Source organism: Hemicordylus capensis, chromosome 2 (genome assembly GCF_027244095.1).
Source record: "Hemicordylus capensis ecotype Gifberg chromosome 2, rHemCap1.1.pri, whole genome shotgun sequence".
In the NCBI taxonomy this organism is placed as follows: domain Eukaryota; kingdom Metazoa; phylum Chordata; class Lepidosauria; order Squamata; family Cordylidae; genus Hemicordylus; species Hemicordylus capensis.
The window spans coordinates 273,534,063-274,005,833 of NC_069658.1; the positions used below are offsets into that span (position 1 = coordinate 273,534,063).

At 44.8% G+C, this 471,771-nt stretch overlaps 1 protein-coding gene and 1 long non-coding RNA gene across 7 annotated transcripts; one reads left to right on the forward strand and one right to left on the reverse strand.

The window, feature by feature from the left end:
- Positions 1–65,091: 65,091 nt before the first annotated feature.
- PRICKLE2 (prickle planar cell polarity protein 2) lies at positions 65,092–431,041 on the reverse strand. 6 transcript variants are annotated; one of them, XM_053298866.1, is made up of 9 exons: positions 430,685–431,037; positions 429,925–430,010; positions 167,973–168,156; positions 137,549–137,662; positions 122,733–122,870; positions 117,478–117,681; positions 113,955–114,141; positions 102,233–103,096; positions 65,092–67,807 (listed from the first exon to the last, which is right to left on the reverse strand). In XM_053298866.1, the coding sequence occupies exons 1-9, from the start codon at positions 430,724–430,726 to the stop codon at positions 66,939–66,941; spliced, it is 2,688 nt and encodes an 895-aa protein (XP_053154841.1). In that variant the 5' UTR covers positions 430,727–431,037; the 3' UTR covers positions 65,092–66,938. The 6 variants fall into 6 exon arrangements, with proteins under 6 accessions (XP_053154841.1, XP_053154842.1, XP_053154845.1 ...); XM_053298867.1 differs by lacking the exon at positions 137,549–137,662 and having other exon boundaries at positions 430,685–431,041; XM_053298870.1 differs by lacking the exons at positions 429,925–430,010; positions 430,685–431,037 and adding an exon at positions 403,111–403,194.
- Positions 431,042–453,530: 22,489 nt separating this feature from the next.
- Positions 453,531–461,178, forward strand: LOC128345594 (uncharacterized). Its single transcript, XR_008316532.1, has 2 exons — positions 453,531–453,684; positions 460,266–461,178. It is a non-coding gene; the product is annotated as an uncharacterized LOC128345594 (long non-coding RNA).
- Positions 461,179–471,771: the final 10,593 nt, after the last annotated feature.

The window sequence follows — 471,771 nt, forward strand, 5'->3', positions numbered from 1 at the left end:
GCGACCTGGTTGACACATGGTTGATCTATTTTTAGACTTGGCATTTGCTTAAGTGGGTTTTTTTTACCGACTTGTGCTTGATGCTTGCACCATTTCCACAGATGAATATATTTTCTCACATTAATCAGTGACGGGTTTTATTTTAAAATCCAGAACTGCTGTACATCTTTTCTACCAGACCTGCTTTGGAGCTGCACACATCACAGACAGTTTTCCCATTGGACTGTGCATATCTTATCAGTGGAATGTATATTTTTCCTACAAAATGTATATTTTGGATGAAGCTTTAGAACAGGGTTTTTAGCTTTAGATTTCAGAAAGAATATAGCTGCTTGGACAGGGTCAGGGCATATGGAGTCAGGGCAGAGCTCTAACAAGTTAACAGTGATGCCTGGAAGAATCTGGTAGATTGGGACAAAGCCAGGGCAACATTTAATCCATAGGGCAAAATTTGGATTGCTCTGGCTTTTCAGTTACTTGGCAGAACACAAGTCCTGTTCTCACCTTTGGCTTCATTCATTGATTCCTTTCATGTGGAAAGGAAGCAGGATTGTACTCTGGGTCTCGTCTTGACCTCCTGCTCTGTGTGTTTGTTGGCTGAGGTCCTGATCGCCTTGCATCCAATGGAAGATGAGAATGGGGCTTTGTGATATACAACTGTATGTACATAGGGCTTCATGCAATCAGGAACCCATCCACTGAATTCATAAATGTCAGGATGGATCCAGGAGATGCAATTCTCCTGCCCTTCCATGCTTTTAGCCAATTCATGAAATTTAGCCAAAGTGAAATGGGACTAAAGTTTTTTACTGATTGGACCTCTAAATGCTGGTCCAAGAATTAATGCTAGACATAGATTCCTCCCAAGCAGCAGTGGGAGCAACACCGTTGCAAGAAGTTTCAGTAGCAGGGGCGTAACTAGGGTGGGGCAGGCAGGGCACTTGCCCTGGGTGCCAATGCAGGGGGGCGCAAAGAGCCTGCCATGCCCCGCCCCCACCCCAACTGTGGAGAGGAACCCCACCGCCCCCTCCCAGCAAACACTTGTACTAAAATAACTGCACTGGCTACCAATATGTTTCTGGGGAAAATACAAAGTGCTGGTTATCCTCTATAATAAAGAGCCACGGTGTAATCCCGTGTCTCCCTGCCCGTGTCTTTCTTGGCCGTTCATCCGCAGAGACACGGCGGCCATGTTGGGGCCGGGAGGAGGAGAAGCGGTGGGCCGAGGAGAAGCGGCCACCGCCAACACAGGGAGGAGAGTGCGGGCGAGGCGGCGGCGGGGCAACTGGCCCCAATGGTGGCTGCCGCCGCGGCAGGAGTGCGGGCGCGGCGGCGGGGTGACTGGTCGCGATGGCGGCGGCCGCCACGGCGGGAGTGTAGGCGATGCGGCCGCGGCGGGGTGACTGGCCCCGATGGCGGCGGCCGCCACGCCAGGGAGACTGGGCCCGCTGGCGGTGGGGGCCGCAGCGGAAGGACTGGGCCTGGTGGCAGGGGGCAGGGGCGGTCTACTAGCGCCCGTTAATCTAATAGTCACCTATAAAGCCCTAAACAGCATAGGTCCAGGGTATTTAAGAGAACGCCTTTGTCATTATGAACCCTGCCACATATTGAGATCTTCTGGGGAGGTCCAACTGCAGCTGCAACCAGCTCATTTAGTGGCTACCCAGGGATGGGCCTTCTCCATTGCTGCCCTGAGGCTTTGGAATGTGCTTTTTGGAATGAGCTCCCTGAAATAAGAGTCTCCCCTCTCTGATAACTTTTAAAAAGACAGTTAAGGCACACTTGTTCACCCAGCTTTTTAATTAGACTTATAGATTTTAATGTTGTTTTAAATTTGTAAATTGTTTTAATGTTTTAATGTTTTTAATTTTGTTTTACTATTTTATTGCAAACCACCCAGAGACATGTGTTTTCGATTGGTATATACATATGTTAAATAAATAATTGAATTGCTCATGTTAATAGTTTATTCATGTGAGTACCTGAGGACAAAACTCTGATCCCAGATTAGCCTCTGTGAAAAGGGTCTTTTGGTTTTGTAATCCCACCATTCAGTGAAGCTAATTGTATATCTTCTGTAGTTCCCCCCTCTGATGTTACTGTTCAGACAAGTAGACAACTTGCATGACTAATTCATACACAACCAGTGCAGGTAATTTATGAACCCATCCTAAGATCCTATCTAAGTAAGATCCATAATTTCCAAAGATGACAAATGCTTTTATCATAATATCTACATTGGAAAAGATAATTTGTGAAGATACACTGAGTTGTGGAAGAAGTAAAGCACTTTAGGTTTTGTTAGGTATCATGTTTACCCTTTGGTTACTACCACTGGCTGTCACACAGTGTCACTGTTAATTGCTTTAATGTAAACCATGCAAATGTCTGTATTCTTTGCCACATACCCTCCTTCCTAATGGCTTCAATTGGCTCCATATATATTTGAACACTTCCTGTACAGCAGATAGCTTCACTTTAATATCTCTCTCATTATGAATCAAACACTGTCTTGCTTGCCAAGAAAGTGAGATGAGTTCTTTTGGGGGCTCAGTGATTTGAAGGCTAAGAACATTCATCTCTTTTTAGGACACATGGAAAGAATATAACAGGGATGAAAATGGGGTCAGAGAGATGGGACAAAAATTCTGATAAAGAGTCATGAGACCTAATTAGAGGGAGTAGAGATAAGAATAGATGGAGGTGAAAAATCCCACAGGAGCTCACATCCTCCTTGAATCTAATGGAAGAATTTAAAAAATTATACCTAGTTTTGTGTAGCTTAGACCTTTTAACTCCCCCCAACACTGCCAAAATTAAAGAGAAAATACTGTGAGGTAGTTGAAGCAGTGATGTGAAATTCATCAGGAAAAACAATACTTAAAAAAAAAAAAAAGCAAATGCCACTTCAAAAACAAAAAAAATAAGTGAAAGTTGATGCCTGAGTCTCAATATTGTGCTTCATTATGCCAAAAATGAAGCATATACATTCAGACATAATGACAGCTGCATTAATGTGATGTCACAACTCATGACTTTATCATAGATTTAATATTCTAAGCAGCTAGGAATGCCAGCCATTTCCTGGCAAAAGGCTCTGAGACCTTTCAGATAATTTGCACCAGCAAGATGATGATTGAAAGCCCTTGGTAGCTTAGTGAAAGGATGCCCATGGACTTCAGAATGTAGACATCTTAAAGGATTCTTCAGAATAGCTGGCTGTGTGGTCTAGTCCTTACAAAGCTGTTACACGACAAGCTGTGAAATCAGAGAAGCTTAGCCAATGGCAGCTTCACTTACGAACGTAACAAAGACCTATGAATAACAAAATGTCTTGTGACAATTACACCGGTTGCAGTGTTTTTCCTGGTGCAATTCAAGGTGCTGGTTTTGACATTTAAAGCCCTTAACGGCTTAGGACCAAGATCCATGAAGGACCACCTACTCCCACATAACTCTGCCTAGCCGATGAGATCAGGCAGAGAGGCTCTCCTCTGCCACCTTCTGAATCACGACTGTCAGTGACACATGGGTGAGGCTTGCCAGTGGTGGCCTCAGCTCTCTGGAACTCCCTGCTCCTTGATCTTAGGCTTCCCCTCCCTATCTAATTTTAAATGAACATTGAAGACTTTTCTATTTTTTTATTTCTTTGTGATTGCCTTGTTTTAATGATAGTCTTATCCTGCCGTTCTATGATTTTAGAGACTGGTTTTTACTCCGGTTTAAAAAATTAATTTAGTTATACGCCACCATGAATTCATTTATGAAGAATGGTGGTATATAAATAAATACATACATAAACTTAAAGACAGATCTATTGTGGTATAAGCTTTTGTGGACTTTGTCAGATGCATGAAGTGTTATCCTCAGTCTGTGGATGTATGCAGATAGTTAAGGCCGCAGAGAAAAAGACAATTATAGATAGTGAGACCAAAATTGTCATTAAATGTAAGGGATTGTAGTGCATCTGTGTCCTTACTAATGGCAGTGACTCTGGGCTTCTAATATTATAGGCAGAAATTCAACAGGATGCTAGGCAGGCATTTGTTAGGGATGCTATAGCTGTTTCCTGCACTGAACAGAGGATTGAACTGGAAGACCTCCAAGGTTCCTTCCAACTTTAAAATTCTAATACGCTAGAAGGCTGTTCTCATGAGCAGCCTAACCCAGGCTAGGGCAGCTCAGCCTGGGCTAGGCTGTTCATATGCAGTGCCAAGCAGAGGGACACTAACCCCTGAACCCTGGGGACCTGGTCCAATCCTCCAAGGTTTGGGGGAGCCTCCAAATGGCCAGGACCGAGAGCCTCCGGCAGCTGAGTCACCTCACCCTGCCCTGCCAAAGCTCTGTGGGTTTTTTTTCTTTCAAAACTCTTACCGCGGCCAAGAGGTGGCTGTGGAGGGGAGCGGAGCACTCCTTCTCCCTACTCCCCCCCCCACCGGTGGCGGTGGGGTGTGAGGAGGATTGAGGCTGAGCCCATCCGTTCGGACCAGTATCCTGAAGCAACTGCAAGGCTGATGTCACGGGCTTGCAACGATCTCTAAACTGCGCAGGCAAGCCTCGCAGTTGCTTCAAGACGCTGGTCCCAATGGATGGGCTCAGCGTCGTTCCTCCTCACACCCCACCGCCACTGGGGGGGGGGGATGAGAAGGACTGTTCCTCTCCCCTCCTCATCCATCCCTCATCCACGGTAAGAATTTTGGAACAAAAAAACCTGCAGCTTTGGTGGGGTGGTTCCCCCAAAGGAAGTTTCAGGGGGCCTCGCAGCTGGGTGGTCCGGGTGCCAAAGTCACCTTGGTACACCCCTGGTGCCAGGATCTGCATGGATCCCGGCACTGCCTGAACAACTGACCCAGCTTTTTACCAAGGTTAAAGGTGTGAGCATGCCCTTAACCCCTGCACTGAGGTTGTGTGGGTGCTCAGGCTGCTTGCAGCTCAAGCACACACAGAGATGGGTGCCTAGTGCGCCCATCTCATGGGGGTATCCCCAATGCACTGCACCCGGCACGCAGTGCATTGTGGGATACATGGAGGCCAGGATGTATCATCCCGGCCTCCGGAGATCTGCGCTGCATTTATCAGTGTGGATTGTCTGGGAGCGCAGTCTGTGCTCCCAGCAGCTTTACCTGGATCATCTGAGGTGAAGGTAAGTTATGTGCAGTCTTCCACCTGCTCACCCTCCCTTCCTACCAATCATGTGAATGGCTTTTAGGAGTAGCTTTTCTCAGCAGGAGAGATTAGTAGAATATTCAAATGAATAGGCACTGCCACACACCAGCTCTCCCCCCACCCACACACACACCTTTTAAGATTGCTGCAGTGCAAAATACTTTGAAATATTTCCCTGTATTGGAAAGATATTCAGGAATCTGGATCCTTTGCCAATAAGGAAGTCAATTACCCTTGAGGCATTCCCTTAAAAACTGTTCCAGCTTCTCTGCTAGCTAGTGGTCAAACAATGAACGTCTGTACTGGGATAGCAAGATGCTCTGAACGTTCTTCACCATTTTGAGCTTTCTGTTCTTGAATACAAATCTTGCTGGGCAGCATGGCTTGCTTCATAGAAGTTCCTTCATCATATCTGGGAGAGAGTACGGATAACTAGACTTTTTTCACAGTTAACCAACTGAATATGTCACATGTGTAATCTGTGGGGTTTTTTTAAAGATGGACCCAAGTCACTCGTGTGAGAAATGGTTGCTATGGGCAACAGGCTTTGTAATGCAACTTTTAATACCACCCCCACCACGTGCCAATCCTGATTCATATTCTCTCTCTCTCTCACACACAGGAAACTCTTCCTTGGATAAGCTGGTTGCCATTGAGTCCTGTACATTCCAACTCACTGATTGAGAACTTGGGCAAAGCTGGTTCCTACTTAAAATGCCCTCTCGTCCTTGGTCTGTTCTACTTATTTTGTCACTTTTCCCAGAACCTTTCCTGGCCTCCCCTTCTATTAAGTTGTTTTTCCCCCCAGCTTGTTGCTAAACCAGCAAACCACATTAATGTATTATGATTATAATTGTACTGCTTAAGTACTTTGGTTTGGCCAAAACCCTCACAGTTTTAGAAAATTTCCCTCACTATTTTGGAAGTGTCTAAAATGCCCTGCTTACTTCCACATTTGATACTCTGTTCTCTTCCAATGTGAGTGTTTTCTGCAAGCACTGCCAGACATACTGCAGCTCTTGTGCCATCTGAATGCATACTTAACACTTTTCCAAGCAGTGAGAAGTTTCAAGGATAGCACTGTTCAGGTTTGGCTTCCTTTGGATGATATCTGCTTTATTTACGAATTTACAAGTAGAACATAAGTAGCAGCAGCTTGCACTCCTATACAGTCCATGAACCAAGGCCTCAAATGTTCTCTATTGATACTACTAAGGGGGACGAAGACTTATTATGATTTCTGGCAAGGCCTAAGACCCAGAGATGGGAAAACATGAGGTAGCCTTGCAAATCTCTCAGCCTTCTTGAAACTAGCGTTTTCAACTATACTCCTGAATATGCCAATAGCAAGAATTCTACAATTTTGCTAGGGGTCGATATCAGTCTTCTAAAAGATCTTCATTGTCAAAGTCAAGGCATTCAAGCGGAGACATAATAAAGCACGTGTACTTGCACCTTGAACAAACAGCATTCAGTTAGTTATCTCCACTAGTTTGGCTTTGACAGCTTCGGTAGTCCACTTCATCTTAATAATGCTGTTTACAAGCATTCACTTTTAATGAAACATTACTTGAAAGTTGTATTTTTGTGCCCTATTTCCAAATAATCTCAAGCCTCATTATGGTTTTTGGCAAACTCTGGGTCTCTAGAGAGGGAAAAGAGGTGATAGCTTTGCATATCTCTTGGCCTTCTTGAAGCTATCGCCTATTTTCCCTCTCTAGGGACAGAGAGCTTGCCAAAAATCATAATGAGCCTTTCTCCCCCTGAGTGGAAATGAGGCATGAAAAGACAACTTTCAATTAATGTTTCATTAAAAGCGAGTGTTGCAAGATTAAGATGAAGTGGAGTAAAGAAGCCAAGCCAGTGAAGGTAACTGACTGTTGTTTGTTACAATAGCAAGTGCAGGCACTCAGCTCTCTTAGGGCCTAATTTGAATGCCCTTAGCCATTGCTGGGCATGGGGGTGGGGGTGGGGACAACAACATTATAGGGGACTGATATAGAGCCACACAGTACAATTGTAGAATGCTTGCTAGTGGCAAATTCACGCGTATGATTGACAATGTAGTGATATCTCTTGACCTTCTCAAAGTTATGAAAAGCAATCATCACATTTTCAACCATACCTCTGAATTTGCCAGTAGCAAGAATTCTACAAGTGTACCAAGGGGCTCTATATCAGTCTATATCCGTCTATAAGATGTTCTATAACATCTTGTACTGCTTGAGTCAGGACATCGAAATTAAAGCCTGTACTTGCTAATGAAACAAACACCATTCAAACACCTTAACTGGTTTGGAAGTGGCTTCTTTAATCAATTTCATCTTAATTTGCAAGCACTTGCTTACATAAGTTGCAAGTTGTGTGTTTTGAATGCTCCATTTCTACTATAATCTCACATTTGGTTGCTTTTTTGTGAATAGAAATGGGATTAGAAAAAAGCGGTTTCTGGGAATTTAAATCACAGTAGGTAGAAGGGATGAACAACGAGGGACCCAGCCATCTACCTGCTGTGGGTCCAACACCAGGCTTCTGTGTAATCTGTGCGTCAGGAAGGATTTTAATCCGCCCCACTCCCAATATACTTGTAGTTCTGGTCAAGTAAAACTTAAGTGCTAAAAAAAAGCACCTTGACATTTACCAAAAGAACAAGTAATTGCACTTTGCAGAAGTAACTCTATTTCTGAAATACTGTACAAACGAGGAAAAAACAGACACACTTGAATGTGTAGTGATGCTTCTTAGAAACCACCAGCAGCAGTCGATTTTTTAGAAGAACTGTTATTATTTTCTCATCCTTCAGCCTTATTTTCACAGTCAGAAAGTCTGCACACATTGGTGCATTTGAGGCCACGTGTCCAGATAGCACCTTTGAGTAGTTTGCAGCTCTTGGGACAGTCACAGGCCAATAAATTCAGCACAGCCTTGAGGTGTGGGCTGTCCTTCCACCCAATCTATGGCTGCCAGTGCTTCCCCATCCTGTTTCTCCCGCACGTCCAGCCTCTCCCAGTTGGGCCCATGTATATTTTTCCAGGCACCACCAATATATCTCAGCCAGGTAGTTGGCCCACTGGGCATATTTATTTAACCAGTCTCTGTATGGAGGCAGTTGGTGAGAATTGGTCTCACCTTTGTTTGTCCAGAATAAGTAATACCATAGGTTATTGACTGCTGCTCTAGCAAGTCTTGGCTGCATAGACAAAGCATATTAGACATATAGACAAAACTCTAGTTCCTCTTCCAACTGAGATAAATCTTTCTGTGCCTCTCTGGTGGCAATTAGAATGTCAAGGGTATTTCTTTTCCCTTTCGCTACTAATAGTGTATGCATGCATACTCATGAAAGTGCTACAAACACTTGTGCCAACAGCAGCAACTATTTTCTCAGTGTCAAGGACACTTTTGCATGTTTAGTGCCACATCTGGAACAATGGGATCCTGATTCACACATGCAATGCCAAGTGCAAGGCTCCTCGGGAATGGGCCTTCTCTGTTGCAGACCCTGGACTTTGGAATGCGCTCCCTGTTAGAATAAGAGCCTCCCCATCTCTGGCAACTTTTTAAAAAGGCACTGAAGACACATTTATTCACCCAGGCTTTTAATTAGATATACAGTTTTAAATAATTTTAATTCTGGGTTTTAAATGTTTTCATTCTTTTAAACGATTTGAATTGTTAATTGATTTAATGTTTTAAATGATTTGAATTGTACACTGCCCAGAGATGTGAGTTTGGGGCGGTATAGAAATATTTTAAATAAATAAAATGTGTATAAAATAAAATGTGTATAAAATATATATACACATGTGCATTCTAACTGCATGGTTGTCCATCTTGCCTTCCAGTAACTGATCCTTCTGCAATTATTCCTTTATCAATTAAAAAGGTCATGAAGGTCAGCATCCTGAAATCATTGTCTAGGAACTGACAAGGCATTGCAGATGGTGTGAAATGAGCCCAAAGGATGATGCTGGCACACCTTTCTTTGATGTTGGCTTACAGACTGTATTGGCAAGCAGAGTTTGATTTTAATTGCAGCTATGGTCTGCATTTGTAGTATGTCCCTGAATTCAAACTGGTTCAACGTTTTCAGACATTGTCAACTCATGGTTTTGTGGAAAAGTCTTGCATTTATCCTGATCTTTTACCTGATATGCAAGAGCACTTCTTATAACATCAGCAGAGATATTGTGATGACAACAAACTGCTCCAAACTGTGTGAAAAATTGCTATTGGAGCAGAAACCTACCTTGGATAGAGTTATAAAGATAGCCAGGAGGGTGGAAAATGCTCTTCACTGTGCCAAGTCGCTCTCTTTGGTATCCCAAACCCAACCTTCTGAAATTTAGGCAGTTCAGTCTAAATCCTTCCAAACCCAATCTTCTCATACAGCACTGCCCCGGGAAGTGGCAGCACAAGAAAAGAGGGGCTACCAATGCTACCGATGTGAGGGACTCTGTCCACAAAGCCAGTTTTGCTCACTGTCCCGCATGGAAGGTCACTTGCAACAGATACAAAAAAGGGGGAAACTCTGCTAAGGTCTTCAAGTCTGCTGTCTACTCCATTACTGATTTGCCATATGATTTGCCATATGATAAGGATGAGGCAGCTGAACTGATTCCTAACAGCATTTTAAGTATGACAGAGTCAGAGCCTGCTTCTGCTCATTGTCAAGTTAAACTTAATGGCCATGAATTGTTGATGCTGGCTGATTCTGGTTCTGGTTCTCCATACACTATCATTTCCCATCTACTTTACAAAAAACTCCTTACTACATCAGAACTGCACCTGCAGCCTTCAGACATCCACCCATGGAGATAGGGAGGTTCCCCTATTGCCATAAATGGATACTTCACTGCTGTCCTGGAAAACAAAGGACGGACTGCAGTAAAGGGAAGGTGCATGTATCTCAAAAAGGAGTCTCAATATTAGGCTGGAAACATCAAAAAGATCTACAGATAATGTTAGACCCAAATAGCATGGAACACGTATTATCGATGATGGAGCATCCATATGCTGATATGATTGCTGATTTCTTGAATGCTTTCGCTGATACTCCTGGGCCATTTCAAACATAAAATTCAGAAGAAGGCAAATGCAATACCTGTACAACACAAAGTGAGGAACGTACCCATAGCATTGCTCCAATCACTTAGAGAGGAGCTCTTAAGACTATAGTGTGGTGACATCATAGTGCCCGTTGATTCATCATAATGGGTCTCTCCCATTGTTCTTGTGTGGAAATCCAAGAGTACACTTCAAATGTACGTAGATTTAAGAGATGTGAACTCCAGCATGGTAGTGGATTGTCATCTGTTACTCAATATAAATGAAATGCTGCGTACTCTGAAAGAGGTCTCAGTGTTTGCGACTCTGGACTTGTCTTCAGCCTATCAACAAATTCCTTTTCTCAAGAGTTCTTGCAAATACACAGCCTTCATTACCCCAGAGGGTTTTTTTTCAATACAAAACACAGCCGTTTGGATTAGCCTCTGCAGCTTCACTATTTTGATGAATGATGCATGCAATTTTGGGGACTACGGATAGTATTGCTGACTTTCAGATGACATTTTAGTGTATGGCAAAACCACTGGGGAACATGATGCTAATGGAACATGGATCTCCTCCCACAGGACAAGAGAGATCCAGCAAAAGCGTTTTTCTGTGAGGCCATTCAGGTGGCAAAACAGGAACTCTATTTGGCCCGTCATTAGGTTTTAAGAAAGTTTTAAAGTTTTAAAACGTTTTAAAGAAAGCTCTGACAACTTACTATCTCTGCAGAAAAATGTCATTTTTGCACAGACTCAGTGGCGTACTTGGGACACACAATATCTCAGAGTGGCATACATCCCAAAACAGACTTAGTGAAAGGTATTTGGTAAGCACCAGAGCCACACAATAAAGATGCACTTTGATCATTTTTAGGACTCTATTACTCTAAATTTGTCGCAAAAGTTGCTCCATTGCACCTTTTTTTAAAAAAGAAGGTAGCATTTAACTGGGATACATCCTGCAAGGCTAATTTTCAGACTATAAAACGGCCATTGCTGAAAGCCCTGCTCTCACCTATTTTGACACCAAAAGGCACACTATTGTAACCACTGATATTTCTGAATATGGTTTGCGTGGAGTCTCGACCCAGCACCAAGGCGACAGGGAAGTTACAGTTGCCTTTGCTTCAAGAGTGCTTACTGCTTCAGAGCAGTAGTAATTCTGTCATTGAAAAAGAAGCTCTAGCATGTTTCTGGGTAATGAGGCATGGGGCAGAAAATTATCTTTATGGTCAGACCATAAACCCCTATCTCTTTTATTTACTACTCAGGGATCAAATCAACCAACCCCAAAAGACTTATGGATTTTGATTTCCAGGTGGAATATCTTCCAAGTTGCAGATTGTTTATCTTGACTTCCACTTCCAGGCCAAGAGGAGATCCCAGAAGATGAGGATGGAGTAGTGGTAGTTGCGCAGATTGCTTCATCAACTCATGGAATGATCACGTAATTGGAAAGCAGCCTTCAGTCCTGATCAAGAACTTACTGATCTTAAACCATACATAACTAATGGATGGCCACACAAAAACAAGGTAACAGAACAACAATACATGCATGTAGCAAGTGAGCTGTCTCTTCTCAATGAGCTGGTGCTAAGGACTGATCGTTTGGTGGTGCCAACCTCCTTACAAGCAAAAGTGATCAAAATTGCCCACGAAGGTCACCTGGGTATGAACTTGACTAAAAGGCAAATCAGAGACAGTTTTTGGTGGCCAGGTATGGATAAACACATTGAACTTGTAATCCGGCACTGTATGGCTTGTGCTGTTAAAGGTTATGCAGGCTCACTGGAAGAAGCCACTTTCTCAGCCAAACAAATACTTGGAGAATTTCTACCGGGTGCAACTGCAGGAGGATGCAACCCTTTTGAAAAATCATCCCATGCCAAATTCTATTGTCATGGAGGCATCGTTACAAAGGACTAGAGGTCATGGATAGTCAGCACCGAGCAATAAAGAAGGAAGAAAATTGGACTCCTTCGGGAGGAGGCTTTACTCGGCCTCAGCCCGCCACTTAAGAGTAGACAATTATCAGGCTTATAATGCCCGAAATAACCACTCTTTGTGGGAAAAGGTGGGTCCCTTTCTGGACAAGGGACCCACAGGACAAGAAAGATCTGGCAAAAGGAACTCTACTCGGCGCAGCATTCGGTAGAATGTGTGGCTAAGGTAATGGCCACGTCAGTGGCGCACAGATGACACACTTGGTTGCATTCATCGGGAATGCACTATGAGACCCAGGCTAGGGTCAAGGACCTGCCCTTCAAAGACTCTAGCCTCTTCTCTGAATAGACTGATGATACGCTCCAGAAGGTTCAGAAGTTGAGGAGCATAGTGCACTCCATGTCATATGCTTCACTGGCTAGCAAAACACAGAGAACTGCCAAGTGGTCACCTTATCAACCACGGAAGGCCCTTTCCCAGCAACAGTCACCTTCGGAACGGTCCTTTCATGGCAACAAATTCCAAGCAAGATACAAGTTGGGTGGTCAGCCCAGTAAGCTGGCCTTTCAGAAACAGCGCCCGAATATCTCCCAGAAGAAGCAATGACTCGAGTCGCTTCAGGACTCACCTGTTCCCATTCTCAGTGAGCTGGGACAAGGTGACTACAGACCAGTGGGTCCTCACAATTATACGTTTGGGCTATGCCCTGGAGTTTTGCGGGACACAGCCGGTGTCCAGGGTTGTGGTGATTCCTTGCACACCGAAGTTGGATCAAGAGGTCGCTGCTCTCCTGGAAAAGGATGCGATCGAGAAAATCGCCAACTCTTGACAGCCCCGGGTTCTATTCCCAGTACTTTCTTGTACCAAAGCCAGACAGTGGTCAGAGCCCTATACTAGACCTCAGGACCCGGAACAAACATTTGGTCTACAAAAGGTTCTGAATGCTTTTTAGGGATGTGCATGGAACCGTCTGACCCAGTTCGCTTCGAGGCCGGACTGGCCTCAAACGGAACTGGGCCAGTTCGGTCCGGCCCCCCATTGAAACGCACACACACCCCGGTCCAGTCCCGGACCGGATGGTGAATTAAAAAAAAATTGTAAGTAAATGAGAAGTACTTTTAGCTTCTTCGGGGGGCTTGCTGAGGCCACGGGGTGTGTGTGTGTGTCCCGTGCGGGTTCCCTCTCCCCCTGCTGGACTTCCTCATCACCACCGCGGCCGTTATGTAAAGACCTTTTAGGCTTCTGTATGAGTGAGTGGCCTCCATTTTGGCGGCAGCCGCTCGCTCATACGGGGACCCCAAAGGGCCAAAAAGGCTTTACATAACGGGCATGGCAGTGATGAGGAAGGCCGGTGGGGGGAGAGGGAACCCGCATGGAGACACACACACCCTCACGCTCAGCAAGCCCCCCGAAGGGGCTAAAGGTACTTCTCATTTACTTTAAATTTTTTTTAAAAAAATTGTCAGCCTGCCGGACCGGACCCGGCGATCCGGTTCCGGTCCAACAGAACCGGGGGGTGGTTCAGTTCAACCACGGACCACTGGACTGGGACATCCCTAATGTTTTTGATACCGACATCCCTAATGTTTTTGATACCGACGAATATGACCATCCTGGAAAAGAACATATGGATAGTTTCTCTGGACTTAAAGGATGAGTACTATCAAGATTCAATACACCTTCAACATCGATGCTTCCTGCGGTTTCAGATCGAGGGGATCCCCTATCAATTCAAGGCCTTGCCATTTGGCCTCACAACAGCACCGAGGGTCTTTACAAAATGTCTGGCCCTGGTAGTGGCGTTTCTGCAGGAGCAAGGTTTGCAGGTGCTGCCATCTCTGGACGATTGGCTCATCATAGCGAGCACCAGGTGTGTAGTCCTGGATGCCCTTGAGATCGTGATAGATACTCTGCAGGAGCTGGGTTTCCAAATCAACATCAAAAAATCTCAGTTGGAACCCACCGGTTGAATTCAGTTCATTGGACTGAGATTCGACACAACCTTGGAAAAAGTCTTCCTTCCGATGGGCCGACAAGGTCTCTGCGCAGGCACATAGCCCATTTGTGTAGAAGTATAGATGACCAATAGAAGAACCGAAGTTACAGGTGAGTAGCCTGTTGTTACTTGCATAACCATGGGGTAAAACACAAGACCTTTTTCTTGTACCATCGTTGAGGGAATGGCTTAGTGGGAAGAATGAACAGATTAATAAAAGAAAGTTTACAACTGGCTGCTGTACAACAACAACCCTGGAAAGAAGCAATCTGTGAAACTCTATTTGCTTATCTAACTACTCCTCATTCTATCACAGGAAAATCACCTTTTGAGCTGCTGACACAAAGCTGCCACCAAACACACAATGGAAGCAACTGATAGGGCTTTCCATATCATCTCACTCTGAAGATTCAGAGATTCATGATCGGGTAAGGGATAAGCAACAAAAATACAAATTGTATGTGGACCAGAAACAGGATGTGAAACAGCGATCATTTCAGGTGGTGGTGGTGGTGGTGGGGGTTTGTTCCAGTATGGCTGCCTTTTAAATTAAGAAAGGGATGTTTCCGATATTCTGGACCAAAACAAGGAGATTCTGTCATATTGAGAGTTTGAGACGTTTCAGCATGCATAATATGAGAAAAGAGGGAAGGGAGTCTGATCTCCAGAGAGTAACTGGAAAGGAATTTGATCTTGCCCCCAGTTTTGACCTCATAGAAGAGGATAAAAGTAATGGACAATTCTTGCTACCGGGGTGTGTGTGTGTGTGTGTAAAAAATCACTAACAGCTCCTGTACCAGAGAACCCAAGACTTAGGAGGAGTGTGCATGTCAGGAGACCACCTATAAGACTTCAAGACTTTGTCACTGAATTTTAAATTTATTCCATCTTGGTTGTTATAAAGGGGAGGGATATGTTGTATTCTTTCTAGTAACATTTTATGTTTTGTTGTGAAGTTTGTCCCAGTGGGCATCCTGTATTGTAGAGAGTGTGGGGGTGGAGTGAGAAAGGGAGGGAATGGGAGGAGTACAAAATAGGAGGAGTACAAAAATTTCTGAATAAACCTTTAGTTAAATCTACTTAGTTTTCTTTGTATGAGGGAAGCAGCTATAAAACAGTAAGTTAACTGTATTTTTGTTACAATAAGATGGTTGAAAATCTTAGCTTTTAATTTGAACATCCTGACTTTACCTATCAAAATATTTTAAGAAATTGATTGTAGACCCCCACCCCGCACGGACAATTGTGGCAGTCTCAAAATTGGCAGATTCAGGGATGTGGTTGAAAATGTGATGATAATTCTGAGAAAACTGAGAGATCGGTGAAGTGATTTCCTGTTTTCCATTCTAGGATCGCAGAGCTTGCAAAAAAAAAAACCCCAAACACACATACACACCCCCCACAGTGAGCCTTTGTCCCCTCAGCCACCCCTTCCCAGTACTAACTCACCCTTTCCCAGCTCATGGAATTAAAAGGCATCAATCCTCTACCCAATCAATCAATCAATCAATCTTTTTTATGGTCTTTGGCCAGCTTAAAGTAAAATACATTAAAACAGCATTGGAGCAGCATTGAAACAGGCTATCCCAGAAACTGTAAAGGCAGTAGCTGATGAGTAGGAAAGTTGCAATGAAAAAGCTAAAAGCTGTACACTGCTCAAAAGCTACTATTGCGCTGTAATGAACTATATAGCTCTCAAATCTATGAACTTAGGGCTAAAACAGTGAAATATGCTATAAATAAGAAGTATAAAAGCGTTAAGTGGTTAAAATCTACATAGTCTGTGAAGGCTGTCAATAAAATCTATAAAGCTATGAAATATAGTTAAGTTAAAGCTAAAATGGAAAGATATGCTGTAAAAGATAGAATGAGCTAACTGTGATAGCATGAGCTGTGTCAGGCCGGATTAGCTCTTGCTGGTGGTCAGGAGCCAACATATTTTACACACTGCTGCACAGAACATGGCAATGTTATATGTTATGATGGGGTTACAGTCAGAGAGCAGGAGAGAGGTGTAGGATTCGCCTGTGCAGCCTGGCATCTCGGCAGATAGCAGAAGAACAAGGGCAATATGCATGTCTCTGTAGAATTGGCAATGGAGAAGGTAATACTCTGTTCTGTCTTGCCCGGAATCACATGGGCACAACATTCCAAGAAGGGAGTCTTCCTGGATCTTCCTTCTAACCCAGCCGAAGGAAGGGCACCACAATGAGCCAGACTCAGTAAATGCCCTTCTGTGTGTTGGGGCTTCTAGCTGCATGAGGTATACAGTGGGAGTTGCGCTGTATCAGGCTTTCATGGATGATGAAGAAGGTCAGGATCCTGCCTAATTTGGTTTGCTGGCTCATATCCCATGGACAGTAAGAGGGGAGGGGAGAGCCCCAAGGAGGATATTTTTGACAGCAGCATTCATTTCCAGGTGGATTGATACTTGTCCTGTATCATTAAGGGGGCTAGACCCAGTGGGAGGAAGGATAGCCTTAACCAGTAATTCAGTATAGTTGTCCAAACCTTAGCCTCCCCTTAGACCAGGCCTGCTTCTAGATCCTCTACCCCACATCAGATTTCCAAAGAGCAGCCCTGCACTTTCAAGATGCCTCTGTCTTTTCCAAACTACAAACTGCAGTGTGTGTGTGTGTGTGTGTGTGTGTGTATGTACATGTCTGCCTCTTTTTCTGCTGAGCTAAATGAATGACATACCTTTTGGGTGGCTGTGTTGCAGAAGAGGTGATTGTGAGAGTATAGTTGCCACCTTTTCCCCCTTGCAGGCCTCCTTAGAAGCTGCCTGAAAGGCAGATATTCAACAGGTTGGACATCACTGCATCTCCATGCTACTGTAAAATAGAACCTATTAAAATCTAGTTGTTAGACCACTGCCTCCTGGAGACGTATGTTTGGGCAGGATATACATTTAATTAATTAATTAATTAATTAATTAATTTTTAACAATATGTATATACTGTTTTTACACAACATTTGATGAAGAGGTTTACATAGCAAAATGTATGAGAAAATTGTTCCCCACTCTAAAGGTGCACACAGTCTAAAAATGGCACATGTTAAAAGCAGAGGAACCCTGCCAAGAATAAAAGGTGGCAGTCCTAGAAGGAATAAAACAGATAATCAGTGGCTAATTGTAGGCGACTGTTTATTAATGAAGATTTCACAAAGTCCATTATAATCAAATCAGAAGTTGTAGATGAAATTCATGAATTAATTCAGTGCAGCTTCAGATAATTGAAAAATAATTACTTGAAGCTGCACTAGATGAATTCATTAATATCCTCTGCTGTGTTTGATTTTATTATCAGAGATTTTGAGAGATCTTCGGTAATGAATTGTGGGCTTTAATTAAACATTGACCTGACTATTGTTTGTATTACACTGTTGGTTTGGGGATAGAGAAGAGGTTGTGTATTTTACTCCTAGATAGGAACAATTAGTGGGATAATGTGAACAGGATCTTAAGCAGTGTGCCATTCGCTGCCTAGTTAGGGACCAGCCATTTAACTGAGGAGAATGGTTGGATACATTATGTTTGGCTGCAGTGAAGAAGAGATGGGACAAGGCAAATGTCTGAGATTTAAAAAAAAATAAAAATGATGTGGTGAGTTTCAGCAAAAATGCATCCTACAGGTGCCACTAAGTATGGGAACCTGGGCAACGACAGGCAAACAAAGAACATTGAGGTCATTCTCATAACCACAAGCCATGTGCTCCCTAGGGCTGCGTGGGGGGAGGCAAGAGCTCAACTGCCTTCCCCCCAGCAGATGAGTAGTGGTCATCTTGGTCTCTGCTGCGCTGTGCACCCACAGCGCCAGCGCGGCGGATACCAAAGCTGGGATTGGGAGGAGGAAGTTCTCCCACATCCCAGTGCACCCAGCGCCAGCAGCTGCTCTCAGCACGGCCACACCTTCCCCCAGCTCACTGCACAAAATGGCGGTGGGCCGAGGAAAGCCTCCTATCTGGCGGCGATTGCACAGACAACCACCTGCTGAAGTAGAGTGAACCCACAGTTCATTCTGCCCCGCTAAACGCAGGGTGGAAGAGCTGGCCTACCCTTGACTGGAGCAGCCAGAGTGGTGGGCTCCCGGTGCACCAGACACCATGAGCAGTCTGGGATTCCCAGGCGGCTTGTGTTGTGAGAATGCCCCCAGAGTGTTCTACAGCTCGTGGTCTTGTTTTCCACATTCTGGAGATAAGTGGTCCTCATTTCATAGACATGAGATTGAAAGGAGAGGTATGACAAATATATTGCTTTATAAAGTACCGGTCGTCAGCTTGGTGGAATGTAAAATGCAAAGACAATCAGAAGGCTCCCTCACTCATGAGAGGGCAGAGTGGGGGAATGAAGGAAAGGCATGACTATAAGGCTAGCACTTATTCTTATTTTAACATGTTTAATAATTTACAAATAATTGTGTATTTTATGCATTTATTATATTTTTAGGAAGATTAGAGTCTCAGACATTATTTATATCTATTTATAGAGGTTTATAATTAAGTACTAATTTAGAACATAAGAACAGCCTTTCTGGATCAGGCCCAAGGCCCATCTAGTCCAGCATCCTGTTTCACACAGTGGCACACCAGAGGCCACTGGAAGCCACAGGCAGGAGTTGAGGGCATGCCCTCTCTCTTGCTGTTACTCCCCTACAATTGGTATTCAGAGGCATCCTGCCTTTGAGGTTGGAGGGTGCCTAGAGCCCTCCGACTAGTAGCCGATGATAGACCTCTCCTCCATGAAATTATCCAAACCCCTCTTAAAACCACCCAGGTTGTTGGCTGTCACCACATCTTGTGGCAGAGAATCCCACAGGTGGATTATGTGTTAAGAACATAAGAACAGCCCTGCTGGATCAGGCCCAAGACCCTTCTAGTCCAGCATCCTGTTTCGCACAGTGGCCCACCAGTTGCCGTTGGAAGCCACAGACAGGAGTTGAGGGCGTGCCCTCTCACCTGCCATTTCTCCCCTGCAACTGGTACTCAGAGGCATCCTGCCTTTGAGGCTGGAGGTGGCCCACAGCTCTCTGACTAGTAGCCATTGATAGACCTCTCCTCCATGACGTTATCCAAACCCCTCTTCAAGCCATCCAGGTTGCTGGCTGTCACCACATCCTGTGGCAGAGAGTTCCACAAGTGGATCACACGTTGTGTGAAAAAGTACTTCCGTTTGTTGGTCCTAGACCTCCTGGCAATCAATTTCATGGAGTGACCCCTGGTTCTAGTGTTGTGTGAGAGCGACAGGAATTTCTCTCTCTCCACTTTCTCCACACCATGCATGATTTTATAGACCTCTATCATGTCTCCCCACAGTCATCTTTTTTCGAAACTAAAAAGCCCCAGGTGTTGTAGTCTTGCCTCATAAGAAAGGTGCTCTAGGCCCCTGATCATCTTGGTTGCCCTCTTCTGTACCTTCTCCAGTTCAACAATGTCCTCTTTTAAATGTGGTGACCAGAATTGTACGTAGTACTCCAAGTGTGGCCACATCATAGTTTTGTCTAAGGGCATTATAATATTAGCCATTTTATTTTCAGTCCCCTTCCTAATGATCCCTAGCATGGAACTGGCCTTTTTCACAGCTGCCACACATTGAGTCGACGCTTTCAACGAGCTGTCCACCATGACCCCAAGATCCCTCTCCTGGTCAGTCACTGAGAGCTCAGATCCCATCAGCGTATACTTGAAGTTGGGATATTTCATCCCAATGTACATCACTTTACACTTGCCAGCACTGAACCACATTTGCCATTTTGTTGCCCACTCACCCAGTTTGAAGAGATGCTTTTGGAGCTGCTCACAATTGGTTTTGGATTTCACTACCCAAAAGAGTTTGGTATCATCTGCAAATTTGACCAACTTGTTGCTTATCCCTACTTCTAGATCATTTATGAATAAATTAAAAAGCACCGGTCCCAGTAGAGATCACTGGGCTACCCCACTTCTTACTTCCCTCCATTGTGAAAAATCTCCATTTATACCTACCCTCTGTTTCCTGTCCTTCAACCAGTTAGCAATCCACGTATGTACTTGTCCCCTTATCCCATGACTGCTAATTTTCCTCAGGAATCTTTGATGACGAACTTTGTCAAAAGCTTTTTTGAAGTCCAAGTATACTGTTTCAACTGGATCACCTTGAGCCACACGCTTGTTTAAGGCTACTATCCTACAATCTTATATCACTCATATATATCTCTATCTCTATCTATCTATCTATCTATCTATCTATCTATCTATCTATCTATCTATCTATCTAATATAAGCACCTGAGGGGGTTGGGGGTGGGAGGCACTGCTTTGCAGTGGTTCCACTCCTACCTCTCGGGCAGGTTCCAGATGGTGTCCCTTGGAGACTGCTGTTCTTCAAAATCAGAACTTTTGTATGGTGTCCCTCAGGGCTCCGTATTGTCTCCGATGTTGTTAAATATTTACATGAAACTGCTGGGAGAGATCATCAGGAGATTTGGTGCAGGGTGGTATCAGTATGCTGATGACACCCAAATCTATTTCTCCATGTCAGCATCATCGGGAGAGGGCATAACCTCCCTAAATGCCTGCCTGGAGTCGGTAATGGGCTGGATGAGAGATAACAAACTGAGACTGAATCCAGATAAGACAGAGGTACTCATTGTGCCGTGTCGGAACTTGATAGACGAGTTTGATCTGCCTGTTCTGGATGGGGTCACACTTCCCCAGAAGGAACAGGTACGCAGTCTAGGGGCGCTTCTGGATCCTAGTCTCTCCTTGGTGTCTCAGGTTGAGACAGTGGCCAGAAGTGCTTTCTATCAGCTTCGGCTGATATGGCAGCCGCGTCCGTTTCTTGAGTTAGACGACCTCAAAACAGTGGTAAATCTGCTGGTAACCTCCAGACTGGATTACTGCAATGCGCTCTATGTGGGGCTGCCCTTGTACGTAGTCTGGAAACTACAGTTGGTTCAGAATGCGGCAGCCAGGCTGGTCTCTGGGTCATCTAGGAGAGACCATATTACTCTCGTATTGAAGGAGTTACACTGGCTGCCGATATGTTTCCGGACAAAATGCAAGGTGTTGGTCATAACCTATAAAGCCCTAAACAGCTTGGGCCCTGGGTTTTTAAGAGAACGGCTTCTTCGTAATGAACCCCGCCGCCCATTGAGATCATCAGGAGAGGTCCGTCTGCATTTGCCACCAGCTTGTCTGGTGGCTACTCAGGGACGGGCCTTCTCCGTTGCTGCCCCAAGGCTTTGGAATACGCTCCCTAGTGCAATAAGACATCCTTTTAAAAGTCCTTAAAGACGCATTTCTTCACCCAGGCTTTTAATTGATATTGTTTTGATTGTTTTGAATGTTATTTTTAGAATATTGTTTTAAATTTTTTAAATTGTGTTTTACATTTCTTGCTTTTAAATTTTTGTTTTGTTTCTCTAACATTCCACAATTTTTAAAGAAAAAACTTTTGGTGAATAAATTACAATGTACAATGAAGTTCTCACTTGAAACAAAATCTTTGCTCTTCAAAAAAAAAGGCAAATAACAGATGGTAAGTTGGTGTTAAATGTAAACTCAGGGAGACAAAATCATCAAGAAAATTATAGATTTGGAATTAACTAGTACGGGGGGTGGATTATGAAAGCACTAGGGAGGCAGCTGAATTGATTCTGACTGGGTTGAACCAATGTATTGCTCATGGGATTGTATGCTATGTAATCAGGTCATCAGTTCTTCTAGTGAAATGAGGTACAGAATTGGGCTATCCTCTTTTTAGCAACCTGGGTTGGAGAGATTTTTGTGCATTCACACACCCATGCATACCAGGGTATTCGGTCTTCTATCTTGGTGTTGATGGTCATGTGAAGAGGCCTATGAGGAGTGACTAGATGTAGCTGAAGATCACCCAAATGAAGATCACCAAGTGAGCTGAGCAGGAATTTGAACCTGGGTCTCCCGGTCTTTGTATGACACTGTAACCACCAGGCTACATTGGTTCTCCATGTTGCTCTGAGTCAAGAAGTCTGTGGATTTCTGCTCTAATGTACAGTCCTCTATCTGAACAGGAACTTCAGTTCAGTGTTAGAATGGTGCTGCTGATGAACTTGGAGAAGCCCCACAATGTACATTGGAGCTTTTAGTGGTGATTGATACATCTAATGACACTAGATCTGGCAGACCTCAAACCTCTGGATTGTATTTATACAGATTCTTCTCTTGTTTAGAGGACAAGGAAAGGTAAAAGTGTTTAGATCTTTCCAGCTGCTTATTATTTATTTATTTATTTATTTATTAGAAACATTTGATATGACTTCGAAGACTCCAGGCGGTGCACAAAAACATGCATACAAGGCAAAATTAAAAATTACATTCTAAATTAAAAACTAAAGTAACTAACAAAAAACAAATAGGTAAACTACAGGGCAAAAGCCTGGCGAAAAAGAAAAGTCTTCAATAGAGATTTGAATATCAATAAGGAAGGGGCTAATCAAATCTGGAGGGGAAGAGAGTTCCAAAGAAGTGAGGCAGCAACTGAAAACGCCGTTTTGCAGGTCCGAGAGCCTTGAATCTCTCGGAAAACAGGGACTGACAAGAAGGCCATCTGAGATGATCTAACCGGATGGGATGTAACTGGATGGGAGAGACGGGTCTGTAGGTAGATGGGCGCCAAGCCCCGCAAGGCTTTGAAGGTCAGAACCAGGACCTTAAATTGAACTCGGAAGCAAATGGGCAACCAGTGCAGCAACTGCAGGAGAGGTGTTACCCTGTCATATTTTCTGGCACCCATGAGTAGGCGAGCCGCTGCATTCTGGACCCGCTGCAGCTTCCCGATCATTCTCAAAGGTAGCCGTACATAGAGAGGGTTACAATAATCTAAGCGAGAGATAACAAGGGCATGGGTCACTGTCATTAATGCCTGCCGGTCAAGGTAAGGGTGTAATTGACGAACCAGTTGAAGCTGGGCAAAAGCACTTCTGGCCACAGCCTCCACCTGCTGTTCAAACAGGAGGAGTGAGTCCAAACGGACACCCAAATCCCAAACAAGCTCCTTTGGGGGCAGTGCTACCCCATCTAAAACAAGGTTCACATCCAGCTGTTGGCCAGTACAAGGGCTGAATAAAAGTAGTTCAGACTTAGTGGGATTCAGTCTGAGCTTGTTTTGATTCATCCAGACCATAACACCTTCCAGGCATCGAGTAAGCACAGAAACAGTGTCCCCAGAATGGTCTGGGATAGCAATATACAGCTGAGTATCATCAGCATATTGATGAAATTTCACCCCAAACTGGGAAATGACCTGACCCAGCGGCTTCATATAGATGTTAAAGAGCCAGCATGGTGTAGTGGTTAGAGTGCTAGACTAGGACTGGGGAGACCTGCGTTCAAATCCCCATTCAGCCATGATACTAGCTGGGTGACTCTGGGCCAGTCACTTCTCTCTCAGCCCTGCCTACTTCACAGGGTTGTTGTGAGGAGAAACTCAAGTATGTAGTACACCACTCTGGGCTCCTTGGAGGAAGAGTGGGATATAAATGTAAATAAATAGATAGATAGATAGGAGGGGGCAAGAACAGAACCCTGGGGAACTCCATAAAGGAGTGGCCATGGGTCAGAGCACCTGTCCTCAATGCATACTGACTGGACACATCCGCTAAGGTAAGAATGGAACCACTGTAAGACAGTGCCCCCGATACCCAACCCACACAGGCGGTCAAGGAGGATAGCATGATCGATAATGTCAAAAGCCTCTGAGAGATCTAAAAGGAGCAAGATAGGGACACTACCCTCATCAAGGTCCCGAAGAAGGTCATCTACCAGAGCAACCAGTGCTGTCTCTGTGCTATGCTGAGGCCTGAAACCCGACTGATAAGAATTGAGATAGCTAATTTTTTCCAAGACCCTCTCGAGCTGGGCACATACAACCCTCTCTGACACCGTCGCTAAAAAAAGGGAGGTTGGAGATCAGTCTGTAGTTGTCAAGGACCTCAGGGTCCAGGGAGGGTTTCTTCAAGTGAGGGCGAACTATCGCCTCTTTAAGGGCTGCTGGCATGAAACTCTCATGTAATGAGGAGTTAACCAACTCCCGTAACCAGGAATTAACATTCCCACCAGCTGTTCTAACTAGCCAGGAAGGGCAAGGGTCCAAGCAACATGATGCCACACCCATACCCAAAAGAATTGTGTCCATATCCTCAACCAACTCAAAAGGTGTCCCATGTAACATCACAAGGCGGAATCTCCTCTACATGATCGGATCCTATGGAAGTAGAGTCCAGCTCTAGCCGAAGGCGGGTGACTTTATCAGCAAACAATCGAGCAAATTGATCTACTGGATCCACTCTCCTAAGAAGGGAGCTGGTAATAAGACCACTGGACGAGAGTCAGCTGATGCGATAAGAGCGGAGAAATAGTGAGATTTTGCCGCTGTTATTGTCCTAGAATATTCCCGAATATAAGCAAGTATCGCATTCAGTGATCTTCGGCACCAGTTTTCCTCCAACGACGTTCCAAGCGTCTTTTGGTCTGCTTCATCTCCCTAAGCTCCGCAGAGAACCAAGGGAGTCGGGATCCATGAACCTTAAGAGGATGCTTGGGAAAGATTTCATCTAATGCTTTAGTGGCCTCGATGTTCCAAGATTCCATGAGCTGCATCGGAGAAACTCCCACCAGAACAAGAGCCTCCTGGAATCTGATAGAATCCATAAGGCACCTGGGGTGGACCATCCATGTTGTAAAGCTGTCCCGGTAGAGACAGGGAGCCGCTACAATATGCATATTAACCAGAAAGTGATCGGATCATGGCAGGGGAGAGATGACAATGTCTCCCATGACCAGATCCGCCTGCCATTGCCCCAAGAGATAAACCAAGTCCAAGGTATGTCCACCCACATGAGTCAGGCCCGAAATGATCTGAGATAAGCCCATGGTAGCCACAGAGCTCATGAACTCCTGGCCCATTGAACCCCCATCAGGAGTTGGAAGATTGAAGTCCCCTAGAACCATTAGTCAAGGGTTGTAATCACCAGCCCTGAAACCAAGTCAAGGAGCTTGGAAAGGGCAACAGATGGACAACGAGGAGGTCGATAAACCAAGAGAAGTCCAAGTTTGTCATGTCAACCCAGACTTACAGAAAGGCATGACCTCGGGGATGATGAAACATAGAGAAGCCAGGTGGAAACATCTCAGTGAGTGGAACACCCCCATCCGGATCTAACCAAGTCTCAGTGATACAAGCCAAATCTGCCTGTTCATCTAGAACGAGATCAAAAATGGAAGAAGATTTATTACAGACAGATCTGGCATTGAACAGCAGCATCCTGAGACCATGGGTGGCTACAATCCGACCACTAAGATCAGAGGGAGAGGGAGAGGGGACAAAGGAGAGAGCCCGCCTCGAGTGGCAGGAATTTCTCTCCTTAGAAAAACAGACCTTCCTCCTCCCACTATAATTATGTGTTCAATAATCACAAAAGGGTTGGGAAAGCAGCAGCAGCAGCAGCAGCAGCAGTGAGCTACTACAGCCTAGCACTTTAGTAACTCCCTCCTACTGAGCTCCTTGTTTTTATCTCACAGTAGAGGGTGGAGAGCTGTAACCTAATGGCGCAGTGGGGGAAATGCTTGACTAACAAGCAGAAAGTTGCTGGTTCAAATCCCCACTGCTACTATATCGGGCAGCAGCGATATAGGAAGATGCTGAAAGGCATCGTCACATACTGCACGGGAAGATGCAATGGCAAACCCCTCCTGTATTCTACTAGAAGAAAACCACAGGGCTCTGTGGGCACCTGGAGTCGAAATCAGCTTGACGGCACACTTAGGGTGGAGAGCCACCTAATGGCACAGCGGGGAAGTAACTCGCCTAGGGAGCTGATTTCTGGTTTGAATCCCCACTGGTATGTTTCCCAGGCTATGGGAAACACCTAAATCGGGCAGCAGTGATATAGGAAGGAGCTGAAAGGCATCATCTCATACTGCGCAGGAGATGGCAATGGTAAACCCCTCCTGTATTCTACCAAAGATAACCACTTCTTGTAACAGAATTATTGTTCACAAGCCTTGCCTCTGATTTATTGCTCACATACAGTTTTCTGGCCTACCATACTTTTCTTTGCCTGTACAGGTGGCACTGTACAGGTGGCACTTACAGTGTTCACACTTCTAGTCTCCCATTCATGTGCAACCAGGGCAGACCCTGCTTAGCTAAGAGGACAGGTCATGCTTACTACCCCAAGACCAGCTCTCCTCTCTTATGGGGATGGCAGGGTTAGGTTCCTAAGCACACTGAAGTGTGCTGAAAATCACAAGAAAAAGCGGAGGGCAGGGGGAAGAGCAGAAATAAGTAAAAAAATTACTCTCCAGCTCTTCAGCAATGCCCCCCTCCCACCGCCAAATCCTCTGATGTTTGTTTCTTTTTTAGGTTTGGGTGTGGGTGGCTTTTTGCGGGGGGGGGGGTTGTTTTTGTTTTTGCTTTTTTGCAGAAAAGCCCCACAAAATGCATCAACTCTATAAAATGGTGGCAGGAAATAACAAGTCATTTTTGGCCACTCAAGAACCGTGGCTAGATGAAAATAACCCTATTTTTGCCCCATGAATAAAGAAACTGTGTCCCTCTCACCCAACCAAAGATAAACGAAACCACAAGTGCAGGGAGCACAGGTAACAAAGGCCACCTGTATTTGCACTCTTGCACGCTTTCTCTCTGGTTATTCTAGAGATGAATGCACACAAAAGAAACAACAAATACATAAGAATGAATGTAAAAATCCATTTCCCTGTGCCTGGATGATTAATGTGTTCAGCAAAAACCAAAATGAAGACCATCAAGTTAACCTGTGTGAGACTGAAGTCTCTCATCCCACTAGAGCCTGTGGGCATCTTGCCTCCAAATCCACTAGGAGCCAGTCTTCCCTTTGCAAGTGCGTCTGCTAACATTTATCCCATGGTGACAAGAATATTGTCTTCCTATGTAAATCAATAAGACAATAAACATAAGAGACCCAGATAAAACAACCCTTGTCAGTCATTGTATAAATCATTCTGGTACATTTCCAGAACAATACAAATGATAATTATTAATTGGAGCATCCCCAGATGTTAGACCTGTATTTGTCTTCCCAGCTTTCTCCACATCAATATGTGTTTTGAATTACTCAAGATGCTGAAAACATAAATAATGGATTTGCGATGAAGAGAAAGAATGGCTCAGATACAAAAGCAAGCTAATTAAACCTAGCACCAAAATAAAGCAGCTTGAGTCTAATCCTGTATCAGCCTAGAAAGAATATATAGGAGGCACATAATTTAAGATTAAAGGCACTGACTTGTAGAAAAATATCCTTATATACAGCTGAGCGGAGCCTTTTGCCTCTTTAAAATCTACGTTGAGTTAATAAGTTACACAAATAAGGTGAGAAAATGAATGTGTTAAGGGCTATATGCAGCTAGCAGCCACTCTGGTTCAGATCTCAGTGCTTGCAACTAGATTGCAGAATGCATTGCCAGGTAACACCATGTGAATGGAGGTTGCCAATTCTGAGGCTTACACACAGTACACTTTCCACAAGTAAAGAGGATTACAGATAAATACCTTTTCTTTCTCCAACGTACATACATGCTTTTCCAGTTTATCTTTGTTTAACACTCTACACTAGCACCCATAGAGCTTGATATCTCTTTATATTTGCTTTAATTGGGGACAAATGAGACTCGTTGGCATCTATCATTAAATGAAATAAACCCATGCAAATTTCTGGGCAGACAATTAGAAGGACTGAATGTGCTCTGATATATTCTTCCAACATGTATATGTCATGACTCATCCAAATTCTGGCGCAATCTCATTTAGGACATTTTTCCAGGATGTCATGAGCTTTGATTGCAACATGTGTTAGATACTAGTTGCCATGGCAATCTCACACTATACCTGTGACAAACTGGTTGTGCAAGCTGATTCTCAGAAACCTAGAACAGTCTCTCAAGCTGAGGCAAACTAACAAAAAATAGGCTCATGCATGCTGGATATTGAATGAGGTAAGGAAGGAGCCACAGGCCCACAAGCTCCCATCTGCCCTTTCACTCCCACCTAAATGCAAAGCATCCCAACTTGTTAAACCACAGTTTCCCTTAAAGTTCAAATTGAGGAACTGTGGCTTAAGGGATCCCTACAGATCAGGATATCGAATCATATCCTCGTTCATGGGGATCTCATAAATCACAGTTTCCTGGCTTGGATATCATAGGAAACGCTGATTTAATTAACCAGGAATCTCGCCTTTAGCTGGATTTGCAGGGAAATGGAGGGAAGAAGAGAGGAAGCATACAAACTAGTTGCTTGCTCGTTTATGAGTTGATGTGGTTTGCTGGATCATCTGAAGTGGGCCATTGTTATGATACAGCATAGCATTCATAGGAACATAGGAAACATAGGAAACTGCCATATACTGAGTCAGACCATTGGTCCATCTAGCTCAGTATTGTCTTCACAGACTGGCAGTGGCTTCTCCAAGGTTGCAGGCAGGAATCTCTCTCAGCCCTATCTTGGAGAAGCCAGGGAGGGAACTTGAAACCTTCTGCTCTTCCCAGAGCGGCTTCATCCCCTGAGGGGAATATCTTGCAGTGCTCACACATCAAGTCTCCCATTCATATGCAACCAGGGCAGACCCTGCTTAGCTATGGGGACAAGTCATGCTTGCTACTACAAGACCAGCTCTCCTCTCTGTGTCTTCGTGTCACTAGCCACCTTTGGGCTTTGAAGATGGCCAGGTCTAGACTTGTAGCAGAATGAGGTGGTAGCTTGCTCGACCATCACTCCAGGCTATACATGGGGAGTTTCATTTTTTAAAACGTGATCATTAGTCAAACACTTTTTCTAAACAGAAAAGCACTGCAAGCAGGCAACGGGCTAGGCTGTAGACCTTCTCTCTGATGAGCTAGGTTTTCATTTACATGAAGGTATTTTTATACACGGGGAAGCATTCAAATGTGATGTCCCTCACCTGTGGCCTTAAGTGGTACAGTCCATTCTACTACCGTGATGCTCTGCCACCACAAAGCCATTCTCCTCCTGCTGCATGTGTAGACTCAGCCGTTGTGCCTGCTCACCACTTGGCTAACCATTATTAATGATATGTTTATGTCCCCCTTCCTGAAGGCAATCAGGGTGGCATATAAGATCCTCCTCCTTTTTATCCTCACAGCATACCTGTGTGGGTAGCTTAGGGTGAGCACATGTGTGAGTCACCCGTGGTCACTTACCTAAGTGCGGATTTACAGCTAGGTCTCATGCTGACACCACAGTGACTCTCTTAACTACTTATTCACTTTTTAGAAAAGCTGTATCCTGCTTGTCTTGCATATGTAATCCAAAGTAGCTTACAAGTGAATACAAACCCAGGCCACTGTGGGCTCCATCTGTTAACAAACATTAAAGGCATTTTTAAAAATCACAAATAACAGTAGAAAAGACAGAAGCGCCATCCTTATTGAATCCACACAATCTACATCTACAAAAACCAGCTTCATAGCACCAACATTTTAACCAATGCCAAAAGGTCCTGAAAAAGCTTGAGTCTTGCTCGCCTCAAGGAAGACCAAAAAAAAATTAACCTTCACTCTGTATGTTCCTTTCATGGGCATATAAAGGCATATTGGGGAACAAGAAACTACTTGTTTTTTTGATCAGAAGACTTTTCTGCCAATTGCATGTCCTTGAATGACGGCTGCTGTGTTCTGGTCCCTACTCCTTTGGATCTACTACCAGTACTACTACCTGTCTTTGCCCAGTACTGTTACAGCTTTGTAGAGGCTTTAGCTGCTGCCCTTTCTCTCTCTAGGGAGTTTGAAGAGCTCCTTGCTCAGTTTCTGTCCTGTACTCACTTTCTGCCAAAAGCCCAGGTCACTGTGGGCTCCATCTGTAATCCGCTCTAGGATGTAGAATTCATGCTTTCCGGCCCCCTCTGACTAGATAATTGGCTTATTGTGAAATAAGCCAAAGTACTTTAAGCATATCTGGGGCTATTTTAAAACAAAAAAGATTTTGAGATTCAAGACCAGGTTTGTGAATTAATACATATTTGATGTGATTGACTAAATTATGCATATGTGCGGTGAGAAGCACATTCTTCAGCATGTGTCACTTATCTAGATTCAATTAACATGTTGCATTTGACCTTGTTTGCTCATTCTTTTAAGCAAACTCAGGATTGCTGTAGAAGACCAATCATATCCAGACATCCATTTTCTTTTGCAATTTCTTTGCATAGTTGATATCTTCCAGTAGCATAAAAACACTATAAGGAAGCCCCAAGGAAGGAAGAAAGAACTGCTCTGGCAGGGACACCATATATTTAATGGAAAATATATCTTGAATAGAACTCAATTACTGAGTTATTCCCATAAACAGAGATGTCTATAGCTTTGCGGTATATATTAGTAACAAAGGGAAGTTGGGGAGGGTGGGTCTGGCAGCAGGGCCGACGGGGGTGGGGGGCACCAGTACAAATTACTGGGGCCCGACAGTGGGAGGGGGCCAGGCCACCTCCAAACACTCCCCTCCCTCCCTCCTCCATGAATGATCAATGAATGACCGGGCTGAGTGAGACAGATGAGGATGGCGGGCACGCCCTGCGAGGTCCTGGCTGCATGTGCCTGGCTGCTGGCTGCTGGCAGGATAGGGGGCAGTTGCCTGACTGTGCATGTGCCCCAGCCTCTCTCTTGACGCCTTCGTGTGTATTGGGACTTGATGCCATTCGTATATAGAGCGTGCCGCTTCCCCGAAGTGTTCAAAATGCTTCAACATTTTCTCAGCAATCCTAACAACCCTGTAAGGTCAGTATTTAAACCCCATTTAACAGACTGGGGGTGGGGCACATGGCTGACAGAAAGCAGCTTACCAATGAGTTTGGAACTGTGGCTGGGCCGAGAGTTCAGCTGGGGACTTCTGGCTCGTAGCTCAAGTTCTGAACCACTAAGTTAGAGCTCAAACATGAGGCAGTTGTACAAGGTGCAGCAAAGAGGCTACCTTTCAGAGCAAGAATTTCATTTCTTAATACCTGGATCCTCTAGAAACAAAATTTTAGGACTATCACTTTGTATTATTGTTGAGGATTGCTTTATTTCTTCTCCAATTCAGTCCAATAGGCTTTGTAAGGTAAAGTGTCCCGTCAAGTTCATTTCGACTCCTGGCACCCACAGAGCCCTGTGGTTTTCTTTAGTAGAATACAGGAAGGGTTTGCCATTGCCTCCTCCCACGCAGTGTGAGATGATGCCTTTCAGCATCTTCCTATATCGCTGCTGTCCGATATAGTATCAGCAGGGATTCGAACTGGCAACCTTCTTCTTGTTAGTCAAGCATTTCCCCGCTGCGCCACTTAAGGTGACATAATAGGCTCTGTACATCACCCAAATCCTTGTAGATGTTTGGATCCTTAATTTTATTTCCCTTTCTCTGCACTTTGCTATTTTATTTATGAATTGTATGGTAGACTGCTGGTTTACAAGTTAATATGTTTTATTGTTTTATATATTTACTCATTTATTACCTGCTATTTCAACTCAGTTTCCTTGGTTGATGTCCGTTATCCCTTCAGCTTTTCTGGACATCTTTAAAACTGAATAAATATAGTTACAGGCTAGGTAAGAGTTAATAGGAACATAGGAAGCTGCCAAATAGTGAGTCAGGCCATAGGTCCATCTCACTCAGTATCAGGGGCATAGCTAGGGGAGAGGGGGCCCGTGTTCACCCCTCTCTCTGGTGGCCCCTTGGAATTAGGGAGATAATGAAGAAGATAGGGAGGGGTGGAGCTGGGGGCCCTCATGAGCTCAGTGGCCCGGGTTCTTTAAACCCATCTGCTCAATTATAGCCACACCCTTGCTCAGTATTGTCTACACAGACTGGCAGTGGCTTCTCCAAGGTTGCAGGCAGGAGTCTCTCTCAGCCCTACCTTGGAGATGCCAGGGAGGGAACTTGAAACATTCTGATGCTCTTCCCAGAGCAGCTCCATCCCCTAAGGGGAATATCTTACAGTGTTCACACATGTAGTCTCCCATTCATATGCAACCAGGCTGGACCCTGCTTAGCTAAGGGGACACGTCATGCTTGTTACCACAAGACCAGCTCCTTGGCCATCTCTTTATTAGGGTCTTGTTGCTTGCAAGATAACTATATCCACCTCCACCCTGTTTCCCCGAAAGTAAGACCTACCTCGAAAGTAAGACCTAGCAGTAATTTCTGATGTACCGCTAATTGCCCTAGTGCATTTTTTGGGGCTAAAATTAATATAAGACACTGTCTTATTTTCGGGGAAACACGGTACCTGAGGAGGAGTTGATGCATGAGTGTGAAAGAGAACAAAAGAACTGTCTGAGTAGGATTCAGATAATACCTCCCAGGCCAGGCAATATAAAAGGAGGTGGTCCGGAGCGTGTGTCTGTCATGACCACTATGTCCCAATGCCCTGATAACCTGTCCCTTTATGGCATGTGGGCATGCTATAAAGGGACTGCTTTATACACGGTTCAGATACTAGTTTAGACTAATATTTGAGTGTAGAATTGCCATTTACAAACAGCCCCTACATCCCATTGAGGTCACTTGAGGAGGTCCGTCTCCAGTTGCCGCCAACTCATTTGGTGGCTACACAGAGATGGGCTTTCTTGGTTGCTGCCCCGAGATTGTGGAATGCGCTCCCTGCTGGGATACGAGCCTCCCCATCTCTGGCAATTTTTTTAAAACTTCTGAAAACACATCTCTTCAACCAAGCTTTCTCAGCTTTTAAAAACGTGTTATTAAATTGTTCTGGCTTGTTTTGTGATGTTTTATACTGTTTTATAATTTCTGTATTAATTGTTAATTGATATTAATGGTGTTGTTCTAATGTAAACTGCCCTGAGCCTTTTGGAAGGGCGGTATAAAATTTAATAATAAATATATACATAATAAAATAAATAATATAATATAATAAAAACAAACAAAGGGAAGGGATAGAAGGCAGAGAGGTGGTACAGGCAACCCCAACCTACAGTTTGTAAAACCAAATTGTCATCTGACAAACTATGATATTTGGGTGGTTGCCTAATGAGGATCTCATGTCAAAATTATAAAAATGTTCTTTAAGAATAAATGTTTTCTTTTCCTATTCCATGTTTCATTTGTATACCAGGCAGGGCATATTTGTTTTTGTTTTGCACGTCAGTACAATTCCTGTGTGTAAAGCTATTTAGCTGCTTTGCCCTTGCTGGGGGAGCCCCCAATTTTTTTTCACTGGGGCCCAAACTAACTCTTGGTGGCCCTGTCTGGCAGTACCAATTGCATCCTGTGTATTGCTGGAGACCAGTCAGTCAGTTCACCACAGGAACTGTGAATTTTTTTTTACTGATAATCTCCTTCAATTGCATTTGCTGGTGGGAACAGAGAAAACCCCACAATATGATGGCCATAACTCACTCATTGCATTGCGCTAAATCATCCGATCAGGTGGTGGGAAGCTTGCCTTGGGGCAACCATTGCATTCCTACCATAGGATCAACTTGTCTGATGCTTTATTCTCCTAACAAGGACGTGGGGTTCAGTGCAATCCTTGATGAGGCAATAAAGCAACAGGCAGATTGATCCTGAGGTTCAAAATGGCTGCCCAAAGACAAGTTTCCCACCACCTGACTGTATGATTTAGTACAATTCATTGAGTAACGGCTACCCCCATGGACCCCAAGAAGATGAAATGAAGGGAAGCTAATCAGATTTTTAAAAATCTTTTCTAAAGTCTGGGCAGAATGCACCCCCACCTCTGCCCACCTAACTTTCAGTAATGCATCACACAGTGTACGTTCCTTGAGCCAATTGCACAGCAGTGTGGATCTGGCTGTGCAATGGGCACCGATGGCAGTTATGTCAGTTATATTTCTCTACAAGCTCCCCACTGCTCATTAAGATCATCAGGAGGGGTCCGTTTCTGGGTGCCACCAGTTCATCTGGTGGTGTCCTGGGATTGGGCCTTCTCAGTTGTTGCCCCTGGGTTGTGGAACGTGCTCCCCATGGATATAAGAGAGATATCTTCCCTGGAGGCTTTTGGGGGAGCCTTAAAGATCATCAGTTTCAAAATCATTTTAAGCAATAGCTTTTCATACTGTCATATGTTGAGATATTAGATAATTATTTTGTCTTACATTAGGAGGCACTGGGGGATGTTACAGACATCCAGTTATTTATTTTCTCCCTCCCCCAGTTTTAAACCATGATTCACAGCTTATCATGCTCTGCTGTCTAAAATTCTAACTAGCCACAATGGAAATAAGAATCTATATTGTAAAGTGCAGAGGGCTTTTGAGGAGATAGCAATGGTGGTGAAGCCTCTGCTGTCAAAGCAGCTGTCAAAACAATGGGATGCCATGGAATTGTCATGAACATTCTGTTAATGAAACTGTTCTGGGGTGCTGGCTAAACACTCCAACTGGGCTTTGGGGCTAACATGGGGAATTAGCATGACTATATAGAACAGTTCCTTACAGTATCAATTTGTGCAAAGCTTTGGTCAGAAGACAGGAATATAGTACAACCAGATTTATTTAGGGATTATCGGGGTATAGGAAAATAAAAATATTGGTTAGGCAAGGTGAGGCAATAAAATCTTAACTAACAGTATTAACTAGAGTATCACACAGAGGCGTTTTAGCTTAAGGTCAATCAATCAATCATCTTTATTTGGTCCATTGGCCAGCAATAGCTTAAGGTCCGAATAGTCAATTAAATCAGCTTAAGGCTTTGCTCGAGAAAGGACCAAGGTGTAGATGTAGATGTCTTTGAGAGAGGGCAGCAAGGAGATTTAAAAGGGATAGAAAGTTAGTTTTACTGGTCCAAATCCGTTTGCAGGTAGATTTCCTCGCAGGGGCAAAGCAGAAAGGAAGGAAAGGGAAAGGGCAAGTTGTTCAGAGTTGCCATCTGCAAATTAGGGAACCAGGAGAGCATTTGGTTCCAAGATAGGTCCAAGGTCCTCCTCTGAGTACTCTGTGGTGTTTTCCCTCCTTCATCTTAGCTTTTCCTCCTCCTGACCATGTGCTTGGGTCAGGAGTACAAATAGGCAAAATCATGCCCTGGGGCAATGCATAAGTCAGGTGCCCTGACTGCAGGGGCTGAAACCTGTGTGTATGTTCATATGTAAGTTCATGTTTGCATGAACCAATCAAGTGGCTGTGATCTTTAAGAAACAAAAGATGGAATGACTGGTGGAGAGGTATGTAGAGTACTGGATGGGTGAACTCAAAAGTCTTATTTGAGACCAGGACATCTCTTCCTGGGAGAGAAAGAGACATTTTCTTTTCTGTTAACAATCCTCCCTCTGGGTCTTTGTCAGCTTATTAATGTTGTGATCGGAGACTGGGGGTGTGCCATGCTTATCTGGGTGGTTGTAGGAGCAATTAGTGGGCTAATCCCATTGTGAAGGGAGTTAGGTATTTCTCTTGTGAGGGTCTCTTTGACCTAGGTCTGCTTGCTAGCTTCCTCCTTTTTGCAAGAGAGGTCATGGGGTCTCCCTACAATCATTTGTTATTCCAACCTGGGACCATGCTGCTCCATGTTTGCTTGTGCCAAGCAACCAAATTGCATAGTTTGCCAAATATGGGCATGTTCACGATCCCGTGGAACTCAGGTAGCCAAGAAAGAGGTCAAATTTCTAGATACGCTAAATAACTGTACCCTAGAACAGTTGGTCCTGGAACCAGCCAGAGAGAAGGGGACCTTGGACTTTATTCTGAGTGGCACGCACGACCTGGTGCGTGATGTCAGTGTCGACGACCCCTTAGGGAACAGTGACCATAGTGCCATCAAATTCAGCATACATGTGGGGAGAAAAACACCAAGGAAGTCTAAAACACACATTTTGAATTTCATAAGAGGAAACTTCTCCAAAATGAGGAGTATAGCACTTACATTTACATAAAAGCTGAAAGGGAAAATCAGGAGAGTCACTTCACTCCAGAGTGCATAGATTTTACTCAAAACCACAATACTAGAAGCCCAGTTAGACTGTATACCCAAAAGGAGGAAAGGTACCACTAAGTCCAGGAGGATGCCAGCATGGCTAACGGGTACCATCAAGGAAGCCATAAAAGGGAAGAAGACTTCCTTCTGAAATTGGAAGGCCCGTCCAAATGAAGAGAACAGAAAGGAACACAAACTCTGGCAAAAGAAATGCAAGGTGACAATAAGGGAGGCAAAAAGAGAGTTTGAGGAACATTTAGCCAAAAGTATCAAGGGGAATAACAAAAACTTCTTTAAATACATCAGAAGCAGGAAACCTGCCAGGTGTTGGAAGTTAAGGACTTTACGATGTCTCTTGTCTCAGTGACATAGGAGGACAGACTAGTGTGTCAGAGGGCTAGAGGGTCAAGACATTGGTCATCCCTTCTCTACAGCTCTGACACTATCCCTTTGGAATGTAGATTGCTAATCCCAGGGACACTTCCTCTCTCTTCTCTTCCTGTTCCTTCTACCTTGCAACATGCAAGCAAGTAGTGATGTGCGGTTCGGTCCGGATCCGGACCGGTTCGTCCTGAACCGGTCCGGATCCGGCGGTTCGATCCCGGACCGAATCGGGCCCTTCTGGGACCGATCCGGACCGAATCCGAGTCGGTTCGGTCCCGAACCGGCTCGGGTTTCCCGAACCGGTTCGGGAGTTCAATTGAGTCTCTGGAGTGTCCCTTTAAAGTTTGAAGTGTGTCCTCCATTTTGTGGCTCATTCCTGAAACTTTTGCTCCTAGCATCCATTTTGTGATGCTATTTTCAGGCATTGTATTGGCTGCGCTATTGATCCTTTGATTGGCCAGAATGAGTCCTTTGGTCTGGTAGGCTGCTTGGCTGTTGCACTGTTGAGAGCTGGCACCCTGTTGGCCGTGGGGGAGTGCAAAGGTGGGGGCTCCCAAAGGAGGGAATTTCAAACCTATATAAACCCAAGCCTCTTCTCTGGAAACTTCTCTTGGCTGCAGTTGTGGGATCATCTCTGAGACCTTGCTTGCTCTTTTGCTGCTGGTGTCTGCTGTGAGTCCCTGCTGACTGTGTGTCACATTAGTGTGTGTCTGTCTCTCTGCTCTCTCTGTGTGTTGTTGTGTGCCACCTTGTCCATCTGCCCTCTGTCTGTCTCTGTCCAAACCTCTTTAATACTTTCCCCTCAACTTTTTCCAACTTTTCCTGTTGTGTTTTCTGTTCTCTTCACCCTTTCTCTCTCAACCCTTCTTCCAAAGTTTTGGCTTTCCCTCCTCCCCCCCCACCCCCCTCTTCTGCATTGCTTTCCTGTTTTTGTGCCTTGCCTGACTTTTGTTCCACTTTTTGAGTTTCATTCAATTATTGCTTCTGTGTAAATTTATATATTTGCTGATTTTGGTTTTTAATTAATAACTTCTGCTATTGTTATTGCTGGCTGCCTGTCTGAGTTGTGTTTCTGAGGATTTAGTTTATATTATTGCTGCAATTTGATTCCTTGTGTTCTGATTTTGATTGTTAATTTGTTCCCCTCTGGCCCTGCTCCTAGCTTCCCCCCTCCCTCCCTCCCTCCCACCCAGATAAGATTGTTTCCCTCCTGTGCTGCTGCCTGTTGAGCCTTGCATTCTTTGGATTTCTTTGTGGAATTAGGTTCTGGTTTTGGTTTTGCTCCCTGTGTGTGTCCCACCCACTCCCCCAGTCGCTCCCCCTGGTAGTTGTTACCCCCCCCCCCCGCCCTGAGACTTTCTGGCTGCCCTTTGGTTTCCTTTTTTTTACTTTGTGTATAGATTGTTTTGATTCAAATTTGATTGTTCCCCTGTGTGGTCCTGCTCCTAGCTTCCCCCCTCCCTCCCCTCCAGAAACCCACTCCCCCCACTGCCACTTCCTCCTCCTCCACTCCTGCCCTGCCTGCCCCCTCCCACCCAGACTGAGTGTTGTTCCCCATCCTCCCTGGTGCTGCTGCTGCTGCCTGTTGAGTCCTGTCTTAGTTACTTTGGTTTTTTGTGTGAAATCAATTAGCTTCTTTTGGTTCTGGTTTTGCTGTGTGTGTGTCCCATTCCTCCCTGCTGGTTGTTGTTGGTTCCTCTCCCCCCGCCCCAGACTTTCTGCCCATTGTTCCCAGGTGTTTTTTTTTTTTTTTGGACTTTTTTTCATATTGTTTGGTTTGCTTTGATTGATTCATTGATTGTTCCCCTCTCTGTGTGGCCCTCTGCTCCCAGCTTCCCCCCTCCCTCCCCTCCAGAAACCCACTCCCCCCACTGCCACCTCCTCCTCCTCCACTCCTGCCCTGCCTGCCCCCTCCCACCCAGACTGAGTGTTGTTCCCCATCCTCCCTGGTGCTGCTGCTGCTGCCTGTTGAGTCCTGTCTTAGTTACTTTGGTTTTTTGTGTGAAATCAATTAGCTTCTTTTGGTTCTGGTTTTGCTGTGTGTGTGTCCCATTCCTCCCTGCTGGTTGTTGTTGGTTCCTCTCCCCCCCCCCCAGACTTTCTGCCCATTGTTCCCAGGTGTTTTGTTTTTTTGGACTTTTTTTTCATATTGTTTGGTTTGCTTTGATTGATTCATTGATTGTTCCCCTCTCTGTGTGGCCCTCTGCTCCCAGCTTCCCCCCTCCCTCCCCTCCAGAAACCCACTCCCCCCACTGCCACCTCCTCCTCCTCCACTCCTGCCCTGCCTGCCCCCTCCCACCCAGATTCATCCCCCTTGACGCATACTAATCCCCCCAAAACACACCCTGCCCTCTGGTCTCTCCCCCTCTTGCCCCCCGACTCCCTGCTACATACCCCAGACCCCCTGAAACACACTCCACCCCCCAAACACCCTCTGTTGGTCTCTCCCCCTCTTGCCCCCTACTCCCTGCTACATACCCCAGACCCCCTGAAACACACTCCACCCCCCAAACACCCTCTGTTGGTCTCTCCCCCTCTTGCCCCCCTGACTCCCCGCTACATACCCCAGACCCCCTGAAACACACTCCACCTCCCAAACACCCTCTGGTCTCTCCCCCTCTTGCCCCCCTGACTGCCTGCTACATACCCCAGACCCCCTGAAACACACTCCACCCCCCAAACACCCTCTGTTGGTCTCTCCCCCTCTTGCCCCCCTGACTCCCCGCTACATACCCCAGACCCCCTGAAACACACTCCACCTCCCAAACACCCTCTGGTCTCTCCCCCTCTTGCCCCCCGACTCCCCGCTACATACCCCAGACCCCCTGAAACACACTCCACCTCCCAAACACCCTCTGGTCTCTCCCCCTCTTGCCCCCCGACTCCCCGCTACATACCCCAGACCCCCTGAAACACACTCCACCCCCCAAACACCCTCTGTTGGTCTCTCCCCCTCTTGGGACCGTCACCGCTGCTGCTGCCTCCCACACCCGAATCCCCCTCCCTGCTGCTACATTACAGCTCCTCCTCTCTTCTTCCTCTCTCTCTCTCTTTCTCTCTCCTCATCCCTTCACTTCTTCTTCCTCCCACAGCTGCAGCCACACAGTATCCTACCTCCGACCTCACCTGGAGGTCCCCGCCATCGGTTATTTTTCTTTTGAAAGTTGTTTTATTTCATTTGTCTCTGCTTGGGGGTGAGTTGAGCAACAACACATAAATAGTGTGGTCTCCTCACTTCTGCCCCTCCATCGTTGAACTACCCCGGTTGCCTGTGCCTCGTGCGGCCGCCCTGTTGTGTCCCAGCCCAGGGGGTTGGCTGTTGGCGGCGCATCCGTGACCAGCAGTGAGCGGCAGGAGAAGGACCGGAAGAAGAGGGGTTAGTGCGTGTGCAATTGTGCACCTTTTGTTGCCCCCTTTCTCTCCCTAGCTGGCGGTTTTAAATAGGGACACCCCTATCTTGAAATGCATTTGGGTGTGGGGAGGAGGGAGAGGAGATGTACCGTTGTAACTTGTGTCTTCATGCCCAATAAAGAAATTGCTGCTGCTGTGTGTTGCGTTGCATTGCATGCGTCTTGCAGGTGGTTTTTGAACAGGTGCCTTCTTCCAGAGTGTTTCCTTGCCTCTGGGGCAGTCTGAGTGGGGTCAGGGGATCAGATGCTGCCACTACATGCTGGGCCAATACCATGCCAGAGTGCTTCCTTGCCTCTGGGGCAGTCTGAGTGGGGTCCTGGGTTCTGATGCTGCCACTACATGCTGGGCCAATACACACATATGATGATGATGTTCAATCCATGATGCTGCCATCAAGTGTTTGCTGCTGCTTGCTTGCCATGGCATTGGGCGGGCAGAGTCACAGAGTGGGTGGGTTCAACCTCTGTTTAGGTGTGACTGGGTTCTGGTTTTGGTTGTGTGCAATTTAGAGTCACTAAATAGGCTGCATTGAGTTTGATGCTCCCCCCACAGGAGCATTACTTGAGAACCACCCCCCAGAACCCACACTTTGTGTTCCAGTTCACTAAATAAGGCTTTCCTCCTTTGATCTGCAGGTTCCCAAGCGTTGACTGCGTCCCTCCCCCACCCCCGGTAGGTGCTGTGCCCTCCCCCCATCCACTCCCCCCCAAAAAAAACTTAAAAACTTGCCACCCACACCACAACTACTCCACCCAACTGCCCGTGCCACCCACACCAGGGGTCCACCCTTTAACCCCCTATTTTTTTAAAAAACCCTCCCAGACCCATCTCCCCAATTGGCTTGGTTGACTCCCGAGTCCCAAATTCTAAAAGGACACCCTCCCCCTCACTTCAATTGGCTTCCCCCCCCCCATCAAAAAGTCTTCCTTTCCCCCCAATTGGCTTCCTTTTTTAAAAACAAACTCCCCCCCCCCGCCGTCTCCAAATCAGCTGCCTTTTTTTTGGCCCCTAAGCCCCTCCAAATTATTTTTTTGACCCTGTCTCTGGCCTTCCTCCTAAAGTCTCCCTCCTTCTGACCTAGCAGCATGTCTGAGCGCCGTGTGGCAGGCAGGGCTCGCTCAAGGCTGGCAGGCAGAGGTGGGAGAGGCCAGGTGCGGGGTGCGCCTGCGGTACGGGGAGGGAGAGGACGCGGGGAGCCTGAGGACACCCCAGTTCTCCCCATTGGAGAATTCTTTGCTCCGGCCCCATCTTTGGTGCGCAGGATTCAGTTCCCCACGCCTGCTGCCGCCAATCGCGGCAGAGGCAGAGGCACCGTTAGGGCTGTGGCGGGTCCCTCCTCGCCGGCGGCACCAGGTGCTGCTGAGCTACCGCCAGTTGTTGAGGTGGAGGAGACTGTGGAGTTGGAAGAGCAGGTAGAGGGCGGTGAGGACCGTGCGGCTGGCAGCGATGCAGCCAGGTTCTCCCTCCCTCTGGGGCCCCTTCCCCCTATCCTTTCACCGCTCAGTGGGGCCCCCCCTCGTGAAGCCCGACACTCTGGTGGGGAGCGGTCTGGCGAGGTGGTGGAGGAGAGGCCTGCCTCTCCGATGCCAGTTCAGCCGGGCCCTTCCTCCGCTGTGGAGGGCAGAAGGGGCGGGTTGGGTGGCAGCAGTGGGCAGGCAGCGGTGGCCGCCCCCCCCCAGGACTGCAGCCACCCTGCGAGAAACGGCCTAGGACGGCGCCCAGGGCGCAGGAGGCCAAGGGCAGTGGTGCATGGGTGCATTTTGAGGTCCCTCAAGATGACCCATTCCACGCCCGCTGTGTCCACTGCAGGATGCTTGTCAGCCGTGGAAGGGACCCTGCGCACCTGGGTACGACGCCTATGTGGAGACACCTAGAGCGTCACCACCCAGGTCTCAGGGGACAGGCTGGCAGCGCTAGTGCGCCTTGTGCATCTGCCACTAGGGCGGGCAGCGGCAGTGTGCCAGCCAGCAGGCAGGCTACACTGCCCGTCCAGCGGTGGACGCAGTCCTCGGGCAGCCAGTGTATTGTTCGCGTGGACCATCATCACCTCACCCGCCTCATAGGGGAGATGATTTCCACCGATGACCAGCCGTTTCAGGTGGTCGAGAACAACGGCTTCCGCCGGATTCTCCAATACCTGGCTCCCGAATACGTCATCCCCTCAAGGACGACGTTCAGCCGGAACGTGGTCCCCTCCCTGTACCGCCGGTGCAGGGAGCTCGTGTCGGCCGAGCTGCGTGCAGCTCCGGCCGGGACAAGCGTGCATTTCACGACTGACCTCTGGACCAGTGTCAGTGGGATGCACGCTTCTTTCCTGGCCCTCACTGCCCACTGGTGGGGACCGGAGAGTGAGGGGACCTCCGCGGGCGATGCTTCCGGGTCCGGCGCGGCTCCTGCTGCACTACGGCACAGGTGGGCCGTCCTGCACGTGGAGACGATGGACACGAGGCACACCGCGGAGGAGGTGGCGGCCGTACTCGACCGCCAGATAGAGGAGTGGATTGGCGGGTGTCCACACCTCTCCCGCGGCTTCATTGTCACCGACAATGGAGCCAACGTTACCGCCGCTGTCGAGACAGTCATGGACTGTGTGAACATACGGTGTATGGCACACACGCTCCATCTGACCGTCAGGGACGCCCTTGGCCTTAAGGAGCTGAAGGCGTCCCAGGAGAAGGGGGCCCGCCCCATCGCAGCTGCTGTTGCTGCCACGGCCACGCTTGTGGATAAGTCCCGCAAGCTGGCCGCCCACTTCCACCGCAGCGAGAAGTCCAGGAGACTGCTTCGCCAGAAGCAGGATGACCTTGGCCTTCCTCGCCATCTCATCCCTACGGATGTGGAGACGCGGTGGAACTCCACCTTCCTCCTGTTCCAGCGCCTGTTGGAGCAGGAGAGAGCCCTTGTCGCCCTGGCGAGGGACGAGTCCTTGGATGTCTGCGACTTCTCGAACGCAGAGTGGAAGCAGATGTCCGAGGCGGTGTCGGCACTCGAGCCCTTCCAGCTTGCCACGAAGGGCTTGTGTGGCGGCACCACTCCCTTGAGCCAGGCGCTGCCCACAGCTGTTGGTCTCGAGAAGCTGATGGGTGGACTCCATATCTCTCTGACCACGCCAGAGGGTCGTGCTCTGGCTGGGAGGCTGAGGTCTGGGGTTGACAAGCGGCTCGTTGATGTGCTGGGAGACAGGGAGGAGTATGTCCTCGCTTGTCTCTGTCACCCAGCCCTCAAGGGCAATGCCGTGAGTGCCGACGACTTGCCCAGGTGGAAGGGCATCCTGGTCGAGAAGGTTAGGGAGGAGGAGGCCGCTAGGGCCCGCAGAGACCAGGGTGTTGGTAGTGGTGCGGGGGCAGCCCTCGCGGCCCAACCCGCACCCAGCAGCAGCATGGGCGGCCAGCCGGCGTCAGCTTCCCCTTCCCCTCCCTCTTCCCAGTCCAGCAGCGCGGCATCCCAGGCGGCGCCATTGCAGCAGCCATTTGCTACCGACTCGAGATCCGCCCAGTGGTTTCAGCGGTTCTGCTATGGCGCCATGCCTGGTATGCGGGAGGCTCGACCTGCCAGGCCCCCCTCCAGTGCTGAGCAATGCGTTGCGCAGTACTTGGAGGAGCCTGTGGAGGGAGACGGCGTGGACTGCGCACAGTTCTGGGCGAGCCGCCGCCAAGTCTGGCCGGACCTGGCGGTGGTGGCTGTGCGCCTCCTCTCCTGCCCCCCAACCAGTGTCCAGAGCGAGCGGGTGTTTTCACGTGCCGGGGACGTGGTGACACCCTCTCGCTCCCGCTTGGACCCTGGTCTGGTGGAGCAGCTGGTCTTCCTTAAGGTGAACCTCCCCCTGTTGGGCTACCCCAAGCTGCAGTTTGAGACGGGTGAGTGATTACCGTGGGTTGCCCCATGGTTGGTCACCTGCCTGGCTCGACCTCTGTGCTTATCCCTACCCTCCCCCCCTTCCACCTCTAGCTGAGCTGACGTGACAGATGCTGAGCCGTGCCAGCCAGTCGCAGCGTGTAGTGTGCCCACACAGAGATGCAGTTGTAGTAGTAGTTGTAGTGCTGCGACTGGCCAGATGTTTACAATGCCCACGCCCACCTAAAAAGAAACCCAATGCTGACCAGCACAGGCCCTTTATCTATCCACCTGTCAGCATTTGGGGACCTGGCGTGGGCACGGCACACCCCCCCAAAGTAGCACAGCCCACGGAGTACTAGACTTAGTGGCAGCGGCGGGTATACGTTCTAAAATGCAGTGTAGATATGTAAATACTGTATGTAAATAAACATGTAAATAATTTTTTCTTTAAAAACCCCATGTCAAAATCAAGCCTCAAAATTATGCAAAAGAAAGAAAAAAAGGTGACAGAGGGAGAACAAAATGATGAATGCCAAATGAATTGATTTTATTGAAAATGTTGCCAGAAATCATGTGTGGGGGGCTTGGTTTACATGGAGAAAATGACTGGGTGATTTTTTCAAATGAAACGAATGAATTATTATCATCTTATGTTCATCTTGATTGTGGTCACTGTTGATGTTGGCTGATGGCAAAAAACCCAAAACCATCAGAATAGCAATGAACTGGCTGCCAACACAACATATTGATTGATAACTGTGCAGGGGGGGAATTGGGTCTGTGTGTGTGTGTGTGTGGTGCAGGCGCAGTCTGTCTCTTCCTGTTGTGTGTCTGTCTGTCTGTCTGTCTGTGTGAATGGATGCCTAGCACTGTCTCTGTGTGTGGATGCTTTCTGTGTGTAGTGTGGTGTGTGTCTGTCTACATGTTTTTTTTCCTCCCCCCCATGCCTCCCTCCATCCTTCCCCTCTCATCCTCTCCCCTTCCTCTTCACCACCTTCCATCCTCCCTCCCTTCCAGCCCACCACCGCCTCACCTGCCCCCAACCCCGGTCTGGCAGATGATGAGAGTCTGGTCTCTCCCACCGAAGCACACACGTGAGCACGTGTGTGCACAAATATGTGGCTGACCAACTCTGAGCCGGACCCTCCCCCCTTCAATCCCCTCTACATCCCTCTCCCCCTCCCCTTTCCTCCCCCCTGCCTCCCTGCCTCCCTCCCTCCCCCCTCCTAGCTAGCAGCGCACACATACACACACAAAACACCTGTGGTGGCAAACACCACCAGCACACATGCACTCACACTGGTGCCACCACCTCTGCCTTGGGCCTCTGTGTCCTTGAGCAGATATGTGGTGGTGGACCAGAGAAGCATTTCTTTCCAGCAAGGCAAAAGGCATGCACTCACTGCACACACACACACACACACACACACACACACACACACACACGAAGAGGTGAAAAGACGAGAAGAGGCAACTTCTAGAACCAGCAGCAGCAGGTGAGTGTCGTGTAATTGTGTTGCTTCCCAAGGCCACTGCCCATGCTCAATGCTCAGTCTGCTGAAACTAAAGAACTAGCTACAATCATCCTTCCTCACACGCAGCTCAGCTGCACAGCACACTGACTAACTAGACACTACAGCTGGTGGTAGAAAAAACAGAAGTCTACATTCTAGAAGATGTCCTGGTGGATTTTAAACTTTCAAATCTGTGCTAGGATTGCCTTGCCTCCTCCTCCTCCTCCTGCCTGTAATTGTGCCCTCTCCCCTTGCAGTTGCGCCGCCGTGATGGGTTGGTGATGTGCGTGCGCCGTCTACTTAGCTCTCTCCTCCTCATGTTGGCTGGGCTTGCCAGGCACTGGCTGGCAGCAGCTGTTGGCTGTGTGCTAGGCTCAGGCTGTGGCGCGCGTGACTGGACTGGGAATGTTATTGTAGCGGCAACACTGGTTGTGGTGGTAGCAGTAGTAGCTGTTGTTGTTGCTGGGCTGGTGGCTGCTGGCCTGTGCTGACTCTGCGCACTTGGTCTGGTCTGGTCTGGTCATTGGGATGCAGATGTAGGGTGTGTGTGCATCATCCATGGGGAGCATCAGAGCAGAGCAGAGCAGGTTGGCTGGCTTCTGTCTGTCGGGCCTAGTCAGTGGCAGGCACTGAGTGAGGCGGTGGTTTCTTTGGGCATCACGTCACCCATCATGCAGAGCGGCAGGTCTGCTGCTCTGCTGCTCCGCCTCCTGCTTCTTCTCTGTGTGTGCTGCTCTTGTGCTTAGTGTGCTGCTCCGCTGCTGCTGCTGTGCTGGCAGGCAGCACAGCAGTGGCCTTTTTGTTAGATCAGAGAGTGGGTGTTGTCTCTCTGAGTGTCCTCCTCTTACTTGCTTGGATAGGAGTGGTGGTAGTAGGTAGGCATTAAGATGGACTGACTAGGTGTTACGTGTTAGGGCGCCCAGAGAGAGGGGCCAAAAAGATGGGGTGGCAATTGTTGGGTTGCTCCTAGTATTATTGGTGAATTTCTGAAGAAAAATTTTTTTTCCATTGGCTAGAATGGGGGTTCGGGGCTGCCCCAGACCCGCCTCTGTGGGGTGGCAGCACCGCCAAAGTGGGTCCGGGGCCATGGCAAAAATGCCCTCAGTCCCTCCCAGCAATCCCCGTAGAGATAGGAGTGATGGTTCTGTTGTTTTTCTGAGGTGTTCTGAGTGAGTGTGGATTCTGTGATAGCAAATGAGAGTGGATTCATGGTGTCTCATTGGAAATCTCATAAGCTATCATAGAATCTACACTCAGAATACCTCAGAAAAACAACAGAACCATCACTCCTATCTCTACGGGGATTGCTGGGAGGGACTGAGGGCATTTTTGCCATGGCCCCGGACCCACTTTGGCGGTGCTGCCACACCACAGAGGCGGGTCTGGGGCAGCCCCGAACCCCCATTCTAGCCAATGGAAAAAAAATTTTCTTCAGAAATTCACCAATAATACTAGGAGCCACCAATTGCCTTGGGATTTTTGGGGTGGAGGACACCCATGGGTGGCTACCACCCACCCCAGCTTTTTTGCCCCTAAGGGCTCCACATTGTGAGTTATGGGCAAAAATTTATTTTTTGAAAAAAATTTGTAAAAAATCAGAGGAAGGTCCAATCGACTTGAAATTTGGGTGGCAGGTAGAACACAATGTCCCCTTCAAAACCAGCCACTTTTTGTGATCCGAACCGGTTCGGTTCGGATCCGAACCGGTTCGAAACCGAACCGGACCGGGGGGGTGGTCTGGCAAAACCAAAACCGAACCACCCCGGTCCGGTCCGGACCCGGTTCGGACCCAAACCGAACCGGGAGAACCGGTTTTATGCACATCCCTACAAGCAAGCTCCTCTCCCTGGAAGAGAGAAGATGCAGAATCCATCTGCAGCCATATACTGTAGATAGATAGATTAGAGATCCTAAATCCTCACTTTCCTATCTAGAATGGAGTTCTTTCATGAATGCCATATATATTAATTTGAAACTATAAACTGGCTCCAAGTTACTTTATTCTCAGCATGCACGCATGCCTACTAAATTCCACTGTGTTCTGCCTCTGTACACTCTGCTATAATGGAAAAGGTATTCTGTTACCAGAGAGAATTCCCAATACCAGGGAGATGGTTGGACCATTAGACAATGAGGGAGTGAAAGGGATTATTAAGGAAGATATGGAGGTTGCAGAGAATCTAAATGAGTTCTTTGTGTCCGTCTTCATGGCAGAGGATACTGAGCATATACCTGTTCCTGAACCAGGCTGTTTAGGGATGGAGGCTAAAGAACTGAGTCAGATAGAAGTGACAAGAGACGATGTTCTAAACTGTCTGGAAAAATTGAACCCGAACAAATCACCACGGCCGGATGACATCAATCCAAGAGTCCTCAAAGAACTGAAATGTGAAATTGCTGACCTCCTTGCTAAAATATATAACTTATCCCTGCAATCGGGCTCTGTACCAGAGGACTGGAGAGTAGCAAATGTAACACCGATTGTCAAAAAGAGATCCAGGGGTGATCAGGGAAATTACAGGCCGGTTAGCTTAACGTCTGTTCCAGGCCAATTGATGGAAAGCATCCTCAAGGATAAAATCGTAAAGCACATAGAAGAACAGGCCCTGCTGGGAGTGAGCCAGCATGGCTTCTGCAAAGGTAAATCTTGCCTCACCAACCTTTTGGATTTCTTTGAGAGTGTCAACAAGTGTGTGGATCGAGGTGATCCAGTTGACATAGTATACCTGGACTTCCAAAAAACTTTGGACAAAGTTCCTCATCAAAGACTCCTGAGGAAACGTAGCAGTCATGGGATAAGGGGACAAGTACATGTGTGGATTGCTAACTGGTTGAAAGACAGGAAACAGAGGGTAGGGATAAATGGAGAGTTTTCACAATGGAGGGAAGTAAGAAGTGGGGTCCCCCAGGGATCTGTACTGGGACCGGTGCTTTTAAATTTATTCATAAATGTTCTAGAAGTAGGGGTAAGCAGCAAGGTGGCCAAATTTGCAGATGATACCAAACTCTTTCAGGTACTGAAATCCAAGACGGATTGTGAGGAACTCCAAAAGGATCTCTCCAAACTAGGTGAGTGGGCGACAAAGAGGTAAATGCGGTTCAATGTTGGCAAGTGTAAAATGATGTACATTGGGACAAAAAACCCCAGTTTCAAGTATAAGCTGATGGGATCTGAGCTGTCAGTGACTGACCAGGAGAGGGATCTTGGGGTTGTGGTGGACAGCTTGTTGAAAGTGTCGACTCAATGTGTGGCAGCTGTGAAAAAGGCCAATTCCATGCGAGGGATCATTAGGAAGGAGACTGAAAATAAAACTGCTAATATTATAATGTCCTTAGACAAAACTATGGTGCAACCACACTTGGAGTACTGCTTGCAGTTCTGGTCACCACATCTAAAAAAGTACATTGTAGAACTGGAAAAGGTGCAGAAGAGGGCAACCAAGATTATCAAGGGCCTAGAGCAGGGTTTCTCAACGTGTGGGTCACCAGATGTTATTGATCTTCAACTCCCATAATCCCCAGCTCCAGTGGCCTTTGGCTGGGAATTATGAGAGTTGAAGTCCAATTACATCTGGGGACCCACACGTTGAGAATCCCTGGCCTAGAGCACCTTTCTTATGAGGCAAGGCTACAACACCTGGGGCTGTTTAGTTTAGAAAAAAGATGACTGTGGGAAGACATGATAGAGGTCTATAAAATCATGCATAGTGTAGAGAAACTGGATAGAGAGAAATTCTTCCCCCTCTCCCATAACACTAGAACCAGGGGTCATCCCATGAAATTGATTGCTGGGAAATCTAGGACCAACAAACAGAAGTACCTTTTCACACAACACATAATCCACGTGGAATTCTCTGCCACAAGATGTGGTGACAGCCAACAACCTGGATGACTTTAAGAGGGGTTTGGATAACTTCATGGAGGAGAGGTCTAGCATCGGCTATTAGTCGGAGGGCTGTGGGCCACCTCCAGCCTCAGAGGCAGGATGCCTCTGAGTACCAGTTGCAGGGGAGTAAGAGCAGGAGGGAGGGCATGCCCTCAACTCCTGCCTGTGGCTTCCAGCGGCATCTGGTGGGCCACTGTGCGGAACAGTATGCTAGTCTAGATGGGCCTTGGGCCTGATCTCGCAGGTCTGTTCTTATGTTCTTATGAGGTTGTAAGCCTGCAACTCCAAATCACATAGAGGGGTACCGTTTCCAGCCCCAGGACAAGCTGTTTCCGTAATGATTTGATTTGATGGAGGAAAGGTGTTGCTGGTCGTAGAATATTCACAACTGTCTATCTTCTATCAACACAGAGAAAAGTGAGTTTGGATGAGGCCTCAGGACAGAAGTAAAAGAGAGGGAATGCCTCAAAGTACCTTTAAAAAAAACCACACACACACACACACACACACACACACACACACACACACACACCTTTTATATGCTCAGCATGTTTTGGATTGTTCCTTGGACAAAAAAGAAACAAAAGAGAGAGGACTGGGGTTTTATGAGGCATCCCACTCTTTTGTTTCTGTTTTGTTTAGTGCTTTTCTCTGTTTTTCCTTCTGTCTGAAGGAGAAATTCTGTGGCCAAATGTAGGAGACTGAGCCGCTCTTCAGTGCAGAATCAACTGTGAGGAAGCACAGTAGGGAGACCACTGAAGAGGAGAAGCTCAGTGGGCAGGAAACCTAGGCTGTGGATTGAGAAGCAGGATTCGGAAGGAAGGATAAGGTAGGGAGGAGACCAAGGCCTGTGGAAAGGAGGAGCAGAGGAGGCATGGGGCTGAAAAACAGAGGGGCCAATCCAAGGGCAGTAGCTGTGGGAAACCCTTTCACAGCCAAAGGACAGTAGAAGCTTTGTGCCCTTGACTTGGAAGAAGGCTTGGGGTGGGGCAGGAGTGCTGACAAGGTAGGGAGGCTGACAAGGGATAAGGATAGTTATGGAAGTGAAATGGATTAAGTTGAAGTGCAGCAATCTGAGGAAATGGTGAGCCGTGGAGTTACAGAGAGCAAGGAAGGGCCAAGGGGGAACTGAGTCTGAGCCAACATCTCACATACAGTAGCAAGGGAAAATTGGATCTTTCACCTGCTGACAGGAAAAGAAGAAGGCAGCCAAAGAAGTTGGCTACTTGGCCTCTGTGGGGTCTAGGAGATAAAGGGGTGCCAGACCTAGATCGTGAGAGAGTCAGGGCTGAATTATTGGTACCAGGTGCAACTGTTCCATCAATCATAGTACCATTCTGGGGAAAAATACTCCTGGTAAAATTCTCCCTTTGAAATGTGAAGATAAAGGACCCAGCTCTGGATCTGCAAACTCTACTGGGGCAGCAAGGCCCAAAAGACAGTGAGAAGGTATGTGACTGTGTGTGAATTTCATGAACAAAGCCAAATCTGCTGTAGAAGGAGGCAATACACACTCTAGACCAGGTTGCTCTGGGCAGGCTCCTTGAGTGGCGTGCAAGGGAGATTAGCATGGTGAGCAGCAGTCATGGCACACACATTCTTCCTTTGATTTGTCTTCCTTGGTCCATGGACATGACAGCTCTGTTTGTGCTCATGCCCAATGTCAGGGCTCAGGAAATCCACTAGTCTATTTGTCTGTGACAAATGAAAAATGATGCCTGATGAGCACACAGTTTCCTGACGAGCAATGTACCAACATAGCTCGATGAGTAAAAATTTTCCCTGGCTGGTGAATAGAGCCAAAATTCCTTGACCCCTGCCCACTGTCACTGAGAAGACAAATGAGCCAAGGAGCAATCTTGGGTCAGCCCAGTTCATACATAACTCCCTAGTGTCTTGTACAACCTATAGATGGGGTGCAATGGTGGCCCTAAGCCTTCAGTTCTCTCTTTAACCAGGCAGAATCTGTGTCAATGCATGCAGAAGAACTGAGGACTCATGGGAAAAGAGAGGAAACTGATGGCTTCCCCTGTCTTGCTGCTCTGTCTTGTACACACAGCTGCATGTGTGATAACATCACCTCATATGTTGAACAAGCCACCTGCCAGCCACTTGACCTTAGGCCAGCTGGGCAGGAAAGCCATTAGTGAAATGGAAAATTAACTGCTCTGCTTATATCACTTCATGCTGAAGCATCTGTGCTGAATGATGAGCTGCACTGCATTTAGCAAAACCACAATCAGACTTTTTTCTTTTTCACATTCCTCTGGGGGACTCTCTTTTGCAGACTACTTAGTGACAGAGCAGCAATGTTTACAGCAATCGCTGGAATATAGAAGGTTGAACATTCCATGGCCATTTATATTGGTATTAAATAACTGGGTATGGCATCTGTTTCTGCCCTTAATATTTCTGCCTTGCATAGGAACATAGGAAGCTGCCATATACTGAATCAGACCATAGATCCGTCTAGCTCAGTATTGTCTATACAGACTGGCAGCTACTTCTCCTAGGTTGCAGGCAGGAGTCTCTCTCAGCCTGAACTTGGAGATGTTGCCGGGGAGGGAACTTGGAACCTTCTACTCTTCCCAGAGTGGCTCCATCCCCTAAGGGAATATCTTACAGTGCTCACACATCAAGTCTCCTATTCATATGTGTTGGAAAGTTAAAGGACTTTGCGCTGTCTCTTTGCCTCAGACAGTGGAGGACAGACTAGTAAGTCAGAGGGCTAGAGGGTCAAGATATTTGTCATCCCTTCTCCACTGCTCTGATGCTATCCCTTTGAAATGTAGGTTGCTAATCTTAGGGGATTCAACTTCCTTCCTCCTTCTCTCTCTTGCTACCTGCCCACCTACCTTGCAACATGGCAAGTTCCTCTCCCTGCACCAAATGTGCAGAGAGGATGCAGAATCCATCTGCATCTAGTTAGATAGATAGATTAGAGATCCTAAATCCTCACTTTCCTATCTAGAATGGAGTTCCTTAATAAATGCCTTTTATATTGATTTGAAACTATGAATTGGCTCCAAGTTACTTTACTCTCAGCACATATACATGCCTAACTAAATCCACTGTGTGTTGTGCCTCTGTGCACTCTGCTATATTGAGAAAGGGATTCTCTCACCACAGAGAATTTCCAACAATATGCAACTGGGGTGGACCCTGCTTAGCTAAGGGGACAAGTCATGCTTGCTACCACAAGACCAGCTCTCCTCTTCAGAGATCTTCAGGGGACCACAATCTTTGTGGTCTAGCAACTGCAGTGTCCTTTGCAGAGTCTTTGCTTTCTAACATTAGAGGCGCCAGGCTTCAGTCTTGCTGGGAAACCAGCCCATTCACAGATATCCATGGCAGGCCACATGCAACTCAGTGCTAAGGAAAAGGCATGCTCAGAGGTGCTTCTCCCCCTCCCATTAGTTCATATGTTGGAGGCTGAGCCCTAGCTTTACACTATCCCTGTGAAAAGAGCTGGCCAAGTTGCATTCAATGGCCTGCCATTTAAAAGCCAATATAGCTTGAGTATCCAGGAACCGGCTGCCGGGCAACTCATCAGAACAACACACCCTGTTCACCCAAGGTGCAGACAGTTCAGTCAATAAGGAAGCCAGCCAGCATGTAGCCTCATTAAAATCTCCTCAGCTGCAAGAAGTCTAAACCTTGTTTCAATAGTACACTAGCTACCTTGTTCTTCTCTCATGTGTGTGGTGGGGGGAACAGACGTAAGGAAACAAAAGAGAAGGGAGGGAAAACAGCACCCTTTCATTATTCCTGATGAGTCATAGCCTTGATGCTATTATCAGAAGATGATGGTGCAGAAAGACAATACCCTTTTAGGTAAAGGTAAAGTGTGCCATCAAGTTGATTTCGACTCCTGGCTCCCACAGAGCCCTGTGGTTTACTCCAGATTAATTTAGAATTATGATGAAAAGCGCCTGCTCCCAGTTATGAATTCAGAAACATTAATGCAGTTTAGAATCAACACTCCACATATGCCTGTTCATCGAAAAGCGGGGGAGGGGGGAGCCTTTCCTGGTGCCACATATTGTCGCCTAAATGATGTCTATGAAATGGTGGCTAGAGTGAGATAAAAGGATCACACAAACTGAGGCGGGTCTCACGATCTGTGAGACCCGCTTTTGCCGATACTGCAGGGAGAGCGGGCTAAGCCCGCTCTCCCCACAGATGATCTCTGCAGGAGCCCTGGGCAGCCATATTGGTCGCCCACACGATTGCCGGCTCCGTGATGGAGCTGGGGGGAGCGGGGGCCAATCAGCCCCCGCAAGCTCCAGCATGCCCTGCGCGAGCTCCGCAAACCCGGGGTAAGGGGTGGGCTACTTGAGTGGGTTAGCCACTCAAGAACCACCGGGCTTGCAGCCGAGCCTGGTGGTTCTTACGATCGGGAAAAATCGGGCTAGGCTTTCCTTTTCCCGATCGTGAGAATAGCCCCACTGAGTTATGTCACTGTGAGAATGTATATTTAACAGCTTTCCTGAGTAACTGGATGCTATTGAAATAATTATCAAGGGGAATGTCATGTCAAGGTCCGAAAGCATCTGGTAGAGCAAAGAGAGAAAGCAAAAGAGAGATTATGAAGAAATGAACCGAATTTTTAATCTGCCAATCAAAGGCTTAGAGTCCCATTCATTCATCATATGGCTGTAAATCCAAGTTTGCTACTGAATATACACTTGGGGAAACTGCAGCCAGTCTTACCTCCCTGACCTAGAGAAATGACAGACACTCTTGTCACTTTTATACATTCATTTTTTTGCAAATACAAAATGTTGTGTACACCTTAAAAACCCTGCTGCAGTCCAACACATAGTTAAATGTGCTTAAGCTCACTGGTTGACATTCCACAAAGTGGAACACCATCATTAGGAACCTGCTGGGGTTGCTGCACAATATGAAAGGCAGCAATGACCTAAACACTATTCTTTATTTTGTTTTATTTATATACCGGCTGACTCTGAGGCTCTAAGTGGTTAACAACAGCAAATACAATAAAAACACAATAATACAAACTATTAAAACAACAATGAATTAAAACATTCAAAGATTACTAAAAGCTCGGCTAAAACATTTGTCTTAAGGGGTCTTTTAAAAGCTGGTAAAGCTGTTGAACCACGAATGTCTAGGGAGCGCATTCCATGGCCCAAGAGTAACTACAGAGAAGGCCTCTTCCCGAATCACCATCAGACGATTTGGTGGCATCCAGAGATGGACCTCTCTCTATTACCTTAATTTGTGGTGAGATTCATGCAGAAGAATGTACTCTCCCAGGTAACCCGGTTCCAGGTAACCCTGTAGGAAGGCATGGGGGGTGGGTTTATACCATTACCTGATGATGATGTCAAGGAGTAACAGATTTGGGTGTTATCAGCATACTGATAACACCATGCTCAAAATCTGATGATCTCACCCAGTGGTTTCATGTAGATGTTAAAAAGCATCAGAGATTGGATTGAGCCCTGAGGGATACCATACAATAGCTCTCGTTTCAGAGAGCAACTATCTCCTAGCAAAACCACCTGGAATCTACCCAAGAGATAGGAATGGAAGCACTGCAAAAGAGTACCACCTATTCCCAAATCCCTCAAATGATCCAAAAGGATACCATGGTTGATGGTATCAAAAGCCACAGAAAGGTCCAGAAGAACCAACAGAGTTACTCCCTCTGTCCATTCCTTGGTAGAGATCGTCCATCTGGCTGACCAAGGCTATCTCCACCCCATAGCCTGCTCTAAAGCCAATTTGAAATGGACCTAGATAATGCATCTAGATTCTAGATAATGGATATGAATAATGGATCTAGATTAATTTCTATTTAATTAATTTCTATTTCTAATGGAAGTTGTGCAAAGTAGTTGCCTGTGCACTGTTCTGGGTCATTGCACAACTTCCCACCTCTGCAACGCCTTTCACATTGCACAGCAGCCTTGATGCATCCCAGCTACCATCCCACTTCATGGAGTTTCAGCCACTGATTTCATTGACCTTAAGTGTGCTTTACTCCAGCACTTTTCACACATTACATTTAACGTGCCAGGTGGAGAAATCACACATGCAGCCTCCACATCCAACCCACTCTCTCTCCTGCTTTTAGTACTATGTGTGAATGCTGCTTAGATATACAAGATTTATGAGAGTCCTTTAAGATTAAACATATGTTTTAGCATCCTAGCCAATGCAGGTTTTAATGTTTGCATTAGAAAGTGACTTAAGTACAAATAGAATTGGGCCCAGTGTGTGAAAATGCCCTTGAAATCCCCCCCAAGAGAGATGTCACGGGAAATTAACTATGTTTATATTGTGTTCCACTTTTAGCCTAACCATCATTTAAGATAATAAGAATGTTAACTTCAAGATTTCCTGTGACGAGGCATTCACTACAGGCAAATACCTTTCAGAAGCACACATCTGTCCTTATGCAGGTCATCCGGAGCGCAGCTTATGGAGAAAGGGGAATGCAGCAACACAGCCAGATGGCCACAAAGCAGAGTATAGCCAGCTTGTGTAGTTCCATCTATCTATTGTGTCAGATGCAGTTAATCATAGAGGGATAGAAAACTTTAATAGTTTCCTCACGTATGTGACTGTGAATGCTTCATGGAGCTCAAGGAGAAACAAGCATGTATTTTAACCCTTTCCTTCTGTATGTCATACTGACGTCGTCAACACATTTGTAAGTCCTAAGACTTTTTTCAGAGCATCTTGTCTAAGATCTTGGCTAAGAACAAGAATCTTGCCTCAGTGTGACTTTCTTTGACTAGAGATGTAGTTCAGTTGAGATCGGTTGAGATGTTTGGTTGAGATGTTCATCTTAGTCAAGAATCCCGCTGTCAGCTCCAAGTGTGACTTTCTTCATTTCTGCAAATGAAGCCAGAGCTCTGTGCTTGCTTTCTCGGTGTGTTCCTTTTGCCCTTTGCTTCTGCTAGGAAAGGAGGGACTCTTGGACAATTCAGAAAGTGTTTTGATGCAGAGTTGGATGTGTATGTGATTTCCCCCAATTCCTTCCAAACTCATAATCTCAAAAATGTATATTCAGGATCATGGAAATGGATACTTCTGCCTATATGGGATAGCTGTAGTCTGTCATTATGTAAGTATTTGTTTAAAATCAGAACGGAGGAAAGTGTCCTTCAGTGCTAAAGAGGATAATGAAGGGAAATGTGTACTTCTGTGTTTATGGGGGAAGCACACAACCTCCTGAGAATTACAGCAACAAGAACAACACAACGGTGTGGCTAATTGTTTAAACCCTTATTCTATACCACTCTTTTAAAACAAGATCTAGCATATGAAGCTCTATAGACAATAGAATCAGGCATTGTAGTATGATTGCATTTCTTGCAACTTTCTCAGCTTTGGATCCCATGGTAGTTGGAAGCAATAAGGATGGAGCCCTTTGCATATTTCTCATTTTGCTGGATTTCATTTCTTCTTTCTGAGCCCCCCTGTGGTGGAATTTTCAGGATAATTTTTGCAAGAACCACCACCACCTCTGAAAAAGTTATTCCAACCTCAAAAACTAATTCAAGTTTGGCTTACAGTCTGATGTATGGCTCTAAATCTGTCTAGCTTTGTTTCTCTGTCTGCCACTGTACTTTCTCTGGATGTCACTTTGGACCTTTTCATGTTGTTTTGACTTTTTTCTCTTCTTCACAGGGCTTACCTGGAGATGGGTCTCATGATCAGTGAGACCCGCTTTGTAAGGGTGAGTGGGGAGAGCGGGCTTAGCTCGTTCTCCTCGCACACGAGCAGACAGTCTGCTCTGGGCAGCCGAACTGGCCGCCCACATGACTGCCAGCTCCATAATGGAGCTGGCGGGTGCTGGGGGGAGCGGGGGCCGATCGGCCCCCAGAAGCTCCAGCATGCCCTGCGCGAGTGCGCAGGGCATTCTGGAGAGACTCCCGGAGCTGGGAGGCGGCTTTCCACCTCCCCTCCGGGGATCTACTCATGAGTAGTCATGGAGCCGCACCACGGCAACTCACGATCAGGATGCCCAGGTTAGTGGAGCACTCGCTCCGCTAACCCAGGCTTAGAGAAGGGCTACATAAGCGAGTGACCTGCTTTGACTCAACTGGGCTTGGCTGCGAGCCCAGTGAGTCTCATGATCAGTAGAAAGTGGGCTAAGCACCCTTAGCCCGCTTTCCACTGGTCGTCAGAATAGCTCCCTGTCTCCTTTATGGCTATTGGCATTAGTTCCATAGATTTGGTGCATACAACCAAAAGGGGCTGTAGCACAAAGGGTGGGGGGAATGCAAAGGAAGCTTCCATTTGCCAGTTGTACTGGAATCACTCAAACCTCCAGCAATCACTCTCAGTCTTCTATCATACTCGTATGATACATGGGTCCAAAAAATTCTTGACTGCTGTGCACTGCATATTGCAGTTTCACAGGTCCATGCAAAATATTTTGCACCTACTCATTTTTTAAAAGAATCCCATGGGTGTCTCCCCCCTCCCACTACTTTTTCTACATGGGGAAAAAGTGGAGTAGGATGGGGTCCTGATGGTATGGAACAGCCTTGGGGACCTAATCGCATATGCAGATGGGGTATATGGAAGCCATTTCTCCATCCAGCTCAGTATTGCCTACTTTGACTGAGATCATCTCTCATTTGGAGATGGGTCCATAACTAGAGCACCCTCTTTGCATGCAGAAGGTCTCAGGTTAAATCCCTGGCATCTCCAGTTAGGGCTTGGAAAGACCCTGAAGACTGTTGCCAATAAGTGTAGAGAATACTGGGCTAGATGCACCAAGGACTTTGTAGAAGGCAACGTCCTTCCTATGACTTTCTCATCTCTGTTCCCTGGGATGCCTTTTGAACAGAACATGCCCAGAATTGACCCTTCTGTAAGCACAGCATGTGCTTTGCCACTGAGTTGCTGCCTTCCCTTTGTTTCATATGAAGTATGAATGTTTGAACAATGTTGAAGCTGATATGGGGTGATGATACGATCACCTTATACACTGCTCCAGAGATGTATATGGCAGCTCTCGAAGGTCTTGGCCAGAGGACTTTCCCAACGTTGCTACCTGAGATCCTTTTACCTGGAGTTGTCAGGAATTGAACCTGGGACCTTTTGCTTACAAAATATGTGCTCTACCACTGAGCTGTAGTTCCCCTCCTAACTAGAATCAGACGCATCGTATGAAACTGCTTTACACTGAGTCAGAGTACTGATTTGATCTTGCTCAGGGCTGCCTATTCTTGGCTGCCAGTAACTGAAGCTGAAACCTTCAGCATGCAAAACATGGAGGCAAGTCTCACGATCAGTGAGACTCGCCATAAGGGGGTGAGGGCTTAGCCCGCTCTCCCCACAGACGATCCAAAGGCAGCCCTGGGTGGCCATGTGGGCAAAAAGCACTCGCTCCGTTAACCTCAGCTAAGGGGAGGGGGAATTAGTGAGGTTTGCTGCCAGGAGCTGCGTGGCTCCTGTTGCAGCACACGATCGCCAAAAAGCGGGCTCAGCTCCCTTAGTCCACTTTTTGGCGATCGTGAGAATCGCCTCACTCGCTCTACCACAGAGCTTTGGCAGGAGATGGTCTTCATATTAGCCTAGCTTCAAGACAACTTAAAGTGTGCATTAGCAGCTGACTAGAGCTTGGAAGTTGCCATAGCTCTGTGCTGTAGTATCTCCAACTCAGGTTGCATTCTGTCACACACGTTTGGTGCTGCTTATAGAGCGGGATGTGTGCATTGCACAATATGCATGTAAGACTAGCACCCGCACTGAGGCTCACTGTGCTGGCAGAATGACCAGTCAGATTAATTCTGTTACTTCCCATATGTTGGATCCGTTGGCTACCTTTGTGGATGTTGGATTCCTTGTAGTATTCAGAGAGGAATATTTGCACAGAGGCCACTGATATGCAACATAATGAGAAGTGGATTGCAGGCGCGTAACAATGATAGGGCAAGGGGAGACAGTTGTCTGGGGGCCCCACTGCCTGGAGGGGCACCCCAGAGACACCTCATGTGACTCCCCATTGCCCCCTGCCCAGCCCCATGGCCTCTCAGCCACTTGCCCTCTTCGCCGTCTCTCCTGCTTGTTCTGCTGGCCCGCAATCGAAGCAGCAGGCAAGCTGCAAAGAGCTCCTTTTCTCCCGCCTCTCAGCTGATCGGTGGGCGGGCGGGGCTTCCACGGAGGCCTCCGTGTAGGCCGCAGTGAAGCCTGAACTCGAGTAGGGCCCAAGCCAGCCAGGAAGGAGGAGGCAGCCAGAGTGTTCTCTGCAGCAGAAGACCCCTTGCTGCCCTGCTTAACCCAGACCAGCATTTGCCAGGTAGAGTGTGAACTCCTTTTTGTGGTTACCTTTCCCGCCCCCCCCCCCATATATAGGGATCTGCTTGCCATAGGGCTTGGATATGGGGGGGGGGGAGGAGGGACCGAGAAGTCTTTGAATATTTATTTTGAAACAGCTTGGAAAATTTGCTGACTTAAAAAAAACTATCTAAAAAGTCCTATAAGTGGCTTGTTTCATGGCAGAAAATTGCAAAAACTTCTGGAACAGTATTTTATTAATTTTATTTATTCATTCATTCATTCATAAATGCACTTATGTTCAAGTTGTTTTGCAACCCAGAAGGTCTGAGTGAGAACTGTGAAGCATGTGTGGTGCTTTTATTTTATTTTTCTTGTGTGTGAACTGCTCCCCAATAACTTGCAGGGACTTCAGGGTCAATCTGGCCAACATGTGAATGCAGCACCTCCATTCCAGAGGAGATGTGTCTTAAAGGGCTTTAAAAGCCTCCTGTGAAAAACCTCCTGCAATCAAACTTGACTGAATTTGTTCAGAATTCTGAGAAAACAAACATAGGCTCACCCTGCATGGTTGAAAGTCTCCTTTGCTAATCTGCAGCGAGGGGCCCATTTTAATAATTCATCTTTCTAGTGTGTTCTAGGCATTAAAAGTAATACAAATGTATAGTACTCAATGTATATCACTATATATTGTGATGTGTGTGTATTCAGTGAAATGTATTTGCAGGCAGCATACTTATTTTGGAATATCAGACTTAAATCCTTGGGGGCCTGGGGTGTGCGGAGGCCCTGGACTTTGGGGGGGGGGCCCATTTTAAAATCTTGTCTCTGGGCCCGCTCCAACCTTGCTACGCCCCTGGTGGATTGCATTATATTACGCCGTGTCAGTCAGGAGCGGTTGAGAGAATTGATCATATGTTGCTTCACTGTTTATTTTACAGAGATATTCAGGTAGCACATTTGTCACCTATTTTGTCTAGATTCCCTGGTAGGCCACCGGCCTTTTAAGTGTCTCTTCTTTTGTCCGACAGTGATATTAATGTTTCCACCGAGGTGGCTAAATGTTGCTATATGGCAAGCTGTGTGAGGAAACAATTCATAAAATCATGAGTGTCGATTGTACTGTATATTGTTAAATTGTAAATGGTGTTTTGTAAGAAAGTACTGGCAGAATCATGATTGCTGGAGGATACTACTTCTCTATTGTGTTGCATTTTTTATCTGGTCAATGGCTGAAATAAAGGTTCTATTCCATTCCATTCTTATGTCACGTGAACCATTAAGAAGAGAACTGTAGTCCCCTGAGCACTTGCAGAGTGTCTTTCCATCAAGTCCCGCCCACCAAAGGCACTTTCTTTTAACTTCTGCTTCTACGGCTTTAGTCTAGCAGAACTGCATGTTGTGCTGGCAACAGCTGTGCTTTTGCACAGATAGTGTAGAGGGCTCCCTTCTGCTCAATGAGAGGCTTGTTGCCCCAGTCCTTAAGAACCCTAGGAAGAAAGGACTGCCTTTTTAACCTGCTGAAAGGATACAGATGTCGCTCAGACATCCAAAAAGGATTAGGTCCATTTTTACGCAGCAAAGTCTTCAAGTTTAACATTCAGTGAGTCTCTCCCACACCAAATGGCTCAGAGCAAGGCTTGACTTTGGCATGTTGCTGCATGGACTCCGACACTTGATGTGTTACAGATGTTGCTGATGTGCTCAATCTGGAAACAGCTGCCACAGAAGAGAGGGAATGAACCATTGCATTTGGTGCCACACACAGCCTGCACCTAGCAACTTCACAGAAGGTGGGGGGAGGCCCAGTCTCAGCAGTAGCACGCACCCACCCACCCATTGAACAGATACTGATCATCTCTGTTGCAGGCACCAGGTTATACAGGATAGGAACATAGGAAGCTGCCATATACTGAGTCAGACCATTGGTCTATCTAGCTCAGTATTGTCTTCACAGACTGGCAGCGGCTTCTACAAGGTTGCAGACAGGAATCTCTCTCAGCCCTATCTTGGAGAAGCCAGGGCGGGAACTTGAAACCTTCTGCTCTTCCCAGAGCGGTTCCATCCCCAAAGGGGAATATCTTACAGTGCTCACACATGTAGTCTCCCTTTCATATGCAATCAAGGTGGAACCTGCTTAGCTAAGGGGACAAGTCAGGCTTGCTACAAGACCAGCTCTCCTCCACGTGAGGATGTGAGGACAGAATTGGGCTTTCTGAACAATGAGATTGCATTCTGCTTGCTTACTGTCTTTTTGGCCAGCTCTCTCTTCTACAGTAAGTTCAAAATGCCTTAGCTATTACTATGCCTTTTCTTCACGGCATCATCGGCCACCATTCCTCCTTAAGTTTCTGCCATGTCACTTTCTACCCCATTTTCATTCTCCTGGTCCTTCTGCCCCAATATGGAGCTTCAAATGTGCTTGGATCTCCTTGCAGCATTTGCACACATCAGTTTCTCCATCCCCAAAGGACCTTTTCCCTCCAGTGAAGTGATGGTGAGGCATCTTGCTAGGAGAATTCCATTTATGCATCTGGATCCCCACGCTCATCACTGCTGTGCTTGTGTGCAGAACTCCCCTCCTACCACTCTCTGACAGTTCTTCATCACAACCCCCCACCCTCCATTCTTTCTTCTTGAATGTGGCAACCATATTATTATCAGCAATCTTTCAGAGGCACTACTGTCACAGTTTCTGACTGTTCTCTACAGCTCTGAATGCTGGAACTCTGAGAGGCTTTCTCCCACTTTTATCTGAAAACTGAGCCGTTAATGAGACACGAGTCGCCAAATTTTGCATCAAAGAGCTACATCGTGAGTGGTATGTCTGCAGCCATTAAGATGCCATCCCAACGGCAAGGAATGAGTCACGCTGCATAAAACCATATCCAGTGGTGTCAAAGAACTGTCACTTAAAAGGATACCGCTTGTGGGCACCGATACTCCCCTGTCCAATTGTGAGCTTTCCAAGTAGGGTGTGGGGTAGCTGCAGAGACTGGCCATTAGAAACCACTCCCCTTACCCAGTTCCTCAAATCTCTCCCCCCACACAAACAATTTCTCAACATTCTTAGTTAGTTATCCGCAATAATAAGTAAAGAGCTGTATCAGGGACACTGCCAGAATGGATGGCTGATACCTGACTAAATAGGGTATGTTCCCCTTGGCCCTTGTCACAATGTCCCCAACCCTGCTCCATGGCAGCCTTTGGCACCCTTCGCCTCAATTTTCAGCCCTTCCTTCCTTCCAAAAAACACTCTGAGGCTATTCTCACGATTGCCCAAAAGCAGGCTAAGGGAGCCTAGCCCTCTTTGGGGAGATCATGTGCTACAACAGGAGCTGTAGCCGCCATAAATGCCCCTCCCCTTAGATGAGGTTAACGGAGCGAGTGCTCCATTAGCCTCATCTTTTTGCTCGTGTGTTGCCACGGTGCATGGCAACACACGAGTAGAAGCCCAACCGACTCACGGATCTCTCCAGGATGCCCCACGCGCTCACGCAGGGCACTCTGGAAGCACCCCACTAACCCCATTTAGTTGATTGTGAGTCGCCACAGTGTGGCTCCGCGCTGTGGCAATTCACTAGTAGATCCCCAACCGGGAGATAACAGTAAACCTCCCGGCCTCAGGGGTCTCCCCAGATGCCCCACACAAGGCATCCTGGAACTTCTGGGGGACCAGGCGGCCCCAGATCCCTGCCACCCCTACTGGTTCTGTGACAGAGCTGGTAGTCGTGTGGGCGGCCAATCCAGCCACCCAGGGCTAGCCTGATGATTGTCTGCGGGGAGTGCGGGCTTGACCCACTCTCCCTGCATAACCCTATTAGGCTCTACACACCAATCGTGTGTAGAGCCTCTGTAGGTAGACTTTATTCACACGAAATGTTTGATGGTGAATTGCTTGCCACTGCAGTAAGCCTTTGTTTCCAGCTTGGAGTCCTCCTTCCTTGACCTGACTTTACCTTCATTTGCATTTCTGAAGAAAGCTGATTGAATCTGAGATCTCTGTAGATATTTAGAAAAGGGGGAGAGGGGGTTGCAATCAGGGAGGGAAATCCAACACATATGCTCTTTTTTAAAATGCATTGCTACAGGCCTCTAAAAGAGGTAGTTTCTGAATCTCCCTGGAATATGTTGATTAACATCAATTAACGGTCGGTCCCCATGTATGTAATTTCAAGAAGTAATTATACATAATTATTGGCAATTATAGACTACCAATAAGAAATTATGCATATGTAATTCCCTCTAACATACAAACCATTTCTTTGGTTATCTGAAAAACTGACATGAAAGTCATATAAGGAATTTAGATTGCAATCTTCCAATCACTTATGCTTGAGTAGTTCAGTGTGAATAATAGTAGTTACACGTATGGACCTGCAACAGAATGTTGCAGTACATCCCCTGGAGTGCATGTGTTGTCTGTGGCTGAGCATGGTGGAAAAAAAACAGAAGTGAGCAACAAAGACAAAGACAGAAGTCCCTACTCTAAATTAGGTCTTACTTTTATTTTTTCTGTTTTCTGGGTGTGGTGGTGCCCAGTTGCAATTCCTCTTTTTAATGACCTTGCCCCTCAGAAGTGTATAAAGCTTTGAAATGGCTGGTGATAAAACAAGAGTTTTAGACACCTCTCCCCCTCAGTATCAGAATAGGTTGCAACTGTCTTGAGGGAGTATTCTTGAAGCCCACATTTTGTCCCATTGACTTACATGGGGGCATGGGGTGTTTTTTTTGGGGGGTGGCCCCCTTAGTCTTGAGGGAGTATTCTTGAAGCTGAAAAATTCCCCACTGTTTTTGTCCAAGCCCTCTTCCCCCTGCCTCTGCCACAGAGTTCACTTAGCTCTATCCACCTGCTTATCTAACTGCACTCTAAGCCCACAGACATTTTGTCCTGTTGACTTACGTGGGGGCAGGGGTTTTTTTGGGGGGGGGATAGTTTTGGCTCACTTAGTTCCCCCCTCTTCAATTTTTTTGAACAACAAAGTATCTGTGGGTCCCTCTGAGTCTGTCAGTATCCCACCTGCCTGCAGGTGCTCTGGTTCTCCATCCATAAGGATCATAACATCTCCTGCTCTTCTGGAAACCATATATTGATGTCTCCTTTCAGTGGAGCTTAGTCACAACCAGCATTAGCTGCACCAGGCTCTAACATGTAAGTCATCAAAACTAGCTACACGTGTAAGATCTTAAAACAAACTTAAGAACTGCTTCATCTGACCACAGCATAAATGTGCCCAGTTTCCCTTTTTTTTTTTTTGGTCTACCATTTCTAAACGTTTTAATGCAGTTAACTTAGCCATCATGTTGTTAGAAGCCTGTACTTCTTTTATTTGTGTGTTTTTAAAAGGTTATTACCCCAAACTCCCAAAAGTTACATCTTTCAGATCATCAGGTTTTTGTAGGTGCATGGCGCTAAGAAATAATTCTGAAGGTCACACAAGGACTGTGTACTACAGGGATGGTTGTTCCTGTGATCTAGGGCTTCTGAAGTGAACAGGGAAGGGCTTCCTCACTCCTTTGTTTGTGGGGGCCCCTTTGCATGTATGCCTCTTTCAAAGATCACACTGAATTGAAGTTATTATGAAAAAACCAACCATCCCACAAAAACAACCTTCAGTGTTGTTAGCCATTTTCTGAATGGGCCAGTACTTCCATTCATCCCAGCTGGGAAATAATTTCTTTGTATACTTCACCTTGTTTCTTTTCTTTTTTTCTTTCTTTTATTTTTTTTTTAAAAAACCATAATGATCACATTCTCCTTACGCACAACAAAAAATTCCTAGCTGTGCTATGAATACATCCGTATCTGAGATTTTCTCTCGAGTCACTGCTTTTATATAGGCAAGGCTGTTTGTCCCCTCCAGTTGACCCAAGACCTGGTTCTGCAGTGGGGCTGAAGAGGCACCAGAGGCCTGCTCCTGAGGCTCTGTTAAGAGAACCAGGGCCCTCCCATCTGTTTTTAATCCCACTCACACCAAGATATAGCTCTCCCTCTGTTTCTCCAATGGACTCTTATTCTAATAGAGTCCTCAAGCTCTCCAAAGAACCATGCACAAGTGTTGTAAGTGGGCAATATCAGACTTAGCGGGGAACTACTGAAACCCATTTTACAGCCCTATAGCAAGTACAAAAAAGAAAAGAAAAGAATTGCCTTCTTTCCCACTGTCCCATCTGGAAACAATATTGAACACATCTTGATGACAATCTTCCAATTGTTTAAAGCATACAGAGAGGAAAAAAACTCACATCCACCATAGCACACAATACATTTTGAGCCCTATGTATATAACTACCATGTTGAAGCTTTTGTTGGTTTGTTCTAGTTCCAAAGAATGGACTCCATTATAGCCTGAGGATAGGCCCTTCAAGCTGCCTTCATAATGGGTTTGAAGTATATATCTCCCATGGGTAGACTTTAAGTCTGACATGATTAGGATGTATTCATTTCATTATGGATTTCAGAAGAAGGCAGTGTTGAAGATACCGCTTGGTAATGAACAGCAGTTAATATATGCCAGGAAACTAGAGCACCAGAAAACAATTCTATACTCAAAACAAGTTCATGCTGACATCACACAACTGCACCATTTACAACTGTTTTGGTTTATCCCCCCAAAAGTAGTTGACATTTTAACGGCTTCAGCCCTTGCTAAAGAGATGTAAAATTCCTTCTCAGAACTAGGTTCTTAAACTTTTACAAACATTTGGTGGTTATATTTTTTTCAAATTTGAAAAATAAAAAGAGCTGGGTTTTTTAAATTTTTGTTTCAGTGATAACAATGTCTGCATTTGCTTTGGAGAATAACATAAAATGAAAGCATTAGTAGACTTCAAAAGCACCTTGTAGGATCCTCAAAATCTAATGAATGAGTGGGGGAAGGCTCTATTTTTGTTTCCACCAGATGCAGAAAGTAAAGCCTTGGTGATCCAGAACAAATTTGATGGTAAAAGATAAAGGCTTCTGAAGCTCTATTTGTTTAGCTCTGGCCAAAAGCATGATGGATGTGCATGAATTTCCCAGTGACTCCTAAGATACAGAAATTCCTCTGATATTACAAAATACAAAAATATTTTCTCCAAACTCTCATTTACTTTGCATTTACAGAACAATAATGGAAATAACTTATGCTTCCTTGCCATCTGGCAGAAGAATGACCAAAAAAACAGGTGATGGAAATGAAAAGCAAAAAAGAGGAGAGATGATAAACTAGTAGCTAACAGCTGCTATAAAAAACAATGGAAACTAAAACGTGGGTGAACTGGGTATTAAATGGGTGGCAGTTACTTCTGGGAAGGAGGTAAATTTGCAACTATTACATGCTAAAATAAATTTTATCCCTCCTTCCGTCCCCAAAATAAAATGTGCAAAATATATTCACCATGCCAACAATTATGACTATTTATAGACCCTCGTCTATGACCTTCTTACAACTCCCCCACTTGCCAGGATTTTTTGTTACAATAAAAAGCGCTTTAAGAACTACAACAGTGCAAGTTGATGAAGTAATTACATTCTTCAACACTGTGCTTGGGCAATGTGGTTATGCTATGATACAGTTTTTGCTCTTTTGCCTTTTCCGACTGTGTAACTGTCCTCGACCACCTAGTGTGGAAGACTTAGGCATGCTGTATGAACCATATTTGTGAAGGAGCTCTTCACTGGTGACGTAGTGGAGGCGGGCGGGTTGCGGGATTGGTTCCCCGAGGAAGTAGCCTTCATTGTCAGATTCAGAGGAGGAGGAACATGTCGAACACCAATCATATTCAGCAAAGTAGGGTCCCCATCTCTCACTGAAATGATTTTGCAAAGCAAGGTCTGATACAGTCCTTGGACACTGACCATACACATTTCTTCGTGCACCCTGCTCCATGGTCTCCCTACAGCTTCTCTGCTGCAAGAACTGGTCATAGTCCTCCCGGGCTCGTAGAGAGGGCCTCTCTTTTAACTTATAGCTCTGTTCACTGGCGAGGTGAAGGGCATTATCTGAGCGGGAGCGCCTGGACCGCCGGGGTCTATGGGGCCGATAACGTCTGTCATCATCTCTGAGATTAGTTCGTCTGGGTGTTCGCTCGCTCATGGGGGGATGTCTGGTACTTTCTTGCCCAGCCAATTTGTTTCCTGGCATCCCACCTTCATAGTCAAAACTCTGGTGCATTATTCCACGGGATGACTGATCTCTGTAACCAATGGGATTCGCAAGATCATGCAAGTTAGCTTCCATATCTTGGTACTGTTGCACAGAAAGTAGGCTACGGACCGATTCAGCACTTCTGAACTGGATGGAGGAATTCAGTGTTCCCATGTTGCTCATCTTCTCTGAGACATTCATTCCAGAATCTTTGCTTAAGTCAGGCATGGAAAACCGAGAGAGATGTTCTTGTCGCTTGGCACCACCATCTGCAGAGAGTCCTTTTGAGAAGAGGGAAGGGGGGGAATGTGAATTAAATACAGTGATTTCAGCTCATTTCTTAATTGGTACTCAGATATTACATCTCCCCAGTGGTACCGCAATACTATGCACTGTGAATCTGCTCAGGCATGCAATAAACAATATTGGCTGCCAATTTAATTAGTTTATTATGCATCAGGTTCAAAGAGTGGTGGCCAGTGAGGTGGGGTAGGCAGCACTACAAGTGGCCACCAGTTAACTGCATCCAAGGGGGCTATATAATCAGCCTGAATGGTGCTAACTCTACTGTCTTTGCTTCTGCCACTGTTCTGTGATGCCTGCTAGCAAGGGTAGTAAATACCCCACCCTACCCTGCATTTGCTGTTCAGTTTCTTATTACTCTTTCCTGGCTGCCACTGTTCCCTCTAAGGTGTGCGTGTGTGTGCTCACTCACATGGTTTTTTATGCCCGCTCAGTTCATTTTAGATCCCGCTCAGGTTGAATCAGGAAGGCCCCATTCTGAATGCCTGTGCGCACATACTTCTTTGATACTGCCACCCAGAACAAAACTCATTCCGCACCGAGATGAAAAAAATTAGAGAGAACACTACTGGCCACCATTATTTTCAAAGAGCTTGTATCTGAGTATTTATTTCCTATTTCTATCTGTGCCAATACTTTTTTGACATTTTCTCCAGCTTATTATACAGGCTGTACATAGAAGTGCTAAAATCAAAATTAATTTTCATAGAAATCTGCAACATTCAAAGGTTGAATGAGAATTTTCCTCCCCAAATTTTATGATTATTGGAATGGTCAGTAAAATCTCTCTCTCTCCCTCTCCCTCTCCCTCTCCCTCTCTCTCTCACACACTTTTCTCCAGAAAGGAATCAGTAGCTGATGTTTGAGAGCTGAGATATGTTATGTACTGAAAACTACTTGTTTTTCCTGTTTCAACTGAAACTCACATTGTCACTAGAAATGAAGTCCTAATGTCATCCCCATGAAAGAAAAAATAATAATTCAGAATTTCAATTTTAAAAAACCCTTTAGATTTCAAGATGGATTATGATGGATAGAACTGCACATGCAGTTTTAGCAAGTTGGGTAAGAATTTTCTTATGCAAACCTAGAGTTTAGAAATGTGTCAGAATGTTTGCCCAGTTTTGTTTGAGCTCAAATATATGTATAACCTTCTAAGTGATATGACGAAAAATAAGAGTTACAGGAGTAAAGAAAAAGGGAGATCCATTTGATACAAAATATGGCATATAAATATTTGTCATTCTTGTTACATCTGAGTGGTTTATTTTGGGTAGGAAAGATAAAGGATGCTGTAAGAATTTTAACTACCTAATCCTTTGTATATGTACAGTGTACACTTTATAAGTAACCAGAACTATGTAGTGGTGAATGATGGAATGCAGAAATACAAAACTATTAAAGCAATTGTGTGCATTGTACATGCAACATAGGATCCACAAGATGCATGGTTTTCAACATATTTTAATAAGTCAATAGCTTTGGTGTCAGAATTATCCTTTTTAATGGTTTGTAGGTTTCCTGCTTTTGAAGAGAAGCTTGGAAATCTGCTTAGTAATCATAAGGAACAAAGCAAAACATCACCCCACCCCACCCCACCCCAAACTGTGATGCAATTGATCTTTGGACACAGCAGTAAAGTCAAGATCAAAGGCTGTTGGGGGGGGGGGAGCATGTATATGTATGATATACAGTATTTGGGACTTAGGAACATAGGAAGCTGCCATATACTGTGTCAGACCATTAGTCTATTTAGCTCAGTATTGTCTACACAGACTGGCAGTGGCTTCTCCAAGGTTGCAGGCAGGAATCTCTCTCAGTCCTATCTTGGAGATGCCAGGGAGGGAACTCGGAACCTAGATGTTCATCTCAGAGCAGTTCCAACCCCTAAGGGGAATATCTAACAGTGCTTGCATGTAGTCTCCCATTCAAATGCAACCAGGGCAGACCCTGCTTAGCTAAGAGGGCATCATGTTTGCTATCACTAGACCACCTCGCCTCTGGAAGGGTGATATCAACATATCTGAGGTTATCATGTGCCAATGATCAGAAAGGCAACAAAGACAGTGGCTTACATACAAAGCAAGGAAGTGTCAGTGTAGTGAGAGAGCAGCCTTCCCAACTAACCTCTCTTCACAATGCAGTGGAGAGAGGCAGTTTCCCCCAGGAAGTCCTCTGTGCCACCCAAAAATATGTCCCCAAGGGTTGCTCAGCCCATAGGGACGGTTTTCAGGTGGCACAGAGGGCTTCCTGGGAAGGGAGGGGATCAGATTGCTGCTTCCCTGCTGAACCTGCTGCACCAGTTGGGAAGTTCTTTTAGGCTGCTCTCTTGCCACACTGACACTTCCTCGCTCTGTAAATCAGCCATCGACCCAGGTCTAGCATGCACAGTATATGTCCATACTTTCCTGTCAATTTCTCAGGAAAGGCTATAGCAGTGATCTATAGCAGTGAGCAGGCCGGTTTTTCACTATTTTTCAAGTAGGAGCCACTTTGGCAAAAAACCCTCAACGTGAGAGCCATTTCCCACTGTGCTGACTTCCGCACAGTGCTGCACTTTTCTCAGTGCTGGGAGGGCCCCTTAAGAGAGTCAGAAGCCCCTCTTAAGAGCTGTATGGGGAAAAGAACTGGGAAGGGCTACACTTCTCGGCACTCTGTGGACACCTTCCGAGTTGGTGCAGGGGCTCAAGAGGGCTCCATATCCCAGAAAGGAGCCCCATCAGTGCTGGAAATGGTCATCTCTGCATGGTACCAGGAGGGCTGTGCAGAATATTCAGCTCTAGCTGAAGCGTCACACAGGCCCGAGAGCCGCCACTGTCTCCAAGGCCTTACAACAAAGAACACTGGGTTACAGCTGTAGGTCTACCATGTCTTGGTTTTCAATGCGATTTGCAAAGTCACCATCAACCCATATAACTAGAGTGAGCAAGGTAATGGAGGCCTCTGGCTCATGACAGATTGATTACCTGTGTGGTTCATGGCACTGAATGAGCTGCCGACGAATGCTTTAAAAGAAATGTAAGAGCGGGGACTGGCCACACCTATGGACTGTATGCAGCATGCCAGCCGTGACATTTGGCCCACAGCCTTTGATTGGCTCACCACAGCCTCTCTTGTGAGAGACTGGATTGAAACAGACATAGCATAGGAAAATGAGCATCAAGAACAATAGCATTTCTGCTGAAAAGATGAGCCACAAGAACTTCCGAGCAACAGAGTCAAGACTAGAATTGGCAGGCACACCTCCCCCCCCGCCCCAGCTACTTTGCCTTCTCATTTAGACTATACATCATAGGCCGATTTTCCAGGTAACAATTCTTGTTTACAGAAATGGTCCCCCCAGTCAAACCTGATTAAATTCATAATATGGGAGAATTTAGTCCCTTGTATAATTACAAGTCAGTTGTGGCATGACCTTCCATTGCAAAAGGATTGTCATTTCCATGACCAGTAAATTGACACAGGAACAAGTCCTATGAACAAGTGCTGTAACTGGAAAAGCAGTTCTTTGAATAAAGCCAGTGGCTGACATACTGCATAACAGTTGCCTTGCAACATAATGTTTATGCAGTTGTACAAAGTGCTGGTGCACTAAAAGCAAGAATTGTGCAAACATGGTTGTGCAATTGACACCCAATGGAAAGAATGGCCATAAATTGTGCAACTGTGTTCATGCAATTCTTGCATTTAGTGCAACAGCCAGGGGCGTAGCAAGGTTGGAGTGGGCCCAGAGACAAGATTTTAAAATGCCCCCCCCCCTCACTGAAGCTCAGCTCATGAAGTAAAGAAATTCTTAAATGCGGCTGAAGTGGTAACAAAAAGCAGATATAGATAGATAGATATAGATACACACACACACACACACCACACAATAGAGCATCATCCTAAACTTTTTTAAAAAAAGTTTTGTAAACTGTGGACGATGCAAGTCATTTAATGGTACTAGAGAATGACATGCTGTTCTGGTAGCTCCAGGTCTTAATACTCAGATCAATTTCGGAGCATGAATACAACTGAAGGAAGGGTGTGCAGCTGAAGGTGGGTGTGCAGCTGGGGGAGTCAGTCATGTGACTTGCCTCTGGGAGGGCCCCAAGGCAGTGGGCCCCCAGACAACTGTCTCCCCTTGCCCTATTATAGTTACGCCCCTGGCAACAGCGCTCTTGAGCAATTGTGTGAACTTTACATTGTGAAGTGCACATAATATGTTTCCATTGGAAATAATGGCCATCACTTATACAACTGTGTTTGTTCGATTTTTGCATTTAGTGCAACAGAGCTCTTGAGAAACTGCAAGGTGCACATAATGTTGCGCAGTATGTTAGCCAACGTAATCTAAAGAGAAGCAGTTTGTTTCCTGTCCAGTAGAGGGTAGTAGTGCACAGACATACAGTGGACGAGTAATTATCCACTCTAGCAATATTTAACAATGTCTATTTTGAGATAAACTTGAAAATAAAATTCCAGCATACAGTAATTACAGCCTATTTCATTAGATACGGATAGACTGTCATCGGATCGCTATGGGATCAATCCTTTGCTCAGCCACAGGTTCAGTGGATGGCCTTCATCTTCTTCCACAGCTTCTTTCCCGACCTTATCAAACTGATCCTACAGCTTAACTCGCCACCTTGTAAAACGGAATAGAAATTGGCTTGTGGCTGGAGGAGAAGAGGAGCTGTGGCGCCTTTAGCCTAAGCCTTTTTGTCACTCAAGCTATGCAGTTCAACTGGAGCTCCCTTGTAACATCATAGAGCATGCTAGATGGCACATTTAGTGGTTATAGATTTACTCAGCAAAAGTAGTGAAAAGTTGGTACCATGGTGGTAAATCTGTATCATTGGATGGTATACATTCATATAGTGATCTATCTAAAGTGTTGTTTTGAGATGTTTTAAAGACAGGTGAAATTTAGGGCTCCTTCTGACTAATATGTCTGCCGACTAGCTCTGAATGGGCTCACTTCAGTGCCACACATGGAAATGTTATTTGGAGAGTATCTACATAAATGTTCGAAAACTGGATTCATCAACAGGATAAGTTACTTGTGCAGGTTCTCTCCTTTAAAATGCTAATCCATCACTGCAAAATGTTATTCCAGAACCAACCAACAAATTGCAACAAGCCTTTTTGCTTTAAAAGAACTGTATAAATATTAATAATGCATTGCTTTGGTCATAAAAAAGCAGGGCTGTCAAGCAAGATCTTTTAACTGATTAACTGTTTGGCTTTTAACTGATTAAATTACCATATATTATATACTGCAGTATCTCACTGGTAGTCCTTTTCTAGAGATCCTGAATGAATGTGACAGTTTTTCCTTCATGGAATACTATTTAACACAAAGCCAAAAATACTTTACCTATCATTTATTGTTTAGAGCAGTGGTTTCAGACTTTCTGCTGGCAGGAAATATTTTCCATACCAACTTGTTTGTTGAGGAACCACCTGCTGGTTGTGTGTGTTGCAAAGGATTCTGGGATAGGTACTTAGGGTCACTATCAGTTTACACAGGATGGAGGCCAGGCTCATTGCCCTGCTTGAACTGAGCATGCACCCAACTCCCCCACAGTTGCCCACTGCACAGAGATGATCAATAGGGACGGGCAAGCTGCTCCTTAAGGAAGCTTGCCCTCCAGTACTGATCTTTTCATTTACATGCTTCTAAGCAGTTGAGGCTTCTTTGGAACAGAATGTGAAAATCACTGGCCTAGGGAAAATTAAAGCCATCATTATTATATTCATCAAGTGTGTAAAGTACAACATGCTCTACCCCATGCAGGTTTGTGAATTTAGTGGGCAATTTCCAAATTATCCGAAGCAAGCAGTGCTATGGTTCTTCTCTCCCAATCAGATGGTGTTCTTCAAATCTGATTTAAAACACATCAAGCTTGTTAATAATAGCAGGGCCAAGAGCTTTAGCTAGCTTATTCATTATATCAGCAGTGCTGAAACCTTACACAAAGCATCAGTGTAGCTTTTCATTGTCTGAACTCCATAAGCCTTTGCTCATTTTAGAACATAAACAGAACCTGTTATGTGAAGCTAGTGGCTTATCTGACTAACTAGTGTGCTTTTATAATCTGCAATTAAAGCATTAGTTGACTGATTAGTAGAGGCTTGAAGGTTCATATATCTAAAGTTTGGATAAAGTCGTGAAGAAATTCTTGCATGTGTTGAAACTGTTGGTGAACTCTGCTAAATGGTCCCAGCTCTCAGGCTATTCTTTACTAATGCTTGGGAAGATGGATTTGGGGCATGATCCTTCAGCTAGCCATCTGCCCCTCTTCCATAGGTTCTCCTCAGGGAGCAAAATGCCACAGTTGAGTGTATGCAGTAGAGGTCAATTTGATCATAAAGCTGCTGCTGGATTGATGAACCAGGTGTTGGTTTCTAAAAAAAGGTTTTAACACATTCATGACTATTAGCCATGGTAGTTAAATGGAACATCAGTTTAAATGGGTAAAAAAAAAGTATGAATATAAGCAGCTAGGGACAAAAAACCTGGGGATGTACATCACATTCATGCATCTCTCTGACTGTTCTTGGATATAGAATCCTGGATCTTGGTCTCTTAGAACAGAACTAACACTACTCTAGAAAGACTACTCTAGAAAACGGCAGTCTATTTGAAGAGTTATCCTGCAGTGTGTAGTAATGAAAATGTGTGATGTGATGTGACGAATTTCTGTATGGCCTGTCTCCATCACTGGCTGATAGCGCGGGTAGGCAAATGCATGACATGATGACGACACACATGGCCACACGCTGCCATTATTGCAGGTGATGGGGCATAGGAGAGGGGATTCAACATGAGACTTCCATTTCCACTTGCAGCCTGTGTTCTGCATCAAATCTAGTTCCAACCTTTATTACCAACCAGCAGCTCCTTGGGAAGAGATGCAGATAGTCAGTCTGCTTTCTTTTTAGTTCTTCCTCTTCCGCATAGTTCTGGAGTAAAATCAATCATGTGAAATGTTCCTCCAGAGCAGGAAGTCAAAAACATTCAAGCTTCAAAACATTGACTTCTCATGCAATTTACTGCACAGAGCAAAGAGAAGTTCTCAGCCCCAAGCATGTATTGGGAATATACCCAGAACTGGGTCAATGTTCCTCTTTGAAGCCAGAAACCCAGCTCTCTATAGCTTCCTCCCCAATGCTCAAACACACACATGGGATCCTCTGATTCCTGGAGGTTACATTTCTTTCTGGCAGTGATGTGAAACGCCTAGGCTGTCAGGATGACAGAGCTCAAAAACTATTTCAATTAGAACAGGATCCCTCCCCCCACCCCATGTGCCTTCAAAATCAAACACAGAATGTTTATTTTGGCACTTGTTCTTTTTGTCTTTTGTCCTTTTCCAACAAGCTTTCTGAACAAACTCATTTGCAAATTCTTCATCATTGACACTGAACCCAAGACATGCATCCTGTCTGCAATTTTGTCTACAATTCCAGTTTATGTTCTGGAGTGGGGGTGTGCAAGCGAAAAGAGATAATGTTGCTCTGTGTTTCAGTAAATATGATTTTCTAGATATCAGAATCTGGCAGATGGATCTGTCATGGATCCTTTATTCAGATCAAATGCTAGTCATCATCAGATCTCAATCTGACAGGGCCTTCTGACTCCTCATTCCTAGTAAGAAAGGCCATTGAATGGGGGGGGGGGGGGCGGCGCTGACTTTCTTTGATAACATGTGGGCATATACAGGGTGATAGCTTGTTCCCAGGTATCAAACCAAGAATTCGCCACAACAATGCTCTCTCTCTCTCTCTCTCTCTCTCTCTCTCTCTCTCTCTGGACAGGGATCTTGCCATGTTTTTTTCATTCTGTGCAGTGTCTAGCACATATTGTTGACACTACATAAAATTTAAGTTTATTATTAGTAGATTGGGATTCTTCCTCTTGGCTCCCCTCACAGAAGTGTCATGGTCCCTAAGCAGAACATCATTAATTACACAAATTATTAACACAATAATTAACAAATTAACAAAATAATTAACACAAATTCCCCAAATTACATAATTTCTGTCCTAGTTACAAAACAGGATGGAAGGGCATTGTACCACCCATTTCACTAGTGGAAGAACCAAAACGGAGGATGGCAACTTGCCCAAATCCACCCAGTAAAACTTACACTGAACAGAAACTTCCCTCTAGTCTCATCACTGACTGTATCATTCATACAGCACTCAGAGCAGAGTTTGATGTGTTCGGGTTGCAAATAACAATTCAAACCTCAAAATGACTTCTTTAATGCATAAAAAGATATTAAGATAACTGACAGAGTTTTATGCAAAAGTCAGCCAGATGTTCTTTATATCTTTTCATTAGTCTATGAAAATTAGTCTTAGTCTATTATAATATATGTGAAGGGAAGGATTGTTCTATCTGTGAGGAGGATGAGGGTTGGTGTAAGGTGAAGGGGGTAGTGTATAAAATTGAATGTGTGGAATCTGCAGCATTTTATATTGGAGAAACAGGAAGACCACTTATGAAAAGATATGAAGAACATTTGTTTGTTTGTTTGATCTGGCTGATATGTAGCCTGTTGAAAGAAATTTAATAAGATGTAAGATCAAAGCAGTGATGTTCACAGGACAGATGAAACCTAATGTTAATGTTAAGGATGAGATGAAAGAAGCCATGAGATACATCAGTCACTGAAAGAGTTAATATCTTCCTGGCAAAAGGTCTACTCTCTTTCCCCTTATGTATTATCTGTTTGCTGCTCTCAGGTTCTCAGCTTCTGTATTTAAGTGCCTTCAGCTGGCATGCTAAATGGAGCACTGAGGATGGTGTATCACACTAAAACGTTTGCTCAGTTTTGTTTTAGCTTACATGTTTTGTGTAAAAATCTGTAAGTCATGTTAGTATCTTTTTACGTATTAAGAGGTCATTTTGAAGTTTGTCTTCAGAGCAGTGGAATGTGTATTTCATCACTGATATATCGTCTTTATAACATTTCAGCTGACTCCTGAATCCAGGCCCTTAGTATTTTCAATCTAAATGTCAAATGGCAGTCGGTCTCAGCCAAACCAATTGAGTAGGCTGTCTCACCCCTTTCTCTGATGCAGCCATATAGAACAGCTTTGTATGATGTTAATGTCCTCTATAAAGTGTTTCCCGATCTTTTTCATCCTGAGGCACACTTAAATTAAAAGGAAGGCCACATTGCCCCTCCAACACAAACATATCTTTTTTTGTGGCAACAGTGAAACCATCACACAATTTTATTTATTTATTTAGAGTCTGCTCCTAAAGCAGGGAGTTTAAACTCCCCACTTTTGGAGCTAGTTTGCTCCCTTGTGCACAGGGAATGGGACTCATAAGGCCCATCACATGTTATGTTCAACACTTGTACAACAAGTGTACAGTGTACACAGGTACAGATCTGTACACAGGTATAGTCATTCACGTGTTATGTTGAACGCAGGTACAGAAGTATGAGTCCTATCTATACCATGCATTTGAAGGGCCTGTATCCAGGTTCATTTTTAAAATGAACACAGGTACAGTCATTCACACAGACACATGTACAAGTATACAGACATCTGTACAATCATACAGCATGATGTCTGAATTGGACTTGTGTGACTTACTGGCCCGTGTCCCATACCATATTGGTTGGGAAGCAGTATTCTAGAGCCCATCTCTGAACCCACAATGTACTCTGAGGTAATTTTTTTTTACAATTTGCATAGTTAAGGAATTTATTTATTGGGATCTCTCACAGCAATAGAGGTTAGACTGAAAGAGAGTGGCTTGCCCAATAACACCAACTGAGCAAACTGTTCGCTGAGCAAACATTTGAAATCATGTCTCCATGGTCTAAGTCTAACACTTAACTTATTATACAATGCTGCTTTGGATCTTAACAGCTCCTTGACTGACTGACAGTCTGATTGATTGATTTATATACCGCCTTTCATAAAATTTACACAAGGCAGTTTGCAAAATTTAATACAATAAAAATCCATAAAATCACATTAAAATATTAAAAACAATTAAAATTCAAAATCAATTTGAATTTGCATTCAAAGAACAAATTAAAAAGCTTGTCTTGTTATTCTTGATCTTCTGAACACTTTTTATTTTCCTTGATCAAAAATTATTATGATAAACAATTCCAAAAGCTTTCAATGGCAGGGATCTATATTTTTAGGAAGCTGCCATATACTGAGTCAGACGATAGGTCTATCTCACTCAGTATTGTCTACCCAGACTGGCAGTGGCTTCTCCAAGGTTGCAGGCAGGAATCTCTCTCAGCTCTATCTTGGAGATGCCAGGGAGGGAACTTTGAACCTAGATACTCATCTCAGAGCGGTTCCAACCCCTAAGGGGAATATCTAACAGTGCTTGCATTGCAGTATTGTTGCAGTATTGTTACGGCAGCGAGCTTGTCTTTGATTAATTTTAAAATTTTACTGATTATTTATTCGTGTATATTTATCCATATTTACATATCTCTTTCTTCCAATTGTATCTCTCTATGTTATGAGATGTTTTGTTTACTTTATGTTATGCTGACCTTGGGTCGCAAATAAAGAACCTTGTACCTTGTACTCTTCCCAGAACGGCTCCATCCCCTAAGGGGAATCTCTTACAATGCTCACACATCAAGTCTCCCATTCATATGCAACCAGGGCAGACCCTGCTTAGCTAAAGGGACAAGTCATGCTTGCTACCACAAGACCAGCTCTCCTCTTCATATTTTTGTTGTTATTCTGTAAAGCACCATACACGTTAATGGCCTATTGTGGTTGTATAACCACCACCACCACTCGCACTACCACCACCATCACCAACAACAACAACAAGGTGTTAATTGACTAATATTGCTCTGGTGGGGTATTGAACCTTATTATTGGCTCTGATAGCCAATAATTTAAGAAAGTGAACCACTGAAACTTTCTAATAGCTTTCCTCCAGAGTGGATGGAGCTACTTCTGTTTCAAGGCCTTCAAATAGTTCCCAACCACTGGGGTGATGTGGGGAGGGAGGACATTTGCCCATACTTGAGTAAAGAGCTCTGAAACAGAACTAAGCCGGCCATCTCTCACCACAGCCAGAAGTCAGCAGAACATGCAACCATAGCTAATTACTACTAAAACAAGTTCCCACACTGACTGACTTGCCCAACTTTCTATTTTTACCACAGTAAAATTAAGTGTTGCTACGATCTCACAAATATGATCTCATGCCACAGTCTTATTAAGTTGGAAGCATGCTGGGAGAAGTGTTTTTTGAAATACCTGACAACCCAGAGCTCAGTCTTCCATAAAGAAAATGTACTTTTAGTTTTCCTTTTAAAATTCTGGCTTGGCCTAGCAACTTCACATTCATTTGGAAGTCAGACTTGGCAATGAGAGGAGCTTTTGGCTGGTTTACATTTGCTGAATGAGTGGATTATATCATTAGTACCTTCAGAGGGAGGTGAACTTTGGGATAGTGGGAGGACTTCTGAAATGTGTAGACAGCAGGGATGCATGCTTGCAACAATGGAATGCCAACCAACTGAAGATTTTTATTTTAGCCAAATAAATATGTGATTATAGGATCAATACGTGATTATCTGCCTTACACCAAGTCAGACCATAGGTCCATCTAGCTCAGAATTGTCTACACAGACTGGCAGCGGCTTTTCCAAGGTTGAAGGCAGGAATCTCTCTTAGCCCTATCTGGAGATGCCAGGGAAGGAACTTGGAACCTTCTGCATGCAAGCATGCAGGTGCTCTTCGCAGAGCAGCCCCATTCCCTAAGAGGAATATCTTGTGGTACTCACATATGTAGTCTCTCATTCAAATGCAAACCAGGGGTGGACCTTGCTTAGCAAAGGGGACAATTCATGCTTGCTACCTCAAGACCAGCTCTCCTGCATGTTGCCAAACAAGTGCATATGTATCCAAATTTACATATAACAAATTAATAGAGACAAAATGGGCTAGATTGCATGATAAAGTAAAGTAAAGTGTGCCGTCAAGTCAATTTCAACTGCTGGCGCCCACAGAGTACTGTGGTTTTCTTTGGTAGAATACTGGAGGAGTTTACCATTGCCTCCTCCCACACAGTATGAGATGATGCCTTTCAGCATCTTCCTATATCGCTGTTGCCAATATAGTACCAGCGGGGATTCAAACCGGCAACCTTCTGCTTGTTAGTCAAGCATTTCCCCGCTATGCCATTAAGTGGCTAGATTGGATGATGCCTCTCCTCAATCTGGTCCATACATGTAGCGGGGGGGAGTGAGAATCTGCCTGTGCTCTCAGCCCTGCCCACCTCCAGCATCCTGGGATGTCCACATAGTACAGAGCTATAGTGTCCAAATAAACCCTATGTGTGTAGGCTGATTTTGTTAAGTCGATTTCCCAGATAAAATACGGGAAACTGACTACAGGTTCTGGCCTAAGCACATTAGATTTGTGATTTAAACAAAGAAACAAAGAAACAAACAGTTATCATATACTGAAAGCACAGAGACTGACATTGATTGATTGATTGATTGATTGATTGATTAAGTGCCGTCAAGTCGGTTTTGACTCTTAGCAGCCACATAGATAGATTCTCTCCAGGATGATCCGTCTTCCATTTGGCCTTTAAGGTCTCTCAGTGGTGCATTCATTGCTGTCGTAATCAAGTTCATCCACCTTGCTGCTGGCCGTCCTCTTCTTCTCTTTTCTTCAACTTTCCCCAGCATTATAGACTTCTCAAGGGAGCTGGGTCTTCGCATAATGTGTCCAAAGTATGATAGTTTGAGCCTGGTCATTTGTGCCCCGAGTGAAAATTCTGAATTGATTTGTTCTGTGATCCATTTGTTTGTTTTCCTGGCTGTCCATGGTATCCTCAAAAGTCTTCTCCAGCACCAAAGTTCAAAAGCGTCAATGCTTTTTCTATCTTGCTTCTTCAAAGTCCAGCTTTCGCATCCATGGAGTGTCATGGGAAAAACCATTGTCTGGACGATTCTAATCTTTGTAGGTGTAGACACATCATGGCATATAAATATCCTTTCCAAGGCCTTCATTGCAAACCTACCAAGTGCTAGTCCGTGGTGTATTTCTTGACTGCTGGATCCTTTACTGTTGACGGTTGATACTAAAAGGCAGAAGCTTTCCACCACTTCAATGTCTTCATTGTCAATTCTGAGGCTGGTTGCTGTATCCATTGTCATTAGTTTAGTCTTCTTGACATTTAGTCATAGTCCCATTTTTTCACTGTTCCTTGACTTTCATCACTAGAGCTTGCAGATCATCTGCATTCTCAGCTATCAGAGTGATGTCATCAGCATAGCGCAGGTTATTGATGTTTCTTCCTCCAACTTTAAAACCACGCTCATCTTTTTCCAATCCAGCTTCTCTCAGTATATGTTCAGCATATAAATTGAATAAATAAGGAGAAAGTATACAGCCTTGTCTTACTGCTTTGCTGATTTGGAACCAGTCTGTTTCACCATGTTCCGTCTGGACTGTGACTTCCTGTCCTGTGTATAGGTTTCTGATGAGAACAATGAGATTTTATGGGATGCCCATTTTCCTAAGGATATTCCACAACTTGACATTGTCATTCAAAGGCTTTTCTGTAGTCAGTAAAGCATATATAGACTTCTTTCGGGTATTCTTTGGCTTTCTCAATTATCCAGCGTGCATCAGCAATGAAGTCTCTTGTTCCCTGGCCTTTTCTAAAACCAGCTTGAACATTCGGCATTTCCCTTTCCACGTAGGGCTCTAATCTGCGTTGGATGATCCTGAGCATTATTTTGCTAGCATGTAAAAGTAAGGATATTGTGCTATGGTTTGCACAATCTGTTAAGTCTCCTTTCTATGGTATGGGTATGTAGACCGACCTCTTCCAATCTGTTGGCCACTGTTTTGTTCTCCAAATTTGCTGACATAGTTTGGTTAGAGCCTTGACTTCTTCTGTTGGCTGCCATATTTCTGTAGCTATTCTATCAATTTCTGTAGCCTTCCGACTTGGTAATGACCGGAGTGCTGCTCTAACTTCATCTTCCCATACAAGAGGCTCTTGCAAGTAGGGAATATCTTCTAAAGCATCTTGGATGTTGACGTCCCAGCTGTATAGATTTTCAGTATACTCCTTCCATCTCTGTTTGATCTTCTCTGAATCAGTTACTATCTGTCCTTTGGCATTCCTTAACATACCAACTCGATGTTGGAACCTCCCTCTGAGTTCAGATATCTTTTGGAAAACTTGGCTTGTTTTTCTGTGTCTATTTCCATCCTCAAGGTCTTTACAGATGTCACTGCAGTACTGCTCCTCATCTCTTCTAACAGCTTTCTGAAATTCCCTATTAAGTTTCATCCTGAGGTCTTTATCTTTCTTGACTTTGGCTTCTCTCCTCTTGGCAATTTCCACTGTCTGTTCTGACATCCATTTTGCTCTCTTCTGTTTCTTGGTCTTTGGCAATCTCTTTTCACATTTGTCCTTAACAACTTCTTTCATTTCATTCCACAGTTCCTCTGATTCCCTATCAATGAGGTTCAGAACTTGATTGATTGATTGATTTCTATACCACCCTTCCAAAAAAGGCTCAAGGTGGTTTACACAGAGAGAACTTCAAAGCAGTTCCTGATGTTCTCCTTGGAAATGTTGGGTACATTCTCAAGACCATATCGTGGAAGCTGGATAGCTTTGTTTTTCTACTTTAGCTTGACTTGGAACTTGCACATGCGCAGTTCGTGATCTGTTCCACAGTCGACCTCTGGCCATGTCTTTGCTGTTATAACTGAGCTCTTCCACCTCCTTGCACCAATAATGTAATCAATTTGATTTCTATGTACTCCATCTGGTGATTTCCATGTGTATAGGCTGACACAGGCTGACGTGTATAGAGACTGACACACCACACATCAAAACATGAGTGGCTGGAGCACTGCCCACACTGCTACATCTGTGTTAAGACTGACAGCAGTTTTGCTGTTCCACTCCGACTTTCAGTTGCATAAATGCAGTTGTATTTTGCAGTTCCAATGACAGCTGCTGGAAATAAGAGGTATTTTATCACATAATGGCATTTGTGCAACTTTAAAATGGAGCAGAACAGCCCTTTCCCTTAACACCATCGGTGGTGATTACACACAGAGCAGCACAGGCAGCCGCCTACACTTTAATGCGCAGTATGTCAGAGACTATGAGTAAGAGAGAAAACCAGGGAAGTAGTCAAGTTGTCTTTGTTCTGGACTCTGGTTGTCTTATTTGTCTCAGCACTCCAGTGATTTCAGGACATGGAGTCTGTCATCTGTACACACTACACTTTCAAGGAGTGCCTGACTATGTTGTCTGTTATCATAGGCTAAAATAGAAGAAGCCATGTTGTGGCTCATGAGCCATGTGTTGCTTCTGGAAACAGAGAGAGAGAGAGAGAGAGGAGGAGGAGGAGGAGGAGGAGGAGGAGGAGGAGGAGGAGGAGAAGCAGCAGCTGCTGTCCATATACACTGAGATCAAGTTAGTGAATTGCCCTTCCTTCGCTCTCTTTCCCCTTTCTCAGCCATACATTGTTCAGCAGTGCAGTACCCCTGGAGAGGGAGAAGACCGTGGTGATTTCTGAAGTGATAAAAAGATCAATTATCTCCCTGGGAGATAATAACAGAGGCCTGTGGACTCTGTTTCTGTCCAATAAGACTTCTTCAAAGTATCCAAGGGCTGGATTTACACAATACATACTTTGTTCACACTGGCTGTCCTGAACCTGGCTCAGTGTTGCCTACACTAGTTGTCAGTAGCTCTCCAGGGTTCAGAGCGGGGACTTTCTCAGCCCTACCAGGAGATGCTAGGCACTGAAGCTAGGATCATTTGCATGTTGCAATAGCATTTTCCCTATGGCTGGAGTTCTCTGAGAATGTCCTTCTGTGGACAAACAATGTGAAAGCGGGGAAGATTTGACAACAAGAACTGTAGATCATTTCTTGGAATTATTATTTTTTAAGCTGCAGGATATCTTAAATGGTTTCCATAACTGCCTGTAGAATTACACTTGTTTGTCTACATGAGGCAGACAAGATATGTCCCAGGATGTGATCTGAAAGCACAGGATGCAGTAACATTGTGAAAGCTAAACAAGTCTGTGTCTGGGGAGTACTCATTAAGGGCTCCATATCATCCTGGAGGGAGCTATTGCGTGGACTGCCACAGGCTCTGTCCTAGGCCCTGTGCTGCTCAATGTTTTCATGAATGACGAAGTTCAAAAAAGACAAATGCAAAGTCCCACATTTGGGCAGGCAAATTAAAATGTGCAAGTACAGGATGGGGGAGACGTGGCTAGGTAGCAATACATGTAAAAGGAACCTAGTTGTCTTAGTGGACCACAAGTTGATTGTGAGCAAGCAATGCACTGCATCTGCTAAGAAAAGCTGTAATTTTAGGCTTTATTGTGAGTCTCAGGGGTGTAATTATAATATGACAAGGGGAGACAGTTGTCTGGGGGCCCACTGCCTTGTGGGGGGCCCCAGCGGCAAGTCACATGACTGACTCCCCCAGCCGCACACCCGCCCAGGCTTCCTTCAGTTGTATTCATCCTCCGAAATTGATGTGAGTGTTAAGATCTGGAGCTACCAGAACAGCATGTTTTCTTGTCAAAATCTTGTTTCTGGGGCCCCCTCCAACCTTGCTATGCCCCTGGTGAGTCCTCAAGGGAAGAGAGTTCCACATTTGCGGGGCAGCCACTAGCAAAGCCCTTTTTATGGTATTCAGTGCTCTTGTCCTGGCCACAAATGTCAGAGACTTGGGTGGCTTTCCAGTGCCAGAGAACGGCGTGCTCGCCAGATCATTAGAGCTGGCTACTGTGGAGCCACATATATGCCGACAGCGGAAGCTGGTAGGGTCTTCTCCCCAGTTGTACCTGACCTTTTGCCTGGAGTCTAGACTGAGACAGGCATTGTGGCTGACTGAAAAGGAAGAAATGGAGCAGATCTTGCTGAGAACAGGGAGTTTTTTGGGTTGATGACTGCACAGACCTTTTGTCTTTTTAAAAGATGTTTTTCTCCCCCAACATAAAAAGCCTATGCCTTTTAAGTGCCAGCATGAGGCGACTGCTGCCTCAGCAAAGACCACATCTATCAGGCTAGTCACACATTCCTCTCCTTGCTTTAAAAAAAAAAGGAGGGGGAGGAACAAACATTTCTCCAGCTTTAATAATCCTTGTTTGTGGGATGCTCTGGAAGAAGGGAGCTAATTTTGTCTGTGTGTTCTCTAGCCTCGAGCAATGAGTTACTGCCTGGGTTTCTGAAAACCAGAACTACAATTTCTGTTGCTTTCAAAAACTGTATAGCTCAGCTGATTTGGCTTTTTAAAACTTAGGATATATTTACATGGTTATGAAGTGGGGCTTCATTTGTGCCAAGGCTCACTGGGGCTCAACCCTGGCATCTGTTTAGAGCGCACAGGCTTAACCCTGAAAGAGATGGTTGTAACAGATCAGGGCTGCACAACTTTGGCTGTTTTTGGACTACAGATCCCATCATCCCCAGCCACAGTGGCCAATAGTCAAGGATTATGGGTTGTTGTCCAACATCTGCTGGAGCGCCAAAGTCGTGCTGCCCGGCAACAGACAAAAAATCCCTGAGCAGATGCAGAGTGCTTTCCCTCACTGCTAAGAGGGAGTGCAGAAGGGCTTCCAGAGAAAGTTGTGTAAGCATCATCCATCCTGCTCAGCCTGGCAATCAGTCAGGGATTCTGAGCTTTTCTGTCAGTGCTTAACAAAACAAAACAAATAAACAAAAACCCTGTGTGGTTGGGTGTTTTTTTTTTTTTTTTAAGCATTCAAGAAGAATACTTGAAAAGCCCAATTGATTGATTCTCCCCCCTGCCAGACTCATGATCCCTGGCAGGATGTGGTGCTTCATGCATCATTTGCAGCCAAGCAATTCCTTTTTTCTAGAAATTAAGCACTGCAAAGAAGTCTCTGGCAGACATAAAATTAACAGCAGGGCGTTTTCCCTCCTCACATCCTGTCCTGTCCTGTGCATCCACAATGAAGACGAGCTGTATGCCTGAACTCTGCTAAAATCCCCTGGAAGTTCATACCCCATTTTCTCTTATTACTTTTCTAGATAGCGAAGTTACCAATGAGGGGATTTCACTAGGTCAGTTTTATATTTAAATATTTTTGTTCAACAGTACATTTATGAGATGAGAGCCAGCATTTGCACCAAAGACTGTCCTGGCAGGTTGAATAGCAGCTCTAAGCATACAAAACTGTGCTCATACATAATGTTTATCATACTGAGTTGACACTATGAAATTACCGTATTTCACCTGTCAACATGTAATGTTAAAATCACACTGCTGAAGAATAGAAGGGCTGCAAACAGTAAGGACCAGGGAGCAAGTCAGGCCCTGCCACTACCAATGGCAATGGGATTATTGCAGGGTCTTGTTCTGATCAATTAGGGCTGTGTTTTTAATAAAGTTTCCTCACTCTAACCTCGTCAATCAGACCTTAGTTACAAGTTAATGCTAGGGCTGCATTTTTGGTTTTTGGTGGGGTTTTTGGTTTTTTAGCAAATATTGAGGGCAGTGCCCACAAACACAACCCATTTTTGATGGCTGTTCAGTACTTCCTGCAAAAATTCCTGCTCATTTGCGTTGCCCTCACTTGCTCTTACTTTCAATTGTTTTCATTTGCTCTTGGAAATGTTATCACATCATCGAATCTGATGGCTATCTTGTGCTGTGAAATCATCTTGCTAACAAGTGATCTCTCAATAGCTGGGGTCACTCATGCCCAGGAAGGAGAAATAAGAAGCAACCAGGGGGAAATGATACTGTACAATGGCAAACATAATGTACAGCATCAGGACTCTGTAACACAGTGCCCCGAGGCTGCTGTGGACTTCTAGAAGTGCTGCAGACCACTTTCCCTGTTGCAAAAGGACAATCCTGTGGAAAACCTGCTTCCACAACTGCTATTTCAGAACAACATTGGGGCTGTTTTAAAGTTCGCAGCAGCCTCAGAGTGCTGCGTTATGGAGTCATAACGCTGCTGCACATCATGTTGGCCAAAGTCGTTAAAAAGCAAACACAAAGTCTGTTTTCGGAGAAAAAATTCTACCCAACTATAACTGCTATTTGGACCCCCAAATGCAAGCTAGAGAATATTTGGCACTGCCCTAATTAAAACTTTCAAGCCCTATATATGTGGGTGGGACAATAGGACAATGTTTATGAAGGAGAGTTCTGCAGCTGTCATTTCCAAAAGAAAAAGACTTTGACAGAGTGGGAAGGAAAGGCTCCTTTTCCAAAAAATGACAAGCTGTTCTTAAGATCTGAGAAGTGCAAGCTTTGATCCCTGGAAAAGTAGTTCAGACAGATTTCAGAATGGTTGATTTTGCTGGGACTCGCATGTTACCACGCACCATCTCCTCCGGCCTGCCTTGTGGCTTTGTCATTTGTAAGCCCGCCAGCAACGGAAAACAAGGCATTCTGTACTTTCCAAAGCACTCAAGTGCACAAGTCTTTTAAAATTTCAACACCTCATCTGTGTTCAGCAAAAGCAAAGCCCAGCAGGGAGAGCAGAAAGACAGGCACAGCATGAAACAGAAAAATGTTGCAAGCCTTCTCTTTTTGGACACCACATTTTGGAACCGGCAGTTGAGAGACTGGAATTTCTCTACAGCTGCCCACATCTGATCTTAGTGAAAGAACAGCATTTGGTTTTCCCAGTTGAGAAGCGGCTGGCTCCATTCTGCAGTGGAAAATGAATGTATCTCTCCTCCCCAATTCTCCCCTTCCCAGATTCTCAGAGACGAAGGGATCTGTTAGTAAAGTGAATGTCCCATGCGTGGATGTGCAGGGGGCCACAATGGCATGAGAGAGAGGGTAGGAGTAGATTCCTGAAACAACTCTGAACCAGTGCTTCTTCTGAATCCAATTTGACCCTGCTCCCAAACAGAGGGCTGGCCAGTGAAGGCGGCAGAAATGAACCAAACATGTTCCGAATCCTGTCCAGACTTTAGTGGGGTGAGGTCTAGGTTTGACCTGGAAGTGTTTGGCAGTTTGTGAACTAGAAAGTGATAGTTCACTCCCATTTTCAAAATTCTTCCCATTTTCAAAATTAACTACCATAATTAGTTCCAACCTGCAGAAAAGGAGACTTTCCAACCAGAATGCCTAGGGGTATAGGTTGCAGACTCACCAATCACAGATGCAGACTCACCAATCCTTTTAACAATCCATTGCAGCAATACATATCTAGTGGCATATGAGCTGTACATCAACCTACAGGGTCTACATCCCACTGAACTGAGTGGGAGTTACTCAGATCTAGGGATTACAACCTGTATTTTTCTCATGTCCACTGAATCATGGGTACTCATTTGTTCAAATAAAATGGACTCTACCTACAGACTTATTTTCCCCTGCAGCAGAGTACAGAAGGCTTTCTTGCTATGAAGGAGCCAGTCAGATATTAACATGCCACGTGTTTCCATAATGTGACTAAAACAAATTCCAAATACTTTTATGTCATCATAACAATATAATGATATAATTATGTGATAATGAACAATTATCCAAAAATGTATTTCATACTATTTGGTGAATGTGAAGGGCCATCCATTCCAAGGAGGTGTTTTGTTTTGTTTTTAAACTGATTTAGGAAGGAAGGTTGAACACTTTCGCGAATGGCACAGCCAATCTTGGTTTGTGCAAACTGTATGCCTAATGTATTAGGATGAACAAAGCTTGTGTACGAAGATTTTTTTATATCTGAGTGGCAGTTAACTGATGTGTAAAAATCTGTTCTAAAGCAAATAAGCCCCACAGGCTGCTTTTGATTTGTGAAAACATTTGCTTGAAGGCATTTACTTTGCAGGGGGTTTCTGTACTAAATACTTTAAAAAATATATCAAAATCAAGGCCAAGCCATCTTTAAGAGGAAAAAGAAACAAGTTTTATGCTGATACTTGTAGTGTTAGGAACCAACAAAAAGCTACATAAAGGGATGGCTGAAGGCTGGAAATAAATCAAACTAACCTAAAATCCATTAGTAACAGGTCACTGCTGACAAAGGATGTTTGGCTTATTATTATTTATTAAATGCATATCCCACTTTTCAATACAAATTCTCAACACAGCTCACATTACTTTATATAGGACACTATAGAGCATCACCAAGTAGGGCTGGGAAAGACTCTTATCTGAAAGTTCAGGAGAATCCCTGTCAGCCACTGTAGACAACACTGAGCTAGATGGCTCAATGGTCTGACATGGTATAAGGCAGCTTCATGTGATCATATTGAATAAAAACACAAATTCAACTTCAACCCATGAATTAAAATATAAAGAGCAGTACGTAAGAGGAGTCAGAACTTAAAACAGGCGTCAGAGGTCTGGTTCAAAAGAACCATCTTCAAGATCTCGTAAATCAGATCTCTTTTGGGAGGGAATTCCATAAAACAGGACCTACTCCCTTTTCAGTGGTGGCTGGTTGAAACTTCGATGAATTTGAGAGGGAAGAGGAATTCCTCCCTTACCTTTAAACACCAGAAGCAATGGTGAAGGCAAGGAGTACCTCAACTGGTGCCTGGATATTTGCACCAGTTGATGTCAGCGGTGCCAGGGCAGCCAGCCACTCAGCAACCGTGCACTAGCATAGCATTGACTGAAGTGCCCCCACCTCCTCCTGATGTCAAAGGTAAGGGCAAGATTTCCTCCCTTTTGTATTGCCATGCCACTGCCATGGATAGTTTCACCTAGTGAGCCACCTCACTGATCACCCTAGTCCTCAGGACATACAATCTTACCTTGGTCAGTGGTGACACTCTGAGCAAGGCCTTATCTCAAGTTTTCAACTCATGGGGGACCCTTCTGAAAAACTCCACCAAGGCCTGAAGCTCACTGAGTGAATTTGGAACAGTATTTCTCATCCTAACCTACTTTACAAGGAGGCGTTGAAAGGATAAAATTCATTCATTCATTCATTCATTCAATTTCTACATCGCTCTTCCAAAAATGGCTCAGGGCAGTTTACACAAAGAAATATAATAAATAAATAAGATGGATCCCTGTCCCCAAAGGGCTCACAGTCTAAAAAGAAACAAAAGACAGACACCAGCAACAGTCACTGGAGGTCTGTGCTGGGGGCTGATAGGGCCAGTTACTCTCCCCCTGCTAAATAAAGAGAATCACCAAGTTAAAAGGTGCCGCTTTGCCAAGTTAGCAGGGGTAAAAATTGATTGGTTGGTTGGTTGATTGATTGTTAAATTTATATACCATGTCTCATTAAAACAATCCCAACGTGGTAAAGTGTGTTGGGGAGAGAGAAGTATCATGTACCCTGTCCTCGTTGTTGGAAGGGTGAGATAATGTAATTAATAAAAAATCCACACAGGCTTGCTCATGGAGATTGGCAGTGATCTAGTCCTGCCACCAGCATGTCAGCTAGTACCATTTGCGAAGGTGAGGTCAGGTGAGGCTGAGGAAGGTCATCCGGGGATGTGAGGGTTGTGGAAGTGCTGAGTTGGTGCTTGGAAGGAATTGGTAATGGGCTAGATGGGGGGCAATAAACTGTAGCTCATTCCTGACAAGATGGATAGATAGGTGGTTTGTCTGCTGGGGGATGGTATTCAGGCCGTTGTGGATGGAACTGCATTTCCCCACTAGGATTAAGTTTTTCATTTAAAGGGTACTTATAGATCCCACCATTGTCACAGGAGGCCCAAGTGGCTTTTGAGGCACAGAGCATCTTTCACCAGCTGAGGCTGGCATGCCAGGAGTAGTTTCTCCTGGATAGAAACAACCTGCCGCAGTCTTCAAGTATGCCTCCCAAGCCAGGTGTGCTTACCTTAACACTTACCTGGCTTGGGACTGAGAGCTGCAGGAGCAGCTACTCCCACATCAAATTGCTCCCACATCAAACTGTGGTCTGGCCCTCCATCTTTGGAGGCTGTCCATGGGCTAAACCGCCATCTGAGGTGAGGCCAGAGGTGACTGGGGAGTGAATTCTCAGTTGTGACACCCATTGGAGGGAATCTCTTCTCAGGGAGACTTGCCTGATGCCCACATGGATGGGTTTCCAGTAGCATGCAAAGACCTTTTTATTGTCCCAGGCCTTTTAAAACATATCTTTAAATTGTTTTAATAGCTGCTTTTAACTGACGCTTTTATTACTGTTTTATTTGTTACTATCAGAACCAGGCGCAGACCATCTGTGCCTCTGGTCCTCCCCCCCGGCTTTCTCCCCGCCCTAGCCCACCCACCAGTTGCCGCTTTCTCCCGCTGCCGCTGTCTTCCCCTCCCCCCACCAGCCACCACTTTCCACCACCAGCCACCACTTTCTCCTGCCATGGCTTTTTTCTCCCATCAGCCCACCCACCCCCACCGCTTTTCTCCCCCCCCCTCCACTCACCTCTGCCGCTTTTCTCTCCCCCCATCCACCTGCCGCCGCCACTTTCCTCCCCCCCCTCCTTCTCCCTCCTTACTCAGCTGGGCCTTTCACCGGAACTCTCGCAGCGTGTCGCGAGAGTTCCGCTGCCAAATCCGGGGCATGCATGCTGGCTAAGAGAATTAAATATATAGACTGTACAACTATGATTCCTTTATTTATTGCTACTATGCTGAAACCACTCTGGAAACACTGACTCTGGGCAATACAAACAATAAATGATGAGCTTATTGCAGTACAACTGGTGGGTCATAGTATGTTGTTGGTTGTGCCTTTGAGTTGGTGTCGACTCCTGGCGAACACAGAGCCATGTAGTTTTCTTGGTAGAATACAGGAGCGGCTTACCATTGATTGATTGATTGGTTGATTGATTTCTATACCGCCCTTCCAAACATGGCTCAGGGCAGTTTACACAGAGGATCCCTGTGTAAAAAAGATGGATCCCTGTCCCCAAAGGGCTCACAATCTAAAAAGAAACATAAGATAGACACCAGCAACAGTCACTGGAGGTACTGTGCTGGGGGTGGATAGTGCCAGTTACTCTCCCCCTGCTAAATAAAGAGAATCACCACAGTAAAAGGTGCCTCTTTGCCAAGTTAGCATTGCCTTCTCCTGTATAGTATGTTGCCCTAACTAAAAAGATTAAGCCTGGTGTCACTAGGGCTGGGAGAGAGGAGCTCAACAGGATGCTGGTGAAGAAGTTAAGAGGTGTGTGTGGACCGTTTCTGTGGTTCAATCTGAATTTGGACCAAACCGTGGATCCACGAACTGGTTCAGTTGAACCAACTGGCTGGGCCGGTCGGTTCAACCAAACCAGCTTGAACTAGTTCAGTGGCAAGAAGGGAGAGGGCAGCACCAGGTGGGAGGGGTGGCATGAGGCATCTTTCAAAGTAAATGAGAAGGTCCTTACCAGATAGTGAAGCTGCCGGGTGCAGCGGTGTGGTGCTCCCTGCAGCAGCCAATGTGGTGGCGATGCACTATGGCATGCACCTGGCCTCCATGCATGCATGGTCACTTGCATGGTCAGCAACACCATACTGACCACACAAATGGCCTCCGTGCATGCACAGTGGCCAGGTGAGTGCTGGAGCTGCACTGCCTCCACATGGGCTGCTGGGGGAAGCGCCGCTGCTCCAGGCAGCTTCAATATCTGGTAAGGACCTTCTCATTTACCTTGAAGCATGCCTCCCAGTGCTGCCCTCATCGCTCTAACTGCCAAACCAGTTTGCTCTGGATTGGGTTCAGTTTGGTTCGATCTCGGACCGGGCCCCCTTCCTGAAGGGTGGTCTGGTTTGTGACTGAACTGCTTAAACCAGCCTGGTTCATGGCGGACCAGTTCACTTCAAACTGTTTGTGCACACCCCTAGAAGTATCATCAATATAGCCATTTCCATGATGGCTTCCTCTGCTGAGGATGGAGGACACCAAATGGCCACCAGTTGACCTGTGACATGCTTAGCTTTTTTAAAAGGTATGTCCTAAGGTGCACCTTCAAACAATGAAAAGTCAAATGATGATTAAGGCTACAATCCTATGCACACTTATCTAGACGTGATACTCAATAGTACTTTTAAATGAGTAAACATGCATAGTATAGGGCTGTAAGTCGAGGACCCAAGCCCATCTGGTATATGTCTGATGTAATTCCAATCTATTCATGTACTCTCATGATTAAAAGTTTTTTAATTGTTTTCTATAGTTGGCATAAGACTTTGAAAAATATACAGGCATTACATTTCCAAGAACGGAAACAAAGGGGTTGGCTAGACAGGGAGGTGGTGGTGGGGGGGAGTGAGCCAAAAAGAAGATAACAAGACACACTTGGCATTTCCCAGCTAAGATTTCAGAAAGAAGGACTTCCAAAGCAAAGGTTCTAAGTTGTATAAGGTTACTTTGGTCATCTGATAAAAACACAGGAAACTTGGCTAAAGGGAAATACATTTCCCCCTAGATCAGAGACTAATTCTACCACAAAGCCTATTTTGTGACCAATGTGCTGTTTCTGCTAAGCTGCAACTATTTAACTGCAAATCCATGTTTTGTTGAGACTGCCCTACATTTCGTTCAGATTCAAGGAACATTACGATGAACAGCTCTCCCCAGGAATGGACAACATGTTCCACATGGGAAGGCCACTTCAGAAATGTGTTATGAACTTTTCATTGGTGTTACAGAATTTAGCTGCACATAATGCAATTAGCATATTGTTTTCCATGAACAAGCTTCAGCTGGTGATGAAATGTTATGATGCATTTTTCCCCCTTATAATATTTCAGAACTGTTATTGATCAAATGTGAGATGCTCAAGTCAAGAGGTTCTTTTTCAGGAATTTTTCCTGGTGCTCCACTCAGCTTCCAAAGTTTTCACTGCCATGTTGTATTTTATCCTTTTTTATTTGGGGATTTTTAAAAATGCAGATACTGATTTGGCTGGTGGGGGAACACAATTCAAAGGCTTCTGATCACATTCCCTGCTCTTTTGTCCCCTTGGAGTTTGGAGATATTTTAAGTCACAATGCATTAATGCAACATACATAGGATGCCTATGGAACAACTGCAGCTACTTTCAAAGGATTTCTTTTTAATCACACCAGCCTTTGGTTATGACAACTTCTCAGTCTCCCAGGACTGGAAATCCATCCCTTTTGTGCAGCTGGTATTGATTCTTGCTCTTCTTTAAGGAAAGGATAAAGTACACTGAAGGAATTGCTTTGAAATAAACCAAAAGTCATGCTACACAAAGAATTCCACTTGGGAGACAAATCAAAGGGCAAGGAACTCTGGAATTTGCCACAGTGGAATTGTCGTCGTTAACCCACAAGTGCTAGGCTGTTCTGAAATGAGACCGAACATTTATGCCTGTATACCGCAAGACAACTGGTGATCAGAGGAAGAGTGAGTCTACAAAAACAGCAGAACATATGGACTGTATGATTTCAGTAGAGCGAGTGGACGGGGAGGAAGGCTGTGTGAAATTTACCTTCCCTCCAGAAAATCCATTAACTGTTGCTGGGAGCACGGACCTTCCTCCCAGATAATCTATGGCTGTGCCTGGCAGCATGGAGCTCCAGAGCCCGGGACGATGTGTCCCAGCTTCCGGGGATCCCATAATGCGCTGCATGCTGAGTGCAGTGCATTGGGGGATTCCCCCAGGAGATGGGCACTCTAGGCACCTGTCTCTGTGTCTCCTTGGGCTGAATGCAGCCCAAGGGGACACATGATCCCAGAGCCCTAGCCTGGTTAGGCTGTGCATGAGAACAGCCTCATACAGTACCTCCTGCACTCTAATGTACCCAGACACACACACACACACACACACACACACGATAGAGCAGCCCCAGAAATAATATTTTTCCAAAATTCTTCCCCTCCAAGGGAGAACTGCAATTGACTGGCATGGTCTAGAGGCTAAAATATAACATGTATTTTAAAAACACCTTAACTGTGTTTTGCCTCCTACTGAAAATAGCCTACATTCCATTCCATGATAGCCACAACTGATAATTGATAACTGTATCTTCTAATGGCAGATTCAGCTGGCTGCTTCTCTTGCTATAAGGAGCTTTTGTGGCCAAAGAATCATGATTTGCAACTGGATTCATCAAATATCCCATCACCACATTCCTGGAAACCTTTTTTTTTTTTTAAGAATTGCAGTAGTGAGCACAGAGCCTCCCTTGCCTCAGCTGCTAGTGAGGCCACCTCCAACCTCAGAGGCAAGATGCCTCTAAATATCAGTTGCAGGGGAGCAACAGCAAGAGAGAAGGCATGCCCTCACCCGGGCTGCCCTTAGAGAGCCCTGGCGGGGTGTGTCAGCCAGTGCAGGGCCGCCTTCCAGATAATTCTAATGGGAGTTAAACGAGTGGGGTCCGGGGCAGTCGTCCTGCTTGCCATGCCCTAAGGACAGTCCTGGCCCTCACCTCCTGCCTGTGGGCTAGGGATGTGCACGGTCCGGAGAAGTCCGGACCGGCACCGAAGGGGGGCCTTGTTTTTAGGGCGGGGAGGGCTTGCTTAGCCCTCCCGCCTCCTTGCCCCCGCCAGCGCCCGTATTTAACATTATAGGGGCGCTGGAAACCAGCCGCCCCCCCCCCGCCGCTGCCACCGCCGCCGCCGCGAAATCACTCTTAAAAACATCCAGCCCTCCCTCCCTCCCAGCTAGCTGCCCGCCCGCCCCCCCCCACCCACCCACCCAGTCGCTCACCCGGTCGGTAGATACTAAGCGAGAGGAGCTCCGGCACAGAGCTCCTCTCGCTAGGAAGGCCTCCGGGAGAATGGTGGCTTGCGCGCGCGCATGCGCGCGCCGCAAACCACGCCGTTCTCCGGAGGCCCGGTCTACCCGCCGGGAAAGGGCCGGGTAGACCGGGCCTCCGATCGCTGGGTAGACCGGGCCTCCGGCGATCGGAGGCCCGGTCTACCCAGCGATCGGAGGCCCGGTCTACCCGGCCCTTTCCCGGCGGGTAGACCGGGCCTCCGGAGAATGGCGTGGTTTGCGGCGCGCGCATGCGCGCGCGCGCAAGCCACCATTCTCCCAGAGGCCTTCCTAGCGAGAGGAGCTCTGTGCCGGAGCTCCTCTCGCTTAGTATCTACCGACCGGGTGAGCGACTGGGTGGGTGGGTGGGGGAGCGGGCGGGCAGCTAGCTGGGAGGGAGGGAGGGCTGGATGTTTTTAAGAGTGATTTCGCGGCGGCGGCGGTGGCGGCGGCGGGGGGGGGGGGCGGCTGGTTTCCAGTGCCCCTATAATGTTAAATACGGGCGCTGGCGGGGGCAAGGAGGCGGGAGGGCTATGCAAGCCCTCCCCGCCCTTAAAGATATACCCCCCACCCGGACCCGAACCAGCCCAGTCCGAACCGGTCCGGCAGTTCGGCCATTCTTTGGAATGGCCGCCGGACCGGTTCGGGCACACCACTACTGTGGGCCACTGTGTATAACAGGATGCTGGACTAGATAGGCCTTCCACCTGATACAGCAGGGCTGCTCTTATGTTCTTATGAGGCTAGGCTCTTGACTGGCTCAAAAGCCCCCTGCATGGTGTGCCAGCCACTTAAGCCACTATAGCCACTTAAGCCAGCGTGGTATAGTGGCTGGAGTGTGGGACTAGGACCAGGGAGACCTGAGTTCAAATCCCCATTCAGCCATGATACTAGCTGGGTGACTCTGGGCCAATCACTTTTCTCTCAGCCTAACCTACTTCACAGGGTTGTTATGAGGAGAAACCTAAGTATGTAGTATGTATCTGGGATCCTTGGAGGAACGGAGGGATATAAATGTAAAAATAAATAAAATAAATAAAAATAAAAATGTAGCGTGCCCACATTTCAGGATTCTGCTTACAATGGAAACAATCTAGCTAGGCTCTTGTAGTGTGCATGTACTATTGCAAAAGCACCAGACCACTGGTGGTTCCATAGGAGCCTGCAACAGCAGTGCAGGCAGCTAAAACTGCCCATGTTACGCTGCGTAACATGTCAGGCACTGACTTGACCAGGAACCTTCATGGCTGAGTGGACTTTGAACCTGGGTTTCTGCAGACTCTTGTCACCACACTGTACAGGCTGACCACATGGGCTCAACATAGTGAAGCTATTCTCACAAGCAGCAGAAAGCAGGCTAGGGAAGCCCAGCTCGGTTTTCATTGTTCATGAGAACCAGCAGGAGCCCTCTTAAGTAGCCGGGGCGGAGCTACCATTGGGCGAACGAGTTCAAAGAACCCGGGTTGCGGCCCCGACATGCCCCCTAGGTCTGACATCAGACGCAGGGGTGCTGGTTTAGCTCCTGAGTGGGGGCCATGTGGCCCCCATTCGGGAGTTAAATGGCTACTGCATGCACGGCACGGCTAGGAGCAGCTCTTCCCTGCCTCTTCCCTTCCCTCTTCCCTGAACGCAGCATGGCCAGTTGTGGCTCTTCCAGGGAAGAGCCGCTCTTGGCTGCACTGCGAATGCAGTGCCAGCCTTCGTTTAGCTCCTGGAGGGGCTGTACGGCCCCTTGGGGAGTTGGACTCCATCTCCCAAACGGAGCCTTGCAGCTCTGTTTAGGAGCCAGACCATGCCCCCCATGTCTGATGTCAGATGCAGGGGCAGGTCTAGCCCCTCATCTGACGTTAGATGCAGGGGCGGGGAGAGAAGGGCTGCCGCCACTGCACACAGGCCACTGGCGGTCAGGCTCTGCACCTGTAAGTAGCCCATGGCTTAACCCAGGTTTTGGTTAAGCGCTCCCTAAAACTGGGCTCAGGACACACTCAGGAGGGGAGGGGGGCTCTCAGTATATTGGTGCTCCAGGCAGCCCACAGGATAGTCGCTGCTCATCTGGGTGGGCGATCTGCCCGCCCAGGGAAAGGTAAGAGATTGTCTGCAAGGACGGTTGGGGAAACCTGCTCTCCCACAGACCTGCCCGAAGCTCTTCACACATATCGTGTGAAGAGCTTCATAGTCTTCTCATGCAAAAAATGATTCTGTGATTTGGTCCTAAATCAACTAGTCGCACGACTCCCTCACAACTGATCAGCACTTGCTAATTCATAAAATCAGTAGACCTATTGACTTACATACTGCCCAAAGTGCAGTGTGCACTGTAACATAAGCACACCCATATGCAAACACAAACATTGTGCAAAACTGAGTTGTACAACAATACGGTTATTATTTCCAACGGCTGTACTATCATGCAACTCCATTTGTGCAACAGCACACTTGCTCAACTGCATGCATGGTACGTTACAACGTGCATAGAATTTTGCACCGTATGTTCACCACTATTATTAGTTACATTCCTAACCAAATGTTTCTTGGGATTAATTTCAATCTTGAAGGGGTTAAGTGTTCTTGCTCCCCTCATTTTATCCTCACAAAAACCCTGTGAGACAGCTTAGGCTGAGAGACAGTGAAATGATGGGTCCATGGTCACGCAGTGAGCTTCATAGCTGACTGGAGATTTGAACCTGCGTCTCTCGACCTAGCTCTCTAACTACTAAACCACAGCAGCTCTCAGATTTATCTTGTGATTAGCTGTACCTTTAACGGTAATGCCTTTCACTGCCTAAATTAGAAAGTGGGACACCTCATCTTGAGAGATCCTTGCTGTTTTATTTCAACAACTGCTGAGACCTGGAGTATTCCCCCCACCAAATTCTGATGGCCGCCTTTCAAAGGAAGCCTTTCTACAGTCTGCTGCAGATGCTGGCCGTTGCTTGCTGTACTCAGAGCTCATCACAACTGTCTTTTCTTATGGAGGTGGCCTGGGATTTTAGGATAATGCTTCTAAGTTGTGGGAAGTCATTCTCAAGTGACTGGGGAAGAAGATGCCCAGGCAATGCTCTCCTACTTCAGGCCAGAGGGAAAGGGCAAAGTAGAAGCTAAGCTGTCAAGAAAAAGCCACTCTAATTTTCCTACTTTCACTCGCCCCTTTCTTCTTATCTCTGCTTCCCTTCTATTAAAGCACCATTGCACAAAATTAATGCCATGCCCCCACCATCACACCTCCATCCACCCTTGCTTAAATGGCACATCATGTACCTCTCATCTTCCAAAATGCCAGTTTAAGATACATATTTGACCACTCTAGCTTGAGAAATAGCAGATATGATACTCCCTTTTCCTTAGGACTGGGAAAAGGGCTTTCCCCCTCTTAATGGATGGAAACTGTTTTATTAGAGCTATTAGTTCTTTTGAAAATGTCTACCCAGATTAAGTGTATTTTAACAAATGATTTCAAAATTTCCTGTCTGAAAGGAATAAATGCCTGCAGAACAGCTTCTGTCAGTGAGTTTTTGACTTTAACTCCTCCATCCTCAACCAGCTTTAGATACATATAGTTACATTTGCTCTCATTTCTCCCTTACTACCCTTGTCTTCCTCTTCTCCCTGTGCTGTCTGTCAAGTTTGTGTTATTCTTCCACTTGTCCCCAACTTCCCCTCCCCTCTAACTAGAGCCATCTAAAAACTGTATCTCAATGAGACCTGTGTTTCTGGGTTCTGAGTTCAGCATCTCCCTTGGAAGGAGAGACAACCAGAACATAAGACCTTTAGACACTTGAAGGAAACACTCATGTTGGGTGTCTGCCTCATAGGGACAGCCTCAATAGGCTGATACTGAAATGCCTGATACTCACTTAAGGAAGACTCCTGAAAAAATAGTTTAGGGGAGCAAGGAAGTGGCAAAAACCATGATTAGGGGAGTAATGCTATATAAAAGCAGAGACAGTGACAGGAACAACAGGAAATAATTTGGGGGAAGCACTTAAGAACATAACAGCCCTGCTGGATCAGGCCCAAGGCCAATCTAGTCCAGCATCCTGTTTCACACAGTGGCCCGCCAGATGCCTCTGGGGAGCCCACAGGCAAGAGGTATGTGCATGCCTTTTCTCCTGCTGTTGCTCCCCTGCAGGTGGTATTGAGAAGCATCATGCCTCTGAGGCTGGAGTTGACCCACAGCCACCAGATCAGTAGCCATTGTCAAGTCCTCCATGAATTTGTCTAAGCCCCCTTTAAAGCCATCCAAGCTGGTGGCCATCAACACATCCCATGGCAAAGAATTCCATAGATTAATTATGTCCTGTGTGAAAAAGTACTCCCTCTTGTTGGTCCTAAATTTCCCAACCTTCAGTTTCATGCGATGACCCCTGGTTCTAATGTTGTGAGAGAGGGAGACAAATTTCTATCTGTCTAATCTCTCTAATCCATGCATAATTTTATACATCTTGATCATATCTCCCCTTCCTCTTTTCCAAGGTAAAGAGCCCTGGATGCTGTAGCCTCGCCTCATAAGGAAGGTGCTCCAGGCCCCTGATCATTTTGGTTGCCCTCTTCTGCACCTTTTCCAGTTCTACAATATCCTTCTTAAGATACGGTGACCAAAGTTGTACGCAGTACTCCAGATGTGGCTGCACCATAGATTTGTATAAGGGCATTATAATATTAGCATTTTTATTTTCAATCCTTTTCTAATGATTCATAGCTGCCATGCACTGAGTCAACACTTTCAAGGAGCTGTCCACCATGACCCCAAGATCTCTCTCCTGGTCAGTCACCGACAGCTCAGATCCCATCAGCGTATATGTGAAGTTGGTGTTCTTTTGCCCCAATGTTCATCACTTAACACTTTCCAACACAGAACCTCATTTGCCATTTTGTTGCCCACTCCCTCAGTTTGGAGAGATCTTTTTGGAGTTCCTCACAATCCGTTGTGGATTTCACTACCCTAAATAGTTTAGTGTCAGCTGCAAATTTGGCCACTTTGCTCGTCACCCCAACTTCTAGATAATTAGTGAACAAGTTAAAGAGTACTGGTCCCAGTACTGATCCCTGGGGGACCCCTCTTCCTACCTTCCTCCATTGTGAAAACTGTCTATTTATTCCTACTCTGCTTCCTGTGCTTCAACAAGTTACTGATCTACACAAGAATCTGTCCCCTTATTCCATGACTGCTAAGTTTACTCAAGAGCCTTTGATGGGAAACTGTGTTAAAATTGTTTTGGAAGTCCAGGTATACTATGTCAATCAGATCACCTTTATCCACATGCCTGTTAACACTCTCAAAGAATTCCAAAAGGTTAGTGAGGCAAGACTTTCCCTTGCAGAAGCCATGCTGGTTATCCTTCAGCAAGGCCTTTTCTTCTGTGTTTAACAATTTTGTCCTTACGAATGTTTTCAATCAATTTACCCGGCACCGAAGTTAAGCTGACCAGCCTGTAAATTACAGGATCCCCCCAGATCCCTTTTTGAAAATTGGAGTCACATTGGCTACTTTCTAGTTGTCTGGTACAGAGCCTGATTGTAGGGACAAGTTACATATTTTTGCTAGGAGACCAGCAATTTTACATTTGAGTTCCCTCAGAACTCTTGAGTGGATGCCATCTGGCCCTGGGGATTTGTTAATTTTTACCTTTTTAAGACAGTTTAGAACATCTTCCCTTGTCACCTCAAATTGGCCCAGTTCTTAAGCTGCTAAACCTCAAAAGCTCAATTCCAGAGAGGGTATATGGTCAATATCCTCCGCTATAAAGACAGATGCAAAGAACTCATTCAGCTTCTCTGCAATCTCCTTCTCCTCCTTTCACACCCTCATCACCTCCTTGGCAGGTTTTCTACTTCTGATATATTTAAAGACATTTTTGTTATTCCTCTTGACATTTCTAGCTATATGCTTCTCAAACTCTCTTTTTGCATCCCTTATTGCATTTTTTAAAAACCAGAGTATGTTCCTTCCTGTTCTCTTCATTTGGGCAGGACTTCCATTTTCTGAAGGAAGTCTTCTTCCCTTTTATAGCTTCCCTGACTATATGTGTTAGCCACGCTGGCATCTTCCTGAACTTGGTGTTACCTTTCCTTCTTCATGGTATACATTCTAACTGTGCGCTTCTAGAACTGTGGTTTTAAGTAAGTTCCATGCTTTCTGGAGTGATTTGACCCTCCTGACTTCCCCGTCCAACTTCCTTCTTAGCATTTGTTATTCCTCACTACCCCTTAGAAACACCTCTCTTCTCACCACATAAAAAGCATGGCCAGGAACAAACCAGCAGGGAAGAGAAGAAAGAATAGTTGTAGTGGAAGCATCAGATTGCTCCACTACAAATCTCTCTGAGAACATCAGAACAAATTAATATCTTCTCAAGTGAAACTGCTTATTTAGCTCTAGCACCCGGGAATATGAAACCAGTTTGCAACCCCTATATTAGTCATACTCTCCGCTCAATGGGAGTTTCCATATAATTATTCCACAAAGAGTATTTGTTTGGCCTGAGGATCTATTTAATAGTGTAACTGGCAGACTATTTAATTCAGCCCTGGAAAGGTTAAGACATCATAGCAATATTTACGCTACTCAGGTACATCATCTCAACCAGGTACAGCACCTTGTCGTGCCCATCAAACTGTTTTGCCTGCCAAAAGGTCTGAAAGACTCTCTCCACTGTAACCAACATGAGCAGGATAACTCATGTTCTATTATCTATTCCAAATTCTCCACTCATTTCCCCAAAGCCTAGCATTAAGCACCACATTTTATAATAGTAGCCTACCTGTGGCATTAGAAAGAGCAAGAGACTCCATTGAACCCCGCGGAGTTTGCTCTGTGGGCGTCAGTTCCTCTGTGAACTTTAGTGCATTGATGGGATGTCTGGTTCGACACTGCTGTGCAGACCTGCTGCCATCTTCCTCCTGGTCATACTTGGATACCTTGTAACTCCCTCTGGTTTCACTGAAGCTCTGGTTGGACATGTCACTGTAACTCTCTTGCGACCGTAGCCTTCCTGAGTAATAATCTTCTCTGCAGTCCTGGATGAAGCTACCACCATGTCCTTTCATGGCCAAGGAAGAGCTTCTCTTTGGGTTGCTGAAATGTTTGCCCCACGGATCCTGCTGAGCACTTGGGGTCTGCCCTGGGTTGTAGGAAGTCCTTACGTTACACTGACTGAGCAGCTGCAAAGGGCTTTGTGACTGACTCTGCTCCATCTTGTTCCCATAGTGGTAGAGTTCATCTCTGCTCCTCCAGATGTGGTCCCTGTTGAGACTAGGAGTTTGGCTGGACAAGCTCAGCAAGTCCATCTGCAAGGAAAGGGGGTCCACATCTGCTGAAAGCCTGCTGGATGTCACCTGCAGCTGGCTACTCTGGCTGGGTGCATTCTCATCTCCTTTGTTCCTGTTCTTGCCAATCTTGGCACTACGCCGCGATTCCTTGGCTCTGGCGCTTTGGAAGGCAGAGTCAGATGAGTCTGAGCCATTAGGGTCATCGCCCATGCTGCATGCCCTTGAACAGAAGATCTGCCCTTGCTTTGGCAGGAATGGTCGCCCCAGAAGAGATTTCTTGCACTGTGCGCAACAAAAGCAAGTTTCCGTAGCATGCCAGTGCTGGCCGTCGTAAGTCATCTGACCCTGATCAATGCCTTTGAATAAAGGAAAGAAATGCTGTTAGTAACATCAAGCCTGTTTATCTGGATGAATCTGGAAACATTTATATAATCACTTTGGCAGGAATCCATAGCAAGGTGAGATGAAGGGACACAATCCAAACAGACGGGGAGTTTCAGATAACTGAAGTTCTGATAACTGAGGTTCTAATGAACTATACTCATGGAATACAGAAAGAAAACTGGTTAAACCGTGGACTTAAAAATACATTTCCCGGTGCAAAACTGGTACCTGATGGACTATCCTTAGAGGCTGGATTTTCATTTTTAAAAATAGGTCATTAGTCATTGTTGCAGAGAGAGAGAAAACAATCTGAAAACATGTTGGCAGTTTCTGCTAAATTATTCTTTCTGCTAGAAGGAAAAAGGATGGATCTTCCAGTTGTCAGAGGAGGTTAACATTTTACTCAGTGTAAGTCCTACTCCATTCCTATATGCCCCTCTGCCTGTTCCTCTGCCATTATATATTAGGGGTCTGATAGAGTCCATCTCTTAAAATCTATCATGAGAAAAACGGAGCCCTGCCATAAGTGAAGCTTGCTGTAAACAGAAGGGCTGCTGATAGGGTGGGAGGGTTAGTGGTAGGGAACTCTTGCGTGCACAACAGCACACATGAGAGGGCAGGATGAGGCAGAAGAATATAGAATATTTCCTCCCACATTGCTATGTGACTAGAAAACTTTATTGAAATGCATAACAAATTAATATTTTGCAAAAATAAAACTAAATCCCTAGACAAAGTGTGCAAACAAAATTAAAATGTCCAATTAAACACATCGGTTTGAATAGTCTGGTTCATATAAATTATTTCAATCGCAAAATCTGTTTTTTAAATGCAGATTTAAAAAACCACTGAACTAAATGCAGATCACTGAACTTTACAAGGTTCAGAACAAGAACTTTACAATATTACAGCATTAAATCTAGTTGAGCAATATAGTATTCTAAGATAAAGTAGAAGTTTTTTTTTTAATTAAAAAAATCAGGATTATAAGATGAGAAAGAATAATTAAACAACTCCCAGAATTATAAACCCGTTACAGGAATACCCCAAAAGTATTTTATTGATGTGTGTTGTTTGAACACAAAGATGATTTCTAATGCCTAAACTGAAGAAAAATTGTTTTCCATATATGGCATTGCTACCGTCTGTCTCTACTAAGTCCATCTACTACATATACTGCGATTTCTGTGGAGGAAGTGACATGGTTATCCTCCTTTCTCAGGAGCGAGAAAAAGCAAACTGTAAGGGTGTGAATATCATAGAGTATTTATTTCTGATTCCTTATTTTATTTCTGGAGCCTTAGAAATAATTTTTAAAAGGTGATTTCTGTGAGTGGTGCACTCACAACAAATAAAAACAAATATCTGAGGCTTCTTCTCTGAGACCTACAGAAGGCCAAACGTAAAGCTCTGCTACACTTTACCTTAGCAGCTGAAGAAATCCATTGTTAAGTAGTGTTGCCAACTAGCAGTTTTAACCAGCTAAATTTTTTAGGAGCCAGAATTGCCTCCACGTCAATTTGCTTCCTGTGAATGGGCAAAAAAATATACAACAATTGTGAAGGATAACTACCTGCGAGATAATGAGCACCTTTTCTTTTCCATCCAGAGGTATGCATGGTTAAAAACGAGCCCCAGCTGGCTGCGGAGAACCTACACGATCCGTTGGCTGTGCAGCTCTGCTTTTTTGTATTAGTCATTCTGTAGTGATACTCCAGTGATACTCTTCAGTATTGTTTGTGTCTCATCCTTCTTCTAAGGAGCTCAAAGTGGTGTCCCTCACAACAATCCTATGAAGGTCGGTTAGGCTGAGAGACAGTAAGGTCGTTCACATGACCTCATACCGCCAGTGGGGAGGTCTGCAGGGAAAGCAGGAACTCGTCTGCCTTGCTCAGCAGACGAGCGATGTTGCCTGTGCCTTCGCCACACCATGCACCCGCACAAGCAGCACTGCAGTGAAGGCAAAAGCTGGGAGTGGGAGGACTTCCTCCTCCCACGTCCCAGAGTGCCACACACCATGAGCGCGGTCGCTCCCCTCCCCACCTGACTGCTGGAAATGGCAGCCAGCCAACCAGTAGTATTTTTACCTGGGGGGTGATTGTGCACATGACAAAATGCCAGGTAACAAAAATCAGAGCTACCCTCTTCCAGAGGATTAAGTCCATAATGCTGGGGAAAGTTGAAGGAAAAAGAAGAGGACTAGCAGCAAGTTGGATAGACTCGATTACTACAGCAATGAATGCACCACTGAGAGACCTTAAAGGCCAGGTTGAAGACGGATCATCCTGGAGAGAACCTATCTATGTGGTCATGAAGAGTTGACACCAACTTGACAGCACTTAATCAATCAATCAATCAATCAATCAAAGTGGACTTTGAACCGAAGTCCAAGTCTATATCCAATACACCATCGTGGCTCTCTCTAATGACTACCTTTGCCAAGCAGCCTGAAGCTTGGGACTGTGGCATAGGGTTGCAGACCATAGCCTGTACTTTGACTTGTCTCTTCCCTGAATATTCATTTCTAGAAAAGGAGTAAAATCTTAACTCACCCCTAGCCACATCTGTCCCAAATGAAAGAAAACCAATCCCATTATCTCTGGTTTAGCCTTCCTGTCCAACAGGAAGAAGGAGAAACAGGATCTCCAGGGAGTCGCCCAGCTTACTTGCTTTGTCATCAACCTTCTATCACATAATAGCAGTACAAAAAAGGAGAACGACAAAGTGTGCCTGGCTCATATGCTCAACTCTCCCTGTGGATTACCAGAGGATATAAGCCCATTGTGGCCTTCCTCTTAACAATGAGAAACACTGTTCCAAGGAGAAAAGCCCCGAAGCTTACCGGTTACAAGTTAGATCTGCTGCTAGTGAAATTGGCACACATTTCTGTCACCATATTCAGCAAAGAATTAGCACAGACTTGTTGGTTTTTCCTTTTTTTTTTTTTTTAAATCAAGCAGAGGAATATGGCTTCAAGTGGTCAACATTGCTTCTCCATATCTCTTTTCTCAATCAGAGGTTTTTTAGTGGCACAGTGGTGCATCCCCAAACATCTGAAGCAACCACAGGTTGGAAATGTGGTCTAGACCACTGGAGACTAGGCAATGATCAACAGCAAAGCCAAAGGCACAACAGTACTCTGCAGTTATTTGCATAGTTAAAGACAATCAGATTACTACTCTTATGATTATTACCAGAGATGCATGATGCAGTTCTACTGCTGAAGTTAAGCAAATCTGGCCCTGTTAGATGCACTGGATGGGAGGCCACCTAGGAATTATGCAAATCTCTTGGAGTTCCTCAGAGGAAGAGTGTAATGTAAGCATTAAAAAACCCAAATACAATGATCTCAGTATTTCTTAAAACAATCCTGAAATTGCAGCTATTGCACGGTAAGTACACCTATGTCTGTTAGGGGTGCGCACGAACTGAAAATTGTGGTTTGGTTTGAATTTGGACCAAATCTGAATTGAACTGCCTGTCCCCGAACCAGTTCAGTCAAACCGACAGGCTGGTCCAGTCCGTTTGACCAAACCAGTTCGGCGGTTCGAGGGGCTATGATTGTAAAGGGGAATCCAGTGAGGATTCCCCTTCACATGCAAAGGGATAGGGGAATCCTTTCAAAGTGTTCTAAAGGGTGGCCAGGGGAACGGCAAGGGAAGTAGTTGAAGATTTTTACTGGCCTTGCTGCCGCCACCAGCACTGCTCCTTCCCCCTGGTGCAGCCCAAGTGCGGGGTGCTCCCTCTTCAGCAAGCTGCCCACACGGCAGCAGCACAGTCCCAGAACTGTGCCGTTGCTGCGTGGGTGACTTGCTGCACAGGGACCGCCCAACACTTGGGCTGCGCCGGGGGTGTGTGTGTGAGTGGCAGTGATGGTGGCTGCCTACTGGGCCAGTAAGAACCTTAAAGTACTTCTCTCGCTTCCCCCTCCAGCCCCACTGGCTGCCCTATCAATCCCAAACTGGTCTGCCTTAACCAGGCTTGGTTCTGTTTGACTGCAGATAAAACCACCAAACTGGACCAGTTCGAGGTGAACCGGTTCGGGATCAAGTGGTTCATGCACACCCTAATGAATGTTGTGAGAGGATACTACTAGATTACTAATCAAGGCAGGAAGAGTGAGGGAGTGGCTTGTTTAATGCTACACCACAGCTCTATATAGTCATTACGTTGTACCTGCATTCATCTGTGTATACATACATATTTTAATGTAAATAACTGTACCTGTGTTCATTCTAAAAGTGAACCTGGATATAGGCCCCCTGAAATGAGGGATACAGACAGGAAGTACACTGATGTACCCACGCTCAACTTAACACATGAATAACTGTACCTATGGGATCTGTACCTATGTGCACTGGTCACAGAATTTACGGGTGTTGAACATAATGTGTGAACAGGGCTAATGAGTTTCCAGATGAGATGACCTCATGTTCTTTAACCACTCCTCCTGCTTTCAAATGTTGTACCAGTATGCACTGTTTCTAAGATAATTCCTCAAGCCTAGCTATTGGAGACAGTATTTAGTACAGTAGAATGGTTCGTCCTGGGATGACACATTCAAACATACACCTCTTGTGTCTATGCTCTATGTTGTGTCACCACAGAAATGGACAGGGAAGGCTCACATATGCTCCAACTGTTCCTGTTTTCTAAGTTTCTGGTATCTGTTCCAGGTAAAGCACCATCCCTATTTTGACCCCATTTTTGCCTTTGGGGGAGATTTTGTTGAGATGGCTTTTAAAGAACAAAATAGTGGCTGACATGATGAGAAAAATTACTCAGTGTTAAGCAGTGCCTAACTTGACCCTTTAATTTCAGTGGGACTACTTTGAGTAATGTTGCCTGTCCCATCACCTAGTGCATGCACAAATGCTTGAAGTTTCAACTCCTTCTTCCTAGTATCTAGAAGTTAAATCTTGGAGTGGGAAACAGATGGATCGTGACTTTACTGCACACTCATGAACACTAAAGGGCCATCAAATTTCATAGGCTGCGGCTGGAAAGGCTCATTTGAACTGTTAAGTATGATAACCTATTATGGGACAATTATATTTTTATAGCATATTATCCATTTTGCTTTTTAATCATATGACCATACCCTAACTGATGCTAAGCTTTCTCGGTTGCCTGAACACATAAGGGTTATGCAAACATTCACCCTGACACATAGACTGAATGTAGAGCTGGGGAAGAAAATCGTGCTTGCTGGACTTACTCCCTGACATCCACAAGCTCAGCATTAGTCTGAAAGAGCATTCACAGCTGTACAGACGTGGGGTTTCTCCACATGTTTGGGAATCCTGATCACCCCAGGCTTCCTTAACATGTGAAAGAGCTTAGAAGAATCTTCTTTATAATTAATCCTTGAAAACGTGCCTGTGGGGATGCATCCCGGCACCCAACGGATTGGCGAGTCAGTGGAGGTGCCGGATGGGCTGGGCAGCGGGAGCTCACGCATGGCAGGAGGCTGTTGAGCTGCTGCCGGGAGAAATGGCGGTGGCGGCAGCCTGCGTGCCTGCCGGGCTCAGGAGGCGGCTGGGCCACCAGGAAGAGGAGGTGGCAGCTGGAGAGGACAGAGAAACTGGCAGGAGGCAGAAGAAACCGCAGGCGGGAGCGGGGGAGAAGCAGGCCGGGTGGGCGTCAAGAGACGCCCGCCAGAAGACTGTCAGAGAGAAGGGGCTGAAGGAGGAGGGGAAGAGTTGAACTAGGGGCACAGACACTATGCACCCAGTCAGCTAGTAGAATTTTAGAGTTGGAAGGACCTTAGTGGTCTTCAACCCTGCTGCTGAGTGCAGAAAACCACTACAGCATCTTTGATGGCTGTCCAGCCTCTGTTTGAAGACTTCTAGTCAAAGAGAGCCCACTGCTGCATGAGGCACACTGTTCCACTATGGAACATCTCTTACAATTAGTAAATTCCTCCTAATATCTATCCTAAATCTCCTTCCAATTTATCCTTAACATGGCCCCCCATGGCCTTACAGAAATGCCAGAATTGCATGAGGAAGTTGCATGATCACAAAACCATTGGAAATAATGGCCATGCGAATGCACAACTCTCTGCACAATTTCAGCATTTGTGCAAGTACACCCTAGGGCATCTTTCAGCACCTGTGAGGTGCAAGACACCTGCAGAAAGCTGTGAGGTATGTCAGCCATTACTCCAAGTGATGTCTAACCAGTGCAGAACAGAGTAGAACTATTTATTCCTGTGATCTAGTTATTATGCCTCTCTTAATACAACCCAAGATTGTATTAGCTTTTTTAGCCGCTGCTTCACACTGCTGACTCATGTCCACCTTGTGGTCCACTAAGACATTTAAATCCTTGTCACATGGACTGCTGCCAAACCAGGCCTCCCCCTTTCTATACTTGTGCATCCAGGTGTTCAATAAATTTTGATTTACAGTTTTGTTCTATAATAAGAACAGCCATATTAATTATGAGTCAGAGACGTGGAGCACGTGCACAATGTGCGCATGCGCAAAGGACTATTGGGAGTTTTTTAGAGCAACAGCGGGGAAGGGGCGGCAGGGAGGTATCCTGCCGCCCCAATTACTCTTAACATTACGGCGCCAGAGCGGGAAAGCGGCGGGAGGGGTAAGTAAACCCTCCCGCCGCTCTTAAAGCTACCCCCCACCCCGAACCGAACCACCCAGGTCTGGACCGGTCCGGACCAGTCCGGAGGCCTTTTCAATGGCCTCCGGACCGGTCCGGGCCCATCCCTAGTCTGGATCAGTGGCCCCCAAGGCTTCTGTTTAACAAGAAAAAACATGCAAGGCCGAAGAACATAGAGAAACATTATTGCCACTATCTGATGTTGGAGGGAACAAACGGATTCCAAGAATTACAAGCCAGGTGAGAACAGATAATTCAACAGTCCAAGTGTTCTCAGACCTATCTTCTAAAACACACAGAAAGGGGCAGGCTGTTATTTCCAAGCTTCAAGAGAAGCACATTAGTGACATACTTTGGATTTAATTTTGTTTTAAGGGAAACATCGTGTGTATTAATACTCGTGAGGAAGGGCATTTATTTTTGGAACAGCTTAGGGACATTGATGTTCTAGACAAGGCACATGGTGGTGATCATGTCATTTTAATTATATAATTACAAAGAGGAGGGGTCTGTCTTACATCTGGTACTTGAGACAGGAATTAAGTACAAGCATGAATTTCCCCCTGTTCTCACAACTGGTTGATCTGAAGGTGATATGTTTTAATGTTTGCTGTTAATAATGGCTGTTTACATTTTCATATAGATTTTTTATTGTTATGTCTTGGCCTCGGTACTATTATGATTTTTCTCAACATGCAGATTAATAGCAACAATAATCAGTAGTGGTTTGGGTTTGGTCCACCTGTGACTTCCCACCCATAAGAAATCCTTCTTCCCCTCCCCCCCACCCCACTACCAAAGACTTTTACCTCTCGGAATTACAGAAAGAGAAAACCACAACCATGTTGCATTTGTATGCACGTTGGGGCTAACTGTGACCCCAGCAGCCACAATCTTTCAGAAGGATTCTGTTGAACAGTGAAGTATAAATATTCTTAATAATATTCTCTGAACTTTTTCTGAACTCACTTGCATGATTGCCCTCTGGATCACTAAGAGGCAAGCCGTTGTCCTGCATTCCATGCCACTAAAACAAAAGGTTGTCTAGCTACCCACTGCTTCCAATGCCAGACACAAGCACTCATGTGGGCCATGGCCTGTGACTAGTCCTACAGCATGCAGGGAGCCACATGCTCTGCGCTTCTGGCATTTGGAGAGAGTACAGGAACAAAATTAAAATACATTGCAGGAGTGAGAAATGACTGCCAATTAATATGTTGCGATGTCAGGGGGAAGGCAAAGGAAAACAGACAGCTATGTTTGTTGAGGGCCTGGGCAAAGAGCAATTATTATGTGTCACAGACAAGGAAATGAATGGACAGGAAGAATGAGTGTGGGCATACAGAGGAAAGCAATTGCAGTATTACCTGGGTAGCTATTACCTAGGTAGCAGCTGAGTGAAAGTGTGGGACTTGGGGAAGCAAGAACAGTTCTCAGCAACGTTTTGGAGGGGAAATGCCAAAGCCTGTTCATTATACAAGGATTCATCTATCCCCAGGCCACGTTTACACACACACACACACACACACACACACCCCATTTGGTGGGCATCTTGCTCATATGGAAATATTTCATTGGCTCATGCTATGTCCTTCCTTCCTCCCCACAGCCTCAACAGAGTAGCAAGGTTTCAACGCATTCTCTCACATCTCAAACTGGGTGAAGGACACACCCCTCAAGTACCCTAGGGGTTTCACTCTGATTGCTAAGGCTCAGGACGGAGTTCTGAGACTATTTCTCAACCACAATGAAGCCAGCCACAAGAAATCTAGCAAAATGCATCTGAGCACCAATTAAGGTGAGTCATATGCCACATACCTAAAAAATCTGCCTCTTCTCCTACTTTCCCTCATGCTTGGATATTTTCACGTGAGGCTTGAATCTCCTTTGTTTTAGAACTAACGCAAATGAAAAAACCTGCATTGGCTTGAATGAAGATCCAGTTTTATTAGGAATTTTCTCTTACATTAGCTGCATTCATACACAAAACAAAAAAGCATACAAGACACTCACACTGACTGAATCTTAACAACCTCAGTCTATTCTGTCAGCAAAAACAAGTAGTCACAGGTTCTCTGTGGCTACCCACCACTTTAATCTGTGGAACTACTACCAACTTTTGAAAGATGTCCGGTAAAGCCGGCAAACATCTTTCAAAAGCATCAGAATACCATTTTTCTTTGGGTTAGTTTTTGTGAACTGGGTGGAAGGCTGTGGAGCACTAGGATTTCAGCATGGGAGCTGTGTCATTGCAGTTACTTCCCCCATCTTGGATCAGGGAGGATGACATCACTACAAACTACACCATTGGGGCATCCCTATGTGTCCATACAGCTGTAGCAAACTTGGTTCAAACCAGTTAGACTGTCCACAAGTTAGCGCACTTCTGCCTCAAAAGTTTATGTGTCTGCCATCTTGAATTGGGTTGAATGACATCTTCACAATCTACGCCGTTGAGGTGTCCCTATGTGTCCCTACAGCTGTAGCCAATTTGGTTCAAATTGGCTAAGCGGTTCACAAGCTAGCCCACTTGCCCCTCAAAAGTTTATGCATCCACCAGCTTGAATCAGTGTGGATGACATCATCACAAACTATGCCATTGAGGTGTGTGTCACTCACTGTGTGTCACTCACTGCAACTGTACCCCATTTGGTTCAAATGGGTTAGACAGTCTACAAATTAGCCAGCTTGTGCCTCAGACATTCACACAATCACCATCTTGGATTGGGGTAGATGACATCATTAGAAACTACGCTGTTGAAGTGTCCCTATGTGTCCCTACAGCTGTACCAAATTTGGTTCACATTGGTTAAGTGGTTTATGAGTTAGCCCACTTGTGTCTTAAAAGTTTGTGTCTGCCATCTTGAATTGGGGAACATGACATCATCACAAACTATGCTGTTGAGGTGACCCTGTGTGTCACTCACTGCAACTGTACCTAACTTGGTTTAAATTGGTTAGAAAGTCCATAAATTAGCCCACTTGCGCCTCAGATGTTCACATGGCCGCCACCTTGAATTGGAGTGGATGACATCATCAAACACCACACCATTTCGCATTCCTATGTGTCCCTACAGCTGTAGCAAATTTGGTTCAAATTGGTTAGGTGATTCACAAGTTAGCTCACTTCTGCCTCAAAAGTTCACGCGTTCACCATCTTGGATCAGGAAGGATGACATCAGCACAATCTATGCCACTGAGGTGTCCGTATGTATGTATCCTTACAACTGTACCCAATTTGGTTCCTATTGGTCTAGGTGTTGCAAAGTTGATGGGGAGGGAGAGGGACATAGACAGAAAGCTGGATGACCTCATAAGCCAACTGGAAAGTAGACTAAAAAAAGCCTTGAGCACAATTTTTTTGAATACAATGGCTGACATATTGTGCAAAAGCACATCAGCCTAATAATCTTGCATCCATGCAATCTGCATAAGTTGCACAAATGCAACATTTGTGCAAATTCCACAAGAGCAAGTCCATTCTTTCCAGTGGGCATACTCTTCTGAACTGCAAATAGTGCAAATGTGCTGTTACTAGGCTGGCGTACTCTTACGCAGTATGTCAACCATTATGCCTCAATTCTAAATGTATACAATTAAGCTATCTATCTATCTATCTATGCTGAATCAGCTTCATAGGCAAAAGGCTGGGCAATCTGTAATGAGCACTTTGACTGTGGGGTTGCTATGACCATTCATGGAGATGGAGTCCCTTCCTCAGTATGGAAAAAGAAAACAATATTTAAAAAAAAAGAGAGCGAGAGAGAGAGAGAGAGTTCGTTTTCTTGCTCACATGATATATTTACTTTTGGAGGGCTGGCGCCTACTGTTATTCTTTTAACTAATGAAACAAGAGAGTGTTTCAAGGCTAGCACTGGTGTTACATATTTCCTTCCCTTCTTTTTCCCAGCGAGCAGCAAAGTTGCCATCCAGACTGCAGGCCCAGCTACACCTGCCAACTGGTTACTGGAGCCTTGACAGAAGCAGATGCCAGGGCCTTTCAAAACAAAATCATTGCAATTGCTAGCCTAGAGGTATGATACACCTCAAACAATGAATGCATCAGTATATTGACATGCCACATCGTGTTTTTCCCCCCTTCATGGATAAAAATAATGTCTATAAATCCACATCAAAGACTGCTCGTATCTTTCCCACTCCCAACCTCACTTGGCAGCAAATTCCTGTGATTTTTATCTGCTCCCTTACCAATGTGCTGAGCGCAAGTATCGCAATACTCCGCGTATAAGGATTCAAAACAGTTGCAGCAGTATGGCCGCCCCTCCTTCATGATGTACCGCTGGCCACCCAGCACCGTTTCACATTCAAAACAGCAAAAGTGCTTCATGTGCCAGTGCCTTCCTTCAGCTTCTGTGCATTCATCTGCAAAGATAATCTGTGGAAACAAAAGGAGGGATTCAGGCTCAGATTGTAGGGCATTGTTCTGAGTTCTATTCTCCTGCCATATATTTTTAGCTTATTTTAACAGCTTGGCTCTTTTGAGACCATTATGTTTAGGCCTCCTGATACCTGAGTCCTAATTTTCTGCCACAACATGAAGACCTGAAAGAATTGTTGCGAAAATGGGCTATTTAGTAGAGGATGACACACATTTCTTTCCAGCAAATGGAGAGTAGAAAGTGAGAAGTATGTTCCAGGAATAAGACAAGATGGGACAGATTTCACCTGAGACAGCTCCCAATTGTGATTTTGGCCTCTACACTTCCATGACAGGAGAAAAAAAATCTTCTGTCCTTTTTGGCTAATGAAGACTAGTGTTGTGTGATTAGTGGAACACTGTCTTTTGATGTGAGACACTCAACCCCTACGTGGCCACAAAGCTTACAGTCACAGGATGTCACTGGCATATTGTCAGACTATACCTGGCCTACTGCACTACAATAAGTCATTACCTTCCCTATGCCATAGTTGATACCCAGATCCACAGGACAAAACAACAACAACAACAACAGGCATTTGTTTTGGTGATAAATGAAACCAGATATGGATGGGCTCACTTTGTATTTGGTTCCATTATTTCCAAAACAAATGTACTCAGGAACAAATAGATTTGGACAAGAATTCTAATTTTGGAAACTCCATTGCTCCCCTGCGCAGCAGCCACCCTGCAGAATTTTTTTTAACCCTTGTGCCCCATGGCACAGTATCATCACAGGAGCAGTGTGGTTTGGGGGCAGGGGCAATTACCATGGAAAAAATGGCAGCATTCTTTTTTAAACCCACATTGCCTGGCAATGACATTGCATCGCAGACCATATGTGTTGTTGTTTTAAAAAATGGCTGCTCCAAGTGGAGTTCAAATGGCTGTATAGAGTTGTTGCTGCCAGGAGCTACTCGTTGACATGATGCACAACCCTACGCTGATGTAAGGGACCTGCAAGTGCTGCTATGGAACCTGAAAGAAGACCCTGACATTGTTTCCATGACTGCCTGGAACCGCGCTGAACTCTTTCCACAGCAGCCTCTCCCTCTTTTGTCTGGGCTCTCCCTGCACATCTCTGAGCCTTCCATACCTTCCTTTCTTTGTACCCTAACTGTATAGCCAATATTGTGTTTGTTCCTGCATTCATTTTTTTCTTTTGTCCTTTTCTTTAAGAGTTTTACTGAAGCTGTTATGTTTTTCATAAAAGAGGGGGGGAAATCCTATTCTGTTGTCATATCATGTTAAAAACACACACACCACTATGATCTTAAGCAGGAAGAATGACCTCTGACCTGGAAGTTTCTTCTTTAATTAGGTTCTTCCTACATCAGGCTAAGAGCTGTGAAGGGCAGCATTGCTCCACAGTGCTTAACCTGATTAACATTCTCATTCTCACAGTGGATTGATTTGTCTGATGATGTCTACATCTGGAGGCAAGATGCAGTGTTTGCAAGATTCTATTATCTCAACAGGTTGGAACTAACTCCCTGTTAAGTAGCTTGACAACCATCAGGGTGCACAGTAATGTCAGAACTCTCCAGGAATAAATTAGGAAATAATCCATAATTAATAATTCTTTGAAAAGTCTTCTAAGACTTGAGGAAAGGGAATCAGACTGAATGTAAAAAAAAATCAGAAGGGTGGTTTTTTTTAGGGAACTGGAACTGAACTCAAACCTAAAACTGAATCTTGGTTGCATTGAACCAGAACCCCAAACATGAAGAGCTATACCAGTTCAGAATAGGTGGTCTGATAACCAGATGATCATCTTGCATTGTTTTTAACCTTGCTGTATGTATTTTATTTGTTAAACATTTTAGACATTCAAAAATACACATTTGGAAAATAATAAATACTTTCCCACAAATTAAATAGTTATTGCTGTATTCAATATACAGAGTGATAGTCCAAGCAAAAGAATCACAGAATCATTGAGTTGCAGGGAGTCCTGTTAGGCATCTAGTCCAACCTTCCTGCTCAGTGTAGGAAATCCAGAGCTGGAGCATCTCCAAGAGATGGCTGTCCAGTCTCTGCCTAAAGACCTCCAATGTGGGAGAGCCTACCATCATTCTAGATAATTGGTTCCACTGCTAAACTACTCTTACAGTTAAGAAGTTTCACTTAATGTTCAACCAAAATCTACCTTCCTGTAACTTAAGCCCATTAGAGCTGATCTTGCCCAGTGGGGCAGCAGACTACGGACTGGGTCTCATGATCAGTGAGACCTGGTTTAGGGCACTGAGCAGGAAGAGCGGGCTAAGTCCGTTCTCCCCGCTTACGAGCTGGCAGGGAGCCCTGGGTGGCTGGATCGGCCACCCACACGATGGCTGGCCCCGAGACGGAGCCAGCGGGAGCTCGGGGGCTGCGCGGCCCCCAGAAGCCCTAGTATGCCCTGCGTGAGCGCGGGGGCATACTGGGGAGAGCCCCGAGCCAGCAGGCTGCTTTTTAGCCTCCCGGCCGGGGGTCTACTCACAAGCAGATAGCCCGGGTTTGCGGAGCGCTCGCTCCACAAACCTGGGCTAAGGGGCGGGCTACAGGAGCGGGTTAGCCGCTCCAGAACCACCGGGCTCGGCTGCGAGCCCGGTGGTTCTTACGATCACAAAAATCGGGCTAGGATTTTCCTAGCCCGATTTTTGTGATCGTAAGAATAGCCCCTACAAGCCTTTGCCCTCTTCAATTAGGAGTCTGATATTTTATATGATATATATCTCTAAATTGGTTCAAAACCACCTCTATGTATCTGAACCAGTTACCTATCCACTTTTTACAGTTAGTGGCTGAACCACTGATTAATCTGAAATGGAACTGAACCCAGCATTGTAATGGCTCAAGTCATTACTGAAGGAGTGCCTCTCAAACATACTACACCCCCCTCCCACATTTCTTCTTGCTCTTCTTCCTTCCAACTTTAGGTTGACCTAAGGAAAGGAACATTAAAATAGCCAGTGCAGTGACTGTCCTGCTCATTCTGGCAAAGAAAGGCTGTGGCTCACCCATGGGTGCTTGACCAGGGGTGGTTGCTGAGGGTATGGGCAAGGCATAGTCCAAAACAGACCTCTTCCTTCACAAGTTAATTCACGGGCTATTAGAACCAGAAGCTCCTATAGGGGCTAATCTGTGAATCAACCTTGAGAAACTGAATGCCTTCCCTTATAGACAAGTGATTAGATGCAAAGATAAGCTGGCTTGAAATCCTGCAATTTATCATCATGTACAACATCATTAGCAAAATGAGTGCAAGCCTGTTCCCCACACCCATACGCACCAAACACATTTTCCTGGGCTTACCTCATCACATGCTGCACACCGAGGCTTTAGACATTCGGCATGGTGTCGGCCACAATAAATCTTCCCATCTTGGTAGAAATAGATAAGATCTACCAACAGCTCATTGCAAACGCTGCATATAAAGCATGGTGGGTGCCAGCAGACACCATGGCCTGCTCTGGATGCAAAGACGGCGATGTCTCCTCCGTTGATTTGGCCTCCACACTGTCAAGATGTGCATAGAGATTAAAAAGGAATGTGCTCTTGACAATACATCAAGGAAAGAACTGCTGAACACTGACTATTCTCATGGCAGCATTTGAAAGAACAGTAGACTGTGCAAAATGGTAATACATGTTCTCTGTTCAGGCACTCGGGACATTTTCTGTCTCAGACTGGAGTACTAGACTCTGAGATTCTTTGTGGTACATGGCATATGAAGTGATGTGCATGACACATTAAGAACCTGTAGTAACAAATTAATGGCCGTTGTCTGCAAACTCCAAATCCCGTGGAGCAAACAAACAAGAACCAAAGCACTCTACTTTGTCTAGCTCTGAGGTCCAGATGAAGATTGTGATATCCAATAGCTGTGTGGATTATCATGGAGTCCCCGCTGCCTTTTCTTGCACCCTGACCAGTGTTCCCTCTAACAGGGATTTCCAGATGTAGTTAGCCACAACTCCCATAATCTCCAAGCAAAAGCCATTGCAGCTGGGGATTCTGGGCGTTGTAGTCAACAACATCTGGGAATCCCTATTAGAGGGAACACTGACCCTGACAGTACAATCAGATGCATTTATGAAGAAGCAAGTTGGACTCAGTTGGTCTTACTCCCCAAATCCTCCTTATATCTTACGTTCCTTTCAGCCTATCCTGTCTTCTTCCACAGAGAAGAGGGATGGACTCCTATATACAAGGGAATGATGCAGTTCCTATGATAACAACTCCAGAAGGAAGGAACACCATCTCCCATTAGAGGAAGGCATGCAAGAGAGGGAGAGAGTTTTACTTTGATTCACTTCAGATGTTCGTGCATCTAATTATAAATAAAATCCCTGCTTGATGTTCTTTCATTCTCAGATTGCGCTTTGAATTTATAACATTAAGAAACTGTGAGCCAGATAAATTCTAATATTCATTCGTTCTAAACTGATGGTGGAAATTACCTCCAGACAAACCCGTGATGTCCCGATTGTGTGCATGTGTGAAAATTTAAACTGAAATGTGTATCTTAGGAATGGAATAAAACATCGCACAGCTCAATTAATTTTCCAAAATGAACACTGGAAAATTGTGTATCAAAATCAAGTGTGGGCCTGATTTATTATTAATTATTAATTATTATTTATTTATTTACACAGTCAGACAGGTGTTATTGACTGGTTTGTTTTATCCAGACATCGAGTCCTTCCCAAGGACCTAGGATGGATGATTTTTATCATCAATACTGTTGGTTATTATAGACATTGTCGCAAAATATAGGCTGTTCCCAGTAAAGTTGCTTTTTGTAATTGGCTGATGGTGATTTCTGTGGCCCCTATGTTGTTGAGGTGCTTTTCAAGGTCTTTTGGAATTGCACCTAGGGTGCCAATTACCACTGGGATTATTTTGGTCTTCTTCTGCCACAGCCTTTCAATTTCAATTTGTAGATCTTTGTATTTGGTGATTTTTTCTATTTCTTTTTCTTCTATTCTGCTATCCCTTGGTATTGCTATGTCGATTATTCAAACTTGTTTTTCTTTCTTCTCGACTACAGTTATATCTGGTGTACTGTGTGGCAGATGTTTGTCTGTTTGTAGTCGGAAGTCCCATAATATTTTTGCATCTTCATTTTCTACAACTTTTTCAGTTTTATAGTCTCACCAATCTTTGGCTACAGGTAGCTTGTATTTTTTGCAGATGTTCCAGTGTATCATCCCTGCTATCTTGTCATGCCTTTGTTTGTAGTCAGTCTGTGCGATCTTTTTACAACAGCTGATTAGGTGGTCCACTGTTTCATCTGCTTCTTTACAAAGGCGGCACTTGCTGTTAGTTGTTGATTTTTCGACTTTTGCTCTTATTGCATTTGTTCTTAGTGCCTGTTCTTGCGCAGCCAGTATTAAACCCTCTGTTTCTTTCTTCAAGTTGCCATTCTTAAGCCATTGCCAGGTCTTGGTGATGTCTGATTTTCCAGTTATATTGTGCAAATATTGACCATGCAGTGGCTTATTTCTCCATTTTTCTGCTCGGTTCTTGACTTGTTCTTTCTTGTAGGCCTGCTTTGTTTCATTGGTGTTGAATAGTTTCTCGTTATTGACCATTTGAAGTGCATCTTCTTCACTGTCCTTGATATATTCTTCAAGGCCTCTTTTCTCCTCCTCTACTGTTTGATGGACTTGCCGCATTCCTCTTCCACCTGAGCTGCGAGGGAGGTATAGCCTATCTACATCACTGAGTGGGGTGGAGAGCATGATTGATGGTCATTATTTTCCTGGTCTTACGATCAAGCGTCTCTAGCTCTGCCTGGGTCCAGTCTATTATTCCTGCAGTGTATCTGATAACAGGTATAGGTGTTTATATAGGTGTTTATGGCTTGTACGGTGTTCCCGCCATTGAGTTTGGACTTGAGGATTTTTCTAACTCTCCTGATGTATTCACTTCCAATTTTTCTTTTAACTTCAGTGTGTGCAATGTTAGCCTGGAGAATGCCCAAGTATTTGTAATGTTCTTTCTCTTCCAGGTTCTTGATCTTGCTTCCATTGGGCAGTTCTATTCCTTCGGTTTTTCTTATTTTTCCTCTTTTCATTATTAATGCAGCACACTTGTCTAGTCCAGACTCCATTGCTATATCGCTACTGAATATATGGACAGTGTTTAGCAGTGATTCGATTTCTGACTGGGACTTTCCATACAACTTCAGATTGTCCATGTACAGCAGATGGTTGATTTTACTTGATGTTTTAGATGTTTGGTATCCAAGGCCTGTTTTGTTTAGTATTTGTGAAAGTGGAGTCATTGCAATTACAAACAACAGAGAGGATAGTGAGTCCCCTTGGAAAATGCCTCTTCTAATGCTAACTTGTCCAAGTGTCTCGCCATTGATTGTTAACTGTGTACTCCACATGCTCATTGCTTTTTAAAATAAATATCTGAATGTTTTTGCTGACACCAGTTGTTTCTAAACATTTTAGTATCCATGTGTGAGGCAATGAATTGAAGGCTTTCTTGTAGTCAATCCATGCAACACTTAGATTTGTTTTTCTTCTCTTACAATTTTTAAAAATCATTTTGTCAATCAGCAGCTGGTCTTTTGTGCCTCTGGTGTTCGGACAATTTCCTTTCTGTTCGAACACCAGAGGCACAAAAGACCAACTGCTGGTTGACAAAATGATTTTAGAAAATTGCAAGAGAAGAAAAAATTATTATTATTATCTCTTGTTTACACAGTCAGACAGGTGTTATTGACTGGTTTGTTTTATCCAGACATCGAGTCCTTCCCAAGGACCTGGGATGCCAGAATTTTATCATCAATACTGTTGGTTATTATAGATATCGTCGCAAAATATAGGCTGTTCCCAGTAAAGCTGCTTTTTGTAATTGGCTGATGGTGATTTCTGTGGCCCCTATGGTGTTGAGGTGCTCTTCAAGGTCTTTTGGAACTGCACCCAGGGCGCCAATTACCACTGGGATTATTTTGGTCTTTTTCTGCCACAGCCTTTCAATTTCAATTTGTAGATCTTTGTATTTGGTGATTTTTTCTATTTCTTTTTCTTCTATTCTGCTATCCCCTGGTATTGCTATGTCGATTATTTTGACTTTTCTTTCTTTCTTCTCGACAACAGTTATATCTGGTGTATTGTGTGGCAGATGTTTGTCTGTTTGTAGTCGGAAGTCCCATAATATTTTTACATCTTCATTTTCTTCAACTTTTTCAATTTTATGGTCCCACCAATGTTTGTCTACAGGTAGCTTGTATTTTTTGCAGATGTTCCAGTGTATCATGTAATAATAATAATAATTATTATTATTATTACATTTATATCCCGCTCTTCCTCCAAGGAGCCCAGAGCGTTGTACTACATACTTGAGTTTCTCTTTCACAACAACCCTGTGAAGTAGGTTAGGCTGAGAGAGAAGTGACTGGCCCAGAGTCACCCAGCTAGTTTCATGGCTGAATGGGGATTTGAACTCGGGTCTCCCCGGTCCTAGTCCAGCACTCTAACCACTACACACAGGCTAACATCCAGACCAGTGCTGCACTAGTGCAATGAACAAAGATGCACACACGCAAGAAAGTCATGTAGCTGAGCGCATTTGCAAAGTTGCACAAGATTTTGTTGTCTTGGTCTGCCTGTGCAAGCAACAATGATCGTGGATAGCTTTGCATCATTCCTTGCAACATGCATGGAGCATAGAAGAGGTTTCACCACAGAAGGCATGCCACCGGTTGCTCAAGCACACTCGTTAGCACCGGTGCAACACTAGTCTGGAATGCAAGTTCTGTCTTGGTGGACCTAGCTAGCACAATGTTGGCACTAGTGCAGCATTAGTCTGGATGTCAGCCACCGTTTTTAGTATAGTGACATACACACCTTTCTAACTAAACAGCAAACCACAAATCAAATTTGAAACTCAAACTACCAAAGCTCAGTGTTTGGAATTTATCATGTGAAAACTTAGAAAATCAAATTTGTCATTTCAAATTTGATTCAGGTTTTCTCTGCATGTCTCTTCCAGTTAGCTCATACTCAATACATTTCAACATATATCAATCCCTCTATATGCGCTGCATTTCCAGAGTTTGTCCAGAGTGTTTCTGAGATTAGTGTAGACATGCTGATAAATGTCCCCTTGGTGCTGGCTGTCTGCCAGTTGCTTTGCTCAGAGGTTTGAGCTCTAGCTATGCATCACACAGATATAATTTTCCCTGGGGATTATGTGAGGCAAATTGTTCCCCTGGCTGATTATCAGCAGCCCTGGACTAACACACACACACACACACACACACACACACACACACACAAGCTGCCCACATGTTAAATTCCTATCCCTGGAGAGGATTTAATTAATGATAATTCATACTAAACGTTCTCTGCAAGTTCAAAACAAAGAACAATCCCTTCTGCTGCCTTTCCATCATCTGTTGTTATAGTCTTACGTAAACCCAAACTGACATTGCAACAAAATCTGTTAAGTCTGTGTTACGTTTGCACTGGTGATACGATGCCACAATGTGGTAGCATTCTCTGAGAGGAACCACTCAACAGAAAAACAATGTGAGAAGACGGGCCTACCTGCTCACAAATGGCTCCTGTCATCGTGACTGGGAAGGGCCGGACATTGCCTCTACCCAAGTTCTCCCTTTTCCTCTGATTACTGAAGAGTTTGAGTTCCCTCTTCTCTTCCTCATCCAGCGAGTTACAATATCGAACCTAGACAAACAATAATGCTTGCATTATTACACTGAAAGCAGTGTTCTCTCTAATTTTTTTTCATCTGTGTGCAGAACGAGTTTTGTTCTGGGAGGCAGTATCAAGGCCGTGTGTGTGTGCACATGTATTCAGAGTGGGGCCTTCCTAGTTCAACCTGAGCGAGATCTAAAATTAACTGAGCGGACATTAAAAAAACTTGTGAGCACGTGCGCGAGTGCACACCTTAGAGGGAACACTGACTGAAAGCCACCAGCCTTGGCTTCGCCTCCCTTATTATTCTTTTACAATACAAATGTTGCTGTGTAACACAGCATAGCTCACTGTCTTTTGTTCACAAACATTAGGAATGTGGAAAGGGGATGTTTAAACTCAGCAGCCCCACATAAGTGGAATTTGCCACCAAATGCAGGCTTTTTCCGCAGTACTGGGCTTCATTACTGATCAGATGTTTGCACACCATCTCCTCTTTCCCTCTCCTCTTATTGCTATTGATTCTGCGGCTACTGTAGCTACTTCCCTGTGACTGCTGTCTTCTTTCTTAATTATACTCTCCATCTGTACATGTACACATTATTAAAAATTTAAAATAACAGCTACAGAGGGCTGCCTATCTATCATAAACAAGCGTGGCTGGCATTGGGGAGTTAGCAGGCACTTGGATGATCATATATTGGTGCCCTACAATCCAAGATTATGTCCATGCCAGAATGGTGAAGTGGAGACCACAGAACACCTGATGCTGAGGTGTAGATTTTATATTGAATTAAGGGGAAAGCTTCTTTCCTCACTGTTAATTCATCTCAATTCTAATTGTTCCTCTGGTAGGGACAAGGTTCTTTTTTTGGTTGCTGCCAAGTCAGAGTATGTTTACAGGAGGGTAGCAAAATTCTTATTTATAGTAAGTAAGATTCGATTTAGAATGATGGAGGCACAAGATGCTGGGCTGTGCACTTTAGATTGACTGGCTTATTTGAACGGAATTGACTATATGTGTGGTATCGGGAGCCATTAATGTTTTATCCATTTTATGTTAAATGTATTTAATCTATTTTATGTATTTATTCTTGATGTTGTTTTTTTAATATGCTGGCCTTGGGCCGAAATAAACAAATAACATATATTGGGAATGGTTATGGCAAAAGGACAATGAACTTAAGAGGGTCAGGGATATGGCTGGTCCAGAGTTGTTGTTGTTGTTGATGATGATGATACATATTGATAGGCCACTTTTCAACAAAAACAGTTCTCAAAGTAGCTTACATAGCAACAGATAGCTTACATAGCAACCAGTAGACCACAGTGGACTCTAAAGAAATTTAAAATAAAATTTTGAGTGTATGGCTTTTTTGTGCTGCAGATAGCTGGCAGAAGGGAACCAGGAATGGGAAACTGGGCCGGTCAGTCCAAGCTGAAGGACCCAGTCAAGGATCAGAGACCAGGATCACACCAAAATACTCAGGAAAGAACCAGGAAGACTACTGTTGCTCAAGCAAATTGCCAGCCCCAAGAGGAAGTGTTTTATAGCCATTCCTGTCTAGGCAGGCCAAGTGGCACACTTGAGTGGGGAAGGCCAGTCCAAAGCCTGAAAACTGCCCAGGAAGATGCTCCAAACTGCAATTCCAGTGATTCACTGCACAGGGCAGCTGCTTACAGGGACAAGGATCCCTGTACGTTTTAGCTTTGATAGCTCCTGAAACACCCCACCCCCACAGGCAGTGGTACAAAGATATTGCTTACTAGTATCCAAGAGAAATTGCCACATTCGTATCCTTTGATGTAGTATTCTAGCCTGCTTTCACGGGAGTCAAGTAAGCCACATTAATTCACTTAACTCCAAGCTGAGAATGGCTAAATGCCTTTCTGATTCAATAGACAAGACTCTGTTTTAAAGGCACTTCGTAAGTGCTGAAAAGAACCTAGGAGGAAGCTTGTGACTACAAAACTTATGGCAGGTCTATAACTCTTTGCTTGCTTTGCACATTGAAATGGAGCTCATACTTAAGCCAAGGCCAACAACATGTTGTCAAAATGATTAAAAGGGCTTTCCTCCCTTGGCTGCCTTGCTTTTAGCTGATTAAAATACACACTACAATTTCTAAATGCAAAACCCCAAGCAATTTCAAGGGAGCATACAGACAGAGCTTTTGCTCCTTGGAGTAAATCCAACCTTAGACTCGCTGGCTGCAATCCTGATGTGCCAACAGGTCATGCATAAAAGGTGGTCTGAACACCCTTGGGTTTAAATAGCCATGGCGGCTATTTAAGCAAACATACAGGCTGAAATGATGCATTCAATGTAGCATGTAGCTTAACATCTAATTTCACCCCACATGATGGTTTCAAAATGCTTGCTCAACTAATATGTACAGATTTTACTCAGGGAGTCATCAGGGAGTTCAGAAGTGTGCTGAACACAAAACAGTGCCACCAGGGCTCCAATCAGACACTATTAAAACAACGGCTGTACTCAGGCCCAGCCTCTTGATCATGGAAATGCCTGCCATCATGATTACAGTGTTTGCCTCTTCAGATGAGCACTGTTGGAATCATGAGCAGTGCAGTGAGACACCCAGGAGGGACTTTTGGCATGCTTTCAAATCTGTACACAAGTACAGCCTCTGTTTTAATAACGTCCGATTAGGGCTAAGGAATCCTTTCTATGTCTTCAATGAGTGGGTATGCATGAACACTGGCAGCTGGTTCTCCCCAAAAGTGGGGGCGCTATTTGCCTCTCACACTACTAAGCCACTCCCATCACACTTTCCCTTGGCTTCTCCCACTCCAACTTCCTCCCAGCTATTCCACTTCATCTTTGATCATCAAAGCCGCCCTATTACACCATGATAGCTATATAGAACCTCTTTTGAATATGGATCCTGTGGACAGATAAATTGTGGTTGTTTGCCTGGCACCAGGCAAAACCTTGTAAGGGACCTTGATCACTCATGTATGCACACGGAATCCCCTCAATGGTGCCCAGCTGGGAATTGGGGAGTGGATGGATGCAAGTCCTCCTTTATGCTGCAGCCTGAAGCTACAGTGGCAACACTGAAGGAGCATTCTTGCCTATCCACCATTTGCATTCCTGGCTGGGAGTCGCCATGCACTGATGGTGCTCAACTAGGAAATCTCATCAACTCGGAAAGCTAATGAGGCAGCATCAGAGTGCCAGAGCACTGGAGAACTACAAAATGGCACTGAAGAGGAGGAAGGGCCAGCACTGCAGCTGCTCTTCATCTCCCCATTGAACCCTGGCTTACTAGATGGTTGTGAGGAGCAGCCGCAGCAGACCTTCCGGGGCTTCAGGGGTCAGCCAGACAGGCACAAGCCTTTTTATGGGTGTGGGTCCTGGTACTGTGTCCAACCCGCATAGCACCCAATCCCTCGCATGGGAATATTATTGCCCTTGTATTCTGCCTCTTTGCTCTCCTGAGGCATTTAGCCAGCCATTGTTGAGAAAAGAAGACTGGACTAGATGGAGAAAAGTGACTTGCCCAAGGTTACAAACTGAATGTAAAGTTGAGGGGGTCTAAGCCTCAAGCACAAAACTACGCCTTTTCCTACACGTTTGCTGGTGTACTATCCAACTTACAGAAGACAAGCTTTAACACCACTCTATTTTGCATTCTGTTTGTGGCCTTGAGCAAGCCTCAAGAGACAAGCAACTTCCTCAAGGAATGGCTCTGAGGCAGAGGCATTTCCACTTCTAAAATGTACTACAGGTTGGAAATCCTTTATCCGGACTCCCAAAATCCGGAAAGCTCCAAAATCCAGACACCATGCTGAGAGAGAGAAAAAGATGCTTGCAGCTTCAACCTCTCTCACACACAAAACTCCTCAGCCCTCCAACCAATCCCGGCCCCAACTCAGCAGCTAACAGAGTATATATAGTATTGTATAACAAAGCAGCAAAAAGCCTGCAACTCACAGAGAGAAAATTACGGTGACTCAGTAATCAGCTAGGAAGCATTGGGGCCGGGATTGGGCGGGACGCGTAGTTTGCAGGAGCGATCCTTATGGCCCCTAGACTCACTGTTGTTGCTTCCTCAGCTCATTAGCTCCCCTTTAAAGTTCTTCCCCTCAGGCTTTGCTATCTGACTTTGTTTACTGCCTCTCAAGCACTGCCACTCACATGCTTCTCAAGCAGGTCTGAGAGAGGGGAAGGAGGGAAGCCGGGAAGGAGTGCCATCCCATTGAGAAGCGTGTGAGGGGGAAGGAGGGAAGGTAGGAAGGAGCTTGGAGGGAAGGTGCAAAGGAACTTCAGGAGTTGTTGAGACCCTCCGCCAAAGTCCACCTATCCTCTGCCAAAGCCAAGCCTTTTCATCTGAGATTATTTTCATCTGAGTTTCATTTCCACCTAAAATGCCATGTTTGAGTAAATTCAATGCTTATTTGATTATATACTTTAAATTAAACCTTTTTAAAAACAAAAACAAAAACAAACCCCAGTAACCTTTCATGCCCAAGATATTTCATTTATGAAAATATTCTGAAATCCGGAAAAATCCAAAATCCAGAACACCTCTGGTCCCAAGCAGTCCAGATAAAGGATTCTCGACCTGTATGTTTGACCCAGTCTTTTCTGCAGAGCTGCGACCTCCCCACTGCTCCTTTCCCATACTCTGACCACACTTTCCATATTTGCAGAAACAAAAGGGAAACCAAATCCAGGCATATGGACAAAGCAATGCTACACACATTATTTCTTCGCCCAATGGATAATTAATGTACGGCAGTGGTTCTCAAATTTGGAACCCCAAGTGTTGCTGGACTACAACTTCCATCATCCACAGCCACAATGGCCAAAGGCTGAGGGTTATGGAAATTGTAGTCAAACATCATCTGGGGACCAAAGTTTGAGAAGCCCTGATATATGGAATTCACTGCGCTAGATTTGGTGACAGCCACTTCCTTCAAATGGCTTACACAGGCCTGCTCAACTTTGCCCCCCCCCCAGCTTTTTGGACTACAACTCCTATTATCCCCAACCACATTGACCAATAGGCAGGGATTATGGGAGTTGTAGGCCAGCATCTGTAGGAGGGCTGAAGTTGAGCAGCCCTAGCTTACAGAAAGAGAGCTGGTCTTATGGTAGCAAGCATGACTTGTCTCCTTAGCTAAGCAGGGTCTGACCTGGTTGCATATGAAAGGGAGACTAGACGTGTGAGCACTGTAAAAAAATTCCCCTCAGGTGATTGAGCTGCTCTGGGAAGAGCATCTAGGTTCCAGGTTCCCTCCCTGGCTTCTCCAAGATAGGGCTGAGAGAGATTCCTGCCTGCAACCTTGGAGAAGCCACTGCCAGTCTGGGTAGAGTAGACAATACTGAGCTCGATGGACCTATGGTCTGACTCAGTATATATGGCAGCTTCCTATGTTCCTAGACAAATGCATGGAGGAGAGGTTCTTTCTATCATTTAGCTCTTTCCATAGAGCTAAATGGAACATCCAGAGGCACTATAACTCTGAGCGCCAGATGCTAGGGACAAATGGCAGAGGAAGGCCATCACCTTCATGCCCTACTTGCAAGTTTCCAGAGGCATCTAGCTGGCTACTGTTGGGAACAGATTGCTGGCATAACATGGACCTTGATCTGACCTAGTGATGTAACCAAATTTCAGAATTACTAGTGAGTGTTCAGAAATAGAACACAATTCAGAAAACACGCCACTGTAATCCAGCTCAAAATAAAAGCCAGCCCTTCTTTAAGCTGAGGCCCAGCTCACAGTAGTTTGTTCTGGTGCCAGCGAACCATCAGGCAACCAGCATTGTGGCCAGTCCCTCCCCACTCCTTGACAACAAGACAGGCTGCTGTGTGTTTTCTGTAGTGGCAGGTGCCTCATTTAAGCCAGGCCTGAAGGCTCCTGCAGGGCATCCATTGCCACTGGAGAGCATGGGAAATAGTTTCCAATGTCTCCCAGTTCCATTTCTCAGGCACCCCACATTCAGCTTTCAGCCTTCCCGATTCAGTGTCTGTACATTTGACACCTCGTGTCTTGTAATATGTGAGGCAGGCACATATCTTTCATTACATAGACAGTGCGAAGAGACACTATGGAGAGACACACCATTATCACTGCTTCTGAAATGCATTTCTGAAGTGCACACATGATGGAATAAATGTGTAGATTCATTTCACAGGTTACAAGTGGGCAGATGATGAAACTGTAATGTGTGCCTGCGAAAACTACCAGGTGTGAAACAATCCTATTTCAACTAATTTTTATCCTTACCAGGTACAAATCACCATACATTTTCATGGCAAAGTACTTATTGCTATGCAACAAATGAAAGAACAGTGGGGAGCAAGACCAGGGGTGAGGAAGCAGATATCAACAAAGCCAGTAAGGAGAGGCTTCTTGTTGGTGGGCTTTTGCTTTCATTTTCTTTGAAAAAATGAAAATGAATGAGACTTCCTTCTCCATGACGGACCTTTGAGAGATAAGCTGAATAAGGACAAAATTGTACATGGTGTCGGGAAATCAGTGATCAGATTGCCCACTCTTGTTTTTGTAGAAGTTTAATAACTGCCGCAAAAAGGTGCTCACTGGGAGAGCATCTGCTTTGCATGGAAAAGGCCCCAGGTTCAGTCTCTAGCAAGAATGGGAAAGGATCTTGCCTGAAACCTTGGAGAGCTGCTGCCAGTTCGTGTAGAAAATACTTAGACCAATTTTCTGACTGGCAGCATCCTGTGAGCTTTCTTTCAGTGTTGGTGGAGGGGCTTAACCCTTTCTCTCATGCTGAGAAAATGACCTCCTGGTGCTGTTATTTGACCCATATGGGAAAAGTATAGATACCATACAAAAACCTATATGGTTTACCCTATGGGCGATACATCCCTTGGAAGGGTGATTTTAATTGGGAAAGCAGCACAAGGTGAGACAGGAAAGGTTAGCACTTACAGTACACATGCCAACATGATGTCTTGAGGCAGATTTCCTCCCCCGGTCTTGCTATTAAGCTTTTTAAAACACACACACACACACACACACACACACACACACACACACACACACACTAACAGTGAGAGATCCAGGAATGGCTTTCCATGTCTCATGTTTGGTTGCCACTTTAGTGTCATTCTTGAGAGTAACTTGGATTTTGGAGAATCTTAGGTCCTCAAAGAGGCTATTCTGGAATCACTTCTATGAAAATCATGAGATGCCATTAACCCAGATTTTGTTTAATTTTTCATTTATTGATTTTCACCTTTCTATCCCTGCTCTTCCTTAGAGGAGCCCAGAGTGGCATAAACAGTTATGTTTATCCTCACAACAACCTGTGAGTCAGGTTAGTCTGGGAGATAAATGACTGGCACAGAGTCACCCAGTGAGTTTCTTAGTCAAATGGGGATTTGATCTCAGTCTCCCCAGTCTTAGTCCAACACTATACCACACTGGGAATAATCTGATGTACAGAATAACAGAAAGACGGAACCATAAATGGGAATCCTTCAAATGGGAATGTCTTTCATTGTAGAGGGAGGAACTAGATGTTTGTACCTGCCTTCTTTCTCAGAATTTGTGAATGAAACTATGTTAAAGTAAATAAGTGGGCTCTCTAACAAAATGTTCCATAGCTTCCTGAGGCTGGTGGCACAAGTGGCCTCCTCCTATGGGGGACCCAAAGCCACAACCTGCTGGCACTACTGCAATGCTATTTCAAAGTAATCCATGCTATCTCCTGTCCTGGGCAACCTCTATGTCTCACTTCTCAGGACTGGCGGCTTGACTTGCAAGGCTGTCAGACTGGCTGCCAGTAAAGGAAATCCCTCCACTTTCCCCCAGGCTAGGAGGTACTCCTTCCTCATTTGCAAAACTCAGCCTTCCCACCAGCCAGCCATGCTTTCACCCTCACAAGCTGAGCAACCTTAGTGTTCTGCTCCAGGATGCCTGCCTGGTGGCAGGAGGGAGCAAAACTCTACAAACAGAGGGTAGCACTAATGGCAGCCAATATACAGCCACCTCAAGCTCAAAACAGAGCAAATGCAAATGGTCATTGAGTAGAATGAGGGTGCAAAGGCAGCACACATGTGCAATCCTCCTCTACTCCCTTTGGCTTTTGGGGAAAGCAAACAATGGGGAGTATTTTTTAAAGAGAACTCTACCACGGCATTCCTTGGGGTTTCCCCAGTGTGCAGAAACATCCATTGTGTTTGTTGGTGGTCCCATTTTGCTGCTAAAATGATTGGCATGGGGCCACCAACTTAGCTATTAGAGAGAATTATGGTTTTAGGACTTCAGCCATGTTTAGTGGTTTCCTTCTCCTGGTGTTAGTCCGGCATTAAAATAATGTGGGTGGCAAACATATGGCATAATTAATGGTAGGAAACAGCCTATAAAAGAAGTTGGGAAGTATTTCTTTTATTTGTGTGTGTCTGGGACAGTGTGTGAAAGAGAATGAGGGAGCAGCCAAACCCATACGTTGGCCTGACCCATTAGAAAAACATCCAAGCACATAGAACTACCCACATTAGCAGCAAGAACTGCCACTGCTGTTGCACTAAATGACTGCATCTCACCACAGTGTCAACAGCCTGGTTGCCATGACTGGCATGGCCAAAGCCTGGCTGTGATGGAGCATTTTTGCTCTCCCTCCATCGACAAGTTGATCATGTGACTTTGCAGCGTCAAGAGCTGGGGAAAGGAAAGGGTTTGTGTGCTCTGTTCTGTCTACATTCCCCAGCCCTCTCTGATGATACCAGGGATTGAACATGGGATCTGCATGTAAAGCAGATGCTCTACCACAGAGCTACAGCCCCAGACCTGTAACATAAGAATACAATCAAATACTCATTAAGCACCCACAGCAAGTGTGAAGCACAAAGAAAATGTAAACAATATCATGCATCAGCTTATTCAAGCTTCTCTTCATTGGCCAACTATTTTCTGGGTTCAGAGGAGGCATGATCTTTCAATGATGCTCTTGTATCTGCAACAACAAGCATCAGCATTGTGCGTATTGCCTGGTAGATGTCTAACAGCTTCTCCATTGACAAGTGGTTGGATGCATCCACACACTGCCACAATGTGTGCTGGAAGCCTTTAATGAGAGTTTAGGTTGAGAAAATAGCAGGAAATAGTACACTGACTCCAGTGTACATTCATGAATATTAAAGCACCATTTAGTGAGCAACCTGCCATTTCACGGGCTCATTTTGAATAGGGGTGTGCACAGAACAATTTTCGGTGGTTTGGTTCCAATTCAAATTGAACTACTGGTCCGCAAACTGGTGTGCTTGAACCGGCTGGCAATTCAGACCATTCAATCAAACTGGGTTAAACAGTCTGAGGGGCTGTGCTTGTAAAGGGGAATCCTACATAGCCCTTTGAACTGGGTTGAATCAGTCCGTAATGGACTAGGCCTAGTTTGGTTCTAACTTGGGACTTGCCGCCTTTTTTTGAACCTAGTACAGTTCGAGTTCGAACTGGTCAAACTGGGCTGGTTCAAATCGAACCTAGTTCCATTTGAACAAGTTCTGCACACCCCTAATTTTGAAATGTATGGTATTATAGGACAATTACATTTTAATAGTTTGCTTTAAAATCATGTGACCAGGCCCAGCTGTGACTAAGTTCATTCTTTCTTGATTGTCTAAAAAGAACATGTCAGTGCACAGCTTTCTTTCTGCCTCCAATATAATTCTCTGTCAGAATATAAATACTGCTGAATGTGTTTGAGTTGCAGCTATTCTATAGTAAGGACAATGATATCTATTCTGAGAACAAACTTTGAAATAAACATTCTTAGGGTTTGGGAGTTTTTTTTTTTAAAAAGAAAACTTAAATGGTCAGCTTACTGTACTAACACACCCTACTACAGAACCTAATGAGGGACATGCTATTGTAGAATCAATAAATAAAACAGGCAGATAAGAGTCTTCAGCCATGTGTAAAATAGTGTGTGGGCAGCACTGGTGTAAGAACAGAGGTGTTGAAAAGTTCTTTAAAAGAGTCCTGTTTTTATTCTTTTGGGAAATGCTGGATATGAAATGAAAGTCACTTCTTTCTGTGTAAATCTCAGTGAATGCCGCTTCCCACATGAACCTATTTCAGTACTGTATTCTCATTCTCTTTTTGGTGTTAAATAAAGACCTTTTTATTCACCCAGGCTGTTTAGAATACTTCATGGTCACTATATGGTCCTTGTCCCCTGCTAACTGGGCAAAGAGGCACCTTTTTAACGTGGTGATTCTCTTTATTTAGCAGGGGGAGAGTAGCTGGCCCTATCCACCCCCAGCACTGTAACTCCAGTGACTGTTGCTGGTGTGTGTCTTATGTTTCTTTTTAGATTGTGAGCCCTTTGGGGACAGGGAGCCATCTTGTTTTATTATTTCTCTGTGTAAACTGCTTTGGAAACTTTTGTTGAAAAGTAGTATATACATATTTTTGTTGTTCTTGTTCTTGCTGTTGTTATATCTAGCTTTTAAATTCTCTCTCATGCTTGTCTTTGTTATTATATTCTATCCCCCCTCCCCATGAGTATTGCTTTTTTAAATGCAAACCACCATGAGTAAGATCCTTTGCATAAACAGAAATTAATCATTCAGGACTCTAATTTGTAATCATATAAAAACACTCATATGTTTACAACAGCAGAATAACTGGCCTTTTGGATCTCTGGTACAGAAGGTTTGCATTCTTAGAAAGGATTTGAGTTCTAAGATCAATACTCTTTCATCTTCCCAAGTTCTTCAGAGCCTTCTGAGATGCTAAAATAAACAGCAGAAAAACTGTGTCTCTCAACACATACTAAAAAGTGCTACATTGTGGCCTAGTTAAAACTTGTTACCTTTGAGGGGTTTCAATGTGTGTTTTTCTTTTCTTTTATCTCTCCAGAAAAACACTGCACCTATGAAGTTGGGGGAAAAATCTGACATAACTGAGTTGATTGCAAAGGATTTAGGGCCAGGACTTTCCTACTTTTTAGGGATGTGTACAAAGCATTTCGTTCACATCCGGGGTGGGCGGGCGGGCAGAGAGTGGGCACTTTAAAAGGAGGAAGGCAGGTCTTACCTTCCCCTTGCTTGATTCTCCACCCCGACCCCCACCCCGCCGTTCCCAAGCGGCACTGTTTGTATTCAGGAGCCGGGCTGTTTGCCCACCTGCATCTTGCTGGGAACTTTTGGGCAGTGTCAGGAAAGAAATTGTGCCTGAGTATGTGCAGACACCATTTTGAATGTTCAGAAGCACTGAACACTCAAGATGATGTCCGCACATGCTCAGACACAATTTCCTTCCTGATGCTGACCAAAGGCTGCTGGGAACAGGAAACTTCCTCTTCCCAGCAAGATGCAGGTGGGCAACCCGAGAGCCCAGTTGCTGAATACAGACAGCGCTGCTCGAGCGGAGGAGGAGCAAGCAAGGGGAAGGTAAGATCTGACTTCCTCCTTTTAAAGTGCCTGCTAACCCACTGCCGGAATGATTCCGCTGGGGCAGCTTGAAGCGTTTCGGCATCTCAAAACAGAGGTGCCGAAATGCCTCGAGCACATTCCTACTACTTTTCTCCTCAGATCTTGTTCCTTTGTATAAGCAGAATACAATTTAATAATTGTCTGAAAACAGCTTAAGTCACAGTCAAATTTGTTACTGAGGGAAGCAAAGGTTGAGCTTTTCTTTGATGCTCAACTTGATAAATGCTCGGCTTTTGGTGGTTTCAGTAATACACCCTAGGGTATTGTGATATAAGTGGTATTATGTTTTTATAACGGTGTTATATGTTCTATTTCCTTGTTGTGCTGGTCATAGACTGTAATAAACCTTGAACAACCGATAAATGCTCTAAACTGATAAGGCCATGCACATGATCATGGGGGGAGGGGGGGTTGGGAGTGTAAAGAGCTCCAAAACTGTTTCCCACAGATTATCACAACAGCTATGGCCTCAATTTCTGAGAACAGAGCTGGAGAAAATCATCATTGTGCTTTGCACTGCCCGGAGACCAGCAGCCCCCCAGCATCATCAGTGACAGCTCTCTATTGCAAACATGGCCACTCGCTCCTGGGGAATCTCAGAAATGGCAAAAGCAACCACACGATCAACTCATCAAAGTAGGACAACACCTATTTTCATCCTACTGTGGCAAAGAACAAGAGACAGGATCTAGGCTACCCACATTTGAATGAGTTCGCTTAGAGGGAGCCTGCGAAGCTGGGCTGCATGCCTCATAACCTCATTTTGAGAATAGTGCAAATAGCACTAATGAGATTTAAGATTTTTTTTTTAAAAAAAAGAATGCTCTAAGGGAGAGAGCATGTCAAAACTTTTCTGTGAGGGCATTCCAGAGTCTAGGTGCCACAAGGAGAAGGCCCTTTCTCTTGTCACCACCAACCAAATTTCAATTAGTGGCGGGGCTGCAAACAGGGCCCAAGATGATGAATGGAGGGGCCCTGGAAGATTTTTCTGTGCAAATGCACCCTGACAGGTATCCTGGCCCCAGTCCATGTAGGGCTTTAAAGGTAAAAAAAACAACATTTTGCATCTAGCCCAGAAGCAGACTGGCAACTAGTAAAGCTGCTGCAGGGGAAAAAAAATCTTCTTCTTTTTTTGCTATTGATTTAAAGTCTGTCCAAAACTTATGAACTAATTTTCAGCAGCCTATCCATTGGTTGGTGTAGGTATGCATGTTCAGACAATGACTCTACATTTAGGAACATAAGTATCTGAGCTATGAATTTGATTGTGACTCGTTTACTTATCTGGGCACTTTTAAGCTATATTATCTGCCAGAAACGGCACTTCAAAAACGTTATGCAAATATCTGATGAGGCAGGAGATCTTCAACAAGATTATGATTCTCATTTTAAGTAACCTTAAAAGTTACAGTCAGAGCAATGATCACCTGCCACAGGGTTGGCAATGACGTCAGTGGGACCTATGGCAAATCTAATGTGTTCACTGGCCCTTAGACAATGGTCCATAAGTTCTGGTCAGTGTCCCTGATCTCCGTCCCATGCTATTGTTGACACTGCCCACACAAGCATGTTTTTGGATTTCTCCAGTTCCCATGATTTTGCAGCTAAACCAACTTAAGGAGACCAATTTCCTGTTCAGAAAGGAGAAGCCATTTGTAGCAAGAGATGTGCTCTCCTGAGCAGAAGCAGTGAATGCCTACCTCACTTTACAGACCTCTTGTGTTGGACCCTGGGGAAATCTTAAAGTGTGCCATCGAGTCGGTGTCAACTCCTGGTGACCACAGAGCCCTGTGGTTGTCTTTGGTAGAATACAGGAGGCGTTTACCATTGCCATCTCCCGTGCAGTGTGAGACGACGCCTTTCAGCATCTTCCTACAGTATATCTGCTGCCCGATATAGGTTTTCCATAGTCTGGGAAGCATGCCAGCGGGGATTTGAACTGCAACCTCTGGCTTGCTAGGCAAGTCATTTCCCTGCTATGCCATTAGGTGGCTCCAGGGGAAATCTTAGGCACGGCTATACATTGTAGTATTTTACATCAGCAGAACTGTTCAGGAAATCAAAACAAAGAAGCCCAAAGAAGCCCTGCCCCAATGGGGACTCAATCAGGCAGGTGGACATCATTCCCATCTACTCTGCAAATCAATTCTTCGTTCCTATCAAGCAGAAGAGGGACGGAGAGACCCATAATATTTCCCATCAGCCAGACTTAAGCCATGATATTAGTCAGAGTCACTCAGTATTTCATCTGTGTTCCTTCCTTCAAATCCCAATAGGTAAACTAATTGTACTCCACCACTGTATCCATTTGCAAGATAGGTGGGAGCAGGATGTCATTGGCTGCCTTCAGGAATCCTTCTTGCTCTTTCACAAGATCTGCCAGCTTCCCCCGCTCCAATGTGTCTGTCAGATGAAATATACGGACACTTGTCTTACCCCAAGGGAAAGAGTGGCTCTTCACAGTAGCACACCACAGAAGTGATGAAAGCAACCTGCTTTAATAAGACCTGAGGCTGAACCCAAAATTTCTAAGTTACTGTTTGCTATCACATTACAACAAGGTGCCATAAATCCTTACATTTTTCAGTTGTAGAATTTAATAGAAATGTAGGAAAGCTGGAATTTTAGCAACCAAGTTGGAAATTACTCAAGTTGGATCACTCAATATAATTTCAGTGCACACCAGCAACAGTTACATGGAATGAGGGGGGGGGGGAATGTATTGTACCTATAGATACAATTTAAGGACATGCAGTTTGCACTGTCCTAGGAGTCAGGTCAACTGATCGATGTGTCGCCACAAAGATTTGATGAATATTTCTTATGGTGAAATGAGGAGGAACATATAGAGTTCAGATATAAAAGTCTTAATTGTGCAAAACCTGTACATTTCCCTGGAAAATGCACTTTGACAGGGAGAGCGAGAACTGGGTCTAGGAGAAATGTAATGACTCGGAGTTCAAGCATCGAAACAGGCATTTCATAAACATGCATCTCCAAATCTCATTTGAGGATTATTTCCCTTCTTACCCTATTAAATGCTGCTGCAGAGTATAAGGTCTGCCACGTAATTCCTCAACCAAGATGGCAAAAAAGGTCAGGAGAAAAATCTATAGGGGTTTTAAATAGCCATCTCTTAACAGATCCCTTGCCAGAGGCTTGGTTAACCAGCTAATTGTTACACACAACAGCGACATCAGAGAGATGGTCCTTTCTTCTGCTCTGTCCACTAAGCCAATGTTTCCCCAATTATTTCTAAATGACTCACCTCATTGTCATGTGGTGGCAGCTGGTGCAGAAGTTGTTTGATACGGGCTTTCTCCCCAGGGCTGTTCACGTAGGGCACTTTGTCTTCTGGTAGGCAGCTGTAGTACTGATGAACCTAAATATTAAAAAAGGGGGACTGCAGTACAATGTCTTGGCTTTTGGTTTTGACATACTGGCTTTGGCTGACAGACAAAAAAATAATTAAATAGATAAAGCACTCCGAGAGGCACTCAGGAGTCCTAAGACGAATGCTTAAAATGCTGAACTTTGGACAAAAGTGAATGTTCTTTCCTTTGACAGACCCTGAAATTTCTTTGGAAAGGAAAGAAAGGGGAGAAAGCAGGCTGTTTTCAGTCTACAGCAAACCTGCCTAGGCTGTTCTTTACCGTTTTCTCGGTTAGTCTCCAGAATGTGAGCATGTTTCCCTTGGCGAGGTGGATCTGTCAGCACCTGCCTTTGTAAGCATTTAAGACGCTACCCCATGGCACCCGGTCTATGACTGGGTAACTGAGCCTCCACCTACACTCCAGCCCCCAAGGCCTTTTCTGTAACAATTTGTGAAGATAATCAGCAGATAAAATCTGTCGGAAGGCTGGGTTCTCTCTTTAAGTCTCAGAGTATGTAATTAAAAATAAACATGAAGAGTGTAGCACACTGTGTAGTGCAACAAGGCCCGGTCCCAAAAGAACAGGCACATGTTTATGATGTGCAGACATCTCCAGCTCAGTGTGCCCTGCTGCAGTAGCAATGGGCCCTCCCAAAGTAGCCTAGCTCTGCCTGCAGTGTCTAAAGATCAGGTGATAAAATGTGGGTGTGTGATGCTTATAAGGGAACGATCACGACTGACAGGTAATATGGAGTGCAAGTGGCCCACCTTTTGACCTGGGAGTCATAGTTCAGAGTACAGAAATTTGGAAACACTGCAGACCCACAACTCCAGACACCCCCAAACAGGAAAATGCTTAATTGGGATTCAAAAGGCAGAGCCTGCCACTTAGCAATCAGCCTGCTTGCTGCAGGATGTTCTATCTGCATGGGGATCATCCTTCAGGAACTTAGCAACCAGTTGCTAGGCTATATGTGTGGAATGAAAAAACAGAGCCATTTTAGAGGCAGCATATCCCCCTCAGAAATACAACATCACTGCCGGTCACAAAATTGAGGAACAGCAGCCTCTTAAATTATGTGCCAACCCACATCTACAGTTGGGCCTTCACCTCTCACATCACTGCTGTCTGCCAAATCAATAATACTCCTAACATCCTATCTGACCTTGAAACATGGCTTGAGGTCACAGCAGATCTGACAGCCAAGGAATGGGGTATGTACAATGAAAGGGAGCAGATGAGTGTCTCTGCAGTCTACAGGTCTATGATTCTGCTGTTTGGAGTTATGTACATGTTGTATTCACCAAAGGGATGTCATTAGAAACAGCTTTTCCATGGTGAGTGACTCTAGCCCTGGTGGTAACATTTAAATGTGCTTACCGAGGTGGGGGAGGGGGTCATCATGATCTCTTTAGCAGTCTCCATACCTGTGGCAGAATTAGGAACAGCTTTGCTCTAAGGTATATCAGAAACCTACCAAATATCCTACCAATTGAACCTCCACATGCCTTTAAGTCACTAGATAGGGTCCTGCATTGAGTGCCATCCCTGGCTTGATACTGGTGGCTATAGGCCACCTCCAGGCTCAGAGGCAATATGCCTCTAAATACCAATTGCAGGGGAGCAACAGCAGGAGAGAGGGCATGCCCTCCCCTCTTGCCTCTAGGCTTCTCAGAGGCATCTGGTGGGCCACTGTGCGAAACAGGATGCCAGACTAGATAGGCTTTGGGCCTGATCCACAGGGATGTTTTTATGTTAGGCTGGTTGCAGCAAGAAGGAGGGCATCCTCAGTGGTGCCACTCTTGATTCAGAACTCCCTTTCTAGATAGGCAGGCCTACTCTGTTTTGGTTTTTAAGAGGTCACATTGTTCCAGAGCATTTGGGAGAAATGTACATTTTATTTGACTTCAGTGATGTTTTATTGGAACCTGCTGCTGCTATGAACTTGCAATTGTTATTAATGCTGGGCTTTTAAAAAAACTTGTAATGGGTTTTATTGTATTAGAATGGATCTGATTGTTTTAATTTTTGTCACCTGCCCTGAGGCTTCTTTGAAAGATGTGGCGGAATATAAATTGAGTAAATAAATAATAAAAATAAAACTTGCAGGGATGTGCAGGATATCAATAAGAGAGCAACAATACCTATGGTAAGCATTTTTAAACCTTGTGGCTGGGAATGGGATGGGGGTGGGGTAACTTCTAAACCTCACTGGCAGAGGTCAAGGGAAACAAAACATGAGGTTTCTCACAACAGTCATAACTACATATGAAACTTCCTTATACAAAGTCAGACCATTGGTCCATCTAGAGCAGTATCATTTATACCGATTTGCAGTAGGTTTTCCAGAGTCATTCCCATCCCTACCCAAGGATGCACGGATTGAAATTGGATTCTTCTGTATGCAAAGCATTTGCTCCTCCACTGAACTACAACCCCTTCCCTGTCCCAGGAGAGAGTCTCATCACATCACAGGGTGACTGCCCCTCATTAAAGCCAGTCTCTTGCACAGCTACAAAATGTTCTCCCAATGATGCTGAAGGGTCCCACCATGGATCATTTGCATGGATCATAGAGAAGGACACTTTCAATGAAGCATCAAAAACTGTGAAGAAATGAAAAGGAAGGCTATACAAGAATCCATAACACTTCCCACCCTGTCATAATGTTGTTTTTCTTGCACCAACTACCAGTTAGTGCAAACAAAGACAGTGAAAAGAACCAGGCAGTTCCATCTTGGAAATCTTAAAAACAACTAGCTAAATGATAGTTACTAACAAAATATCTATGGCACTTACTTTGCATTTATAACGCATTGTTCACCAGATTCCTGAACAGGTTGTTCATTAAGCTGACCACGCTGGAAGAAATATATCCAATTTAAGGAAGGAGGGCTAACTGAAGTAGTGCTTGCCTCATGTAGCATAGAGTTAAGCTGACTGAAGTCTTAAGCCAAGTCCTAGGTTATTCCCCTTCTCCTCCATGGTCATCAGGTGGTTTCTGAATGGTTACATTTCCCATTACTGCCCTTGTTGATAGAGAACTGCTTCCTTGCTCTGTAGATCCAGCGCTCATTTCTGCTACTGAGCATCTAAGCCCATTGTGTCCTTGAAACCATGTGAATCCAAAAGTAATTTATTCTTGACTGGCTGCTAAATTATGTCATTCTGACCCCCTAATGAGCTGTAAGGACGCAGAGCACAGAGAGGAGGAGATAACAAGTATGAATGGCAATCAGGTTATCCAGTGAATATGTATTTGTTTCCCAGCCACCACACAGAGAAATCTGTGCAGAATGCTTGTGAGCATTTCCTCTGGGAAGTTTTCCATTTGACGTTGGGAGACCTGCTGGAGCTATCTCCCATCAGATTAGAAAATAGCTCTATGGGGATGGGCAAATGAGTTTGGAAAACTAAACCTAACCAAAGACAAAGAAAGCAGGTTCTGACCTGTACTGCATCACCTGAAACGAACTAGGGATGGTTAAGAAGATTTTGATCAGTTCCGACAAATGTTCCATATAGGTAATCCACAAAAGTCTCTCTCTCTCTCTCTCTCTCTCTCTCTCTCTCTCTCTCTCTCTCTCTCTCTCTCTCACACACACACACACACACACACACACACACACAGTCTTCTCCCTATTTTCCTTGCAAAGTAGATAAGTCCTTGAGGTTATTAAGTAATTTCCTGATGTTTTTGCTTGTATCAGCCCTCAGAATCAACACACATCCCACATGGTTGACTGCAAACGTGGATGCCTAACCAAGAAAAAAATCCCATTGCTCCTACACGAAAGCGTATGCTATGAAAATGCTCCCACAGGTCACTTCCATAACCAATATAATCATCCAGAAACAATTTTTACATGTTACCTTCTTCTAGTAGGGAGCAATGTCTACTCCTATGTGATGGGTTTTTTGACATCCAAGGACTTCCTCCATAAAGCCAGATGCTCTAGGCGCCTGGCTCTGTGTCTGCTTGGGCTGCATGAAGAACGAGCACACACACAACCCTAGACCTGGGGTCAAAGTCACACTTGTGCCCTCTAACCTAGGTAAAAGCCCAGGTTAAAAACTCAGGCTTTCAGGGAGGCAGCGCCAGGATTGGCCCCGATGAATTGTGGCTGGGGATGCTGGGAGTTGTAGTTCAGCAACATCTGGTGGACCCCACATTGAGAACCACTGTCTTAGAAGACAGGTGTTAGTTGTGAACATGCTGTAAAAACATTGCACAAAAAGGTTCTGGGACTGCAGTCCTAAACTGAGATGTATGCTCTACTGAAGTAAGTGGGGTTTCAACTTCTGAGCAAAAACACTTAACTTTTCGGGAGTAAGGTTCCTCTGTACAGTACTTTCACATTATGTGCTTGGAATAAGGCACACTTATTTTAAGTACATCTCTACACGTTGAATGCTATTCTAGCACAGTGTTATAGGTGACTACACAGCTATAGATGCTTAGGTGCCAATCCAGTGGGATCTTTCTATACAGTCCTCACAAAGTGCAGATGGATTTGTCCAATGCTCATTCTGAAACTCATTCTAGCTTGTAAAAAGAGGATCTCATATCTGACAGCGAGAGAAAGAAAGCCTGAAAAGAAATGGCTTGTTAACCACAGGATAGTCTGTTCTGAAACTGATTATGCCAAGACATCAACACAAAAGATCTCAGTATGATCCTACAGTTAAAAAAGGATAACAGAAAATATCTTTAGCTATTTTGTTGGTTTTTTTCTAGACAGACCCTAAAAGGTTTCATATGAATCTATATAGTGAAGACAGAACTTGGATAAATTAGTCTGGGAGATGTGTCTGTTCTCTAGACAGAAAAGGTCTAGAGAAGTCTAGAGAAAAGAAGACAGAGGACCGGGTCTCACGATCAGTGAGACCCAGTTTTAACGGGTGAGCAGGAAAAGCGGGCTAAGCCCGCTTTCCCTGCTCACGAGCGGGCAGGGAGCCCTGGGTGGCTGGATCAGCCGCCCACACGATGGCCGGCACTGAGACGGAGCTGGCGGGGGCTGGGGAGCTTGGGGGCCACGCGGCCCCCGGAAGCCCCAGTATGCCCTGCGTGAGCGTGCAGGGCATACTGGGGAGACCCCGAGCCAGGAGGCTCCTTTTAAGCCTCCCGGCCAGTGGGCCAACTCGCGAGTAGCCACGCCATGAGCTGCGCCATGGCTACTCACAAGCAGATAGCGCAGGTTTGCGGAGCACTCGCTCCGCAAACCCGGGCTAAGGGGAGGGCTACAGGAGCGGGTTAGCCGCTCCAGAACCACCGGGCTCGGCTGTGAGCCCGGTGGTTCTTACGATCACAAAAATCAGGCTAGGATTCTCCTAGCCAGATTTTTGTAATCATAAGAATAGCCCCAGAAAAAGAGCTGTCTCATTCTCTCTCCTGACTCTCCCAAAGGTCAGTAAAGGACAGGCACGAGGGATCAGGATGATGCCAAAGTCCCCAACAAGATCTTGTGGAATGGCTCTCACTTAAGCTGGGCAATAGACCCGCTTCAAAGTAGTGGCTAAGAGGCGAACTGGAAAGCATACCATTCAGTTCCTTTAATGGAGACATAAGAAGAGTCCTGCTGGATCAGACTAAGAACCCATGTAGTCCAGCATCTTGTTTTCCACAGTGGCCAACCAGATGCCTCAAGATGACCTACAAGCAGGACATGAAGATCTTAGTTTTCTTCTGTTGTTGCTCCCCAGCAACTAGTACTGACTGGCATACTGCTTCTGAAGATGAAGGTTCCATAAAATCATCAGGGCTAACAGTTGCTGACAGACAGACTGATCCATCCTCCATCAGTTTATCTAATCCCCCTTTAAAGACATCTAAATTCAAGGGCTATCACCAATTGTGTGTCTCAGCCATGACTATGTGATCACTATGTGATCTTAATCTATCTCACTATGTGATCTTAATCTATCACTATGTGATAGATTATGTGATCTTAATCTATGTGATCTTAATCTATCTCCCGAAGAGGAGGATAAAAGCTATAATCCACTTTACAGGACTATTGTAAGGATTACTAAAACCCAGTTTGGTCACATACAAAGCTGGTGCTCCATTTCACATAGTGGAAGACCAGTCACATACCATATCCCTTTGCCATGCAACTAAAGTAACCCGTAATGCAGGCACTCCACTTAAAGGCCTCTATCTGCAATGGTCTGGTCTGCAGGATGTTTTCCCCTGTTAAGGTTATGAGGAGCACAGGTCTCTGCCCATGTCAGTTGTTATGATCTGTGCATTTGGCAGCCATATTCATCAGCAAATCAAACACTTGTGCACTTTTTGTCCTTCCCCACCACTACAGGTGAGCCACTCACCTTGAAAAGGACAGTGTGAATGTTGTTCATTCTAGGGGCATGTGTGGACCAAAGGTTTGTGGTTCAGTCCAAATTCAGATGGAACCACTGGTTCATGAACTGGTTCAGTCCAGTTCAGCCCAACCAGTTTAAGGGCCAGGGAGAGCAGCACGGGGCGGGGGGTGGTTGGTGGTGAGAGACAACTTTAATCCTCATCGGCTATCATGGGGTATTTTTGTGCCCTTAGAGGCTCAAAACGTTAATTAATTGTTGGTTCTTAATTCTAAAATCCTGTCCATGTAGGACATTGTCAGTGACACCCCAGTAAGCAAAACCTGCAAAGAGCAGGTCATTACCATAAATGGGTTTGCTCCATGATTTTTAAAAAAATAAATACATGCTGGGGTACAAGTGTTACCTGTTAGGGGTACAATGGCACCTCTGAGTTAGCTGACTTGAAAAACACCCACAGAGGCTATTCACATGTGCGGAGGAAAGGAAACCAGTCTAAGGGAGCCCAGCCTGGTTCCCCCCACACGTGTGAACCCCTGGGAGCCACGTGGCTCCTGGTGATTAGCCCGCTTAATTACGCCCCCCCCCTTAAATGAGGTTACCGGAGTGAGTGCTCCACTACCCCTGTTTTGGCAATCATGAGTCACCGCAGCATGGCTCCGCACCGTGGTGACTCACAAGTAGACCCCCAACCAGGAGGCTACAGCAAGCATCCTGTAGTCTCCCCAGAATGCCCCATGCACTCACGCAGGGCATACTGGGACTTCCGGGGGCTGGGTGGCTTCTGATCCCCGCCACCCCGACTGACTCCGTGATGGAGCTGGTAATCGTGTGGATGGCTGGAGCTCCCTGCTCATCTGCGGGGAGAGCAGGTTAAGCCTGCTCTCTTCACAGAGCCCAGTTAGGCTCTACACATGGATCATGTGCAGAGCCTCACTATCCTAGTGAAATATATTCTTCTAGAACTTGGTTTGCCTCTGAAAGTTTTTTTGGTTGACTTATGGGTCAGGATGCATCTAAGTTCACCATTACGGCAACTATGGAACAATCTCACCTAGCAATGACTACCCCTTAACACCCAACGGTGTTATCTGACCCCTGTGTTACCCCTGGACACAGAAAAAAGTCACTATCACCTGTTCTCAAGAAAAAGGAACCTCTTCTTGACCTTCTGTCTCAAGAATGCCAAGTCATTGTACTTTTGATCTTTTGAAATAAGAAGTCCCATATCAGCCAGCTATCATTGCCTCTTTCCTACCAGCAAGGACAGAAAAGCAAGTAAGCTTGAAGACAAACAAGAAAACAGGAGGAGCAGGAGAGTAAAGCATAATGGATGCTCTTTCAGCAGTAAGTACTTCTGTGTACTTCTCTGCCATAGTTGCCAAGGCTGGTTAATGTGGGGTTCAGAGTTACCCCACACCAACAACAACGCTTGCATTTTCATGATATCCGGTGAAGGTTAAAAGTAAATAAGCAGGTCCTTACTGGTGCTCCTGGTGCACCAGGCAGGTTTCTTTTGCAGTGGTGCTCTCCCCAACAGCCCACGCACAGTGGCTGTGTGGCTCCAGCACTCACTTGGCCTCCGCGCATGCGCTGAACCGGCTCGCAGTCAGGCCAGACTGGACCAAACCAGTTCTCAGACCAGCAGTTCAATAAAATTTGGACCGAACCACGAATGCTTGGTCCCTGCACACCTTTAGTTTATTCATTGAATGATTGTTCAGTGCTTAATTGTTTTAAAAATGCGTTGTGGAAGGGGAAAATAAATGGTCCTAGTGGCATCACAGGGATTAGCCAATCAGCAACCCCCACAGTCTTGTTTAGAAACAGGAAGGAAGAACTGATTTCCCTGAGGTCAATCCAAAGGGAAGACTGTCCATATATATGTGAGTGCAATCTCCCAGAAAGTTTACCGCTGAAGTTAGATCGGCCTGTATGAAGTTTAGATCAACCATTCCATGCATTTATAAATAACACTACTTAGTATTTATATAGTGCTGCTCCTAAGTGCCCACAGCACTTAACATACATAATCTCAGCAACCTATTCTGCACAACCATGTAAATTAAGCAAGTATATGTCAGGGTTTTGGAGAGATACCTTTATAATGTAATCCACACTACAGATCACCAGACACAAACGCCAATGAGTACAATGAGTGACACGATGCAAAGGTTTTGCAAGGTAGAATATCAACATGTTGGCAAGAATAAACAGAATTGTTAAATCAGGTCTAATCTTGCATAAAATCAGATCCGGGAGAATCTTCCAGTCTTCCACAAACAGAAATGACTGATTTTACAAATTAGTCACAGCAAAGCAGGACAAACCTATATTGATCTCTCTACCTCCTTCCCCCCCAAATACTTGTTTCTCATTTTTCCCAGAGAGAGAGGAGCAGTTCAAACAACATGGAGTTAAATGGAGACATCACCAGCAAGAAGGTAATAAGCATGTTGGAAATTAACAGTTCCTCCAAGCACAAAAAGGGGGGGGGGAGTGGTGGGGGGAGAGAAGCCTTGTAAAATGAAACAAGGAGAAGATTCCCTTTCAAGCTGAGCCAACTTTATTCAAAGGAATTGAGGGAAATAATTACATTAGCCCACAATGCATGTAAGTTCTTCATCAGCCTTGTTTAGTATTTCTGTTGTTTTTCTCCTCCCCTTGAATTTCAAAGTGCTTCAGTTTCTAAAACCAAAGCTGTACGTTCTTTAGAGACTACGAAAATCCGCCCCCCCATCCCCCCAAGAAGAGACATCCACAGGCAGGGAGGGAACAGTGGAGTCTGCCTTGAACTATCCTGTTAGGAGAATACATAGTCCTTTTTCCCTCTCCCTCATTTCACCTTTGTACTTGGTTCAGTGTCTGCAAATGCAAGAGCTGTTGTTTAGAAGATGGTAACCTTTTCCAAATGTGATTCCGCATTCTGAACCTATTTGCTCTTCAAGCTAGTCTGTTTTTCTTTTGCAGATGTCCATCTTCAGGTATGGCTGTTCAAAAGTACCAAAACACAAGTCCTGCTTGAGTATCAGGCTGTTGCCACATCTATATTCCAAACATAATTATAGTATACAGAAATTAATCCACAGGGACATATTTCATATCTTTTTACTAAACTGGGATGACTTTCATCCCTTGATTCTGCACTCATGATGATAGTTAGTGTAGACATGTAGGTAAAGCAAGTGGGCCTCTTGGGCACCTACTTTACACAAGCGGGTGATCACATCGTTGAATGCTCTCTATAGAAGAATAGAATATTAGAGCTGAAAGGGGCCTTGGAGGGTTTACATAATAGCAATAGCAATAGCAATAGCACTTACATTTATATACCGCTCTATAGCCGGAGCTCTCTAAGCGGTTTACAATGATTTTTAGCATATTGCCCCCAACATTCTGGGTACTCATTTTACCGACCTCGGAAGGATGGAAGGCTGAGTCAATCTTGAGCCCCTGGTCAGGATTGAACTTGTAACCTTCTGGTTACAGGGTGGCAGTTTTACCACTGCGCCACCAGGGGCAGTGTGTTATGTGTTCACCATAAGAACACAGCCCTGCTGGATCAGGTCCAATGCCCATCTAGTCCAGCATCTTGTTTCACACAGTGAGGCCCACCTGATGCCTCTGGGAAGCCCACAGGCAAGGGCTCAGGGCATCAGTGTTCTTTCACTTTTTTTTTCATCTGTGTGCAGAATGAATTTTGTTCTGGGTGGCAGGATCAAGGCAGTGTGTGCGCATGTGCCTTCAGAGAGGGGCCTTCCTGAGCGGAATCTAAATTTAACTGAGTGGACATCAAAAATTGTGTGAGTGCAAGCACCTGCGCATGCTTTAGAGGGAACCCTGGAGGGCAAGCCCTCTGTCCTGCTGTTGTTCCCCCTGCCACTGGCATTCAGAGGCCTCTTGCCTCTGGAGGTGGCCACCAACCAGCAGCCACTGATAGACCTGTCCTCTATAAATTTGTCTAAGCCTGTCTTAAAGCCATCCAGGCTCATGGCTGTCACCACATTCTGTGGCAGAGAATTTCATAGCTTAATTATGCATTATGCGGGGGGAGCTTCCTTTTGTCGGTCCTAAATTTCCTGGCCATCAGTTTCATGGGATTACCCCTGGTGAAAACTAGTTATGAGAGAGGGAGAAAAATTCCTCTCTCTCTCCACACCATGCATAATTTGATAGACCTCTATCATGTCTCCCCTTAGTCATCTTTTTCCTAACCTCGTAAACCCCAGGTGTTGTAGCCTTGCCTCGTAAGGCCTTCTAGGAACATAGGAAGCTCCCTTATACTGAATCAGAGCATTGGTCCATCTAGCTCAGTAATGTCTACACAGACTGGCAGCAGCTCTCCAAAGTTTCAGGCAGGAGTCTTTTCCAACCCTACCTGGAGATGCTGCCAGGGATTGAATCTAGGACCTTCTCATGTAAAGCAGATGCTCTACCACTACAGCCCTATTCCTAACTCCTGCTCAGTACAGGAAACTGCTACCGTGTTCTGACAGAGTCCCAAAATATTAGAGTTTGGAAAGCTTCCAGTATTGTCAGAAATGCCCTACATGTGGCAAACTATATCAGAAATAACTTTCTCTTGCTACCTGATGGGCCAGTTTTCAACATGCAGGCGATTTTTATTTTTAGATGGGCACATGTCCAAACATGCATGTCACTCCTGGCATACCACATGCCTTTTCTAAACATGAAGATCAGCTGCACCCCCCATCCACGACCATGGATAAAGCAAAGTGAGGGAGCGGGAGGGGGCATGTTAAATGGTAATTAATCTGTTAGGCAATGGTTAGTGTGCTCCAGAAGACAAAGAATCAGAATTGAACCTAGCTGTATGATGAGCACAATCTATGGGTTGGAATGATAATTTGCCAGCTAAAGGGAGCCATCATTATCCACTTTACAGTGCAGTCCTAAACATGTTTATTCAGAGTCTAGTTGTGTTCAGTACTAAATAGTGTGTTAGAAATTGTAGCTTTAGTGACTGTGAATACAGAAAGTGGTACGTCCTTCAAATTAAGGGTATGATGAAGAAAGTGGTCGTGACTCTTGCACATGTTTAGAAGCACTCATCCTCAAAGGCAGAGTCCTTGCACAAAAGAGGATTCCGGGACTGAACTCTCTTACTGATCCAATGAACTGTATTTGCCCATGGCATTCTTGCAATTAAATGTGATTGGTGTTTTTTGTGCCATACTAAGTTGCCAGGGGGTTAACCATTTTGTGGTAATGAAGGTTCTGCCCTGGGTGATGAATGTGCTATCTCTGTACATAAACCTCACAATGAGGCACTATATTCACCTTAAGCCTCCCTTATAGGGTATGAAAGGCAGCATAAAGGAGTGTATTCAAATGACATACAGTAATTATGTAGATAAATAAGGAAATGCCTGATTCAGTTACCAAGTTTCTCCAAACAAAGGGAAAACTAGATTTGCTGGGAGCTGGAACCCAGGACAGACTGTAATGAACCCGAAACTTGCTACCAGACAGACACCGCCAATGCTTCCAATTAGAGCAATAAAATCATTGCTCTTTAGTGACACATATAGATGGCCCATTAATTGACACACATTATCCAAATCTAGAGAGGACACAAGTCCAATTATCTGTAATTGCTCTCATGCACAGTTGCATAGCTGACACTATATGCTACTCTCCTGTCTGTTACTAAAAGGGGGCAGGACAGATGACAACTCCTAAGGGATTGGGGTTTGCCACCTGGGTTTGCCATTGGCTCCAAAAGGCACTGTGGTTTAAAAAAAAAATCTGTATAATGAGAGATTGAGCGCCTAAGCTTGTTCAATAGCATGGTTAAGCATTTGGCTGCTGTAATGATTGGCACCACATGGTTACCGTGATGACTAGAGCAATTACTCCAGTAAACAAAAATCAAACGAGAATAGGGGATGGGGCCATCGCTCGGTAGAAGAGCACCTGCCTTGCATGCAGAAGATCTCAGGTTCAATCTTTGGCATCTCCAGGAAGGGAGAGCCTCCCTCCAGGCAGGGAAAGCCCTGGAGAGCAACTGCCAGTCAGTGCAGACAATACTGAACGGGATGGACCAATGGTCTGACTTGGTTCAGGTGGCCAGCTTCCTATCTTCCATTACTATGTTCCACCCCCAAACATGCAGGGAAACTACAGAGAAGTACATCCTTTCAAATACAATAGGGAAGAAAACATTCTGGTTAAAGGAATAACTAATTCACCCTAAAGTGATCTAATGTATTATTATTAAATTGCCCCTAACAACTGTGCAATGTAGCTGGCCATATACAGTAGCAGTATATGATTTCTTATCTTATGCTCATGATCTCACCATATAGGATGGTTTTTATTGATTCTTGAAAAGCATGCAGAATTGTGAGACTTCCAGCTTTAATTTATATTGGGAAAATATCAAGTTTCTGGCCCTCAGGATTGTGAGGAAAGCACATAATTTCCAAACATAGCAATTTGCTGAAGTTTTAGAGAAAATGTGTACAGTATTTTTGTTGGCTTCACCAGATCTACTTTGTTCTGTAGCATCTTTAATAGTTTTATTAAACTATTTTATTAATAGTTCCTGACAGATTACACCCATGGGGAGATACTGTACAGATAACAAAAACAATACAAATTCTTGAGATTGTAGCATGTGTTTCCAGGAACCAACTTCAGGGTATTATTTTGCTATATAATCAGATGCTGATGCTGCAAATATTAATGTTAATAGGCAGGCTTCATCTTAAGTACACAAGCCATTCCATGGATTTCAGAGGTCAAGTGATGAAATGTAAAGATGACAGACTCAAAGGCTTTTGTGAGGTACAACCATCATCCTATGAAACTATATATGATACAAAAGATCCATCTGTAGAAAGAGTGTTAACAGCCATTAATAAACTGAAAACTCTCACATGGAACAGCTGTGGGGAGATTATGGGTGAAGAACCTATGACAACTCAGTGGTCTTGATTTGCAGCTGGATTCCAGGGGTTATTGGGGGGGGGGGTAGTGGAAACTGACCATTGCTTTTGTGCCTCCTGCTTTATTTTTACTGTTTGCTATCGACCCAGGCCACGCAGGGTCCCACTGCTCAGGTGCAGCCTCCTCCAAAATGGCCATCGCACTGGGGAACAGGACCAGAAAGAGTGCCCCTAAAAGGATGTCCAGTGGGGGGAGGGGAACCCCCCACCACTTCAGAGAAGCCCCCCGGAGGGGATAAGTTAAAAAGGGGATTTTTTTAAAAAAAGTTCAAACCCCCCCCTCCACCCCCGGTAACTAAACAGGAGGTGTTTGATGGGTGGCAAAACCAAACTGGCCCGGTCCAGGTCCAGTTCAAACTTGAACAGAACCGGGCCAGGTGGTTTTGTACACATCCCTAATTACAAATGCTCATCCCCAGGAATAGTAGTACTAAAAGGTATGTGGATATAGCATTCAGGTGCTGCTTTACACAGAACGACCAGTCAACGCATGGTGACCAAAGTCTGTACATCAACTGTAACATCAGAAACTGCGATGAACTTGGAACCAGTGAAACAAACAGAATAGAGAGCAGCCTAAGGATTTTGCTCCTAAAGCACAGGCCTCTCCATTTCACAAACACATCTGCGGTTGTTGAATTCTTACCCTTGCTGATTGACCCCCTTCGCTCCCAATGAATTTGTTATGTCGGCATGCCTAGCTGTTTATATAATGAGATGTGTGACTGTTCCAGCTGTGTGCGTGTGTGAAAGCCACTTGCGACTCCATCTCATGACCCTCCTGTGTGAGAGCTTAGAATGAACGTCTGATTTAGGAGGAAAGGCAGCAGCAGATGTTGAAAAGAAGTCTGAGGTTGTGCTGCCTCTTCTCTAACCCATCTAGTTAGAGCTCCCACAGAACTTAGAGAGGCCATGGTCTGACATCTTCCTGTCTCAAAAGGGCTTTCAGACTTCCTGTTCTAAAAAACAAACAAAACTTTTTTTCTTGCTTTGTTTTCTTACAAGGAATGATTAATTTTATTGGGGAAAAGAAACAATCTTTGTATGTCCAATCCAATTATTTTTTAATATTCACACCCGGCATATTTCAAATATAGGGAGGACAGTATGGTCAGTTGCTGCTCTTGTGAATATATGACCTGTAGGGCTGAACGAGGAACTGTATGTTCTGAAGATGAAGAACAGATTGGGGTGCTCATCAGCCATATTTCAGGTGGATTATACTTTATTTATTTAACAAATTTCTATACCGTCCAAAACTTACATCTCTGGGCGGTTCACAATCAAAACATTAAAACAATATAAAACTGTTAAAATGTTAAAAGTATTAAACTGTAAATCTAATTAAAAGCTTGAGTGAACAGACTTGTCTTGATTGACTTTTTAAAAGTTGTCAGAGATAGAAAAGCTCTTATTTCAACAGATGGCACATTCCAAAGCTTTAGGGCAGCAATGGAGAAGTCCTGTCCCTGAGTAGCCACCAGATGAGCCAGTGGCAACTGAAGACAAACCTCTCCAGATGATCTTAATAGGTGGTGGGAATCATGGTGAAGAAGATGTTATATTAAATGCCCTGGGCCTAACCTGTTTATAGGTTATAACCAGCACCTTGTATTTTGCCCAGAAACCTATCAGCAGCCAGTATAGCTCTTTCAATACAGGAGTTATATGGTCTCTCCGAGATGACACGGAGACCAACCTGGCTGCCACATTCTGTACCAATTGCCGTACAAAGGCAGCCCCACATAGAGCATATTGCAACAGTCAAGCCTGGAGGTTACCAGCATATGTACCACTGTTTTGAGGTCATTTATCTCAAGAAATTGTCGCAGCTGGTGTATAAGTCGAAGCTGATAGAAGGCACCTCTGGCCACCACCTCAACCTGGGAAAACAGAGAGAGGTTGGGATTCAGAAGCACCCCCAGACTTTGAACCTGTTCCTTCTAGGGAAGTGTGACCCCATCCAGAACAGGCAGCTCAAACTCATCTCCAGAGGTCCAACCTCTCACAGTAAGTACCTCCATCTTATCTGGATTAAACATTGGTTTGTTATCCCTCATCCAACCCATTACTGTCTCCAGGCAGTATCTCCAGGCAGTATTCAAACATTTAGGGTGGTTATGCCTTCTCCCGATGATGTTGACATGGAGAAATAGATTTGGGTGTCATCAGCATACTGATAACACCCTGTACCAAATCTCCTGATGATCTCTCCCAGCGGTTTCATGCAGATGTTAAACAACATTTGTAAACCGCCCAGAGACGTAAGTTTTGAGCAGTATAAAAATGTTTTAAGAAAGAAAGAAAGAAGAAAGAAAGAAAGAAAGAAATAAAGAAACAAACAAACAAACAAACAAACATCGGATACAATATGGAGCTCTGAGGAACACCATACAAAAGTTCAGATTTTGAAGAACAAGTCTCCAAGAGACATCTGGAACCCAAGAGGTAGGAGCGTAACCACTGCAAAGCAGTGCCTCCCACCCCCAACTCCCTCAGATGCTCCAGAAATATACTATGGTCAATAGTATTGAAAGCTGCAGAGAGATCCAAAAGAACCAACAGAGTCACTTTCCCTCTGTCAATTCCCAATTGGAGATCATCCGTCAGGTAGACCAAGGCAGTCTCCACCCCATGGCATGCCTGAAAGCCAGTTTGAAATGGGTCTAGATAATCAGTTTCCTCCAAGACTGCCTGATGTTGGGAGGCCACTGCCCTCTCAATCACCTTGCCCAACCACGGAAGGTTGGAGATATGCCTATAGTTGCTTAACTCTGAGGGATCCAACATAGGCTTCTTTAGAAGTCATCTAATAATTGCCTCAAGACAAGGCGGCATCCTGCTCTCTCTCAGAGAAGCATTTATAATCTCTACCAGGCCTTCTACAACAACCTTCTGCCAGACAGTATAAGTCATGCTGGGCAGGTGGTTGGCTGCAACATTCCAAGTAGCCTGTCCACATCCTCAGGAGTCATAAACTGGAACTAATCCAGCCTAACCACATAAGAAGAGTTGCTGGACACTTCCTCATCAGACACTGCAGTACTTGTGGGGTTTGCCTGAATACGAGAAATTTTGTCCATAAAAAACTCATTAAAAATGTCACAGTGGGTAACTGATGGTTCCAAATACTGATTCAGGAGAGGAGGGGCGCATACTAGCCCTCTCACAATCCTGGGCAACTCTGCCAGACGTGCGCTTGTGGACATAATACATGCAGAAAAGAAATGCTTCTTTGCCATACATATTGCCTGAACATAGATCTTCAAATGCGCTCTAAGTTGTAATCTGTCAGATCTGAGCCAAGTCTTTCTCCTCTTGCGCTCCAGTCATCTACCTTGTCGCTTCAGCCCCCCTAGCTCTTCCATGTACCAAGGGGCCAATTTTGAAGCGAGTCGGAGAGGACACTTAGAAGCTATCATGTCTTCTGTCCTGGTGAGCTTGTTTTTTCCAGTTATCCACCAGGACATCAATAGGATCACCAGCAGAGCCAACACAAAATCCCTTCAAGGCTTCTTGGAATCCTATTGGATCCAATAACTTTCTCGGGCAGACCATCCTAATAGGCCCCTCACCCCTGCGAAGGTGGAATGTGGTCATGAGTCCAACCTTAACCAGATGGTGGTTCGTCCATGACAATGGGGAAATCACAGGAGTCCCCACCCATGGAACACCACCTTGATCAGAGTGAATGACCAGATCAAGCATGTTGGCAAATGTAAGGTGATTGGGACGAAAAACCTCAACTTCAAGTATACGCTGATGGGATCTGAGCTGTCGGTGACTGGCCAGGAGAGGGATCTTGGGGTCATGGTGGACAGCTCATTGAAAGTGTCGACTCAATGTGTGGCAGCTGTGAAAAAGGCCAATTCCATGCTAGGGATCATTAGGAAGGGGATTGAAAATAGAACGGCTAATATTATAATGCCCTTATATAAAACTATGGTGCAGCCACACTTGGAGTACTGCGTACAATTCGAGTCACCACATCTAAAAAAAGACACCGTAGAACTGGAAAAGGTGCAGAAGAGGGCAACCAAGATGATCAAGGGCCTAGAGCACCATCCTTATGAAGCCAGACTATAGCACCTGGGGCTTTTTAGTTCAGAAAAAAGACAACTGTGGGGAGACATGATAGAGGTCTATAAAATCATGCATAGTGTGGAGAAAGTGGATAGAGAGAAATTCTTCTACCTCTCACATAACACTAGAACCAGGGGTCATCCTATGAAATTGATTGCCAGGAAATCTAGGACCAACAAATGGAAGTACTTTTTCACACAACACATAATCCACTTGTGGAATTCTCTGCCACAAGATGTGGTGACAGCCAACAATCTGGATGGCTTTAAGAGGGGTTTGGATAACTTCATGGAGGAGAGGTCTATCAATGGCTACTAGTTGGAGGGCTATAGGCCACCTCCAGCCTCAAAGGCAGGATGCCTCTGAGTACCAGTTGCAGGGGAGTGACAGCAGGAGAGAGGCCATGCCCTCAACTCCTGCCTGAGGCTCCCAGTGGCATCTGGTGGGCCACTGTGTTAAACAGGATGCTGGACTAGATGGGCCTTGGGCCTGATCCAGCAGGGCTGTTCGTATGTTCTCATGTTCCTACGTGATCTTATGTGATTATGCGTTGGTCCTGAGACCACTTGGGATAGGCCCAAGTTGTCATGGCCACTATGAACACTCCTGAGCTTCCTCGGACAAATTGGTCCCAAAGTGAACACTGAAGTCCCCCACCACTACAAGCCTGGGAGACTCTGATGCCAAACCCAAGACCAAGTCCGTGAGCTCAGTTAGGGATTCTGTTGGGCAGCGAGGTGATCAGTACACTAACAGAAGTCTTAGTCTATCCCTGGTTCCCAAACTTAAGTACACACATTCCATATGGTCTGACACTTTGACAGGGATCCTGGTAACAGAGATATTATTCTTATAGACCTTGTTGCTCACTTGTTGCCTAAACAGACTAGATTTGAGAAAGAGCAAACATCACCCTAATCATTCTGATGAAAGCTGGTATGTCCAGCATCTCCAGAAGGACCATGTATGTGGAAGGTCTGAAATGTGAAAGACCTGAAAATCAACTACTAAGGTCATTCTCATGACCAGCCAAAGCAGGATAGGAGTGGGGAATCCTGGGTAGAGAGGCTTGTGAGAAGGCACAATATCCACACCCACCCTGCTGCTCCAAGCAGGGCTAATCAACATTTTAACTTTGGAGTTGACCAAGGTAAGAGGGGGGAAAGCCCCAACTTACCTCAAAGCCCTGATCGTCTGTCCAGCCAGGGCTGTTTGCAGCAGCTCCCAGCAGCCTGGCTCACTTCCAAATATGGAGTGCTGCCTATAGAGTGGCCAGGAAGCCAGGATGTCAGCAGCCTTTATGCTGCCTGCGCAATATCCCTGCTAAATGGGCAAAGAGGCACCTTTTACCATGGTGATTCTCTTTATTTAGCAGGGAGAGAGTAACTGGCCCTATCCTATCCACCCCCAGCACAGTACCTCCAGCGGCTGTTGCTGGTGTCTATCTGATGTTGCTTTTTAGATTGTGAGCCCTTTGGGGACAGGGAGCCATCTTATTTCTTTATTATTTCTCTGTGTAAACCACTCTGAGCCATTATTGGAAGGGTGGTATAGAAATCAAATTAATAATAATAATCATTATCATCATCTGCCACACAATACACCAGATATAACTGTAGTCGAGAAGAAAGAAAAACAAGTTAAAATAATCAACATAGCAATACCAGGGGATAGCAGAATAGAAGAAAAAGAAATAGAAAAAATCACACAATACAAAGATCTACAAATTGAAATGGAAAGTCTGTGGCAAAAGAAGACCAACATAATCCCAGTGGTCATTGGCACCCTAGGTGCAATTCCAAAACAACTTGAAGAACACCTCAACACCATAGAGGTCACAGAAATCACCATCAGCCAATTACAAAAAGCAACTTTACTGGGAACAGCCTATATTCTGCGATGATATCTATAATAACAGCAACAACATTGATAATAAAATTCAGCCATCCAGAGTCCTTGGGAAGGACTCGATGTCTGGATAAAACAAACCAGTTAATAACACCTGTCTGACTTTGTAAACAACATAATACATTGTGGTAAACTGAGGACTTCCTCCTCCAAGTCCCTGCTGCAGAGATTTCTGCTGTGCTGATCATGTGGGTGTGCAGTGCGGTGGAGCCCATGTGTGGAAAGGTAGGTATAGTCCTCCTCTCCCTGGCCCCAGGAATTTTGGCTGTGTGAACAACCTTACTGTGAGTTTTATGCCTTTCATCAGCCCTTTCAAACCTACTCTTTGTTCTACATCTTCTTTCTTAAACTTATGTCAATGTCTGTGTCCAAACAGACAACGTTCATTAGTAAATTCAGGTCTGCTACCTATTATAGTTGAATATAAATATATAGTTAGAAGAATATCTGCTGAAGTCAGAAAAGTTCTCCTTAAGGAAAGAATTTACACTGGCTAGGTTTCAACTGAGGCCATCTTCAGTAAACGAGGGGAGATTTTGTAAGATCCCATATAAATCTCACGTCTGTTACTGTGGTAATAACTTGTAAGGATCTTCCTCACTATTTGTTTTACTGACACAGAATGTGATGGGGAAATATCTCCCTGGTATACTGAAGAACTGAAAATACTGGTCTGCCTTTCAAAAACCAAAATGTTTATTTGTCACCAGTAATATAGAGGTAATTTGCAAAGTGACTTTATTTGTTCTGGCTTTAGCAAAACCGCATGTCCAAATTGAGACAATTTTTAGAATCCAAACAAAGCAGAAAAGCAATGTGATGTGGCACTGGATTTCTGAATGTTAAGTAAAAACACTGGCTGACAATCCACGCAGCAGAATGTCGGCATTAGGGACCTGCCATGACTGCGCAACATGAACGGAAGCCCTGACAGTGGTGTGGCAGGGCAGCTGCAGAACGACTTAAAAAAGCTTCCGGGCAGTAGTGCTGTGCAACTACTTGAAAGCTGTTTCCAGTCATTCCACAGCTGATCTGCCATGCAACACCATCTGGGCTGCCTTTCACACTGTGCAGCAGCTGCAACAGGTCCCTAATGCCAATGTTCCACTGTGCGGAATGTCGGCCACCCAACCTTTTTGGAATTATCCTCTGCTTCAAGCCTGGATTTTGCTGCAATTCTGATGGATATGAAGAAACAAATGAACTAATAAGAAATTATGTATACAGGATGGATCTGCCCTGTTTTTACAATGCTTACTACAAGCTTCACAAAAGGTTTCACACAAAAATAAAAGGAAAACCAGTACATTCCTGCCCAGGGGACTAGCTATCTAGAAATCTCCAATTACTGTTCTTTTTAGAAAGAAGTCATTCATCTTGGACACTAAACAGAAGACCAAATAATGCAGATGATTGATCACAAACAGCCAGACTGGGTAAACAGCATTTCCAGGAAAGTGATTGACAGAAATAGGATCTCAGAGGCAGATTTAGTCAGCCTATCTGTCAGGATAACCATAGTTCAAAAGGAACCTCTGTATGTTTGTTGATGTTGAAAAACCACATTAATCCATATTATAATTGAGAAACAACAAGGTGTGTATGTAATCCTATGCCTCCGGTGCTGGAAACCATTTGCTCTTTTGATTTTTAGCCTCAAACTACAAAACAGATATAAGGCATACTGTGGCTGGAAATCATAGCCTAGCAGGAGAGGCTTTTGAACACACATTAGCATTTTGTGTCTGTGTGCAGGTATACTTTTGGCACCATGATCCTAAATGTATTCTTGGGAAGTGAGTTCCACTGAAATCAATTATGCTTAATTCCATGTAATGGGTGCTTAGCTCGCTTAAGTCCTAATGAAATCAATGAGACTTAACTGCACAAACTAGGCTTAAATGATCACACCTTATTGATTCCAATTAGATTTAAGCGTGCTTAACTTTTTCTGGTTCATACCACACATATTTAGGATTGGAGCTGAAGTCATGTGGACATCAGTAACATGTTCATTAGTGTCTGCAGACTCACAATCAAGACAACCATAAGGTTGTTCACGGGGTGGGTGGGAGGAGAAAGGGATAAACCTACCTTCCCTTCAGATGATCAAGAGACTCCTCTTCAGCATGCTGTTGCATACGCTCAGGATCTGTGCTGCTCCTGGCAGTGCAGATCACTGGAGGCCAGGAAAACGAGTTCTGGCCTCCAGGAATCCCCAAATGCACCACATGAGCAGCAAGCTGCACTGGAGGATTTCCCCATGAATTGGGCACCCTAGGCACTAGGGGTGTGCACAAAACCAGCTGGCCTGGTTGGGTTCAAGGCCAAACTGGCCTCAAACCCAACCAGGCTAGTTTCGCCCAGCACTACCTTGAACCCCCACCCCCGTTTTGGTTCAGGGGGTTCGTGGACCACAAACATTTAAAAAATGTTTTTAACCTTCTACTCCCCTTGAGTTCCTGGAGGCAGTGGGGGTGGGGGGATCTGTAGAGGTTCCCCCTCCCCACACTGGCCTTCTAAATAACCCCTTGCCCTGTTTCGGGCACTCTTTGGCTGGTTATTGGCCTTCACCCAGTGGCCATGTTGGGGGCTGGGTGCCTGTGCACATGTGTGCATGTGCCCCAGCCCAAACATGGCTGCTGGGTTGCCGGGTGAAGGCCAAAAATCGGCTGAAGAGTGCCCGAAACACGGCGAGGGGGTGATTTAGAAGGCTGGCGGGGGAGAGGGGACCTCCGCAAAACACCTCCCCACCGCCTCCAGGAACTCCCCTGAGGAGAATAGAAGGTTGCTTTTAAAAAAACACCGTTTGCGGTCCGCAAACCCCCAAACTTCGGGGGGGGGGGGGTTGGTCCGGGTTCAGACCGAACGGGATGTGTGTGTTTGGTTGGTTCAAGGGTCAAACCATCGAACTCCCAAACCAAAACCTCAAACCTCAAACCCCCAAACCTGTTTGCACATCCCTACTAGGCACCTGACTCTGTGTGTGCTCAGGCTGCATGCAAGCAGCCTGAACACACACATGACCCCGGCACCAGGGTTAAGGGCACAGTAGTGGCTAAATACCATGGTTAAAAGTAAGGTTAACGTGAGGCGGAAGTGCTGGGATTGGGAGTGATCCTGTTGCTCCACATGTGCAGCCTAACCCAGGCTGGGCGGCCCTAGCCTGGGTTAGGCTGCTCATGAGAATTGCCTTCATGTGCGTTGCAACTTCATTTATCTGAGTGGGAAAGGTACAGCTTCACCATATATCATGGCCATGGAGCATAAAAGTGGGAACACCCTATGAGAGATTCTGGCTTCGAGTTACAAGTCTAGCTGAAGATTGCAAAAATATGAAGCTATTTTTAAAAATAATTTCTAAAATGGGATTTTTAAACATTAAAACCAGATTTTTAAAAATGGTTATGTTAAAAATGTCAGTGTCAATGAAATACCAGCAAATCAAGCTCTTAAGGTCACTACCTCTTACAGTGGAATCCATGACCATGTATCAAACACACTGCATATCTATGAAGCCTGAAAAACCTGCATGAAGCCTGCAAAGAATAAATCAGGGACAAAAATGTGACATTTGAGGTTAAGTATTACAAATGTGAAATAATGGTCATGAATAGTATTGCTTGTGTAAATTATGAATATTTAGATTGTCAGCAATGCAGTGTGGATGTTTACTTTTCAGTCCATGGAAAAATAATGTTCTGAACAGTGAGTCCTAGTCCTTGCTTCTGGAAAATTCTGAGACTTGGGGATGGAACAGATATGATATAGGAGACAGTGGTGGCTCCAGGTTGAGGAGGCCCCTCCCCTCAGACAGATCTGAAGAGGCACTTATGTAGGCAGAGACTTGGCCAGAACCTCCCATTTGCAGATATGGAGGAGAGGAGGAGGCAATCATGTTGCTACCTCCTCTCTACCCCATCTACAACGGGGAGCTGTTTCCCAGTTAAGTTAAGATCAGGTGTGCTGTCAAGTCAGTGTCGATGCCCGGCTACCACGGAGCCCTGTGGTTTTCTTTGGCAGCATACAGGAGGGGTTTACCATTACTATCTCTTACACAGTATAAGATGATGCCTTTCAGCATCTTCGTATATCGCTGCTGCCTGATATAGGTGTTTCCCATAGTCTGGGAAACATACCAATTCATGCAAAGACACAGGGGCCTCTGGGAAAGAGCCCCCTTTTGTGGGTGGGGCAGCCTGGAGAAGTGGTAATGGAGCAACACTCTTGGCTGAGAGAACTGTATTGCTGCTGCTGCTGCTATGCAGGGCACTTCAGTCTTCTGATGAACCAAGAGCCATCTGCAACTGACTTCGGCCCTGGCATGAGATTTACAGTGTTTGTGTGTGTGTGTGTGTGTGTGTGTGTGTGTGTGGTAGGAGGAGGGGACTTGGGAACTCTGATTTTGATTGGGGTAGTGATGCTGGGAAACAAAATATTTAATCCCTCACCCCAATGGCATTTCTCCAGTTTAGCTCAGCCCTTGAAGTTACTACTGTTCTCGCTAGGGAGAATAAAATTCAGGTACTCATACTGTGCTATTACCCCCCCCCTCAATTAGCTGAAATGTTGTACGTATGTGTATACACACACAAACACACACACCCCTTGGAATCTCCTGCATCATGTACGTCAAGAAAGTGACCTGGCTTAGTATCTTTACATTTGTACACATAAAGCAAAAAAGAAATGCTTAATTTCACAACTGCTCTCCTAAACAGTCCATTCATTCATGCCTATCCATGCATGCTTCAACTTCAAATGCTCCTGTATACAAAAAAGTTCCCTACACACTAGAAACTAGATGTCAGGGAGAAGGATTCTAGCCTGAATTTCTTCCTGATATGCGAACATTCTGTGTTCAGGGAAACATTTTGTATGGAGGAGCATTCAACCATGCAAGTCCCCACTTGTAGACAACCTAAAAAAAGATGTACCACCGCCTCATCCTCTGTGAGAACTACACCTGAGCTGGTGGCTGCTACGAGGCACCCAATCGCTTCTATATATGCAATGCCTAATTAGGAAGGCAATGTGGGTGCGTCCCCTGAGTCTCATCAGATCTGCACCAAAAATGAGAGGTGGGTGGAACCCAGCAAATATAAAATTACCACAGCTGTCCTGGCTGATCAGAACCTCTATGAGACTACCCTTCCAGTCAATGGTATAAGATTCATATATAGAATGTAGCAAAGTAGCACAGTCGGGGACTTCTAGGAACATGCCACTTTCTGATCAAAGCTTGCAAGTTGTATTAATTCTGCAAGGTTCAGACTGATTACGCTATGGCACACAGTAATATTATTTAAGGACTGCAGTCGGAGGGGAAAGGCACAAAGCTATTGAGATTATCGTACACCTGGGCCTCTCTGTCTCCAAGATTCACTTGCTTCTGATGCAGACAAGAGGCAGAGACTTTGAATGGACTGGCTGCTGTGCTCTTCTTCTTCCCCATACCAGTAGCTTGGAGAAGAAGAAAAGCCGGTGTGTGTGTGTGTGTGTGTGTGTGTGTGTGTGTGTGTGTGTGTGAACATACGTGCCCACAGCTGTGCAAACACTACTGTGTTTTGTTATCTTTAATGGCTTATAAAATAAACCAATTTTCATTCTAGTTTTGGAAAGAGCGGATATTTGAATTTCCAAGTAGCCACTTGTGCTGTAAGAGCCTCTACTTGACCACCCTTGTGATCTCCTCCTCTGAAACAATTGCCTTGCTGAGTAGCTTTGTCCTGTTGGTAGCTGGAAATCAGTTACCTGTCCATCCTACTGGTCATCATGTTGGACAGAACTTGTTTCTCCGACAGTGTGAACACGTGTCAACAGAAGTACCAGATCAACAATAAAAATAACAATATCCTATATTTGGCCTTGACAGGGAAGAAGACTACAGATAGGGAAGCAGCAGAAGTCAGAAAATCAGAATTTCTTTAGCTCAGACAATGGAGGTCCCACTATGTATGCCTACCCTACCATGAGCTCTTGAGAACCCTTTAAAATTTAACAGCAAAGCAACAAAGAGAGTTGTACTGCCTGCTCATGAATTATGAACCAGATGTTCAGCTGGTATAAATCAATGGAGCTCCACCGAAGCATCAAACTAGCCTTATTCACATCAGCTGGAGATCTGGTTCTATTCATGCAGTTTCCTCTAGAAGGAAATAAAAGTTCTGCCTTATCTCTTGTGTTTTTATAAGCTGTGAAATCCCTCTCCCTGTTTCTTTCTGCAGTTGAAATTAAACCAGGATTAAAATATGTTGCTATAAAAAATCATGAACATGAGATATTCATGAACAACCTAACTGTGATGGGGATGGGTCAGTCACAAAACGTTAACAAATAGTGATGATTCTGAACTGTTAGGCTGGGAAAAGCTCCCACAGGGACTAGTATAGAGACAAGAACTAGGAAAGACCCTCTGTTGATGGGAAGGGAGGAATGGGTGTGCAAGCAAACAAGCAAGGGCAGAGATAAATTCCACATTGGGATTTGAAATAACCAGCCAAACCTTTGGCTGTAGATTTCTAGCTCTGATTTATGACAGCAAGAGTGGTATTTCCTGCATTTGGTTGACACTTATAGCTACTTCCAATGTCACAGCGGAATGAAAACTTAATGTTACCTGGTATAGCTAGTAAAGGAGAGAGAAAATGCTGATTCTGTTCGTGGCTCCTCGAAGTTCCTACTATTTTAGGTTTTGAGATGCAAAACCTAAATGATTTGACTTTGATTTGTTTTCAAGAACTTCTCCAGACCTTAAAAATATAAGCTTAGAAATAGCAGGCTGGATACTGCTGCTACTACTACTACGACGACGACTATGACTATTTATATACTGCTTTTCAACAAAAGTTCTCAAAGTAGTTTACATGGGGGTGGGGTGTGTGTGAATAAATAAGATGGTTCCCTGTCCCAAAAAGTATCACAACATAAAGGAAACATAAGGTAGACTTCAGCAACAACCACTGAAGGGATTCTGTTCTGGGGTTAGAATGTTACCCTCCCTAATCACCCAATTCCTATGCAAGCATTGGCCCACTAAATCCATGTTGTATATAGGAATCTAATGTTGTCCATAGACTAGGAATGAATCATCACCTGTTGCTAAGCACTTATAGACAGACAATCTGTTGCTAAGCAGATGATAATGCAGTTTCATTCGCTGTTCTCATGTCTTCAATTCACAGGCTGTGCCGAAGTTCTGGGTCTTCCAATTACCAAAGTACAAGAATGATAGCAGCTCTGCCAGCCCATTTGTGCTTTCTCCCTACGTTCTCCCTTAAAAAAGCTTTAGTGTTGATCTTCAAAAAGTATTTTTAACTCAGGCGTTTAAAAAGCAGTTTGGGGGTGCTGTGGCAACAGCTTCTGAGACAGAGGCGGAGCCACCATTGAGTGGATGGGTTCAAAGAAGCCAGGCCGCCACTCAGGGGCCATGCCTGGCGCCCCAGACACCTCCCCCGCATCTGACATCAGACACCCGAGGCGTGATTTAGCTCAAAAACGGAGCTGCGCAGCCCCGTTTGGTAGCTCAACCACGCCCCTGCATCTGATGTCAGAGGTGGGGGGCATGTCTGAGTCTGACGTCAGACACGGGGGCGGGGATAGGGGGGCCCGTGGCAGTGGCAGAACCTGGGCTGCCGCTGGCCTTCCTCCATCCTCGGAAATTGGGAAAACCTGGGTACACATGTTCTAAATACCCCTCTACATTTTAGAGGGTTTTAGATCAGGCCTCTAGATCCAGACCCCTGCTAACTGAGCAGAGACACCTTTTAAAGTGGTGATTCTATTCTATTTATCAGGGGCAAAGCAACCAGCCCTATCCAATCCCAGCACAGAATCCCTCCAGTGGCTGTTGCCGGTATCTGTCTTATGTTTCCTTTTAGATGGTGAGCCCTTTGAAGACAGGGGACCATCTTATTTATGTATTATTTATTTTTCTATGTAAATCACTTTGAGAACTTTGGCTGTAGAGCAGTATATAAATATTTGTCATTGTAGTAGGAAGATTTGTGTTACCTTTCCATCTACAAGGTTCAGCTTCGAATAACCATAATGTAAGGAGGCGAGATATTTACAGCAGGCATTAATGCATCATTACATAGTTTTTACAAGCAAAACAAAAAAAGTGTGTGCGGTGTGAGGAAGAACCTGGATCTTCTCTAAGCAGATATGTATAATCTGTAGGGGTAGGGCTGCCAAAACATTTGAGGACCTGGAGGAGCGTTTATGAATCAAAGCTACATTATAGCAGTGCACCGGGAAGCTTCTAGCCTCCTTGACAGACTATTACCATAGCAATTACCCAAGGTAGCCACATTTCACAATATCCCTGGCAAATTAAACTCAGAGCCTCAGATGTAAAATCATCATGAGAACGGCTAAATGAATCAGGTAAAGTGTAAGTAATAGAAATATGGGTATATTTTACAGCGGTAACATGTCATGACACATCTGTCTTCTTAATGCCCGGAGTGGCAGTAGACAAGGTTTGTTATAGGCACTGGAGTCTTCCTTCAGTAAATCTGAATCAGCACAGAAGGAAATTAATGGGAGGGGACTTAAAGTTTGATTTTTTAGAGTTGCTGGCAACATGTTGCTTCTGATGCTCTCTCAGGTCACAATGGTGTCAGGCATTTGTTTCCTTTAAATGTCAGACAACACAAAGGACTGTTTTTCATTATCAAAGTGCCACCGAAAGTTGGGTGGAGGAGGGAGGCAGCGGCTTGTATGAGCCATGGTCCGAGCACCTGTTCAGTGCCACAGGGAGGGGGAACTTTAAGAAAGAGGAGAGCAGGTCCTTACCTGTTCTCAGACAACCCAAGTAGCTTCCTGCTGGGGTGGTGCTCGGCCCAAGTATCCCCACATGGTGCCAGCATCCATCATGGCATCCATGAATGCGCAGGTACCATTTGTGTGGTCAGCAACACTATGCTGACCATGCAAATGGCATCCATGCTTGTCTGAACTGGTTTGGTGCTGAACTGTGGTTCATGTGCACCCGTAATCCTGATACTTAATTGTCTGGGCAGTGAAAATGTCAGGCAGAGGACTGAGATGTGAATGTGTCCAATCAGAGTTGATCAGCACAAGTAGCCAACACTGGTGATGTTAAATTTGATCTAGGACGGGTGAAGCAGATGTTCTAGGGCAGATGATTGATTGTGTGTTGGGAGAGTGCTTGCCTCATCCTCCCTCCTCCATCTGACTTTCAGCAGCACCTTAATTGTGAGAACCAGCCCGAATGAGACTTCTTTTGACAGTGGTATGAACACTGCTTGGATCCCATTGATGCAGAAGTGCACCTCTAACTCAGATTCCTCAGTTACTGGAGGAAAGGAATAGTCAAGTTACAATTATTCTGTCTGGCGGGCATTCGGCAACTGGAGATTATCCTTATCTTGATCCTCATCAGTGTGCCAATCAGGGTTGAATTTGAGCTGACTGAGCACCACATCACCCACCCATTTAATGCTCTCCCCTTTCTGAGTCACATGATCCAGAGATAATTCCCAAGCAAGTATAGAGTGACTTTCCCAGTTACTTGTATGTTGCTAGAATGGAGTGAGGAAGTGTGGAATGGGGCAAGCCTTAGCCAGCCAAGCGGCATGACACCCTAAGGTACATTTGGGGGAAGGTACCTGCAATTGAACACACATAAGTTTTTGAATAAAAACATTAACCTGTCAAACATTAAGCTGAGCAAGTATTTATGTATTATATTGTTATCCTGCCCCTTCTCCAAGGAGCTCAAGGTGGCCAGCATGGTTCCTTTTTTGCAGCTTGGACTAAAAGAGAGCAAGTGGTGACCCAGTGCTAGCTTTGTGGCTGATCAATGGCTTGAGTCTGCACTCTCTGGAATATGTCAAACACTCTAGCTATTACAACCCAGAATACAACCCAAATACAGAATACAGGTTCTGTATTTCCTAGGCTGCTGTTTTAATCTCCTTAGGTGAGGCATTAATGATTATTAATTTTGACTGGCCGACACCCAGATTAATGAAGCACACATTCAGCAAAAATGCAGTATGCATGCACCAAGTGAGAGGGGTGATTTTAATCTCTCTTCCCTCTGTAGCAGACTGTGACTCTGAAAAATGTCCCTGATGGCTGCAGGATCCTCAGGGACATATTTTCGGGAATCACAGTTGGCTACAGTAGAAAGGGGAGATCAATGAAAATTGCCCACCACCACCACCACCATAGCACATGTACACAGCATCACTTCACGCATACTTCATTAGTCTGGCTGATGACCTCTGAATATGATTTAGGATGTTGTTGTATAGATGCGGTTTGTATAATTTTATTGTAACCCGCCTTCACAGCTTCTCAGATAGAATGGCAGGGTGTACATTTTAAAAAGAAAATGAACCAATATCTACAGTTCCTCTCATTCCTTCACTGTCTGTAGCAACAAGTGGCCCAGAAGGCAGCAGAGTCAGACTTGCGTCACTCGGTGGCTGGCCTGAAACAAATCAAGTTAAGCTGCAACCAAGAGAATATAACTAAGCAATACAAAAGCTTCATAAATTATTGTCTCATGATCACCTTCTCAGGCCAAAGCCCAGGAGGACAAATTTGGGCTACAGGTGCTTAAGACAGAAAACTTAAACTTCCTTTAAAACAAAATGTGAGTATATCATTTAAGGACCATTCATCCATTGACAGATGGAAGAGTATCTCCATATATATAATTATGTAGCATCAGTGCTAAGCAAATGGACACACTGTGAAATCTTTCACTTTCACATTGCCAGTGTGCAGAGATGTACATGCAGGCTAGGAAGCAAACAAATAATATCTCCAAGACTGTGATGCCATTGTCAGAAATCGTGCTGCTGCCTTGACCACCCTTGGTGACAGGCATTATAGCTTTTCTGTGTATGTAGATTACAACTTGGTAGTGATCAAGGGGTTTCAAGAATTCTCTCTAACAGTCCCCTGAGAGTTGTGAAGGTAAATCATTACTGTGGCTGGTGGGATCTAGGATTTGCATGTAATCAGATCTGCTAGCCATAAGAAACAATAACACATACCTGTTCTGGTTTCAGCCCTGGTGGGACCCAAGCATATTCTTCTAAAGCACAACCTGAGTCATCATCAGAAGTTGAATTTCGCTGGAAGTCAAACATCAGCTTAGTCACAGTCTTCTCCATTTCCAGAGGCATCTCCGTTTCAAAGTGCTCTGCCTGTGGACACTTACAGTGCCGGCAAATCTTCCTGGAAGGGGGGGGGGAAGGGAGGGAGATGCTGTTACAGGAACCACAACAAAAATGCTACCTCTCAACGGAAGCTAAACAACACTGATACAAATCCATTTTGTTTAGCAGAAGACTGTGGATGACATGAGCTGTAGCCTTAATTACTGCTATCCATGGAAAATGGTTACTTGTTGGGGGAGTCTTTTTTTGTCTTGTATAAAGCATCTGTCTGTAATAAGCCTGAATGGGATAAGTGAAGTTCAATGTCTATATGTAAACAGCAACCTGCCCTTGACAAAATGCCAAAGCGCCCCACAGCAGTTCTCTAAATCCAAACGCCGTCCTTTCATTCGGGGGGGGGGGAGACAATGAACACTGGACCACCCATGTTGAGCAGCCTCAGGGATTTAAGGGTCAAATCCATTTGATAGACAATCTGGGATATACCTTTTCACTGTCCTTTCTTTTGACAGCACCCATAAATACGCATATTTATGACAGTGCCAGATCATCAGCATGTCCAAATCAGCAAGCTGAAGAGCTGGCACATATAGTATGCTAAATGTCAATGTAAACAGAAAGCTTAGAATGGCAAATTCCATTACAATGACAGAACATCATAAATATGGTTCTGTAAAATCAGAGGAAGTGATGAGAGTCACACGCTGGCAACTGCAGCCTTAATATGAGATTACCACTCAGTATGCCTTACAAGGAGGGGTTGTAGTTCAGAGGCAATGTTTTGCTTATGGGAAGCCGTGGATTCAGTCCCCAGTATCTCTAGTTAAGGTATTTCAACTAGAAGAAAGACATTTGCCTGAGATAACAAGAGTCTCCTTTCAGCACTCATCCACATGGCTCATTGGACTGATAACGTCTGTCACGCCTGCAGCCATGTTCCCTTCCTCTCCCCACTTTAGAGGCCTACCTTTCAGGCAGATCTGACTCCCCAGCATGGCTTCTATGGAAAGGGCAAGGAAGGGAGATGTCAAACGAAACCAGAGGGGGGGATGGTTTGAAAACAGCAGGACAAACAGACTTAGCCCAAGGAAATTCCTCCAAGAGGAGTCAGGGCATGCAGTATCTTTCCACTGTTGCCGCCACCAAATATTTATATGCTGCTTTTCAACAAAAGTTCCCAAAGCAGTTTACATAGAGAGATAAAAATAAATAAATCCAGTCCCCAAAGGGATCACAATGTAAAAATAAACATCAGCTAAACAGCAGCAACAGCCACTGGAGCGGTGCTGTGCTGGGGATGGATAGGGCCAGTTGCTCTCCTCCCACTAAATAAAGAAAGTAACCACTTTTAAAAGCAATAGCAATAGCACTTACATTTATATACCGCTCTATAGCCGGAGCTCTCTAAGCGGTTTACAATGATTTAGCATATTGCCCCCAACATTCTGGGTACTCATTTTACCGACCTCGGAAGGATGGAAGGCTGAGTCAACCTTGAGACCCTGGTCAGGATCGAACTTGTAACCTTCTGGTTACAGGGCGGCAGTTTTACCACTGTGCCACCAAAAGGTGCCTCTTTCCTCATTTAGCAGGGGGGAACCTGCCTATCTTACATTTACACTGGTATCTTGTGGTACAAGAGGAGATTGTCTAATTCTTTCTACAAACTTTTGTAGATAGCTAGTCCTATTCTGTAGGGTTATCCGTCAGTAGCAGTTCATTAGTTGTCTGATTATCAGTTGATCAACTAATTAATTATTTTATTAATTTTACACATGTTAAACAATATCTCTGAATCAAAAAGCTGACTCGGTTTGTAGATTATATCTGTATGTCATAGCAGTTATCAACTTGGGAGAGGGAGGGGGAGAGAGGGGAGGGAGGGAGAGAAGGAATGCCTCAAGATAATAGTTGCCATTTTCAGTTTTTATAAGTACTTGTACTGAAAATTTTACACACACACACTGCCTGGTTGAACAGAGCACATTTCTAGTCAAATTTTAATTGCTTAATCTGCTTAATTAATTAATCTGATTAATTAAATGTTCCGATCCCAGAATCTACTGTCTCGCAGGTCAGTTCCAACCCGGGCAATAGAGCATATTTTCGAACTATGTTTTTGTTAAGCTGGGACAGCTTTTGGTGACAGAGGAGAGTGCTTCTGAGCATATGTGGATTTCCCTTTCCTTGTCCACTCAGTACTCACAGACAAACCCTGTGTATTTAGGACTAGGGGTAGAACACCCAGGCACCTTTCTCTCCCAGCATATATAATTTTACCGTGAACAACACTTCTCAGAAAGGCTGTCTGCATTCTCTTCTTTCTCAAACTCAACCCAGCCAGGCAAACTTTAAATTCATTTTATCACTCGTTTCACACCATCTGAGAAGAAAAGAACTCCAATGCATGTGAAAGTCTAGGTTCATATGTACTGGAGTTCTTTTCTTCTCAGTCTGTTTGTAGAACTTTTGAAAGCACTGACTTAGGCCGGTGCTCATAAGCACACTTACATGGAAATAAGGTACACTACAATTAGCAGAGCCTTTTAAAAAATGTTTCTAAACTTTCCTGCAGCCCTTAGAGTACAAAAATGTAAAAGGCCCTGCTAAGTCAAACCAGGGAGAGTTGCCAAGTTTTTCCATTTCCTGCTTTTCATCAGATGTAAAATATACACAGATGCAAATACAGTCTGGGGTGTCTGGTTTGCATCTAGCGAGTCAAAGAGCCTCAGCACAGTCTCTGGCTGTTACCCTCCAAAAACAGTCACAGCACAATTTCATATGAATACTTTAATTAATCAGCTACTGTACAAAGGTCCTATGCTTTTCTCTGAAGCAATGGGTTCAACAGTTAGTTCCATCTCTGTTTATGATATAATGTTGAGCAACTCAACGTGCAAGACAATTTATTAGCCTCAAGATGCATCCGTCATCTCTATCAACTCTCAACCAACCACCATCAAAATCTAGTGCCAATGATTCAAAAAGTTGATAGTTAAGAGGATCAGAGGCTTAATGTTTGAAAAATGGGTATTCTCATGGAGCTTAGTGGTATTTCACTAACCCTCATGCCCAAGATTATTAATCACATGGATCCCTGCAGAATATGTCAGAAGCAAAAATATTTAAAGCTTAGGGAAGTCATAAAATAAACTGTGGTACCAGGAGGCAAAGTGGAAAAGAAAACAACAGCAACGTTTTTCAGAGGAAAGCCAAGTTGGATAGAGACAGAAGGTACATGAATTTATTGCATACAGCAAATACCACCCACATCATTACACGGGTTGTGTGGGAACTGCTTTACTCCTTCCTGTGCTGCTCTGAGCCATGTTAGAGAAGTTCTTCCCAGTTTCCAAGAAGGGCCATGCTAGAACTTGAAGGTATTGCAACATGGGTTCCTTTGACATGGCCTAGAGTTTGTTGTGCTGCAGCGGTTTCCATGCCACCCACATAACAGAAGGGACCCTTTGTGAAAGAGATGTTGCCAGATAAGGGGGAAAAAACTCATGTTTCACCAATTAAATAGAATTGCCCCTGCTATGTAATAACTTGGAAATAACTTGGCTTACAATAACAATCTGAACTGCCTCATCACCACAGTCAAACTTTGAGGTCCTTCTCCATGTTCCTTTAACTTCAGGAGTGAGGTAGTTGGGCAGAGACACAAGGAAGCTATTCTGATGATCACCAGGAAGCAGGCTAAGGGAGCCTAGCCCACTTCCTGGTGATCATCAGAACCACCAGGCTCATGGGTGAGCCCAGTGGTTCCAAGGCGGCTAGCCTGCCTAATTCCCTCTCCCCTTTAATGAGGTTAATGGAGTGTGTGCTCCATTAACCTTGTTTTTCTGCTCGTGTGCTGCAGTGGCACACACGTGGACCCCAAACCGGGAGGCTACCAGCAGCCTCCCAGGCTCAAGACATCCTAGGACTTCCAAGTAGCCTCCACCGGTTCCATGACAGAGCCGGTAGTCATGTGGACGGCCGATCTTGCTGCCCAGGGCTCCACAGGTGATTGTCTGTGGGGAGAGCGGGCTTAGCCCGCTCTCCCTGCAAACCACCTTGAGGCACACTTCACACTAATCATGTGAAGCGCCTCAAGGTCTTTTCTCTTGTGGTGCCATGATTATGGAAAATCTTCATGAGGGAGGCTTAACCTGGCCCTGGCTTGCCTTTTGGTCAGCAGATAAACTTCTTGAAAACGTTTTTGGCCTGGATGCTGAAGTTGTCAGAATGCGGTTTCTGCTATGTAGGTGCTGGCTTGGAGTGGGTTCTCTACTACTGTCACCAGCCACGCTTCACTGCCAGTTCACATCCAATCTTCTCAAGCAAAGTTACCCTTGCAGTGGGGGGAGTGGTGCATAGAGAGAGCTTGCTAGGGACAGGAGAGGCATCATTAAAGCTCTTATCCTTAAGGCCTTGAGACTCCTGGACATGCTTTTCTCAATACCCTGCAAGTTTTTTGTTTTTCTTTAAAAAACAAAAACAAAACACAGAGAGCACATCATGGGGTGAAGATCCTGTTTTGAAAATTGCACCTAATTGGTTGGTAAATCAGATTTTTTGCCATGAACAAAATCAGGATGTATCCCTTGAACTGTTAATAACTACTGCACAGAGAAAGAGCAACTGACAGTATGCTTACTGTTATGTAGCAGAGATAATGTTTAGCCAATGGAACATGTGAAAGAAGAATGCTCATGTCTGGAAAAACTCATGATTCCTGGGCAGCGTGTCAAACACATTACCATAGAAAGAATAGCAACACTGAGCAGGTAAAGAGAGGTATGCTGTTACAAAAATGTAAGAGGGGGTAAGGTTGGAGAGCGCATTAATTTGATATGTCCAGGCCTAAGCAGAATTTATAACAATATTTGCTCTTTAATAGTTGCCCTTTAGAAAAGCCCAACTCCCCCCACCCCCAGACTGCAGAGGACTCTGGTGCTGTTACTGAAAACAGTATTCACATTTTCTGTAATGACTAGAGAGCCAAGCTGATCTTTCAGTGTCTCTCTGTAAAATATAATGGCTGTTTTCAATAATTCTCTTTTGGTTTGTGTTTTGGATGGCGTTCTCTACTTGGACACAGATGTCTCACGAAATGAGGTGGAAGAAAAGATCTTGGAAAACTCAAGTTGATTCGCTACAGTGAATAAATACTCAAGGAGTAATCTACCTCATATATTCAGAACGAACGTGTTATGGACAAATGGACCTCAGAGAACATAAGCACACATTTGTCAATCAAACATTAATTTTGTGCACTTACTCAAGACATTGTGCTGCTGGATTAAGCAAATGCAGAAAAGAAGACTGTGGTGGCAGTAGAAGGGAGAGGGGCTCAGGCTAAGGAACATAATTCTTTAGTCAACCAAATTTTTAGTAATGTTCATGTATAATCACACAGTAATAAAGAGCAGAGTCCGTGTAGATCTCTCCATGGGAGCACCAGTCTTGCATACACCAAGTCCTGACTTTTGGGCTTTCTTTTCTCCTCTCAAATCTGTCTTTGTTACAGTAAGTAATGTCAACAGACCAAAATCTGGGTTTGCTACATCAGCACTGAGCACTTGACAGAGAAACTAAGCTGTCATTCAACTTTGAATTTGATTTTGAATGCTAGATGCTCAGCTGTTGAATAGATTTACCTTAATGACTCTGAAATTTAAGGTATTTTATTTACATCTTTATAAAATCCAATTTACATTTTTTTAAAAACCAATTTAAATTTTTTTAAAATCCATGTCTTCATGTCTATTTTGGTCCAAAAGCTGCCAAGCAGGAGCAGGACTATCTATATCTATCAGGGATGTGCATGAACCTGTTTGGCGCTCCTTTTGTGGCGCGCCGCACCAGTTTGGAAGTCAAGCGTCTGAGCCTGTTTGGAGGCAGCAAGGGCAGGGCTGGGCAACAAATCGTGACTGGAGATGATGGGAGTTGTAGTTCAACAGCAGCTGGAGGGCCAAGATTGCCCATCCCTGCCCTAGGCCTATCTAGTTCAGGATCCTGTTTTCCCCCAGTGGCTCACCAGATGCCTCTGGGAAGCCACAAGCAGGAGTTGAAGGCATGCCACCTCTCCTGCTGTTGCTCCCCTGCAACTGGTATTCAGAGGCATCCTATCCGGTTCTTGAAGTGATATCAAGGCAAACAAAGGTCTGATCTGCACATGTAGCAGAATGGACCACCACACCACTTCAGACTGTAGGTGGGAGATTATTTCTTAATTTCTCCCCTCTGCTAAAAGTTCTTTGGAAACAGGGGAGACCCACAGAGGGCTGTGCTTGAAACTTTCTCCTTGCCCTGTACACTAGTTGTTTACTTCAAGGAAGAAGTTTGTTCACAGAGGAATATTCAAAAGGAAGAGGAATATTCAAAAACAGCATTTCCTACCTGCAGTCTGAAGTGGAATTCAGGTTGCATTGCAATACAGCTTGTACTGACATGGAGGTGTGGGAAGGGGTTGGAGGAAAGTGGAGTGGTCATTGCTCAGGCAAGTTTAGCAGAGGGCGGGCAACCACCTCATGATCTGCAGCACTGATAGACATGGAGGTAATAGGAGTAATTGAAACAATAATCTAATACTGGAGGACGTCCTTATTAACACCAAACTGCCCACATATATCTCATGCACATAAGCATCTAACCTCAATGCACAGTACTGGAGCTGGCATCTCACAAACTTACACCAAGCACGTTTGAACACAGGATCCGTATGAACATATGACATGACATTCCCTGATATATTAAAATGCTTATTCTACCGTGGAAGTAATTTGAATCTTGGGGGACTTGGGCTAGTGTGCTGTTCTTGGTGTCACAATGAAGCAGCAGGGGGTAGAGGGAACTGGGATGGAGAGACAGGTGAGTCGATTGCTCAGAGTTCAGACAGAAAAGAAAGGGAAACTGTAAATAATAAAGAAGATAGTCCTGTGGCTGTAAGGTTCCTAAGAAGACACATGAAGAAAGACTGGAAGACTTGAGAATAGATTATTATGAACAAGCGAACTCTAGGCAGGCAGGAAACCCAACCTTGAATACAATGGTAATCTGGTTCCCTTTTATATCTTACTAGCCAAAGTGCCCATCAGAAATGATGGACAATAAGTACTTTTCAAACAGTCTTCTCTGTAGGTCTACTCTGGAGGAAGGGGCTTTGAGTGACAGTATTTCCCCTTCACTCCTAGCATGCCTCTGCCCACCTCTTCCCTGCTGTGCCCCCCTTGTCTGCAAAAGCTTCACCTCCTTGCCGTTGCCTTGCTCCAGGTGGCATAGGCAGCAGGCATCTGGTGCTCAGAGGTGACCGTGGACCTCTTACCTCCTCAGTTCGCTCATGCAGCCCTCAAGTACCTCATAGATAGCTGCATTAGAGGCTACCCTCATGACAAATATTGCTCAGGATGGAGGATGTCATAGCCGTGGATTAGGCCCTTGAAGTTGCAGTAGGGTGGCTACCCCTGACACTCCGACAGCACAGAGTCCAAGCCGTAGTTGTCAGCTGGGGAGCCCACAATTCTGCCATTGTCCAGCTGGATCTCCCACATGCTTGTGCTCCACCGACTCGTTCACCACAGCCTCACTGGTCGATGTGCTCCCATAGCAGCACCTGTTCTTCTGGCTTACAGAAGATGGATGGAGCTGTCAAACACAGGGAAATTGCTGTGTGAACATTCAAGGGAAGGGTGGGGGCGACAGGATGAAGACTGCAGAAGCCATCCTCCACTGAAAACAATGGCACTTAATTTAAGGCAAATAAAACAAATCAAACCTATGAGCTATATATCCCTGCATACAGAGACGGAGTGCCCTACAGTTCTGAATTTAGTTAACCCTTCAATGTCTTGGTAGGAGAAGAGAAATAGGGATTCTGGAGCATGAGCTGCTAAACCTCAAACAAAAATTAAATAAATAAATAAGCAAGCAGACAGACAGGCAAACATATATAATACTTCCTCCTGGATTTAAAGGTGCATGAACTTCCAGATTACAAAGATGTATACTGTATTTCTAATTTGCTACAGTGATTTTTCCAGTCCTTTTCTTTGTTACCCAACTTATAGCTATCACATCATTAATATCTTAATGGAATAAGTACTCTTTTATTGTGCAGTCATTATTTTTGAATTTTTCTTTTTCTTTTTTGGATTTTTTTTCCCATGCTTAGGTATATACATTTTAAATTATGTATGCTTCTCTTTAACTATAATATTTTATCTTGCTTTGGGGGAAAAGAAAATGTGTTTAATAAAGTTCATGTTAAAAAAAAGAAAAGAAAGACTGAAACACTTGGGCATATTTAGCTGAGAAGTGGATTTAAAAGACTTTCAAAGATAAAGAGAATAATTTTTGACCCTATCCACAGAGTAGAAGCTTGTTTGGATGATTCTCACGTGAATGCCTTCTTTCTTGCAAAGCTATACCCTCACGGTAGAGAAAAGTCAACAAATTATTTTGGTTTTGTCTCATAGGGTCACTGAAATTATGCTGAGCATGGGAGGAAAAGGGGGCAGCAATTCAATTGCCTGTTCACCTGAGTACATTCCTGAAGATAAAGTAACATCCAAACTGGCCAAACACAAGTAACAGGCTTAAAAAAGCAAATAACCTAATTTTGATTGCAGATTAAATGCATACTTGCTAACTATAAAAGCAGATGAGCAACAGAACAAATTGCTCAAGCAGCTTCCGGAATATCTATCCCAGTGTGTGTGTGTGTGTGTGCGCGCGCGCAAGAACAAGCTGGACAGGCAGCCATCAAGAATGATTTAGGTAGAGGATATCCTGTCTAAGAGTTGGACTAGATGACCCATTGGGTTCCTTCCAGCTCCATTATATGATTCACAGTATAAGGAATAACCTTCTATTCCTGAGCCATCTGTAAATCTGGGGCTCTGGGTTATACCTATAAAATGCAATGAGAATAACGGAGGCCCTGTGCTAAGAACCCAGATGGAAAAACAGAGGACAACAGAAACAATGACATTAGAAATAATGGATGTGCAGAGATGAGGTTCAAAAGGAAGTAGTACAAAAATGAAGCTCTATAGAAAAAGACTGCAGGGAGATATGAAGGACACTTTTCCAAAGCTAGGGAGCCACAGTGTGCCAATTAAACTTCCCCCTGGTGGGCGAAAATGATGAGTTTCCTGAAGCTAAACTGTAAAGTGACAATGAATCATTTCTTGGCTGTGCCAAATTTTTACTGTGTAGCTCTCTGCAATCTCCTCCTGGCTTGTCAGTCGAACCAGTGTCCCCAGCTGCTGATCCTCCTCCACTCTTTTCCCCTTCCATCAACTAGGTTTTAATTTAATCTAATTTAGATTTAACTTTCTAGCCAAAGTTACTTCTAAATGAATTCTCCAAGCACTGGTGCCAGGGATGGTGTTGTGAACGGAGCATTTGGCTAAGCATTGTTAGCAGACATACTTGGAAATAATAAGTTCCAGTGGAATCAGCAGGACTTGCATCCAAGAAAATATGCTTAAGGTCAGAGTCTTACAATGAGAAGATCCAGGTTCAAATCCCAGCACAGTCATTAAGAGCTATTGTTTGGATATACTTTGCCCCTGGATTTGTACCTGGGGATATGGTGGGAATTTGCCTTGGGTTTGTGTGCTCCCTCCTGCGTTTCTCTTATGCTCTCCTCACAGAGGGAAGAAATTATTTCAGCATGGGGATTTAGCTCACAGGGTCAGGGATAGGGGCCCACAAATATTGGCTTGGCTTACTACCTACCCTCTGGTTTTAAGTAAATACAATAAATAAATGTTTCTGCATGCCACCAACCCAAGTACTCTGGCACGCACAGAGCGCTTGTGGGAGAGGCAGAGATTTCTCTTATTTGTGCACTATATCTCCTGCTGGGGAAATATATGGAGGAAAAACTTGCTACTCTTTATCTTATCCAGACCTCAGCATATGTGAGATAAGACCCCCCCCCTCTCCCAAGCTCTCTGGCACACTGAGAAGTTTTGAGGGAAAGGCTGAGAGTTTTCTCATTTGTGTCTGGAAGGATATGGAAAAGATTAGAAAGCATCTTGCTGTTTCTTATTTTCTCCCTACTGCAGAGAGTTCCAGGGCAAAGATAGGTACTGCTGGGCATCCTTTTTGCCAGAGGGCCATGAAAATGTGCCCTAAACAAGCAGATGTGCAGATGCTTATTGTTTAAGACCCCTTGTTCAAGCAGCATCAAGCACAGGGTGAGTGTGGGAGAAGAAGATCTAGGTTCAAATAAAGACAGAGCAGCTATTGGGAATAGAACTCACCTTCAAGGTTGTGCGATACCTGGTGTGATGGACATAAGGAGCAGCTTTATACTGACTCAGATTTCTGGGGACTCTAGCTCAGGATTGTCTAGGTTGATGCAAGTCTTGCTGACTCCACTGGAACTTATTATTTCCAAGTATGCCTGCTAACAATGCTTAGTCAAACGCTTCGTTCATGATGCCAGCCCTGGCACCAGTGCTTGGAGAATTCATTTAGAAGGAACTTTGGCTTGAAGGTAATACTACCTTAAAGTTTACCTTAAACAAAATTATACTTCTTTATTCTTGATTAATTGACCTGAAATGATAAACATTTATATATACCCACTACCTAATGGCGCAGCGGGGAAATGGCTTGACTACCAAGCCAGAGGTTGCCAGTTCGAATCCCTGCTGGTAAGTTTCCCAGACTATGGGAAAAACCTATATCAGGCAGCAGCAATATAGGAAGATGCTGAAAGGCATCATCTCATACTGTGTGGGAGGAGGCAATGGCAAACCCCTCCTGTATTCTACCAAAGACAACCACAGCGCTCTGTGGTCACCAGGAGTCGACACCGACTCGACGGCACACTATTGAAAGCAGATAACAGACCAACAGTATGTAGTGTGCTATACAGAAGCTTGTTTGAAATATAGCGATTCCAGACTCGCGTCTAATTCCCTATTCCCAACCACAGGGGAAGCACATAGTGCAGCTCTTGCTGGACTGTGCCACGTCACATTGCTAGCGGGAATTGGACATTTTAATATTTTCACATACAAAAAAATTCCCAATGAAAACATATGAACTTGAAGTTTCCTACATCCCACTTATAGCACAGCCCTTCATGTGGTCCTGCTGTTCCTGTAACTTCCTCTAGTACAGGGTATAATCCACATTTCAGGCATGCATTGCAACAATGAGAGAAGACTCACCCTTTGCCATTGTTAATTACCCAGGCTGTGTATTGAAAAGGTGGTTAAAGTATGTTATAGAAATACTAATAAACAGCAGAGCCAAAGGTGGGTGCTTTTAGGGAATGTTTCTGGATAACATTGAAATGTGTGCTCTGTTAAGCTGATTTGGGGGGTGATTTCTTTACACAAGACAAACTGTTCATTCTGGAAACATTGCCCTCAGTCTGAATTGGCTTCATGTGCCCTCAACCGGCATCAACACACAGGCAAATTTGACTGCATAGCCTTATAATCATCCCATTTCCTACATGATCCCTAATTGGCTGGATTCACCCATGTGACTAGAAGACGACTCCATCATTAACAGAAAAAATAAAGTGCAGAAGCAACCGCAAGTATGGGGGAAAGGGGAACAGCAAACCATAATAAGCTGAACATCCATAAAAGATGAACATCCTTAATACTTAAGGAGGCTTGAAGAAATATTGCTGCCCCCTCTCAAAGTATTACTTTCCACCAGAAAATCAGAGCATTTGGTGCAGGAATCTACAGATGATTCAGTCAGAGCTGGATTCAGGCAAGGGCTTAATCCTGACACTTGCCCCCAGGTCTTTCATTACCAAGGGCCTGTGGCGACCTGAAGTGTTGTGCTCAAATTACTACTACTAATTGCTTTGCAGTGGAGGCGAGTCCAGCCCTTCACTACACCCTCTGCCCCTGAAATCACTCCAGCAGCTGCACACCACACGTGCCTTGCTGCTTAGGGTGCTGGCAAGCCGGGAAGCGGCAAGCACACCTTCTGCCTTGCTGCTTCCTGAGTGGAGGAAGGAAAGGCCACGCTGGTGCCTCAGCTGAGCCAGCCAGCCTGTGTTTTAGCCAGGGAGGGAGAGGCTGAGCCAGCCCAAATGGGCGGGCCCGCTAGTGCGCCAGAGAGCCAGTCTGCCTGCCCAGTGCCTGAGCAGACAGAGTGGAGGCTGCAACAAGCTGCTGCTGGAGGGAGGGAGGGACAGAAGAGCACAGGATGAGAGGCTCCTACTGCAGCTGCATGCTTTCCCTGGTTATGGGTTCAAAGAGCCTGGGGCCCCCAGCTCCACCCCTCCCTATTTTCTTCATTATCCCTCTCACTCTGAGGTCCGCCCTCCCCCCTCCCCTAGCTACATCCCTGCTGGCTCCTGTTGCTGCTGAGCTGCCCTGGCTCTGCATCTGCACCTCCCTCTCTGTAGCTACTTTAGGAACATCGGAAGCTGCCATATACTGAGTCAGACCATTGGTCTATCTAGCTCAGTATTGTCTTCACAGACTGGCAGCGGCTTCTCCAAGGTTACAGGCAGGAATCTCCCTCAGCCCTATCTTGGAGAAGCCAGGGAGGGAACTTGGAACCTTCTGCTCTTCCCAGAGCGGCTCCATCCCCTGAGGGGAATCTCTTCCAGTGCTCACACTTCTAGTCTCCCTTTCATATGCAACCAGGGCAGACCCTGCTTAGCTATGGGGACAAATCATGCTTGCTACCACAAGACCAGCTGACTGAAGTTCTTGCTGCTGCTCCTTGCTTATACCTATCTATATATTACAACTCCCCCTGCGGTTGTGATACCTAGGTAGGCACCTCATAGGAAGTGTGGGGTGAAAGTATCAGCTGCAACTATATCAGTAATTTACCCCCTGATTTAAAATGAGGTGCTTTCATTCTCAGGGGTGTCAGGTGAGATGTGATCTGATGCCCCCGAAAATGCCGAACATTTTCCTGGACCGCACTGCTTAAATGCTTCCTCGTCTGACAATATTCCATGCCACAGAAAAGTTCCATGCAAGGGAGCAAAGTTCAGCCAGAATTTTTCATGATGCACTTATATTTGTATGTGCAGGGGTAAAGTTGCCCTGCCACCCGGAATTCTGAGTTTCACCCAGATTTTAAGCATCTCATCTGGATTGCTTAGCCCACCCAGATTTGCCCAGATTTCAGATTTTATTTATTTATTTATATTTAAAGCTAAGTTCTAGCCCTTGTAAAAGTGGAGTTATGGAGCAAAATGTGCAGTTACTATTCTGCTCAACTTCTGGACTTGGATTAAGAGAGGTAGCACAGGAGGCCACCCTCTGGGAGAATTTCAACTTTCACAAGTACAGTAATCCCCTGAGGAATGTTGCCTTTATTTTTTATCAGCAGGGAATCTCTATGGGCAGTTGAGAGGATAGTTTGCTTTTAATGTAAATCACTGCCTGCCTACCAAGCTGTGTATTGTAATGTTTAAGGACTTCCTTGGCTTTATGTTCGATGCATGCCTACATGATTTACCTCTGCTAACTTGGCAAAGAGGCACCTTATAATGTGGTGATTCTCTTTACTTAGCAGGGGGAGAGTAACTGGCCCTATCTACCCCCAGCACAGTACCTCCAGTGATCATAGCTGGTTTCTATCTTACATTTCTTTTAGATTGTGAGCCCTTTGGGGACAGGGATCAATCTTATTTATTTATTATTCCTCTGTGTAGACTACCCTGAGACATTTTTGGAAGGGCAGTAGAGAAATTGAATTAATAATAATAATAATAATAATAATAATAATAATAAACACATATAAATGAGCACCTTTGGTTTCAATCAGATCCTCTCTCAAATATGTGTGTACGGAACTGCAGCCTTAATTAAAAAGCTGTGCTTTTTAAAAAAAAATTGCTGCTGTTAATATGTCAAGGAAAATGGTCAGGCAAAGATATCTTCCCCAACTACTGTTGGTAGATATCCAGATGCAAGTCAACTGGAAAGTGCAGCTGCTAATTTGCACATGCAAAATTATTTTCAAGCCAATTTACATAGTATGCAAATTAGGCACCCAGATTTGGAAAACCAGAATATGGCAACCCTATTCAGGGGAAGCTCCTGATCTTGTTTGTACTCTGGTTGTGGAGGGAGGAATATTCATACATGGAACCTGCCTGATGATGAAATCCAGAAAACCCCTACTCTTCTTGTTGTGCTTCTGCAACTCAATAACCTTTTGTTATTGCTGCTAGCAGATGGAAGTTGCCAATGTACACAAGCATTTCTAGTTTTAAGAAAATAAAATCCATCCTGTTCTCAACACACACACAGAGAGAGAGAGAGAGAGAGAGAGAGAGAGAGAGAGAGAGAGAGAGAGAGAGAGCAGATTTAACTCCTTGCAGCATCTTCAGGTAGGGCTGGGAAAGACTCCTGTCTGAAACTTTGGTGAGCTAGACCAGGGATTCTCTTGGGTCCCCAGATGTACTTGGACTTCAACTCCCATAATCATCAACCAAAGGCCACTGGGGCTGGGGATTATGGGAGTTGGAAGTCCAATAACATCTGTGGACCCAACATTGAGAATCCCTGAGCTAGACAATACTAGGCTAGATGAACCAACTGAGTGTAGATGAACCAATGGAGTGTTAGGTAGAAGTCTACTCTCTCCCCCACCGAAAAAGTTTCTTTGAAAACAGCCCAGCACAATGGAAATCTGCCATGCTAAAACTATCCAACTAATTTTGCCACTAGCTAGCTCTTCCACTTGCTATAATCACAGAATGAATGGGTCATGAGAGATCATTCAGTCCAATCCACAACTCATAACAATTTGTGATAGCGTGATCAGCTGCAACAGCAGTCCACTTTTACAAAAATAAATAAATTGTAAAACACTTAACACTAATGAAAAAGTTAGTTTTACTGGGTAATCTATAATCGTTGCTGCTGCCGCCGGTCTTGGGACTTGTAGTGAGCCTGCTCTGCACATGGCAAGAGGGGAAGGTGAGTGTGTCGCTGTAATCTGTTTTATGTGAATGATATGAAATGCTGCCTGCTTTTGCGTGGGGGAAGATACCTATTGGTAGAATATTATTTGCAACTTGCTTTCAACAGCCAAAAAGCACGATTGGTTTGCACAGCACCAGCTGAACACCTCTTATCAATGACACAGGCGGCTGTTATCCCACCCCCATGACTTGAGGATATTTTACATTGCTTGAAAGTATGTCCCAATAGGGAGGGGAACCAGGCCAAGGCCACAGCCAGATCGCTTGAGAAGTGTGAATGAGAAATATGGCACTTGGAAGCAAATCGGAACCTTTGGGGTTAAAAGTAATGTTTTGGCTTATATACAATGCGCAGGTGCAAAATTTGTTGACTACATAGTATAAAAGACAGATGAACTGTCAGGGGGCGGGGGGGGGGGGGGAGGCGGCCGCACCCAGAAGCTTATTGCTAGCAATGAAATAAAGCTTTGTTTTAAACTTTGATACTGGTGTCCGATGAAAATTACCTAACCAAGAGACGAGGGACAAGGAGAATCTCTCCCTTCTAACACTATTAAGGAAGAGTGCATGCATCTTTGGGGGTGGGAAGCAACAATTCTGTTTTTTTAAAATAAGGATAGCCCTTCGCCCATTTCATAGAAACACCAAGAAAGCACCCCACAAAACCCCCATGCATATCAAGTGCTCCTGTTTTATGCAAGATTTCTACTCTTCAACTCACTTTTGCCCCTATGAGTCATCTGAAAAATTATTATAGCAGAAGGAGCAGAATGGACAATCGACTTGTGTTTCCTGTTACCTTGATACTGATGGGCTTTTTGTTACTGTGATCCACCCATGCTCATGTGGACAAGATCACAAGAGCCCCCCTGTCTGAAGTGCCCCAGGTCCCCCAAAGCCTTGATCTGGCTCTGAATTCAGTGTATGCATCTTTGGAGATGGACTTGTAGCCTACCAAAAGATAAATGCAGCAAAGCCTCATAGCATCAGGAGCTTGCATATAGAGACAAGGAAGGGTGTGGGGCAACAGACTGCCATCTAGTGAGTATGCTGCATTGAAATTTATCTTGATTCAATGTTCTCACTTGGAAGGGGGGGGGAAGCCTAGATGAAACTGATACTCTATATAATGACAGTGGCATAAAACAGAGCAAGAGTTTACTCTCAAGGCAATCGATGTGTTAGCATTCCTCTATCTGCCAAAAAGGAGCCATGAGAATGGTTCTTAGCAAAGCTTATCTTTTCTCCATTACCTCTGTGGGAGTGAATTTGACAAAAGTGCATCAGACAGAAACACTATTGGGATGAGATTGCAGGGCAAAGCAAATAGAATTTTTTAACTCACAACACAAGCAAGTGCCTTTCCTAAAATCTGATGCATGGCAAAAAAAAGGGGGGGGGGAAGCAGGCGAAGCAGATGCTAGCTTTAATACACGATTTGCATACATTTGTGTGTGCACTGCCACACACACAATACTTTAAAAGGCCCTTCCAACAGTCTGCTCTGTTTGCAAACACAATTTGCAGCAGAGTCCAAGTCTAATGAACAATGCTGTAATTCTAGGATGCTTTAGCTTTTATATCTGATTCAAGACATGTGACAATAACTGAGAAAGTTGTGCAGCAGCAATTAAACAAGCTGCCCAGGATGGTTGTGGAATCTCCTTTTCCCATGGTGGGCTGACATCTAAAGCTATTCCACACAACCAGGGTGCTTAGACAACTTATTCACCGCCTATCCAGGTCACTGTTATAACATATTGGTCTGCATTTAATCACAGTCTGCCAACACTCATCACAAGTTACATCTTATGAGCCGAACAGGTCAATACCAGATCACAAGGTATTGGGGTTCAAATTATGACAACAACAAAACCTTAGTAACATGGTTCCCACTCTGTGCATGGGTAATGCCCACTCCTACTGAAACCTGTTTTTCCTGAAACAGAAGTTCCAGCAAGTTCTCATTTCAGTGGGGCATGTGCAGAACACAGGATGCTCCCATATATACGGAGTCATCAGATCTAGCTCAGTATTGTCTGTAGCAGGCCTGCACAACATAAGGCCCGGGAGTTAAATCTGGTCCACGGGACCTTTTTTGCTGCTTCTCAGTGGGACAAGCCAAGAGCTCTTCATCATTCCTGCTGTTGCTGCAGGATAGTTCTACCTGGGAGCCAGCAAAAAAGGTCAGGACAGTTGGGCACTTGAAATGCATGTTGCAGTGATGGGCCGACAAGAAGCAGTGGCAAAGGATGGAGCGGGTCAGAACAGTGGCGGCAGCAGTATCAGGTGGGCACAGGCAGAGGGTCACTCTTTTGGTCAGTTCCCTCTTCTCTGAGAAGGGTGTCCTCTGTGGAAACTGACTTACAACCCTGGCATGCTCATGTTTACTCAGAAATATCTCCGGCAGTGCACCCAGTAAGCACACCTAGAATTGCAGCAGGAGAGCACCAGCAATTTAGAGAGAGGAAAGGACCTGGTACTGGTATGAGGCTGGCATGCACTCCAGGTGCCCCACTGACTGAGGGGGCACCCCTTTCTTTCATTAATATTGTTAATTAATTGTAATATAATCATGTGCTGAAAATTGGCCTTGGCCCACACACATCAAGTCATGGTTGGTTGAGTTGTCCATCTCTGGTCTAATAGTGGATTTTTTTTTAACCCAGGATATTGAACCTAGGGATTGAACGTAGGACCTTCTGCATGTAAACCAGGTGCTCTGCCACTGAGCTTATGACCCCATCCCTACAGCTGAAAGACTTAGATGCACAAAGGGAATCTAAAGGTTTATTCACTTTTGGTAGCCTTGAAGTGCTTCTGGTTTGTTTCCATGTTCAAGGGGTTCATAAAAGCTTGAATCAAGGTGAAAACACAGGAAAAGAGATCCTGATTATTTAAGGTTCTATAATTATTCACTGATATAGCACTTCTCCTTTTATAACTTTATAGTTTTTAACAGATGAACAACAATAATTTAATCATGCCATATATTCCACGCTAACTGTTAACAGTTAAAACTGTTAAATGTTAACTGTTTGCTTCTCATCATAACACTGACTTTGTTTTGGTAAGCACCTCTCTTGTAAGAAGTTAACTCTGATACAGCACTTCTAAATGTTCAAAGACATAGAGGGGCTATTCTCACGATCAACAAAAATCGGGCTAGGAGAGCCTAGCCCAATTTTTGTTGATCGTGTAAACCACCGGGCTCACAGGTGAGCCTGGTGGTTTACGAGCGGGTAACCCGCTCAAGTAGCCCTCCCTAAAGCCCGGACTTTCTGATCATGAGTAGCCGCAGTGTGGCTCCGCGCTGTGGCTACTCATGAGGAGACCCTCGGAGGGGAGGCGAAAGCTGCCCTCTGGCTCCGGGGGTCTTGCCAGCATGCCCTGCACACTCGTGCAGGGCATGCTGGAGCTTGCAGGGACCAATTGGCCCCCACTCCCTCCAGCCCCCACCAGCTCCATCACAGAGTCAGCAATCATATGGGTGGCCGATCCAGCCACCCAGGGCTCCCTCCCCGCTCACCACCCCAAACCGGGTCTCACTGATCATGAGACCCGGTCCGGAGGCTATTCACACATGCATGCAAAACTGGGCTAAGGGAGCCCAGCCTGGTTTTGCATGCATGTGTGAACCACCGGGATTGCATATGGTCATGGAGGCACCATGGCAGCAAACCTGCCTATGGAGCCAACCTTCTAAACAGAGTTAGGAGAGCGAGCACTCTCCTAACCCTGTTTATTAGCTCGTGTGTCAGCCACAGCTGCTGGCAGCCATGGCTGACAGACCTGGGGAGAGGAGGGGGGATCCTAATAATGCACTGCACACTTCTGTGGTGCATTATTGGAGCTCCAGGGGGCGGGGTGACGTGAGGTGGTGCGTCCCAGCACCCTAACCCTCGGAGCTCCTGGGAGCCACCCTCCCAGGGAAGGCAGCATGCTTGTGTGAGGGGAGGTAAGCACTTTCAGACTTCCTCCCTGCAGGCAGGGTGGCCCATTCTCACTGCACACAAGAAAGGGCTCGTTCACTATATTTTAAAGTCTTCATTCAAAGGCTTCACTCCAGGCTATTTAGTGTTTTAAACAGTGGAAAGGACAAATTCCAAAATGCCATGAAAATTCCAGATATGGTGGGTCAATGGTGGCACAGATGCCATCTTCCATTCCGGCCTGGCCCACCATATTTGGGTTCTTCACACTGTTTTGGAACCTCCCTTTGAAGGGCCAGTGCAAGCATTCCTTATTAGAGACGTCATCATGCATTAAGATCTTAAAAGATCACCCAGTTTTGTGTCCCTTCCTTCATGGAAGCACAGATGATGGCAGGTAAACTTCTTCCTTCTCTGTGGTATTGCCTTGCTTTATAACACCTAGGGAATGTCCTAGAACACCTGGCCAACTCTCTTAAGAGTTTTACAAGGTTAGTCAACGAGGCTATTCTCATGATCAGGCGAAATCAGGCTAGAGGAGCCTAGCCCAATTTCACCTGACCGTGAGAACCACCGGGCTCACTTCCAAGCAGCTAACCCGCTTAAATAACCTTCCCCTAAGCCCAGGTTAGCGGAGCGAGCACTCCGCTAACCCAGGCTCTACAATTGTGAGTTGCCATGACGCGGCTCTGCACTGTGGCAACTCATGAGTAGATCCCCGGCCGCGAGGCTGAAAAGCAGCCTCCCGGCTCGGGGGTTTCTCTAGCATGCCCTGCGCACTTGCGCAGGACATGCTGGAGCTTCAGGGGGCAGTGCAGCCATCGATCCTCCCAGCTCCCACAGGCTCCACAATGGAGCCGGCAGTTGTGTGGGCGGCCGGCTCGACTGCCTGGAGCAGACTGCTTGGTTATCTGCTAAGCCCGCTCTCCCCACTAACCCTCTCCAGGCGGCTCCCACTGATCATGGGAACTGCCTCAACATCTTCTATTTAGGAAGGTATTTTTGATGTTGGAGAAGGAATAAGATCGGGTGCTCTCTTTTTTGTCCGTTACAGGCTTGATTTTAAATAGATATTGCTACTTTGGTTATGTTCTTAATTGCTGCATTGTGATACACTGTGTGTTACTGTGTAGCCTTTAAGTAAATGGACACATCTATAATATTCAAGACAGTTTGTCAGACTATTAGGAACATATAGGAACATTAATCCCTACTCCCTCCCAAATACTTGTCACGCTTGCCCTTTCAAGCTCCCTTTCGCAGCATCTTCTGAATGTGTGCATGGAGTGCAGGCAGAACCAGCTGCCCTGGCAGGCATGATCGGTGGAAATCACAGACTGCTTGATATATATCTTAAGAGAACCAGCAGCCAATCAGGCTTCCCTGAGTCAGCACTTCTGCTTCCTCTCTTGTGATCTCCTGCGCCTGCGTGTCTCCCACTGAGCTTTCCTCTTGAGACATCTTCTCAAGACAGGTGAAATCCCAGCCTCCTCCTGATCAGCCTGCTCCTGATCAGGATTCATGTCTGGCAGCTGTTCCAATTCCTCAGCTCCAGAGTCTGGTCTCCCTGCCAAATCCTGTTGCTGTGCCTCTGAGCCCTCACTAGCAGGCGAATCCTCCCGTTCCTCCTCTGACTCTTCTGAGTCAGAAGTCTGAGCCATGACAACAGCTATAGCAAATTTGATTCAGATCAGTTAGGCGGTTCACAAGTTAGGCCACTTGCACCTCAAAGGTTTATGTGTCTGCCTTCTTGAACTGGGGTAGATGACATCACCACAAACTACACCATTGAGGTGTCCCTGTGTGTCACTCACTACAACTGTTCCAAAACTGGTTCAAATTAGACAGTCCTCAAGTTAGTGCACTTGCACCTCAAAAGTTTATACTTATGCCATCTTGAATCAGGGTGGATAACATCATCACAAACAAAACTGTTGAGGTGTCCCTACAACTGTAACAAATTTGGTTCAAATTGGTTAGGCATTTCACAAGTTAGGCCACTTGCACCTCAAAAGTTTACGCATCCACAATCTTGAATTGAGGTGGTCTGCCCTGGTTGCATTTTAATGGGAGACCTGATGTGTGAGCACTGTAAGATATTCCCCTCAGGGGATGGAGCTGCTCTGGGAAGAGCAGAAGGTTCTAGATTCCCTCACTGGCTTTTCCAAGATAGGGCTGAGAGAGATTCCTGCCTGAAACCTTGGTGAAGCTGCTGCCAGTCTGTGTAGACAATACTGAGCTCAATGGACCAATGGTCTGACTCAGTATATGGCAGCTTCCTATGTCCCTGTGTGTCACTCACTACAACTGTACCTAATTTGGTTCAAATCAGTTAGGCAGTTCACAAGTTAGCCCACTTGTGCCTTAAAGGTTTATGCATCCGCCATCTTGCAATGGGGCGGATGACATCATCATAAACTACACCGTTGAGGTGTCCCTAAAACTGTACCTGATTTGGTTTATATTGGTCCAGGCATTGCGAAGTTGATGGTGTGTGGGGGGGGTTGGGGGGGGAGACACACAGAATGCCGAATAATCTCATAAGCCTACTGGAAAGTCAGCTAAAAAGGCCCATTGCACTTGAAGATGTAACTTTACAACGGTCCATGCTAGAGACACATGTGAAAGATTCGAAGGCAGGACCTACCAGAAGCACTGGATACAAATAAACCTGTGTTATTTAAAAGGACTATTATGACCAGCCAGGGGCCAGATGCTAAACTGTGGTCACAAAATAGTACACACAAAGTCATTCCTTTGGGGACTGACATGAATGAAAGGATCTGAGGCGTCAGGAACGGGTACTACTCAGCTGCCAGGATGTCTGTGGGATGTGGCAGCTTGCCCAGTGAAAATGCAATGCCAAGAACTACCAAAACAACTGCCATGTGGCCTGATCTTGAGATTTTGAATTCTGTCAGATTGGGCTGTGCTAGCAAACTGTCACCATTCATGTCACCAGGACTGAAAGCAAGCTGACCTTTGCAGATTCCCTTAGGAGTCCTGTCCACCATGGAAACAACTTCAGACTTATTAATGCATTGTTCTACTGTACAAATGTACCTTCAAGTTCATCTCCTTGAACCTACCGTGTTCTTACAGTTTCATACATTGATTTAGGGGCACCAGAAAACACCCCAGAGGGAATATTTTACCTGGAACTATGGGAGGCAGGGTCATTTCATATCAATGTACTGTGTAATGGCTCTTACAGGTGCAAATCTTTCTGTACGCTTTCCCAGGATGGTTGTTTATACAGCACTTAATCAGCAACACACAAAACCTGCACACCGTTCAAACAATAATTGGCATTCTAGCAAACCAAAGGATGAAGATCATCAGAATATAAGAGGATGTAGTAGGTTGTGCAAACCAAGGCAGGTATGTTTTACAACATTAACCATTTTCATACTGGAACTCAGCATGTCATGAAAAAGAAGGAATTTATTTATTATTATTATTTTATTAATTATTATTTTTCAAATTTGTAGACTGCCCCAAGCTTCCATTTCTGGGTGGTTTACAACAACATAAAATATATTAAAAATGAAAACCTTAAAACAATTTAAAACCACAATCCAGTTAAAAAGCTTAGGTGAAAAAACAAGACTTTGGAGACTTTTTAAAAGTTTTCAGAGATGGAGAGGCTTGTATTTCCGCAGAGAATGCATTCCAGAGTTTCAGGGCAGCAACACAGAAGGCTTGTTCCTGCGTCACCACCAGATGAGCTGGTGGCAACTGCAGACAGTCCTCTCCATATGATCTCAATGGGTGGTGGAGCTCATGGTGAAGAAGACATTGAGGCGAGTTTCACGATCAGTGAGACCCACCGGAGGGGGTTTTGTGGTGAGAGCGGGCTTAGAGTGGTGTCATGGAGCTGGCGGGGGCTGCGGGGATTGGGGGCTGTGTGGCCCTTGGAGGTTCCAGGATGCCCCGCGTGAGCCATGCTAGAGAGACCCCTGAGCCTGCTTGCAGCCTCCCAGCCAGGGGTCTCCTCATGTGTTGCTGAGGTACACGATCAGGAACCCCAGCTTAGTGGAGCACTCGCTCCGCTAACCTGGGCTAAGGGGAGAGCTACTTTGGCGGGCTAGCCGCCAGGAATCCACTAGGCTTGTCCGCGAGCCCACTGGTTCTCATGATGACTGGAAAGCGGGCTAAGCTACCCTAGCCCGCTTTCCAGTGATCATGAGAATACCCTCATTCTCTTAAATACCCTGGGCCTACGCTGTTTAGGGCTTTACAAGTTATAACCAGCACCTTATACTTTGCCCAGAAACTTATTGGTAGCCAGTGTAGCTCTTTTAGTATAGGAGTAGTATGGCTCTCCAAGATGACCCAGAGACCAAACTGGTTGCTGCATTCTGTAGCAACTACAGTTTCTGGACTATGTACAAAGGCAGGTCCACATAGAATGCATTGCAGTATTCAACTCTGGATGTTACCAGGATGTTGCCACGGTTCCAAGGCCAATTATCTCAAGAAACGGCCGCAGCTGGCATATCACCAAAGCTGAAAGAAAGCACCTCTGGCCACCACCTCAACCTAGGACACCAGGGAGAGGTTTGGATCCAGAAGAACCCCTGCATATCTGTTCCTTCTGGGGAAGTGTGACCCCATCCGGAAATGGCAGATTGAAATCATCTCGTGAGTTCTGAACATGCACAATAAATACCTCCCTCTTATTTGGATTTTCTCCCATTGTGTGAACCACCGGGCTCGGCTGCAAGCCCGGTGGTTCATAAGCAGCTCACCTGATACAGTACCCCTTCCTTTAAACCAGGTTTGCGGAGCGAGCACTCTGCAAACCCAGTTTTTTAAATTGTGAATAGCCACACTGCAGCTACTCATGAGGAGACCCCCGACCGGGAGGCTCAAAATCAGCCTCTCGGCTCAGGGGTCTCTCCAGCATGCCCTGCACACTCACGCAGGGCATGCTGGAGCTTCTGGTGGCCACATGGCCCCCAAAATCCCCAGCCCCAGCTGGCTCCGTGACGGAGCCGGCAGGTGTGTGGGCGGCCGCTGCAGCTGCCCCGAGCAGACTGCTGCTCGTCTGCGGGGAGAGAGAACTAAGCCCGCTCTCTCCACAAACCCCCTAGAGGCTCTTCTCCTGGATCGTGAGAAGAGCCTCTCAGTTTGTTATCCTTCATGCCAACCTATCACCTCCTCCAGGCAGGCATTTAGGGAGGTTATGCCTTCTCCCAGTGTGGTTGAAATAGATTTGGGTGTCATCAACATACTGATAACACACTTCACCAAATCTCCTGATGATCTCTCCCAGTGGTTTTATGTAGATGTTAAAAAGCATTGGAGACAATATGGAGCCCTGGGGGCACCATATAAAAGTTCAGATTTTGAAGAGCTACAGTATCCACGGGACACTATCTGGAATCTGCCTGAGAGGTAGGAGTGGAGGCACTGCAAAGCAGTGCCTCCCACCGCCAACCTCCTCAGATGCTCCAGAAGGATACTAGGGTTGATAGTATCAAAAGCCACCAAAAGATTCAAAAGGACCAACAGAGTCACACTCCCTCTGTCAATTCCTTAATGGAGATCATCCGTCAGGCTGACCAAGGCAGTCTCCACCCCATAGCCTGCCTGAGAGCCAATTTGAAATGGGTCCAGATAATCAATTTCCTCTAAGACTCCTTGGAGCTGGGAGGCCCCAACCCTCTCAATTATCTTGCCCAACCATGGAAGGTTGGGAGACAGGCCTATAGTTGCTTATCTCAGAGTTGGCTAGTCTGGGCAGGTGGTACACAGGAACTGTAGGAAGTCGCTCACACAAAAACATATACCTGTATACAGACATCTGTATACTTGTACAACATAATGTCTGAACAGGGCTCATGAAGCCAAACATTTCTATAAATGTTGTTGCATTTCATCAGCTGGCAGAAAGAAGCTTTTACAAACAGCTAAAAGCTACCATGGGTAACCTCCCCCCCCCGCCTTCTCTGTCTCTCTCGATGCAGCTTACTAGGGGTTGAACATTCGCAGGAACTGAAAGACTATTTATTTACTTTAAAATACTTTTAATCTGCTTTTCCAGGACTTGGTATCCCAAACAAAATTCTTAGAAAACATTAAAAACTCAATGACAACAAACAAAAACAGCATAATAACGGTAAAACCCATGAGTAAACAAAACCACCCAAATACCTAGGAACCAATTGTTTACCTCATCCTAAGCCAAATGCTTTGCAAAATGGGGATGAGGCCACAGATCAATGGTAGAGCATCTGCTATGCATGCAGAAGGTCCCAGATTCCATCCCTGGCAGCGCCAAGTAGGAGTGGGAAAGACTCCACTCTGAAACCATGGAGCATAGTCAGCATAGACAATATTGAGCTAGATGAACCAATGGTCAGACTCGGTGACCATTGGTCATTTTCTTCTTATGTCTTCCCCGAACATCAGAAGAAAAACATGGGGTTAATGAGAGGCAAAGATTCAGTCCCAACTCTAACATACAGACAAAAAACCAAAGTGAAGAGAGAGGGTGTCTTCCTTTTCCCCTTGAAAGCACAAGTGCGCAGTTTGGGGGTATTGCTGGACCCAGCTCTGCTTTTGGATGCTCAAGTGGAAGCGGTGGCCAGGGGTGCTTTTGCACAGTTTTGGCTAATGCGCCAGCTGCATCTCTTTCTCAAGAAGGCAGATCTAGCCACAGTTATCCATGCTTTAGTCACATCATGGCTTGATTACTGTAACACATTCTACGTGGGGCTGCCCTTGCAGAATATTCAGAAATTGCACCAAGAGCAAGATGCAGCAGCTGAGATTTTATCTGGAGCTGTCAGCTGGGACCATATTACTCCCATTTTGAAAGAGCCACATTGGCTGCCAATTTGTTTCTAGGTCCAATTCAAGGTGCTGGTTTTGACCTTTAAAGCCCATCATGGTCTGGGCCCTGGATATCTGAGGGTTATCTCAGATATCGGAGGAAACCCTGCTCCAAGAGTTTCTGCCCACTTGACAAGGTCATCGAAGGGGGCACTGCTCCGCATGCTGATGGTGAGGGAAGCATGGCTGTCCTGCACACAGGACAGAGCCTTCTCAGTTATTGCCCCCAGGCTTTGGAATGCTCTCCCAGTGGGTATCTGCTCCTCAGTCTCCGTCACAATTTTTAGAAAGTAAGTGAAATCATGGCCTTTTACCCAGGCTTTTAGATGAGTGTTGTTTATGTTGTTGTTGTTGTTGCTGCTGCTCTGTGTTGTGCTCCATGGTTTTATTGTGTATATTTTTAAAACTTTTCATTAGATTTGTATTTTTATATTCCAATGTAATATTTGGATCGTATTAACTGTTTAATACTTTTTATAGTTTGTAAATGTTTTACAAGTCAAACTGCCTATTCGAAATTATGGGCAAGAAGTAGTTTACATTGCTTTTCAGACAATCTCAGGCTTCTCTACGGGTCTACTCTGGAGTAAGGGAGCTTGAGGGCAAATTGCCCCTCCTCACTCCTGCTTGATCTGCTGCCCTGAGAAAGCTGTGCGTATCTTACACCTCCTCAGTCTGCTTACACAGCCTTTCTGCAGCAGCTCAAGTTCTACTTCAGGGATGGCTACACTGGGGACTAGCCAGGGGACAACTATTGCTTGGGCTCCATGATGTTATAGCAATGGATCAGGTCCTTGAAGTCCCAGTAGATGCTGTTGGTCAGATCTGGCATCTGTATGACATCACAGAGTTCAAGCAGTAGTTGCCACTAGGTTAGCCCCCAGTGCTGCCACCATCCAGATGGATCTCCAACATGTGCACCTGTAGCCAAGTAGATCCCAATCATCTCATTGGCTGATGAGCTCCAACAGTGGCACCTGCTCCTTCCTTCTCTAGGTTACAGAAGATGGATGGATTGAGGGGAATTTATTTATTTATTTATTTATTTATTTATTTAACATAATTTTTATACTGCCCAAAACAAAACACAAGAAAATCCACGTGTGAACATAAGGGAAGGAGGCGGGAGGGACAGGGCAAAGCCTGGAGGAGCCATTGCTCCACTGAAAATGATGCCTTAATTTAAGGCAATTAAAACTCATTAAATGTCTGGGGTGCTCATTTAGTTTACAGCAATGGACTGCCTGCTGTTCTGAATTTTGTAAACCCTCCAAGGTGATTGGATGTAGGGGTTTTGAGTATGAGCAACCAAGGCACAAACACACACTTGGAAAATTTATATCCATGATTGACACTTATTTTATTATTACTGTTATGGTCCTACATGAAATGGAAGGGGGGGGGGATAAATATTTTAACTAATACATAAGGATCTCAGTGGTATAAATTATGCGTTTTAAAATTAAGTTTCCCAATAGACCTGTGATATAGGATTCGCTACTGAGTGACTCATAGCCATCCAGAGAGCTTTAGGTTTGAGTGGGCATTTGAACCTGGCTTTCCACTAACATATGCCCAAAACTCTACCCATGATGCCACACAGTCTCTTGAAGGACTGCAACATGTTGCTATTTGGGCCTGTTTTGGTGGTGGTAAATAACCTTTTGAATTTGTCAATGTCTTTAACTGTTTTTATACATAGAGGTATATGCCCTGAACCTCTAAGCACAACTATATTTAAATGAGCAAATAATATTCAGGGCAGAATCATGGTTTTGGACACTGGGAGTTAAAATGGACTCTTAATCACTTCCACTGTAATCTTTATGCCCTCATGATTATCCAAATTTAATTCCTTGTTACTTATATGGTAGTGATGGTAAATTTAGGACAGGGCCAAGGTGATGGCAGGGACTTTGAAAGCCTTTCGGAAATAACACACATTCATATTCTATACTTGGTCTTTAGCCAAGAGATAAAAGGATTTGAAAGGTTCAGCAGAACCCCTTCCAACTGTGAATTGGAAATGTGGGCAGTTGTGGGGGGGGGGATCCTGTTGCCATTTGAAAGTCAATTTGGACATAGTTGGGAATCCAATAATGCTCTGACTATCAATGGGAAAGGATGCCCTAGTTAGCTTGTCCTTGCCACGGATGCACAGACCAATCCTGTTTACTGGATTCAGCTGAAGTCTCGTAAGCAGAGAGGCTCATGCCACTGGCTCTAATTTGGCATCCACTGAAAGGCTAGCAAGGCTTTGTTCCTCTAGTGCCTCCTATCTTAAGCTTTGTGCAGGGCAACACCTACCAGGTGTTACCAAAGCACCACCACTGAGACCAGAACAGAGAGCTTTTAAATCCCCAACTTGGCCATAGGTCTATGAACAACTTTGCAAAGCATTCCACACTGCAAGCCCATTTCCTGCCCCCTTTCGAAGCTCCAGTTCTAGTCCCTGAAGTTATGTGGACGTCGTTGGGAAGTTCTGTATGACTGCATGACAATTTAACCCAGAACTGAAGCAATCCCTAGGAGCTTGCAGGACAATAAATATGCTCACAGCTCCAAACCCCGAAGGCAAAGAAGAGTAACGTTTTATTTATTCATTTTTAAAAGACTATGCGTCTCCCAGTTTTACATCTGTTCTCATGATTTTGGCATGCCTGTCTCATGATCTGGGAATGCCTGGGTCTGGAAGTGCTGTTAAGGACTCCCATATGGCAGAGCAGCAAACACACTAGCCCAAACTGCCTGCAAACTTTGCAAGAACTGTCAGATACCTAATGGCAGCTCAAAACATACCATTGTGTGCATTCGGCAGACACCAGCACTTCAAGTGCACTTCTGGGAGGCGGGGGGTGAGGCGGGGGGGGGAGCCGAGAGAATGACAGATTCCTAAAGATACCTGGCAACTTTTAATTCTCTAGCAGTGTGTATAGCCTAAGTGTGCTTTCAAAGGCGTGTGTGGTTCTTCATTATGCCGTTCAGCAGCTCAGCAAGATTGCATGCTGTCCTCCCCTCTCAATGGACTCCTTCACTGTCACTTAAAGGGAGAAGTTTGTCTCCGAAAGAATGCAGGTTTCTATCTTCCATCTACTCTCTTTCCACCAGACAGCTACCTATATGCGGCCTAGCATACAGATATTGTACCTATATTTTTAAGATAACATAATGTTGATGATAACAGTACAGCTGGACAGCATAATTTAAAAATGCACAAGGCCTCATGGTGCTTCAAAAGTGCATTCCTGCTATGTACATTGCTAAAGAGTTAGAACACCCTATTTTCTGTGCTGGGCAACACCAGTGAAACCTGGGACGGGGGTGTAGATGTGTGTTGCACACTGCACAAGCCATCTCTCACTGTACCAGCATTAAGAGCAGCAACCTTAGAATCTGCATAGCAACACAGATTCTCCATCACCTATGCAGTCATCTACACTGGCATGCAGGAGAATAAAGGGGTGGTGAGATTATGACTTTATCATCTGCACAAAAGTATTCTTTAGAAACAAGGGGTTACTATAGTGCTGTGTTAAAGTAACTCTTACCTTCCATCCCACAGAGCCCCTAGCACCAAGCCTCCGCACTCAGGGTGACTGTTACATCTTTCCTGCTCTTCTTCAAAACTATTTTACCATCTTATGCATTCCACTGTGAATATTTGTGTTGGCACTTCTGTTGGGAAAGTATTTTATAAGGACTCCATCCCCATCTCCTCCCCCGAACCCCACCGCAGCAGTATGGCTGATTTAAAAAGCATCACAGTGCTGATCTGCAAACATGTTAATATGCTGGAGCACTCCTGTTACTGAAGTAGAATATATGAGTTGTGGGCTAACATGCTTTGCAACATTAGAAAGCTTTAGAATATTTTAAATATGGTAATTATTTCAAAGTTCATTGTCCCTTGAGAGGAACTGGACTTATCCATCTGTGAAAGCAATCAGAAGAAGAAAAGATGGGGGGGGGGTGTTGTACCGATACCACGGGCAAGTTATACTCTCATTTTGTTAAGTACAATAAAATGGCTTAAAACTCATTACAAGAAGAGAAGGCAGAAACACTCTGCAAAACAGAGTCTTGTGAAGTGTGCAGACACTTTGCAATGGAAAAAACGATAATAAGCCTTTGCCATGTCTCCAAATAACCCTTCTTCATCATAGTGTGAGACACTGATAATGACTCTAAGGCACTCCTAGTACAGAGTGAAATAATCACTGATTAAAAAGAAGGGGGATAAGTTAAAGAAAGAAGAAGCAAACAAACTACAGGGGTGATGCTGACTCTGTGGTGGATAATTAGTCTTGCTTTATTCTGCCCAATACTAATCTCTGGTGGTTCACAAGGTTTGACTACCCCGGCACACTCCAGTGATAGGAAGTACAAAAGAGAGACTAACTGGATTCAAATCTCAACATGATCACAGGTCATGTTGATGGTGGCCTGTGTGGGTGCATTAAGCCTTAAGCAACCACAACAAGATAAACGACAAAAAAACTCACCTCCAAGATAAACGACAAAAAAACTCACCTTTGCAATTTAGGAACTGCAAAGATCTGGCAGTTTCTAAAGAAATCAAGGGTGTAAGGAGACTACTCTGTGCCAGCAGTCTTTTGAATATCTTCTAAAAGGCTACAGCAACAACAAAAGAGTCAGACTAAAAATATCATCTGCTAAAAGTCTGAGTCATCTCCAGTTGGCTTTAAAAACCTCAAAGGTTTCAGACCCTAGAGGGCACAAATGACCATGTAGCAAATTAACACTGACAAATGTTTTAAAATCAGCTGATTTTTTTTTTGCACTTACTTAAAGGATGTCCATCAAGCTGCTTAGCTATTTCCCCCCTGACTTCCTGATGCGTTAAAGACCATGCTAGAAACACACAATTCCAATGGACAACACCAACACCATGCTTGATCTATACAAAGTGCATTTCAGCACATTCATTACATTACCAAGTACTTTTAAAAATATTGCCATCCTGTGACTCCTTTCTAATTGTAGACAACAATGGTAAAGAGCAAGGGAGAGAGAACTCTGAAATCCTGCTCCTAAGCATATATACTTGTAAATAACTTGCTTTGAAATTGACTTACTTACAATTAAGCAGCATGTTTCAGATCAAGCACATTTCAACTTGTCAGCAAATACTTAAGGGCTACATGGTCTAATATATTGTTGTAGCTGAAACTACAAGACAACCAGAGATCTAAGGCATAAAGCACCATTGCTTACCTGTCCGAAATGATTCCAAGTCTAGATTTGGGGAAGGTTTTTCTTTTTAAAAAATCCACGAAATCCTCTCTTCTGTTGTGTTAGTTTTTGGTGGTTTTTTTTAGTTTACTTTCCGTTAGAGTGTTTTGCTTGCAAAAACCCCAGGAAACACTGCAGCATAGTCAAGTATCTTGCTTTCTTTTTCCTAAACCCTGTGATACGTTAGTGGGAGATTTCTTGAAATGAGCAACAGCAGGCTTTTTGTCAAAGCTTTCCAGAAGACACAAGCATGCACATAAAAACATAGGGTGGCTTGAAAGGGAAAATCTGCTGTGGAAACCATCAGCATGAACAGTGCGATTTCTGCTCTGTGTCTGCATAGGCTTGATAGCTTAACATTGCCTTCCTCAGAATTCCAGCCTGGTAGGGATTCTCGTCTCCCCTCCTTCTCTTCTACCAATTCATATCCTCTTCCAGCAATCCAAATGACTCCAACAGAGCCCCAACTCAGGGTTTACTGAATGACCCTCAGAGACACCAAGGCTGCGTCCAATCTGCAGTCCCTCCCTCTCTGAGACATTTAGAAAAGCTTAGTACAGCCCCATCACAGTGAATTTGCTAGCTCCCCAGACTCAGAATCTTTGCTGTTGCAGTGCTCGTCTCTCCTGCATGCTAATGAGGCAATGATGTCAGCAAGTCAAAGTCACTGCATCTGGACAGTTCAACAAATTGTTCGCTGGCCAGCTCCTGTAATTTATTTATATGTAAATCAGGCTGTTCTTTGCAAATCAATAAACCAGGCTCCTCTCAGTTTCCACTTCTCTCCCCCGCCTCTTGCAATGCCAAGTGTTTCGGAAAAACACACACCAAAGAAATAAAACCTCTCTCTTTTTTTGGCTGACGAATGTAAGTTATGCTAGTTGGCTAGTTATCCACAATCAAAACTGGATCATTTGGAGATGGTTCAGATTACATATGTGCAATCTGTACAAAACAAAAACAAATTCATACATCTAAAAGGAATTTGTTGCTGACCAAACCTCAGCTTTTTTAGCCAAGTTACTACACCCCATTACTTTTATCCAAGTGTCAATTTCTAATCCAGGGTCTCTCAGATCATAGGCTGAGACCCAACAACAGGTTAGGGGGGGCCTTGTAGATTGGCTGTTCACTTTCTGTTGGGATAATAACTAATTTGGCAAGAGACTGGATTCCAGAGAAAATTTAAAATCATGTGGTTCTTAGATAAACACAAATGAATCTTCATTTTATTTGGCTAGCTTCTTACAAGTGACTCAGCAAGACTGGTGCCTTAGGATTCTTCTGTGACCATTCATGATGACATCCAAGTTGGTGTCACATATGTGACCCATCTTTGTGAGAATGTGCCAAAATCAGGCCAACGTAGAATTTTGGTAGAAGACCTGACTGGACAATGTTTGCTTGCTTGCTTATTTATTTATTTATTACATTTATAGACCACCCCATCCAAAGGCTCTGGCTGGTGCACAACAAATTTTAAAAGACATAAAACAAACACCATCTAAAACACACTACATAAAACAATATAAACACAAATTAAAAACAATTCAAGATGATTTAAAACCAATTAAAATACCGCAAAACAATGTAAAAACCTTTGAAGGCCAGGCCAAATAAGTTTTCAGGGCTCTCTTAAAGGCCAACAGCGAGCCTAAACTGTGGATATCTGCTGGGAGTACATTCCAGGAGCAGGAGCAGCTACAGAGAAGGCCTGGCTCTGAGTCACCGCCAGACGTACCGGTGGTAAGTGGAGATGGATTTCTCCAGATGACCTCAACATGTGATGGGGATCATACAGAAGAAGGCACGCTCTAAGGTAGCCTGGACCTAAGCCATTCAGGGCTTTAAAGGTAATAACCAGTGCTTTATATTTTGCCCGGAAACATGTCGGCAGCCAGTGCAACTGTTTTAAAACAGGCATAATATGGGCTCTCTGGGTTACCCCAGAGACCAGTCTGGTTGCCGCATTTTGAACTAACTGAAGTTTCCGAACTATGTACAAAGGCAGCCTCACATAGAGCACATTGCAGTAGTCAAGCCTATTGACTATTATTACAAATATTCCCTTGAACAGTATCTTTCCTAGTGATTTTGGCTCACATATTCTGCAGCCACAGGAGGGCAGAAGAAGGGCTGTGTGCCTTTGCAAGGAGCACACAGTGTAGATTCAGAGAAGACTTCTTCCGCAGCTGAGCACATGCAGGGCTGGTGAGAAATTTTCACTGCTGCCCCTTCCCTTCAGAAGTGTAAGCCACTGGGCTCGAAGGTTTACACAAGCAGCAAAAGTCGGGCTAGGCTCTCCTAGCCCAATTTTTGCTGCTCGTGGGAAGTCTCAATGACTCAAGAGGCAGAGCATGTACTACTACTGTGTCCTGCAGGCTGGAATCTGCAGAATAGAATATGTACTGCATTCTTGCAGAACTTGCTGCAGTTTTGGAGATGATGTAACTTAATACTTGCATCTCTGAACAGAGTTGCCCTGCTCCAGATTAGTAAAACCAACAAATATCCCATTCTTTTAGAACTTCTAGCATTCAAAGTTGTTTCATCTCCTCCAAATTGCAACTTCTAGCATTCAAAGTTGTTCCATCTCCTCCAAATTGCAAGGACTTCAAATAGGATTTCCTTTTGTCCTACAGCCTGTTACTAGCACAATGAGGCCCACAGGATAAAGCTTAAAACTGCAGAAACTAAAGCCACAACTAGCAGCATTTTAAAGGCAGCTGGACAGGACCAGATGCTGATCTGATTTGGGTGCCAGAGCAGTATCAGAAGCCAAGAAAAACACAGTGGAACCAGCCTTTGTGCATGCATTGAAGGGGGCCTAAAATAGATTAGGAGTAGGGAAAGAATGGGACCAGTGATGGCCAACTGCGGGGTGGGGGAGAGATCCAATCATGTTTTTCATCCCAACTGATTGAGATTGTGCTATTAAGTATCTGCTTGTAGCAAGTAACAGTAAGGATCAGGAATGGGCTATTGCTTGGCAGTATGTCAAAACTTAATTGTGGAACACAAGGTACAATGTAAACTACAATAGCACAGATCACTGTTTACATTTTGCAATGAGTGCAGGTTAGCACTACAGGAACGAATGTTAGAAAGGAAGACAGAAATCTGTCTTATATTGAATATTGGTCTATCTAAAGGTAAAGCGTGCTGTCAAGTCGATTTCGACTCCTGGTGACCACTGAGCCCTGTGGTTGTCTTTGGTAGAATACAGGAGGGGTTTATCATTGCCTCCTCCCGTGCAGTATGAGATGTTGCCTTTCAGCATCTTCCTATATTGCTGCTGCCTGATATAGTAGCAGTGGGGATTCGAACCGGCAACCTTCTGCTTATTAGTCAAGCATTTCCCCACTGCACCACTTAAGATGGCTCCATCTAGCTCAAAGTAAATCTGGGATCTTCAACATGCAAGCATGCAGATATTCTTCCACTGAGCTATGATCCCCTTCTTCTAAGGCAGGGGTAGGCAAACCTGCCCCTCCAGATGTTGTTTAACTACAACTCCCATCATCCCCAGCTACAATTTATTACCCTGTCCTAAGGGGAATATCTTATAGCGTTCACATGCAGTCAGCCATCCAAATGTAAACCAAGGCAGGCCCTGCTTAGGAAAGGGGACAATTCATGCTTACTAGGCTAACGTTGGTTTCCTTCTAGTAATAGGGTGTTGGAAGGACAAAGACAAAAAGGATGGAAAAGAGCTCCTTATGATTAAAAGTACCATAGAAATACTAGTTTTGCTATTGCATTGTACAATGCCAGTCTCATTAAAATGTGAATATTGAATGGGTTGTGAATCATACCCCATAAAATAGCAATGATTTGTACTTTATAATATAAATAGACACACACACATACACACACACATGTCCATCCCAGCTTACTTCATTTCAGATTGGAGACAGGAGACTAGTTAGAAATTCAGGCTCAAGTGCTTAATCTGGACATAATACAAGAATTTGATACAGCCTGCCAAACCCCCCAAATGACGTATTTTATAGTCAACCCAGCATACGTTAATTAAAGTATGGAGGAAATGGGCCGAAACTCAACCAGGCTAAAGCAAACAAGAACTTTATGTTTGCAATATCATAATGTAAAACAGAAACACATAATAACTTGTTTAGTGCAACAATTTCCCTTGGAAACATTGCTAAAACCACAGGCATCAGCTGACAATGGCTAACAACCATTAGATAGGACAGCTTCGGATCAGAACTACTTTTTATTGAACAGCTGAATAAATGCTTGGTATAATGCCAAAACATAAAAACGCCCTATATATGGAAACAAAAAAGTATATATTATAAATGAGTACAAACTAAGGCTCTACACATGATCAGTGTGTAGAGCCTAATAGGGTTCTGCAGGGAGAGCAGATCAAGCCTCCTCTCCCTGCAGATAATCAGGGGGCTAGCCATGGGCGGCTGTATCAGCCGCCCACATGATTACCGGCTCCGTCATGGAGCTGGTTGGGGCTGCAGCAATCGGGGGCCGCCCAGCCCCCGGAAGTCCCAGAATGCCCCATGCAAGTGCACGGGGCATTCTGGGCAGAACCCCAATGCTGGAAGGCTTGTTTTAGCCTCCTGGTGGGGGCCTCCTCATGAGTTGCTGCAGTGCAGAGCCGTGCTCTGGCGACTCACAATCACAGAAATGGAGTTAGCGGAGCACTTGCTCCACTAACCTCATTTTGGGGAGGGGTATTTAGCTGCCGCTGAACCACCACGCTCGCAGGCTGCCTTAGCCCACTTTCGAGCAGTCGTGAGAATAGCCTCACTGTGTTAACAATCAGATGCTTCATTTGCAAGGCCAGCCCTCTAATGAGGCACAGTGAGGAGCTGCCTGAGGTGATGGATTAGCCACTGGCACTGGCTGCTGTCTCTGATTGCCTGTAGAGTGGTGATAGTAGTGATGCCCCTATTATTCCTGCCATTGCAGTGCCCTTCCTCTCTCTGCCCCACTTGTCTACTCCCTGTGATCAGGGGATAGAGCAGAAGAAGGTGTGTGTTCCTCCACATGCTCTAGTCTAGTTGACTCTGTGTCCCACCCCCTTGTCTTTTCAAAAGACAGGAAGTGTGTGATGAGGGAGGAGGAAAAGTGGCAGCCACTGCCGCCACCACCGAGTAAGCTGAGTTGAGGTGGCAGGAAAGTAAAGTGGGATGTGGTGATAGATAACCAAGGATGAAGGAGCAAAGAAGATCTGGGGCAGGGGGAGATCTGTGCAGGGATGGAGGCGGAATTGGCATGTTGTACAGTTAGGGAGCAGCAATGACAAAGGGGATGTTCTCAGCAGCCTGTTCTTTGCCACCTTGAAAGCCTACAGAGGTCAGATCAGGGGCTCTTCATCCATGCGGGTTTGGATGAAAAGTCATGCAGAGTGATAAGATGGCAGCACTCTCCCTTTGACCCATGACCCTTCTGAAGCTTGAAGGGCACCCCAGCATTCCGATTTGGGAAGAATCTCTCCACAAGTACAGTGTTTGTTTCTGCAGACAAAAGTTATAACCTTGAGGAGCAGCGGGTGGAGTTTCAGAGCATGTCAGAAGGGATAGGGGCTTCCAAGCATGCTCCTGGGGATGCTGTATATTAGTACAGCATTTCCGGGTTATAACAAGCCAGAATAGGCCTCTGTTCTGTTGCCAATACTTCTAGTCATTTATTGTTGTATACTATTAAAAAATATGGCTCTTCTTCTCTGCTCTCTCAGTGAAACCCCCAGTTTATGTCTTAGTCATAACTAGGGTTACCTTATAGAGCACCTTCTTCTACACGATCCCCACCGCACATTAAGGTCATCTGAGGAGGTCCGTCTTCAGTTATCACTGGTATATCTGGTGGTGACTCAGAGGCGGGCCTTCTCTGCAGCCGCTCCTGGGCTGTGGAATGCGCTCCCGGCAGAACTCCGTAATCTGAGTTCATTATTAGCCTCCAGGAGAGCCCTTAAAGCCTATCTGTTTGGCCTGACCTTCCAAGGTTTTTAAACTGTTGTTTTTTTTAAAACTGTAAATGTTTGGCCTGGTTTTCCAAAGTTATAAAAACTGTTTTAGATGTTTTAATTGTTAATGGTTTCATGTTGTTTTTACAGTTTCAGATTTTAACTGTTAATTGATTTTAGTTTTTATTTTAATGTAAACCACCCTGAGCCACTTTTGGAATAAATAAGTAATTAATAAAGTAAATAAATAGTCATCTCTTGTCTTGACTTCTGCTGTTTTCTCTTCTCTGATCTTCCCTTGTTTCACCTCATTCTTTCCCCCTCCACCCAACATTCTGCAGCCAAAAATAATTTATCTCTCATATAGCTCTGATCTTAAATGCCAACTATGGCTTCCTGTCAACTCCCAGATCCAGCACAAACTCATCATCCTTACGTTCAAAGCCTCCATGGATTTGCCCCCACTCTAGTCTTGTTTCATTCCTCCAGCTGTACCACCATCAACCATCTGAAAGTCTCCTGTTCCCTCAAATGACTTCATCCTATCTCTTTTGATGTCCCTTATGTCTAGAATGGCCTCCCAGATCACCTTCCTCTTTTAGGGGTTTTTAATATGTAAGTTTACTGTGGGCCTTTTAAAGCTTCCACAATATTTCTTTATGGGTTCTCATGCAGAGTCCAGACACTTTTGTCATCCTCTGCAGTTTCCTGTGCCCCGATGCCATGTTCCCATGCTCTGCCCACACACTGAACATGGCACTTGCACTATTTTCACCTCCTGGAACACCTCCTGGTCATAGCTTACAAATCTGTCCCTTTTAATTACTGCTTAAAAGTAGTAATGAAAAGGAACATATTCATAAATAATGGCCAGCAGGTGGAAGTGTAAAAATAGCCTGAGGGCCTTTTCTGATGACAACCCCGCCACCACTTACAGTGTTGCCAGGATTTGTGTGGCAGTAATTAAAATCCAGCAGATGATGACCTCTAGCTTGTGCCCATAGCCCAACTTTATGGACTAACTTCAATGCACCCTCAGCATGCTGCCACAGAGAGCCCTGCGCTCCTACAGTTCTACAACAGCTTCTCGACTTCTTGCCTTACCTTAAATTGACAAAACTCTTTGAGGCTCTTCACACAAGCAGGGTTTGGCAGGGTTTGGCAGGGAGAGCAAGTCAAGCCCACTCTCCCCACACATGAGCATCCGCCTAGCCCTGGGCAGCTGGGCATTTGCCTAGCCCATCACGGAGCCAGTAGAGGTGGAACATAGGAACATAGGAAACTGCCATATACTGAGTCAGACCATTGGTCTATCTAGCTCAGTATTGTCTTCACAGACTGGCAGCGGCTTCTCCAAGGTTGCAGGCAGGAATCTCTCTCAGCCCTATCTTGGAGAAGCTAGGGAGGGAACTTGAAACCTTCTGCTCTTCCCAGAGCAGCTTCATCTCCTGAGGGGAATCTCTTGCCGTGCTCACACATCAAGTCTCCCATTCATATGCAACCAGGGCAGACCCTGCTTAGCTATGGGGACAAGTCATGCTTGCTACCACAAGACCAGCTCTCCTCTCTTGAAAGGTGGGGATTGGGGTCCCTCACAAGTGCATGGGGCATTCTGGGGAGACCACTGAGGCCAGGAGACTTCTTGTAGCCTCCCAGTTGGGGGTCTCCTCATGAGTTGCCATGGCGCATAGCTGTGCTGACTCATGATCAAAAGAACAGGGATAGTGGAGTGCTCACTCCATTAACCTTGTTTTAGGGGAATATGAATATGCCTCTGAGCGTGTCCTTATGCCCTGTGTGTCCTTATAACTGGACCAAATTTGGTCCAAGTTAGTTCTCACATGCATCTAAAACATTCATTCATCTGCCATCTTGAATGAAGTGGATGATATCATAACAAACAAATGCCACCGAGGCATCCCTATGTGTCACTCACTACAACCATACCAAATTTGGTTCAAATTCATTAGATGGTCCACAAGTTAACCCATTTGAGCCTCAAACATCTATGTGTACACTGTCTTGCACTGGGGTGGATGACATCATTACAAACTACGCCACTGAAGTGTCCCTATGTGTCTCTACAGCAGTAACAAATTTGGTTCAAATCAGCTAGGTGGTTCACAAGTTAGCCCACTTGCACTTCAAATGTTTATGCATCCGCCATCTTGAATTGAAGTGGATGACATCATCACAAACTATGCTGTTGAGGTGTCCCTATGTGTCCCTACAACTATATCCAATTTGGTTAATATTGGTCCAGGCATTGCGAAGTTGATGGGAAACACACACACACACACACACACACACACACACACACACACACACACACACTGTGGGGTGAATTCATAATCTGACTTTCCTTAAGGAAAGCAGGCTAAAAAGAAAGAGGATTGCAGATGGTGGCACCACTGAAGTGATGCACAAACATGCCCCTGGCAATGCAAATGCAAAGAGACATTGAGTCCTTTCTCACGATCAGTGAGAAGGGCTTGAGAATGGGCAGCAGGGAAAGCTGCTTGAACTATATGACCATTCATCACTCATAGATGAAGAAGACAGAAGATTCACTCATAGATGAAGAAGACAGAAGGAACAGCTTGGGTGGGGCACTGACTGACTGTGCTGTCTTTGCCTCTGCCCCACCTTTCCTCAGGTGTGTAAGATCTCCTTGGGTTGTTGCTGTGGCTTTTCTGCTGCTATATAGGGCAGGCTGGCCCACGGGCTCTCATCTTTGTGGCTCACAGCCATGGGGTGAGCTGCCTGGGGCCCAGAAGATCTTTCTCCTTCTGCCTTGAAGATCCTTCTTCCTGAAATCAAGAAGCTAGCAAGAGTTTGCACAAGTCTGGTTCTGGTTTTTATTAAGCCAAGAAGCTGTGGTGGGTTAGTCTGGGGAGATGTGTCTGGGAGAGCGAAAAAGTGGGTATGGAGTGGGGGCAGTAATATCATGGGTAGCGCGCAGAGGGAGGTATGGCGGTGGGAGTTGGGCAGGCCGTTACAGGGGAAATCGGTCCAGGCAATTGAGGCCTGTTCCTTTTTCTGGCCCTTCTCCCAACCCTCTGACCCCAGGGAGCTCTGAGAACACTCCCTTGAGGATCAGGGTTCTGCTGCTGAATGCCAGGTCAGTTAATGCAAAAACATCTCTCATCCACGATTTGATTGTGGATGAGCGTGCTGACCTGGTATGTGTGACGGAGACCTGGTTGGATGCACTGGGCGGGGTTGGTCTCTCTCAGCTCAGCCCTCCAGGTTTCCAGATTGTGCAACAGCCCCGCCTTGAGGGTCGGGGAGGAGGCGTTGCAGTCATCTTTGGAGAAACCCTCCCCGTTTCCAGGTGCCCAGTCAGGCAATCTCAGAATTTCAAGTGTTTGTCCTTGAGGGTGGGCCTCCGAGATAGGCTGGGGATTCTGCTGGTGTACCGACCACCCCGCTGCACTTCAGTCTCCCTACCTGAGTTGGCGCGGGTGGTCTCGGAGGTGGCCTTGGGTTCCCCCAGGCTTATTGTTTTGGGGGATTTCAATGTCCACGCCGAGGCCCCCTAGTGGGTGCGGCTCAGGATTTCATGGCCTCCATGGCAACCATGGGCCTGTCTCAGTTGGTATCAGGCCCTACCCACATGGCAGGACATACTCTGGATCTGGTTTTTGCCGACCGGGAAATAAATGATCTGGAGGTGGGGGAATTTGAGACCACTCCCTTGTCATGGACAGATCATCATCTGGTGGGGTTTAGTTTGACTGCTCCGTCTGCCCTCTGCAGGGGTGGTGGGCCAATTAGGATGGTCGGCCCCCGGAGGCTTATGGATCCGCTTGGATTCCAGACGGCCCTCGGGGAGTTTCCAGTGTCCAGAGCTGGTGACCCTGTCGAAGCCCTGGTTGATCTCTGGAATGGAGAGATGGCCCGGGCTGTTGACATGGTTGCCCCCAAGCGCCCTCTCCGGCTTGGTGGAGCCCGTTCTGCTCCTTGGTTTTCCTCGGAGCTTAGGGCGATGAAGCAACTCGGACGACGGCTAGAACGACGCTGGAGGAAGAGTCGTCACGAATCCGACTGAACACGGGCTAGAGCCCATTTTAGGGACTACTCCGTGGCGGTGGGGGCGGCGAAGAAATGCTTTTTCTCCGCCTCCATTGCGTCTGCTCAGTGCAGACAAACAGAGCTGTTTTGTGTGGTAAAAACCTTGCTCCGCACATCCCCCCAGACAATGGGGGAGGAGTCATCTACAGCTCTTTGTGATCAGTTTGCCTGTCACTTTGCAGATAAAGTCGCTCGCATCCGTGCTGACCTGGACTCCAGAGTTTTGGCAGTTCCGGCAGATGTGCCTCTGGTACCATCTGGTCCCGTTGTGTTGGATTCTTTTCGGTTGAGGATGTGGACAAGATCCTGGGCAGTGTGCGGGCAACTTCGTGCGCTCTTGACCCTTGCCCTTCATGGCTAATAAAAGCTGCAAGGGATGGCTGGAGGTGATCTTTAATGCTTCATTAAGGGAGGGCAGGATGCCATCATGCCTCAAGGAGGCAGTGGTAAGACCACTATTAAAAAAGCCCTCCCTTGATCCCTCCAACCTGAATAACTATAGACCTGTGTCTAACATTCCCTTTTTGGGCAAGGTGATGGAGCGTGTGGTGGCGTCCCAGCTGCAGAGGGTCTTGGATGATACGGATTATCTGGACCCTTTTCAATCTGTCTTCCCCAGGTATGGGACTGAGACTGCCTTGGTCGCTCTAGTGGATGACCTACGCCGGGAACTAGACAGGGGGAGTGCGTCCCTGTTGGTTCTGCTGGACCTCTCGGCAGCGTTCGATACCATGAACCATGGTATCCTTCTGGGCTGCCTCTCGAGTATGGGAATCGGAGGCACTGCGTTGCAGTGGTTCTGGTCCTTTCTTGGGGGGAGGGTCCAGAAGGTGGTGCTGGGGGACTACTGCTCGGCCCCGTGGCCGTTGGCCTGTGGGGTCCCGCAGGGTTCGGTCTTGTCCCGCATGCTGTTTAACATCTACATGAAGCCGCTGGGAGAGGTCATCCGGGGATTTGGACTGAGTTGTCAGCAATATGTGGATGACACTCAGCTCTATCTCTCCTTGTCATCTGATCCTAGGGAGGTGGTGGATGTCCTGAATCGGGGGCTGGAGACTGTGATGAGTTGGATGTGGGCTAACAAACTGAAATTGAATCCAGATAAGACGGAGGTACTGTTGGTCAGTAGGAGAGCCAATCGGGATGAGGAGATTTTACTGGTTCTGGATGGGGTTGCACTCCCCTTGAAGGAGCAAGTACGCAGCTTGGGGGTACTACTGGACCCGGCTCTTCTTTTGGAAGCTCAGGTGGAGGCGGTGGCCAGGGGTGCCTTTGCATGGCTTCGGCTAGTGCGCCAGCTGTGTCCCTTTCTCGAGAAGACAGATCTGGCCACGGTTACCCATGCCTTAGTCACATCGCGGCTGGATTACTGTAACGTGCTCTACATGGGGCTGCCCTTGAAGAATATCCGGAAACTGCAGCTAGTGCAAAACGCAGCAGCGAGGGTTTTTTCCGGAGCTGCCCGTTGGGAACACATCACCCCCATTTTGAAAGAGTTGCACTGGCTGCCGGTTCATTTCCGGGTCCAATTCAAGGTTCTGGTTTTGACCTGTAAAGCCCTTAACGATTTGGGCCCGGGGTATTTGAGGGACCGCCTGCTCCCAAGGGTTGCTGCCCGTTTGACAAGGACATCTGAGGGGGCCCTGCTCCGGGTGCCGACAATGAGAGAGGCCCAGCTGTCGTGCACTCGGGACAGGGCCTTCTCTGTTGCTGCTCCTAGACTGTGGAATGCTCTCCCGGTGGCCATTCGTTCCGCGAACTCCATCACGGCTTTTAGAAAGCTTGTAAAAACTTGGCTTTTTACCCAGGCTTTTACATGATCGTTATTACCTGTTGTATTTTTTTTATGCCTGTTTTTTATATGTTTTTATATTTTTTAGCTTGATGTTTTTATTGCCTTTTTATTGTATGTTTTAACTTTTGTAAACCGCCTTGGGGTTGCCTTTTAACGAAAGGCGGTATATAAATGCAAAAATAAATAAAATAAATAAATAAATTCCCCACACACCCAGACAATCCTCAACTGGCCCAGGCAGTGTGGAGAGTTGGGAGGCTGGGACCATGGAGGCTGTCAATCAGACAATGCACTGTGTGGTGCATTGTAGGGATCTCCGCAATGGTGGGCATGTGCCCATCGCTGCTACAACACCAGCTAAAAGCAGTGGGTGCTGCGCATGATCGGAAAAAAATGAAAATCCCATAATGCACCATGTGCACCTCAAAAATCCCATAATACACTGTGCAAGTGCACGATGCATTATGGGATCCCTGCAGCGACGGGCATGTGCCTGTCACTGCTACAGCACTGGTTGAAAGCAGCTGGTGCTACACATGATGAGAAAACAGGAATAAGAGAATGCTTGCTCCCTTAACCCTGTTTAAGAGGCTGGCTCCGCATTTGTGTTTGCAGCCAATCAGCTCCCACAGGATCACACATGCAGCCAAGAGTGGGATTGGCTCCTTAGCCAGGTCTCGGCTGCGTGTGAACAGTCTCTTACTGTGGTCCACCACTAACTAATGTGTCCTTATAATCCAAAGAAGTCTGCTTTTGCCTCACCCATTTTAACAGGCATATGTGCTAAATATTGTCCCCAAAGTGATTTTCTGCCCAGGGCTAGGATTCTGTATTGATGAATGCAATTTAATTTACATTTGGGATATTTATAGCAATAGCAGTAGCAATAGCACTTACATTTATATACCGCTCTATAGCCGGAGCTCCCTAAGCGGTTTACAATGATTTAGCATATTGCCCCCCAACATTCTGGGTACTCATTTTACCGACCTCGGAAGGATGGAAGGCTGAGTCAACCTTGAGCCCCTGGTCAGGATCGAACTTGTAACCTTCTGGTTACAGGGCGGCAGTTTTACCACTGCGCCACCAGGGGCTCCTTATTTAAATAGAAAAAGGAAGGAATGGGGAAATATGCTAGTAGAGACTGCTAAGTAATATATGCCATGTTGTGACACCAGCACAGCCTGTTCTTACCTAACAGACAGTTTAGTTGCTTCACTATAGAGATGTGTTTTATAGGACTATGACAAGAGGTCAGGCCCTGTGATTTCATGATGCCATTGTGTAGGCCCACAATTAGGGAGCCGAGTGGGAGGGTGCTCAGGGAATAAGGCTACAGATGCTTACCTCCCCTACAGACAACTGTGTCCCAGTTGCTGGGTGTGCAGATTGCACACCCTGACAATAGACTGCAGTGCAGAGTTGGGGGGGGGACCGGAAATCCCACAATGCATTGCGCAAGTGCATGGTTAATTGTGGGTATTCCCCTGGTGGCAAGCGGGCACACCTCAATGTCTCAGTGACAGCTGAAAGCAACTGGCACTGATGCACGGTCAGTTAAACAGGGATAAGGGAGCATTCTCTCATGGAACCTCACTGAACAGCCGGCTCCATATCTGGGTCTGCCGCCGAGCTGCTGCCAGGAGCAGCGCAGCTGCAGGTGGTTCACATGGGCACCCCGGGTTTGGCTGCCTTAGCCCTCTCTTGGCTGATCGTGAGAACAGCATCTCTGTTTAGCTGGTAGCTAAAAATCGTAGAACATTATTACATAATCATCTGTGGTCATTTACACAATAAGAAACTGGGTTTGTGAGCTGTGTGCGCTCCCAAATTTTGGTTATATGGAAGCAAGGTAGGAGGACAACCTGGGTAGAAGTGATTAGGGGTGTGCAGAAGACTGGCTGGCCTGGTTCAGATCGAGTCCGAACTGGACCCGGATCGGGCCAGATCGGTTTTGCCTGGTCGAACACCCTCCACAGTTCGGTTCGGGGTGGGTGGGTTGTGAGCCATTTTGAGTTTTACAAGGTTTTGTTTTAAGTACTTACCCCCTCTGGGGGGCTTCTCCAAGGCCATGGGTGGATGTGGAAGTTCCCCCGTCTCCCGCCGGCCTTCCTTGTGACAAAAACTGCCCGGTTCAGGCATTCTTCAGCCCATTCTGGGGCTTCCCCCTCATGGTGGACATTTTGAAGGCCACGGCATATGCACAATGGGCCTCTGTGTGGCCTGGGTCATTACCCAGCTATGCAGGGGCCCATTGGCATGCACGGTGGCCTCCAAAATGGCCACCACAATAGGGGAAAGGCCCGGAATGGGCTGAATGCCTGAACCGGGTGGTTCTTGGCATAAGGAAGGCCGGCAGGAGGAGGGCGAACCTTTGTGGCCCCCCCCGGTGGCCTCGGAGAAGTACTAACTTTAAAAAACTCCTCAAAATGGCTCACAAACACCCCTAATGGCTGGGGTGTATGTGTTGGTCCGGGGTCGAGCTGAACAGGTGGTGTTTTGGCTCGTTTGGCCCCGTTTAGGAGTTGGAACCAGGCTGGCACTGCCTTCACAGCGTTGGCCATCCAACTCCTGCCACGCGGCCCTGTTCGAGAGCTAGATTGGGGCTGGTGCTGCATTCGCAGTGCGGCCAGGAGCAGGTCTTCCCTGCCTTGCAGGGAAGAGCCGCTCCTGGCCACGCTGCGAATGCAGCACTGGCCATTTAACTCCCATTTAACTCACAGAGCTAAACCAGCACCACCCGCGTCTGACATCAGATTCGGGGTGTGTGTCAGGGCTGTGAGGCACAGCCCCTGAGGGGCGGTGGCCCAGATTCTTTGAACCCTTTTGCCCAATGGTGGCTCTGCCCCGGCTCTATCCAGCCCCAGCACGGTATCCCTCCAGTCACTGTTGCTGGTAACTGCCTTATGTTTCTTTTTAGATTGTGAGCCCTTTGGGGACAACGAATCATCTTTACTCTTAATTTCTCTATGTAAATCATTTTGGGAACTTTTGTTGAAAAGTGGTATATAAATATTTGTTGTCATCATCAACCCCAGACCTTCAAACCAAACCAGTCCAGTGTTGAACCCGTTCAACGTCAAACCAGTTTGCACTTTCCTAGTAGTGATCATGTCAAAGCAAGGTGGGAGAAAACTTGGATAGAATGAAGTGATTGTGTGGAAGCAAGGCAGGAGAAAAACCTGGGTAGCAGACACATAAATGTTTGAGGTGCAAGTGGGCTAACTTGTGAACCATCAAACTTATTTGAACCAAATCTGGTACAGTTGTAGTGAGTGACACAAATAGACACCTAAATGGCATAGTTTGTGATGATGTCATCCACCACAATTCAAGATGGTGGACACATTTGAGATGTCACTGGGCTAACTTATAAACTGCCTAACCAATTTGAACAAAATTTGCTACAGTTGTAGGGAAACATAGGGATGGCTCAAGGGTGTAGTTTGTAATTAAGTCATCCACCCCAATTCAGGATGGTGGATGCGTGAACATCTGAGGTGGAAGTGGGCTAAATTGTGGAGCACCTAACTGATTTGGGCCAAATTTCATGCAATTGTAGTGAGTGACACAAAGGGACACCTCAAGAGCACAGCTTGTGATGATGTCATCCACCCCAATTCAAGATTGTGAACACGTGAATGTTTGAGGCACAAGAGGGCTAACTTGTGAACTGCCTAATCAAATTTGCTACAGCTGTAGGGGCACATAAGGGCACCTCAGTGGTGTAGGTTGTAATGAGTCATCCACCCCAATTTTAGATAGCGGATGTGTGAATGTCTGAGGCGCAAGTAGGAACCAATTTGGACCAAATTTGGTACAATTGTGGGAACACACAGGTACACCTCGACAGCGTAGTTTTTGATGATGTCATCCACACCAGTTCAAGATGGAGGATGCATTAATATTTGAGGCCCTAGAGGGCTAACTTGTGAACCGCCTAACTGATTTGAACCAAATTTGCTACAGCTTTAGGGACAAATAGGGATGCCTCAAGTTTGTAATGATGTCATCCACTCTGATTCAAGACTGGCGGACGTGTGAACAGTTGAGGCACAAGTGGGCTAACTTGTGGACTGCCTAACCAATTTGAACCAAATTTGGTACAGTTGTAGGGACACATAGGGAATGGAAGCCATTCACTCACACTGGAAAGATGTATTAGGAAGACCATTGTCTCCCAAACTGCAACTTACTTTGACCCATAGAATTCAGTGGGAGCTGTTCAGAACTGAGTCAGAGTTGCTCAAATTAGCCATGTACATAGCCCCGCCCTATAATGTGCATCCTCCTACCATGATCTTGGTTTCTGTTTCTTAGAGTAACGGTGAAATGTGGGAAATGGCATGCAATATCTATCTATCTGCCGACACACACACACTCATCTTTATATACATTGAGATAGCTCATATTATTTCCTATCCTGATCTACCTTCTGCCCACCCCTGGTCTAGAGACCCTGAGAAGGCAGCTAAAACTCCAAAACACTGGGTCAAGTCCCAAAGCTGTTCATTTCTAAATGGGTGTGCCTGCCTGCTGTGGTATGGTGTGGAATTTTTTCTGCTGAAAAACTTTCCAAACTGAAAACTTTCCACTACCAAAGTTTTCTGAAGAAAAACATCTACTCCTCATCAGTGCAAGACATATGCCAAATGAGATATCAATCTATCTAGGGTGTTACCAAAATGTGACTAGTAAACTTTTCTGAGGGGAGAAAAAAATATCTTATGCAAGTTTTATGCAATTGAGGGAAACATTTCTAAAAGAAAATTCAAAAATTTCCAGAAAACCTACATCACTATGTGTATGTTTATTTTTCAAGCTAAATGACATGACAGTGTAGCAACAACAACAACAAGCCATTATCATCAGGTCACTGGGGTAATAAGGGAGATGGATGACATATCAAGTTGCCTTACTGAATTATTCAAAGGGCATTCTTTATGGAGACAGATGGAGACAGTGAAGGCAGCAGGACAGAGAAAGGATGCAGTCCCTAGCTCTGTGAGTCACTGGCAAGGGGCTGACCACACAATTTTTAGAAGCCCCTTAAACAGCATTTTAAGTGACAGCTCATGTACTTGACAGTTGCTCAGTGGATTCCCTTTAGATCAAGTAAAACTACAGCTGGGCCAAACATTCCCCATGCAACTACGGCATCAGCAAAAAGTGCTTCAGTGAAAGGCATCACAAGAAAACAATTAAACAAAAAACAGCAGTGACCTACTTACATCACCCCTCAGAAAGAGAGAGAATGTTGCCACATTTGAGCAGGGGTAAAAAAATAATAGAGCTGCTATTGCAAACTGTAAAGAAGAAACGTAGGCTGGGAAACATAGCAACAGAAGTTTAAGTTAAAATCCAAAATGCAAAAAAGCAAGAAGTCTAAACCTTCAAAATGATGACACAACAAAATGGTGTGTGGTTCCTGGAATAGGAGTGTAGGAGGATTTGAGGCAGATGTTTCAGAGCTTCCTCTCTTTCCCAACCAAGCTCCAACAGAGATCCTTTCTTTGCTTCCAAATATGCAAAAGCTCATTTCCTCCTGCCTCTGTTACCACTACATGGCAGAAGTAAAGTTTTCTGGTGTCAGGCCAGAAAGTCTGCCTCAGAAGTCAGTGCTGGATACTAGAACTTTAGCACTCTTCACGATTGTCCTCTCCATTTACACAGCACATACATGGAGAAGCACAGACCACCATACTCAGTGCCCCCACCATATCACAGCCTGTTTCCTTGGAATCCCCCCACACAGCAGATTTTAGGGATGAACCAAGATCTCTCTGTGCCTGTGGCAGAGGTCCAAATGCTGCCCCATCTCATTCACACCCTCCCCCCTCTTTTAGCATATGTGCACTTCTCCACATGTGGCTGATTATGAAAAGGGGGGAGAGATGGAAGAGGAGATGTGAAAAGGGAAGAGAGTACTGGAGGTGCAAAGTCCATGTAATGCAGTGTTTCCATAGCCTCCCCAATGCTAAGGGACACTAAGTTGGCACATTGGCCCCCTTGAGAGAGCAGTGGTACGCATGTATGTGCCTTATGAGGTGAATCAACTGCAAAAGCTGGGAGTTTAAACTCTCTCCTTCCCCGTGCATTATGAGGTAAGTCAGCTCCCAAAGTGGGAACTGATTCAGAGCAGGCCAGTACAGCACCCTGGCCAGTATGCCATAGTACTCTAGGGTGCTTCCCTGGCAAACTGAGCAAAGAGGCACCTTTCTAAAGTGGCGATTCTCTTTACTGAGCAGGGGGAGAGCAACTGGCTCTATCCCAGTGGCGGAGCCAGACCGTAAGCGGCCTGTGCCTGGCCGCCGCCCTGCTCACCCCGCCCCCGCGTCTGATGTCATACATGGGGGCTAGCCATGCCCCCACATCAGACATCAGACGTGGGTGGGGTGTAGTCTGGCTCCGGAATGGGGCCATGTGGCCCCGTTCGGGAATTATAACCAGGCTGGCACTGCATTCACAGTGTTGACCATCCAACTCCCACCACGCGGCCCTGTTCGAGAGCTAGATTGGGGCTGGTGCTGCATTCGCAGTGCGGCCAGGAGCAGGTCTTCCCTGCCTTAAAGGCAGGGAAGAGCCGGTCCTGGCCATGCTGCGAATGCAGCACTGGCCATTTAACTCCCAAATGGGGCCGCACGGTCCCGCTCAGGAGCTACACCAGCACCACCCGCATCTGACACCAGATGCGGGGGGGGGGGGCCTGTCAGGGCTGTGAGGTACGGCCCCTGAGGGGCGGTGGCCCGGGTTCTTTGAACCCTTTTGCCCAAGGGTGGCTCCGCCCTGGCTCTATCCAGCCCTAGCATGGCATCTCTCCAGTCGCTGCTGCTGGTAACTGCCTTTTGTTTCTTTTTAGATTGTGAGCCCTTTGGGGACAGGGAGTCATCTTTACTCTTAATTTCTCTATGTAAACCATTTTGGGAACTTTTGTTGAAAAGTGGTATATAAATATTTGTTGTCATAGTCATTATCACACTGGTTGTTAGCTGGCACTATTTTGCTTTACATTTGCAAGGACAGCATTTCTGAGCACATGCAGTGTCCTTCTCTGATCAGTGGATCGCTGCAGTATTTTCCCCACCACTACACACATGGGTTGAAAGGCAGGATTTCTGAGTTCAGGGGTAAGTGGCTTCCAAGCAGGCTCAAACCCTGGAGTATTGAATATAAACTATTGGATATGCACAGCCATTACTGGCCAATGCTCAGTTTCATTTAGGATCCAGCTCTGGAACCTGTTGTCAGGGCCAGGAAGAGTGCCATTGAGCATGTGAAGAAAACATGTCTCTTGCTGTTAGGTAACCTTCATCTCTCACACTATGGACATTAGAAGACATTAACTTTTGATGTTAATCCCTGCTCCCAGACATGTTCAAATATCATAGGTGTTTACACAGGAACACTAGTGTTTATTTAACAAACATTATGTTCACTCAAACTTTCAAGTTTTCAAAATAACAGCATGACATGTATAGTAATGTAAAAGAATCTAAACAAAAATACTAATAAAGTACATTCGAAAGTACAAAGCATGGAACAACAAAACAACAGCTTGCCATTGTTTTGAAAGAGCCAGTGATGCCTCTCCCAGGAAAAAACAAAGCATAAAGCACTACTGGGTGTGAATAATCAAATCCAAGAATATCCCTTTACAGCTGTCAATATAGAAAGAAGTACACACTTGGATTTCTGTGGGATGTTGTTTCTCTTTTTTTCCATCCCATTTCTGTGCCACATGTTTTTGTTTCTCTTCCAGAGACCCTCCCTACAGCCCTGTTCAGGCGTTCAATAAAAAGATGCTCTACACAAGCGGAGCGTCCAAAGCGGGTCCAGAAGTCACACGCAGTACAGCACTCACCCTTCAACCCACGCTGCTCACGGTGACAGCAGTGAACACTCTGAAGAGGCGAACGCTGTAACCATGATGGCGGGCGCTTCCGTGACCAGCAGGTGGGGCACTTGAGTCTGTCGATTACAGAATTGTCCGCCACCATGGTTATGGCATTCACCTCTTCAGACAAATGCCACTGTTAACGGTGAGCAGCCCTGAGGGGAGGGGCAGGATGGTGAGTGACAGCGTTGGGGCAGGACTTCCGGTGCAATTTGGATGCTTGTACTCATGTACACCAACTCTTAAAATAACAGCTGAAGAGGGCTTGTGTATTCAAAGAAAGGGAACAAGGAAGTGAGGTATCTTGTCCTGACCATGGGGGCAGAAGCCCACAGAGAACACAGAAACCACTAAGGGTGGCAGAAGCAGCCATAGTTAGCTAGGGTAGTAGGTAGATCTGGAGCTGGAAGACTTCAGAGAGCTTAAATAGACCCTATCTTGTCAATTCTTGCCTCATGCACTGCCTGTAATCTGGTGTGAAGGGAGCTGACCATCCCAACTTTGCTGCCTACGTATGAGACAGGAAAACTGTAGAATGGTAGGGGGGCACTGTTCCCTCTAAGGCTTGCACATGTGCACACGCCCACAAGTTTTTGGATGTCTGCTCAGTTCCTTTTAGAGCCCGCTCAGGGTGAATCAGGAAGGCCCCACTCTGAATGCATGTTCACACACACTGCCTTGGTACTGCTGCCCAGAATAAAACTAATGCCGCACAGAGGGAGGGACCACTGGTGGCGGGCAGTTCAGTTCAGACCTAGCTGAAACCCAGATACTTGTTAACAGGTGCTCAGGAACCTAGAGTGCTGAAAAATAACTCTTGGACCCTAAGAAACTTCTTAAAGATACAGGAGGAGGAACAGAAGACAAGAAAGAGGAGGATTCTTTGACCCTTTTTCCTTTCCTTCTCCGCCTGATCATATTGCTGCTTTTGTGAATAATGGGAGAGCTTGGGCAGGACATGAATCGTTTTAACAAAGATCAAGTGTCTAAATCATTTATTCTTTATTTCAATACTGCCCTGCTAGACTTCATTCAATGCAGCCATATTCTTCAGTGTTTTCAGTGCATGAGAGAACTGAACCCTTTTTTCATCAAAGTCATGGGAGAGAGCAAAAGAGCTTAGACGGCAAAAGTGTGAACATTTTATATCTGCCTTTGAGGAACCTCGGAATCAAAACTTTGACATCCCTGTGCTGGTTACTGCCTGACCTTGGGGAAATGTGCATCAGTTTCTTATGTCACTGTAATTGCTACCTTTGATTTAATTGTTTCTTCAGATAATGCACTGCTAGAAAGTGGTGGCCAATGACATAGATCCTTCATGTGCAGCCCTGGCTATAAGGCTGACACACTGCATGGCCATACAAAGAGTATTGCATACAAAGGCTTACAGATGTTTGTGAAATCAAACTCCTTCTCAAAGCCAGATCTGAATAGATGCAGTTCTATCAGTCATTAAGTAGTCTGTCAATGTTCCTTATTCTCTTCATTTATTCATTAATTTAAAAATCTTATTGAACAGAGATGGAAATCAGCTCTGAGGAGCGCTATCATAATGTCACAGAATTATTCATACCTTTTTGATCTTGTAAAGATGGTTCATGCAGTATGAAGTTTAAATCATTTTCTCTATGGGTACTCATTTTGAACCAGGACTTGCACTGCAGGACATATTTAAGTAAGATTAGTGGCCAAATACACACAAACTGCTTTTCATGAAGGCTGATTGTTGTGTGTGGCGGTGTGTGTGTGTGTGCACACGCGCGTGCCTATCCGGCTGGAGCCAGAGGACAAGTTGAGTCAGGAGACAACTGTTGCCCAAGCAACATCCCTGCCGAAACAGGAAGCCTTTACAGGACTTCTTGATGAGGAGGGCCCAACAGTCAGCCTGGGTGGGCAGAGCCAGACTTGAACCTGAAAACCTTTATTGCTGCAAAAGACACTCTAGACTGGTGGCGCCTTCAGGAAATTATCCAAATGGAAAAACCCCAAACCCAAATGAAACTGCTTATATATACTTATAGGAATGGGATCTTCCTTGAACCTGTTCAGAAAAGATGCTGAAATTCAGCTCTGCTCTGGTCAGAATCACCTATGCTCTGCCAATACTAACTAGCTAGATGCATTGAAGCAAAATGTGACAAGTGATCATACCTGTTCTGAAATCAGTCTACACAAGAACTTTCAGCACTCATTCATTAATGGCTATCCATTCATTAATGGCTATCAGTTCGTTCTATGATTTTGATGGGGCTACTGTGTATTCTACCAAAGACAACCACAGGGCTCTGTGGTCGCCAGGAGTCAACAGCGACTCAACAACACACTTTATCGTTACTGCTGACTGCAGTGGATTTTGCTATAGATGTTTACTATAGCAACATGGCTGCTGTTTTTGGTTTTATTAAGTTGTTTTACTGATGTGATATCTTGTTGCTGCTTTTATTACATAACCTGAAAGTGGTTGGGGTGGGGAGAGACACAATCAGATTTATTTCCCAGAATTCAATGAGAAATGCATGACGCATTGCTTCCGCATCTATATGACATAGAAGCGAAACATTCTGTGCAGAAGTTGGTATGGAATATGTACTATGTTCCTTGGACAGAGAACAATTGCAAAGTAGACATCTGTGATGACAGCACATTCAGCTCAACCACTAAAAAGTTCCCCACATGGCCAGTTAGTGCCGCAGGACCTTTTCTCAAGCGCAATGATTCCATACTGAATATACATGCTGCTAGTTCAACAAAGCCAGGTACATCGTGAGTGGCAAAGCACTGCCCGGGGTGAGGGGGAGGTGCTGGAACTCAGCATGCAATGTATCTCTAGTTCTGTGGCTGAACTGCTGCGATTACCAACTTCCTTCAGTCAGTAAATGAGCCTTTTGGCAGTCACTGCAATTATATGACTGAGCCTGTAACTATGCAAAAATTCTTACACATCAGCTCTTTCTCTATACCTTCTGATTAATAAAGCTGCTCAATTAACCAGGTGACTAACACTTTCAAACCTGGCCATCAGCCATTTTGCAAAGAAAGACCTTGAAAAGGTCGCTGAGCACCTAAAACTAGAACCACCCACGCTAAAGGAGCTCATATTGCTGTAAAATACATGCTGCCTTAACATAGGCCGATGATGTAAAAGTGTCCTGAACACTTAGCTGCTGAATAAATCCCAATTTGCACTGAGAGTAGTGGGAGTAGATAATTTTAATTTGTAAGGCCGATGAATAGGAAATCCCACATCAAATAGGGGGTTGGGAATGCATGCCAATTTGTTCAAGTTAAACATGGTTTTTAAAAGTCTCTTCAGAAGTCACCCCTCTTTAAACTAAAAACTAAAAAATAATTTGATGAAAGGACTCCACTTCTTGCATTAAAAGGTGCTCCTTTAAAGAAAGCCAAATAGCAACATTCAGCAGACAGTTTTCATATTGAAGCACTTGAGCTTTGTATTATACAATCATAGTTCTAGAAGGTGGCCTCTACCTCTATGGATGCAGCCTATAAACAAAGGTTCAGTTCATGTTTAAGGGATACTGTAGCCTTTGTCTCAGAGCTAGCTTACGTGAGGGAAAGAAAATGCTGAGTCATCCCTGCTGAGCTGCCTGGGTGGACTTCTCATAAAACCTTTCTATATTTCTGGTAGATTTAAAATGCTGCCACCAAGCACCCTAAAACTTGCAGAGAACCGGACCAGTGGATTGGGTGCTTTGATCCAAGGTCCCTCTGTAACTAGGTATTCGGCAAATAAAGAAAAATCTTTCCATGTGTATGCCTACACGGGATGAGAAAATCTGATAGCTGCTGAGCTCCTGAGGATGTGTTTGCACCAGAGAAATCCCCCTTCTTCTACTGACTTAAAAGACTACAAAAATAGGTTGTCTAAAGCTTCAGTAATAGTCCTTTTCAATTACTGCAGACTGGTTCTGTCTGAGGCCAGTTTAGCTTTTAGAAACAGCAAAAAATATGTAAGTTACAAAAATAAGTTGTCTTTATGCAGACTTAAATGTTTACAGAGGCTTTTGCAATGCCCTAGGTGTGTTGAGCATAGGCTAGTGTTTCTTATTTCAATTATGTTGCAGGTAAACAATAATAGAAAAGTATCAGGAATATGCAAAAGCCCACACATACAAAGAAATATAAGTTCCTAATGCACAGTCTGACTAAACAAACTGTTCCCTATGCTGAATTCCCTTTTCCTTGAACTCACCCAATTCCTGATGAGAACCAAGCTTCCTGCAATCCTTTCTTTTAAGGATCTACAGAGTTATTCCATGAGAGAAACCTCCATGCTGGCTTCGACCATGAGAGAGCAAAGCTCCATTGTCCCTCACTAAGCCTTTCCACACGTGCTTTTCTCCCACAAAGACCACCCTTCTAGTTCACAGAATTCCCAGCAACCACTCTCTAGGTCCAAACCACCTGGTGTACTGATTGGCTTCCCCAGAGTTCACCAGCCTGTCAGTTGAGACAAAAGTTCACTCCTTGTTAACTCTTTAGAGGGAGGGGAGGTTGATCATTACACTTCCCCTCCTTAAATTGAGACAGGCGGCTGGAAACGGGAGTTAACAGCTCCTTTCTCAAAAGGGTTGGGAACACAAACCTTAATTTCCTAACTTAACTATCTATACACAACAGTATTAAAAATAATATTTCAAAATAGCATTTGAATCTCTTGTCCTTTTGCCTCCACCCACCCCATGTGTCCTTTAGGTTCCTGTGGAGTCTTCAAAGGGTCCCTGTGACAAGGCACCTGTCACAATGTTCTTCTTGTTGTTGTGTTGAGCCCCCTGTAGCCCGTGGTTCTCCCACTCTGACCACTTCTTGTTAAGGACCACACCCATATGAGGGGCCTGGTCTGGACCCAATGCTTCTTCATCACCCATTTAGCAGACAGCTATCCTAGTGAAGTACTTGAGCTTTGTATTATACAAACAATTCCCAAACTTGGCTGTCTAACATTTTAGTTCTAGAAGGTGGCCTCTACCTGTACAGATGCAGCCTATAAACAAAGGTTCAGTTCATACTTAAGAGATACAGAAAATAAACCAAGAAAAACCTGCATGGCCTTTCAAAAGGACTGGTACGTATCCCTAGTCCTACAGGTGGTCACAAGAATCTGTGCTACACTGCAAGGGTCTGCCTCTGCACTAAGTGTGGAAGAATATCCCATGCATCCATAGGAATAGTGTGTGAATTCATTGGGGCTTTTGCAGTCTTTTTTTTGTGTGGGAGGACAAATGCATTCTGACCCAGATCTGGGGGTTTGTGGTGAATGATTAAATAAAGATGTATGAATCCTTTTTGGGGTGGGGTGGGGGGTGGGGGTTGTGTAGTCTTGCTCTAGAGAGCAAAAATGCACTCCAGCCAAGACCTGTGGCATTGTGGTGAAATGTATATATATGGAGAAGATGCTTATTTTTCAGCCTCCGCCCCCCACAAGCTCATTAAGACCAGAGTCCAAAATTACTTAACTGCACTTCTAGTTGCGGCTGCCCGTTCTCAGCTAGTCTATCAGATCTGCATTACTGGCTGGAAGGGAAGAGAAGGAGAAGGAAGCCCAAATGCCTGGAAAGCAACTTCAGATAAAGCTGGGAACTACCAGTAGCTCCAGAGCAACCGAATGTCCACTCTTACACAAATACAAGAAGCATCCACTCAGAGAATTAACTTCTAGAGACCTTATGGAGCCAAAGCCTGAAGAATTACAGTGCTAACCACTCACTCTAACTCAGGTTTAACAAGGCACTCCCCAAAAAGGCAAAAATAGGAAGAAAGTTCAGACGGGGAGTTACTAGAATCAGGGACCAGGAAACAGGAACAGTTGGAGCATAAGAAGAGCATAATATCCCCCGAGTGCTCCATACAATGTGGAACTCTAAACTGTTCTACCATTTCCCTTTCCAGCATGGAGGCTCGGCTTAATCCGTTTTTTCTTTGCCATCACCACTGGGGCAAAAAAAAAGTGTCATTAGAGGACATCAGCAACAGTAATATTAGCTCTAGCCAGTCATGCCATACCAAGCAACATCAGCAGCCTCTCTATGCGGTCCAATCTTAAAGATCACAGATTTTACTTGGCACAACTGAGCAACTTACAATCCATCCGTCCAGCCACTTTGTATTCATATAGCTAGAAACAAGTATGTTTTCACATAATAAGCCCTTTTCTTGTCCTCCAGCTGTAATGCTGAGCCCCCTCCCTCTTAGGTCTTTTGCATTCATTTGTACATTTAAGTCAGACTTCTAACATTATTAGAACAATGTGGGGGTTATTTCAGCTTGATAATAGGCCCTTCTTAGAAGAAAGATAAAATCTTGTTAATAATATCTCCCAAAGTCTAGTTAGAACAATGTATCTCAACTGAAGTTAAATAAACCCAGCATCGTATATTTTTAATTAAATATTTGTCTTGGGACCACTCCATGACCAATAAAGCTTCTTACCTAAAAATAGGCTAGGAAGGAAACTCATTAATCTTTAGGCTTATCTTGCAGTATATTTTTCAAAGATCGCACCCTTTGGTCAGTTACTCAAATTAATTTTTAATTTACACAAAATTATTTACAGTGAAATTAATGATCCTTGAAATATCCTTTTAACATGGGATCCTGGCAGCAGCTCAAGAATCTTTCACTTCTAGCTGTTCCTGTCCCTACTATTGTCTGGGTCAGAGTTACACTGGAAACATTTGGCGTCAAACACATTAGGAAGAGTGTTTTGGGTCAGGAATATTATGCCCTAAGAAATGTTACATTATACTTCTTCCAGCTATGTGCCCTTTTGCTGTGATCCCATTCTGTCTACAAAGAGAAATCTATTTCTTTTCAGATCTCATGTACTCTGGATTCCAAATGCAAGAGAATGGCAAAGACTGAAGGCAGAGACTTCACAAATCTTCATAGAATAAGACTGTTCACTATGAGATGCTTCATTTGTGTTTGTAAAAGTCATGTATTTGTGTAAAAGAAATACCCCAAAAGGTGTAATCCCGCCCCCCCCCCCGTGTGGCTTTCTTTGCCAACTCTTGAACCTTCAGAGGACATCTCACAAACTGCATGCTTCCATACAAGCCTGCTTATGCTTTAAGATAATTTGGGAAAGCCTCTCAGGTCAGGTGGGTGGTGGTGGTGGTGGTGGTGATGATGATGATGATGATGATGAAGAAGAAGAATAATTCGATTTCTATACCACCCTTCAAAAAATGGCTCAGGGTGGTTTACACAGAGGAATAATAAACAAACAAGATGGACCCCTGTCCCCAAAGGGCTCACAATCTAAAAGAAACATAAAATATACACCAGCAACAGTCACTGGAGGTACAGTGCTGGGGGTAGATAGGGCCAGTTACTCTCCCCCTACTAAATAAAGAGAATCACCACATTATAATGTGCCTCTTTGCCAGGTTAGCAGGGGTTTAGGGAATGGGCCTTTTCCCAAGGTGGTAATCTACCTGTGGAGTGCTCTCTTTAAATCCATAAGCCTAGCTTATGACATTCCAGTGTCAGGTAAAAGCATTTTTATTTACCCAAGCATTTAACTTGGAATACTGGCCAACTTCCAGAGCAGCATACCGCTGGTGATCCTAACATCTGGTGGCACATACTAGTCCCCATGTTGTTGCACGCTTTCCCCAAAGTGTGGTCACTTCTGCACTTTTATGCAAGAGTGCAAATACTTTCTGCATTCAGGAAGCACTCTATTTGAGCAGAAACATGTTGCTGAAGGTCAACTTGTCCAGTGATGTGTTTCTGCTGTAACAGGGTGCACCCAGATCACGGGTGAGCTCCAGAAAGTATTTGCATAAAAGTATTCACACTTCGGGGAGATAGTGCAGGAGCACAAGTACTAGTGCTGCATGCCACCAGATGTTAGGAGGACCAGCAGTTTGCTGCTCTGGATGTTGGCCATTATGTTTGACTGTTGCTGTTTGGGAATTGCTTTCTAGCTAAAAACAGAACTTTTATTCAGACTTTTGACTTCTACCAGGCTGCTTTAACTTTTGTAGCATTATTTATTTATTGTTGTGTTTACTTGTGTTATTTTTGTGAGCCAGCCTGTACACCCATTTCAAACTGGCTTTTTGGCGGGCTATGGGATGGAGACTGCCTTGGTTGGCCTGATAGATGATCTCCAATTGGAACTGACAGAGGAAGTGTGACTCTGTTGGTCCTTTTGGACCTCTCAGTGGTTTTTGATACTATCGATCATAGTATCCTTCTGGAGTGTCTGAGGGGGTTGTGAGCGGGAGACTATGCTTTGCAGTGGTTCCACTCCTACCTCTCGCGCAGGTTCCAGATGGTCTCCCTTGGAGACTGTTGTTCTTCAAAATCTGAACTTTTGTATGGTGTCCCTCAGGGCTCTGTATTGTCTCAGATGTTGTTTAACATCTACATGACACTGCTGGGAGAGATCATCAGGAGATTTGGTGCAAGGTGCTATCAGTATGCTGATGACACCAAAATCTACTTCTCCATGTCAACATAATCAGGAGGGGGCATAAACTCCCTAAATGTCTGTCTGGAAAAGGTAATGGGCTGGATAAGGGATAACAAACTGAGACTGAATCCAGATAAGACGATGTACTCACTTTGCGGGGTAGAAACTCTGGAGATGAAATTGATCTGTCTGTTCTGGATGGGGTCACACTTCCCCAGGAGGAACAGTCTGGGGGTGCTTCTGGATCCAAGCCTCTCCCTGGTCTTCCGGGTTGAGGCTGTGGCCAGAAGTTCTTTAGCTTCAGCTGATATGCCAGCTGCATTCATTTCTTGAGATAAACGACCTCAGAACAGTGGTACATATACTGGTAACCTCCAGACTGGATTACTGTAATGTGCTGTATGTGGGACTGCCCTTGTGGGACTGCCCTAGTCCAGAAACTACAGCTGGTTCAGAATGCGGCAGCCAGGTTGGTCTCTGGGTCATCTAGGAGAGACCATATTACTCCTGTATTGAAAGATCTACACTGGCTGCTGATAAGTTTCTGGGCAAAATACAAGGTGCTGTTTATAACCTATAAAGCCCTAAATAGCTTGGGCCCTGGGTATCTAAGAGAACCTCTTCGTTATGAACCCCACCGCCCACTGAGATCATCAGAAGAGGTCCATCTGCAGTTGCCACTGGCTCGTTTGGTGGCTACTCGGGGACGGGCCTTCTCCACTACTAGGGGTGTGTCCGAACCGGTCCGGCAGCCATTCTGAAGAATGGCCGAACTGCCGGACCGGTTCGGCCCTGGCTGGTCCGGGTCTGGGTGGGGGGTATTGCTTTAAGGGCGGGGAGGGCTTACCTAACCCTCCCGCCTGTTTGCCCCCTCCAGCGCCCGTATTCAACAGAATAACGGGGCGCTGGAAACCAGCCGCCCCCCCCGCCGCCCCCCCACGGGCAGATTTGGCCAGAAACTAAAGGTACAAATGCCGCCGCCGTCGCCCGCCAGCCCTCCTTCCCTCCCAGCCACCCGACCGCCCAAGTCCTCACCCAATCTCTTGGAAAAAAATGAGAGGAGCTAGCGAACAAAGCTCCTCTCGCTAGGAAGTCCTGTAGCATACCGAAGAAGCTTTGCGCACGCGTGCATGCATGCACCGCAAAACACGCCGATCACCGGAGGTCCGGTCTACCTGCCGGGAAAAGGCCGGGTAGACCGGCGATTCCCTTTGTTCGCTAGCTCCTCTCATTTTTTTCCAAGAGATCGGGTGAGGACTCGGGCGGGTGGGCGGGCGGCTGGGAGGGAGGGAGGGCTGGCGGGCGACGGCGGCGGCATTTGTACCTTTAGTTTCTGGCCAAATCTGCCCGCGGTGGGGGGGGGGCAGCGGTGGGGGCGGCTGGTTTCCAGCGCCCCGTTATTCTGTGGAATACGGGCGCTGAAGGGGGCAAAGAGGCGGGAGGGGTAAGTAAGCCCTCCACACCCTTAAAGTAAGGCCCCCTTTCGGTGCTGGTCCGGACTGCTCCGGACCGTGCACATCCCTATCCACTACTGCCCCGAAGCTTTGGAACACACTTCCTGCTGAAATAAGAGCCTCCCCATCTCTTACTACTTTTAAAAAGGCAGTCAAGACACATCTATTCACCCAGGCTTTTAATTAAATAGTGTTTTAACAGTTTTAGCATCGTTTAAAAATGTTGTTTAAATTTTTTTAATTGTTGTAATGTTTTAACTTTTACTATGTCATTTATTTTGTTTTAACTACTGTTTGAAGGGGTTTTTTGGTCATTTATTTTAACTAGTGTTTTAGCTTTTTGTTTGTTTGTTGTAAACTGCCCAGAGACGTGAGTTTTGGGTGGTACAGAAGTGTGTCAAATAAATTTGAGAAGCGGGATAAAAAGCTATTCTATCAATAAGCACTTCTCTTGCTGCTGGAGAAGGGACAGAGTGGAAAGCAAGACTGTTAGACTGTGTTTTCAGATGGGCAAGTGTCTATCTAAAACAATGGACGCATGTGTGTGTGCACGTACGGGGTAGCACACAAACGCGCGCGCACACACACACACACAGAAAGTCTCTCAAGTCAGGAGGAAAACTTACAAAACTTGTATATTGACAGAATATTCATGTTCAGGTTTATTTCAGAGTGTTTTGGAGAGCAATCCTGGATTATGTAAAATGAAATGCCCATAGTCTGTCATGCCAAGTGGCAGGCAAGGGCCCTCACTCCAACTAAATCCATGGGTGAGTGAGAAGATCAATGGCAACCTCATGTAATGTGCATTACGGCAATCTTAGACTTGAGGTTAAACAAATAGTTCAATAAGAAACAAACTTCTAAGTAAATGTCTAAGTCAGTCCAATGCAAGATGTTTCCAGTGGCACAACCTGCCCCTCTGCTTCTACAGCAGACAATCTTCTGATCTGTCTCATCTCCCTTTTGTGTTCTTCCATTTGCTCCTCTGCCAAGCCTAAAGATTTATTGAAGCAATGTGAATGAAGTAGCACTTACTACAGTGTTAGGATACACAATTTATACATGGAAATTGCTTTTTGGCCACAAGCTTTACGGAACTCTGCTTTTTCAAATATAGAATCTAATGAGAAACACTGCACACAAATTAAATGACAGAAATGTATCGACTTCCCTCCTTTCACAAAGAGAACAAGGTAATGGCATATAAACCAAAGGCCACCATGAGTCTCAGAGGGAAGAAACAACCTGCTGTGATTGTCTAGAGACATAGTAAACATCCAAGGAAGACCAAACTTCTGACTCCAGGAACATAACACAGTTGAAATCAGGAAGGATTTCCCCTTCATGTGCCTGCCACATGTTCGTAAATGAAAGAGATACAAAGTGTCACTATAAATCTTAACCTTCCCTATATAATGGCGCTCCTCATTCATACCATTTGACATGAGTACAGTAGTTTCCACATCACTGCTTCCAGCTGTAAAGTGTGGGATATTTCAATAACAAAGCACATTCATTTTCTGTCTCCACTTTTCTTCTTTTCACTGAGTGGAGAGATGAATCTATGGCCTTTCTGCATCTGCACATTTGTGAGTAACTAAGAGAACATGATTAGTAAATCTGAAGACCAGACTGTATAAGAGTTGAATTATGTTTGCATCCCATTTCATATCCTGTAAGGCTGACTTTATAACACCAGTGTGAATTACTCCCATGGAGGATACGGAGAACCCAATATAATTGTCAAACAACTCCTTATCTTAAAGGAAGGTGGGGAAATTAATCACACAGCTCTCTGTGAGCCATGTCAATCAGATATAGAAGGCAAGGAGATGAACAGAATATGGGTATAGGCTATTTGCCCTCTGGGATACTTCAGTAGTGGAGGGAAAGGATCTCAATCTACTCCTTTGTCGTCCTCCTCCTCCTCCAAATCTCCCTCAGCATCAGTTTGTCCCTGGTATTCTCCTTCTCAGCTCCCCAACAAAACTCCTGAAACAGGGTTTTTCATAATCCTCACAGAAACTAGCGGGCTCTCTTCAGGGAAGAAGGGTTTTACTTACCTTCCTGACAGACTACTTCCCTAGCTCGGTTTTCGCTGCTCGTGAGAATAGCTTCACAGTCTTACAGAAGTGTAAGCTCTGAACATGAGAGGAGTTATCCCTCTCACAGGACTTCCCATTTTCCTGCTATGGCAGCCTGTCATTGACCTCTTGTCACCACCTCCTCTTCCATCTCCTGGCACGGGTGCCATCCCTAAGTTTGTTTTGCCTATTGCAAGTTGGTGAGTCCCTAGTCTTTTTCATTCTAGGGCTGCTGAGTTAGAACTGCTGACTTAGATCTGCCATGGGATGTGGTGATGGCCACTAGCTTGGATGGCTTTAAAGGGGCTTAGCCAAATTCATGAAAGCAGTGGCACACCTAAGGAATTTCGGAGCCCGGACCTGAAGGGCTTTGGAGCTACCCCCACCCCCGCCCACTGCAAGGCTCCCCCTTTTAAAAAAATTAAGAAAAAAATAAACCTGCATTTTGGGGGCCTCCAAATGTCCAGGGTGTGGGGGGCTCTGCAGAAGTCTGCTGCCACCCCACACCCACCCCGCTACTGCTCTGCACCCGCCCCACCACCAATTGAACGCAATCTTTCCTCAAGGCAATGGGGCTGCACAGGAGGGGGATTTCTCCTTTGGAAATGCCTCCCTCCGAATATGGACTCTCTCTCTCTTCACTTAGGCTGAGCCTGCCTGCCTAGGAAGGAAGAAAATACCACACACCAGCCCTTCCACCGAGAGTGATCGAGAGTGGGACACGACTGAATGGGAAGAGAGAGAGCCCTTCCACCAGTTTCTGAATGTGTGAAATCCTTTCTTCAAGTCTTAGATTTGCCATTCTTCAGGGTCCAGCTTTCCACCCCTCCTCCCCAACACTGCAGAAGCTCTGTGTGCACGCACACACATGCACGCACACACAGAAGCATTTCATTAAGAGGTGGGGGGAGGTTGCCAGAGAGAAAGAAGGGATTTCTTACTGTTGTCCTCCCCCATCTTTGGAGCTGCCTCCCTCCATGCTTGAGCAATTCCCAGCCCCATCCCTTGGGGTCTCCCCTTGAAGGTATTCTCACGATCAGTAGAAAATGGGCTAAGGGAGCCTAGCCTGCTTTCTACTGATTGTGGGAACTATTGGGCTTGCGGGTGAGCCTGGTGGTTCCAAGGTGTCTAGCCTGCCTAATTCCCCCTCCCCTTAAATGAGGTTAACAGAGCAAGCACTCTGTCAACCTCATTTTTTTGCTCGTGTGCTGCCACGACATCCCCACATCCCCCTCTGGCTCTGTGACGGATCCAGCCACCCAGGCCTTGGAGGCTGCTCATGTGTGGGGAGAGCAGACTAAGCCTGGCACTTTGCACATTTCATGTGAAACACCTCCTTGTGTTTTGCACTCACTCTGGATGGTGCTAACACTGTAGGTGGGAAAGGAAAGGTTGAGTAGTGAACTGAGCTTCTCTCTCTCTCTCTCTCTCTCTCCCAGTGCAAACCTCTCCTTCCCCCAGGCCACTCTAAGAACTGCCACTTGCTGCCTTTAACTCTCCGCCTGCCTCATCCCTGCAAGCAATGGCGCTGGGCAGAGTTCTACTACTTAGGGCATCGCTGCTGCGCCCACTGCTTTGGCTCACCAGGGGTCAGCTATTTCACAACTCCTCCAGACTCTCCAATCTACCTCCAGATCTTCCTCCACAAGCAGAGAGGCTGAGGTGCTCAGGCGCACTGGAGCATCTCGGCGGTGCTCAGTAAAGCCTGGACAGGCCCACCAGCCACTGCACCCACTGCCACCACCACCAGGGAGGCCTGCTCAGCTCACCCCCACCTTCTTGCCATGCACATGGTAGCAAAAATGGCTAAGATCGGTGTGGTGGGCATGGGCAGCGGTGGGTGGGAGCAGGCGCAGGGTGGCGGCAGGCTTCTGTGGAGGCCTCCCAAGAGATGTGCAGCTTTCCCAAGGCAGGAGGCCATGGGCCAGCACCCCAAGGTCCAGGGGAAATATCGCCTCTGCATGGAGGACAAATCTATTAATGGCTTCTAGTCTGCTGGCTATAGGCTAATTCCAGACTCAGAATACCAGTTGCAGGGGAGTAACAGCAGGAGAGAGGGCAAGGCCCCCTTGCACAGAAGCATCTGGTGGTGACTGTGTGAAATAGGATGCTGGACTGGATAGGCCTTGGGCCTGATGCAGAAGGGCTGTTCTTATGAGTCGCTTGCCCACTTGCCAGTCCTTCTACTGTTCTTTGTAGGCTTACTCCCCAACAATAGGAAATAAGGAGAGGTGTCGCAATTCTTTCCACTTTCAGTTGCACTTCCATCATCAGTGTTTCTCTGCACAGGTCCCCATTACATGAAGCTGCATTTCGGTGAGTCACACCATTGGTCCATCTAACCCAGTGTCTAATCTGACTAGTTGCAACTCTATAAGGTATCATGCAAAAGGTTTTCACAGCTCTACTACTGGCGGGCTTAAAAAAAAAGTTGGGGAGTGAATTGCATGCCAAGTATGTGCTTTACAACCAACCAAACAATGGCTCCTTGCCATCCCATCTATGGAACTGTTGGTAGAGGAGAGGAAAAGGAGTATATGTCTTGTGATATGGTGTGTACGTAGATCTAAAAATTAGAAGAACCTTGAAGAATTTCAGATAGGAAGTAAGTAGAGATATGATAGTGAAAGAGTTAAGTTGAATGGTTTTGTTATCATTATTCTTACCATTATTAATATTACATAGTCACAAGTATTGCCAACCTGAGCTCACTATTCATATAATCAGAAGGTATACATTCAACAAGAAGTTGCTAATTCAAGACTGGTATATGGAACTAGCATCCTTGCTCTGAGCTTGTTTACACAGGCAAGAAATCGCAGACTCTGTTCACAGTGGTACCTTATTATAGGTCCATCATTGGATATGTCCCATCTCTGTAGGACTACTGCATCATGGTCAGCATGTTATTAATTCCCATTATTAAAGTGAACTAAATGGTGTGAGAAGATTCCACACGAGTTCAGCTTATCAGCACAAGATACAGGTCACTATCCTGCATCCTGTAGAAACGTCCATGTTTCTAGCACTGCCTATGAAGCATAGCTTTTTACCTGCTTTTCTCAGAGCAGCTCATAGGAACACAGGAAGCTGCCATATAGTGAGTCAGACCCTTGGTCCATTTTGCTCGGTATTGTCTCCACAGACTGGCAGTGGCTTCTCCAAGGCTGCAGGCAGAAGTCTCACTCAGCCCTTTTTGCAGATGCTAGGGAGGGAACTTGGAGCTTTCTGCATACAGATGCTCTTCCCAGAGCGGCCCCATCCCCTGAGGGGAATCTCTTACAGTGATCACACATGTAGTCTCCCATTCAAATGCAAACTAGGGAAGACCCTGCTTAGGAAAAGGGACAATTCATGCTTGGGACCAGAAGAGCAGCTCTCCTCTCCGCCAGCTTCTGATCTTCTAAAACAAGAGATTTAAAGTATGGGCCATAGTTGCTCTAAAAGCAACTAGTGAATTGCTTCTCCATTTAAGTACCATGTACTCCACGTAGAGTGAACTGGGAGTGAGAGTAACCCTGCCTCACCAGGGTGTAGGGGAGTTTTACTCTCAATTGACTTAAGAAAGTGGCTCAAGGTGAAGCTTAAGACCGCCTCACACTTTTGAATTTGACACTCACCCCCTGGCAGATGCTGTAATTTTGTATGTCCCTGGGGGTCAAGAGATGCTAATAGTCTCTACTCTTATAAGTGGAGACAGGGTAATCAAGCTTAGCAACACTGACTCTTGCATTTAAGATGCCCCTTCCATCTGTGGCATTCAGCAACAACCCTTTGACACCACGGTGAACCTGCTTGATGAATTGCAGCTCCTGATGGCACTAGTGTGGAATCAGTGATACTAGGGGAGAATATGCCTGCTCTGTATTCTCAAGCCAACAAGGCCCTTGGAGTGTACTCATTTAGCACACTTCAGGACTCATACAAATGCATACTGCTCCTAGTATGGCAAGAGCTCTTCCATTCTATATCAGGAAATGTTTTCCATGTGCACAGGGAAAAGTTCTCATTTTGTGTGCATAGACTCACCGAATCATAGAGTTGGAGGATAATTTAGTCCCTGTCTAGTCCAAACTCTTGCTCAATGCCAGAAATCAAGAGCTAGAGCAGCCCCAATGCATGGCTGCCAGCCTCTGCTTGAAGACCGCCGCCCCCCCCCCAGTGAAAAACACACAACCTCTTAGGGATTTAGTTCTGTTGTTGAACAGCTCTTAAAAGTTAAGAGGATTATTCTAATACTAGTCATTAAGCCCGTTCCATTAATGGGTGCTAGAAGAGTTGTGCACTCCTTGGGGCCGGCTGCAAGAACAATCTACTCTCTCTTGCCCCCCCTCATGCCCCACTCTCTATTGCCACTCCCTCCTGCCCCACTCTCTCTTGCCCCCTCCCTGCTGCCCCACTCTCTCTTGCCCTCCTCCCCCTCCCTCCTCCCCCACTCCCCCCGCCCCACTCTCTCTTGCCTTCCCTCTCCTTCCATTCCTCTCCTCCCTGCCCCGCACCCCCACCCGCACTGAGCAACTTCTGGGCTGACCTCACCACTGCCACAGCCAGGTCCTCCTTACCTGGCGGTGGAGGGCCGAAAAGGGCCCCACCACCGCCGTTCCTCCTCCCAGGTGGCAAACTGCAAAGCCCCACCACCTGTTTCCCTCCTGCCCCAGGCTCTCCCACTCGCTTCCCCACCCCCTTGCCCTCTTGCCGGCGCCTCCTCTCTCCTCGCCTGGGCGTCCTGCCACTACGCTCTGGGGCTGCTGCAGCGACGGCAGGGATACTCGGCCTTCCTTCGGCGAGAGGCGGCGGCTGCGGCAGCCGTGGCCCATCCCCACTCCCGGCTGCCCCGGAGAACGCGTCTGCTGTCAGACTCCTCCCCTTGCTTGTCGGCGGCTGTGGGAGGGGCCGGGGACGCCAGCGGCCGCTGGGAGGCAGAGTCCACGTCTCTTCCCTGTCTGGCTGCGGCGTCTGCTGCGGCGGCTCTTCCTCCTGGGTCCCCAGCTGCTCGGACCCCCCCGGCATCAGAGCAGCTGGTGGAGGGAACCCCAGCGGCAACTCCCCCTCCTGGCCCTGTCAGCCCTCGCCACTCACACCGCCTCTGTACGGCAGACCCCCCCTCCCGCCGCGCGTGGGATCGCGGCCATTCAGCAAGAAGTTCGGAAGCACTCTATGGACCAATCAACACCTCGCGTGCGCCACACATGCGCAGAAGACCTGCAAGAGACACGGAGGCAGGTACCCTAGGGTTTTATTATATAGGATTCACCAAAATCTATATTCCTGAAACTTGTACATTAGATCTTATCATACTCTCTGGGGTAGCAGAGAACAAGGTTTTGCCCCCTTCTACATGAAAACCCTTGAGATATTTGAAGAGTGCTATCATGTCCCCCTCAGTCTTTTCTTCTCCAAGTGAAACATACCCAGTTCCATCAATCTTTCCTCTTAGGGCTTTTTTTCAGACATGAACCATCTTCATTCTCCTCTTTTGAACTCATTCCAATTTGTCTACATCCTTTTAAAAGTGCCCAGAATTGGGCACAGTAATCCAGTGCAGAAAACTTCCTGTTTGTTAAAAGAGATCAGAATAGTTCCTGCACTATATCCCTGTGGGTGGATATAGACCACTTTATCACACAAGTGCATCATACAAGTGTATGTATAGTAAAACACACAGTAGATCTTATCTTAGCACATAAATTCACAAACACACACTCACACACTCATCAGTGTAGATAGCACTTCAAAGAATAACATAAGCAAAAGCAGGTCCTTGACGAGGATAACTTAAAATCTGAATTTAAACGTGATTGTCAATGGGATAGAGGAAAGGTTAACAAGGCAGAGATACAGACAGATGTCAACAAGCTAAAAAAAATGAACCCATAGTAATTTGGTGTCTGTATGGGTTGGGTGTGAATAGTGGTGTGCCCGAACTGGTCCGGCAGCCATTCCAAAGAATGGCCGAACTGCCGGACCGGTCCGGCCCTGCCTGGTCCGGGTCCGGGTGGGGGGTATGTCTTTAAGGGCGGGGAGGGCTTGCTTAGCCCTCCCGCCTCCTTGCCCCCGCCAGCGCCCGTATTGTACAGTATAGGGGCGCTGGAAACCAGCCGCCCCCACCGCCCCCGCCGCCGCAGCGAAATAACCCCTAAAACCAGCCAGCCCTCCCTCCCTCCCAGCTAGCTGCCCGCCCGCCCGCCCACCCACTCACCCAGTCGCTCACCCGGTCGCTGGATAAAAAGCGAGAGGAGCTCCGGCACAGAGCTCCTCTCGCTTGGAAGGCCTCCAGCAGAATGGTGGCTTGCGCGCGCGCGCATGTGCGCGCTGCAAACCACACCGTTCTCCGGAGGCCTGGTCTACCTGCCGGGAAAGGACCGGGTAGACCGGGCCTCCGATCGCTGGGTAGACCGGGCCTCCGGCGATCGGAGGCCCGGTCTACCCAGCGATCGGAGGCCCGGTCTACCCAGCGATCGGAGGCCCGGTCTACCCAGCGATCGGAGGCCCGGTCTACCCAGCGATCGGAGGCCCGGTCTACCCAGCGATCGGAGGCCCGGTCTACCCGCCGGGAAAGGGCCGGGTAGACCGGGCCTCCGATCGCTGGGTAGACCGGGCCTCCGGCGATCGGAGGCCCGGTCTACCCAGCGATCGGAGGCCCGGTCTACCCGGCCCTTTCCCTGCGGGTAGACCGGGCCTCCGGAGAACGGCGTGGTTTGCGGCGCGCGCAAGCCACCATTCTGCTGGAGGCCTTCCAAGCGAGAGGAGCTCTGTGCCGGAGCTCCTCTCGCTTTTTATCCAGCGACCGGGTGAGTGACTGGGTGAGTGGGTGGGCGGGCGGGCGGGCAGCTAGCTGGGAGGGAGGGAGGGCTGGCTGGTTTTAGGGGTTATTTCGCCGCGGCGGGGGGGGGGGGGGCGACTGGTTTCCAGCGCCCCTATACTGTACAATACGGGCGCTGGCGGGGGCAAGGAGGCGGGAGGGCTAAGCAAGCCCTCCCCGCCCTAAAAACAAGGCCCCCCTTCGGTGCCGGTCCGGACTTCTCCAGACCGTGCACATCCCTAGGTGTGAACAGTCGTGGGGGCCCGGGTGGAAATCTTGTTGAAACTGTCGAATCAGTGAGCAGCAGCTGTGAAAAAGGCAAATTCCATGCTAGGGATCATTAGGAACGACGCCGAAAATAAGAATGCTATTATAATGCTCTTATACAAATCTATGCTGTGGCCACATTTGGAGTACTGCATACAGTTCTGGTCACCCTATCTGAAGAAGGACATTGTAGAACTGGAAAGTGGAGAGAAAAGGAAAAACCAAAGCCTGAAGCACCTTCCTCATGAGCCATGCCTACAGCATCTGGGGCTTAGTTTAGAAAAGAGGCAATTACAGGGAGATATAATAAAGGTGTATAAAATTATGCATGGAGTAGAGAGAGTGGACAGAGGGAAGTTTTTCTCCCTCTCTGTAACCCAGATAGCCTGTTTGGGGGCTCTCAAGAGCACCCCTACACCTGATTTGGAGCTACAGGACCATAGTTTCCAATTTCCCTTTCTGAACTCACCATGAGTTCACCATTGGGTTCACATGGGATAACTCATGAGGTATGTCACTTGGCATGTAGCATAGGAAAGTTGGCTCTAGGTCAAGTGTAACACGTGAGCAGGAGGACTATCCCTCTGCTCACCTTCCTGATTGCACCTCAGGTAAAGAAGCCAAAGTAGATAGAAGCTAATTAAGCGCTATTCTTTTAAAAAACTAGCCAAATGCTCTCCCCATATGTTGGCACATCGGATCAGTTCAAGCTAATCACCTTAGCAGGAAGGGCTAGATAAGAGGTAACAGGTTCATCTCCTTCCCTAACAAAAGTGTTGGCTGGCTCGAGGCATGGAAAGCAAGTTCTCACTCCCTAGGCACTCCCAAGGTCCTTCCTGACCATGAGATAAGCTCTGATTCACCCATTTAATTCCACCCTACACATGTTTCTTAACCTATTCACCTCATTGTGCTGGTAGAACACACCAGTCACAATGTATTCCTTTGTTCATCACCACTGTCACCCTTTCCAACAGAAAGGTGTGGTTGAACCTCAGGGCAAGATGCTGCCTATTTCAGCCCCTGAGACCCCCAAACTGTGTGCCTCTTCCTTGGATTCACCTGTTGTGTGTTCTTGTGTTTGGGCATTAGCTACAGCATCTTGCTGTGCCTGGACTCTCGTTCCTGTCCCGCTTGTCGCCTCCAGATGGGCCCTACTTCCAAACCCAATCTGTGTAGTGTGCTTGGTTGCATCAGATACTGGCCCCCCAAGATCAGATCCTCTTTGGATTTTTCCTGGTTCTTGGACCCTCGTGTGGCACTTGGGTCCCCGCTCCTGCCTTCCTGCCTGACCGGGAGGAAAGAGGTCCCTTGACATCGGTTGAGCTACAAGAGTCCACACACCCTATCGGATGGACTTGGGCATAACTAATCTCTGCTCTAAAGCCCCTGGCTCCCCTCTTCTTTTGCTCCCTTTAAATCTAAAGTTGTTCTCCAAGACAGCTGTTCTCTGGTCAGCCTTGAAATGTAATTCAGATCTCAAGCCAAAACGCCTCTTCGTGAGCTTTTAGTACTATTAATATTATTAGACTGGTTAGTTTTGCTAGTTATTATGATGTTGCTGGCTAAACAAGATTTCCTTTCTGTACCCCGAAACCCTAAAATCAACCTGATTCCATTTTTGAACTTCAAACTCTCTGTCAGTCATTTCCGCTACTGAAGCTTGGCTTTTTAACCCAGCTAATAATAATAATAATAATTATTATTATTATTATTCGATTTCTATACCGCCCTTCTAAAAATGGCTCAGGGTGGTTTACAAAGAGAAATAACAATAGCATAGTTAATCTATGGAATTCTCTGCCACAAGATGTGGTGACAGCCACCAGCCTGGATGGCTTGAAAGGGGCTTAGACAAATTCATGGAGAACAGATCTATCAATGGCTACTAGTCTGGTGTCTATGGTCCACCTCCAGCCTCAGAGGCATTATGCCTCTGAATACCAGTTGCAAGGGAGCAACAGGAGGAGAGAGGGCATGTCCTTGCCTCTTGCCTGTGGGCTTCTAAGAGGCATCTGGTGGGCCACTGTGTGAAACATGATGCTGGACTAGATAGGCCTTCGGCCTGATCCAGCTGGGCTGTTCTTATGTAGTATCAGCAGGAATAATGTAGTAACGCGGGGAACATACACAGGAGTAACTAATGGAAGATATATTGTTATTCTACAAATAGCTAAAGCCTGTTGTCCCACAACAAACTCCTTACCGGAACAGAAAATCTGTCCCCATAAATGGGAGTGAAAGAGTTTTCAAGTCTCCTCTGGGTCCTAAAAGTCCATTAATGCTGAAAAGCATAGACCAACATTTATAACGTCACTAAGGCTACGAAGGCCAAACTGGTCTCCAGTGCCCATACACAGGAAACCAGCTCTGCTTTTGAAATTACTTTGCATGCTTGCTATTTCTGCCTGTGCTTTAATTAGAAATAACAAACTGCTATCATTGTTTGACATTTTAATATTAAGAACTAAATTGACTTCTGGATTTATTATTTTTGAGATGTAATTCAGCTTTATGAAGTTACAAAGGGGTTTACATTGCTCCATAGAGGTGGCAATATTCATTGTTTCTGCCACTCAGGACCCACCAGGCAGGGCCAAAGGCACCACCGAGTTGCAGTTAGAAACAGACTCTTAAGGAATGAAAAAAAGTGTTAAGTACTCCTGAAAGACCCATAAAAGTGAGGCCTTCTAAAAATACTCAGCCAGAAAATGATTTCATTATTTTATCTTCCTTAACAGGATGCATATTACATTCAGGAGAAAAATAATGTGATAAATATTAATTATTCTGAGTGCATAATTTGGAGCGGGGTGGGGGGTGGGGGAAGCATTCTTGATAATATGTTCTGTAGGCAGCTTGCTATTTCACCGGTTTTTAATCTGAACATTAGATAAAAGAACATATTTAAATGGTAGAACTTTTTTCAGATGTCATATACCGATAATTAGGCAAAATACATTCCTGCTGAAACAAAAGAAAATTCTCTCTGCCTCACAGCGTTTAATTGAAGAAAATGCTGCCAATCACACCCTTTAGGCTGCTTCTGAAGGCTGCATCTGGAATGTACCCTAAATACACTCAAATGGCCAGCCCAGATCATGATCATTAAATCCTTTTTCAAGCGATTGAGAAAAGGTCAGCGTTTTCAGCTGTCAGAAGTGTCTACCTTCAGCATACAGATCAATCAAACTGTTCAAATGTGACTAAGGGGAAATCAATAGGATAGCTCTGGTGAAAACCCAAATATCATTTTATAATACATCTACCTTTTCAATGGCGGGTGTAAATCCAGCTCTCTTCATCACAAAATATAGCAAAGTGTTTGTTCTCCAAAGAAAAGCTACAGGGAAATTATACTGAAGACCATTATAATAACCAAGAAAGATCATACTGGATCAAGCAGAAGGATTAGGAGAATATTGAATATAAGACCATCAAAGGTTTAAGCAAAGTGAAAAGGCCTTATGTTTCCCTCCCATCAAATACAGATACTGGGCATGATCCAGCCAAAGCTTAAGTTACGATAAAGTCCCATTGATTTCAGGGGAAGAAATTTCAAGTACATGCTTTCTCTCATCAAAATCAATGGGAATTTAATGTTTATCTGGCAATATTTGCCGATGTCATTTATTTTCTACCAGTGAGCCAAAGACACTGGCATACGTGGGCTCTGCATTCTCTCTCTCTCTCTCCATTTGTCAAGAGGCAAGATACCTCCCATTTACTCTTGCTAACCTCCTTCTCAGTGATAACATGGCATTATTACTGAATTGCTTCAGCTTTTGTGCTTGCTGGCATGGGTGATGGAGACATGCAATAGTAACAGTCATAGAGGCTCTTCTCATGACCAGCCTAACCCTGCTTGGGCTGCCCCAAGCAGGGCTAGGTTGCTTGTGAGAAGTGGCAGGATCCCCACTGATCCCTCTGCTCCCCTCCCACCTAACCCCCTTAATAACCCCGGCTTTTCGCTGTGGTTAAGGGTGCTCTTGCTCCCTTAACCCGGTTACCGTGCATAGTGTGATTCCTTGGGCTGCACACAGAACACCCGTCGGAGGGGGGAAATCCCCAGTGCATGCCACGCGTTGCACTGAGGGATGCCTGAAGCCCAGAACAAGTTCCAGCCCCAGCTTGGCCATCTGGGGGTGGGGGAAGGTATGTGGAAAGCAGCCTTTCCCCCCACCCCGCACCCTCCCCACCTGTCCAGGGTGATGGTGAGGACTGCCCCAGTTAAAAATATTCCCAAGCAGGACCAGGGCTGACTAAGACCCATTCTGGAAACTTGTCAGTGTTGCTCCTGGAATTTTTCACTGCTCAGGAGAATGGGGAGTACAGAACAATATTTGCTCAAATTTATTTGCTAGAAAAGACAGAGGGAATACCCCTACCCCCTTCTCCTTGTCTCTATTATCTTCAAAGGATGAGGCAAACATGGTGGCTAAATATTTGCAGACTAATAGGACATTCCTCACCCCCAACCCAAGGACTGACTGCTATTACAAATTTGGTTGGGCTAGCCATTTTGTGGTTCAAGGAAGATTTTGCTGATTAGACGAGAATAGGCTGTTCTTCAAAGTGATTATGAACAAAATGCATTTTGTGTTTCTGAAAGGAAAACAAAAAGCAGGTGGAGATCAGTAACAAAACTATACAGGAAAAGTGAAGAGAAGAGGGCTTTAATTCATTTTGGTTGAAATGAAGATCACAGTCCCCCATACTCTACCTTAACAAGGCCTAAGTATGTGTAATTGAAATAAATACACGTGCTTCCCCTGTTTACCCTTGCCTCCATCTCTCTTCCTTTCCCGTATTCTCTCCACTGTGAGAGTTTTATATTTTAAGCTCGTTGAGGCAGGATCTTACGTTTTTGAAGTGCCGCGCACACTGATGATATAACAAGAAGAAATTATCAACCTGTACTGTTATTTATTTGGACTTGCTATAATCCCATCCTAACATGAAGATGCATATTGACTCACAACTAATGCTGTTAACTTATTACATTAGTTTTTATCAATTAATTGTCTAGCATTTAAGGGATTAACTGGATATACTAATACATGCAGAAAATTGGACAACTGTTATATCTAACCACTCCCACTAACAAACTTTTAACAAGGCATCTCCAAAATGCAAAAATAGGGACAATACAGGACCAATGATTTACAAGAACCGGTACCAGGGACAGAGTTTGCAGCAGCAGATGAAATGCTCCCATGACTTGCTCTGTACAACCAGCAGAACGAAGGAGTAGAATGGCTTGTAGGAGAAAACTACAGTAGCATAGCAGTGAGATGGCAGGCCGAGCACCTTTGTCCCTGCTTTGCTAGGTATTTGCTTGCAGGGATTCATTTTAAAGGTTGAAGAGCAATTTAAAAAGAAACCCACCTGAAGTGGCACAATTCACTCTTTCACTTCATGATGCAACCATCTCATTCTGCTGCATGCATAGTCGCAGTTCCAGAGAGGGCGAGATGACTCATATAGCAACTAGCTCAAGGGTCCCCACACATCTTCCCTTTCTTCTCTAAGTAGCAAGAAATCTTTCAGGGCTCTCAATGAAATATTACAAACATCTCTCAATGGAATGTTGTCCATGTATTAATTTATTCAAAAACATTGTGTCCCACCTTTCTCCACAGACTCTATTTATTCCTGATTCTACTCCCCACTTTCTCCTTTTGAATGCTCCCCTCCCCAGTGAAATGTCTTGCACGTTTTATAAAAGCCTCAACATATCTGGAACAAAGTTTCTAGCCCAGCCCTCTCCCTGCTGTGCCAGTTTTCTGGTTGCAAGGAGTTTTTTTAGTGAAATAGTCAAAAATAGCTTCCCTTACTTTACAGTCCAACATGACACAGTGTCTAATCTACCACTTTAGGACACTGCCACTTCATCCTGCTGCATGTGTAGACCTGGGCCTATAGAACAGCTCTCAAGTACCTGTGTACCACTGGATTATTTTATTCATTTATTTATCTAACATATTTTTATACCGCCCAAAACTGGCGGTATACCGTATCTGGGTGGACAAGATATGCAGGGGCTGGGAATGACTGAAAATGCAATGTCAGTGAAAGGGTTAAGAATTAATCTTTGTACTTTATAATAAAAGTTCAGAGTACCCAGTGTGATAATATCACCCATCAGTTTGAGTGGCATGCTACAAATCTGGGCTCTGAGAGGAGAGAAAAACATAAGCTTTCATGTTTGCTTTCATCTTTGCTGGACTCATTGTGAGAGCTCGCCTTCCAAGAAACGGAGGCCACCTCAAAGAAAGAGGAGCTACTGACTCCCCTATCCAGCATGCATGCTGCTGTCACCGCTGATTTTACATAGAAAGGTTAGGGAAAGAGTGGAGGGGAGGAATGTATGTTCATCAAACTCTACTCAGCATTGTGTTGCACAGCGTCAGTTTACAAGAGATGACAAAACATGACACAACAGAAGTTGATGTCTAGTGGGAAATCTTCCTTGTGCAGCATGTGAAGAATGAGCCATGCAATTTTCATTAACAATAATGAGAGTACAGAGATGCTTTTTTCACCATGCACTGCTGGAAAAATGTATACCAATTAATCAGACATTTGGAAGGCTCAGCGTCGGATAGACGCCTGTTGCTTGAAGTGCTCTTGTATGTCCAGCTCAGAAGAAGAAAAAAATCAGAGCAAATATTCATTCATTCATTCAAACAAACACATTTTAATGTTAAAAATAGGATTGTCCTTGTATATAAACATGGAAGCAATAGGGTCTCTTACTGTGATGGGCAAGGACTCTGGACATGCATATCTAGGCACATAGAGGCATAGCACACTCCACACTATGGGCCAGGCCCCCAGTGTCAAGGCTAAAAAACAGGCTTTGCCCTTGTACAGTGCTATGGTTCTTCCAGAAGATTCTTGTCTTCTGTTGCACAGAAGAATTGAATGTGTGAATGCCCAGAGGGTGACAAGTTGACATGTCTGCACAGTTGTCATGGTTGGCCAACATGTTCCCTTTCCCCTCCTGCATGTTCCCTTACAACTTCTGAATAGGTATTCGTGGCAGCTCATTCAGAAGCTCCATGTGCTAATATGAAGCTCCAGATTGGAGGCACTGTCTTTGTTTCTCAGAGATGTGCTGAAAACTCCCTGAGAAATTTCATTTCTCTTACAGAAACTCATTTGTTTTCTCTTGAAAACTGCCAGAAGTTTCATCTTCAGGGAAACCTTACAATTAACTTCATATCTCATTGTTTTAAAATTTTGGTGTCAACCCCTATTATTTTGCATGGGACATACCCTAATAATATTCTTCACCATCATATTATGCGCCAGAGTACTAGAACACTTTTAAAATCAATCATTTGAAACACATTTACAAACATATTCACTTCATATTATCTGATCAGAATATGTATCATGTCGTGAAAGATATTTATGCCCATCCATAATCAAGTTGAAATAACATTTTAAAAAAAAATATAAATAACTCTTCCTCCCCACATATTATCCTACTACCATTCGACTAAAAGGTTCACAGAAATTTTGTTTACAGTTCTGCACTTTCCTGAATGGTACTCATTATTAATACTTCATGCTATCTTTATTATATGTGCTTGTTCCATTCATGTTATTTCAAATGCATTTCAAAGTGCACTTCTTATGTTATACATTCATGTATTATGTATGTACTCCTACAGTGGTCTTTTCAGGTGTGACTAAGGTTGTGACTTCCAACAGAGGAATATTATTTTCCATTCTTAGCTGTAGGTTCTGTGTGTCCCCTGGCAACAGACAGAATTAAGTTCTGCCACCTTTCCACTGTTCATATACAGTGAATTTTCTCCCTCTTTCCTTCAGTCCCTTTGTAATAGTATTGGTGGAACAACAAAAATAAAATCCTAGAGGAGAAAACAAAGGGTTTAGTCCTTGTGCAAAACCAATACTTCAATTTAAAATGGTCCTCTTTTCCATCTTAATATTTTAAAAAGATTGAACAGATGTCCCCAAATAGATAATGCTACCTCACATTAAGTGAGACCATGGGTCCAACTAACTCAGTATTGTCCACATTGACTGGTGGCGGCTTTCCAGGACTTCAGGAAGGAGTCCTTTCCAGATTTACCTGGAGATGCCAGAGATTGAATCTAGGACATATTTCATGCAAAAAATATGCTCCCCGTGAGCTACGTGTCCCCCCGCCGCCCAGCAAGTCATAAAGTACAAAGCCATATGGCATAACATTTCTAACCACTGCAAATAGGGTTGCCAAATCCAGATGGTGAAGAGAAATCTATATCCATGGAAAAGTCTATATCCATCACCTAAAAAGTGGAATTAGAGGATGCTTTTCACCAAATAAGTCTCCAAAAAGTCTTCACTTTGCATAAAATATGCAGATGTTTATTGGTATTATATATGCAGATTTTGATAAAAATTTGATAGTTTGAGGATAAATACAGCTCACCACTGTGAAGCTGATGACCAGGTGAGCTGTACATCTGCTCAGTCTGCTGTCTAGGTGCAGAGTTCTCAAGGTCCTGCTTCTTAACCGTAAATTCATCTCATGGTTAGGCTTATCACACACAGAGGCTATTCAGCCCAGCCTGGTTTTGTATGTGTGTGTGAGCTGCCGGGATTGGGCCTGATCCCGGCAGCAACACGGCAGCAAACCCGCCTATATAGCCAACCTACTTGAGTGCTCCCTTAAACTCGTTTTTTGGATCATTTGGCAGCCACAGCTGCCACACTGCAGGGAGCCCGGGGAGGGGAGGGGGATCCCCATGATGCACCACACACTTGTGTGGTGCATCCTGGTAGTTCTGGGGGATGGGACAACACATCCTGGCCCCCTACCCTACCTGCAGCCCCAGCGGAGTGGTAATCACGAAGAGCATGTCCAGCAATGCCGGCTCGATCGTCGGTGGGGAAGGTAAGTTTAACCTGCCTTCCCCGCAGACTGCCCTCTAGCCCTTCTCTGTAATCATGAGAAGAGGCTCATACAGTTCTCTGTCCTCCTCCCCACGGATCACCCAGGCTGCTCTCCCCAGCCAGGCCAGCAACTTCAACTCTTGGCTCAAGGCAGGGCAGCCAGCTAACTACCAAGCCAGGCTCTTTGCATGCTGGCACAGTGGTGCATGTACGGCTCCGGCTCGTTTGATGTTCTCTATCACTACATCATCATCATCATCATCATCATCATTTACATTTATAAACCACCCCATCCAGAGGCTCCGGGCAGTGTACAACAACTTAACCCCCCCCCGCATAAAAACACACAATTCAAAACACAATGCTAAAAACAATATAAAAACAATTCAAAAACAATTAAAACCATTTAAAACCAATTAAAATACTTTAAAAACAACAATAATGTACAAGGCTTGGAAGGCCAGGCCAAACAAGTAAGTGTTTAGGGCTCTCTTAAAGGCCGACAGCGAGCCTAAACCGCGGATATCTGCCAGGAGTGCATTCCATAGACCAGGAGCAGCTACAGAAAAGGCCCAGTTCTGAGTCGCTACCAGATGTACCGGTGGTAACTGGAGACGGACTGCTTTTTAACAGAAGGTTTCACAGTGGTTTTCAAATAAAAATAAATAATAAAATGAACATGATTGTACAAAGCAGCTTCAGAGCATTTAGACACTAGGGCATGTCAAAGCACCCCTCTCACTCACCTCACAAATGGTTTCCCCCCAAAATTTTCTCAAACCATTGTCCTCCATCTCTATCAGCAGTGGGACCCCCTTTGAGACAGTGAGCCCTGAGTATTTGCTCATCTCTCACCCTAAACGCTGTCTTTTCATTTGCATATGGGAACTTATTTGGAATATCTGCAAACACAAATTATGCTCATCAAGTAGTTTGAAGCTGAGCAAATAATAATTTTAAAAAAACCACTGTAAAGCGAAAAAACAATGATGATGCTAGGAGACAAATAACATCACTGTGCCTTTTCAAAGATCTGACTGGGATGCATGTGAAAAAGGATTTCTGTTACTGTACTTCCAGCTCTGGACTTTAGCACCAAAGATGCATGGGAGAGGTTACTGCAAAAGGTAAGAAAGCTCATGCTGACAGCACACACCCCAGTCACAGCTGACAGGGGAACGGCCAAGCTTTGGCTCTTGTTGATTTATTACCCTGATGTCCTGCTCTTCCTTTGGGAATCTCAAAAGAGCTTAGAAGGGCAACAATCAAGCTAAAACTGAGTTTGCTTTAAAAATATAAAAGCGTCATGGATCCTCAGAACATCCTCTGCTCTTCTGAAATGAGACTGAAGGATCTGATATGCTGAACAAGTACAGGTTTGGGGCTTTAAAAAACCCCAAAGAATGTACCTAACTTCACTGATGCAGCATGTGAGAGTGTGTGTGTGTGTATGTATATCTATATGTATGTAAATGTGTGTGTGTGTGTGTGTGTGTGTGTGTGTGTGTGTGTGTGACACAGACATACACTCATTAATCTTCCCCATGCTTGGGCCAATTGTTCTCAAAGATGTCTTGGAATTGGTGTCCGTAGGAACTGCATAAATGGAATGCAGTCTCATACCATTGTTCACAGTCCATAAATAATTGAACTCAAAGTATTACAGGGTAGAAGGCACATATCATTCTAAGCATCCTCTGCTAACATGCTTTTCAACTGCTTGCCTACGTGACATGGGCTTCAATTACCCAAATAGCTCTCTTTGCCCTTTTAAAGCACAATGAATACGGTAATGGATACAATCCAATAAACGTCTAATATATGGATGTTTCCATGAAGACCTAATGTGATTAAGCAATAACTTCAGCATAACAGCCTACCTTCACTTTTTCAATGGTAGCCGCACTACTGGCCAGGGACAAAAAGATGAACACATGGTGGAACTACCCCAAACTTCAATAGGAACATATGAAGCTCTCTTACATTTAATCACATCATTGGTCCATCTAGCTCAGTACTGTTACAAGACAACTTCCCTTCCATTTTGGATTCAACCTCTCTGCTGAGTTAGACTATTGAGGAGAGCAAAGGCCAGATGTCATGAGGTGATCCATTTGGGATCAAAACAGCAATGACTTGCTGACCTGAAGCCTATACAGAGAGTCTAAGAAAGGCAGAGACCATACCCTAGGTTCCTGCATGTCCTGGATATGGTTGTCAGTGGCTCGTCTGGTGGTGGCTCAGGGCCGGGTCTTCTCTGTGGCTGCCCCACAGCTTTGGAATGAGCTGCTTCATCTCTGATTGCTTTTTAAAAGACCCTTAAAACACACCTTCCCAGGCTTATAATTAAAACTAATTTTAAACTCTTTGCTTTATTCAGTGAAATTGTTTTAATTATTTTTATTCTGTTTTTATATTGTATTTTGGATTATGTACACCACCTAGAAACACACATATCAGGTGGTATATAATTATGATAAATAAACAAACAAACAGAGGGTAAATTCTCATTTTGCAGCAACAAGGTCCCAGGACACAGCCGCATCTGGGCAGACCAGCAAACTGCACCTTAAAATACTATCAGAGCAACTTAGTCCCTTAATTCAGTTTGACATACCAGAGCCAAAATAGAAAGCAGACCGGCACTCATTAGAAGCTTCAACCATGGTTTCTAAACTTGAAAATCCCCTTTATCCTAAGCTTTTCTTACCTTTGCAGCCCTTGAAATGTTCCTTGGAGAAGATGGTTAAAGAGTGACAGACTGAAAGCAGGGCTGCTTAATGCTCACTTTGCATCTGTTTTCTCCTGCTAAGCAGAGGTGGCCCGGCAGATGCAGAAACGAAGAAAGGAAGGAAATGTAGATGAATACAAGTGAAGAGATGGTAGGAGAACATCTAGCTACCCTAGCTAGATCTAAATGAGTTTAAGTCGGCAGTCCAGATGAATTACATTTCCCCGATTCCAAAGGAACTTGCAAATATGATCTCAGCACTACTGTCTAATCTTTGCGGCCTCTTGGAGAATGGGTGAGCTGCTGGAAGACTGGGGACAAGCAAATATGGTCCTTGAAGTTTCAGCAAAGCACATGCTTTGTTTCAAGATGCTCCCAGGTTCAGTCCCTTGCAGAAAAAGACCCTTGTCTGAAACCTGGAGAGATATCACCAGTCAGTGTAAATACTAAGGCTATTCACACGAGCATGCAAAACCAGGCTACGGGAGTCCAGCCAGTTTTGCATGATAGTGTTAGCCACCGGGATCGCGCCCAATCCTGGTGGCTACACAGCGGCAAACCTGCCTAAGTAGCCTCCCATTAAAATGAGGTTAAGGGCATGAGTACTTCCTCAACCTCATATTTTAAATCATGCAGCTGCGGCTGACACACTCAGGGTAATCGCGCACCGCACACTTGGGCTCGGGGCGGGGGAGACATTTTGGTACCTGGGTGCTAAGTTGTTATTGCACAATAGCACCACAGAATGCAGTTAGAAGTATTGCAAGTTTTAATGTGTCCTCACTCTGCAAAAGCCACCTAAAGTATATTAAGTTGAAGAATCTTACATGTGATTATGCATTTACCTCCTTCCCCCGCATCACCCACACTTTTTCTGAGGCAATAGGAATGCCCAAAACCGGGAAATAGAGTTATGAGCAATACTGAGAGGCATCCAATCTCTTCAGACAACTTGCTGAATTGCTTTTGTTCATTGCCGGCCATATTTGGAGTGGGAAAATGTTCTTGCAGGTCAGGCTGGCTGAAAGCCCTGTGGTGTGTGTGTGTGGGGGGGTTGCTTTTCCCTGCAGCTTGTGGCTTGGCTCATTGGTATTTGTCCTACAAACACTGCTCTTCACCTTTGGATCTTTGCAGTCCAGATTACACAAAATGATGCATACTGCTTCATAACATGGTTCCTTTATGCCATAATGGCTGTAGTCTGGTTCCAGACACTGCAAGCAGACTGGCAACTGGGTCACGGCTTTCCAGTCTAGGATTTGGCATTGGCCTAATGACCTGATCAAGCAATGCTTGGCCCTGTCAAGATTCAGGTACATCTATCTGCACTCCCTCTGAAATGCCCTGCAGAGGGGCAATGGATCCCTGCCAATGACAAAAGGAATTCAGAACCAAGACCGCCAGCCCATCTTGAGCAAGGGGCCGTTGTCACATATGCCCCTTCAGCACCTGCTCCCCCTTCCCAAAAATGAAGGGAGAAGATTACATCATATGAATGGTCAAAGTGGTTTCACCACACATTGAGGCTCTACACACGATCCGTGTGAAGAGCCTGAGAGGGTTCTGCAGGGAGAGTGGGCTTAGCCCACTCTCCCCGCAGATGAACAGTCATGCCCACACAACTACCAGCTGTCACGGAAAGGATCGGCTGCCCACATAACTACCAGCTCTGTCACGAAGCCGGTGGGGGCTGTGGGGATCGTGGGCCACATGGCCCCCAGAAGTCCAAGGATGCCCCACGCAATCATGCAGGGCATTCTGGGGGGACCCCCAATACCGGGAGGCTGCTTGTAGCTTGCCAGTTGGGGGTCTACTCATGCATTGCTGCATACCACGGTGGCACATAAGCAGGAGGACAAGGTTAGCGGAGCACCTGCTCCGTTAACCTCATTTAAAGGGTTAGGGTGTTTTAGGCGGGTTAGCCGCTTTGGGAGAACTAGGCTTACCCGTGAGCCTGGTAGTTCCCACGATCACTGGAAAGCAAGCAAATCTCCCTTAGCCCACTTTCCAGTGATCGTGGGAATAGCCTCATTATCTGCCCTACAAATAAATGCCTTGGAAAGTAATGAATGTGTGTTCAAACCAGTTTCATCACATGAGGACGTAGGACCAACTTCTGCCTAAGCCCTAAGTGTGTCACTGATAACCTTTGCAGCGCCAGCACTGGCTCTATGTTTAGATTCTAGCATAATGAAAGGAGTATGTCTTTTCCACTTGTAGTGTGGGTGGGGCCCCAGAGTGTCACCCTGTGGCTGCTGCCTACGTAGGCGGCGTATGTTGATGTTGCTCAACCGGTGTCTGCTTGGCTTAGGACAGGGATTCCTAAACATTACAATATTTGAGAATCCCTGTTGTAGACTAACTAGGTTATTTCAACAAACTACAGGAGATATTTGTGGGGTGGGGGGAGGGCTTCATTTTTCACTTATTTCCCCCTCACCATCTGGTCGGCCAAAAGTCTTTACAACTGAAAGGCTGGACTTGGTTGCCTCTGCTTGGTTTTGCATAACTGTTTTCACTAATCAGTTTTCTGACAGGCGTGTAAATGCTTCGTGCAAGTTTTGTATCCTTCAGAGACAATCCATAGAGGCCTCAAGTTCATGGCCTCTCCCTCTGCCTTGAATAATTAGACTGGCAAGTCTCTTTCTGAGTGTGAAGCTAAGAGCACCAGCTGCGTCTCATCAGACAGCCCCTACAAGTGCAAACACACAAGTCCAGGGTGATATTATGAACTGTTCCTTTAGCATCAGTGTGTATAACCTATGTACACACGCTGACACCTGGGCCTTAAAAAACCATGTTTTCTGGGAAATATACAAGGGTACAGCTAGGTCTTGTTTCTGCACACCTTTCATAAGTACTTAAAGTCACTGGGTGGGGGAGGGGCATGTCCAGTATCTCCCCTCCAAGACATCTCAAAGAGGAAGCAGCAGCACTGAATACTCACAGAGCCAGTCTCCCAGGTGACAGGCACCTTTTTATTTATACGAAGGTTGTTGCATATGCAATCAATTCCACTATTTCAAAATGCGTAAGTAGCCTTAGGCCCCTTCTCCTTGACCCTGATCCATCTCCCAATGCACGCTGAAATTAAATCCAAGAAAAGGTCAAAGATTCTAATATACTGTTCCAGGCAGATTGCATTCCTAAAATCATGTTTAAACCAAATAAATGAGATTCAAAAGAAGAGCCATGTCTTCCACTCTCTGTTCTGCAGGCTCTAAGAAGTATGCAAAGCCAGTCTTTCTAATATTAGTTCATTTATGCTAATGTTATTACAGGCCTTGTGACTCACCACCAAGCCAAATGCAGCCTGCTTGACATATACTGTGCTCTGCCAGGGAGACGGCTTTTGCCATTCCATCCAGGTAGCAAGAACAGGAGGCTGATGAAGCCCCTGGTGAGCTGCCATACATGGCTGGTGGGCTGCATTCGACTTGGTGGGTCAAGGGTCGTGCAGGTCTCCTCTATTATATAGTCTTGACATTTCCCACAGATTGCGTGAGTGTTCGCTTGCTTTATGATGTTAACTTGTAATCTTCCACAGATAGCATAATAGGATTGAATTAAAATCCCCCCCTCCGCTTTGATCTAACCGAAGGATGAGAAAACTATGGCCCATGAGCCACTTGCACAATGCCACTCACCACTCTTGCCATGGAGACCATCCCATGGAGAGTGGAGAGAGGGTGACACGGTGAGCCCTGCCTTCCTCTCTAGTCTGGAACTGGGTATGGGGTTGGGATCATCCCTGCAAAGTGCCATTTTGGAGAGGATTCCCACCTTGCTCTTCAATTCCAAGCCAGAGATGAAGGCTAGGGCTGGCCATTTTGGTGGTGCTCTTGAAGCCCTTTGCCACTCACTGTCAAAACAAGCCCCATCCTTTCTCTCCACCTCCGGGTTTAGAGCCGGGGGGGGGGGAATCATTCCTGGAGTTGCACTGGGTTTCCAAGGCCCTTCAGAGCCCTGGGCTACTCTTGAAATGATCCCTGCCCACCTTCCTGGGAGCAGGGAGTTGTCATTGACCACCCATACAGTTGCAGCACCATGTTAGGGACTAAAGCAGCAACCCTATGCATGCTTCTTGGAAATAAAGCCCCACTGAACAAAGTGGGACTTGCTGCCCAATGAATATGCACAGGACTGTGCTGAAGGAGAAAGGGACAAGGTCCTAGAGGCCACACATTTTAGCTTGGCTACCAAGTCCAGTCAAAACTTATAGCATCATAAACAACAGGTGGGCTCCTATTGACCCCATCCTGTTAATACTGATGTGCCCACTGGCCATACCCTCCCAGAAGCTGTACATTCTGCTAACATTAGAAAGGGACTCAACGTGCACCTCCCTTCATGTTCAGTAAACATGTAGGGAATTACATGAGAAAGGGGTTACTGTTTTACCCAAACAAGATGTCAGGATAAGTGTAGTCCACAGCTGCAAGGCCTAGTCTGAGATACTGAAGCTGTTCTGATGATCACTAGAAACTGGGCTAAGGGAGACCAGCCCAGTTTCTAGTGAGTGTCAGAACCACCAGGATTGCGGGCGAGCCCAGTGGTTCTCAGGCGGCTAGCCCACCTAATTCCCCCTCCCTTTAAACCAGGTTAATAGAGCGAGTGCTCCATTAACATGGTTTTCTTGGTCGTGAGATGCTGTGGTGCAGCTCGCAAGAAGACCGCCAACTGGGAGGCTCCTACAAGCCTCCGAGCCTCAGAAGCCTCCCCAGAATGCCCCATGCACTCATGCGGAGCATCCTGGGACTTCTGGGGTCCAGGCAGCCCCCAATTCCTGCAACCCCAACCGGGTTCGTGATGTGTGGGCCGTACGATTCAGCCGCCAGGGCGAGCACTCTGCTCCCTGCACAACACCTTGAAGCACTACACTTTGATCATGTGAAGCACCTCACTGGTGCCTGCTGAAGGATGTCACAGTAGTGCAAAGTTGTTGTGCTAGCTATGTGCTCCAAGCCTGGAGTGTGCAACCCAGACTGGTGTTGTGCTACGACAAGCATGCTGGACCTGCAACACTTTCCTCGTTTGCTTTAAAGGGAACTTTTGCACAACGGCTGTTTTTAGTGCAACAATGTGTTCTTCTTGCACTGGCATTACTTGGCTAGTTATACAAGGGCTTCATTAGTCAAGATGTCAGCCACTGTTTCTTCTATGTCTGGGAAGATACTGCATCCCAAAGAAGTTTGTCCAATACGAGAGCGATGGTGGCAGTGTTCCAGAAACATCGTACACTTATGCAAGCTTATAATGCTGGCTCTAACAGATGGAGCGTCACATGGAGTTTCAGGAAAGCAGACAGAATTTCCCCCATTCATACCTGTCAACTTGCATTTGCGAAGCTGCCTCCCAGGAAAGTGGCCTCTGAAGGTCAAACTGCACTTTACAAATATGAATATTTTATGCAGACCTCAGTATGCACAATTGGGGACTCAGTCCAGACTGGGACTGTGGCAGGGGCAAGGGTTAAAGGCCCATTTCTTCCACATCCTAGTCTCAAGTCAGGATCAAAAAATCCCATGGCTAAAAAAGTATATCAGGGATAAGCTAGCAATGGAGTGTGTGCACATAGAAGGGCAAGCTACTTGTCTGGAGGGGTTTACCACCCCCATCCCTCTGTGCCCTCTGTAGAACTTCTAAGCTAAGCACAGGGCCAAATGAGGCATTTGACAGCAGACCTGGATAAGCTCACCTGAGCTGCTTCCAAACAGCTAGCTTAAAAGTGATGGGGAGAGGATGGTGCAATTTGCTTGCAAAAATGTGGGGCATGTGAGGGGTTTGCTCCTTCTCCTGCAACCCAGGTTCCCAGATTCAGGTCTGCTATGTCCCCATAGCCTTTCAGTCGTTTATGAAAACCCTCGAGTGCCTTTACCATTTCCACACTGAGAGTGTGCAGAGGGTAGGACAAAGAGAGTTTGGCATGGGGACCCTTGAACGCATGCCCAGACACTTCTGGCACTGGGGCTCCTCGCACTTTAGTTGGGTATGGATGACTGCTTACAGTCTGCTTGTCCTGGCAAATTACGTTGCTAGTGCATGACCTAAATGGGGACCATGTCTGAGCGCAAAAAGATAATGCAGAGAGAGTGGCAACATTTGCTCAGTTGCAGTGAAGGATGCTCAGTCCCATGTTTTTTCTCCCACTAATTTCTGCTTAAATCCTCATTCCTATTCATTCCACTAATGATACACTCACTGGTAGCAAGGAGACCCTTAAACAATACCATCATTATTCCCTTCACCGCCCAACACTCTCCTAATGCAAATACTATAAACACTCCAAACAGAACCCCCAGTGTGTCTGCTGGGTAATATGGAAGCCTTTTAAATTACGCTTGTTGACTTGACTAAGGAGGCGGCCCCCTTCTCAAAAAGCAAGAAAAAGAAACATTCACCTGCAAGAAACTTCGAATGAGTGCCTTTTCTTCCTATCTGCTAATAAAATAAGCTCACTGAAGATCTATAGCTCAATGAGGCAGATATTTAAGGAAACAATTTGATCACTTGATAAACAGGGGGAAAGGAGAATGTTGTGGAAAAAACCTGAGAAATACTTTTGCAAAGTCAAAGAGCAAAGGAGAGTCTGGTCTGCCCATAGCCAGCAAAGGACAGACAGATTGCCTTGTAACAGAGCTTTCTTGTACACCGGAAAGCTGTGTGTCAGCTGAGGCTGATTCAGGAAAATGCTGAAATATCCTCCCGGTAATTTCCTGCAGACAGTGCGTTTAATCATCCCCAAACCCACACCGCAAAAATCCAAGTCAGTGATTCACACTTTCAAAGGAATTTTTGCTTGGAGAACAAGAACACGTCTCTTGGGTCTTAGGGACGCCAGTGACTTTTTTTGTGATTGCAAAATGTATAATCCTATTCTTATTGCTGAAATAAAAATCAAGCCAGCAAGGCCAGGCAGGTTTCTTTTTGGCATTTCTTCAGTGAATTTATTGTTTAGCTGTTTCCCCCCTTGCTTGTGGATTGTGTGCAGCTAGGTTTGTCAGATGTTATTCATTTAAAGGGGTGTCTTGTCATTTTAAAATGGAGATCCCTTCTTTTCTAGTCTATGTTTGTCTTACAGGACACAATAGGTACTTTATGCTTTCACACCTCATACCTCTGTAAAACACCAAGGGTGCCCCAATTTCAACAATGGCCTGGGAAGACCCGAGTTCAAATCCCCATTTAACCATGAAACTCACCGGGGGACTCTGGGCTAGTCATGTATCTCTCAGCCTAACCTACCTCACAGGGTTGTTGCGAGGATAAACATAACCATGTACACCGCTCCGTGCTCTTTGGAGGAAGAGTGGGATATAAATGTAAATAAATAAATAAAGGAATAGAGCTGGTCTCGAGGTAGCAAGCATGAATTGTCCCCTTTAGCTAAGCAGGGTCTGCCTTGGTTGCATATGAAAGGGAGACTAGATGTGTGAGCACTGTAAGATATTCCCCTCAGGGAATGGAGCCGCTCTGGGAAGAGCAGGAGGTTCCAAGTAGGGATGTGCAAAACATTTCGGGCACAGATCGATCTGTGCCCGAAATGAGCAATTTCGGGTGATTCGGGGCTGAACCGAATCACCCTCGATGTGCCCCGATATTTTTCAGGGCCGAGCCGAATCACCCGAATTTCAGGGCTGAAAAATTCGGGTGATTCGGCTCATGACCGGTTTTGGGGGATTTTTTGAAGTTTTAGTGACTTTGGGGCAGTTCAGGGGCATAGAATGGGATCTGGGCAAAAAGATTGGGGTGGGGTGGTAGTGCCTAATGGGTGCAGGCTACCACCCCAATTTCAGGGGGATAGGACAAAGGGCTGATTTTTGGGAAATTTCTGAAGTTTTCGTGTCTTTGGGGCAGATTGGGGCAGAAAGTGGGGCCTGGGGCAGAATAGTGGGGTGGGGTGGTAGTGCCTAATGGGTGGAGGCTACCACCCCAATTTAAGGGGGATTGGACAAAGGGCTGATTTTTGGGGAATTTTTGAAGTTTTTGTGTCTTTGGGGCCGTTTGGGGGCAGAAAGTGTATCTGAGAGCGAAGTGACTGGCCCAGAGTCACCCAGCTAGTTTCATGGCTGAATGGGGATTTGAACTTGGGTCTTCCCGGTCCTAGTCCAGCACTCTATGAGAGTTGCAACAGAAAAAGAATCAATGTATTACATACTGTACACATGACTGGATGTGGTGGAGGAATGGGATACTGTTGCAGAGCACAGGAAGGACCATAAGTCTACACATCTGGTTATGTGGTTGACTGAGGAACAAATGGAGTGAAGCTACTATTGGTGGGATTATGGCTGAATAAATCTCTGAGTCAGAATCTCTCCTAAACATACCAGTATGCCATTTCAATAGGGATCCTGCTCAGTACAAGAAGAAAGAACGGGACTAAAATTAATATGCGGTAGGAATATGCACGAGCCGTTCGTGCACCTGCTGGCTGGGCGGGCAGAGGTTCCTTTAAAAAGAGAACCTTGTCCCTGCCCTGCTGCTTTTTTGCTGCCAGCGCCTGCTCTCCAAATGGCCACACAGGCCTATAGCACTGTTGTCCGTGGCGTTGGCACGCAGAGGCTGCAGGGAACAGTGCCGCAGCCCCGTGCACCTATTTGGAGAGCGGGCGCCTCAGGTGGGAAAGCAAAGCTTCTTACCTGCTTTTTCAGGGAACTGCTCCCCGCCCCGTCGAGCCAGTTTGAATACTGGCGCCCGAGCTGGTTTGGCACTTCCCAGAGGAAGCACAACCGGCTCATGCAATCCCTAACACGCGGCAGCTAAGATTTTATCTGGGGCTACCTGCTAGTATCATATGACACTCATTCTGAAATAACTGCACTGGCTACCAATTTGTTTGTGGGTCCAATTCAAGGTGCTGGTTTTGACCTTTAAAGCCGTTAATGGTTTGGGCCCTGTATGTCTGAAGGACCGCCTGCTTCCAAGGGTTGCTGCCCACTTGACAAGAGCATCGGAGGGGGCTCTGTTCCGCCTACTGATGATGAGAGGAGCAGCTCGAAGGCTGTCGAGCATGCAGGACCGGGCTTATTCAGTCATTGCCCCCAGGCTTTGGAATGCTCTCCTGGCTGGCATCTGCTCCTCAGCCTCCATCACAGCTTATAGAAAACAAGTAACATTGTGGCTCTTCACCCAGGCTTTTATATCAGAGTATTGTTTTTACTGCTGCTGCTTTGTGTTTTGTGTGTTACTATTTTATATAGGTTTTTAAATTTATAAATAGAGATATATTATTTTTATATTTAATATTTGTATTTTTAATGTGTATTTTAATTATGCATTGTTTTAATTATATTGTAAACCACTTTGAGATTGTTTTTAATGAAAAGTGGTATAGAAATTGAATCATAAATAATAAACATAAAATCACCTTGCCCAACCACGGAAGACTGGAGACAAGCCTAGAGTTGCTTAACTCTGAGAGATCCAATGAAGGCTTCTTCAGAAAAGGCCTAATGATTGCCTCCTTAAGACAGGAAGGCATTCTGCCCTCCCTCTGAGAAGCATTTAGAATATCTACCAGGCCTTCTATAACAAGCCCCCTCCCAGATAGTAAGTACATACATACATACATACATACATACATAGAACCATTCATGGTGGAATAAGTGCTTGACCTCTGACCTAAACCTTGAGGTGCAACAAACTCTGGAATTATGGTTGGAGGGGCCAGAGTGGGCCATAATTCATGCGTTTCTGTGAACCTTGTTTTTTCTCCATACAACTGAATGGGAGCAACATCTGCAGCCAACATGTATGTTCTGTGTTTATACTTGCAGTCACATTTTGAAAACTACTGCGTGAGGCACACCCTCTTTACTTCCTAGCACAGCACTTCCCAGCCACACTCATCATTGCAGCAAAGTTTTGGAGCCCAGTAGCTTATCTTGGCCCTTGGACCTAAATAGTCTTAAACCTGTATATGAAAGCATCTAACCTGCCTTAAACCTCAAAGCATATCTAGGTGACTTAAAGTCATTTTATGAGGATGGTTCCTTCTTGTCACTCACACAATCACAATGGATGTAAAGTCAATTTCCCCCACCCTTTCCATGAATACTTGTGGGGTGTGCAGTACTCATTGCAGAAGAATATGTCGCTGGACTCTGGGGAACAAAAGGACCCCTGGAAACTGATTTGTTTTCTTTTCAAAATGAGGATGGACCTTGGGGAGGCTGAAGGTGGAGCTTTAGAAGATCTCCATCCCCCCCACCCCCATTCATGATTTGTAACTTGCCTTTCCCAGAATGCACAAAGTGTCTTACAAGAACAAATAAAAACCAATAACATCAGAAATTAAAAACGAAATCTAAAGCGGATGAAAGGAGAGAGCTGTGTCAGCTAAAATGGCGCAGAATGAATAATGTAGATTAAAAGCTACCTTTAAAGGATGGGGTTTCAGCTACTGATGGAAGCAGTTAACAGATGGGGGCAGAGTTCCAGAATATGGAGAAGGCCCCCCATAAACACATAGAGGGACTCCCCAGATGACTGCAAAATGTGGGCAGGCTCAAATGAGGAGAGACTGTCTGTCAAGATTATTTGGGTCCAAGTCATTTAAGACTTTAAAGCTAATAACCAACACCTTACATTGGGCCCAGACACAAATAAGAGCCAATGCAGCTGACAAAGGATCGGAGTTATATGGTCCAGAAGACTTGCCCTACTCAGCAGCCTGACTGCTGCAGCACCTGAGTTTTCAGAGGTAGTGTTGCCCCATCCAACACTGATTGAAACCTTATCACTGATTGAAACCTTATCTTGCAGTATCTCCCTTGACAAAGGATACCTCCATCTTGTTGAGATTGTCCTCCTCATTCAGACCCTAACCACCTGCAAGCAAAGGCCCAGACGTTTTACAGAATCCCTGAATTTAGACAGAAAGGAGCATCCTGATGGCACCAAACTCTAAAACGCTTACATGTGGCAATTGTAGCTTTTATATATAGCAATTATTGCTGGTGTTTCAGCAAGACTTTAGAACTGCCCACGAAGAAACAGTATATAACATACGGAAAATAACTGAACTGTATACCTAAAAATTAGTCCAGTTCACTTGACCCATTAGGTAATAAAGTACCATGCTTTGGTACGCTGATAATAAGAGAAAATGTGTTAATTATCCTGCACCCCCAGCAAATTCCTAAAAGAAACTATTTGCTGAATCTGTGGACATATGATCACCCTATCTACTGTACTCTAAGGCTCACATGCTGACTAGTGGTGTGTGCTCAGAAGAATCTGTTGCTCATGCAAGGGGAGAAGGAGAAATTTTAAACAATTCCCTCCTTTCCTTTGTTACAAATTAAAATTGTCCATCCCTCCCCTTTCCTCTGTTGCTCCAGATGTCCCGCCACCAAATGTGTTCCTCAGGGACATATTTGGTGGGTGGCAGGGGTGTAATTGTAATTGAGCAGAAGGGTTAAAATAACCTGACCCCCCCCCCAGCTCCTAAGGGGCCCTCAGTTCCACCTCTCCCTATGTTCTTCATTATCTCCCTAACTCTGAGGGGCCACCAGAGAGAGGGGTGAACACGGGCCCCCTATCCCCTAGCTATGGCCCTGGGTGGGGGGCATCAGGAGTCCCAGAGGGAAGGGGGCATTAAATGTTCTTCCACACATTTGAAACAAGTCAGTATGTGGACTATATCACCAGTTGCACTGATCAAATTATCTCTTTGCCAGTAAACAAGGAATGTTACAGCATACATATTATTTGCAAACTGAGCATAGCGCTATACCAACAAACAGATGAAAATAAAGAGATATGGATTCATGTTAATTACATGCTGGTTTGTATTTTGGTTAACATCTCCCACCGCCCGCCCCATGACTGCGTATCATTTCTAATTGGTAAACTTCTGAAACATGCCCTGAGAGCAGGCTATACTAAACAAAAAGTGTTTCAATAGTAACATTAAGCAACCTCCAGAGGAGTAGCTGTGTTAGTCTGTTGCAGCAAAGACTCAACCAGACCCTTAAACAACTATGGTTAAGTGCTTTTAAAATTATTTGTTTAAATAAAGATGCACACAATACATCATAGCCACTGTATTTCCCCTTTGGAATCTGTCCTAATTTTAATTAAGAGCTAACATGCAAAAACTTTAAAATATTTTTGCCTATGAGAAAAGCAGCTGTCAAAAGAATCAAGGTTTGTCATTCCAAAAAAATCCGCACAACAGCTGAGATGACATGCACTGCTTTTCTGACACCAAGGTCAAAGGAATAAAATAAGATTCAGACTCCCAAAGATCTTTATATGGTTTAGAAAGATTATGAATAGATAAAAGACTTGAGCAAGAAGGAAAACTGGTCTCTTCTGTGTGTGTCTTCTTCTTCTAGAAGTCATTACCATTCAGCACTGCAACTTCCTGGATTATAATATTTAGGGATATTGCTGTAATTATTACTTTATGGTTAATAAATTGGGTCTCTACTTCATCGTTTCGAAACAGTAGCTAAAGGAGGTTAAATGCCTCCTATTTTCTCTGCCATCTAGCAAAACCAGGACAGAGTTTACATGCAAAGTCAGAAAATTGCAGCTGGGAGAAAAAAGCCCTTCACATGTAAATATTAGTTCAAGACTCAAATAGTTTACACCATTGTAGAATACAAACCAGAATTTTGTTACTTACCCAGGCTAATTGGGATTTATTTCACGGGAGGGGGGTGGAATCCAGGGCTTCAAGAAAGGGAAGAAAAAGATTGAGATAAAGAAGGAAAAGGGAGGGGGAGAACCCTCTTGAAGACCTTCTTAATGAGAAAAGTGTGGTGGCTGAAGCAAACAGCAAATGCTTACTGAGGCCCTCTGGGCTACTCAGTAAGAGGTGGAGAAGCATTTGTTCACAGACAGACTGAAAAGACTGCCATTTGGAGAGAGCAGGATGGAATTGACCCAATCAGGCTTATACCTCATAGCTTAGAGGTCAGCGGCATGAGGGGCACAGGTCCAATATCTCAGGGGGAGCTCCTATATACATACACATACACAAATGAGTACGTGTATATGTGGAAGTGGTGGGGAACAGCTTATAAGAAATATAATTAGATCCACAGCTGTGATAGATGGTCCATTGATCTCACTACTTCATCCTAATATGGAGGGGGTGTGGTTTTTCAGGAGCAGACATAGAAAAAATTAGTTAACATTTGCTGCATAACAGGGTAAGAAGACTTGTGTGGCTTGTTAATCTGAATGCTTACAATCTCTATATATAATTCTCCTGGGTGTGCCTTGGAATGTGCGTCCCAGCACCAAGCTGATTGGCTGGGTGGCGGATGAGCCTGATTGGCTGACGCGCACCCAGGAGGATTGGTCGCTGCCGCTGTGGGCCCAGCCATGGAGGCCAGAGGCGGTGGTGGGCTTGGCCCGGCCGTGGAAGCAAGGCCCAGGAAGGGGGAAAGGAAGTGGGGGGGGCAGAAGTGGCGGTGGGGAGGAGAGATGGCTGGGCCCGGAAGCGGAAACTGGGGCAGAAGGTGGGGGGGGGGGTAACCGCCAGCCCCAAAGAGCACACAGATGCTCTGTGTGGGGTAGGCTAGTTTTCCAAAATTGCCCACTCTTTCTCACAAAAGGCATTTTTTCAATGTGTATATTTGTGGGGGCGGAATGGGGTGTGTGTGTGTGTGTGTCTCTCCAAAAGCAGAACTCATCCTCCTTGGTAAAGCGATTAATTTAAAGCTGTATGGTAGGGATGTGCACAAATCTCTATTCATAGAATGCCAAACAGGTTCGGAACCCCTGCGTCTGAACTAGTTTGAACACAGGGGCAGTTTTAAGGACAGGGGAGGGTGCACTTACACATAACCCCGGCCGTGCTTCCCCCTCTGGCACTCTGTGTAGAAATAGTGTACCTCCTTGCCACCCCGTTGCTTCAGTGACCAGAAGTCATCGGAAGTGCTGTGCACGCATGTGTGCATCACCGGTGTGCGAGCGCACATCATGCATGCATGCGACGTGCATGCACCCGCCTGCATGGCACTTCCAGTCACCAAAGCAACAGGGTGGCAAGAAGGTATGCTGCCGCTCCGTGGGACTATTTCTACACAGAGTACCGGAGGGGGAAGCATGGGGTGCGGAGTGCACCCTCCCTCGTACTTAAAGCCACCCCGCCCCACCATCGGCTCAAAGGGAGCCAGTTCTGTGCACATCTCTACTCTATGGTTGCTCCCACCAGGGGCGTAGCAAGGTTGGAGTGGGCCCAGAGACAAGATTTTAAAATGGGCCCCCCCCCCAAGTCCAGGGCCTCCGCACACCCCAGGCCCCCAAGGATTTAAGTCTGATATTCCAAAATAAGTATGCTGCCTGAAAATACATTTCACTGAATACACACACACACACACGTCACAATATATAGTGATATACATTGAGTACTATACATTTGTATTACTTTTAATGCCTAGAACACACTAGAAAGATGAATTATTAAAATAGGCCCCTCGCTGCAGATTAGCAAAGGAGACTTTCAACCATGCAGGGTGAGCCTATGTTTGTTTTCTCAGAATTCTGAACAAATTCAGTCAAGTTTGCTTGCAGGAGGTTTTTCACAGGAGGCTTTTAAAGCCCTTTAAGACACATCTCCTCTGGAATGGAGGTGCTGCATTCACATGTTGGCCAGATTTACCCTGAAGTCCCTGAAAGTTATTGGGGAGCAGTTCACACACAAGAAAAATAAAATAAAAGCACCACACATGCTTCACAGTTCTCACTCAGACCTTCTGGGTTGCAAAACAACTTGAACATAAGTGCATTTATAAATGAATGAATGAATAAATAAAATTAATAAAATACTGTTCCAGAAGTTTTTGCAATTTTCTGCCATGAAACAAGCCACTTATAGGACTTTTTAGATAGTTTTTTTTAAGTCAGCAAATTTTCCAAGCTGTTTCAAAATAAATATTCAGAGACTTCTCGGTCCCTCCCCCCCCCATCCAAGCCCTATGGCAAGCAGATCCCTATATATGGGGGGGGGGGCGGGAAAGGTAACCACAAAAAGGAGTTCACACTCTACCTGGCAAATGCTGGTCTGGGTTAAGCAGGGCAGCAAGAGGTCTTCTGCTGCAGAGAACACTCTGGCTGCCTCCTCCTTCCTGGCTGGCTTGGGCCCTACTCGAGTTCAGGCTTCACTGCGGCCTACACGGAGGCCTCCGTGGAAGCCCCGCCCACCCGCCGATCAGCTGAGAGGCGGGAGAAAAGGAGCTCTTTGCAGCTTGCCTGCTGCCTCCATTGCGGCCAGCAGAACAAGCAGGAGAGACGGCGAAGAGGGCAAGTGGCTGAGAGGCTATGGGGCTGGGCAGGGGGCAATGGGGAGTCACGTGAGGTGTCTCTGGGGTGCCCCTCCAGGCAGTGGGGCCCCCAGACAACTGTCTCCCCTTGCCCTATCATTGTTACGCGCCTGGCTCCCACTAAGCTGAAAATTATGTCCGCCAATGAATTAGTTCTATGGTTCTTCAATATGCATAATTGTGTCAGGGATACTGGGCTTGAAATGGGGGACTTTGCTGCCAGTTCCATTCTTCATCTTAGCAAGAGGCTTGACTTATCACAGTCGTTAGACATTAAAGCCCAACCCCACACCCAAGTGTTGATGATTGGCCCTTTCTGTCCCTGTTGGGTATCAGTGCATGCAGGGAAACTCGTAATCCATTGCCAGATCAATAGGTTATTTCTATTCATAAAATGTCGCTGCTTTTCATTGCTTTACATGCTTCTTATCCCTGCTGCTTTTTCCCCTTGTTTTTTCAACAATGTCTATATTTCATGAAGAGGCTGCTAACATCTCATTAAAATAGGGTTGTCATATTCTGGCTTTCCAAACTTGGGTGCCTAAATTGCATATTATGTAAATTGGCTTGAAAATAATTTTTGAGCAAAATAGTGACTGCACGTTTTGCTCCATAACTCTGCTTCTACAAGGGCTAGCACTTAGCCTTTTTCTTTTTCTTTTTTTTAATGAAAGCTGAAATCCGGGCAAATCTGGGTGGGCTAAGCAATCTGGGTGAGATGCTTAAAATCCAGGTGAAACCTGAAATTCTGGGGGGCATAGCAACTCTACACTAAAAGGCAGAAGAAAACAACTTAGAACAATCTGCAATGATAAATACTCTTTATTTTATTGATCTACAATTATCTTCTGAGTCACAGGTAGGTGATACATGGTGACAGGAGTGCAAAAGTCTTCCATCCCTCTACAGCCACTTGCTACCTTTAAAAAGCAACTTCTGATGATTAGGGGATCCTGCGAAACAGCATTCAGAGCAGTGTTAAGAAGCTGCCACAGGACAGGAAAATCAGCACGGGCCTCTTTGGATCCTGCTTGCTTACAACTTGCCCTCCATGCATCCACATGGAAAACATGGGGCACCTTTGCTGGTGCCAGGCACTCCATTCAGCCCATCTTGATTTGGGCCCCCATGACCAAGGAAACATGTGTGTGCATGGAGGACAAGTTATAAGCAAGCACGATTTGTGACATTACACAACCTCATTACTGATCATGTGGCATGTCTGTTACAGCATCAGCCTTAGGTTTCCGTTTTCCGGCTTTGTGAGCCACAATGAGACAGCCTTCACTCTGCTCTTAAACCGGCAGATTTTTTTGACCATTAAAGTAATAAGAAAGCCTTGACTGCTAAGATTTTACCGTTTGCTGTGCTGCCATCACCTCTCATTGGTGCCTGCAGCTGCTCTCCTCTTTTTGCCCTTTGGCTTTGGCCACCATTCTGAATGCTACAGGCACATGCTCACAATTAAAAATCGCTGAAAAGGTATAAAACAAAACAAAAGGGTATAAAATAAAAATGGCCTTATGATGCAGTAAAATGAAAAACTGGAGGGTGGTACCTGATGAGTGATGGGTGGCAAATCAGGAGAGGAGAGAGATGGGATTACTTTTTATGTAATCCAAAAGACAGTCTGGAAATACCATTATTAGGAGGACCAACCAAAATGACACAAAGTTGTGAGCAGCCAAGCTTTTGAGTTCACCAGAATTCTTCATCAGGCTGAATGGACATGCTGCAGGAGCTTAAGTCTGCAGTTTAACAGTTTTTAAGATGGACTGTTCAGGAGGAATTCTACCAGCTTCATTAGATCCACCTCACAAGGTGCTAGACGCTGATTTCAGGATGCACTGTGGGCTTCTGAGATAAACAGAAATGGCTGTTCTTCCGTCTTTAGAAAATGTAAACATGGTTCAGTCTCCTGAAGTAATTAAAGCAAGCAGGCCTCTTGTAAGGCAGAGAACAAAAGCAAAGAGAAACACGCTAGCCTATATGGAGGCTAATTTTAGGTATAGTTCACTTTTAACAGACCAGCATGCCTACTGTAGATTTTTATGTGCTTTAAAATCAACATCTCCTCCCGAACACAGTTGTTATGGAAGTTTTGAATACAACGAAAGAGGAATTAGCATTGTTTCAAATCTTTTCCTTGATGCAATTGTCTTTCTGTTCCTGCATGTAGTTTAGACAAAAGGGGCACATTTTAAAAAATCAAGTTACCTCCAGCCTCTGTCGTTTTATCACCTCCTTCCTTTTTGCAATCTCTCTTGTGGTAAATGGCACTGAAACACTTTATCAGCAATTGTGAGGGCAACATTTGCAACTGCATTCACAGATTCCCCTCTGGGTCTTCCCCTGAATTAGCTCTTTAGAGACTCCTGGCTCAGCTACTTGGAATTTCCATTAATTCCTATTTTGATTATCAGGTCAAGACTCCCAACATTGCCAGCAGCCAGGGTTCATAAGTGCAATTATGTCAAAAATTATCTATGCAGACCAAAGTGAAAATAATTATGCAAAACCAAGTCTTGCCAAGACTTATCAGCTCCCTACCCTGGGCTGCTGCTTGCTTTTTGTGGCTGCTTAAGATGTTGGAGAGCATGGAAATCACACAGCGCTAGCCTTAAGCCTTATTGCACCATGCAGCACCATATCCAGACAGGGAAATCTTTCCTCCACCACAGCAGGCAAGATGCTGATTAGAAAACTGCAGGGGCAGCTGTTTCAAGGTCGGGCACAGCAAGGCAAAATTACAGGAACTCTCTTAAACCCCTCCATGCAAATACCTTGCTTCAAAGCATCAAGATGCAAATTGCACAGACAGATTCAAGAGGTGAGGAGATGGAAACAACATTTTAAAAACTCTTGATATCAGCAATAAAAGTGATCAAGGTGAAGGGGAAAAAAGACTAGTGAGTTACTAAGCCCTTAGGACACTAGATGCTTGTTTTGCATGCAAAAGGATATTTCAGGTTGCTGACATGGTGCGTATTCTGGATATTAACCCCTGTCAACATGGGCAAGGAATGGCCAAATGTTTCATTCACATGCCCTCTCTTCTCTGTTGCTTGCAGTATGTTTGAGAAGCAAATCTGTCCACTGCTCACCAGAAAAATTAAACTGACTGTTTACACGATCACTTATTCTGGGATGAATGGGATGCAAACAACCCAGATTTTACCAAAAGTTATTTTCGTCTATTTCAGCTTAATGCAAGAATTTTATTTACTTTGAATATTTTAACATGTTAAGAGTTTAAAGTGAGTTGAAAGTTTTTCAACACAGGATAAATGATATATAAACAAGCTCTTGATCCCATGTAATGTCTACACGTATAAAGATCTGCTTCGTTTATATGGCTCTACCACAATGCAGATACCTCAGCTGAGAACATTTGGGTGCTATTAAAGATTGGCAAGCTGTCAGCGCTTTCATTTCTTATAATATGTTAACTATTGGGGGGGTGGGGGGTGAAAGTACCATTTGGATTTTCCATTTCAGATATCAAAATGTCATGATCCTAAATTATTTTTATGTGCAAGACTTTAATCACCCTTTTCTTCCAAATAAATAACAATCTTCTAGATGCTGTTTCTTCTAGATGCTGTTTTTTCTAGATACTGTCTTTTAATGGGTTCTTTGCTAGCTAACAAGATCTCCTGTACTCGGGTCGACTTGGACTCCACGATTTCAGCAAGGTCTATGGAGGAGGTGTCCAGCGATCCCTCTTGCAGTATTAGATTGGATCCATTTCAATCTGTGGCTCCTGAGGATGTGGACAAGCTGCTTGGGGCGGTGCCGCCTACACCTGTTCTCTGGATCCTTGCACAACTTGGCTGCTTCTGTCTAGCAGGGAGATTGTTGGAGGTGGCCTAGTTAATATCATAAATGCATCAGTGAGGGAGAGTAGGGTGCCTCCTTGTCTGAAGGAGGCAATGGTTAGACCACTCTTAAAGAAGCCTTCCCTGGACCCATTAGCGATGGATAGTTACAGGCCAGTCTCCAATCTCCTTTGGTTGGGCAAGGTGATTGAGAGGGTGGTGGCTGACCAGCTCCAGGAAGTCTTTGAGGAAACTGATTATCTAGACCCATTTCAAACTGGTTTAGAGCTGGCTATGGGTTTGAGACAGCCTTGGTCGGCCTGATGGATGACCTTTACCGGGGAACTGACAGAGAGAGTGTGACTCTGCTGGTTCTTCTGGATCTCTCGGCGGCGTTCAATACCATCGACCATGGTATCCTTCTGGATCGCCTGGGGGAGCTGGGGATAGGGGGCACTGCTTTGCAGTGGTTCCGCTCCTATCTCTTGGGTAGATTCCAGATGGTGGAGCTTGGTGACAGTTGCTCCTCAAAACGGGAGCTGTTATATGGCGTCCACAAAGAAAAACAGGCCCTGCCAGGAGAGAACCAGCATGGCTTCTGCAAAGGGAAATCTTGTCTCATAAACATTTTGGAGTTCTTTGAGAGTGCCAACAAGTGTGTGGATCAAGGTGATCCAGTTGACATAGTATACCTGGACTTCCAAAAAGCTTTCGACAACGTCCTCATCAAAGACTCCTGAGGAAACTTAGCAGTCATGGGATAAGGGGACAAGAATATGTGTGGATTGCTAACTGGTTGAAAGACAGGAAACAGAGAGTAGGCATAAATGGAGAGTTTTCACAATGGAGGGAAGTAAGAAGTGGGGTCCCCCAGAGATCTGTTCTGGGACCGCTAATTTTAATTTATTCATAAATGATCTCGAAGTAGGAGTATGCAGTGAGGTGGCCAAATTTGCAGATGATACCAAACTCTTTCGGTTAGTGAAATCCAAAACGGATTGTGAGGCGCTCCAAAAGGATCTCTCCAAACTGGGTGAGTGGGCGACAAAGTGGCAAATGTGGTTCAGTGCTGGCAAGTGTAAAGTGATGCACATTGGGACAAAAAACTCCAACTTCAAGTATATGCTGATGTGATCTGAGCAGTGAGTGACTGACCAGGAGAGGGATCTTGGAGTCATGGTGGACAGCTCGTTGAAAGTGTCAACTCAATGTGTGGCAGATGTGAAAAAGGCCAATTCCATGCTAGTGATCATTATGAAGGGGATTGAAAATAAAACTGCTAATATTATAATGCCCTTATACAAAACTATGGTGTGCCCACACCTGGAGTACTGCGTACAATTCTGGTCACCACATCTAAAAAAGGACATTGTAGAACTGGAAAAGGTGCAGAAGAGGGCAACCAAGATGATCAGGGGCCTAGAGCACCTTTCTTATGAGGCAAGGCTACAACACCTGGAGCTGTTTAGTTCAGAAAAAAGACAACTGCGGTGAGACATGATAGAAGTCTATAAATCATGCCTTGTGTGGGGAAAGTGGATAGAGAGAAATTCTTCTCCCTCTCACATAACACCAGAACCAAGGGTCGTCCCATGAAATTGATTGCCAAGAAATCTAGGACCAACAAACATAAGTACTTTTTCACACAACGCATAATCCACTTGTGGAATTCTCTGCCACAAGATGTGGTGACAGCCAACAACCTGGGTGGCTTTAAGAGGGGTTTGGATAACTTCATGGAGGAGAGGTCTATCATCGGCTACTAGTTAGAGGGCTAGAGGGCATCTCCAGTCTCAAAGGCAGGATGCCTCTGAGTCCCAGTTGCAGGGGAGTAACAGCAGGAGAGAGGGCATGCCCTAAACTCCTGCCTGTGGCTTCCAGCGGCATCTGGTGGGCCACTGTGTGAAACGGGATGCTGGACTAGATGGGCCTTGGGCCTGATCCAGCAAGGCTGTTCTTATGTTCTTAACAGAATCTTTGGGGTAAATAGCAAAGGAGGTTGGGGGAGAAAGCGAAGAGAGGTTATAACACATATTTGCCTGCAGCATCTCAGAACCTCAAAATGACCCTGGATCACCTCTGCTTTCTCTAATAGGTATCATTAATCAATGGTACTAACCCTGGAGATACAGATGGAGATAAAAGGTAGCCAGGAACAGTAATAAAATGCTCAACCTGCTTAACGTCTGTATTCCTTTGAAGCCATCTCCAGCTTTCCTACATTTGGCTTTTCATTTGTCTTCTGTGAAGGGTTTTTGTTGTCTTATCTACTACATATGCTCACTGCAATATGCATCTTTGTTCTTTCTATGTGGCAAGCCTCTGGTGGATACACAAGACAAATAGTGCCATTAAAACACAAAACAAGCTATTGTGGCATGCAGTGAAAACACAAAACAAGCCATTGTGGAAAAGGACTGTTTCAGTGGGGTTTTTGGGGGGGCGGGGGTGGGGGGATGAACTAATTCGTCAACAACAGTAACAAAATATATGCCTCGAGGTTTGGTCAGAACAGCCTGGGGTTCATTAGGAAAATGTTTTCAAATAAAATCCTTCCGAAGTGCATATGAAATGAACTGGCAGCAGCAGCCAGCTTTTGCTAGAGCATCTGTATGGATTATTGTACAAATCTTTAACACATCAACAGCCTGCTCCTAGGAACTGATTTTAGTTGCCATGGTGCAAAGTGTGGCAGATAAAGCAGCATCCTTTCATATACAGCACAAACATAGGAAACTGACTTGTCCCTGAATAGAGGTGTGTATGGACCGTTTTTTTGCAGTTTGATCCAGATTTGGACCAAACCATGGGTCCGCAAACTGGTTTGGTCAAAGTGACCAGACCAGCCGGTTGGTTTGACCAAACAAACCAGGCTCAACTGTGGTGAGAGGGGTCAGGGCAGCAAGAGGCACCTTTAAAAGTAAATGAGGTCCTTACTAGCAGTACCAAAGCTGTCAGGAGCAGCGGCGCTCCCCACCGGCAGCTGTCACTCATCTGGCCTCCACATATGCTTAGCTTTGATAAGCAAAGGTCAGGGCTGCAAAACTCTGACCTGCCAACAGATATTGGACTACAATTCCCATCATCCCTTACTATTGAAAGAGCTACACTGGCTACAGATATGTTTCCAAGAAAAATACAAGTGCTGGTTATCCTCTATAATAAAACCCTTGAGTGTGCGACCGTGCTGCCCGTGTCTTTTTTGGCAGTTCTGGGCTTGCGCGGCCATGTTGACCAAATTATCCAAATTGCCCCAAACGATTCCCGCCGCGGCCGCTACCACAGCCGCCGCCCGCCCACCCACCCTCCCAGCTGCCCGAGTCCTCTCCCGGCCCCACGGGCGGCCATGGTGGCCAAATTGTTGTCCCGATCGCTCCTAAAAATTGCTGCCGTGGCCGCCAACCGACCGCCCGCCCTCCCAGCTGCCCGAGTCCTCCTTACCTGTTTAGCCCCACGTCAGTTGGGCGATGAAAGCCCATATTTTGAGAAGGAGAGAGGAGCTCACAAACAGAGCTCCTCTCTGCGCAAAGACTCTGCCCGAACTGGCACTATCGACGCAAAGGACACAATAGGCGTCCTTTGCGCCCAAAGCACCAGTTCGGGAAGAGGCTTTGCAGAGAGAGGAGCTCTGCTTACGAGCTCCTCTCTCCTTCTCAAAATATGGACTTTCATCGCCCGACTGACACGGGCCGGGGCTGAGGAGGACTTGGCAGTTGGGAGGGCGGGCGGTCGGCGGTGGAAATTGCATGGGCCGATTAAGCCCTTAATCATGGGGGGGGCGGAGAGGAGGAATCGGGCAGCTGGGAGGCCGGGCGGGCCGGTGGCCGGCGGCGGTGGCAGGCATTTTTTGGAACGATCGGGACAACAATTTGGCCAAAATGGCCGCCCGTGGGGCCGGGAGAGGAGGGAATGGGAGGTAAGGGGGGGGGAATGCTAGCACCCGTTATTGTAACGGGCTAAAAAACACTAGTAACCTATAAAGCCCTAAACGGCTTGGGCCCTGGGTTTTTAAGAGAACGTCTTCTTCATCATGAACCCCACCGCCCATTGAGATAATTGGGAGGGGTCTGTCTGCAGTTGCCACCGACTCGGTTGGTGGCTACGCGGGGACAGGCCTTTTCTGCTGCTGCCCCAAAGCTTTGGAATGCACTTCCTGCTGAAATAAGAGCCTCTCCATCTCTGACAACTTTTTAAGAGTCTTTAAAGAGGCATTTGTTCACCCAGGCTTTTAATTAAATACTGTTTTAATAGTTTTAACATTGTTTAAAACTATTAACGTTTAAGATGTTAACTGGAGATGACAGGGAGCAAATCTAGGACCCATAGCACACAAAACGTGTAATCTGCCCATGAGCTTAAGGCCTCTCTCCCTCCATCTCTGATTGAAATAAGAGAGAAAAGTAAACCAGAACCAATATTTTTAACACACACTGCTTCCTACATAATTCAGTCTTGAATACATCCAAGATCAGGTCTTTGAAATCTTGCTAAGAATTGCCTCTCACCTAAAATGATGCCCCAGTACAGGATACCACTGGCTGATGCTGCACCAGTGCTTGGAGAGTAGTTGTGTCATGTTAACCTGTTTCGTGTCTGTCTGTCTGTCTATCTATCTAATCTGTATACCTCCCAAAATGCAAGTCTCTGTGCGGTTTACAACAAAACAATAAAAAGCTTAAAACATTACAATTTAAAACTTACAAAGTTCAAACTATTAAAAAACATCAAACTATTAAAACAGTATCAAATTAAAAGCCTGGGTGAACAAATGTGTCTTGACCTTTTTAAAAATTGTAAGAGATGGGAAGGCTCTTATATGTGTTCCAAAGCCTTGGGGCAGCAATAGAGAAGGTCCACCATCCTTGAGTAGCCACCAGACGAGCTTGTGGCACCTGCAGATGAACCTCTACTGATGATCTCAATGGGCAGTGTGGCTTATAGCAAAGAAGACACTGGACTAGGTCTCACGATCAGTGAGACCCGGTTCCTAGCAGTGAGCAGGCAGAGAGCCCTGGGTGGCCAGATCGGCCGCCCACATTATGGCCAGCTCCGAGCCGGAGCCGGCGGGGGCTGGGGAGCTCGGGGGCCACGTGGCCCCCGCAAGCCCCAGTATGCCCTGTGCGAGCGCACAGGGCATACTGGGGAGACCCCCGAGCCGGGAGGCTGCTTTTAAGCCTCCCGGCTGGGGGTCTACTTGCGAGTAGCTGCGGGGCGGGGCCACGTCACGGCTAGTCACGAGCACATAGCCCGGGTTTGCGGAGCGCTTGCTCCGCAAACCCGGACTAAGGGGCGGGCTACAGGAGCGGGTTAGCCGCTCCAGAACCACCAGGCTCGGCTGCAAGCCCGGTGGTTCCAACGATCACAAAAATCGGGCTAGGATTTTCCTAGCCTGATTTTTGTGATCGTAAGAATAGCCCCACTCTCTTAAATACCCAGGGCCTAAGCTGTTTAGGGTTTGATAGGTTATAACAAAGACCTTTTATTTTGCCTGGAAACTTATTGGCAGCCCATGTAGATCTTTTAAGATAGGAGTCATATGGTCTCTCTGAGATGACCCAGAGACCAAACTGGCTGCCACATTCTGGACCAACTGCAGTTTCCAGACTATGTACAAAGGCACTAACACTAGGATCCTCACAATACCACCAACTGCTGTCTCAGTACAACCGCCTATAGCAGGGGTACACAGAAGTTAGACTTGGAGACAGATACCTGCACTGAGCAAGGGGTTGAACTAGAAGATCTCCAAAGTCCCTTATACCTCAAATTCCATGGTGGGGTCTCTTCTGGTAGATTGCTAGATGATTTGCAGTAGATTGGCAATAGTTTCTGACTCCCAATTGTTTAATAGCAGCAGCAAGAATATGGCCTCCCCACTCCCCCCATTAAGCTTTTAGAATCCCAGATGTGTAGTAACTCAGATGTGGAATTGTATTTGTTTATTAAAGTCATCCCAATGTATGGCTCATGAGGTTCCACTCCTTGTGTGATCATTTTGATCTGGCTTTGCCGCCCCCCCCCCCCCCGCTTCCCCTCAGTATTCTGCACTTGACTCCATCTGGCAGATGGAGATTCTAGAAAACAACAAACAGATCAAACAAGTCCATTTATGCCTGGACTATAACATCATGCACTGAAGTTACCAACCTAAAGCTATATCTGTGCATATTACATTTGAGCACTAAACACAGAGCATGACTGAGTGCCTTTTCAGAAGTAAACAATAATAATGTTGCCATTGTTATAATTATTATATGCATTTGTAGTGCACTGTTCCTCTAAGGAGCTTAGGATGCGAGCTGGTCTTGTGGTAGCATGCATGACTTCTCCCCTTAGCTAAGCAGGGTCCACCCTGGTTGAATGGGAGACTTGATGTTTGCGCACTGTATGATATTCCCCTCAGGGATGGAGCCACTCTGGGAAGAGCATCTAGGTTCCAAGTTCCCGCCCTGGCTTCTCCAAGATAGGGCTGAGAAGAAGTCATTGCCAGTCTGTGAAGACAATACTGAGCGAAATAGATCAATGGTCTGACTTGCTATATGGCAGCTTCCTACGTTCCTATGGCATACGTGGTTCCCCACATTTGATCTTCACAACAGCCCTTTGATATAGGTGATGCTGAAAGAGAGTAAGGTCATTCTCATGACCCAGGATGGTGGGGTGGGAAGGGCTGGGTGTGTGTGTGTGGCAGGAGCGCACTTACCTCCTCCACCCCCGATCTCCTCTGTTCTTTGGACATGCGGCTCACATGCCCACACGAGCCAAGCTGCCCGGAGCCATACAACCATCTGTAGGCGGGGGGAAATATAACCTGGCCTCCAGAAATCCCACAATGCACCATGTGAGGAACACGGTGCATTGGGGGATTTCCCCACAGCTGGGTGCTCTACCTGCCCGACTCTAGTTCCTCTTCAAGCACTGGTGCAGGTCAGCCAGTGGTATCCTGTACCGGGGCATCATTTTAGGTAAGAGGCAAAATTCATAGCAAGAGTCAAAGACCTGATCGTGGATGTATTCAAGACTGAATTATGCAGGAAGCAGTGTGTGTTAAAAGTATTGTTTGTGGTTTACTCAGGCAGACATTCGGCTGGGCACCAGGGTGAAAGGGTAAGAGCCCAGGTGTGATCCTGGTGCTTCACATAAGCAGCCAGGGTAGGGCTGCTCATGTGAATAGCCTCAGTGAGTGGTTAAAGGTCACCCAGTGAGCTTCCTGGTTGTAGGAATTTTAAAAACCAACAGATTTTTACCACAATGCAATACCCATACTACCCCTGATGCAGAGTCAGCACATTAGAAAGGCGTGGGGGGGGGGACGGGGACGGGACAATAAAACTTTCAAAAACCAGAATTAAAAAAACAAACCCAGAAAGATTAAAGGGTTCACAAAATTTGGGATAATTGCTGCAGCAGGGGGTATAGCTTTACTGGTATTTGCCATGTTAACAACTTTTTGAACCCATGCTTGAATATAATGTAATGGGAAGCGTCTTAGATTTAAAAACAAAACAAAAACAAAAAACCCTGACCAACATGAGCATTGGCTAGGGAAAGACTTTTCCTCATCATTAGTAGTGTCACAAATATTAGAGCTTTTCTCACAGCCTGTAAGAAGAGCTCTGGGGAAGGAGAGTTGAACTTACCCTCCCCGCAGATGATCTCCTGTTTGCCCGCCCAGATTAGCAGCGGCTCCTGCTGCAGCTGCCGGGGTTGGGGCGCCGGGATGTGCTGCCACGCATCACCCTGCCCCCTGGAGCTCCAATAATGCACCACGCGGATGTTTGGGGCATTATTGGGATCCCCCTCCCCCCTCCAGGTGTGCCAGCCGTGTCTGCAAGCAAACGGCCACAGCTGGCACACGATCAATTCAATAAGGTTAAGAAAGCGCTCGCTCCTGTAACCTCATTTAAGAGGAAGGCTTCACAGGAGGGTTTGCCGCCGTGTAGCCACGGGGATCGGGCCCAATCCTGGTGGTTCACACGAGTGTGCAAAACCAGACTGGGCTCCCTTAGCCTAGTTTCACACACTCGTGTGAATAGCCTCCCCATCTACTAGGTGCCCACAACAGTTGCCCAGCCACCTAATGCATTTGCTTTTGGAAACAAGGCAAAAATAGTTTCCTAGTTATAATATATTTCAGTTTCAGTGCTAGAGACATTGGGAATTCATGCACCAGATGGATAGCGTCTGTGCATTTACTGAACTAGAACGGATCATCCGGAGAGACCCTGACACTACCGTAGCTTATACATGGCATGGTCTATTTAAAAAAAAAAAAAAGAGGATTAGAACACCAAGGGCACTTCCATGCTTTAGCAGTAAATGTGTTTGCTCTATGTACACTGGTATTATATATGCTATTTCCTGCAACATGATCTATGCATTGGTACACTATGGTTGCATCAGAGTTTTGCCCCAGTTGGAATCTGAGCCAGAACTATGACTTCCTTTGAGGGAAGAAAGTTAGTGATGAGGTATTCCAGTTTGCAGCCAGGCGGGGGGCTCTTTAAGGGTGGGGGAGGGTGCACTTTTCCCCTGCCGGCGCTCCTTTTTTGAAAAGCATTTTGGGTGGCAGTGTAACTCCCTGCCGCTCCTTCCCCCATTCCTCAGCAAAAGGCTTCAGAATGCACAGGCGAGCACGTGCCACATACGCACGTCATGCGCGCATGTCTGACCTATGCATGCATGCGCCGCACACACGTGATGCACGCATGCACCATACACACATGCAATCACGCATTCTGAAGCCTTTTGCTGAGGAACAGGGGAAGGGGCAGCAGGGAGGTACGCTGCTGCCCCAAATGTCTTTCAAAAAAGGAGCGCTGCCAGGGGAAAAGAGGCAGGAGGGCTAAGTGCACCCTCCCCCACCCTTAAAGAGCCACCCCCCAGCTGCGAACCATGACCCCCCCCCCACGAACCAGTTCACAGGCCTTTAGAATGGCCTGCAAACCAGTCTGTGCACATCACTATTCCTAGTCCACACACATTTTTAAAGCCCATGTACACAATAGCACTTACATAATAGCACTTACATAACACACATGTGCACACACATTTAACATGTCTGCTGTAGGAAACACTGCAAACTGCTATGTAAAGCTTTGATGTGCCCTAACTGTACACCATGTTGCATTTTGTGGGAGCAATACCGCAGGCAGGAGAAAGCAACAGAAAGATACATGAAACCCTCTTTATTCCCAGAGGTTCCGTTCTCACCTGAAACCGTGAATACGGAAACTGCGAATAAAGAAACCTTGCTCTATGGGAATCCAGGGGCTAGGTTTCTTAAGCAAAAAAAAAAAAAAAGAGCCACAAAATGGCTCTGCATTGCAAAATGGTGGTCAAAATGGAAATTACTGGAAGTAATTTCCAGCCCCTCAGTAACTACATAAGCCACCTAATGGTGCAAGGAGGAAATGACTTGACTAGCAAGCTGAAGGTTGCCAGTTTGAATCCTCACTGGTATTTTTTCCAGACTACAGGAAACATCTCTTAAGGCATCATCTCATACTGTGCGGGAGATGTCAGTGGTAAACCCCTCCTGTATTCTACCAAAGACAACCACAGAGCTCTGTGGTTGCCAGGAGTCAACACTGATGACACACTTTACTTTCTTTACAGTAACTACATATTGGTGAATTTTGCTCATTTTTTGACCTGCAAAAAAAAAGAAATTTGATCTCTAAGACCCAACTGTGGATATTCAAAACCATGATCTGCAAGATTGTGGATAACAATCTTCATAGACAAAAACCTCCACCAAATGTTTATCCACCTCTCCAGCAGGGGCTCTTGTCTTCTTTGTCAGGAAGAAGTGTGGGGATTACACCCGGTGAATGATTACAATTTACACCTTTGTCAAGGAAACCGGAGTATCTGCATGGCAAGGAGGAGCCTGCTCCAACCTGTCTTTCAAAACTCGAGAACACTGCAGCTACACAAGATTCAGACCAATTAGAATTAGTGAGTGTGCAACAGTAAAAGGACTCCTATGCACAAGTCAGATCTGGCAGCTCCAGGAAGGGTCAGATTCACCTCCAAGTGGAACCTTCCTCTCCAATGGTCTTCTGTACCATCACCTTTGGCTGTACATACCACCTGGGATAGCCTGACTGAGGGTGCTTTGCTTATTCCACAAGGTTCTACCAACAGGCCATTTCAGCCTGTAGCAGACCACTCACCAGATCATCCGGGACCTTTGATGACCTAAAATACAAGAGGATGTACGGTGCTATATTTCCACCTGTGAGACTTGCATACAAGCTAAAGACTTCAGGAAAACCAGAAAGCTGCCTCATGCCCATGCCCATGCCAGAAAGACCGTGGAAGACAGTGACTGTAGACTTTATTACTGGTCTTCCTCCATCCCAGCAGCACAACACCATTTTGGTAGTAGTAAATGTCCTCATTAAAATGGCCCACTTTGTCTCATGCTCAGGAATTCCCACTGCCCTAGAAACTGCCAAACTGTTTCTTCACCAGATCGTCTGATTCCATGACCTTCCAGATAGCATTATCTCAAACAGAGGACCCCTGTTTGTGGCCAAGTTCTGGAGAAAACTGTTCTGGGTGTTGGAAGTGGATGTTCATGTATCCTCAGCATACCATCCGCAGACAGAGTGACAGACCGAACACACCAACCACACCCTGTAGCAGTACCTACCTTGTTATACAACAGACCAAAAGGACAATTGGGCAGGTTTACTCCCAACTGAAGAATTTGCATACAAGACCACTGTCCACAGCTCCACCCATTACTCTCCCTTCTTTGCAAACTATGGTTTCCACCCCTACTACTTCATGAACCCCTGCCCACTTCCAATGTACCAATGAATGTAAACCAATTCATAGAAGAGCTACAGACTCAGCAGGCTGACTTGAAAGGCCTTCTGGAACAGGCTAAGAAGGTGTACAAGGCACAGACTGCCAAAAAGCGAACACCTGGACCACCCATACAGCTTAGAGACTCAGTCTGGCTTTCCACCAGATATCTATGCACCAACCATCCATCACAGAAACTTAATCATAGGTTTGTGTGACCAACCCAGTAGCCTTATGGCTTTGCCTGCCTCCCATCCAGTATTCCACAGTTCCCTATTCTGCCTGGCCACACCAAACACAAACCCCCATCAACATTGTTCACTTCCACCAATAGTACACCACTGGTATGGACCAGAAGAGTGATCATGGGAGCCAAGTGAGTATATCCATGTCCACTGACTATCCGTCGACTCCATTGCCACTACCCTAAAAAAACCTGGTCCAGCCAGTCCACGATCATGGGGCCATGGGGAAGGGGATGGTATCATGACCCCAAGTTGACTCCATTCTGGGTAAGAATTTGAGAATTCCATGGAGGAGGCAGTCATTAGCCCTGAATCTGAGCCCCACATGCCAGGGTCCAACACAGAGGATGCCAAGGAAGAGGAGTAGGGGTTCGAGGGGCTTCCGTTTCCAACACTAGTGGCTCCCATGCCTTCTGACCCTCTCAATGCTCCCCTACCCTTGTCGTCCGACTTGGAGGATGAAGCAGAGGCACCAGAACCACCATCAGCAGCTACCCAACTCTGCCAGAGCCAGCACCTGGAACTGAGGAGACAGGCCCTTTAAGATCAATGACATTCCAGGCTTGGGCAGAGCTGTACCTCTGGCTGCAACCTCAGTTTGTCCCTACTTCTTGCTGAAGCAACTTTGTTTGAGGACATGTTTGTCATTGTTCCTGCTCCCTGCCTTTTGGATTCCTTGACTTCTGATTCTTTGCTTGCTTTTGTTGCTGAACTTGCCTACTCCCACTGGACTGATGGCTTGACTCTGACTTTGCCTGCTCCTGCTGGACTGATCCTTGGCTTCTGACCATAGTTTATTGTGACTTTGGCTTGGTCTGCTCCTACAGTGCGTTTTCTGGCACAACTGACTTGCCCAGGTATGGCAGGCCATTCACATGACCCCTGGGGCTCAGAAGGGCTGAAGGGAAGGCAGGATTATACCTACATTCCCCCCCACAATCTTCACCTCTTTGGGGGACCACCGCTTGAGCACTCACATGGCCAGTGCAGTAGCAGTCATCCAACATGGGATTGGGAGAAGGAAGTCCTCCTGCATCCCACAGTGCACCAAGCAGGCAGCAGAGAGGGTTCTTCTCCCTGGTCGCACTGTAGTCAGGGCTCTATTGCCACCACTCCTGGCAGCTGTTTTTAGAGCCTTGATTGGGTAATGAGGTAGGGGGCACACATTTAGCCTGGGTTTCAAGTCCAGTTTTCAAACCTTGGCTATCCTGCGGAGAAGTGCTAGGATCCGGAGCGATTCTGGAGGTTCTCACACCCGGTCTTCTATGGGCTAGCACTGACTTGCCTGGGTAGGACTGGTCATGAAAACAATCTCAGTAAATTGCAAAGGGTTATTAGAACGCCGGCTCAAGAAATACACTTCAGTATCATCTCTCTCCCCTCCAACCCTGCAGTTGGACCCTCCCGTTTCCTACTAATGACAGTGTACTAACCATGCATTAGTTATCTATCTGTGTTGGTTTCAAAAGAGAGGTGCTGTGATGACAGTCTACCAGGAAGTCACACACCCATGGGTCAGAAGCTCTGATCCCTGAACATGACACTGAGGCTATTAACACGAGCATGCAAAACCGGGCTAAGGGAGCCCAGCCTGGTTTTGCACACTCATGTGAACCACTGGGATTGCGCCCTGTCCTGGTGGCTACATGGGGCAAACCCGCCTAAGTAACCTCCTAGTTAAATGAGGTTAAGGGAGCAAGCGCTCCCTTAACCTCATTTAATTGATCGTGCGTCTGCCGTTGCTTGTAGCCGCGGCGAGCACACTCAGGGGGAGGGGGGATCCCAGTAATTCACTGCATACTCACTATTATTACTGGGGCTCTGGGGGGCATTATTGGGGCTCTGGGGGGTGGGGCACCACACAGCGGTGCTTCCCTGCACCCGCCCCCATAGCTGCCGGGCAAGCTGCTGGGAAGCTGCCACTCATCTGGCCAGGCAGTCCGCCTGCCCAAGAAAAGTGAGTGATCATCCACAGGGAGGGTCAGGCAAACCCGCTCTCCCTGCAGACCTCAGATGAGCTCTTCTCACTGGTCGTAAGAAGAGCTCCGTTGTCTTTTATTAATCAGACCATTGCTCAATCTAAGTCTGTATCATCACTACATTAACTGGCAGTGACTCTCCAGAGTTTTAGATCTTTCCCATCCCTACCTGGAGATGCCAGGAAATTAATTGGGACCTTCTGCATGTAAAGCAACTGCTCTACCACTAAGCTCTGTCCTCCTCCTGCTGCTTCCTAATGCTTGATGTGTGTGGGTTGCCTTGGGTTACATAGTGGCCAAGTGAGAGAAAGGAAGTACAGACATGTTCAGAAGCATTTGATTCTGTATTAGCACTTCATACATTACAGGCCTGAATTCTACCATTCACATCCACTCCCAAGACTGATCTTTGCCTCAAATTAAGCTTTACATATAATACATCCAATAAATGCTTGACCAGTGAGGTGATTCGATATACTCCTACTGCTCAGCCAGTTTCGTTGCAGGCAGTTTAAAACATTGCAGCTGGGGGAAAGGAACTGCTGACTATGCTGATAAACTAGTCCAATATTTTCCAGCTTGTGTTAGAATGAGCTATGTTCTGAAGATGCTTCTGATGGTACATTAATCTGTGCACTGGAGCCTTTCTCCCTTCAATATTCAAATACTTTCCTTCTACCTCAAGCAAGAGAACCATTTCCCTTTAACAACTCTGCCCCCTCCATTTGCTGTTATTTTTATTTTTCACACCTCACTCCACCAAGTCATACGTTCGCATACAGTATATACTCCAGTGTGAACGCACAGACAGATAAATTAGATAGCAAGTGCTGTCACATACAGAACAAGAAGATTGCATTCATGAAGCCTCAAATTACCGAATATATTACTGTTCGCATCCCAGTACAGGGCATACATTACTTACCTCTCTCTCCCTCCCTCCCTCAGCTATTTCAATTGACCGTGAGCTTGCACTGACAGGAGCTGTGGCTTGAATTAGAGCCTGCCGAAAATGAAATATTGACCCACTCTCGGTTTGTAGGGATTACTGGAACATGCTTTAGAAATAACAGCCTCTCTGTTGTGGTGCACAAATCCTGCCCTGTAGTCTATCATGTGCACACAAGCTCTGAAGATCGGAAATCAGTCACAGCTTCCCAAGCTGTGTATACACCACATATACACACATCCAGGATCATCTCACATAACAATCTACATGTGGAATCTGCATCATATCCTACAAGCAGATGTTTTCCATGTTGGAATTCTGTAATGTGTGAAGCAGTCGTCCTCAGTCCAGGTTCCAGCTTTCAGCACAATACAGCATCGAAGTAGCAAACTGGAGTTGTGTGCAGTCAGTCAATGAGTGGTAGACCTGTTCACGGAGCAGGCAGTGGTATAATTGCAAATTAAGAAGGGCAGGTGTTCTCCATGACAGCTCCCATAGCTACACTCACCCTGACACACATGCCCCTTGGATTAAAGGTAACGTGTGCCGTCAAGTCGATTTTGACTCCTGGCATCCACAGAGCCCTGTGGTTTTCTTTTGGTAGAATACAGGAGGGATTTACCATTGCCTTCTCTCGCAGAGTATGAGATGATGTCTTCCAGAATCTTCCTAGATCGCTGCTGCCCGATATAGTAGCAGTGGGGATTCAAACTGGCAACTTTCTGCTTGTTAGCCAAGCGTTTCCCCACTGCACCACTTAAGGTGAGCCTAGCCTAATATCACAACATTCATTTTGCTTGAAGAGGAAAAGCCTAAGTTGAGATAAAATAGACATTCGCAGCAGACACATATCTCCTAATCAAAAGTATCAGGTATGCGTCACTAAGAAACTTCTGGAAGAGCAAGAGCAGCATATTGTATCCTTTTAGAAAGCAAAAGGCTTTGTATCCCTGCTGGGACCATGGGAGGAAAAAGGTACTGCCTGGCCCTGCAGCACTACACCACCGGGAGAAGATCTATGACAGAAATATCCTGGAATTCAGAGACTAGTCTAAGAGTACAAAAGATGTCCAGAGAGAGTAGAGAAAGAAGGGACTTTGCAGATTAGTGTCTAGTTAGAATTCAACTTAGGTCTGGTCAATATATGCATCAGAATGTGGTGTGTATGAGATAGTAGAGTGGATTATACCACTTCACATTGTGGGGAGGGGAGAATCACATTTCTGAAGGATCCCCATGTAAAATAAATCTCTTTGTATGCTGGAAGCAGCATGGCAGAGATTGAGATGGGCCAGAACTGTTTTCCCTGAAGTTGCATGGCCAAACTACATGATAAAGCAATTTCATGATTGGAACTTACAACATCTTTAATTAAATTTTTTTAAGGGTGTGTTTTAATGTTTTTAACAGTGTTTTTAACACACTGATTTGGATCAGGGCCACAGCACAGCAAGAGAAGATAACCTTTTTCTCCCAACATATTGGCCCCAATCCAATTTACCAAAGCTACAAAGGGGATAACTTGGGGACACAAAAACTGGGCCCATAAGTTTTATCCCCTCATGGCTGCTAGTAGCTTTTAGAGACTAATTTTGGTCAGGGACAACCCCACACATCACACCATGGCCTCAGTTTAAAACAGCACACATACACAGCTGTGGGTGCTTTTTAGAAGAGAGAGAGAGAGAGAGAGAGAGAGAGAGAGAGAGAGAGAGAGAGAGAGAGAGATTGTGAGATTTAATTATGGCTTTTTACCTGCAAAGAGATTACTTATGTGAGGAAGATACCGAAAGAATAGAAAATGTGACTTGCGTCCCCACAGTCTGAAGTAGTTCATTTTACTACCTCAGGATTCTACCACTTCTTTTCCTGCACCTGCAGAACACGTATCAGAAGCAGGTGTTAGAAAATATGGAGGATGATTGCACCCACCTTTGCTCATCTACCAGATAGGCTTTGCTGGGGCAACACTGGTCTTTCCAACCAAAATTCTTGCTCATCCACACCAATCTCCTGTGCTGATATAAATATGTACAGATGGGTAGTGAGCAGAGAGGACCCTGCACTGTGTGCTTATGAGAATTCCAGCAGTGTGCCATTATGATCCTTAGGGCATTTTTCAGTTTGTTTTACTGATGCGAAGGTGCTTTCAGTGATCTTGATTAAAGACTACACTCTCTCCCTCACAAACTGATACCTTTCTCCATCCCCCACTTCCTCATACCCTTTTAATAATGAACTCTTTATTCTATCTACACTTAAAACAGCAAGGCTAAGCAAAATCCTCTAAGAGACTGCCTAAAAAAAATTCAAAACTCAGACTGTATTATGTATATAGGTTATGCAAAATGCTGAGGGACCTCTGACACCAAAGTAAACACAGCAAGGAAAAAAAGAGAAACATTTTCCCCCTTGTTTTTATCTTGATAGACATTGCCTTAGAGTGCTGCTGCGGTTTGCTATTTCATGCTAAGACACTCTTGGCTTTTGATCATTCTTCATGTAACTATGGATGTGAAAGCAAGGTTACTGTAAGAACAGGCAACACCAAAGGAATGCAAGGACTAAACATTACACAGAGGAGCTCTTTAAAAAAAAGTGGGGGGCAGGGAGCAATTTATAAGGGGTTTCCAGGCAGGGTTGCTATGGTTTTCTTTTTCACAGTCGTCACTTGAATATTTCATGGGATTTAGAACTTTTCCTCAAGGTGGTGGAAGTACTGAAATAATGAAATCTTCAGTTGCATACCTGTAACTGGAGTTCTTCTGGTGGTCATCTGTCTATTTCACACAGACGGGCTTCAGCTGGAAAGTGAAGGCCTAGTCAGGAGTTTGCAAGCTTCCTCTTTCTGAATCCTGATTGGTAGTTCCTCCCTTGCAATACCTATGAGGTCACATGACAGATCCTTACCTCCTCAGATAAGGAGTCCACCACCTATTCTGCGGTGGGGAGAATGGCCAGGTGTGTGAATGGACAGATGTCCACCAGAAGAACCCCAGTGCTTCAGTAAGAAACCAAAGTTCTTCTGGGTGGTCTCTGTCCATCACACAGAAGGGCTCATCACAAGGTTTCATCATGCAAAGACCTGACTTTTGGGGGTCCAAGAAGTAGGAGAGGATAAAGGGCATGGAAGCTGAAGTCAGATCCCATAAGTTGTATGAACCATTTCCACTTCACTGTCCACTTCCCACAAAGTGTGTGAACCATTTTTTACCCCACTTCCACTTTCCACAAAGTGTATGAACCATTTCCACTTCACCGCATAGGCTTTCTGGATGTGGAGAAGATTGCTACAATATTGTCCAAATGGACAAATCTTTCAGGCTGTTAGGTGTAGGGAAGCGATGTCAGGATGTAGTAGTGCACCCCAATGTTGGGTCAGAAGACTCAGAAGACTAGGGTAGATGGTGGAAGTTCCCCTGTGAAAGTTGTAGAAGGCCAAGGACGTCTTGGCCACTAGGGCACTATCAAAATGCAATGTTGTGTCCTTTTGTATCTTTTGAAGGACCCAAGGAATCAATGGAATCGGAGGAAACAGGTAAGAATAATATGTGTTCCATGTGAGCATGAAAGCATCCCCCAGAAATCCCATGTCCATCTCCTCTCTCATGCAGAATTGCTTGTACTGATGGTTCTCTCAGCTTGCAAATAAGTCTATTTGTGGTGTCTCCCACGGCCTGAAGATCCTAGGAAGCATGACTGGATTGGGTTTCCACTCATGCGACTAGGATAGTGTTCTGCTGAGACAGTCTGCCAGAGCATTCTCATAGCCATGGATGTAAATCACAGAAATGTATGTTCAATGATGGAGGGGCCACACCCATATCTGTAGTAATAGTTGGAGCAGAGTTTTTAGACCCTGTGCCTCCCTGGAAGTTTATATATGCTTTTACGGCTGTATTGTCCATCTCACTTGCACATGTTGACCTGAGACAATGGGCCAAAAGTCTTTCAAGGCACAGTATACCACTAGGAGTCCCAAGTAGTTTATGTGATGAATGGCTTCCCAAAGTTACCATTGACCATTTATCTGGAGGTTCCTGAGATGAGCACCCCATCCAGTGACTGAAAAACCTGAGGACCCAGCCTGTGGAACAGCATGGTCATGGAAAGGTTGGTTTGAGAGGTCCACCAGAGAAGGGACCGGCAAACCTCAAAAGGGACATGTAGAACCCTTCACTGTGAATCGAAGGATGTGAGACAAAGGTGTCAAGGAACCATTGTTGAAGCGATCATATGTGTAGGAGGGAACCCTGAAGGGAGTCAGCCAAAGTCCGTATGTGCTCTGGTGGGAGGTAAATGGCATCCTGAGTGCAATTGAAAAATGTGCCCAAAAGCTTTATGATGTGGGACTGTCGTAGTTGAGAATTTTTGTAAATGCCCCTGAGGTCTAAGCATTGGAACATCTAGAGCCAGGTGAGATGTTTGTGTAGGGTAGTGTGGGACTGGGCAATCAAGAGGAGGAGAGCTGGTCTTGTGGTAGCAAGCATGACTTGTCCCCTTAGCTAAGTAGGGTCCACCCTGGTTGCATATGAAAGGGAGACTTGATGTGTGAGCACTGGAAGATATTCCCCTCAGGGGATGGAGCCGCTCTGGGAAGAGCAGAAGGTTTCAAGTTCCCTCCCTGGCTTCTCCAATACAGGGTTGAGAGAGATTCCTGCCTGCCACCTTGGAGGGGCCACTGCCAGTCTGTGAAGACAATACTGAGCTAGATGGACCAATGGTCTGATTCAGTATATGGCAGCTTCCTATGTTCCTAAGAGCCAATCATCAAAAAATGGGAAAATATGGACACCATTGGATACGAAATTGGTATCCAATTTCGAAGACAGCCCAAAAGGCCTGGCCCTAAACTGAAACTTCTGGGAGCCAATCTGAGAACATAGGTATTTTCTGTGTTGCGGGCAGATAGTAATGTGGAGTATGTGTCCTCCAAATCTATGGAGGTGAACCACATTCCTCTCATGAGCAAAGGGAAGATTTCTGTGATGGTCAGCATATGAAACCTTTAAGTTAAGAGCTTTGAATGCATACATAAGTCCATAATGGGGTGCAGGCCACCATCTTTCTTTGGAATGGCAAAATAAAGGGAGTAGAAACCATCCATCAGTTGGGAAGGGACTAGTTCTATGGCCTCTTTTGCCAATAAAGTGTGGATTTCGTCCCAGACCACTGAGGTCAGGAAGGTGATCTTGCATCTGGAATCTGGAGGATGTTCTATAAATTCTATCTTATAACCTAGACTTATAACAGTGAGAACCCAATTGTCCAAAGTAATAATTTCCCACATGTCCAGATATGGATGCAGCTGGAGATAGCCATGCCCTTTAAAGGTAGGAGACAGATCTAGGTTTCGAAGATCTAGACTTAGAAGACAAGAAAGGGCTTCTTTCTGTATAGAAATTTGTGTTGATGAAAGGAATGGTCCAACTGAGACTGAGAAGAGGACCTCAAAGAGCTCAGGCATTGCACTCTAAAGAGTCTATTATACCTGGTGGGTGCTGAAGAAGAGGCAGAAGACTGTGGATTGTGCAGTCATACTAGGTTTCTTATGGACTGTGCAGTCATACTATGTTTCTGGACCCTTTCCAACATGCCATCCATCTTGGGTCCAATGAGAGCCTGTCCGTCAAAGGGCAGGTCTTCAATCCTCATCATCAAGCTTTTCTGTTGCCCATCTGCAGCAACACTCCCACGATTTTATGGATGCTTTTCTATTTGTATTTTTTTTTTTAATTAAATGTTGTGATCTTCCTGCCTTCAGTGCCCTGCTCCAAATCTACATTTGTTTGATTTTTTAAAAATAAACAGCTTAGTTTTTAAATTAAGTTTTCTTTTTCTCTATAATAGAAACAAATCAAACAATACAAGGGAGACAAATAAGATTGTTGAGGAAAGCAGAGGATCAAGAAAATTTGTTCATAATGGAGTGACATGCAGACTATATCCCTTCATTGTTGAAGACTATATCGCTTCATCACTATATCACCATACAGGTTGAGTATCCCTTATCCGGACTGCTTGGGACCAGAAGTGTTCTGGATTTTGGATTTTTCTGGATTTTGGAATATTTGCATAATGAGGTATCTTGGGCATGGGATCCAGAGCACCAAAACAGACTCCAACAGAGCAGGCACCAAACTGAGGAGGGAGTGGAGGAGGGAGGGGTGCTTTCCCTTTTCCCTCTAGCGCCAAAGCAAGAACATCAAAAACATTAAAAAGCTTCACAAAAAAACAGAGCCGCAACTAGAGAGAATTACAGACAAAAGCCCTGTCACTAACAGCCTTCTGAAATAAGTACGTTTTGACTGCATGTTCAAAAGCAGCAAAACTGGAATCTTCAAGCGAGTGAGCTGAGGCATTTTGCTTTTTGTTATGGTGTGGTGTTTGGATTTTGGAGCATTCCAGATTCCAGATGTCCGGATAAGGGATACTAGACCTGTATCTTATAGTAGTGGTGTGCATGGTTTGGTCCTGTTTGGTCCAGAGTTCCTCCCTGCCGCCCCTGCCCCCATCGTTGTCCTTGCTAGTGTAAAAGTAGACAGAGCTGGTGGCGCGCATGTGCCCTTTGTGGTGCGTGCGCTCGTACCTGCTGCTGGTGGGCACACGCAGTGTGACGTATGTGGCGCACGCGTGCCAGAGGCGGGTACAAGCGCGCGCGCCGCAAAGGGCACATGCACGCCACCAGCTCTGTCTACTTTTACGCTAGCAAGGACAACGATGGGGGCAGGGGAGGCAGGGAGGAACTCTGCCGCCTAAGAACATTTTGAAAACCGCCAGCACCCGAGGGGGAAGAGCGGCGGGGGAGTGTGTAAAGTACTACCACCCCCCTTAAAGAGAAACTCCCCCACCCCCGTGCCGGACCGCGGGGATTCCGGACAATGCACACCCCTAACTTATAGCACAGAGAGGGAGAAAATTTTCTCCCTCTTGCACAACACTAGAACCAGGGGTCATCCCATGAAACTGAAGGTTGGGAAATTTAGGACCAACAAAAAGGAATACTTTCCCACACAGCACGTAATTAATCTATGGAATTCTCTGCCATGGGATATGGTCATGGCCACTAGCTTGGATGGCTTTAAAAGGGGGCTTAGACAAATTCATGGAGGACAGGTCTGTCAATGGTTACTAAGCTGGTGGCTATAGGTCACTTTCAATTTAAGAGGCACAATGCATCTCAATACCAGTTGCAGGGGAGCAAAAGCAAGAGAGAAGGCATGCCTCATCTCTTGCCTGTGGGCTTCAGTGTTCTATTTCTCTCTCTTCTGTATGAGGAATGAATGCACACAGGCAGTGTGCGCAAACATGCATTCAGAGTGGGGCCTTCCCAATTCAACCTGGGTGGGATCTAAAATTTACTGAGCGGACATCAAAAAACTTGTGAGCGTGTGCATGTGCACACGCCTTAGAGGAAACACTGCTGAGCTTCCCAGAGGCCACTGTGTGAAACAGGATGCTGGAATAGATAGGCCCTGGGCCTGATTCAGCAGGGCTGTTCTTGTGTTCCTATTGTTAAAACGTGGCCCTATCAGTCTTATTTCTACACTTGTGATGCAGAAAGTGAAACTTCCAAATTCCTCTTAATTAATTAATTAATTAGAATTTTTTTTAATATACTGCCTCCTCCACAGGGGTGTATCTAGGGTGGGGCAGGCAGGGCACATGCCCCGGGCACCACTTGAAGGGGGCGCCATTTTTAAAATTTGAAAAATTGGCTGCCAAAAACAAAATGGCCACCATGCATGCTCAAATGGCCTCTGTGAGGCCCTAGGCCATGCCAGGCCTCGCAGAGGTCATTTGACCATGCACAGTAGCCATTTTGTTTTCAGCGGCCATTTTTAAATATATATATATTTAAAATGGCCACAGCACATGCTCAAATGGTCCCTGTGAGGCCCTAGAGGCCGGGGGGGGGTTAACCTTGGCAGACCTCCCCCACAGCCTTTAGGAAGCCCCCCAAAGGGGCTACAGGCAATTTGTTTATATATATATATATATATATATATATATATATATATATATATATATATAATATAAGTCACTGTACACATATTCAGATATGTGACTTTGTATGTGACCTTCAGACTTGTATTTTTCAGCTGATATTATGGTAAAGTTATCTGAAAGATGGGTGTCAGATGTTTGGACAGGGGGCGCAATTTCAGTGCTTGCCCTAGATGCTACTTTCCCTAGATACGCCTCTGCTCCTCCAAAGACTCTTTAGGAAGCAAAATGAGCATGGTGCAACATGGCATGGAGTAGCAAAGAACAGGCATCTCCCACATCCATATTCCATTCTATGAGAGCTGAATACAAGTCCTATTGGCAAAACATATCCAGGGTGAGCAAGATCACGGTGATAGGTCTGACTTCCATTCTAAGTACATTCACCAGAATGTCTGCATACGAATATGACAAATATTTATATACTGATTTTCAAACAAAGTTCCCAAAGTGGTTTACATAGATATAAATTAATAAAATGGCTCCACATCCCCAAAGGGCTCACAATCTAAAAAAGAAACAGAACACAGACACCAGCAATAGCCACTGGAGGCATGCTGTGCTGGGGATGGATAGGGCCAGTTGCTCTCCTCCTGCTAAAGAGAATCACCACTTCAAAAAGGTGCCTCTTTGCTCAGTTAGCAGGGTTAGATTCTACCCATGCCAACTGTACATAACCAGCTGCCTTATACTGTCATACCACAGACTGACTTACACTGCTAGCTGACTAGCAGCCAGATCTCTGTGGTTCCAGACAGGGGTCTTTACCAGTCCTACCTGGAGATGTCTGGACCTAGACGGGACTGTCTGCATGCAAAACAGATGCTATATTACTGAGCAATGGTAGGACTCTTAACATGTGATTGGGAACCCTGGGGAAAAAAATCCAATCAGGAATTTTCCAAACAGGAAGAGTACCATGTTATTTAATTGTACATGCACAGTCTCTATGCAGATATTCAAGTTATATCCCCCTCTAGGCACATATCTATGTGTTTTTCACCATAGAGATGTAATGAGAACTGGGGATGGTGCTCATAAATGTGAGGATGCTGCTTGCTCCTTAAAGCTGATGACAACTCTGAGACACTAGAAAACATGGTAAACAAGTGACCTTCTCCAAGGACTGAGTGGCTAGAGAAGAGCAGCAGGCAGAATTGTGAAAAAGGAGACATTGTTGCAGGAGACAGAAATCCTGAGTGACATAGAGAGGGCATCACAGTTTTTTAAAAGTCCAACAGGTACTGTAAGTACCCACCTACTTACCAAGTCTTACCCCTGCCAGATTCTTTCTTGAATCTCCTGTCTTTACCGCCATTTCAACTAGACAATCATGCTCATTAGCAGAACCATATTTCTGAAAGGATTTGATCTTGCTACAGAAGAATAACGAATAGGTAGTAAGATTTGAGCCATGTAAGGGGATTGAGGTCCCTTGTCTGTTGATAGAGTATCCTCACCAATGACACCCTGAGGAATGAGGCAGAGGCGGCAATTGGGAATGGGATAATACTGACATCTGTGCATGTTCCTGTTTAAAAATTGTTTTAAGTTGTAGCAAATTATTAAAAAGAAACCAATGGGCTGCTTGGTTCAACTCTTGTTTAATTACCAGGCACCATTAGGCATTCTCAACCAGCTTCCAAACATTTAAATGTTTTTGAACAGCGGGGGAGTTGTGATTGGCAAGTTAATGAGATCTTTAACGCTTCCTAATGTACTTGTTTAAAAATAAAATTGCATGCATATATACAGGCCTAATGGCATCACAGTGTACAACAAACAGCTCTGATTTGCTTCACAATGGTGCTGGTTTATTTGTTTTCAAACCCTTTTGCATCTAAGGTTAGGTAGTGAATCCATGTAGAGTGCATGGACAAAAGCTTGATGAGCTATCTGCTTTTACTAGATAGGGAGTGACATCAGTTTCCCCTTAAATAAACAAAATGTAACACTCTTTTGCAAACACATGCTTTATGTTTTAGTCAGATTTCTGATCAGTTCTGCTTAAATCCCATGTATTGCCATTGCTACGATCACATCTCCCTCTCTTCAAGTCACTGCATCAGCTCCCTGCCAGGCTCAGCATGCCTGACAAGCCTTCAGCATCTTCCTTTATTGCTGCTGCCCGATATAGGTGTTTCCCATAGTCTGGGAAACATACCAGCGGGGATTTGAACCGGCAACCTTCTGCTTGTTAGTCAAGCATTTCCCCGCTGCACTACTTAAGGTGATTCTCCATAGATCTACATACTGGAAATGTCAGGGTACAAGACAACTGCATTGCTTCCCCCAGGAAACATCTGATTCTGTTAGACATCTCTAAACCCTTCCAGAACTGCAATTTCCACAAATCTGTGAAAGGAATTCATAAGAACAGGGTGTGAATGTATGTCGACATGCTGTTTTTATCTCCTCTCTCCTTATTTCCTTTTATCTATGCATAGAAGAGTGATGGCACCTTGGCAGGAGTGTCGGGTGGGCTGGCTCCCAGAGTGGAATGAGCTACATCAGGGGCTTGCAGAAGAAGCCACTACCCGCTTCCTTAGCAACAGTGCCTCTGATGACACTGGAATCAACTAAATCATGATTTGCACTCAAAAACCTTCTAGGAGAGGGAGAGTCAGATGCTTCATAATCTGCTATTATTCCTACTTCCATCTTTTGGGGTTTCATGCTGTCATCCCATATTCTCTTGCCTGTTAAAGCAAAACCCATTTTTCCACAAAGGGCCAGTTCAGACAGTCTGGTCCAATAACTGGCCAAAAGCACCATTTTTGGAATGCTGAACTCAGAGATTATTTTGGCTTTTCAAAGAAACAAGTAAAACTAAACCAAAAAAATCACCCCCCTGATGCACTTAGGAAGATCACATTAATCATTGCTTGTTTAATTTTTGAGACATTTCTTCTCAAGGTACTACCAATTTGATGCTACTTATGTGCATACTGCCTTGCTTTTATTAACGAAATTTGTCCCAGAGCCTAAGCATTGCTTTATGCTTTTCAAAAATCAGTGATTCATATTCAGAGCATTAATTTTTACTGGGAACAGTACTCCAATACGTGTCCTTACATATTCAACTCTCCCAGAAGCTTATAAACGTCTTGCCTTTTCTGTAAATACTTAGATGAATTAAATTGTCAGGTTCCCTGGAATTCTGCAGTTTACCTTGCAGTTTACCTTGCGTCACTGAATTGGACTAAATGGCACTTTTCAGAGGACATTTAATCCCCTTTGATGACAGTGAGTAATCTACCATTCCAAATGGATCCCATTTTCTCCTACAGCTTCCCGTAACACCATTAAAATGGAAACAGGGGTTCTTTAAAGAGAAAAATTGACACTTACATACCATGCATTGTTTACTGCACGTTATTGGCTTCCTGGCTTGCGAATATGCTGTGTCGCTACCAGTGAAACAGGATGGTGACTTGGCCTCGCTTTCAGAGCAGCATGGGAGCTGGCTGCCCGCTCCCCTGTAGTTAGCCACATTAACTACCGTTGTTACAAAATGTTTATCCAAGCACTGTGGGTTCATTCAGTTTGTGAACTAAATCCTTTGTGAACTAAATCCTGTGGTAGTTTTACAAAATGTGCACAAATGCATAACCTGTCGAAATTAGCAACAGATATCTACATGGCTCCTGATGGCAAAAAATGCCCTTTGTGGTCCTTTTGCACCCTAACCTTCCCATAAAAGTAGCTTTTGTTGGGAGAGGAACATGGATTCATATACTTTCACAGCTGTCAATTAAGTTTGCTGGTTCTTTGCTCCGACCTTCTGCAAAATGATGACTAAGTCATCACTGGAGCAAGGACTGGATATAAATACTAAAATTATGTATGGCATGGAAAAAAATGATAGAGCTTTTCTCCTGCCTCTTCCACAACACTAGAACTTGGGATCTCAACCACACTAAGAGCCAATATGGTGCACTCACTGGGGAAACGTAGGTTCAGTATGCTACTCATCCTGTCTGGAAATACTTGACTGGAATACTGAACTCAGATTTACTGACTGGGAAAACCTGAGTTCAATATATGAGACTCATCCATGAAATTCACTGGCTGCCCTTGGGCCAGTGACTCTCTCTCAGCCTGGTTTAATCCACTTCACTGGTTTGGAAGGATAAAACTATGGATAAATACACAGCTGTGCACTGCTCTGAGCTCCCTAGGAGGAAGAGGACAATAATAAAAATGCCAGAGTATTCCTGAAACTAAGAAATGGTTTGCACTAGGACAAAGCACAATTAATTGATAAAATGCATTGCCACAAGATGAAGATAAAGCTTAGAAAGTTTTAACACGTGCTGAGACAAATTCATGGAAGAGAGGTCAATCAACAAGTCTCAGCTGTGATGGCCAAGAGCTTTGAAGGCAGTAGGCTACTGAATAGCAGGTGCTGAGGGCAGGGGTATGGGCGAAATGGTGAAAAATGGCAAGGCTGTTGCCCTCATACCCTGCTTGTTGGGTTCCTGGAAGTGTGTGGTTGGCCACTATGGGAACCAGGATGCTGGACTAGATGTATCTTTAGTCTGATATAACATTCCAGGATATACATTACTGAACAGATAAATATTCCTTTTGGTCTGGCATTCCCTTTCCCCATAGGATGTCCTCAAACAAGTGGATGTATCAAGTCTATACACCTTTGCTGTAGATGACTGCTGAACTGCTTGTGCCACAGAAATCCTATGAGCTTATTTAATTATTTATTTGTACTATTATTTATTCATTATGCAATATTTACATGCTGCACTCTCTGCCATTACAATGGCACCCAAGGTGGCTAACAAACAATCCACCAAAACAATAATCAAAACACACTCAGTACAACGATAAAAACAGATACAAACATACTAATACTAATTAAGCAGCCTGGCTGTGGTGGGATGTGATTTTGCTGTTGTATGCGGTTGATGAGCTCGCTTTGCAAAGGCCAACAGCTAGGCAATAAACGTCACAGCCAATATCAATAATCAAAACCATCAATACCAGTATAAAAACAGAGAAAACCCAATAAATATCAGTAGCCAGGTCGGTGATTTTAACAGTATCAGCTCCAGTAACCACAGCAGTCATGAGAACAGAGTGAATAGATGTGAGCAAATTTATCTGCAAATGAACTGAAGATTCCTCACCTATTGAAACCTCTTTGAAACACTTAATTAGACAACATTGTGCCAATATGAAGAAGGCATCACCACTGTTGCAGGGAGGTCTCCATAGTGAGCTCTCTAAGCCATCTTTGGTTGGATGAGAGAATTTTCCTTCTCTTGTGCTCTAGCTATGTCCCCACCAATGTCATTGCCCTTAGTTTCTCAGTATTCAAGGTAAGTGGTGGCCCTGCTGTCAGTGGAAGGCACCTAGGAGCCATTGCATCGAGGGCCTGAAATAACTGATTGTTCCAGAAATGTGCTACGCCATTTACAGGAATACCTGTACAGTCAGGTCAGAGCAATTTCAGGTCTGAAAATTAATAGGATCCATTGGTTGCTCCAATATGCCTACAGGCTGGATCTCCAGAATTGGCACTGATCTCTGGGAAATTAAATATCTCGATATTTTAATATTGTGAACAGATTGGCAAAAATATCTCCGGGAATAGCCTCAGTCAAAGTTTGCAATCCTAGAGCCCCTGGTGGCGCAGTGGTAAAACTGCCGCCCTGTAACCAGAAGGTTACAAGTTCGATCCTGACCAAGGGGCTCAAGGTTGACTCAGCCTTCCATCCTTCTGAGGTCGGTAAAATGAGTACCCAGAATGTTGGGGGCAATATGCTAAAATCATTGTAAACCGCTTAGAGAGCTTCCAGTTATAGAGCGGTATATAAATGTAAGTGCTATTGCTATTGCTATTGCTATTGCTAGCTGGATGAGATGATGTCTCACCCCTGATCCAGTCCACCGCATGGAGAAGAGCAAGTTGTGCCTGTGCTCCTCATCCACCTGGTGTGCCTGCCTTGCCACTGCCATCTGTGCATATTCAGGTTCAGGGAAGGACCATACTTAGTGGTAGAACATCTGCTTTGCATGCAGAAGTAGGAATGGGCATGAAAAGGATTTTGCATTTCATTTTGAGCTTGAAACAAAAGGCAAACTTTTCAAAACGTTTTGTTGAAACAGTGGCCAAGTCAGCTGTTTTGATGAAACACTCAAAACGTTCTGAGTGTTCCAGCCATGGGGAACAATGGGGAACTTGAAACACCATATTGTTCCCCATGGGTAGCTCCTAGGGACACCAAAGTGGGTTGTGTGTTAGGGTTTGATAGGTGCTACCTACCACCAAACCTGCAAAAGAAAATGGGTAAGTAGGCAATTTTAAACAAATGTTTAACCTTTGCCCAAAACTACCATAGCAGGGGTAGAAAAGCAGTTGTTCGCACTGCAAATTTTTTAAAAGGTGGGTGGAATAGAGAAACAGATAAGCCCAGCAGGAGCACTCTGTCTCTCTCTCACTGGGCCAGACAGGCATCATGACCAGTATGCTCTCTGCTGCTGTAGTCTCTCTATCTGATCCTTCCTCCTCTTGATGCATCTTCTTCAAGACAGGCATGGTTTTGTCCCCCATGTTCTTAAACATCTACATGAAACTGCTGGGAGAGGTCATCCCGGGACTTGAACTGAGTTGTCAGCAATATGCAGATGGCACTCAGCTCTATCTCTCCTAGGGATGAGGAGATCCTATTGGTTCTGAATGGGGTTAATAACATAAGAACAGCCCTGCTGGATCAGGCCCAAGGCCAATCTAGTCCAGAATACTGTTTCACACAGTGACTCACCAGATGCTGCCGGAAGCCACAGGCAGGAGTTGAGGGCGTGCCCTCTCTCCCGTTGGTACTCCCCTGCAACTGGTACTCAGAGCCATTCTGCCTTTGAGGCTGGAGGTGGCCTATAGCCCTCCGACTAGTAGCCATTGGTAATCCTTTCCTCTGTGAACTTATCCAAACCCTTCTTAAAGCCATCCAGATTGTTGGCTGTCACCACATCTTGTGGCAGAGAATTCCACAAGTGGATTATGCGTCATGTGAAAAACTATTTCCATTCATTGGTCCTAAATTTCCTGGCAATCAATTTCATGGGATGACCCCTGGTTCTAGTGTTATGTGAGAGGGAGGATAATTTCTCTCTATCCACTTTCTCAACTCCATGCATGATTTTATAGACCTCTATCATTTCTCCCTTCAGTCGTATTTTTTCTAAACTAAACAGCCCCAGGTGTTGTAGCCTTGCCTCATAAGAAAGGTGCTCTAGGCCCCTGATCATCTTGGTTGCCCTCTTCTGCACCTTTTCCAGTTCTACAATGTCCTTTTTTAGATGTTGTGACCAGAATTGTACACAGTACTCCAGGTGTGGCCGCACCATAGTTTTGTATAAAGACATTATAATATTTGCAGTTTTATTTTCAACCCCCTTCAACATGCCTCTTTGGATCTCAAAATGTGGCTAATACAGCAGAAACTTTTATTCTGTGTTTATTAGACACCTTAGAGAATGTTTAATACGGGATGGTGGCAGAATTTAATAAGGGATGGTGGAAGACTGAAACAGGATTTTTCAGGGATGGAGGCTAAAGAACTGAGTCTGAAAGCAGTGACAAGAGATGATGTTCTAAACTGTCTGGAAAAACTGAGAACTAGCAAATCGCCAGGGCTGGATGGCATCCATCCAAGAGTCCTCAAAGAACTCAAATGTGAAATTGCTGACCTCCTTGCTAAAATATATAACTTATCCCTGCAATCAGGCTCTGTACCACAGGTCTGGAAAGTAGCAAATGTAATCTGGGTTTTCAAAAAGTGATCCAGGGGTGATCTGAGAAATTACAGGCCAGTTAGCTTAACGTCCGTTCCAGGCAAATGGATGGAAAGCATCCTCAAGGATAAAATTGTAAAGTACATAGAAGAACAGGCCCTGCTGGGAGAGAACCAGCATGGCTTCTGCAAAGGTAAATCTTGCCTAATAAACCTTTTGGAGTTCTTTGAGAGTGTCAACAAGTGTGTGGATCAAGGTGATCCAGTTGACATAGTACATCTGGACTTTCAAAAAGCTTATGACAAAGTTCCTCATCAAAGACTCCTGAGGAAATTTAGCAGTCATGGCATAAGGGGACAAGTACATGTGTGGATTGCTAACTGATTGAAGGACAGGAAACAGAAGGCAGGTATAAATTGAGAGTTTTCACAATGGAGGGAAGAAAGAAGTGGGGACCCCCAGAGATCTGTACTGGGACCGGTGCTTTTTAATATATTCATAAATGATCTAGAAGTAGGGGTAAGCAGCGAGGGGGCCAAATATGTAGATGATACCTAACTCTTTCGGGTAGTGAATTCCCAAATGGATTGTGAGGAGCTCCAAAAGGATCTCTCCAAACTAGGGGAGTGGGAAACAAAATGGCAAATGCACTTCAATGTTGGCAAGTGTAAAGTGATGCACATTGGGACGAAAAACCCCAGCTTCAAGTATACGTTGATGGGATCTGAGCTGTTGATGACTGATCAAGAGACGGATCTTGGGGTCATGGTGAACAGCTCGTTGAAAGTATCAACTCAATGTGTGGCAGCTGTGAAAAAGGCCAATTCCATGCTATGGATCATTAGGAAGGTGATTGAAAATAAAACTGCTAATTTTATAATGCCCTTATACAAAACGACGGTGCGGCCACACCTGGAGTACTGTGTACAATTCTGGTCAACACATCTAAAAAAGAAATTGTAGAACTGGAAAAGGTTCAGAAGAGGGCAACCAAGATGATCAGGGGCCTGGAGCACCTTGCTTATGAGGCAAGGCTACGACACCTGGGGCTATTGAGTTTAGAAAAAAGACAGTGCATAATCAACTTGTGGAATTCTCTGTCATAAGATGTGGTGACAGCCTACAACCTGGATGGCTTTAAGAGGGGTTTGGATAACTTCATGGAGGAGAGGTCTATCAATGGCTACTAGTTGGAGGGCTATGGGGCACCTACGGCCCAAAGGCAGGATGCCTCTGTGCACCAGTTGCAGGGGAGTAACAGCGGGAGAGAGGGCATGCCCTCAACTCCTGCCTGTGGCTTCCGGTGGCATCTGGTGGGGCCAGTGTGTGAAACAGGATGCTGAATTAGATGGGCCTTGGGCCTGATCCAACAGGACTGTTCTTATGTTCTTCTGACTTCTAGCTGTTGGAGATATAATCTGTATGAGGGTACACTTAAGCATATGGTTTTGTCCTGTTAGGTTATTACACCATTTTGGCTTGAAATTCATAAGGTAGTTAATATGACATTGCAGTTATTATTATTTGTTAAGGACATTCATGTTCTGTTGGGGTACATCCCCAGCATATGGAATCTAGCATTATATCAAGAATTGTGGATTTTTTGTGCTTGGTGTGTCACCAAAATGATTATAATGCTACACTGGAAGGGAAAAGCGATGGCAGCGTGGTATAGTGGTTAGAGTGCTGGACTAGGACCGGGGAGACCCGAGTTCAAATCCCCATTCAGCCATGAAACTAGCTGGGTGACTCTGGGCCAGTCACTTCTCTCTCTCAGCCTAACCTACTTCTCAGGGCTGTTGTGAAAGAGAAACTCATGTAGTACACCGCTCTGGGCTCCTTGGAGGAAGAGCGGGATATAAATGTAATAATAATAATAATAATAATAATAATAATAATAATAATAATTCATTCCTGGACTGCAACTTTGGATCACTGACATGTGTTCTCTGTCAGGACTTGAACTGTTTTTTCCTTTTTTTCTTCATTGGCAAGGTAAAGAAGAGGAATTTTCAGCTATTTGGTCAAAATTTAATGAATTGTTTATGCTTTGAAACATGACATATATCCTTGAAGAAGATGTTTTGTTTTCCTCCCCCCTCCCCACTTTTCTTCCTGTGTGGTTATATCTTATTATGTTTAAGTTATGTTTAAGGGATTTTTCTTTTTCAGTGATACTCATATCTATTTTCTTTTTCAGTTATACTTACATCTATTAATACTATCCTTGATCATGTTTATGTACTGTAATCTTATTGCAATAAATAAATAAAAAACAAAAACAACCCATATTCCATGAAGAGAAAAGCGCTTTCAATTTTCAGTTACTTGTTGCTGAACAAACAGACCCATAATTTCATATTTCTCCATCTGTCATAATACCAGATTTTCCTAAATCCTCAGGAAAATAATGCAATTACCTTAACAGCATTAAGTCCCTCTGTTACGCTATACAAAGCTATGAGTAATAACCTGATTACTCTTAAGTAAATATCTATGCAGCTCAGTCAGTTGTTCCTACAGACTGGGAATCCATTTTATTGAAAACCAAAGAAAGGAAAATATATCATTTCTGGCTGATATGAACTGAAGGAATAAGGCATTAACATTTCCCAGTATAAAAGAAAAATAAAACTGATCTATTTGAAGCCTTAAAATAAATCCAGTTATTAAATCGTTGTAAAACATGTCTTCCTATATCATATAACTTTCAGAAGAAAGCAACGATTGAATCTTGAATAGCGTCCTTGTTGGAACAGTCCAATACAGTATCCAAAATATACTAATTAGTGAAATACAATATATGAAAGCCAGCTGAGAATTTCTTCAGCATGTGGAAAAACAATTTATAGCAAGACATGAGTAACAATGATATGTCTAAAATAAGGAACAAAAAGCTGAAACCATTAGACAGTCTCATAGGAGCTCTTTTTCTTTTCTTTTCTTTCCCTTCCACCAATATTGCACTAACACAATTTAACAGAATCTAGTAGCTACCAACAAACCCAGGCTCCTTTAACAACACTTACTAGTTCAATTAGTCAGCAATTTTCTGATTAGAGAACTTGCTTTAGGCATTGATAAAACACAATTCCTTAAATGGAGAATTAATGTCATTAGGTCTGAAAGCCCCTGGATTGTCTCATGAGTTTTGGTTACTTTCAAACTTCAGTGTTGCATTCCAAAAATAATATTATGCCACACAGACAAGATTCCTCAGCTTAGGAATTCACACAGCTTAGGATACAGCTTGGATTCCTCAGCCAACTGCTGGAGCCCTATACTGGATGCATTGAAGGTGAGTGAAATCATGCTATCTGGCCCTCCTCACAATCACTGCATATTTAGCAAAGATCTGAAGAGGGCCTTTATACATGTAGAGTGGTACATGGATATACTTCCCATTCAAACAGACCCTGATTGCACATGGTTTGTGATCAAACTCCAATCTGTACCTGAAGTTTTATTTCAGTGATGCCGCCGACCACTGGCTTTACCACCAAAATGTTACACCTGAATGCTGACTCCCCTCTATCAGCAGTTAAGCGCCTGTGTCTTACAGCAGGGCCGTCCTTCAGGCGGGGTGACCAGGGCGATCCCCCCACCATTTCAGGCCCCACTCCGGGCACAATGCAGCCTTCTCTGCTCTCTCTCCCAGTCTCAACTATTCATCTTTCTCCCTGCAGCACAGCCAAGAGCCGATCTTTTTTTAACTCCCCAAAGGCTCCCCAAATGGAGTTTGGTGGGTGGGCAGGGGTTCCAGAGAAGCCTCTCGCTGCTGGCTGGCCTGAAGCCCGAAGCTGTTCAATGCCGGGTGGCAGGCTTGCGGCAGGCAGACAGGCCAGCAGACAGTCAGAAAGAGGCAGAGTGGCCAGCACTGGCTCCCCATGCTCACCACAGTGCTGTGCATACCCTCTGCCCTGCCTAGCCCAGTAGGACTCCTCAGTTATTGTAACAGGGGTATCATGTCAGAGAGACCACATCACTCCTTTGCTGATAGAGTGACACCGGCTGCCAATAGGCTTCTGGGCAAAATACACAGTGCTAGTTATAACTTATAAAGCCCGAAATGGCTTAGGCCCTGGGTATAGAAGAGAACGTCTTCTTCACTATGAGCCCCACCGCCCATTGAGGTCGTCCGGAGAGATCCGTCTCCAGTTGCCGCCAGCTCGGCTGGTGGCCACATGGGGACGGGCTTTCTCGGTTGCTGCCACGAGACTGTGGAGTGTGCTCCCTACTGAGATACAATCCTCCCCATCTCTGACAATTTTTAAAAAGCATTTGAAAACCCTCCTCTTCACACAAGCTTTTTCAGTTCTTTAAAGTTTTAATCTGCGGGTGATTTTTAAAGTGTTAAATTGTTTTAAGTTTTTGTATATGTCCAGAGATGAAAGTTTGGGGTGGTGTACAAATTTAAATAATAAATAATTAATGTGGTGATCTTCCTTTGCTTATTCCCCTCCCCCTTGAATATTTATAAAATGGCTTGTCATAGGGCTTTGATATTGGGCACAAACATAGGGCAGATTGGGAAGGCTCTGAATATTTAATTTGAAATGGATTGGGCAATCAGTTGATTTTTAGTTTTAAAAAAATTAAACAAAAAACATTCTATAAGTGGCTTGTTTCATGGGGAAAATTACAAAAATGTCTGGAACTGAATCCCCCCCCCCTTAGATCATAATTCCACCCCCATATGGAGGAACCTGCCCTTTTTCTTCTTAAAAAAAAGGGCAAAGCACCCTCCTTTCTGCCCCAGCCTTTAGATAACCTGGAATGACTTGGCATAGGGCTTTGGTATTGAGCTGTATTCTTACAGCTGCAATCCTATGTACTCTTACTTAATAGAAAGCCCATTGAACTAAATAATTTACTTCTGCGCAATCCCATTTGTTTTCAGGGAGGCAACAGAGCAGTCCAGGGCAGCGAGAGAGAACTGTCACTCTAACCTAAGAGGAAGCCCACATAACTGAATCATTCACTTCTGAGTAATCCCACCAAGCCTGCAAACCATTCCCCAAACTCAGAAAAACAGCTACTATTTCATGATGCCCGTGCCCTTCACAGCCACAGCCTGTTTTGGATCTTATCTTGACGTTTCAGGCTTGGAGGGGCTCCCCTCTCCTTCAACTCGTTAGACTAACTGGAGCTGTTTTCTGTACATCTGCAGTGTGGATTGGAGTTAAAGTGTACATGTGAACCATGCATATACATATACTTCTGTAGGGCAATGGGAGTGACTTCCTTTAATGAGACTTTTTAAAGGATACATGAGACATAGCAGGTATACAAGCTTCTGGATAAGTGGAGGTGTGTGCATCCCTTGCTGTGGCTAAGCTGCTAAGACTTTCATTTATTCCCCACATATTCATTCCATTCCATTTATTCTCCACATATATTGAATGCACAGAGAGGCGCAGAATTGTGTCCACTGGCCCTGACTGCTAACCTCTATGCATTCACTGGAAGGTCTGAAAGGGACTTTTACATGCTGAAAGCTGTCTCTGCATAGACTCTCTACATAAGCAGGAACCCTGATAGTGCAAAGAGCTTACACACATATAGCTGTGCACACAAAGAAACCTCATTCAGACCTTCCACTAAATGCACAATGGCTGGGGACAGCACCTGTAGGTGCATAAATGCCAGGAGCAAGGCCAGCAGGCATCTTCTCATTCCCCCCTCTGCACGTTCAGTGAATATGTGGATACTTTCTGAACAGATGTCTAGTTTTGGCTTTTACCAGGTCCTGCTGCATTACAGAAGAAACCTGTGAAACCTGTAAAACCAGACCAGAGACCATGTCAAGACAGAAAATTCTGCCTTGATGCACATTCTCACACAGGCCTCAGGGACATAAGCAGGGCTTTTGCAGGGAGGGGAGGAAAGTGAAAATAAGTTGCCCCTCCCCATACCAAGCTGTGCAGCAAGCCTTCGGTGCAACTAGTCTTCCAGCTCCTTGTGAGGCTGAAGCTCTTGTTCTGCTCTCCTAACACTGCAGAGAATGTGGGCCACTATCTATCCAAAGCCATGATCTCTCTACAGCATCACCCCAATGTCATGGAAAGATTGTTTCCTGAATACAGACTTTCAATCAAGTTCTGACAATCACATCGCACACAAGCAGTCTACTCTCATGAGCAAGTAAAACACTGGATCGATAAATTCATGTGACAGAGCATACGATAAGAACAGCCCTGCTGGATCAGGCCCCAGGCCTCTCTAGTCCAGCATCCTGTTACAGGCAGCCTACCAGATGCCTCTGGGAAGCCCAGGAGTTTCTCTACTTGTGATTTCCTCATTCAGTCATGGAAGTAAAGTCTGAGACTTGCATAGGTTCACAGTTCTGATTACTGCCCACATGAGCAGACTGTCCTTGTACCCGTGAGCGGTAGCAGATCACAGGAACCTAATTTCAATGTTGCATTTTTTGGCTGAGCTCAACTGTGTACCTGAGCTAACTAGGTTACTGGGCAAATTAGCTGAGCCATCTATTTCAATGAGCAATTGAACTGGGAATTACCATTCTCTGCAAGCTAAACACACATTTCCTTCATGAAAAGATGAGGATGCCCATATCAAGAAGTTGCAGAGCTAGCATTAATACTACATTTCCTCAGTAATGTTACTTACCCATCATAAATATAAGCTACAATGGTATGAAGGCTGGGGGGCGGGGGGTGCTAGAAAATGCAATTTAAAATGATCTTCCCCACCTTCCATTTTTCCAATTCTGTGGGGGGAAATGGGGGGTGGGGGAGGCATTTATCCCTCCCTGACTCTGTTTTAACCCACAGGGGCCATTAAGTCTCTGTAAGCTATAGATAAATATTATACAAAACAAAATCACTTAGCTAGTTTGTTAGCCATTCCATTGATAACCATGCACATTCTTGGGGAAACAGACTTCAGTATCAGTAACCTAAAATAGCATTTAAACTGTTTTTCTTCTTTGTATTCTCCCCCTTCCACTTACTCATACATGCATTACTTTCTACCTGAAAGCCCGTGTAATCAGGCCACAGATATTGAATGAATAGCTTTATTAGGATCACTGATCAGTTATATATACAAGCAGATGATACTACATCCAGATAAGAAGTAAATCATATAGAATACACCAACATAGAAGCCTCATGTAACAATCTCTAAAAAGGACTGGAATGACGAGTTTAAAATCCAGCATTCTGGTGAAACACATAAATGTTGGGCAAAAGGCCACAGTGACAGGAAAAGGTTGCCAACCAAACATGCTGTTCCTTCTTGTGCGGTGCACAGGATACATGGACAGAATTCCCCATGCCTATGCTTTGGATGTCAGGCTTATTATTACTAGAAGAGCTAACCAAAAAAAGGAATTACCTTCCAGTGAATGATTTTCATCGAAATGAAACTTCTTGGATTTAATTTTCAGCTGGTGTGGGGCCAGAGTGAGATGTGTCATGGGAAATAATGTTCAGAACAACTAGATGCAGAGGCCTGATTTTCCTTTGCAAAGAACAAAAATAATAATTTGAAAAAACCCACTTCATGCTGCTGATTCTTACCTGCCAGCATACTGCCAAGGATGGGTTCAGAGACTCAACAGCTTCAGCACTCCCAACAGATTCCCTACCCTAGACTAAAACAATATTTTTCGTAAGACAAGTTAAAACATTCCCACCACTTACATTCTCTTTTTAAAGTGTCTGAAGCTTGAAAGTCAAAGGCCAAAAGTGGTTTCAAATATTCATAAGGGGTGAGGTGGGGGCGATAGTGCAAACTGTGTCAACTCAATCAGAAATATTTTTTCTCCAGCACTGCTTAATCAGCAGAGCTGGTGGATTATCCAAATGGGTTCCTTTTCCAGCTTTATTGGCATTGATCATGTAGTATAGAGAGGGCTAAAGAGCCTGAGCTACAAATGAACAAATCTCCAGTTTGAATATCTCCTTAGAGGGCCTTAGGCAAACAGTTCTCAACCTCAGTTTCCCATCTGCAATATGGGGATAACAATACTGTTATAAGGAGTACAATATGCATGGAATGCAAGAGCTATAAACATTTAATATAAAAGCTAAGAAGTGTTGTTATTAACTGGTGACTGCCTGGGAGTTGTTCATGTCAATGATGATGATAACAACCCAAGGTTTTGGAATGCACTACCCCCTGAAATTAGAGCCTCCCCATCTCTGACAATTTTTAAAAAATCTTTAAAGATGCATCTGTTCACCCAGCCTTTTAATTAAATAATGTTTAAATAGTTTTAACACTGTTTTAAAACATTGTTTTAAAATTTTAAATTGTAATGTTTTAACTTCTTTGCTGTTTATTTTAACTAATATTTTATTTTTCTGTTCTCATTTATTCTGTTTTGTTGTAAACCGCCCAAGGATATGAGTTTTGGGCAGTATAAACTAAATAAATAAAGAAATAATTCCATTGTTATCCTATCTTCAACTTCCTCCCCCAACATTTTATCCTCACAACAACCCTGAGAGGTAGGTTATACTGAGAGGGAGTGACTGGCCCAAGGTCACTCAAGAAGATTGGAAACTGTATCTAACCCACACCTGGTCCAACCACTACACTAGCTCTCTTACTTTGTCTATGGGAATGTCGATTTAATGGTTGTAAAGGCTGTGCTCCAAGGTTTTTCTCATTTAGGCAGGAGGAAATAGAGTTAGAATTGCCTTATAAAAATAGCTTCGGACTGTGCTTTGGACTACAACTGTTCTCTTGACCCTTGCCCAACTTGGCTTATTTCATCTGGTAATAATAATATCAGAGAGGGTCTGGTAAACATTATAAATGCTTCTCTGAGGGAGGGTAGGATGCCTCCTTAAGACAAGGAGGCATCCTGCCCTCCCTCAGAGAAGCAATTATTAGATCACTAACTATTATTAGGTCACTTTTGAAGAAACCTGCATTGGATCCCTCCAAGTTAGCTGATTAGAGACCTGTTTCCAATCTTCCATAGTTGGGCAAGGTGACAGTGGGTAGTGGCCTCTCAGCTCTAGGCAGTTTTGGATGATGCAGATTATGTAGAATCCATTTCAAACTCTGTGGGCTATGGGGTTAAGACTGTCTTGGTCGGCCTGATGGATGATCTCCAATAGGCTATTGACAGAGGTAGTGTGACTCTGCTGATCCTTTTGGATCTCTCGGCAGCTTTCGAGACCATCAACCATGATACCTTTTGGACCACCTGAGGGAGGTGGGATTGGGTGGTACTGTTTTACAGTTCCTACCTCTCTGGTAGATTCCAGATGGTGTCACTTGGAGACTGCTGTTCTGCAAAGCGAGAACATATATGTGGAGTTCCACAAGGCTCCATACTGTTTCCAATGCTCTTTAACATCTATGTGAAACTGCTGGGCGAGATCATCAGGAGGTTTGGTGTAGGGTGTTATCAATATGCTGATGACACCCAGTTCTACTACTCCATGTCAACCTCATCAGGAAATGGCATATCTTCCCTAAATGCCTGCCTGGAGGTGGTAATGGGTGTGATGAGGGATAACAAACTGAAATTGAATCTAAATAAGATGGAGGTACTGATTGCGTGGGGTCAGGACCCAATAGATGGTTTAGATCTGCCTTTTCCAGATAGGGTTACACTCTCACTGAAAGAGCTTCGGACTGAAAGAGTATATAGCTTGGGTGTGTTCCTGGATCCAAAACTCTCCCTAGTTTTTCAGGTTGATACGTGGCCAGGAGCACCTTTCATTAGCTTCAGCTGATCATCATCTATGTCCATTTCTGGAGGTAAATGACCTTAAAACAGTGGCATTTATTTATTTAGTACATTTGTATACCGCTCAATACAAAAAGGTCCCTGGGCGGTTCACATATGCTGGTAACCTCCAGACTCGACTACTGTAATGCACTACATGGCGCTGCCTTTATACGTAGTCTGGAAACTACAGCTGGTACAGAATGCAGCAACCAGATTGGTCTCTGGGACAACGTGAAGGGACCACATAACACCAATTTTAAAAGAACTGCACTGTCTGCCAATATGTTTCTGGATGAAAAACAAAATGCTGGTTATTACCTATAAATACCTTGGGTCCAGGGTACTTAAGAGAGTGCCTTCTTTGTCATGAATTCTGCCGCCTATTACAATCTTTTGGGGAGGTCTGGTTACGGTTGTCGCCAGCTCATTTGGTGGCGACCCAGGATTGGGCTTTCTCTTTGGCTGTCCTGGGCCTTTGGAATATGCTGCCTTCACAAAACTTAATACAATTACTAATTTTATTTATTTATTTTTAAATTTATACCCTGCCTTTCATTAAGAAAATCCCAAGGTAGCTAATGTTCCATGCTTTCCATATTCATTCATTCATTCATTTGATTTCTATACCACCCTTTCAAAAATGGTTCAGGGCCATCATAAAATGTGGTGTGTGTGTGCGTGCGCACGCGCACGTGCACTGCTCTTTACTGCTCTTTAACCAAAGCTCTCAAAGCAGTTTACATAGAAAAATAAATAATACATAAATAAGATGATCACCTATCCCCAAAGAGCTCAAAATCTAGAAAAGAAACATAACAGAGATACCAGTAATAGCCACTGAAGGGATGCTGTGATGGGGCTGGATAGGGCCAGTTGCTCTCACCCTGCTAAATATAAGAGAATCACTACTTTAAAAGGTGCCTCTTTGCTCCATTAGCGGGGAGGGGGGTGTACTTTGAACTGGTTCAGGGGGTTCAGTTTGAATTCAAGGCGAATCCGAACCAAACTGCTGGTCCACAAGCCAGTTGGATCAAACCGGTCTGCAATCCGTGCTGTTCAGTTGAACCAGTTTGAACTGGTTCTACCCAGTTCTAGGGCTATGCTTGTAAAGAGGAATCTGGTGAGGGTGGGGGAATCCTTTAGAAGTGTTGTTAGGGTGGCTGAGGGGCAGCGGTGAGAGAACACCTTACTAGCTTCTGCTGTGGCAGCACGGCAGTGGTTCCTCTAAGCCCCACCCATAATCCACTCCAGCAGCGGCCCAGTTCCACCCTCCACGGATGTGCAGAACAACATTTGCATGACATGATATTTTCTCTCATGGTTCCTCCGAGCTGCCTTTACAACATTTTTAAAGGATTCAACCACCCCTTTGCTTCTAAAGGGGAATCCTCATCGATTCCCCTTTACAAGCATAGCCCTCTAACTGGTTGAGCCGGCCCAGTTTTTGGACCAGGTTCGAATCCAGACCAGCCACCTTTTGGGTGTGTGTGTGTGGTGGGGTTTAAGGAGAAGAGGGCAGCCTTTTATTGACTCCTCCTCACAGATTCAGTATGATGTAGCTGTTATGCATACAACTAAATATATCATTTGGGTATCTCAGGCATAGTGGCTGACATGCTGGGCATTCTCCAGGGCTACATACATTATTTCCAATGAACGTCGTGCTAAGTGCCATTGCACAATTTTAAGCACTAATGCATGAGTTCTGTTTTGCAACACCATGAGTGTACTTTAGATGCCCATGGTGCCTAAAACAATGTGTAACCCTGCATGTGTTGCTCTGTGCAGCATGTCATCCACTGGCAGGAGTTCCAAGCCTCACATGGTAAGTAGTACATGATTCTATACAGCAGCAGCAGCAGCCATCCTTCCAGTCCATGACATCTCTGAGATTCCTCTGCGTAGGCATAATGATAGAAAGGAAAGTGATAGAAAGGAAAGTGATAGAAAAGGAAGGGTGTTTTTTTTAAAAAAGTTAAAAGTCATTCATTGCTACCCATTTTTTCCTTGATCTTGTATGTCTGACTCAAACCATGGATTGACAGAAGAGTATTAGTGTCAGATGAGCTTCCTTCTCACTTTTTGCTTGGATTTCCATTGACTTTCAGACATATCTGCTTCCTACCCTATTCTCAAGAACAATGTTCAGAATTTTGACCCCTTAGCTTGGACTTTTGATTCAGAGTATCATCTTCTGACCCAGACTATTCAGTGGTCTTAGACTGTTCATTATCCTCATCTGGCCTCTGGCTTATCCCTATATGAAGCTTTAGCTCATCTGGCAATAATGTCCTTCTGTCTCTCATCATATAGAAATCCTGATGCATCATGATCCTGTGTGGTGAATAGAGACTCAGCATATAAACTAGGAAATCTGGTCCCTGAACAATCACTTGCATGTTTCAAAAGCAGTTAGCTAACTAAGCAGCATTGAATGACAAGATGCCCACATAAAAAGCAGGCTGGATGAGATGAGTAATAAAAACTGTCTTCCCTTGATCATTTATTCCAAAGCCCATCAGATGAAAGTATGTAGATCTTTGATTTAGCACACAAATGTCACCTTGGAAAGTAGGATTTGTTATCCTTGCACAGCCTGCTTGAAAGGTCAGGCAGCAAATAGAGGCTATGCTGTTTGTTCCAGACTGTATGTCCTGTATTTATAGTGAATAACAATGCAAGTTATATCTATATATTCATGCCTAAATGTATATGTAGTTTTGCTTTTACAATCACCTTTTGTGCTCTTGAACAGGCTAACTCTTTTTCAAGATTTCCCCCCAAATATATATATACCATTTAACCAAAGACCTAAAGGGAACAATCAAATCATAGAGTTGGAGAGGCTTAGACCATCTAGTCCAATCTTTTGCTTAATAGAGGAAAATCAGAACTGCAGCATCTCTAATGGATGGCTGTCCACCTACCAAGATCATTTTGAATTTTATTCCTGTTCTGAAACCAACTCTCCCAGTAACCTGCAAATTCAATGAGGATTTCCTTCACTCTTTCATCCAAGTCACTGATTAAAATGTTCAAGAATATCGGGCCCAGGACACACTATTTGCAGAACCCAACTCAAAACCTCTCGTTGAGGAGCAGCCATTGATGAAGAGCCCTCTTTGGGTATGGTTGGGGTACAGGTGAAAGATTACCATTATCTTACCCCTGCTAACTTGGCAAAGAGGCACCTTTTAACGTGGTGATTCTCTTTATTTAGCAGGGGGAGAGTAACTGGCCCTATCCAACCCCTGCACAGACTACTGATGATGTCTATCTTATGTTTCTTTTCAGATTGTGAACCCTTTGAAGACAGGGATCCATCTTATTTATTTGTTATTTCTCTGTGTAAACCAACCTGAGCCATTTCTGGAAGGGCAGTATAGAAATAGAATGAATGAATGAATGAATGAATGAATAAATAAATAAATAAATAAATAAAAGCATTGATGTTTAAGTACCCATCATCAAGTTGGTACTTGTGAGAACAAAGGAATAGAGTGGTGCAGCTCCTGTGTTCACCTTGATATATACGATCTATGCTAGCTTGCTGAACCTTGTATACCTCAAGCAGTGTTCCATGACTAGCTACAGAGTAGACTGGAATTCTATCCTCCATTGTGATTGTGAGGGCAGAGAGTTAGAGGGCAACCATCTGAAAGTGTCTGCTGAATTCAGCAGGCCTGTGATTTATGCCATGTCTTTGCATGTGCAATGCTACACCATCTCAAGGAGTGGGAATTTGCCCTCAGTGAGCATAGCATTCCTCCTAAACTCTGTTCCACCCTCTACATGCCCCTGCTCTGCTCACTTTTTGTCTCTTGCATTGGTGACGTTACACAACTGCAGTAATTATGCTCATGATACACTGCTGTGGGTGCAAGAGTATCACTATACAGACCTCCCTCCCCCCCTCACCATCAGTGTTCCCTCTAAGGCGTGCTCACATTTTTGGTGTCCGCTCAGTTAATTTTAGATCCCGCTCAGGTTGAATCAGGAAGGCCCCACTCTGAATGCACTTGTGCACACACTGCTTTGATGCTGCTGCCCAGAACAAAACTTACTCTGCACACAGATGAAAACAATTAGAGAGAACACTGCCCACTACCCTGCTGACCTAGTACTGTGTTCCTCTGTGATGATATAGCCATTTACTCTGTAAGATGCTTTAGAAGAGAGCAAAATTTAAGCACAGAATCATTCTGTAAATATGTTTAATAAAATTAAACAAATTAAAATTTAATTTAATTTAATTAAAATTTCACAACTGAAATGCAAGTATAAAGAGAGGTCTTCCAACAAGAAAAATTTCTGTTTCCCATCTGAAGAGAAGCAGTTTTGGCACCCACAGGTTTCCTTGGTAAAGAGAGTTCTACAGGGACAGAACTATAGAGGAAAAGGCCCAATCTCTAGTTTCAGCTGACACCCCCTATGGTATAGGTCCAGATGATTAAACAAACCACATGTTGTTGCATCATGAATAATTCTAGCCCCTGACCACCCTCCACCCTTTCCCCCCATCATGATTTCCTGTGATTCAAGGGCATAGCAAGGTTGGAGTGGGCCCAGAGACAAGATTTTAAAATGCCCCCCTTCACTGAAGCTCAGCTCAGCTGAAATTTTAAATGAGGCTGAATAGTGGTAACAAAAAGCATAGCAAAATTAAAGGTTTTGTAAATTGTGGATGATGCAAGCCATTTAATGGTACTAGAGAAAGACATGCTGTTCTGGTAGCTCCAGGTCTTAACACTCACATCAATTTTTGAGGATGACTACAACTGAAGGAAGCCCAGGTGGGTGCGCGGCTGGGGGAGTCAGTCATGTGACTTGCCTCTGGGGTCCCCCCCAAGGCAGTGGGCCCCCAGACAACTGTCTCCCCTTGCCCTATTATAGTTACGCCCCTGCTGTGATTCTCAAAATAGGAAACAGTGCTATAAGTGAGTTCAACAAAACAGATCAAGCTGTGGTTTGATAACCTGATTTGAAAGACTGCTTAAAGCACAGTTTTAGAGTTCATAAGTCACAGGGAACTGTGGTTTAACGGCCCAAGAAGATTAGCATTTAACCAGATGTATGAGGGGAGGAGGAAAGGGGAGAGAAAATAAGGCCTGTGCAAGCTCAACTAGCAGAAAGGTTTATATTCAAACCTTGCTGAGTTTGCCTCTACTTCTACAAGCAACATTTTACACTTTCCTGCATCTTATTGTCTGAGGTGTGGCTGATATGCTTGAGATGTTAGGGTCTGCCTGCTCTGAATGAACCTTGGTCATATAAATGCAATTCATTTGTGATCTCTGTGGTATATCATATAAATTGGATTATGTGGATTGATGTTTAGACGACTGTGCCCCGAGTCAGGTGGTTTGGCCTTCTGGATCCTTTCAGGCCTAGATAATTATAATTCTGTCATCACAGGGAATTGCTCAAAGCAAAACAAAAGGCCATTGCTCCTTTGTATTTATTAATACATCTGAGCAAGCCTTAAATAGTCAATTGACTAAAAGTAAGGCCAGCTGTTTTATTCCACGGTATGGTATATTATCTAGCCTAGCACTTTCTACTTAGACCGGCAGGATCATAGGAAGGGATCTTTCTCGACACAGCTACCTGAGATCTTTTACCCAGAGATACCAGCAACTGAACTGTCTGTTTACAAAGTATAAATCATGCCACTGAGCTATGGCCTCCAAGCATTACATTGCTTGGCATTCCATTGCTGGCTAGCAAAACTTTCCATACACACACACACACACCCAACATATATATATATACACACACATGAGTTCTGGTGCATCTTAAAGGCTAGCAGATTTATGGCAAAAAATAAATAAACTGTGGTATACACTTTTGTAGACTAGAGTCAATTTGTATGGATTTATTCTCTAGAACATTCATATTCTCATGATTAATACAACTTTTTTAAAAAAATAGAATTTTAAAGCTGGAAGGGACCTTGGAAATCTTGTAGTCCAAATCCTTTGCTCAGTGGAGGAATCTGTAACAGCAAGATCCCTGGACAGGAATCAAGTGAGCAGCATGCTTAATTTTTAGAACATAAATAGAAGTCATCTTCATTCAAATGGGGGAAAAAAGCTTTAATGAAATAAATAGTGACCTGGTTTTGTTTTTAAGAATGGCATTAAGCAAATTTACCTGTAAGTAGTGAAAGTAGCTTATATAATGTCCCCAGAAGTACAGAAACAGGCATTCGAAAAGCAGGACACAAAAACATTGTTTAGAGACCTGACTTCAGAGAGGGAATGAGAACATGAACAATACTTTTGTAAGCACTTTTCCTGGCAACTGGGTTAGCAAAGTGTTTCAGTCAGCTTACCTTCAGAACATCACTGGCATGGTTACTGGGATACCTGTTGCTGAAGGAGACATACACACTGCAAGGCCATTTGACAAAGGGAAAGACATTAATGAGCAGAAGACACTCCAGCAAGCACAGATTTAGTACACTGCCAACTTTCAAAAGCAACTGATGATTTTTGGGTACTATATTTTGAGAGCTGAATTCCTAAAATTAAAGATTAAGTACTGTGGCATCTTATAGCAATGAGGAACTAAATCAGCCACAGACAAATCCAGTTAAAAGTCAATATTCAATGTGCTGGATACATTAAATATCTGAATAGAAAGCGGAAGCAGAGAATGAAGAGGGGAAAAAGAGCTGCAAATGTCAACTAAGAAACTATACCAAATGTTATCAGGATATCCTGCAGTATGCAACACACACACACACACACACACACACACACACACACACACACACCCAGCCCTTTCTCACAAGTAGTGATCAAGGGCCTCAGGGTTTGGGGGAGGAAGTCCTAAAGAGCTTACTTTCCCCAGAGATTACCATTGCACCTTTCCTGGGTGGGCAAGATGCCCACCCAAGATGCTGCTGCGGGCAAGATGCTGATGTGGGCAAGATGCCCAGCAAGATGCTGCTGCCGGCAGCTCCGAGGGTCGTGGTGCTGGGAGGTGTCCCCCCCTCCGAGCTCAAATAATGCACCCTGTGAGTGCGTGATGCATTATGGGGATCCTCCTTCCAGAGTCTGCTAGCTGCAGCGGCTTGCAGCCGCAGCAGACAGATGATCGTAAAAAAGAGCTTAAGGGAGCACTCCCTCCCTTAACCTTGATTTAAAAGGAGGCTTCATAGGCAGGTTTGCTGCCCTAGTGCCCCCAGGATTAGCCCGATCCCGGCAGTACACACGTGTGTACAAAACCAGGCTGAGCTCTCCTAGCCCGGTTTTGCACATGCGTGTGAATAGCCTCACAATCTTTATGTCTGGTCATCATAATGTGAAGCTGAAGATTCACTTGAAGTAGGACTTGGTATGATATCTCATAATTCTAGCAGAAAAGATAATTACTCACTGTTTTCCAAAATAAAATAAATTAGTTCTTTAAGATATGTCTGTATCAGAAATAATTGCTAAGAAGAAACTTAACAGAGAAAAACTGAGTATTCACAACAAATACTATGTAGACGCTTGGCATGACTTTCTAAGTAATCAGCTTTGGGACTGAATAAGAAATTGCTACAAGAATATGCTGGCAGCAGGCTTTAGAAAGGTGCCTCTCCATCTCTCTTGCAAAGTAACACCAGCCACTAAGGGAGGAAGGGAGCTGAGAGGCCACCCACTTTCGGCAGGGATTCATGTCCTTGTGCCATGACCCAACTGCACTAAGCCACAGTGAAGTCCGCAATGGAGGGGACACTTCAGCCAGAGCATCTCGTGTGGCTTTTCTGACCTTCCATCATAAAATCAGTTCTGACTCACAGAACCTTAAAACCCAGAAGCAGCAAAGCATTTTTTTTAACCTGCTGCTGACAATATGAGATCAGAAATGCAAGACTGGCAGAAATAGGGCTGTATGGACAGCAGTCTGCCCCATGTTGCAACACTAAACTGCATGTGTGTGCACACATTACATCTTCATTTATAATTACTGATTTAGGGTTTTTTTTAAATGCCATCTTTACACTCAAAATGAAAGCTTAAGGGAGCCTACAAAATATCTAAAGCAAAATCTAACAAACTACAACCAAATAGAATTAAAAAACACTTCTGATTGCAGAAAGGAACACACACAGAACCTAAAGCAGGGAGTTAGCAATTAGCCAAAGTGTGTACACTAAAGGAAATAGGTAGGGATGCGCATGGAACTGGTTTTCCTGGTTTGGCATGAATCTGAACCAGATCCGAGCCACCCCGGGCAGCTCGGGCTCAATCGAGCCTGAACCAGTTCTGGTCTGGTCCGGTGAGGATTCCCCTTTACAAGTAAAGGGAATTCCCTAAAGTAAATGTGGCAGGTGGGGGAGAAAAAAGATAGTACTGTATTTACCTATAAAAATAAAGTGGCAGGGGGCAGAGCCAACTCCTCCAACCCCCCCGCAACAGGCTCCCAAATGACAGGCCGGGCAGGCTGCAGCCTGATTCAGGACTCTGTGCATGCATAGAGGCCATTAGAGCAACTTCTACACATGCACAGACACAAATAGGGTGGTGACACAAATAGCCTCTGCGCATGTGCGGAATCACTCTGATGGCCTCTATGTGTGCACAGAAGCCCAAACTGGGCCCCAGCCTACCTGGCCTGACATTTGAGAGGCCGGGGTAGGGAGTTGGAGGAGCCCCTGCCCCTGGTCCTACTGTGGCCACCTCTGCTGTCCCCACTGCCATCTTATTTTCAAAGGTAAACACTACCTTTTCTCCTCCCACCTGCCCACATTTACTTTAGGGAAAGCCCTTAACTTGTAGAGGGGAATCCTCGCAGGAATCCCCTTTACAGAGCAGAACTGGCTCAAGTATACCCCTCAAGCTGGCTCGCAAGCTGGCTCTTGGAGCTGGACCTAGCTGAACTCAAGCTCAGACCAGCTTCACTTTTTATGGGGCCAGTCTAGCTCGAGAGCGAACCTTCAAGCCGAGCCAGGACGATTCGTGTTGGCTCGCACACACTTAGAAAGAGGTATGGATATTTCAGTCAATGGTCATTTGTTTACATAAAACTGCGCCACTTCTTGCTGATCCCACAAGCTTCTGATCTGCCATACAGATTAGCAATTACTAGCTTAAGGGTCCAAACAATGACCCATGTAACTTGTTGCTGTCAAGTGTGCTGATTCAGCATACCTAGTACTGCTTCTCCCACTCCACAACACCACCACTCAAAAACTCTCTATCTGTAAGCAGCCTTTTTAGAAACAGTGGCAAACACCAGCACCAAAAGCATCCACACTTCGGAATCACATGGACTAGCGCTGCATGCATTGTATGTAGCTGTATGTGGAGCACACATGCAGTTAGGATGTTAGCTAATACTTACAATTTTCATTCTTTCTTTAAATATGTTTGTGCTGCCATTTAATTAAGATAAAAACAACAAGTTATGGACAATCTCAATCACTTAAAACCCATTTGTGGTAAAAGGGTTTTAAATGACCCCCTTAAAGGGGGGGAACTTTTGTGGGTGAGCAAATCAGCTGGTATTCACTAGTAGAAAACTGAAGCCAACTGCAGCCCAAAGTGGAACTGATCCCCATCATTTAAGTGAAACTGAGTGACACTTGGCTACATTTACTATCCTCTCCAAGAGGAAAAGCTGTCTCCAAATCCAGCACATCAACAACCACAAAGATACAACGGGGACTTGAAAGGGGTATTATTACACCAGCAATGTCTGCCCTGGCGTTAAAATGCAAGAGTGGGTTCTGCTTACTGCTGAACAGATGAAACAAGCTGATGACAAGCAGCACTTAATCTCGTCAGAAACATGAACCATCCTGTAAACATTCATGTGATGTAAGTGCTATGCTGTTAACATTTTTGACAGTGCTTTTCCAAAGCAAGGGTCTATTTTAAGTGCAAACCAGAAGACAAAAGCTGCGTATGTGTCTTTGTGTATTCAGAGGCATGAATGTTTCAAATCAAGGTCCAACGTTTGAGATATGTGATGAAACCACATTATTTCAAATACCATGGGTGACATCCAAAGGATCTAATCACGACATTGCAGGCAGAGGGTAGTGAACAGGTTCCCACTGTTGCTCAGAGTAATGAGCAAGGCTAAAGATCAAGGAATTGCCATTTGGCCTGCTGAGGCTTCGTTGCTGATCTGGCTGACTTTTATATTGTTTTTTCCATCTTTTGCCCAGAACTGAATGGTGGTACATGGGTTGCTTTCCTGCCTAACATTCCTCCAGTTCCAGTGTCACACCCCAAGTGGGCTTCCTGCCTCAGAGTATTTGGCCTGGGCTGTGGGTGCTCACCAGTGTCTCGGGCCTGCCTGTTGCTTCACAGGCAGGTCCACAGGTGTCTGCTGCCACTTGCCCCCTTTAGAAGTCACTGGGCCCCTTCCCATGGTAGCCCTCCTCCTTGCCTGAGCCCTCATCATAGGCCAGGCCAGTCTTATATAGTCCCTGACACGTGGGGCAGCTCTCGCATGATCACCAGGTCTTGAGAGATCTTGGCCAGAGATCTTGCGAGACTACATTGTCCCCAGATGACAAAGTCTCACCGCAACTCGGGGGCCAGTGCCATTCGCAGGCAGCAGCAGGCTGAGAGGCCAGCCCCCACACCGGGACCAGGAGAGGCAGCGCTGACCATTCAGGTAGGGCAAGCCTGCCACCGTCCTCATCCTCACCTGGGCCTTAGACAGTGGAACTCTGATATCCACCTAGTCATTTTGTCTCCTTCTTCTCTGCCTCCTCACACTGTCGCTATACTAACCAGCTCCTCCTCCTCCTCTGGAACAGCAATATGACTGATGGACTGTAACTAAGGAGCTCCTGTAATGAGCAGCAGCATGACTAGAAAAGCACTTGGCTGCTAAATACTCCTTTGAGGTCAGTGTTAGTGCACAACTTGCACACATATTTCATTAGTTTATTTATAGAATTTCCACCCTACCTTTCAAGCAGAACTTCTCGAGCGTCGGGGCAAACAAATGTCAAGAAATAAAACATAAAAATGAGCACAATAAAAACAAGCCAAACCAGATTCAGTGGCATTGTGCAAGAGCCAATAAAACTTTTTTCTTTTGGTGCTGAAATGAATAACATTTCAAGGTCAGATATACCCCCTGGGGAGGGCAGTCAAAAAATGGGGCCCCACGAGAGAGAAAGAGAGAGAGAGAGAGAGAGAGAGAGAGAGAGAGAATTCAGCAAGCACAGCAGGGATGTTGAAAGCTACATATCCACACCTGTTATAGTACAGAAGCTCCTGACTTCCTTTGTATCTGGTGACATCAGTACCCCCCAAATCCCATGTATGACTTCATATAGAGATGCCACCCATTTTTAGATCTGCTTAACTTAACAGATGCAGCTACAGCAGACACTATTAGAACTTTTTCTAGGAGGAAAATGGTTATATGAGAACTCACTTTAATTATATGCTACTGTAGAACCATTTTCCACATTTCCAGCAAACAGCTATAACAACAGTTCTGATTCTAAGTCTAGGATTCCAGAACGGCATGTTTTGGAAGCTCTTTGCCTTGCATAAGATATAGGCAGACATCTGGCAGACAATAAATAGGCAGACACTGTTGCATGGTGCAACAGTGTGGACATCCAAATTAATGCTACACCATCATGCAATCAAGTGAGGGGCGGTTTTTAGGGGTTTGCACAGAACTGGTTTGGCCAATTCGGTTCGAATACGAATTGGCGTGTTCCGATCACCAAACCAGGCTGAACCGATTTGGGGAATATACTTGTAAAGGGGAATCTGCCACTTGCCCTCTCAGTGTTACTCCCCCCTCCTTTAACTCTGTGCTTGTGGAGGCCAAATGTGAGCCTCTGCTGAGCCGATGGCTCAGTAAAGGAGGGCGGAGTGCACTTGCCATGCTGGGAGGGTGAGCAGTCGTGCCAGCTGGCCAGGGTAAGCAGCTTCTTTCCCCTCTTGCCATCCCTGCCCAGCTGCCTTGTTCATCCTGAACCAAGCCTGGTTAAGTTTGATCACAGACTGAACCTCCGAACCAGCTTTGAACACACCGTTCGTGCATACCTCTAGTGATTTTTACCAAGGGAAAACCAAGGATTTTCATTATTCTCTCTGAAGCTCACTGTAGCTCCTGAAAACATGTTGCTGAGAATTTCATGATCCTCAAAGACATGTTTTCTGGAGGCACAGTGCAAAAATCACCCCTCCTCCTCATGCAAGCATTATGCTGGTTGACAGAACTGTTGCACCAGCGTAGTGCTAGTCTGGAGGTCAGCCATAGTATTGAAATTGATGTTTCCTTTAAAAAAAGCATCATGCAAAATTATGTATGGAAAACTCTATGCTCTTTATTGAGTTTTTGAACAATGAAAATCATGTTGACATAGATATATTAAATGGCTTTCATCATCCTCTGGTGGTGGAAGGAGCTTTGCAGATGGCTTAATGGCTACTAGTCTGGTGGCTGTGGGCCAACTCTGAAGGCATGTTGCCTCTCCATACCAGTTGCAGGGGAGCAACAGCAGGAGAGAGGGCATGCACACACATACCTCTTCTTGCCTGTAGGCTCCCCAGAGGGAACTGGTGGGTCACTGTGTGAAACAGGATGCTGGACTAGATGGGTCTTGTGCCTGATCCAGCAGGGATGTTCTTATGTTCTTAAGCATCCTTGTGCTGAGGGTTTCTTTGCTCAGCAGACCAGGCGCAGAGCAGGGAGCAAAAAGACTTTGGCAGCAGACCAGGCATGGAGGATGATTTTTGCATCTCACTACTCCCCGCAAAAGCCCTTTCCATTTGTATAAATATGTTCCCAAGGGCTGTGTGACCCTCAGGAACCTATTTATACAAATGAACAGTACTTTTGGAGGGAGGGAAGAGATTCCAAAAATTGTTCCTCTCCCCCCGCCCCCACAGTCGGTAAGCTGCTCAGAGAAGTCTTCAGCAGAAGCATGCTGAAGGCTCCTTGCAGACTTCTGTCACCAGAGAGTTGTATATCATGTAAGCCACCAAAATCAAGAGACATAGAGCCCTTTCTCCCAATCGGGAGGAAGGGCTCCAAAAGGGGCGAGGGGAGGAAGCTTTGAAATGCCTACCTCCACTGCAGCTGATCTCCCTGCCATTGCTGAGGGGCGGATCACCTACCCAGACGACTTGCGGCTGCTCTCGGCAGCATAGAGGTTTGGGGGCCAGGAGGCTCCCAGAACAACCATAATGCACCATGCAACTGCACAGTGCATTGTGGGGAGCCTCCTGATGCAGGCCGGGAGGCTACTCATGTGTAGGTGCTGCGCAGAGCTGTGCAGTAGTGACACACGATCAGTTAGCCATGGGTAAGAGTGTGCTCGTGCCCTTAACCCTGGCAAACAGTTGGGGCTCCCTACAGGGTTTACTGCTGTGCCGCCATGGCTGCGAGCCGTGCAGCTCCACCTCCCGGCAGTTCACACACACAGCAAAGACAGGGACAGCAAAGAAAGGATACAGGCTCATAATGCATCAGAACCAAGGTAGTGCTTATATTTTAAAAACAGCTACTGATGACTTCATGATATATTATCAGAAAATGATATATCAGTGCACTATGGGGGGTGATTGCTTGTATAATATAATACTACAATATTAGACAATATTGTAATATTGTACAATATAATACTACAAACTAGCTGAACACGCACAGAGCATCTGTGCGACAATACACTCCCCCCACCTTCTGCCCCAGTCTCCAACAGGCAGCGGGGTTTCTCCTCCCATTCTCCACCTTCTGCCCACCTTCTGCTCCCCACCTTCATGCTCCCCACCTTCTGCCCCAGTCTCTCCTGCCCCATGTCCTCCTCCGTCCCGGCCCTCCAAAGGGTGGTGGGTTTCACCCGTTGCCTGTCCTCCTCTGTCCTGGTCCTCCATCCTCGTCCTCGGCTCCCTCCCCGACATTTTCAGGAGCCCCATCCTTCCTCTTCCCTCATCCTCCTCTTCAGTTGTCGTCCTTGTTCTGGCCATTTCTGGGCAGCATGGTGGAACTCATCCCCATGCATCCCCACACATTCTCTAAGCCTTTCGGCTTAGATAATCAATTATATGGAGAAGATAGATATTTTAGTTAAGAAATAGGGATGAAAGCCTTTGTGTCTGAGGGGGAAAGTTTCTTGTTAAAGTGAATCCCAGAAATCTTTGTTATTTTAATAAAGAATTCATGGTTTATCACCTTGGTGCTCAAATCTTACTCATTGGTTTTGTAATGTACTCGGCCTCATTTTGTCAGTATTTCATGAAATATTGTAAGTGCTGAAGATAATTTCCTCTATAACTCTAATGAAAATCTCCGAGATCTCTAATAAAGTGACCTTGAGCTAAAGATGCCATAATGATACCCTAGCTGTGTAATAGAATAGAACAAGCAAGACAGATTCTTTCCATTCAGTTCTTGGAGTGTATAAAATAGATCACCTTGGAAAGCATTTGCTTGTTAGCGTATGGCTTCACGATACATTCACACAGGGACTAGTGACTGGTCAGAGGTAACAATATCGGGAGAAGACAGAACAAAGTCCCACCTCAGTAAGACACAGCTTTGTATGTTTATATCATACAGCCATCCCTCACCAATCATGAAGGTTCCATTCTGGGAAAACCTCATGGTAGACAAGCCGTTGAAATCAATGGCAAATGGGGTTAGGGGAATCGTGGTTGTGAAAGGACCACAAAATACAGTAAAAAAAATAGGGGGGAAATCCCCCCAAATACCAGGAGTGGGTAAGAGAAGTGAAGGGGACCCCTGGAAATGAGCACCTGACCCGCACAAATCACCAATTTCCCCCCCCAAAAATTGCAAAAAAACTCACCAAACCATAGATACTCAGGTCACAGCTGGCGAGACCTATTGCAATTTCCTGGTAGCGGATACTCAAAACTGCGATTGGGAAACCCACGGTTGGTGAGGGATGTCTGCACCACTGATAGCATGTAAGCCATGCAAAGCAGAAACCTGGCTGGGTCCAAGAGCTTCATATATGGGCAGTAGAGGAACAGTGCAGTATAACTCTCCTTTTCCAGTAACAAAATTTGTGTCAGCGCATAATTCTGGATACCGTTGAATAGCTAGCACAAAAATATCAGTGTTTGGTGAGTGAACATTGATTCTGGAAACCTGCTTGTTTGTTGCATCAGTAGCATGAAGCAAAAGCTCTGTATCCACTTCTTCCTGATTACTTTGAAGATGGCTCATATATCTCTGTGTGTAGTTCTGTATTCACATCCCCATGCCACTACCAAATTTTTACTATTTGCATGTGCTTTTTCAAGTATCTTCTTTGACAAGTAGTGTGTTAGTTCAATCTTTGTTTAGTTCAGACATTATATTGTACTAGTGTAAAAATGTCTGTACACTTGTACACGTTTGTGTGAATGACTGTACCTGGTTCATTTTAAAAGTGAACCTGGATTCAGGCCCTTCAAATGCATGGTACAGATAGGAAGTGAACTTCTCTACCAGCATTCAACATAACATGTGAATGACTGTACCTGTGTACACTGTACAATTGTTGTATGCGTGTTGAACATAACGTGTGAATGGGCCTAATGTCTTTGCACCTTTAGAGTGAGGGGGGCAAGGGCTTGACTGTCTGTGTGTGCTACATGAATGCCACCTGCATAATAGGATTGATTAGGTCTGTTATCTCTCATCCCCATATACTGTTAACATGTTCATAGAAATTATGATTAATATTCATGATGATATCTTTGTCTTAGTTTCTTTTTTTACACATCATTTTTTAAAAATCCAACTTAAATGTTAAAAAATCCAATTTAAATAAAATTCTGATTTATTTTATTTTATTTTTTTTAAACAGCATCAATGTTTCTCAACCCAGCTTCAGCTCAATGTTAAAAACTGCTGGACTAAAAGTGTAAAATTTCTTAGCCAAAGGAAGGACTTTTTCTTTTTAAGTAAAACAAAATCCCAAAGCAATACATTTCTCATACTGAAACACACTAGAAAACCAATTTACCTCTTATTTTTGGATGACACAGGTATACACATACCCCAAGGTCTGTGAAACTAGGAAATGCAACACCCAGATATTTTTTTCCTGCAGCAGACATATGTAAGATAAAACTCCTGATGCAGGTTGACAGGTGCTTGTATTTTGTCAGAGACATGTGTGTTATACTGTGCACACTGCAGTTTCAGAGCTGTTAAGAGAACAATGTTCCCGTTCTTCTCTTCTTAAAGCAACATGAAAAGAAGATCAAAAGCAAAAGAAGTGAAAGGATGTACCAAACGTTTCTGGTTGCATGTGGCAGGCAATACCTTATTTTTGCAGAACAGAAAGTGGCCTTCAAAACCCTATGGAAAGAAACAGTCAGTCAAGGATCTGGCTTGCCATCTATTGCGGCATACAAGGGCTCAGAGACAAGCAGTGAGTTGCAAAGAAAGATGGATTGTTTCAATTACAGCGGCTCGGCTTCTTGTCGGCTGAGGCTTTTCAGGAGGCACATGGGTGAATGGCTGTAATAGGATGCTTGTAATCGAGTGTGTAAGGTTGAAAAAGCAAAGTAAGTGCCTAAATGTTGCCATACAACATTAAAAAAGGTAGAAAACTTGGATGGCCCATAAATAAAATATAAAATAAGCCTCCACGCACACAACAAATGACAAGGAAAGTGGCTTGGGGGAATTCTGCCACCTGGAATTTCTGAGCAGGCCTTTCTCCATGGCTGCAATTCAGTGCAGAATGGCTTGGGAATGAGTCTTGGGGCAGTGTCAGGGTACAGTGTTCCCACTAAGGTGTGCACATGTGTGCATGCACACGAGGTTTTTTTAAGATGTCCACACAATGGTAGACCCCACTCAGGTTGAATCAGGAAGGCCCCACTCTGAATGCACATGCGAGCCTACTGCCTTGATACTGCCACGCAGAACAAAACTAATTCTGTGCACAGAATTAAAATTAGAGGGAACACTGGTCAGGAGTTAGCCAGATGGGGCGCTAACTGAGGGTCCATGCCTGTAAGAGGGCTCAGCTTGATGGGCCAACCCTTGAATCCCCCAGTACGGGTGGCAGTGGCACAAGTTAGTGGTGCCACAAGACACTGACCGCACCTAGTACCTTCATCTACAAATGGGGGCATCCCTTAGAGGCCGTGGCACCCTTTCAGGACCAGGAGACCTGCACAGCAGCAGCTCTTCCTGCTGTGCAAGTCTCTTGTACCCTTCAAGGAAAGCCTTTAGGTGCCCACTTGAGGTTGTACAAGCCACATGTCTTGGCAACCCTGATAAACTAACCAAGATGTGGAGTGTCAAAGGCACTCTTCAACAAGGGTACTATATATCCTAGTGCTGGCCCTGCACTATCCTCATAAATCAATACTTTTTTTCCTAAAGGCCCGTGAATTGTTACACAGGCCTTTGGCAGGAAGCTCACTAGAATCCCATTTATCGACTCTCAAGCTAGGGATTTTATTATTTATTTATTTATTTGATTTATATACCACTCTTCCAAAGTGGCTCAGGGCTTTTTACAACAAGGTAAAAACAATTGAAACCAGTTAACAATTAAAATCAAAACTATAAAAACAGAACAAAACCAATTCAACAATTCAACAACTAAAAAACCCTGGAGAAGCAGAGCAACCATTTAAAACAATTTTAAAACAAATTTTCAATCATTTAAAATCCTTGAAGGCCAGGCCAAACAGATAGCTTCTAAGGGCTCTCCTAAAGGACAGTAATGATCTTGAATTATGGATTTTTGCTGGGAGTGCATTCCACAGCCTAGGAGCAGCTACAGAGAAGGCCCACCTCTGAGTTGCCACCAGACAAACTGGTGGTAACTGGAGATGGACCTCCTCAGATGACCTTAATGTGCAGTGGGGATCATGCAGAAGAAGGCGCTCTCTAAGATAACTCGGACATAAGCCACCCAGGGATTTAAAGGTAATAACCAGCACTTTGTATTTTGCCTGGAAACATATTGGCAGCCAGTGTAACTGTTTCAAGACAGGCATATTATGGTCTCTCCAGGTTACCCCAGAGACATAAGAACAGCCCTGCTGGATCAGGCTCAAGGCCAATCTAGTCAAGCATCCTGTTTCACACAGTGGCCCACCAGATGCCACTGGAAGCCACAGGCAGGAGTTGAGGGCATGCCCTCTCTCCTGCCATTACTCCCCTGCAACTGGTCCTCAGAGATATCCTGCCTTTGAGGCTGGAGGTGGCCCACAGCCCTGCGACTGGTAGCCATTGATAGACCTCTCCTCCATGAAGTTATCCAAACCCCTCTTAAAGCCATCCAGGTTGTTGGCTGTCACCACATCTTGTGGCAGAGAGTTCCATAAGTGGATCATACATTGTGTGAAAAAGTACTTCCATTTGTTGGACCTAGACCTCCTGGCAATCAATTTCATGGAGTGACCCCTGGTTCTAGTGTTGTGTGAGAGGGAAAAGAATTTCTCTCTCTCCACTTTCTCCATACCATGCATGATTGTATGGATCTCTTTCATGTCTCCCCGCAATCGTCTTTTTTCTAAACTAAAAAGCCCCAGGTGTTGTAGTCTTGCCTCATAAGAAAGGTGCTCTAGGCCCCTGATCATCTTGGTTGCTCTCTTCTGTACCTTTTCCAGTTCTACAATGTCCTTTTTAAGATGTGGTGTCCAGAATTGTACACAGTACTCCAAGTGTGGTCGCACCATAATTTTGTATAAGGGCATTATAATATTAGCAGTTTTATTTTCATTCCCCTTCCTAATGATCCCTAGCATGGAACTGGCCTTTTTCACAGCTGCTGCACATTGAGTTGACACTTTCAATGAGCTGTCGACCACAACCCCAAGATCCCTCTCCTGGTCAGTCACTGACAGCTCAGATCCCATCAGCATATACTTGAAGTTAGATCCCATCAGCATATACAGACCAATCTGGCTGCCACATTCTGAACTAAGTGAAGTTTCTGGACTATGTACAAAGGCAGCCCCACATAGAGTGCATTGCAATAGTCAAGCTGGGAGGTTACCAGCTGATGCACCACTGTTTTGAGATCATCCTCTTCAAGGAATGGGTGCAGCTGTCGAATCAGATGACACTGATAGAAAGCACTCCTGGCCATGGCCTCCACCTGAGATACCAGGGTGAGGCCTGGTCCAGGAGTACTCTCAAGCTGCGCACCTGCTCCTTCTGGGGGAGTGTAACCCCATCCATCACAGGAAGATCTAACTCACCCCTCAAATTCTGAGCCCCTACAATGAGCACCTCAGTCATTCAACTTCAGTTTGTTCTCCCTCATCCAGCCCATTACTGCCTATATGCAGGCATCTAGAGAATGCATTTCCTGAAGATGAAAAGGAGAAGTAGATTTGAGTGTCATCAGCATACTGATAACATCCAGCACCAAATCTCCTGATGACCTCACCCAAAGGTTTCATGTAGATATTAAAAAGCATGGGTGACAGATTTTTCACCCCACTAAACCTGCTGCGAGACACATTGGCACTCTGCTATACATAGATGATGCAGTAATCCTCTCAAGGACCCTCATCAGCCTTAGAAGAGCGCTGAGGGCCCTAACACAGTACTGTAAGGAAGACCTCTTGGAAATTAACTACCATCAAACTAAAATCATGGTCTTTGCCAAAAGGCCCAAAATTCACTCTTGGAGGCTAAATGGACATACAATTGAGCAGGTCCCATGCTTTAAATATTTGGGGATAGTTTTTCACTCTGGCAGCTCTAGGAAAACCCATGGGGAACATGTGGCTCAAAATGCCCAGAGGAGCTCCTCCACCATAATCAAATTCCTGCATATGAGAGAAGGACAATGTAGCTGCAGCCCTCGACCTCTTCATTGCCAAACAACTAGCCTAGCTACTTTATGTCACATAACTGGGTCCCTTCCACAGCTTCACCCCACTAAAATGAGCGCAATCCAAATTCCTGCAGCAGTCCTCCAAGTTGTGTCTCTAATGCCACTCTGCTCTTTTAGACAGACCTGATTAAAATGGAGGCTAGGGTGTGGGTGGCCATTCTCAGTTATCGGCTCAGATGATCCTATCACCCTCTTGGTCTTGCTTCCTTAACCTTACATGACAATTACCAAACTAAATAGAAATGGTCAATTTAGACGAAAATAGTGTCTTTGGGTATTTCCTCCTGGATTCTACTTAATATGGGCTATGATCAGGCCAAAGCTTCTATCAAAACAGCTATAATGGACATAGAGCGCCAAACCAATTTAAGCAGGGTCCCAAATTTCCTCATCAGAGCAGGTCTTACATATTTACCTGCCCTGGCATCAAATCTTATTCAACTGAAAGTCCCAAAACATAGGAAGGCATTCACTTTGGCATGTTGTCACACCCTCCCTTCAGCTGTGCTTTAAGGCTGTTTCAGAAAGATCCTACTCACAGAGCAACAATGCCCCTGCAGCTCGAGGAAGATGGAAAAAACTGAGCTTGTCCTACTTCACTGTTTGTATTACAGAGACATTTGCTCTTCCTTTATCCACCCATTGCTATGCAAGTATTCAGGACGTTTGAGCCATATCTATGTCTCTATGCTACTTTCTGACTCTAAGGCAGCTATTACATACAGTGTTGTTAGGTTCTGTGTAGCAGCGTCAAAAATCAATCGGACGTGGGTAAGTGGTGGGCCCAAGCAGCCCTAGTCTGACTTCCTGCTGGCTCCTGCATCCTATAATGCATTCATCCAACACAGCGTACCATCCGAAACACTTATGCTCCTCCCACCTTTTTGTGCTATAGCTGTGTGCTTTTTATATATGATCTCGCTGTATTTATCACTTAGGTTTTTATGCAATTGTGCTTTTTTTGTGCCTTTTATCCTTTTTATGCCTTTTATACCTTTATGTCTTGTATGCCTTTTTATGTTATTTTATGCTCTTTTATTCATTTAAATGGTTTTTAATGTTTCCTTAGGCCATTTAATGTATCATTCTGCATTATACTTTGCACTGTGTATTCACTCCCTGTATTTTATGCTGGTCAGTCTATGACTGTAATAAAAATGATTGATTGAAATAAGAAATATATTATGTAGACAGTGCTTGAAAGGACATATAATTGCACCCACAGTGCAGAAATCCATATATGTTCCTTGCAGCAAACAGGGAATGCAATTAAAGGAAAGTCATTACATATGGGAGAATTCTATGCATTCACAGGATCTCTCACACCCCAAATAGATTTGAGTGTTGGGTGTTCCAGTTTAAGACATCATCATGCAGGGCAATTATCTGACATATGTACAGGAATTTGTTGCATTTCTATCTTGGAAAAGATAGCAATCTTCCTAGCCCTGTCACAGGCACTAATCACATGTAACAACTAGTAGCTCTAAACACGGAATCACATCCACATCAAAAGTTGCTGACAACTGGGCTCATATAAATATCATAGTGGAGGTAAAAGACATGCATCCAAATCTGTACTGCCATCAGCAGCACACCCAGAAAGCTCTTTTTATATACAGATTTCTCTTGCTGGATTCAGGTTACCTATTTTTAGGCCAGTACCATGCAGAGACACTATACCTCCAGGTAACACTTCAACGTGTACACTTTGTCAAAAGGAGGATGATATTAACAAGCTTAGAGTCAGCTGAGTAATTATCTTCCCTCTTTCCCCCACTTCTTTGATTCATTCAACATAACGTTTTTCTATAAACAAAAAAAGATCAATTCCTGTAGCAATTTAATAATCCTTGTACTGATTTGTACTGAGTACCTTGTACTGAGTAATCTAATCTGCATTTTTCTGTTATTATAAGGAAAACATTGTGCTATATAGAACAAGTGCTTATTCTTGCAAGGTTGGTGAGCAAGATATTAATGAGGCAAGATAAATGCAAAGAAACCCATCTAGCACCTAGATGTACTGTGTATGCTAGAAAGAAAGTGACATATTATAACCACACAATAATGATCTATTGTACAGGATACACATCTTTCAGCAAATTATTTCCAGATGAAGGCCAGACAACATGGACCACAATTGCTGAGGGATTTGAATTTGTATACACCATCTCAAGGAAGAATAGCTTCCCCCCAGTTTGTGTCTCAAACTATTTGCAAAGCAGATTCAAACATAAATGGTTCAGAATATAACCTTCCTCAACTAAGAGTTGGAGCTTACACACATGTGTTTTGCTGAGTCAAGCTACCTTTGGATAGCTGTAAAGCTTCATGCTGGGGCTGGGAATACTGGGCTAGAGGTAAATCAAGTTCTAGTAGGGACAGTTCTTCATTAGGTCCAGCAAGGTCCTTGGAATCCACCGGCCAAGGCCCTGCCTGATGAACCGCCCACAAAGAATTATCTGCTTCTCTTAGTGGCTGCTAACAACAATGTTTAGTTGTGATGGTTGGGATCCAAATATGTGGGGAACCACACATATGCCCCAGGACTTCCTGGCCCCCATTTTCCAATGCAGACTCTTCCCCTTAGCTACTTCTGAGGGATAGAGGACCATCTAGAGTTGCATATGTAGTAGTGAGTGGGAGAAAATTGGGGACTCTTCAATGGGCAAGCCAAAAAGGTCTCCTTCTTAAACATAAGGGTATTTGAATCCTGGCTGTCATGCTCAAATGCACTTTTGTGCCACATCACAAGGAATCATGTAAGTTGCTGGCAACTAGCAACAGGGGTACATTTCCACCGAGACATCTGGGTGGAAGTCTGGTCCCCCACAGCCCCTGGGCCCCCCAAACCCTCTGAATTATGTCCCAGTTGGCCACACTGCTGCATGCCACTGGCCTGTGTTGCACTGGGCATCTGAGCATGACTGTCCTCAAGGGGCTGTGAGGATGGGCATGGCCAGGGGCTGAGGGCTGTGTGGCCAGTCCACAGCCTGCCCCATATTCTCCAGTCCTGTGCATGGCTATGGTGGTGGTGAGGCTGGGTGAGCAGCCTGCTGAGCCACTTCCACCCAGCCATACCATCACATGCCTACACAGTCCCCAGCCCCCACTGCCTGCACCCACCAAAGTGGTCCTTCCAACTCTGTGGCTGTTTCCTGCCACCACTTTGTGTCTCCTTGGTCTCACCCCCCCTTTACTGTGGCTGGTTCCTTCTAGCTCCAACAAGTGGGAAGAAATGTCACCACTTTGGTGGGTGGCAGGAGAAAGGAACATTGGCTTAACATGAAAGGTTCTTTTTCCCTGTGTTCGGAGCTCACCAGATAGGGTTGTGTACTGAGCATGCTTGAGACAGACCTGGATCATGTGACATAATTTCCTGCTGTATGCCGCCTCCCAACGCCAGTTCCGGGGCTGTTGGGAAGAGTGAGAAATGTCAAGTGGTGAGAGCTGATCTGAGTTGGCTGTATCTCTATTAGGGAAAGAGCTAGAATACATGGTAAAAAATAGGCTGCAGGGAATCGAGAATAAGAAGCAGAAGAGTATATGGAAAGAAAGGAGAGCCTATCATCTGTAACCTTGAGAGCAGTCTCCCCCATCAAAATGCAATGGACGGAATGTTTGTAGGAATAGTCCCTTCCATGGAAACAACACAAAGGTAGGTTATACATCCAGGCAAGGCTGATGAGCTTTGAACACAGGGAAAAAGAACCCTTCATGGTAAGCCAATGTTCTTTTCCCCCCTGTGTTGTAGCTCATCAGATATGGAATTGCCCAAGCGCAGAGGAGTAGCTAGGGAGGGAAGGATGTATTGGACCACTTGTTGGAGGACTGTGCAGCCGAAGGCAGCCTGGGGAGTAGAAAAGGAGGAGATCTTGTAGTGTCAAATGAAATGTGTAATCGAGGACTAGATAGCCACTCGGCAAATTTCAGGGAGCGGTGTGTGTGCAGAAAAGGCCGCGGAGGTGGCCATGCTCCTGGTGGAATGAGCGGTTATACCTCCAGGGGGAGGGAGATTAAGTGACGTGTAGGTTAGGAGAATGCAAGACTTGATCCAACTGGCAAGAGTGGCCTTGGAGACCTTGTTGCCCAGAGTGGGCGGATGAAAAGAAACAAAGAGGGAGTCTGACTTGCGAAGGTCTTTGGTGCGTCGAATGTAGATGCGCAATGCTCTATGAACATCCAGCTTATGTCAGAGTTTTCCCCTGGGATGGAATGGGAAAGGGCAAAATGAAGGTAGTACAACATCCTGGGACCTATGAAAGATAGTGTTGACCTTAGGAAAAAAGGTAGGGTCAAGCTTAAGGTTAACAGAGTCAGTTTGGAAAGTACAGCGTTCTCTATGTATGGATAGGGTGCCTAGTTCAGACACCCTGCGGGCTGACGTAATGGCTACGAGGAAAAGGACTTGGGATAAGGCCTTCGGGGGATGGAAGAAAGGCTTCAAAGGGAGATCTGTTTAGGACCTTGTTAAGGTCCCATGATGGAAAACGTTGGAGATGAGGAGGTGCTATGTTGGTGGCCCCTCTGAGGAACCTAGAGATATGTGGGTGAAGGGAGAATGAACCCGCTTCAGTGGAGGAAATGTCTAGTACAGATGCGAGGACCAAAGCTTGCTGTCTCAAGGTATTAGGTCAGAGATGTAGGTCCAAGCCAGCCTGTAGGAAGGTGAGAACTTCTGGAATGCTGGCAGACAATGGGTCTTTGCGATCGGCACATGACCAGCAGAGGAAGGCTGTCCAAGTAGCTTGGTAGACCCTGTTGGTGGACTGTCTACGAGAGGCCAGGATGGTATTTTGAACCGGCTTGGAAGAGCCCTGGGCAGCTAATCTCAAGCGCTCAATTTCCAGATGAAGTTTTGTAACCATCCAGGGTTGGAATGGAGTAGAGGGCCTTGGTGAAGAAGGTCCGGATGACTGGGTAGCTGCCACAGGGGGCTCACTGATAGATTGAGTAGGTCGGGAAACCATGGTCTGTGAGGCCTATGATGTGCAATGAAAATTATTTCTGCATGTTCCTGAACTAGCTTTCTGAGTACTTTTGTGATTATAGCTGTGGGAGGAAAGGTGTACAGGAGAGTTTTTGGACATGGGGAAGTCAGGGCATCTGTTGCTTCCACCTGAGGGGAATGGAACCTCATGAAGAAGCGAGGAAGGAGATGGTTGGAGGCGGATGCGAAGAGATCTATTTGGGGATGGCCGAAGATGTTGGTCAGATTGTTGGAGCATGGTGAGGGTACAAACCATTGGAGGGGGATAAGAGAGGAGGTTGAAGGCATAGCCATTGGTTATCGTGTTGATGACCTAGTTATCGTTGGACGTGGACATCCAGGTTGTGGCGAATTCTAACAATCTGCTGCCCATGGGGATCAAGTCATTGCTTACGTGGCACCAATGCGGAGGAGAAGGGTCTGTTGTTGGATCCTCTGGAGTTGCCCCTTAAGTGTAGGCACCATTGCAGCCTGCTGAAACCTCTGGAGTTTTGGATCAGAAATCTTGGAACTGTGTGGAGGGCTGATTGTTGAATTGTCTTTTGGGGAGCAAGGAATGAGTTGGGGCTCGAAAGAATCTGCGAGAGTCCCTGTGGTTGGTGGGCATGGCCTTCTTTTTGTCTCTAGTTTCAGCTAGAATAGGGTCTAATGCCAGACCAAAAACATTAGAGCCAGAGAAAGGAGCTGACATCAAGGCAATCTTGGACTTGGAGTCTACATTCCTACTCTTCAGCCACAGTGATCTGCGTACAGCTACTTCGGCAGCCATAGCTCTGGAAGACTCTTGAATACAGTCCAGGCTGGAGTCTGCCATAAGGGCCACTGCTTTGGCCATCTCATTGATGCCTTGGCACAGTTTGGTATTTTCAGGTGGAACCAGGGCCATGAGTTCCTTAGCCCAGAGGACAGAGGCCCGAGAGAAAATGGAGTTGGTAGTTGACGCTCTAATGGCTGGGGCCATAGCGCCATGTACCTTTTTAATAAGTGAGACACTTCCTGTCCTCTTGGCTTCTCAACTGCTCTTGACCCTCAGTATGCAGGACCGCACCTGATACCAGCTGGGCTACTGGAGGGTCTATTTTGGGAGTAGCCAGTGGAGACATAACTTCTTGTGGTAGATGGTAGTGCTTTTTTGGAAGATTGCCAATTGGTTTGGAAGATGTCAGACGTTGCCAGTTGGCGCACATAATGTTGCGAAGAAAAGGTGGGAAAGGTACTGCAGTGGAAGGAGAGGAGCTTGAGGGGAAAACGTTCTGATCCAGAGTGGGTGGAGGATAAGTGGATTCAGAAGGCACCATGTCATTAATAGTTCTCTTTGCCTTGGACAAGAGAAAATCGAAATCAGCTGAAGAGAAGAGTCTAGAAGAGCTAGGGATGGGGGGGGGGTGCTATCTGGTAGTTCTCTATCCTCCTTTTAGAGTCAATAGGCTCAGTAGGTTCTCCAGGATCCAAGTGCAAGGAGTCAGAGGCAGAAGCAGGGATGGAGGATCTGACTGGGAGAAACAGTTAGAGGGGGTGGAGGGGTAACTGTGGAGCCGGAACAGGGAATGGGACATGAGGAGGCATGACAGGAACAATAGACACTGGGGCAGGAAGAGGGAAAAGGGGGGGTGAGGGTGTCTGAGCCATTTTGGTCATTTCCTCCTGAGAGGAGGAGGAGGAGGAGGAGGAGGAGGAGGAGGAGGAGGAGGAGTGTCTGTACCTTCTTTTGTGCCTGAGGGGCAAAGCTCTAGGAGCGAAGAGACCCTGTCCAGAGATAGGGATGGCACGCCTGCAGGGGCTAGAGTCCAGGGATGAGAAGGACAGATGCTCACTACCCCTTCTAGGAGCACGCTGAGGCATGTTAGGGACAGGAGCCAGTGGCAGAGTAGGGGCTGTAGGCATATTAATCGGAGCTGCAGGTGGCTCGATAGGCAGGGCCACAGGTGGCTCGAGAAGTGGAGCTGCGGGTGGCTCAATATGTGGATTGCCGGACAAATACTACTCCTAAAGAATTCCCTCAACCAATGCATAACCCTCAGTGGAAAGGGAGGGGTGGAGGTACTTACAGGCACTGGAGGGATTGGTGGAGCAGCCGGTGAGGCATCCGAAGGAACAGCAGTCGGCGGATTCTGTATCGGCAGTGGGGAGGGAATGCGTGGGCCAGCAGGTTCCCCCTCAGCCACTGGGCCTATCCCAGGTGAGGTCAAGGACACCAGAGGATTGCCCAAAGGGCACTGGTCATCCACCTCAGGAGGCAATGGCTTGTGAGGGTGCGGTTTTGGTTTAGACTTTTTACATACTGCTTTGATCTATAGCTGCTCACTGAGACGAACTAAGCTTTCCTATTTGGAGATAGGCGACTTATGGCGCTTCTTTTTCTTTGTTTAGTGTTTAGTCTTCTTCAGAGCTTTGGTGAAAACTGGCTCTGAAGTTCATGCCTCCTATATTAAAATGGCGGGCGTGGTAGGCGCGGGAAAAGCCGAGTCCGGCTGTTGGAGGGTAGCTGTGGCCATAGGAACCAAGCTGCCCAGGTCCTGCGGCACGAACCCTCCAAAAGAGAGCCCTGCAGGAGCTCTTCGGCATGAGCCAGCTCCATCAGAATTTGCCGAGAATCAACAAAAGAAAACGAAGTCTTTTCGGGTCCAATTAGCCAAATTATAAAGAAAAAATGTAATTGAAAAAATAGCCAGTAGCCACCCACCGCCCATCAACTTTGCAATGCCTGGACCACTTTGAGCCAAATTGGGTACAGCTATAGGGACATATAGGGACACTCCAATGGCATAGTTTGTGATGATGTCATCCACCCCAATTCAAGATGGCAGATGTATAAACGTTTGAGGTGCAAGTGGGCTAACTTTGAACCAAATTTGGTACACTTGTATTTATTTATTTATTAAATTTATGCCCTGCCCAAACTTACGTCTCTGGGCGGCACCTCAATGATGTAGTTTGTGATGATGTCATCTACCCCGATTCAAGATGGTGAATGTTTGAGGTGCAAGTGGGCAACCTTGTGAACTGCCTAACCAATTTGAACCAAATTTGCTACAACCATAGGGACACATAGGGACATGTCAATGGCAACGTAGGCAGATTAGTTCTTACTAGAACCTGATTACTATCTGCTTATTTAAGGAGCTATTGTAAGGTGCTCTAAAATCTATATAGTTGGTGGAAAAGCAGTAAACAAATGTCTTCTGAGACCTTGTTTGCTACAATTTGTTTATCCAGCAGGTGCTGTCTAAATGTTCTTGCAATATACATACATGCATACATACTTAGAGGGAGGGAGGGAGGGAGGGAGGTTGCTTATGTTGCAAGGAGGGGGCATTAGCCCATTAGGTCCATGGTCAAAAATTACCTAGCTGCACCTCTGACTAGCAGAATCAACCATAGCAGAGCTTCATGGCTCTGATGCAGCAAGTCAGGGTTTTAATAACTGCTATGCCTATGGCCCTATCTCACTGAACCATGCAGGAGCCGCTGCAGGTCTGGGTAGACAATACTGAGGTAGATGTACCAATGGTCTGACTCAGTATAAGGCAGCTTCCTATGTTTCTATCCATGCTTATTTTCAAGTCCTGTTACTGTATTTTCAATAAGAAACATGCGCACCCAATACAAGACTGTACTGAGTGATAAATACAGTTAACCAAGGAGGGCATAGATAACAGCTATCCTGCGGTAAAACTGATTCGTCCCAAGGTGAATGATTCAAAATATTATAGATTTTAATGGAAGTGTGCTGATGCAGACAGAGTCTGAGAATCATGGGACAGCTCGCTGATGCTATAAAAATATATCCAGTGCAACAAATGATGACTGATCCTGACAGTCCACCAGGAAATGAAGGGAGTTACAGAAGAGCAATCAAATATAACAGGAGTGAGGCCTTTGTAGGGGAAAATCGCCAATGGACTGCATGTCACCATTTCCTCACAAAAATGAATTAAATAAAGGTACCTATTTAAGGAAATGTTTTTAGTGGCCAGAAGAAATTTGATCCTCTCCTTTGAGATGGCCATAAGAGACTCCTGACATATACAAAAGGTCACTTAGGGCTACATCACAAGATGTCCCCCCCTACTATATTGCACTAAGCTACCTGTAGCATCAACGGTGGCCCCTGTTTTGTCAGAGTGTTTACTATTCTATAAGACGGTGGAAGTGCTATAAGGGGGAAAGTGGTATTCTATAAGACGATGGGGAGGTTATTGAGAAGCTGCTTTATTTTTCCTCACATCATACAAACAGTAACCCTGGAATTCTGCCAGCTTGCCAACAGCTATCAAGAGCAACATTCAACAGCAGAGTAGCTTAAGAGTTGCATTTTCTGCATTTCCATTGCTTCTCATTATCCTTTCCCCCTGATCCACTTTCTGATAAGGGTTTAAAAAAAAGAAAAGAAAGAAAATGTGCTGTAAAATGCCAGATATCACTTTTACCAGAAATAACAGCAACAATATTTATTAACCCAAACTTACATTATGTTCAGATCAGTCAAAGAGAGGATTTCTATTGGAATGTACTTCACTCAAACTATACCTGCTCAGCAGGGTCATGGCAAGGTTGGAGTGGGCCCAGAGACAAGATTTTAAAATGCCCTCCCTCACTGAAGCTCGGCTCATGAAGTAAAGAAATCTTAAATGAGGCTGAACAGTGGTAACAAAAAGCATATATATATTCTATTGTGGCATATAGGCGTGTGTGTGTGTGTGTGTGTGTGTGTGTGTGTGTATATATATATATATATATATATATATATATATATATATATATATATATATATACACACACACACACATACACCTATGTGCCACAATAGAACATCATCCTAAATTATTTTTTAAAAGGTTTTCTAAATTGCGGACGATGCAAGTCATTTAATGAGAAAGACATGCTGTTCTGGTAGCTCAAAGTCTTAACACTCACATCAATTTCAGAGGATGAATTCGTTTTCTGAAGGAAGCCCAGGTGGGTGCACAGCTGGGGGAGTCAGTCATGTGACTTGCCTCTGGGGGCCCCCCCAAGGCAGTGGGCCCCCAGACAACTGTCTCCCCTTGCCCTATTATAGTTACGCCCCTGATGCTCAGTTCTGCCTTTCTTAGCCACTTAATGGTGCAGCGGGGAAATGACTTCACTAGCAAGTCAGAGGTTGCCGGTTTGAATCCCCACTGGTATGTTTCCCAGACTATGGGAAACACTTATATTGGGCAGCAGTGATATAGGAAGATATTGAAAGGCATCATCTCATACTGCATAGGAGATGGCAATGGCAAAACCCTCCTGTATTCTACCAAATACAACCACAGAGCTCTGTGGTCACCAGGAGTCGACACCAACTTGATGGCACTCTTTACTTTACTGCCTTTCTTGTACTAACACTGTGAACTATAAGATGGATCAGGGATCCTGAAAAGAGCTTGTCTAACTGAGGAGACTGTTGAGTCACCTCTCTCCCCTCTCATCACTTCACCACCCCCCAGATGTAGATCCTTCCTCCTTCCATGTCATGTCATATCTTCATGGTGGGTTAGAGGAAGTGAAAGATAGTTGAATTTGGACTGAATTGGGTTCAGTTGGAAAATGCCAGTGAAGTTTCACATAGTCCCATTAAAAAATAAATAAATACAGATAGGTTTCATCACTGGCTAGCATTACCAGGGACAAGGAGAAGGCTTAACCTCCACCCAGTGCTGTCACTGAGGGCCACAGTAGCCATTATGAGGACAAACCCATGTATAAGAGTTGGGTCACCACCAAAAAAATCACACCGGTGCCGCTTTTTGCTTTCCTCCCCATCAAATGAACTTTTTTCACTTACTCCTTAGGGAAAACAAAATATTGCACTTGAAGACTTTTTTTTTAGTAGGGGCAAAACCTGCCCTTCTTCCCTGGCACTGGTTGCTTAGCCCCCACTGCAGGGGAACCTCCACTGGCTACCATGCACCTCTATATAAATAATACAGAGTGAGTAAATTAATTAATTAATTAATTAATTAATTAAATGATATATGCAAAATGCATCAAGATGTGCTGCATTCTTCAAAATCCCCAAAGCAGACAAGCCTTCCCTCCACTCTCCTTGTCTGCCATAAGCACTTGCCACGTATTTGAGAACAGATTGTGCAACAGAAGAAGAAACATTTCCTTTTTAAAAAATAGGACCTGAGTGCTACAGGTGCATTTATCATTCCTTGTCACAAGACAGGCTTGAATCTGCACATCTCAAGTATCATTTTAAAAGTATAATCATCAAGAGAAACAATTTCTTGCTTTGTTTCATTACAGCTGCTAGAGAAGAAAATAAAAGCCTGGTTTGCATTTCCTACTCCCTCCCACCAATCTCAACAGGCACACACACACACCATCAGTAAGCTAAGCAGGTGCTTTCTGGGAAGATCTAGCCCTGCTAAGAGAGCTGACCCTTTGTTCTGATGTGCTAATGTCCTGAGTTATAACTCCCATTGTGATACAGCCTGCCTATTCATTCATTTGTAACATGAACCAAAAGCCATTTGGAACAAGAATGAAAAATAAGGTTCAGGCTCATAACCCCCTGGGCTACAACACAGGGAGCATTTCTCAAACCTCCAAGAACTACATTTTCTCATTTCAAGTAAAATTTAATAACTTGCTCTTCAGATATGAAATGGAAGGCGGGGGGTGGGGGGGCGGCGTTAGTCCTCTAACTTTAGGACCTCCTCACAATACACTTTGAAACTGCATGTTGGAATTTATTTGCTATGCACTTTAATCAAAAACTGTTACTTGCATATATGTTTTATCTCATGTGGATCACAGTGGGGAGAAAAATGAAATTCCTAGATGCCAGTATTAAATCAAGAGCCAACTGCACATTTTTTGGCATCTGGATGATCAGGCTTCAGAGTTTTTCCCAACCCTGCTGGTAATCCCATGTGTTTTAGGTATGTTACAAAAAATATTCATGAGTAACATACTATAGAACAGCATGTTGTTAATATCATGGCAAGAAATATTGTAAAAGCCTTCAATAAAAACAACAACACAGCTTAACTGTGTTGTGAAAAGTTAAACATAGGGGGAAATTACAGCAAACCACCCAATTTTGCTTCGGACATGGCCATTGTCATTCCATTGGTGGTGACAAGTATCTCGGGCCTTCCTTATGACTATTCTATCCAATTTAATTGACACTGAAGGGAAACTTTGGTGGTGGTTGGATACACAAAGTCTTGCACGTGCTACTAAAAGAAAACCAAATTAGATGGGGATGGATGATCAATATCTGGCCCAACACACAGATTTGGGCACAAAGGCTGCAAAGAGCAGTGGACAAGCTTTCCACATGTCCTCCCACTGTCGAGTTGTTGATAGGCTACAGTTTATCAAACAACATAAGTAAGACTTGAACTGTTTGGTTTCCACTCAGATGTGAGCCTGAATAAAAGCAACCATTTCCCTTTCCTCTATTTCCATATGTGAACATATGAAGCTGCCTTATACTGAGTCAGACCATTGGTTATCTACTAACTGGCAGCAGCTCTCCAGGGTTTCAAGGAGATGTTACCTGACACTACTGTCCCTGGAGGTGCCCGGGGTTGAACCTGGGACATTTTGCATGCATGCATACAATGTGAGTGCTCCACCCCTGAGCTACAGCTCCTCCTCCATTCCTCAAAGAAGAACAACCTAATTAATTCTGCTCTTATCCAAGGCAAAAAACAGCCTGGTTTCTGATATAATCAGTCACATTAGAATCTGGATAATTCCAGCCAGTCTCCTCGTGAAGTTTAAGAAAGAGATCCCACCAGAATGTGGGGAGTTACTAAATGACCTACAGGTCTCTACAGTTCTAGGTTTTAATTGGCTCATTAAGGATTAAAATATTTATAGCAGAGTTTCTCAGACTCTCCCATGGTAAGGATTCACAAGATAAGGAACACACTAATTGAACCTCTGTAAATGCCATTAACACAATTAAAAATGAGTCACCTGCACCACTTAGCACAGGCAATAGGCCAGGTAGGCTGGTGCCAAGCGAAAGGGATGGTGGCACAGAAGCTGGCAACATGGTCCAAAGGGAAAATCTCCCGTGATGTGCTAAAGTGAACTGGTCCCTTAGTCTTGGCCTTCACCTAGATACTGATTCCCCACCCCCACCCCATTGAATTAGGTATTGGGTATTTGTTTTATTTCATGAGTGCTTTCTGGAACATTTGAAGACACATGTGACAACCGTTTGGAAATACAATGACATCAAGGTCAAGAAAATGGATTCAGCAAAAAACAAGGAATGGCTCTGTTTGTTCATAGCATCAACCAACAAACAGTATACTTCATAACTGCTGGGAAATGGGGGTACAGTGCATGCTTTGCCTTGGACTTTGGTTTGGGTGCATTATGTGAAAGCAGCTTCAGATGGATGCCTGAGGAGAAGTATACACAATGCCACCCTGCCCCACAGGCCAGAGCTGCCTTGCCAGCATCCTTCCTTTCCCTGTCATTCTGCCAGCCTCCTGCTCACATCCTCCCATCATCTGCCTGGGCAGGATGGGCAGACACATACAGGAGGAGTGGAGAGCAAGCAAACATAGTGGAAGCAAGCAAGACAGGGAGACTCCCCCCCCCGCCCTGGAGCAGATACCATTGTTGGGGCTAGTGGTGAATCTGCCCTCCCATGGAGTGGAGGGCATTGCCGGCTGGTTAGATGCCATGTCAGTCACACACAGAGGGCAGCTCTGACAGGGCTGAGCTTTGGTGGCTGGTGAGAGAAGAAGGTGTGACTACATCAGGCATGGTGGTAGGGGAGCTAAGGCGCATCCCGCTGTCTCCTTCCCCAAATCTACCATGTGAGGCAATTGTCTTATTTCAACTTGTTGGGGAGCCACCTCTGAGTAGCTCTTACCACCCCCTAGCAACTGTCTTGTGCCTCTAATGGGATTCCTACCTGGCACTTTCAAAACATTAGCCAAACAGACACTGGCTGTTCACACAATTATTTGAATCTAGTTTTAATGTGGGTTACCAACACTGGTGTGATTGTGTGAACCCATGCCAAGGTAGTATGGCCCAAGATGAATCTGAAATTGACGTGGATTCTCACAATCAGTCTAACAATGGCAATCCATATTAAACCTGAATTCAAACCATGGTATCAATCAAGTCTTTAGATTGTGAGCCCTTTGGGGACAGGGATCTTTGTGTTAACTACCCTGAGCCATTTTTGGAAAGGCGGTATAGAAATTGATTGAATGAGTGAATGAATGAATGAATAAGTCATTGTCTGTACAAGTTAATTATCACATCACTTACAATTTGAGGCTCCTTAAACATGTATCTCATATGCACTGAAAACATCTGGAAATCTGTACTGGTATCAATATTGTTTCACTTAAAATTGTACCATTTTGAAGGATGACAATTTTCTCCTGTTAAACTTACTAGGTTTAAAAACATATGGCAATCAGAAAGAAATATGGCTGTGACATGTGGGTAAACCCAGCCATATCCTTGAGTCCTCCCTTACTTAACAGGCATGTTTGTCTTTCCTCCCACTCACCCCCGGCCTTTTCATACTGTTCCTAGATTTAAAAAAAATAGCAGTACAATTCCTTTTGAGACATATTTATTCACTTACTAATAAAAGTCCAACAAGGAGGTTTCCAAATCCCATCCATTGGTCTCAATTGCCTTGATTTTTAAACCTGTATCACTGCATTGATCTCTCTGGAATTATCCTGCTTGACTTTGACTGAAGCATAAATTTCACATGCACACATGCAGAGAGACACTCAGATATATTATCAATATACCCCCTGCTAACTTGGCAAAGAGGCACCTTTTACCATGATGATTCTCTTTATTTAGCAGGGGTAGAGTAACTGGCCAAATCCACCCCCAGCACAGTACCTCCGGTGACTGTTGCTGGTGTCTATCTTATGTTTCTTTTACATTGTGAGCCCTTTGGGGACAGGGATCCATCTTATTTATTTATTATTTCTCTATGTAAACCACCCTGAGCCATTTTTGGAAGGGAGATATAGAAACAGAATTATTATTATTATCATCATCGTTGTCGTCATCATCATTGTCATCATCATCTCTGAAATCCTAGAACAGCCTTCCAAATCAAGAAATGACAAAATAGATTGGAAGGCTAGCTACATTAAACTGTTACAAAATAGATTTAATTCATAATTATACAATTCTCCTTTGCATTCTAAAGGAAAAAGGAACAGAATTCTGCACAGTGAAAAAACATATCTTCACTTGTTTGTCTGTTTGCACTGTTTAAAATGGATAATATACTTCCACAAAAAATATATATCACAAAAGCTATTTACTTGCTACTCCAGATGAGTTAGTTGACTGGATTTCTTTCCCTCTAGAGTAATGATTAAATGCAATGCAATGCAAAACTAAAAATAATAAAGAAGAGAGGATGGCTGCCTTGCAGTTATAAACCTTGAATGTAATAAATTTCTGTGTGCGCGCGCACGCGCGCATGAGCATGTTTTTAAAAGAAGCCAAAGGGGGCAATTAAGAGATAAACTGATTCTGGAAAATCATCTTAAAAGCAGCCCTGGGAGATTAAATATGGCTTGATAAAAATGCTTTAGAACATTTATTTAACATTGCTAACTGAGGCATGGTAAACACCCAAGATTAAAGTATTTTTTCATAGATATTCCAAACATTTATAATTATTATGCACAGCACAGGAATCACATGCCCATTCACAGTGTAATGAATGCTCCAGGAATAAGTTCTGTGTAGTAGGACTGGGGTCTGCAGGTTTGTATAGCCACAATTTTATTATTATTATTATTTATTCATCATCACATTTATATACCGCCCAAACTTTCGTCTCTGGGTGGTTAACATAAAACAATTAAAACACATTTTTGTTTTAGAGTGTTAAGATAAGTACCTTCAACAGAGGCATATCTAGGGGAAATAGTGCCTAGGGCAAGCACTGAAATTGTGCCCCCTGTCCAGACATCTGACACTCATCTTTCAGATAACTTTACTATAAATAATATCAGCTCAAAAATACAAGTCAAGCTCGCTAATCTTTTAAAATTTCAAAAACTATTTGGCAGTGGACGTAGCCAGACCAAGAAAATGCTGGAAAACTACAAATTTCAGTATGCTGGGGCTCATGAAATACCCAGATACTATGTGGAGGGGTACTAGGAAAACTAAACAGAAGTGCCTATCTAATTCTCTACTATGCACTGTAGCATCACTATTACATAAGTTTTAAAAATAAATGGAGAATGTAGCTTTTCCCAGATACTCTGAAAATAATTAAAGGATATGCAGAGTAAACTGTATCACTGCTCGGAATATATTCTAGTATTTCAGAAAGACAGTTAAAATGAGAGAAAGAGAGCAAGAAACTCTCAGTGGGCCTTAATACTAAGAATTTCACACTGATTCAAAGACAAACTCACCATTAATAGCCATATTATCAAGACATCACATTTAACTCACTTATCACAAGTTTTTGTTGTTGTTGTTTCCCTTCTTTTTCTTGTATTTATGCTGGCCTTGGGCCGAAATAAACAAACACATACATACATACATACACACACACTTATCACAAGAAGCAAAGTAAGAACAAATGAATACAATCTTAGATCATAAGCCTCAGCTCAGTATTCACAAGCCCTGATTCTCTGTACATAGTGCCAAACTGAATATGTGTACAGTGACTTATATTATATTAAATTTTAAAAATATTTTTTACCTGCAGCCCCTTCAGGGCGCTTCCTATAGCCCATGGGGGTTACCCCTCCATCCGCAGACCTCTGGGGCCTCACAGGGACCATTTGAGCATGTGCAGTGGCCATTTTTAAAATAATTGTTTGTTTGTTTTAAATGGCCGCTGAAATCAAAATGGCCACTGCACATGCTCAAATGGCCTCTGCGAGGCCTGGCATGGCCTAGGGCCTCACAGAGGCCATTTGAGCATGCGCGGTGGCCATTTTGTTTTTGGCGGCTATTTTTTTATTTTATTTTTTAATTTTAAGAAATTGTGCCCCCCTTCAAGTGGTGCCCAGGACACGTGCCCTGCCTGCCCTACCCTAGATACTCCCCTGACCTTCAATCAGTTTCAACTTCATTCACAATCCTGATAATGGTGGATGGTAGTCCTCTTCAATAGTGGAGAGTAGCCCTCTCTCTCCTTCCAACCCTCTCTAAAACTGACCCCTGCTAACTGAGCAAAGAGACACCTTTAAAAATGGTCAGAGAGAAGCAAACACAGCGAGAAGATGATGCAAGGGAGAGAAGGAGGAAACCCTCCTGAGTTAATCACATGAAATCAGCCTCTGTGTGATGAAATTGACTTTTTCTATGGCTACCATATGTTGGTAGGAGCCACCTAATGGCACAGTGGGGAAATGAGCTGACTAGCAAGCCAGAGATTGCTGGTTGAATCCTCGCTGGTATGTTTCCCAGACTATGGGAAACACCTATATTGGGCACCAGTGATATAGGAAGATGCTGAAAGGCATCATCTCATATTGCACGGGAGATGGCAATGGTAAACTCCTCCTGTATTCTACCAAAGAAAACCACATGGCTCTGTGGTTGCCAGGAGTCGACACTGACTCAATGGCACAACTTAAAACCATATGTTGAGACTGTTCTCATGTGCAGCCAAGCCAGGCAGTTCATAAGAACTGGCATCAGCTGCATGGTTCGTAATAACCTGCTCATAAGAACAGCCAACAGCCGTGCAGCTGCTAGCAGTGCCTCAGCAGCAAACTTGCCAGTGAGGCTCACCCGTTAACTGAAGTTAAGGGTGCAAGTGCACCCTTAACCCAGGCTAAATGATCATGTATTGGTGCTGTGTGGCACAGACACAGAAGCAGGCTGAGGTGGGATCCCCAAAATGCACTGCACACTCATGCGGTGCATTATGGGATTTCCAGGGGCTGGGATATCACGTCTTTCCTGCCACCCACCCAGTAGCCCTCACACAATCATGAGAAAGGGCTCATTGAGTGGTTGACCGAGATGCTGAACCCTTTTAATTCCATGGGGTATTTCTGTCTTGCAGAAACTTTCTGGGAACATTTAAGAACAGATGTAACAACTGGTGAGAAACACATTGCCAGTTTGGCCAGGAGAAAATATAAAGCTCTGATAAGCACCTGCTGCATGGACAAGTTTATAGACATAATTGCTCTATCATTTGTCAAGGCAGGACTGCAAGTCCACCAAACAGGCAAGTTGCTTTTTAAAAAAGAAGACCCAAGGGGGGGGGGGAATAAGTAACTTACAGATTAGGCCAATGGTTCCTATCCTCAGGAAACTCTGTCCACATTGACCCACTGACTGGTAAATCCCTGCATATCTACCATGGATCCCCTGCAGAAGATTCCAGGATGCTTTCTATAGGGGCACTTTTCAATTCACATAACATACTGGCTAGGAATGCAGGGAATCCTTTCACTGAGGGATTTGCCATTTGTCTATGTGAACCAAGATGATGTCTATGTATCCAAGAACACAACCAACATGCCCCCTGCAAGGTTCCACACCAAAGCAGGCAAGCTGTACTTCTGGAAAGTTTGTCCACCATTACAGATCCTTTCACTGAGGAACATTTAATAAGTTTCCAAGAAATCCAGGGGTTCCTTGGAATGCAGTTTAAAAACCACCGGCTTAAGCACAAGGGAACAGCAAGTACAATGAAGCCAATGTTTTTGGAAGGAAAAATGCCAAGGGGAAAAAAAAAGTTATCACATTTAGGTGTTTTCTTTTTTAAAAAAAGGAAACATTGCCAAAGTGAAAGTACTAGCTCAACTAAAATTAAAGTAAATATAATTAATGGCCAAACACTGCAAGACCACCTTTTCTTGAATCACAATAAAGACTCAGAGTAAATGATTTTTTTAAAAGGCGGGGGGGGGGGGATATGAACAAACTCCAGCATGGCAGAAATGGCAACAGTAACTGTTAGAGAATTTTTTTAAAAACTCTTTTAAAAAGCAAAGGAAAAATTAAATTTAATGAGGAAAACTGAAGAGAATGTTTGTTCTCACTGTTTAAATTTAAAACATAATAGGACGAGCCAAGAAAGAGCGTGAAGGGCAGCTTGTTAATGATAGAAAAATCAATCATGAAAAATGGTAAAACTATAATTGAAACAGAAACCTCCCAGAGAATTGGTGGAACTATTAGACCACCTAATGTGAGAGGGACCCTTAAGGAGAACTGACATATCACAAATGAAGCCACAGCTGCTTTCACAAAAATATATGTTGTGGGGGAAATATACTAGTGTTATATATGAAACTGGAGTCCCCACAAAGGCAATTTGCTAGCAAACTGATAGTCATGCAACCCAGTCAAATCTTGTTCACCTGTTTTCTGTGTCACAGAAGACAAGAGTCATGTATAAATAAATACTCATCATAGACCCTCTTTTTAGTAACTCTTGCTGAGATTGTGCAAAGAATGACTTCTCAATTAATGACCAGGATTAAGGTGGAATAATGGGTTTGAATGCTTTGGCATTAAATCTGGCGGCCTGATCCCAAGGGATGCTCTTGCAGATCTGCAAGTAAAGAATGTGTGCTACATGAGCTAAAAAAGAGATCTTGAAAATGGCAACTAATGGTGATCTACTCAGTCCTCTGCACCAGTAAACTCCCATGATCACTATCAAACAATGGCATGTGGTCACTCTGGCTGCTCACAGAAAGGATCCTATGCAAAGGACCACTGGCAGCCTCCTTTGTTCAATAAACTCAGCAAGTGGAAAACTGTAGTTCTGTTAGCATCCTGTAGTAATAGGAAAGAAGGCAGGCAGACAGGCAGGCCCAGTGCTGCACCTGTTCTGACTAATGCAGTACAAAGAGCCACACTGCCTAGTCCTATGAATTGGTATGTCAATGCAATCACTCTATCACCAGTGTTTACCTTCCAGATATATTTTCGATGGTGTACCTATGGATTCAGTCTTGTGCCAATGAGAACAAAATCCCTATTTCATTCTAGCTCATGATAGTATGATGAATTTTTATGGTAGTAACGGGGCATAACTATAATAGGGCAAGGGGAGATAGTTCTCTGGGGGCCCACTGCCTTGGGAGGGCCCCCAGAGGCAAGTCACATGACTGACTCCCCCAGCAGTGCACCCGCCCGGGCTTCCTTCAGTTGTATCCATCCTCCAAAACTGATGTGAGTGTTAAGACCTGGAGCTACCACAACATGTCTTTCTCTAGTACCATTAAATGACTTGCATCATCCATAATTTACAAGAACTTTTAAAAAATAATTTAGGATGATGTTCTATTGTGGCACATAGGTTATATATATATAGCAATAGCAATAGCAATAGCACTTACATTTATATACCGCTTTATAGCCGGAGCTCTCTAAGCGGTTTACAATGATTTAGCATATTGCCCCCAACATTCTGGGTACTCATTTTACCGACCTCGGAAGGATGGAAGGCTGAGTCAACCTTGAGCCCCTGGTCAGGATCGAACTTGTAACCTTCTGGTTACAGGGCAGCAGTTTTACCACTGCGCCACCAGGGGCTCTTTTGCTTTTTGTTACCACTGTTCAGCATCACTTAAGATTTATTTACTTCATGAATTGAGCTTCAGTGATGGGGTGGGGGGCGCATTTCAAAATCTTATCTCTGGGCCCACTCCAACCTTGCTACGCCCCTGGGTAGTATACATAGTAGCCAATGTGATATAACGTTAGCATGCTGGACTAGGAATGGGAAGGTCCAGCCATCAGGGTAACTGGGTGACCTTGGGTTAGTCACTCTCTCTCAGTTAACCTATCTCATAGGGTTGTTGAAAAGATAAAAGGAGGGTGAACCATATACAACCTTCAGAGCTCACCAGAGGAAATGTGGGAACAAAAGTTTCAGGTAGGTAACTGGTTTTACCTACCTGAAACTGGCTGTGGCAGGACCCTTGGGCTCATATGCTCCTCTAGCAATTTCCTCCCTCACTCGTGTGAACCAAACCACAGTTTGTTACTAATTCCAAACCAAGAGTGGAAATTAGACAAACTATTTCAAGGCATGCACAAACCACAGCTTGCAAGTTTGGACAAAGTTACAGTGGTGATGGCTTTAATAATGGGAAGGCAGTATGTAAGTGTTTATAAACAAACAAATATACATAAAGAAATTTAAAAGGGGCAAACTATGGCTTGCCTCAAAGCAGGAAAGGTAATCAGTGTGTGTGTGGGGGGGAGAGCAACAGAGAAGAGGGAGTGGTGTGCATAGCCCAAGGAGTAGGCACATAAGCACATGCTATGATTTGGTGTTGCACAATACATCTGATTGGCACGCATCACATTTTGACAACTGCTCATCAAGACTCCTTTTCCCTGGGAACATTCCAGTTTCTATTCCAGAAAAGACTAATACTGTAATTTGGAGAGGGGCAATGAAAGGGAGGCACATCCCTGGATAAACACTAAATAAGGATAAACACAAAATCATAGACCTTTTTCAACCTGAAAAGCTCCTTAGCACGGTAATAAACCAGTGTATCTTATTTTTAAACTGGTTGGAGGAGACATTGCACAGGTTTGGCAACAGAGCTCTTCAAAAGGTCAGCACTGAGCACCAAAGAACCTTGTTTCTTTCAGCACAGGTCTTTGCTTTGCTCTGCCTTTTGCCAAAAATCTCAATCCTCAAAACAGGCAACAAGAGATTTAACTAGATCTGTTCGAAATGGTGGCTTGTTCTTTCTTTCTTTTAAAATTTCCACTAACTGCCATCTTCTGAAAAGGAAGCAGGTCTCTCTTTGCTATGCACAGGGGCTGTGCAGCAAAGCAAGCAAGCACACACAAGGTTGCCAGTCTCCCTGTGTGGTCTGTTTTTAAGCACCATCTGTCTTGAGTTTAGCACAACAACACTGCAGTGCGAGCAATTAAAACAATCTGCTCAACCGAAAACCTAGATAAATTCAATGTTAAGGAAGAGATTGCGATGCAGATAAGTAGCACCAGACAGAAAAAAATGGCACTATACGGCTCAGTGGTATTAAAAGTAGGTGGACAGGGATCCAAAAGATTTAAATACATGAGAAGCTGTGAATACAGAATCTGCATTTTTCTGCTACCCAAACGAAAAACATGTTTGCTGTTGTGGATGAATGTGCAGAATGGGGAGTAGTTTTATCAACAACAAATCTGCAAAAAGAAAGCAGTGGCTTCATTATGCAGATGAGCCATTATGCATAATGTGCTCTGTATGAACTGTATTCCCTGCCTCCCGTTCATGGCATGCTTGTGATGAGAACTGTACACCTTGCCTCCCAGGTTGCTTGGCCACGCCATCTACATAAGCAAGTCCCTCTTTTCAATCAGTGAAATATTGGAGATTATGACCATTTTTATTTTATTTATTTCTTTAACTTATTTATATACCACCCAAAATGCAAGTCTCTGGGCGGCTTATAATACAAACAAATAAAAAGACTTAAACATTACAATAATTTAAAATGTAAAACAATGTTAAAATATTAAAACAAACAAACTAATTAAAAGTCTGTGTGTTGACTGCCTTTATAAAAGTTGTAAGAGATGGGGAGGCTCTTATTTCAGCAGGAAGTGTGTTCCAAAGCCAAAGACAATGCAGTTGAGGCACAAATCAATCATATGCAAAAATTATATTATTATTATTATTTAATAAATGCAGCCTGATCTTTTCAAGGTTTTATGCAAATGTAAGTCTGGCCAGGTTTAAGAGGACTTACAGTAATTCTAACAATTCTGAGGCCCTGCTCTTGGGCCCCACTCTAGAAGAAACCACTTCACAGGTACCAAGGACAGGGCCTTCTCAGTGATGGCACTACAACTCACCCTCCACTGAAATCTGACTGGCTTCCTTCTTATCAGTTTTTAAACAGAGATTGAAATATAGTAGCCGGCCCGCACAGAGCATCTGTGCGCTCTTTGGGGCCAGCTGTTCCCGGCTCCTTCCTGCCCCACTCTCCCTCCCCATTTTCGGCTGGACCTCACTGCTGCCACAGGCCCTCCTTACTGGGTGGCGGGTGGCCAAAAAGGGCCCTGCTGCCACCGTCCCTCCTCCCAGCCGGCGAACAGGAAAGTCCCGCTGCCCATTACCCTCATGCCCCGGCCTCCAATGGGCGCCTCACCTCCGGTCAGGCCTGCCGCCACCTCGCCTCCGTGGCTGGGCCAGCTGCCTCCTGGCCTCCACAGCTGGGCCCACCGCCGCCTGGCCTCCATGGCCGGGCCTGCCGGCGACCAATTCCCCTGGGTGCACCTCAGCCAATCAGGTGCCTCCGCAGTCCAGCCAATCAGCTGGGCGCTGGGACGCACATTCCAAGGCACACCCAGGATAATTATATATATAGATTCTCTCTCACAAGGCTGAAAGCTGCCCCTCCTCCCTTTCATGATGGAAAACAACCTTTCAGTGGTTCGCTATTAGTGTGGATGTCAGCGACTGTATTCAAAAATACTCACACCTGAGTAAGATACCCAGAAAGGATTCAGTTTGTTGCTGCACTTAAAATTGTGTCCTGCAGCTGTGAGCAGGATTGCCAATTGCTGCAGTCTAACAATATGAAGTGCATTAAGGTGTATGAAAAACACAAAATCTTAGTGCTACTAGACTAGCTGGCTGTGGGGCTTAATCCCTTTGTCTTGAAATCATTTGTTCAATAATGGTGTGAATAAAGTCTGTGCAATTATGCAAAAATAGACTATGCATCATGTTTTAAGTAGGACCTAAACAGTGTAGCACACATTATTCTCTAAGTCTTCCTTTTCTATCCCCTTTTCTTTAAATGATGTTAATGGGCATAGGGACATCTGGGAGTTTACAGTGGTTATTCCATTCTTATTTATTCATCATATTTCGATACTGCCTATATAGACATATCCAGGTGGTGTACAAGTTTAAAATCTAAAAAATATAAACACAATATAAAACAGTTAAAATCCATAAAACAGGTAAAAACAATCTCAGTGAGTAAAAAACATAAAATTTAGATTTCAGTTAAAAGCCTGAGAAAACAGGTACATCTTGAGGGTCTTCCTAATAACAAACAGAGAAGGAGATGCTCTTATTTCAGCAGGGAGCATATTCCAGAGCATATTATCATTAAAAAAAATCAATACAATTTGCAAATTTTTAAAATAGTGCAGCCTAAAAAAAAAATCCCCAACAGCATGGAATGGATCTGTATAACATGTTTTACAAGCAAAGAAAATGAGTAGCAGGAAAGAAACAACTTTGTGAAACTCTGAGGAGGCCATTCCAATAAGCTGTAATTGCTCCAAAATGCGAGACCAAACTGATCCATTTGTGTTTTAAATTCAGAGAAATATCCCTGTGAGACAAGTGTTTGGAATTATGTACATTTTGCAGAGGTAAGAGCACATAAACTCTATTGGTGTTAAAATTTAGGATTGAGGAATCAACAGCAGTCCTCGAAACCAGGAATGGCCCCTGAATAGTTAGTTTCTCAGAGCTGCTTCATAGGTCACAGCCACCACCCCTCCCTATGGAAAGCAGGTAAGAACACTGGGGTATATGTCACAGTGGCAGTACATGGGAAATACATGGGCAGTACATGCTAATGAGGAAACAATAAATGACAAAGATCTCTTTAAATATATCAGGAGCAGGAAATCAGCCAACAGGGGTTGGGAGCTCAGGACTACAAATACATGAAAGGCAAATTCAATGCTAGGGATCATTAGAAAGGGGATTGAAAATAAAATGGCTAATATTATAATGCCCTTATACAAAACTATGATGCGACCACACTTGGAGTACTGTGTACAATTCTGGTCACCACATCTTAAAAAGGACATTGTAGAACTGGAAAAGGTGCAGAAGAGGGCAACCAAGATGATCAGAGGCCTAGAGCACCTTATGAAGCAAGGCTACAACACCTGGGGCTTTTTAGCTTAGAAAAAAGACGACTGTGGGGAGACCTGATAGAGATCTACAAAATCATGCATGGTTTGGAGAATTTGGAGAGAGAGAAATTCTTTTCCCTCTCACATAACACTAGAACCAGGGGTCACTCCATGAAATTGATTGCCAGGAGGTCTAGGACCAACAAACGGAAGTACTTTTTCACACAATGCGTGATCCACTTGTGGAACTCTCTGCCACAGGACGTAGTGACAGCCAACCACCTGGATGGCTTTAAGAGGGGTTTGGATAACTTCATGAAGAAGAGGTCCATCAATGGCTACTAGTCAGAGGGCTGTGGGCCACCTCCAGTCTCAAAAGGCAGGAAGGTTCTGAGAACCAGTTGCAGGGGAGAAATGGCAGGTGAGAGGGCATGCCCTCAACTCCTGCTTGTGGCTTCCAGCAGCATCTGGTGGGCCACTGTGAGAAACAGGATGATGGACTAGATGGGCCTTGGGCCTGATCCAGCAGGGCTGTTCTTATGTTCTTATGTATACTGAAGCAGGACACAAAGAATGCAGAGAAGTTAAATTAATTCTTTGCATTACTCTTCACAATAGAATAACCATCTCCAAACCAAGGTTTTGGGGGGATTGTACATGAAGAGTGAGGGTAAAAGGATGCTAACTGACAAGTTACACATTAACAAGTCGTCAAGACCAGATGGTACTCACCTGACAGCTCTTAAAGAATTCAAATAGAAAACTGCAAACTTTGTAACAAAAACATGGAACATATTACCTATTACCAGAATATTGGAGGGTAGTCAATGGAACAATAATTTTAGAAAGCGAACCAGAGGAAAACCCGGAAAATTATAGACGTGTTAGCCCAACGTCTGTCTCAGGTGAATCACAGAAAGCTTGATTAAAGCTAGAATTGTTATACACAGAAAAGAACCAGCCTTTCTAAAGATAAATTAGCGTGGTTTTTGTAAAGAGAAGTTCTGCTACCAAACTTGTAAAATTCTTTGATAATGACAGCCAGCTAGTAAATGGGGAAATCTGGAAAATATTACTTAGTTGGACTTCCACAGCACTTTACATGAAGTCCTTCACCAAAGGCAGCTGAATAAACTCAGCAGTCACTGAATAAGAGGGCAGACTTTTAAGGATCAGTCATTGATTAAAAGGAAGAAGGTAGGAGCAAATGGACAATTCTCACAATGGAGAGAAGCAAGCAGTGAGGTCCTTCAAATGTGTCTTTTGGGGCCAATAATAAATTATCTTGATCAGGGGTGAGCCATGAAGTAGCTAAATCTGTGGGCGACATGAAGTTATTCTGAATTGTGAAAACTGAAGCAGACTTAGAACCACCAGAGGGGCCTCTCCACCAAAATAGAACATGAAATTCAGTGCGAGTAAGTGCAAGTCCTGCTATGCTGTCTCATCGTGGTGGGGTAGTGGTGGTGGTGTTTTTCTTGGGAGTAGTGAGAGAAGTATGCTGGGAGCTATACTCCCAGTAGGGTCACCCAAGGTGCAAAGGTCATCCTAGCTAAAGCAAGCAGGCACCTATTTTGGGCAGCAGAGATATAGGAAGGTGCTGGAGACGGACGGTCATTTCAGCAACAATGTCAAAGGCATCATTTCAAGATAGAATGATTGTTGAAGTACTGCTGGATGATGAGCTCCTCAGGTCAGAATGTATTCAACATGCTACTGAGGAAGAGCTGAGGATCTTTCAGAGTAATGATGGTGTTTATGACGCAGCTAGACTAAAGCCTTTTGGATGTCTAAGCTGCTGGTGTTGCCATGCAGGAAAAGAAAATCCAAAGTTGCAAAGATAGAATTACAGTGGGTACATGGAACTTAAGAAGCATGAATATGGGAAAGCTTGATATAGTGAAAGATGAAATGAATCAACTACAGACTGACATTTTGGGTATCAGCAAAATAAAATGGAATGGAATTGGACACTTTCAGTCAGAAAAATCACTCAGTTTGCCACTCAGCACATGAAAAACAAAGAAGGAATGGTATTGCTTTCATAGTCAGGAAGGATATAGCAATGACAGTACTTGGTACAATATGGTCAGCGGCCGACTAATATCAACTAGATTCCACGGACAACCCTTTAACATGACAACGACTGATGCACAAGAAGAGGAAGCTGATGAGTTTTATGCTCAAGTTCAGTCTGAAATGGACAGAGCATGAAAGCAAAATGTGATGCTGGTGGTTGGAGACTGGAATGCCAAAGTTGGAAATAGTAAGGAGGGAAAAACAGTCAGCCTATATGGCCTAGGAAACAGAAATGAAGCAGGAGAATCTTCTATATAATTAATATGCTTAGCCGGATGTGTGGCAGACAGGATGCTAATGGCGGTGGTGAGGAGAGGTGGGCAGAGGAGGAGGTGGTGGTGGTGAAGCCCCGCTGGCTGGGAGGAAGCGGGAGGCGGCAGCGGCCCCACAAGGGAGCCCGGTGGTGGAGGCAGGCAGGCGAAAATGGCGGGGAGGGAAGGGAGCCTGGCAGGGAGAGAAAAAGCTGCCGGGGGGGTGGGGAGGGAAAGCTGCCGGTGGTGGGAGGATGACAGGGACCTCCGGAATGACGGGAACCTGACTGGGGCATAAGGGAGTGGGGAAGCAGCAGGGACCAGACTGGGAAATGATGGGGACCGGACTGGGGCAGAAGTGGGGGGAAGCAGTGGGGAATGGACTAGAGAAGCAACAGGAAATGGACTGGGGAAGGAGAACGGGATGGACTGGAGCAGAAGGGAGGGTGGAAGCAGTGGGGAGAGAAAGCGGTGGAGCCCGGCTGGGCAGAGACAAACTAGCAGCGCAGATGCTATGCGTAGGGTCTGCTAGTGACTTATTAGTTTTTGCCAATCCAATGATCTCTTCATTGCTAACACATTCTTCATACAACCAAAGTGACACCTATACACATGGACATCATCATGGAGTACACAGAAATCAAACTGATAAAATGAATCATTACATTACTGGTGCAAGAAGGTGGAAGAACTCAGTTATAACAGCAAAGACGTGGCCAGGGGCCGATTGTGGAACAGATCACGAACTGTTCATGTGGCTACAAGTCAAGCTAAAGTGGAAAAACAAAGCTATCCAGTTTCCACGATATGATCCTGAGAATGTACCCACCATTTTCAAGGAGAACATCAGGAAACACTTTGAAGTTCTGAACTTCACTGATAGGGAACCAGAGGAACTGCAGAATAAACTCAAAGAAGTTGTTAAGGACAAATGAGAAAAGAGACTGTGAAAATGTGAAAAAAATGTGAAAAAAAGACAAAGAAACAGAAGAAAGCAAAATAGATCCAAAAGATCTCTGAGCTAAGAAGGTTAGAGTCAAGGCTCTAACCAAATTATGCCAGCAAATCTAGAGAACAACACAGTGGCCAACAGCCTGGAATAAGTCAGTATACATACAAATACCAAAGAAAGGAGATTTAACAGATTGTACAAACCATCGCACAATATCCTTAATTTCATATGCTAGCAAAATAATGCTTAGGATCATCCAACACAGATTAGAGCCCTACGTGGAAAGGGAAATGCTGGATGTTCAAGCTGGTTTCAGAAAAGGCCGAAGTGCAAGAGACGTATTGCTGATGCACGCTGGATAATTGAGAAAGCCAAAGAATACCAAAAAGAAGTCAATATGTGCTTCATTGACTGCAGAAACGCCTTTGATTGTGTCAGCCATGTCAAGTTGTGGAATATCCTTAAGAAAATGGGCATCCCTGAACATCTCATTGTTCTCATGAGAAACCTATACACAGGATAGGAAGTCACAGTTCAGACGGAACTTGGTGAAACGGGCTGGTTCCAGATCGGCAAAGGAATAAGACAAGACTATACTTTCTCCTTATTTATTCAACTTATATCCTGAACAGATACTTAGGGAAGCTGGGTCGGAAGATAAGCATGGTTTTAAATTTGGAGGAAGAAACATCACTAACCTGCACTACGCTGATGACACTACTCCGATAGCCGAGAATGCAGATGATCTGCAAGCTCTAGTAGTGAAAGTCAAGGAGCACAGTGAAAAAAATTGGACTATGACTAAATGTAAAGAAAACTAAACTAATGACAATTTGTACAGGTAAACTAACGACAACAGGTAGCAGTCCCCTGCTAACTGAGCAAGAGGCACCTTTTCAAAGTGGTGATTCTCTTTATTTAGCAGGGGGAGAGCAACTGGCCCTATCCAACCCAGCACAGCATCCCTTCAGTGGCTGTTGCCTATCTCATATTTCTTTTTTAGATTGTGAGCCCTTTGGGGACAGGGAGCCATCTTATATAAGTCTAAGCCGCTTTGTGAACTTTTGTTGAAAAGAGGTATATAAATATTTGTCGTATTTGTACAGCAACCAGCCTCAAAATTGATAATGAAGAAACTGAAGTGGTGGATAGCTTCTGCCTTTTAGGATCGACCACCAACAGTAAAGGATCTAGCAGTCAAGAAATATGTCACAGACTAGCACTTGATAGGGCTGCAATGAAGGCCTTGGAAAGGACATTTAGATGCCATGACGTGTCTATACCTGCAAAGATTAGAATCGTTCATACAATGGTATTTCCCATGACACTTTATGGATGTGAAAGCTGGACTCTGAAGAAGCAGGACAGGAAGTATTGACGCTTTTGAACTTTAGTGCTGGAGAAGACTTTTACCATGGACAGTCAGGAAAACCATGGACATCCAGGAAAACAATACCATGCCAGGAAAACAATACCAGCCAGGATAACAATACCATGGACAGCCAGGAAAACAAACAAATGGATCATAGAACAAATCAATCCAGAATTTTTACTTGAGGCACAATAGACCAGTCTCAAACCATCATACTTGGGACACGTTATGCAAAGACCCAGCTTCCTTGAGAAGTCCATAATGCTGGGAATAGTTGAAGGAAAGAGAAGGAAAGGACAACCAGCAGCAAGGTGGATGGACTCGATTACAACAGCAATAAATGCACCACTGAGAGACCTTAAAAGCCAATTTGAAGACAGATCATCCTGGAGAGAATCTATATGGTCGCTAAGAGTTGCCACTGACTTGACAGCACTTAATCAATCAATCGCAAAATGATGCTCACTGGAGCTAGCTAAATAAATATGCTAACAGAAGCTTAATTGACTGTGATTATCCTGGAATGTTGCTGGGATGATGGTAGATAGTCTACTGAAAATGTAACATAAAAGTGTAGCACTAGCAGTAAAAAAGGCAAGCTCAGTGTTGAGAATTATTACTGAGAATGCTAAATACAGCTACTGTATGCAACACATAAGCCCCTTCAGACCGTACATAACTGTGTAGACCACTACAAAACCAACAGGAGGAAGCCAGCAAGTTCTGCCTCCTGTTCTCCATGGATATGGCATTTGTCTGCAGAGAAAGATTTTGTACCTGGAGAAAGAAATCCTCCCTGAGACTGAAAATTTTGAGTGCTCGGCATAGAGTGCACACATTTACACAGCACCTAAACAGGGCTATGACTAACACAGAATCTGCTGCAAAAGGATGCAATTGCAGTTGGCTTAGAAATGTTAGAGAAATCCCTAAAGAATAGATCTATCTGTCTATCTGTCTATCTATCTGTCTATCTGTCTATCTATCTGTCTATCTAGCCATGATCACTAAATGGAATCTCCTTGTTCAGAGGCAGTGTCCCTTTGAAGATTAGATGCTGGAAACAAATGACTTTTGCCTTCATGCTCTGCTTGTGAGCTTCAAGGGGCATCTCGCTGGCCACTATAGGAAGGCATGTTGCATGCTGGACTGGATGGACCCTCAATCTGATACAGCAGGGCTCTTCTAAGTCCACATTGTAACAAACATGACAATAGCTAATTTGACTTGTGCCATAATCTGTACAATTGCTCTGCACTGATTTAATGGATTATCAGTTGGATTTTGGCAGCTAACCCAGACGCAGGTGTATTTACAGAGATCTATCCTCATCTCCCCAGAACAATGGGAGAACCACTTCACAACGCTATACAGCAAAACCTCCGTTTACCCACAACCGGATATTTCCCTGACCTCCTTACCTTATTGGTCCCCAGTAACAATTCAGGAAGTGAAATGCTTAATCGACCAACTTAAGAGGGGTAAATCTCCAGGAAATGATTATATTCCTCCAGATTTCTTGATAGCAAACATAGATTGGTGGGCGCCAATCTTAGCTGCAATATTCACCTATATAGACTGAACAACTCATATCCCCACTGACTGGGGCCTTGCAGTTGTCGTCCCAATATATAAAAAGGGAGCGCGGGATGACCCTTTGAATTATAGGCCGATAAGTCTCCTCAATGTCATCAGCAAGTTGTACGCTAAGCATTTGTGCCTCAAACTTTGTGAGTGGATGGACCGGGAGGTAGGGGTGAGCACGGAACCGCCAACTGCGGTCCGGCACTGGGGTGGGGGGTCGCTTTAAGAGCGGCGGGAGGGTTTACTTACCCCTCCTGCCGCTTTCCCACTTGCTGCCGTAATCTGTAGAGTAATTGGGGCGGCAGGATACCTCCCTGCCGCCCCTTCCCCAAAGTTACTTGCGAAACCTCCCAGGAGTGCATTGCGTGCGTGCGCACATCACAGAGACGTGAAGCATGCACTCGTCTCTGTGACATGCGCGCGTGCGCAATGCACTCCTGGGAGGTTTTGCAAGTGACGTCGGGGAAGGGGCGGCAGGGAGGTATCCTGCCACCCCAATTACTCTACAGATTACGGCGGCAAGCAGGAAAGCGGCGGGAGGGGTAAGTAAACCCTCCTGCCGCTCTTAAAGCGACCCCCCACCCCCAATCCGAACCACCCAGGTCTGGACCGGTCCGGACCGGGAGGACATTCTGGAACAAGAACAAGCAGGTTTTAGACCTGGGAGATCAGTGATGGATCACTGTATTGTGCTCCAATATCTAATAGAAAAATATGTTTATACTAAGAAAATTCCATTATATGCAGCTTTCATTGATTTTCAGATGGCGTTTGATTCCATCTCAAGAGGCATCCTCTGCTCTAAATTACTTAATACGTCAATTGATAGGCGACTATTACTACTAATATATAGGCTTTATGAAAATTCGACTCTCTGCATTCGTCTTGCCCCTGCAGGTCATCTTTCAAAGAAGATTCTAACAAATAAGGGAGTCAGACAGGGCTGTATCTTAGCACCGTTTTTATTTAACTTTTATGTGAATAACTTAATTCAGCATCTACAACAAACAGATATTCATGCGCCCAAACTATCAGATAGATGCATACCAATCCTTATGTATGCTGATGACGCAGTGATTTTGTTTCAGAGTAGAATAGGCTTGAAGAAAGCCTTAGGTGTGTTGGCCGGTTTTTGCAAAGAAGAACAGGTAGTAATAAATTATACTAAAACGAAGATAGTTTGTTTTAGTAAGAAAATCCAAAGTTATAATTGGTCAATCGATGGCCACAAAATAGACCAGGTTAAACAATTTAAATATTTAGGGATGACCTTTCAGTCCAATGGCTCCAAGAATGCTCACATCAGCTTAATGGCTGAAGTGGCTAAACGTAATAGTGCAGCAATACAGAGATTTTTTTGGTCTAAGTGGGGTGGGGGGGATATATTCCAGCAGCAATCAAACTCTATAAGATCAAGGTGGTTCCTCAATTACTATATGGAGCCCAGTTGGGGATGTATGCAAAATCTGGCGAACTCGAAAAAATCCAAACAGGTTTCCTGAAGAAGCTATTTGGCGCCCCCAACTGTGTGTCCAACGCAGTGATCCGCTCAGAGGCGGGCATTCTTAAATTGGAGTCCAGGGCCTGGATGTTATCGATAAACTATTGGATAAAACTATATCTTTTCATGACAGGATTAATCCCCAAATTACTGGCAGCAGAACCACAAGCATCCTGGTGCAAGGAAATAATGCATAAGCTTTCCTGCTGCTGATTATCTCCCACTTTTTTGCTGGAGGCAGGTGCGACTACAGCATGCAAATTGGTGCAGCAAAGACTGGGCGACATAGAAATACAAAATGAGAAGGCTATTTTACCACAATTTTACAAATCTGTACAGTTTAAGACAGATTTAAGTCCAGCTACTTATTTGTTTATGATTACTGATTGTAATAATAGATGGGCCTTCTCTAGGGCGAGGTTTAATGCCTTTTCATCAGCACTATTATACGAGAAGTATAACAAATTGCCCTATGAAAAGCGCATATGTCCTTGCGCCCAGGAGATCGAGTCAATGACCCATATTCTTTTAAAGTGCCCACTTTACCAGGATGTAAAACAGCAATTAATTAATCTCCTGCTAAATAATCTGAAGGGAAAAACAGGGGATTTCCTCGTAAAGTATTTATTAGCTGATGAAGACTCAGCAATTTCTAGAATAGTTGCTAAGTACTGTTATGTGGTTTTTAAAATAAGAGTCTCAAAGTTATAGTGTATTTTAAAATTGCCATTTGTTTATGTTTATTTTAAGGATATTATGCTATTTTATGTCATTTACCATTGTATATCTCTCTTTTGGTCATTGACCGTAAATAAATAGTCTCATTAGCAGAAGATCCTCAAGATGTACCTGTTTTCTCAGGCTTTTAATTGAAAATTTCAAAACTATTTAATGTATTTTTATTTTGTTAGATTATTTTTATTTGTGAATGTTAACTGTTTTATACTGTTTTTACATATGTGGGGTGTGGTTTTTTGTACACTGTGGCATGGAAGGTATAGAAATACGATAGATAGATGGATAGATAGATAGATGTCCTTCCAGAGCATGAAGCAACCAGGCCTGCGTCTATGTGAAGGTCATTGTATGTTGCTCCCTTGTGTTGTGGCAGTCAGTTTGGGAGCCATTAATGTTTGCAAGCCTCGTACTACATTTGCCAACTCATTCACACTGAAAATCCCCCTGACAGGGAAACAGAAGTACAATGTTGCAACCATGCTTCACAGTAGGCTATTAATCTGTGGAAGTGGTTTTCCGCAATCTCCATGGTGTGTGTGTGGGGTGGTGGGGGTTGTAATATGTGCAACAGCCAATAAAGCCATTGTGTGGTCAGCTACCAGCCTTTCTTACACATCTGTATCAGATTCATTCATTAGCCAATGGGTTTTGTCGGTTCCATTGGAGGAAACCATGGTTGAATTACACCTTTTGTGATCATTGGCTGGAGATTCAATTTAACTAAAGTCTGCTAAGGTGAAAAACAATGCCCACTTGTTAACTCCAGTTAAGCAAAGCATCCAGCTAATAAATCAGGCATGTAATGAAAAGTAACATTGATGCGATCTTAATCATTGATTAAATAAAAGGAAACCAGTGCTTGGACATTTTGTCTTTTGTGCAAACACTGCATCTTCCTTCTCCTGCTCCAGTACATGACTTACCTGCAGCCAGGTAGTGATGGGGCAACTTTGGAACTGGGAGTTCAGAATATGAATTTCTCCAATTTGGAAAGCATCATCCTATTATGAGCCAGGTCTAAACCTCTCCTAGTTTGGGTCTGACTTATGATGGTGTTTATCTAGCCCTCCCTAAAAGTCTATCACCTCTATCTAGCCCTCCCTAAAAGTCTTCCTCTTGAGAACTGGCAGGGATGGTTTGCTCAACCACTGTTCCCTCTAATACCACCCTCCGCATGCCTTAAAGCAAACCACTGCCCTCACCCCCGGGAGTGCACAGAACCAGTTCCATGCACATCCTTACTGCTGATCTCAAAAGGTACTCCAGTCTACTGGCAGAGCAAAGCATGCTGGGCCCTTGGAGGACTTTCCATGCTTGCAGTTCCTGATTTCAACAAAGGACACATTGCCTGGCTTCCTCCTGTATTTTCTGACCCACACAGAGGTAATGATTGTCTGCTGATACTGAGGTAGGAGCTCTCTAACTCTCCAACCCAAATGGTCATTTTGAACAGGCCTCTTGTCTTGCTCCCACAGTGGAACTCAAAGTAGCATACATGAAGTTTCTAGCTGGTCTTTCATCTAAGCATTGACTGGACCTAGACCGGTTTAGCTTTGGCATCTAGTGGCTGCTGACCATGCCCTGCACTGTGCTACTGGCACATCTTGATGTATCTGACTTGGAAAACCACTTAGCCTTTTGTCTGCAACATTCACTGGCAGTAATCTAGCGGAAAACTACACAGGAAGGCTGTCATTCAATGAAGAGTTAAACATGTATAGGTTTTGTTGGTTTGTGGCACTTCAGCATGCTGAATAGATTGCAACCAAGGTTTCTTCAGCCTCTTGATGGACCCTGGGTGACCATTTGCAATTTGCTCCCTTTTGGCAACCTCTTGTTGCCATGCTGTACTGTTTAAGTAGAAATAATTTAATCAAGAACACCTACACTCTCCCTGAGACCACCATCACTACTGTTTCTTGGATTCATACTACCAAGACCGGGGAGCGCAAAAGGCTTCTATCACATACTCACTAATAGAAAACATATGGCACAATTGTATTTGCAAGCACATTATCCGAAGTTCATGCACCTGCAAATATTATCCTTCTAGCTTTCAATAAAATTTCCACTTCTCAGCATTTTTGGAATGACTGAGAAGAAGAGCCTATTAGCATCTCTGTTTGTTGCATACATTCAGGATGAAGCTGAAACCCAGCTCCACATTTATACCTTCAGATAGACTGTGGAAACGAGGTTTTATGCAGAAAATTCCTGAGGGGGATTTCTCAAGCCCAGTCTCAAAATGGGAGTGAGGAGAATTTTTTTAAAGCCACTAGGCTACTCGTACCTTCCAATTTATATTCACATAAGCTACATCTTCTTATACCTACATGTTCATTTTTAAAAGAAGGTGTTTGCACTGGCAGTTTACTCTTATGTTTTACGCCCATAATGTTCTTTGGTTTTTTAAAAAATATTGCTTCAAGAACCTCATGGTGGTGTGCATTGTTCTTCCCCCCACTTTATCATCACAACAACCCTGCAATAGGTTGGACTAAGAAATGGTGACAGGCACCAGGTTACCCAGTTACTTGCATGGCTGATGCGGAAACTGAATGCAAGTCTTCACAGTCTTAGGCTGACTGTCTAACCACTACATCAGCTGATTCTCAAACCACTGGTTTACTACTGAAACTGATGCTACATGTTCTCTACAGAGAAGAATTTGTTATGAGGCAGCTAACAAATAAAGTAGTAATAGTAGAAGTAATAGTAATTATTATTATATTTGCCCTTACCATCTTAAAGTTGACTTGACTACTAGTGGTTCAGAAAAAAACAGTTGTGTGAAATGCTTTATTTTCCTCATAGAGACAGAACAAAGAGGAACAACTAGAGGTGCGCAGACTTAGCCCTCCAGCTGTTGTTGAACCACAACTCCCATTATCCCCAACCACAATAAATTGTGGCTAGGGATGATGGGAGCTGTAGTTCAACCAACAGCTAGAGGGTCAAGTTTGCCCACCCTTAAGCTAGACCCTATAATGGGTAGAGAAGTTTCTAATGGATGAAGTTAATGTGGCAGCAAACTATTGCTATTTTAAAAATTCAGGTGCAGACACACCAAAGTTAATTTTGGTATCATTTACAGTTATGAAGTTAACTATAACTGCCCTTCTCTTTAGGCACCTTGGGGGGGAAATGCTGGCTACATTTAGTATAGGTCTTCCCTCTTTTTGCCTTTGTGAGTCTACCACAACTGTTAGATTGCATTCCTGCATTGACATTTTGCCAGAGTGGATGAGTCATGGCCAAAATCTTCTGCTGGCTGTGCCCTGAAAACCTACACAGGACCACTTTAAAAAGCAATTAAAATGTCAGATATAATATTTACTTGTCTGATTGAAGAATCTTTTCATTATGCAGACATAGAGTGTTATTTTACTTAGAAGGAAAAACAATCCTCATACTTTTTTATTATCTCCTAGTAAGATCTTGTACGCAAAAGAGAAAATGGACTTTATCTCCTGATACTATTTTTACTACTTCTAAGTAACTTGTAAGACAAAAAGAGATGGGGGGGGGGGGTAGTGTGTGTGTGTGTGTGTGTGTGTGTGTGTGTGTGTGTGTGAGAGAGTGAGTGAGAGAGAGAGAGAGAGAGATGCTGCAGTGTATATGTTGTTGATGGAGATTACTAAAGAGGGTCAGATTATGTATAAAGAAATGGGGAAAAGATCACAGAAACCTAGTAATGTAATGTGTCTGGAAATATCTACAAGACACTGCAGTTAAGTATTCTCCAAGTCCGAGCAGAGACAGTTGTTTCTAAACCAGTAATTTACCATCAAAGGGATCATCGTAGGGAACCCCTGCTAACTCGATAAAGAGGCACCTTTTACCGTGGTGATTCTCTTTATTTAGCAGGGAGAGAGTAACTGGCCCTATCCACCCCCAGCACAGTACTTCCAGTGACTGTTGCTGGGGTGTGTCCTATGTTTCTTTTTAGAATGTGAGCCCTTTGGGGACAGGGAGCCATCTTATTTATTTATTATTTCTCTTTGTAAACCACCCTGAACCATTTTTCGAAGGGCGGTATAAAAATCAAATAAATAAATAAATAAATAAATAAATAAATAAAAATACTTATCTATGGCACCTGTTCAAGAGAGAATGTTAGCATTTTGCTGCTTTTCAAGTTTTCTGATCAGGTGCACATGTATGCTAAAGTACTCATTATCAGGTGTCCACAAATATAGTCATTAGGCAGGACCAGCCCTTCCATGAGGCAAGATGAGATAGTTGTCTCAGGTGGCATGTATAGGGAGGGGATGGCTAGTGCCTATAAGCTGCATTCACTGGTGCCAAATCACCAGCCTGCCTCTCCACCCCTCTCTCTGCCCTTGCCTGCCTTCTGGTTATGGCCCCCCACCTGCCCCATCTCCTGCCAGTAGCTAGCCAGCCAAAACCTCCCCTGCCCGGTGTTGTGCCAGCCACCCCTGCTCCTCCTCCTGGAAAAGGAAGGAATGTGCACTCACCGAGGATGAAGGGGTAGAGGGGCTGTGCCACCTCAGGATCTGTGAGAACTGGGCCAGCTCTGCTACCTGGTGCCCAGTGGTGGCCACAAATCTCTCTTTGTGGCTCCCTATCCCTGTTTGTCCAGAACAGATTGAGCAACTCCTCGGAGTTTTCTACACATCACAAAGAATGCAAAGGTGGGAAGGGGCTGTCTCTTCATGATGAGTGGAAGAAATAGACAATACTCTCTCCCCAGTTCTCCATCACATACATAAGGCTTGTGGGGGAGCAGAGGTCAGTCTCTTACTTCACACTGGGCTTTGGAGATGCCTGAGAATAGTGATGGAATCTACTGCTTCAGAGTGTAGTCAAAGCCTGGCATGAAGTGAGAGACTGACCCTCCTCTGTCCTCTTGCATGGAAGTATGCTCTGAGAGGGAGCCCCTCTCTTAAGAGCTCGAGAAGGAAAGTCCTGGGAACTTGGGAAGGGCTCCACTTCCCATCACACTGTGCATGCCATCCAAGATGGTGCAAGGGTTCAAATGGGCTCCATTTCCCTTAAAGAGGCTCCATATCACTGAGCAAAGTGCACAGTGAGAACTGTTGTGCCAGGGGGAGGCTGCAGAGTATTCAGCTTTGGTAGGCTGGGTTTCTGCAAGTTGAACCTTGGGAAAGAGTGGCAGGTCCCTACCTAAAGCTAACTGGTGAGCTGCAATGAGTCCTGTATCATCAAAACTGATACCAAGAGAAGAGGACTAATTCTAAGTGTTGGGATTTCCATATTGCAAGTATAGCTACAGTATATTCTATATTGCCAATTCTGACTGCACATAGGAGAAAGTGTAAACTTAAGTAATGTCTATAACTGTTATTTACATAAAGCTGAATACAGATCACTGGAAAAACATGTATGAGTCTAGGGACTAAAAGTAACAACCCTGGCAGAAAAAGAGAATATTACACTATGCCATAGATAACAGTTTAGATAAACATAAGTGAAAGTATCTTAGCACTGATGTCGGGGTGGTAACTTATCTGCTTGCTTTTGCCACCCACATACAATTTTATTAAGATGTAGTAAGTCTCAAATGAGAAATGTTACCATTGGCAAAATTTATTTTAACATATGGTTGACTCAGCTGAAGAAAAACATATAAAACACTTTTTTAAGGAAGGCTACTCTTTGTGTAGTGGGTGTATGGATATATATATATATATATATATATATATATATATATATATATATATATATATATATGAGTTCCAAATGTTTAAACTATTTCTTAAAGTAACACCAGTCATATGGTTACTTGATAAATGAAAACAGCCATTGTATTGGTCCAAAAATGTCAGTGGTATTTTAATTTCCAGTGGGTGAGAGGTAATTTGTGGTTTCATAAATGGTGTTCACAATATCATAGTTCATGCTCAGCTGCCAGAGGCAGATACGGTATAACCAAGGCTAAGTGGTGTTCACAGAAGAGATAAGTTGCTGTTTCAGTTTTGTTTCTTTCTTTACAGAAATGACAAAGAATGTATCTCATAGACAAGTGGTTTTGCCTAATTATGGGAAGATTCAGATAATACTCTATTCAGTATTGTGGAATAGGAGCCAGTAGTAATTGACTCACTCCAGCTCTAACCTCTATGTTAAATTAAGCAAATGGTCTTCAAAAGGAACTAACTCACAAGTTGCATCAGACTGGGGTAAAGCAATGAGTGAATACAGTAATGCTTCCTGCTCCTTGCTTCTGATATGACATGCAAAGAAAAGCTCACAGCTCTCAACTGTGGTGATATTCTTAGCCCCTAATTAAACTGGAATTTGAAAATTGGAAACCAAAGTCATTCAAATGCAAAGATGTGGGATTTTCTGGAAATTTTTTCCAATGCCCTAAATTGACTGGGACCCAATTTACTGGCCAACATGTTGCCCAAGGCAATGCCGGCATTTCTGACCCACCAGACTTGCACTTGAAAGCCAGACCCAGTGATGTTGCACATGAGCACAAATGTACAGCTACTTTAAAACAGTATGTGGTACTGGAAGTAGTACCCTTTTCAGTACTACTTCCACTGGATGCCATGCAAGCGCCTATGCACTATTTTAAGTAGGTGCATAACTGCACTCTTGAGCAACACCCACGAGGCTGGCTTTCAAATGTGTGCAGCAGCCACAGTGGCTCAGAAATGCTGGCACTGCCATTCACTGATGTTTATCTGATGTATGTTTAGTAAACAAAACTAAAACTGAGTGAATTGAGTCGGCAATGGGCTGGATGAGAGCCAATAAACTGCAGCTGAATACAGACAAAACAGAGGGGTGTGGGTTGGTGGTTAATTTGTTTGGGGTGACGGTGTTCAGCCTGTTCTAGATGGGGTCATGCTCCCCCTAAGAATCAGGTATGTAGTCTTGGGAGTACTCCCAGAGTCAGCACTGTTACAGAATTTTAGAGTTGGAAAGGCCCACGGCAGTCTTCTAGTCCAACCTCCTGCTCCAGTAAACTGCTACTGAGAGGCCTTCCCCACCTCTGCATTCTTTGTGATGTGCAGAAAACTTAGAGTAGGAGTTATTCAGTGTGCTGGGCAAAAAGAGGGAGGGTCACAGAAAGATTTGTGGCTACTTCCAGACACCGGGGTTGCCAGGGTGTCTGGCAGCACCGAGGGGCATGCAGTTCACTCCACCCAGCCAGTGTCTTATTTCTACCACTGTACTATAGGAACCCTGTCCTAATTACAAGCCACAGTAAACCCTGATCACTGGCTATCAAGTTAGCTAAATTAAAATGTCTTCCATGCCTCAGCTTGTTCTCTCATTTCTTACCCAGAGCAGCCTGAATGTTACAAGGATGCCATGTCACTTCCCAGGTTCAGAGGCACTGTACACACTGGCCCCTATCTTGCTAAATGGGAGAGAGTTCCTTTGAAACTCACAGAATGGATTACTTCCATCCCTTACTGCAGGGAATGCCAACTTGGGGTCCCCAGATGTTGTTGGACTACAACTCCCATTATCCCCAGCCACAAAGGCAGCCATTATGATTGGGGATAATGGGAGTTGTAGTCCAACAACATTAGGGCACCCAAGGTTGGGAAGCCCTGCCTTACTGAAACTAAGCCAGGGATGTAGGGAGCTTTGCGGGGGCCGGGGGACAAAGTCTGACTGATGGCTCCCCATCCCCCTGGGCATTCTTTCATGTGCAGTCATCCAATAACCTTGGCTTTAAGATGCACAGAAGCTAAGAACGGCACCTTAATTTGCAATTTCCACACTTTTTAGAGCACAAGGGAAAACTGAAAGCATCTTAACATATTAAATCCAAGGTTTTTGGCTGACAGAATAATAATAATAATTACATGGAATAAAGTTGAGCAGTGCAGTTAAAGCACAGAGCAGAACATGCAGGAGTCTGGGGTACTACTCCCACTCCCAGATGCAAACATATCACTTCCTCTTCTCTCAGAATACCCCCACTCATCAATCTGATAAGCGTTTGGCTAGTTGAAAATGAAAAACAAGAATAGACTCAACTGTTTCTGCTAGCCAGATGGAAGATGAGAGCTTGCTTCATAACCAGTCCATTGGAGGGGGGGGGAAGGTCCTACATTCATACATATGTTCATACATAATTTAATTCAATCTAACAAATGTCCCTTCTGTTTCTGATTCTCAGACTTTATGCATAAACTGTTCATGCATTACTCTAATATTAATGCTTACTTACTTAATGCTTACTGCAAAAGTTCTTAATTGGCCTGAAGTGGCTTCTTGTTTATAGGGCCAAACTAGATAAGATGGACGCAGCTATATTTTTTAATTCACATGCCTGCTTTGTTCACATACAAAGTGTATGTGTCTATTTTTTTATTAATTAATTGTATTTATACATCATTATTCTATGCAAATGCACAACAAGGCAGGTTACTCTAAAACTTAGAAAATGCATATCAACAAAGAACAGTAGAAGAGAGCACAGTAAATAAGAACAGCGCTAAAAATACATACGTCAGCTGAACAAAAACAATCCCAGTTCAACAGATCAGAGGACTGCAAATGCTCTCTAAAACAACATTGTTTTAATTTGTCACTAGAAGGTTATTTCCTTGGGGAGAGAATTCCACAGCTTTGACCCACGACAAAAAAATGTCCTGTCCCAGGTAACCCTCCCCACCTGCCCGCCACCATCATATTTCAGACAGTGAAAAGATCCAAAGCAGGGCCTCTAAAGCAAATCTTAATAAATTGGTATCTTTTTATTCATTCACAACCCCTCCTACATTAGAAAAGGCTATGCAAGTAAAAGGAGCCAGCACTTCCTTAGCCCACCTTCCTCCCTATACTACATCATCACTTCAAGCATTTGGCCCTTGGCCCTGCTCAGTTCGGCTACCAGAGCCAGACTGGGAGAAAAATTCTTGAAGCAATGGAGGGTGTCCCAGGAGACACTGTGACCCTCAGGAACATCTTAATGGAAGGCAAATAACATTTACAGGGGCAGGAGAGAGCTTCAAAAAACACTGCGCCCTCGCCCTGCACACACACTGTTGCTCAGCAATAACACGGATGATAAGAAACCTCTCTGCACTGGGAACACAGCACTGCTATTATTAAAACTACAATATCAAAACATACTGTCAGGCACAAGCTCATGGAGGGGAGGAACCATCACACTAGATCCAAAGCCTGGCAAAACAAAGAAATCTTTACCATGCATGCATAGTTCAGGAGTGAGGGGGTCCTGAAGGGGAATGGACCAGTGTTCCCTCTAAGGAGTGCACATGCTTACAAGTTTTTTGATGTTTACTCAGGTTGAATCAGGAAGGCCCAGTTCTGAATGCACGTGTGCACACACACTGCCTTGATACTGTCACCCAGAACAAAACTCATTCTGCATACAGACAAAAAACAAAACAAAACACAAAACCTGGATGACACAACTGAAGAGATCTTGGATTCAGCTTTACTCAAGCATGCACCCCTTTATATGTTTTAAAATAAGACAGCTCTTCCTATCCTACTGCTTTTTACATCAATGGAGAAGACACCTAAATAATAAATATGGCTGCTCCCATCATATCTAGCTTGGCCCTAAATATCTATTTGTTCCTTGGCTGAACCTTGCTGAAGCTAAGCTACTCTGGATCTAGCCAGTGCCTTGATGGGAGACTGCCTCATGTACGCTGCCTCAAGCTCCATGAAAGAGAGCTATAAATGAAACAAACAAACAAACAAACAAACAAACAAACAGTATATGCACAGCAACATCTTATAGTTAAGGTGAAGGGGATCAAGTAGCATTCTACTGTTATAATGGCTAAATGTTCTCAATGTTTATATTAAATACTTTAGGTCCAGGTATGGGCAGTACTTGAATGAGAGACTTCCCCAGAACCCCATGTTTGCTACTGTACTCCACCCTGGAATAAATGTTAGCTATAACTGTAATAAATATTATATACTTCCCCTTTTATCTATTATTGCAGGCCAGGGTTTAAGATCCAGAATGCCACGTACAAAATTTGCCTTACAAGATAAAGAAACTGCAATGAGCACAACTGAAATGAAACTAGAGCAATGCCGTAAATCTCTGACTCAGTACTTGCCTGATTCATGCAAATTAAAACTGATGCAATGACCAATTAATGTCACGAAACTCTCAAGAGGAGAAGTATGAGCACAGGTTAAGGAACATGTAAAGATTATCCAAATTTTGTTTTTCTTGCAGCCAAGATGAATCAGAAAAGATGATGGCAGGAATAAGTGAATAATTCAGAGACTGTTTGGGTGGAGTGCCTTGTATACACTCAATTTTCATTTTGGTCTCATGAACAGCCACATAAATGTACTGCCACATAACACAAAATAAAGAGTCAAATCAACAGTCAGAGACAGTATGTTTTGTGTGTCTTTAGCAATGCTGAACATGCATGGATGTGAAGTAGAATCTGTTCTCTAGTACAAACTGTGGTACCCAGGACAGATGCTGAGAATAAACTTCACATTAAAACATAACCAAGCTTCTAGCCTTTGTGGTTTTACAGAGCCTGTATGTTCCAGTCACTGGAGGGCTGACTCAGAAATCTGTCCATCTCTGGACTCACTGGGTGAACTGTCACTCACTATGAACATCTGCTTTCCATCTGTAACAGCAATGCAGCTCTCCTTAGGATTCCCCCATTCGGTAATGATAGGCTGCAGGGAACATTTTGGTGATAGGCCCAACTTACGGTAACTGTTTGAAATGCAAAGTCACCGTAACCCATTCCCGTAGACTTGCCCCCACCCCCTTTGTTGCTTTCTTGAGCTTTTAACCACTTTCTTCAACTATGACCAGTATTATGGTGCTTTATCTTTTGTTCTTTATGAATCGTTGTTGGTTTTATATGCATATACTTGCTTTTAATTGCTTCTTTTACTTTACATTTTGATTGGTGTTTAGATGGGTTTTATGCAAGTGACTGCAAAATGCTTTTATACATTGTACAAATAAGTAAGTAAAATGGGAATAGCAGTGACATGCCTCAGTAAATTAGTTATACTTACCTGTGCCCATATCAATGACAGGTACCTTTGAAAGCATGTGGGGAGTATAAGTGCCCTGAATAACCTACCTATCCCTCAATTCCAGCCTTCAACCAGGATCTCCTTCCTTCAAACACATTTTTATCTATGTCACTTTCTCTTCCTGAGATCATAATATACAGCAAAATTCTGCAAAAATGGAAAACTTGGCTGAGGACATGGTTGTGCATGAATACATGAAAAAGTGTGCATGAAAAAATGAGCCCCTGGTGGCGCAGTGGTAAAACTGCCGCCCTGTAACCAGAAGGTTACAAGTTGGATCCTGACCAGGGGCTCAAGGTTGACTCAGCCTTCCATCCTTCCGAGGTTGGTAAAATGAGTACCCAGAATGTTGGGGGGCAATATGCTAAATCATTGTAAACCGCTTAGAGAGCTTTGGCTATAAAGCGGTATATAAATGTAAGTGCTATTGCTAGTGCTATACTACAGAACTTAGCATACATGTGTTAGTTGCTGAAGCTGAAAATATGGCAATTCAGGACACTCACCTCTGATGACTTACATGGTACTAAAAGAGATTGGCTGATATTACCAATCTACTATAAGAGATTGGCCTGACTAAGGAAATGCCAGTGCAGCAAGAGGAGCAGACTAACAGCACTTCCAGACCAAATGCACCAATGCAATGGCAATGGCAATTTTTAACAACCTCCCCCACTTCCCTAGAAAGTCCTTTGCACTTATCAAAAAATATCCCTGTGGGCTGCACAGCCCTCAGGGACATATTTTTGGATGGCACAGAGAGCTTCTTAAGCTCTCTGTGACACCCAACAAGAAACAGCAAGGAAGAAGGTAAGGATCCTACCTCAGCACATGTACTGAACAGTGTGGAGAAGCTTGCCATTTGAGGAAGTGGCTGAAGAAGTCAGATTATTTTCATCACCTCTGCAAAAACTGGCTACTCATATAAAGGTGGCCTCCTTTGAGGAAATGATGTTGTAATTCCAGATGCTTGATCTCAGAGCATACTGCATGTAGCAGACCTGAGCACTGAACAAATGCAAGCACTGGGCAGAGCTACATATGGCAGCCAGGAACAGGCAGCAAAATAGAAAGGGTCATGAATGCGTGCTGCACCTGCCAGAACTCACTTGAGCCATTAGTATTCACCTGGAAGTAACCCAAAACCTCTGGTCTATGTTAGCTTCACTGGGCTTTTTCAGGATAAGGGCTTCAATGTTTTTTTAAAAAAATTCTTACAATACATATATTCACGAGGAAGATATAGGTACCATATATGTAACTGGAAATTCAAACAGTTTTTAAATACACACTAAAAGATTTCTAGCACATAGACATTACAATCCAATAAAATAGTACGGTAACTTAAGTGGCATCTTGGCAAGTCAATAATATTTACATATATCAGGTAGAACTTGAATTTGTGAGGAATGATCAATATAATCTTTCATTATACCTGAAAAGAGTACTAGAGTAAGAAATTTAAAACTACTTTTCCATTTTTCAACCAGATTTTGACTCTTAGAATGGCTTGAAAATAACCCATTGTTCCAGTCCTAACGTTCTGTCCTTCATTAGTTTTTGGCAACTTATGGGATGCCAGGTTTGCTCCAGAAAATAGCCATGCATTTTCAAAGACATGGGAGGACCCCAGGGCTTTGCCAGCTGCAACTTTTGAATGATCACTCATCATGGAAGCTAGCAGACCCCAGAGCAATGGCAAGCTAGAGAAAAGTCTACACCACTAAAATGCACTGAAGGAGAATGTTGGGAGAGACAATCTTGCACACACAAACCCAATAAAGATAAGACACATGTGATGGAATGAACTAGGGCTACTTTTATTAGTTAATATTACATAACCTGCAACGAGACATAACAATTAGAGTGCGGGTACCCCCTCTATGGGTCAGCCTCATAAGGAGGACTGCCCAGAACAGGGAGAAAAATTGGGTGGTGTTAATTCACCCCAGACAAAATCTGGATATCATAACAATCATGTGGTGTTAACCCTACTGAGGGGAGGTCAACCAGCCCCACCCACCCAGGCCGCAGAACTCTTGAGTGGTGGGTGCCAGCCAGCCTCCAAGATAGATGGTGGTGGATCCCAGCCCAAGGGCCGCAAAACCTGCAAGGGCTGTTCCTCAGCTTGCCTACTCACCTTAAATGGTCCTCCACTCAGATGCCAATCAAGACAATCTATATCAACCCACCCTCACTGGCAAAGTGACCAAACATGCAAATGACAACCCTATGATCAACGTCAGTGAGAAGTAGGCAAAAAAAGGCCACACCAAAGCCAATTAGGCGTGACCCAAAAATCTCCTACTTGGCCCCAGAAGGTGACCAGACAACCCTCACTAAAGTGGGACAAGAAGGAGGGGTGCTCAGTCAGAATGACTGGGAACTGGGCACTTATGCAGCCTCTCCAGAGCTCTCAATGGCTGGCCTGAGACATGTGGCATGGCAGCCAAGATGATGGCCCCCATGTCTGTCTCAAGGGCCGGGAGCACAACCTCAACCCTGCCGCAAACCTGCATACGGTGGTGGGGAACGGCAAAACTGTAAGACTGGCAAGAGTCCTACCTGCTCAACAAGCTGCTTCTTGCTCAATAACAGGATCCAATCCAGCTAAGCATTTAAAACAAAAAAACAGATCTGTGCCTCAAGATATACCTAAACGCAGTTACTCTTGATCTTGTGAGAGATCTGCAGCTCAAGAAAGAACAATAGCTAGACTCTGCCTTGACTTCCACTATTCTGTGCTATCCACACTCACAGGAGTCTGTATTTGCTCAAGACTTTGAAGCAGGACCATAGTGAATGCCATCTGGAATTGAGATGCCAACTTTGGAGAATTCATGTTGACCAGCTATATGAACGTTTTCCTGTTCATCAGCCTTCATCTAGAGTAAACCAATCAACAAACAGCAAACATATCTCATCCAAGGAGTGCCGTTTCCACCAATTCAGACTTGCTCCATTAACAAGTAACCATTTCACTGACCTCACAATGAACAGCTAGAGCACTCATCTTTTGAACCACCTGCCAGATCAAGGTCCATGGTGAGACCACATAAGAAGTGAAGTTGCCCCAATGGATGGTCAATTACTCTTTCTAGAAGAGACACCATTCTGCATTTTCTATCAGCACTGCTTTAGGGCAGAATCCTTCATGATAGCACTGCTGAGATCAAGCAGCTTACTGCAGTTTTGCAGCAGATGGATTCAGTTAATAAAGGTATTGCTTTCAGGCAGTAGATAGTTGAACCGACACAGTTCTGTATCATCATTTCAAAGACACAGGTGTGAGCTAGGCCTAAAAAACATAGATGTCTTTGTTATTTTGCCCCGAATTCTTCCAGAGAGAGCCATAGTGAACAAGCAAGCTAGCATCTGTGATCCATACATAGTTCCTAGCTAAAGCACAGGAGTGTCTCAAATTGCTTCTGCTGTTCCCACAACACAATAGAGACCACACACTTGCAACATCTCATATGTACTGTGCAGCATCACACTGATGTTAGCATTGTTTCTGCTTCTATAGTGAGTGCTATTTGTGTCTCTCTCAAATATGCTACAGTCACACAGTAAGCTCTTAAATTAATTCAGTTTGATCCCGGTTTTGTATTTGTGACCTATGCCTATTCTCTCTCGCATATATTTTATATGGGAAGGATGACTTGTTACCTCCGCTGACTCAAACTCCTTATAATTAGTTTGCTGGTTTCTATGGCAACAGGTGTCAGCTCTATTTATGAGAAATAGCAACAGTAATATTTTAAAGTAGTAGCATCGCAGCACTGCAGCCTTTAGTGCCATTAGAGAGTGATAAGCCAAGAGAGAGCTTTCTTCTTGTAATCCTTTGTAATTGTGGCAACCACTAGCCAAATCTGCAGTCATGCATTGACTGCACCCAGTAACAAGGTGGTGGGTGAAGGGCACTCTAGGATGAAAAGGAAAGCAACCCATATTGTTCCAGTTCTATCACTTTTTCTGCGTGGGAGCTGCTTAGACAGATGATGCAGAGAAGGCTGGACTGCTCAGAACCACTTCACTTTTAATGAAAAAGGGTAAGTTGTGATGTGCCAACAAGCAGATGAACAGGAATAAGGAAAAGAAGGGTTTGCCAGCGAATGCCTCCAAGAATACATGGAAGCTGTCTTGAATGGAGCATAGTGATATTCCTCTAAAAAGCCAGAAAGATGGAGAAATCTCAGAGAAATCTGGAAAGAGCAGAAGGGTCCAAGCTCCCTCCCTGGCTTCTCCAAGACAGGGCTGAGATAGATTCCTGCCTGCAACCTTGGAGAAGCCACTACCAGTCTGTGAAGACAATACTGAGCTAGATAGACCAATGGTCTGACTCAGTATATGGCAGCATTCTATGTTCCTAATGCCATTAATATATTTCAGAACTCAGACAGCTGGTAGAGATGTAAAGCTACCACTAACTGATCATCTGGAGAGGTTTGTCTGTGGTTGCCACCAACCCGTTTGGTGGCTACTCTGGAACAGGTCTTCTCTGTTGCTACCCCTGGACTTTGGAATGCACCTGCTGTTGAAATAAGAGCCTCACATCTCTGGCAACTTTTTAAAAGGCACTGAAGACACATTTATTCACCCTGGCTTTTAATTAGATTTATGGTTTTAAATTTAACTTTGGTTTTAAATGATTTTAATTGTTTAATTTAGTTTTGATTTTAATTGCTTTGTTTTTGTTTTGATGTAAACCGCCCTGAGCCATTTTTTTGGAAGGGTGGTATATAAATCAAACAAGCAAAACAAACAAACAAAACAATGCCTTGGCATTTGTCTTTATTTATTATTTATTTAAAAAATATATACCCTGCCCCTCCAGAACACTTCTGTTCAGGGCGTGTAACAAAATTAGTAAAACAGAAAAACAAAACAATATAAAATGAACAGAAACCACATTTAAAGGAAGCAAGTTAACAACTTAAAAAACCCATCATATACGAGCTACAGATAAAATGTTTAAAAGCCTCTTTAATTAGCTGTCTTTAATTAGCTCCCTCAGGAGGCAGCATGGATAAGTTCTTTTGGGAGGGTGTTCCAAAGCCAAACGGCCACAACCCCAAAGATGCTGTCTCTAGTCCCCATCAACCAGATCTCTTTTAGTGGTGGGTCCATGAGCAGGGCCTGAAATGCTGAACAGAGGGCCCTGGCAGGTCACTATGGGCAGATGCAATCCAACAGATACCTCAGCCCCAAGCCATGTAGTGCTTTAAGGGTCAAGACCAACACTTTGAATCTAGTGCAGAAGCAAACTGGTAACCCATGATACCACTGCAAGATGGGTATAACGGACTTGCGTCCCTTGCGCCCAAAGCGGCAGTTCGGCAAGAGGCTTTGCACAGAGAGGAGCTCTGCTTGCAAGCTCCTCTCTGCCTCTTAAATTGAGGGCAGTCTTCGGCCGACAGCAGTCGGCCAGGGTAAGGGGGACTCGGCAGCTGGGAGGGAGGGTGGGGGGTCGGCGGCGGGAGCAATTTTTTTTTTTAAGTTACATGGCCTCCGCTCCGCCCCCGGCCTCCATCTATTTTGGCGAGCGTGTCTCCCTTGCTTCGCGGGCGCAGAACAGGGCAGGGAGGCACGGACACACGCTTGGTGTCCGTCCACGGATGGACACCAAGCGTTTTATTAGAGAGGATGACTATACAGAACCTTCAGTTAGAGGCAGGAGATCACTGAGTAACTTGCTGACCAGCAAGCATGGGAGAGCTGCTGCCTTCAAGTCTGGCTTGGGGACTTCTCAGAGGCATCTGGTGTGGACAATATGCACAGAAGTGTGGCTACTACTACGACTATAAGGCTATTCTCACGATGGGGGAAAACCGGGCTAAAGAAGCCCAGCCCGGTTTTTCCCCATCATGAGTACCAGCGGGCTAGTGGGCAAGTCCGGTGGCTCTCTGGTGGCTAGCTCGCCAAAGTAGCCCTCCCCTTAGCCCAGGCACCCCCAACCCAGGTTTTCTGATCATGTGCCACCACAGTGCGGCTCCCCACCATGGCAGCACATGAGGAGACACCTGCTGGGAGGCTGCAAGCAGCCTCCCAGATTTGGAGGTCTCTCCAGGATGCCGTCTGCTCTTGCGCAGGGCGTCCTGAAACTTCCCTGCTGCCCCTGTCGGCTCCGTGACAGAGCAGGCAGTTGTGTGGGCGGCCAATCCGGCCGCCCAGCTATGAGCAGCTGCTTGTCTGCGGAGAGAGCGGGCTAAACCTGCTCTACCCACAGAACCCCCTCCGGTGCTTCACACCAATAGTGTGAAGTGCCTCTGTGCTTTGATTAAAGTGGGGAAAACTAGCTGCAAATGGATGCAGATCAGCCCACAGCTATATTAACTTTAGAATACCTGGGAAAGTTGTTCATAAGAACAGCCTGCCGGATCAGGCATAAAGCCCATCCAGTCCAGCATCCTGTTTCACCCAGTGGCCCACAACTGTGTGGACATTATATGGAAAAGTCATGATGTGGACATGTTGGGAAAGGAAAAAAGAAAGTATTCATGTGCCTTGAAAACAAAGAGTTGCTTTGTTGAGGATTAAGAGGGATACAGAAAGTGAAAAGAGGGCAGTTAAGCAAGAGATTAGTGCCTAGCGAACATGATAATAGTGGTCTTCCCATAATGGGGTTTGGCAAACTCACTGGAGATGGTTCAGGTGACTCCTACAACACATTCACAGTGTTATAATGCTAGGAAGGGGAACAGGTTTGAGTAGGAAAGAAGTAAAAATAGAGCCATTTTTTATATCTAGCTTATCTAGATCAGGGATTCTCAACGTTGGGCCCCCAGATATTATTGGACTTCAACTCCCATAATCCCCAGTCCAATGGCCTTTGGTTGGGGATTATGGGAGTTGAAGTCCAATAACATCTGGGGACCCAATGTTGAGAATCCCTGATCTACACGGCGTACTTTCCTCCAGTTGGCTTAAGCATGTGGCGAGCTATGGGGTGCACAGGAGTTGCGTGCATAGGAGCAGTGCAGGATGGGGTGCAGGAGTACAAGATGGCCAGCACAAGAGGTCAATGCCTTCTTTGGAAAGGGTTTTACAGGCAAAAGGGGATAATTGAAGAGTTTCTGCATGATCTGAAGCACTCTAGTATTTGGGATGCTTGCTCCATATACTGTAAGGCATGAAGGTTGAATATCCATTAGGTTATGCCCTAGGTTTTTTCCTGTGTGATCCATAAACAGAAGTAAAGTAAGGTTGTGCTGTCGAGTCAGTGTCAATTCCTGGCAACCACAGAGTCATGTGGTTTTCTTTGGTAGAATACAGGAGGACTTTACCAGTACTGTTAAACAAAAGATTGCTGAAGGAAGCAACCTGACTAGAAAGGAGAGGGGGAGCACAATGTGCTTTCTGGCATCACTCATCCAATCTTGTTAAGAAATGAGAAAGGGGGCTAGAAGTTCACCTTATCCTCAGAATTTCTTATCAACACAGGCTTATAGTGGAGGAAGAGAGCTAGCATTCCTTTGCTTTTGTCCCACTTATTCCTCTGACTTGGTCTGCCCCAAATCTCTCTGTATATGCTCAGATGCAATCAGAGGGTCTCTTTAGTCCATTACAGTCTTGGACCTGGAGGCACCATGAGGAAATGCCTTAGCGAAATGACCTGTCATTTCAGGAATAAAGTGTGCTGTCAAGTCGATTTCGACTCCTGGTGCCCACAGAGCCCTCTGGTTTTCTTGGTAGTATACAGGAGGGGTTTAACATTGCCTCCTCCCACACAGTATGAAATGATGCCTTTGAGCATCTTCCTATATCGCTGCTGCCTGATACAGTAGCAGCGGGGATACGAACTCGCAACCTTCTTCTTCTTAGTCAAGCATTTCCCTGCTGCGCCACTTAAGGTGGTATTTCAGGAATGTAGCCAGCTAAAGCTTTTCTTCCAAGCAGGCTAGGAAAATGGACAAGTTTATCTTGTTTGGGGGGCGGGGGTGCATTAAGCACACAAAATGGGAGTAGTGAGTGAGACTAGTAATACTTTGGGGAAATGATGCTGGACTAGATGGACTTTTGGTTTGATCCAGGAGGGCTCTTGTGTTCACTCCCTTTTCCCACACAAATGCCCCTCCTGCCATAACCAGAGCTATGGCTTATGTCCAGACTGTTCTCAAACATGGTTAATGCTAAGCAGCATTTGCTATTAAACAGGAATTTGGGAAACAAATCCTTATTTCAAATCTTGATTAAAAGCTAGTCAACACTCACTACACACAACTGTAGAAAAGAGCACCATCAATGGCCACTGGCCACTAGAGATATCAAGCCCCAAAAACAAAAACAGCTAAAGATCTGTCTCTGTTGTCTGAGGGGAAAGACAGCTCACGAGAAAAGTGAAACAGTTTCGAGTCAACTCCCGTGAGCAGTTCACATGAAAGGACAACCTACAAAACTGCTGGGCAATATAACACCACCATGGAAAGTCATCTGGAATGCTTTTGAGTAGTTTATTTTAATAATAATTTCGTGTGGGTGTAAGGAAACGAGAAGAGAACCACACCTACTGCTAGCAGAACAGAGCACAGAAGATATGACATATCTCTGGCAACAGTATAACATGAATAATGTGTGTCTGTTCCATTTTTAAAGCAATAATGTGTTTGGCCAGGCATCTGTAATGGAGAATGAATTAAGAACATTCAAGGGGAAAAATAATTTTATTTGGTATTCCGCTCCAAAAGGAGATTCAAGCAGCTAGCAACGTTCACTAAAAATATAACAGAATTGTTCATTCTTCACTGTAGACTGCAGTAGGCTTTTTGTAGGAATGTTAAAGAAGAAAAGTCCTGTCTTATTGACCTTCTACAGCTATTTGAGAAGACCATGAAGCATATAGAAAAGGATGACCTGATATACTTGGACTTCCAAAAGCTTTGACAAATCCCTCACCAAGGTTCTTGAATTTAAACAGCAGTCACAGAATAAGAGAATGGCCACTACTTAAATGGCTTGAAAGGAAGTAGATAAATTCACAGTGGATAAGTATAATCAATGGCTACTAGCCACAATGGCTATATGCTCCCTCCAGCTGCTGGGGAATAATGGCAGAAGGCTTCATGCCTTGCTTTTGGGTTTCCCAGAGTCATCCAGTTAGCCACTCTAGGAAACAGGATGCTGGACTAAATAGGCCTTTGGTTTGATCCAGCAGGGCTCTTCTTATGTACTGGAGAAGGGGCTAAGATATAAAGATAGATACAGGCAACAGGTGGAACAAAAGTGATCCACCTGTGGGAAGGATGGGAATTAACAAGAATATGTCAAAGTACCCTCCGCCCTTTGGTAAGTGAGCTGGTTATTATATTTATTTATTTATTTATTTATTTGCCGAGTCAGACAGGTGTTATTGACTGGTTTGTTTTATACAGACTTCGAAGCCTTCCCAAGGACCTGGGATGGCTGAATTTTATTGTCAATGTTGTTGCAGTTGTTATAGATATCGTCGCAGAATATAGGCTGTTCCCAGTAAAGCTGCTTTTTGTAATTGGCTGGTGGTGATTTCTGTGGCTCCGATGGTGTTGAGGTGCTCTTCAAGGTCTTTTGGAACTGCACCCAGGGCGCCAATTACCACTGGGATTATTTTGGTCTTTTTCTGCCACAGCCTTTCAATTTCAGTTTGTAGATCTTTGTAATTTGTGATTTTTTCTATTTCTTTGTCTTCTATTCTGCTATCCCCTGGTATTGCTATGTTGATTATTTTGACTTGTTTTTCTTTCTTCTCGACTACAGTTATATCTGGTGTATTGTGTGGCAGATGTTTGTCTGTTTGTAGTCGGAAGTCCCATAATATTTTTACATCTTCATTTTCTTCAACTTTTCCTTATTCTTATTCTTATTATTTTAAGTCTTCTTATCTGTAGGTCCACAACAGCCCTCTTTAGACATTATTTTAAAATGCATGGTGTACAGTGTCCCAAGAGTACACCAGCAAGCCCCGACCAGGTGCTGATGCGCTAAGCAGTCTCATCCCCACCCCCACCCCCACTGTCCATGCTTATGGTGGTTGTCTGAAGAGGCATATGTCAGAAGCTTGATAAACCTTGTTTCCATGATCAAAAGGCTGTGGTACCCCAGCTGTCTGATGACAGACATAACCCCTACCATGCCTACAGTGGCCTGGTTCATACTTAATGGGAAATCAGAGGTCCCTTCACCTCTGGTTCCCAAACCTGAATGTAAGAACCTGGGGAATCACAGTTAAATTAAAAAATGGACCCATGGTTTCCCTCCCCAAACTGCATTTGTCACTTTCGGTTCTCTTAAAGTTTCATTGTCCCAGCCTCTGGTTTGCCTGTGCCAGCATTATATATGCTCTGAAACTGGAGTTAAGGGAGGAAGCTCACCCCTATCTTGGCTCCTATTGGCCATGTGGACTGTCGTTCAGGAAAGAAGGGAGCCCACACAGCCAGCTCCCCCACCTCTCTGCAGGTGGGGGAGGGCGCTCAGGTTTCATATTAAATCTGAACTGGGTCTTTGTTTGCCTCTTCAGAGAAAAACCCTAAGTGTGGACAGCATGGGGGGTTGAGGCTTTTTTTAAGCATGTCCATGCCAGGATGAGAATTCTAGGCACACGTTATGTGAGTTGTTGGTGTACATGTCCATTTTTAAAATGTATGAGATGGGCTAATGTCAAGGTAAAACTGTACTTTTCAGGATTTATACAATAAACATACTTCCCACATAATCTCATTTGCTGAGGAGCCTGCCATTCCACCAAATGAACCCTTGTACATGTCCATATGATTCTGAAGGATGTTTTAGGGTACATATTCAATTTATGTGGGGTACTAGGCAGGGCTGTTGGATATCACTGCTGAATAGGGATGTGAAAACTGGTTTCAAATTCAAACCAGTTTGGTCCGACAGTTTGAATTTGAACCAAACCAGGCATTGGGTTCGACCTGTTGGTTCGAATTCAAACTGAACAAAGCCTGATTTGATTTGAACCTATTGAAACTGGTTGAACCAGTTCGAGCCTCCAGAACTGGGTTGGGTAGTGTGCACCCATAGGTGCCAACTACCACCCAAATTCCAAAGCAATCAGACACTCCTACTATTTTTAATGAATTTTTTTAAACCATTATTCCCTATATGGAATGTCTAGGGCCAAAAAATGGGGTGCACCCACCAAACCCCAAGGCAATCGGACACTTCTCTGATTATTGGAATTTTTGAAGTATTTTTAAATTTCCCATAGGGAATAATGAGGATTTGAGGCAGCCCCAACCCCCCCCCCCTTTGAGGGGTGCCAGGACACCCCACAGTGGGTCTGGGGACACAGCAGGTCTGTCCTCAGCTCCCCCCAGGCACCCCCAAGTTGATAGGATTTATTGTTGATTAATCAGGAATTTTTAACAAATTAATCTTTGGCTCCACAGACATGCATTGGCTCCATAGGAAATAACAGAGTGCCTTTTCACCTACTGACCTTAATTGCTTATTGCTCTGAACTCTGAATTTGGGTCAAAGCAATTAAGCTATTAAAGTGAAAAAGAACACAGTTTTCTTTCTCAACGGAAAGGCTCAGGCAATGGTTTTCTATTGAGCCAATGCATGTCTATGGATCCAAAAATTAATTCGTTAAAAATTCCTGATTAATCAACAATAAATCCTATCAACTTGAGGGTGCCTTGAGGGGGTGGTTCCTGGCCCTGCTGTGCCCCAGATGCACTTTGGGGTGCTCTGGCACCCCCAAAGGTGGGGAATGGGGCATCCTCAAATCCCCATTATTCCCTATGGGAGGAATACATAAATTGAAAAATACTTCAAAAATTCACCAGTAATTAGAGAAGTGTCCAATTGCCTTGGGGTTTGGTGCGTGGTAGGCATCAAACCCAGTTTGGGAGGCTCAAACCGGTTCTGGTTTGAATCGATTCAAACCAGGTTCGAATCTGAACCGAACCAAAACCGAACCTCTCCACCCTGGTTTCAACCCGGTTCGAATTCAAACTGAACCAGGCAAACCAGTTTTGTGCACATCACTACTGCTGAACCAACTGTGTGATTTAGAACAGGCTGAACATTGTCTAGCATCTGCACACGGCAAGGAGAAAAATCAGTAATGGTGGGCAAGTTGTCTTCAAGGAAAACTTGAAGGTATTATCCCTGAACCCCTGATAAGGAATCCCAGGGTTCCTCAGAACCATGCAAGCACACCAACAGTAAGGATCACCAGGTTACCAAAAGAAATGAAGGGTACTTACTTGTTTCTCTCTTCCTACAATTTATCTGCATCACTCACTTTGAGCTGCAACTGCAAAAAATGCCCAGATGAATCAATACCTCTTTTTTCCTTAGCAACAGCACAGAGTAAAGGTTGCTTTTTCTTCACTCTTTTCTTTAAATCAAAGATTATTTAAATGGCAATAAATGTGTTCTGTGGGTGTAATCAAAATCACTGGAACACAAATCACACTTTCTAGGCTGAGATTGTCAGTGATTGGAAGCGATGAGTAGGGGGGAATGAGGGAAGGGATAAGGGGGCATCAGCCCACCAGTGTTGAGAGGAAATAAATTGAACAATGCTTTTTTTTCCCCCCTTCCCCCACCAAAACATAATCACCTTAATATTAGCAGTAAACGGAATATTCATCTTTGGCACTCAGTACCCTACTGGAGGTTCATCAACATATTTATCTGCCTACACACTGTAAAGGTCAAGTACAGTCAAAATCTGTTACATGTATAGTGCTGGTGCATAGAAAATGTATTCTTTTCACAACTCCATTCCTTTAGCAGTTCATTAAACAGAAGTGCATTGCATCACCACCCCACCCCATTAAGTGTTGGGGAAATGTTTTCTTTCTACTGGCACATCGCCCAATCCAACAGAAAGAAATAAAAATTAAAAAATCTGAAAAAATCTTCCCCAGTTTCTCAGCAGCATAGAAACCGGACATATAATATTTACTTTAATTCTTCAACTACATTTCAGATATTTGTTTTGGTCCTCTCTTTTTCCACTTTTGGGGTTTTGTGGGGGAATCAGGCTTTCCCCCTAGCGTTGACAGTAGTAGGTTATTGGATTCTTTTTTCCTTAGTCAAAGCGCATCAGCAGTTGAAAGCCACTGTACATTCCCAGCATTACTGTTATATGGGCAAAATACAAAGTGCAGGTTATAACCAATAAAGCCCTAAACGGCTTGGGCCCTGGGTATTTAAGAGAACCTCTTCTTCATTATGAGCCCCACCACCCACTGAGGTCGTCTGGAGAAGTCCATTGAAAATAGCATGTGAATAGGGTCAATTTGTGTGATATAAGCAGTTATAAATTGAATCAGTTCTAAACATTCACTTTTAACAATCCAGTAATAAGGATCCAGGAAATAAAAACGCACAGACAACAAAATGTGAATAATCTGCTGTCTAGTCCCATGCCTATCAGCTCCACATTCAAGACCTATAGCACCAGAATTTATACATTCTATCAATGTAATGAGTTGAGAGTAGCCTTTGCCAAAAGCTCAGCTTCAGTGGTGGGGAGGAGGGAACTAGGGAGGTCTGTTTGCTTTGCATGCTGAATTCATTTCAAATTAGTGGCTAATATTCTAAAATTTAGTATGGTGTTTTATGGTTGCACCATAAAATGCATGGTCGAAAGCGTAATATTTGAAATCCAGCTGCTCTGACAAGTTTAATATCACCACAGCAAAGTAAAACTTTAAACTGAACACAGACTTGGCATTTTCACAATTACATAACCACTTGCGGAACAAATGCCAACACACAAAAAAGCCTCCCTTCTACAAAATACAGGGCAGTTTTTTAAGCAAAAAAGAAAACAATCCAGTATGGATTATCCTGGCTCCATGGAAACTAATGGTAGAATATCTATTGGCTCTTAATGGAAGAAAGATAATTATCCTGATCTAATGACTCCAAATCTGCACATGTGAACCCTATGCAAACAGAAGTTGCACCATTCTTTTCAATATGCACATGCAGAGTATAACATTCCATTATACTAAAGAACAAAAGACCACATGTTCCATGCTCAGAATATAGCTTCTGAGTTTCCTTTTTGCAGAAGTCCCTGTTCAGGTCACAGGAAAACCCATGTTTCCCCAAAGTCCCTCAAAGTCCCTCAAATAAACCAAAGAGGGAAAGTGGAGAAGCCAGTGTGTTCACACAGTGTGTCCTTAGAAGTGGTCTTTGGATCATGGCCATTGTCTTTAGAAGTATACGCTGCTATGTCTCCTTTCCTGCAAGGAGCTCAAGATGGTGTGTATTGTTCCACCTTGTTTTAACCTCACAACAACCCTGGTGAGGTAGGAAAGGCTGAGAGAGAGTAACTGGCCCAAGGTCACCCACTGAGTGTAACAGCTAAGTAGGGATTTGAATTCATTTCGCCTTGACCCTAGTCTGACACTCTAATCATTATATTCTGTTATTACAGAATAATTATTATACAGGCAAACTTTGTTATAAACAAAACGGCTATTTGCGGTTTTGTGTATCCGTGGGTGTCAAATAGACAGCCAACTTCCTTATCCACAGATATGAAAGGATTAAAACCCATGGTCCATGGTTCCTAGAAGGTCGGAAATGACAGCGGAAGTAATTTCTGGCTGCCATTTTGTCAATGGGAGCCATCTTGTGGTTCATTTTGTGGAGGGGGGGGAATCCGTGACTTTTTGGGACCATTTGGGACTTTTAGGGGGCATTTGAGTGGTATTACTGAACACCAGTAGACCTGCAGAACATGGTAGGCCCACTTTATTTGGCCCATTTTCATGGGGGGGGTAGTCTGAAAACCTAATGCCCACGTTCCCATACACAGGGGTACACCTAGGTAATTTGGGCACCTGGAGCGCCCAGCTGTGGGGCCCCCCTACTTGTGTGAGGGCCCCCCACGCACGAGGCTCCTTTTTTAATTACCTGCTATGTTAATAAACCTCCGTGTTGTTTTTTTAATATTACTACCACAGCCGAGGGGTGGCTGCAGGGGTGGGGGAGTGGAGCGGTCTTTCCCCACCTCCCCTGGTGATGGCGGGGGCTGGAGCGACACTGGGCATGTGTGTTAAGGCCAGCGTCTTTTGCCAACTGTGAGGAGCGCCTGTGCAGTTGAGATTGCTGCAAGCCAGAGACATCATGGACTTGTGATGATCTCTCAACTGCGCGGGCATGCCTCGCAGTTGGCAAAAGATGCTGGCCCGAATGGATGGGCCCAGCATCGCTCCAGCCCCCGTCGCTGCCACCGGGGGAGAGGGGAGAAGGGAAAAGGATTGCTTCTCTCCCCCCTGGCAACTACCCCTTGGCTACGGTAATAATAACAAAACAAAACATGGAGGTTTGCGGAGTGGGGCGGGGTGGGTTCGGAGTGGCTGCTGGAGGCCCCCAGCCCCAGCCATTTGGAGCCCCCCAGGCCTTTGAGGACCAACCAGGTCCCCAAGGTCCAGGAGTTAGAGCACCTCTGCCCATAGATTCAATGACTCATTATCCGTGGTAATTCTCCAAGTTACCTGTAGTAATTTGCAGGAACGGAACCCCTGCAGATAATGAGGTCCACCTGTAGTGTCTTTCTGCAACACTTTGTAATGCTGAAATGCCTCAGTCACCTAGGATGAGTCATCTGTGTTTTATTTGAAGTCCACTCTGCATTAAAGAACACTATAATCACTGCATTTACTGGTGGCTCTCATAAATATACTGTATAGCATGCCACTATTGTTGAGATTTAAATCTTTAGTAGGGCAATTAATTTAGAGTTTTAACTTCATCATAAAACAAAGCCTTCAAAAGATTGATTTAGATTATGAAGCAAAGATGGTCAATTCTGTCTAGATATTTGACAAAGATTTCAGATAATAGAGAATGTTACATTCTGAAAATAAGATTCTTCATTGATGGCACAACACTGTCAGCTGGTTCAAACCAAGGCCAAACTATAGTCAGATGCTGTGTGAACAGGTCTTGAAGGTCCCTCAGGTTTCTGTGTTCCCTTAGGTGGTGGTACTTCATGAGCCAAGACTGAAGATATACAGGCCACTAAAACCTCTCTGCAATGCTCTCCCAATAGCTTATTTAATTAACTGAACACCTGTTAACTCCTTGTAAGGTACAAGTCAAGTGATTTTTCATCATTAATTAGTTGCTTTTAAGGTGCATCATCTCTAACAGTTACTTTGCCCTTTTTTCATGCTGTGAGAGTTTACTACAAGTTAATTACTACTGAGATACAGAACAATTAAAATATTAGGTTGCTGGCTTATCAGAAACACTTGTTCATTTTCTTCAGAATGGTTGATTTCTTTAATTCTACTAATTTTACTTTTCAGTTACTCAGAATGTGACAATTTGCTCCTGATACTATTAATTATTATTATTATTATTGTTACACAGTCAGACAGGTGTTATTGACTGGTTTGTTTTATCCAGACATCGAGTCCTTCCCAAGGACCTGGGATGCCAGAATTTTATTGTCAATGTTGTTGCTGCTGTTATAGATATCGTCGCAGAATATAGGCTGTTCCCAGTAAAGCTGCTTTTTGTAATTGGCTGATGGTGATTTCTGTGGCCCCTATGGTGTTGAGGTGCTCTTCAAGGTCTTTTGGAACTGCACCCAGGGCGCCAATTACCACTGGAATTATTTGGGTCTTTTTCTGCCACAGCCTTTCAATTTCAATTTGTAGATCTTTGTATTTGGTGATTTTTTCTATTTCTTTGTCTTCTATTCTGCTATCCCCTGGTATTGCTATGTCGATTATTTTGACTTGTTTTTCTTTCTTCTCAACTACAGTTATATCTGGTGTATTGTGTGGCAGATATTTGTCTGTTTGTAGTCGGAAGTCCCATAATATTTTGACATCTTCATTTTCTTCAACTTTTTCAATTTTATTGTCCCACCAATTTTTGTCTACAGGTAGCTTGTATTTTTTGCAGATCTTCCAGTGTATCATCCCTGCTACCTTGTTATGCCTTTGTTTGTAGTCAGTCTGTGCAGTCTTTTTACAACAGCTGATTAGGTGGTCCATGGTTTCATCTGCTTCTTTACAAAGGCGGCACTTGCTGTTTATTGTGGGTTTTTCGACTTTGGTTCTTATTGCATTTGTTCTTAGTGCCTGTTCTTGTGCAGCCAGTATTAAATCCTCTGTTTCTTTCTTCAAGTTGCCATTCTTAAGCCATTGCCAGGTCTTGGTGATGTCTGATTTTCCAGTTATATTGTGCAAATATTGACCATGCAGTGGCTTATTTTTCCATTTTTCTGCTCAGTTCTTGACTTGTTCTTTCTTGTAGGCCTGCTTTGTTTCATTGGTGTTGAATAATTTCACGTTATTGACCATTTGAAGTGCATCTTCTTCACTGTCCTTGATATATTCTTCAAAGCCTCTTTTCTCCTCCTCTGCTGTTTGATGGACTTGCAGCATTCCTCTTCCACCAGAGCTGCGAGGGAGGTATAGCCTATCGACATCACTGCGGGGGTGCATGATTGATGGTCATGATTTTCCTGGTCTTACGATCTAGCGTCTCTAGCTCTGCCTGGGTCCAGTCTATTATTCCTGCAGTGTATCTGATAACAGGTATAGCCCAGGTGTTTACGGCTTGTATGGTGTTCCCGCCATTGAGTTTGGACTTGAGGATTTTTCTAACTTTCCTGATGTATTCACTTCCAATTTTTCTTTTAACTTCAGTGTGTGCGATGTTATCAGCCTGGAGAATGCCCAGGGATTTGTAATGTTCTTTCTCTTCCAGGTTCTTGATCTTGCTTCCATTGGGCAGTTCTATTACTGGCTCAGGGCGGTTTATACAGAGAAATTTATTGATTATTTATTTGTTCTATTTTTAGACCGCCCTTACAGAAAAGCTCAGGGCAGTTCACAAATATCATAAATCAGTTAAAATCAATCAATGATCAGGAATGAAAATTTTAAAACACAATAAAACAGCCAAAAAAATAAAACAATTCAATACCTTATAAAAACCTGATACATTGAAAACCTTTTAAAACAATTTTAAAACCATGGAATGCCAGGCCAAACAGGTAGGTCTTTAGGGTTCTCCTAAGTGCGAACAAAGAATTCAAATTACGGATTTCTGCAGGGAGCACATTCCACAATCTAGGAGTAGCTACAGAGAAGGCCCACCTCTGGGTCACCACCAGACGAGCCGGTAGCAACTGGAGCCGGACCTCCTCAGATGATCTTAGCGTACAGTGGGGATAAGACCGAAGAAGGCGCTCTCTAAGGTTACCTGCTCCTAAGCCATTAAGGGCTTTAAAGCGAATAACCAGCATTTTGTATTTTGCCCAGAAATGTATCGGCAGCCAGTGCAGCTGTTTCAAAAGTGGCATAATATGGTATCTACGAGTTGTCCTGGAGACTAGCCTGGCTGCCGCATTTTGAACTGACTGAAGTTTCCAAACTACGTACACAGGCAACCCCACATAGAGCACATTACAGTAGTCAAGCTTGGAGGTTACCAGCTGGTGCACCACTGTTCTGAGGTCATCCTCCTCAAGGAATGGATGTGGCTGTCAAATCAGCATAAGCTGATAAAAAGCACTCCTGGGCACAGCCTCCACCTGAGATACCAGGGTGAGGTCTGGATCCAGGAGTACCCCCAAGCTGCTTCCCTGCTCCTTCCAGGGGAGTGCAGTCCCACCCAGCACAGGGAGATCTAACTCATCCCTCAGATTCTGAACCCCTACAATAAGCACCTCCATCTTGCTTGAATTCGACTTCAATTTGTTATCCCTCATCCAGCTCGTTACTACCTGTAGGCGGGCATTTAGGGAATGAACGCTATTTCCTGATGAAGCAGATGAAAGAGAGAAGTAGATCTGGGTGTCATCTGCATACTGATAACACCCAGCACCAAATCTCCTGATGACCTCACCCAGTGGTTTCATGTAGATATTGAAAAGCATTGGTGACAGAATGTTGCCCTGAGGGGCTCCATATAACAGCTCTCATTTAGAAGAGCAACTGTCACTAAGCTCCACCATCTGGAATCTGCCCGAGAGATAGGAGTGGAACCACTGCAGTGCCTCCTATCTCCCACCCCTCCAGGCGACCTAGAAGGATACCATGGTTGATGGTATTGAATGCTGCAAAGAGATCCAAGAGAACCAACAGAGTCACACTCCCTCTGTTGATTCCCAGGTATAGGTCATCCATCAGGTCAACCAAGGCTGACTCAACCCCAAACAACAATAACAAATAAGATGGAACCCTGTCCCTGAAGGGCTCACAATCTGAAAATAAACGTTAGATACCAGCAACAGTCACTGGAGGTACTGTGCTGGGGCTGCATAGGGCCAGTTACTTTCCCCCTGCTAAATAAAGATAATCGTCACATTAAAAGGTGCCTCTTTGCCAAGTTAGCAGGGGTAACTTGACGCTTATATGTAAGTTAACACTGTTTAATTCGCTTTGAAGACACAATATGTTGACTATCATGTTGGCCTCTGTTACAGCTAACAGAATGTCTTAGAATGCATTCACATGAACAAAGATTTATTTATTTGTTTGTTTGTTTGAAATATTTGTACCCCGCCCCTCCAGTACACTACTGCTCGGGGCGGCTCACAAATAGATACAAGACACAATAAAAGTAATAAAATTAACAAACAAGTTAAAAGTCAGGTTAAAAAACCACACTTATTATTAGGTTCAAATGGAAAGTTATTTTCAAAGCTAAAATCTGAAAATTATAAAAAGCTAAAGAGACATAATAAATGTCTCTTGCAGAGTGCCTCCAACTCCCTTCCATCGAGCAACCAAACGCAGCTTCCAGGAGTTGGGATTACAAGCCAGAACTTTAGGTCAGAGTTGGTGACTGATGAAGTGGATTGAGCTCTAGCATTATCTCTGATTAGAAATTATCCACTGGGATGATCATGCTTACCCTAAGATCCTTTCCCCAAATCCTCTGAATTACTACGTATTGGGCCCCCAATATATTACCAAAACAAAAGTTGAGGTTTATTTAATACACATGTTAATGGTTTGAGCTACGTCAGTCCCTTTACTTCATCTTGAGGTAGTATTCTTTTTTCCGTAATTCCCTCCTGCTGTCCAACTAGAATAGTACTGGTTCTCTTTTCCAGTTTAGAGCATAGTTTCCATAAGATCCATAACACGTTCGAGTCCTATTTATTCTAAAGTTATTGTATGTTTCCTGAAGTTACAACTAGAGCTACTGATGGACATGCTGACAGAAACCACAGCCCGACTGCACTCAGTAGAGAAAAAGTTGGACAGCACTTCGTGGCATCGAAAGATGAAGAAGACAAACAAGGTGCTGATGCTTCGGTCTTGAACATCTTGGACATAAGACCTGAGAGAATTGCATTTCTGAAGTAGTTTGGCTTCTTGTGTCCAGGCACTTAATAAAATCTTGAAGATAATATTACTGTGGTTTGGTCTTAGTTTCTATCTTTTCTGATGATTCTATTCCCAATCCCTTACCTCTAGGTTGTGATTTTTATATCTAGATCGGATGGATCTAATTGAAATAAGTGTCAGGCCTTAGCAGAGGTTTGCTCTTGTCAGGTGTTAAGCCAAGGACTTGGTCCAAACAGGCAAGTCTGACACTTGAATAGGGAGGTCAGGATAAAGAGGTTAGAGGCATAGTCCAAACAGGAAAGCTGAGGATGGAGCAAGCAGGTCAGAGTCTGAAAGGCATAGTTAGGGCTCAGTCAAGAGAAGCCAGGCAGAACATCACAGTTGCATTGCACATAGCAACTGATGGGCCAGCTTTGTTGAGACTTGGCCTGAGGTATCTGCTGACAATCACTGCAGCCTATGTGGTACCTTTGCATTTCAATGTTTAGTCACCTGGATTAGTTTGGAGAGACAGAAGAGTTTTGATGGTGCCAGGAGGTAAGGCTCCTGGTCTTGATTTCTAAATGAGCTGGTTAAAGATCCACCCAGTGGCTTAGACTATGAGGCTATTCACACGCATAGTGGAAACCAGGCTAAGGGAGCCCAGCCTTAAGATTAACAGTGTTCATTCGGTACTCCTGCAGAATTTATTCAGGGAGGCAGGTCTTACCTCTGTACTGACTACATATTATCTACAGGAGTAGATTACCCAAATGGGCCCCCTTTTCATGTTACCTTTAAGCACAGGAGCTTCAGCAGCATGGATCTTTTCTCTACCATTTGGTAAAGTTGACTACAACTCCCATCATCTCCAGCCAAAGGCCACTGCATCTGGGGATGGTGCGAGTTGCAGTCAGCAACAGCTGGGAATCCCTGTTATAGGGAACCCTGGCCTGGAGCAATGCTGGCAGGGGAAGGGGCCACAGATGGACTCCTTTTAGCTGACAGAGACATTCCAATGTAGTTGATAAGAAGTGAAAGAAGATGCTACACTGCAGTGGCTCCCCTGCTGCAGAAGACAACATGAAGAAAGGCCAAAAAAACCACCTGGTTTTGTTGTTGCTGTTGCTGCCGCTGTAGTCAAATTGTATTGCAAAAAATAATCATCATCATCATTCAAAGATATCCCGGGGTTCTGACCTCCAGAGATGGAATTGTTCTTAGCTCTATTATGGTCAGAAGACTCCCTTCTAGGAATGGAGCAGCTTTACCCTAATAGCTTTCATCAAGACAAACAGTCTAGGAGTACCTATGCCTTCCTTAAAGAGGAATCAACATTCTGGTTCCCTCCTCAGTTTAACTACTTATTTAGGTTTGAGTCACACATGCAAACTGACCATTTTTTCAAAGCTCCCACAATTACAAGGATTTCAGCTGACCACATTTGTGTGCAACTGGTTCATAGTGATATTTCTCCCTGTCCATGAGAATCTATATCATGGAATTGTCAGAAGATTGCAGAGAAGGGGAGGAACCTTCTAGTCTGCATATGTGAGCTGGTTGTAGGGATTTTACTGACACAGTCGTGCCAGCATAGTTAAGATGAGGGGTGCGTTCAACATCTCACCCTTATAAGCCCTGAACAGTCTGTTACTTATAAAATCAAAAGTATCAACCCAGTCTCTCTGAAATCTTGCACACATCCATAAAAATAAAACTGCTATTAGCCTGAAGAAAACATGGCCTTGACTAAACATGGTCTTGGTTGTGGACTGTATTTCAAAAGAGAAGTCTTTTATCCTTGGGAAATTTCCTTTCTTTGAGATATCTACAATGGCTGCAAACACAGCTAAAGCAGAAGGTTTCAAGTTCCCTCCCTGGCTTCTCCAAGATAGGGTTGAGAGAGATTCCTGCCTGCAACCTTGGAGAAGCCGCTGCCAGTCTGTGAAGACAATACTGAGCTAGATAGACCAATGGTCTGATTCAGTGTATGGCAGTTTCCTATGTTCCATCCTATCTACAGTAGATGGTGGCAAGGGAAGGGGAAAAGACGTTAGTTGTTTTACATGCAGGCTCTGATAACTAGCTTGGATCCCTGAGGAAAGGTGGGGGCAACGTGAGGCTCTCCAGCTATTGTTGGACTAGAACTCCCATCATCTCCAGCTGCTGCTGCAGTCCCTCAAGGCGGCCACCGCTGTCCTCAGGGTTCCAAGCTAGATATCAGAACCTGCATCCCCCTCCCCACCATTTCCCGTAGCTTGCCTCTTTCCCCCCCAAGACATCTGGAGAGAACTATTTGTTCTCCGGCGAGCTTACTGGGGTGTTCTCCCCATGGACTACATACTATTGTGGATTTTCTATTGCACTGAGAAGTTCCAGGAGATAGAATTGCTCAGGTTTGGGTTTTGCTGGCTGAAAGAACATTGTAAACTTATGGAGTTCTTGCATATTTGTAAAGAAAAAGATGGGCAATGGTGGGTGTGGGTGTGTGTATCTCACATTTCCCCAAGTTTGGATGGATCTCTCATTCAGGTCCACAAAAAGATTGCCAACTAACTCTAAACTATTGGACCCAATGGAGAAAATGGCCATTCTTGGTTACTAACCAGTAATCTCTGTAGCAAAAGTTATTTTGAGACAGCCACCATATCAATAGGTTGATTTGTCCTAAAGCAGCAAGTAAAAGGTCCTTCCTCAATGGCATCTAGTTATAGGGACTTGATGTGAGCTCTGTTCTTAAAATCCAGCTCCTTGTACACCAAATTATTTGATTTATTTATAGTTAGATATATATATGCCACCCTTCATAAAATGATCCCAGGGAGTTTAAATTACCCCAAGGCATGTTTAGTGTTTCATAGTGTTTAAATGTTCCAGCAGCTAAAGGTAAACAAGCACAAAGGATAACTAAATCAGCTACAGAAAGAACTTGCAGTGAAAAAGATAGATTTCAACATTCAAATCTATATAACTTCCTTCTGCACAGATGGAAACAAAAATTAAAAGGCCCAGTTAGCATCATAGGCTGCCATCTGGTGTATGCAGACATAAATTTTCTTTTTCATGAAAGATTAACATTTATAACATTCCCTTAGGAAAATTGTTTATTAAAATAACAGTTATAAGATTCAGATATGGAGAGATGATAGTGCCTGAAAGGATACTGTTAAATATTCATTATTATATTCCATAGGCTTCACCCACACCTGCACTCAGAAAAGTAAATATGCCCTTCTATGAATATTATGTGAACACTTCCAGGACAAGTTGTTGGTTTTTTAAAAAGGATTATCCTTTTTTCCTGAAAAACAAAGAAGAATGGAAGCAACTGTTGAAACAGCTTTATGGTTTTTTAGGCATTTTTTTAGTAGGTCTATTATATTTCATTGGATTCCATATCTACTGTAGACAGAGGCTATCTCCACAGTGTGACAAAGTGAAATGAATGGTAAGTTGACACCATCATTTTCTATAGGCATGTCTCACCACACTGTAAGAAATCCCAGTAATTGTTCTGTGCCCCTTGTTTATATACAGGGGACCCTGTGGTGATATAGATTCGCAGCAAGTGTATATTAGTTATTTTCAAATATGTATATCCTACTTTCCATCCAAAAGGATCTGTAGGATAGCTTAATATTAGTATAAAAACAAAAAGCATATAAAAGCATAAAAAAGCAACAATACAATCTTAGCACCAGCAGCAAAACAAACAAGAACTAAATAAGGACATACTGAGGCTATTCACACGATGGGAGAAAACCGGGCTAGCCTCTGCTAGCCTGATTTTCTCCCATTGTGAGAACCACCGAGCTTGCCTGCAAGCCCAGTGGTTCTTCAGCGAGTAACCTGCTAAACTACCCCTGCCCTAAAACCAGGTTTGCGGAGCGAGCGCTCTGCAAACCCAGTCTTTTGAACCATGTGTTGCTGTGGCACAGCTCCGCGGTGTGGCAACTCACGAGTAGACCCGACCCCCCCCCCGCCCGACCGGGAGGCTCAAAATCAGCCTCCTGGCTCGGGGGTCTCTCCAGCATGCCCTGCATGCTCGCACAGGGCATGCTGGAGCTTCTGGGGGCCACACGGCCCCCAATCCTCCCAGCTCCTGCTGGCTCCATAATGGAGGTGGCAGTCGTGTGGGCGGCCGCTTCGGCCGCCTGGAGCAGACTGCCTGCTCGTGTGCGGGGAGAGCGGGCTAAGCCTGCTCTCCCCGCTAACCCTCCCCAGGCTGATCGTGGGAATCGTCTCACTATATAGATAATTCAGGTCCACTATTTGCTAATTAGCAGCAACTTAACTTGCCATTTGACTCAGTCAATTGCCAGGCAAGCCTCCCTAAGCAGGGAGTTCGAGTCTGGCTGGCCTCTGGGCTAACTAGGGAAAGAGTTGGTTTTGTGGTAGCAAGCATGGACTGTCTCCTTTACTAAGCAGGGTCTGCCCTGGTTTGCATTTGAATGGGATGAGCACTGTAAGATATTCCCCTTAGGGAGCAGCATCTGAGGTTTCCAGTTCCCTCCCTGGCATCTCCAAGACAGGCCTGAGAGATACTCCCGTCTGCTACCGTGGAGAAGCTGCTGTCAGTCATATACAGCACTGAGCTAGATGGACCAATGGTCAGACTCAGTATAAAACAGTTCCTATGTTCTTATTGGGGATGCACAGAAATCGAGATTCATACACTGATTCAAAGCTCAGCCCGGGCACCTTTAAAAGTGAGGAAAGTAAGTCTGTACCTGCTCCTCTGCCTCTCACTGCAGCTCCCCACTCCCTGGACCACCCCTAGCATGGTGCCAGTGCAGCAGCATGCGCAGCAGCCATCTGCATGGTCAGCATGACTTCTGACAATGCAAATAGCTGCTGCTGAGGCCATGTGTGTGCCGCTACCACGTGAGGTGTGCTGGGGGGCATGCCACCACAGCAGAAAGCTGCAGCGATTGATGGAGGAGCAGGTACGGACCTGTTCTCCTCACCTTTAAAGGTGCCTAGGCTGAGCTTTGAATCAGTGCATTCATTGCACTACACAATTGCTGATATTTTTCCAAGTGAAATACACAGTGCAGGCAATTACCAATAAAGTCCTAAACAGCTTAGGCCTGGGTAAACAGCTTAGGCCTGGGTAAACAGCTTGGGTCTTAGGTGACTTGGAGTTGGGCCTTCTCTATAGCCGCCACTAAGCTTTAGAATGCAAACCCTGCATTACTCCTATAGGAGCAAGAGGTTTAACATCTCTTGCTGTTTTTAGGAGGGCACTGAAAATATGCCTGTTTTAACTAGGCTTTTAGTTGAGGTTTTAATTGTTATAAATATTTATTTTTATTATGAACATTTATATACCACTTTTCAACAAAAAGTTCTCATAGCAGTTTACATAGAAACATAAATAAAGCAAGCAAACCAACAGGGATCCATCTTATTTATATATTATTTCTCTGTGTAAACCGCCCTGAGCCATTTTTGGAAGGGCAGTAAAGAAATCAAATGAATGAATCAATGAGATGGATCCCTGTCTCAAAAGGATTCACTTTCAAAAAAGGAAACATAAGGTAGACATCAGCAACAGTCACTGAAAGGACGCTGTGCTGGAGTTGCTCACCCCTTGCTAAATATAAAAGGCTCACCTCTTTCAATGGTGCCTCTTTGTCTGTTATTTTTAAAGGTAAAGTGTGCCGTCGAGTCGGTGTCGACTCCTGGCGACCACAGAGCCCTATAGTTGTCTTTGGTAGAATAGAGGATTTGTTATAATTGTTTTATTAATTATTATTATTACTATTACTATTATTACTTGTAACTTTACGTGCAAACCACCATGAGTTTTCTAAATTGGTGGTATAACATTTAATAAAGAAATACAGTAACTAAAAAGCTCTGTCTGACCTAACTACCCACCACACATCAGAAAGCAGAAGAACATGGAGGAGGCCAAGTGAACATGCCTGATGATCCAATGAGAAAAGATAGTCCTTAATGTATCGTGGCTCCAGTTCATTTAGTGTTTTAAATATTAAAGCAGCACCTTGAATTGGGTCTGGAAACCAAAAGGGAGCAAGTGAACTTGGAGTTAGATGTCCTGTGCAGCATGCTCCAATTAACACTCTTGCTACCACATTAAGGACTGGTTGCCATTTCCAAACACTTACTGTACCTTAGGCAGTCCCATGTAGAGCAGAACTGCAGGAGTTTAATCTGGATGTAATCAGGGCTTGAGTAACAGTGGCCAGATCCTTTTGGTCTAAGGGCTTTCAGTTATGCAGGTGGTATAACTAGTCTACGCTGTAAAAAGGTTCTCCTGGCTGTGTGGCCGGGCGTAGTGCAAGCTTCAGGAGCACCCCCAAGCTGCCTATTTCCATGGCTGCATCTCTATTATCTTGAGATGTGTTTCCCTCTATAGAAATTAGAATATAATTAGATCAGATCAAGAGACCCTTGCCTTGTGGTCATCTGCACATGGAAGGAGGCTTCTGCACATTCTTCCTAATTGTATGGAAACATTTCATTTCAACAGTTCTGTGAGGTCAGAACTAGTGGCAGTGAGAATACCTGATGTAAGCCATTCTGAGTCCATGGGATAGAGTGGGATATAAATCAAATAAACAGTGGCCAGCCATATACTTCCAAGAAGTCCCCAAGCACAGCATGAAGACAACAGCCCTCCCCATTGTTTATCCACCCTCGCAGCAACTGGTATAAAATGAGTGTGCCACCCTAATTTTCTTTATGAAAACACAAGTTTAATCCCAGTAGTCCAAAGGAAGATAGAAGTAACCCTGCAGACATTCAAATGTAAATGGTTTGTGATAGGATAGGCATCTTCTGTATTAATCCTAACGCTTCGTATCAGAACCATCATCACCTGCTTCTTTCAGGGTTGGGGAGATGATATTGTGTTCACATTTTCTGCTCCTAAATTTTTGGCTTTTGAAAATATGACATTTAGAGAGGATGCAATAACACAGATTTAATATAGCAGGAGAGCAGACTTGGCAATACAATTTGACAATTAGTTCCACATGTGAAGAGAGACAGAGAATTGTTCTGCATTTTTGCTTGTTCTCAATCTCTCATGTAATTTTAAGGGTAAAAAGCATGAGTCTCTGATATAGTGATAGGGTTTGCAATAAGTATGATAATTAAGTAGAGCTTCTGAGAACCAAAAACACAGTTGTCAGGAGCCGAAGTCCATGCCATGTTGCAAAAGTTGGCCTCTTTGCATCAGAGAGTACCATCTATTTTTGCCTTCTGTGCAGAAAGCCATGAAGGATGGAATAACAAAAAGGCTTCCCCATCATCAAGAACAGCTCATTGCCTATGTCTCATTACCTAGCCCCACACATATCTCCAGCTACAAAGGAATATGCTCATGCAAACATCAAAAGCCAACATTCTGCCAATCAACTGCTTGAAGGGAAAGAGAATGTGAGGGGCAACTGAATCCTGCCCCCCTGAAAACACCCATCTATTCCTCCATGGATAACCTGAGGAACAAAAGTGGAGGGTGGGTTTCTGCCATTACATGGGGCTTTTGCAAAGCCAGCATCATTGTCTCACTACTAATTTGCCTCCTGAAAATGGGAGTACATGGGAAAGAAACCACCCCTCTTTTCCAGCAGAGAGGAGGAAAGGAGAGGCGCGCGCGCTCTCGCTCTCTCCCTGCTTGACTTGGCAGAAGGCAGAAACAGCGGTGAAGCAAGACTGTTGTTGCCTCTTACAAAAGCCTAGCTTGAAGGAAAGAAGCCACCCTGAGGGGTGGGGGGCAGTGGCAGCAAACAAATCATTGTTGGCTAATAAGCCAAATCAAGATGTGTAGGTACCCACCCCCTCCATGGTGGCATTCTATGCTACAAGGATAACTTTTCCAATCACTTAACCCTTTTCCTTCCAAACATGGTGCTTCCGTCTGCCAGTGGCATACGTACCTGGCAGACACTGGCAGCAACAAGCAAAAGCAACAAAGCTTTTGAAGAAAACTTCTGGCAAATAGGCCAGGACATAGGAAGCTGCCTTATACCAAGTCAGACCATTGGTCCACCTAGCTCAATATTGTCTGTACCAGGGATTCTCAACACTGGGTCCCCAGATGTTATTGGACTTCAACTCCCATAATCCCCAACCAAAGGCCACTGGGTTAGGAATTATGGGACTTGAAGTCCAATAACATCTGGGGACCCAACATTGAGAATCCCTGGTCTATACTGACTGGAAGCAGCTCTCTAAGGTTTCAGCAGGAGTCTTTTCCCACCTGACATGAAGATGTCAGGGATTGAACCTGGGACCTTCTGCATGCAAAGAAATGTTCTATCACTGATGTACGGCCCCATCCCCCTACCATATGGAGTACCACCATGTAGAAGGGCGTTTGATGGCCTCCACATGGGAATCATGAAATCTGAACACACTTCTAATGGGTGAATTTTGATCACATGCAGTGGCCAAGGTCTAGTCCAGGTGTAAGGCAACCTTTGGCACTCCAGCTACTGCTGACTTACAATTCCCATCATTCCCAGTCAACATTTATTGTGGCTTTAATATCATATTTCATGTTCACAAATTATCAAATAAAAATGGTATTTTAAAATGTAGCATTTTCACCTCCTAGCCACTCTGCTGAGCAGTGTGGGAGCATTCCAATGTCCTTAAAGGAATGACCAATTTGTAGTGCTCACACTACCCAAGGAGCACAGCAAACATTCTCAGTTGTTTGCATCCTTGCAATGCCAACAAAATACTTGTAAAACCTGTTCCTCTTCTCTACAAAACAAACAGTTAAAACGCAGAAGACAGGAATCAAAAAAGAAAACAAGTGAGGGGAAGACACACTGTGAATGCTCCCTATGGTTACTGCTGCCATGGATATTATTCCACCGACATAGTTAAAGAAAGAAACTAGATAATGTGCTCTCATATTAGCCTTTGAAAATGAAGCATAAAAGTGTGTGTGTGGTGGGGGTGGGGGTAAGAATAACTTTTTCTCAGGAAAAGTTCACATCCAGAAAATCCTGTCCTGTATCATCACCTCCAACAGAGGGCACAACACACAGGTATCAGGACCCACACAGACTCATACCCTGAGGAAGACCTCTCAGAGGAGGAAGGGCAAGTCCCAGCCAGGAGCCCCAGTCCCAAGGACCTTGAATAGCTGACATTTGCTCCTCCTATAGCCACCCCATTGCAGAAGCCTGGTACATTCTACAAATATTGGCCTTTGTTTACCAGAGGGTGAGCAATTCAAGAACCATCTCTTTTTTGCTTTCTGGGCAGAGAGCTATGAAGAAAGGGAACAACATGTACAAAATCAGCTTCCTTTCTGATTATCATCAAGAACAGTGATGGGAAACTGCACATGCAAACGGGAGCTCTTGTACTGATAAGTCGGCCCAGCTACCAAATATTTTGCGTGTCTGGTGGTGGTGGTGGTGGTGGTGGTGGTTAGAAAGCATGACACTGAGGCCTTCATATCAAGAAGGAAAGAGGTTACCTCCACTGCCCATCATGCTGCTGCTGCTGCTCCCCCTCCCCCTCCTGGGCTTCTTCCCTGAATTCCTGGGAGCTGTAGAGAAATCTTTTCTGGCTAGTTGACCAATCTCTCTCTCTCTCATAAATTTCTCCCCAGGTAATGCATGCTCTCTTCCATCTCTAGCACCTGGGAAGGAAATCCTGGAGAAATAGAGGAGAACATCCCTGTCCCCTAGGGATGTGCACAAAACCAGTTTGTCCAGTTTGAATCTAAACTAGACATGAACAAAACCGGGCATGTTTGGTTTTGTGCCACCAAACAAAACCTATGGCTTGGCTGGAATTCGAGCCGGTTTGGGGGTTCTAATGTCACTATTTTTCTTTTTAGAATCACTCACCGGTGAGTCTGATGGCCTCGGGGGGTACTGGCACAGCCATGGGGGCGTTCTCTGTAGTCTCCCTCTCCCTCTCACCGGCCGCCCCTCAGTCCTCTAAGGGGCATTTCAGCACATTTTCAGGCCATTCTGGCCCCTTCCCCAGTGGCGGTGGCCATTTTGGAGGCTGCCATACATGCACCCTGGCCATTTGCGTGGTGACCCAGGCATCCACAAACATGCACCCACTCCTTTCCTTGCTTCTTTGCTCATTCTAACTCTTTCCAACAGCTCTGGGTTTGGGAACTGGGATGGTGCCACCTACCTCTTTATGTGTGGTGCCCAGCATCTCTGCATACAAGCAGAATTGCTAAGCAAAGGAGTGCATGGCTTCTCTTCCAACTGGCAGGGACTATGCCTGCATGTGTTGTGGGGGGATGTCAGGAGCGGGGCAGGGTTGACAGCAACCCCCAATTGCCTGCCTAACACAGGCCAGCCAAACTGTATGGGCTTCCATAGAGCAGATGTGTGGTTCTGAACTTTTTATCACCAAGCGCAGCATATGTCCATGGAGGTGTTTTTTGAGGGGAGGAGACAACATCCTCTGAGTGCTAAAAGGGGTGAGACAGGAGGCTGGATGAAGGGACCAGTGCAGGAACAGTTTCCCAGGGCCATGGGCCTTTTAAAAGGGATAGGCAGGATCTGCAAGTTGCAATCTGGCAACTATAGCTCTTATGTTCTTAGATATGCTCAACAACCTACACTAAGACTAAAGGCTTTTTCTGCATTTGTAAAAACAGGCCCTCTTTACAGAATTGTTTGTAAGTGACTTGCCTGTAGCTCAGCTTGAACTCCTTTAATCTTACTCTTGAGTTGCGAGGCACTTCATTTCATTCCTTCCATAAGTTACAGAGGGTTGGTGTCAAGAAATGGGAGGAAAGGAGGAGAGTGAGGAAAGAGATCTTTCCTTTAGCTAATTGCTTGCAGCTGTGACTACACATCACCACTTTAGCTTACCAGCTGGGGTATGTGTTGGAGGGAGGTTAGCAGAGAAGGTGGGTCTTTTGTGCCTTTGCTAGGCTCTGTGGTAGCTCAGTGTCATGGGAGTACCTGAAATCTACAAGTTCATACAGAAAGGGGGTCTCTCCAAGCAGATATCCTTTTTTTTTGCTGTCAAAGGTTGCTATTCTTGTGCAGACTGGATCTGCCTCCCCTGCAGGCATGGCTCTGACTATCATTACAGCAGCAGCTATGCACAAGTGGGCCTCCTACCAGACACAGGATTTGCTGAAGCAAATGAGAAAAATATAGCTTCTCCCAGAAGCTTAGGATAAACTGTGAGCTCTGAAGTCAGAGTGCTGCAATTTAAAGGACCCTGACAAAATACACATATGTGTGGAATGGAATCCTGTGAAGGTTTGTTTGTGATCTTCCTAGGATGGGAAAAGACTCCCTCTTAGGGCTACTTCACGCATATATAAAATATTTTACACATACCCATTAACATGTGAAACGCATGTTTCTGGCTATATGTATTTTACAGGTCAGGTATTAATCTAGGGGCTATGTTTATACCTTTAAAAGCTTGAAGGCAGCAGAAAAGGCCACATCTCCTACGCCAACTACCTCACTCCTGTGCTGCTGTCCTCCCTTACCTGCTATGGGGGGAAATGAGATTCCTGCTTACGTGCAAAGGAGAAAATGTGCTACTACCTTTCTAAAAAAAAATAAAAATGAGAGGACATAATCCATCCTCTCTCACAGACAGATTTACTGGGGATAATACCTACTATCAACAGAAAACAAAGATTCATAGTGATGGTGTTATAAAACACACACACACACACACACACACACACACACACACACACACACTCACTTCATTACCACACACTGAGGTGATTCTCACAATCGGTGAGAAGAGCCGTAAGGGGGCTTGCGGGGAGAGCAGGCTTAGTGGAAGGCAGCCCTGGGCAGCTGGATCAGCCACCCACATGACTGCCGACTCCATCACAAAGCCGGTGGGGGCTGCGGGGATCAGGGGCTGCGCGACCCCCGGTAGGGATGTACAAACCGGTCTGGTGGTCCGGCAGTTTGGTTTGATGGTTTGGGGATTTAGGGTCAAACCAACCACCCCCTCCAGTTCCATCTGGACCAGAACCAAACCCCCTCACATGTTCGCGATTTTTTTAAAAAAATTGTTTAACCTTAACCGACTCCATGCAAACCCCTAGACCCCGGACGTTCCAGGATGCCACGCACGAGTGCACAGGGCATTCTGGAGAGACCCCCGAGCCCGGGAAGCTGCTTGCAGCCTCTCAATCGAGGGTCTACTCGTGTGTCGTTGCGTGCCACGGCAACACACGAGCAAAAAGGCGAGGTTAATGGAGCGCTCGCTCAGTTAGGGGTGGGGTATTTATGAAGGTTAGCTGCTGGAAGCCACGCGGCTCCTGTCGCAGCACACAATCACCCCAAAGCGGGCTAGGCTCCCTTTTGGGCGATTGTGAGAATCCCCTCAGTGTCAGCATAACTAGAAAAAAGAATAAAATCAGGGAAGTGAAAAGATCATGTTTGGTACTTCAAAGAGCTAGGGGGAGCTGATATCTCTTCAATGCAAAAGCCGTGCAGAGACTTTTGCAACACCCCATGTGAAAACACACAGGAACCTAAGTTCAAATTCCAACAGGATTCCAATTTAGGGTGGATTTACTCAGAGCACAAAACATTTGCACCGTTAGTACAATGACTGACTCTGCAAAAACACAAACTGCAGAGCCCTCACTACACAGCCAGTTACAGAGGCAGACCTTCCAAAATCCAGAGTTCACCTTACATAGTTATTACTGTCTCCATTTGTTTTTGTTTCCTTACCTATATGTTACTCTTTTTTCAGTGGAACTAACTATACTTGTATTTTTTAACTGCTGACCATCTCTAAACCTTGGCTACTTCTCCCTACTATTGCTATGAAATCTCAGTTAATTAACTTACTCTACCTCAGCTTGACAGTTACATTGTACTGCATTTATGTCTACCACATCTTTATCTTTGTCCCCTTTCTCCTGTTGTCCCTTTTGCTGCTCTCCATTATTCGCCCCCCATACTGGATTTATTCTAAAATCAGTGGTCATACACATGACCTCTTTTCCTGGGGCTGGGGAGGGCCAGGGGGAAAGGCAGGATCACTCCCGCCTTCCCACACACAGTCACTGCTGCCGTCCTGCTTGCCGTGCCACGCTTGCAGACGAGTGCCACTGTGGCAAGCTGCACAGTAACAGAGAGACTGGAGGAAGGAAACCCGGCCTCCAGAAAGACCACAATGCACTGCGATGCTTGCCAGGGCGATCCTTCCCCCAGCCTCTATGGTAGCTGGGATTGCCAGCAGCCTGAATGGGGCTGCAGGCAGCCCGTGCTACCACACGACCAGGGTACTTCCCTGAGGTCAGAGGTACTTCCTGGTACTTCCAGCCAAAGAGGGAATGGAGCAGCAGGGAGGTAGGCTGCTGCCCTCATGGAGCCTTTACTAACTGAGTGCCAGCGGGGGTGGGGGGGAGGAGCGGAAGGAGGGGTAACTGCACCTTCCCCCGTCCTTAAAGTTATCCTCCCCTACCTTCGAACTTCCCCTGCCTGGTTCCGTGCACATCCCTATGAGCAACCCTACCTTGCTCATGTAAGCATTCTTCTCTTTGGTTTACCAATGCTTCCATTTGCTTGATCTGTTAGGAAGTCATTCACACAACTGAAAACTGGGTAGGACAACTGTCCTACCCAAGTTTGGGAGCTGTGTCCCCCCCCCCAATTTTTGGTTGTGTGGGTGCAAACCACTGACTAGGAGAAGGGAAATGTGACTGGAAATAAGGTAGGAGGAAAGCCTGGGGAAGACAGCACTGTCCTACCCAGTTTTCATACCCAGCATTTGATCAAGGTAGGAGGAAAAGCTGTTCTACACAGCTTCTCCTCCTACTTCTCCCTCTCGCTACCTAGTTGTTTGCTCCCACACCACCGAAAATTGGGAGCATGCACAGTTCCCAAACCTGGGTAGGACACTTGTCCTATCCAGTTTTCGATTGTGTGAATGACCTCAAAATCTTTCTTCTCTATCTATTTTGTATAACAGACCTAATCTCTTTGTCTCTTTTCTCCCCACCACACCCACCTTAAATATCCTGCCACCCTTTTAAAAACTAAAATTAAATAAATTAAAGACACAGCTCTCCTTCTTCTAGGTGTTTCTTCCTTGAACATCTTTCTTTCCCCTTTGTTTTTCTCATTTTCATTGTGTTCCACTACTTCCTTGTCTTTTCAGACTGTAAGCCTGTGAGAAATGTATCTTTTCTTTTTAATATTTTGTATAGTGCTAGTTTTTAGTTTATACCATTACAGACAGATAGACATGCATCTCCATATGTGTATGTAGACATTAGGATTAAAATGCAAACATTAAAATTGTGCTATAAAGCACTTTAGTGCAGAAAAATAACAATCTCCGTTAGAAGGAAGCAAAACAAGGAATTTGCATCTCTACACCACTCCCTGGAGACTACCCAACTGGAGGCACTGACAGCTATACATTCATCATTATTGTACTAATGCCACCTAGGGGGCCTGTTGGGCACTGCAGATAGCATAAAGGCTGCACTTCAGGGTCAAACTAGATCAGAGTGACCTCTTATGGTTTTTGTTGTTTTAATTGACTAAAAGGGGAGGAGTTCAGACTGGCAACATGACAGTGGGTTTAATCCTTTTCCATCCACACTATTTCTCATGATGAAAATAGGCTTCTCCAAATTACTGTTTGTCCAGTGGGGCAAAACTCATAATCAAGCATGTATGTTTTATACACTTGGAGTAAATACCTTTGGGGAGGGTAATTTTTTAATTGGGAAAGCAGTGTTAATGGGGAATAGGGTTACATTCTCTTCCACCAACAGTCCCAATCCAAACTGCATCCCCCACAACATGATTACTATTCTTTTTTTTTTTAAAGGCAGGATAGCCTATTTACAGACATTATAGTCAAAGCAAGTGTCATTCTTTGTATCTTACAGATTAAGAATACGCAGGGCACAGAGGATCAGGATCAGAAGACACATTATGTTCACTACAGGGATGTCACCCAAAATGGCTCCCTCCTGTTGAGTGATTTCAGCCTTCGCCATAATATTTTAAACCAACAGCAAGAGGATCTCTGCCACCACACTGAGTCTCTACATCCCTTGTCAAGTGCCCTTCTGGAATCTTACACCACAAATGTATGGGCTCACCGAGACTACACACTCCCTCCTTTTATACCTCCAAAATACCATTGTCAGACTTGTAGAAAACAGTCAGCTTTGTCCTGTAGGACCTTTATGTTATGGACTAGTACAAAAGTATTAAGTCAATGAAAAGAGGGGAGTTGTATATTCATCACCTGAATTTATCCAAGGCTGAATGTCTGTACACATACTTCTCCAAGTGAATCTAGAAAACAGATAGGCTGTAGAAAATGCCATGACAGCCCAAAAGCAAGTAACAGACCCTAGCCTACCAATTCCAATTTGAATGTTCTGTTCCTAAACCTGAGCAAATCCTTATTAGCATCAAATACTGTTTTGCATCACTGTGTTCTTCTGCAGCAAATTACCGACGCCTTCAGATAATCTGGCTCCCATATGTTTAGGCCAGGAAAAGGAAATGGAAGTCACTTTGTTTTCCTGCTTCTGCTACTTCTAGAAAATTTCCTTGCTGATACTCAGCAGGGATGTTTGGAATCTGTGAGCAACAGTATGGGTCTACCATCAGTAGCAGCACTTATAATTCCTGTGTATTGACTATAGGTCCTATTCAGATTATTATTATTATTATTATTATTTTATTACATTTATAAACCGCCCCATCCAGAGGCTCTGGGCGGTGTACAATAACTTTTAAAAAGACATAAAACCCTCAATTAAAACAATGCTAAAACAATATAAAAACAATTCAAAAATAATTAAAACTATTTTAAACCAATTAAAATACTTCTAAAACAACAACACTTTATAAGCCTTGGAAGGCCAGGCCAAATAAATAGGTTTTTAGGGCTCTCTTAAAGGCCAACAGTGAGCCTAAACTGCAGATATCTGCCGGGAGTGCATTCCATAGACCAGGAGCAGCCCGGTTCCGAGTCGCCACCAGACGTACCGGTGGCAACTATTATATTATATTATATTATATTCTCCTCAATGCAGTTTATAAAGATCAGAACAAAGATCAAATTCAGGATTTGAAGAAGTGTATCAGGATCCAAATCACCAATGGATCCTTCCGAGACCTTTGGGCACTTGGCAGTTGCCCATCATCAATATTGACATTCTGATAGCTCTGCCTGGCATACTAAATAGCAGTATCAAAGGGGTGAAGGTTGGAGAGATCTCCCCTTTCCTTTCTAACTCCCACTTGTTGCCACTCCCAGAGCAATTATTATTATTTTTGCATTTATATCCCGCTCTTCCTCCAAGGAGCCCAGAGCGGTGTACTACATACTTTAGTTTCTCTTTCACAACAACTGTGAAGTAGGTTAGGCTGAGAGAGAAGTGACTGTCCCAGAGTCACCCAGCTAGTTTCATGGCTGAATGGGGATTTGAACTCAGGTCTCCCCGGTCCTAGTCCAGCAATCTAACCACCACACCATGCTGGCTCTCTCATGTAATAAGTTATGTAAGCAAGTGAGATGGAAGAAGGCAGTTATATAATTTCCAAGCCAATCCTATTTGAACCTGGGGGGACCTGTCCATATAAGATAATAATAATAATAAGATAATTATATAAAATGAAAGAGCTCCTTCTGTGGGTGATGTATTGGAGCAAAACTGTATCTCATGTTCTTAATACTCTGCTTTGTGATGAACCTGAAAGTATCTTGCATATAGGCAACATAAGAAGCCATTGTCACCAGTGAGATCTCCTGTAATGGAGTATCTACAAACAATTCCTTTGGGTGTATCATTGGTGGGCTGACCAGCCAGGGACAAGTACTGGAACACTGTCACATCAATTTCTCCCGCCATGCCCCTGGAGCAATCCTGCATCAAGGTGGGGGCACTGCAGAGCAATTAAAATGGCACCATACTGATTCTGAAAGAGCACCAGGAAACAGGGGGCCAAGTGGCAGTGCAGGTAATGGTGTCAGCACTGGTGGGTGTCCCAGGAATCAGTCTATCAGCATTTTCTAAGAATGCTGATCCCAGGCCACTCAAACTTGCAGAAGCAGCATTTAGGAGGGCAACATGTACAGCAGTGGGAAGGAAGTGAGAAAGTCCTGTTCCGAAAGTGGAATTCCACTTGTACTTCCCTGGATCCAAACTGTTCACACCAGCTGAGTGACAAAGTGATGTCAAAAGGAAAACAGAACTCACACTAGTTATGGATCTCTGTCAAGTACTCATGGATTCTCCCCATAAAATCTGTCCAATCATCTCTCCTTTCTCTTCAGTTTTAGAGGCTACACAACTCCCATTATTGCATCTCAGCTTCTGCTGGTAAGGCAGTAAGGAACAACTTCCAAGCTGAAGTTACTTCAGGCAACAGACATTCAGCAGCTGACTCCATCGTCTCCCAGCAGACCCACCTTATATTTTAGGGAGATCTCCATTGCAAGATAAGAGCAGAAAGGGAAAATGTTGGCTTACACAAGGGGCAAGGGAATAAATGCTACTTTGCAGATAAGTTGCATGTAATTAAGATAGTCTCACTCTTATCAGATTGATCATAGCCAGTAGGAAACTAGCCCACATTTTCAATATGTAATGTGAATTTTTTTTTGTTTAGTCTAGAAGGGAAGGGATAGGAAATAACATCATATATATATATATATATATATATATATATATATATATATATATATATATATAGTCATTCCACACCAGTCAGTATTGAAATACACAGTGGGTGCTGCTGTTCCTTGAAAGCAATGTTTATTTTTTGCTAAACCACATCCCGCAATATAGAACATGGAGAATGACAGGACCGTCCAATATGGAGAAATAATTCTATTCTCTAATTTAAATACCAGGCAAAGCCTGAGGGACCAAACGTTTACAGGCCAGTGTCAACGTAACCGCCTCTGTTCCAACGTGTTACACCAGCTGTGGATTTGTACAATTGATCTGAAAAGTAATTCAATCAGGCAGCTTTTCAAAGCTTTTAAATCCTTGAAATGTAATCCAGAGTAACTTGTAAGAAGTCAAATATTTTAGACAAACAGAGTCTCCTTGTATTTGCCAAGCACAAAGTATACACCACACCTGCTCCTCTGTGTCTCTCACACAACACTTTTAAAACATTCATTTTTCAACCATTTTGCTGGAATTTGTGCAATACATACAAATAAAATAGTTGTCCCTTTAAAATGCCTACAGAACTCTAACTATTAAGATTGGTAAAATATGAGGCCTATATTTTTGGGGCAGAATCTTTAGACTAATTTTAATCTGAAGCTTCTAAGGAGGGTGGTACAGCAATGGTACACCAAATGTTTTGCATTGCACAAGACACAGATTCCTCAAAAAGGGATTTCAGTGCTCAAGAAGATTTGGCTGGTGCTTATGACAGTCCTGGGTTAGATGAACCACTGGTAGGACTCAGTATACAGGCAGTAGTCAACATTCTTTGATATCAGGGTAGGATGAAGTTCCTTGATTTTGTTTACTATTCAGCAAAGCCTCCAAGTCTTTTTTTAAAATCCAAAGGAATGTGTACACACACACACACACACACACACACACACACACACGGATTGAAGCAAGAAACTCCTGTTATACTAAACGCAAATCTGACAGGTACATATTGCTGGACTGTAGCCATTTGCAATTTACAATTGGTTACATTTGCAATTCTAAAAGAAAAAAAAGCATAACCCTCCAAAGACTTACTCCATGGACTGAATGAACTTCTGTACCCATGGAAAAAAGATGCCTAGATGCCAAACTAAATGCACTCAATTGTAATTTATCCGCAATTATTGAGGATGCAATCTGCAACAGAAGACCAGCATGGGAGAGGGACTCCACAATCCTTTCCCCTGCAGTTGTTTCTCCCCTAAAATTTCTCCATCAGTAACACGAGCAACACTTTTTGCCATGGGGGAAGTGATAGCTGTATCTTTTCTTCCATGAGAGAAAAGCAATTGGGGAAAGCAATTTTCAGGAGAGAAATCATCAAGGGTTATGAATTCTCTGTGCCCCCATGCCTACCAATTTTCTGCTGTAGAGGACAACCTTTTTTGTTATTTAAAAAAAGTCAGAAAAAAATATATGCAACTGAGTGTTTGTTCAGTTCTAACTTTATATACCAAGTTCAAATGCCCAGATTTCAAGACATAAGCCACAGTTCTTTTAGTTCTAAAGCAATTTCATTGAAAATACTTATCTGAATATGACCTCCACACACTTTTCTCTATTTCTCACACTGAAGGTTAAGGCTTCATCCAGAAATAAACTTGCTTTACTTATAATTCAGGTCCCTCCTCTAAGATTAAAAGCTACTTTATAAATCAAATTTAATGAAGCCAATGCAGCTTGAGCAGACCATTCCAAAACATGTTAATCATGAAAGGAACCAAGTGCAAATGTGGGTGTAAAAAAATTATAAAAATACTTGGAGCATATGGTAGCAATACATTCAGATGATTTTTGCTTTTCAAAGCCAGAGACAATTGCTTCATCATTCACTGTTATTCATTCCTTTGCTACTTTGAACCACCACCAAAAAATTGCTAGTTTTTCGTTCTTGGAAAATCTGTACCAGGAGTCAAAGCAAAGACTCAAACAACCCTGCTTAGATATGTGCCTGAGTATTGCTGAAAATCCTCCAGGAAGCATTTGGATCTAAATATTTAGACAATTACTTGTATATAGCTCATAACTAGAGCATCAGAACCCATGGTTCTTTGCAGGGTTTAGAACAAATACAAAACTTGGAGAAGAGCAGACCCATCATTGAAGCAATTATCTTTCTGAAATCAAAGTGGAGGAAGGATGGGAAAGGAAGCAGCAGTTTCCTCAGAGTTGATCTCTCTCTTAGGAACATAGGAAGCTGCCATATACTGAGTAAGATCATAGGTCCATCTTGCTCAGTATTGTCTACACAGACAGGCAGAGGTTTCTCCAAGGTTGCAGGTAGGAATCTCTCTCAGCACTATCTTGGAGATGCCGGGAAGGAATTTGGAACTTTCTGCTCTTCCCAGAGCAGCTCCATCCCCTAAGGGGAATATCTTATAGAGCTCACACTTCTAGTCTCCCATTCATTTGCAACTGGGGTGGATCCTGCTTAGCTAAGGGGACAAGTCATGCTTACTACCCCAGACCAGCTTACCTCTCCTCTTATATACACAAGTCATGCAACTTCGATATACATATCTGACAAATACAACCACCGGTGGTTTTCAGTGAAGTACATAATACCTAAACCAAACCATGCTCTTTCTAGGCTAATTTTTGAAATCCATGAAGAGCAGTTTATTGCTTTGCTTTCCAAACAGTTATACCATTTCAGGTCTCCTACTTTAGCACTGATTCAGTTTACATTCACATTAGCAAACAGAAACATGTAAACTTAGCCATATCTGCCTCCATAAATGCCGATTTTCTTAAACATACTCCAGGTTCGATATTTTATTTATTACACGTTTATCCTGTCCTCCTTTCGGGGAACTCTCGAGTCTGCCCATATTTCCCTTCCAACAACTCTGTAAGGCAGGTAAGGCTGAGAGAGAGTGACTGTCCCAAGGTCACCCAGTGAATGCCGTAACTGAGTGGGGATTTGAACCTGGGTCTTCCCCAGGGTGTGCATGAAACCGTCTGGTCCAGTTCGGTTTGAGGCCGGACCAGCCTCGAATGGAACCGGGCCAGTTCGGTCCAGCCTGCTATCAAACCCCCCCCCCTCCCCGGTCTAGTCCGATCCTGGACCAGTCCATGATTTTTTAAAAAAAATTAAAGTAGATTTTAAGTACCTTTAGCCCCTTTGGGGGGCTTGCTGAAGCCACGGGGGGGGGTCCGCACGGGTTCCTTCTCCCCCCGCTGGCCTTCCTCATCATTGCCACAGCTGGATAACTGAGCATTTTTGGCCCTTTCGGGCCTCTGTACGAGTGCGTGGCCACCATTTTGGCAGCTGTCGCACATGTGCCAATGTCCTCTGCGAGGCCACGGCCTCACAGAGGGCATTGGCGCATGCACAGCAGGCGCCAAAATAGCGGCTGCGCACTCGTACGGAGGCCCGAAAGGGCCAAAAATGCTCAGTCACCTGGCTGTGGCGGGCCGTGGCAGTGATGAGGAAGGCCGGCGGGGGGAGAGGGAACCCGTGCGGACCCCCACACGACTTCAGCAAGCCCCCCTGAAGGGGCTAAAGGTACTTAAAATCATACCATGTACAATTTTACAAACTATTCTACCATTATACAAATCTCTATCATGTCCCCATTTGTTCATTTTGTTGAACTCAAAAGCCTCAGATGATTTAGCTTTTCCTTACAAAGGAGATTTCCAGAATCCACTCTAGTATACTTTAATTAAAAAAAAAAAACCGCGGACTGGCCGGACCGGACCCAGTGGTCAGGTTCTGATCCGACTGAACCGGGGGGTGGTTCGGTTTGACCCCAAACCCCCAAACCCCTGGATCGGACCGCCGGACTGGTCCGCACATCCCTACTCAGGTCCTCATCAGACACATTAACCATTACACCATGCTGGATATCATGATCATTATTGAGAACTGAGAGCTCTCAGTTCATACCATGCATTGTGCATGCCAATGCAAGCAGGAGCTAAACAGGACCATTACAATCCTCTCTTCCCCAAAGTCTACATCTAAAACTCTTACAGGTGCTTCAAAACAGCTGAGTAAATCTATCCTACGACAGCAGGTTTGGGTAGCAACTTTGAAATGGACTTTGTTCCATTGCTTTAACCCTATACGCCTCCACCATGATCCTGTTCAGCAGAGGTCTCTGATCCAGCTGCTATTCACCTCAGGGGGAGAAATCCCATTCTAGCAGCCATATGCTAAACTGTAAGGCTATTCTCACAACCACTCGAAAACGGCCTAAGGGAGCCCAGCCTGCTTTTGAGGGGTCGTGTACTAGCCTGTTTAATTCCCCCTCCTCTAAAACAAAGTTTAGAGGAGGGGGAATTTCCTGTTTTCCTGATCGTGAGGAGAACCCCAACTGTGAGGCAAAAACAAGCCTCTCGGCATTAGGGGGTCTCCCCAGAATGCCGTGTGTACTTGTTCAGGGCATCCTGGGACTTCCAGGAGCCAGGTGGCCCTCGATCCCCACCACCCCTTCAGCCGCCGCCCCTACCAGCTCCCCACCACCCCTACCGGCTATCTGGCAACCCAGGGAGGGTGGCGTGCTCGTGTGCGGGGAGAGCGGGCCAAGCCCACTTTCTCTGCCAAACCCTCCTCGGCTCTCCACACCGCTCATGTGGAGAGCTGTTGTGATTACCTATCTCTATCACATCAGATTGCAGGCTGGGGGCTCATATGACTGAACACTGTTCCATTTTTAAAAATTCTGCTTATTAAACTAGATGTCTAGATGAGTTCTAGCCTAGTCATCTGCTTGATAGTATGTACATAGAGAAATATGTATGAGCATACTAATTAAAATTCAGATGTATAAAAAGTTTGACATTTTGCACTTGCAATTCCAAATTTTGACAATTTAAAACATGTAAGTTTCAGGCTACAACTCCAATACTGTAGTAACTTTGCACATGCATGCTCAGATACATATGAAATCCACCCAAGAACCACCCAAGACCACTCAATCAAAATCAATTTTCAAAATGTACACTGAAATTCTGAATTCTGCATAGAAATTTCATATTTAATTAAATTTAGATTAAGCTATGTGTAGTCAAAACTGAGAATGCAGTGCTGAAGTCAGCTCTCTGCAATTCCAGTATCCTGCTTACAAGAGGCATTGCAATTGCTTCCAACTTCAGTCACATTCCCAATTGCTTTATTAAACAAGAAGCAAAAATTAGTACCCAAGGACTACAATGAAGTTTGCTTAACTGCCATTGTGTAGTGACTAAGATGCCTTTATGAAGCAATAGACCAGTCTTCTTATGGCAACACCAGACAATAGAAAGCTTGCAATTCACAGAATGAAGCTGTAGAGATGATCACCATCCAGGTAGAATGAGAAGCAAAGGAAGCTGTCTCAGTAAAGTGTATGGTTGTGGGTGTGTGTGTGGGAAGAACTCATGAAGCAGAACACTAATGTGATTTTTACACTTGCCAGTCAGGAGTCCTCCTCAGTGTCACCCTGATATTTTAAGCTACTGCAAAGAAGGAAAAATAACTATGGCAACAAAATTTCCAGCAAGAGACTTGAGCAACATACGCAATAGGGATTATGCACATGCACACAAATGGATAAAAAATATGCATCATTCTGTTCATTCACTAGATTACTTCACAGTTTGTACTAAAGCAGTGGTACATTTAACTTTAAATGATGTCCATTTGAATAGGCTCTCTTTAATCAAAAGCTTCAAGGAGGCAAATGCAGCTTGCCTCACTCTTCCGGCTGGAAACCATTTGTTGTCCTTAAAGGTTTAGATATTCATCCTAATTGCATTAAGTACAGACTGTAAATGCCCTTCCTCATTCTTTCTTTAGACAACTGCTTTTTTTTGTGACGAGGATGGCATTATGCAAAGGCACTCCTAATAGCCATTCAGTCACCTAACTCCAGTGACAGCTTTATTTAAGGGACAAAGCTTGTTAACACGCTGAATGGTGGGCAGTTTAATGTAATGCAGATCTGGTTAGAAAACAGCAACCAGTCTTGAAGAGTTAGCAGGATTTCACTTCAGCAATAATGCTATCTTTTTCAAGTACCAACTGATATTAAATATTCAAAGAGTAACTTATCTGTTAAAAATGCAAAACTGTATGGCATAAGACTGCTTCCCCTCACCTCAGTGTTTCCACAGATTAACATTTCAACACCTTACAGATCTCCATTGCAGTTTGTCTTTAAAAAATATATATTTAAAGAACCACATGTTTTTACAGTAAGATTATATACAAGAAGAACTTGGCTATTAGGGATATGCAAGATGTTTCTTTCAAGTTCAAAACAGAATGCCCTTAAAATAAAGGGCTATTTCAAGCTCGACCCGATTTTGATGGAAATGTTTCCTGTTTCGAGCACCATTTTGGAGGCCTCTTCTCCTACTTGCTGCTTTGTTTTCTGGCACTGGCTTCCAGTTGGCTTGTGATCTTGCTTCTTGGTTGGCTTGTTGTCATACAAATCAAGTGTTGTTATGGGCAACTGTCCCTCCATTGGCTGTGGGGAGGCCAAAGAAGGAATTTCAAAATGTATGTAAGGGGACTCTGGGAGGCAGAGAGACCTTAGTGTGTATACTTATCTGTCTCCCTGTGTTATTTTTTTCTTTTTTAATTTGCAGTGCCAACAACTGCTTTTATTTTATTTTCCTTTTTAATTGTACCAACAGCCCCAGTGGCTTTAACTGGGTGCTGCTTTCTAGCTTCTCTGTGTGCACAACACTGCTATAGATAGCACTATGTGGCACACACAGCATAAATAAACCACCCCACACCCCTTTTATAAATGCCTGCTTTAGATATTTATATTCCCCCATCCCCGCCCCTGGTCACACAGATGGCCAATGCACATGCACAGCAGCTTCCAAAGTGGCCACTGTCAGTGCAAAGAAGCCCAAAACAGGCAGAAAATGGCCAAAACCAGGCCTAAAACTGCCTGAACTGGGCCAATTTGAGACTGAGGAAAGGTCAGCTGGGGGAGGGGGAACTGCCAGAAACCCCTGCTGCGGCAGTGCCCCCGCCCCCCGAGGCGGTATGTTTGTTAAAAAATATTTTCATTAGAACCCCTGGACTGGCTTGAATTTGAGCTGAACCGTGGGGTCTCTTTGGAGGAAAGGGGCAAAATCGAACATGCCTGGTTCTGTTCAGACCCGAACTGAACTGGACATAGTGGTTTCATGCACACCCCTAAAACCTCAGTCTGAGACTGAGGAGCAGGAGGAAGATATTCTACTTCCTGTTCCTGGACCTTCTCAGCCCCAGACCAAGGGTGGTGGTGGTGGTGGCCCACTGGAGTAACCAGTAGCCCCAGTACCACCACCATGGAAATGGGGCCAGACCACCTCCAAAGGCAGCATGGTGTGGGACAACCTTGGAACCACTGTGGGATCATAGTGACCTGCTCTCTACATCCAGGGAACAGGTAAGCAGGGAGAAGACCCCTAAGCATCTTTTGACACTATTCTTCAGCACCCATGCCAGAATCACCAGGGGGCCCCTGCGCCTGCTAGCAGTAATAGGCCTAGTCTGCCCTTGACTAGCAGCAGCAAGGCCTGACACCAGCGTGCACTTCACTGCTGATCTGTGGACCAGCTGCAGTGGGCTGCACACTGCTTTCCTGTCCCTCACAGTGCACTGGTGGGGGCAGGAGACCTCTGCTGCTGCTGGCGTGACCAGCCCCTCCCATGCAGCAAAGCACAGGAGGGCTCTGCTGCATGCAGAAGTGGTGGATGCTAACCACATGGCAGATAGGCTGTGGTAGCCATGGATCACTAGTTGGAGGTATGGCTGACCAGGCAGCCAAACCTTCAGCGAGGGTTCATGGTGACTGACAATCGGGGTTTAACAATCGCTTTAAATGTGGCCCCTTGGTATGCAGAGGAGTTACGGGGTCTGGAGCAGCAAGGTAGGCGACTGGAGCGCTAGTGGAGGAGAACTCGGCTTGAACGTGACAGGACACAGCACAGAGCCCATTTGAAGGTTTATGCGGAGGCAGTGCGTGTGGCAAAAAACCAATTCTGGTCTGCGCGCATTGCTTCTGCGGATTTGTGTCTGGCAGAGCTGTCCTGGGTTGTGAGGAGTTTGATTCAGGCTCCTTCCAATTCAAACCAATCCCCGGGGGACTTTGTTCTGCTGTGATGCTTTTAGTGGGTTCTTTGCAGACAAAATCTCCTGTATTCGGGCTGACTTGGACTCCACTGTTTCTGCAGAGTCTATTAAGGTGGTGTCCAGCAATCCTTCTTGCAGTTTTAGATTGGATCAGTTTCAATCTGTGATGCCTGATGATGTGAACAAGCTGCTTAGCGCGGTGCGACCTACCACTTGTTCTCTGGATCCTTGCCCGACTTGGCTGCTTTTATCTATCAGGGAGATTGTTGGGGATGGCTTAGTTAATATCATTAACTCATCGCTGAGGGAGGGTAGGATGCCTCCTTGTTTGAAGGAGGCAATGATTAGACAACTTCTTAAGAAGCCTTCCCTAGATCCCTCAGTAATGGACAGTTATAGGCCGGTCTCCAATCTCCCATGGTTGGGCAAGGTGATTGAGAGAGTGGTGACCAACCAGCTCCAGGCGGTTTTGGAGGAAACCAATTATCTAGACCCATTTCAAACTGGATTTAGAGCAGGATATAGTGTTGAGTCTGCCTTGGTCAGCCTGATGGATGACCTTTGCCAGGGAATCGACAGAGGGAGTGTAACTCTGTTGGTTCTTTTGGATCTCTCGGCGGTGTTCGATTCCATCGACCATGGTATCTTCTGGATCGCCTGGGGGAACTGGGGATAGGAGACATTGCTTTGCAGTGGTTCTGGTCCTATCTCTCAGGCAGATTCCAGATGGTGGAGCTTGGTGACAGTTCCTCTTTAAAATGGGAGCTATTATATGGAGTCCCTCAGGGCTCCATTCTGTCACCAGTGCTTTTTAATATTTACATGAAACTGCTGGGCGAGGTCATCAGGAGATTTGGTGCAGGGTGTTATCAATATGCTGATGACACCCAAATCTATTTCTCCTTATCATCATCATCATCATCATCATCATCTGAAAATGGCATTCCTGACTTCTTAAAAGAAAAGACTTTTATTTTTTGCCAGGCTTTTGCCCTGTAGTTCATTTTTCTGTTCTTTGGTAGTTACATTAGTTTTTTTAATAATTTTTAATTATTACTGTAATGTAATTTTTAATTTTGCCTGTTTGCATGTTGTTGTGCACCACCCAAAGACTTCGGAGTGGGTGGTATATTAAATGCCTAAAATAAAATAAAATAAAATAAAATAAAATAAAAAAGATTCACTCCCTAAATGCCTATCTACAGGCAGTAATGGCCTGGATGAGGGATAACAAATTGAAGCTCAATCCAAGCAAGATGGAGGTCCTCATTGTGGGGGATCAGAATTTAAGGGATGAGTTAGCTCTTCCTGTGCTGGATGGGGTTACACTCCCCAAGAAAGAACAGGTATGCAGCTTGGGAGTGCTCTTGGATCCAGGCCTCACCCTGGTATCTCGGGTGGAGGCTATGGCCAGGAGTGCTATCAGCTTTGGTTGATTCGACAGCTGCGTCCATTCCTTGAAGAGAACAATCTCAAAACAGTGGTGCATCAGCCGGTAACCTCTAGGCTCGACTACTGCAATGCACTCTACATGGGGCTGCCTTTGTACTTAATTTGGAAACTTTAGTTAGTTCAAAATGCGGCAGCCAGATTGGTCTCTGGGATAACCCGGAGAGATCATATTATGCCTGTCTTAAAACAGCTGCACTGGCTGCTGATATGTTTCCGGGCAAAATACAACATGCTGGTTATTACCTTTAAAGCTCTGAATGGCTTGGGTCTGGGTTACCTTAGAGAGCACCTTCTTCAGTATGATCCCCATCGCTCACTAAGGTCAACTGGAGAGGTCCGTCTCCAGTTACCACCAGTACATCTGGTGGCGACTCGGAACCGGGCCTTTTCTGCAGCTGCTCCTGGTCTATGGAATGCACTCCCAGCAGATATCCGCAGTTTAGGCTTGCTGTCAGCCTTTAAGAGAGCCCTAAAAACTTATTTGTTAGGCCTGGTCTTCCAAGGCTTGTTTTTTTTTTTTTTTTAAGTATTTTAATTGGTTTTAAATGGTTTTAATCATTTTTGAATTGTTTTTATATTGTGGGTTTTATGTCTTTTTAAAAGGTTGTTGTACACCACCCAGAGCCTCTGGATGGGGCAGTTTAGAAATGTAAATAAAATAAAATAAAACAAAGTCTGAACATAGTGAGGGCAGCCAAGCAGATTCAGCTTGTGTTTAGCCATTGTATGGTGCACACTCTAAACCTGGCCATGCAGGATGCTCTGGACCTTTCTGGTGAGGCATCCCTGCTGAAGGCTCTGAGCACCAGCCTGCTGCTGCCATGGCTGCTCTTGTGGAGAGATGCTGCAGGATAGTAGCTTACTTCCACCGGAGTGAAAAGGGTAGGCAGATGCTCAAGGAGAGGCAGCTTGAGCTCAGCCTACCAGAACACCTGATCAGTGTTCCCTCTAGCAGGGATTCCCAGATGTTGTTGATTACAACTCCCAGAATTCCCATTTGCAATGCCTTTTGCTAGGCGATTTTGAGAGTTGTAGTCAACAACATATGAAAATTCCTGTTAGAGGGAACACTGCACCTGATCCCTCAGGATGTTCTGACCCAGTGGAACTCCATCTGCAGGAGCAAGAGCCTGGTAAGAAGGCATGGCTTGGAAGTGTGCGATCTATCCACCCAGCACTGGCCACTCATTTCTGAGGTTTTCTTGGCACTCCAACCATTTTTTGTTGCCATGTACAGCTTGTGTGCCAAGACAGCAAGGCAGAACCAGGCTTTCCCTGTGCTCTTCTCCTCAAGAAGATGATGAGTGAGCTCCAGTCCATACTGACCACTGAGGAAGCAATCGGCTTGGCAAGTTTGCTGAGGACTGGAGTGATAGGTTGGCTCACTACACCCTTGGGTGCATCAGCAGCACATGTTTTGTCTGACCTATGTGAACCAAGGATAAAGGGCAAAGTGGTCACCCCTGACCAGCTGCCCAAGTGGAGGGCCTTCCTGGTTGAAGAGGCTAGACAAGCCCAGGAGAGGAAGTTGGGGTGCAACCAGGAGGATGGTGCTGGAGCACCTATTGCAAGTGTGTAGTCCACACCTAGCAGCAGTATCACTGCCGCTTCCCGATCCAGCGGCATGGTGTCCCTACAGAGCCAAGCGAGCCGGTAGTTCTGCCTCCGCGTTCTACCTGGTGGTTCACAGAGGGCTACCTGCAGTACCTGCATGAGCTGGTGGCAGGCCAGGAGATGGAGCCGATCCAGTTTTGGACAATGCATCGCCAAGTCTGGCTGGACTTGTCAACGGTTGCCAGATGGTTCCTCTCATGCATGGTGAACAGCGTCCAAAGCAAGAGGGTGTTCCCCATGGCCAGGGATGTGATGACACCCCATTGCTCATGTTTAACTTTCCCCCTAACCCCCAAAGGATCTTATGAGGGTTTGGTGAAAGGTTAAAAATGTTTAAAATCACCCGCCTGCCCATTTCTTTTGTGGGCTGGGTGGTAGGTAGCACCCATCATGCCCTACCACCCAATCTACTTTGGTGTTCCTAGGAGCTACCCATGGGGAACAATGGGGTGTTTTGTGTTTTCCATTGTTTCCTATGGCTGAATAACTTGCAATGTTTCTAGTCTGTTCTGTTGAAACAGCTGACTCGGCTACTTTTTTGATGAAACTTTTTTTAAATTCTGAATTTCATTTCAAGCTCAAAATGAAACACAAAATCAATTTTGTTGCCATACATAGTAGCTATATAGGGCCATCTAGGCCAACATCTTGGGTCCCAAAGCAGCTAATCAAATGACTCCAGCAAGCCCATAAACAGGGTACAAAGACAATAGCCTCCTCATGCTGTCACCCCACACCCTAACAACTGGCAACCCAAGATACCCTATTACTAGAGGTTCTATTTAGCCATAATGGTTAAACAGCCATGAGAAGATCTATACATCTAATCCCCTTTAAAGTCATCTATGCTAGAAACCATTACTGGACCTTGTGGCAGCAAATTCCATAAATGCAGTGAAGAAATACTTCCTATTGTCTGTCCTGTATCTACTACCAATCAGTTTTGTTGGATGACACCTGGTCCTAGTATTATATGAGAGAAAGAGAGTGTGCTATCCATTTTATCTAATCATCCATAATTTTATACACCTGTATCATATCCCTCCTCCCCCAATCATTGTTTATGATGACTGGAAATTGTAAGCAATAGGAATGAGCTGCTGCTTCATAACCATGTATTCAGATATCCTGACACACACTAAAGAGATGGCAAATACAGTTTTTAAAATAAGGAGCCTTTCAGGAGGCATAGATCAAGCTGTTAATGTAAAGCACTTTTAAATTAATGGCACAGAATGAGAAATGAGGGGTGCTGCCAAGCTATCGGTTTTTCAAATTTACAGCATACTAATTTAGTAAGCCTGACACTCACGAGCCAAACAGAGACTGCAGCAATCCTCATGTTGATCACTATCTAGTCCAAATGGCAGCCTGAGGGTAGCCAAATCATTGTGCATGGTAAAATTGGGGAGGAGAGCTGGTCTTGTGGTAGCAAGCATGACTTGTCCCCTTAGCTAAGCAGGGTCTGCCCCAGTTGCATTTGAATGGGAGACTAGAAGTGTGTGCACTGCAAGATATTACCCTCAGGGGATGGAAACGCTCTGGGAAGAGCAGAAGGTTCCAAGTTCCCTCCCTGGCTTCTCCAAGATAGGGCTGAGAGAGATTCCTGCCTGCAACCTTGGAGAAGCCACTGCCAGTCTGTGAAGACAATACTGATCTAGATAGACCAATGGTCTGACTCAGTATATGGCAGCTTCCTATGTTCCTATGTACCAATCCAGAACCGTAGGGAAGACCTATCACACAGTAGCAGAGTATCTGCTTTTGCATGCACCGGGTTCCAGGTTCAATACCTAGGTTCTCTAGTTAAAATGACCAAGGCTAGGAAAGACTTCTGTCTGAAATGCTGGATAGCTCCTATAAGTCAGAGCAGACAGTACTGAGCTTGACAGAGAAATGGTCTGACAAGACAGCTTCAAATGCATCCCAATAGTCTGAAGTGATCACTGATGCATGGCATTAGTTTGGAGAGTCCATGCAATTGAGCTGGTTCATAAGGGAGGTAGCTTAACAACTTTATGTCCTCAACAATGAGCCACCATGAAGCTAAATCACTATGGCACCATACAGACTTGGTGTAATGTTTGAACTGGCTCTCCACTGACAATATGGACACCAAGAGAAGAATTGCTTGGGTGCACACATGCTTAAGAGAACACTTTATTCTCTACATGTTCTCTAAGGTCCACAGAGAATGCTCTCTTAACAACATCATCTGCATATCACATCTGGACAGCAACAGTACAGAAGTTGTCAGTGACTATCCCATAATAACAATGTAAACTCCTCACCAAAGCCTGAGCCCTTAAGCCCATTCTCACAACTGGAGAATGGGCTCGGATGGGGCCAGGGGAGGAAGCCACAAAAAGCTTACCTCCCCCACAGACGATCCTGTCCATGTCGCTGGGTGGCTGGATACGACTGCTGGTTTCGTCTGGGTGGACAGACGATTGCTGGCTTCTGCCGGAAGCAGGGAGGTTTGTGAGCCAGGAGGCCCCCAGAGCTTCCATAATGCACCAAGCGAGTGTGTGGTACATTATGGGGAGCCTACCGATGCCGGTCGGGAGGCTTCTTGTGTGTAGGTTCGATGTGAAGTTACACAGCACCAACACATGGGCATTTAGTCCACTTTTGGGGTGTCCTCACACCCAAAACCCAGGCTAAGCAGCAGACTCCCTAACCACGCTTGCTGCCGCAAACCACATGGCTCCCAGCAGTACACACGTGAACTGAAAACTTGGCTGGGCTTCCAGGTACAAGGTACAAGGACTGGAGGTTGAACATTTGCTATATTCCCATTCAGCCATAAAAACTAGCTGGGTGACTCTGGGCCAGTCACTTTTCTCTCAGCCTAACCTACTTCACAGGGTTGTTGTGAAAAGAGAAACTCAAGTATGTAGTACACCGCTCTGGGCTCCTTGGAGGAAGAGCGGGATATAAACATTATTATTATTATTATTATTATTATTATTATTATTATTATTGAAAGGCTGTGGCAGAAAAAGACCAAAATAATCCCAGTGGTCATTGGCGCCCTGGGTGCAGTTCCAAAAGGCCTTGAAGAGCACCTCAACACCATAGGGGCCACAGAAATCACCATCAGCCAATTACAAAAAGCAGCTTTACTGGGAACAGCCTATATTCTGCGACGATATCTATAACAACTGACAATAAAATTCTGGCATCCCAGGTCCTTGGGAAGGACTCGATGTCTGGATAAAACAAACCAGTCAATAACACCTGTCTGACTGTGTAAACAAGAAATAATAATATTTCAACCTTGGACTTCTGTTCTATACTATAATATTGCTGTTAATCTATTTTCATCTGTAGAGACAACAGTTCTTGAACTGTACTTGGGAGTGATATAAAAGGTAATTTAAGGAAAGAACAATTCCTACACATGCTGTAAAACAAACGCAACAGGCTTAAAAACAAAGGAATCCAAATTTGCACACTCAAACATATGTTTAATCACATAAAATGATACTTTAATCACAGAACATGTTTGGTATAACACATTTGTTTGTTTATTTGTTTGTGAGGTATTTCCTGCAGTGAAGGATTGTGGATTTTTAAAAACTGTCAATCAAAGCAGCCTCTGTTTCTCAGGAAAGGGACTTTTAAATGCACCCTTTGATCTTTTACCCAAAGCAAATTTTGCCAGGTTAATAAAATGGCTGCACAGATCATGCCTTTTTAAAAAAAAATCACTACTAATTAGGAAACATAAGGTTCCACATAACGATAATAAATGCACAAAGCTTGCATCAGCAACTGCAATGAATTGCTTTCTGAATGTACTAAGGGCTTAGAAACTCTAGTCTCCCTAAGGTATCTTCTAAATTCCCATCTTTGAAGCCCCAAGTCCAATTTACATTTAACAGCAAAACTGAACACTTAAAAGATTATGAGGGAGAAAAAATAAAAGCTTAAGAACCCCAGTGGTTAATTGATCTAGCCTTGTTTCCTTAAGCTGTGCATTCCCTTGAAAGCGATTGTTTTCTCTAAGCTTTATCAAGCATTTATACATAGCTGAACAGATTTTGTCACTTCTCTCATAAATGTACAGGAAACCAAATTATGATGAAAACCAAAGCAGGCTGTAAAGAGCTCCACAAGAATCTCTTTAAACTGGGTGAAGCTCTACAAAATGACAAATAGAAGCAAGTGTTACATTGATGCGCCTTGAGACAACAGACCCCTCTCTCGCACACACACTTGCGCTCTCTCTCGCTCTCTCAGGATTATAAAATGGTGTACAGCATGGATTCTCAAACTTGGGTCTCTAGATGTTATTGGGCTACAAGGGGAGTTGATCAAGATTACAGTCAAGCAATGTCTGTAGAGCCAGGTCTGAGAACCTCTGGTACACAGGAAGTAAACAGAAATATTTCTCCATCCAGCAGAACTCGGGATCACCCAAGGAAACAGAGGAGCAGTAGATTCAGAACCGACAGGCAAAAGTACTTCTTCACACAATACATAACTAATATTTGGAATTTGCTTCCACAAAATGTAATCAAAGGCATTGATGCCTTTCACCACCCTAACCATGATATTTGTATTGAACTTCCAGATTCAGAATGTACAGCTCCAAGTGCCAAATCCTGGGGGACAAGTAACAGTGAAGGACTATCTTGCCTTCAAGCCTTGCTTGTGGGTTCCTGGAAGCATCTGGTTGGCCACTGTGCTAGACTTCAGGGACCTTTTGCCTGATCCAGCATGGCTTTGCCTATATTCTTATGCCTCTTTCACATTCATGTGAAAAGTAAAATCACAAGGAAGTCTTTCATACTGCTTGTAAGACATCTGCAATAGCAGTATACCACCTTCTCCCTAACCTCTTCATTATTTTTCCACAAAGCCTTATTTATTTAAAAAAAACTTGACCCACTGGAAAGTGTGTGGGGAAACCCTGAAACATCCTTCTTACAGTCAGTGTACTCTCTTCTCAACCCCCTATATGTTTACTAAACATGGTTGGGGGGTGGGGGGGGTGAGACCATACCTTCTGTCCCCGCCTCCTGATGTAAGCACACCCACCAGCAACACATTCAGCTTTCAGGAGAAAGTGTGCTTACTCACATACTCTATTTGAGTGGGAACTGAACTGGCCCTTTTCTCATGAAAGCTGAACATGAGGCCACAGAGGTAAGGGGGGCAGAGAGGACTGGTGTGTCTAAACTTGTATTTATCTGCCACACTAAGCAACACAGTCCAACACACTGTGGCACTACTGAGGGATGTACTACAAGCTCATCTTTATGCATTTCCATAGTTCTGTATAAGAGCAAATAAGCTAGTACAGTGCTATAACCACTAACGAACAAAACCAAGATCCAGCAGACCTGGCATCTTCACATTATAGTTTAAAGGTCTTCCCTGTGTGACTTTTTCAGAGATTAGACATGCCTGTAAATTCTACACAATAGCAAGTACAACAACCTTGAGAGAAGCACACGGGTCTCCTATAGGTCTCTAAACCTTTCATTTACTGGGTCTCATCTGTGGACTACAGGAGAATTAATGATAGGCCACCAGGCTGCCAGTAGTGGATAGCATCAGTTTAACACACACACACACACACACACACACACACACACACACAGGAAGGGGGTAGAAAAGCAACAGGTTGTGTGTTCTCCTCAGGTACATGGACTGTATCTGGTTACTACCACCAATAATCAAATGTACTTGCATGTCATTATGCTAATACATACTAAATGCTCTCAACATTCTGTACTACCCTAACGCCTTGTTCACACATGCATATCAATCACTTGATATCATCAACCCATAGTTTACTTAGATCAGAATATAAGTCTACAGATATTGCCTTATATCACCTCGAAACATAGTGCTTTTCAATAGACTGTCCACACCTTCAGTTATCGGCAATCCAATGTACAATAATCAAGTTTTGTAAATGCATAAGGCTATGCACATGACCATTGTGCAGGAACGCGGAAAGGCTGTGCCAAACTTCCCTTCCCTCAGATAACTGGTCAATGGTAGGAAGCACAGATCACACTCCACACTCTGGGACAATGTGGAGATATCCTCCAGATATCCAAAGAGTGTGGTGCATTGGGGGAAAAACCCCAGGAATCAGGCGTTCTAGACGCCAACTCTGTGCATGCTCGGGTTGCATGCAGCATGAACAGCCACATAATCCCAGCGCTGGGGTTGAAAGTAGGGTTGGGCAGGCAGGCAGTGCCAGGATCCGTGCAGATCCCAATGCTATAAACAAGCAGCCTAGCCCAGGCTGGCCTGCCCTAAGCTAGGCTATGCTGTTCATGTGGATAGCCTTTGTGTGTGAACCAGGCCAGAACAGGACAGAACAGTGAGAGTATTACTACACAATCCACTGAGTGATGTCAGATGGAAGCAAATGAGGAACAGAAGTACATCAGAGGTATAACTGGTATAATTTTACCCCCCAGAGGATTATAACTAAGTCCATGTATAAGCAGTCGCTTAGGGCTGGTTCTTACAATCCACCAAATGTTGGGTGGCAGAGTGAAGAGAAGGGGTGTGCATTCCCAATTTCTGGTCGTTTGTAAGGTGAAAAGGACCAAGAAGTGATCATGTGGGAGGGGGTCATGGTGTAGTGAACAGGTGCAGACAACCAAAATCGGCAATCTTAGATCTGAAGTAGAGAGGCTGATGTTGGTTGCTCACTGTGAACAACCATGATGGATCCCTCTCATATGATCACTTCCTGTTACTTTTCACCTCCCAGGAAGCATGCGCCGCCGCCGCCTCCTCCTCCTCCTCATCCTCCTCCTCCCACCCAAAACTTGGTGGCATAACATCATAGCTAGTTTGTGAGAACCAGTAGTTATCATGAAGCACAAACAAGCTTTTCACATTTACATTGACTTCTTTTTTAATTTACTTCTATTCTGATGCTGCTACGAGTGTTATAGCTTTGTATGAATTATTTCCTAATGTTTTAATTGTATTTATGTTACATTGCTTTTGAAGTGTTAATCACTCTGAATATAATTTGAATATGATTTTTAATAAAAAGCCAGATAAAAAATAAATAATATGAAAGAATAATAATATACGCCTCTTAATGACCCAATGCTGACTACACATCTTATATGTGAAGAAGTGCAAGTCATGAGAACATGAGTGCTCATGTTCCAATATTTTAAAGGTCAAAGACTGTACTTTCACACATTACACAAATGCAAAGCTGAAATTGCCAATGAATGTGCGCTCAGCAGTGAACTGCAGCAAATTATGGCTTCCTGACAAAATACATGTGTTTGTCACATACTTACATTTTTTCGCTGCATAACTAGGATGTTTTACAGCCTAAAAATAATGTGTGGCACGATCCTGTGGGTCCCACCAGTTAAATCCAGAGAATAGCCATGAAATACATCACTCATGTCTTATTTGAATGGCTTCTACTTGACTTAGAAGAGAAACACAGCTACTGTCATTCTCGGTTGTAGTCATAGGAAAGGAACAGGCAACCACAATTACAAGCCCCAAACACATACACTAAAATATACTTGGATGCAGTGTTCCCTCTAACAGGGATTCCCAGATGTTGTTGACTACAACTCCCAGAATCCCCCTTGCAATGATTTAGGGATTATGGGAGTTGTAGTCAACAACATCTGGGAATCCCTGTTAGAGGGAACACTGTTTGGATGCCACAAAGACCTCATTTTATTAGATCTGATATTGCAAAGGATTACAATGGAACTAGCCCTAGGGAAATCTGAATTATATGTCAGGAGCACACCCTGCAATTGCATGCCATCACTTCTACATTCAGAAGGTTTATAGCAGGATGTAAAACTGAGCTCATGATGGCTAATTTGAGAGATCCATTGACTGGTCTCAGGGATGTAGCTTGGGGAGAGGGAGTCGGTGTTCACTTCGCCCCTCCCCTGGCAGCAACTCAGAGTGAGGAAGATAATGAAGAAAATAGGGAGGGGTGGAGCTGGGGGGCCAGGTTCTTTGAACCCATCTGCTCAATTATAGCTAAACCCCTGCCTGGTGTAATCCAGGCAGGTGAGAATTCATAACCAGAGAGGTTTTAGGAATCTCAGGTGACTACTTCTTGCAGCTCTGGCTATAGTAGTCTTACAGACTTTGTAGTGGTTTCCCATTAGAGAGCTTGCTTTTTTAGGAGGACAAGATGTTGCTAATAAAAGGAAGAAAATACAATATTTGTGAATGGTGAAGTCAAAGGCATTTCTCAAAACATCAGAAGTTGCAAGGTGTGGACTTTTCTCATGAATTATACAGTAAAAACAAACAAACCGGAAGTTAATGTCTTGGCAGCAAAAAAACAACACACCAAAACATTCTGAGACATTAAAGCTATAAGAATGACATTTGGTAGATTAATTTTGAAACATGGGACAAACAGGCTGTAGGGAAGGCTGGGAAAGGATTGTGAAAAGGTAGATGAGGATAAGGCTGGATGGTCAGAGACAGGAAATAACTTCACAAACCCAATCAAGAAGTACTCTGATATAGTGGAGAGAGGAGGGGATCACTTTTCACACACACCCCGCACATGCACACACACACACCACACACTGCTTATGTTTTTCATTGAACATACACTGTGTGACTTTCATTGTTTACACAACTCCTTGGGGTGTGACATTTTCATTTCCTTACCTCCATTTATGAAGCACAAAGCCTGGACACTGGTCACCACATCTGTTGCAAGGCTGCTGCCTTTCCAGCTCACCCAAGGCAGTCAGCTTTATTCATTGAAGGAAAAGAAAAGAGACCACATGAAAACAATATGCTCTCTCTCCTGCAAGAATGAAACCCAACCATGTTATTTGTACATCAACTGATCCTTACCCATTGACAAAAAGAAGGAATGGACCCAATTTGTCATCTGAGTGGTTTAACCCCACAAATTTAACAAACTGCTTTATTAGGCAAGGTCGGTCTCCCTCCTAAGAAGAGGGATGTAAGAAGGACTCTCTTAGCATCTGTAGGTGTCCAGCGAGTAGCAAGCTAACATAATTCGATTTTCTGTTTGGACAAAGAGAGCAGCAAATCACGGTGCTTTGACCTATCTATGGATGGTGTTTGTAGCTGGAACTGGAAGTGGTGGACTGAGGACAGCGGGGCGTGTGTATGTACGTGTGTCCTCCTAGCCAGATGCTGATCTGACACAATGCTTGTAAAAATAAAAATAAAAATTGGCGGGGGGCGGAGGTGCCAGGCAGTTTTGAGTGCTCTCGCCGGAGCACAGTTGAAAGAGGCGATCACCGAGGCGCACCGGGGCATTCCCATCCCCACCCCAGCCAGACGACCCACTTTGACCCGCGGCGCATTCAGCCTCCGGCCGGGCTGGGTGGCTCTACGCGAGGTCCTCAGGGCGAAGCGGGATTCGGGGCGGGGGGCGGGAAGAAGCACTCACCGATCTGCTGGAGAAGCGCTTGCGAGAGCTTCGGCTGAACATGGTAGCAGCAGCGGCTCGCCACGGGCGAAGGGCGAGCTGGTTGGCCGGCCGTCCGGCCGCTCTCGCCCCCGGCGTCCCGGCCCCCCGCTCTGTCTTGCTTCTACACAGCCGCGTGCAAGGGGGAGACGGCAAAGGAGCAACGCGAAGCTGCCCCTGGCAGCAAGGAAGACGCGGCCGCGCTCTGCAGCTGGTCGAGCCGGCTTGGGGCGAGCTCCGCTTTCGCTTCCGACTCTCCCGTTTCTGTCGCACGCGCGCACACACACCCCGCGGGCGGGCAGGCTGCCCCCTCCTCTCGCAGCCCTGCCTGCCGCCTCCCAGGTTGGCTCCCAGCTGCCTTCTCACCTCACGTGTCCCTCGCAGCACCCCTTGGGGCAGGGGGTGCTGCTGCCACACGCCCCCCGCGCTACGTACTCTAGGACTTCATTCACAGCTTGCTCTCGCGCCCTTGTACATCCTCACAGCACCCCGCTCCTTAGAGGGGGAGAAGGTCACCTCATGTTCTTTCTCCCTTTCTTTTCAGCCTGCCCTTCCTTCAAGGAGCCCAGGCTCACTGGTCTGCTCTTTCTACTCCCCTCAGCTTTAGCCTTCCAGCCCTTTGGGATAAGTTAGGCGCAGAAGGAGCCACTCGCCTGGCCCAAGGCTGAGGGCATTTGAACCTGGGGCCGCCTCAACAGTCATGGTCTGATACTCCAAGCACCTGCATTGGGTTTATGCACAAGCATTAGTCATGCGGTAGAACCTGGACCCACCCTGGACTCTGATACCTCATCATACCCTCTAATGTTTCTCCAGTGAAAACAGGGGTACTCTTGACACCCTGTCCCTTGTACACATTGCTAAGGCTCTGCTTTGCTTGCTGCCCTCATTTATTTTTCCAGTTGCTGCCCTGAAGTCTTTGTAAAGCCATGAGACCTACACATAATTATAAACAACCCCTGAGGCTGTTATAAACAACCCCAACCCCACGCAGCCTTACCCAGGCTAGAGACACCCAGCCTGAGTTAGGCTGAGAGTAAGAACCGCCCTGATCCCAGTGGGCCAGCACCAGCGCCACCTAGCCAGACTTTTTAGCCTGGCTTTTTAACCCAAGGTTATGCCTGGCTGCTACCCGAGCGCTCCCTTAACCCGGGCTACTGGCTTGTATGCCTAGAATGCAGGGGCATAACGAGGCTGGAGTGAGCCCAGAGACAAAATTTTAAAATGGGCCCCTCGCTGATACACACACACTCACTTCACATGTGACTTGCCTCTGGGGGGCCCCTCGAGGTGTGGGGGCCCCGAGGCAGCCGCCTCCCCTTGCCTCTAGGTAGTTACACCCCTGCTAGAATGCCCGTCTCTTTGGATAATCCCCCAGTGCTTTGTGAGGGACTTCTTTCCCTTGTTAAATATAAGAGACATACAACTTTCAAAGTAACCTTTTTGCCCAGTTCACTGGGGGGGGTGGTGGTGTTCACATGACTGCGTGCAGATGAGTGGGGGAGGAAGGCGGGGTTCAATCTACCTTCCCCCAGGAGATCACTAAGCTGAAGCTCTGAAGGCATGCAAGCCATGCAACCCACACAACCAGCTCTGCCAGGAGCAGCATGGATGAATCTCCTTGCTGCTTCCAGCAGCGCAGGTAAACAGAGGCCAGGACTTGTCGTCCTGGCCTCTGGGCACTTTGTCTCCCTATCAAACCCCAGCACAGCATTTCTCCAGTGGCTGTTGCTGGTGTCTTCCCTTGTGTTTCCTTTTAGGTTGTGAACTCTTTGAGGATGGGGAACTGTCTTATTTATTTTTCTATGCAAACTACTTTGATAACTTCTGTTGTTGTTGTTGAAAAGTGGTTATAACTATGTTTAGTAATAATAATGGTTCAACGTATCCCTCACCATTGTGTGAAATTGGAAACTGCACACCACTTGGTGCCTTAGTGCCCATGTTTAAAACACAAAGAGTTATGGCATCTTAAAGACTGACACATAGGCTCATGGAATTTTAGAGTTGGAAGAAACCATGGAGGTCTTCCAAACCCCTGCTCAGTGTGTATCATGGACTACAGTCCACTTTCACAAAAACTCATGAATGTGTTATTCTTTAAGGTGCCACAAGATTGTTGTTTTTGCTGCAACTGACTAATATAGCTACATCTTTAGAATTGGTATTAAAGTATGTCTGTGCATAAGAGACAAGCACACGCATGTGCGCACACAGGTTTTTTTTTGTTGTAAACTGCTCAGAGACATAAGTTTTGGGTGGTATGTTTGTTTGTTAGATAGATAGATAGATAGATAGATGTTCCATCCAGCTCACTCTAAAGGACACAATTTGGGGGTGCCAAATTGTTCAGAATTTCAGATGTTTCAGAATATAGCCACAATACTGTTAACTGGTAAGTCTAGAGATGAACATTATTTCACCTGTACTTTAAAATTAAAATCCCATGTACTGGGGGGTCTGCAAAATAAAATATCCTGCCCTTTCCTGCAGATGAATAACCTTTAAAAGACATATTTTTCAGAACAGGGTCTTCCAATCTGTGGTAATCCAGATGTTGCTGAACTAAAACTCCCATCACCCCCAAATTGTAGCTGGGGATGATGGGAATTGTAGTTCAGACACATTTGAAATACCATCATTGGGAACCCCTGATATAAAGAGAGATGGTGTCTGGCATCTATCATACATTCATTAATTCATTCATCCCATCCCTTCCTTCCTTCAAGGAGCTCAGAGCAGCCCACTTTCCCTCAGCCCATTTTAACCTCACAACAACACTGCAAGTTTGGTTCTGCTGAGAAAATTATCTTAAGTGAACCTCATAGCTGAGAGAGGTTTGGAACCCTGGTCTTCATAGGAACATAGGAAGCTGTCATATACTGAGTCAGACCATTGGTCTATCTAGCTCAGTATTGTCTTCACAAACTGGCAGTAGCTTCTCCAAGGTTGCAGGCAGGAATCTCCCTCAGCCCTATCTTGGAGAAACCAGGGAGGGAACTTGAAACTTCCTGCTCTTCCCAGAGTGGTTCCATCCCTTGAGGGGAATCTCTTATAGTGCTTACACTTCTAGTCTCCCTTTCATATGCAACCAAGGTGGACCCTGCTTAGCTAATGGGACAAGTCATGATTGCTACCACAAGACCAGCTCTCCTCTTCCTAGTCTTAATCTGACAATTTAACTGCTACAGCACATTGCCAATATGAGGATATGCACAGGGCCATCCCTAGTGGGGTGCAGGGCTGGGGGCGAATCAGCATGTGTGGGGCCACCTAAACATTTCATGTCATTACAGAATCATACTGATTGATGACATACAACGTAAATAGTGTGAGTGAGGTTTTTGGACATGTCCAACCAGCTTGGACATATAATGCATTTCTAAAGAAATAAAATAAAAAGCACAATGTATGTTTCACAGTTCTCGGACCTTCTAGATTGCAAATCAACTTGAGCATAGTGCATTCATAAATAAATAAGTAAATATTATATACTGCTTGTTCCAGAAATTTTTGTAATTTTCTGCCATGAAACAAGCCGCTTATAGGACTTTTTGGATGGAGTTTTTTAAATTAAAAAAAATTAAAAACCAACAATTTGTCCAATTCACTTCAATTTAAAGATACGTATTCTTCCCACCCTGCCCTACATCTCTGCTTAATGCCAAAGCCCTATGGCAAGCCAATCCCTAAATATTCAAGGGCGGGGGGGAATAACTACAAAAAAGGAAATCACATCACAACTCCATTAGTAATGGAGGTATGATGTGATTTCCTTTTTGTGGTTATTCTGTTCACCCAGGTTGGGCTGAGCAGAGGGTCTACAGAGAGCTCTGGTGCTGGACACTCTCTGCCTGCCTGCCTGCCTACCTGCCTGCTTGCCTGCTTCCTTCCTCAGCTTCAGGCTTCAGCAAGGCCTGCATGGAGGCTTCTCTGGAGGCCCCACGCACCTGCTGAACAGCTGAGAGGTGGGAGAGGCAGAACTTTAGCAGCTTGCCTGGGAGCCTTTCAAGCTGCACGCAGACACAAAAGATCAGCTGCGGGGAAAGATAAGTGGCTGGGAGAGGTGGAGAGAGGAGGGCAGACTGCATTGCAGTATGCCAAGAGCAGGGCCTGTGCCAGCGCAGGGCTCAGGGCAATTGCCCCGGTCGCCCCACCCTAAGGATGGCCCTGGATATGCAGGTTGAACTCTGTGTAGGGTTTTCCAGCTGCTGCACCTGTCACAATACTGATTTTATGTGGTCTGACCTCCCTACACCTGGTCACAGTCAGGCAATGGTATTCTGCACCAGCTGACGTTCCAAAACTGCCTTCAAGGGCAGCCAGGGGCGGATCAAAGGAGAGGCAGCTGCCTACAGCGTCAAAATTCCCTCAGTGGCAAATTTTGGAAATAAATTGGCATGCCTGACTGAGATGTGTGTGTGTGTGTGTGTGTAATTGAATTTGAAACCAAAACCATGTGCGGGCAGAGCGGGCGGCAGCATGATGTGGTAACTTGTTGGGCTTGGGCAGGAAATAAGCGGCCTGAAGCGGGGGGTGGGCAGCACGACAATGACAGCGTTATATTCTGTTCTCCCTCTCTTGTCTCACTGTCAGCTTCGGTGGTGTGACAGCTGTGTGTGTGCAGAGCAGCCAGCCTAGGATTGAAACCAACCAATCAACATTCGTTGCCGCCTGGAGCCAGAGGGAAGTGGCAACCAATCCTAGGTTGGCTGGCTGATGGCTCTGCTTCTTGGTGCATGCTTGCACATACGCCACATTCTCAGAAAGTTTCAGGCTGCAGATGAGAGAGAGAGAGTTGTGTTTTTTGTTGTTGTCATCAGTTTAGAGCTATTAGGAAGGTAGAGTGATTGTTGATTTGACCATCACTTAATGGTGAGTGATGGAAATGTATTTCCTTTCTTTATCTATGGATCTGCATTCCACCTGTTGCTCTAAAAAGGGTCCCTACAGTAGCTTCAAAAAGTGATCAAATACAACAATCCAATCAACAAAATCAGTCACAATAAGCTAAACCACCAAGCAACTAAAAGAGCTAACACTGAACAGCCAAAGTAGTCCTGATCTCTCTCTCTGAATCTCATCACATTCCCAACTCCAGGAAGGATGCTATAAGATTCCTGTCCTCCAGGTCAGTGAGTGAGTGTGTGTGTGTTTGGCTGCCTGGGGTCATCTGGAGGTCAACTCCCAGCCCCAGGCAGTGCGGGAAGAGCTGAAGGGGTTGGGCTGCCCAGCATGGAGAGGCTTGCGGAGGAGCCTAGCTGCAGAAGAAAGCAGCCCAAGGAGGAGCTCTGGCTGCGGTGGTGGGGCCTGAGGCATGTGGGGAGCAGAGCGGACTGCCTCAGCCTGGCCCCTGTGCCCACCTGCAGCTCGAGTGGAGCATCACTCGTACCCCATCAGATCCACTTGGAGCTGGAGGGAGGAGGCCAGTAGTTGGGGCGGGGGTCCCCCCCCGTCATGGCCATTGGCCAAGTCTTTGTCATCAGAGTGGAGGAGAGCAGCAGGCAGCAGCAGCAGCATTTAGCACCCCACCACCATATTTTTCTCCAGATGTTCTACGTCAGAGACAGTAAATGCCACCACTGCATTTAGTGTCTCCTTTCCCCCCCCAAATTCAATTTTTATTGATTTTAACAATAATATTATCATTCATAACAAACAGAATAAACAAAACTGGACTTCCCGCACACCTCTCTTCATGAAACATCAGCTATAAAATTTACCCTTGCTATATTAATAATTCAAAACATAAATTTAGACCCTTACAAACACAGTTAACCTACCTAACCTGCATTTTTTAAAAAATTCCAAATCCTGCTGTAAGATCCATAGTAGGAAAATAATTTTTTAGAGACAACAAAAATGGTTTCCAATCTTCTTTAAAACATTCTAAGTATTGGTCTCTTATCAGTGTTGTAAGTTTTTTCCATCTCCGCATATTCCAAAATTTTTATCAGCCAATCTTCTTTTGAAGGCAATTCATTACTCTTCCATTTCTGTGCATATATTATTCTGGCCGCCGTGGAAGCATACATGAAGAATGTTAAGTTATTTGTAGAGATTACTCCTTATGTTATTCCCAGCAGGAAGGATTCTGGCTTCTTAGGAAATGTCATTTTAAATATTTTCTTTAACTCATATATCATATCCCAATAGGCCTTGGCCTTCCCACAGGTCCACCACATATGAAAAAAGTGCCTTCAGAGTGTCCACACTTCCAACATTTGTTTGAAACATTTTTGTACATTAATGCCAATTTTTTTGCATTTAGTGTCTCCAACATGGAAGAGCCAGAGAAAAAGACAGTGGCAGGGCACCCCCCGCCACCATGTGCCAGGGAGCCCCCACTGTGGTGGGCAGGCAAAGGAGAGGATGACACACACACACTCATGTGAGTCTGATTATTTATATTGCTTCAGCTTGTGACACACACACATTGTCAGAGAGGAGGGGTGGCAAATTCCTTGTTTGCCTATGGGCAGCAAAAGGGTTAATCCACCCTTGAGGGCAGCCCCATGTGACTCCCAAGGAATGTTGGCTGGCTTTACCAGAAGCTGCCTGCCAGTTATTAGGCTGCTGAGATCTTGCCAGTTGCATAGACAAGTGTGATATCTGAAAACTGCCTAACAAAGAAAGGGATACTTTAATGCCAGTTCTGAAATTATTTCAGAGGACCACTTCAAAAGTGCCGGGTGTCCCCACTCCCCAAAGAAGTACTTCCATGGAGGAAACAGAATGCAATCCACACAGAGATTTCCACATGTTACAGGCATACACACATGATCTCTTTTATGATGTATATTCATGTTGGATAGCCACAGCTGGTTGTGAGTTTCATGATAATTAACATTCTGATCTGCATATAGTTTTCTTGCTATTTCTTGTCCAGAAGTCTTTTCCATGTAGGAAGTATTACATGAAGCAATTCTGAATTACCGTGTAGTTCAAAAGCTGGCCTCAAGCTCTCTGCAAACTCTTGTGCTTTCCAAGAGTACTCTTGTGCTGCCTGTCCACTAACTCTCTGAAGCTTTTAATACAACTTTAATGTGCGTACACAGGTAACCTTTCTGTAAGGAATGTCACTTCTAGTAACAATATAGCCAGTTACCCAGCCATGTGAAGGTGTTTTATCTATTTGGTTAGTAGTTATTCCTTCACACTTCCTCTAAAGAACTCAGGGTGGCATATATAGTCATTCCCACTTTTACCCTCACAGCAGTCCTGTGAGGATGAGAGAGTGAGTGACCCAAAGACACCTAATTGGCTTCATGACTCAGTGGGAATTTTATTCTGAGCCAAGCCTGATTTGTACACTAGATATGCTCCGGAGCTAGCATTTGAAATTAGGCTGGTTTTGCCAGTGTCACAAAGTGACCAGTTCTTTATACAGTGACCATGTATAGTCTGGGCATGAGAGTAGAAAGAGGATCAAAATACTCCCAAATAATTCAATGGGCTTTATTATAGAATGTTGCTCATCAGGACAAAACTCAAACAGGTCATCCAGATTAAACACGTTTCCGATTCAAGGTGCAGTGCAATGTGCCTGACTGTCACATGTGTGTGCAATCAATAATTACAGCTGTCTAACAAATCCTAATAAAACATTTAGAGAGAAACAGAGAGAGAAGAAAGAAGGGAAGGCTTAGGAAAGGGATGGCAGTGATTAGTAGGGAGGAGGGAAGGGGGGAGCAGGCTGAGCTGTGCGTTGAATAGGCATCTCACCAGGTTCACGAAGAAGGCTTCAAAGGACGTGTTCGTTGCTGGGGCTTGGGAGCGATGCAGGCTTCAATCAGTCAGGCAGGCTGGTGGTAGATTGCTTAGAGCAAGGCAGAGAGAGAGAGAGAGAGAGAGAGAGCGCGCACCATGGCTGGGTAGTCTTGACTTCTCACTGTGCAGCAGAGGTCACAGATGGTCCCTGTCCATGGAAATAATTCCTGCTCTAGCCCCGCGGTTTGAACAGCAAACTCTGGGATCGCTCTTGAGCAAAGATCTGCTGGTTAGGCAAAGCTTGCTGCTTTCTGTCCAGTGAGCTTATAGTTGTTTTCTTTTTTGATCTCCATAGAATCTATTCAGTATATCATCATCCTTCCTAGATCACAAAAGGACAATTTGTTACTGGTTTGTTACTCAATCTGTTACTCTCTCAATACTGTCTTTTAATTACTGATATTAGTTCAGGATATTAGGACAAAACAGGGTGACCAGGATCTGGGTCCCATCTCCTAATAACTGTTGTTGGGCAGAGTATTGTTCTATTGACATTCCCAAAGCAAATCTGCATCTTTGAGCTTGCAAATGGGCATCTTCTCTTGTCTCCAGATTTTCTGGCTCTTGGTCCCACAAGAGTGTTAAAAGGTGTTTAGGAAGCAAAAAATCAAGGCTATAGGTGTGAGAGAGAGCAGTTAAATCATTTTCTTTTGTATGCATTTACCTAGGGTGGAATTCTAAAGGCAGCAATAGGGTATAAACAATCCTTCTAATTCTACATAGCAAATATCTTCTCAGAGAAAGACAGGATTATCCCCTGGCAATTCAAAACAATCCCACTGGATAGCAAAGCTATGATCAATGGCTATTGTAAATGTTCTGTAAGAGGAAATGCAAACTCAGCTCCTAGCTTCCCCCAGAGTCATTACCTGAGAGCAAGTTCTAGGCAAATTTTAGGAGTTTTAATCATTTTACTCCATTTGAATTCCTGCTGCAAGGAGTTCAGTGGTACTGGCAAAGATACAGAACTCAGCCTGGCCTGCTGGACTATGAGTTCTAATCCAACATGAATGAGCTGGGCACCAACATATCCAAATTGCTAGTCTGTGTAAATCTTAATGCCATGCATTTGTAAAGGCATTCCACAGTGATTGCATTTGGATATGAGTGAGACAGGAAAGCAATCCTGGCAATTGAGTCTCTTGATTATCCATTTCACCAGCATTGAGAAACAATGCTGGATTGCCCCTCCCTTCACAAAGCAATTACCATCTGTCCCAAAGGCAGATCATGAGACATGGGTGTCTGGTACAGGTCAATTCATCTGAGTTCAGGCATTAATTGATTTCTTATTAAATTGGAATTAGATACAAGCCTGGATTCCACATAATTCTGGATTGGTAACTCTGGGTTTAATGTTGGAGTCAGGGTGTCCACAAAAATTTGAACTCAGGTCACTCCCGTCTAAGAGTCAAACCAAAGGTGATATTAAATTAATCATAATTTAGTTAGGGGCATATTTTAACTTTAAAATATCAGCCGCATGGTTCCTGATATGAACAGAATCATGATGCAGAGGTAGGAGGTGTTTAACCTGTACCATTTCCCCATCAAAAATCCACCCCGGAGAAGCTGTTGAACTAAAAAAACCAATGCCATTTGCTGCAATAGTACCATCAGTATTAAATAGCCACTTCATGGATGGGTGGTTGTTTTTTTGGCAACAATATAGCACAATAGTAAAGAGCAAAATTTCCCCTTGTTACCAGACTTGTCTAGACATTAGTATATTACACATCTGTTACCACATGTGGAATCTGTACTTTGAAAAGAGTTGGGGAACTAGCTCTAAAAGCCAATCCTGCAAATGTGCAGGGAAATGTCATCATTAAGATGCCCCAGAGGAGAAACATAAACTAGAAACTAGAAACATAACTTCATTATCTTTGAAACAAATAAATAATGTTTACTTATGTCACATTGTCACCTTAAGTGGTGCAGCAAGGAAATTATTTATCACATTATTTTATCACATTTTTATACCATCCCAAACGTGAGTTCTCTGCTTGAAATGCTTGACTAACAAGCAGAAGGTTGCCGGTTCGAATCTACACTGGTACTATATTGGGCAGCAGCAATATGGAATGCGCTCCCTGCTGAGATACAATCCTCCCCATCTCTGGCAATTTTTAAAAAACACCTGAAACCACATCTTTTCACCCAAGCTTTCCCAGCTTTTTAAAATTGTCTGTTTTTAATTTTATGGCTGTTTTTAAATTGTTGCATTGTTTTAACTTTTATATGTGTTTTAATTGTTTTTATGTTAACTGCCGAGAGATGAAAGTTTGGGTGGTATAGAAGTTTAATAAATAAATAAATATAGGAAGATGCTGAAACGCATCATCTCATACTGTGCCGGAGGAGGCAATGGTAAACCCCTCCTGTATTCTACCAAAGAAAACCACAGGGCTCTGTGGGCACCAGGAGTCTAAATTGACTTGATGGCACACTTAACCTTTACCTTTATGTAACATTATGTAACCTAATGGCGCAGCAGGGAAGCAACCTACCTTGATTCGAAACCCCGCTGGTGTGTTTCACAAATATGGGGAACTTCTATATCAGGCAGCAGAGATATAGGAAGGTGCTGAAAAGCATCATCTCATATTGTGTGGGAGAGGGCAATGGTAAACCCTTCCTGTATTCTACCAAGAAAACCACATGGCTCTGTAGTTGCCAGTAGTCGACAGTGACTCAATGGCACAACTAACCATGTAACAGCAACACAATGCAAACAATAGTATTTGGCAGCCTTGGTAGCACAAGGAATACAAATGGTTCCCTGAGACTGCTGGGATGAAGACAAAAAGAAGCAGAGGAGAGGGTACAAGGAGAAGAGGTTACGAGAAGGTTGGAAGGGAGAGAAAGTTCAGTTGCTTTTCCTTTGTCTGTTGTCTTGTGTGCAATGCCAAAGGAGTGCTTCTACCCATGTGGAGGGTGAAAGCTGGGATCCTTCATTAGGTTATGCTGGCAGAGGGCAAGCATAGGCAGTAGGGTACAGGCACAGCACCCAAGACTGTGGCTCTGTCTGAACCCATAGCAAGCAATGGGAGCACTGAGTTTCCAAGGCAGTCAAGCACAAGGGTAAGGCCATGGCATCCCCACTTTGGTAAAGACTCAGCCTCAAAGGCATCTATCTGGGGATTCTGTTCAAGAAGTTTCTCTAGGATTTCCACTCAGGGAAACTTGTGGTTCTCAGGCAGACAAGGCATAAGGATTTTATGCAAGCCCAACAAAGAGAATTATCAAAGGACTAAGGTTGCTGAGAATGACCAGGGTGGTGCAGCAGCTTTTCCATGCAAGGAGTATTCAGAGCTAGTGATTCAGCTTAACAATTCTGATTCCAGGGTTTTGATTGGGGCTCCACTATCCAGGGATTACAGCTCAAGAAGGGGTAAGGAGACTGAGAACAGAAGCAGGCCCTTGGCTGTTGGCACTCCAGAATAGGGGTGTGCATAAAACCACCTGGCCTAGTTATGACCTGGCCATGCAGGGTCCCACTGCACAGGCATGGTGGCCTCCAAATGGCCACCGTGCCAGGGATTCGGCTGGGAAAGGCCCGAAGATGCCCAAACTGGATGATTTTTAGGGAAAGGGAGGCCGCTGGGGAGAGCGGGTACCTCTGCTGCCCCTGCCACCTTGGAGAAGCCCCCCCCCCCGGAGGGAGTAAGTTAAAAAAAGAAAGAATTATTTTTCTCAAAAATTGTACGACAAACCCCCAAACTGGGTTGTTGTTGTTGGTGGTGGTCAGTTCAGGGTCGAGCCAAACCGGGGGTGGTTCGGCTCAACTCCAAACTGAATCAATTAGATGTCAAACTGGTTCAGATTTGATCTAGTTTGCACACCTCTGCTCCAGAGTAACAGTAGCTTGTGCCATTAGGCTCCCATGGCAGCAGCAAGCTTCACTACCGCTCGGGAATCTTATTTCTGGGAAGAGAGTGATTGACAACTGTTTCAAAGCAACAGCACCTTTTATAGGATTTTGTCTGGTGTAAAGTTCCAGAGTTAGGAAAACTCTTACTCCAAAAATAAAAATAACCATGTATATGAGCCTCTGAGCTCCTCGGAGGAAGAGCGATAAATGTAATAAACAAACAAACAAAGGTACAAGTACAGGGGAGGGCTGGAACTGAGAAAGGCTGTGGCTGTGTCCATTCAGAGTGAGGACTAGAACAAAAGGGGTCTATTGTCCATAATCTGCGCACCTAGCTTTAGGTTCCTGGCTTTGATTCATTCAAGACCACCCCAGCCTCATGTGTCTCTTAGCACACTGATATTTCTTTTGCCTATCAGGAACCTGGGGCCCTCAAGGATGCACAGAACTCAACAATGAGGAGTTTCCATTTCCAGGGGGTTCTTCCACTGGTCTAGCTTTGTACAACAACTCACATACAGTGCAGCATACTGCCCATGGAAGGACTGCATACGTGTGCTGTCTCTGTTCATCCCCAACCCACGTTCACACTGCAGCAACAAGCCTCTCCTATTGGGACTCATCACTGCAGTAATTGTACAATTGTTAAGTGATGGAGCCTTTCCAAGGTGAGGAGAAGCAAAAATGTGGTTGGGGGGGGGAGAATGAAGACAGTGTGTGTGCACCCATCCCTTTATGGGTAGCATGCTGGAATCAACACTCTCACCTCATCTATTGCAAGGGCAATCTCCTTTGTGGCATCAAATGCCTGCTCATGTTAGAGTGCTTCTAATAGCAAGGCATCTGCTTCCAGCACAGACAAAAGGAAAGGAAGTGGACAGACAAAAGGAAAGGAAGTGGACAGGTCATTTATGGTTTTGCACCATAGATGATAAATGAACAAAGATGTTCATTCATTACCTTTGGTGCAAAATGATGAATGACCAGAGAATCCACTCTCATTTTGCATCAAAGAATCCACACTCAGAACATCTCAAAAATTGAAAATAACACCAAGACCCAGTGCCCCATGGACTTGTGGCTTGGGGGGTGGTTGGCACCCCATGTGCACTACACCACAACCCACTCTGGCCCACCCTAGTGCTCCCCATAGGGAGTTATGCGGCTGCTGAAATCCCCATTACTCCCTATGGGGAAAAGCTGAAAGACCCACACACCTCAGAAATTCATTAAAAACCACCCCTTTGGCCAATTTCTTTGAAATTTGGGTGGTGGCTTCCTTCCATCCATTGGGCACTACCACCCACAACAACCCACTCTGGGCCACCCTGGTACCACCCTCACGGAGTTATGTGGCTGCTGAAATCCCCATTATTCCCTATGGGAAAAGGCTTAATATGCACAAACTTCAAAATTGTGTTTAAAATTACCCCTTTCACCAATTTCTTTGAAATTTGGGTGGTGCCATCCACCCATTGGGCACTACCACTCACCCCACTCACCCCCCCAAAAACTCTTTGTTTTTGCCTCAAATTAATTCTGATTGATTCAAATCCAAATTGAATCTGGGGTCATGTGGGGCAGATTTGGACACCCCAAATATCAGGGGTGATTCAATTTGGTTACAAATTGAATTTAAAAAATGATTCATGCACATCCATAGAAATAAACCCCTAACTTAATTATGACACATTTAATATTTTACTACTGTGATCACCACTGTGATCACCACATGAACAACACTAATACATGCAATAATTTAACCAGCACTCTTGGTTTTCTCAAAGTTTTCTTGATTTTCCCGTAATCAGGCACCTGTTTACAGCTGGAATGGAACTAGTCTCTATCTATCTATCATAATTTTATACTCCCCAAAACTTGCATCTCTGAGTGGTTTACAATTAAAATCATGTAATATATTAAATCAATTAAACAATTAAAATCATCTTAACATTAAAATCATTTAAAAGCAACATTAAAAATTAAAACCATGAATCTAATTAAAAGCCTGGGTGAATAAATGTCTCTTAGTGCCTTTTTAAAAGATGCCAGAGATGGGGCGACTCTTATTTCAACAGGGAGTGTGTTCCAAAGTCCAGAGGCAGCAACAGAGAAGGCCTTTTCCCAAGCAGCTGCCAAATGGGTTGGTGGCAAACACAGAGGAACCTCTCCAGATTATCTTAACAGGTGGTACAGCTCATGGTGAAGAAAACATTTTCTTAAATACCCAGGGCCTAAGCTTTTTAGGGCTTTATAGGTAATAACCAGCACCTTGTATTTTGCCCAGAAACATATTGGATGCTGTTAGTTTTCTCAACGCAGAAATAATATGGTCTCTCCTAGATGACCTAGAAACCAACCTGGCCACCACATTCTGGACCAACTGCAGTTTCTAGACTATGTACAAAGGCAGTCCCACATAGAGCACATTGCAGTAATCCAGCCTAAAGGTTACCAGTGTATGTAACAACATTTTGAAGTCATTCATCTCAAGAAACAGATGCAGCTGCGTATTAGCTGAAGCCAGTAAAAAGCACCTCTGGCCACTGTCTCAACCTGGGACACAAGGGAGAGGTTCGGATCTAGAAGCACTCCTAGACTGCATACCTATTCCTTTCGGGGGAGCATGACCCCATCCAGAACTTGCAGATCAAAATCACCTCCCAAGTTCTACTCCTGCACAATAAGTACCTCTGTCTTATCTGGAGTCAGCCACAGTTTGTTATCCCTCATCCAGCCCATTACTGCCTCTAGGCAAGCATTTAGGGAGGTTATGCCTTCTACAGATTATGTTGACATGGAGAAATAGATGTGGGTGTCATAAGCATATTGATAACACTGTGCACCAAATCTCCTGATGATCATTCCCAGCGGTTTCATATAGATGTTAAACAACATCGGAGACAATACGGAGCCCTGAGGGACACCATACAAAAGTTCAGATTTTGAAAAACAGCAGTCTCCAAGAGACATCATCTGGAATCTGCTCAAGAGGTAGGAGCAGAACTACTGCAAAACAATGCCTCCACCCCCAATCACCTCAGATGTTCCAGAAGGATACTATGGTCAATAGTATTGAAAGCCACTGAAAGATACAAAAGGTCCAACAGAGTCACACTCCCTCTGTCAATTCCCAATTGGAGATCATCCACCAGGCCAACCAAGGCAGTCTCCACCCCATAGCCCACCTGAAAGCCAATTTGAAATGGGTCTAGATAATCAGTTTCCTCCAAGACCACCTGGAGCTGGGAGGCCACGGCCCTCTCAGTCATCTTGCCCAGCCAAGAAAGGTTGGAGACAGGCCTGTAGTTGCTTAACTACAAGGGATCCAAGGCAGACTTCTTCAGAAGTGTTTTAAAAATTGCCTCCTTAAGACAAGGAAGCATCCTGCCCTTCCTCAGAGAAGCATTTATAATCTCTACCAGGCCCTCTACAACAGCCTCCCAGCCAGTTAGTATAAGCCATGTCGGGCAAGGATCAAGAGGGCAGGTGGTAGGCCACACCATTCTGAGCAACTGTCCACATCCTCAGGAGTCACAAGATATAGAGGCAGGGGATGTAGCCACTGATTATGGGGCAGCTATTCCTGCTGCCCCATGTCCTGGTGGGGAATCGTGATGTGCGAACAGGTTCAACGTCGAATGTGTTTGACATCGAACCGGAATGGTTTGACTGTTAAGGGTTGAACCAAACCATCCCCTGTTCGGTCTGACCCCAGACCGAACCCCACCCCTGGCCTTCATGGGGTTCACAATTTGTTTTTGTTTTTAATGACTTACCCGCTCCAGGGGACTTGCTCTAGGTGGGGGGGGGCGGTGTCCATGGGGTTTCCCCTCCCCCCACTGGCCTCCTTGCCTCCCAAACTGGTCCATTCAGCTGGCTCTTTGTCCCATTTGGGCCTTCCGCATCTGGTGTTGTGGCCATTTTGGAGGCCTGAGCCACACAGAGGCCGATTGTGCAGGCGTGGCAGCCTCCAAAATGGCACAGCACTGGAGGGGGAAAGGCCCAAATGGGACAAAGAGCCAGCCGGACCGGCTGGATTGGAAGGCAAGGAGGTCAGTGGGGGGAGGGAAAACCCCACGGACCCCCTGCCACCTAGAGTAAGTCCTCTGGAGGAGGTAAGTTCTAAAAAAAAAATATTCATGAACCCCCTCCCTGGACTGAATGAAACCGGGGTGGGGGGTTTCGAGGGGATGCTGGACCAAACTTTGGAACACCAGACTGGTGTTCAGACTCAAATCAAACTGGGCCAGTCAGTTCCATGCACACCCCTATTGGGCAATAGAAGAAGTAACATTGACAGGTCAGCAGGCTGTTGCGGGGAGAGAAATCATAAACATAATTGCTGTTTCCCCTTCTGGCTGTCCTGCCAGCTCTTTGACCTTGGAAGCAATGCCAACCACCTACAGACTGCAGGGTTGCCAGAACCTAAGGGGTATACTCGTGGGTCAAATGGGCCGTAAGCCAGAATTTGGCTTTTTAAAAGCCAAATCTGGCCACCTAGCAATAGAGCATCATCTTGCTCTTTTGCAATGCCAGGTAGGTCCAGAATAAACCTGAAATCATCCATGATTTGATTCTGGATGAAGGGGCTGATCTGGTATGTATTACAGAGACTTAGTCCAGGGGTCCCTGCTGAAGTGTCTGACTATATTGAATGTGTGTAGCTATGTTTGGGGACCAGAGGTAGACTGGGACTTTTGTTGGTGTACTGATCACCCCGCTGCCCAACGGAGTCCCTAACTGAGCTCATGGACTTGGTCTCGGGCTTAGCGTTGGCGTCTCCCAGGCTTGTGGTGCTGGGGAACTTCAATGTTAACTTTGGGACCACTTGTCTGGGGCAGCTCAGGAGTTCATAGCAGCCATGACAACTACGGGCCTATCCAAAGTGGTCTCGGGACCGACACATATCGTTGGTCACATGCTTGATCTGTTCTTTCACTCTGAACAGGGTGGTGTTCCATGGGTGGGGATTCCTGTGATTTCCCCATTGTCACAGATGGACCACCATTAAATAGCCACCCACCTTTACACACCATGAGGGATGCTGAGCCAAACAGCCTGGGCCTCGCCCTGGTTTCTCCCCGAAGTGTTTCTCTCAAAGGGGCGACCTCCTTTGGTATTGCCCCTTTGGTGGCAACCCCGCCAGTGCTGGGCTTGCCGCCACAGGCAGTTTTCCTATAAAGACCCAGAGCTGGGCAGTTGACCCCAGGAACTGCTGAGTCACTCAGGAGCTGACCCCAGTCCTGCACACACTCCCCACAGCTGTTACACAGAGGCAGCAGATCGCAGCCTCACAGGGGAAGCAGGAGCAGGCAGGTAGCAGCCGCAGCAGCCGGAGCCAACAGCACCCACTTGATCTCTCACACCAAGCACCACTGGCTGGGAAGCAGATGGGCTCTTCCTCTCCTCTGCTGGGCATCTAGCAAACTGAGGCCACAGATAGCATTCCTATAAAGGCCCAGAGCTGGGCAGGTGACCCCAGGAACATCATACTAATTTTGAATTGCCAACTTTGGATGTAGCCAAGTACCCTAACCACTTTCTTAATACTCTGACACAAAATGCTCACAAACTGGACTCCCATTTTCTTCTGGGCGGGGGCGGGGGAGAGTGCCCAAATGGCTAGGAATTATACTATCTGATAAATATATGTTATTCAGCAAGAAACAATGAATTCACAAGAAACATTCTTGACAATGTGAATGTTTTCTCAGCTGTAAGAACTTCTTCCTTCCAGCTCTTGCCATGACCACTATAGTAGCTGGATTGTTCCTCCTTTACAGAAACAACTATGCGGCAGCAGTGGTGGCAGGCTTGCGGGGGTGGGTGGGGGGCAATAAGACTGAAAAAAAACTGTAAAGAGAGCTTGTATAATAGTCTCTAATTGCCAGATGTGCAGGTATGCAGTTACACTCTACACATAACTATAGTCATTTCTTAATTATGATAGATCTTATGTGGGACAATAACATTGCATTTAGTAATTCTAGAGCACTATTAGACAGAGGCTTTTACCTGGCAATTTGTTCCAAAATATATCTATAAAATAGGATGGAAGAAAGGCTAGGAAGCATTATATTAGCATGCAAAATTTACTGCTGAGCAAGTCCATTCTAAAAGGTTTACAGTGCACATTCATATAACGTATACAATATAATAGACTTCTGCAGTGTGCTTTGGAAGGCACACTTTGTCCTCAAAGACTGTATGGAGGCTGCAGCTAGTGGAGCAAGTGAAAACCCACCTCCTAACATGAAAGGCAACAGGAAGTACAGCAGCATTAGTCCGGGGTTAGCACTGGCTTCCAGCAGCTTTTCCTAGCTAAATACAACATGCTGACTTGGACCATCAAAGCCCTTACTGACAATGACATTTAACTCATAAGCAGCCTCTTTCCCTGTGTTTTATTGCAATTTCAATGATTTTTCAAAAGCATTTTTCTATCTTATCTATACAACAAAAATAGATAGGTGTTCTGGGTGGATGCACACCCCAATGTAGAACTCCTTTTCCCTGGTGAATCTTCAAAGCCTTAACCTGGACGTTGTTCAGAAATTTTAATTTCCTTGTTCAAGTAGTTTAAGCCTAGAAACAGCAGGAAGGAGTGCTAGGTAGAAGTGTATATTTTAATATTTCAAAAATCTAAGTTGATAAAGGTGATCCAGCTGACATAGTATATCTGGACTTTCAAAAGGCTTTAGACAAATTTGCTCATCAAATACTCTTGAGGAAACTTAGCAGTCATGGGATAAGGGGACAGGTTCATGTGTGGATTGGTAACTGGTTGAAGGACAGGAAATAGGGTAGGGATAAATGGACAGTTCTCTACATTCATGAGGACAAGTTTATCAATGGCTACTAGTCTGAGGGCTATAGGCCCTCTTGGCTCAGAGGCAAGATGCCTCTAAACACCAATTGCAGGGGAGCAACAGGAGGAGCGAGGGCATGTCCTCAGCTCTTGCCTGTGGGCTTCTCAGAGGCATCTGGTGGGCCACTATGTGAAACAGGATGCTGGATTAGATGGGCCTTAGGCCTGATCCAGCAGAGCTTGTCTAATGTTCAAAATGTTATCATTAAATTTCACTTGTATTGCAATTTATCTGTCTTGAGAAACAGTGCAACAAGAATGAATAGGTTGAAAATCTAAATAAAGGACTGATCCATCCAACAATCACCTTTGGGTATGAGCAATGATAGGGATGGATAACAAGTAGATCAGAATCTTCTGGTAGATTACGAGATGTCTGGTTCTCATGATCTCATATTCTCTCATGACCCTCATGTTCGCCTCTGGGTAGGAGGAGTGTCCAGCCAGACTCCAAGCTCTGTGTTCGCACCCATGAAATGGTCATGTGTCAGCAAAAATTAAGATAGGAGGATTGGGAAATTATTGCGTGCTAGCTGCAATCTGGGTAGGATAGAGCAATACATGCCTTCCTTCTACCCTCATTACAGTGCTGGCTATACAATGTGGACTGGCCCCTGCTCTCCCATCCAGATTCTAGCTGGCACACAATCACTTCCCCTTCTACCATGATTTTTGCTGACTCCCAGCCATTTTTTGGGAGTGCTCATGGGGTTTGGAGCTTGGCTGGATGCTCCTCCTTCCCAGCTATCAGTCATGAGGACCAGCTCTATGATATGCAGTGGAATGACAAGGGCTTCTGGCATGGAATAATTTAACAAGAGCAAAAACAAACATGTACTGTACTTTTAAATTTTTAAATTAGAATTCTTTTTAGAATTCCTGATCTGAAATAATGTAGATATAGAATTGTACTTCTATATGCAAGTCGTGGCAGTGTATGGCTTGTGGGAAAGAAAAGGAAACAACAACTTTATTTCTTGACTGCCCCATAACAAATTGTTCTCTGGGCAACTCATAGTAGTTCTGGCCATCCTCTAAATGTACAGCATGCACCTACACCTCTTTCAACTTGCCCATCATTTGACTGGGTGGCTTAAACTAAGTTTTCCTGCCTTTGGGAGGTTTTAAACTAGTGAAATCCTATAGAAATTGCCCTGTCTCCCCCAATCAAGTGTGATAACTCTGTTCCCAAGAAGAAGACTTTTTACTTCTCCCCACCATTCCCCCCCCCGGTACCTGTAATGCCCCCACCCACCAGTTTCCAAACTGTAGTAGACAAATCTTGGAATGACTTCTAAGCTCAGTTTCTGCTCACACACTGTTCTGTGAATTTATTTTATTTTAAAAGATTTTTTACCCCACCTCTCTTGCCAAACAGCAGCCCAAGGTGGCTGACATTAAAAAATAATTTTAGAAGACTTCATAATAAATAGGCAGCTACATTAAAACTTCATGCCACCACTAAAGCATATCACACACCTGCCCAACCACCAGCCCAACCACCATCCAAAGGCACAATAGAAAAGGTAGGTTTTAATACAATTCCAGAATTAGTAAACGATTAGGAACCAAATGGGTTCCCCTGGATGGAAACATTTCCAGAATCCCCGAAGACTACTCAGATACTGTCTGCAGGCTTGAATGCTTTCCATAATCAAGTAGCTCTTTCAATGCCAAAAGAAAATGTAATATACCAATACTAAATAAGTGTCACTAAATGTTGCACTGAATGAAGGATTGTAGACAATAAAAAAGAAGAATTTTACTCCACTACATTTTATCTTCCTTTATGTATCAAACAACTTGCTTTTATGGAGAATTTTTATATCTCCATCAGGCCCTTTATAAGAAAAGACAATATCATCTCTCTGGCTGATGTTCAGAGAAAATCTGTACTGGTGCTGCGAGAGAGCAGCCTAGCAGCACTTCCCAAACAACTGTACCGGTGCACCAGGAAAGGGACATGTTTTGATGCCCTCCCCTTCCCCAGGAAGCCCTCTGTGCCATCTGAAAATATGTCCTTCAGCTCTGCACAATCCTCAGTCACATATTTTTGGGTGGCACGTCGAGTCCTGGGGAAGGGGAGAGTGTTAAACACTGCTGCTGCACGAGCGCAGTTTAAAAGTTCTGTTAAGCTGCTCTTTCTTTGCACTTGCACTCCCTTGCTCGGAACGTCAGGTTCTATTTGGTTGTGAAGATGTTATAATGACAGCAGTACCTCGTTACCTGGCATCCATGGTTTCCTGAATCTGTGGCCGGAGAACTGATACCCGACCTCGGCATACGTGGAAAAAAGGTTTTAAAAGTGTTCAATCCATGTATCTGGGGGTCAGGGGTGGCCGGAAATTTATTTTGTTTTATTTATTTGATTTATACTAGCTGACCTAGCACAGAGCATCTGTGCCCCTAGTTCTTCCTATCTCTCTTCCCCCATCTTCATTTCTTTATCCCCGCTTCAACCCCATTTCTTTCTCTCCCTTGCCACCCGTTCTCCCTCAGTGGCCAGGCTGCTTCTCCTCAGCTGGCCACCTGCCGGCCCGGTGATGGCCACTTCCCCTGTGCAGCCGCCTGCTGGCTTGGCAGCCACCGTTTCCCCTGCATGGCCGCCTGGTGGCCGCCACCTCCCCTGCATGGCTGGCTTGCCGGCCAAGTGGCCAGCCACCGCTTCCCTTCTGTGGCCAGCCTGGCACACTGCTTCTCCTTCCGTCCCTGTCACTAATCTGCAGCTCGCTCGCAAACTCTTGCGAGAGCTGCCATGCATGGGATTAGCGACGGGTACGTTTAAGAGATTTAAATATTATATAGATACTTCCTGATTCCAAAGGCTCTAGGTGGTTCACAAAAATAAACACAACAAAAACAAAATTAGACAAACTGTTAAAACTTTCAAAGATGACTGAAAGCCTGGATTTTTTTTTTTTAGTGTTTTAAGGGCTCTTTTGAAGGCTGGTACAGATGTTAAACCATGATCATCTGTAGGGAGAGCGTTCCATGGTCTAGGAGCAACTACAGAGAAGGCCCACTACCTAATCACCACCAGCGGCATCCCGAGATGGACCGTTCTCGATTATCTTTAAGTGGCGATCACACAGAAGAATATGCTCTCCCAGGTAACCCAGTCCTAAACCGTTTAGGGCTTTAAAGGTAATTGTATTTTGCCTGGAAACTGTTGGCAGACAATGCCATTGTTTTAAGACAGGCATAATATGGTCTCTCCAAGGAACCCCAGAGACTAATCTAGCCGCTGCATTTTGGACCAACTGAAGTTTCCAAACTACATACAAAGGCAGCCCCACACAGAGCACACTGCAGTAGTCAAGCCTAGAGGTTACCAGAGAGTGCACCACAGTTCTGGGATCATTATCTTCAAGGAGTGGACACAGCTATTGTATCAATCAAAGTTGATATAAAGCACTCCTGGCCATAGCCTCAACCTGAGATACAAGAGTGAGGCTTGGGTCCAGAAACACTCCCATGCTATGCACCTGATCTTTAGTGGGAGTACAACCCCATCCGGAACAAGAAGATTCAGTTCTCTCACAGGGATTCTGGTAAGGGAGATATTATTCCAATGGATCACAGCCACTCCACCCACCACTGCCCTCTTCCCCAAACCTACTCCACCACATACCAAGTAGGGAGGAGCTGAGCCCATACCGGGCCACTAGCCTCTCCCAACCAGGTCTCAGTTATACAAGCCAAGTTGGCTCCCTCATCCATAATCAACTCATGAGTGATTTTGGTCTCATTTTTGAACTCACCTGGCATTGCAGAGGAGCAAGGTCAGGTTCTGAGGATGGTTGGAACTACTCATTGAAGCCTGAGAGCTGTCAGGACAGCTGGAAGGGGAAGCAGCAGCTATTAAATTTCTAGTCTACCTTCCCCTGTAATGGCCTGCTAACTTGCCAACACCAAATCTTCTATTCCCCACCAAAACTGTAATAGCCATGCCAGAACCCACAGAAGCACCCCCTACTCTCCCACCTGTACCAGAGCCCTGACACTTAGCTGTAAGTAGTCAGGCAATAACAGAAAACCTGACACTGTAGGAAGCAGTCCAAAACACTAAATTGGCACCAGCCCTCAGTCCCACCCACAAAGGCTGCCACCAAAGGACAGCCCCCTTTGGCAGCTGCCTGGAGACAGCCTGCACTGGTGACTGCAGCCCCAGTGCTGCCCACCCTAATAAGGGCCAAAAGCCCAACCGGGATGGCTCTCACCCACACCAATCAGGCAGCCCAGCCCAGGTGCTAGATATCATCACAATTAGAGTGAGCTAAGCCCCAGATAGCAAGCAGGCTCTAAAAGGGAAAGTTATTTCCAGCCGGCATTTTGAGAACAGGAGCCATTCTGTGGCTCTTTCAGTTTTAAAAAATCATCCCCCCACCATTAAAACTGCAGAATAATGGCAAAAAAAATTGGACTTCTGGGGAACATTACTGGATTGCTAGAGGCCCATGGAGTAAGGTAGGGCACTTTTACCTGGTTGTGTTTTTTTGGTTTTTTTTTTTTTTTTGCCATTTTCTGGAAATTTTTTGGAGCTCAAAGAACCTAATCCCCGCAATCGCATTGGTTTGTGGTTTCACTATCTGAGGTGATAGCAGAGAACGGAATCCCTGCAAACACTGAGGTCCACCTGTAGTAGGAAATGAGGTTGACAAGAAAGTTCTAGTGAAGCAGAAGAGATCAGAGACAGTAGATGATTACTGCATTTTGGCTTGTGAGGGTTTTCTGTTGATATTCTTGTACACTTCTGTAAGTTTTTTTGTGATGGATACACTCTGAATATCTCAACCAGGCAACAGGTAAGTCTGCCAATAAAGAGATAAAGTGCTCACCACATTACCTAAGTCTACATGGAAAGCTCTGCATCTGCCTATTTCTAGTTCTCCCAGCCATCTGACTAACACACGATCAGTGCTTTCAGATGTCTGAATCAACTGCCATAGCTTGAGCAGGGCAGTACCCTGTTAAATGACCACATTGTATTCATCTTCTCCCTTACCTCACCATGTTCTCCAGCTCCCCTAACTTGAATACAAAATCGGCCATTCTGTATTTAGAAGCACCAAGGTATTTCTAAACAAGCTTCCTCCTTCTAACCTTTAAATTTTTTATTGTATTAGTTGCTAGGGAACTGAAGAAGATTTATAGTCCTCTATTGTTAATCTGAAAAGGCAGTATTTGCTTTGGCTGTAAAATAAGCTTTTGGAAAAGGATGACACGCCGATGCACTATAAAACCTTCTAGCTAGTTCCATTACACGGGGATAAAAGGACCTCAAACCCAATTTGGAACAAATAAAGAAGCAAAGTGTACCCCAAACTCAAGCACAATCAGAATAGAAACATTTGCAAGATCCTTTGAGTTCAACTTGCATTAAAAGCAGGTATTCAGCGCCCTCTGGTGTCACTTTAGACAATTGTTTGTTTACACAATAGTACTCCCAAGATAGGCTCTTCACTGTCTCAGTTCTTTCTCCTTTACTGATCCCTTAACCGCCTCCATCAACACCAAGCCTTCATTTTACAGCTGTATATGCAAAGCTTGAATGTCAAAAGGATTATGAATTCACTTGCTAAATAAACCAGATGTTCTAATAACTTCCACTAGATATGTCAGAGGTGAAAAAATGCAATAACTTTTATCAATGTTATTCATGATACAAGTAACATCTAATGCTGGACAGACACTCTAGCTTTACTTGATTTCTACTCACCCCCCCCTTTATTTATTTATATTTATATAACACCTGATATGTGCATCTCTAGGCAGTGTACACAATTTAAAACAACAAATATAAAACAGAGTAAACACAATTAAAACAATTTCACAGCACAAAAACAATTAAACTAAACTAATTTAATTTCAGTTGAAAGCCTGAAAAAATGGGTGTTTCTTGCGGGTCTTTCTAAAAGCAATCAGAGATGGAGATACTCTCTCTCTCTCTCTTTTTTGACAGGGAATATATTCCAAAGCCCTGGGGCAGCCACAGAGAAGGCCCAGTCCTGAGTCGCCACCAAACAAGCTTGTAGCAATCATAACCGGACTTCCCCAGATGATCTTAATAAGTGGCTGGATTCATGGCAAAGGCATGAACTTTATGCCTTGATATCTACTAAAGATTTTCAGTCTGTCTTTAAAAGTATTTAAACATACTGGCTAATATTCAGACAAAGAAGCACCAAAGCAGGAAGGGTGCAGCCTAACAGCATTTCCCAACTAAATGAACTGGGGAAGTAGCAATTTTATAATGCCCTCTCCTTTTCCAGGAAGCCTTCTGAGCCACCTGAGAATAGATCTCCGAGGGTTGAGCAGCCCCCGAGAATATATTTCCTGGTGGCACAGGTCTTTCTGGAGAAGAGGAGGTTGTAACAAACTGCCCCTTCCCTGGTGCGGTTAGAAGTGCTGTCAGTCTGCTCCTTTCACTGCACTGGTGTTTCATTGCTCTGAATGTCAACCATGGTGAAGAGCCTATCTTGACTGTGCAGAATGTCCAGTGATGGCGAAGAACCCAGGAAGTGTAGGGGTTGTCATAGCAATGGGAGCTGAATGTGACTGGCGGCATCAGTAAGCTCTCTACAGTTCACTGGAGGTGGGGGCTTCTGGATATTAGCTACGCTTCAGACGTTATGTTTATTAGGTATACTTCAGCTTATGTACTTTGGAAGTTTTACATGTACACCTCAAAATGTGAAGTGTGAATGTAACAAACCTGTTCGCAAACACATGTATTGTTCAGGGCCCCACCCCTTGTTCATAATTAATTTATGAAGTTCTCTGCCACAAAATGTAGTGATGGCCACTGCTTCAGATGCCTCTTAAAGGGGATTAGGCAAATTAATGGAAGGCAGGTCTATCAACTGTTGCTGTTAGTCTTGATGGTTATATAGAGCCTCCAGATTCACCACTGAATACCAGTTGTGGGGGAGCAAGAGCAGGAGTGACTGAAGTGCTTCTTGGCTTCTGGTTGGCCATTGCAGGAAACAAGATGCTGGACTTGATGGACCTTTGGTCTAGCACTGATGCAGCAAAGGCTCTTCTTATGTTCAGACTAGTTCTTTGTTGCTCCCGAGAGCAAGACTAGAGTCAGTGGGTTGAAATGATGAGGGATAAAATTAAGTCTAGACATTAGGAAGAATTTTTCTAGTGGTAAGAACTGTCCAACAGTAGAACAGTCTGCCTCATGCAATGGTGGGCTCCTCTTTGCTGGGGGCTCTTGACAGAGGCTGGATGGCCATTTGTGAAGGATATTGTAGCAGATTCCAGCCCTGAGCGGACGTAGGTTCTGCTATCACACCTCCAAGGACCCTCCCAACTCTAATATCCAATTGTTTTATGCTTTTATGCCCATGGCAATGCCTCAGAAATCAATAGCATAGTGCAGAGGAGTCCTGCACGCCTCACTTCTCCATCTATCACTGTTGCTGCAGTCAAGAGTCTGGTCCAGGTCCCAGCTGCCTTCTCCACGTGGTCTTGTTCAAGGCTAAGTGGGGTGGAGAAGTGGCAGAAATGAGACAGTTCTTCAGGGTAGAATAGGATTTGAGTGTGGGGCCTAATGACAAGGAGTGGGGCATGCTGAGAGATGAAGGGGAAAGGATGTGAATCAAGAAAGGGAGAGGGGAAGAACTTGAGGCCTCCTGCCTGTGTCATATACATTTAATTAGTCATAGCTAAGAAAGCCAGTTTAGAACATATGTCCTTTGGTCACACCCTTTTTTTTAATTAAAAAAAAGGTGAGTGTCACCTCTCTCTAGGCAGTCCTATGTTAAAAAAAACATGAGGGAGAGCAATTCATCTTTGTATACAAACTGGGTGCAGAATGTCTCTGTTCCTTGCAGTCTCTGCCAGCTGTTACGCTGCTACTGAAGGACAGGCTGTGTGCTTTGCTTCAGGGAGAAGGCTGTCCAACATGGCTGGCTGAATTGACAAGTACTTTTGCTAATCAATAATAAATAAGCAATAGCTATTCTTGCACATTTTCACTTGGGAATCCATGAGTGGTGTCTGATCTAGAAAGTGTATTACTCACAGCAGTCAGCATGGATCAGCTGTTTGCTGTCAGTGCTGCTGAGCACTAATCAGCTGCTTTTCACTGAAGCACCACTTGAGTGTCAGGCATTAACTGCTTGTAGCTGATCAACCTGTTGCATAGAAATGAGCTGTTGCTTGTTACAAAATAGCAGCTGTTTAATAAAGTGACCATATATAATAGAAGGTAGGTCTCTTGCATTTTAAAATAGTATAGAAGAGGAAATTTCAGCAGGTGTACTTTATCATGGCAGGGAAGAGAAAAGCGACACCTCGCCAATTCTGTTTTCTATGGGACTATTAAACATATAGAAACCCTGTTCTGCTTTGCTAGTAAAGTAAAGTGTGCCATCAAGTCGATTTTGACTCCTGGCGCCCAAAGAGCCCTGTGGTTTGCTTTTGGTAGAATAAAGGAAGGCTTTACCATTACCTCCTCCCACGCAGTATGAGATGATGCCTTTCAACATCTTTCTATATTGCTACGGCCTGATATAGTACCAGCAGGGATTCAAACCGGCAACCTTTTGCTTGTTAGTCAAGCATTTCCTCACTGCAGCACTTAAGGTAACTCCTGCTTTGCTACAGATGAGCAAAAAAGCGACAGACATAGATGTACATTGGGGGAAAATACCTTTTCTTTTTGTAAAGTGTGGAATTGCAAAAAACGTGGCTTTTAAAAATTATTATTGTACAGATTGGAACAACTGCCGGAGCAAAGGGAGTTAGCAATTGCTAACTTCTATCAAAGACTTTACACACACAGAGAATTTGCCAATTAATCCCCTTGAAGCCAGCCATCATTGTCTTACTTATGATAATTTCTTCAGTGCAGTAGGAGATGTCAACAGAGAACAGTGTCAAAAAGGAAGGTCAGCAGAAGCCAGTGAAGGTGGATTACTATGGGACATTGTAATAAAGAACTGATTAATTGAATTGTTCATGTGAAGGATAGTTAAGGATAGGAAATGGATGATGAGAATGATCAACATATGAATGGAGTCAAGTAATCACTTTTATGTAGGGGAGAACACATTCATATAACCTAACACAAGCTTTTCAGGCATGGATTAAACTTCAGAGACAGAGCTGCTTTGTCTCCATCAGCAATTAATATGCTTATAACACCATTTTCAAATGTTTAAATCATTTGCATTCCATGCAATTAATTTATAATCATTTTGGCTTTCACCAGGGTTGCATTAACCCTCCGCTGATGCACATTATAGAGTTGGGAGAGGGATGGTCAGGTCTCCTCCTTCACACATGTGGTGTAAAAAACAATCTGGAGTAACTAGATTAATTCCTTGAATGTCCTCTGAATGCCTAGAAAAATAATCCAGATTGCATCTGGATTGGGGCCTTTGCCTTTGGTGTGTGGCAATGTTATTAGCACTACAAGCCAAGTCAGATTTCTTTTGTTGGTTAAGCTGGATGCCCAAAGAAGAGGCCATGCAGGATAGGTAATCCAATAAATCTTGTATTCCTCTGAGGGAGGATGCCGGTTTGTATTCCACGAATTGGTCAGTGGAGGAAGAACCCAGGAACGCACCCTCAGATTGAGGGGAGAGGGATCCCGTGGCAACCTCCCCCTGAGGTACTTCTTCTTCATTTCTCGAGTCTTGATCCACTAGTTCAGGGGTTGGGGGTGGGGATGTAGGTTGATTTGTAGGTAACGTGGATGCCTCTGGTTCAGCAGGCAGTGTCTGGGTGGCGGAAGGCTGAGACAGGCATTTTTGAGATTGAGGTTTGTATGTAGATGGAGGATGGGTTCGAGCTCTCGGATTTGGGTGATCCCAGGGTGATCGGGATCAAGGGCGATAGTTCAGGAATAAGGCTTGAAGTGATCATCATAAGGGCATTCATATTCTCTGTGAGACGGTTCCCTGGGATAGAACACCGAGAGGTAGCGGTCAGAAGACTGGTAAGGGTCTGTTGAGAAGTCAGCTTCAGACCCATAAGGCTGATAGTAGGGATCATGGCTTTGGAATCTGGCTCGGGATCAAGAGTGATCGTAATCCCACTGGAGGTGTTCCTGGTATCGAGAATAGGAGGGTTGTCTATCTTGGCGGTCAGAGGCGATCAAAGTCTGTGTTTAGGCGGAGGCAATCGAGCGCTTGTGGTCCAGATCAGAGGCACCATAGTCTTGAAAGGAAGCCTGGTTGTGGTCTTCCTGTGCTGTGTGTTCACAGGTCTTCCTCGAACTCGTTGGGTTTGCAGATGGGATCAGTGTCCTCCAGTACTGACAGTATTGAGTTTGGGGATTCCTGGCCTGAGTGGGTGGTAACAACCGAGGTCGGAGATGGTTGTGCAGCCTTCGAATCTGAGGGATTGGTAGACTTTTTCTTCTTTTGGGGGGCTTCATTTCTTCTGGTTTCAGGGCTGAGTGGAGGTAGACTCTGATACTATAGGCTGCGGGGGCCACTTTTTCTTTTTTAGAGGGTTGGGCGAGTAGAGTTTGAGTCACCTGTTTGGTCATCGAATCAAAAGGAGCCATAGGCTCTGGGGTCGGCCTTGGGAACGTGTTCTGTCCTGATTGATTAGCTGATGCTGGCATTGAAGGTGCTGGTGTGGAGGGGATGGAGAGTTTGACTGTGGAGGATTGCATAGTCTTGGACAATATGGCTTTCAAAGAGATTAGGGCCTGTTCCCGCAGTCACGACAGAAGTCTGGAAGCCCTGTTTTTGTGGGCTTGTTTGGTAAAATTCAGGCAGTGGCCACAAGTTTCTGTCATGTGTGATTCTCCCAGGCAGAATAAACAGTGGCTGTGGCTGTTTGTAGATGATAGTTTGGTGGCACAGTGAGTACACTTTTTAAAGGTTCCCTTTGGGGCCATACGCGGGATAATTCCCTGAAATGAGGGGGTGAGGTGGGAAGGGGAAACCAGGGAAAAATGAAAATGCAAACAGATAGATGTATTTAGACAGGACAGTAAGAAGTGGGGAAAAAGGAGAGCAAGGATATAACAAAATAAAAGAGGAACTTAACTGAATTCTCAATTGTTTGTTTGGTTTTTACAGAAGTTTGGAGCTATTGAAGAGGTGTTGTCTTGTCTGTGGATGAAGAAAGACTGAGAGATAGGAGCCTTGCACAAGCACATAGAGGGACAGGGGAGGGGCTCCTGCCTGAACTCAAAGAAACTTGGAACGTTCCGAATTGGTCTCTGTGCACGCGCAAAGCCCAAGGGTGTAAGGCACAGAAGACCACACAGAAGAACAATGAGATGTTCTGGGACACCCATTTCCCTATGGGATTATCCTTGAAGCTAATAAGCATTTCCAGTTTTGGCTTTGCCATGTTGCAGTTCAACCAGGGTGTCAAACCATTACCTTTTTAAAAAAATTCAATTTCAATTCAGACTCAGCTGCAACTGAAGTTGTCCTTGTTTGGTCAAGATTTGTGTTCACACCTACTCATTTGAACCGCTCCAACTTTAATACTTCTCTCTTCTCTTCCCATTTTTGTAACCTTTTATTCCCTGTTTTCTTGCCCAGTTTTGTGTTTACAGATTAATCCAGATTTCTGTTCCCCTACTGACATGTATAGACCATTTAATAGACACCAAATATGTCCAATTATATCCATCCCATCTGTGTTGTAACTGTCTGTTGACCAAACCCCTGTCATAAAATGGAAGCAGCAAGCAGGCCTCCAGTGCAATCCCTGCTTAATGCTTCGCAGACCCAGCCCTTAAAGAGGACAGAGGACAGGAACTTGTACAAACCCAAAATATATGAATCCTTCCTAATATTGGTTTTATTTATGTGCTCAGTCTGATTCTGGTGGAGCTGTTGTGTTGTTCAATTGAACCTTTATTCTGAACCAGTAACCTGTTTGTTTGTTTGTGTGCTTTTTGCATTTTAAAATTTTTATTGGTTTTTACATTCAAATTAATTTGTTTATTTAATAAAGTAATCTGATTTTTTTAAAAAATTCTCTTCAGGCCCAGGTTCAACAGACACTGCCAGATAATGAGAACATTCCTGCGACTGCTGGAAAGTGGGCGAAGGGAGCCCAGCCCGCTTTCTAGCAGTTGTGAGAACCACTGGTGGCTAGCCTGCTTAATTCCCCCTCCTCTAAAACAAGGCTAGAGGAGCGAGTGCAGGGCATCCTGGGACTTCTGGGGGCCAGGTGGCCCCCAATCCCCACCGCCCCTACTGGCTCCATAACAGAGCCGGTAATCATCTGGGCGGCCAGGAGGGCAGAGTGTGCATGTACAGGGAAAGCGTGTGCGGGGAGACTCTCCTCAGCTCTCCTAACTACTCGTGTGGAGAGCCTCAATGATTCATGTCCTGTTCTGGTTCAGAAAAAAAAGTAAGGTTCATTCTGCACGTTGGGTTCAGGTTTGGCTTGATTCTCTGATTTTAGCACGGCATTTTAACACAAATCAGTGGCAACTGTGTGGAAAAGCACTCCAGTAGCTTCAAAAAAGCCCTAGATGTGCAGAAAACCAGAAACAGTTTGTTGGCACATGTGTATCTTTTTTTCTTTTGTTTTCAAATAGTAATGATTTATCTAATTATGCATGTATACAGCACCATCAATGCACACGGCACTTTACAGAGTTTAGTAAGCAACAAACAAAAACAAAACAGGTTCTTGCCCATAGAGCACTTTCAAGCTACATTTTGACAGTGTGGGAGACACCATAGGGAGGGGAGGGGAGAGTAGAAATGCCCCATGAGAAGCTAGCCAGAGAAGGCTTAAAATAACATATGTCTCCTAGCCCTAAAATTGGTATAATTTTCCTTTGATGAAATAAAATTCCTTGAGATTCTAGTTCTCCGAGGCATATATTTAGTGACTTCAATGCGACTTAGGTATATGTTAAGCAATCTGCTGAATACAAAGTTCACACAATTGGCTATATTGCTACACAGCTCCAGAAGATATTGGCTATCTCTGAAGGAATATATCACAAAAGGTAAGTGGAGACACTAACTTTGAAGATAGTGAAATGATGACTTAGTATTAAGGAAACAAGCAGGGAGGTTATCCAGGAGTCAGAGAGTTGTGGAAACTTCCAGTGACATGTGGTTACAGTCACATTGCGTTTTTAGCCCTGATTTATTATGATCAATGAAATAATCTATTCCTAAATAAACACCATCACAGTGACTCCAGAAATAATCTGTGTAGAGAAGATAAATAATTCATGTGTAGCAGGAAACTGACCAGAAAGATCATTTGGAAGTCCAGCAAGAAAAGAAAAAGATGAGTGCAGCGACATATACATCAGTCTCATTAACTTCCTTTATAAGTCTGTATGTGGAAAATCTCTTAGTTGCTGTAATCTAGTTAAAATGTGTGAAGAATTGCCAATGCTCTTATGAGACTCACTTTTAAAACCCCTATAATTTCTTCAGTACTTACTGAGGCCATTCACACGATGGAGGAAAACCAGGCTAAAGGAGCCCAGCCCAATTTTCCTCCATCGTGAGAACGATTGGGCTCGCAGGCGAGCCCAGTGGTTCAACGGCAGCTTGCCCGCCAAAGTAGCCCTCCCCTTAAATGAGGTTAGTGGAGCGAGCGCTCTGCTAAGCCCATTTCTTTGATCATGAGTCACTGCACCACAGTTCTGTGCCATGGTGACTTGTGAGGAGACCCCAACTGGGAGGCTAAAACAAGCCACCCAGTGTCAGGGGTCTCCCCAAAATGGCCAGTGCACTTGCGTGGGGTATTCTGGGGCTTCCAGGGGCCAGGCCGCCGCCAATCCCCACCACCCCTACCAGCTCCGTGACAAAGCCAGTAATTGTGTGGGCAGCCAATCCGGCCACCCAGGCATCTGCAGGGAGGGGGAAGTTAACCTGCAGAAGAAGCCCTACAGCAGAGGGAGAGACCACTTGCTTCCCAGATAGCCTCCAGGGTGAGAGACTGGTACTGGCTGTCTGTTGCTGCTGCTGCTGCTGCTGCTGTTGAATGCCTACCTGTGGGAGAGGGAGAGGGTGAGACCATCTGCCAGCCCCCTGCCTAACCTGTGGGACTGTGGCCTCTGGCTGTGGCTGCTCTGCAGGATTGTGGCTGCTCTGCAGAACTGTGGCTGCTCTGCACAGGAGTGACTCAGCAGTCCCTGCTTTCCATTTGACCAGGGTGGTCATCTCAGAGCATATAAAGGGACGCTGCTTGTGGCGGCAGGCCCACCACCAGAGGGGTCACCACCAAAGGGGTGACACCAAAGGGAGTTGCCCCTATGGGGGAGCCACTTTGGGGGACAATGAGGGTGAGGGCCAGGTTTCCTGACCCAAGAATTCACAGGTGGGTGGGTATATAATGTGGCTTCTGTTTTAATTAGTCCTTGGTGATTTTGTTTTAATTCTGTTTGTAGATGGGCCTATGTGGAGATGGGGAGACAGGGAGCGTATCCACTGATCATGGGGCAGCCATTCTGATGGAAGTAACATTGGAAGGTCAGTGGGCAGGGGGAGGGGACTTAGAAACCTAATAGCTGTTTGCCCTTCTGGCTGTCCTGCCATCTCTTTTACCTTGGGGAGCAGTGCCAACCAACCTTGGAACCTCACCTTGCTCCTTTGTAATGCTAGGTTGGTCCAGAACAAATCGGAAACCATCCATGATTTGATTCTGGATGAAGGCATCAACCTGCTATGTATTACAGAGACCTGGCTGGGGGAGGCTGGGGGCCCAGTGTGGTCTCGGCTCTAGGGTACTCTGTTGAGCAGCAGGTGAGGGACCATGGGCGGGGAGGTGAAGTGGCTGTGGTCTATAAGAATAACTTTTCCCTTACCAGGATCCGTGTTGGACCATATAGAATGTGTGTACTTAAGTTTGGGGACCAGGGATCGACTGGGACTTCTGTTGGTGTACCGATCACCCCGCTGCTCAACAGAGTCCGTAACTGAGGTGACAGACTTGGTCTCGAGCTTGGTGTTGGAATCCCCCAGGCTTGTGGTGCTGGGGGACTTCAATGTTCATTTTGAGACCAATTTGTTCAGGGCAACTCAGGAATTCATAACTGCCATGACAACTATGGGTCTATCCCAAGTGGTCTTGGGACTGAGGCATATTGCTGGTCACATGCTTGATTTGGTCTTTCACTCTGATCAGGGTGATGTTCCATGGGTGGGGAATCCTGTGATTTGGAGGACCACCATCTGGTTAAGGCTGGACTCACAATCACTTCCCACCTTCGCAGGGGTGAGGGACCTATTAGGATGGTCTGCCCGAGAAGGTTATTGGATCCAATAGGATTTCAAGAAGCCTTAGAGGGATTTACTGTTGGCTCTGCTGGTGATCCTGTTGATGCCCTGCAATACCACAATTGGAACAGCAATACCACAATTGGAACAGCAAACTCACCGGGGCAGTAGACATGATTGCTCCTAAACATTCTCTCCAACCCACTTCAAAACTGGCCCCTTGGTATACAGAAGAACTATGGGGGCTGAAGCAGCCAGGTAGATGACTGGAACACAAGTGGAGAAAGACTTGCCTTAAATCCGACAGATTGCAACACAGAGCTCATTTGAAGACGTATGCTCAGGCGACACATGCGGCAAAGAAGTGATTCTTTTCTGCCTGTATTGCATCCGCAAGTTCATGTCCAGCGGAGTTGTTCAGGGTTGTGAGAGGGCTAGTATGTGCCCCTCCTCCCTTGAATGAGAATCTGGAACCATCGAATACCCGCTGTGATGTGGTTAACAAATTATTTTTGGAAAAAATCTCTTGTATTTGGGCTGACTTAATACTCCATCTCCACAATTACTTCAGTGTCTGATGTGGAGGTGTCCAGCGATTCCTCTTATGTGATTAGGTTGGATCAGTTCCTGTTTGTGACTCCTGAGAGTGTGGATAAACTGATTGGAATGGTGCAGCCTACCACTTGTTCTCTTGACCCTTGCCTGACATGGCTTATAATATCTGGCAGAGGGGTTGTTGTAAAGGCCTGGTAGAGATTATAAATGTGTCCCTGAGGGAAGGCAGGATGCCTCCGTGTCTTAAGGAGGCAATTATTAGACCACTTCTGAAGAAGCCTGCCTTGGATCCCTCAGAGTTGAGTAACTAAAGGCCTGTCTCCAACCTTCCATGGCTGGGCAAGGTAATTGAGAGGGCTGAGGCTTCCTAGCTCTAGACAGTCTTGGAGGAAACTGATTATCTTGACCCATTTCAAACCTGCTTTCGGGCGGGCTATGGGGTGGACACTGCCTTAGTCGGCCTGATGGATAATCTCCAACTGGGAATGGACAGAGGAAGTGTGACTCTGTTGGTCCTTTTGGACCGCTCGGTGGCTTTCCATACTATTGATCATAGTATCCTTCTGAAGCATCTGAGGGGCTTGTCATTAGGAGGCACTGCTTTGCAGTGGTTCAGCTCCTACCTCTCGCGCAGGTTCCAGATGGTCCCACTTGGAGACTGCTGTTCAAAATCTGAACTTTTGTATGGTGTGCCTCAGGGCTCCATATTGTCTCCTATGTTGTTTAACATCTGCTTGAAACTGCCATTCTACAGGCCTCTGGACTGGTCTGGACATGGATGATTCGGGTTCAGATGGATTGGGGTGGGGCAATACCTCCCTGCCACCCCTTTCCCTGCTTGGCAGCACACACGTGTTTCCTTTAGCAATTGGGCAGCAAGATACCTTCCTGCCGCCCCTTTCCCTGCTTGGCTGTGCACGCTAGTTGTTTCCTTTAGCATTGGGGCAGCAGGATACCCCCCTTACGCCCCTTTCCCCGCTTGTTTCTTTCCTTTAGCAATCCGAGGGGGCAGGATACCTCCCTGCCACCCCTTTTTCTGCTTGGCCGCAAAAGGCTTCTTAAAGCCTTTTGCAGCCAAGCAGGGAAAGGGGCGGCAGGGAGGTATCCTGCCGCCCCATTGCTAAAGGAAACAACTAGCATGCTCAACCAAGCTGGGAAAGGGGCGGCAGGGAGGTATCCTGCCGCCTGATTGCTAAAGGACATACGGCGCTGGAGTTGGGAAAGCGCGGGAGGGGTAAGTAAACCCTCCCCTGCCCTTAATGGAACCCCCCACCCCAGTGCCGGACCGCAGCTCCAGGGGTGTATCTAGGGTAGGGCAGGCAGGGCACATGCCCTGGGCACTACTTGAAGGGGGGCGCAATTTCTTAAAATAAATAAAAAATTAAAAAATAGCTGCCAAAAACAAAATGGCCACCACGCATGCTCAAATGGCCTCTGTGAGGCCCTAGGCCATGCCAGACCCCACAGAGGCCATTTGAGCATGTGCAGTGGCCATTTTGATTTCAGTGGCCATTTTTTTAAAAAAACCAATTATTTTAAAAATGGCCACTGGACATGCTCAAATGGTCCCTGTGAGGCCCCAGAGGCCTGCGGAGGGAGGGGTAACCCCCATGGGCTATAGGAAGCACCCCGAAGGGGCTGCAGGTAAAAAATATTTTTAAAATTTAATATAATATAAGTCACTGTACACATATTCAGTTTGGCACTATGTACAGAGAATCAGGGCTTGTGAATACTGAGCTGAGGCTTATGATCTAGGATTGTATTCATTTGTTCTTACTTGCTTCTTGTGATAAGTGTGTGTGTGTATGTATGTATGTATGTATTTGTTTATTTCGGCCCAAGGCCAGCATAAATACAAGAAAAAGAAGGGAAACAACAACAACAAAAACTTATGATAAGTGAGTTAAATGTGATGTCTTGATAATATGGCTATTAATGGTGAGTTTGTCTTTGAATCAGTGTGAAATTCTTAGTATTAAGGCCCACTGGGAGTTTCTTGCTCTCTTTCTCTCATTTTAACTGTCTTTCTGAAATACTAGAATATATTCCGAGCAGTGATACAGTTTACTCTGCATATACTTTAATTATTTTCATAGTATCTGGGAAAAGCCAAATTCTCCATTTATTTTTAAAACTTATGTAATAGTGATGCTACAATGCATAGTAGAGAATTAGATAGGCACTTCTGTTTAGTTTTCCTAGTACCCCTCCACATAGTATTTGGGTATTTCATGAGCCCCAGCATACTGAAATTCGTAGTTTTCCAGCATTTTTTGGTCTGGCTACATCCACTGCCAAATAGTTTTTGAAATTTTAAAAGATTAGTGAGCTTGACTTGTATTTTTGAGCTGATATTATAGTAAAGTTATCTGAAAGATGGGTGTCAGATGTTTGGACAGGGGGCGCAATTTCAGTGCTTGCCCTAGGCACTATTTCGCCTAGATACGCCTCTGCGCAGCTCTGCGGTTCCATGCACACCCCTACATGTCAACAGTCTCTCTTCCTCCGAAGTCTCATTCACCTTTGCATATGATCGTGCTTGTGGCTTTGGCCTTACAATAAAATAAAATAATTTTGTGTATTAAATCGCTCATATATTGGGCTGAACTGGATTCAACATTTATTGTAGAGTCTATTATGGAGGTGTCCCATGACTCCTCTTGTGAGATCAGATTAGATCACATTCAGTATTTGACTCCTAAGGACGTGGACAAACTGCTTTGGACTGTACGTCCTGCCACCTCTTCTCTTGACCCTTGCCAACTTGACTTATTTCTTTTGGCAGCTGTACTATCAGAGAGGGTCTGGCAAATATGCTTCTCCAAGGGTGGGCAGAATGCCCTTTTGTCTTAAGGCGGCTATCATTATACATTATTTGAAGAAACCTGCTTGGAGTTAACCACTTATAGACCCATCTCCAGTCTTCCAAGGTTGGGCAAGCTGATTTGAGTTGATCATGGCCTCTCAGCTTGAGGCAGTCTTGGAGGAAACAGATTGTCTAGATCCATTTCAAACCAGCTTTCAGGTGGCTAAGGGGTTGAAACTGCCTTGGTCAGGCTTAATTATTTAATTTATTTTCATATAAAACATTTATACCCCACCCCGCCAGTACATTACTGTTCGGGGCGGCTCACAACATTTAATGATCTCCAATTATGTACTGAAGAGGGTGTGTGATTCTGCTGATTCTTTTGGCAGCTTTTGATACCATCGAACATGATATCCTTCTGGGTTGCCTAAGGGAGTTGGGATTGAGTGGGACTGTTTTTACAGTAGTTCCAGTCCTACCTCTCTGGTAGATTCCAGGTGGTGGTGTTGTGAGAACAGCCTGTTTGGGGGCTACAAGCCAAATCCCTCTATATGATTTGGAACTGCAGGCTTGAAATCTCCAACAGGACTACCTGGACTTGCAGGGATTGCGAGACCTCCACATGCCCATATCTGGCAAAGTCACTTGGCACAAGCAGCATGGGGCACCTTTATCCCAGGTCAAGTATGACATGTGGTTGCAATGTATCCCCAAGCCTCTCTCTAGTTACAATATAGAGAAGGATGCTGCCTGGGCAGACATGGCCCATTTCTCAAGAGAAATAGTAAAACTCCTCTTTTCAGTGGCACAAAGGATTAGTCTTACTAATCACCTCCAAAGGAACTTAGATAGGGCTGTAACACTCCCACCTCACTATCACATTGTTAATGGTCCAGTGGGAGCAGAGGAAAAAGCTCCTTAGTGTGAAAAGCATTCTGATCTTCCCACCTGGAAGGTCTTCCTGACCCACAAGAAAAGTTTTGCATTTACCCTATGCCACACAGGTTTTTCAAACCAGTTCACTGTATTGTTCCTCAAGATTGTACACACCCATGACTGAATCATACAGCATGTATTCTTTTGTTAACTATGGATTTCATCCCCTGCAGCCAGGAGGTGTGACCTGTGTTGGTCCGAAGGAATGTTTATATCATTCTATATCAACCCCAAGCCTAATCAACAGTGTGCTCCTTCTTCAGACCCACCATCTGTGTGTGCTTTGGCTCTGGCAATTCCATCTACAACAACCATTGCTCCTGGTTTGGACCTATCGCTTGATCCATACCACACACCACACTTGGCTGCCTTAGAGAACTGACCTTTCCTGCAACCAGCTGCTTTCCTGGTCCCCTGGCTTGTGAGTGGCATGCTTGCCTCTCCTCTACCCTGCCCTTTTGCTTGGTCCTTGGGAAGGAGGACCCCAGCATTCCCTATCCTGCATGGGTGACAGACACATCAATGGAATTGAGAGAAGGTATTACTAATAGTCTCTCCTCACCCCTCCTAAGTCTAAACTCTGCACTCAAGGTCCTCTCTCTCTGGCCAGCCTTAAGCTGATTCAATTGCAATTAAATTTAAATAAGCTAAAACACCTCTTTGTGAGTCTCTGATTTATATTGCTAATTAAGTTCTATTACCTTTTATCAATTGCCCAACAATTTTTCATTTCCTGTACCCCAATAATCCTTAAATAAATCTGATTGTACCATATTCCTATCTCAAGCCTTTATTTTCCAGACCAAAGCTTTGCACAAATTGACACTGTAATGGACTGTTCCCTCCAGTCGCGCTAATTCCCCACACAAGCCCCAAAGCAGTCTTGGGACGTTTAGACAGCATTCCAGAACAGTCCATTTAACAGTGTTGCTTGGAGATTGTTGTTCTGAAAAGCAAGAGTTAATGTATCATGTTCCACAGGGCTCCAAATTGTCTCCAATGCTTTCTAACATCGACATGAAAAAACCTCTGGGAGAGATCCTGAGGAGATTTGATGCAGGGTGTTATCAATATGCTGATGAAACCAAAATCAGTTTCTCCATATCAACCTCATCAGGAAATGGCATAACTTTCCTAAATGCTTGCCTGGAGGTGGTAGTGGGCTGGATGAGGGATAACAAACAAATGTTGAATCCAAATAAGATGGAGGGACTGGTTGTGGGGGGCAAGGACTCAAGAGATGGTTTAGATCTGCTTGTTCTACTTGGGATTACACTCCATCAGAAAGAACAATTATTTAGCCTGGGAATTCTCATGGACCCCAACTCTCTCTGGTTTCTCAGGTTGAGGCAGTGGACAGGAGTGCATTTTATCAGCTGATATGTCAGCTACAACCATTTCTGGAGGCAAATGACCTTAAAACAATGGTACATACACTGGTAACCTCCAAGCTTAAATACGGTAATGCACTCTATATGGGGCTGCCTTTGTATGTAGTTTGGAAACTACAATTGGTATAGAATGTGGTGGCCAGACTGATCTCTGGGGCAACCAGAAGGGACCATATAACACCAACTTTAAAAAACCCTGCACTGAGTAATGATACCTTTTCGAGCAAAATACAAAGTGAAGTTTATTACTAGACACCTTAAAGGCTTGGGTCCCTGCTGCCTATTAAGATCATCTGGGAAGGTCCAGTTATGGTCTCACCACCAGCTTGTTTGGTGGCAGCTCAGAACTGAGCCTTCTCTGTGGCTATCCCAGGGCTCTGGAATGCACTTCCTGTCAAAATAAGGAAGTTTCTCCATATCTGGCTGATTTTAAAAAGACCCTCAAGATGCACCTGTTTTCACAGGCTTTTCATCAAAATTAATTTTAAACTGTTTAATTCTTATTCTGTAAAACTGTTTTGTTTTTGTTCTGCTTTTACATTTGTTTATTTTAAATTATGTACACCAGAGGTATATAAATATGATGAATACATAAATAATTCTTAACAAGATTCCTGTGATTTAGGCACATTGGTATTAATTATCAAGGATCCAGAGAAGGGATCTAAGAATTTTCTGCTTTGGGCAATAATGAGCACCTTTATGAAAGAATTGTACAACAAATTCTCCCAGTTGTTGTTTTTTTAAACATTTTGTAGGAGAGTCTGGACTTCCATCTCAACTCTCTCAGCCGAAACCTTGTGTGTATGTTGATTTGGTGCACAGCCTTGTGGCCCAACCATTTCCATACACCTTAATTCCTACTTTCTCCTTTGTCCTATTGTTCCTCAAACTGACATGAGCTGATGTTATTATTACCTATGCAGTCTGTTGGTTGCAGGAGAGTAGAGAAGCACAAACAAGTTTGCTCAAAATGTTGACAATGTTTAAGAGTTCTAAATCCACAATTTGGTCTTAATCTGCACCAGGACTCCTCAGTTTAGCTATGGTTTTCAAACTAGGGCCTGATCCTGTTGTAAGTTGAGAAGTTCATAACTAATGAACTAATGCACACTACTTCTCCCTAATTTCTGAATAACTATAATTCGATCCCACACATCAGGGTTAGGGTTTGCAGGTGAGATCCATCCTGAGAACCACTGGGCTTGGCTGCAAGCTGCGTGGTTCTTAAGTGGGTCACCTGCTTAAGTAGCCTGGAGCTTAAACCGGGTTTGAGGAGCGAGCACTCTGCAAACCTCGTTTTTCCAATTGTGAGTTGCTGCAGCACGGCTCCGTGCTGCAGCAACTCATGAGGAGACCTCTGCAGGGGAGGAGAAAAGCCGCTTCCCAGCTCGGGGGTCTCTCAACCATGCCCTGCGTGCTCACGCAGGGCATGCTGGAGCTTCCAGGGGCCACGGAGCCGGTAGTTGTGTGGGTGGCTGTTGCGGCCGCCCAGAGCAGCCTGACTGCTCATCTGTGGGAAGAGCGGGCTTAGCCCGCTCTCCCTGCAAACCCTCTCCAGGCAGCTCCCACTGATCGTGGGAACCATCTCTGTAACTTCTAGGTAGGCTTGAGCTCCATCAGCTCCATTGTTTTGTTGCCCTGCTAATTCCAGTTATGCCATACAATTGCTTCTTTT

Excerpts from the sequence above, each read along its gene's own strand:
- PRICKLE2 (XM_053298866.1), bottom strand. The coding sequence starts at position 430,726 with ATGTTCAGCCGAAGCTCTCGCAAGCGCTTCTCCAGCAGATCG. Across the intron at positions 122,871-137,548 it reads TGCCACCACATGACAATGAG|GTTCGATATTGTAACTCGCT; the intron begins GTGAGTCATTTA and ends TTGTTTGTCTAG. Across the intron at positions 117,682-122,732 it reads CAGGAGCCATTTGTGAGCAG|TGTGGAGGCCAAATCAACGG; the intron begins GTAGGCCCGTCT and ends ACATCTTGACAG.